Source organism: Eutrigla gurnardus, assembly GCF_963514095.1.
Source record: "Eutrigla gurnardus genome assembly, chromosome: 18".
In the NCBI taxonomy this organism is placed as follows: Eukaryota; Metazoa; Chordata; class Actinopteri; order Perciformes; family Triglidae; genus Eutrigla; species Eutrigla gurnardus.
In genome coordinates this window covers 14,359,853-14,924,633 of record NC_139929.1, presented here as the reverse complement: position 1 = coordinate 14,924,633, position 564,781 = coordinate 14,359,853, and the positions used below count along the sequence as shown (strand labels likewise).

At 42.5% G+C, this 564,781-nt stretch overlaps 12 protein-coding genes across 26 annotated transcripts; 7 read left to right on the top strand and 5 right to left on the bottom strand.

Annotated features, from left to right (window-relative positions):
- Positions 1-41,286: 41,286 nt before the first annotated feature.
- LOC311029267 (leukocyte elastase inhibitor-like) lies at positions 41,287-48,296 on the bottom strand. Its single transcript, XM_084034334.1, has 10 exons — positions 48,157-48,296; positions 47,685-47,872; positions 46,074-46,226; positions 45,153-45,293; positions 44,514-44,631; positions 43,578-43,720; positions 43,397-43,474; positions 42,876-42,965; positions 42,622-42,802; positions 41,287-42,419 (listed from the first exon to the last, which is right to left on the bottom strand). The coding sequence occupies exons 2-10, from the start codon at positions 47,865-47,867 to the stop codon at positions 42,190-42,192; spliced, it is 1,317 nt and encodes a 438-aa protein (XP_083890460.1). The 5' UTR covers positions 47,868-47,872; positions 48,157-48,296; the 3' UTR covers positions 41,287-42,189.
- Positions 48,297-48,860: 564 nt separating this feature from the next.
- snx16 (sorting nexin 16) lies at positions 48,861-62,713 on the top strand. Of its 4 annotated transcripts, none has more exons than XM_084034019.1 (9): positions 48,861-49,010; positions 50,366-50,901; positions 51,179-51,265; positions 54,771-54,919; positions 55,084-55,153; positions 55,452-55,588; positions 55,691-55,813; positions 57,426-57,463; positions 59,410-62,713. In XM_084034019.1, the coding sequence occupies exons 2-8, from the start codon at positions 50,515-50,517 to the stop codon at positions 57,442-57,444; spliced, it is 972 nt and encodes a 323-aa protein (XP_083890145.1). In that variant the 5' UTR covers positions 48,861-49,010; positions 50,366-50,514; the 3' UTR covers positions 57,445-57,463; positions 59,410-62,713. The 4 variants fall into 4 exon arrangements, with proteins under 4 accessions (XP_083890145.1, XP_083890146.1, XP_083890143.1 ...); XM_084034020.1 differs by having other exon boundaries at positions 57,426-57,468; positions 59,410-59,547; XM_084034017.1 differs by lacking the exon at positions 57,426-57,463.
- A 21,628-nt stretch (positions 62,714-84,341) lies between these two features.
- On the bottom strand, positions 84,342-87,986 carry LOC311028873 (uncharacterized protein; the record flags this gene model as incomplete). The annotated part of the gene is made up of 4 exons (XM_084033668.1): positions 84,342-84,623; positions 85,628-85,771; positions 86,111-86,692; positions 87,237-87,986. 4 exons carry the CDS (start codon positions 87,984-87,986, stop codon positions 84,615-84,617), a joined length of 1,485 nt encoding a protein of 494 aa, XP_083889794.1. The 3' UTR covers positions 84,342-84,614.
- Positions 87,987-120,935: 32,949 nt separating this feature from the next.
- Positions 120,936-125,643, top strand: LOC311028939 (uncharacterized protein). The gene is made up of 3 exons (XM_084033754.1): positions 120,936-121,163; positions 124,017-124,093; positions 124,256-125,643. Exons 1-3 carry the CDS (start codon positions 120,968-120,970, stop codon positions 124,439-124,441), a joined length of 459 nt encoding a protein of 152 aa, XP_083889880.1. The 5' UTR covers positions 120,936-120,967; the 3' UTR covers positions 124,442-125,643.
- Positions 125,644-138,108: 12,465 nt separating this feature from the next.
- Positions 138,109-170,564, top strand: wwp1 (WW domain containing E3 ubiquitin protein ligase 1). 2 transcript variants are annotated; one of them, XM_084033741.1, is made up of 25 exons: positions 138,109-138,320; positions 143,580-143,636; positions 144,352-144,443; positions 144,655-144,793; positions 146,428-146,552; positions 146,973-147,125; positions 147,279-147,351; positions 157,295-157,476; positions 158,153-158,573; positions 158,908-159,003; positions 159,332-159,506; positions 161,251-161,305; positions 161,691-161,775; positions 163,569-163,697; positions 164,128-164,200; positions 164,317-164,388; positions 164,496-164,584; positions 164,803-164,962; positions 165,387-165,520; positions 165,938-166,078; positions 166,168-166,288; positions 166,493-166,597; positions 166,700-166,796; positions 166,894-166,966; positions 167,101-170,564. In XM_084033741.1, exons 3-25 carry the CDS (start codon positions 144,374-144,376, stop codon positions 167,198-167,200), a joined length of 2,868 nt encoding a protein of 955 aa, XP_083889867.1. In that variant the 5' UTR covers positions 138,109-138,320; positions 143,580-143,636; positions 144,352-144,373; the 3' UTR covers positions 167,201-170,564. The 2 variants fall into 2 exon arrangements, with proteins under 2 accessions (XP_083889867.1, XP_083889868.1); XM_084033742.1 differs by having other exon boundaries at positions 138,109-138,339.
- Positions 170,565-170,981: 417 nt separating this feature from the next.
- Positions 170,982-174,254, bottom strand: rmdn1 (regulator of microtubule dynamics 1). Of its 2 annotated transcripts, none has more exons than XR_014598812.1 (10): positions 173,726-174,254; positions 173,148-173,253; positions 172,892-172,976; positions 172,601-172,760; positions 172,416-172,505; positions 172,275-172,330; positions 171,724-171,811; positions 171,574-171,627; positions 171,302-171,435; positions 170,982-171,205 (listed from the first exon to the last, which is right to left on the bottom strand). XR_014598812.1 is itself a non-coding variant. In XM_084033752.1 (10 exons), exons 1-10 carry the CDS (start codon positions 173,855-173,857, stop codon positions 171,164-171,166), a joined length of 924 nt encoding a protein of 307 aa, XP_083889878.1. In that variant the 5' UTR covers positions 173,858-174,250; the 3' UTR covers positions 170,982-171,163. The 2 variants fall into 2 exon arrangements, 1 of the variants encoding a protein (XP_083889878.1); XM_084033752.1 differs by having other exon boundaries at positions 171,597-171,627; positions 173,726-174,250.
- Positions 174,255-174,391: 137 nt separating this feature from the next.
- On the top strand, positions 174,392-190,449 carry LOC311028872 (uncharacterized protein; the record flags this gene model as incomplete). The annotated part of the gene is made up of 32 exons (XM_084033667.1): positions 174,392-174,521; positions 176,557-176,720; positions 176,885-177,064; positions 177,149-177,223; positions 177,695-177,766; positions 177,843-177,920; positions 178,001-178,090; positions 178,736-178,834; positions 178,933-179,016; positions 179,108-179,167; positions 179,404-179,537; positions 179,668-179,722; positions 180,219-180,270; positions 180,372-180,505; positions 180,877-181,110; positions 181,432-181,524; positions 182,855-182,909; positions 183,486-183,676; positions 183,779-183,958; positions 184,121-184,195; positions 184,296-184,367; positions 184,831-184,911; positions 185,590-185,679; positions 187,192-187,290; positions 187,448-187,534; positions 187,764-187,823; positions 187,959-188,092; positions 188,338-188,392; positions 188,498-188,549; positions 189,036-189,169; positions 189,346-189,582; positions 190,300-190,449. The coding sequence occupies exons 2-32, from the start codon at positions 176,562-176,564 to the stop codon at positions 190,447-190,449; spliced, it is 3,351 nt and encodes a 1,116-aa protein (XP_083889793.1). The 5' UTR covers positions 174,392-174,521; positions 176,557-176,561.
- A 1,724-nt stretch (positions 190,450-192,173) lies between these two features.
- Positions 192,174-201,127, top strand: LOC311028935 (copine-3-like). Of its 2 annotated transcripts, XM_084033747.1 has the most exons (17): positions 192,174-192,324; positions 192,841-192,989; positions 193,341-193,520; positions 194,218-194,292; positions 194,380-194,451; positions 194,543-194,623; positions 195,591-195,680; positions 196,234-196,332; positions 196,622-196,708; positions 196,808-196,867; positions 196,959-197,092; positions 197,175-197,229; positions 197,360-197,411; positions 197,531-197,664; positions 198,310-198,546; positions 198,818-198,930; positions 199,647-201,127. In XM_084033747.1, exons 2-16 carry the CDS (start codon positions 192,858-192,860, stop codon positions 198,926-198,928), a joined length of 1,599 nt encoding a protein of 532 aa, XP_083889873.1. In that variant the 5' UTR covers positions 192,174-192,324; positions 192,841-192,857; the 3' UTR covers positions 198,929-198,930; positions 199,647-201,127. The 2 variants fall into 2 exon arrangements, with proteins under 2 accessions (XP_083889873.1, XP_083889872.1); XM_084033746.1 differs by lacking the exon at positions 198,818-198,930.
- A 141-nt stretch (positions 201,128-201,268) lies between these two features.
- idi1 (isopentenyl-diphosphate delta isomerase 1) lies at positions 201,269-205,332 on the bottom strand. Its single transcript, XM_084033753.1, has 7 exons — positions 205,198-205,332; positions 204,312-204,436; positions 203,336-203,508; positions 203,141-203,233; positions 202,912-203,042; positions 202,689-202,793; positions 201,269-202,487 (listed from the first exon to the last, which is right to left on the bottom strand). The coding sequence occupies exons 2-7, from the start codon at positions 204,431-204,433 to the stop codon at positions 202,275-202,277; spliced, it is 837 nt and encodes a 278-aa protein (XP_083889879.1). The 5' UTR covers positions 204,434-204,436; positions 205,198-205,332; the 3' UTR covers positions 201,269-202,274.
- Positions 205,057-223,649, top strand: LOC311028936 (WD repeat-containing protein 37-like). Of its 4 annotated transcripts, none has more exons than XM_084033748.1 (14): positions 205,057-205,135; positions 206,428-206,703; positions 208,674-208,770; positions 208,994-209,089; positions 210,131-210,195; positions 213,725-213,863; positions 214,073-214,144; positions 214,456-214,500; positions 214,685-214,761; positions 214,912-215,146; positions 215,817-215,958; positions 220,757-220,891; positions 221,106-221,220; positions 221,314-223,649. In XM_084033748.1, exons 2-14 carry the CDS (start codon positions 206,551-206,553, stop codon positions 221,443-221,445), a joined length of 1,503 nt encoding a protein of 500 aa, XP_083889874.1. In that variant the 5' UTR covers positions 205,057-205,135; positions 206,428-206,550; the 3' UTR covers positions 221,446-223,649. The 4 variants fall into 4 exon arrangements, with proteins under 4 accessions (XP_083889874.1, XP_083889875.1, XP_083889877.1 ...); XM_084033749.1 differs by lacking the exon at positions 205,057-205,135 and adding an exon at positions 205,199-205,219; XM_084033751.1 differs by lacking the exon at positions 205,057-205,135 and adding an exon at positions 208,135-208,281 and having other exon boundaries at positions 206,467-206,703.
- Positions 223,650-229,702: 6,053 nt separating this feature from the next.
- Positions 229,703-384,827, bottom strand: adarb2 (adenosine deaminase RNA specific B2 (inactive)). Of its 2 annotated transcripts, XM_084033743.1 has the most exons (10): positions 384,635-384,827; positions 283,645-283,731; positions 281,757-282,709; positions 256,810-256,924; positions 247,830-247,998; positions 245,693-245,844; positions 243,891-244,059; positions 239,960-240,141; positions 234,784-234,965; positions 229,703-233,136 (listed from the first exon to the last, which is right to left on the bottom strand). In XM_084033743.1, exons 1-10 carry the CDS (start codon positions 384,735-384,737, stop codon positions 232,960-232,962), a joined length of 2,289 nt encoding a protein of 762 aa, XP_083889869.1. In that variant the 5' UTR covers positions 384,738-384,827; the 3' UTR covers positions 229,703-232,959. The 2 variants fall into 2 exon arrangements, with proteins under 2 accessions (XP_083889869.1, XP_083889870.1); XM_084033744.1 differs by lacking the exon at positions 283,645-283,731.
- A 97,824-nt stretch (positions 384,828-482,651) lies between these two features.
- Positions 482,652-502,835, top strand: pfkpa (phosphofructokinase, platelet a). Of its 5 annotated transcripts, XM_084034144.1 has the most exons (23): positions 482,652-482,898; positions 485,711-485,784; positions 486,629-486,706; positions 486,968-487,157; positions 487,546-487,711; positions 487,958-488,002; positions 488,118-488,226; positions 488,477-488,572; positions 489,836-489,928; positions 490,591-490,716; positions 491,985-492,049; positions 492,342-492,411; positions 493,339-493,485; positions 495,078-495,148; positions 495,307-495,394; positions 496,137-496,289; positions 497,442-497,594; positions 498,698-498,862; positions 498,955-499,016; positions 499,275-499,386; positions 500,087-500,186; positions 501,030-501,135; positions 501,765-502,835. In XM_084034144.1, the coding sequence occupies exons 1-23, from the start codon at positions 482,805-482,807 to the stop codon at positions 501,919-501,921; spliced, it is 2,520 nt and encodes an 839-aa protein (XP_083890270.1). In that variant the 5' UTR covers positions 482,652-482,804; the 3' UTR covers positions 501,922-502,835. The 5 variants fall into 5 exon arrangements, with proteins under 5 accessions (XP_083890270.1, XP_083890269.1, XP_083890268.1 ...); XM_084034143.1 differs by lacking the exons at positions 488,477-488,572; positions 497,442-497,594 and adding an exon at positions 488,980-489,075; XM_084034142.1 differs by lacking the exon at positions 497,442-497,594.
- The last annotated feature ends 61,946 nt before the right edge of the window (positions 502,836-564,781 follow it).

The following is a 564,781-nucleotide window of genomic DNA, read 5'->3' as shown; positions in this document are numbered from 1 at the left end:
GCCAACATGCGTCGTCGTCCCGGGGGAGACAGCAAGCCAGTTATCTTAACCGCTGTTTGTAGTGGACAGTATACAGTATATAGCGCTGTCTCGGGAGCTCTGCATGTACAGAAATCACCAAATATTAATAAAAAAAAGTTTGAATTAACAGAGTACTTTTTTTCATTTCATATGTACAACAGCCTGGATTTCTATTGTACCTATATAGCTTTCGTCACAATAATCAAGTAGCCTATGCACTGTACTTATGTAAACAAATATAACAAATATAAACGGCGTACTGCTCCGGCGTTTTTTTTTTTTTTTTTTTTCGTCCCAGCTCCGGCGTTTGTTTTTTTTTCAATAGAAACTTTATTTATAGATTCCGCTCTGGCGTTTGTATTCCCCTGGAAACGTTGGGTGCAGTCGAATAGTCTTTTTTGCTTAGGAAGGTTCCTAACTGAAGAAGTGACCCGGAAGTAAACAAGTGGCCGCCATGATAAGAGCCGTTCGGATTCTCTAAATGCAAAGGAAAGGAGCTCCAATGCTTCCTTTCAGAGCTCCTTTAGCATAGGATGCAACGGACCTTCCTATGCGATAGATAAGGAGATTACGCCGACCCACAATTCTTTGCGAGAGCAACATTTAAAGTGCCGCACACCTCGGCCGTTCATGAAAACAAACGATATGTGTATTTGCATATTTAACAATGACTTTCATGCAGACATGTAGTAATTGGAATAGTGTTGATAAATGTGTGGACAGTGATAATAATTGAATGTTTTTTTATTTATTTCAATCATGTTACAAATGTTTGACAAAAACGAAACTAAAACCACAAATGAAAACTAAATAAAACAACGGTCAAACAGGAAGGAGGAGCTGCTGGACCTGAAGCCGGTCAGTGAACCAGCTGTTTATAAAACCAACATGGGGAGAAGTGGACGACGCGTTTTTTGTAGTCCATTATTGTAGTTTATCCAGCGCAGACGCACGTCAATCGCCGGTGCCGATCATCAGCTGTCAATCATCAGCGGCCGCGTTATAATGACGTAGCTTAGTGAAAGTCTGGTCGGATTCTCTGAGCACCGCGGTCGACTTTTCCTAAGTCCTTTTGAGTTCTCCTATCGCTTTCCTTAACCCCGTGACGTTTTCCCCAGAGGTCAAGGAATAGGAGATAGGAATAGGAGTTAGGACCTTATTTTTTGACTATTCGACTGCACCCACTCTCTTGCTCCGTCATTACTCGATTTATCCAGGCTCCAGCGCATTGCATTGTGGGAAACAGTAGGCAGAGTAGACTGGTCGGATGCATACTGGAAATATTCTCCGAATCAGTACGACATCCGGGAACTTTTCGCATACTGCAGAATTTGCTTTTGTTTGCATACTGCATACTGCATACTACATTTTGGCCAAATCAGTACGTACTAGCAGTATAGTATGCGGTTTCGAATACAGCCACTCACTGCAACCAGGTGTGTGTGGCACTGATTGTCTTTGATTAAGCCCAGGTGTGGGGAGCCTTCAAATACTCTGAGTCTCCAGTGCTCTGTGCTGACTCATTATCTCATCTTCAGAGGTAGTGAGAGGTTCTCCCTGTGGTTTTGCAACTCAGTACTTTGTGTATATTTGTGGTTATTTGCCGTGTGTTTTCTGGGTCTCCTGGACAATTTTGGTTTTGGGTCAGCTGCTTGGCAGCGGTGGTTAGGTTAAGCATTTGAGCCCCTTGTTTCATTAGGGAAGCCTGTAGTGGCTCTAAACAGTTTAGTTGGGTTTTCTTTCCCCCCCTTCCCTCCTATCGCCTTGGCGATTTTGTGGTTATCCCTCTTGGGTAACTTTTAGACACCCTGGGTCCGCGCCTGCGTCCCAGTCCCCCTTTCCTGACAAAAAGGTGAAACAAACGGAACTCACCCACTGTATTGCCCACCCACTGCGAACAGGAGCTAGGGGCTATGCATTCAGTGCTAAATGCAAAACCCTTTTGTCTGTCCCTGACGGTGTTTTTATGAGATATACAGATTATCATCAGAGGGCATGATTTATCTGTGTCAGTGTGCAGCCTACTTACTTTGAATTATGTTTTTATATTTATTTTATTTGCTCCCAAGTCCGTTTTACACCGCCGGGGTTGCAGCTGAAAGAGTGAGGCTGATATTGTCATACACGACCACGCCATAAAAATACATCTCAGCAACACATTCATTTGTTTAAAGTTATTTTTTCTGCTTTTTATTGCGGGAGGACAGCGTGAGAGTTAAAGGGCTGAGAGAGAGGGACGACATGATATAAAAGAAGGCCGCAGGGCGGATTCAAACCCGGGACCACTGCAGGCAGCCTCGGTAGATGGGGGGAGTAACTCTACCACTGAGCTATCAGCGGAGTTGATGTATTGATTTAATCAATCAGATCTAGTTGTTCCGTAAAGATGGAGCAGTCATATTATACGACTATTAATACTATTACCACTTACGAATTCACATACTCGCCGTCAGTGCGTGCTTTGACAACGATCAGAGAACATTGGGCGTGGCTTGAAGGTGTAACGCAATGGAGGCGGCCTCTTAGATGGTACAGTCGACTTCATTTCGCTGGAAGAAACAGATAATTTCTCTGGCACTGACAAATAAGTCACATCAATCAAATATGTTATCATAACAGGGCTCTCAAGTCACGCATTTCAAACTGTTCAAACGCTCACACGCCACACCTAGTATTTCTCACGCAGGGAAATTGCCAGGATTTCGTTGCGAAAACACAAATCGTCACAAAACGAAAATAAACAGTCATCCAGCAGGGAGGGAGATTCTGTGACCGTCTAACTTAGAAAAACAATAAAACTAAACAATAAAAACAGCCGCATAGACAAACATATGACGGGAATTTAGATTGAACTCAGATGGGAAATGTGCTTTGTAGCTGGGGGATTGCAGAGGTGCAACTTTACATTAATGTGATGTTCCACCAGACAGAACGGAGGCTGTGACACAAACTGAGGATGTGTTAGTGATACACCTTGTGTCTGCTTTTCCACCTCGCTGTTAATCTCGTCTCTAGTCTTGTGTCTAAGTCTAACTAATCTACTAAATTAAATACTAAATGACCATCTCATTCTGTGCAATTATATTACAGCCAGCATATCTTAAAAATGTCCTTGTTAGTTAACTTTACTTACTTCACAGTTCACTTCCTGGGTCTGTTTGTGCTCCCTAAGTGAATTTAAAATCAACTCTGTATCCTATTATAAAACAAGGACTTATAAAATATGACACAGAGATTCATACCACACCCTTTATTCTGTTAAAGCAAGGCAGACAGTTGCATCCAGTGGCAGCAAAAAAAACAAAAACGAATATAAACACTGATTTTACTCCACGTTCAGTATATGTGTATGGTAAAATAATAGCACATTTAATTGCGCTTTGAATGGTGACAATCAAATAGGTGTTTCAGTGTTGAAACATATTATCAGAGTCTGTCAGTCTGTACACTTTGGTTTACTCAGTACAACAAACAGATGGTAGAATTCTCCGGAGAACATCTTAAACTGTGAGACAATCAGATAGCCGATGTCAGACTTGCTTGATTAGTTTGCTTGAACAACATACAAGAACACGTACACTGTTTTAGCTCTACTCAAGTAGAAATAGTCATAGTGGGGGGGGGGGGTTTAGCTCAGGAGGTAGAGCGTTTGGCTGAGTGCCTGGTGTCCCTGAGCAAGACACCTCACCCTAATTGCTCCTGATGAGCTGGCTGTCGCCCTGCGTGGTTGACTCCGCTGTCGGGGTGTGAATGTGTGAGTGAATGGGTGAATGTCAGTCATTCCTGTAGAGAGAGAAAAGCGCTATATAAATTGTTTTTATTTTATTTTTATTTAACCTTTATTTAACCAGGAAAAGACTCATTGAGATTAAAAATCTCTTTTACAAGAGTGTCCTGGCCAAGACAGGCAGCAACATTAACATTCATACACACAACTAAAACACAAACAATAAGGACACAAAAACAGCAACATTTGAAGGTCAGCTACAGTAATAAAAAGCCTCAGGCAAAACAACTACAACCTGATGTTTCTGCCTCCAGGTCATCCAATTTCACCTTAAAAGAGTTCAACGAGACCAATTCATTTTGCTTTAAAGTTTTTTCCAATATGTTCCAGGCAGAAGGAGCAGCATATCTAAAAGCTTTCTTTCCCAGCTCAGTTCTGACTTTAGGGACAGACAGCAAGAACAAATCCTGAGACCGGAGATTGTAAGTCCCAGCATTACTTCGGATAATGTAGGACAAAAGGTAAGAAGGAAGCAAACCTAAGATTGCCTTGTAAATTAGCAAATGCCGGTGTCTCAGTCTGCGAATTGATAGGGAGGACCATCCAACCCGCTCATACAGCGTGCAGTGATGAGTCAGTGCTTTAAAACCAGTGATGAACCTCAGAGCTCCATGATACACAGTATCAAGAGCATGTAAGCTTTGAGACGAGGCATGCATATATACAACATCGCCGTAGTCCAGAACAGACATAAAAGTAGCAGCAACCAGTCTCTTTTTTGAGTTAAAAGAAAGGCAGGATTTAATCCTAAAATAAAAACTCAGTTTCAGCTTCAATCTTTTTACCAGCTGCTGAATATGATTTGTGAAAGAGAGGGATTCGTCAATTAATATACCAAGATATCTGTATTTGGAAACACACTCAATCTTTAAGCCCTGAGAAGAGAAAATTGAGGGCAGATTTTGAGGTTTTGATTTAGTGTTTGATAACAGCATTAACTTAGTTTTGTCAGCATTTAAAACAAGTTTTAAATCATACAAATGTTCTTGAACCGTGTTAAAAGCAAGTTGCAACTGGGAGAGGGCCCCTTCTGGGGTGGGTGCTGAGCTGTAGAGTACAGTATCGTCAGCATAAAAGTGCGATTTCACATTTGATACATTTAGAACAATGTCATTGATGTACAAGATGAATAGGAGTGGACCCAGGACTGACCCCTGGGGTACACCTTTGCCGAGAATGAGAGAGCTAGAGGTGCAGCCCTCTGCCTGCACACACTGTGTCCTGTCTGTAAGATAGTTTAAAAACCATCCAACAGTTTTTTGAGACAGTCCAGCTTTGTATAGTCTGTGTTTGAGCACAAGGTGGTCCACTGTGTCAAACGCCTTAGAAAGATCAATGAAGAGGGCTGCACAATGCTGCTTGTTATCCAAAGATCCAATTAAATCATTTAAAACTTTGAGAGCTGCTGTTGTTGTGCTATGCATTTTTCTAAAACCAGATTGAAAGTCAGATAAAACATTATTACTATTTAAAGAATCCTTTAGTTGATCACTAACAAAGGATTCCAAAACCTTTGCCAGGACAGACAGTTTTGAGATAGGCCTGTAGTTATTTAAAATAGTGGGGTCACCCCCTTTAAGCAGGGGAACAACAAAGGCTGACTTCCAGACACAAGGAATTACATTTGTGTTCAAACAAAGATTAAAAATGTGTGTTAAAGGAGTGGCAATAAAATGTGCTGCTAACATTAAAAAGTAAGGGTCCAATTTATCAGGGCCGGCAGCTTTAGTTGTGTCCAAGAGCTTGAGGGCTTTATGTACCTCAGAAGATGTAACAGGACTGAAGGAAAAGGTCTGGTTTGAAGGATCCTGGCCAACAGACTCCTCTGTAGAAGAGCAGTCATGTTTAGGACAGGATGACTCAAATAAAAACCCAGAGGCTATGAAGTGTTCATTAAAACAATCAAGCATTTTGGCCTTGTCTGTTATTTTTCCCTCATTTGTTACAATGCATGGGGGAAGCTCCACACCTTTATTATCATTTTCTGATAATGATTTAATAATTTTCCAAAATTTTGATGGGTTGTTCAGATTATTTGTTGTTTGAGAAAGAAAATAATCAGCTTTGGCCTTTCTAATTTTAACTGTACATTCATTGCGCAGCTGTCTGAAAACCAGCCGATCAGAGTCCTGTTTGGATCTTCTGGCTTTTGCCCATGCTAGGTTTCGTATTTGCAGGAGATCTGATAAGTCTGGTGTGAACCAAGCATTGTTGCGGCCTTTCACTCTATACTTCTTTAGTGGAGCATGCTTGTTAATTATACTGTTAAAACCCTCATAAAAAAAATCCCAAGCATGATCAACATCTGCAATTAGACTAATTTTCTCCCAGTCAAAGTAAAATAAATCCTGAAAGAATCCTTGTTCTGAGAAGTGTTTTAAATCTCTTTTGAGTAAAATACGTGGTTTGGTTTTTGGTAATTTGGTATTTCTAACTGTTGCAACGACACAGTGGTCACTGATGTCATTTGCAAATATGGAAGTGGTGGAATACTTGTGGGGAACATTTGTTAAAATAACATCTATTAAAGATGATTTTTCTGGATTTTTAATGTTTGGCCGTGTGGGACTATCAACAATCTGGAATAGATTAAGTGAATTACAGTAAGCCCTGAAATCATCAGAAACTGGTTGCAACCAGTTCAAGTTTAAATCTCCCAAGGCTACTAATTCCTTAGAGTTCAGATCTGAAAGGAGTTTCATTAAAGAGGGCAGAGCCCCATTATCAGCTGAAGGTGTCCTATAACAGCCAACAACAGTTATAGGAATGGATTTGGAGACTTCAAGCTCCAGGGCTAAAAACTCAAATTGTTTAACAACTGATTTTGAGAGCACAACATTAACTTGAAATTTGTTTTTGATGTAGATTGCTACACCCCCACCTCTTTTAGGGCGGTCAGTCCTAAATACATTATACCCCCTAATCATGATGTCTTTATCTGAAATAGATTTACTTAGCCAGGTTTCCGATAACACAATAATATCAGCATCTGTAGAGTGTGCCCAGATATTCATCATGTCCATTTTAGAAACCAGACTGCGCACATTCAAGTGTAAGAAACCGAGACCAGATCTTTCTTTAAAATCTGCCGGCGTGTCAAAGCCTGTAGAGATGTCTGGGCCTGGGTTTGGCTGCACATTCCCTGACATTAACAATAATAAAATAATTAAACATTTTTGCATAAAAGATTTCCTGTAAGATTCGTTAAGACTTCTCCGATCCTTATTGGAGTCATGGAAGACACAGGAAGCAGATGTGAAGTTTTCTTGTAGAGTCATGACACTGGTCAGACAGATCAAGTCCACAGTGTCACAAGGAAAAAACAGAGGGAAAGGGAATGATGTGACATTTAGTGCACAGCCAAATGCACACGTTCCCTTATATGATGCATGGTCCGTATTTCTAAACTCTGGACCGGATCCGCTATTCCAGTGGAAGCTGCCCCCAGTAATGTATATTAAAAGAGACAAACACAGAGCAGAAACAAGAGACCACTTATTCCTCTGCATCTCCATCGCTGCTACCAGCCGGGGTAGAACGAAACAGTAAAAATGAGGTAAAGCAGTCCAAAAAGGCGGTATAGCGACGAGAGTTCAGGTCAATGACAGCTAATCCAGTACGGGTTTTATTTCCTGTTTCTCCGCCAGGAGCAGTGACGATGTGTGTCGTCACTCGTAAACAGGAAGACCGGAGAATGAAGCGATGCTGTGGATAAAATAGTTAAAATCAAGGCCCGTTGCTTCTACGAAAAAATCCGAATATATCTTAAAATCGGCAGCAGGAACCAGGAAGAAAGCACTTTCCTTAATTATGGAGAGATCAGGCCCATCATTAATCAGCAACACGTCTGCACTCCTGCTCCGGTAGTTGAAACAGGCTCCAAAGACCGATGAGACACCCGATTTGGTTCCCCCCCAGTTCCTGTTCCCCTTTACGCCGATTTACTGACGATCCGTGCGTAGTTGCTGTGTTACCGTACGTATTTACGGAAAAAACCGCAACGTGAAAACAGCTGGATGTACGGAAAGCGAAATGGGACAAACCTCACACCAGGCTGTGCGGCTGTAATGTGCTGCGTTGATTTTAGCGTCACAAAACAACTAGGCCTATATTGTGTAGGCTACTGTTATGTTACTTATTACATTAAAGCAAAAAAAATGTAAAGGTATTTGCTTGACCAGCCATTGGTTGGTCATTTGACAAAGGAATACGATTAAAGGACAATAATAGGGGAAACAGTTTCCATCAATGATGTATTTATTAGGGCAGTTTTAATCGCATATCGTGTTAACTCATAGTTAACTCGCAATTAATAACACTTTCAAAATTCCGTTTTAAATCAACTCCAATTGAAGTTAAAAGGTTCAAATTGAATGACACGTTATCAGTCATACAAAATGTACCTAATAACCAAAATCTTGGCCAAGTGATCTTCAGGGAGTTTTCATTTCATTTTGTTGACTTTGTTTGTTGATTGAATATGAAACTTACGGAACACAACAGATTTGGGAATTGTAAACAGGCAGTTAATTAGTACAATTGTAAACAAACAGTTACAAGTGTAGTTAACAAACAAATGATTTCTGATATGAATGTTGACATTCTGCGGGCAATACCTTTCAAAATCAAAGTAAAATTCACTCTTCTGTCTGTTCTAGCGTGTTGCGGTGACTGCGACTGGACTCTTCTCATGGTTAACCGGCCAGCAGCCCATCGTCATTTGTAATGTTTTGTCTGTATCTATGTATGTCAATTGTGGCAACCATTGCCCTCCTGAACCATCCCTGGAAGGAGGAATCCCCCACTCAGCGCTCCTTCCCAAGCCTGTTAAGCGCTTTGAGACTGTAATGGTGATTAAGGGCTATACAAATTAAATTGAATTGAGAAAAAAAATAATAATAAATGAGAAGGCGAGTTAATTCGCTCTTTGTATAAAAATAATAATAAATGAGAAGGCGAGTTAATTCGCTCTTTGTATAAAAATAATAATAAATGAGAAGGCGAGTTAATTCGCTCTTTGTATAAAAAAAATAAAGATTGCGTTAACGCTTAACGCATTATTTTCCCTGAAGGCATGCCTGGCATTCAAATATGCCTTCCATGGACGGCTTTCCCACACACTCAGTGTGGAACCATCGTTCGCACCTATCACAAGCAATCTGCAAATAAATAAAGGTAGAATTAGGCTGGCTTATAAATATGTGCTGGTTAATAAGGGCTGCACGCCAATCCTATAGTATAATGCTACTTACCCAAGTCAGGTTTTCCATATCATTAAAGGTCTCTGCCTCCCCACAAAAATGACACAGGTCACTCAAGTCATCTACGAATTAAGATAACTTTTGTAAAGAATTTGACAGACACGGGAAGCAAAGTCTAATAGGGTCAGGTTACATGTAACCCAGGTCCCAGATACCTGTTGACATGACGTCATCATTGTTCTCGCGAGATTGGGGTATGTCTCATGAGAGTTGGTTGAGCCAATCAGAGCTTCCGCTTGGCACGTTATACGGCAGTAGCGGTAGCAGCAGATGCATCCACGGCCGCCGATCTGGGTCAAGTCAGTGACTGTGTGCTTGAATGAACAGCGGAATTGGCCAGGTTACCCTGAGACACTGATGGCGAGCTAGGGCTGGAAGGAACCAGACCCATGTGTCTGCTTGAGCAGCAAGACACCAACGATAGCACTTTGTGCTCAACTCCAGGCATCCCCTCACACACACCCTCACCCCCACAACCACCAGCCCAATCCCCTTTTCTCCCCCCTTCCCGGACAATACACAACCACCTACCTCATACAGACTCTCTCTCTCTCTCTCTCTCTCCCTCTCTTTTGGGGTGGACGAGAAAAGACTCTTGGGGCTGGCAGCAACTTGCTGCATGGTTTTGATACCGGTGTGATTTACTATTTGTGTGTGTGATTGATCATTGCCTGTTGAATCGAGGTATACTGAATGAGACTTAGTCTATTGATAATTCAATTATCACTATTAAGCTTTTGGCCAACTGTATATTTTGTGTATATATATATTCACTATCTGTGTACAATACACTTTACTTCAAGCAACTTCCTTTGTCTTTGGTTGTCATTCACATTCTGTACATCAGAGCAATTTAATCCTCCCGCCTTATCTTCTGATTAGCCTACTACCTACTCTATTCCCATTAGCACTTGCTATATAATTTGGCGAGCTAGCCAGGAGGGAGGTTTCTGTTGTACAGAATTGGATGAAAACATGGAGGTTTTTGAGAAACTGGGAATTAAAATTCCAAATGCAGTGTTAATTAAGGGTGCGACAGAAACAGAAAAAGATTATAAAATAATTGATTTTCTAAAGCAGTATGGTCCTATTAACAGACTTGTAGCAGTAAATGAGCCATCGTCAGAATTTGACCACAACTTGATTATAGAGTACGACTCTGGAGCTGCTGTGGCAGCCTTAGCACCTTTGTTACCGTACACACAAACTCTTGAAAATCCAACACACACTTATGAGGTAGTTTCTTTAGCAAGTCTTTATGCTGAGAATATTGGGCATGAAAAAACTCAAGTGTATCTTACCGAGCTAAAGCAATTGGCAAAAGTGAGTGGCACAAACTTCGCTGAGGTCCTTAAAAATATGATGTCTCAGATTAGTGAAGTTGTTGCTGATGAGCAGTCAGCTACAGAAGAGGAAGGTGGGGAAGGACGCCAGGCTGGAAGAACAGCATCCCAACCGTCTTTCAAGGAGTCTCCAGGTCATGTGGAGAAGCTACCCAAGGCTAATAAAGCAACGGTGAGAGCTAAACAAACCATCCCAGCTTGTGACCTTAACCCTCCTGAAGTCCAGAGGTATGTTGTTGAGCATATTATGAAGAGTGAGGAGGCCCCCACACACATGCTTCCCTCTCCGAGACTCAGAGTGTTTTCTGGAAAAATTCCCCGACCACCCCCTGAGTCTGACTATGACACTTGGCGATCGAATGTTGATCTCATTATGAAAGACCCTGCCATTTCAGATCTCCAACGGTCCCGAAAGATCCTGGACAGTCTTCTTCCACCAGCGGCTGACATGGTAAAGCACTTGAGCTCTGACACTCTGCCTAATGGTTACCTGCAACAACTTGACTCTGCTTTTGGTACTGTTCAGGATGGTGATGAGCTTTATGCTAAGTTTATGGATACCTTCCAGGATGCGGGAGAGAAGCCCTCAGCTTTCCTCCAACGTCTCCAGGTTGCTTTAAATCTAGCTGTGAAGCGGGGGGGTGTTTCTGTGACTGACATTAACAGACATCTCTTGAATCAGTTCTGTAGAGGTTGTTGGGATAATTCCCTCATTTCTGACCTTCAGCTGAAGCAGAAGAAAGCTGATCCCCCATCCTTTGCTGAGCTGCTCCTTCTCCTGCGTACAGAAGAGGATCGTGAGGCAGCTAAAACCCTGCGCATGAAGCAACATCTTGGGGCAAAGCAGAGAGTGTCAGCCCAAGCCCATTCACAAGTCGCTTATGGCGGTGAAGAACAAAGCCTTTGTGCTGCATTAACTACCCTTACGCAGCAGCTTACTAAGCAAATGGCGGAGATCCAGCATCAGTTGGCTTCTTTAACAGCTAATTCTCCCCATTCTTTTTGTTCTTCCAAGTCTTACCGTCCAGCACTTGAACGATCAGCTGGGGAGAGGAAACCATCACAGCCTAAACCAGGTTATTGCTTTCGATGCGGCGAAGATGGTCATATAAAGCCTCAGTGTGACAATGAGCCCAATCCTGCATTAGTTGCTGAGAAGAGGAGGAAGTTCAATGCCAAGAACCCACTTGGGCAGAAGAGGACCCCGACTACGCCCAGACCCCATTTAAACTAGAACCAGTTCCTGTTGCAGGGCGGACAGGGACTGGCATTGACACAGAATGTCCTACTTCTACTACGTGCAAACAACATCTTCAACTTGACCCAGCACAGGTTGGGAGGCCAGCTGCTGCGTTGCCCAAAGGACTTGTTGGATCCAGGTGCACAGCTGCAGTCAGTATAGCCGGCATTGACTGTAGCTGCCTCTTGGATACCGGCTCTCAAGTCACAACGGTCCCAGTTTCATTTTACAACAAGAATCTGGTTGATCATCCCATCCAACCTCTTGATACCCTTCTTGAAGTTGAGGGCACAGCTGGGCAGTCTGTCCCATACCTGGGCTATGTGGAAGTGACAGTCACTTTTCCCAAAGACTTTTTGGGAGTCATCACTGAAGTATCTACCCTTGCACTTGTCGTGCCAGATGTGCATCCTGAAACCCCGTCACCTGTTCTTATAGGAACCAACACTCTTGACGTGCTGTATGTGCAACATCTTGGCAGTGAAGTAGTGAACCATCAGCCCCAGGAGTACGGCTACAGGGCCGTACTCAAAACCCTGGAATCACGCCACCTTCAGAACCAGAATGGACATGTTGGAGTGGTGAGAAAGCTCGGCAGGTCGCCCACACTTATCCCAGCAGGCCACAGTGTGATCTTGGAGGGATCAGCTCAAGTCCCCCCTCATGCTGCTGATCGTTGGGCCATTGTGGAGCACCCCACCCAGTTTTCCTTGCCTGGTGGTCTGTGTGTTAAGAGTTGCTTGGTTTCTCTTCCAGCTCGTGCACCCCACAAAGTCCCTGTGGTGGTGACGAACACAGCAGGGCATGATATTTTCATTCCGCCTCTGTGTGTTCTGGCAGAGCTGGGCGGTTATCACAGTATCCTCTTACAGCACCAGGTGAAGCCCGCAACCCAAGTCCAGCCGGTGTCAGAGCTGACCTTTAACTTTGGGGACTCACCTTTGTCTCCTGAATGGAAGGAGCGTGTCACCTCGAAGCTTCTTGATGTATCCGATGTCTTTTCTCACCATGACTTGGATTTTGGTTGCACCAATAAAGTGAAGCATCGTATAAAGTTATCTGATGAAACCCCCTTCAAGCAACGTGCAAGACCCATTCACCCTCAGGATGTGGAAGCTGTTCGGAGGCATCTTCGTGAGCTAATCACAACTGGGGTAATAAGAGAGTCTTCATCTCCATTTTCTTCACCCATTGTTGTTGTGAGAAAAAAGAATAATGACATTCGTCTATGTATAGACTATCGGAAGCTGAACTTGCAAACAGTCAAGGACGCTTATGCTTTGCCCAATCTGGAGGAAACTTTTTCTGCTTTGACGGGATCCAAATGGTTCACCGTGCTCGATTTGAAGTCCGGATACTACCAGATCGAGATGGATGAAGCTGACAAGGCTAAAACCGCTTTTGTCACGCCATTGGGATTCTGGGAGTTCAATCGTATGCCCCAGGGGATAACGAATGCCCCGAGCACTTTCCAGAGGCTAATGGAGAAATGCATGGGAGGATTGCATCTCAAAGAAGTTCTTGTCTTTTTGGATGATTTGATTGTTTTCTCCAGCACCTTGGAGGAGCATGAGTCTCGACTAATGAATGTACTTGGACGCCTGAAAGAGTATGGATTAAAACTGTCGCCTGAAAAGTGCAAGTTTTTCCAAACGTCAGTGCGCTATCTTGGACATGTGGTGTCGGAAAATGGTGTGGAAACGGATCCAGAGAAGGTCGAAGCTTTAAAAACCTGGCCAATTCCGAGAAATCTGAAGGAGTTGAGGTCCTTTCTAGGATTCTCTGGCTATTATCGCCGGTTCATCAGACGTTACGCTGACTTGGTCAAGCCCCTCAACGAACTCACTCGTGGGTACCCCCCATCGAGGAAAGCCGGTGACGACAAAGATCCAAACTTCAATATCATGATCCAAAACAGCCTTTTGGAGGTCGATGGACTCCCCAGTGTCAAGCTGCTTTTCAGTTCCTCCTTGAGAAGTTAACAACTGCCCCAGTCCTTGGGTTTGCTAATCCAAAGAGCCCCTACATCTTGCACACGGATGCCAGCACCACAGGGCTGGGAGCCGCTCTCTATCAGGAACAAGAAGGGAAACTGAGAGCCATCGCCTTCGCCAGTCGAGGCCTGTCACAGAGTGAGTCTCGTTATCCAGCCCATAAACTGGAATTCCTTGCCCTTAAATGGAGTGTGACAGAGAAGTTTCATGATTACCTGTATGGAAGTGAATTTACTGTGGTCACCGACAGCAATCCCCTCACTTACATCCTTACCTCTGCCAGGTTGGACGCAACAAGTTACCGTTGGTTGGCTGCATTGTCCAATTACATCTTCAAACTGCAGTTCCGGGCTGGTAAGCAAAACCTCGATGCTGATGCATTGTCCAGGAGGCCCCATCCCCCTTCTGTGAACGATGCTCATTCTCAGAAAGAACAAGACCGCATCGACCGTTTTACTCAGCACCATCTGTCTGATCTGACCAGCACCACTGAAATCCCTGCAGAGGTCGTCGATGCCATCTGTACCAGTCACATTGTCAGAACCCCTCTCCATTCTGGTTCTGACCCAGCTGTGATCACGTTGGTGGAGTCTTTTGCCACCTCTGCTAATGCAATTCCTGACTGCTATGATTCTGAAGGTCACCATGGCTTATCCATCATTCCCCCGTGGTCCCATCTTGACCTCAAGGAGAAGCAGAGGGAGGACACAATCATCCGTGAGGTAATTTTCCAGCTGGAATGTGGAGAAAAGATTCCCCCAACAGTGAGAAAAGAGTTGCCTGACTTACCACTTGTGTTGCGGGAATGGAACAAATTAGAGCTGAGAGATGACATATTGTACAGACGCCGACAGGATGGGGAACAGGTCACTTACCAACTGGTTTTGCCTTCCGAGCTGCGATCCATGGTTCTGCAGAGTTTGCACAACGACATGGGCCACATGGGAATTGAAAGAACTCTTGACCTTGTTCGAACCCGGTTCTATTGGCCCAGGATGGCAGCTGACGTTGAGCACAAAGTTAAAACATGTGAACGCTGTGTCCGTCGAAAGACCCCTCCTGAAAGAGCTGCTCCATTGGTAAACATCAGAGCTACACGTCCCCTTGAACTCGTATGCATGGACTATCTGAGCCTTGAGCCTGACACCAGCAACACCAAAGACATCCTGGTCTTGACTGATCATTTCACAAAGTTCGCTGTTGCTATTCCAACTGCAAATCAGAAAGCCAAGACAGTCGCCAGATGTTTATGGGACAACTTTATCGTCTGTTACGGTGTACCGGAACGGCTCCATACAGATCAAGGTCCTGACTTCGAGTCCAAGTTAATTAAAGAGCTTTGTGAAGTCATCGGTATTCAGAAGATCAGGACCACACCCTACCATCCCAGGGGAAACCCTGTTGAACGCTTCAATCGGACGCTGCTCAACATGTTGGGAACTTTGGAGACAAAGCAAAAACAGAAGTGGAGAGAGTATGTTAAACCATTAGTACATGCTTATAACTGCACCCGAAACGAAGTCACCGGTTTCACTCCGTACGAGCTTATGTTTGGACGAACACCACGATTACCTGTTGATTTGGCTTTTGGTTTACCCGTTGGAAGCAAGCAGCATCAATCCCACTCCGAGTATGTCAAGAACCTGAAAGCTCGACTGGAGGAGAGCTACAATCTCGCATCTCAACACGCTTTGAAGACAGCTGAGAGGAACAAAACCCGGTTCGATCAGAAAGTGACAACATCAGTCTTGGAGGCTGGTGACAGAGTGCTCGTAAGAAATGTGAGGATCCGGGGAAAACAAAAGCTAATGGACAAGTGGGAATCTGACGTGTATGTGGTCATTAAAAGGGCAGGTGATCTCCCTGTCTATACAGTGAAGCCAGAAACCCGTGATGGTCCCAAACGCACCTTACATCGGGATCTCCTGCTTCCCTGTGGGTTTCTTCCCCTGTCAGCAGCGGACGAGGATCATCCATCCACTCCTATCCGTAGGCCTCGAACCCGTCAGCATCCTCTTAGTGAAACCAGTTCCATCGGGGATGAGGAAGAGGACGAGGATGATTCTGGTTGGATTCCACAATGTTCAGTTCCCTTGTTTGGGTGGAGTGTGGACGCTGACAGCAAAGCTGGAAACTCGTCATCTGTCCCCCAGCAACAGATCTCTCAATCTTTCCCCTCGACTGAATCTCTCCCTGTCGCTGTGGAGGAAATGGATTTCCCTGACTCACCTGGGAGGAATCACTTACCTGGACCTGTGGAAACCAATGTGGATACTGTGGAATTGTTGGATGACTTACCTGGACCTGTGGAAACAAATGTGGATTCTGATGAACTGCCTGGACCTGAAGAGGAAAATCAAGCTGATGACAACTTACCTGAAGGAAACTCACCTGTTGAAGCAGCTGAAGATCCTGAGTGTCCTGTGGTTGAAGAACCGGCCGAAGCTGCTGCCAATCTTGAGACTGACCCAGTTGAAGTTGCCACTTCACTTAGACGCTCTCAAAGATCTCGAGAACGCCCACATAGATTACAGTATGCTCGGTTAGGTAATCCTTTAATTTCTGTTGCGCAGACTCTTTTCCAAAACCTTTTGTCTGCTTACACTGATGCCTTAAGTTCTTCTCCTTCTCCTGATACTCATGTAGTGTAACCATTTCACATGTACAGGGGCGTACATGGGTTTAGGGGGGGAGGATGTAACCCAGGTCCCAGATACCTGTTGACATGACGTCATCATTGTTCTCGCGAGATTGGGGTATGTCTCATGAGAGTTGGTTGAGCCAATCAGAGCTTCCGCTTGGCACGTTATACGGCAGTAGCGGTAGCAGCAGATGCATCCACGGCCGCCGATCTGGGTCAAGTCAGTGACTGTGTGCTTGAATGAACAGCGGAATTGGCCAGGTTACCCTGAGACACTGATGGCGAGCTAGGGCTGGAAGGAACCAGACCCATGTGTCTGCTTGAGCAGCAAGACACCAACGATAGCACTTTGTGCTCAACTCCAGGCATCCCCTCACACACACCCTCACCCCCACAACCACCAGCCCAATCCCCTTTTCTCCCGCCTTCCCGGACAATACACAACCACCTACCTCATACAGACTCTCTCTCTCTCTCTCTCTCTCTCTCTCTCTCCCTCTCTTTTGGGGTGGACGAGAAAAGACTCTTGGGGCTGGCAGCAACTTGCTGCATGGTTTTGATACCGGTGTGATTTACTATTTGTGTGTGTGATTGATCATTGCCTGTTGAATCGAGGTATACTGAACGAGACTTAGTCTATTGATAATTCAATTATCACTATTAAGCTTTTGGCCAACTGTATATTTTGTGTATATATATATTCACTATCTGTGTACAATACACTTTACTTCAAGCAACTTCCTTTGTCTTTGGTTGTCATTCACATTCTGTACATCAGAGCAATTTAATCCTCCCGCCTTATCTTCTGATTAGCCTACTACCTACTCTATTCCCATTAGCACTTGCTATATACACCATTATCCCTATTCAAGCCACTTGGTGGAGCGGTAGGACTCGCGACCAACACACTGACACAGGTTGAAATCCTGACCTGTGTGCCTACTCCTATAAGGAAAGGGCATTGATTAAAAGATTTGAAGTGCTTACCAGATTGAGTGAGGATGGTGGTGGCTATTTCCATCCTTAGATTATTCACAGAGGACGGGGGGAAATCGATGGATGTTGTAGCATCGATGAGGTGTTCTGCAAACTGAAAGTGTGAGAATGAGCCCATAATTCACAGGTCCCCCAATGCGTGATATAGCGTTTACACCTGTGATATCATTTGCCATGTAATATAGCATACTTTCAAAGCAAACACCCCACAAGATATTGTGTCCTGCTGGAGTGGATGCTTCAGAGTGTCACACGTCCAGTGAGACACGTTCACGGCCATTCTTCTCATCAGGGCTCTAAAGAAAAGTTTGTTAAGTTGTTACTAGTGAACTAGTAAAAACCAAATATCACTGCTGTAGGAAAATATAGGCTACCTCGTTGTCTCCAAACACCTTTTTATCTTCACTGGTGACTCTCCTAGAGAGTCCAGTAAAATAGTTTTCTCTTTGGATGGATACATGGCCTGGGAAAATATATATATATATGGTAATAGGATTGTAAAAGTATGTAGGCCTTTTTACATTTTAATTTAGGAAAAGTCCTGGGAACTCCCTTCTTTGTCACATACTTACAACAAGAAACCAATGGTGGCAATCATTCACAATGCCTAGAATTGTCTCATAGGCAGAGGCATCCAGCTGAGAAAAGCATCACAAATAATGAGTGTAGGTTAATTATAGCCTTTAAACCCATCATTAAGCCCACCTTTTCACCCAAACAACCCTCAACATCAACTATATGATAACTGGTGGCTTGCACTTGCAGCACTGAACAAATAAACCCTCTTCTTTCAATCTCAGAGCCGAGAACACCACCACCACCAACACCATTATCATGTTTCAGCACACCTTCAGTTTGAGATTTTTTTTCTGCCACATGGATGTCATTGCGAAAGTGTCCAGGTGGTAGGCTTTTTTTTCTGCATGCTGCCTCACCATTATTTTCAGATACGAATTGATTACCTACATCAACATTAAAAATGATTAAAACTTTGCAGGTGAAGCCATAATGCCTTTGGAATTCAGGAATATGTACCTCGGACTCCAATTCCTGGCCAGGGCCCAGCTGGAAGATGTCTTGGTAAAAGACCTTGGCAGGGGCGTTGCTAGACATAAAGCTCTACTGGGGCACAGGCCCCCTATTACATAAATCACAAAAAACATCCTTGAATTCCCGCTGCGTGTATGAAATGTGCTATACAATGTGCTATATAAACTTCCCTTGCTCAGCCCACTATTACTGCCACAGCCATACTGCTGCTGCTAAAACTGAAAGGTAAAAATGTAGAGATATTAATCTCTAATTCATATTTATTTCAACATACATAATGAACATGCTCAACATGTTTTTGTTGATTTTGGAGTACCGTTCCCACATTTGTGAATGAAGAACATCAGACGTTTGGGGTTGGGGAAATCACTGTGACTGTAAATCTTACTTAAATGCTGAGCCATCACTTGGTTTACAAAGTAATATAAAGTAAATTGTATTAAAATGAAAAGTTAATGGGGTAAACCGTCAGCTATCTAACTCCTATGAAACAACACAGAGTGATCTGTGATTCAGAGCAGCAGGAATGAGGACTGCCTGGTGGTGATTATTGAGTGGTAATAGAAATGTGTAACACGTCGTTGTTTGAGTTACTTACTGGAACGACCGCAACACTGTCAGAAACTACGCGCACTGTGCCGCTTCACGCCGGCTACTGCGGGCATCGGGGCGAGCGGGGCAGGTGGGAGAGAGAAGTGGATCATACCATGACGTGATGGGGGGGTCTGTTGTATTTTTAAAGTAAACCATATCCTGTCTATGGTTTTTTGACCATGTTTAAGCTTGTCAAACACGGACTTGCGTTTAAAAAACAACATAACTGATATTTTTTTTTGCATTTATCTATGCGTGCGCGCCGCGGTGCCCCGGCTACGACATGCACACTGCCGTGCACGGACGTAATGTGTGCGCCGGACCCGGACCACAAGGTGCGCGCCTCAGCGTGTATTTTGGATTAAACTGCGTTGGTTTGAGATTGTCGATGAAAAAGAAAATCCACTATTTTACCGTTATTATCAATATAAATGAATCCACTGCCAAATATAGTAGCTCGTTAAAACTCGAACGGGAGTTTTTACTGGGGCACTGCAGATCAATACTGGGGCACGTGCCCCAGTAAAAGAGGTCTAGCGACGCCGATGCTTGTAGGGCCCAACCTTTGCCAGTAGCACTTGGCTTTTATTGCCATTCCAGGCATCCATGATACCTGTAACACAGAGCACAATTAACAAACAACAATAAAGAGTTTTTAAATAAAGGCCATTGTTGGGTATGTATCACTTACGGCTGCGCACAAGATCGTATGGGATTACTGGGTCCAGTGTACAAGCGGCCTGAGACGGTGAAGGTGCAGATGGTGCGTGAACTGTTAGATTAATTGGTGATTTGGGTGAGGATGGAGCAGGTGGTGAGTGGTAGGCGGGTTTATTTGAGAGGTCAAGCGGTGTCGGTAAAGGTGAATGGGTGACTGAGGGGATAGTGGGACTGACAATAAACGTTTTTTTCATTGGGGGTTCTTCTGGGGATGTTTTCTGAATTCGATGAGGTATGCGCGGTGCAGGATCAATTAATTGTTTCAGATGGTCGGTGTTGATTTTGGCGTGTTGATTGCCGTTATCATCTACGAGGTCTGCACTTTTCCCATCTATTTTAGTGATGCGATATGGTCCAAGCCAGGTACGCTCCAGTTTTCCCCCTTTCCGCTGCTGCGTTGTAATGTTTTTCCGCAGGACCCTCTGGCCCACAGTAAAAGCAGACTTGAAAGGAATTTTCTGCCTTTTTTCCTGTTTTTTCACAACGCTGTTTCGAACCATGGCATCAAATGTTTCCTTTAACGCTATGCCTGCAGATACGGCTTTGTTCGCCACAACATCTTCCACTGAGCTGTCCACCTTTCCAATAGAAAAATAAACAAAGATTAAGAATGGAATTGGAATGCTGAAATTACCTGACACAAGTGAGACAACATGCCATACCGTGAAATCCTCTGCTACTTCGCATGGGTACCGTGCCTCCATACCAAACATCATAAAGAAAGGAGAGAACCTGGTGGTGAAGTGTGGCTTCGTTCTGAGGCCAAACATCACGGCATCCAAGTATAGGTCCCATGTGTCTGGCTTTTCACCCACAAGTTTGCATAATGCTCTGTATAGACAGAAGGAAATAATTGTCATCAGTCATCATGTTTTTTTAAATGACACCAATATTGTTGACAAGCTTATAGCTCTTCTGCAATCTATTTTGAGTCATTTCCTAATTACAGCTTCACCTCTGAATTGTTCCATTCAACTTTTCCACAAGACCATTTGTCTGTGGATGGTACGGAGCGCACAGACTCCTCTCCACATTTAAAAATGTGCAGATGTTTGAGTTGAGCTGTTGAAAAACATGAAGAGTACAATTTAACCACAGATGTGTTTTGTATTGCATAGAGTAGTAGGTACATACAGCTTTCTGACCATGAAGAGCAGTGCTGGTTTATACACCAAGCCAAAATTGACTAACCTCATTCACAAACTCACTGCCCTGATCGGTGAGGATGCGTTGCGGTGCGCCAAACCTATAAAAGAATTTCATTATGCACTGCGAGACCACCTGTGCACTTTTGTTGGGTATGGCGTAGACTTCTGCCCATTTGGTGTAGTAGTCCACCATGACACACATGTACATGTTGCCATCTTGGGTTTTAGTCAGTTTTCCCACCAAGTCCATGCCGACCAACTCAAGTGGGTGGTCAACCTGAAAATCCCCAAATATATATCATTGTTATCACAAAGCATGGATGTTGTTTGAAAGTATTCAGTGAAATGAAAGGCTTAGTACATACATGAATTGGAATATAATCTGGCTCCTTTTTGATGGAGAGCCTACTGTATTGGCATTTAGCACACTGTGAAACCTGGTGGTTCAAAAGTAGACATGGGAAATAAAGTCTAGGAAGCAAGAAAATATATGGATGAGCTCAATCTACTATACAGTACGATTAAATAATTCCATTTACCCATTTATCCAAGTCAACCCCCATTCCAGGCCAATAAAACCTGGCGGTGACTGCATATTTGGTCTTCTGGGTTCCACAGTGGCCTCCATGGGCACTATCATGGAAATCCAGAAAGATTTTGTTGGCCTCCTCCTCCCCAACCACTACTTTCTTACGGACCTCCATGTCGTTTTTGCATGATACGTAATACATTGTATCACCTATTGAAACAAGGTTGTTGTCAGTAGAATACAATAAACACTTAATTTACTCTGATAAGCAATCGAGTTAGAGATCAGGGAATTATTAGGTAGGCATAGCGTTACAATGGCTTACCATCAAGCAGAAAACGGGCGGACCGTCTACGAATAACATATTTCTGCTCCTTCGATATCGCTATGGGATAGGATCCGGTTTTTTTGTAATTGAGAATCTCATTGTACAGTTTTCGGTCCATTGTCGACTCTTCACCATGAACTTGAAATTCATTCAATCGTCGTTTCCCAGCTCATGTACAACCTTCCCACGTGAATTTATACACGTTGCGCCCATCGTTATTGGTTAGGTTACGCCCTATTCAATTAAGCTATTATTATATTGCCTCGATCAGACCAAACAGACAACAACAGAGTAATTTCTTTATTAGGCCTGGTTCCAAAGAAATGCATGATTTATAAGATTTTAAAGAACTAGGCAGCTTAGAATGCCTATTCATTCATGAATTCACACAAATCAATGATCAATTCACCGAACAAAATATTGTTTTCTGAAAGCCAATGTAGGCCTACCCATTATCTATATCTATTGAACGACATGCCCATAAAATAAGCTATAGGCCTACATGATTTTCATTGTGATGATTGACCTCTTCAACTGTTGCATAGACACGATACCAATTCAACAACAAAGCATGGTATTTATTTTTATTTTTTTAATTATTTTTTTAATTATTTACAAGTCAACAGATCCCAGGCGTGTACTCAGATCTGACATATTACAAAAGCAATTAACTATATTACATTAAATACAATGACTCATAACATAAGTAATAGTATATTAAAAGAACAGAATAAACAATAATAGAAACAATAAAAATCGCGTTTTCGCACGCAATCTCTTACGCAACTCGTCAAACTTTTTGTACCACTTGGCTTTCCGTAGATCCACTTGTTTTGGGTTGGTCCTGTGGGCGGAGTCAGATAACATTGCATTTCGAGGGGGAACAGGAATTCCAAGGGGGAACCAAATCGGGTGTCTCACCGACCAGCCAGCATGGTCCAGATGATCCAGAATCGGCCGAAATGTACGCCACGTTTCCAGTAAGTTCCCGTGCAAGCGAGGTGGACTACAAACGGAACTCACCCACTGTATTGCCCACCCACTGCGAACAGGAGCTAGGGGCTATGCATTCAGTGCTAATGTCCCTGACGGTGTTTTTATGAGATATACAGATTATCATCAGAGGGCATGATTTATCTGTGTCAGTGTGCAGCCTACTTACTTTGAATTATGTTTTTATATTTATTTTATTTGCTCCCAAGTCCGTTTTACACCGCCGGGGTTGCAGCTGAAAGAGTGAGGCTGATATTGTCATACACGACCACGCCATAAAAATACATCTCAGCAACACATTCATTTGTTTAAAGTTCTTTTTTCGGCTTTTTATTGCGGGAGGACAGCGTGAGAGTTAAAGGGCTGAGAGAGAGGGACGACATGATATAAAAGAAGGCCGCAGGGCGGATTCAAACCCGGGACCACTGCAGGCAGCCTCGGTAGATGGGGGGAGTAACTCTACCACTGAGCTATCAGCGGAGTTAATGTATTGATTTAATCGATCAGATCTAGTTGTTCCCTAACGATGGAGCAGTCATATTATACGACTATTAATACTATTACCACTTACGAATTCACATACTCGCCGTCAGTGCGTGCTTTGACAACGATCAGAGAACATTGGGCGTGGCTTGAAGGTGTAACGCAATGGAGGCGGCCTCTTAGCTGGGACAGTCGACTTCATTTCGCTGGAAGAAACGGATGATTTCTCTGGCACTGACAAATAAGTCCCATCAAATATGTTATCATAACAGCGCTCTCAAGTTACACGCATTTGAAACTGTTCAAACGCTCACACGCCACACCTAGTATTTCTCACGCAGGGAAATTGCCAGGATTTCGTTGCGAAAACACAAATCGTCACAAAACGAAAATAAACAGAGTCATCCAGCAGGGAGGGAGATTCTGTGACCGTCTAACTTAGAAAAACAATAAAACTAAACAATAAAAACAGCCGCATAGACAAACATATGACGGGAATTTAGATTGAACTCAGATGGGAAATGTGCTTTATAGCTGGGGGAATGCAGAGGTGCAACTTTACATTAATGTGATGTTCCACCAGACAGAACGGAGGCTGTGACACAAACTGAGGATGTGTTAGTGATACACCTTGTGTCTGCTTTTCCACCTCGCTGTTTATCTTGTCTCTAGTCTTGTGTCTAAGTCTAACTAATCTACTAAATTAAATACTAAATGACCATCTCATTCTGTGCAATTATATTACAGCCAGCATATCTTAAAAACGTCCTTGTTAGTTAACTTTACTTACTTCACAGTTCACTTCCTGGGTCTGTTTGTGCTCCCTAAGTGAATTTAAAATCAACTCTGTATCCTATTATAAAACAAGGACTTATAAAATATGACACAGAGATTCATATCACACGCTTTATTCTGTTAAAGCAAGGCAGACAGTTGCATCCAGTGGCAGCAAAAAAAAAAAAACGAATATAAACACTGATTTTACTCCACGTTCAGTATATGTGTATGGTAAAATAATAGCACATTTAATTACGCTTTGAATGGTGACAATCAAATAGGTGTTTCAGTGTTGAAACATATTATCAGAGTCTGTCAGTCTTTACACTTTGGTTTACTCAGTACAACAAACAGATAATAAGATAAGCTCAGGAGGTAGAGCGTTTGGCTGAGTGCCTGGTGTCCCTGAGCAAGATACCTCACCCTAATTGCTCCTGACGAGCTGGCTGTCACCCTGCGTGGTTGACTCCGCTGTCGGGGTGTGAGTGAATGGGTGAATGTCAGTCATTCCTGTAGAGAGAGAAAAGCGCTATAAATGAGGCCATTTACCATTTATAGTACAACACACACACAGGGACATGGACCTGAACTGGATCTCAAACTCCTTAATTTAAAGGATCATTCGTTTCATTTTTTTTTTTTTTTTTTCTTATGTTATTACCACTTTAGCAAGCTCTATTTTTATTTCAGTGTTCTCCATACAAAGTACAGACCTTTTTATATGTTCTGTTATTGCTGGAAGGATAACTCAAACTACCAGCTGCAACTCAATGCCAACTCCTCTCGTGAGTTTTTGAAAGCACTCCTCGACATGGGTAAATGTTAGTGTCTCTGTTGCTATCATTGGTTAGCACTAGAGGCACTACACACCTGCAAAGAACAGAATGCACAACTTTCCATTTTGTGACAGATGATTGGGTGATATGATGAACAGAGTGTGGCGTTGCAGAGTGTATGGATCACAGTTAAAAGGAATTTGGGCAGGATGGCACACAGAAGGTGGAGAAAGACAGAACACTAAAAAATACTTGACCCCACTGAGGCCCCACATGCACTATAAAAACAACCAGAGGTGGCAAACGTACTCATACTCTGTACTTAAGTAGAAGTACAGATACATTTACATTTACATTTAGGTCATTTAGCAGATGCTTTTGTCCACAGCGACTTACAAAAAGAAGGAAACTAAGAAAACCACAACATATCATTGCCGATAAAGTAAGAGCTAAAAATAGAACAAGTGTTAGATCCTCGTCTGAGTAAAGTAGTAGCTGTTCAGCAAAACATACCTTAAGAGCAACAGTGCTATGATCAAAGTGCTATAGGTAAGGTTTTTTTGTTTGTTTTTTGTCATGCTATGTAGAGTCGAGGTGAAGTCTGAACAGGGGAGTCTTGAGCCTTTTTCGGAAGATGGCAAATGACTCTGCTGTCCTGACATTGGTCGGGAGTTCGTTCCACCACTGAGGCGCTAGAACAGAGAAGAGTCTGGACTTTGCTGAGTGACATTTGATGATTTAAGCGATGGTGGTACCAGCCGGCCAGCTGAGTTAGAGGAGCGAAGTGCTCGCTTCGGGGCGTGTGGTTTGACCAGTGTTTGATGGTAGATGGGTGCCGTTCCATTGATGGCCCTGAAGGCCAGTGCCATCGTCTTGAATTGGATGCGTGCTGCAACAGGAAGCCAGTGGAGGTCACGGAGGAGGGGGGTCACATGGGAGGCCGAGGCCGGGAGTCCAGCCAGGAGAGAGTTGCTGTAGTCAAGGCGGGAGATGACCAGTGTTTGGACCAGGAGTTGCGTTGCATCCTTTGTGAGGAAGGTCCGAATCCTGCAGATATTGTAGAGGGCAAATCTGCAGGATCGGGCCACAGCAGTGATGTTGGGGGTGCAGGAAAGTTGGTCATCGAGGATTACACCCAGGTTCCTCGCAGTTGAGGAAGGCAATACTGCGGTGCCCTTGACAGTGACCGACAGGTCCGTGCGAGGGCAGTCTTTCCCCGGGATGAAGAGGAGTTCAGTTTTATTCAGGTTAAGCTTGAGGTGATGTGCAGTTGTCCAGACAGAGATGTCAGCCAGACAGTCCGAGATGCGAGTTGTCAGAGGTTGGGGGAAAAGAGAGGAACAGCTGGGTGTCATCTGCATAACAATGGTAGGAGACTCCATGTGATGTAATTACAGAACCTAGTGATTTGGTGTAGAGTGAGAACAGAAGCGGTCCTAATACTGAGCCTTGAGGGACACTCGGGTCCAGAGAACAGGGTTTGGACATAGAGCCTTTCCATGTGACCTGAAAGGTGCGATTTGTCAGGTATGATGTGAACCAGGTGAGAGCAGAGTCAGTTATGCCAAGTTCAGCCAGAGTGGTGAGGATTTGGTGGTTGACTGTGTCGAATGCAGCAGATAGGTCGAGGAGAATGAGAACGGAGGAGTTGGATGAGGCTCTGGCGTCTCGCAGGGAATCTAGGGTGGATTTTTTAAGGAGGGGCTTCACTGTAGCAGTCTTAAAAGCCGCTGGAATGACACCTGAGGTGAGGGAGGAGTTGTCTTGGAGAAGAGAGGAGGGAATCGGGTCAAGGGAGCAGGTGGTGGCACGGTTAGATGTAACAAGTGCGTGAACATCTTCAGAGGTGAGGGGGCTAAAGCTGGTAAGGCCATCAGAGTTGAGAGTTGGGGGAGATGTTTTCTGGGAGGGAATAGGCGTGAATGAGGAGCTGATGTCATTTACTTTCTTGGTAAAGTAAGTTGCAAAGTCATCAGCAGTAAGGGAGGAAGGAGGGTGAGGAGGGAGGAGAACATGGAGAAGATTTTCCTTGGGTTGGAGGCGGAAGAGTTGATCTTTGCCAGGTAGAAGGCAGATTTAGCTGCCGAAACAGTTGAGGTGAAGTCAGAGAGGAGGTGGTGGTAGTGAGCAAGTCCTCGTGCTAGGCCGATTTCTTCCATTTTCTCTCTGCCGCTCGCAACAATGATCTGTTGGTTCGCAGAGGTTAAGACAGCCAGAGAGGGGAGGGAGATGATCGCGCAGGTCGTGAGATGGGGGGACAGAGAGTGTCCAAAGAAGAGGAGAGTGAGGACATCAGGATGGAGGAGGCTTCCTCAGTAGGCATTAAAGAGAATTGTTCTGTGGATGGTAGTGAGGAAAGAACAGTTGAGGAGAGAGCGGAGGGAGTGAGGGATTTCAGGTTGCGGCGGCTGGTGACAGTTCGAGCGTAGAGGGGAGGGATGTGGTGGGCTTCATGGGGAGGGAGAAAGTCACAAAGTGGTGGTCGGACACGGTGAGCGGGGTAACAGAGAGTGCCGAGATGCCACAGGATCTTGTGAAGACAAGGTCAAGTTGGTTCCCAGCCCGGTGAGTGGGTGGAGAGAGGGAGAGTGTAAGGTCAAATGTGGAGAAGAATTCGATGAATTCAGATGAGTGCAGCTTTCCCGGGTGGATGTTGAAGTCACTGAGGACGACGAGTGGTGTGCCATCATCAGGGGAGCAGCTCAGGAGGGCATCCATCTCATCTAAAAAGTCACGAGAGGACCGGGTGGGCGATAGATCACTATGATGTTGAGCTTAAAAGGAAGGGTGACAGAGACGGCGTGGAATTCAAGTGCAGATCGGGGTAGGTGGTCCAGAGAAAGGACCTGGTAGGACCACCTGTGTAAAAAAAATACTCTGGTAAAAGTAGAAGTACTGATTCAACTCCTTTACTCAAGTAAAAGAAAGAAAGTACAGGCTCTGAAATGTACTTTCAAAGTAAAAGTAAAAAGTAAATGTGAATTTTTGCCATTAATGAAACATAATACATCGAACAACTCTTTTAAATAGGGCCATGGATGGGGAATGTCTTGCTTCTCTGAATCTTCTGAAGCGTCGCCGTCGGCAATACTCCCGGACCCCGCTTCGCTTCCTTCTCGCCGCCAACTCGACATGGAGGCGTTCTCCCTCTTTCCCTCTCAAGTTAATCACGTCTTTTACGTATGCTTTTAGGTATTGTCGTCATCTGTGGAGTTTTTTTTTTTTTTAAAGTAACAAGTCTGTTTTTACGATGTAAGGAGTAGAAAGTACACATTTTTGTGTATAAATGTAGGGAGTAAAAGTAAAAAGTCATCAGAAAAATAAATACTCAAGCAAAGTACAGATATCTGAAAAGTCTACTTAAGTACAGTAACAAAGTATTTGTACTTCGTTACTTGTCACCTCTGAAAAAAACCATATAGTAGTAGAAGTTGTCGTTGAGTTGATCAGGAAAATAGGACAGGACAGGAACAAAGATGAGAATATACACACACAGTCTAGAGCAGTGATGCTCTATTTCTTCCAGCAATACCTCATAGCCCCACTATACTCGGTCCCGCCCTCTAGCTCCCCTCCTCGGCCACATCAGTCATTACAACTACAACCTGTTATTCATATGTATAGCTCCCCCTACCTGTGCAGTAGTCTCACTACACCTAAGTGCATCCCAGTAAGAGTAACAAATAAACCATACAGATCATCATATAGACCTTCCTCTTGCCTTATAACTCACCCATCATACATCAACTCACCATAGCTCTGCTGAATCATTAGATATAGCAACTCCCCAGTTCTCCCACGGTCAGTGGCCTGCAGCATCTTTCCCCTCCTGATGATTTTAGTCATAGGCATGGTCTTGGTTTCTTACACTTTAATGCCAGGATCCTTGTTCCCAAAATTGATCTATTTAAAACATGTTTTTTGTCAGCCAAACCAAATATTGTGATTGTCTCTGAATCCTGGTTAAAAACATCTGTTCCTGACAATGTTATTCACATTACTGGCTTTAATGTGTTCCAAACTGACCGAAAAGGCAGGGCCGGTGGCGTTGCTATGTATGTTTCTGAGCATTTACAGGGAACCTTATTACACTCCATATCCATCCCCAGACAGTTTGAGTTTTTGGCTGTGGAAATAACAGTGGCTAACGCACCTATTGCCATAATTGGGTGTTACCGACCTCCCTCAGCCACAACTGATTGTATTTCCAGCTTATCTGAACTCTTATCCAAATATCTGTCCCATGAGCTAATTTTAATGGGTGATTTGAACTTAGATTGGCTGAGTGAGAAATCCTCAATTTTAAAGCAGTCCTGTGATTCTCTAAATCTCACTCAATGTATTGACAATCTTACCAGAATTAACTCTGTTAATCTAGGTAATGACACTCTTATTGATATAATTTTGACTAATGTCCCATAAATACACGTCTATAGGTATATTTCCAAATGACATTAGTGATCATTGCTGCATTGCATGTGTCAGGAATACCAAAATGCCTAAATCCAAGAGTCAAATCATAATCAAACGCTCTTTTAAGCATTTCTCTGAGCACGCGTTCCTCCATGACTTAGCCCAGGTAGATTGGCAGCAAACATTTCTAACTCCATTTATTGATGGTGCTGTAACTTTTTTCCATTATAAGTTCATCTCGATTATAAATAAACATGTCCCTCTTAGAAATCATAGAATAAAAGACAGACAGAACCCTTGGTTTACAAGGGAGTTAGCAGAACTGCTCCTTGAGCGCAACAGACAATCGTCCTTAGCTAGAAAAACTAATTCTGTGTGTGATTGGCAACGCTTCCGTGCACTTAGAAATAAAAGCAATGCCCTCATCAGAAAATCTAAAGCCAGCTATTATCTGTCATTAACCACAGATACCTTCAATGACCATTCCAAGTTTTGGAAAACAATTAAGGGGCTTCAAAACAAGTCAGTAGGTAGCCTCCCACAAAAATTAAGGCAAAATGATACTTTTACTGCTGATAAAAAGGAAATGTTCATTTCAAGAATGCTGGCCATATTTTGACTTATTTCAGGCTACCTATGGAGCATCGTTTGCTCCCTCTGAATTGGAATCTTTGCAATATTTACCTCCGCCAGTCTCAAATCCTGGTTTTAATTTTAACCCTTTGTCAACATCTGAGGTTTTGCACGCATTGCAAACATTAGACCTTAAGAAATCTGCTGGGCCAGATGGTCTTGATCCATTTTTTCTCAAATCAGCCACCCCGTTTATTACTCAGACAATAACTGATATTTTTAATTTGTCTATTTCGTCTCAGAAATTTCCAGCTCGATGGAAGCAAGCATTTGTCAAGCCCTTGCTGAAATCTGGTGATCCCTCAGATTTAAACAACTATAGACCATTCTCGAATCTCTCTACTCTTGCAAAGTTATTTGAGTCCCTGCTATCCACCCAGCTCCATCAGATTCTTGAGTTTAATAATATACTTAACCCTTTACAATCTGGTTTCAGACCTGGTCATAGTACAGTCACTGCCATTCTGAAGGTTCTGGATGAAGTAAAAACTGCTCTTGATAACAAAAAATTGTTTATTGACCTTACAAAGGTTTTCGATACTGTTGATCACTGTCATATTCTTAAAATCACTCAAAAAAATGGCTTTAGTGATAACGTGGGTAAGTGGATTAAAAGTAGTGATGGTGAAGCCTCATGAGGCATTGAACCACTTGAGCCAATTGGTTCGAAAAAGGGTTCATTTCTCGAAGCTTCATGGGCACACGAAACCACCTACTGGCCAAGTGTATAATCACAGGCAGCTGTATCTGAACCACATAATGTGTGATGCATTGAATTTTTGTGTCTGTTATGTCTGTTGGGAATGACTATGAATTACAAAAAATGTATGACCAAATAATTTCTATACATAAATTATCACATATGTACGACGGCGTATTAGGGCCACTGTCGAAAAAAAAAAAAAAAAAACGGAGCCGAGAGAGGTGGGCAATATTCTGAGATTAAAAGTCACAAAATTTGCTAGTTTTAAAGTGGCAAATTTGCGACTTTAAAACTAGCAAATTTGCGAGTTTTAAAGTGGCAAATTTGCTAGTTTATTACGATGCTAACAACCGGCATTTATGCTAGCTAACTTCCCATGAATGTAGCTTTTATCTTTCTAATTAATCCATCCCGTGTGTCAATGCTTTGCTAAGGTCCTTAGGGTGATGGCTCTTGATGGTTAGTGTTGGTTAATTTGATATGGGCCAAATTGTCATCTTACGGTATGTGTGTTTGTTGATCGGGTGGTTTGGCTAAGCTAGCGGTCATAGAGGAAGTAATCACGTAGCTTGACCCGGATGTTGAAAGTGAAAGCTACTGCTAGTGTTACGCCCCGTTGCCGGGGAAAAGATAATGTAAAAAGAGGTGGAAAAACTACACGAGCACGACACGTTAGCAGCCAGTGTGTATTCTCATCAGTCAGCCATACTGCTTCTTCGACAACACGGGAAACAGGCATCAACAATCGATCACCGTGCAGCACATTCGCCACAGACTTGATAAAGAAAATAAAAACAACTGAAGTTCCAAAAATATAACTTATGCAAGTGAATTTTGATAAAAGGTAAATAAAATGTTGTAAACAAAATGTGATATAAAATAAACTATTTTTATCTGTAAGTGCTGTTACTGTCTCTGTTGTCGTCTTCCATACCTGCCAGGCAAAAGCAGTTGAACACCGAATAGATGATCAATCATCATTTTAACCTTTTTAACTCAAGACACATGAAAACAATGAATTCTTCTTCTTCTTTAACTCACTCTTTGTAACGAATTGCTATATTAACATATGAAAATCATGAACTATCTTATTAATCAAGTCTTTCCATGAATTACTATTATTTTCATTGCTTATATCCTGTTTTAAACAACATCCAACATTATAATCATGACACAGTCCTTTTAACCACATTTTACCATGAATTATTATTATTAGCCATAAGCTCTTCTTTTAAACTCAGCTTTTTATCATGTTCAGTATTATACCCGATATTATAACCATAACACACTCCCCTACAACACAGATGTCGTCCCCGACATCTCAACCAGCAGGTGAGGAAGGTAATTAAGTTATGTTTAAAGCATTTAGCTACTGTACAGTGTCATCAAATTAATCCTTCATTCAACAGTGTATACAATCACTCAGCTTCTTCAAAGTCCAGGAGTGTGCGACACATGTGCATGAATACTCTGATTGTTCATTAGTCCATTCATGACTGTCTCAGGTACAGTATGTGTATCTGTAAGCATGTCAGCACTCAGTTCATGAAACAGTCCATCCATAAGAGCATGTGTGTATTATGTGCGCATCAACACTCAGTGTCCAACAGTCCATCAATGAGTGTACAATGTGTGCACGTGTTTATCAACACTCAGTTTGTGAGAAAGTCCATCAATGAGCGTATACGATATGTGTATGATGTGTGTGTGTAAGTGCATCTTCTTCTTTCAGTAGCCATGTGCAACAGCAGGCTGATAATTCCAGTGCTGTACTGGAGCTGTCCATGTACTTGCTGCTTGCATGGCCCCATATGATGTTGGAGGATAGTAGCACATCAGGTTACCTGGGAGACCGGCGCCACAGCAACTGGGATGGCCAAGCTGATCATATGTGAAGACTCTTGGGGGCCGTCTCTCTCTTGCTGGTCGTTGACACTGCTGTTCATTCTCACTGTGATCTTCAATTTGAGCAGGTGACTGTGGTGCTGGTATTCTCTCCTCCAGTACAGTCTCCTCTTGAATTGACATGTCCTCTTCTAACAGTGGATCTCGTGTGTCCCGCTCCAGCTGGTGCATATCCTGATGCTCAGGCTCAACGTCCTGCATGAGCTGTGTGACACTTTCAGCATCCTCTCTTTCTGTGTGGACTTGAGGCTGTGGCACAGGCTGATGTCTGAGTGGATAGTATCCGTAGTCATCATCATCACTATCGTCATTGTTTGTCTCTTGGTCTGTTTGATCTTTGTCTCGTCGAGTCTGAGCTGTGATTTGTCTTTTCACTTTTGCTGGTTTCAACTGAATCTCTAGAGGCAAATGGTCACATGGCAACAGGAGGTTACGGTGCAGGATCCTACGTCCTCTCGCTTTGCCTTGCTCAGGTATCACTTCATATATGGGCATGTCTTTTCCCACCTGACGGATGACTTTGTGGATGCAATCTTCCCAGTGATTTCTGAGCTTTCCCGTTCCCCCTCTAGGTGTCATATTCCTAATGAGAACACGGTCGCCCTCATTCAAAACAGAACTCCTGACTTTGTTATCATGATTCCTCTTGCTCCTCTCAGCACATTTTTTTGCATTTGCTTTTGTGATCTCATAAGCCTCTTGCATCTGTTGTTTCCACTTTTTCATGTACTCTCGATGATCAGCAGTTCCAGTCTCTGGGGTCAAACCAAACAATAAGTCAACAGGTAATCTTGGAGATCTGCCGAACAGGAGATAAAAAGGTGAAAAACCTGTAACTTCACTTCTGGTGCTGTTATATGCATAGATGAGCTTGGGCAATGACTCTCTCCAGTCTGACTTTTGTTTCTCTGTGAGCGTTCTCAGCATTTGTAGCAATGTTCTGTTTAGCCGTTCCACTTGCCCGTTGCCTTGCGGGTGATAGGGCGTGGTTCGAGAGCCCATCACTCCACAATTTTTCTTCAGCTGTGCAAACAATTGATTCTCGAATTCACCTCCCTGGTCGTGGTGAATTCTTAGAGGGAACCCAAACTTCAGCGCGTAATCATTGAATATTTTATCAGCGACAGTCTTTGCAGATTTTGATGTTGTAGGGTAGGCTTGTGCAAAGCGTGTGTAATGATCTACTATCAACAATATGTATTCATATCCACCCCGACACTTATCCAGATGCAGGAAGTCAATGGATACAAGCTCGAATGGCTGAGTGGTGACAATCGGTACGAGTGGAGCTCTGGATTCTCTGCAGGGCTTTTTCTGTTTCAGGCATGTACAGCTTTGTGTGACGTAGTGCTCTATTTCTCGCTGCATGTGTGGCCAGAAGAAGCGATCCCGGATGAGCGATGTTGTGCGTTCCACGCCTTGATGTCCCATCTCGTTGTGGAGCTGTCTCAAAACTGTTGATTTGTATTTTTCAGGAAGAACAAGTTGAGTTCTGGTTGCAGTCTTTCGTTGAAGTATTCCATCTCCATCAAAGGTAAGTTTCTCCCAGTCACGAAGCAAACATTTTGACTGTACATTGAATGACTTTAACTGCTCTCTTGTAGGCTTCTCTTTTGATTGTTTCCAGGCAATGACTGGGCCAATCGTTTGATCATCTCTCTGTGCTTGACATATATCTGTTTTGGAAAATGGTGTAGGTGTGTCTCCACACATTTCTGCACACTCAAAAGACATCATGGACCACACTGTGTGTGAAACATCACTCTCTACAGCTTGTACTGTGGCCTGCACTGAAGGGGATGACATTTCTTCTGTGCATTCCTCCATCATGGTGTCTATGTCACAGGGCATTCTTGAAAGACCATCAGCATCACAATTTTCTTTTCCCGGACGATACTTGATAATTAGGTCAAAGTCGGCTAATTCTGCAACCCACCTATGCCCCGTTGCATTGAGTTTGGCTGTTGACAACACATAGGTAAGTGGATTGTTGTCTGTAAAGACAGTACAGGAGGAGCCAATCAAATAGTCTCTGAAACGCTCAGTAACAGCCCACTTTAATGCTAAAAATTCAAGTTTCCCTGAATGAAGATGATAGTTCTTTTCTGCTTTTGTCAGGGTGCGTGATGCATAGGCTATTACACGTAGCTTACCGTCCTGTTCTTGATATAATACAGCACCTAAACCTTTGTGTGATGCGTCTGTGTGTAAGATGAATGATTTGTTGAAGTCTGGGAATCCAAGAATCGGTGGCTCAACCAGGCAATCAATCAGTCTCTCCAGTATCAGTTGATGTTCCTCAGTCCATGTGATCGGTTTGTGTGAAGGTGCCCCTTTAAACTTTCCTTTCACTTTTCTTGTCCTCGTGTTACTGTCTTTGTGTTTGTCTGATTTGGGGTCTGATTCTGTCAGGGCATAAAGAGGGCCGGCGATGCGGGAAAAGTCTCTGATGTACTGCCGGTAGTAGCTCAGGAGCCCCATGACTGATCTCAGTTCTCCCACAGTCTGTGGCCTCTTCTCCTTTAAGGCTCTCACTGCTGCCGTGTCGGCACGATGCGTCCCAAGTAGCGGACCTCACGTCTGAACACTTCACATTTTCTAGGTTTTAACTTTATACCATGCTGACGTAGCCGCTGTAGCACTGTCCTCACATGTTCGACGTGATCCTCAAAGGTTCTGCTGAAGACCAAGGTGTCGTCTAAATAAGGGATACAGATGTTATCTCTCAGCCCTTCCAAACAATCCTCCATACAGCGCTGAAAGGCGGCTGGAGCGTTCATAAGACCGAAGGGAATCCTGATCCACTCATAGAGACCCCATGGTGTCACAAAAGCGGTCAGTGGTCTGCTCTCCCTCGCCATAAATCCCTGATGGTACGCCTTTCCTTGGTCGAGGAGAGAGAACCAAGAGTTGCCTCCTAGGCCATCCATAATATCTTGTACCCTGGGGATAGGCTGACGGTCAGGGAGCGTCTTCCTGTTCACCTCACGGTAGTCAATGCACAGTCGTAGACTGCCGTCTTTTTTTCGGACACATACGACTGGTGAAGCATAAGGGGAGTTAGATTTCTCTACCCAACCCTGAGCGATGAGGTCACTCAGGTAGTCCTTCATTTCCTGATACAGGGGTTTGGGCACAGAGAGATATGTTTTTGCTACAGGCTCAGTTTTCTTTCAACGATATGCTAAGTTGTAATTTGTCTATGCAGCCAATATCATCATCTGTTTTTGAAAAAGAGGCGGACTCCTCTCTTAACATCTGGCGAACTACTTCCTGCTCTGGCTCGCTGAGGTGACTCAGATTTACAGGTGGGTCCCAAACATTACTGTTAATTTGATCCTCTTCAGCCGTGATGTGATTTGTTGTGACTGATGATGGTAGGCGGGATCTCTCTAGCATGGAGGCGGGGTAGAAAGCCTGGACATACTGAACAGTCCCAATAACAGTTCTCCCTGCTAACACTATGTCGTGATCTGTTGGATTCTGCACACTTACAGTGATAGAGGGTTTTCTTGTGCCTCTGGTTACCTCTACAAGCATGTCACACAGTTCAAGTCCCTCTGTCCAGCGCGGATTCACATCAGGCTCGAAGATTAGTGTTGCATCCTCCTGTGGGGAGTCCATGTGGACGTGACACTCAACTTGGACTGACAGGTGTTTGGGTATGTTGACTCTCTCCCTTTTTGTCTTGACTATATACTCATTTGCTTGCCTGACACTGACTTGCTCAACAACAGCGGTTACTTGTCTTACAAAAGTGTCTGTGTGGCCTGGGAATGCTGCCCTCACTGTTTCGCTTAGCTGTTCCCTGTGAGTAGTATCTGATTGTTTCATTTCACTGTCAATAATGATTTTGATTACATTTGAGCCGATGATTGGTTGAGCAAGTTTACCACCTTTCATTACAAGTGTGGGAACAATTACTTCGGTCTTAGCTGCAGCACCGGAAGCTAACCTGAAAGTTATCTCCACCCAACCTGTATATGGCATGCTCTCCCCATTTGCTGCCTTTATGTCTAGGGCCGGTGTCACATCCAAAATGTCAGAAATGTCTCTTAGTCTTGTGTCTGGTAAGTGCACTTCTTTCCATAACTCGTCAATTATTGTCACTTGGGAACCTGAGTCCCACAAAGCTTGAACCCTTTGACCTTGGATGAAGCAGTTAACCATGTGTTTCTCTCCTACCAACGGGGCTCTCTTAGCTTGTTTTTCTGTTTTTGAGGTGGCGTTTGCAGTCATACATGAGAGAGGTTTACAATGTTTTTTGTGTTCAGCCCAATTATCAACCTGACATGGCCTAGAACAATAAAGTACATTTTTACAGGATGTGCACTGTTTCAGAATTACCCCTTCTCCTTTCTGTCCACAGTGTGCGCAGTGCTGGGACCTTGCTGTGTGATGGGTCACTCCCTGTCCCGTGCGAATGACCTTCCTCCGTTTAAAGGCTCACCTCCAAATTGTCTCTGTCCTCTTGCTCGACATCCAGCAAGGAAATGCTCGCTGCTGCCACACCTGTAACAGTGTGTGCAATAATCTTCAACTCCACTCTGTTGACAGCCAAAACATCTCCTCGCTCGTCCGCGATTGGGTGGAGGGAAACTGCGTTGTGGAGCAAATCTTTGCTGGTACTGGGCGGTTCCACTTCGATGTCTAGGGCCTGCATTGAACCAGTAGCTCTGTGGCAAATCCTGCATCTGCTGACCTGGGAATTGCAGTCCTGATGTGCCATCTGCTCCCCCTGCTGGTGGTTGTGGTCTGGGCGCGTGCTGGGGCTGTAGCATGGACTCTCTGATTTGAGACACTTCAACTTTCAGTTCTTTCAGCACAGCTATCTCAGATTTAATCTCCTCCAGCTGGGAGAGAACGACAGGGGAAACTTTAGGATTTTGGTGAGTAGCTGGTTTTTCATTCTTTACAGCAGGAACATCACTTGACTGTGCTGAGTGTACAGTGACTTGCTTCTGTTGCCCTGCCATTTTCTTTTTCATCTGTCTCTCTGTCTCACAGGCACATGCAGTGTTCATTCTCTCAAGCAACAGTTCATCGGAGATGTCAGCTTGCTCCAAGTAAGGCTGAAGATCCCGCTTAATGTTGTCGTTCTGGAGTCCAGTTAACACAGTGTGAAGAAACATTCTTTGTACAAGCCCAGGATCATATTGGAGACCTGACTCAGATTCCTGCGAGGCAAACAAGATCTTTTGTCTCAGGTCGAGAGTGCGGATGAGGAAGTTCTGGGGGGTTTCTTTTAATCCTTGCACCTCAGAAGTCAGCTGTGTGTAGAGATCAGTTGCACTTTTCTCTTGATAATGTGAACGGAGGATTCGTCTCAATGTTGGTAAGGTTAAGTTCACTTTGCCCTCCAAATAGCTGCGAAGCTGCATGCCAGGCGCTATGGCTCTAATCACTGTATCCACAATCTCTAGCTCTGGAAACCCCTTACTCAGACCATGTTCAATCTGGCGAGCTAAACTTGAAAAAGTCAATTTATCTTTTTGGCCAGGCTCACCAATTTGTCCAGCAATTTTAAAGTCTTTGTGCCAGTGATGAGGGGGAGAATTGTGGGCTGTGTTCTGTATTACCTGTCTGTTGTAACCGTTGTTTTTGGTGTCTCTTTTTTCCTTGTTGTCTCTCCCGTTCTGTTTGCTGGCTAGCTGGAGCTGCAAAACTTCAATTTCCTTTAATAATGTTTCCTCCTCTTCATCTTTCTTTTTCTGCTGCTCCTCCGCTTGTTTTGCTGCACTAGCATTACACACAGCCTGTAACTCGGTGACTTTGTCTTGCAGATGGAGTAATTCAGCCATACCTTGATCCTCAAGGTCCTCTAGCTCTTCTCTCTGGATGTAGCATGAGATTAGCGTGATGAGAGCCGTCCGTCCTTTGCTGCTAACATGCTCGAGCTCCGCTCCGGCTTGGATTAGGTAGTCACACAGCTCCAATAAACTTTCTTTCGGCAGCAAACACAGTTCTCTTATAACTCCGAGTTGTAGTTTCTCTATCTCCGTCGACGCCATTCTTCTAGCAAAGTGTGGGTGCTATCGGCTAGTGGTACCGATTTATCTTCTTAGCAGTAGCTCTCCTGGTATGTAGCAATACCTCAGATAACTTGCAGCCGAAGACGGTCGGGGTCCCACGGCGGCCGCTCCTCACATGCTCCGATAGTCGCGGTCGTTTCTTTTTTTCTTTTTTTAAAAGGATGTGTGACGGCTGGGGACACCTCTCGAAGATGTTTAACCACGCTGCACACAATCCCAGCGGTGCCTCCAAATGTTACGCCCCGTTGCCGGGGAAAAGATAATGTAAAAAAAGGTGGAAAAACTACACGAGCACGACACGTTAGCAGCCAGTGTGTATTCTCATCAGTCAGCCATACTGCTTCTTCGACAACACGGGAAACAGGCATCAACAATCGATCACCGTGCAGCACATTCGCCACAGACTTGATAAAGAAAATAAAAACAATTGAAGTTCCAAAAATATAACTTATGCAAGTGAATTTTGATAAAAGGTAAATAAAATGTTGTAAACAAAATGTGATATAAAATAAACTATTTTTATCTGTAAGTGCTGTTACTGTCTCTGTTGTCGTCTTCCATACCTGCCAGGCAAAAGCAGTTGAACACCGAATAGATGATCAATCATCATTTTAACCTTTTTAACTCAAGACACATGAAAACAATGAATTCTTCTTCTTCTTTAACTCACTCTTTGTAACGAATTGCTATATTAACATATGAAAATCATGAACTATCTTATTAATCAAGTCTTTCCATGAATTACTATTATTTTCATTGCTTATATCCTGTTTTAAACAACATCCAACATTATAATCATGACACAGTCCTTTTAACCACATTTTACCATGAATTATTATTATTAGCCATAAGCTCTTCTTTTAAACTCAGCTTTTTATCATGTTCAGTATTATACCCGATATTATAACCATAACACTAGCTTAGGCAAACTACCTGCTCAATAAACACAAATAAGATGACAATTTGGCCCATATAAAATTAACCAACAATAACCATCAACAGCCATTACCTTAAGGGCCTTAGCAAAGCGTCACACGTTGGGATGAATTAATTAGAAAGATAAAAGCGACATTCGGAAGCGAAGTTAGCTAGCATAAATGCAGGTTGTTAGCATCGTAATAAACCAGCAAATTTGCCACTTTAAAACTCGCAAATTTGCGACTTTAAAACTCGCAAATTTGCGACTTTAAAACTAGCAAATTTGCCTAAACTCTCCAAACTATCTCTAAACTATATAAACGCTATCCAAACTCTAGTATCCAAACTCTCCAAACTCTATCCAAACTCTCAACTGACCGCAACTCTCCTTAAAAAACCCACATTTTGAATGGAGCCTGAGGGGTTTATATAGCTGTAAAACCTCGCAGCAAAATCTGAACCACTTCCCGAAGCAATCACGTGGTACAGCCGGGCAGCCAGGCTTTGGACGTCATAATTCTTGGCTCCTCCCCTAAATGAAGCAAGCCTCGATACGCGCTTCGCGGAAACGCCCCCTTCATTACTCGACACACGCTTCGAAGCCTCGGCACATCTCGTAACATCACTAATTAAAAGTTACAGACCGTGTTCAGTCAGTCCGGTTCGGTACAGTTATATCCGACCCCGTCACTCTGAACAAAGGGGTCCCACAAGGGTCAATCTTAGGGCCCTTACTCTTTCTACTCTATATAAATAATATTTGTGATCACCTGAGGTTTTCCTCTTACCATATGTATGCTGACGTCGACACAGTTTTATACACCTCCGCTTCCTCTCTAGAAACAGCATACACTAACCTGCAGACTGATTTCACCCTCACTAACACTATTTAATGCAATTAATTGAATCAACACGTGAATTTATATCTATATAGATTGTCCCGTCACATCTGACATCAGATCAAAGGCAGATGGCCCGCGCAACGGAAACTCAGCCTGACTGAATTAACACAGCTGAAACTGTGATGCAATCTAATGAGTTCACATCTCTCTCAGCCAACCACAGACACCCTCGGCATCAGAGAAGAATTCAAAAGAAAAGAAACAGAGAGAGAGAGAGAGAGAGAGAGAGAGAGAGAGAGAGAGAGAGAGAGAGAGAGAGAGAAAGAAAGAAAGAAAGAAAGAAAGAAAGAAGCTGCTGCTGCTGTCTTCTGTCATTGGGTTGTCAAGTGACGAAACTTGCACTGCACCTCGCCTCGGCGCATTAAAGGTGAGGAGAGGAGCTCATTTGATTGGTGAAGATCTGAATCGGCTGTGTTAATCCCATTCCACGCCTTCTCTCCTCCTCGTCTCCCACTCACACCTTCTCTCCTCCCTCTTTCCCACTTGCGGGGGTGGGAGTGACGGGAGGAGTGCCATCGCCGGACTGCGCCGTCCACAAAACTTGCAAAGTCCAGGCAGACACACCCCGTCGGCGCGGCGCAAGTGCGCTGAGCCCCAACTGCGCCTGGTGGACGAAACTTGGGCCCTGTTTCTCTGCTACCTTGCTCTTGCTATGTATTTTCTCGCCTGTTTGGATTGATTGTTTTGTAATGCTTCCTGACCAGGACATCTTCGGAAAAGAGATTTTCAAATCTCAATGGATCCTTCCTGGATAAATAAAGGTTAAATAAAAAAAATAAAAAAATAGAGAAGCTAGGGGTTGGGGGGAATTGATTCATGTAAGAATTGATATAGTTTTAAATTCTACAAAAGAACAGCATTTGAATATGAAAATTAGTATTCAATTGTGGGAAAAAAAGCAGCACTATGCACAAGTCACTTTCATGAATTGAAAATGACGGCAGAGAACCCGTCCACAGAGAGTGACACCGTGTAAACAAGCCACATACCTGTCATTTGTGAGCTTGAGCTCAGACGGAGACGAAAGTACTTAAAATATGGGTGAGTTGTACTTTAATATCTTTAAACATTTGTAATTATTAAATAGAAAACACATATGATATTGTGATATTTACTGGAAATGGCATGCAGTATAGCCGACAACAGATAGGAAACATTTAGGTGGTATTGCTCTCGCCAGCAGCCATTTTATTTAGATTTTCTTTGTGAAATTTCATCTTCAGGAATTGTCAATTGAATGTAACTTGCAGCATTATAATTTCTTGTTTAATTTGAATTGAAGAATCATAAAAAATGTTTAAATAAAATGTGTTTAGCATGAATAAATGTTACCTTTTGCCCTTGTTAGTGTGTACATTGTGTGTACATTATTGCAATCTGTTGATGAAACATTTTCAAATACAAAAACTCCGATCTTACACATACTTGCCATAATTTGCCTTTATTGCGCACAGCAGACTGGAGTAGATCCTGAAATGAGCACCCCTACTGAGTCAAGAATTGTTTTTTAACTAGAATCATCACCCCAAGAATCAAAATCGGATCGTGAGATAGGAAAAGATTCGCCCCCTAGTAGCTTTAATAGACATTCATCACCCCTGGCTGGATCCTTCTGCTCTACAGGCATGGACGGATTACTGAACAAGAATACTGGGTACAGATCTGTTTGAAGTAACTGCTAACATTTCTTGTTGGGAAGTCACAAGTAGACATACAGTGACCACAAAACTACCAAAAAGAGACACAAAACGACCACAGAGATGCTAAATGATCAAAACAGGACACAAAATGAGCACAAAGAAACACAAAATAACCCAACAGGATAGGACCACAAAGACGCGCAAAACATCTGCAAAGAGATGCAATAAAATGACTAAAAAGCTTTCTCTTTGAAGTTCTGCCACTTGTTCTTATTTATGTAGGATGGGGGCCTTTTACCTGTCTGTGCCCAGGGGCCTATTGTCTTATAATCCGTCCATGTGTTCAGGGTGCACAGTAGTGCTCACTCGGGGGAGCAGTATCGGCCAGCAAAGAGAATGCTGGAGGAGGGGTTGTGTCGGATGAAGAAGAGGAAGGGGTGGTCTGCGATGAATCTGGGAGTAATCTGGATGGAAGTGCGCTCTATTATGATAACAGCAGTGGCCGCAGCAGCCTCCGTTCCCTCCTCGTTGACCTCCACGAAAGCCTTGTGGATGACCTTTGACAGCACCAGGTCGTTTGCCGGGGACATGCCTGTCAGCAGAGGAGAGAGGGTTAAGCAGACTGTCTTGTGTTTGTGCACAGCATGTTGTTTGAATTTCAAGTGCAACCTTTTGGGTTTTGAAAGACCATTTAATGATGTTTCTATATATTTGGGATATAAAGAGGATCATTTCATTTATCTGTTAGGTATGTTGAGCTCCAGACATAAATACATTTATGGCACATGTCTCACCAGAAAAGTTACTCCTTTCGCTACTAAAAGCGTCCACCATGCCCATGCTGATCAGAATATCTCTCAGGGGATACAGCTCCTCCATCTTGAATCGAGGAAGCCCCACCTCAACCTCTGCTTCACCCAGCATGTCTGGACGAGTCCACTCCTCGAATTTATCATAGGTCAGCTCCCTCTCCAGCTAATGTGGATACAACAGCAGTATTAGTCTGTCTGTATGAAATGTGTGTTATGTATGTGAATAGGTGTGCTACCTTCTCCAAGCCTGTTGTGTCGTCATCTATCTCATTGGGCAGGAAGATGAGCATGCTGAGATCCTTCCCTACGTAGGGCATCTCCAGGATCTGTATGAATAAATTCCGCTTTTCATAATATTATCTTATTATCTTAAAAAACATAAGTCTGATAGTTTCAATCGTTGTCAAAGTGGAACCAATTGTTCTTTGGATCAGGATAAATATGTCCAGTATATGTAATTAAAATAATGTTCTTACCTGTAGCACTTTGATCATAGCACTGTTCTACTTAAGGTAGCCTTGCTGGACATCTTACTCAGATGAGGACCTAACACTTGTTTCTATTTTTTCACTCTTACTTTATCGGCAATGATATGTTGTGGTTTCTTTCTTTCACCAAATGTAATTATTGTAAGTCGCTTTGGACAAAAGCGTCTGCTTGCCCTAAATGTAAATGTAAATGTAAATCCGTTCATAAACTACACTAGCAGACAAACAGACATTGGCAAAACCAGACCGTTGAAAAAAATGAACATTACCTGACAGTTGACCTCAGGAATGGAGGTGTGAGGGAACTCACTTTTCTGGCGCATCATCTTCACCACCTTAGTGTCTTTCTAAAGGCAGCAGCAAACAGAACAAGCACAACATGTCAGATACAGTAGTGTATATGATTATTATATTATGGTGTTCCCCCATCCACCGCTGTTGCAGTGTTACCTTGTTCATTCTAAACTGAGCATCAGTAGTTTCATTCTCCTTGAACTGTTTGTTCCAGTTGCCTTTGAAGTAGATGGCATTGACCAATACCAGCAAGGTTGAGTCGTCCAGCACATCAGGGACCAGCAAGTCCTTGATTTTATCTGAGGAGCGGTGAAGAGAAAAGGCATTGTCATTAAGCATGAGACAAAGACACAGACATAGCTCTATGTTTTCATCCAGAGCTCAGGAAAATGAGATTTCTTATTCCATAAACATGACTGGAGGAAAACAACTAGAGATGTACAAAAAAAAATTGCAATGGTTGTGATGGGATTGTTTAACTTAGCAGTTTATTATAGTATAGTTTAATTAGTAGGTTGAGTAGCTTCGACTTATAATATTCCAGTGTCATGAGGTTACCTGTACTTGCACTTATGTCACATGTTACATGAGCTGTAGAATGGACCTCCTGACACCAGTACAGCTGGCAAGTCAACATGGACCTACAGACACCAATGAGTGGTTCGTCCATCCACAGCCTGGACAAAGTTCTCCGTCGACACAAACAACGGAACAATGCTTCCCTGATGACACATCACCAACAAAAATGACTGAAGACTGAACAGTCAGACTCTTCAGGAGTCTGCACCTATCTGGTCAGATAGTTTGCTCCGAAGCTGCTGGTGACGCGGTCCGCTAGGACACAGACTTTGTCTGTTTACAGTCTGTCTGTAGTGACTGCTAGCCTGTTTTGGACGCTTTCCTTAATAAATTACTCAAAACTCTGTTAGGAGTAGTATTCTTATTTCTCACCAGGAAGTCATACACTGATTTCCACCACAATGGCTTTAAAGGTTCAACTAAAAATTTTGAATATAATGCATTTAACCAAAGGAAGTTTTGTGACATCCAGAAAGAGACGTTGGAAGATGGTTTAAATAATGTGAGATCTACCTTGTGTCTGCTTCTCCACCCAGGTGTTGATGTTGATCCTGGCCTCCTCCACGTTGTTTATGAAGTCCACAGTCTCCAGCTCAGCGTTGTAGAACTTTCTGGTTTGTGCTAAGAAATCCTGGAAACATAAACAGGACATTTGAATACTCACGCCACAATAAGATGCTCACATTAACCAATCCACAAATAAGACTTAAAGAAATGCTGTGGGATTTGCATGAGTTTCATTAAGTATGCTGGCAGTTTTCACGTTGAGCATAGACTGCAGACTGGCGCAAACTGGCCAATCACAGTGTAGCATTGGCCAGCTCCGACAAATAACCAACACTCCTCCATAGATGCACATTGATTTTTGTCATTTTGAGGCTTTGTGGATTTCCGAGTGAGTCATGGTTTAACTTTGTGTGTAATTCTCATATTTAAACATATAAATGTGTTTTTCTCTCTGAAATAAATTAATAAAGTAGCTCATATTTAATCAGGGAGTGGAATTAAGGACTTAGTGTAGTGCCAGGCAGCTCTGACAGTTTGCAGCGAGGGGCAGGGCTTAGCAAAGGGTTGATTGCATCATACAAGGTTGCTCACTCTCTCGCCAATTAATTAATTCATGCAGCACACAACAGGCTCATGAACACACACCTCAGCAAACGAGTAGGACTGCTCCCCATAAAGCCTGTTGGCAAGGCTGAGGGAATACAGCGCGTCTTCCTTGTTGAGCTCACTCTGCAGTTGGGCAAAGCTATCGTGGATATTGTCCTGACCGAGCTCAGGTTTCAGGCACTGCAAACAGCCAGAGAAGACCTGCGTGTTACAAAGACACACTGACCCATTGATAGCATCAAGACAACTGTGTATTATGTTAATATGGACCACTGAGGTCAGCTTACCTGTTAAATGATGAGAATAGACACCAAAATCATCTTTAACCCTGGTGCTCCACGCTGCCACTTACAAAAGCAGATAATCAAAAACGTTGAGCACCTTTAATACCTACCATGAATCCATAATCAGGGTCAGTCTTTGTTCTTTTGTATCGTATTGGTCATTGGTTCTCAATTTGTCTAGTAACATAAAATAGATGATTTTGGTGTCATTGTTCTCATCATTTACTTTAATGAGAATGCCTTTAGGCAAAAACCTGCCACAAGCTGGAAGTTTTCAGAAGTTTAATTCTCCTTATGAGCCACATCACCTTTTGGAAAGAATGTGGAAAAAGGCAACAAACAGAACAAACAAAAGCCTTAACACTTTTAACATTAGAAAATAACCCATTTACACACACAATTATCCACCACTTGCCCACCATTAAGCGACACTGTCACCTTCATTGTGAACAATTAAGTTTTGTTTCTTCATCAAGACACTGAATTTTCCATCTGCTCATATATGCTGCTGTTTGAAACATCACATTACCTAATATTTCCAAAGTCTGTTCTCAAGAAGCATGAAAAAATAAACAAAGCAGCGGGAAAATAAGTGTCAAATACTCTGATTTCCTCACCAGAGGACAACACCAAGCCTCATCATTAATCATGCCTTTCATTCTGGTTTTGTTACCACCTTGACCAGATAATTAGGCAGTTTGCTGGTCTGCCTCAACTGCATCTGCATCTGCATCCGCGTCTCCATCTGCGACCGCATCGGCGACTGTTCTCCAAGCATTTGCTGTCCTCCAACTGGCTTCGGTTTCTCTCTCTTAGTGAAGCTAAGGACCTGGAGGTGCAAATGGTAGTTTTCTCTCATCAGTATTTGCTTACTGCAAATTTCAACATGGTTCGAGTGTATGTGTGTGTGACAGGACAGATTCATGCATAGCTTAAACATCTGCATCTGCAATCTCTGCCAACTGCCTGAAATAAGGTTTGTTTTATAGACAAGCCCTTACTTTAGTGGCTGTGCCTTGAGGTCATGCCACTATGGTGAAGTTCCTTTATAGCATTTAAACATTTTCACTGCTGCCGATTGAAATCATGAAAGTGGTGTTCATTTGTGAAGGTCATCTTGCTGAGAAAATTGTGTGTCATAAACCGTTGTTTGCCACAGAGCATATTTTCTGCAATAATCTAACATCCAATCGAAATTGATAAAACCAATGCGACGCTAACTTCAGCGCTGGCCTCCAAAATAACGTGATCCCTGCAGCACACAATTAGCCAAAAGTTACAAAATCGAAGATCTCCATCCGTCTTTGTTGACACTACTGGCAAGTTGCAGTAATTGCAGGTAGGTTTCGGGACCAGAGATCCAAACAGCTTTGCCGCGTGTGACTCTTTCCTGGAATGTTGCCACAGAAAACCTGTTTGTAATACTGTACATGCAAGGGCAATCACAGTTATGTTACCTGATGCGGCAGAAGACAGTGACAGCTGACATTTATTTAAATTAAATGTTTTACTAAGTCTGGAAGGTGAGAAAAGGTGACTGTCAACTTTATGCAACCAATGCAGTAAAAGTACAATATTGGCCTCAGAATCACAGTGCAATAGTGGTATAAAGTAGCAGATAATGGAAGTACTCAAGTGCCTCAATATTGCACTTCAGTACAGTGCTGGAGTAAATGTATGTCCATCGCTGAAATTCACTCAAGACAAGACCATATCGCTCCCATTTCGGCTTTGTTACTTTACTGTGCTGATCTTTTTTTTGTCTACAACACAGAGGAGTTATTCTTCTGTCTGTAGTGCTAGGTAGAATAGAACAGATCCCTGCCACACCTTCTGACTGGAAGACAGAATGAGTAGTTAAAGCATGTACAGACACTTTCCCATGCCACGCCCCACTCTGCTATACAGTTAAATTTTTCCAGTGGCAATTCAGACAAAACTCCCTCTGGCTTCTCTCTGATACCATCAAGTGTCTGATAACAAATAATTAATTCATATTGTTACTGTTGGAAGACACCTCTTCTTTAATTAGGATTACCTCAGAAAACCTGTGATCATGACAACTTGAAACCCAAAGCAACGCCTTGTTCTTATGATGAATTGATATGGTTGCAAAATTCCAAAGCCATGATTAACCAGCTGACTTGTAACGGCATTCGAATGTGTGCCTGTTTAAACACTCACAAATGGGTGTGTTAATGTGAGAATGGTAACTTTTTTTGCTGTGTGTGTGTGTGTGTGTGTGTGTGTGTGTGTGTGTGTGTTTGTGTGTGTGTGTTTGTTGTACCTCTGACATCTGTGAGTATGTGTTGCCCCTGGCCCCCAGCATCACCATAGCCAGTGCTGAAGAGATGCTGAACGGGGAGAAGAAGATATTCCCTGTCTTGTCCTCATCACTCAGCTTTTTGAACAACGCCAGTGAGAAGGTGGTGTTGGCCTTGGTTGTCTGGGATGAGGTTGATGACTCCATTGTGTCTGATACAGAGCAGAGCATTATTTATCGCATTATAAACTGGAGCATATGTTTTGAATTGAACTCGAGACAAATCCCCATTCTTACTTTACCGACATATGTTCACCCCACCGATAAATCTAAACAGATTTAGATTCTTAAAGGAAAGTAAAATGATCACACAGATGTTGCTACTCAATCACTGTTACCTTCGCTAGGTGAGAACGGCATGAATCATGAGCTGTTAGTAAAGGCTGGATATACTCCTATCGAAATCAAATGACAACAAGGCACAGCCTGTACTTACTGACAGAGACTCTTCTTCAAAGCAAACAAGGGATCTGGAGCGATTCAGTGAAAGCAAGACGCGTTCTGTTTGAATCACCAGTGTTATTGTACACTCTGACACACCTGAGCTCAAGTATGTCTGGATGTAGCATGAGAAAGTATCTATAAATCACACCCATCAGGGAAAGAAGCACCCACCCATTTTAAGCTTTGCCAATGGGTGTAACTGCTAACCGGAGACACTCTACATAATCATACTTGAATGAATGCCATGTGGTTGTATGACACTGTCAGTCAGTCAAGTTGCAGTTTACATCCACATCTGCCTAAGCTGTTATCACTTATTAGACATATGTATGAAATTGTCATAATCAGAATGTGAGTTTTCTTGAGTTAGAGTCAAAAACGTGTTTTGGGAGGTCACGGTGACCTCTGACCACCAAATTCTAATCAGTTTAACCTTGAGTTTGAGATTCACAGCTTTATACTGCCACTAGTGTTGCCACTAGATAACATTTTAATTCGATTAATGTTGGCCTGTGTGCTCTAACGTCCTTATGTACAAATGTTTTAATAAGTCATGGATGATCTGGTAACTTCACAAAAAGGCGTGCGCTGAACAACCATGATAGTGAGAACCAACTCTTGTTTTGCTGCTGAATTACAGTGGTTCGACATTATATATGCTACAGCGACCTCATCTGGCCATTTTGAGGCATTACAGCTCCCGTGCCCTGAATTCAACCGAGCTACCATGAAGTGGACACGGGGAGGGAGAGACTGCACCGGAATAACAGCAACAGGACAATCACACATCGGGCTTGATGCCTATAATAAAATGACTCTCTGAAGGGGACGGATACTGGCTTCCTGGTAAGCGAAAGTCGTTATAATCGTGCGTCATCTTAGCCTTGTCCACATAGACTGTCCGTCCTAGCTTACTAGCTAACGTGAAGATAATGGTCCTCCAGTGGTGAGGAGGACACGCCAGACGCAGTCCAAACAAATGTAGATTTAGCGTTGCATGATTCGTTATCGCTAGAAATACCTGCTGGAAAGTAAAAGAAGACTTTTGGAAACACCTATTAGGAATTGCTACTCCCTTCGGCATGGAAATTATATTATGAGCAGCTCTCATTTTGACATTTTAGTAAGCCTACTTTGTTTGGACTGTTAACAGTAAGCAACTATAACTGACCTAGCTAACGACAGCTGCAGCTGTACCTATGAGTGAAATTACGTCCGGCGGTTGCTTTGGTGTATATTATTACCCAGGTTAACTGTAATCTAACGTATTGTAGACTCATTGTAGCAACCAGTTGTGCCTTAACCGAGAAGCACAGGGCAGCGTTACACCGACTAACGTTTCATTGCCTCATTTTGTTAATGGAGTTCCTGTTCGTTAGGTTAGCTCGCGCGCTAACTTCGCCTACCAAACGCTAGCCACACCGTGCTAAAAAAAAAAAAAAGCGTGACTCAAAAGAATAAAGTAAGGTGAAGCAGGATATCTGGCAGCCTGCGTGTTGTTGTCATGTTGGCTCTAGTCCCAACTCGTTCGTCAGCGCACCAAAATAAGTGCAGTATGCAGTCATTTTGTGTCAACTTCATAGTTCCTCCTCTTTGTATTCCTCCTCTGTATCATTTATTTTATCCTCTGGACGTCATGTGGCTTTGAAATACGTACTTAACATCCTGCGTTACTAGCCAGTTAATTGAGGTACATTGGTAATAGAGGCACAGGGCTGGTCTCTCTCAGCTCCAGTGATGCTGAACTGATGCAGACAGGTTTGACAGGTCGCTGACAGTCTCTCAGTCTGAGCAGAAATCCATTTCAAGGCCCGATCTTCCACAAAGACCTACATGCAATTACCTCTTCCCTTTGATCTCAAACCAAAGCATCATGTCTCCTCTTCGCAGCATTTGCCCAGATGAGTCAGGCTTGTACTGGAACAAGTGGATAAAAGCTCATCAATCGACAAGATGATCTGACACAATATATTTAGCTGCAGTTCTTCACAGGCTTTCTACACATAATGAACAAATCCATGAATGATGAATGACAGTAACTCACGTCAATAATTTATCTGCCCTCACAGTCTGGTAACCTTATTTCAGGAGAATGTTTGCCGAGTCTGAGGAATCCATTTTTGCAGCCTGTATTTAGGGAAGCTTATAGTCATGATGATCGATACAATTAACAAGAATTATTATTATTATTTTTGGTGCAGGTGCTTAGTCTTTGTCAGACCCACAGGGTGAACGTTGCTGCTTCATTCCTCATCACACAGCACCTACTGAAGCAAGGCACGGTCAGTGTTGGTGTGAAGAACCGTGTTGAGTACTGCGGTGGCGGGGCAGGAGCACAAAGCTCAGGAAGATGGCGTCACCCTTTGTGCCTGTCCCTGTGCCGTTGGACAGAGCCTTGTCCGGAGGTAGCAGCAAGCTCAGGCGGCCACAGCGAGCTTCATCACTAGGCAGCGTCTCCAGCACCTTGGCCGGGGATGACCATGGAAGAGGATTTGGGGGATTAAACTCCCGGCACCAATCCCGCTGCACGGACCGAGGCAGCCGGAGCAGGACACCACCACCCCTCCAGGGCACGGTGACACGGGCCAGGGAGAACGGGACTCTGGAGCACTCCTTGGAGTACTCCAGCTGTCCCCGCTCTATATCAGATCCTGCTGGGAGCCAGCAAGCCGAGGAGAGACCTATTACCCCAACTGTGCTGGGGTATGAGGTCATGGAGGAGAGGGCCAAGTTCACGGTATGAAACCAATGCTACCTTATTCACTCCATATTGACACAGCATATTAACCTATTCATTAGTTGTCTAGTTAGTGATAGGACAGCACTTTAAGGGGATCAAATATGCACACTAAAGACAAGCACACAACATGATGCATACTACAGATTAAAGTCTATATAGTTACTTATTAATTGGATCACAATCAATTACAAGCATGTCACAAAAGGTAACAACTCTTGTAGTTCTTTAAAAACAAAGCACTGAGACCATGTTTGTTGTCTTACTTCTGTTGCAGGTATTTAAAGTCCTGGTCAGGAAGAGCCCAGATGAGAGCTGGGTTGTTTTTAGAAGATACACAGACTTCTCCAGACTCAACGACAAGGTGTGTTTGTATGTACATATGGGTGTGCACGTTTGTGTGCAGAGTATGGGCAGTCACAAATCTCAATTCTGTCTGAAGCTTTATTTTGCGATCATCTGTTTGCAGACACTGTTTTTGACCATCAAATAATTGCTTTGGGCATGCTTTCTTTTGTTTGTTTGTTGAGTGCGCTGTGGAAGTGATTAGAGCTACACAAAGAAGCCTTCTGTTCCCAAATAGCCCACAGGCCCGCGCCAAGTAGGGGAACAGGTCTCTCATGATTTCGGGAAGGACCGTTTTGTCACAGATAACAAAAAGGGGGGAATATTAAGCCATGTGATGTTAGTGTATGAATAAAAAAAAAACTACAACAGAAAAAAAGATGATATTAGAGCTGCAATAAACAAGCAAAAGATACTTTTTTCGGCTTGCAAACTACTGATATAATCTGTTACTGAAATGTACTGATTCAGACACAGTAACCCCAGGCAAGAAGAGTGGATACACAGGAGATGGGAACACCCAGCAGGACAGAGAGGGGTGTGTGGACAGCCTTTCCTTCATACCTGTGGCTTTTCCATAAAGGCAGCTTTAATGTCCATGGTTGATGGCCTTTTGCCTGTATGTACTGTAATAGTAGAGGCCTTATTGGACATGGATTTAACTGACTGGAAATATTTCAGCATTAGGTGCATAAATCAATATGGCACTTCAGCATACACATGTGGCTTGTATTCCTCAGTATAATTAACTAGGAGAATTGCAAAGAGCACTTATGGTTATTAAATATGATTTGCCTGCAGCATACATGGCCAAACATGCACATGTAATTAAGATAAACAGCAGCATTGACGTCTGGGATGGAACACAAATTGGGTTATCAGCATGCTGTAGGGCCCCCCGCTACATGGCTGGCAGCAAACATTGCTAGTGTAGTAGTTTGGACCTCAACCAACATTACTGTATTTTTATGCACATGTTTCAAGCTACAAGTGAAAATAAGCATGTGTGCATTCACACTAACCCACGTCCTGCTGAGCAAATTCATTTCAGGGCCTCTTATCAATACAGTATTTCCCAAAGCTGACGACATGCGGCCGAATGTCACATTGTCTTAATCTGTATACATCTGTTTTGAGGATTTAGTAAATCACCAAGCCATGCATACACTCGGAGAAAAAGCACAGATGGAGGTAGGCATGATTAAGTTTGAAGGCTCCGTTTGAGGCGGGCTGCACATTACAATGAACAAAAGAGGCAGGTCGCTACACTGGCTTCATCACCTTCAGTGGTGTCACATTAAGGCTCACATGGAACACCGTCCCTACCATGACACACACATATATTTTGACTTAGCACTCACACACATTTTGGTTTATCAAGCACACGAATGATGGAGATACAACACCCGATGAACTGCATCACTCCATCTGCAGTTAAGTCCAGGCTACCGGCGTTCTGTGTCTTCAGTGAGCATATTGCTTTTCACTTTGGCGACCGTGTTTACAGGTTAGAGCAGCCAAACATCAGCGGCTGCATCTGCTGAACTGCTGCTGCTCGTACGCGTGTGGTATCCACACAGACGGCATCGCTGCACAGCTGTTACTCGGCTACTACCTCTGATTGAATCAAGTTAAAATGTACTTTATGGGGCAAGCTGCTCCTCATATAACACATGTAGGTATATAGCTCATTCTCCAGTCTTATTTGGAAACCAATGAAAACATCTGGAGTTTTCTTGTTGTAATTTTTCTTTTTTAAGCAATGTTCCCTTACATTGTCAATAGAGTGAAAATTGGTAGTATCATGTTATGGGGTATCCCTTTTAGTTTTGTAACACTGTGTCAGTGCAAAAATACCCCGAAAAAACTGTGATTTTAAGTCATTGTGCTCACCCCTAGCATTTGGCTATATTGTGACAAAAAACACAGCATGATGATTTTCACTGAAGTACTTTCTAAAGTACAAAGTCACCGGATAGCCCTCATTTTTATTAAAGGCAGCCACTGGACATTTTTGGATTGAGTTCATCTATAATCATAATGTGGTGAGTTTTCATGCCAAGAATTTAGCCTACACACTGAGCAGTATTTTCAGAAGTGGTCTGGTTTGGCATGTATGCACAGTTGCCCCAGTCAGGGTCATATAGCAGAACGAGGCTCGTGGTGATGCAAGCGTCATCAATAGAGCTAATGTTTATCTTCTTTTCCTCAGCTATGACTGGGACCGTTTGCGAGGAGGCGATGCCATTCCAGTGTAATTTACTTCAGGGTTCGGGGACCTCAAGACAGTCACATTCATTTTTTGGTCAACGTTCAAGGTCGCTGGGGATCACATCTGTCCCTTTTTCACAAATGTGGCATCTCAGAATGCCTGAAGGGAATTTCATTACATCTGGCACAAAGAGACTGATTAGAATCTGATGGTCAAATATCAAGGTCACTGTGACCTCACGAAGCACATTTAATTATAACATCTGTCAGCATTCATAAACTAACTATGACAATAGGGTAAAATGATAAAGTGATGACAGTTTGGACCGGCATGGATGTAAACTGCACATTGACTAGGTGGTGCAGGCATAGGGCCTCGGTTTGAATCAGGATTTTTCAGAAGAACACATTTGTCCACACCAATATTTGAGCAAACTCGTTTCCATGGTCTTTGGAGTGAGCCGACAACCCACACCGGCGTGGAGAAACAGCTGCATATCGCAGCACTTCCTATCCCGTATGAACCCTGTCTCTTTCACTGCAGGCCAAATCTGAAGGGGATGCTGCCATATCAGCAGAGGAGTAACATAATTAATTTGTCCTCAAAATATTACGACTTCTGAGAGAACACCTATGTGGGGAAATATTTTGAATTTGCAGAAAGTTTTGAACACAGCAGAAATCTTTCTGGAACGCGGGTCTAGGGGTCGATTCATAAAGTCTCTAATTCAAGATCCTGATGAAGATAAAAGTTATCTACAGCACATCTTAGCATTTCAGAGAGCTTATAAGGTGAAAAACAGTTAGATCATACATCTGTCCAGCGCAGCAGTCTGTGTTGGTTTACACAACCCCAATGAACTTCTCTGTAAATGATGTAAACACTGTCTGAAACTAGAGTCTTGTCTTAACCAACATTACCTTACTTGATTTAAAATGTACAATCACATTTTAAAATATGAATTTGATGTGACGTTAAAGTAAAGTTAGTCGCAAATGTGAAAATGTGAAAATGTGACACCCTTGCAATGTGGTTAAAGGACAGTAGACATATTCCCTCATTTGCTTTAGTAGCAGTTTAATCTCAAGCTGTAATAAGTAGAAGAGTGTGAGCGGAGCAGTAGATATACTACTGTATTTCTTTTTAATCTTTGCCATCTTCTGTCTTTACCCCTCTTTGCGTTATATCCACAGTAACCTCACATTGTCTTTAACACTGAATAGTATTCTTTCACGATAACTGCTGTGACTAACTGTGGGAGAGATCATATGATACTCCTTCCTTACCCTGTCTGTTTTTGTGTGTTTCCTAGCTGAAGGAGATGTTCCCAGGCTTCCGCCTCGCGCTGCCTCCTAAGCGGTGGTTTAAAGACAACTATGACAGCGACTTCCTGGAAGACAGGCAGTTGGGACTACAAGCCTTTTTGCAAAACCTGGTTGCACACAAGGACATTTCCAACTGGTATGCAACATGATTATACAGCGTTTGTTATATTGCAATGGAATTATTTGACATTTTTGTCTAAACTGTGTGCTTTACAAAGTGGTCACCTGATCATTTCTACCTTTCACTAAAACAAAATTCGTATTGCTGAGCACACTGGTTGTGTTTGTTTGTCTTCACAGCCTGGCAGTGAGAGAGTTTCTGTGTCTGGATGACCCACCTGGGCCTTTTGATAGTCTGGAGGAAAGCAGGGTAAGTATGCATGGGTAATTATGTGCACTCACGTATTGTATGGGTCTTTTTAGTAGTGCCGACAGAAAATGTAATATTTATACAGTGACTTTGCAAACCAAGCATCAATAGCAGGATGTATAGAAATGTAAATACGGTTTAATTATAGATTCAACACATGGCTTAGGATTGTTGTAGAGTCTGCCTTTAGGTTTTTACTTGTTGAAGTTTCCTGCATCTTCTCTGTTCCACCAACCTTTGTTCCCACGGTCAGTGAATATTTTCTGTTCTTCTTTTCTCTATTGCTCCCTCCCTCCAGGCGTTCTGTGAGACTCTGGAGGAGAGCAACTATCGTCTGCAGAAGGAGCTACTAGAGAAGCAGAAGGAGATCGCCTCCCTGAAAAGGAGGTTGGAGGAGAGGGAGCAAGCCACCCTGCTACTGGAGAAGCATATCGAGTCAGTAGACATGCACAGGCACATACAATACATATGGGAATGAGGGTTAGACACGTGTAAAAAAATTGTGTGTGTGTGTCTGTGTCTGTGTGTGTGTGTCAGGGGTGAGTGTGTGAGCCCAGAGTCTCTGTGTGGTCTGTCGGCTCAGGGCAGTGAGAGCAGTGCAGATGCAGGTGTGGAGTCGTCTGCTGCAGAGGCTGATCAGGATGTGCCTGACGACACCGGGTAAAGGACACACGCACAAACACCTGGACGCTAGTGAATAGGATGTACAGCACCAGCATTAATGTTAAAACCAACGCAACTTACACAGCCACCTTAAATCTCACCTTCCCATTCTGCATTGGCTCCTTTACAGCAAATGACACTGAGTGATAGTTTACCATTTGCTGCATGAAAAGAGAGCCCCAAGTAATTTTTTTTATGTTTTTCGATGTGGCTCAGGGTCAAATGATAGGTTAATTGGTCAATGTAGAATGCTCCATCAGTCATCCGATTGATGACCTGCACTGTGACCTTTGCTTATACAATTACTGCTGCCGCCGTAGCTGCAAATCACGTTTCACTTGTGTTTGACGCCCATCGCCGTCGTAGGTTTCAAGTCTGTTTTCTTCCATTTCACACATGCACAGTAACCGCCGTGATTATGATGAGTGTAAATTAGATTCTGGTTTAATGTTGCGCTTGTTTTTTCTTGGCAATAAGCTGCTGCTGTTGTTGAAACTCCACTGTTCCGTAAGATGTTCCGGCTATGGTTTTCATGGAAGTAGAGGGATTATGCCCCATTAACCACTGGGAACATTTAACGGCTGTGTTTACTTCAACAGCAAATTAACATGGCAAACGGGAGCAGATTGGAAAAACCTGGAGGCTTCTTGATAATTCTAATATAAAGCATGGGGGAACGAAGGCCTGGTTCTCCCTCCAGTTAAATAAGACCATGGCTAATTGACTATCTGCATTTAATGAATTTAATCAACAGGTAATCAAATAACGAAACAAATTACATATAAGAAAAGAGGCCTGAGAAGACTAATGCATTTAAACCCTGTGCTCTGCTTCTGCCTATGGTTGACGTGCTATACATGCTTCAATTACCATGCAAATGCAAGGTAGTTTTATTGAGCACAATACCTGGTTCAGTTCAGTCCTGTTGGTCCTGTTTTTAATCATGAGCGTGCTGGTGTAATTACCAAATCTCCCGACTGAATAATTCACTTCACGCAAGATGATGTCATCTAATCTGTGATTACTCCTGTTAACCTTCAAATTTACCCCTCATACTGTACAAAAGTTTCACCTCTCTTCTTAAAAACTAAACACTAAACCAATCAAATTACCTTTAATTCATCAGTCCTCACTAACTATAGGCCTCCTTTTTTTTACACTGCATTGATTTATTTGTCCCTTTCAGAAAATAGTCCCAAATACTACTGACAGTACAGAGACAAAATATAATAATAAAAATATATATAATAATATATTAAAGTTACTGTATATTTTCTGGATCTGGATCCCCACATGATGCACCAATTTGCTGAAATTGTGCTGGGTTATATAACTGCCCTTCTAAATTCAAGAAGACATAACCCAAAGTTTATTGAAAGTAATTTCAGGCCCAAATGACAGCCATACTTTTGGACTTTAGCACACATCTGGATAGACACACCAGTCTGTGATTTTTCCTTTAAAGAAATGATTCATTTGCATGTACATCTGTAAAGAGATCCATGAAAAGGTGATTTTCATCATAATCACACCTGTTAGTGTGCTTTTTAAAATGTTTCCCCTTCCCTTGTGTTTTTTTTTTTTTTTTTTTTGCCCTCACATTTCACAGCAGTGCTGCCCCAATCTGAAAAAAGAGCCCCATAACATGTGAGGTACTTCATACTGCATACCAGCTCAGCAGGCTAACACTATGGCACATTGTCTTTTCATATTCCTCTTCTCAGTAACATGCATCCCACTGTTTCCATAATGGAGGTGTCCTGTTTCATGGTAGCAGGATGTTGAAGCATAGGTTCCTATTGTTTTCATGTCTTGTCTTAGTACAATGCTCACATGATATGAGCAGTTATGTGTTGCTCTTATTATCCATACTAGCCACACATTTATCACATGAGCATCGTATTAAGATTTACTTGAAAAAAAAAAAAAATACAAACCTATCTTTTATGTGCTTGCAGTCAACATGTGTATCAAGGTTGGGGTAATTTCACTTTCAGTGCCTAATTCTCTTAAACAGAGTTGCTTCCCCTTTTTAAGTGAACATTCTGCATCTTTTATGTGGATATCCCAATCCGTGTTGAATGTAAATGTAATCTATCCAAACAGAAAATTCCTCAGTGCGTACTATGTTGACCGAGACAGCTGACTGCTCACGGAGCTGTGCTGTTAGTGGCTATTAACCAGCATGCATTGCACGTGACCTTCTGTCCAACGGTGTCCTGTGTGCCCCCCGTCGTTCCACTCAGCAGCCCGGAAATGAGACACAGGAAATATCTGTTGGTCTTCAGGAGCTGCAGTATTTCTGTGTGAACTGCAAACCCCACTCTATATTCAGTTGATGACATTACTGCTAAACGAAGGGCGCTTTCACACCTGGTTTGTTTTGAACCTTAGCGCCTGCCGAATAATCTGAGTCAGCCGAAAAATCATTTCAGCAGTTTGATGAATTACTAGTTTTTAAATCGACATGCAAGTGAAGTCAAGTATTGAGTATTAATTCCACTTTTTAGATTATCCTGAAAATGATTTGTCCTCAACCATGATGTGTATTAATTGCACTGCAATGTTCTGTGTCCTGTCAACCTTTTGGCTGTGCCACACTGCTCCCCTGCATCATATGTGACTAACATACTGTTAGCACGTCTCTTTCACGATGTGATGTGCGCTCACTACATGGGCATCGTAGGTTGATCGGATTTCAGGTCTTCCTCCTTCCTTTCCCCATCTGGTGTCATGACACGCAGGGCAAAGCCCTCTAGTCAAGGCAGAACGAGTAGGATTTTCCTAAAAAACAATGTAAAGACAGATGCAATTATAATCCATCTCAAACATCACTTATGACCCACAAGAAGTGATGTCAGTGTCTGTATCTGCAGAGACACTGCACTCTTTTAGTATTTATTTTTTTCGCTGTGTTCCTTACGTTTCTGGCCACTAACCTCTATTTAAAATAAAACTGGGCCAGATCATAATGCACACATCCCAGAGGAAGCTGTGTTTGTGGCAGACACGCACAAAACGTATAGGTTGAAGGTGAAACAGCAAGCAGATACAGAGAGTGACAAGCATCCTACACATCATTTAGCCTGAAGAGGGGCTAGCATTGAGTGTCAACAAATCCTACTGATCCTGCCTGCCTAAAATAGATTAGAGCATCTGTTTGAATACTAAAAAAAATAGACTTTTGATTTTATCTCGTCTTCTAGCTTATTGTTGTAAACGGCTAGATTTGGGTCTCTATCTGGGATAGTGTGGAGTTCTGGTTCTATGCCCTACCTTTCTCCATGTTCTGTCATGTTGTGTGAGATGGGAGGGAGGAGATGTAAAACCTGTCTTCCTGCTTCTTCCGACCTGTATTTGTAACTCGCTGATGTTAGTGGTATTAACAACACGCCCCGACGGTGTCTTCCCTCCACAAGGATGGCTCACAAGTTTGGCTGTATTAGTATTTCTTCTCTACTATACATTTCCTCATGGACTCTATCTGTCTGTCTGGCTTTGCGTTGTCTGAGATGTACAGCTCTCACATTGCATTGATGTGATTTGAACTGGTTTGCTGAGTGTGTTTCCTCTGCTGTGACCTCCCTGTCTAGGGGCAGATGTGAGGTCCAACCGGTGCAGTCCTCTGCCTGTTGGTGTGGACCGTTACTCAGCACCTCTCCTCCAGTCATCCAGGTCACTCAGCTTAACCAACAGAAGCTGGAACAATAACGATGAACGCTGGTTCCCTGGTTTACACTCCATCTCTCCGCCCCTATCAGACCACTCCACCTCCCTCATGTTTGAGCACTAGTCCATAGCTTTTGTTTGCTTTTCTGGACTTTCATTTACCTGATTTTCTTTCCTCCAACCACAACTCCCATTTTCTCTTTTCAACATCCAGATTGTAACCCCTGTTTCACCTTTCAGTCTTGGAGATGGATCTGACGCAGCCTTGATCTAAAGATCTGTGTATGAGTTAAAAGGGAACAGATCCCATCATACAGCAACAGCCTGTTTCACTTCTATTCCCGCCCATACGACGGGTTATTGGATATTTTATTTTGCTTGTACAGAAGACATTCTGAAGACCTTCTTCAATCTGTGCAAGATATGAACCGTAACTTAACATGGCTGCACTTACTAAAACCTCAGACTAAGTTGCTCTGTCTTAAACTGTATGGGGATTTTTCAATCCTGTTTGTTCACCTTTGAACCCTGTATTGCGGCTGTCTGATTGATTCAACTTGAGACTGTGGTCACAAAGCCAAAGTTTGGCTTCTTGACCAAAAAATACGATGACTTGAAGACCTTCACTATCATGACAATCTACAAAAAACCCAAACCACCATCTCATCAGTGTCTGCGGATGTGCATTGCCTTATGGCCCTCTCAAACCAGAAGCAAAGCCTGGCTTTAAAATTGTTTTATAAAAGTCTAGATAAATGAAACGTCTCAGGATACATATTGGTAACCAGGTGGGTATCACAGTGGATTGATTTTATTTAAGCAGGTACTTCCATGTCATTGCTCTGTACTGCCATTGACTAATTGAGGCTATAGACAGACCTTGAGACATTTCATCATGTCTTTATTTTCAGCCTGAATTCCTTCATGTTTCAGTGCCATGCATGATTTGTGTTACTAAAATTCCTACGAGAGACGATGCAGAAAATCTGCCAATGAAATGTGGCCTATATTCCCTTTTTGAGGGATATTATGCACACTCATCATGTAATTTCCCTGACACATGCGCCAGTTTGCGTTTAGACATTGGTTATGCCAATTTAAGTTGGTCAATATTTACAACATTAAACCTCTTCTGGCACCTTGCCTGTTAGTGTAGTCCGAGCCTGGGCTTGTTTAAGTTTCCTCAAGGTCTACATATGATATTGTAATGTGATCATTAAAGGACCAGTTCACCCAAAAAACACAATATGTTTGTACTTAGCCCGACTGGTGTGTAGCAATGCATTTAGTTATGGTTTTATCTGCTACAGATTTTAAAGGTTCTATATACAGGATTCCAGAGTGTTAATAGCAGGAAAGAACTTTATGGAACGTATATACCTCGAACACAAAACCAAAACTATCTGCAGTGCTCGATGCACCAAAATGCCGAAAACATTTGGTGTAGTTTGGGTGAACTAACCCTTTAAAGCTAAGGCGATAATCTTAGGAAATCTAGCAAGAGTACGCTAGATTTCAAAAATAATCCAGCGATGCCAACTCTTATCCAATGAATTGATAGTAGCTAGCAGCGAAGTCGGCAATCTTTTTTCGAGCATTTGATTCATTGATTGCAGTCGGGATGTCATGAGAATTTAAACTAATCACAAACACTTTTTTTGATGCAGATTAACAACCCTCCCTTTCAGGAACTGTGTCATTTATTAATTTTAAAATGAACCTCAGCTTCAGTCAAGGAAATCCAGAAGTTATGACCTGAGAGACTAAGGAGCCACAGTACTTTATTTTAACGACACAGCCTTTGGTTTTATTAGATCAAGGCTATTGACATATACAGAATACAGAACCATCGTGTTTCAGGAAGATCTGGTTGACATGAGCAACTGATAAACAATAGCAGGTAGTAATGTGCGGCTTGACCTTAGGCCGGTTTTGGCGGACCTTCGCAGGTTCAGGCGGGCAAGTCAGAACAAAGCAGTGTTTTAAGTAAGTTAATAATGACTTACACACACTGCATGCAATAGGCCTTCTCTTCCCCTCTCTCTGTCATGCTTGAGACGCCTGACTGACTTAGACACACTCAATGCACTCAAGTTCGCTTGGACCTCCTTCAAGTCAAATGTGCTACTATAAAGCCTGAATTCGCCGGCCCGTGTTTTGGCCGGTTGATTGACGAATGTTTTTGCAGGATGGGCGGATTGGCTCTTATAGCAGGTCAGTGGGTGTGGGTAATTTAAACATTGACCCGCACGTCATACTAGCCAGTGTGTTATCAGGCCCACACATCTCCCAAAGCCATATGTAACACTTACGGGGTGCGGTGGCTTCACATAGGGTAGTGTATACTATAGCTGCAGTTATCACTCTTTTTATGATGAGTTAATGAAGTGTACATCAGCCACAGCTGTGTTGAATCGTCTCAAAGTCAAACTGGGAAAGGGTCCCGTGATGCACTTTATGGATGAATGGCAACCTTTGATGTTTGCTAGGAGATGGTTTTTACTACTTCATGTTTGAGACAGAAACGTGCCTTTTCAACCACTGAATCTGTCTTTATTCCCAACTGGAACTAATGTGTCAATATGTGAGTCATGTAAATGGAGTTTTGTTCATGTTTTTGTTTTTCTGTAAATTCCCCTTCACATATAATTCAAAGTGCCTTGAACATTTTTCACCTAACTTGCTTCTGGTGTGTTTAAATAGCTTTATAGATTTGCGTAGAACATGAAACAATTCCACTTCATTGTTCAGATGGAATTATGTTTTAAATGACACTCATGTGCTTGGAATTGACTGAACTACGCATTTTTTTAATATTACATGAATTAATATAAAGTCTTAGTTCACATATACACCTTTAGTTGCACTATTCAAGACTTAAATGGATAACATTTGGTATCACTATTAATGTCCTGTATTTAAAGGGATAATTCACTGAGAAATTGTGTCCGAAATTAATTCTGTAGATGTAACACATTCTGTAGCAGAGATGTTTATCAGAAAGAAATATATAATTCACCCTCAGTGACGCGTGGAATGATCTATTGAATACACACACTATGTTTCTACACATTTAAAACTGTTGTCAGGAAATCAGATTCGTAGTTTGTGCTTGGGTGAAATAAACTGTCACGTCTGATATGTGATGAGATGAGAGATGTTGTGTGAGTGTGGTCCCTTTTAAAAGTGTGGAGCTTTAAAAATGTAATAAATTCTTATCATGAAAAATGCTCATCGTTTTCCACCGTGGCATCGTTTCACATCCGGACACCATGTTTCAGGGATTTGATTTAACAATGTGGCTTTTCACAGGATTTTCCATTCCAGTTGTTCTTAAGTTTGTCTTTGCCGTCATTTATTTGGCATTTTTGTTAGGTAAGGTCTAAATGTAAAATTGTTATTTTGATGGATTCCTTGTTTCATGAAGAAGCTTACTGCATTGGCCACACCAATCCTTCCCAAAATAGATTTGCCATCGATTGAAATTTTTTAAAATTTTGTTGATTTTCAACATATGGAAGAGAACAGGAAAACATTCCATGCTCTAAGAACTTAGTATAAATCCATTTATATGCCATTCTGTTTTCCAGAACTGTCTGCCAAATCTTTACTATGGCCTGTTTGACAAACCACCCATAACTCTTGATCACAGCATGACAAAAACAAATTTGGATCACAGATACAATTTAACTTTGAGCGAAGCCACAAAATGTAATGGCGCTCTGCTTGTATGTGGTACTATATCGTGACGTGAAATATAAATGGCTCCGTAGGAGTTTGAATTTTTTTGAATTTTCTCTTCACCCTTTAACATCCATTAATCTATTCAAACATTGTGTTCCCCCAGAGTGCTTATACTCTAGCTGTTAGGAGACGAGTTACTGCTAGGCATTTCCCCTCTACAGCTGTGTATTATTATTCTTTGAAGAATGGTATGTGTATTTCCAGGTCTGGTATATATCCCCATTACATAGCTTACATTATGTGTTCACATGAAACATCTGACACAGAGCAGTTGAGGTGTGCAACGATCCAGAGACGATGGACCAGTCACATTCACTGCAGCATGGACTATTTGCTCGCTGAATTAAAGTTGTGGTAAAACAAATAAATGCTGCTACATTTACAACTATTGTGGAGCTCAATTACAGTAAAGAGCAGGTCGATTCAACTGAACTATCAAGCTATCACACCCAGTTCTGTCTACAAATAAATTAATTATTAAATCTGAAGCGAAAAACATTTACCAAAATAAATCCTTAATTTTCAGGCGCAGTGAAAAACAAATTCATAACTGATAAGTTTGCGGCTTGAACAGAGGCTTTTCTATATCTATGATCAGATGATCAGTGCACGGACCTTATATAATATATATATATATATATATAATATCAGATGGGCAGACGAGGTGGAGTAGCAGCAGTTTATTTAGACCATCAGGGTGAAAGTGAGAAATATACACTAATCTATTATATTGTCATTCATTTCCATGGTGACCAGAGTAATCTCAGTCAGAGTCAGAGAGTGAGTTACTATGGTTATGTGCATGCAGGGAGGGCACTCGAGATTTTCGTCACTATGAAATAATATAATAATAAACATGAATTAGCAAAAGTCAGGTCAGGTTTTTTGAGTCAATTTAAAGTTGATGGCAGGACAATCCAGATGAGCCCTCTAGATCTAGAAGTGGATAGGCATGTTTTTTCCCCATATGAGAGTAATTCCATCAAATTATTATAGTGCTTGAGTTATAAAAAAAAAAAAATAGAAATATGGTCTTCCATTTCCAGTTCTGTGTGTGTGACTGTTACATATGACTCCATGGAAATTGTTGTTGATAAGTGTAGTAATTGTTTTTTGAATGTATGTGTGTGGTCATATTTGATGATATCACCCTAAACATGTGGAAAAAATTATGTCTTATTTGGGGTTGTATAAAAGTAATTGATGTTGCTGTTAGTTTGCTGCTAGACTGCCCTGAGAACACAGGGGCGTTGCTCCCTTCGTGTGCAGCAGACTGGAGAGCAAACTGTTGTTTAACCACAGTGAAGATGTTGTTTTGGAAAGGCTCAATGCCAATAAATATGAATTGAAGTAGCATTTAATCCCATGAAACGGGATTCCCAGGAATACACATTTCAATTATTTCCTGTTTCCACCTCCTGTGAGCCCACCCGTTTCACTACCTTGGTAATTCCCCTCACTCACCTGGGAAATAAACACTCTTAGGCCTACAAACCCTGCTGTTTTCTTCCCATGGAGCCCACATGGAAACTGTTTTGGTCTAGTAAATGCCATCAGTCCGCCTGATAAAGGCAGGTTAGTGACCGGCTGTCCCCCAACAGGGTCAGTGTAGATTGGATGACAGTAAACACCGCTCACGACTCTTCCAATGGGGATTCCCAGAACCACAAATTACCCTCCGCCTCCCCCCGGCAATCACAGAATGCAGCTGCATCCAGTGGAATGCAGGCCGGCACGCACAGGCAGCCTCTGGACAAAATAAAATCTGTCTCATTTTAATAGAAAGACTTTCAAAATACCAAAGACTTGCTTTGACTAATTATGTTTCCTCATACAACCAAACACTCTTCCACGAGGCTGTTGACAGCAGATGGATCACAGAGTCATATACCTTGTGCACTTTGTTTTTTATCAATTTATTTGTGACGTGAAATTGTACAAGTTATAATGCAATCCTGTCAACTCCTTCAACTTGTGCATTTATATTCGCAGGCGTTTGGGCTGGTTGGGTCATAAAAATCCTGATTAATGGCAGATACGTAGTGATTGAATGAAATCATATATAAGAATTATTATTAATGAGAAAAATATGAATTGTGGAACCTCCTCAGGCAGGATCCAGCCAAGTCTCTGCAAATCATAGCTCATTCTAATGTTGACAAATATAAATGGTGTTCTTTTGACTCATTAATACCACCAAATCATACACTAAGTAGCCAGGTCAGGTATGCACAATTCACCTTGATGCATTTAGGGTTGCTTGAAATATTGCCAGTGTGTTTTGATTGTAGCTCAAGTTATACCTGAAATACAAGTCTCAGGATTCCTGTAATAGTGTGCTTCTGCTTCTGGGACAGGACATTTAGACATTTGGACTGATACAATTAGTAATTAATGTTTCTCTAAGTAATTATTAATAATAATTTGAATGTCAACATTTTAAATTAAGCTTCAAAACTATTTGTTATACCCCTACTTTCTTCATCTGATAGTTGTTGTTTGCTGTGATGGCAACTTGTACTCCAGCTCATCAAATGAATTGATGAGAGATTTATCTGTCTCTGCTGTGTTGTTGTCTGTTATCTCCTAGTGCTTAAATGGTTAATCATCAAACTAGTTGATCTATGAAATGCAAGTTTAATATTGCATAGATGCCCTGCACATTCATTCATTTCAAGACCTGAGCTCCTTTTTTTTGGTGTGCATTTTGAATTTTTTCTCTTTGCTATTTAGACTTATTGGGACTTAATAAGTATAAAAACTAAGCATCATCTTTTAACATGATGTAGTTTTTGTAAGGGTCCATGAATGTGAACATCTGGCCCCCGTTTAGCAGAATAGCAGAGATGGTATAGACAACCCAAAATGTGATGTCTATGCATGTGGATGCCAGGTCTTAAGAGGTTAAAGGTCTATTTATTATCTCAACCAGAAGAGTCATGCTACCACTCGCATGCATCTGTGAGAACCATTGAACCATTATGGCGGCCATATGGCGGCCAATTTATGTATCTGTGTGTGTGTGTGGGCATGTTCTGCCGTCATTGCCAAAAGTATTCGTTCACCTGCCTTAACTCGTATAAGAACTTAAGTAACATCCCATTCTTAGTCCATAGGGTTTAATATGACGTCGGTCCACCCTTTGCAGCTATAACAGCTTCAACTCTTCTGGGAAGACTTTCCACAAGGTTTAGGAGTGTGTTTATGGGACTTTTTGACCATTCTTCCAGAAGTGTATTTGTGAGGTCACTGATGTTGGAAGGAAGGCCTGGCTCTCAGTCTCCACTCTAATTCATCCCAAAGGTCTTCTATCGGGTTGAGGTCAGGACTCTGTGCAGGGCAGTAAAGTTCATCCACACCAAACTCTCTCATCCATGTCTTTATGGAGCTTGCTCTGTGCACTGCTGCACAGTCATGTTGGAACAGGAAGGGGCCGTCCCCAAACTGTTCCACAAAGTTGGGAGCATGGAATTGTCCAACATCTCTTGGTATGCTGAAGCATTCAGAGTTCGTTCACTGGAACTAAGGGGCCAAGCCCAGCTCCTGAAAAACACCCCCACACCATAACCCCCCCTCCACCAAACTTTACACGTGGCACAATGCAGTCTGACAAGTACCGTTGTCCTGGCAACCGCCAAACCCAGACTCGTCCATCAGATTGCCGGATGGAGAAGCGTGATTCGTCACTCTAGAGAAGCGTCTCCACTGCTCTAGAGTCCAGTGGCGGTGTGCTTTACACCACTGTATCCAACGCATTGCATTGAACTTGCTGATGTATGACTTGGATGCAGCTGATCGCCATGAAACCCATTCCATGAAGCTCTCTACGCTGTTCTTGAGCTAATCTGAAGGCCACATGAAGTTTGGAGGTCTGTAGTGATTACTCTGCAGAAAGTTGGCGACCTCTGTGCCTCAGCATCCGCTGACCCCGCTTTGTCATTTTACGTGATCTACCACTTCTTGGCTGAGTTGCTGTCGTTCCCAATCACTTCCACTTTGTTATAATCCCACTGACAGTTGACTGTGGGATATTTATAAGTGAGGACATTTCACGACTGGACTTGTTGCACAGGTGGCATCCTATCACAGTACCACGCTGGAATTCACTGAGCTCCTGAGAGCGACCCATTCTTTCACACATGTTTGTAGAAACAGTCTGCATGCCTAGGTTCTTGCTTTTATACACCTGTGGTCATGGAATTATTTGGATGGTTGAGTGAATACATTTGGCAGTACAGTGTATATCTTATAACACACTCACATTGCAGGGACTCACCTTTTTTTGAGCCCACGTGGGGACAATTGCAAGTCCCCATAATGTAAATCATCACATTTAGGGTGAAGACTTGATTTAAGATAAGGTTAGGTTTAGGTTAAGGTTAGAGTAAGGGTCAGGAATAGGCTGGGGGTGCCACGCCCACCAGAGCTGTCAGTTTGTTTGATTGTAGGGCAAAAAATATTAAAGGTGCCATATGTAAGAATGTGGCCAAAAACGGTACGACACTCAAATTCAAAACACTGCGGCGAGTCGTATCCGCCTCCCCCTCCCCCTCCACCCCCTCCCCTCCAGACTCGAGGTTGCCAGAGCTGTTGGCGTATCCTCCGTCAGCAAGCTCGACAGCGGCCGGACAGCCGGACAGCCGGAAGCCCGTAACAGGACAGTGCTAATGATGCTAGCGTTAGCTGTGCTGATAACGTTTGTTTCTATGATCGAAATGAATAACGTTGTTCATGGACGTCGGAACTATTTTCTGAGAGGGGGGCGGGATTTTTGTTGGGAGGGTCGGGGGAGAGACGCACACAATGATTAAGTGGATAAACGGTCCGTCTAGGCTACGTTGCGGACATCCGACTTTCGTTTTGATGTCAACAATCGCAAAAGGATAACGAGTCGTTTCCCGTTTTTCACTTCAAAATAAAAGAACGAAAAACGGAAAAATGACTTGTATCCCGACTCGTTAACTGATATTAGATATTGTGTTTATGAATGGGATTCGGGGATTAAATAACAGTGCCATTTTTCATTCCAGATTTTGCCGTAGGCTACGTCTTTTTTACCCGGAAGGCGCTGTTATGCCGCGAAATTACCTGAAAGCCTACATTGAGACATTTAGGGGGAGCTCTTAAACAGTGTTCATAAACGCTCTGACAGTGTCTGATGCTCGCGTTTTGAAGTAAACCTACTGTTTTAAACACGCACCAAAAGCGTTTTGACGCGGACATAAAAGCGGAGCCTCTTCGCCGCCGCCACTCAGCTGTTGATCCTGGGAGCCGCTCCGTGAGTCGGTGTCCAGCTCATGGAGCCTGCTAACAACAGTGATTAATTAACATAGTGTAGAGTTATGATTAGTAATGCGTACGTCTCTCCTGCTTCCTAGAGCTCTTTTGGGTTTCGCTGCCTCCGCCATTGTGGCTCAGTCGAAACTGGCAACCCGTGGTTGCTCGGCAGCTGAGACTCTACTGACTGCAATGATTTGTAGATGCCGGTGGGTGGCGCCACGTGCCAAAACATGTTTTCAAAACATAAACATGATTTGCGGTCCGCAAAAGATCTTTTTAAATGTGAATATTTTGGCTGTACTGTTGTTGTTGGTGAGTTCAGTATGTTATATGATCATTATTCCTGAGTCTCTATGACATATTAAGATGAATTTACGGCCAGTTGCTTTAGATTTCTTACATATTGTACCTTTAACAATGTGCCACGCTTTTACAGTCTACAAAGAAAATTCTAGACACGCCCCTGGGAATAGGCTGGTAGTGGTACTGGCTAGGATTAGAGTAAGTCTCCAGGATATTATGTAAGTGAATGTAAAGTACCCCAAAAGATGAAAACACAACTGTGTGTGTGTGTGTGTGTGTGTGTGTGTGTGTGTGTGTGTGTGTGTGTGATATGCAGCAGCACATGTATAGCCTAAAGGGGAAACTCAGGTCAATCTATGCAACACATGTTGAAATGTTTATGTTGCTTACAGGTGAATGTGTGTTTGTTTTCTCTGCTTCAATGGCATAACTATCGTGACACACTGACATTTAGCACAGCTTTACTTAAAGATGTACAATACCAGATAGGACTGACAAAATGTGGTCGGTGCAGTTTAACGATACCAAGCCCTAGTATTTTCACTTTGGTAGCATGTTTGAGTAATTCTTCAACCACAAGAAGAAGTAAAGCAATCGCTTAGTCTGTCCCTAATTAATTGAATGAAATATACAAAAAAACCTTCATAACACTACGTTATATTGCTTTTCTCTGAGATAGTTTCAGGTATTTATTACTGGGTCTTGAAATAGACCCAACTTATCAATGATGAAATTCATTGCAAACTGTTAAAAATCAAATCGATTTGTTGCTGCAGCCCTAGTGCACAACCCCAAATCTGACATTCTGACTTTGCCCTTTTTTTCAACTTGACCTGGAAAGAAAACCTTTTTGAACTTCCTCCAATGCATTCCCTGTGTCGCTAAATGGCCTGAATATTATTCATATGTTATCTAGGTTAGAATGATTATTACCTAATATTGGATCAAAACACTGATCATTGAGATTCCGAATTACAGATATCAGGATGCATCTAGTAAGGAAAAAAAGTAGCTAAAAATGTTGGTGGTTCAAAACCAAAAAGTGACGTAGGAATATATTTAATATATATTTAAAGATTATTTTTTCGGCTAGAGCGCCGTTCAAGCCTTTTTATTATTTTATACAGACAGTGTGGAAACAGGGAGAGAGAGCAAGAAGACATGCGGGAAACTGATCCCGGGCCGGGAGTCAAACCCAGGACCACCGCGTTGAGGACGTTGAGAATCTGTATACATGGGGCAGCTGCCGTAACCACTGCGCCACTGGCCGCCCCATTTAATATATATTTAAAAAGCTTCCAGTCATAGCTCTTTGTCTTGTGTTGCCATTTATATTGCAGCTACCCTTTTCTGCCTCCTGTTTGAGTCTGGTACCCTCAGATTCTGGTCCAGTTCTTTCTTTCATGTGTACTGTGACTTCAAAGCTGAGCCTGCATTTGATTGTCTGTGTGACTTTATAGCTGTACATCTTAGGTGAAGGTATTGTCGATTTCTATAAAGGTTTTCATTGCACAAAATATGTATCAGAAAGTCCACATCGGTGTTTTATACCAGTCATGTAGCATTACTGTAATCAACCTATTTGCTGCCCGTCTGTACATTTACATTTACATTTACATTTAGGTCATTTAGCAGACGCTTTTGTCCAAAGCGACTTACAATAAGTACATTTGTCAAAAGAAGGAAACAAAGAAACCACGACTTATCATTGCCGATGCAGTAAGAGCTAAAAATAGAACAAGTGTTAGGTCCTCATCTGAGTAAAGTAGTAGTTCAAGAGCAAAAGTGCTACGATCTGAGTGCTATAGGTAAGGTTTTTTTTTTTTTTTGCGGGGGGGGGGGGGGTGTCGAGGGAGGGTGTTAGTGGGTCATGCTATGTAGAGTCGAGGTGAAGTCTGAACAGGTGAGTCTTGAGCCTTTTTCGGAAGATGGCAAATGACTCTGCTGTCCTGACATTGGTCGGGAGTTCGTTCCACCACTGAGGCGCCAGAACAGAGAAGAGTCTGGACTTTGCTGAGCGACATTTGTTTGATTTCAGCGATGGTGGTACCAGCCGGCCAGCTGAAGTAGAGGAGCGAAGTGCTCGCTTCGGGGCATGAGGTTTGACCAGTGTTTGAAGGTAGATGGGTGCCGTTCCATTGATGGCCCTGAAGGCCAGTGTCATCGTCTTGAATTGGATGCGTGCTGCAACAGGGAGCCAGTGGAGGTCACGGAGGAGGGGGGTCACGTGGGAGAATTTGGGTAGATTGAAGATAAGGCGTGCTGCAGCGTTCTGGATACGCTGCAATGTACACTCACTATCAAACTCTTATTACAGCCAGAATATGGCTGAAAAACGCTGCTTCTGTTTCAGTCTTTAAACAAGGAATGGCATCAATGTGTGCAACTTTAACAAGTAATAAGTTGACTTCACCACATAGTTTTAGAAACATCTAATATGGGGTGTATATTATATATTGGTTTCCAGCTGGCCCATTTGCGTTTGCGTGTTTGCATTGCGGTTGCATTGCATGAACGATGTGCTTCCTCCCTTTATTTCTTTAACGTATTTCTTTCCTCTTTCCTTTCTTTGATACTGTCTTTCTGACAGTGGCATCACAACCACAGTCTACATTTTTTATGCAAAATAAGGTAATCTTGCATAGTTTCTATAGAGGCAATTTAAACGATGAATATGACAAGCTGTCGGTTACAGTGCAACCAAACAGCAACACAAAGACAGAACGCTGGTTTGTGATGCTACCATGAAGGCAAGTTCCCTTTTATCCAAGATACTTTGCGTGTAGGGTGTTAGCTAAGGTGTGGTATTGATCTTCTAAACTGTAAACTGCATTAAATGAGAAAATGTCATTCATCAGTTTGTCCGAATGAAATTGTGGCGTTGGGGAGCGAAGCAGCAATCGATTGTCTGCCGATTGAATCCATGCGGTTTTCAGCTGATCAGCTGATGAAACTCCACACAGAAGGACCCAAACCCAAACCTGGAATCAAACCCGGGGACTACCCACTACCCGCGCAGTCCATAGTTTTAATAGTTAGTATATTTTTCCCAAATAAAAGGGATTAGGCTTGTAGTTGTAACCTTTCACAACAACCCCTTTCCCTTGAATGAAGGCCAGCAGGTTAAAGGTTATAGAAGAGCAAGGGATGTTTTAGCAGGTGTTAGCTGCAAACCCTGTACCTTTTTCCATAGTCAGTTTAATCCAGATTAAATTACATTTAATGAATTTCCAGGTGATTTAGTTGTTGTGTGCGTCGTTGAGTGAGTTAAGTGGTTGTCTGGTAGGAATTACCACACATGACTTTTATCAGGAATAGATTGACATTCTTGAAGTGCATGATAAATAAAGCAGCAGGTTGTTTGCTTTTCAGTAGATTCCTTTGGATTATTTCTCGGCACAAGTGCCAACTGTTAACTTTCAGCCTAATAACTGCATAACTGCAACGTCTTCCCAGCTGGTTGATCTTTTTTGCATGTAATTTTCAATCTCTATCTCAGCGTTTCTCTTTTGTCTTTCATGACTTCTGACTGTCAAACAAAGGCAAACATGTCAAAAACATTCATCCAGAAATGTTGCATGATACAATATGTCAATTAAGCGACGACAAAATAAATAGGCTTTGTCACTTTCATGTAAAGAATAACATCAGAAATCAGATGCCATGCCTACATCATTGTATCATTACAAAACTGTTGTAATTCAATTCTGCCACTATGTCCTCATCTGCACCAAAGGAAAATAATGTGGACCATGTTTACGCAAACATTCCAGGCAGCTTCAAAGCTTATGTTGGACAATTAGACCACATTTCCCGGCTTCTCATGCCAACGTACTCCTATTCAAATTGTCAAATCATCCGAAGAAAATGGTAAAGTATGGATAAATGAAGCTACAGCTGCTCCACACGCTCTTACTGGCACATGTTCAGAGATGCTGCCAAACAGAACAATCACATCAATTTTGTGGAATCATCAGTGACATCATACATCAGGATGTGATGGGGTATTCAGTAAGGTAAAACAATTCTAACCTGGGTTAAAAAAACAGGCAAGAGTGCTTTATTTAATGGAAAATGCACAAAAACAAATTTCTAATTACAATAACTGTAGCAATGAATAGAATAATGTACTGTAATGTAAGTCATGTAAAATCATAAAAGCATATTAAACGTGTACTTCGTGTACAGCGTGTACTGTGGTATTACAGGTGTCACATTTTGCTCCTGGGTGCACTCCTGTTTAGCCTGTTTCAGCTGTTTCCTATTGAAGACCCCTCTATGTCCAATTGGAAGATACTTTCATATTGAATCATCACTTAATTCCAGTTTCATATTTTTAAAGATATTACCATCACCTATCTAACAACTTAAGGTCAAAGTCAAGTCAAAGGCAATGCGTTGAGAACATTAAACCCAAAGAACAATGAAGTGCTCAAAAGTTGGGGGTCTGTCAGAGGAAGATGAACTGGAAGTGGTTGTCTGGCATCACAGCCCACTTACAGTATTAAGTAAACAAACTCCTATGTGACAAATGTTCTTCTAAGTTGTGTATTGTCCAACAACACACTGCAAACATTTTTCTGATATGATCATTTTGTGAATGAACAGTATTTCTAAAAGGATTCTAACATCTGTGTGAGTCATCTTAAAAACAGACCTCTGCACTGACAGAATGTCTTCATGCATTATTGCATGCACCCCAGTCTATGATTAACGTTAAAGGTCCATATTTTATCACCGCTAGCAAGCTAACTTGATTAGCCAGGTGCATCAGTAATTCACTTAACAGGCTTAAAACAACAAAATGTAATTACTGGAAAGGAACAGCCAACTCCTTAACAGTGTCTTGCTTTTCTACTAGTGTGGGAATGTCTATGCTTCTATTCCCTGCTTAACGTGTATTAAACATCATGCTGTACTGAAGAAGATTTGAAATAAGTGATTAAGACCATAACCTGGTGTTTACAGTGTTGAAGTACTGAAGTAACAAATTAAGTGAGAAGGAGGGTCATTTTCTGATGGGTTGCAGCCTGATTGTACAGAAATGGACTAAATCAGAAACTTGCCAAATAAAGCGGGAAATCCATTTGTCCCATTTCCTAATTATCACAAACGTTGAGCTTTTTCTGCTAATCCCACTCTGATAGATTTACCAATCTGCTCTAAATAGATGAGGTCTGGCAAGAGTGCGTACCAGTCTGCGAGCTAAAGTAGAGGAAAATAATGTAGAGGGAAATTTTGCTTTCTTACAGTGCAGATGCTTTTCCTCTTTGCTCCCACCTCTGCTTGCGATTTTCTGCTGATATTTTTACTTTTCTTTTCTGATCAATTACGAGCAGCGGCTCCTGGACACCTATACATCACTGGAACTATACATTTTTTGTAGATAGCAGGCTATTGCCACAATTTAACATTTTTACGACCTTTGCGCAAGCCTGGCCTACCGATAGCACAAGCCTGCACTGAGACGTGGGAAGACGTGACACAGAGCTAAAGCTATTAGTAGCAAGATGCCTCCCTTCTCTACAGACGACTACCACAAACTTCTACAGAAGATTGTAGTACTGGAAACTAAAATGTACAGGTAAGAAGTGAATGTGGAAGTAAATGGACAATGGGCCATGGACCCAAAAATAGTGGACAAGATAATGCTAACACACTGCTAGTTAGCACTACAGAGAAACAGGAAGGCCGTGTGCAAGGTAATACATCTACAAGTTATCTCTGGAACTCTTTTGGTGCTAAGCCTAAAAGTAAATCTCCTCCCAGAGAAATGCGAGGGCGATTAACAGGCAGATCCCAGTGCAGCAATATTTGTGATGCGACTGGCTGGCCTACTTTACCATCTTGGCATAGCACCTCCTCAACCCCTGCTCCTAGCAGGACAGAGCCCTGGACGGCTGCTAAAGTGAGGAATAATAACAAACTTCCTAAACAACCATGTGTGCAACTGGAGAACAGATTTGCTCCCCTGCTGCAGGATCCTGGATCCGCGTACAACAACCTGGATCATTTTTAATCTACTCAAAACGGGGTAAAGCTGAATGAGCTGAAAGAAACTCAGAGAGTAAAAGGCTACAGGGAAAGCTAACGACTGGGCCTGAGACTCTGATTGTGGGTGACTCTGCTGTTAAAGATGTGAGAAGCTTTTGCAGTAAAACACCAAAGTTTTATGCTTCCCCAAAGACATGTCTGACATGAGAGAAAAAATCATGGATATCGTGACTGAGCACCCAACGGTGAAAAACATCATGTTGCACACATAGGGTCAAATGATATTGTGAAACAGCAGTCTGAAGTACTGAAGCAAGACTTTACTGATCTGCTAAACACAGTCAGCTGTCTGAATATGGAAGTGTCCATCAGTGGGCCTCTGCCACCAGTCGGAAAAGGAGTCGAGAAATTCTTGAGACTTTTGAGTTTCAACACATGGCTTTCAACTGCATGTGCCATCCATTCAATTCATTTTATGGACAATTTCAACTTTTTCTGGGATCGCTGACATCTTTTTAAAGCAGATGGACTGTGCCTAAATAGGCTGGGAATAAAACTTTTCATCTCCAACCTATTTTATCTCCTGCATCACCCATCTGTTCCCTCTGCCAAGGACATGAGACAGGAGGAATCTACATCTCAACATGAAGAAGCCAAAACAAAACATGGCACAAGCCCTGAAAGAGAGCCTGTTCGGCTCCCGCCTGAAGAGATCTTTGACCATGTCAGTCAGTGCCAAGAGGAAGTGTCCCCACCTCCCACCTCACCAACAAATCCACCTTCCTTCCCTCCCTAAACCCCATCCAGGTCACCTTTCTCTACAGCCACCCTTTCCCCCTCCTCCCCTCTCATGGAGTTCACTGACCAAATCAAAGAGCTGGTCCCTGCTGGGACCAGATTCACACCCTGCCCTACTCCCAGGTTCTATCCCTCAAATGCCCCACCTCCTCTTTCACCATTGGCTCTAAGTCCTCATCCAGTTCTGGCAAAATCACCGAAGGGATGACCTGCACCACCCCCACCTCTACAACGACGGCAGAATTGTCTTCTGTCTCCACAGCCTGGTTACAGTACAGCATATTCAGTTACTTGCGTGCAAAATACAGCAGGCTGTAACTGATATTCCTCAGTTCCGGTCTTGATAAGAAATCAAAAAAGGCTAAGCAAGAAGCACCCAACCTATTCTGCAAATTTATCAAATCTAGCATCCATTCCTCATCAACCACAGCCAGTCCCAAAACATTGGGAAGATAATGATTTTAACACACTAAAGCTAGCTTTATTAAATGTCAGGTCTCTGGCAGGAAAAACATTTTTAATCAATGATTTATTACCAAGCACAATCTTGATCGTTTGTTCTCAACTGAAACTTGGTTAGATCAAAATAACAGTGCTGTTCCTCCCAACTTCAGTTTTATGATTGAAGCTAGAGTGCATAAGGGAGGGGGAGTGGCTGTTTTGTTTAATGATTCTCTCCAATGCAAGCAGATTTCTTATAGAAACTTTGCATCCTTTGAGTACGTGGCTCCTCAGTTGAATTCTTCTTCCCGAGTTATGTTCCTAAATGTCTACAGGCCACCTAAATACTGTGCAACCTTTTTTGATGATTTTTCTGAACTACTGTCTATAATATGTTTTGACTTTGACTGTGTGGTTATTGTTGGTGATTTTAACATTCATGTTGACAAACTCCATAACAGAGGGACTAAAGAAATTTTGTGTCATTGGTAACTATGGACTTATTAAGCATGTGACAGAGCCCACTCATAACAAAAGTCACACCCTGGACTTGATCATGTCCAAGGGTGTTAGCATTTTCTTCTCTGTGCAGACAAATGTTCAAAGAAAAGCAATCACAAAACGGTATATCACAGAAAACACCCTTGAAACATTTATTCAGGTGTTCTCCTCCACACCCTCCCTCCCTTGGGCCTCAGTAAATGAGCTTGTTGACAATTTCGATGTGAAAATCACAAATATTATTGATGCCATTGTGCCCACTAAGCTGAAAGTGATCCCTGGCAAAAAAAAAAAGGTCTCCATGGAGAAATGCCATGTTGGTAAGAGAACAGAAAACAGAGAGTGTCGGAAAGCTGAACGTAGGTGGCGTAAAACAAATCTCCAGGTTCGCTATGATATCTATAAAGAAAGACTTCTACAGTCTTACAGAGAGTCTACAACCTGAAAACTGAGAAATGCAAGACAATCCTTCTCGGATATCATTGCCAAAAACAATAATAACGCACAGACCCTGTTTGCTACTGTCGACAGGCTAACAAACCCTCCTGTGTCAGTAGCCCCTGAACTGCTTTCCACCAGGGCCTGCAATGACTTTGCCTCCTTCTTTACAGAAAACAGAAAATTAGGCAAGCAGTCAGCGCCTCCACATCAGGTGCAGGACATGTGTTGTCCATGTGTCCACTCAAAGTCAATTCAGAAACCATGGCACAATTTCATGTGATTAACCATAACACCTTGGAGGACATCATACAACATCTGAAATCCTCCTCCTGCTGCCTTGATATTCTGCCAACAGGCCTTTTAAAAATGCCTCAAACTGTATGACCCCAGATCTTTTACAGATTGTAAACACGTCTCTTCTGTTAGGTGTCTTCCCACAGGCTTTGAAAACTGCTGTTATCAAGCCCCTCTTAAAGAAGAACAATTTAGACACTTCACTAATGAACAAACATAGACCAATATCAAACCTCCCATTTCTGAGTAAAATCATTGAAACAGTCGTTTTTAAGCAGGTGAACGATTTCAAGGTAATGAACAACTGCTTTGATGTCTTCCAGTCAGGATTTAGACCACACCACAGCACCAAGATGGCTCTTGTTAAGGTCTTCAATGACATCCACTTAAACACGGACGGAGATTTATTTGGAAAAATAAAAAGCCTCGGATCAGTTTAATGACTCTTATGAAGCCCGAAACTATGGGAGGACATTTGGATCCCACCTCAGAGGTGGATTTGACTTGGATTGACAATGTCTCAGCTCCGCTTCTCCTAGATATTGTTAGTCAAGATGTTCATTACACTTAATCTAAATTGTCAGTGCATTACTTGAAACAAATTTAAGTAAATTAAGAACATTTAAGGTGTAGCAAAAGTGTTTGGCTATGTTTGTGTACAAACTGATTATTTTACTTAACCAAATCAGATGCTATTTTGCTTTAAATAACCACAATTATGTTTAGTGAGAGCCTTCTACATAAAGGGAGACAAATTAGGATGGAACATTTTTTATCTAATTGTGTCACTGATCAAGCTATAATACATGAAAAAAATGCAACTACAATTTCAAACACTTTCCAGCACTTTATTCAAAATCCAACAACTTATCACTGCAATTGGAGCATTTCCAAGGATTTCCAGCACTCATACAGACCCTGTCCTTAATAGCTGAGTGGGCTCTGAAAGTAGAAGAAAGGGAAGGAGTATGAGTAATATCTTTGTCTTCATTTGGACTCCACAATAGTCACAGAAATTGTGTGCATGATGACAACAGCATGATTTGGAGATGTGCCTTCTCCACTATTGTATCCCATTATTCCTTTTGAAATGAGCCTGTTTTTGCAGCTACAGCAATTCAAACCACAATGAGAACCGTTTTAACTTGTGCTTGCGTTGAGCCTGGTGCAGTATAACGCCAGAATGACTAACATGGCAATAGTCATCATGCTGTTGTCATCCAACAGCATGATTTTCCCAGCATTACTGTAGCATTCTGACACTTCTGAATGAACTGCATAGTTCATACACAACACACATATACAGTGTGTGGTCTGTACACATGTAGCCTATTTTAAGTCTGCTGTGTTGCCAATGACGTAACGCTAATAAACTCTGAACAGGTTGATGTTAGTTTAAACAGTTATGGTATAATGTACATTAGATTAATTACCTTGTAAATCAACCATGGACCGCAAAATTCGTAAACAAAGCCAGCGACCGCTAGCCCGCTAGTTGCTTTACACGCAGGTCAATGGAGCCGAGTTAGCTACCGTTAGCACGGCCGCGGCTCAATTAGAGATCGCTACAGGCTGGTTTTAAGTACGTGACGATTCATATAGTTAGCTAGCACGATATGTTGGTTGGCGTTCATATGGTCCTTAAACCGCTAAACATTAGACGACGGTAAACTTACATTTTTTACGTGAAAGTCGTGCTCCCAGCTGCTCCTTCCGTGAAGTAGTCCGCCATGTTTCAGATCCGGAGGCGGAGACTTGAGATTTGGCAATCCGTATCCAGCCAGGTCGGGATCACGGTGATCCACCCGGCCAGTGTTTTGAGATAAAGTCAGCAGGATCACCTTGATCCATGACTGATAAAGGAGGATTTCATTATCCGGATTATTCTGATCCGGATTACAAGTTTTGAAATACTGGGCCCAGGGGACTATAGCCCAATAACCAGTACTGATTAGATGCATTGAGCAAATCAATAATTGGATGAAGCAGAATTTTCACAAATTAAACAAAGACAAAACTGAAATCATTGTTATTGGAGCCAAGGAAGAACAGTCAAAAGTTCACTCAGATCTGGGGCCCGTTTCACAAAGCAGGTTCAACAAACTCTGAACCTAACCCTGAACTCTGAGTTGACCAACTCTGAGATGGGCAACTCTGAGTTTTCGGTTTCAGAACAGCGGTTTTGAATTAGTTCAGTCAACTCTGAGTATGTAAACTCTGAGTTACGCGCGTGCCTGCCGACTCTACAAAGCCATCATCACTGGAGCTCATACTACGATTGACCATGGCAGCTGGGAGAGCGTTATTAGATATTACTGAGTGTTTATGTAGAAAACGAGCTCATCCTGAGAAAGCGGAGCAACGTAACTGCAGCAAAGTAGCGATAGTTGGCGTGGCAGACAATTACGGCCCAATCTAATGTGTATAACTGAATGAAAGGTAATATGTCTTTATTTTCAATCTTGCAGAGCGACACTGTGGTGTAATGGTTAGCAAAGCCGCCCACGGTGCAGGGGAACGGGGTTTAACTCCCGTAGTTCACAAAGCAGTTCATTGAATGAATTACCATTTTCATTGGGTGCAATCCCCCCATGCCCAGAAAGAAAGTGGCGTCAGTTGAAAGCAGAAGAATATTGCGCAAATACGTTGACTAAGGCATATGATTTTAATCATATTTCACATATTAAACAGTAAATATAAGCAGGTATGTCAACACAGAAATGTACTTAAACATTTCATAAATCTCCCGTTCGCAAAAACGCTAGCTCCGCAAAGAATCTGGTTGCGGATTATGTCCGCGATATGAAATGTTGAAAATGTCGGAGAATATTGTTTAGATAATATCTAATGTGATTGGAAGGAAAGGCAATCAAAATTCTCTCCCGATGCAAAGCTGCTAGAATCATTTTTATTTCCATATCAATTAGGTTGACGATGAAAGGACGGCACATTTTTTCAGAGTTGGTTCAGATTCCGGAAAAAGGCGGAGACATGTAGGAGAAACTCAGGGTTTGTTGAAGCAAACCTGCTAGCGAGCAGGTAAGGTTCACGGAGTATGTTACCCGGGTAACTGACTCTGATTTATGCTGAACTGGCTTTGTGAAACCGAAAAACCAGAGTTTCCCTCATATCAGGGTTAACTAACTCAAGGTTTTCACTAAACCTGCTTTGTGAAACGGACCCCTGAACTTCAACAGCCACATTATATCAGTTGCAAAGACAGCCTACTATCACCGAAAGAATATATCGATTATTAAAGGACTTGTGACTCAGCAGGATTTGGAAAAATGTGTCCATGCTTTTATCTTCAGCAGGCTCAACTACTGTAACAGGTCTCCCTAAAAAGTCGATCAGACAGCTGCAGTTAATTCAGAACGCTGCTGCTTGAGTCCTCACTAAGACCAAAAAAGTGGATCACATTACTCCGGTTCTCAGATCTTTACACTGGCTTCCTGTCTGTCAAAGAATTTACTTTCAAATACTACTGCTGGTTTACAAAGCACTGAATGGTTCAGGACCAAAATACATTTCTGATCACTTCTGCTTAGCTACGAACATCCAGACCTCTCAGATCGTCTGGGACAGGTCTGCTCTGTGTCCCCAGAGTCAGAACCAAACATGGAGAGGCAGCCTTCAGTTTCTACGCACCACATATCTGGAACCAACTTCCAGAAAGCTGCAGGTATGCTGCAAATCTCAGCTGTTTTAAATCAAAACTGAAGACTTTTCTGTTTGCTGCTGCCTTTCAGTAAACAACTATCTATGAACTTCTTATTCTGTGCTGTATTTTCTATTCCTTGATATTCTTGTTTTTATTTTTATTTAATTTTTTAATTTTGAAATTTACATTTTTTTCCCATCAGGGCCTGCAAAGTCATATCCTCTTTGGGAATACCCAAGATATGTCCTTACTTTCAAGAGATGGAACATTTTAATTTCTGTAAAATCTAAATTTGTTATGTAATACTGGAAAGAATGTGACCTTAAATACTTTTACCACTAAATACTTTTACCAAGAACTGTGACCTTAAATACTTTTACCAGATGGCTATGTCAAATTTTTTGTGGAAACTCGTTGCACTAGATTAGATACAGATACAGGAGTACAGATAATATTACAGATAATAAAAACAACAAAACAAAGTGTAAATATGGGCAAGGGTGGACGGGGACAAAAAAATCACCCCATGCATTTTTGGTTCAATACCATTCGGTTTAAAAACTCAAAGACATGTTTAGGGGAATTCAGAGACCTACCTGTTGAAACGTTTTGGGGGGAAATGCATCACAGCAGAGCTCATGTATAAATTCAGTCTACATCCGCAGCCCCTGCACCAAATAAATTTGGTACTTTGGCACATTTGGCAACCCCTACTTAATTGATTACAATTTTTGAATTTGCTGCTTCTCATTACCACTGGGATGTTTTTTTCGGCGGTAGCTTTTCCATCTCACCTGGCTCATTAGCTTTGCCAAATCCAGTGTCAACCAGCCCAGCCAGCAATTAAGTGATTCGCAGCACATGATTGAATGACAACTGTATAAAACAATGGGATGTGCCGATGAGCGCCAATGCAGGGCTGGCCAGCCAATTCTGTGGCCAAAAAAAAGAAAGAAAGAAATCCTCCTGCTGACTGGCCATAGCATCAGCCCACTGTGATAATGCCTGTATGCCAGATGGCCAGTCCACTCACACTGGATATGGTGCACTGGAGGCCTGGGGTAATAGAGTTCCCACTGAAGGGTTTCAAAACTCTCAGAAGTTTTCTTTATTTTATTCTTGTCAACTTTGGTTTTGGGGTTTTCTTTGTTATAAATTGTATTTTCCAATTATTTGTGTAAATTGTATACTCTCTAAATTTGAATTTGTGTTATTACTTTCAGTAAATTATAGCTGTTAATTCCCTCTGCAGATCTGCCAATCTTTCCTCTAAGATTTTTCGTAGTGATTGAAAAAAACACAAGGGTGTTAACATTAGCATCTGTGTGCACCTCGTTTGAATTGAAACCCGGCCAGGCTGATAACTCATCCAAAAAACTCTACTCACACTGCCATGGTGACCAGAGTTGGAAGCCCCACTACTGACATTTCAAACACATCACTTTCACAGCAGGACAGTGTTCCCACCTGAGACAGCCACTGTCCCTAAACAAAATCTGCAGTGTAAATTATGAAGTGCTTTGAGGAAATGGTTCTCTAGCACATCATAGACAACATCCCAGCTAGCTTGGACCCTCGCCAGTTTGCATTCAGAGGAAAGAGAGATGCCGTCTCCACTCAGTCCTCACTCATAAAATATAAAACTAACACCTTAGGCAGTGAATAATGGCTCCATTCATTAGCAAGCCAGTTGGTGTTTGTTAAAACAAAAGTGGAAAGATGACGCAAGGTGGTTTTAGTGAATTCAATTTTGTTTCCTTAGAATTTGAATGAAGAAAACAAAAACAAATTTATTATTTCACAAAAATCTCTATCTCTGTAGGGATCATTTATTTTTTTCACTGTTGAAATCTTTGAAAAGCAAAAGTATGTGTTTTTTGAAGTATTATTCTTTTTGGGCGATTTCCTTTTATTGATGGAGAGGACAGTGTGAGAGTGAAAGGAGGAGAGCGAGGGGAGTAAAGCACAGTGTAGGGCCTCGGATCGGACTCGAACCTGCTGCTGTACTTAGGGCTTAGCCAATCCAATCCACTTTATTTATACAGCACAATTTTAACAAACACAAGTTTTCGAAAGTGCTGCACAACAAGATAAAACACAATAAATAGAGGACACAATAGAAACACAATAGAAACACAATAAAACGATGAAGTACATAATAGAAAGATAATAGTAATACATCCATCCATCCATCCATTGTCTACCGCTTATCCTGTATTCAGGGTCACGGGGGGGCTGGAGCCGATCCCAGCTATCATTGGGCGAAGGCAGGGTACACCCTGGACAGGACGCCAGTCTAATGGTAATACAATAAAATAAAATGAATAAAATGCACTGCCCACTGCCCAAGATAAAAATATGCATGTATAAACATAAAATCATAAAACCAACACCCTACATGGTGATGTGTGTGTTCCCTTAGTACAGTCTTGACATTAAAGATCCCATATTATACTGTTTTTCATCAATTTCACACAGCTGTCAGAGGTCCAACAACACTGTTTTTGATATGCATTGCCCCAAACCCATCCGTAGTCCGAATTTCAGCTGTCTAAAAGTTGCTCAAATGAGCTCTGCTGTGAACAGGCTGTTTCTGTGCCTGCACCTTTAAATGCTAATGAGCTCCGTCTGTCCAGGGTTTATGCAGCAATCCTGAGATTAAATTCAATACTTTTCAAGACCTTTTTCAAGACCCTTCTAATATTTTTCAAGACCCCAGCGCCACTAGGAGCTGTAACCTGTTACATCAGCGACACAATTCAGTTTGAGATTGCAAAATTAAATGAAGTTTGCCAGAACTTCTATGTAGCACTGTATCAACACAACAGAATTCAGATAGGACGGGAGGGAATAAAGCTCAAAAGAATAAATTGAGGTACTAAGCCAAAAGGCACCATTTATTTATAGAACTCAGATGTGTAAACATTGACCATTGAACTGAACATTGAAAATTGAACATTGAATTGAACATTAAACATTGAACTGAGCTGTGGGAGTGCTCACTCCTTACAAATAGGATTCAAGGCATGTGCCTCAATTCAGTTGCTTTGTTTCCCAACAACTTTTCAGTTTCAACCAGCTCAGTGTGTTTTTCCTTGTGCCTTCTCCTGAGGGTGTTTGACTTTGTAATCAGCTGAGCCATTAGCGATCCAGACTTTCCCTCTGCCTTCTCTGCCAGCTGATCCGCATCCTTTTGCAGGGCTTCGCAAACCTCTGTTAGGACTTTCTTTTTATTTTTCAGCTCTTCCAGCTCATCCACGACTGCTTTCCTCTTGAGTCCCTGCGTGGCAGTCTCTCTCTTCTTCCGTTCTTGTTCCAGGTGATTCCTATATTTGGACCTTGCGGAGGCTGCAGAAGCCAGGAGTTCCTTTGTGATAGGTACCTGCAGAACCCCCCCACAGACACTGACCTTGTCACAGATCAAGCGCAGAGCTTCCATCGACTCTTCTTGGATGTTGCAGGTTTCAACATGCTTGTTTATTGAGAATCCTCTCTCTACCGTGGCTTGTCCATGGGACAAAAGTAGCAGGCTCTGAGAGAAAATTAAAAGCTCCGGGTAGGACTTAACTACTGAGTGCAGGAACACATCAACTCGCTGCTTCAGTGGCTGAAAGGAGAGGAATCTCTCATCTCTACCCTCAACAGAAAGAAAGCTCTCGAACTGTTGGACGATCACATCACCTACAGAATTGACAGGGAAAAGAGAGAAGTAAAAAAAGTTATTATTCATAGGTCATTAAATTTCATTCCGGTAAACTGCTTCATCATTTATTTGACAAATACATTTCTCACAGCATCTGTGCACATAAAAAGGTAAATAGTGTATTGTAGATTTCTTCAGAAAGAGTTATTTCAGTTTCACAATGTTTACGAAACAATACATGCAAATTAAAAGGTCATGCACATTGAGACAATGAACATACAGCCTTGGTAATTTAGAATATCATATTTCCTCAAATAATGGCCGGGGACGTGGTCGACAAAAACAAATAAAGGCTGGTCCTAAGTACAGGCCAAGTGGGGGCGAAAAACAACAGTGGATACTGGTAACTCCTGATGCCTGTTAGCCTCGTGTGGTACTAAAATATAAGCAAATCTACTTATCAAACACAGGGAATTATAAATAAAGGCATGTCTCTTTGACCCTGCTTTGAATAAAGGACTGCTTCCCTCAGTCGTTTAGGTAAATAAAAGCCTGGGACAATATTATAGGAAATACAGTTACGTATCAACTTCTATTGTTCACAGATCATATTTTTCGTACCAGCTGAAATGCCTCCAGCCAACTGCTTGTCCTGCAGGAATGTTTGGACTATATTTTTCATCTTTCTAATGCACCACTCTGGATCTGTGATCATCTTTGTGGGATCCAAGCAGGCGATGTTCCTGACCACTGGGAATTTCAGGGGGCTTTTCTCCTGCACTTTCTTTACCATGTTAGCCAGGCCCTGCATACATTCTCTCCTGAAGGTGAGCACAGAAAGCTCACTGACCTTGCTTCCTGGCTTGCTCTGAAGTGCCTGATTTATTTAAGGAACAGAGCGTAAATGGTGCAGACGATTAGCTTTTTATACTGGATATACACTCATTGAACTTAAAGACTTTAAGTGGATACTTATTTGAAACTACCCCGGGGGGGGGGGGGCATACATGCAACCCTGAAAATGAATATAAATAAAAATTACCTTGATGGCGCATTCTGCACCGAGGCCTATGTCAGAATTCAAAGTTGAGACCCAGTTTGCCTTATCAGCTGCATCGACTTTGGTCAGCTTAAGGGGCGAGACATCCTGTAGGAGTTCCCTCTTCACAAACCGCTTCAGTAGACTCTTAAAAAAAATTGCATGTAATGAGTGGCAGAACAATTAAAGAAATGTTCTGCTTTGTATCATTATAAAATCTTATATACAAATACTGTGAAGAGTTATGCAGTCATTCATTACGTATGCCAGTTATTGAGAGTTGATTTTAAGTTGTTGACCAGTGATCTAATTTGTGCAGGTACGAAATCACTGTTACAAAACGTAACTCTCAATGACAAAAACTAAAAGAATGTCTGCAAAACAGTTTACACTCTTTGGATATACTACTGATTTTGTAATGAAAATTGGCAGAGTGTTCCTTTTAATATAGATTAATCCAATTCAGTTAAATTACTGTATTAGTACCTTCAACAGCTCAGCCAAGTCGTTGGCCAAGAAGGGCAGGACTGGCTCATCGGTTTGGTATTTTGTCAGGAAGGGGTTGAAGGTCCTGGAAATCGCCAGGAAGAAATGCAGCTTGGGAATGATGAATAGATCCCCTTGTGCTGCCTCAATGGTGTCATACGAGGCAGTGGCAGGGTTTGGGACCTTCTTCTTCCTGACAGCATCCACATACAACTGTAGCATTGGCCAAACCTCAACTGCTCTCTCTGCCACAGGGACATTTTCCACCCATCTGTGGCCACAGAATGGTAGTGGGAAGCTGGAGGACCGAGTCAGGCTAGTGAAGTCCTCTCTTCTTGCAGGAACATTGTGGAAGAGGAAGTGCATTGCTCTCAGGAGCTTTTCCAGATGCCACATGGTGAAGCCTGCCTTCACTGCGTTGTGGAGGGTGTGAAGACCACAGCTTCCAACCAGGACAAGCTGAGCACCTCCATAGAGCTCTCCATGTTCTTTTTGGAGAAGTTCCACCAACTTAAAGTTGACATTGGGGCCATCCATGCTGATGGACATAAGGTGCCTCATATTCAGTTTTGCAACACATTCCTGTGGATTGACAAGGCAGTAAGTTTATTAATGACAATAATCCTTGAACGTTTATTCTTGAAATACACTGGCATTCAGACAGTAAAGTACAACTATTGCCCAGACTTCTAACTTATTATTAAATCAAAATTAGTTATTTTAAATAAAATTATTGTAGAAACCGTTATTTTGTGTTGCTCTAATTGCCTGAACGAAAGTACAATATAAACCTAGATTTTGCTCAAACAAATTACAAGGGTACTGAACAATTATTGTGAAATTTGTTTGTTGTACACAAGACCTATTGAACAATGAATGTGTGAATATTTTACATCCAGGTCATGACTCATGTTACTCTGGCTACTTTCAAGCCATTCAAGCCAATGTTAATTGCATAATTAGACAACTGCACTCCCAAAGAGCGGAAAAATTTGCTGACATGCTAAATTGTAACTTAAAAGCAATTCTAAATCGAAGAAAATTGGTAAAATCTTTACCCCAGCAACCAACCACACCCACACAACATTTAATTATCAATACAAAAAATGCTCGGAGATACACTTACTTTGATGTGATGCAACAAGTCATGGGCTCTGCCATGTCCCAAGAATTGAGATCCAAGATACCTGGATTGGACTCTGTCATCCTCCCAGTATCGAACGTGGACATCGAACTGTTTGGTCTTTGTGGAGTGATTGAGGCTCTCATCGAACATCAGCACAAACTGCCCAGCTTTGTTGACACCATCAACAAGCTGTTGCTTGAAGTAAGGTGCTAGTCCGAATTTTGTGATGTACCCGGTTTTGTCTTTGCCGCAGGTGAACGTTTTGGCGATGTCCGAATCAGGGAACATTTCTTGGAAAATTCCTGAAATGCCTTCATTTGACGATAACGAGTGGTGTTTTGCTGCGGTGTCAAGACACCACAACACTTCTGCGCGCAGCGTAGGTGTTGCTCCCAGCGTCACTCTGAGGTCTTTGCAGGTTGAAGCGGCGGCAACTGGGAGGACGTTAGCTACGCTGGCAGTAACGTTACCTGCTTCAGCTGTCGCAATCGTTGTTGGTGGTGTGACAACAGTAACCGAGGACGGTGTTGCCCAATATTCGATTGACACCTGCTGTCTGCGTGCCGCAGCGGATTTGTGGCTCGCTCCTAGCATGTGGGACCGGAGCGCATTAATCCCCATCGAGGTAACACTAATCTTCTTCTTGCAGAAGGAACAGTACGCCTCCCGGTCATTCCCAGAAACGGGCTTCAGCCAGGGCTTGTACTGCTCATGTTCGAGCCACGATCCCGCGAATTTACACTGACCCATTTTAGAGAGATAAGTAACTTATAGCGCACTGGTCGCAGCTAGCCGTCCTTTAAATTGAAGGTCCAACGACTCGCGCAATTCGCGATCTGAGCCCGCTCGAGACCCGTCCCCGCTTGAACGCCAGGAATTTTTTTTTTGCATTGTTGTGAGGACTGTGAAGGAAAATAAACGAGTGCGATGTCCCGATTCAATAACCATCTCTCGTGTCATTTTTCGGCTGAGGCCTTACAGTATAAGAGGAAAAAACCATCGGCTAAACAGAGTCTTGAATTCGAAAAAAATTCAAGACTTTTTACAAAGACTTAGACTTTTTAATACTTTTCAAGGGTCTTGATTTTCCCTAAATTGATTTATCACCTTTTAATACTTTTCAAGACCCCGCGGATACCCTGCTGTCATCGCCTACTTGGAGAGCCACGGAGACGATGCCCCTTACGCTAGAGGCAGCATGCGCCAATGTTTACGTGGATGTATAGCTATGGCTCGCCTATGTGGCTCAGATGAAGTATCTCGTTATGGTTGGGACAGATCCTTAAACGAGGGTCAGTGTCGAGGCAAAGCCAGCTTTGTACTGACCCTCGTTACTGAAGCAGTCCGATGTGAATTTAGCACACACATACAAGCTAACACGGACCGTAGCCGGCACATTTTCATTAAAAATGAAACGCAAGAGACCAGACCCGGACTGTCGTGCACGGCGCTCTGTCGAACACGTGCCCCCGGGTTCCGTCCGACCGGAGGCAGCAGTGAAGACGCACCAGAGCGCGTAAGACAGACGGAGGATTGTCTCCAGCTTCACCCGCACCGGGATTTATTCACGGAGCACCAGCCGGATCACCCAGCGCCACTGTGCGCTCTCCCCACTGTGTTGCGAAACGCTCCCTCTCGGATATCTCCTATCATCACGCAGAGGAGTTCGGCTTATGCAAATGACTCCTTTCGTTACGTAACAACTGGAGCTGAATCTGAACAGCTTGTAGGAGCGCTGTTGTCCCAGCAGCTGCAGAGAGTCGCTTGTTGTCCTCATCCTGGGAGTTGACTAGCTCAGGGAGGACCAGTTTATAGGTGTAGAGACCAGAGAAAACTTGTTTTTCATAATATGGGACCTTTAAGTATACCTTCAGTGGCTAGCTCAATGTAAAATCAGTGATGTGCTGTGACGTGAGCTGCTCTGCTTAATTTAGCTACACGGGTAGCAAAATATTTTGATTTCAATTCTATGTATTTATATAGCCCAAAATCACAAATAAGCCTCAGGGGGCCTTACTATCTGTGAATAGAAACGTACATCTCCTTCAAACCTCGCCATGTTACACGACGAGCCCCCATTTGTTACACCCCACCCTTTGGGGAGCCCTTTGGGGTGAACAACAAACCACCATTGACCCCAATAAATAACAAAAACACACGTTTTAAAACCATCAAACTCCACAGGATTTAATAACAGCCAAATGCAACGTACACATGGTTGGTATTCCACAAGACATGACAAAAACTGCACATGAAAAAAGGCAGCAAGACCGGCAGCGTCTGCACAAGAGGCCTCCCTTCTGCTGCCGGTGCTGACGCTTTTAAAGATCTTCCTCCCAGGACAGGTGCACCTCCTTGTGGGATTAGGCTCACCTGCAGCCACTGGAGGGGAAGGAGGGACAAGAACACAGGGAAACATACAGCCGTAACAATCATCAACATCAGAAATACAAATAAAATAATTTTTACACTAAGCATGTTGTATTTATCATAGCCTCCCTCCAATTGATCCGAACACCAGTCAGCCATTCGCCATTCGCCATCCATTTATACAAGGCAGAAATAGTGGTTATTCCAGCCAGGATTGGTGGAACATTGCACACAAGGTTGGTGGTTCAATCCCAGGCTTTTCCTGTCCGCGTTGTGGAAGGGTCCTTGAGGAAGACGCTAAACCCCGACTTGCTCCTGATTGGCAGGTTGGTGCCTGCACATGTCTCTTAAACTTTGTTCCATACAACAAAACTGCGTTGTGAATTATGTTATCAGTAAATCTTATTTTGTCACAGATTACATTTTGTTTCTGATGATTGTCTGTAGAAATATGCATAGGGAGGTGGTCAGGGTGGTGCGTGAAACAAATACAGGACTTTCACTCAGGAGACCACTGTATCATGTGAAAACATCTTGCCTAAACCAAGTTACAACATTAAGCATGTGTTTAAAACTGCAACAGTCTTCCAGGTTGGAATGGGTGAAAAGCAAAATTTAAGTTGAACCCCAACCCTGTAATTTCCCATTACCTTGACATATGAAATCAATGTTGTTTTTTGTTTTTACTATTGCGTCGCCTTAAAATTAAGGGGTTTTCAGCCAGAACTTCAGTTCACACAGCGCTCTGCAATATTAAGTTGTTTACCGGCTTGTTCATTTGTTTACCAGCTTGGAACTCATACTAATCAAGTGACTACAGCAGATATCACTTTTATTATAATGCCACATCCAAAATGAATTATCACTTACCACAACTTCTCATAGTTACACCCCCAAGCTAAAACCTTCTCTCTTGACCTTTGAAGAAAATCCGCCTTGGAAGTCCAACTCCGCTCTGTGTAATCAGAAGAGTGATGTTGTGACCGGACAAGGATGTTTGACAGTGCCAGACTAGCCGTGGGCGCTGAATTGTGTATAAAAATGCTGAAAAGCCAGTTGCTGCTGGCCTGACTGCTCATCAGCAGTGATTCCTGGCAAATGTCACACAGTGAAATGAATGCATTAGCAAAATAACATTGGATTTTTTATCTAATGATGGTGGTGTATATCTCCATGGTAATTCAGGGTGCACAGCTCTGGGAGTTCTGTTCAGAGGATTATGTCCAACACACAACAATCAAAAATGAACTTGTCCCGCTGCCCTTGTTTTGATGCCCGCTAAGCTTTCCATTCTCACAGTGCACATCCTGGTATAAAGTTTACAATAACAGTGGCAGATTTACTTCTCATAATTCGTATTTTAATCAATGTGTCTTTGATTCTGAACAAAGCAGGCTTCTCATTTCTAGCTGGCAATCAACTATGCTGCCTGCTGAAATAATCTTAGCTGGCAGATGTTATCAGCTGTAATAGACAGCTGCAGGGATGAAGTGTATTTGTTGGCCAATATAGAAGTTATTGGTTCACCATGGTTCCCCAGACAAAAAGCTAATGGGATTTTCCGACTGGGGTTTGGATGACTGCAGAAAATAAGCTCTGAGGCAAACAAAAGACGATGATACTTACCAGGGCTCCAGACGTAGGAGACCCGTCGCGGTGCATCATGCCACTGGCATTCGTGCAAGTGTACGATCATTAGGTTGTTTTGGTGCCCCGCCAGTACAGCACAGCCTTAGATATTGTGGTTGAAAGTAATATTTTATTTTAGTAAAATATATTTAATATAATATTTTAGTAATATTGGTTTCTCCCTGTCTGCACTTTACGTAATAGCCTTGCCTATTATATCTATCATTGGTATATTATATCAACCGGCTGTGCTGCAGTAAAAACAGTAATAGCATGTTGTTGTAACAGCATTTATATACTGTTGTGCTTTGCTTTTATTTGATAACATCAATGTTAGATTTTCTTTGGAAATTATACAATAACAGATTACCTATTTTGTCAGCCACTGTTTATTGAAATATTTTGCAGATATCAAGTCTTGAGTTACTGTCAACTTTGTATCAATGTAATGCAAATTAAGACAACTGTACAGCATGCAAGGTCATTGATTAATACCATGCCGTGAAAAAAAAGGGTACGACCAAATCATGTGATACGATAACTAAAAGTTAGTCTGGAGCCATGTGTACACTTATGCGTCCCATGAGCATGATTATAAACACAACGAGGTGTAAAGTTGGATGTGTTTGGTGTGTTGACGTCAACCTCCCCGACTCCCTTAACCTCACTTAGCCACTCAGCAACTGACTTTAAAGCTTAGAAATCCTGCAGTGTGGTATTTACTGACTTATTTTATGTTATGCTGACGTCACACTGTTGGGAATATGATCAGGACCACTAACCAGGACTTCAGTCATATCCTTGTTCAGTTGCAGGAAATTGGAAGTCCTTAAAGGCAGCAAAGCAGCATTGCAGACAACCCAGATTGTTGCAATTTGTAAAGCTCAACCTTTCAAGTGTAAACTGGAAGTAACTCTCACTCAGAGGCAAACAGACAACAGTAGCCTGAAACATTTAGTAACTTTTAGCATACAGTAAGTAGCTGATGCATAAATACATAACTCCTGTTTAATAGCAGTTTAATGATACAAATCCTGATACCTCTATTAACCCCCAGTTCTTTTGTTGGAAGCCCAAGGATAAACCAGAGAACTCTTCAGTTCACAGATATAGCATTTAATCAGGTCACAGGTAAAGTATGACAGCGCTGGGCTCGGAATGGCAGAGCTCCCGCAGGATCTCAGTCAGAGCGAGCCCCGTTTCCTGGTGCTGGTCACTTATCTTCTTGGGCTGGGACTGCCCCGTACAGAGGTTGAACTTTCACTGAAAACTAATATCATATTATATTCTTTAACAAAAAGAAAACACGTCAGACGGACAGGAACTTTGATATGAAAAATGTTGTAGGACTTGAAGTTTGTGCTCCGTGAAATATTGGGCCATGTGGTGACCAGATGGTATTTATTCAACCCTGCAATTACAGATCTCACAAATACTTCATATCTTGGAAAGTTATACCTTATGAGGAGGTGGAGCTGATTATTGAGTGGCTCAATGTGGTTTGCGGCTTATGATCACCCATCCATCCATCGTCTACCACTTATCCTGTATTCAGGGTCACGGGGGGGCTGGAGCCAATCCCAGCTGTCACTGGGCGAAGGCAGGGTACACCCTGGACAGGTCGCCAGGGTGTACATGTCAGGGCTGACATGTAGAGACAAACCACCATTCACACTCACATTCACACCTACGGGCAATTTGGAGTGATCAATGAACCTATCCCCATCCTGCATGTCTTTGGACTGTGGGAGGAAGCCGGAGAACCCAGAGAGAACCCACGCTTACACAGGGAGAACTCCACAAACTCCACACAGAAGGAACCTGGGCCGACCCGGGAGTCGAACACGGGACCCTCTTGCTGTGAGGCGAGAGTGCTACCCGCTACACCAGTGTGCAGCCCGCTTATGATCACCATATACCTCAAATGCCTATTCACCGTTGCCAATTGTCACCATTTCATTGTGTGATACGTCCATTTTCTCACACATCGACTAAATCCTCTGGAGATGGGGCGCATAACAAGAGACATGTCGTGTACTTGTGTCTTTCAATTGAAACAAATGGAAGTCCAGAGCCACAGCTATGACCATACAAAACCACAATGGAAAATATCTTCATACCTAAACCACTTGCTGATCATGTTTACAAAGTCATGTTTGTGTTCTTGCAACTGTAACAGCATGTGTCATCTCAGGAATCCAGTTCATCAAATAGGAATGTTCAAAGAGAAATTATGGGAAAGCATCATAAACCACCAAACATAAGTGAGCGAGTTAACATAGAGACACATTTTGACTGAAGAAAAAAACTGATTGTCAATATTATACAACAGTCTCAAGTAGAAATGGGGATTGAGCCTTTGTGCGAGTTATGGCTTCCTTGCCCTCTCTCTTTTCACGACAGTCAGTTAATTAATCAGCATCATTCAGGCTATGTTGTCTGGAGGTTGGCAAGTATGCTTAACCATACGTATTGATCATTATCCACGGTCACTGACCTTTCACCTTTTACATGTTCCTGAACTTTTTAAACATAATTCCTGAGGCTGGAGGAGTGATGTTTCCACATTGTTGTATGTAATGTATTTCCCTCAAGTTGCTCCATTTGACAAATAAACACGAGCAGTATGAACAATGGTGGTTTGACAAAATCGTTCTGTGTCAGTAATGACGAAGATGAGCAGTGAATGCAGTTATCTTCCATCCTGGCATTTTAAGTGTCACTGTGTGAGACTTTGAGTGACTATAGGGGAGTGTTTTTCTTGTGTTTTTCTTGTGGGTTCCTTTGAGCCCAGAGGAATTACACTGTTTTGACAGAGTCAAGCAACAGAAGTACGCATGATCTATAAACCCAAATCATGATGGACTGAGATCCTTCTCTGAGTACTGAAATGTTTTACATTTTCACAAACAACAATTAATGAGACTTCTTCAAATATGTATGTTCTCATCTGGCTTTTGCTGTAAAAACGGACAATTAGATAAAGCCAGGTGTTCAGTTGATGGATAACAAATGTTGCTGTCAGAGGCCAGTCATAGGCCGGCGAAATGAAGGGTGGTGAATCTTGTTATTTCCAAGAGATGTCACTCTAAGGTTAAAGTGAATATACACCAAAAAGAAGAATGAACCTGGTAAGCCAAGTCCTCAGTACAAAACTACAGTCAGTGTTGCTATAGCAAGGCTGATTATTGCATCCACAACATTGGATATAACAATAACAGAACAGTTTAAACCTCCAGCGGTGGCGGCAGCGGTGGCGGCAGCGGTGGCAGCGGCGGCGGCCAAAAGTCCAAACCTGAGGATTACTATCAGCTAATAAAGCACCAAAAACAGCTCCACATGAAAGATGTGGTGTTACTGACTTATGCCCCATCCATATTCCCTGCGTGAGCAGCATTTGGCGGCTACATTGTTGAACTGCTGCATCTCTGTCTACATAGAGCAGTACTGCTGCTGCTGCCAGCTTTCCATCATCAAAGTTTGCCTTTCATAATGTCCAGAGTGTTTCATTTAATCTACAATAACTGCTTAAATGATCACGGCTGCATATGATTATCTACTCTTATTATATTACTATGGGATGCATCCTACTAACTTCCAACTCTGCTAACAATTTGCGATGACTTGCAACATTTCAAATATAATATAACATAATATAACAATAACATTAATGTTTTAAAGTTATATTTTTGGCCTTTAATTGCGGGAGGACAGCGTGAGAGTGAAAGGGATGAGAGAGAGGTACGACACGCTTTAAAAGAGGGCTGCAGGGCGGATTCAAACCCGGGACCGCAGCACACTTATCACATTCAATTAATCAATCAGATCTAGTAGTGCTGTTATCATGAGGCAGTCACATTATGCGACTATTGACTTATGCATTCACACAGTCGGCAAGTTTTTGCCGACTGTGAGAGAACCTCCTTCTGTTTACGAGGACTCAGATCTCAGTCAGATACATCGCAGAGAATTTCAGTTCAGAAGGTAGAACATGACTTCACCTGCCAGGTCCAGGCCAGAGAGGCACGTGGTGTGGAGGGCAGGTCTTCCAGCTGCTTCGAGCATATGAATGATTGTGTGTCATTTTAGCAGCAGCACACGAATATAAGGGAAATACTGGCCATTCTTTGGATCATATACTGAAATGTTTCTGATGTTGCTTACAGGTGAAGGTAGGTCTGGTTTTCTCTGATTCTCGACGAAAGTGGGCAATCACCGTGAAGCACATTTTCCGATACGGGGTTGGTCCGTCATAATTCAGTCGGCGCCTGTTTGCACCATTTTCAACTAGCGGTGTAATAGATGATGGTAAACTCTGATATCTGGCAGTATTAATAGATGTTGTTTAGGACTTTGAGAGCTCTTGAGATGTGGTCTTAATCCAGATATGAGAGCATCATAACAATTATTTAGAGCCAGGCTTGTGTGAGCTGATGAAAAACAGCTCTTTATGTGATTTTATGCAGTAATGGGAGGTTTGATATGGGCCTATAATTCTGCATGCTGATGCATAATCAGTGCTGTTTTCAGTGTTTTTGGGGAAGACTATTTCCAGGAGATCTGACGCCATGAAATCAAAAGCATTCCAAAGAAATCTTGTGGGAAGAACATCAAGGCGGCAAGAGGAAGAACTTAAACGTTGCACGTTCTCCTCTAGGGTATTATGGCTGATGGGATCCAATTGTGTCATGCAGATAGAATTGTTTTTTAGAGGAAGTTGACATGGGCCATTGTCTGATACAGAGATACTGACAGCTTGTCTGATTTTTTATTTTTTTTTAATGTTGTCTCTAAAGAAGGAGGCGTGTTGTTGCACGATATGTTTGAGAGAAAAGTTCAAGGTCACTGTGACCTCACGTCACGTTCTCTTGAATGTCACAGCAGCGCCTGTGGCACATTTCTTCGAATTTCTGATTAGATTTTCTTGGTAAAAGATCACTTTATCTCAAGAATTAAAATGCTAATTATGACTATTTTACACAAATGTCTAAGCGTAGACCACAGTTCCCACATTCCAGCATGAACATTGTTTAAACTCACTGCATATTCTAAAAGCATGTACAGCACATACGCTTTCATGTACATACTTTCACTATCTTGTCCCCCCCCCTCCCCCGCCTCCATGTATTTGTGAATTTACAGTATACGTTACATATTACGTTGTGGTTTCTTTGTTTCCTTCTTTTGACAAATGTACTTATTGTAAGTCGCTTTGGACAAAAGCGTCTGCTAAATGACCTAAATGTAAATGTATTTGTGAATTTACAGTATGTTTATGCACTTGTTGGTTGCTATGTCTGTATCTCGTCTCCCTCATCGTCAATCAAATTAAAATTAAGATTTTAACTGTGCTAACTAACTGACATGTTTATAAGTTGGAACATTTGAGGCATTGGCTCACCAACAAAGCAGATCAAAGTCCTTAGTCATCTCACTCCAATGAATCCCAGCTTTTGTCTTTTACACAAAACACAGAACCAATTGGGACAACACATAGTTTCTGCTTCTTCTAATACTTAAAAAAGGTGTCGCGTTACCAATTAATAAAACAATCAGATTGTAGAACCAGATGGTCACCTTGTTATTATTAGTGGAATTATCGGGAATGCTTATATGAAAACGCTCACACCATCTTCTGAATGGTTATCACAGTCGGAGGAGAATTCAATACAATACATATCAGCCCAAACCTCGACTGATCAAACACTGGGAATAATTGCAGAGCTGTACATTCGCAGGGCTGAAAGAGGACTGAAGTTCTTGCCAATACTACCCCACACTTTATTGTTACTATTGTTTTTACTCTCACAGCTGCATCCCTGAACATGCACATTAAAATTGTTTCCACCTGTAGAAATAAACTGAAAGCACTTCGCAAAATTTAGAGTTATTTACTAATTTAAATGGTGTAAATGCCACGGAATGATTTATGGATGTTGGCAAATCTTTCAAAAACCATTTGTTTTGTTACAAATAACATAATTCAGTTTGCAACCACTGTGTGTTAAGTAAGTAAAGACCGTTATGCTTGCATAGCTTGAGCTACCAAACAAGAATTAGCCTTTCCACACTTCAGAAACCTAAAGCAGTAGTTTATTCATCAGGTTATTTTCTCGTCAAAAAGGCTTATATCATTACAATAGAGCCAGTTCAAATATAGCATTCTTGCTGTTACGAGGACACACCAGTGTCTTCTGTGTTCCCGCTCCGTCTTCTCTGTGGTCTGTCACTCCCTCTCCCATGGAACTAACAGTGGATGTTGCCTAGCTGTCACTCCAACTCCAAGACTGGCCAATAGAGACGTGTCTTACTCTTTCTCTGCAGGTCCCGCCCACGAGATGTAGTTCAAATGCAAGTTTGCTCTCAAACCTATTTTGGTTGATTAAAGACACAAAAGTAACAACAACATAGTCATTACCAGAATTCTGGAAGCGATTAACCTTAATTTGAAACAGCCCACATTTTGTTATTAACAAGGGCATCTTCTGATTTACCACCTCATTAAACATTTTCCTACGAGGGTTATGGTCTCAATCGCTCGTTTCAAGTCTTCTTTATTACAACTTTTTTTTTTTATTAGTGTACTATTTAGAGTTCATGCCCACGTGCTAATATGATACTTGCTGCTAGACAGAGGAAAAGAGAGCTCACCGCTCTGTTTGGGACTAAGGGCCCTAGTTTCGTAGACCAGGCGCAGTCAGCTTTCAGCGCACCTGCGCCGCGCCGACGGGGTGTCCGCCTGGACTTTGCAAGTTTCGTGCACCGCGCAGGCTCGCGCAGGCACACCTCCCGTCTCGCCCACCGGCGCAAGTGGGAAAGAGGGAGGAGAAGAAGGCGTGAGTGGGAGACGAGGAGGAGACGAGGCGTGGACTGGGATTAATACAGCCGATTCAGATCTTCACCAATCAAATGAGCTCCTCTCCTCTCCTTTAATGCGTTAGGGGAGGTTCAGTGTAAGATCCGTCACTTGACAACCCGATAACAGAAGCAGCGCCCGCCGCTCCCACCACGCTCATCACGCGCTGTGTGCGCGTATCATAATAATAACAATGCCCATATTATAAAAAACAGGAGAGAGAGAGGGAGATGTTTTGGTCCGAGAGGCTGAGTTTCCGTTACGCGTGCCATCCGCCTTTGATCTGACGTCAGATGTGACGGGACAATCTAGATATAAATTCACGTGTTGATTCAATGAGTTGCATTAAATAGTGTTTGTTGTGATTATTTATTGCATGTAAATGTGCCTGGAACTGTGGAAACCTGCCTGTGAGGTCTCGGTGACGTGTGCGCACTGCGCGCCGGTCCGCCAAACTTCCGATCCGCCAGCTGTGATTTGCATTGAATCAATGGACTTTATTTACGCCTTGCGCCTTGCGCCGAAAGTAGACCAGGTTGGAGCTGGCGAGCTTTCAGCGCAGTCTCGGCGAGGCTTTTTGCCACGCCTCCCCCTGCTGCGCCGCCACACCCATCTTGGCGCAGGCGATCTACCAAACTGCCAAACTGACGGTGCGCAAGGCTGCGCGGGTCGAAACTTGCACTGCGCCGGCTGCGCCACCCTGCGCCGCCCTGCGCTGGTCTACGAAACTAGGGCCCTAAGTCTCTATTCCAGGAAGAATCCCACTTGCTGTGCCACAATGGTGAGATATATGCCTGATCAGAAGTGTTTTCCACCTCCAATGAAGAGCAATGAACAGTTGCTGCTGTAAACCTTGTCTCGTGTAGAGAGAGGCTGTGATGGGGTTTTGTGTCAGTTAGTAGAATGTTTTTGAATATGAGCAGAAAACTTGCTGAAACACATTTGAGCTATTAAAGTCCATGACTCTATAAATGAATTAAAGTGCCTTTCGTTGTTCATTAACATAAATCAGAGGGGTTACATCCCCAAACAAAAGGTGCGGGAGAGGACAGAAGAGCAAGTCATGCCTACATGTTAGCAGGGTATCAGACATCACTCTCACCAGCAACGTTTTCCAGCCTATGGCCCCAAGGCGTTCCCAGGCCAGAGGACATAATAGTCCCTGTAGCTTTTTCTTGATCTAACCCAGGGGATCTTACCATTGGACATGCCCAGAAAACCTCTAAAGGGAGACCCCAAAGGGGCATCCTGATCAGATGCCCAAACCACCTTTATTGGTTTTCGATGAGAGGGATCACCTACTCTAATCTGAGCTCCCTGTGGATGTCCAAGATCCTCGGCTGATCTCTAAGGCTGAGCCCAGCCACCCTGCAGAGGAAGCTCATCACCGTCACCATCCAAAGCTCATGCCCATAGGTGACGATCTCAACGTGGATTAACTGCTGAATCGAGAGCTTTGCCTTCGGGCTCAGCTCCTTCTTCACCAACCTACCATTCGGGACAAGGCCTGCATCACTGCTGATGCCTCATTGAACTGACATCAATCTCCCGTTGCATTTTATCCTCCAGCATGAATCCCCTTGCTTAGGGCAGTGACTTACTCCTCACCCAGATGGTGCAATCCAGCAGATCCCCCCTTCATTTGTGTCCCCTCCCATGTTGACATGAAACCTTTGCCCTCACAGCAATAGCATCAAAACCCATGCAAGATTTTGTCTCAAATTTGAATATTTTTACATTTAAACTCACAGTTTATATAATGCTGGCATACTCTCATCCCTATGGGTCAATGTCCACTGAAGCATTTTTAAAAACCGCTATGTTAAAAAAACAGAAGTATGAGTAGAAGGATGCTGTGCACCTTCTGATTCATCAATTACTCCCAGGCAGTCGGAGAAGTTCAGAGCCTATGAAGTCTCCTGTGATCCTCTTCCAGTGGTGTTCTTCAGGGAAAGGCATGTGCTCCTGGACCATGACAGACCACATTACCTCACACATCCTTAACTGTTCTTGCAACTGCAATAACGTGCCCTGTAGCTAAAAGCTGTTGATCTGAATGAATCTCCTGCTGACAGATACCTGAAATAAACAGAAACATTTGCAGTGGGTAAATTAAGTTATAAATTGAATAATATAGCTGATTATTCTATATTTAATGATATTAAATTCACTAAGTGCCGCATAGGCTACCTTGGACAAATGGAGAGACATTCCTCCGAGCTGATGGCCTCCTGATAATTGGTCTCTTGAAATGGAGGGGCCGACTTTCCGTAGCACTGTGTCCTGCTCTCAGGAAAATACTCCTTGATTCGGCCTCCATCCAACTTCCGCTCTTGAGCTAAGCAGTGGTACCAGCCGTTTCTTTGCACTTTAAATCTCATGAACTCCAGCGAGTCTGTCCTCTCTCCCTACGTGTGTCAGCTCTATCTTCATCCAGAGCAAGTACTCTACCCTGGGCCTGGCAATCATTTTTACTTTCTGCAGATATTCCGTATCATAGCAACCCCAGCATCTCAGCTGAAAGAACGCTGCGCCTCCAAAGTGCTTTATATCTCTTCCAGGTGCGTGTTTTCAGATGAGCGCCTGGTGTTTTCAGCTGAGAAAAACTGGTTTTGGTGGACTGGACACAGAGATGGACAGAGTACTCGACCCCAGTACTTGAGTAAGAGTATAAATACTACTGGTCAAAATTTACTCCGTTACAAGTAAAAGTAGCTCAGTCGACATGGTACTCGAGTAAGAGTAAAAAAGTACTTGCTTTTAAAGGTACTTAAGTATCCAAAAGTACATGCTTTTAAATTTACTTTAAGTAAAAGTAAGAGTAAATTTCAAATAAAATTAATGGTTCTAGGCTTAACATAGTTAATAAATATTTGTGTAAAAAAGGCTTTGGGGGTTCATGTCTTCCTGCACCACCAGTAAATACCAACCACTGCTATGCGCTATACAGTCACACAAGATAAGTAAAATATAATACAATACATATACCTTTAACTAGTATGACTAGATTAACATAATGTATCTTACGGTGTAATATTGCTGCATCACAAACGCATTTCTTCTGACTTCTGCTATGAGCCTGCCTGTTAATCAGGCATGCAAGGATGTTGTACGACAAAGTATACATGCAGTTTATTCAGCCCAAAAGCAGCATTCCCCCAGGATTATACCAGAACAGCATTTCTCAATAATATGGCAAATGGATTAACTAAAGCAAAGCAAGGGGGTCGACAAAAGTTTGGTGAGTGTTAATAACAAATAACGTTACGTTATGAGAGCGTTTCATTTGACCATCGTTTCAAACCACAACACACACACACACACACACACACACACACACACACACACACACACACACACACACACACACACACACACACAGCGCCACTTCCTACAAAAAGTATTTTTTGTGATCAACACACACTCACATTCTCACAACATGATGACATTGACAAATAGAAAAAAAACATGGTGAAAGTCTGGTTAACTTAAGTCAACGTGTTTCTTTAAGTTGGACGTGGAGTTGTTGAAAGCAGAGATGTAGTTTTCCTTCGGCAAACACAATACACATTTGAAAATATATGACTGTTTGTCTGTGTCCATGTTTTTTACTCTGTAAAACTCAAACATGGAGTCCAGATAAGGCCAAGGATTTTCTGAAAGTTCCTCCGGATCATTATCACACTCAGTCTGAGACTCTGAGCCATTGTCGCGGTTTTGTGTTGACAAACACAAACACAGTCAAGAGCGTGGCTACTTTGGCGGTATCCTTATGGGGAGGGATTACGTATTTCCGCTTTTACGTAGATCCCAGTGGAGAGCCTGCACTGTGATAGGGTTCCTTCTTTGACAAACACAGCTTGTGTCCAATAGTATTTAAAAAAAAAAAAGAGCAGACCTGAAAGTAACGAGTACTTTTCAGCCTTTCTAGAAATTAACTTGAGTAAAAGTAAAAGTATTTGTCATGGAAATGTATTCAAGTAAGAGTAATAAGTACCAAAGAAATCTAATACTCAAGTAAAGTACAAATCCTCTGGATATGTACTTAAGTACAGTACTTAAGTAAATTTACTCCATTACTGTCCACCACTTACTGGACACGACCCCTTACTGGGAAACTTGAATAGAGTGGAGCCATCGTTGATGTCAGTAGAAACACCTGTGCTTTTCCTACTATGATGTGGCAACATCTCACAAAAGAGGCACAGAATCTGTTATTTTTGTTTTGAATAGTACTCATATACTTTATTATACTATAATATAAGTCACATTTAAGAATTGTTATCTTATAGTGGGAAAAAAAACATCTGGATCACGTTTGGCTTGACAGTCCAGCAAGGTGGTATTTTTCAGTTTCTGCTGAAAGCTGTGATCCATCAAAAGTAATTGAAGTGTGCACATAAAAGTAAAAATCGTGCTGTTTTTGATTCTTTATGTTGCAGCACTCCATGGTACCGCCATAAAATATTATTTGAAACCCTTTGACTAAAGAAACATTCATTCCCATAAAGTAAACACATTTTTCTATGATAATTATTTCCACTTTTAGACCATGACTTGCGATGTACACACGCTTTTCAAGCACTTACTTTGTCTTGTCAAACATAGGTTCAATTGACACCATTTATGAGATCTAGATCAGATCCAGGTGTTCTGGTCCCATGGCCCCTGTATACACAAGAAGAAGGTGCTGGCACAGCTAAATGGAACAAAGCCATCATTGTTATCGCTGGTTAAAATGACTGAGAAATGGTTAATACTCAGTGTGAAAATGATTTTTTTTGCTTTTATCACGCAACAAGGCAGTCTTTCAGACACCCAGAAGGCAAATATGTTGAGATACATTGAATTAACAATTCAAAGATTTTGGTGTGGTTGAAAGAAACATATGGAAACCAGATGCAACTCTGGTATCTCTTATGTCGTCCCAAATCAAACATGAGAGTGAGGTTGTACTTCTTAACAATGTACTTTTAGAAAATGTATCCACACCATCTGCCTGTACTTTCCTTGGAGATGGGCAAATATAAATGTTGATACAAGATTCCAAATAAACAAACAGTAAATTAGTATATCAAATGAAGCTACCAAATGGAGCAATTACGCAACGTATCAAAATAAACAACAGTGTTTTTGTTTTTTAAAAATAAACTAACAAAGGAGCATGAAATCTTTTTTTCACTGCTTGACAAGACTAATTCCAAATTTGACATTTACTTGAAATCAAAGATGCCACTGTGATCGTCCAGATAAAGTAAGTTAGTAAGTTTTATAAATCAAAAAAAGAAATTCTAATAAAACAATCATAATGCAAGACATCACCCCACAGTGGATACATTCTTATATGTACATGATGCAAGACAGCGTCGTGGATTGCAGCCTCAGCGTTGCGTTCTCAAGTGCTCTGATTTTATTTGTTTATTCAGTTTTCTGCTCTCCTCTGGTTCCATTCGCAACGGAGGAACTTTTAAGCTCCTGACAAGTAACTCGTCACATATTTTCACTGCATTTCATCCAACCGAAGACTTTAACTGAACGTTCAGATGGAGGAGCAGCATCTCTCAGTGGGATGAGCAGGAGAAACAGACGAGGGAAACATGTCAGAGCTCTTTAACTGGGATAGCCTAAATTTCGAACTGCGCTCCCGTCAGTACATTTGGTGAACGTTCGTTCTCATGCTAACAACATGGATGAGCTTCTCCAGAGAGCAAACAGACTTCGCTGAAAGATGGCTTGATCAGCACAACACGGACACTTCCTTCCACTTGTCAGGCACAATAAGACTAACTCTAATCTAAACTAATATTTGGGAAAACAAGAGGGGAGTGGAATCTTCTAGTCTTGAATTAAACATGAAGCACTAATAAACACTAATAAATGAATTGCAAATCTTTTAAAGCTGGTCGGGGTTTACATCTGACCTCGGGCATGTTTGTCATGTAAACACCTGGCTGACCAGATTGCTGATGTGGAGTACAAATATCATCACTCCTTGTGAGCAAGTAGTAGAAATGAGTGTGGACTCAGACCTGGTGAGATGGATCACCGACAACCTCACAGACCGACTGCAGTATGTCAGACTGAAGAACGGCACATCTGACACTGTGCTCACCCCTCTTTTGTTCACCCACATGCAGAAGTACTCGGACGACACTGTGATTGTTGGTTGTGTCATGAATGGACAGGAGGGGGAGTACAGGAGCCTGGTGGAGGACTTTGTGATGTGATGCCTAATGTCTAATCATCTGCAGCTGAACACCTCAAAGACCAAGCAGATGGTGGTGGACTTCCAGAGGAACAAGCCACAACTAAAACCGATCTCCCTCAACGGGGTCCATGTGGAGGTGGTCAGGATATATACCTACCTGGGGCTGGACTGGACAGCAAACATCAATGCTCTCCACAAGAAAGGGCAGAGCCAGCTGTACTTACTGAGGAGGTTAGGGTTCTTCAACATCTGTAGAAAGTTACTACAGATGTTCTACCAGTCTGTAGTGGCCTTTTCTACACTGTGGTGTGCTGGGGAGGAAGCTCAATGAAGAGGGATGCAGCACGGCTGGACAGTCTTAGTGTCTTAGTCAAAGACTTTTGTCCCCCTGTCCCCCCCCCCCACACACACACACACACACACTACGCTGCTGGACTTTTTTACAAATTGAAAACACACTCCTATTGCACACAGCTGCATGTCTGTCTGTCTTCTAAATCCTGACCTTTCATGGCTTCCTCGATGCAAAGTCATCATACGAAATCACAGAACTACCACTAAGACGTTCCTTAAGGCTAAACCAATTCACCTTGGAGGTGTGCCGCCTGATTTTACATTATTCTGAAGTATTTCATACAACAATATGTCTGTGAAATTTTAAATTGACAGTATTATGATCAAATTGTGGTTTAGTGTGACATATTTTACTAACTGCATTAGTTCTGTACAAAGGCAGAGGTGCGCTGTTTGATTCCCAAAACTCGCCCTTCTTGGGGCTTCCAGTGTGGAGGCTTATGGTCAACCTCACCCTGCCCCCTTCTCCATCTCTTACTTCTGTCTTAGCAGGCTTACCTGGTGTGCAAATAACCAATCCGTCCATGCCTGAATCCACCACTGCAGGCAGGTAACATCACTACAGATCCCTCCCATCTTGGACACAACCTGTTTCAATTTCTCCCCTCTGGGAGGCGCTACAGTGAATTGTAGGCCAAACACTTAATATCAGTCAGACATTTTTATTTTGAAACATGTGGTTGCACAACAAAAAGTCTATTTGCAAGACAAGAAAAACATGACCAAATCACAATGAGTAGTGCATTCCTGGTCTGTGTTTACATCCGACCTCAGGCATGTTTGTCATGTCAGCACCTGCTGATCACATTACTAATGCGGAGCACAAACAACCTGCTCATTCTTGGGGACTTTTCAGAGCAAACATCAGCAAAGAACTTCCAAAATAAAGAGAGCACATTTAGTGTTGCACCAGGAATAATACAAATCTTGACCACTAGTATACAGCATTAAAGGATGCCTGTCTCCTTCCCTGTGCAGCTTTGGGACCCGTCTAGTCTTCCAGTTTATCTGCTCCCGGCTTACAGGCAGAAACTTGTGGTCAATACTTAACTACATAACTGAGGAGATGAATCAACAAGGCAAAGCTGGAGTCACAAGCCTGCTTTGACTACACTTATTGGATTGGATGTTTTTGAGACGACAGCTACACACCTGGACTAACTTTGAGACATCTCACTTCTTTGTGAGGGCATTTGTGTGCTGACTAAAACCTTCTGCACATATGACAACAATAAACCCTCGTTTAGAGGTAGACATCTTCTTCAGGCCAGTGAGGAGGCCCACAGTAGTGGGGACAGACTCGCAGATAAGCAAAAAAGCAGCTATTCCAAAAAGCTGATCGACAGGTTCTCAGTGAATGACCTTCCATCAGTGCTGAAGAGCCTGCAGAACATCAATAATTACAACCCCCTCACAATGTAGACCCTGGAAGGGACACTTTGGATACACTGAAATCCAAGAATAATTAATTGTCATTTTTGCAACATGCTCTAGTCTATTTGCAACACAAGACAAACATGACCAAAACAAAAAGAGTAGTGCATTCCTTCCTCAATACCCCTCTAACACTAAAATATCTACCACGGCCATTATAGGTTATAATGTTACATTGTTTTATGCACAACTTGTTCTTATTATATGTGTCACTGTATCCTAAATTATAGTGACAAGTTTACTACAGCTGATTCTGCTATGTTCAGGCCACAGGCTACTTTTTTTCGTATCCTAAACTATTTGTAAATTGTGTTGAATTACACGAACAGTATATGTTGACATTTCACAGAAGTTCTCCTCTCTGAGTCAAACATGCACACACTACAGGATTTGAAAATAATAGGGCATCACATGCTATAGGACATTATTAAGATTGTCACGCCAGAGGGAGCAACATGATACCTCACATGACCTTGTTGGCAAGCAGATGTAAACAGAATTGAGACTGATGTGGTGAGGCGATTTACAGTTGTAATGCTTTGCAGTGAGAATGAAACAAAAGCAACAGGCTAAAACATTCTGGAAGAGAAAATGTGTTAACAGTTTTGCACTATAATGCTAGCTGATAATGTTTGCCGTTGCTTGCTCCGGCTTGTCCCTTTCCTTGGCCTTTCAGGTCTTGCTTGGAAAGTAGGCTACTGAGGTAATCATCCAGATTTGAACTCTTATCTATGCCAGACTATCACAGGGCTGATTTAAAGAGTAATTTAAGGAGGTTTAAAACTGGATCTGTAAACCCCTCGCATTACCAGATAATCGGGGCCAAACATTAGCCATGAGTAAGGTCCCATGCTAGATTTTGCCTCCGATTGCTGGAGGGGAGCTACATCGGCCAAAAAACTGTAATGCAGTATCTGCCTCACATGTTTTTCACATTCAGAACATGCTTCCACCAGCTTCTTTCCATTTGAGTTCATGTTTGGCAAAAAAACAGAGCAACACGTTTGTGTAGCTGAGCATCAGAAAAGGCTGCGATGCATACTACCATACTACAGGTCAACTAAGCTTGAGTGTGGAATCATTTCTCTCTTCTACCGCTACTGTTGAGACTCCTGACTCCCCTCCACCTGAACTGTGCAGTTTGCCCCAAAGAAAGGACGATGACCTTGATAGGCCTGAAGGTGAAAGTGAAATGGAGAGTGTAATAGTGGTTAAAATGCAGCCTGCCTAGACGTGGCCAGCAGGCTCCATAGCGCCCCCAACACACGCTGGGGTTTGGATAAAGTTCCTGTGATCTTCACCTAATTTTGTGGGATCATTGCTCAGTCATCCATGTTGGATTTTGTGTGTTTTTTACATTTTTATGAACAGAGGTGTGAGGACTTTAGGCTGCACAAAAACTCAAGAAACTTGAGTTTGACTTGAAACTCAAGAAACTTGAGTTTTTGCGACTCAATGTCATGTCGTATTTGGTTTTCAGCATGGCATGGCAGCTTTTTATTCATTTTGACACCCTTGGTATACTCAAAAAAGTTTGAAACTTGGTGCATTCATCAAAACTTGTGAGCATTGCGAGAATATACAGTGATTGGGTTCATGCGTGCTTTGCAGGTTCCAAAGCACCCCCTAATGTGTGGAACCCATTAGTTGCTCTCATAATTTCATTAATCCATTTTTTAAAAAGTTTTTTAAACTCTATGTATCAGAGTCATTTCAGATGTGGCTAATGTGACACTAAATTTCAAGCGAGTAGATGAGACCTCCGACGATAACCTTCAGTTTATTTTGGGGCTTGTGCATTAAGTATCACCTGGTTCCAATATCAAATTATTAAGGCTTGTTGAAAACGTGACATCACAAACGAAGTCCCGATATAATAATAATTAAAAAAAGCTGAGGAGCACAGTGTATTTCCATGACCATATATAATAGTATACGGTCATGGGAAAGGCGCGTCAAAAAAAAAAAGTAAATTCACTCATATTGCCGAAAGGGATTTTTGGCCACATGAAAAGAAACCACATGAGACCCCACCAGGCCACGCCCACCCTGCACAATTGTTGAAACTACACCTCCCAAACCAAGTTGAACCATTCTGCACTTTTAATAACCTTTGCAGGCTTGCAACTCCATTGTAGTCCAGTACTGTATGATATTTACTGACAGAGATAATTAAGGACTTGAGACGAGAGTCAACAAGGGAGAGAGTGTCCAGTGGAATGATGAGAGCGTTAGGGAAAACCAAGCAGTGAATCTGAAGAATGAAAAGTTATTCTCTCATTGCCTCACAGCAGTCACATACTAATGCACACACTTCCACACCTCCTCACAAGCCTGCAAGACGGTCCCAGACTTTAAATTAATGCAGCCATATGCATGCTATATCCTGCTGTGGTCTGTGTGAGTGAGCCTCGGTTTGCCAAGGGGCACGACAGAGCAGCTGTGTTTGACCTGAGAATGAGAACTGGCTGCACACCCTCCTTATTGGCTGGGTGTTACACCCCCATGTGGGTCCCAAATGCTCTTTGCTCCCAATACTGCAAAATGAGAAGAAAAGAGAAAATGCAGCCAGATGGCACGGCCACTGCAGGTACCTTTTTGTCTTAGTTTGTTTTTTCGTGTTTATTATTGGAACACTGATGCATATAACAAAATACACTCATCAACATCGTAAGAGTGAGGATTAGATTTAATGGAGGGGACCTTGAGAAGATCACACCATGGCCGACTACCCAGAAACGCCATGGAAAGTGAGTCAACTGCCCCAGGAAGAGAGAGAGAGAGGAAAAGTGTGATGGAAGCTAAGCTAATCCAGGACCCAAGGCCACTCCACTATGCAGTCCTGTCTGTCTGAAGTCTGGTCTCCAAAAGATGGATGGTGACTGCCCACATCTTAACAGAGACCAATGATTTTTAATTTTACATGTCTGTTATACTCTGTTGATGCATTTTTCACCCTCTGGACACCTTCATGTATACAAATGTACACACACTACAAACTGCTGTTAAATCATCATACCATCTATATTTTTTAGAATGTTTTTGCCTAAATCTCATAAACAACTTCCAACTTGCTCAAAACTACCAAACATACATCATTTTCAGGATTTCAACCCTTTAAATACCAGTTTAATTTTCAGATTTTTTTATTTTTTTTTTAATTGCAAAAAATCACAACAAAAAAAGTAATATTTTCCATATAATAAATAGAAGGTGGATTTGGCTTTGGTGGGGATTAGAGTCTTGAATATGTCAAAGATTAGCAACAAAACTGATTCGATTGCATTAGTATTTTTTATGTAGAGCCATTCAAACCACATATTTTATCTCACTGCCATAACATGCATTCAGGTATTTTTACTGCATGTGTGCGTGTGTGTGTGTGTGTGTGTGTGAGAGAGAGAGAGAGAGAGAGAGAGAGAGAGAGAGAGAGAGAGAGAGAGAGAGAGAACATGTCCTGCCTTTGCTGTACTCAAAAACAACTGTTAGGGTGTTTATGCACCTGGCTGCTTTCCCAGCCAAAGCTGAACATGCAACTTGGCTGAGGGGTCATTTCATTAGTGAGCAGAGAAGGAGAAAGACTTGGAGAAAAAATGAGGAGGTATTTCAATGCAGAAGAGGCTTTAGAAATGGTCATGCAACATCTATCTGCCAGTGAGCTGCAGGACTCTTGGAGGGGGAGTCTGACACACAATGCTGACTGTAGTCCTCCACTTCTGTGAGGGCCTCTGACCCGTCTACGTAGTCTCCATAATAACTGGCAAAAATACAAGCATTTCATGCATTTGGCCTAGAATGGGAAAATAGTTGATTCTGGTGGAATACAGTAAAAAATGTCAAATATCACTACTTTTGTTCAAAATGAAATGCTGACATACCAGAATGCATGGTTTTATACTGTAATGGCAGTGAGATTAAAATATGTGGTTTGAATGGAAGTCAATGAGGCATTTCCTCCCACAGTCCAAAGACATGCAGGATGGGGATAGGTTCATTGGTGACCCGTAGGTGTGAATGTGAGTGTGAATGGTTGTCTGTCTCTACATGTCGGCCCTGTGATGGACTGGCATCCTGTCCAGGGTGTACCCTGCCTTCACCCAATGACGCCCCCCCCCCCCCCCCCCCCGCGACCCTGAATACAGGATAAGTGGTAGACGATGGATGGATGGAAATAATTAAACTGGCATTTAAAGGGTTAACATCCTGAAAATGATTGAATGTTCGGTAGTTTTGAACAAGTTGGAAGATTTATGAAAAAAAGTAGCAAAAAAATATTGATGTATGGTGATTTTACGGTAGTTTGTGCGTGTTCATTTTTGCCACAAAGGTGTCCAGAGGGTAGTAAATTTCAGGAGAGCATAAGGGTTATGGACCTAGCGTTAGGGTGAAACATGCCTCTTTCAATCGCATAGAGAACAAGCTTTTCCCTTCTGTGGCTGACTCCAAGTACCTGTCTATCTGTTGCAGGAAAGTGACCTCAAAGGTAGAATCCCTTGTTACACAGAGCTGAGGGAACATTTTGAGGGAATTCAGCTGAATTCATACTTGCTGGCCTATAGATTCAAACGAATAGGACATCAGACTTGTGCTTTCCACAAGAGGAAGATGACATAATCAATGATGACATAAACCTGGATGATGCAGACTTGTGGGAACCTATAATGGGGAGAACGGGGAGCTGTGGACCAGGTGCTCACCAGACGAAGCCCTACAGGTCAACAATGCACTGTTGTTGGCAGTCTAAAGGATGCAGGAACAATGCCTGGGCAAAACGCCCCAAATTCAGGAGCACTCTGCTGCATACATACAACCTTTAAAAGATGCTTTGCAGACAGGTTTGAACACCCAGGGATCCTTTCTGCTGTGAAAATGCAGTGGAATTCCCTGCTAAATCAAAGCAGTTCTCTTGTACAGCCGTCAGGAGCTGGTCTTCTCAGTTTAGAGAGAGGGATCTTTGATATATCATGGATATACTGTATGATGTCCCACAGCCATACTCTCATCCACGCACTCATCACCTCCCGTCCTGGCTATTGTAACTCACTCTTCTCAGGTCCATCCATAAATTCCAATTGGCAGAGAATTCAGTTGTCCGTATTATCGCATCACATCACTCCTATCCTCAAACAACTTCACTGGCTCCCTGTCCAATTTCACATTCATTTTAAGATTCTCCTCCTCACTTTCCAAGCCCTCCATAATCTCGCTCCTCCATTCCTCTCTGATCTCCTCCAGCCTTACACTCCATCCCGAAATCTGGAACCCTCTCACACTATTCTTCCACACCAGTCCCTCCCCCACCTTTAAAACCTCCCTCAAAACACACCTGTTCAGACTGGCCTATCACCACTTAACTCCACTTTCTTTCCCTCACAGATGTTTTTGTTTCATTTCATTTTATCTATGAATTGTACTTTTTTTAACTGTATTTGCTTGTATTGATTGTAAAGTGTCCTTGAGTGTTTAGGAAGGCACCATTTACTAAATATTATTATTTACTTTTATTGCCCGAAGCCACTGATCTCACGCAGGGTGAAAACATTGTGACTGTCAGCGCTGATCTCATGTGTTGCTTTCCCTGAAACTGCAATTTGGAGAAACTAAAACAGAAGGTTCGCCTACTGGAAAGCATGTTAAAAAGCCTGGAGGCCAGCTCAAGTAGAGATTCCAGGCACCGTTGTTGTTGAAGAATGTCAGGGGAGGAATTGCTGCCCCTCACAGTCCCACTCCACATGAGAGCAGCTTTCCTGGACCCAACATTCCCATTAATGTGGCTCCACCATGAAGTCCTTGACAATGCCCTGAACAATAAAGCAGTGGATCCGTGAAAGGTCAGTGATTTTATGTATTTACAATCATCCTTAGTCTTAGTGTATTACATGCTGTTACATAATGTATTGGTAATTTCATTGACTCATTATAATAATTTGGCCTTTGTAGTGCCAGGGAGCAGTTTTGCCTCTTTTTTTGGGGGGGGGGGGGGGGGGGGGGGACCTCCCTTAACTTTTGTCTAGTTGCAATAACAGCACTTGAAGTGCCAGCATCAAGTACCTAAGTCGAGAGGGTCTTAGGTACTTGATCGAGAGGGTCTTTAGCCATGGCGGTGTCATTATGAGAACACATTGTGCTCGGCTTGGACACAAGACCCTTTCAGTCGAAACGTCATGTTAATGGTAGTCTCTCTTTGCCAGCCCCTTCTCCACAGTAGAAGGGTCTGGCTACAGTATATCGCATCTCCGGGATCGGAGGAAAAATGCTCTTGCTCGTTTGTATTTCTTTCAACCAATCACAATGGTCTTGGACGGTGCTAAGCTTCGGAAGGCGCTGGGGTGCAGCAGTAAAGTAGTGTCGGGTGGAAACTTGTTTCGATGGAACGTCGGACCCTGTCATTAACATGGCTGATTCCCTGCAAAAGGAAACTGTGTGACGAGAACAAAAAACATAATGGTCGCTGACCCAGCGGTGAAGAATGTCCATACTTTAGCTCTGGAGGAGCTCACTGGACTAATTAAATACACTGACTATTTGCTAGCTTTTTGTAGCCCTTCCAAAAAAATACTAAACCAATATTAGTGAAGAGTGAAGAGTGAAGTGGAACGGATCGGTATGTTGCTCAAGTCAATGTCACTGGCACATGCAGTTGCTAGAGTTAAGAGATGTACTAAAACAACTCCGACTGATGACGGCAGTGCAAGAATTAACATCAGGCATGAGTATAAGTTGCTAGCTCTGAGGTTGCTGCTGTTGTTTTTTCCGATTTGAAGGGAGTTTGAGAACGGAGACAAAGAAAGCGGAAGGGGAGGAGTAAAGTCTGACACTCTTCCTCCGGGTGTTGATCCCGAGCCTTCACTTCCTGTTATCAAGACTATGTGTTACTGACTGGAAAATTCTCTTACTGTAATGAAAAACGAAATAACTGTAGCTTAAATTGACAAACACCTTCAATTGTGCAACATTGTCACAGAACTTTGTGAAAGAGATGTGGGATGAAAAGAATGACAGCCTGCAGCAAACCTGAGTCCGGATTGTTTGGCGAGTGCTCCGTTTCATACTTTTTGCTCACCCTCACCTCCGCTCACATGCTCTGATGCAGAGGTCGAGTGTTTACTAGAAATGTGTGCAGGTGCGACTTGTCAGTCAAGTTGCAGTCATGTTCTCTATGTTGTTGACTTTGAGACTGCTCCTATTAGTAAAGCCATGCGTGTGTCGTATTACAACATGATGAGTGAGTTCAAACCGGCGGGGGCCGAGGCACACATCAAATGGCCCTAGTGTGAATGTGCCATTAAAGTGCAGGGGGCCCAGAATTTATTATGACTCTACCTCCCACTCCTGTTTGCTCAGACGGCGTGTCTGGGTCAAGACCAACTCTACAACTATCCACACCTCCTCTGGAGACTGGGAAAGCTCACTAACATGACCACCTTACTTTCTCTCAGTAAACCCGCAATAATCTTCAAACGTTACTGTGGGAGTTATGATGTTTACCTTATTTAGTGCTTTCAACACCACCCAGCCCTGTGTTCTCAGTGAAAAGCTCTGAAACCACTCATTTAACTTTCTATTAATCACACCACTGTCACTTTACCTTGTAATTTGGTCTAATACTTCAAAAACAACCATTTGTAAATCAATACATTGAATTCTTGAAAGAAACATGCCTCCATGGCAAACGAAGAGTCAAGGAATGGAGAAAAGTCCTGGGGCCCGTTTCACAAAGCAGGTTCAACAAACTCTGAACCTAACCCTGAACTCTGAGTTGACCAACTCTGAGATTGACAACTCTGAGTTTTCGGTTTCAGAACAGCGGTTTTTAATTAGTTCAGTCAACTCTGAGTATGTAAACTCTGAGTTGCGCGCGTGCCTGCCGACTCTGTAAAGCCATCATCAATGGAGCTCCGATACTACGATTCACCATGGCAACCGGGAGAGCGTTATTAGATATTACCGAGTGTTTATGTAGAAAATGAGCATATCCTGAGAAAGCGGAGCAACGTAACTGCTGCAAAGTAGCGATAGTTGGCGTAACAGACATTTACTGCCCGATCTAATGTGTATAACTGAATGAAACAGTCTATTGATCTAAAGGTAATAAGTGTCCATTTTCAGCTTTGCAGAGCGACACTGTGGGGTAACGGTTAGCAACGCTGCCTATGGTGCAGGCGACAGCGGTTCAATTCCTGTAGTTCACAAATTAGCGCAATGTATAAGTTATCATTTTCATTGGGTGTAATCCCCCCAGTCAAAGAAAGAAAGTGGCTTCAGTTGAAAATTAAGCATAAGAATATTGCGCAAATACGTTGACTAAGGCATATGATTTTAATCATATTTCACATATTAAACAGTAAATATAAGCAGGTATTTCAACACAGAAATGTACTTAAACATTTCATAAATCTCCCGTTCGCAAAAACGCTAGCTCCGCAAAGAATCTGGTTGCGGATTATGTCCGCGATATGAAATGTTGAAAATGTCGTAGAATATTGTTTAGATAATATCTAATGTGATTGAAAGGAAAGGTAATCAAAATCCTCTCCTGACGCAAAGCTGCTAGAATCACTTTTATTTCCAATTTTTCAGAGTTGGTTCAGATTCCGGAAAAAGGCGGAGACATGTAGGGAGAAACTCAGGGTTTGTTGAAGCAAACCTGCTAGCGAGCAGGTTAGGTTCATGGAGTATGTTACCCGGGTAACTGACTCAGATTTATGCTGAACTGGCTTTGTGAAACCGAAAAACCAGATTTTCCCTCATCTCAGGGTTAACTAACTCAAGGTTTTTTACTAAACCTGCTTTGTTAAACGGACCCCTGATGAATAAATGTTTTAACAACAGCAAAACAATGTGAAAACATCTGCATACAAACTCTCACTAGCTCATGCAGTATAATCCAAGTCCTATTTGTGCAGTCGTATGCTAGGTACTTCCCCAACCTCACTGCTTAAAGCTATGGTCTACGATTTGAAAGGTTTGAAAAAAGCCCGTACGTCCCCGATCCCAAACTGCTCGGCGATCGCTCACCACAATCACACAGCCCAACTTACTTGTGAGTTTTCTATCACCATGCAATAAAAACAAAGCAGCTGCCATACCTCGGAATGAATTTGTTATTTTCAGTTACATTTTGTCTTTAATATTGATCATTTGTGCTCAGTTACCCTTTCATTGGTACATTAAAAAAATAAAATGTTATATTTTTTTCTTAAAATATTTGGACTTTATTCTCATTTAATTACAACCTTGTTCTTGAAATATTACATTTTCCTAAAAAAATATTATGACTTGTAAGAGAACACAGATATGTGGGATATGATTTGAATGTGCAGAAGGTTTTAATAATGAGATGAAATCTTTCTGAAACACATATTAGATATATCCAGGAGTTTATGAATGAATTAAAATGAATTATTGTATCATTGAGGTGAATAGGTGCCAGATGCACATTTGAAGACATTACTTCCCCAAACAAAAGACACAAAGTATTCAATCAAAACTATGAATCAATTTATTAATCAAACCAATTTGTTATTTCTTGGAGTGAGAAAATCCTGAGGTAGAGCAGTATGTTCTGATATTTTTAGCCAAGAATCCTTCCCACCATCAATTCCAGTTACATAACAATGTAAAGCTAAAGTTTAAGCCAAGTCGCATCCCTTGAAATTGGATTTGTTACATCAGCATGGAAAGTGGATATAATTGCACGTCCAGAACGTGTTCCGGAGAGAGTCCAGAACTTCATCAACTTCACCATGTTATATTAATATCACTTGGGATGTGTGAGACATTATCCAAAGTGGGTTAGACTGGGGGGTGGGAATTCCCTACTCAATCAAAGCAGTGCTCTCATACAGCCGTCAGGAGCTGGTCTTCTCAGTTAGAGAGTGGGATCTATGATATATCATGGATATACTGTATGATGTCCCACAGCCATAATCTCATCCACGACAAACCTGACCTGAGTCTTACTCTTTTTGCTCACCCTCACCTTCGCTCACATGCTCTGATGCAGAGGTCGAGTGTTTACTAGAAATGTGTGCAGGTGCGACTTGTCAGTCAAGTTGCAGTCATGTTCTCTATGTTGTTGACTTTGAGACTGCTCCTATTAGTAAAGCCATGCGTGTGTCGTATTACAACATGATGAGTGAGTTCAAACCGGCGGGGGCCGAGGCACACATCAAATGGCCCTAGTGTGAATGTGCCATTAAAGTGCAGGGGGCCCAGAATTTATTATGACTCTACCTCCCACTCCTGTTTGCTCAGACGGCGTATCTGGGTCAAGACCAACTCTACAACTATCCACACAGACTGGGAAAGCTCACTAACATGACCACCTTACTTTCTCTCAGTAAACCCGCAATAATCTTCAAACGTCACTGTGGGAGTTATGATGTTTACCTTATTTAGTGTTTTCAACACCACCCAGCCCTGTGTTCTCAGTGAAAAGCTCTGAAACCACTCATTTAACTTTCTATTAATCACACCACTGTCACTTTACCTTGTAATTTGGTCTAATACCTCAAAAACAACCATTTGTAAATGCATCCATGCATCCATCGTCAACCGCTTATCGTGTATTCAGGGTCGCGGGGTAGCGAAGGCAGGGTACGCCGTGGACAGGTCGCCAGTCTATCACAGGGCTGACATGTAGAGACAAACAACCATTCACACTCACATCCACACCAATTTAGAGTCACCAATTAACCTATCCCCATCCTGCATGTCTTTGGACTGTGGGAGGAAGCCGGAGAACCCGGAGAGAACCCACGCTTACACGGGGAGAACATGCAAACTCCACACAGAAGGAACCCAGGAACCCGGGACCCGGGACCTTCTTGCTGTGAGGCGACAGTGCTACCCACAACCGTGCAGCCTCATTTGTAAATCAATACATTGAATTCATGAAAGAAACCTGTGTATCCCACATGCCTCCATGGCAAACGAAGAATCAAGGAATGGAGAAAAGTCCAGATGAATAAATGGGGGACTGTTTTAACAACAGCAAAAAAATGTGCATACATCTCTCACTAGCTCATGCAGTATAATCCAAGTCCTATTTATGTCGTATGCTAGGTACTTCCCCAACCTCACTGCTTAAAACACTTACACAACACAACTTTAACAGTCTCACACTTGCCTGCCTGTTTCAGCACAAATGCATGTATTTGTGAAGTATGAGCATACAGCTGGATGGTTGAGGATTATACTGCACTAGTCGTGAAGGTTTGGAAACAGATGTGTTGGGATGGTTTTAAAGTTGTTAAACACAACCCAACTTACGTGTCAGTTTTCTATCACCATGCGATAAATATAAGCAGGTATTTCAACACAGAAATGTACTTAAACATTTCATAAATCTCCCGTTCGCAAAAACGCTAGCTCCGCAAAGAATCTGGTTGCGGATTATGTCCGCGATATGAAATGTTGAAAATGTCGTAGAATATTGTTTAGATAATATCTAATGTGATTGAAAGGAAAGGTAATCAAAATCCTCTCCTGACGCAAAGCTGCTAGAATCACTTTTATTTCCAATTTTTCAGAGTTGGTTCAGATTCCAGAAAAAGGCGGAGACATGTAGGGAGAAACTCAGGGTTTGTTGAAGCAAACCTGCTAGCGAGCAGGTTAGGTTCACGGAGTATGTTACCCGGGTAACTGACTCAGATTTATGCTGAACTGGCTTTGTGAAACCGAAAAACCAGAGTTTCCCTCATCTCAGGGTTAACTAACTCAAGGTTTTTTACTAAACCTGCTTTGTTAAACGGACCCCTGATGAATAAATGTTTTAACAACAGCAAAACAATGTGAAAACATCTGCATACAAACTCTCACTAGCTCATGCAGTATAATCCAAGTCCTATTTGTGCAGTCGTATGCTAGGTACTTCCCCAACCTCACTGCTTAAAGCTATGGTCTACGATTTGAAAGGTTTGAAAAAAGCCCGTACGTCCCCGATCCCAAACTGCTCGGCGATCGCTCACCACAATCACACAGCCCAACTTACTTGTGAGTTTTCTATCACCATGCAATAAAAACAAAGCAGCTGCCATACCTCGGAATGAATTTGTTATTTTCAGTTACATTTTGTCTTTAATATTGATCATTTGTGCTCAGTTACCCTTTCATTGGTACATTAAAAAAATAAAATGTTATATTTTTTTCTTAAAATATTTGGACTTTATTCTCATTTAATTACAACCTTGTTCTTGAAATATTAAATTTTCATAAAAAAATATTATGACTTGTAAGAGAACACAGATATGTGAGATATGATTTGAATGTGCAGAAGGTTTTAATAATGAGATGAAATCTTTCTGAAACACATATTAGATATATCCAGGAGTTTATGAATGAATTAAAATGAATTATTGTATCATTGAGGTGAATAGGTGCCAGATGCACATTTGAAGACATTACTTCCCCAAACAAAAGACACAAGCGAAGGGGGATGAGTAAATCATGCTTGCATGTGTTGTTAATTGAGAAAAGTTGTGCTACAGAAGAATATATATTTAAGAACATTTCTGCATTATATCCCATTCAAGCACAAATAGATGCATAAATTAAATTATTAGGAAATTAAGAGATTAGTTCTCAAAATTCAGGGGGGATGTATTCCTTTAAGTGGTTTGCTTCTGTTTGCTTCTAAATTTATACAACTCTCATCAATATTTCATATATCATATATATCTGAACTAATGGTGTCCTAAATATTTATATTATCTTCAAAGTAAACATACTTATTGGTGGTTTAATTCAGTTGCAACTACAATTATTACCCCTCCTTTTAATTAAGTTTTTTTTTTGTCTAATTCACAAAAACATTTCAAATGGCTTATTTAATGAACAGATCAAATAAACATGTTATAATATGTGAAATAAATAGCCTACTGTTTGTTGAAATGGTACCACAATGGGACCACTGATCATGAACTTAAGGCATTAGTTAAACTGAACTTTTTTACTGTATTCGATAGAAGCTTTGAATAAGTCACTCGTCACTTCATATTCCAAAGTATTCAATCAAAACTATGAATCAGTTTATTAATCTAACAAATCTGTCATTTCTTGGAACAATGCAGAGCAGCAGGGAGTCCTGAATACAAGAATAATTTGACAGATCAATGTTATATTAATATCACATGGGATGTTTGAGACATTATCCAAAGTGGGTTAGACTCTTAAGAAAGGCCGGAGAAAAAACACAGAAATTATACTATGTTCTCATAATATTCAGCTGTTGCTCAAAGATTAGACATTAAAGTTCATAAACCACGACCGAACGTGTATTTTAGTGCAAATATTAATCTTCAGAAATGTGTACGTGAACTTTTTGGGCCTCAGTAAATGCTTGGGACAAGAAGAACTAAATGATTTATATCATCTTAAATCCATCCGCAGTGCAGCCGTGTTTGTAGTCAAATGAAAGGGGAGAAGCTACTCTGTCGAATGACACCAAACATCCTTTGAAACACAATATCCAGCCGACTTAAAATCCATGCGTACCGACGGCAACGTCATCGTGTTGCAGGAAGCTTTTACGCAGAGCGCAAGGGGAGCCGGACGCGCAGCGCCTTATTGGACGACACAGGAGTTTTATGAAGTTTTATTTGACAGCGTGTGCTTTTCCACCATGGCGAATCACTTTTATAACACCGAGAAGGACATGGCGGAGATACAGAGGCGGTCAGACGTCGCTTTTACAGTTTTATTTCTCCGTACTCCGCACTCAGGACCGCAGGACGCGTTTGGTCTGCGCGGAGAAGGAGAAGGAGAAGGAGACGGAAAAGGAGAAGCAGATGCCGGCTATAAAGTCAAGGAAATGGACACATTTACTGCTCCCAGTACTTCTTCCTGGATTATCATGGGATGGGACTTCAGAGTGAGTAATGGCGCCAGTAATGCCCCCCCCCCCCCCCCCCCCCCCAAAACCCCATTGAAATTGGAAATAGTTGTATAGTTGCAACTTTACTTTTTTGCTTTTGTTTATTCCGTTAATGTTTACATTATTTAAATGTGCAATAGTTGTTTTCAATAGTACATTGTTGGAATTATTGGAACTAATTGCGATTATTTTGTTTTCTTGATGCACATTGACACTGATCATGTACATGTATACTGCACATTAGCAAGTTTTACTTTATATTTGGTTGGATATTTTTTATTTTTTATTTTTGTATTGCACATTGGCATTTGTTTAATACTTATTTGTTGGTGTAATACAACTAGTACTGCATTTGGAGAAAAAAACTCGAAATGTTGTGTTTTATTGTTTTATGGTTTTATACAATAGTAGAAGTTAATGAAGCAAGGCATATTTCATATCCAAAAGCTCCAGTAGATGACAACAGACTCTTGTAGTTGACATTAGATGTGTTTTCCATTTGGAAGTGGAAAGTAACCCATGTGGCTCAAGTTGGTGCCAAAGTGTGCCAAATTGAGTTTCCGCCTGTGGTATCCTTACTAAACATTTGTGGAGGCTTTCTCCTTTGCTCAAATTTGATCAAATTTGGTACATTTGTAGTCAAGGAGTTGCTGAAGGCGATGGTCAACAATCTTTGTGCCTGAAATCATTGTATAGTGTTATCCTCTGTCAAATAGGAGAAAACAATAGGCGAGGATAGAAAGTTCACATTCGTCTTTGATTTATTCCAGTTTACTCTGGCATTGTAACAGGCAGGGTAAATTCTTCTTGTTTTATATATATATATATATATATATATATATATATACACACACACACCCACACACACACAAACGGGGGGGGGGGGGGGGGGGGGGGGGCGTGTACTGTGAAAACCTGCCTCTCTAATAAGTGTAAGTACGAGAGGAGTGAGGAGCAGAGAACTGCAGGCTGCAGCTGGCAACGCAACACGCGCTTTCCCCGCTATGGGCTCCATCGTGGCATCGGAGGGGAGGCAGCTGCTCACCGTCGGGATGAAGCTGGCGGTCGTGTGGTTGTGTATTCTGCATTTGGCCTTTGCCAGTGCTTTTCTCAACAGCAGCACCGATCTTTCACTGGCTCACAGCAACGTGCCAGTCCACCGGGTCCAAGCCCCCAAGACGCTCCGGCCCCTCAGCACAGGTGAGCGCTCGGGACTGCCAGGCCGACTTTACCGCTGATGTGGTTCACTGGTCACTGCTACCGCTGTTTTTAACAACAGAGATTCATACAATACTTTAAAAAAAAGCCTCCATTTTTAATAAAACATTATAAAAATCAGACACATTCTTAAAGAAAAAACAAACGAATATAGGCCTACAATATTTGATGTGGAAAATCGCATAGGCCTAGGATACGTTATTTTGAAAGTGACCATCGCTGTTTGGCATGATTAATAGGCCTACAACTAAAATTACCTTTTTAAGTCGATTTTTTGAAGGGAAACGATCTGTCAACACACGACCAAACGAATTTAAACGGATGGAGTTCAGTCCGAATAGGAAATTGCTACCAAATGAATCTCGTCGTCAGAACTGATGTTGACTTGATGTTGCTTTCTTGTTGACAAAATGTGTAATCTGAATATAAATCTCTGTATGATGGGGTCGAGATGGCGCTGCAAACAGCAAATAAAGGGGTTAGTAATAATCCGTGTATAGATTAGGCCAAAGCATCGGATCTGAGGTGTAATTATTGGAGGAGTAACTGAACATGGTTGATCCAGAAAAACATCTAATTGCATATTATGTCCCATGTTGCGTGAGTCAGTTGTTATAAACTGTTCTTAGCTGTGTATATTTCTGTGTTGAGTAGTCACACGTAGAGTCAAGGGGGGTGTTTGTGTTGGCTACACACATTTCACAAATAAAGACAATTAAAATTAAATATAATTATTTAATTTAATTTAATTTAATTTAATTTAAATAGAAGAACAATAAAAACAAGTTGTAAATGGATACGTACCTATAACAAAGTTTATGGAGTATGTTTACAATTATCCAAATGAGGCAGTTGTCCTCCCTTCCAGATTTATAATGGAGTGATTTTAAGCTACTTTGACTGATGTCTGCAGGATTTATAGGCTTACAATAACACTCTCTATTTAAGGGGGTTCAAATAATCTCAGGCCTCTCCCAAGTTTGACTGACACTGATTTGGAGGCGGGGGGCCTCGGCTCCTTGTAGCGCGCTGACAACAGCTTATTATTATAAGCGACTAAAAAGATGTTTGAACAGTAAAATGTAGGCATGCTATTAGAAACACATGTGTGAATAACCTAAGGTTAGGGAGTGTTCTCTCGTGGCAGTTATATGAGAAAGCCCAAGACGAGCTGAGGGGAGATGAAGGAGTCTGATGACCCTGAACGCAGCATGGGATGGGATTTATGATCATAAGTGGTGGTTTATTAATTTGTTTATTTTTTTAAAAGCAGAAAGCCTGCAGATGTGCGTTTTGAGTTGACCCGGTCACACGAGTCACTGTCGGCAGTGTAGTTCTTCCACTTCACTGATCAACCAGAGGAACAACACATTTCACTTCTCCAGGTCTAAAACATTGTTTGTGCTGAGATAGACTCTGCATCACAAGGAAACATGTGATATACAGCAAAACAAATCCCACCACAAAAAGTCATTTAATAAAGCCTATCATATACGGTTAATATACAATATCATTTAAAGCATTAATACTGGGTTTGTGGATTTTCCCTGATGTTGAATTATTAATCATATGACCAGAAAACTGACCAGTTTTGTTGTTGCTACTGTTTACATCCCTCCTGGTGCACGTTCTTTTTCTTCTTGGGGAAAAGGTTTGTGTTAGGACTTGGTTATTCTTCTTTTTTTATCTTTCATAGGCGGCGCTAGAGCAGCAGGTACTGTAACAGTGTTTCCCATGGGGGTTTGTGAGACGGTGGTAGGTGGACCTCAGACCCTCTAGGGCGGTCCGGAAGTAGGCTATTTCCTATGCCGGAAGTCTTTAATTTGAATGTTAAATGCATCAAGTGTATTCATCTGTGGAGAACTTTGATCTCTTGTATAAACTGTGCTGGTAATACAGATAATATCATCATAAACACATTGGTTTTATGTGTATTCGGTTCATTATGCTCATATAATTCATTCAAGCTTATTTTTTCACTTGAGTTTTTCAACTTCTTGTTTTAAATGAGATTTTATTGTCTAAATGTGTTGGTTGATTTTTTGTAATTAATTCATCAACATGTGACTATACTGTAAATTAGGTCACCATCTCACATAGGAGGCACACAGCATGCTTGAGATCTTTTATTGTTCGGGTTAACCTCTTAAAAAGTAGTCCCAGGTGTGTCTCAGCAGCTAGTCATTTATTCAGCGGAAAAATATATACTGTGAGTACAAATTACATTTTACTCTGTATTTTAAATCCAGTGCATTCATGCAACTTGAATAATTGTGTGTAATTTATTAAATTGCCGTTGCATTGTTTTGAATAAAAACTCAAATACGTGACATTTGGGAAAGAGCACTGCATGCCAAGACTTCTTCACCATTACAGCACAGCAGTCTACAGCCTGTATTTAGGCAGACTGCTAAAATATGACATTGTAGCTTAGTTTAGGAGAATTTCACCGAGGACCTCCAGTGGACAGAGAAGGAAGTGACAGCTGGACAGGCCGACAATGAAATACAATGATCTTGACACATTGTTGTTTTCTAGTGATTAGAAGATATGTACACTTTATATAAATAGTGTAACACTGACAGGGTAAATTCTGTATACTTTGGATATTTTAAGTATTATGCTGATGATACATGATAAATAACTATCTGGATTTTAAAATGTTTTCACAATTATTTATTGTAAACCTTGACGCTTAGCTCTGTGATTTGAATGTACAGTGTCGGTAATATTTAAGAGGCACAAACTGGGACTAACCTTGGAATAACACAAAGTAATGGCTGAGATGTGCTGCAGCATCGTTTCCTGAACACAGTCATGTCGTTGTTTCAATAGGGTCTTTAAACCAAGGCAGAAAGAGACCACTGTTTGCGAGGAGGGTACAGTACGGGCGACAAAGGATTAATGCAAAGGTAAGATTTGTGTGTATTTCATAGAGTTTTCAGCTTTCAATTAACAAAACTGACACTTTTTAGACAGGAGACGGTGATGTATAACATTGCAGGATCACTTGATTGTGATGCTCCCATGTTCACATGCTGCACCTCCCTCATTCTGCTCTCTCCACCTTCCAGAAGCCCAAAGTGGTTCCTCCCAAGGGCATTGCAACTTCTGCTAAAGCGGCACCCAAACCTCAGAAGCCAAAGTGCTCTCAGCTCACGCAGAGCTGTTTACCCCAGTCGGGCTGCTGTGCCCGAAACACCACATGCCACTGCCGCTTCTTCAATGCAATCTGCTTCTGCCGGAGGATAAACTCGTAGTACCAGGGGAGGACGTAAAGAACACACATGCAACAAAACTGAGACGCAAAAACAAACTCAAACACACACTACAGGCCCACGAACAGACAACACCCACGCTGCCATAATCGTGTTGTAGCAATTTAGTCAACCACCTGAACACAGAGACTGATGCATCATGGGTGGACACTAAGCATCGTCTCACAAAGTCAGCCTTTTCGAGTCAGTTAGTGCACATTTTAATGAGTTTTAAAAACTTCTATACCTCTTGTGAAAGAAAGGCAGCTGCTTGGAAAAGAAATTCCACCATATATTAACATGCGCTTATATGCAGTTCATTTATTGTCATGTCAATTCCTGTGAACAATATCTGATGTATATTATCATCTTGATTATTGTTCTCATAAATATGTTGTTCTATTAACCTTATTATGTCCGTAATTGTGTGAATTGCCTGAGAGAGCTTTACTGATGAAAGACATATGAACCCAAAGTCATAGAAGTTTGACACCCATCAGATATTGAATCAATTAATTAGGTTTTCTTATCTTTGGGTATATTCACTGCAGCCTTAGCAGGTGCTACATTATCAGCACAGGTAAAACAAAACAAAGTAAGGTTAAAAAAAGGGCAAATTTCTGTTTAATAAACTATTTTTTTAATACCTCAAAGGAAATGTTAGCAGTAGTTACATATTATATATCCGCATGAAGCGGATTTTTAAATTATTTTTTTACTGCTGCTCCCCAGACAGCTCATTACTGTGATCAAGCCTCAACATTTTGGGGAATATTTGCCCACTGAGATAAGAAGCTCGACTCTAGTTTCTGTACAGTAAATATGAAACTAAGGTCAGCAGCCAAGCCTGATATAGCCTGTATCCGAAGGTAATACAACTTTCATTCCAGCACCAATGAAGCTAACCAATTAACAGGATGTGATGTAACTTGTTTCTATAATCCACTCAAAAAACTAAATAAAAATAACACATGCATCTTTCATACTGTCTATCTGATCATAGATCTTGGGAAAGTTAACAAGTAACTAGAACTCATCTTTTCTCATTAAAAAAATGATCATAGTTCAACTGACTTAATCTTAACACTCAGATTCGTTACAATTTTAAATGATTTCTCCTGATTCTCGCATTGTCTTGTGCTTGGGCATGTATGTTTTGATACATTAAACATCACTGTTCTTGTAATTAAAAGCCACAACCAATATGTTTACTTGTTTTTTTTGTCTGGATTCTTTTACGCGATAGCCTGGTGTCAACACATAATAACTCATTTTTGTAAATTCCCCATTAGACGTCTGTGGTAATAACGTACGTCAGAAGTCACACGCACCTTTTACCCCTAAATCAATTGTTTCCTTGTAACTGCCAAAACAATAAATCTCTGTTATCCACATCAAACCACCTTGTTGTTTCTTAGGGAGCAAACATCTTTGTTGTCATGGTGATGGCCAGTCTGTCGGCCCTCTGTGTGTGTTGTAATCCCAGTTTCTCCTTGCTTTGTTGACATAGACAACTTAATGCATGTACTGCTCAAGGTGTCTGATATGGAAATTTTGTACTTCTTGATGAGAGATACTGAACTGAAGACTTACACATGAGAAGGTTTGGTGAATGTAAATGTGTCCTGTGGCCTGTGGCCATTTGTGTGTGTTTTGCAACCCATGGGTGTTTTGCGACATGGGTGTTTTGCGACATGGGTGTGGTTTATGACCCAGGTGGGGTTTGCGACCCATGCAAGGTTTAGATAAACATCGGAGTTTATGACTTCCATCCCTATGAACTGAGTGAAAACACACCCACAAGAAGATGGATAAATACCATGTTTGACTCACAGCACGTTGAGTCTACACTTTGCAACAGACCAGCATGTTGTTCTGTGAATTCTCCTCTTGATCAAGATTAAATCCCTGTTTGGACCTTGAGCTGACTCCGATCTCCTTCCTCCAGTTCTATACCAACGGGTAATTATTTTAACACTTTGGCGCCCAACGTGGGGCCCCAATATCTTTCCCTCTCTTCGTACCAGAGGACCTGAAGACCTTAAGGCAGAGGAAATAGAAACCCTCTGAAAAGACCTCCACCGCGGGGCTCATATAGCCTCGTTTTGGACAGGAGGCCAGGTCCTCTGAAGAGGGGGCGGTGACGGGGCCAACCACAGAGGGGAGACGGACCAGCCAGGCAAACAGAGTCAGGGACTCATCGAAAGGGTAAGAAATTTCTAATAAGTAAAGCAAGTCGGGAACTTGGGGGATCGATCTCTTAGAATAGGTCAAAGGACCTAATAGGAAAAAGGAAATAAATAGAATCAAGCCCAGGCTTGGGGGAGCAGGACTCTCTTAGATTTAGGGCAGGACCCTAAATCCAGGTAAACTGTCTTTGGAAGGACAAGGATTAAACTAATCCCGAAGGCCTGCGAAAACAAAAAGACGTCAGGAAGGGTTAGAGACCCATAGGTAAGAGTACTCAAAAGGAAAAGAAATGAAAAGACCGGTAAAATAGAAAAAACGTTTAAATAAAAATACGTATTGAAAATAATTAAATAGATAAATAAATAAATAAACAAATAACTAACAAATTCAAGCTGGGAAATTGTAATAGTTGTTTTAAATTGTTGTTGTTTTTTTTTTAAATATTGTTGTGAACCTGACGAGGTTCAATATAAAGGAGATGCAAAATGAATGAGCCAGAAAGCTCTAGATAATGTAAAATATATAAAGAAGTGGGAAAAAGGTTTAAAGGAAAGTTGCAGGTGGAAGAATGCAGAGAATTGGTAGAAAAAAAAAATAGAGGAAAGGTCAAAGGGAAGTGAGAAAAGGCAGAACAAAGAGGGATACACACAGGCGAAAGCATGGTTAGAAGAGGCAGAAGCAAGGAAGAGAGGAATGTAGAAGCAGAAAGTAAAAGTAAGTGAGACAATGTAAAGAAGAAACTGAGAAAAGAGAGGTTGAAGAAAGGAAAAGATAGGAAGAAAAGGAGAAAAAGGAAAAGAAAAAGATTCAGTATGTAATAAACTTTATCCTGTTTTGTACTCCAACCGAGATAAACAGGATGACAAGTATGTGCCTCTGGGTCTCCACCCTCCCCCGTACAACATCCCTCAGCCACCACCGCCTCTTGTCCAGGCCTCAGCTCCACTCCTTCGCCCTCCCTCTCTCTTCGCATCTACTCTCTCCACTCCTGCACCGATAGCAACAGCCGTAGGAAGCACCTAATTGGTGTTGGAACTGCTGGGATACAAGCTACGACTGACCATGAAAAGCCAAGAAAGGCGGAACAAAAAAGGCAAGTGAAATATTTGTCATGGAAGATGATGATGATGATGATAATGACGAAAATTATGCTAATTCATTCACTGATGTGTATTTCCGAGGCAATGTCAATCGTGGAGGCTGGAGAGGGAGAGGAAGAGGAGAAGGACGGGGAGGACGGAGATTTGGAGATGAGAGCTGCTACAGTTGTGGTAAATTTGGACATTGGGCTCAAGAACGCAGAGCTCCAAAGGGCAGAGGTCAAGGAGGCTGGCGGGGGAGAGGAGGAGCAGGGAGACCCAGACGAGTTGATGATTCATCGGCGTGACTTCAATAAATCAGGTCATGCACAGTCACACACACACACACACACACACACACACACACACACACACCAAGACACAGATGAGGAGGAAGAAGAGGTATGTTCACTAGAAAGTTCTGAAATATTTTTAAGCATGAATCAAAAACCGATTACCGATCACCAGATTATTGGTTAACAATTATAAAACTTTAAAATGTTTTCTACGCGATACGGGAGCATGCAGAACAATTAGAATAATCAGAAAAGATGAAGGCGGTGGTAGACTGCCTACAGACAACTATTCTTTTCTATGGCCATGTCTGCAAACTTAGCAAAATTTGTAATAAATTTGTAATTTGTAAAATTTGTGTAAAAGCCAGATACTATTATATGTGGATGACATCTTAATAGCGTCTAAAACTGAAATAGATTGCAAAACAGATACCTTAGCTCTATTAAAATTCTTAGTTGAATAAGAATTTAAGGTCAACAAAAATAAATTACAATTGTGGCAAACGGTTGTAAAATATTTAGGTTTTAAGATTTCACAGTCAGGTAAACATCTAGACGAAAAAAGGAAAACAGCTATTTTACAAGCACCAAAACCTACAACCAAAAAACAAATGATGTCTTTCTTAGGTATGACTAATTTTTGCAGACAATGGATTGCTAATTATGCTGAAATAGCACAACCGCTCCAAAATACTATATATGACCAACCTATGGCAACTCAAGACAAAATAACATGGACTCAAGAAACGAATGATGCTTTTGTTAGACTCAAACAAGTTCTAGTGAGCTCTGCAGTATTAGCTTTCCCTGATTACTCAAAGCTGTTTGTTTAGACTTGCGATGCAAGATCTGGTTTTATGACTAGTGTTCTAACACAACCATTTGGAGGAAAACAGAGACCTATTGCATATTATTCATCAAAACTTGATAACATCACAAAGGCTATGCCACCTTGTTTGCAGGCAGTACAGGCAGCTGCACTCAGTGTGCAGAGTTCTGCTTCTATAGTGTTATTTCACCCACTGACACTTATGGTGTCACATGCGGTCTCAGCACTTCTAATGCAGAACAAAATAGCCTTTATGTCACCAGCGCGACATCTTAGTTGTATGACTATCCTACTGTCACAGCCACATCTCACTATAGAGAGATGCACTACATTAAACCCATCAACCCTGCTACCAAATGAAACAGATGGAATAGCACATGATTGTGTAGGAGAAACTAGTGCTAGAGTTTTACCAAGACCAGATCTCACCGATGTACCACTTGATGCTGCTGATATTGTGATATTTGTAGATGGCTCATGTAAAAAGAATCCTGACGGGACAAATGTAAGTGGATATGCTGTAGTAACATCTGACAAGGTTTTGAAGTCAGGCTCCTTACCGTCGCATTTCTCTGCGCAGGCAGCAGAACTTGTTGCACTTACAGAGGCATGCAAAATAGGGAGAAATAAAGATATAACTGTATATACAGATAGCCAGTATGCATTCTCGACACTTCACGTGTTTGCACAACAGTGGAAAAATAGAGGCATGGTAACATCTACAGGGAAACCTATTACACATAAAGATCTCATTTTGCAGCTACTGGATGCCGTTCAACTGCCAAGAAAAGTTGCAATATGCAAGTGTGCTGCACATACTACGGGTAAAGATTTTATTTCAATGGGGAATAAAAAAGCGGACGAGGAAGCAAAACGAGCGGCTGCTACTCAGAAAAATGTAGATGACATTTATACTACTGAGACTACGCTTACACATATAGATCATGACATTTTGAGAGACATGCAAAATAGTTCACCTGAGACTGAGAAAAACATGTGGCGAAATTAAGGAGCCACACAGACAGAAACGGGGATTTGGGAGAGCCTCGACGGAAAGCCTATACTACCAAAAAATGTATTTAGATTTGCTGCGATATTGAGTCATGGGATTACCCATGTCTCAACAGGAGGGATGGTATCCACAATAGAGAACATTTTTACTACATATGGATTTCACAATTACACAAAAAATTTTTGTGCCTCATGATTGATATGCTCTAAGCATAATGCTCAAGATAGACTACGTCCTAAACCAGGTAAATTCCCAGAAGCAACATACCCATTTCAATGTATCTGTATGGACTTTATTGAATTAAACAGAGCCGAAGGAAAGAAATATTGTTTAGTAATAGTGGATATGTTCTCCAAATGGGTAGAAATTACACCAACAGTGAACAATGATGCAATAACTGTGGCCAAAATTCTAGCTACAATAATAGCTCCAAGGTATGGTTTTCCAGAAATGATTTATTGTGATAACGGTCCTCATTTTAGGAATCAAGTAATACAAAAGCTATCGGAAATATTTTCAATCCAACTCAGGTTCCATTGTAGTTATCATCCACAGTCAGCAGGACTGGTGGAAAGAAACAATGGAACTATTAAAGCAAAACTGAGGAAGGCTATGGAAGAAACAGGGAAGAGTTGGGTAACATGTCTACCAGCTGTAGCATTAAGCTTACACATTCAACCTAACAGTACAGGATTATCACCATTTGAAATATTATATGGAAGGCCATTTAGGGTACCGCTAATAGATACAAAGGGAGATGATACAAGATTGACTGAAACAATCGTTGACTACGTGTCAAAAACAATGAAGAACAAGAGTGTTATGTCTACAGTATCTCCTCCTACAGATCCAGCACCAACAGGAGGGCCAATAAACCCAGGAGATTGGGTGTTTATCAAAGTCCTGAGGCGGGGGATTGGTCAGCTCCCCGCTGGGAAGGACTCTATCAAGTGTTACTGTCTACACCCACAGCAGTCCGCATAGCTGAAAGACAGACTTGGATCCATCTCACACACTGCAAAAGAGCACAAATACCACTGTCAGATAAGTAGAAACATTCACCATGCCGGATTTAAAGCTATGCTTGATAACTGTTTTATGTGTGACCACAATTGCATTCCTTATTTCAAATATAGTGACACATGGCCAGGTATACGATAAAATGAGGGAAAGAGCTATAGGAATACAATCCAGGTGGGACACTAGTAGAGGTGCAGTGATAATAAAATGTACTTAAGGGATGAATTGCATTGCTCAGATTGATGCATGTCAGGTTTTCCCCTGTTCAGGACAACACTTTCACTGGCCGGAGACAGAAAATTATATCTGTGTCACCACGGAGGTATGCAGCGCATATAGAAAAGCGTGGGGTAGAACTGTTCATATAGGTGGGTGTGCGTGCGAGAAGTGGAGTTGGGTAATTGCTAATACAGGACCACGGGATTGGGGATACAACCCAAATTCTAACTTGAAAAACCGACTGAAAATTATCAAGATATTTGCAAAACAAAATATTTGCAAAACAAACAATTGCATGCCTGTAATAATAACACTTAAGACTCCTAAACGCACTGATAACGGAACATATGTGTTGGGAGCATGGGGGAGTGGAATAAACAAGGTTGGGATATTCCATATAATAGTGTCCCCAAGCCCGAGAGATCAGACAACATCTGTAACAGCCACACCAACCAAACCGACTTCGATGAAAAATAATCCTGTAAAATATATAGACATAAGAAATATGAAGGAAACGTATGCCCTAGAAACAGGATTCACAGACTCAAATGTATGGCTACAATGGATCGTTCACACAGCCCGAAACAGCAAGTTATCCTCTTCCAGTTGTCTAGCATGTGCAGCAGCCAGGCCGGGGTTAGGCACAGTGCCTTTTCCCCTTAATCCAGATAATGATCCAAAAGGTTTTCGTTGCATGCTAGAATTATACAAATCAGAGAGTGATACAAACTGCACCACTTTGAAACTTCTGTTCCCCCCAGTGTCACCACAGATTAAACCACCTTGGTTTACGCCATACACCGGGAATTATACCTGCTTGACACGAAGCAGAGGTACTGTGTCAGTAGGAGTATTGACAACCTGTAAAACCATCATTGATGTAATTAAGGGCGAGAGCAATGTCACTGATGACATAGTGAATGATCAAACCATGGCCAGAGCTGATGTATGGTGGTTCTGTGGAGGTAAGATACTCAGAGCAAAATTACCAACTGATTGGAAGGGAACTTGTGCTATGGTACAATTATTAATGCCGACATATATTTTACCATATGACACAACATTAGAAAAAGTGACGATACATAATTTACGAACAAAGAGAAATGCACCAGCAGGATCTTTTGACAGCAGAGTTTATATAGATGCAATTGGTGTTCCTCGAGGTGTTCCTGATGAGTTTAAAGCCAGAAATCAGGTTGCTGCAGGATTTGAATCACTCCTGGCTTGGTGGGTAACCGTTAATAAAAATGTGGATTGGATAAATTACGTCTATTATAACCAACAAAGATTTTTAAATTACACTAAGGAAGCAATTGGGGGCATACATCAACAGTTAGATAAGACTAGTTTAATGGCATGGCAGAATAGGATGGCGTTAGATATGTTGTTGGCTGAAAAAAGGAGGAGTATGTAAAATGTTTGGAGATATGTGTTGTACGTTTATTCCTAACAATACAGCACCTGATGGCAGCATCACTAAGGCGTTGAATGGATTAACCTCCCTATCTGCAGAGTTAGCTGAAAACTCTGGTTTTGAAGATCCTCTGACAGGATGGCTCCAGGACATTTTTGGAAAATGGGCAGGTTCTATAAAAACTATGATGTTATCTGTAACCGTAATGATTACCATTCTAATCGTTTGTGGATGTTGTTGTATCCCCTGTTTGAGAGGACTGTTACAGAGACTCATTGACACCGCTGTGACTAAAACAACTATGCTGTACGAAAGGATCCCCACCACCGATGATCACCGAGGGGACTATGAGAATGCAGCACAAGAAAATGTTACTTCTGATCTGACAGATGATGATTTATATGGTAACCTCTTTGATGAGGATAAGGACACTACGGACTAAGAGCTGTTATATGTTTATTCTACTGATTATGATGAGACTACAGAAAATCTAACTGAAGTTGTAGTTTTCTGAATTGGCCGACTAGAGCCTCTTAGGAGAAAAATATTCACAGCATTTGTACATATTGAAGGTGACCCCATTTCTTTTGTTCTTTTTACGTGCAAGGGATAGTTTAACTAGGTAGGGATAGGTCCGTAGCCAAGCCCGATAGGTTGACTAGCTTGGCGAGGACATTTATGTTTTGTTTTTGGGGGCAACAATGTAATCAAAATGCTTTTGAATTTATGCTTATTTTTATATAATTTCTGTGCCTTGTTAAATGGAGTACCTGCGGGTGGTTGCCGGGGCAGCGGGACCGTGAGAGAGTTTCCCTTTCTAGAAGGATAATGGATAATAAGAATGTTTTGAACTGCCTGATAGGGTTTTTGCTCTCACACTTCACAAAATGTATGTTATGATTATGCTTAGAATCAGCATAAACAGGAGGGATATGATATGGAAATTTTGTACTTCTTGATGAGAGATACTGAACTGAAGACTTACACATGAGAAGGTTTGGTGAATGTAAATGTGTCCTGTGGCCTGTGGCCATTTGTGTGTGTTTTGCAACCCATGGGTGTTTTGCGACATGGGTGTTTTGCGACATGGGTGTGGTTTATGACCCAGGTGGGGTTTGCGACCCATGCAAGGTTTAGATAAACATCGGAGTTTATGACTTCCATCCCTATGAACTGAGTGAAAACACACCCACAAGAAGATGGATAAATACCATGTTTGACTCACAGCACGTTGAGTCTACACTTTGCAACAGACCAGCATGTTGTTCTGTGAATTCTCCTCTTGATCAAGATTAAATCCCTGTTTGGACCTTGAGCTGACTCCGATCTCCTTCCTCCAGTTCTATACCAACGGGTAATTATTTTAACAGTGTCAAATCGTCACGGTCATGGCAGTGCTCCTGTCGTTTCCTTGTGATTTCCATGTCCCTGGTTTATGTGTGTGTGTGTGTGTTGCCCTGCCATTAACCTGGACCCAGCCTATCAACACACTTGAATCAACTCATCTCTTCTCCCGCCTGTCAACGCCAGCTTTTCTTTCACTCATTGCCAGATCGTCAGCTGCAGGTTTGCTCAGGCCCAGTGGAGGAGTCTGAAGGGCATGGTTTAAAAAAATAAAGAGGGCACCAGCTGCATTTGGCTGGGCACCATTGAGCAGAAAGTTTGTAGGGCGGCCTGTAAGGCAGTACATGGCGGTTTGTACCCCGAAAGAGCACTAGAGGGCACTCCATCATGTTTTCTCCATTTCATCCCTTAAAATATTCCTTTTGGTCATTTTTTAGTAAAAGCTTGTTATTTTTATTCATAAATATGCTCAAAAAGTCATGGAAATAAAAAGTGTGTCTCGCCATTATTAGCTAGGTAACATTCTCTTGGAGGAAGTGACACAAAATCAATGTTTTTTTCAAAGGAAAATGTTATGTGGGAGACAACTCTGCTAGTAAAAGCTCCAAAGTGTGTGGTGAGGAAATATGACCCTGAATATAATTTGGATTCATATTGTCAGGCAGAGATGGGTGAAGCAATATATTTATTGTTATAACGCACAATGTCACCACACATATTTTAATACAAATTAAGTTTTTCATGTTTTTTCTCTAGTTTATTTAAGAAGGTTTTACTAGCTTGAGGAGCAACACCCAGAGGGTACATTATCATGTTTTATCTCCTATAATGGAATCCAAAAGGGTACTTTTTGCTGCGTTTCTTTTCTTTTTTATAAAATGTGGGGGCACCCAGGGGGGCAGTCAAAGGGATCCAAAGGACTTGAAGGAGCACAAATCTGTTCAGATCACACGGCTTCATTTGATTCCCTGTTACATGTGTGCTTCAGGATGTTGTCTCTCCTCAAATCAAAGGGGGGAAACTGAACTTTGGTTCCAATGTATGTAAGACAAAGTGAGTAGGATAATATCCTTCCTTAATGCCCCCGTTTCCCTCCCCTCCAGCAAAATGCTTATTTCCTGCATGAAATTCACCTCAGTGCCGTGGCAGGGATGAAGCCTACAAATACAGTATAAATTGCCCAGTGTTGCCCTTTCGCCCATGTCGTACACAGCTGGATATTGTCTGTCAGATGTTCTCACTTACTGAAAATAGATTTGGTTCAGGTGACGTGTGGTAGGTAGATTTGGTCCCTTGTGTACCTTAAATTCTTTTGACAATTTCCCCCTTTAGACACAAATTCACGAATCTCGTCGTCTCTCAGGTAGATATTCTTCACTGGCAAGGCGCCAGTGTTAAAGACCCTTCTTCGTAACCCTTAGATATCTGTTTTCTACCATTTTTCTGAAGCCACGTGATCGAAATGTCGTTCACTGTGAACTCTCCGGACAATGGCCAAGGACTTTCTCACATCCACAACCACAGTCACATGGTCACTTTTGACTCCAAAAAAACAAAGATGGCGATGGCCAAAAAGGCCCAACATGAGGCTTCAAAATAATGGCTGTATAAAGAGGACAGCATTGGTGCCCCATTCTTTTTTTTATGAAAGTTAACCTAACGACTTAAACAAGTGCTATGCATGTGTTCATACTGGGAAGTTGATTTGCCGAAAAAAAAAAATCTGCTTTAGTCTCTTTTCCCAATTTAAGTCTATGAGAAGTCTTTTCGGTCCAATGGCATCATGTGAAATTGCAACTCTAACATTTGGCCAACGTAAAATTTGCGCTCTTCCAACACTTGTTCGTGTTGTAACGAACAAGTAACAGTAAAATAAATGTCATCAGTTACACTTCATAAGAGACAAAATGTAAATAAACTGCAATTACTAAACAAAATGTTGTTGTTTTTGACAAAAATACAATTAAAAAAAAATGTAATAAAACTTTGGTAGTAATCAGAGTACTGGTGTGAGGTTTGCAGAAGTGTATAATTTTAGGACTTTTCAGATTTATTTGCCAGTTTGAAACAGGGTAACTAGTAATCTCGATGTCCCGGTGATGACGTCCACCTACACTATCCCTGATTCACACATGGGCTCAATCGGACATTACACAGATTTTGGACTCGGGAGCTGGCAGGTTAAAATCTTATTAATGTTCAGTCTGAATGATTCAGACATTTACGTTCTCACATCCAGCTCCTCTATAAGATGGGTTCTAGAGAAGTTCAGAGTTGCAGTGCATGTATAAAAAGGGCTTAAATCAGAGAAAAAAATGTAAATTTAAAGCTTGAGGATTTTCTGCTGCTACTGTGTCAGGGCTGCATTCATTTATAACCTCTAACTTGTTTACATGTTGTTGTAACATGTTTCATATTTTGTCACTCGGGCTTACTTGAGAGAAGACATCATGGGAAGGCTATTGTGGAACCAAATGCAGATGTTCTTATTATATCATACATTCACTGCAGGTAATTTCCGCTTTAGGTTCATGGTGTTTAAACATGCACCACACACAATGTGTGATTGTGTGGAGACAGATTTATGAGGATATTCAGGCATAACTGCCTGGAGAAACAATATAAGGTAAAATGTAAGGGTCTGTGTAGCTGACAAAGCACACAATTTCCTGAATTAATGAAATACCTCTAGAAACTTGTACATAATCCACCAGGATATAATTTGAAGTTCACACTGATGATGTTGTAAAAACAAGTGATGTCAATGCAGCAACAACATGGCCTCATGTGTGGTCTCATATAACTCCATGGAACACAGCCATTAAAAATGTTAGAGAAGAATGAGTCATTTGAGTGTATGAAAAAATAAATCTAATGCATGGATTGCACTTTTGTTCATTTTAGTTTTGCTAAAATGAGATCTTTACTGCTCTACTGCACAAAACAATAATACTGGGTAACAGATTTAATACCATTACTCATCTATATTATGGACTCAACAGTTATGGTTGAACAATTTCTGGCTTTTGAAACTCACTCTCCAGTCTGGACCGCCTGTACTAACCCTGCTTGTTCTGAAGTTCTGAGACACCACTGAATAATTCATTCCAAATGAACTTGACATCAGCAGTACAGTTGTAGATGTTACATGATAAGTGCTTTTCAGTTGTCACCTCTAGTAATGCACACTCATGTTGTTGATTCAATGAATCTATATTCCTTTATAAATGGTTGAAGAAATACCTGGATGCACTTACACTCACTGTAAGGAAAAGTCATAGGAGTCCTGTCCTGTAAGGATCCCTCTAATTTCTCTTAGTTCATTCTCTGGGCTCTCCAGTGAGTTTCCTCTCAAATCCAATCAAAAATATCAGTCAAAATGCAAAACAGATGGAGTGTCTATTAAGTAAAGACAAGCTTTAGACAGAAGAAGATGTCAGTGATTTTGGAATGAGAAGGCAACACTTAAGACTCACCAGATGATCCTTCAAACCTGATAAACCGTTTTGTATTGGGAATTACAGTTTACATATGCCAATTATTTTCTGGGTGTGTGATGTTGAAAGTCCCCAAAATGACTCCAGGTAATATCACTGATGATGCCTCGGGTGTAGGATCATGAACATGACATACAGCATGCCCAGCAGCCAAAGTCAGCCAAAAGGTGCAGCTAGTGCCTAATGAAAACAAAACAAAGTGCAAAAATGTCTATGTGTGATGTGTCCTTTTAATAAATGGTGTAAGAATAGCAAAAAGTAATTCTGGAATATTTACTAGAAAAACACATTTGAATATAAAACGTAGTTATTTCACAGCAAATGGGTATAAAAACAGAACTATAAACTTTCTTTTATCATCTTGTGACCCTCAGATTTTTATTGTGGTCCCTTTCTGTCTTAGACAGTAGCAGTGGGCAACTAACTAAAAACTAACAAAAAAATTACAATGTGTCCAATTTTAGAATTGAATAATAGGCTACAAATAAAGAAAAAAAAAATAGACACTCGAAATATTGATGCAGTAAAACAAAGTAATAATTCAGATAACAAAATATGAATGATGTGCTCCTTTTTTACTTTGATGAGTAGACTTAGACAAGAGAGTGTCTTGATGCGTGAACTGTATACAACTACGAGTATGAAATTAAATTAAATTTAAATTACACTTGTAGGTGATAAGCACATAAAAGTACTCACAGACTGGTCTAACCGTCCATATGATCGTTTGGGTGGCGAGGTTGTGCAATAACAACAGTATAGCCACGGTACTGACTCAGATCCCGTCCCGTGTTATTACACAGCAATATTTGGGGTGGCGCGCCTGTCGCCCGTGTGTTTTGCTGCTCGGGAGGCTTCTGCACAGAGATGGCAAGAGAACCGTAGCAGACTGGGGCCTATACGGTTGGGCATTTTACCGACAACCGTAACGTTAGAACCGCATAGACGCAGAGAGTAGGAAAGGAGCGGAACAACGGACAAGGTAAAACACAGCTGCGTGTGTAAGTTAAACCATCACGAAGGAGTATCTCGTCATGTCAAAAATTCTCTACAAGTCTGTCTTCCACACCCAAGCAAACTGTTTGGCCAGCGTTAGCTAGCAAAGCCGCTAAGTAACGTTATATTCGTGAGCAAACCGGCTAGCTAAGCTTGATAAAAGCTAAATTGGCTAAGTTTGTAACGTTAGCTTGCCGAACTAGCCATATCTGGTCAGCTGAAAGTTGTACAGCTAAAGATGAAACCAACACACTGGATATTTTAATAATTAGGATATCATATAACTAGTTAGACGTCACAACGGCTGTTAGAGAGATAGTCAGCTGGTGGTAAGCTAGTAAGTCAAACATATAACACTAAAACGGGTATTTCTCTCTGTGGCTAGCTGAGCTAGCTCTAGTTTATTGGTAGCTAGCTAGCTGACTAGCTTTCGTTGCAGAGTAGTGCTAGTGGCTACGACGTGTAGCCAGGCTTATCTGACAGATACGGCTATGTGATATGTCTGATGTACGTATAACATTACCCAACTTCGTCTCCGATTCAGTAGCTTACTATCTGAAGGGCAATAGTTGCCAATTCAGTTGCTCTTACTTTGCGAGCTAGCGTTAACGTTAGCATGTTAGTAGATTATCAAAAGTTAGCCAATGTTCGTTAAACATATTAGAGTTAGCGTGTGACGATCAGTGTTTGAGATATCAACATTATGGTTTTATGATAGTTTAAACGTAAGAGCTCCCTGCTGATGTATTATTCAGTAACTCATGGTCTTGTTTACTGAACTTTGTTATCTGAAAGGAAAACGAAACATTGATTACCTCTCATTTTTAAATGTGTTGACATCTGCTGTCTTTCAGGCATTTATTTGGTTTGGCACAATACCTGACTTAAGACACAGGTAAACATAGACCTGACATGAGGCACACTGCTATTTAAGACAACAATGTATCGGTAGCACCACTTCTATGAAAACAAGAACAAGTTACACACTGTAACAGTCCATGACTGGCAAAGTCAGCAATTTGAGCACAATGTGCTATAGGCCTAACGTGAACTTGGGCTCAGCTAATACCTAATGGGATTCCCTATCAATAAAAATTAGGCACAGTCCCTTTCTGTGGACAGGCTCTTTCTCAAAGAGAAATGGTCAAACGTGACTTATATGTTTCAGCCGGTGATTTTCTTTGCCTTTACTATTGTTTTCATAATCATTAGTGGGTGTCCCACTGCCTTTCAAATATTAACTGTGGTTTCACAGCTCAGGCTGTCTCATAATGTTTATTAGTGCCACAATGGAAGGGAATTACTTACAGGAAGCTGTCACTTGAGCTGCAACTTTTGCTGTCTGGCTCTGAAATATAGTTGTTTGTGTTTTTTCTCAGTCTGTCGCTCTCTCTCTCTCTCCCTCCCTCTCTCTCTCTCTCTCTCTCACTCACACATTGACCTTTTGAAAAGCAAAAAAGCAGCTGTGGGGCAAGGAGGAGTTGTAGCCTGCTGACACTGTTTGAAGTGAGTGTGTAATGCCAACATAAAGAAAAGCTGTTAGAATTGAACAGCTCCCGGTTAAAGATTTAGACATCCTTTACTGTATGTATGGGAACTGGAAGCACAATTCTTGTCTCGCTACCGAGGATAGCCTATGTAGTTATCACACATTTGGTGTTTCCCATTGTCAGTAAACTGCTGCAGTGAAACTTTATGTTGTCTTATTGAACCGATCCAAGCCTGTGATTCTGTTCATGTAAGGGAACACCCCCCTGACATCATGTCAGATATATTCCAGTGCAGGCAGGCAGCTCTAATACTGTGTATGTGGGCCTAAGCGTCTATTTTTGGTGCATTGTTTAATTTATTCGTGGTTATGAAATAACTAAATAACTTTTTTAATGAATCATTTTTTTAAATGCTCGCTTGCACTTCAGCTCATAAAAATTGTCTTAACCGCATGTTTCTTGCGAGTGCCCGATTGCTACTGTGCACATGCAACACTCAACAGAGAAGAGAAGGAAGCAAAATTGCTCAAGTTATTTCATTTATAGAACATGTATTCAAAAACAACAAATAAATAAATAAGATTCCTTAGCACTTCCATTTCAGCTCCAGAAAAACTATGTGTTTAATTAGTTTTTAGTTGCTAGATATACCAGCCCAATGCAGCGTTTTAATTTCCCAGAACAAGCGGCTAAGCCTTATTGTGGAGCCCTGCGGACTGGAGCTAGATTGACCGATGTGGGTGCCGAAATGAAAATTGTCACAACCATCTTCCCTCTAAATGTTTGCATGTCCTGACAATATTCGTGCTTACCAATTGAAGGTAGATTTTTGACAAGGCGTCTTTAATATCGCTTTAGCAACACCCCAGGCACGAAAACGAAAAATATAAAATGGCTTTGGAGAGTAGCCACTGAACGGAAGGCGTATTGCACAACCAGCATAAAAGAGATTGACCAATATATATGGGAGGAGTCTGCAAGCCCCAGCAATTTAAGAGAGAAAAGGAGAAATGGAGTGATTGATGAGATAGGAGAGATTAAAGAGAAGAAAAAAACGATGGTAAAGGACATTCAGATTCTCAATAATTCAGTTAATTCTGCATCATAATGCAGAGAAGGCTGACGAACTTGAGGAATTCAGAGCAAAGCAAATAGACTTTGATGGGCCAAACAACAGAAGGTGGTCGATATGGAGGAAGACCTGTTTGATTTTAACCATAACAACCGAAAAAAAGACATGACATACAAGAGATGATTTCCTTACACTCTGGCACTCTACTGACTGAGCTTTGCGCTCACATTTTAAAGCACTATGTCCATCTAGTTTTAATGATTTGTGCTGAAGTTTATTGTCTTATTGCATTTTGATCAGGTTGTAGGTGGGGCTGAGGCTTTCAAATATCAGCTGATTGGCCACTGATCGTTATCAGCTGATATTTGTTTTAAATAGTTTAATTGGTGGTTTGTATGAAGGCTGATCTGAAGAGCCGATCAGATGACGCATTGATTCTGAATCGAAGCTTTGTCTGCTTTCATGCCACGGAGCTCGCAGCCACAGAGTATGCTGTCTGAATACATCTTTTGGTTAAAATATATACCATTAATTAATTTATGGACTAACATGTGCAACCAGTCAAAACATGTTCTCAGTGGTTAACTGATTTAACGGTTCACATCCCTCATCATAACTTACAACCAAAGTTAATACAAGCCGGCTGACTGTACCTATATCTCTCACATGCACTTACATGCAGACACAAACATACATACACACAAGTATCAGTTGCCTCTCACCCTTCACTCTGTCAGTCAGTCAGTAACAGAAACAGGATCTCAGTCAGATATACAGCTGCTAGAATTATTTTCTCTGTGGCGGGTTGTGTTGGAGTAAATACCCTTGTTCCACGGCCAGTAGCACACTATCACGTTCAGTCAGTTGTAAGACACAAAGTCAAGTAGGATTTTTCTCCTTGTGAATTGTATTTGTTCCCCCCTCATGCTTCCTAAGTCCTTATGTCATTGGGCCATTGACTTAAGCCCTGGTAAGCCTGTGCATTTAAACATTGGTGGGAGGAGGGACGACGACACAAGCTGTCATACTACACTGCAACTTACTTACTTACTTATTGTCTAACGAGGGATGAAGATAATAATCTTTCTTCAAGGATTTACCTTTCACTTACCGGGACAACACCAAAATGACACACACCTTCTACACACAAGAAATACTGCAATCCATCTGTAAATAACTAATGATAATTACTGGTTGTGTAAAAGGAATAAAGTGAGATTACCATTCCTTATTTCATGGGACATTTGGGGTTGTTAGCAGTTATGCATATTCGTTTTATAGAAATCAAATATAACATAATTAGATCTTAGATATTACATTTAGATCTTCAAAATAAACATAAGGTGTAAATAAAAGTTACCAACTTACTCAGTGTTGTTCGACACCTGATTACCTGAATTTACAATATTGATAAGCTCCTGGTGCTGAGACCTTTTTTTATATAGTCATGTTGTCTTCATATTGTTGTCTTGTTTTTTCTTGTTTGGTGCTGTCCACGAGGCTAGCATGCACATGGTGATCTGGATTCTGTTATTGTCACTGCTGACAAAGTTATTAGACTCAGATAGAATTCCCCAATGAAGCTATATTCAGTGTTGATTTGAAGTGGTGTTGAGATCAGTTGTAATTACATAGAAAGTGATGAAGATATGTCCTTACTGTAATCGGTAAGCATAGATGAGTCAACATTTTTGTTGATGATTAAATTGATCTTTCTAGTTTAAATCCGACAAAGCATTTGTACTCAAATGATCACGTATTTCAGTGCCGTCTTTAGTAGGCAGGATAATATGTTCATTTAATATTTCAGGCCTCCAGACTATAGTTGTGTGATCGTCTCCTTACTCTACTATTTTCATACAACACGGGATATCAAAGGGTCATCTCACGCTAAGTCACCTAGGAGTCCCCAGTTCACCCCCTATGATTTTGCTGGAAAATAAAATATTAAATGTAGTGTTTGTACCCACCATGCAACATAAGCTTTCAATTCCTTATAGTTTCAGAAATACAGACCTTGTTTGACTGCAAAGAAGCCATGTGCGAAAAATGCAATTTATTCAAACTTCCAGAACTTATAATTTTGTAATGGATTGATTTAGGAAGTTAACATTCTTCAGGCGTTCTCATACCAGAATCTGGAAATGTGTATGCAAGTAGATATATATTTGCAATATCACTTTGCTAGAGAGTTCCATTTCAGATTTATAAGCCCCTGAATATGAAAAAGGTGAATATTTCTAAAAATATTCTTTGTACATCAAAAGATATTTAAATATATAGCGATGGGCGTTCGTTAAAATAATTGATCAGTAGATACTTATCCCCTAGCCACATGGTCAACTCATGGGACAACAATGGCCCATTTTAGAGCCCTCGGAGGAAAGGTCTTAATATGTTAAATATTTTATAATTCATCACCTAACTGTGTTATCCTGGCAAAAATATACATGTTTATAGTTGATAATCCTATCATCTGTGTTATGAGGAAACATTGGCGTCAAATGACCCTAAAGGTTTTCACAAATCGTCATGTTTTTCTCCATGCTGGGGAACACATTGCCGCTATATTTGACAAGATATATACTTCCAAAGTAATACACTGGTGTCTTAATCAGTGGTCATAATTTGAACTGCCGCACCAGCTGTGCTGAGCCTAAAAATGAGCTCCTTTCTGTTTCAGAGGAACCATGGGACACAGTGTGGGCTGAACCAGAAGATCTAGCAGCACACACCAATAGTGAGTATACATTGGGTTTCCAGAATACTGTCCATGCTGAACTGTAATATGGGAAATGGTTGCATTATAATAGGTAAATAAAAAGTACTATTATATTTCATGCTGGTTAGGGCTGCAGCTATCCATTATTTTAGTAATCTTTTATTCCATCGAATAATCAAATAACAATTATTTAACATTATTATTGTTAAAACTAAACCAATTTAGTGAATTTAAGTGCCATATTACATTCTGGTTGTCTGGCTGTTCCCAGGCTCTAGACTCACTTTTTTGCTGCTACAAAAAAACCTTCAAAAGTACTAATTGTTATATTTTAACTTGTTATTATCATCTGTAGTGGTTGGTGTAATTGTAGCGTTGTGCTTAAAAACACACAATCCACCTTCTAAGGAAGTTAATGATTATATTGCTTTCATTAAAAAAAATGTTCTTGGCATTAGTAGTTTTAATTATGTGTTATATGAGCTGTTTAGAGCTAGTGAGCTTAGTTTTCAAGTTTCTCAAGGTTTCAATTGCTCCTATAGGTAGATATTAAAAGCTGATAGGAAATTGACCACAAACCTCAGTAAAATGTTCCCAATATGCAGAAGAATCTTCTACGTCTCCTTAGCTGTGTTTATTTTTTTTAACCCTGCAAGGTTCAACTGTTCCTTTTACGAGGTTTATGTTCTGTGCCTAATGTTTGCTTTATTTGTCTCTGTGTTTGGTTTTGAAGGTTTCCCATTGTGGTGTATGACATGGCCACGGCCTCCTCTAGAGCCGAGTCTAGCCATAACCACAGAGGAACGTCACAGCTCCATGCCATTGGTGAGTCAAGCACAGTAGGCTATAATGTACAGTATGGGAATGACAGGGTGTCCTCAAGGTCTAGACCCCGTCTCTCCTGCAGAGAGCTCACATTGAAGGATTGTATGCCTGAATATCAGGATAATAGTGTCAACATTATGCTAAAAAAGGTAATGTATATTAAAGTGAAAAATCACTAGTCTCAGCACTTCCTTCATGTATGCTCCACCAGTTTCCTGTGCCAAAATCAAGAGGAAGAAGAGCCTGTTTGGGACTGCCATTTATGTGGAGGTGACAGCGGAGGGGGAGTCGCGCCGCACAGTGAAGTCTCACAGCTCCTCCAGTCCTAAATGGGATGAGAGGCTCACTCTGTAAGATGCAACAATTTTCTCCTCTGTGTGTCTGACAATCTGTGTCTATATGTGTGTCATGGCATGTGTTATATTCACAAGTTTAGGGTTCTCCCATCGATCCAGCCGAAAGGGGGGGGGGAATGTTGAGCGTTCACGATGATGTAATTCCTGCCTGTCAATTGTTTTTATGGAAGATAGATGGATGTTGGTTTTTGACCGTTTCACGATGGTTAAGTTCTAAAGAACAAATAAAAACAACCATGCCTCCTCACTAATGACGCTCTGTGTGGCTGACTGTGCCAGTCCTGTGAGCGTTGTGACCTTCGGTACACTGAGGGGCGTGACAAATCGGTAGTTTTTGACCTGGGAATGAGAACAGGCTTATTGGCTGGGGGTTATAGCCCCCATGTGGGGTCCAAATGTTCTTTGCTGAGTCCCAGAAGAGTCCTGAACACAACAAAACAAAGAAGAAAAAGGAAAACACAGGCAGGGTTTCTGCAAATACAGACATACAGATACATACACCTTAGTGGGTCATAAGATGATTGAGTGGGATTTAAACAATTGTTGCATATAGTACGTTTAAGCGCAAAAAAATTGAATTTCTCCCATTTGCCTGGGATATTGAAATCCTCCAGGACACATGGATCAGCACACACATACATAAACAAAGATTAGAGAAGCAAAATCACTTGTTGACTAATCCAGAGAAATGGCTTCAAATGGACCCTGTGATCAGTGATTGGATCGGCTGAATCGGAGAACCCCTGACACAAGTTCATGTTCACAGTGTGCTTCGTAAATGAGTGTCGCTGCACAACACATGAATGCCCAGCCATTTTATTATTTAGAATATAAAATTACTTGATGATTTTGGAGTCTAGACATCTGTCTTCTCATGCTCCCCCGTAATGGGATGTTTCGAGAGAATGCCTATGTTGGTCGCCCGTGCTTGTTGTGAGAGGCAGATGAAGCAGTTCTGACCTCCTTTTTAGGTCTTTTAGTATGCAGGCTTTGGTGCAGGAATGTGTGGTCTATGTGTCTGACAGTGTACCTTATGCAACAAACATAATGTTGGGGATTCATCTCATAATCATTAGAACAACAGAAATGAGGGAAAAACTACTGTATGACAACACACAGGCCTGTTTGTATCATTAGAGACTTCTACAGATCTGGCTTTGGAATAGCCCGGCTAAATGCCAGAGACATGTCATTGCAAATGCTAATTGTCTTGATTGGGTCATTATTGCGAACAAGACAGAGTGGTGCTGTCTGTGTGATCCTGTGTTTGCTCCATGGATGTTTAGCAAGCTGTTGCGAGTCCTAAAGGTGCCGTCTAGGCTACAATCCTTGATATTTCTTTTTAGGCTGATGTGCTCAACCGTGAAAACAATGACTGCGCTGTGTCGTGTTCATTTTTTGCAGGCATAGAAAACACAAGAAGGAGCATTTTGTGAGCTGAGTACATCAGTAAAATATGCACACAGGCGCTAACTTCATGTCAGTGTTACAAATAATTGTAACACGATGAACCAAACTTGAGCAGTGCTATTTTTTTATACTGTTAATTGTCCTTTTTCTGATGCTGCAAATTTGTGTCTAATGTTTTATGTGTTGTGTGTGTGTTTTATGTGTTTCTGACATATTAGGAATGTAACACCGCACACACAAGTGGATTTCAAAGTATGGAGTCACCACACCCTGAAGGCAGATGCTCTGCTTGGCAAAGCCACGTTGGATCTAATTCAAGCCTTGGAGCAGCATGACAGAAAATGTATGATTAACCTGCATCATACATACAGAACCATATTATAATAATGGTGTTGGGGTGGGGCTGTTCATAATTGAACAAATACAGTTGTGGCACATGTACTAAGGTACCGGGCAACAGCAGACTCTTAAAGTGCTATTTATTTAGACTTGCCAATCATCACTATCATGTATTCTAAACGGAAATCTTTTTGCTAAATACAACCCTTATTATCTCTGATCGTGTCTTGATTCGTCAAAGGGATTATTCAAATATGTCTCAATCACAAAGATAACCGGCTAGTTGTTGAGGTTTCCTGATATCGTATCAATGAGTTCTTTTTCTAACGTGAACATTGTAATTCAAGCATGTCAGTGAAATTTGTTTCATTCTTATTAATGATGCAATACCTCCTCCCATACCACCTCTGCTTGGGCTCTACAGTGGAGAATGTGAAGCAGGTGCTGAAACTGAGCGTGGAGCAGAAAGGAGCTGTGGTTCCCACAGGAGAGCTGACTGTCTACCTAGATGGCTTGACTGTCACGGGCCAGGAGGAACTGGCTCCGCTTACCAACGGCAATGCAGCAAATGGCACCAGTGAGCTCAGTATTTCTATGTTAGGGCCGGGTGATCGTGGGGTTGCCAGTTTTAATTATTATGTGTACTGGTGAATTCTTCTTTGAATTAATTGAGCAAATACACATTCACACAATATCTGTAGGATAACTGTTTTTCTTCAATCCCTTCTAGAAGTCCAACAGAACGGTGATGCCATCCATGAAAATGGAGACTCATCCTCTTCCTCTTCAAGGGCTGCTAACAGGTAAATTAACTCTAATTAATTAAGGAGCCAACATGTTGGGTCATTCTATGTTGCTCCACATTAATACACTAGCAAGACTCTGTCTACTTCACTTGTCCTAATATGGTTGTTGGCCTGGTTAGAATAACTCCTTGAAACCAAGGAATGCTAACAGGCTGCAGTGAGTTATGTGCTAGCATGGTTTCCCCACAATGTGCCCTTTAGGAACGCATGCAGGCATATTTTACACTACTGAAAATACTTACTCTGTCATGTTACAAGAGCTCATACCTCAGCGGTCTGTGTCTTCTCTGTCTGTCTTGCTGTTTTCTCAACTCTGGCTATCCCCTTCTCCTGCTCTAATTGCTGCTGCTGCCCCTCTGGTGCCAGTCTTTATTATTTGTCAAAAAGTGAGGCTAACTAGGTAGGAAAGCCACAAAAGAAGTATGTCCGCTCATCGCAAGGGGGATCTGCCTGGCTCCTCTCTGCATCACAGTTTTAAACTTGGTAGTGTTTCCCTTCCCTGGGAGTAAATGTTTGAGTACTCAGCCAGATGGGAAAGGTAGCCAGCTGAGGGCTACTTATGGTGGAGAGGCAACATTTTTCAATGTCATTGTTACCTAAATAATAAAGTCTGTTTATGAAAGCGAGACAATTAAAATGACATGAACACACATTTTTGTTTCAACATGAAGCAGTAGATTGGCTCTAGTTAAAAACAGGGACGGCCTTTTTGGAGATACATGTATTGTCCCTTGCATTTGTTTTGTAATGTTATGTATATTCGGTTTGAACTTTGGCCTTGAACCTTCTTTCTATTTTTTCATAAATGAAACCTTTTTATTTGTTGAGCCTTACTCAATTTGCTGTGTCTGTCATATCGCTTTCCCTTCCTTCTTTCTCGACATTTCAGTTAGTTTGTCTTGCTACTTTTTCTCACACTGTCAAGTAGGGAGACATTTCCTGTGGAGTTGAAGGCGCCGCCAGGTCTCACAACCTGTCAAAATATTTAATACTGTTGGCCTCCATGCTGGCTACAGGAGTTCAATGTTGTATTTGTGTGTGTGTGTGTGTGTGTGTGTGTGTGTGTGTGTGTGTGTGTGTGTGTGTGTGTGTGTGTGTGTGTGTGTGTGTGTGTGTGTGTGTGTGTGTGTGTGTGTGTGTGTGTGTGTGTGTGTGTGTGTGTGTGTGTGTGTGTGTGTGTGTGTGTGTGTGATGATTGGCTGGGGTGCGGATCATGCCCTGCTTGAAATTAAGAAGAGAATAGAATGCCTTTATTGTCACTGTACACATGTACAATGAGATTAAAAGAAAGCCAACTCCAATAGCAGTGCAAATCAGTAAAGGCAAGAATGTTTATGTCACATGCACGCTATGCCCAGGAAAAAAGACTTTATCCACGTGTGCCTCAGCAGATCTCTCTGTGCTCCTATTGGTCAAAGTGATGTTTCTGGCTCTCGACTGCTATAAAAACAAAGCGACCAGGTGCCAGTTAATTAGCACGAACATGCAAAGACGAAATTTTGATTTCAGAGGTGGGGGGACAAAAGTATTTTTAATAAAACTCTAACTCTTTCAGTTCACTGTGTTTTCTAGTAGTTCTTCTAGTTTTCTATTGCTACTTTTAAGTCTACTGTTCCCTTTTTTGGTTTGACTGGTTGTAAATCATGTAGCAAAACATTATCACCCAATTCTAATCCAATAGTAATAATAACAACAATAATAATCATATATTTTATTGATCAGATTATTGAGAGCTTTGTAAATGATGAGGAGGATCTTGAAGTGGATATGCTGCTTTATTGGGAGCCAGTGAAGGTGTTGCAGGATGGGTGTAACGCATTTCTTTGAGTAACTTAGACTTTGACTTATAAACAAGTCTCTTATGTACACAAACGTCGCTTCTTCTTCTGCTGTGCCCAGCCGGGCTCTGTGGCATGGCGGCCACCAGGCGCTCGCTGACGGGCCCTCCCTCCGGGCCTGGCTCCAGACGGGGGCCCTGGGCTTCCTCCGGGCCGGGTCACTCCTCTTCTTCCTAGATTATTATGGGGTCTTTTGAACCATTCTTAGTCTGGCCCCTCACCTGAGAGCAATTTGCCATGGGAAACCCTACCAGGAGCACAAAGCTCCAGATAAAACAGCACTCAGGGTCATAGGGACACGCAAACCTCTCCACCGCGTTAAGGTGATGGTTCTCGGAAAGGTTTTTTTTTTTAGTTGTGGGAAACCGGAGCACCCGGAGGAAAACCCACATGGGAGGGGATAATAGGGGAGAGGGGAGGGGATGAGGAGATTTTTAATTTGGGGCCAAATTGTTTTTTTTTCTAGTGGGGGGAAACCGGAGCTCCCGGAGGAAAACCCACATGGGAGGGGATAATAGGGGAGGGGGGAGGGGATGAGGAGATTTTTAATTTGGGGCCAAATTGTTTTTTTTCTAGTGGGGGGAAACCGGAGCTCCCGGGGGAAACCCACACGACACAGTACAATTCACTGTGCCGCCCTTTTTTTTATAATAATATATACCGGTAGCTGTATTTGTTTTTTTTTTTTGTTTTTTTTTACAGCATATATTATTTTCCAATTATAAATTTAGGGCCAAATTGGGACACAGCACCAGTTCAACGCCTTTTGCGCAGACCGATAAAGTGTCTGAACCTCTTGAAGAGAGATTTCTTCTTCTTGGGGAGCTGCACCTCCTCTGGCAGCTCCACAGAAGGAAGACTATGCTCGAGGCTTTCGACCTGGAGCTCACTCACCAGCTGGTCGGGTGAGATCTGGTGCAGCTCCTCAGCTCCCTGAAGAGCACCACCATTCACAACCTCGATGTCTTCTGATGCCTTCTCCAGCTCCTGGTCAAGGGTCCTCTGCTGGAGTTCTACCTTTAGCTGAACTAATTCAGCTCGGAGGTCCTTGTTGTCCTCCTCGGCAGTCTGGAGGTCATTTGAGAGCTGCTGGTTGGTTGAGACCTGTTTTATCAGGGCCTCCTTCGCCAGCTCCTGGTCCAGGGTCTTTTGAGCTACTACAGCTCGGAGGTCCTTGTTGTCCTCCGTGGCGGTCTGGAGTTGATTTACCAACTGCTGGTTGGCGGAGGCTTGTTTTGTCAGGGCCTCTTTAGCGATGTCCTGGCGCAGAGTACTCTGTTCGAGCTCTCCTTGGAGTTGAACTAATTCAGCTCTGACGCCTTGGGGGACCTTCACCTTAGCCTGGAGCCTGGTTGAGGCCTGTACTTTCACTTTCTCCAATTCCTTATCCTTTTCAAAGTTCTCCTGCCTGAGGGTCTGGATCGCCTTCTCCATCTGTTCCATCTTTTGCTGAAGGATGACATAAGACACCTTGAGGTCCTCATGTTCCCTCCGAAGATCTTTCTTTTTCTTGATCTTGACGGTGCTATGGACTGCAGAGGCGATCTCTACTTTGTTCAGGGTCTCTGGCTCAATTCCTCTCTTGAGCCTCTCCAGTTCGCCACGGACGGCCTTCTCCCGGTTAATGTGCAATTCCTTCAGGGTCTTTTGCCGTTCAAGTTCCTCAGTGAGCCCCATCCTAATGCCGTACTCATCAGCGTTGATTTGCGTCAGCTCACACAGCTTTGAGTGCAGCAGGTTGAGGGCAATGGGGGTCAGTGTGGCACAAGGCCTGTCGCTGTTTCCCTGCTGCATCTTGGCTGCAGGGGTGATGGTTTACAAGATGGTAAAATGTAAACTGGACGTAGTTGAAATTTCGTTCCTCTCACAAAGTTGTAAAAAGTTCAAAAATTCACTCAATTCACTCTCAATCACTATCTCTCAAAAGGTCTCTCTGTCTCCAAACTCCAAAAACTCCACGCTGAGTTCTGGTCGCTGCTTGTATTTATACACTCCAGTGTCACGTGATGTCACCAGTCATCAAAGACATCAAAGACATTAAGACATCAAAGCACATTGTACATTCCAAAATTGAAAAAAAAGAAAAGAACTTTCAGGTTGCCATGGTAACCACTGCTCTTAAAAATGTTTACATTGGTTTTTCATTGCCTTCAGCATCCCAAAAGTTTGCCATACTTTAACTTCCAAACGTGATTAAAAGTTTAAAACGTTCACAAGACTGTGGACTTTATTGGGTCAAACATTCATGTCGATGGTCCATACGGTTTTCCCGATATCGCAGTTTGAGTTTGGTGAAGTTTCAGATGTTATAATGGGTGTGAATGGCACAGAGTCTTCAGCTCGTCTATAATATCCAACTCGCTCCCGATGCCAAAATTGTATATATACAGTATATATTAAAAAAATGTGTGAAATATTAACATAAAACAAATACAATTCTGGTAATTACTAAATCTCCTTTGGGTTAGAGATATACAGATACTTGATTAACTGGCATACAGACAATCTTATTTCCCAGTGAAACAGGAAACACAGGCAGGACATAAGGTCGGGAGGAATTAGCTCACCACCTTCTCTCTCTCGTTGGTACTAGCTGATTTAAGTACGTGCAGTTAAAATTAGGGATGGGACGATACACTTAAACTCATGATAGGATGCACCTCGATATGCCAGGGTCACGAAACGATACGTCACGATACGATATCAAAAAACAAACTAACAAAACAAAATATTACTGCGTAATTACAACTTATTTATTTTTGTTTCAGTTGCACACAAGGAAACACACGGCCCAACAGTTCAAACACAAACAAGAACAATCCCTTAGTGCTCTAACCCTAGTTTAAGTTATCTCAGCCTCTCTTAAAGGCGCTATATGTAAGAATGTGGCCAAAAACGATACCACACTCAAATTCAAAACACTGTGGCGAGTCGTATCCGTCTCCCCCTCCACCCCCTCCCCTCCAGACTCAAGGTTGCCGGAGCTGATGGCGTATCCAAACGCGCCGAAGGCGGCCGGACAGCGGAGTAACAACGTTACTCATTTCGATCGTAGAAACAAACGTTAGCAGCACAGCTCGTAACAGGACAGTGCTAATGCTGCTAGCGCTGTGACCTGCACCGTTCCTCGGATGTAATTTATTTTTCATTTAGTTTTCCGCTGCTTAACCAGCAGATGGTGCTGCCAGCCTGCCACCATAGACTGTATAGCCTGCCGCACACATATACACACATATACACACACTAAATGATTTATATACTACACAAATCATGTGGCAGTGCCATCTAGTCTTCATTTCGCGATCCATTTTTTTTCGATGCGTATCGTCACGTTTTGTATCGCGATATTTTGCCAAACGATATTTCGTCCCATCCCTAGTTAAAATCACTTTTTTTCAATTTTTCATTTCAGCTCGACTTTAAAGGGCGGGTCCACGATTAGTATTACGATGTTTTTAAATCATTCATATGTTTTTAAATCAATCATTCAATCATCATAGCTTCCCACTGCTGTTCCCATATACTCATATACTAGAGTTCTCAATGGGTCGGTTCAGGTCTAAAATATAAGCAAGTGACTCGGGTCGGGTCGGACCTCGGGCTTAATTTTTTCTGCACAGTGGAATTTTTTTTTTTATTAATCATTGCTGCTGTTCACCGTTAAGAAAGCCCCCCCCCCCCCCCCCCCTCTTACACATATTACACATACATACATCAACATAAATGAAAAGAGAGCTCTCCATTTTTTTTGCTGGCCAGCCATTTATTTTTATTTTGAAAGGACAATTGAAAGACTCTTTTATAAAACACCTGATCGGTGATTCTTTTTATTTTATATGTTTATGGGGTAAATACTCCCTGAACTGAAGGACTATTAACTCAGACAGAGCATTCAAGTATTTTTTCCTTTTCTATTAAAGGGAATATTTTAACTTCATTTATTTTTATATAAAAAAGTGAATGTTCTCATAACTGTTCATTTAAATACCCCTGTCTTTTGAAATATTACCACTCACAGTGGGATTTGGGTATTTTGAGTTATTTCAAGGAAGTATGAGTAAATTGTGTTTCTGTAAGAGATAAAGAGGTGAGGTGTATTTCAGTCCCAGAAATATGTGAATAAATCCTGGGTTGGTAGTAAACTGCTATCAGGACTGAGTGATTCTACTGTTTGGTTACACTAGCACTGTAGGCGTGTTGCTTTTTACATTTAAAGCAGCTGTAATGGCAGCGCACCCGACTCCATCCATTCCTCCCGCGGTTGGTGAGCGAACATGGCAGAAACTACACCAAAAAAATGCAAATGTTGTGATGCAAAACGACGACGATCATAGCTTGTTCCAAAACAAAAGTAAATCTGGGATTGGCTTTCACCCACTGAGCCCCTAACTCTTGCAGGAGGCCTGCACTTCTGGTGGGGCCAACTTCTAATGTGGTGTTTACAAACTGCAACCAACACATTTCGCTCCTTCTGCCTTTGGACAACTTTCCCCATTGCAACCAGCGTGCTAGATACAAGCAGAGGGTGTGGCATACGACGGAGGAGTCACTCCATTTCAGCCAGCCGAGTTTGAAGAAGCGATCATGTGAAGGCAGAAAATCAAGTTAGAAAGAAAAAGGAAACTATGGATGGGTCGATCCAAACCCACCTGATGCACCTGCAGCACGCAGCGGTGGACTAAACCCGGCTGACCATGTCCTCTTAGAAAATATCATGCAGCATCACAAACACATACGAGCGTAGGAGATGACGTATGACGGTAAATGCGACTCACCTGGTGAAGTAAAACCGCGACCCAATCATCTCAACGGTGAATGCACGCTGGAAGAGAGTCACGTGGAGGCGCGAGAGGCCACAGGTGTTACACCAAATCCAGTCGTCAGATTATTATTGGCCTTTTCCGAACCAGCCGATACTGAACGTCCATGTCCATTTAGTGAGCGTGTGCGACTCCTCTGCTGCTCGTCACGGAAGACGCTCCGTTCAAATGTTGGGCCTTTTCCTAACGAAAGCCTCGCCGGCACGGAGTCACTCCGTTTGTAATCCCTTCATCACGTTTTTTTTTTCCTTTGTTGCTAAAAAAAAAAAAAAAAAAAAGTATACAAAATATCAAACAAAATTAGACAAAGACAATGCTAGGGGTAGCCTATATTATTATTATTATTATTATTATTATTATTATTATTATTATTATTATTATTATTATTATTATTTTGGAAACCATATGTTGAATGTTTTCAAAGCCATTTGTTTTTTTCTGCTGAATTTACTAATTTATAAACGTGAAATGTTGCCATTAGAATTACATTTAACATTTATTATAAAGTACTTATTTTCTTTTCTTTGACTTTTATAAAAACAAAATACCACATTCTCCCACAATAATGCAAAAGCTTGCGGTGATTCATCAGCAGCCACGGCAGAGCAGGTTGACTTCTGCTTCGACTACACAATATTTGTGTCAGAACGATGGTCACATGCTGGACCGAGTGTCTATAGTCATACAGTCTCGTCGTGACTCGGCCGAGAGACATGAGTGTTCACATTGGTCCCTGACCAATGACGGCTGGCCGTCTTTCAATGTGTGTGATGTCACCCCTACTCACCGGGTTGCTGAAGTAATGCTATTTCTCGCCAGCTTTTCTCTTTCTTCACACTGGCCTAGTCCCTGGAAGATGTTGCCATAGTAACATAAACTCCATATCACAATTCCTCCACACAGAACCTACATTATTTCTCTTTCCACTTCCAGTGTTTAAAGTTGTGGCGGCAGATAGGGTTGCAAAGGGGCGGAAAATTCCTGGTAAATTTCCGGAAAGTTTCCGGTAAATTTTCACAGGAATTTAAGCTTGGGAATAATATTCCATATTTGGAAACTTTCCATGGGAATTATGGGAATTAATGGGAATTTAGGGGAACTAACTGGGAATATTTTATATCCAAGCATAAATATGAACAGAAGTCATAAGAAAACATCCATACAAAATGTTTTCAACAGATATTTCAACAGATTTATTTGAAAGTAGAACAGAACAGAACACTGCAAGCTCTCGAAAATCTTTTAAACTGAGCGTTGTCGATCTAAAATAAAGACAGATTCAGCAACTGCATAGCTTATTTCTCGCCTAAAATGTTTTCAGAAACACATTTCGTTGAACTATTTTTGTAATATAAGAGGGAGGTGCGAGGCTGCGAGGGGAGAACGATACAAGCTCGGAGGAGCACAGAGGGGTGGGGTGTGTGTGTGGGGGGGAGGGGTGGAGGGGTGCATCAAAACTTACTTCACTTCGTTTAGTCCAGAAGCTCAAATGTGTGCCTTCAATAGTCTTTGCTCTTCAGGCTCAAAAGTGTGGTCCAGTCTTCTAGTGATCTTCTGTACATGTGATGGAGGCATGCACAGTGCCAGTAGAGGGTGTGGTCTCAATAGCCATGCACTAAGCAGTGTGCTCTGTGCATGTGGTTGAGGAATGGCATGGATATTCAAGTGTATTTGAATGGCATCTGTTTGTTTTAGTCAAGATTATGCTACAAAATAACTTTCCTCAAATAAATGTAAGTCCCCTTTGAAGAGCCAACCATCAATTTTAAAAATTCCCAGTTTATTCCTGTTTATTCCCATAAATTCCCATGGAAAGTTTCCACTTTTGAAAATTCCTGGAATTTTGCAACCCTAGCCTCAAGCAACTCCAATCCTATGAAGAACGTCTCATCATGCTGAGTATGCTTGAATGCAAAGTGTGAATATTATTTTATTTTCAATATTTAATATTGTTTCTTTAGGAAATATTTAAGAGTAGGATAGTGTTCTGTTTATTGTGCAGTAGGCCTAATGTTACAGAGATTTCCACTACTTAATGGCCAGATTTTCCTTTGTTTCTTTTTAACCAAGTTTACATTTGTTTACACTTAAATTTGCACTTGTATTTTATTTTCACTATTTATTTTTTATATATTTTATTTATATGCATATCAAATGGCAGGCTGCAATCTATTGAGTTCAAATAAATACCAAATGTTCTAAAATACTGTATATAGTGTTTTTATTCTTCAATCGGTTAATATAAACATCTTTGACGTTAAAGATGTTATAGAACATAATAGCGTTAAAGAACATAAAAAATAACATCAGTTACTTTGCTGAGTAACTAATTACTTTTACAATGTGCTAACTGAGTTACTAACTCAATTACTTTTTAGGAGAAGTAATTTGTAAGTAGAACTAATTACTTTTTGAAAGTAAGATGACCAACACTGCTTGCATGCATATGACCCTTTGGACTTCTCTTTCTTGTTGCTGGCATGATGGTCTCCTGTTTTTTGAATTTTTTTTATTGCTGCCTGCCAACCCACCTCTTTCTGAGACAAAGCCTGGACTTCATCTGGTCATATGGGCGATTTTGTATTGGTCTAAGTGTGGGCACGTCTGTTGCACCGTCTGAACTCTTCCGGCTCACAAAAGGGCCTCTTCAGCTGTGGCCCATTACATCACCACGCCATCCTTTTATGTCCTGTCCTTACCCCTACCAGACAATAGTCCCAATGTCACAAGTTGAGTCTTTTATCTGGCATCCACACACAAAGTGGAAACAGCACACACTTGGCTCACATTCACTAAGCTCTGTCAATCAAATTAATTACAAGCCTGGTTTGAGCCACTAAGAAAAGTACATAACTTGAGTTTCTTATTCTTAGAATAAACATTGTTCTTGTTTTAGTATACATATATACAGTACATTTACTTCTAAGTCTATCAGTCCTAGATGATGGTAGTGCTTCTGCCCTCAAATTCATTACCAGAGATCTCAATGACACTCAGCATTACATTCTGTATAACCTTAACTGTACAAAGTTGTTTGGTTATGTCGAGTAGAGACCTATGATAAACACTTGCAACACACTCACTGAGTAATGTACTCCTTCGTTTTGATTTCTTTCACACTTTATTTCTCTTCATCATTGGAAATGAGCAGAATCTCAATGATTTTCGAGGCTGAAATGAAGTTTTTAATTAATAAATCTAATCTATCTTATTGCTTTGTGTGTCCCCACATTCATATTTGATCAAATGATTTTTAAACTCCCTTTGTGTTTTCTCTTAAAGCACAGTTAATGGTACAGACTTGCGCCCAAGGTCAAGTTCCTGCTCAATCTCCAATGGTGTGGATGGTCAGGAGCCTTCTAGCTCCTGCAGCCCTGCCCTTGATCATGTTGTCAATGGAGATGCCATCCCCAACTCCACCCCAGTCCACCAGCCTTCAGATAGTGACACAGAGAGTCAAACAGGTGAGCTCGATCTTTAATTTGCACAATGTGTGAATTGCATTAACTTGATGGTTTAATAAATAATCCCTGGGTTTTCCAGATTTGTATTGTGCTTTTTTAACCGAGCGGGCAGGACACCAATAGCAGGTTGAGGAGAGAATTTACATTATTTACATCTAAATTGGAGGGCCACTATTCATTATTCATTATCAAAATAATTGGCATTATTTGGTGCCTTTCGCTGCCTCACTCCAGTGACAACAGGTGACTACAGAATTGTTACAGTTGCATTTTTGCAGCAAATAATCTGACCTCTATTTATCTGTAGTGTTTGATCCAAAATAAGGATGGTTTGGTGTCATTATGAAATTAAGAATATTTGTTTCCCATGTTCTGAACTTACTTGTAAGTAAAAAAGTAGTTTGAATATCAATTTACAACCGTTTGATTCCACTGTCAATGGATATGTTTACGTTCCCAGAGACACTTGCTAGTCAGCCAGTTGCTAAACGGTGATGTATGTGTACAATATTTATGTAGATTCCAAGACTACTAGACTAAAGGACACATCTTGTCCAATCAGCCATTTAAAATGCAATTATTTCCCTTGAGATCACTGACATCTAGTCATGGATGGATGAAGTGTTTGGTCCAAACATGTAAACCGCATCATTGTCTCTCTCTGACTTGTCTGCAGTTAACGGGGAGTCCTGTGACATTGCTCTTGGGCCATCGTCTGCTCCAACAGGTGATGCTCTGCCCCCTTCAGACGACCACGAGGACTGCAATCAAGATGCCGCCCTTCCAGACCCTGACACAGCACCAGAAAGCACATCTCAGACCCTGCCAACCTCCACACAGGCTTCAGCCTCCTCTTCAGCTGCTAAACCTATTGATAGCACTGCTGCTGCTTCCTCCACATATGCCTCCCCACCACAGGGTCCCCCTCCCATCACAACCTCCTCATCATCGTCCTCTTCCCCGCCAGAAACAGGAGAAGCTAATGCTTCAGGAGGTGGCGGTGGTAGCAGTAGTAGCAGTACAACTGCAACTGCAGATGGGGCCAAGCCCAGGCAGCAGGCCCCCAATGCTGGAGCCCCAGATCCTCTGCCGCCAGGGTAAAAAACCCAACCACTAGCATTTCTTTCTGTTCCCTTACTGTTTACCTTCACTCTTTTCAAAGCCGTTATTCCATTTAGAGGAAATTACTCTACTTTAGAAATGTTGTCAAAAACCATAAACATAAATGTTAAAATATTTATTTTAATGAAATATGTGTAAGGTGATACTCCAGCCTAAATAATTTGAATACCAATCACTTAAAACGCACACTCTCTTATTTCACAATAATAATGTAACAAAATCTGTTGAACATCTGTGTCTGTCCTCTTGCAAACCTTATGTAGCAGCATTTTGTTTGCATTCACAAAATTGTCAATTGTTGTCTTTCAGCTGGGAACAGAGAAAAGATCCGCATGGGAGAACTTACTATGTAGACCACAACACCAGAACTACGACCTGGGAAAGACCACAGCCACTACCACCAGGGTGAGTGTGTCTCTCCTGCTCAGACATAGAATATCTTACTTTACTAGGTTCATAGGTCAAGACATACAGTATTTAAACGACTCATACTACATAATGAAGCGTTCTCATACGTTAATATAACCAACCAACCAAGGCTTTTGTTGTAATTTTTCTATCATATTTATGTCAAATGTTATTGCCTAGTCAGTTTCAGATATGAATAACAAAAGACACCTTTATTTAAATCTCATTCCGAGATTATGCGAAGTGTACTTTGTTCCACACTGGTTTGTTCATGTGCTTACCTTTACTTGATGTCTATCGTACCGTACCTCCTTCACTCTGCCAGTTGGGAGCGTAGAGTGGATGACCGGGGCAGGATCTACTATGTGGACCACAACACCCGCACTACCACATGGCAGCGTCCCACTATGGAATCAGTCCGCAATTTTGAGCAGTGGCAGAGCCAGCGCAGCCAGCTGCAGGGAGCTATGCACCAGTTTAACCAGCGCTACCTCTACTCTGTAAGTCAACTCACCTTCATCCTTCCGACACCCTTTTCTTTTTTTCATCTTACACCAAAAGAACCCAATATTACTGAGTCACCTGACTCTGGGCTTTTATTAGCTTGTCACATTTTTAAATGTGCATTTAACTCAAACCATTTCCCAGTACGACAGAGAGCAGAGAAACATATGGGGTTCTGACTGAAACCACTTTTAAAGATCTTTGAAGATAATGTTGTTGCTGGCATTTTCCCATCGCCATATATTATTGAATAGCCATTTCAAAGAGATAAAGGTTGGATAAATTACAACTTTGATTCATGCATGTGAAATATTAAATAGATGAGACCAAATAAATGCATTAAGGCAGAGTTATGTCATTCTTTTCATTTCCTCAGCAGTAAAAAAAAAAAAAAAAAAACTATGCTAGCCTTTCATTTTGGATTATAAAAAATGTAAGTAGCTACAATTCAAAACAATACAATACAAAGAATAATACGAAGAAATAAATTCTGCGAATGTATTTGACGACCCTAATAAATCTCATGTAACCCACCTGAGGTCCCATCCCAGTCTTTAGGAATGACTGATCTAGAGCTCTGAAATGGACAAACCACAAATATTCAATATAATTACTGCTTCGTTTCAAAGCATATCTTCAGGTTTTTTACTTTTTAATATTTTTGATTCAAACTTCAGGTATTAGTTTTGTATTGATTTCTGACTATTATGCTGTGCAGACGTTTCCTATTCCTACTTAAAACTGCATTTCGATCGTGCATTTTAAGGGAACTACAACTTTGCAACTTCCACAACAGCGAAAGCAAAAAAGGCTCTTATTCTTATACCTTACTCAAGCAAGTTTCAAGTAATTGCAAGTTGATATTCATACCTTAATTCAATTCAATTCAATTTTATTTATAGTGTCAAATCACAACAGAAGTCATCTCAGGACACTTAAAAAAATTGAGCAGGACTAGAATACGCTCAAAATTTCAAGAGTCAACACAATTTCAAATTCCCAACATCACCCAGGGGCAAGCGTTACAGCGACAGTGGTGAGAAAAAACTGCCTTAATGAAATGAAATAAAACCAGTGACTGCATTGAAGGTGGTAAAAAAAATCCCAAACACTAAAGCATACTATTATTACAAAGTATTGTAAAGTAAATCAAAGAAAAATGAAAGGCATTGTTTGATGTCAATCTTTTCATCATGATGGGCTTAGAAAGTCCAGTTTCTGATGGTCGTTACAAATGATGTAACATGAAACTTACGTCCTTTCAATCCTTCATCTAATGAATGTTATGTCTTTCTCTGGCTGCATTTATTCTGCACCTCCACTCACTCAATACAAAGCTCAACTCATTTAACCTAAAGGTGAGAACTTTACGGTGCCAGAATTTAAAATATGCGCTTTTCAACCTCTGCCCTAATCTGATTATCTTGGTGAGGGTCCTTCTCCTTAGTCCTTGGCTCCGCAGTGATGTCATCTTCACTGATAATGATTAGCTTACAACACAATTCAATAGACCGACAGCTGGGAAGATTGGAACAGTAACCAACCACAGATGCCTTCTTGCAAGCAACATAGCAAAACTTGCTAATTTTTCCCATTTCCATGATGGTTATCATGGAGTCTTTTTTTCCCTCTTGAACATTATTTATGCATATACATTGGAATACATAGGATTTTTTCTTTCTTTCTTCCTTTCTTTTGTGTTTTTAAATGGATGTTTACGTGTGCATCCCTCGTTTTCAGGCATCCATGATGTCTGCTGAGAATGATCCTCTCGGCCCGTTACCTCCTGGATGGGGTGAGTTCACGTTCTTTCTTCTAAACAATAAACATATTTTCACTCGGTGTCAGTATGTCCTGTTCTTTAAATTGGAAAAGATCTACATCAGCACTTCTTCCACATGAGAAATTACAGAAATATATCAATTATACATTGTATGTAATTTGATGTTAAAATCAGTGTTGATACGAAAGAACAAATACTGATTAAGTTGTATCAAGACTATTCTGAATAGATCCAAATTGTTTTATTGCCTCTACTATTTTGGCTCTCCTCTAACAAAGATCATAGATGGCAGCTTGTCGAATAATTCAGCTCTTATAATCTGACATGTGTTGCCACATTGTGGGGCCACTCTGTCTATTAAACTAAAGATTCTTGTCTGCGTTTTTATCAACTTCAGAGAGGCGTGTGGACTCCAATGACCGAGTGTACTTTGTCAACCACAACACCAAGACAACGCAGTGGGAAGACCCCCGAACCCAAGGGTGAGCTAAGGATCCTTTAAAGATAAGAATAGTTTTATTGTGAAAGATCATTTACAAGTTAATGGGCTTTTCCTCTGTCCTGCATCACATCGATATCGCAGTTTCTCTGACGTTTACCTTTTCATTTTACTGCCATTGTTTGCAGTCACTCACACATTTATTTCTTATTTGTTAGTGTGGACCAGTTCTACAATATTCATAACAATACCATCATAGTGGGGCTCCTTTGGAAAGGGCACAAATTGTATTCTGTATGTTCTGTGTTTTGGCTGAAATCTCAGTCTGCTCTCTATAAAAGTATCGTAGTATTTGATCAATAAGACAAAAATCATTGATCCATAAAATCTCAATCCTCCTCCTTTGGCAATATACAAGCCCTTGCACTGAGCTAATAAACATCAATGGAACTTTGCCACAACTCTGAAATTAATCTATAATTTAATTCTGTAGTGGAAAATATATTCCACAAAGGCAATTTTGAGGCAGCAACTGTGGTTTAGTGAGTCCACTGACTGTTCGCTGGAAGGGAGGAATCTTGTGCTACGCTATAAAACAACAGAAAAAAACAAGCAAGTTTAAACAAGATTAAAGGTTAAACATAAGAGTGAAAAGGTGAGTTTTAAGGGCTGCTTTGAAGGATGGAAGACTGTTGACATTGCAGATATGGCTGGGAAGGGCATTTCAGGGGGAAGGGATAAAGCCAAGATGAGTAATAATAGTTATTATATCAGAATGTAGAGACTACCTGGCGACACGCTATGATGGTACAGTAACATTTAATCTAAAAGAACAAGATATGCAACATACATGTTACTCATCTGGGCTCCAGATTGTCTGCACAATCCACAACCCCATCCCAATTTCTTTGATTTGTCAAAAGGTAAATCGGACACGAAAAGCATTCCAAATCACTATCAGGATATAAACCATGAACTTCACTGTGCAACAATTTGACCTTTGACCTTGATCAGTAGTCTGAGGGTCTGATCACACTGAGACACGTCGCTAAAGGCGCAGCCGCCTTAAAAACTGCTTTGGCAAACAGCGTGGTGTCTCTGTGTAGCAGGGCTGAGTACGCAAGCGGCTGATCAAATGTGATTAATAGAAAAATGTGGTCGCTCACTCTCTCGTACTGCAGGTGCACCACAACGTAGAAAAACAATCATTTAGTTTGTGATGCACCTGTGTGATCAGCAACTTGGAGTGCATTCTTGAAACAAATGTTCATAGTATTTTTCTAGTGCATACAGTGTCAACTTATTGTCATCAAAGCAAATTAGGATATCATTTTGAGAAGTCTTAACTGATGTTGCAATTCAGACCTTACATGTTTTACAGCCTGTGCAAGTTGGTCCATCGTGAAAAAACAAAAACAAATGTCTGATTGAAGGAGGAGGATGGACTTCATTACATCAACGTCTATTTACTTAACAACATTGTGCTGATGATGCTTGGTTACAAACTACTTATTGTACATTTCCAAACAATTTCAAACAAGCATCACATTGGATAATCACATCATTGGTAACCAAGTCATCCTATGTATCGCCTGCATTCCCTTGCCACTGATGTGTGCTTTACATTTTATGGAACCTTGTTGTTAAATTAAAGAAAATAAAACATGAAGTTCCAATATAATTTCCAACACATAATCAAAATTAAACAATAACCGTTGAACTTAACGGTTCAATTGTATCAGATAATTGAAATAAAGGTAGATTTGGATTGGAAAATCTGAATATATATATTAAACCCGGCTTTAATAATTATATTAATTGTCTGTGTGTGTCCAGGCTACAGAATGAAGATCCTCTACCTGAAGGTTGGGAGATCCGATACACAAGGGAAGGGGTTCGCTACTTTGTGGATCACAACACCCGAACGACCACTTTCAGCGACCCCCGCACCGGAAAGTCCTCTGTGTAAGAACACTTTTATTTATCTACATCTACAAGACATTACAGGTTACAGAAAAGGCCCTGCTAGATTCTGAGTTTTGCCAGTAGTCTGAAGGGACGCTTGTGCATAGTTTAAGCAAACACTCTACTCACACCAGATGGAATCATGTATTTTTTTTCCCTTCCAGTAAGTAAAGGAAGATTAAGAAAAACAGTTCCCGCTGTCATTTAATTTCAAGCATCCTGTTTCACAAAGGGATGTTCAGGGAATGTGATAAATTAAATGCGAAAGGCAATATTTGTAAATATGAACTTCATAGGACCATACAAGAATATTTTGCACATTTGTTTTTCGTTATATAGTGAGGATTCAACTGGTGACCTGTGTATAATCTGCTACATGGCATCAATCAACTTATACTTGACATATATAAAATGTTTTTGTTCTTCTCAGCAACAAAGGCCCTCAGATTGCTTATGAGCGCAGCTTTCGGTGGAAGCTTGCCCATTTCCGTTACTTGTGCCAGGTAAGTGTTGTCTGTCTCTTACACCCATCGCTCTATTTCTTGCTTTCAGTCACTTGTCTTGATTTTATTTATTTTCTTCCCCAAATGCATTCATGGTGTTTCCTGTCTTTGCTCAGTCCAATGCTCTCCCTAGCCATGTGAAAATCACCGTCTCCAGACAGACGTTGTTTGAAGATTCTTTCCAGCAAGTAAGAATCATTTATTGAATACATGCCAACTGTTCCTTTTGAAAACGTGTAAAATCGTACTCACTTTTATTGTGTTTTTGCTGATGTGTGTTTTCTCTGTTAATTAGATTATGGCCCTGAAGCCGTATGACTTGAGGAGGAGACTCTACGTTATCTTCAGAGGCGAGGAGGGTCTAGACTATGGTGGCTTAGCCCGGTAATAGAGTCAATAGAAATATTTCCATTTTTTGGTGCAAACAAGCTTCTTGTGAAATGATAGAAGTAATTAATCATGTGCAACTGCTTTCTTTTCTCTCATTTTCCATCTTTCCACCTTTTAACTAACCCTTTTCTACTCTAATTCATCCCCCCACATACACTCTCCCATCTTCGCCCTCTCTCCTTGCCTCTGTATCTCTTCTTCTCACTTTGCAGAGAGTGGTTCTTCTTGTTGTCCCATGAAGTGCTGAACCCCATGTACTGCCTGTTCGAGTATGCCGGCAAGAGCAACTACTGTCTGCAGATAAATCCGGCCTCTGCTATCAACCCGGACCACCTCTCCTACTTCTGCTTCATAGGCCGCTTCATTGCAATGGCAAGTTCACATGATTACCACACACACATGTGAGCAATCCTGATAACAGGAAACAAGTTGCTTACTTGAGTCAAACATATTTGGTGTAAACATGTCAAACATTAATTATTAAAAATATGGCAGCAACACAAAAAAAGGATCAAAACCTCAATGTACTCATTTTCTTGGTCATTGCGTATCATTACAACAACAGCATAAGCATTTTCTCTCCGTCCTTTGGACTTGAATTGAAGCCAACAGTGTTACAAAATGTGGTTAATCAGTGTTAATGACTAATCCGGGCAAATTATCGGTAGGGGAAGATATCAGACCAGCAGTAGATGCCACATAGAAGTGATGTACATCAGCTGAGAGATGTGAACTTGATGTCATGTGATGTGCACAGTTAAAAGATAAAAACTCTCTTATTTATCTTTTGCTACAGGCACTTTTCCACGGCAAGTTCATTGACACAGGCTTCTCTCTGCCTTTCTACAAACGCATGCTGAACAAGAAGCTAATACTCAAAGACCTGGAGTCCATCGACCCAGAGTTCTACAACTCACTTATATGGATCAGGTAATTTGTTCCGTCTGCCTTCAGAATGGATGGTTTTTAGAGAGCATGGTTCCCCTAGACTTTCTCGTTGTCGGTCATTTTGATGAACAAGGCTGTCACATATTTTTCTTACCTGTCATTTGAATTTTTTTAATGATACTCATTATTATTAGCCTATTGGATTGGACCGAGCGACTAGGGCTGTATCGTTGTGTTTTTTTTATATTCAAAACCTCATTTGATAGAACTATCGTATTGCAATTTCTGAAATGGGTGCAGTGGTGAGTGTAAGACAGGAGATGCTGCAGTGTAATCCTTTGGGGCAAGCTGGCACCTTCATTGACATTCACTAAAAGTGTTTGAATGCGTGTCTGAGATCTTTTTTGAGCAGTTCCCTTGATTATGCTGTGGCAGCAACACAATCTCATCTGTCCTCAGGGACAACAACATTGAAGAATGTGGTCTGGAGATGTACTTCTCGGTGGACATGGAGATCCTGGGGAAGATCACTTCTCATGATCTCAAACCTGATGGCACCAATGTTCTAGTCACCGAGGAGAACAAGGAGGAGTATATCAGGTTCAGTATAACTGCTGTTTTGTCAACACGCCAACGCTATTCATTTATTTTAAACTGACAAAGTCTGTTCTTCGCTGTCCGATTTGTAGTCTAATGGCAGAGTGGAGGTTCTCCCGCGGGGTAGAAGGTCAGACCAAGGCTTTCCTGGACGGCTTCAACGAGGTGGTTCCACTTCAGTGGCTCCAGTACTTTGATGAAAAGGAGCTGGAGGTGAGCAGCTTTGCCTGATGCGAGTAGCACAGAATTAAGCTCTGTCCTATTTGGTGACCTGTGGTGTCATGTTTCTACTGTGTCTTTTATTCCAATCACCTCGGAGGTTTAATTATTAAATGAAATGATGTGGATGTGTGTTGGAAATAAAGAATTCTCTGTACTTTTTAACAACTGTGTGTTCTACGTGTCATTTATTTACAGGTGATGCTGTGCGGCATGCAGGAAGTAGACCTTCAAGATTGGCAGAGAAACACGGTGTACCGCCATTACACAAGGAACAGCAAACAGATCATCTGGTTCTGGCAGGTACAGTCCCATAAACACAGAGCTTGTTTTTATAATAATCACACATTACGGTTAATAAAAGAAAGTGTGTGTGTGTGTGTGTGTGTGTGTTCGCCCTTGCAGCTGGTGAAAGAAGTAGACAATGAAGTACGACTGCGACTCATGCAGTTTGTCACTGGAACCTGCAGGCTTCCTCTGGGTGGTTTTGCTGAACTCATGGGTCAGTGACTGACAGACACACAAAGATAACACCTTTATGACGCATCCTTTTTTTTTTAACACAATGTCCACTTTCCTGATCTTCTTTTGCATTGCAGGAAGTAACGGGCCCCAGAAATTCTGCATTGAAAAGGTGGGGAAGGACACATGGCTTCCTCGGAGCCACACATGGTGAGTGGAGGTCTGAAAACTGACCTGGTCTGGTAATCATTGCATGGGAACACCGTTTATAACTCATCCATATTTTACCAAGCATTGATGTGTTTATATTGAACTTTCGTCCTCCCTTTGTCCGTTTGTTTCAGTTTCAACCGGCTGGACTTGCCTCCTTACAAGAGCTTCGAACAGCTGAAAGAGAAGCTGCTCTTTGCCATCGAGGAAACGGAAGGATTTGGCCAAGAATAGAGGGAGGAGTGCTCTTCTATTTCTCTCCCTCCCCCATCGCTGTTTATTCAGCCAAGCAAAACAAACTTAAAAAAAAAAAAAGAATTGCACAAGATAACCACCAATGTATATAAGCTATTTTGTCATTTTAAACCAAATCTTAATTTGCAGCATCATTTTTGCCGCAATCCTCCTGCTCCCCTGCCCTTAAATATTATATGATGCCCCATCATGAAATATGCAAGCATTTCAGCATTTTGCTCTTCTGTTTAAAACAGAAATCATGGATATTTTTTGAATGTCCTCCCCACTGCTGACTGGCTTTTTAAAAGAGACTGAAAGTGTTTTTGAGAGGATTTTATAGTTGAAGCGCAATTTTCTTTTAAAGCTCTAGTTCTATAGAGTTTCTAAATGGCAAGAGTAGTATTGGGGTCTGGTGCCTGAATCCCCCCCTCTCCCCCCGTTGGACTCATCATAATTGTAGCAGTTTTTGAGTGCTTGCATGGCTGCCTCTGAAGATGTGAAGACTGCTGTGTCCACCCTCTACCACCTATACTAGACACACACAAAGACATTTTAACATGGACGCTCTGTCTGTTAATAATCTGTTTAACCGTCATCATCAAAAAGGCAACGTGTTCAGGATGAAACGATGATCTGAAGCAGAAAATAACCCTCTTATATAACCCCTCAGTGGGATTCTGGACAGCCCAGAGTCCGAACCATCGTCGGATCCTCCCTCGGATAAAGACACAACATTAGAAAATACGTTTACGGAGAAAGACTACAATATCAAAAGGAATATGGGGACTCCAAGAGCATATTTTAAATTGAAACAAAAGTGTGAATTGTGTGTGTGGTGGCATTGGGGCCTGTGGTTCACAGTTCTGGTGTTTAAGAGACACGGGACATGTTCCACACCGCCGAGACTGCTTCAGTTGGCAAGACGGATCCACACCAGGAGGACACACTCGCAGTTTTCATTTACAGATCGAGCCGTTTGGAAAATTGTCACAACAAAAGACTCCGGCTCATTGGGTCGCGTGTATTTGTCTGATTATCTTATGCCTCTTTGAATTTTGACTTGTGAAGTGTCCCATGAAGCCACTGTGGTATACAAAGCATGATGTAGACTTATTTAAGAACATGACGATCACATTTAAACCCCTCAGTTATAGATATCACCAGACAAACACCCTTACAGTGCATCTTGCGATAAACATTAGCACTGTAACATGATGCATATTGACATTTGAATTATAAAAATCCGAGAAGGCATATGACATTCGGCCATTTTGTGTTTTTATAAGGTCCAAAGACATCTCATTCATGAATGTACATGTACTGAAAGATGCCGCTCTTCTCTTACCGACCATTAACTAAATACAACTGAAGCCGATGTGGCATCAAAATTCTGCATCCGTTGTAGAAAATGTCCTTCAAGGTTCCATGGCGTTTTTATCATCAAGGAGATGAGAGGTGTTGGACTAACTAAAAAAAATGTATCAACAACGTTAAGCAACATATATAAATATTGCATGCAGGCATCGGACTGGCTAAGTAAAATAAGCACTAAAGATGTTTTTGATAGGTCGTCTAGAAGCTTTGGGCTTCTGAAAGTATGAACTGGGTCACACACCGGTACGTTATTGTTGTTGAACATAACAATTCTGTCACATACAGTACTTCAGTGTTACTGACGTTAAGCTACACAAACCAACCATCAAGCTGGAACGCTGAGCTCTCTTTCCTGAGATCCAGACCCAGTTCAATACATTCAGCCCATGTTCAGTCTCGTTCTCAGGTTTTGTTTCGAGGTGAGCGAGCCTTCGCTTAAAGGTTGAGTAGTTGATTCTATTCAGAAACTCTTTCTGTTATATTACTGGAAGTCCTCGTATCATACCGTTAGCCATCAATAAATTAAATGCTCTTACATAAACAGAAAATATCTGTGGCCGTGGCAGGACTGGGGAGACCCTGTCCAATCAAAAAAGTCGGGCGGGAGAAAATAATTGGTCGGCCTGTCTGCTTACTTCCTGGTTCGTTTAGCGTTCTGGGGGAGCGGCTTTGAACGGAGATGTGAACGAAGGGGGCGGGACTTATTCAGTTTGGTGATGCGCTCAAAGTCTGTGGTTTTTCCAAATGACCTGATCTGCCTTTAAGAGTGTGTAAATCAGTAAGGATAAAAAAACAACACATGCAAATAATGATTCTAAAACCTAGTGAGTTAATGAGACACTAAAGTGCCACAGACCAAATGATGTGTGGAAACCTTCCACAGACCGGCTCAGTGTGTTGTGTGGTTTTGATTTTGCACCCCCACTTGTCCGTTCTTTCCTTTAAAGCTTCAGGGGACATGTGCTTTGTCTTTCAATAATGTCACGTCCAACTCCGTTGTTTCTAAACTGGTGCTTATTCTTTATAGGTTCTTTTTTCCGGTCTAAATGCAGCTCTCGCAGTGGCGGGCCATTCTCCTCGTTTTCTCCAGCGTCACATTTATTTCTTTTCAGACCACTGCCAACAGCAGCAAGACTTTTTATTTTTGTTTTTGTTTTTTTTTTAGGAGGAGGAGCTTGCGTTTACTCAAGTTATCAGTCATGTATATAACATGTATTCAGCTGTCCAGGAGGGACGACAGCATGAAGAAAAACATTTACTGTAGCAAAAGGAGCTGACTTTTAACACAAGTCAATACTGCATAACTGTGCTTCCTTTTGAACAGAAACCTGTAATCAAAGAAAATCAAACTGTGTATGTGAATATTCATTGTATAAAGATAATGAAAGTAAATAAAGTACTTAAATATTATAATTAATTACACAGAGCCGCCGCTCCATTGATGGGAAATCTGTGATGCCTTTGTTCTTATCAGAAATGGAGGTGATGTTTCGGGTTGCCTTCGCTGTAGCCAGCAACAGGACGAACGATCACCTGGACAGGTGTGTTGTCTCAAAGCGAAGCTGATTCACAGCGCCGTACGTCATTTCAGGACGTGACGACGCAGCGGGGAAGTCGTCACTGTGCTGACCGGTTTAGGCCGTCTGAAACGCATCCGAACTGTAACATATCGCGTGTAGATACACACTGTAAAACACCAACTACACTGTACAGGACGCCCCTTTACTGGAGACGATGTGTATAGAAGATTCATTTTTAATCTGCTTTCACCCATTTTAATGAAGAGAGATGGATTTATGAGATACAAATAAATAAGTGAATTAAACACCCTCCCCGCTCTTCCCTTCTTTTGTTGTGTGATTATCGAGGGATCAGAGGCCTTCGGCTCAGGATTCACAACGAAACATTGCTTTCCTGGTTTATCCTTTTGTTTTGAGCGGATCTTGCCTGTGGAAAGGAGCATATTTAATAAATATATACGACCATCTTTACAACTGGTTTGAGTTTATTCTTTACTTCAGTCAGTATGACTGTCGGTAAGAATCAAGACACCATCAAGTTGAAGATCCAATTGTGGCCCAGATTTTATTTATTATTTTGATCTGAGAGAAGAAAAAAAATCCCTGCATTCCAGTAAAAACACAGCAAACGTTGAGAAACCAGCTACTGGTGTTTGAGTTATTGATCTAACGATAGTCTGGTGATGAAAGTTGCATTTATTAATTTAAACAGTTCTTAACATGTCATTTACAATATGCAACTATTCACGAAAAGCACAATACCCGTTTTATCCTTCGCGGTGTCACATTTCTCTCCATGTTTCCTCCAAATCGGAGGCCAAATCTGAATTTAAATGACAATGTTGTTGTTTTCAAACAGCTCGATGTCCGAGGAGAGTCACTGTCAGTGGGATTCAGGCATGGATAGACTCTCACTACTTCAATACTAAACGTTGGAAGATTGAATTTAACTAAAAACTGAATGATTCAATGTGACTATTACACTAATAATTACAGAATCGAATCAGAACCAGAAGATTTTTAGCAATCATTAACAGTCCCCAAAGACATCATGTTCCACTCAGCTTCATCCTAGTTTCTTCAGGAGGTCAACAGCCTCTCTGTGGACCTGCACAGAAACAGATGTACTGTTGACTACGCACGTCATTCATTCCTCAGTTAAAACTATGTCACATCTGGGTCGAGAGGGAATAAGAAAACGTACCTCTTTGTCCTCCAGTGTGTGAGCGGGGTAATCTTTAGCTTTGGTTAGAAAGAGCAGTGCCTTCTCTTTGTCCTTCATGCCCAAGTAGGTCCTCCCGAGCATCAGCAGATTTTTACTATAGAAGTTTGGATCGACTGACACAAACATTTATGTTAGTTGAATGCGGTTTAAACCTTAAAAAGAAGTAACATACAAGCACAGCGCTGTCTTGATCCTGAGATCTGAGCAGGACAACAGGAGATAAGCAGCTTTTCCAATAAATGCCCACTAACTTTATTAGTATCCTGTGTTTTACCTTCTTCAGCTTTCAGGAAAAATTCCAAAGCCTGAAAATGACAAAAAAAAAAAACATGATGAAATGTTCACGTCTCAAATATTACAGCCTGAAGCCGTCAGTAACAACACAGAGGAAGAGTCCTCACCTCCTCATATGTGGACTGGGGTGGCGAAGCAAAAATGACAGCCGCCAACTTGCGTTGATACCAAGGCAGCTCAGCAAAAGCAAAGCACCTAAGAGAGAGAAGACGTCGAGAATCCCCTGATTAATAAACTTAAAGCTCTAATAATACATTAGAGAATTATGGTAATAGAATAGAATATTGTACTCTGTCACATTGTAACCTCTAGTGGTGAAGAATGGGAACTGCAACAACATTGATGACAAAAATATTATTTCCCCTATGAAAGAATATACAGTAAAGAATTAATCTTTAATAAGGTTCATCTCTAGATGGAACTCCTCCTGTTTGCCAAGTGTGTCCGAGAACTATGGTGGCCGACTAGGAAATATGAAAACACCAACGGCCCAACCTAGAGCCAGTGTTTGTCCGGCTACTGGAGAAACAAGATGGCTTTCTCCATATGGAAATATAAGATATGTCTCTGTCAAATGTAACACAGTTTGCATCTGTGTTTGACTTTGATGTACTGAAAACAGCTATGTTTTGTTACAATAAAATAAAAAAAGACTCACCAGTAACCCAAAATATGTAAGGAAGTGGCATCTTTGGGATTGAGCTCAACGGCTCTCTAGGAAAAAGCAACATGTTTTGCTTCAGAATACAGCTGAATGGGACACAGCGATAATATGACATTGAGCCAAACGTCCTCTCACCTCTAGATGTTCCCTGATGATGTAAGAATTTCCAATTTTCACCTTGGCTCCCTGGTAATCCCCGACATCGCTGAGACATACTGCATACCACTGTGTTAGGAGAGGAAGAACGTCCAGTATTTGTGTCCAATCAGACCTCAGTTTCTCTTTTCATTATGCCTTCTCAGTGAAAACCAGCGTCTTACTTTGTGGGCCGCGAAACACTTCTCGTCCTTCTCCAGTGACTTCTTGGCAAATTCAAAACCCTCCAACATCAGCTGCTTCTTCCGTTCGGCGTCCGTGTTGGGCAGGAGGGACAGGTCACGAGACGCCCGGGCCAGCCGCCACAGGAACTCTGCATCATCACTGGATGGGCGCAAAAGCCACAACTTAAACTCGCCATGTGGATAACATGTTTATGATAGTATTACAAAAAGAGTGAGATCAGAAAGAGAGATGGAGAAAATGTGAATAGTTGTGGCCTTGCGGGGGCTCACCTGTCCTTGTACTGCAGCAGCAGCTGGTACAGCTTCTCCGTGTCCGTGCAGCTGTACAGGTAGTCAGCCTGCTCCAAAACCTCCTCTGCATGGATGCAAAACACAAACTCACATCCAAATTCACTGGAATAAACTTGAACCCTGTCTCTGTCTTTTTACTTTCACATATTAAAAGAACCCAAATATCAACGACGTGATGATGTTCCACATCTAACCCCTACGGTACCTCACATCTAACACAGTTTTTGCCACCCACCTCTTTCTAAAGCGTAGACCACGGCTGAACTCTGCACCCGGTGATAAGCCCCATGAGCCAGGCAGGATAGTGTGGGGAGCCCCAGGAGGAACGCAACTCTTCCACTCTGCACACGAGAACGGAAGTGACGTAAACACACATGCAAGGGACTACCTTCCAGTTAAAAGTGATTTCTGGCTGATTACTCACAATGATCAGTCTCACTACCAGAAGAAGCTCCTATGTTATCAGGTTATTGCACTCACCCATATTGATTGTAGAGCTGGAACTGGACCATTGACAGGTCAACTTGAACTAAGTTATGTTATATTATACACACACACAGTCACACTACATCTATTACACATTGCCAGCATTGTCAGATACATACAAAGCTGGAGAAAGCAGCTCTCTGACAGTAAACGCCCCACTGCCCTTTCACCTACATAATCATGCAACAATATCGGGTTCACAACGACACCGTTGTTCTTCCAAAGTATAAATGCGCATGTAAGTAGGCACTGGTGAGCGATTGTAATAGTTACAGTTAAGATAACAACACCGTCCGATGAGTGCGAATAAAAGGGCTAGTTATTTACAGTGAGCGCAGTTGCAGTCCTTCTTAAAGTTGTCCAGTAGTGCCGGTTTGTCCCTCTCATTCTGACACCTTTAGCAGCAGACGCCGACAGCAACGTCCTGCTCACACATCTTCTCAGCACAACTCCAGCCATGATGTCAAAGCCCAAACGCTCAATGGTCAGGAATTACAACGACATCGCAAACTTATCAGCTCGGTTTGCAAATACAAACAGGGGACATTCAAGAGCACAAACAGTTAACCACATTTTTTTATCCGCTAAAAAAATAGTAAAAAATAAATATATACATGCTATAATAGTTAGACAGATATCTATACGGGGTAAATATGTATATACATGTTACAGCAATGTTGTTATTAGCTTTCACAGCATTTTAAATGATCCACATTAAATTATTGCTGTGAAAATGGATTTCCTGAATGCAACCCGGAACAGTATGTCCCTTAGATATGAAGTCGACGAGAAACAACTGATTCTGATAAGAGTTCCGATGTCACCTCGGCGATTATAGCGCACAGTGTGTCACTACGACGTTTTGGTTTAATTTAAGCACAACATATTAATATACCAGACTCACATCGCGTTTCTTACAGTTTATGTTCGCTTTAGTTGCCCAACTCGCAACTTGAGCGTTAGTTAGCTAGCTAAAATACCAGTTACCTTAGCTGAGCAACGCTGAGAGGCGGCTCCTCCCCTTCTTCCCTGCGCTCAGCTGCTCTTGTCAGATAACGTCACGTATCCATATATATTACCACCAGAGGCAGGCACAAATTGTATATTTTCTACAACTAAGCAGGTAAATAAGTGTGAGTAAGCTTTCAACTGATATGAAGAAATAACATGTGCGACTTGCTGCTAACCGTATAGGATGGCATTCGTGTTGGTGCTCCACGCATCGCTACACCCACTAACTGGCACTGCTTGCATGTCCTAAATAGTTAACGCCCCAGGTTTGTTTTTTCTTATATATCATTATTATGATTGTCATATTATCAACATTAGCGACACACACTTTTTAACCTTTATTTGTGTTGTGTCAAAAGTAACGTTATATTCTGTGATAACCGCTTCACCCAAAGGTAACGACGGGATAACGGAATCTAACGTTAGATTAGCAAACATGTGAACGACAGAAACCTGTAATCACTCCTAAAATAACTAACACAGGACATGTAAGTGTTACGGACATTAAGGTTACTCAAGTACTGCACGTATGTACACATTTGAAGTAGCTTGTACTTTATTTGAATATTTCAATTTCAGTCAACGTTATAATTCTACTCCACTAAGTTAATTTCCGAGGTAAATACAGGTTTTTTTTTTGCTTTAGTTACTTTTATGTTTACAGTTGTTCATACCCTCCATGTGCAGTAAAACCCATTTATGTCATACATGTTTGAATGTCGGTGACAGACTGAACAAATGTAGGGTTCCTTTATTGGTTGAGAACTTTCCTACTTCTTAAGTTACATCTTCTTCTTTTGGCTGCTCACCATCATCTCTTCCTGTGCTCATCTCTGGCCTTTCTCTTTTCCTCTTACAAGGCAGCTCCATCCTCAGCATCCTCCTCCATATACCTGCCTCCTCCAGCTCCGCCTCCTGTCTCTTTCTTGTTGCTGGTCGTCCACCGTCCATGAAAATCCATTAGCATCCATTACACTTCTTACCCACTCTTCAGGCATCGTCTCACGTGACGAGATTGCGTTCTAGTTAAAACTCCACGGCCTTCTCTCCTAAACCTCTCTTCCTCTTAAGTCTTACTGAAAATCATCATCTGATGCTACCTCGCTTCTTCCTCTTCTGGACATACCATCATGTATCCACCACAGACTTCTCCATCCTTTTCGCAAAATTTCCACTGAGGTTTCCGCTTGCAACCCCTGATGACCAACAGTAACAGAGGCGGTCATTTTTAACCTGGTCCTCGACCGATTTAGTGTTGAAATTTGATTTATGCTCCGTGTATTTGCATAGGTTGGGCCTTCCTGACGGCTGACGCAACTCTCCCCCATTTATCCTGGTCTGAGACCGGCACCTAGAGTGCTCTGGGGTGTGCATCCCCAGTGGCTTCGCTCTACTTCTTAAAAAGCCAACAGGGCTGTTGACTTCTTAGAGATGATGATCTCATAGCATATGATGCGTTGCTGTAGATTAAGGTCGAGTTGAAAGAGAATTTCAAGAGTATCTTCCAGGTGGTGACTTATTTCTGAGTGAAACAGGATGGACAGACGGGACATAATGTTGGGAGGAATTTGATTGAATTGTTGATTATCTCACCACCTTCTCCAGCTCTGTGCAGAGCTGAAGCTGCAGATGATTTGATGGATGAATTTCATGATATTAATGGTTGAAATTCGTTGATTCTAGCTGATGTAAGCACTTGTCATATTTTTGTCACATTATATAAAGTAGTTGAAGTTGGAACATTAAACACCTGCAGTATTAACATACACATTGATGCAGAACCATCATATATAATATTAGTAAACACTCACAGGGAACATTTTACTGAACGATCACTACTTTTATTTGCTGATGTTACTTAACGTTATTTAAAGCACCAATACCCCTCCTGTGTATAATCCGTCACACTCATTGGAGGAGATGGAGTGAAGCCATAGAAATGGTTATGAACAACAACATTTTAAGTATCAGTTAAAGCAGTCTTTATTCTCAGCCCTGTCGATGAAGTACAATATTTCCCTCTGAAATTGAGTGGAGTACAAAGTTGAAATGTTTAAATACAAACAAAAACCTTGAGTAAATGTACGTATGCAATCTCACTTCTGACAACATGTAATGTTTAACTGTGATTATGTTCATACCACCAGCTGCCATGGCCTCAGGTGGGGCCCTAATGCCGGGGGCCACCCATTTGGCCACCAAGGTGGAGCTGACCATCTCCTGTGAGAAGCTCCTGGACATGGACGTCTTCTCTAAGTCTGATCCTCTGTGTGCCTTGTACATCAACACTTCAGGCTCCCACTGGTATGAGGTCTGTACTCGGTGACGGGGGTTAAAAATCACACGCTATGGACATGAGTTCAGTTACTTGAAATGAGCAGTTGATGTTCCCTGTTATATGTATGGATGTGACTTCTGATTTAGCCTGGGTCATCTGACATACATTTCTCATGTTGTTTTTTCCTTGCAAATCAGTTTGGACGCACAGAGATGATCCTGAACTGCCTGAATCCAAAGTTTGCCAAGAAGTTTGTCATCGACTACTATTTCGAGATGGTGCAGAGGCTGAAGTTTTGCGTGTACGACATTGACAATGACACCTATGACCTGGGTGATGATGACTTTCTTGGGGAGCTGGAGTGTACCCTGGGCCAGGTGAGCTTCACCTTGTACAGTTTGGAAAGAAATATTCTGCCACCTGTTCATTGTTCTGTGACACTTCCAGTGTTTTGTGTTCAGATTGTTTCTAGCAAGCAGATGACTCGATCTTTATTGCTGAAGGACAAGAGGCCCGCAGGTCATGGGACCATCACAGTGAGTGGACTCTTTTAGACTCTTTTAGCTGCAATGTGCTTTGGTAGTGTTGTTATGGAGGCTGCATAAAAGTATATAAAGTATGCAGCATCCATAATAACAGATACAGTTTTGCATCCAAGGGTACAAATGGTGATAAACACAATTTATGGGTGGGTCCATGGAAAAGTTAAGGCACCAACGGATACTGTGATTTATCTTTAGATGTGATTGTTGCAAATAACCAGCATCCTAGTTACCACTCTTTGGGCCAGAATGTCCATAAAATAGCACCATCTTTCTGGGATTTGACATATTGTATAACTGCACCTTGTGCTGTTATAATGATCTTTGATTGTTTGCTTCTCTCTCTTTAGTATATAGTTTAAGCAATCACAGTATATTGACACAATTTCTGGGTTTGAAAAGTTTAAAAAGTTATCCCTCACTGTCCAAAGTGTATTTTGTTTGTTGTTTTTTGCCCCCAAATAGATCCACGCTGAAGAAATAAAAGACACCAGAGTGGCAAACTTTGAAGTGTCAGCCCGCAGGCTGGACAAAAAGGTAATATAGGTCATTTTAAGTACGATTTTATCATTCAATACAAGTACTGCAAATGATTTCCTGGATGGTTGTGCAGTTTTTGTGGTGGTCCGACCCGTTCCTGGAATTCTACAAGCAGACAGACACCGGATGGCAGCTGGCTCACAGGACAGAGGTACGCGTTTACCAAAACAACTCCCTCTGCTCGCACAGAATTGTCATGGACCTGTGGCTCATCGTATCCCATTTATATAGGTGGTAAACAACAACCTAAACCCAGTATGGAAACCCTTCCGGGTCTCATTGCGATCGCTCTGTGGAGGAGACGTGGAGAGACCTGTGAAGGTAATTTAGCTTCTCTCAGTTAATTAACCCCGTAAAACGCAGCCCATTAACACAACCTGTTCCCTTGGTAGATTCTGTCGGCCCTTTTTATTTTTCAGATCATTCTACTCTAACATACTAATGATTCGCTTTGTTATCGCCTTTTCTTTTCATCTTGCACTGATCCCCAAACTTAAACCATGCTGCAGCCCAGCTGGATAAGGGACGTGTGTTTGTGCGCACGGTTCATGGCGTCCCCACCTGAAGGTGTGCATTTTGGTTTGGTTTGGTTTTTACTCACTTGTGCTACTCCCATTGCATTTACTGTACATGTTGATAGCTAAGAGTGAGACGTGATTTATTCTTTGACCGTTGTAATTTAGTGTAGAACTGGTATTGGACTAAATACTGAGAATGGATTCCTTGCTGAGTACAAATAGTGAATACTGTATGTTTTAATTATGTGTATATCTCATCTTTGACCAGAGATGCTTCCCATTGCAGTGTAGAGGTTTTTTCTTGTAGTCTCCGAAAAGACATGCTATCTACATCCTATTAAAAAAAATACATTTACATGCTGACGAAACGCACATTTCTTAGCTCTTAGTTATTAATTCTGCTATTTGATTTAGATGGAAATATATGTTAAGATATCTCCCTCTTCAGGTCGACTGTTACGACAACCGTGTCAACGGCTCCCACGACCTCATTGGGAGCTTTACAGCGACTCTGGCGGAGATGCAGACTGGAACACACCATACCCCAGTGAGAACTTTATTAATAAAGTTATTAGTAAGCCAATAAAAGGCCTGTTTCTGTTTTACTTTAACTGGCTTAAATGTGACACGTGTCCTCACTTGCAGGCTGAATTTGAGTGCATATCCCCCAAAAAGTTAAGGAAGAAAAACTATAAAAACTCCGGGGTCATTTGCATCAAGAACTGCCAGGTAAGGATTTAGAAAAAGATTACATGTTAAAGACAATTTGTGTCCCTGTATTTGAATATATTTTCTAACCACTAATGTTCTACACGTTCAGGTGGTGAAGGAGTATTCCTTCCTGGATTATATTATGGGAGGCTGTCAATTAAACTTCACCGTGAGTTTGGAAATGTCAAAACCAAGATGTTATTATGTTTTATTCAAGTTCACATTTTTAGTCAGCAGACATACTGGCTGTACTAAAATAAATGATTGTATTGGATTAGTCAGAGTTTACAATAATTCCCAGGTAGCGTGCCTCTCTGCTTTGTATATACTGTGTTACATATTTGCATTTCCTCACTGAGCAGCTTCCCGTATCTTGATCCTTGTCCTCTCTCGGACTCCGGACAGATTGCCATCGACTTCACAGGGTCTAACGGGGATCCCAGCTCCCCCAGATCGCTCCACTACATCAACCCTGAAGGCTACAATGAATACCTGACCGCCATCTGGGCAGTGGGTAATGTCATCCAGGACTATGACAGGTAAACCCAAACTATGCTTCATCCTACATTATCTTAAATGTCGCTGTGACGTTGATGCAGAGCTGATGTGCCTTGTGTTGTGTTATCAGTGTTATACATATACCTGTATTTTTTCTCTATCTTTGTGAAGTAACAAGATGTTCCCTGTCTTTGGTTTTGGAGCCCAGCTACCTCCATCTTGGCAGGTATAAAAAAAAATAAAAACAACTTTAAACTCTTCATGAGCAGCTGGTAAATTATAACAGGGTTCTTTTCATCCACCCATTATTTTTTGTTTACCGCATGTATTTTTCAATAATATTTTTTAATTTAATGATGTGTTGTCAAACTGGTTGATGCTCAGTCAAGAGGATATGAATAAAAGTGTCACGTGTCTATCCTTAGTAACCATGTGTAATTGTAAACTATGAGTCCCAAAAATCAGATCAATTGCTCAATTAGGGTTTAAAATTGTATATTTTACCTTTTATAAGAATGATTTTATTCATATTTTATGGCATTGACCTGGCTGTAATGCATATTTAAAACAGCTTAATTATTGATGTTTGTGATTTTATCCATGTCAGCCATGAAAATATTTTATAAAGTAGGTAAGACCACAGGTTTGTGACAAGATAAGCCTTCAAAGACATAGGAATAATGTGACTCATATATTCATCTTTCTATGAATCATACTTCCAGGTTTCCCATGAGTTTCCTGTCAACTTCAATCCAGCAAATCCATTCTGCGCGGGTAAGTCCAACCCTGTGACATGATGGCGTGTGGTTGTTAGGTTGTCCAGTAATGAGGCATCTCTGTGTGTGTGTGTGTGTGTGTGTGTGTGTGTTTTGCAGGCATAGAGGGTGTGGTGGCTGCCTACCAGCAGTGTCTTCCCCAGTTGAAGCTCTGGGGCCCCACCAACTTCTCTCCGATTATCAATCATGTCGCCTGCTTCGCCAGACAAGCTCTCCGGCAGAATCAGGCCTCAGTAAGAAAATTATTTTCTCAAAAGAAACACAATCAATGGTCATATTGAAATTTCAGGACAATAATTGTTAGATTCAGTTGTTCACTTTTTTTTTTTTTAAATAAAGAAACAATTATGATTTGCATTTATTTGAATAACATATTTTCACTTGCTGATATCTCAGTATGAATGAAATGAAAATCTTACATGTTTTATACATGAGTATAAAAAAGTTATTCAGGCAGAATGTAGTCTGTGTCCTAATGGTTCAGTGGCAACAACAAACTGGAAATGTAAAATGCTAAAAGTAGGAATAAGATAATATTTGAATCCTTAATGATTGTGTACTTATACTTCATATCTGGCCGTCTGTTGTCTCCCTCCATCTGCAGCAATACTTCGTGCTGCTCATCATCACAGACGGAGTGATCACAGACATGGATCAGACACGCGACGCCATTGTGGAGGCCTCTCGTCTGCCCATGTCTATCATCATCGTGGGGGTGGGCGGGGCAGACTTCAGCGAAATGGAGTTCCTCGACAGCGATGACAAATTGCTTTCTTCATCCCGGGGTGATGTCGCCGCAAGAGACATCGTCCAGTTTGTGCCCTTCAGAGACTTCCAAGTAAGCAAGAGATATTATACTTACATATCAGTGATTTATACAAGTGCAATACATGACATTCAGAGCACCTTTAATTTGAGAATACTTCACAATCCTATACTATTCAACAGGTTTTTTCTGATTTGGACGTACATTTAATGTTAATTTGGTTCTTGAAAGCAACTCCTACTGCCCTTCCTGCTAATTTCTGTTTACATAAATGTACCAACACGTGCCTTCTATCTAACCTTCCTTTGATTTCATTGATAAGCATGAGATGTTAGCAAACATGGTCCGAAACATGGCTGACGAGTTTTTATTCTGTTAACATTGCCATTGCAGGGAAACAGCACGGCTCTTACCCAGAGCGTCCTGGCGGAGCTGCCTGATCAAGTGACCTCCTTCTTCAATTCTTACAAGATGAAACCCCCGACAGTCGATGTTTTCTGACCCGTCCTAGACATGGGGTTAAAGTGACCTTATCTGCATCTTCTGCACCCTCTTTCTGCATTTACTGTATGGAAAGGCAAAAACAAATGCCAACAAATGAATTGGGTTAAAAAAATAAATATATATATATATATTTAAATTGATGAAGTTCATAAAAGAAGATTTACTCTGTCCAAGTGCCATGATAGCTTGTATAATGCATGTTCATATGATGCTTGACATGGTGGCATAGCTTTGTTGATTAATTGTTAATAATTCTCTTTCTTTTCCCTGTAATTACCTCTTCTCTGCTGCTACTTTGTGCAACCTCTGATTGCTGTAAAACATGTTTCTCAGAGACACGTTTGATGTCTTAATCTTCTACACATCTGTGGAAGCAGCGGGCTCATAGTGGTTTCTGTCTGTCCTGCCAGTGAGCTCAGAAAGGCTGGGTGGGTCACGTGTCAGCACCTAGATCTTGTTGACACAAGAACTGGTTGCATCTGTGCATGCAATGAAAGATTCATTTGTGTATGGTCTTAGAGCGTGATGTTTAATATACTAACTGTCAATAAAAAAAATGCATACTCACTACCATTGAATGAATGTGTATTTGTTGTCATTGGATCGTTATACCAAGGCTGATGGGGATTCAAGGCTCTCTTGATCTCGCACTTTGAAAGTGAATCTCTCACATCCACATCACTGAACCACAACTCTCTATTAAATCGACGTGTGGGGCATCTGTTGATGCTCAGTTCATGTCTGACTATCACAGCTTTGAACAAATACAGTGTTTTAAGTCCAGGATGAAGGCTTGATGACTGGGCGAATTAGGCCTTTCATTTTGTTGCATGACTTTCTCAAAGTGTTTGTTATCATCGGTACACACTGAAGGTGTTTAATATTTCACTATTTGTTCTACCTTCTAATATTTGCGCAGCGTCCACAATGCGTCGCTAGTGTCTGCACTTGACTGACGGCCAAAAGCAGACGAGACTTGTCAGAGGGGAGGATGGGAGGTGGAGTCCTCCAGCGTTGGGCACCGCCCCGCTCAGCGGGCTGCAGTCAGGGCATTCTCTGCTACAAACACCAAACCACAGCAGCACAGCTAGCTAATACGGTAGGCAATATAAGCTAGAAAAGTAGTTTTGGTATCGTGAAAATACATACAACGTGGGGCATGGAGGTTCTAGGGGTTTTATATAATGAGTCTTATACTGAAATCGTACTTTCTTTAGTATCATGTGACTTAACGTTATAGCCGAAATAAAATGGGTGTGAACCAAGCTAACGTTACATAGTAAAAGCCAGTTGCGTTGTTTCTGTTTAACAGCAAAGCGTCTTTCGGGACGACTTCCCGCCGTTGGTCGACGTTTCACTGGCGTTACGTCAAACTTAACTGACTAAACTACATTAATGCACGTCGGTTCTCTTTATAACGGACAGACTGCTCAATACAGCGGCGAAGGGTTTACGTTGCTTCCATACAGCAGCTAACGCTGTCATCCACCGGGTGGCCAAAACGCATAACACCGCGGGTCGCGGCGGGTATATCCACAGCTTTATGTTATTTAGACTAAAGGGGTTGTAAATGCATTATGCGTTGGCCGAATTTACAGCTAACCCCTAACTAATCATAGGATATCGTATATAACATGTTCTACATTTCTATTAACTGTTAATAAATAATGTAGAATGTGATTCTTTTTTCAATGAAGTTCGTCGAGTTTGCTTAGTCCTTCGTAATGGGCGTGTCGATTACCAAACTTTGGAAACTACATTGAGGAAATATTAAGTCAGACTGGACAGAATTAACGTTTTTTTTTTTTTTTAAATAAACAGGGGGATGAGGCAATATAAGCCATTAATCAGAGTGCAATCATAACTTGGAGAAGTGAGTGTGGTGTAATCAAATGTTCCCTTTCATCTTTTTAAACTGTGTTTTTTGTCATCAGGTCTGTGAGTGTGTGTCTGTGTGTCTGTGTGTGCGTGTGTGATGGCTGCAGGTGGACCCCCGGGGCCAAAGGTCACCGACTGTGTGACCAAGGTGTCACTGAGCGTGTCCTGTGAGAATCTGCTCGACAAGGACACTTTCTCCAAGTCTGACCCCATGTGTGTGCTTCTCATGAACAGCTCGGGGCCTAACTGGTGTGAGGTACGTAGTGGAGATGCCTCATCTATTTGCTGTGTGTCAAAAAGAGTGTCACAGTATGTACAAAACTACAGTCACTGACTCTGAAACTTGCATTTGTGTTAGATTGGCCGGACAGAGAAAATCATGAACTGCCTTAATCCCAAGTTCTCCAAGACTTTTGTCATTGACTACTACTTTGAGATGGTGCAGAAGCTGAAGTTTGAACTGTACGACATTGACAGCGAAAACTGCAGTCTGCAAGATGCAGACTTCCTGGGGGAGCTGGAGTGTACTTTGGGACAGGTCAGCACCCTTGGCTTACTGCAGAAAGTCATCAACATAAATGCTTATTCATCATCATGCTCCTTTCTCATCTTAAGGGTTTAACATGCACAAATGAGTCCCTTTTTTTATACTTCCAGTGATGGATAACTCTGTGATTGAGAAGAGTATTTTTCTGCCCAGGTTGTCTCCACAAGGAAACTAAAGAGACCACTTGTGCTGAAGGACAAGTCACCTGCAGGGAAAGGAACCATCACCGTGAGTCACTGTCAATCCGATGAGCAATAACATTTGGGGTATTAAAGGTATTTCATGTGTTCCTTGTTGTATTTGCACTTATTTCATTTCATTTCTTTAGATTTGTGCTGAAGAAAGGACAGACAACAGGGTGGTGGAATTTCAAGTTGCAGGTAGAAAACTGGATAAAAAGGTATTGATTGCTACTGCACATGCATTATTTTAGGAATTCAGAAACATTTAAATATTGTACATGATCCTGTTGGAGTTAAAATAAATTAATAATAATATTAAATTATTACACAGACGTAGTAAACCCTTTACACGTCCATCTTTTTTTAAACCCTGTGATTGGTCAATTTGCTTTTACTAGTGTTTCTCCTACATGTTTATGTTTATAGTGAAGGCAGCATGAAGCAGGTTACCTGCTGCACACACATCTAGGAAAGCCATTCCACTGCTAACCATCAGGTCACTCAGTATAGCAGTGAAGGAAGGATTAAAGAGTTATTAATGAAAGCTTAATACGTGGTGAACAGCTAGACTGCTGTTCTTAGCATTTTTATTCTGCACATGCCAAGACATCACATCATTACTAAGTAGAAGTATGCCATTTATTTCATGCAGCTGCATAATATTTTCCAACTTATTTCCAGGATTTCTTTGGCAAGTCCGACCCGTTCCTGGAATTCTACAAGCAGACAGAAACTGGATGGCAGCTCGCTCACAGGACAGAGGTACGTATATCTTCATTGTCATCGTAGCATCATATAGATAAAACCTTAAAATGTATTAGCAATTTTGCACCTCGGGATCCCTCATCTTGAAGTTGATGTATTTTGAATAAGTTAAAATATGGTAATATTTTTGTTCTACAGTATAAAATATGTCAGTAGATACCCCTCTTCTGAATTTTGAAGCCTGTAAGTGTATTTAAAAAGGCGTTTGCTAACAAGTATTTAAATGAGACTACATAGTGTCTTAATTACAGCCCTGCTATGCATACTCTTATGTCGTTAGTTTAGGGCCCAGCGTGAGCTTTTTACTTCTGCTGATTGCATTTATGCTTCAAAAACCATAAAAGTGGTGTCCCCTTAATGGAGACGATCTCAGCCTAACAAAATGTGTAGGTATCATAAACTTATGTTTGCCACAGAGCCTATTTTCCACACTAATCCAAAATCCAATGGAAAAATCCCATCAAGCTTTTTGTTGAGGGAACCAGTGTAATGCGGACTTCCAGGGTTAGCCTATAAAAATACGTCATCCCTGCCCAGCTCTGTAGTCCAAGGATTCTTGGAAAGTACATGTGCAAGTGATGTCATTACTGACGATAACTTTGTCTTGACATTTTGAAGTGTATACTGTATGCATGTCAATGGTTACTATGGTTTTAAATATTTGCTGTCATGCAGGTGGTGAAAAACAACCTAAATCCAATATGGAGACCGTTCCGAATCCCGCTGCAGTCGCTCTGTGGAGGTGACGTGGAGAAAGCTATAAAGGTACAGACACGCTGACACGTTGACTGTAAAGCACTGTGACTGACGACACAGCAGCCTTTCTCTACCTGATTTTTGATCTCAATGGGTGTCTCCTGGTTAAATAAAGGTTATAATAATAATAATAATATGCAGGGTTGCTATCAGGACCTTTTACAGTCCCTCCTGTCTCATCCTGGCTTCAGGAGTGTCACCAAGTGTGTAAAGGAAATGGTGACTGGAACATCTTATCAACATGTAAATGTTTGTCATTCAGTGATGGATTATCTTTACTGAATTGATTCACATTTTCCAGCATTGTTTTCTCTTCCATCCAGAGGTGAAGTGATGTGGAGATTTGGCTAAACTGATACCAACTCTATTTCACAGCTGGTCTCATACATCCAGGATAAACATTCAGCTAAACATCAACGTTGATCACTGAATCATTTTGATTTTGTCATGTAAAATCATAGTAAGACTGAATCTAGGCCACCAAAGGAACCCTGCCTATGTTGTATTGATTGCCTCTCGTGTAAATCTAAGGCTCTGATCATCTTGGTACAAATAAGTAAATGTATTTTAGCTTTAGTTTATGTATGTTGATTTTTTTTTGTTTCCATCCTCTAACCCTGTATATGCACACTTGTCAGGAAGAGATGCTTTCCAGTCTACAGTGCAAGTGAGTTTACTGTCTCCAGCGTGACTGCTCTTCACGTGAAGGATGCAGTGTCTATGGCAGTTAAGGCCAACGCCCTTTACACATCTATATCTATCTTAAAGGAATACATGAACGAGTTTGGTTCATTGGTCAACTTAGCTGTTAAACGATGAGAGCATGATCACCACATTCATCCCATGTGACGTGTCATTGATTTTCAGTGGGCTGTTTTTTAGTATTAATTTAATTCTCCATAGGATATATGAAGCTTATGTGTAGAAGTCAACTCTCAAAAACTAATGTGTTGTTGATTACAATTAACCTGGCTCCATGAATTGTAAAAGCATATGAAATATTGTTGACAGACATAACCTATTTTGCTAGTGGCCTACCATCATTCAGAATATTAAAATGATGTGATATAAATAACATTATGAGCAACAGGTATGTTGACCAATGGGAACATATCTCAAAAGGTAGAAGCGTTCCGTTAAGATGGATCCTTTTTTTAGTTCCCCATGAGTTTCTTAGCTATCCATCTTGTAGACTGACTGTAGCGTCACGGTTTGTCTAATCCAGCTCCCAGCTGTGCCTAGACCCATTCTGCCTGTTCTCTCAACACTGAAGGTACTCAGAAGCTGCAGCAGGAACTCTGTCTTGCTCTAAAGGGGGTAGCGGGACCATTCTCTTTTCCTTTTGTCAGTTAGAAGGCTTGCGTGTGTTTGTTTCTCCTACGATATCAGGGTGTTGTCTTACATTTGAAGCTTCACCCCCAACGCATGCCTTTTGAATCATCCGCTTTGGTTTTCACACATTGATGACAGTTAATCCGCTCTCCATAGAATTAACTTGTCCTAACTCTCTGTGTCTCCTAGGTAGATTGTCATGACTACAACAGCAGCGGGTCTCACGACTTTATTGGATGCTTTGAGACCACGCTCTCCCAAATACAGCAGGCATCACAATCATATGCGGTGAGCTCTCTCTCTCTCTCTCTCTGTGTCTCTCTCTCGCTGTCTCTTTATATGGGCGTCAGTCTTGGCATTTCCTTTTTTATTTTCATCTCTATATTTGCCTTTTATGAAGCTTGACGGTGATGTTCCCAATGCTTGGTGTTTGTGCTCCTCTCAGGCTGAGTTTGAATGCATCAATAGTAAGAAGAAACAGAAGAAGAAGGGATACAAAAACTCTGGTATTATCATTGTAAAGCATTGCAAGGTACTGTGGTTTTCTTTTTTGCCTGAACTAACGTGTTTCTTTGTTTAGAAGTTTCAAGATAAAGAGATGATCACATGACGTTAACAGTACATTTGTGATTTTTCCGCACTAACTGTGTATCTAGTAGTTTTTTAACACAAACACTACTACAGTGCAGTACCTCAGAATGTATGTCATATACATTTTTTGAACAGTTCAATGATTTCCTGTCATTCCTATTAATTTCCAGATAGTGAAGGACTATACATTTCTGGATTACATCATGGGCGGCTGTCAGATTAACTTCACTGTGAGTACTATACTTTCCCTGATATTTACATTTCATGTTGTTTTTTCAATTACACTGTATATAGAGGATTTACTGTGTTCAGAACATATTTATTATGATATTGTGCAATGTGTTTTTATCCATCCTCTGGGGCAGATTGCCATTGACTTTACAGGATCCAACGGGAATCCCAGCTCTCCCCAGTCCCTCCACTATATCAACCCTCAGGGCTATAATGAATACCTGGCTGCTATCTGGGCAGTGGGTAATGTCATCCAGGATTATGACAGGTACTTAGAGTTATACAAGTAGTATTCAGGTTCTAAACAAAATAGAATCGTGTAAGCATAGCTGTGTGTTTTACTTCTTTAGCAAATTAGTCAGTTTAACAGGGAATATCAGGTTTTTGTGTCGGCCCCTCAGGATTCCCAGAAGTTACACATGTCTGAACGATAAAATTCCATCACAAGGTAATTTAGTCTAAGGAGACCTACTTGGATAATAACACCTGTTGTTGTGGTTTTGTCACCTGTAGTGACAAGATGTTCCCTGCTTTCGGATTTGGAGCCCAGATCCCTCCTTCATGGCAGGTGATTGTTTGTGTTAATTGAAACATACTTGGATAGTTGTATAGGCCTTTCTCCACTCAGGCAAATTGTTGTGGCATCCAGATTAATAGTTGTTTGTGTTTGCAGGTCAGCCACGAGTTTCCCATCAACTTCAACCCATCAGATCCGTTTTGTGCAGGTGATAAAAGATTAAAGCTAATGTGATCTCACATGTTGGATGTTTAGCTCTTCCACATTTGTTTTGGCATAGTATGACACGAGATTGGCATAATTTGTTCTTCCACTGAAAATGTGGCATGTGATGTTCAAAATATACATGTTACTTCTAAAACCAAAATGTATATAATAATAATAAGCCTTCAAGTCCTTTATCAAGCAAAAATGTATTCGCAGCATGATTTTGTTTTATATTGTTGTAGATAGAATTAACAATTTATCAATAATCTGAAAGAAAATATCAGAAAAGTTCACAACATAATGAAATTAAAATTGCTCAGCAGTTTTTCCTTTTCCCATAAATTCATTGTCATGTTGCAGTTTGCTGTTTATTTACAATTGTGCTGAATCACATGGAAATATTGATATATTGATAAAAATATACTCAACATGTCCTGTAACACTTGAGTTCTGTTTACCTGTGTGTGTGTGTGTGTGTGATTTTTAGGTATAGAGGGTGTGGTCCAAGCCTACCAGCATTGTCTGCCTCAGGTGAAGCTTTACGGCCCAACAAACTTTTCCCCAATTATCAACCACGTCGCCCAATTTGGCAAGCAAGCCATACAGCAGGAAACTGCCTCTGTGAGTTGCTGGAAGTCTACAATCCCTTAAATATTATAATTGTGGCTGTTGTGTACAAATGTTTGTTATTGGTTTGGAAGTAGCTCAATCAGTTCTTTGTTCTCACACAAAACCTATAACTGAAGGTGAAATGAATTGTTTCTTGGGTCGTTCTGTCTTATGTCAATGTTTCACAGCAATACTTTGTCCTGCTGATCATCACTGACGGAGTGATCACAGACATGGATCAGACGCGCAGTGCCATCGTCAACGCCTCTCGTCTGCCCATGTCGATCATCATTGTGGGAGTAGGAGGGGCAGACTTCGGTGCTATGGAGTTCCTGGACGGAGACGATGGAAATTTACGCTCTGCTGCAGGCGAGGCTGCCATGCGCGACATCGTGCAGTTTGTGCCATTTCGGCAGTTCCAAAATGTAAGCTATATCATAAAGCAAAGTATTTTTTGTCGTGCCCCGCATGAGCTTACTTAAAGTCATTAAATAATGCACCCATTTGAATGTCTAAACATTTGATTTCAGGCAGGCACTGCAGCCCTTGCCCAAAGTGTACTGGCAGAGTTGCCTGACCAAGTGGCCTCCTTCTTCAATTTATTTGACCTGAAGCCCCCCAGCGACCCCAGCCCTTCCTAGAAATGTAGGAGTACCCCCAGTGTCTCATTGACCACATTCCCCTCCTTCCTCTCCACATTTGATCCAAACCTTTATTTTTCAGTAGAGGCATTACACTTGCATAATCTGTACTAGTGTAGTTACTGATCTCATTAGCGTAACTCATTATTGCAGGTTTTTTGGCAGTTCAATTTTAAATTATTTACTCTAAGTTTCAGGATTTTTTTTTATCTGTGGTGAGCATCCTTGAGCTAGTTTTTACTTTATCATACCACAGCACATGCTGTTTTAAAACTGGCGGTATGATACTATGTCAAACATCAGAGTGTTGCCACCGTCAGTGATGAAACATCACTCTGTTTGTAAGGCTGTGCAACGTTTATCTGTATATTGCAGTTCCTCATCAATGCAACTGACCTCAGGAAACCTACACTAATCAAACATTACAATTCCTCAAACCCATATAATCTCTGCAGCCCATTGCTTCTCTCATGCGGTTCTGTGTCTTCCCCTTATCTATAGAGTCCTCAAGAAATGCTGGCTCAGAGTGTCTTGGCAGAAGTCCCGGGTCAGGTGACAGGCTTCTTTAATACCATGAGATTGAAGCCTCCCCACAGCGACACACCTCTCCCTGACCTCACAGCATCAGCACCCCCCAGTGTTATATCCTGAGGACCAACGTTTCTCCTCAGTCTGATGAGCATGCAACATCCATCTGGCAGTCATGCCGTGATTTGTAAATACTATTTACCAATAGTAAAAGTAAATAGCCATAGAACACAAATATTGTCAAACATTTCCTAATATTTGTTAACGTGTACTTAACATAGATATTTAACGTGACACTTACATATGATTTTATGACTCAAGTGCCAGGACTGCCTTTAGGTAATATCTTATTTGATTGAACTGCACAGTCCAATGCATCAAGACAAAACCAGTGTGAATTGATCCAAGGGCTTTTCATTTTTGTGGAGAAATTGAGGCAGCTTTTACCAGCCATCTCATTGGTCAGAATGTCTACATGAATGAGCTGGAGTACTTCATGTGTTCTCCATGTTTCTGCCAGTATGTCCTCCAGCATCTCCAAAACAATGCTATGTCAAATACAATTCAGTAATGTTTACATTATGGATCCATACATTATGGATTAATAACTTTGCCTAAATGAATACCGTCTTTTGCATATTTGGCTGATTACATTGTATTGTATCCGCTGCTGATTTCTACGTTTCTACGTTTTTTTAAAAATACTGTTATGCGTATTTGATTTGACATATTTTGTGCTACATGTTTAACAAGGAGAATCTATTATATCAGTAACATTAATTTTGTAAAATGCATGTTTGCACCAGTGCATGTGTACAGTAGGAGTTAATTCTGTCATAAGAAGTGGTCGTAAAACTTTACTAACGTATGAAATGGCCTAATACTTTTCAAGGTTGTATGTATATTTGATATACACCAATCCCTGTGGCATTGTCTTATACTTGTCTTTGCCATGGACGTTCATTTATGAATATCTTATATAAATAAATGCTTCGTAAGAAACAAAAGGAACTCTAATTGAACCTACAAAATTCATTATATGTTTTTAAATAAAAAATGTTTGCAACTGCCTTCATGTCATAAAATTAAAGAAATATATATGTATGTGTTGTCACAACGTAATGATTCATATAGTTAAATATTTTTTCACCCAAGCAACTTGTCGCAACACTATATGCTGTCTTAAAGTGCAACTAAAATAAAATTAACACAATTGTAATTTTTAACACAAACATACACATTTATTGAGCAATATTGTAGTCACAATGCATACATCTTCGTTTTATTGTCAATGTGTTTGTATACTATTATGTTTGACATTACACTTAACTGATGGTTATCACAAACGTATAATCATGTGCTTTCAGTGGCATGAAATGGTCACATCTACAGCCCAGGCTCTTCAATTATTTTAAAATAATCACAGAAAGATGTGGTATGTTGTTTTATTCTGGTAGAGCTGGTGGTTGAGATAACAGCAATTATGATTATGATTAATTCTGAGTATAATAAGTACAGGTAGCCTACAGATTTTCAGGTTGTAAATATGTCTGTGATTTCCTGCTGCAAATTTCCGCTGGCTTTGATGACATCACAGTTATGTTGCGCGCCACTCAAGCTTCCGGTGATCACTTCAAAATAAAACGTTTATCGCAGCACGCGCCGTGACCACCGGAATATTCGGAACTGTCATGATTGTGCATTCATAACAACAATCATCTCTACTCGTTACAATACTTGGTGAAGACAATACATAACGTTAAATTCGGCCGCAGTAAATTGGCGCCGTCACCATTTGAAACGCGTTACGGTTGACGTAACGATGTGTCGTTGTTGATGGGCGTTGTTTTGGTAGGTTGAGCGCAGAGCTCAGAGACGCGAACCTTTTACTTTCGAGAGGGCGACACCATCCTGCTTAAGTCGGTGTAACGTGCATTTCGAGCCACTAGCAACACCAAACAAACTATTCTCTTATTGTGAGCCTTCGCGACTTTAACGGTAAGTTTGACTTTATATCGGCATCTACTTATATGTGGAAGTAAACGTGTTAAAACTATTAGTTAAGTTGGCATTTACTAGTCCAGTTAGCTTGCTAGCGTTAGCTTTTAATCTTTCCACCGGTTAGACTTTATCAGCGCCAAGTTAACGTGTTATATTTTCCACGAGACATATTTAACTACTGGTTCACATGGCTGCGCGGTTTTGTGTTGATGTGTTAAGCTATCTAGCGTAAACTTTACATTTCTTGGTTGGGGCGTGACGTTGGAGAACGTAATGTAACTTACTGTCACTGTGTTGCCAGATCGTGACGACAATACGCCAAAAGCCCTCAATATGTAATTATCTCTAAGTAGTAACGCTAGCGCGTGTTTACTCACATTTCTAAGACATCTAAACTAGGACCTACTCTCTTTATCCGTCATTACATCAAGTTTGTGCCTGAAGGAACCTTAAATAATGCATTAAAATATATTTCCATACTAACGTCCCTCTCTTCCCGTGCTGCTTCTCCAGCTCTTCCCTGGTCAGACATGGCTGCCCAGTGTGTAACGAAGGTGGAGCTGACGGTGTCCTGTGATAATCTCCTGGACAAAGACATCGGGTCCAAATCCGACCCCCTGTGTGTCCTGTTAATGAGCAGCTCTGATTCCCAGTGGTATGAGGTCAGTGGGTTGGCTCCATCTGCATTCATTTAATAACACATTTATAGTTGATATCCCTGACCTGGTGTAAAGCTGCTGATATTTGCTTGGTTACATTTTGTCTGAATGTCAAACACATACAATACAAAATAACATTGATTCCTCATAAACCACCCCTGCTCCGAATAACAGATAATGCCGGACATTTGAAATAGTACATTTTTCCAAGGGGTGGCAGTTGCTCTTACTTAACAGTGTTAATCATTAACCCCAAAATGGAAATGTCAGTGTTAGGTAAAGCAGCAGACACATCATGTCCTTTTCCTGTTTCATCAGTGCACAATACTCAAGCAATCCAACCTTTCATAACAGGTGGCGCGCTCAGAGAAAGTCCAGAATTGCCTCTGCCCAAAGTTTGCAAAAAAGTTTGTCATCGACTACTACTTTGAAATAGTGCAGAAACTGAAGTTTGGGATTTATGACATCGACAACAAAACTATTGACCTGAGTGACGATGACTTCCTGGGGCAACTGGAGTGCACCTTGGGCCAGGTAAGACTTTTCACTCTCATACATGTCATGGTTTAACTTCTGAAGACGATAAATAAATCCACTTGTGAGTGTTAGGCTTTATGGTTTGTCAAAACCATAAAGCCTAACCATAAAGAAATTGAAAGTAAGGTTTCAATTCCTTACTTTCAATTTCATTGAAGTAACATTTGGTAACGCTTCCCAGCAGTATAGAGACTCATAATAAACTGGCATCACTCAGGCTGTCTGGGGCCAAAGCAATTCTTAGCTGACTAACACTCATACAAAAATAATAATTGACAGATATTAAAAGCTCAGTTAGTCCACGAAGAATCACATGAAAGCATCACGTTAAATCTTGTGTTTACCAGAGATGTGCTATACATTTCTTGTAGATAAGTCATTCAGTATGAAAAAGAATGAAAAAGTCACTAAACAACTAAAGAAATCTTAGCCAAATAAGACCAAAATGACAAATTTGCAGCCCTAGACATCAGTGCAGCAAGTCAGACATAACATATATGTATACAATGTTACAGATCAAGGACTAACATCCCTGATAAGCCTTTGCTGTGAAAGCTTTATCAGCGTAATCTGACCCGAGATGTTCACCCGGCCTGGATGTTTTGGGTGCTTGTGTTGTGCTGCGTTGCACTCATCCACTGCTTTTGCTGCAGCACCTTCTTCTTTGTTAACTTGCCGTTCCTTTTGCTTGAAGGTTGTGTCCAGTAAGAAACTGACCCGACCACTCGTCTTGAAGAACAAGTCTCCTGCAGGAAAAGGGACCATCACAGTAAGTGGCGGAGAGAGCTAGAGAGCAATGTTTCATTATTGTATGTTTTTCTGTGCTGTTATTTATTTATCCTTTATTCTGCTGTAGATAAGTGCAGAAGAAATAAAAGACAACAGGGTGGCCAATTTTGAGGTTGAAGCAAGGAAACTCGACAACAAGGTATGGGTGAATCTGCGATGCTGTCGTCTGTTTTTTAACATTCAGGTGCATTATTATTATTTTAAATACCGGTCACTTTATTAATTCACAGGATTTCTTCGGGAAGTCCGACCCTTACCTGGAATTCTACAAGCAGACAGCGACTGGATGGCAGCTGGCTCACAGAACCGAGGTAAACAATCATGCAAATCACAGACAGCTTTGGAAACAAAGTTACAAGTACTGTAATATTTACCTGATCTCAGGTCGTGGACTCTCTGCTGTCTGTCTCTGCTCCGTCACACTGAGCTCCGTGTGTGTGAGCAGAAGCTGACGCACGGAAAATAACTGAAATGTACTTGAAGTGCTCACTGTGCAGCCGCATCATCTCGGAAAATAATAAAATAAAAGAATCGGTTCGGGGCTAGGTATTGGTGATAAGGCGATAAGAGCCTGGAAGACGTTCAGATCAGACTGTAAAATAAAAACCAACACTTTTAGATGACTTATTATGTGTCATCAAAGTAAAGTTACATCCAGAGTACTGTCCCATTTGTATTTCTACCATTTCAAGCCCTCACAGCCTCTCACGCACCATTTACCAGGTGATGTCAGTTAAGTCCCCGAGGGTTCAGGACTTAGACCTTAGGGGATTGGGATTTGGCCTTTGACTCCATTCTCAAAGTCCCTTCGAATCAGGAAACAGCAGCAGCCCCAGAACAAGCAACTTATACTTGGTATACTTGGTACATCTCTAAGGGCGCGTACACACAACACCTTTCCGTTAACGGACCTCATTGACTTTGCATGGGCTTGCATCACATTATGCCGAAATTAATTGTGGGTCCGCTCTGTTGCATCGCTTGCGTTGGAGAAGTTGACAAAAATGTAACTTTTCAGGCGCCGACGGATCCGTCAGCCAATCAGATCACGTTATGCAACTCTCCCTCCCCCCCCCCATGCACCAGACACGCCTTCCCTCATCCGGCAACGGTCCGTCAACATACGTGTGTAGTGTGAATGTGTTTTCACACTACACACGTACGTTTGTGTGTCAATAATACAACAAAGAGGGATGACTAAATATGATTTGAGTTGCCTTGAAGAGTCTGTTAAGTTTGTCTGCACCTGTATCATTCTTTTCTAAATTCTGTCCTCAGGTGGTGAACAACAACTTGAATCCAACATGGAAACCCTTTCGCATCCCTCTGCAGTCTCTCTGTGGAGGAGACATGGAGAAACCTATAAAAGTACATTTTCCCTTTTTCTTTAAACGGACCTGCAATCATAGATCCTCGTGGTTCAGTGGCGTTATGTATTTTCATGGTTATGACATAATACAAACTTTTTTGATGGTGTAAATATTTTTCCGAGCACAATTATGTTTGCTTTCCCAGATATCTCAAAACATTGCTGCGGTTAATTTAGTACTTTAGTAATTTAGTTTGATGATGTGGTTGTTTTAACTTCTGAAGCAAACATGTCAGGAAAGAAGCCGATCTCACTTTTGCATGTTTTTGTTGCTTTTGTTTTCTCCATCTCATTTAAAAAAAATAAACTTAAAAGGGTCAGTTCAGAAAAATTACAAAAAGTTAGTTTGGTTTCCCCAGATTTTAAGATCTGTCTACAGCCCAATAGATTGGAGGAGAAATGTAGTTTGAATTGTCCCAGTTACTTTGGATAATCAGCATATCTCACTGTGAACACTGCTTTGTTTTTTGTTTAATTCGTTTTTTTTGTTTTCTTTGTGTGAATGATTTGATAGGTTTCTGGTTTGCTCACCATGCTCTACCTTTTTTCCAGGTTGAGTGTTATGACTATGACAGTGATGGCTCACATGATCTTATTGGATCCTTTGAGACCACGATGACACGCTTTCAACAAGCGTCGCGATCGTCTCCGGTATGTATGTATGTATGTATATATGTACAGTATGTATGTGTGTTTACGCTGTTTGTTTAGATGTAATAACCTTTTCATTTCAAACATTCTCAACCAGCTTGAGGCCTCCCATTGTACGTTTATTTGGCGTCATTGTATTTCCATTGGGTTTTAGTGAAGGACCTATGAATGAGTCTAGCTAAGAGCATTGACGACCGTATTTCCAAGAAAAATGTAACTTTCCAACATACTACTTTTACTTTTTATGGTCTCCTCACATTGACGCCATGCTGCTGTGTTTTGTCCTCAGGCGGAGTTTGAATGTATCAACAGTAAAAAGAAACAGAAGAAGAAAGGCTACAAGAACTCTGGTGTTGTCAGTGTGAAGCTATGTCAGGTGGAGTACATTTCATTTGTGTTGTATGCAGAATGTGTTTACCGTGATTAATACTACAATTTTTGTAATGCTTTTGATTTGGGATGTTTTATTTTGTAGGTGGTGAAGGAGTATACCTTCCTGGACTACATTATGGGAGGCTGTCAAATCAACTTCACTGTAAGTTTTGGCTTCTCTGTGAATGCCTCTTCTTTGTGTTCTTGGGCCCCTAATAAACTTTTTAAACTGATGCCCTGAATGTTTTTGTCAGGTGGCTGTTGACTTCACAGGCTCCAATGGGGATCCCAAGTCTCCTCAGTCTCTGCATTACATTAGTCCTCAGGGTGTAAACGAGTACCTCTCTGCTATCTGGTCTGTGGGCAATGTCATCCAGGACTATGACAGGTATGTTTGGCACATCAAACAATTGACAAACTATTCTGTCACTCATGCTAATATTTTGCTAATATTCGTCCCTCCTGTTTAGTGACAAGATGTTTCCTGCCTTTGGCTTTGGAGCCCAAATTCCTCCCACTTGGCAGGTAAGACTTGTTCAAACTACAAATGCAAAACAGACATGACTGCTGTTTTTACGTGCAGTTTGAATCCGATTGAATCGTCTTATGTTAGTACGGCAGGAACTGATATCTGATGATATTGTGTTCCTTTCAGGTTTCCCATGAGTTTCCTCTCAATTTCAACCCATCAAATCCATTTTGTACAGGTATGTAAACAATCATTGCACTGCCGGTTCATTTAGACAATTATTTACAATACACAGTCGTACAGAGTTTGTAGTGTGCTGATGCAAGTATGTTCCCTCCTGTGTGTGTTTGTGCATAGGTATTGAAGGTGTGGTGGAGGCCTACAGGGTGTGTCTGCCCCAGGTCAAACTCTACGGTCCCACCAACTTCTCCCCTATCATCAACCATGTAGCCTGCTTTGCTAAGCAAGCCCTCCAGCAGACCACTGCATCCGTGAGTTTTTATTTTTTATATATATATATTTTATTATTTTGTTGAACCAGTCCTGTGTAAAAAGTCCAATAATAATTTTTTTTCTTGGACTGAACGGTGGTGTAGTGGGTAGCACTGTTGCCTCACAGCGAGAGGGGTTCGATTCCCGGTTCGGGTTCCTTCTGTGTGGAGTTTGCATGTTCTCCCCGTGTGAATGGTTGTCTGTCTCTACATGTCGGCCCTGTGCTAGACTGGCGACCTGTTCAGGGTGTAACCCGCCTTCACCCAATGTCAGCTGGGATTGGCTCCAGCCCCGCCTCGACCCTGAATACAGAATAAGCGGTAGACGATGGATGGACGGCCTGTTGCACAAGTTGTTTACTTTCTCGGTAAACATCCAGATGTGCCACATTGGAAAAGCCTCTCAGGCGTTTTCTAATAACATGTGCATACATAAACTTGGTGTAAATAAGTGAACAGTGCTCTTCGCAGCTTCAACAGCCATTGGCAGCTCAAAAACTGCAAAAACTAACAAAAAATATATTTGTATTTGAATTGAAATCCAGTACACCTTGATCCTACAATGCAAGAAGGATTCGGGTCTTTATTAAAACAGCTGAGCCAGTTAGTAATAGATCTTCTACCTCTGCTGTTGTCGTCCCCAAGCAATACTACGTGCTGCTGATCATCACTGACGGAGTGATCACAGACATGGATCAGACGCGCAGTGCCATCGTCAACGCCTCTCGCCTGCCCATGTCGATCATCATTGTGGGAGTAGGAGGGGCAGACTTCAGTGCCATGGAGTTCCTGGACGGAGACGATGGACGTCTGCGCTCTCAGACCGGCGAGGCTGCCATGCGTGACATCGTGCAGTTCGTGCCTTTCAGGCAGTTCCAAAACGTAAGTCACAGAGAAAACATGAGATATCTTTTTATATCACAGATTGCTTTATATAACATGTGAATGGGGTTTGCTTTGATTTCTGCAAATTGATTTCTTAATGAATTGCATGCATTTACACGCTTATTTCTAAGCATTTCATTGCTTAACTGGCTTCAAGATTACAAATCATGAAACATGCCCAGAAACATGCCCAAACAGGGATCCGCCGTCCGTCCAATTAGATCTCACTTAGCTTACTTGTGCGCCCTGTGTATTTATCTCTTTTCAGGCACCCAGTCAGGCTCTTGCCCAAAGTGTTTTGGCCGAGTTACCTCAGCAAGTCGCCTCCTTCTTCAGTATATTCAAACTGAAGCCTCCCCACGATCCCAATCCTTCATAGGGGTACCCTAAATATTTTAGTCATGAACCCCACCACCTTTGTCTTTGCTTGGCCTATAGGAGTAACCACCTTACTGCATGAATCCTCTCATGTAGTGTTTGTCATGCTCATTTCTTCATTCCAACTGTTATTTCTAAAGATCCATCATCCATGCTGAGAGAGAGAGTTCAATACATTTTGTTGTATTTCTGTCTAGGATCTGAAGCACTGGTGATGGATCTTAAACATATTTTGTTTTGTTCTGTACTTCTTCAATTCTAATTGCTATCTTGCCAAATGTCAACGCATATTATCTAGATACTTGCAGCATGGATACAATAACAGCATGCTATTTTCATATTTTCAACATTACCAGTTTAAGGCCTTCTGTCTCGACTCATCACACAATCAAAGCATACCCATAGTGAGTCAATGAAGCTCTTGTTTTGTAGTACACCGTAGTCGACCATTGGTCAACCATCTGTTATGACCGCCTGAATCTTCAGCTCATTTCCAGTCGGGTTGAAGCTCGACAAAACTTCAAAAGAAATGACAAAACAATCTACAGTGACAATACAAAATAAGTGCCAAGTCAAAATTGAAAAGCAAAGATCTAAAAGGAGGAATGTTTAATCTACCTGACTTTCTGCTTCTCATTCATGCTCCCTTCATTAAGTTAAATCAGTGGTAAATATGAAGGGTTTTTAGTTTTTTTCTAACTCCTCCTTTCGCACTTCAGGCTCCTCGGGAAGCATTGGCAAAGAGTGTGTTGGCAGAAGTACCAACTCAGCTAGTGGACTTCTTCACTACCATGAAGCAGAATCCACCTAAATCCAATCCTGCACCAGACTCTGCAGGGACCGTCTGATACGACCAAGAAGAACCAGACCCAAACCAATCTCATCTCCTTTAGATATAAGGCAACTGCACTTTCTTAACTCAACCCTGTTGAGTTGCACAAGTTTAACAAAATGCCATCATCAGCTTAGTCAAAAGCAACCGTCCCAAACACACGCTATACATTTTACAAGTTCTAGGTTGTTAGATATTAACTTCCCTGTGTGTTAATTTTAGCTGTTATTAATTGCTACTACAACAAAAAACAATCATTCCATATTTTTTTTTAAGAATAAGTTGATGATCAGGGAATTTTACTTTTAAAAATAGTTTTCATATCAGGGGGGGAAAAGTATTCAAGATGCACGGCAGGGATTTAAGCATGAATCGTTTCGGCAGAACTCACTGAAACAGAAAACTGAGTTAAAGCCATAAATGAACAGAATCGCCAAAGTCGTTATAAACAAGCCAAGGTGTTTATTTATAATGCATCATAAGAGTGTGCAGTTTATTTTCAAGCCTGTTGGTTCCAGCATCAAGTTACAATAGTCACAAAAGATACTTACTGTGACTAAGTATAGCACATATGTTAGTGGACCCCCAGATATGAGGTAGAGATCCTCAGTCAAATAGCTACTATGAGTAGCATTATCATTAACATACAGCCAAGGAGCTTTGCACTCGCTTCACTGCAGCACATAGATAATATATTAGCTTGAATGTTAACGACGCACAAGCTTTCCTATTTACTCATCTATAAAAACGTATTACTCAATGCAATGCCAAACTCTGTGCAGGTTATACACCTGTGTAAAGCCATTTATATAGTATAACATATTGTGGTAACAGCTAGCAAGTAGTCTGGTTGTAGATTGGTTGTGTTGTGCCAGTCTGGTCGCTCATATGTGTCTGGGTTTACTGTGGTCTACCATTGTGCCAGTGACTTTGTCTTCCACACCAGGTGGTTTCCTGGACAAGGAATAGCAACTCCTAGGCTAAGGACTAGGCATGGGACGATATGAAAATGTCATGTCACGATTACCCTGGCCAAATTGTGCTTCACGATATTACCCCGGTAATAATCAAAATGTGCTTCAAACCTTAAAATGCCACTTAAACATACTGGAGTTACTCTCCCTTACATGTATTATATTGCATCACTGATGGGATGCAAATCTTTGGTTAGTCAATGTTGTTTTTAATGAGAAATTGTCTTAAATGAGGTAATTATTTGGTCTTCATGCATACATTTAAAAAAAAAATGCATCAACATAGTTTTATTCTTCTATAATTACAGTATTTTTTTAAAGGCTCTAATTTTCACTTCTCTACCACAGCGAGCTAGATGACATTATAACTCATACGTGAGGATATTCACCACAATCAATATATTGTTTTTTAATCGCAACAATCTGTGATAAAATACCACATCGTCCCATCCCTACCAAGGAAATACAGTATATATTATATATACAGTATAATAACATGTCATTGTCGCTACAGTATTGCTTATTGAAATGGATGTTTTGTTTTTTATTATTAGTGTAAAGTGTTAACCTACAGTGCATCAATGTTGCCAATAAAAAACTCTTATTCAATACAAAGTTGAATTTAACATTTATTAAATGCCTTGTCATCGATTGTACAGCCCATTGTATTTTATAGTCATTCTCCAACCGTGCATGTACTTACAGAAATGACAAGGCATTGACTTTGCATCTTTGTGGTCATTGGTAGAACTGCAGTGTAGTGTTTGACCAAATCATTAATAAAGGAGGATGTTGACATCACAATGAAAGATGTAGATATTTGCGATACTATATGATAACATGTTTAAACATTTATCTTTTTCTAGTCTTAAAAGGCTGCAGCTGAACATCAAAAATACATGTTAACCATTGTATCCACTTTACTTATACTAATTTCTTGTGTGTAAATGTTTCATATTATTGTCACATTGATATCAATGTTATTTTGCCATCATTATCTGGCCCTACAATACAAAATACAGAAACATCTTCTTCCAACGACCACAATCAAACACTTTATTTCAAAGAGTGCAAAGACGCAGCTTGTTCACTGATAACCATTGTCGACAATAAACAGACGTGACGGTAGTTGTTGTGACATCACATCAGTTCTTTGGGACACTTTTCATCTCAACCTAATGACCTGTAATCAGGCACTTTACATTTTTATATAAAAATAGGCTATACTCTTAGAAACCCAGTGTGCAGCTTACTATGTATGTGTTCTATGTACTAAGAGTCACCATCGCTACTCGCATTAACCTGTGTAGATGAATGCACCTCAGAGTTACAAACCCACTACGAAATAAATCGCCTCTGCATTTAGAGAAACATTCCTACACTTACACGTCCTACTATTGTTCTAAAGTAGCCAGCGATACTTATTCTGCAGGGCGTCTGGGGTTTTTAGCAGCTCAGCTAGCCATACTTGTATACCAAGCAAGTACTACTACAACCACAGGTTTGAAATGACGGAAGGTGGAGCCGGACCCTGGTTATGGTTACATGCGGTGGATATTTTTGTGGTCCACGAACTGCTTGAGGTTGTGCAGGTTGTCCCACCACTGGAAGAGGAAGGTCTCTGCGATGAGGCTGAACCAGGGGGTGATCTCCAGTTCTTTGCACTTGGCCTTCTCCATCATCTCCTTCAGCTCCTCCTTGCTCACATAGCAGTGGCTTTTAATCTCGTTGGGGTCTGGACTCAGCTCCACGTTCTTTGGAGAGACATTGAAAGATGTTATTGTCATTAATGAAAGGCTGACAGACATAACGCAAATAGATGGTTATTGTATGACGTGAAGCAAAATCATTTTACGTTTATTCGCTTGTACCAAAAAAGCAGGGTGATGTCATTACTGGTCACTGGGATAGGACATACAATTGCACTTGACACCAATTGACACTCAAAGCACCACCTTCTGCATGAAGAGGATGTAGTCGATCTCATGTTCTCCCCACACCCCGTCTGACTGGGCCTTGTAGTGGATCCGTGTCAGGTACGTCATCTCATCTGGTGTCACCTGAGGAGGAGCAACGGGTAGGCAGAGGAGCTTAGATGCAAGGAACGATTCAAACATTCTTCTTCCATTAGATGCAGGAGACAGGACTGTCTCACACAGACACACACACACAGTATACCTGTTCCATGGGGATGCCCAGTTCAGCTTCAAGTCTCCTCTGAGCAGCTCTCCTCACTCCTATTGCTTCCGCCTCCTCCAGCTCACTGTCTGTGTGTAAAGGGTGACTGCAGCATGTGTTTGTGAAACAGCCTGTGCACACGCAGACATCGGGGTGGTTAAACACATCGCCAACTTCTACCATTAGTGTTTATGGGTTCAATTCTGTTTTTTAAGGATTTGTCACCAACCTGGAAAAGTGATTTTGGCGTCAGACCTCTGTTGTAAGAGCAGCTTCTCTTCACTGTTGAAAATGAACACGCTGAAAGCTCTGTGTAATAAACCTGGCAAAACAAAAAAACAACAACAACAAAAAAAACATGAAATAAAAAGATATGCGAATGAAGCAAGTCAGACGTGTGCAGTTTAACATGACGGATAGGTACCTTTGTCAATGTTTGCGTTGAGGTGGCAGTTCTTCTTGGTGTCCGCTCCAACCTTGCGGTCGTTGTCGTCGATGAGGATGCACATCTCGGACAGCAGCTGCACCTGCTTCTCGTCCAGGTGATCTGTGGTTATCTCGGGCATTCTGACTGCAGCCTGTAGGTGTCTCACCTCACTGCACACAGGAGGAACAGGCAGGTGGCAGTTGATCATTTAGTGTGTATTCCCATCAAAATAATATCATCAATTAATATGACATTCTGAGCACAGTAGGTAGTATTTGACCCCCCCCCCCCCCCCAAAAAAAAGCCACTGCTGCAAGCTTTTTCTTGAGCTTTCAAACTTGGAGGTGATTCAGATCAAAGTCTACCTGCTGAGGAAGACTCTGGAAAAAGCTAGTAAGTGGACCTTGAGTTTTTTCCAAGTTCAAATATGAGCTGTCACACTCAAATAAGAAGTACATTATACAAACTAAAATACTCAAATAAATGTCACACTTATATTTCATTTGGTTTTGTCTGACAAAAAGTTAAATATAATGCAAAAATATAAAATACAACAATAAGGATTATTTTGCATTACTGATTTGCATTACAGCTGATGCCACAGCCTTTATGGTATGACTTGACCTGAAAGTTTACAAAATGTGCACGTTAAATAACTTTGCAGTTGCCGATGTATGCCGAATTGAAGAGAATAGACTCAGGATTTGAGTTGCTACTTTGGACGTGCAAAGCCACGTGACGCACAATACTTTGAATACTACAATACTAGAATCTGGCGTTGACGTTCTTTCCTCGCGAAATGATGCCAATGTATCCGGAAGAGACAGCAGGCTTCAGTAGAGCTCGACCACCGGCAGCACAGACAAACACCGCGTCTCCGCTTAGCGTCAACAGGCTAATCCGTGGCTTTGCTTTCTATAAACCCAAACCAGGACTTAAAGCGGGTTCGGGAGCCTTCACGGCCCCGGCTTACCTCGATATAGTTCTGCAGAGGGGTCTGTGACGTGGTGGTGCAGCGCGAAGTACGTTTGATTTCAACGCAGCGGCTCCCTCGCAGGACACCATCCGGAGCACCGCCCACACGCCCCGCACCATCGCCTGACCAAAACAGAAAACCAATCACAAGGTCTGGAGGTGTGGGCGTTGGTAAAAACTGGAGAGGAGTTCACCCAGTCGGGATCGGAAGGCAGGCTGCCCCCGATGGTAAACATGATCAACCCGAGCGGCCATGAAATTTGATTTTATGAAAAAAGATGTATACACAGACCGAATGCTATAACCAGTTTAGTAGTAATAGAAATGGCTGTACTAAATATGATTTCCATTACTTATGAATCACTCATTGTTTAAATTAAAGAGCCACTGCTTGTTCTGTTCCACCAAAAAATGTCACATTTCAGAAGCTGGACATACCATGTGGTACATTTTGATAGCCAATCAATTATCAAACTCGTTGTCAATTGAGTGTTTTGTCGATTAATTGATACATTAATCCACACACTTAAGTGATAAATTAATTTACTCATTGTTGAAGCCCTAGATTATTTGTTTTGATTCATGTACCAAAGGTAAAAAAAAAATGCCCCTGTAAGTGTTATACTACTGTATATTACAGCATTATAATGAACTATAACTGATGCATTAACATGAAAGCATACTGTGGGAAATAACAGGCTCGTATTGTCCCGTTCCAGTAATTTCACTTCGTGTTTTCATGCCAACACTGATAGTCAACACGCCATCAGACCACTGCACAGCACAATCCGCACCAACCAGGCCTCTGGCAACCGGACTTAAGTATGCATTCTCTGCTACGTATGCAACCTTAGGAGAGACCGATAAAACCTTGAAGTACTTACATAACCAATTTCCTTGTTTCAGGTAGATAAACCTCGTCTTTTAACGTATTCTGCGCTTCTTTACGGCGATGTTTTACAGCAGAATATACTGTGGTCGAACCAGCTAGCTTGACTCCCTGCCTCTGAGGTCACGGCTTTTCATTGGATGCCGTATTCGGTGCGACGTCCCATTGGCTTAGGGAGGGCAAACATTAACCACGTGTTGCGGAAGTCGGCGCACTAATGAAATACGTGATGTGTCAAAATTTGGATAAAGAAAATCTGATACCTGTCAAACATGTAACGTGTCATTACCGTCCACTGTCAAAACGCATACGTCGACAACCTATTGAGAATTACAATATGGAGTTAGGAAGGCTAATAGCAAAACTATGCTAGGTTTAACCGATGTGTGATGTACAGACGTTAGGTACCGCAACGGAGGTGATAGAGGCAGCCATCACTTCCACTATCAGCTATGTGTTTAGTTTAATTTCTTTGTAATCCTGCGCGCTAGCTAATGAATACAGTGTGACAGGCAGTGACGGCGGTGAGTGTCTTTCTTGTTTCGTATACGTCAAAATCATTTGGCTAAAAGTCCACAAGCCATGACGCAAAGGCGACTCGAGTCATGGTTGAAAGCATCATTTACGTTGGTCATTTGCTATGGGTGGGTTTTGGCCAAGAAGTTTACTCTCTTATAGCTTTTAAATGTATAACGCTAGCTACATTATGTAATGCATTGTCCTATGACGTAAGATATGGCGCTACGGCATCATGACGACAGCACGAACCTGCACAGTCCCAAAAACGTGTCGTCCTCTTAGCATGTGAGGCACGTGACGCTGAATTTAAGTCATATGTCACAAATTCAAGTTAATTATGGAAGAAAAACTCAAGTCTGTTGGGCTTCGTGGGCTGCCAATATTATATTCAGATGACCTACAATTCTAAATGTTATTCTTCCTGTTACCAAAGATATTTAATATAACGAAGCCCCATGTAAAGATAAATGTTGTTTAAAACAAAGAAAGTGCTTAGTCAGGTACAACGTGTACCTTTTCTCATAAACAAAGCAGCATCTATTACTGGTTTTTGAATGGAGTTTGGACTTATTTAGTTTTAGAGCACCATCAATCTCAATATATCTATTTGCAGTAGTTTGGACTAACGCGGGGAAAGACCAGCCTTCACGTTGAGCAGTTCCAGCAATGGCTGTGAACCTGAACTTCACTTCCCTTTTACCTGCAGAAAGGTGGAGATAACGGAACTACCTGGTCCACCCACCAGCCGACTAGCGAGCCTGGCCTGTTGTTTACCTGCGTCTCAGTTGAGAGGTGAGCAGGGGGCAGGGCCACCCAAGCGGTAGGAGGGATGCCTGTGGAGGGTGGCAGCAGCAGTGGCTCTGCGTCGGCCGCCCGTCACCCTAAGCAGAAGCGTAAGGCTCACAGTTTGTCCATAAGGCGCACCAACAGCACAGAGGAGAGGCCGCCAGGCATCCAGAGAGGAGACATGCTGGAGGGACAGGTGAGAGTTACGCACACACCTCCATGCTCTCCCGCTCTCACGCACAAGCACACTCTCACAGCTGCACATGAGCATTTTGCCAAACATACAGCTAATAAGACATGTAATAACATATTTTGTAGGGAAAAAAAAAAAACAAAGTCAAAAGTCACTTATCAGTAAGCGTTTTGATGTTATGTTGTCGGTGTCTAGCATGTTTTTTTTTTTTTTTTTTGCCATGAGAGCACAGATCGGGCCAGTTGAGCAGCATTGCTTTAATTTTGAACCTTGTGTTGCAACATACAAGGTTATGTTTTTGTGAAATGTGGTTTCTACCTCAGGGGGAAATGTGAGTGTTGTTTAGGCAGCTACAGGATTCCACCTTTAGAATGAACTTGCTTTCCTCAAAGTGGCGTCAAGATTTGACATTCTCTGGACTTTTACGCACTGCCTGGTGTGTGCATGTTGGTTACTGATTTCTTTCTGTGAAAACAAAGAGATCCACTGTGACTATTTAAGTCCACCGGTGCCATCAAGTCAGTGATTAACTATCTCTAACCGGGTTATTTAAATTACAGTTACATTACTTTATTCCAGAGAGGCAGGTCTGTCAGCCTTAACGTGAGCAGACATTTCCTGATGCAAACCAGTTGTGGCAAACTATCAAGCGTCTTCAGGACTGAGATGATAATATCTGTTTGTTTAATCAAGAAGAACATCCTGGTTGTTAACTTGTGGGAGTTGGCTGTATGGAGTGACCGAGTCCTGCCTCAGATAGGCAGAGCAAAGGCTGTGAGCGACTGTCAAGTGTTAAATTGTATCATCACGCATTTCTGTCACGGGAGTTCAAGCTGGTGGATTGAAAGATGAAACATTGTCCGTGCCTCTTTCATGATCCAGAATTTGGATCAAAGTGTTCAGTCTGAAATAATGCAATGCTTTATTTTGTTGGTATTGCTCGGCTGGTTTTCTTTAGTGTTTACTTTCTGTGCTTGGCAGTGTCTTTTGAATGATCAGACTAGAACGAGAGCTCAGCTTGCACTATCCCCTTGTCTCATCAAGTTTTAATATGGGCAGCTTGTCCAGGTCTGATTAGTCTTTTCACCAGGTCCTTTTGTCTATTGCCAAGACATGTCTAGTCTACCCCCCAGAGCACACGCTCCACACACACAGGCAGCTTCATAAACCCATATATAACGCAGAAAGAATTTTCCTCAAAACTTTTAATGCTGTCATGATTACGCTGCAGGTTTAAGGGCCACAACTAAGCAGCTTTAGATTCATAGGGCCTGCCTGTTGTTTGCTAATTGACCCTTTTTTTAAAATAAGCGTGTTGACATGGGGAGACGGCAGAATGGTCAGGCGGTTCACGTCACTGTGACAAACGGCTGGTTTTGAACTTGTGCCAGAAGAAAGTGTGACACTCAAGTATTTGGTTTCCTCGTCTTTCAGATGGCAAGTGAAAGCAGCGACTCTCAAGACGAGCCGTCAAATGCAGACTTTTGAATCCTTTGTTTTCATGGCAGCTTTTTACATCTCTGTGCACGCTAGTCTGGTGGTCAGCTGATTATTGGGTGCTTCTAGGAGTTCACCATGGAGGTAAGTCAGTTGAAGTTTGAGCGGTTGGACCCCAGCTGTGTGTAGTTAGTACATCTGTCCTCTAGTTACGTGTAGCTGAGCAAACTGATTAAATCGGGTAAACATGCAGGCCGTGTTTGACGTGAGATTTATGTGGGAGGCTTTCGATTTGTTTTAGCAAGGTGTATTTTCTGAGTCACCCAAACTTCTCTGTGTACAGTGATAATATACAACATGTTTGTTTGTCATTGGAAAATTGTATTTGTTCCCGTCGGCAGCATTTTGTGTTAAATGTGGGAACGTTTAAAATGCGCTGCAGAGAGAGGGAAATGTGATTCCTATTTTGCAGGGCTACGTGTCAGCTTACCATCAGGTTTATTCAAGCATTGTTCTTGTCTTTGTTGTCTGTCCAGGACTCCAAGCTGCCCCTCTCCTTACGGAGCAACCTTCTCGACCTCTTTGGCCAGATTGAGCGCGAGTTTGAAAATCTCTACATTGAAAACATTGAACGTGAGTTAACTGATCAAAAGAGTTGAACAAATCTATTTTTATTGCATTTAGATTTCTTGGCCCTGAATACAGGATAAGCGGTAGACGATGGGTGGATGGGTGGATAGATTCCTTGGGCATACATTCCTGTATTGATCTTCAGGTGTTGATTGATTTACCAGGTGGTTTCAGAACAAGGCCACTGTTTGCTTACTGATGCTCTGTCACTGTGCTAACATTACAGTACGCCGGGAAATCGACTCTCTGAACGAGCGTCTGACCGGAGATGGACAGACGATTGAGGGAGGAGACCCCACCAAGGGAGCCCTGAAAACAAAAGGTACTGTATTTCCTTCTCTATCTGTTGCAGGTCTCAATATAGTTAACAGATCCTGGAACATTTAAAGTAGGCCTGTTTGATTAATCAATTTTAAATCGTTATCGCGATTATGTAGTTAGGACGATGTTAAAAACGTGAAAATCGTAAAATTGATTTTTCAAAAAGTTAAAGTTCTGCACTTTATTCATTCATTTTTGTTTAATGGACACACCTTAAGATACATGTGAAAGTGAGGTTTTTCCTCTTAATCCCAAAGGGATTGTTTTTTTGTTGTTGTTTTTTTATACAAGAGGTCTACAAGAAGATAACATGGAGCAAAGCCAGATGGCAAAAGTTCATTAATTGTACTTTATATTAATCCCTTGAGGGATATTTTGTTTAATAAGAGCAAGGTTTGCACTCAAATTCCAATGGGAAATTATTTGCAAAATGTTAAATAAAAAACAGCATATTTGAAATAATTTCTTTGCCTTTTGTCATTTCACAAAATAATCGTAATCATAATCGGAAATCGAATTTTGAGAGAAGAAAATCAGGATTTTATTTTTGGGCAAAATCGAACAGCCCTAATTTACAGGGTAAATTGATTGTGTGGCTTTAAAATGAATCTTATTCCATGGTGGCTCATGTCACAATGAAGGAAAGCCTGCAAACAAATATGACCCCTGATTGTTCAGCACATAATTATAGCAGCATGTTAAAATGTGATGAAATACTAGCAATGTTAATAGTGCAGCAGTAAAGAGGAACCTTCAGGGATTCTGGATTAAACAATGTTTTAGTGTTGCAGAATGATTTTAAGACTGATGTGAAGCTGAACAGGACAATAATTCTGACCAATAGGGATACTTTCCATGGTAACTTCAGTCAGACTTATTTAAACCTCCTTTAAAGAACTGAGTTTCCTGAAGTAAGCCTGGTTAAACGGGTAATCTTGTTTTATGAAACAACCCTCTTGTGTGGTGTGTGCCACTGAAAGCTTTGACACTTTATGAGGTCATGAAACAAACCAACGAGTTTCTTTGTCTTCCCCTCACACAGCCAGCCACAGCACCAGTCAACTGTCACAGAAACTGAAGACGACCTATAAAGCCTCCACCAGCAAGGTACCTGCCTCCACCCACTTTCGCCCGTTGTATAGAGCTCATAAGATTTGTCATCTGTGTAATGACTTGAGCTGTGAGGCTAACAGACTATCAAAGGCCCTTTGTTGCTGAGTTAGGGCTAGGAAATCGTTTTCTCTTCCTCTGAGGTCATGATATGTAACGAGAAATTGTTAATGACTTTGTTTTCAAAGTACTGATGCATTAACATGAAGGAAACTTGATTTTGTGTGTGCGAGTGTTTCTCACATGACATCTCCCTTGACGTATTCCTTTTTGAATCTCTTGCCGATGTAGCGGTTGTACACTCTCCATGGCAAAATAGGTGGACCTCGCAACTTCAGTGTGGCCACATGGGAGTTGTGGGGAGGAGATCCATGGGTAACTTCCTGAATGCTCTGTTTGTCACTAAGAATTGTGAGGGACGGCTGTCGGCTGAGTCTGTTTTTTTAACCGCAGTCTAACCTTGACTCCTCATCTCTTTTCTGCTCTGCACCAGAAGTCAATTGGGCGAACAGCTGCATTTGTAAACAAAACAGCAAAGTAGTTTGACAGTTTTACACTCTTTTATTGCACAAAATCTTATAACAGGGGTGTCAAACATAAGGCCAGAGGGCCAGAACTGGCCATTCTACGCTCAAATCTGGCCTACTGGAGCACTTTGCATAGTATGGAAGTTATTATTTCCTATTTTTCAATAAAATACATTTCTATTCTTCCTGAAAGTAGTAGCAGGCCCGGTGTTAGATACGCTATGATTGATACCACGTGGTTATGTACAGGCTGTGTGACGCAACACTGTCTATGAAGGCAGCTGCTCATGCAGGAAAATGTCTTTGTCATAAAGGAAGAAAATGGAGGGGTATCTATTTCTTCACAGAGTTAAACAGGAAGCCAGTGTGCTTGTTGTGTTCACAGAACATTTCAGTGAACAAGGAATCTATATCCAGCACCACAATCAGACTCAGCATGGTAGAAAATGCAAGAGCTTGCAAAGACAATTAGGAACAGAGAAGATTTGTTGACTGCTTTTAGTCGTAGGCGAGAGATCGTCTCAGGCTGTTCATCATCTGTATCGTAAATTAATTATTCATTAACTGAACATTTTCAGAATGTACTTGTACGTATTTAATAGAAAAGGAAAACAATAAGGGTTTGTTGTTTATAGGTTTTTGTGCAATGCTTTCATTGTTCGGCCCGATTGAGATCAAATGTGAACTAAAGGAGTTTGACACCCCTGTCTTATACTAATAGAGTAGAACCTTAATTACTTTGTGACCTTGCGAGTCCCTTTCCATCAACAAAACGATAATGCCATTAGATTATATGAAATGCCATAATGCAAGTTTATCAGAATGGCCAAGGCTTGACGAGCGTTAAACTGAGCTACGCTCAGTAAAAATGTTTTATTCAAACGGCTCTTGAAGGAAAATTTGAGCGTTTTGTGGAATACACTTATTCTGTTTTAATGCCAAGTGTTGGAGTCACGTCTTTACGTGAACAATGTTACTAAAGCTCACCAATTAAGACGCTTTTATCTCCATTGTTGAATATAAACATTGGAGTGTGCCAGCATATTTCTTGACCAGAGCCAGTAACTTGGAGTCTCTGGTTGCCTGGCAACTATTCACAGACAATAGTCCAGCATATAAACTCCATGAACTAGTGGTATTGATGATTATTTATATAACTCTCAGGGAAAAAAGTCATAGTACATCTTATGTTTTTAAATTCTTTCATATCTTCTACTTTGGTTTCCCTCTGTGTCTTATGCTGACTGTATTCATGTAATTTTTTTAGAAGTATGCCCCTAAATCTTTCATTTTAGGGGCATTTTCAACGGTGCCCCTAAAATAAAATAAGTATCATATTGAACATTTTTAAGTATATGGCCATCGTACATACATTTTCTTTTTTTTCTTTTCCACTTTACCTAAAACTTGCCCTGTGCATTGCCTTTCTTAAAGCAAAGAAACAATGTGAATGCAGCTGATTTGAAAGTTAGAAAAGAGGACACACAGGATCAAGGGAGGACGTCTCAGATTAACAGAACTAGCTGCTATATAATATACAGCTAACATGTCAGCTGGTGAAGGAACATGACCAAAAACTAATGTTTCTTACTTGAAACTAATGCTCTGCACTAACTATATCCTCGGTTTACGACCGTGTTCACCTTGACTGGAATGGGCTATTCTTCTCGTTGCTCATCGCTCATTTTGTTTCAGTGACGACCAATCCGATGGTTTTTTAACTGTAATGTGAATGTAAACACACCGGAGATAATGAGACCATACATTAACACAGTCTCTCATAAAGGAACCAGATGCTTCGCTGCTGCGTCTAATGACTACCAATGATGTCAGCTTATTGCTGTGGTCAGCCGTCTGCTTGTGGCAGCATGTACAGTGCAGATCACGACCCCTCTGTGACAACTGAAACTGCATTAATCCTTCAATGTGTTCCTCTGGAAGCCTGTGGTGACTAAAGGTCGTGTGTAACCAGACCACTAGATATTTTCTAGACATGTGGTGCATTCACTCCAGTTAAACTATAAACTCTTTTTAGTTGCAGAAACATCTTCTGATATGAAAGAAGCACTTGCAAGCTAGTTTTCTTTGAGGTTTCCTGACAGTGAGGTGAAATATAAACATAATGACACAAATAAATTTAAATTTATTAGGAGGTTATAGAAAAACTCAGGATAATAAAATTCATATTAATATAAAATATTAAACGTAGTGGCTGAGGAAAAGAAACAAATGGCTGATTATGCTGAAATACTGAATTCATAACGAACTAAGCCAATTAACTGTGCAGAATTAATTTACAGCTATAATCGCCTTTCATAAGTCTGTGGTAAACCATCTCTGTTAAAAAAAAAAGGTTTTTCTATCTCTAACTAAACCACCATGGAAAGCAAAATGATTCTACAGAACTATAAAGCTGTCCATCAGGTTTATCACTTAATCGTTTATGTCATTATGACTTATTTGCAGAGAGCGGTCAGGCTGTCGGCAGCGGTTGGTCTGATCCTCTGAAGCAGGTTAGCTGTGAGACGGCAGAAAGTTACAGAGTTAAGCCCACAGAAAGCCGGTCGACCTACTAAACTCACCCACTGTGTCTTAACTGTTAATCTGTTTAACAATAAGATGTGTGATGCGTGTAGAAAATAAAAACTGCTATTATGCTTTCTTGGGTTATGGTAAGGTTATTTAGCCAGCTTTCAATAACTTTATCATATATCAACAGACATTTGTTTCTGTAATAGGCCCTGCAGTAAGGCATGTATGCTTGGAGGTTAAGTCTAACATACACTGGTATTTATATCAGTCAGTCAAAGTAATCAGCATTCCCATGAGTTCTGAAAACTTTGTTGCCGTGCACCTTTAGTTACTTTAATTTAATTTGGCCTCTACTCGAAGCAACGATTACATTGATTTACCTTGGTTTCAGCACCTGGAGGAATGCTCATCCCTCTGTCCTGTTCTCTTTTCCCCATCACGCCCACCTGTCCTCCCTCCCTGTTCAGATTGTGTCCAGCTTTAAAGCCACCGCAGGCTCTCGGGCCTTGTGCCAGCTGCTCAAGGAGTACGTGGGCCACCGGGACGGGATCTGGGACCTCAGCATCACCCGGACTCAGCCAGTAGTCCTGGGCACCGCATCTGCAGGTACACCGAAAAATAGTCAAAACTGTCACATTAATTGTGATACCCTGATGCAATTAGAAAAATGAGTGCGTAGGTAAGATGATGTGCACACCACTAGTGTTGTTGGTGCTATCCCACTATGTAAATACACTACGTTACATTATTAAATCATAAGCTGATTACTATAAAAGTGTCAATGTCTTCATCGTTCCACTGCTGTCACTTCACAGATCACTCCGCTCTTCTGTGGAGCATCGAGACCGGCAAATGTCTGCTGAGGTATGCTGGCCATGCAGGATCAGGTAATTCATCAGAAACTTAAATAACTGGACTCATCCTCAATCATGCAGTTGTTTCAATGTACAATAAGACATCCATACTCTGTTTAGGTTAAAATGTGTTACTATTTATTAATAGGAATGTGTTAAAATCAAGCAAAAATGGATCTTAACTGGATGTAATGATGCAGTTTATGTTGCAAGTCATTCATGTGATGTGTCTACAAGTTTTACTGTAGGTTACATTTAGATAGAACAGCGTGTCTGTCCCCTCTTGACTTGTCTAATAGGAATATGTCATGTAACATGTTTCATCATTGTCCTCTCGCCCACAGTCAACTCCATCAAGTTCCACCCCACAGAGCAGATGGCCCTCACAGGTCTGTATTTAAATGCGTGTTGTGGTTTCTTTTTGTTGAATTAGCTGGATGTCTTGTATCAGCATGTTAATTCCCTTCACGACTCTGTGACGGCATCCCCCCTGCTGCTGTAGCATCCAGCACTTAAGTTTCTGTGGAGGCAAATGTGCTGCGTTTTTGCTGATGTGTGCTTATGTTTCCACAGCCTCTGGGGACCAGACGGCTCACATCTGGCGCTACATGGTGCAGCTTCCTGCCCCCCAGCCACCACCAGATGTCAGTGTGAGTAGCGCCGTGCTCTTCTCTTCCCTGAGTTTCTGCTGCGACGTCCTGGAATGTCGTGGAGTTTTGCTGTATTTTTTGAGTGAATATAAGGCGGTTATTGCATTGCACATATGCATTGACTGAACAAGTCTTTTTGTCCACCCACAGGCTCCGTGTGACGACGACCAGGACTCGTCAGACAGAGAAGAAGGTGAGGTGGATGGCGAGGGCCCTTGCGAGGTCCCCACTGTCCGTGTCGCCACAGCAACCCTGAAGAGCCACCAGGGTGTAGTGATCGCAGCTGATTGGCTGGTGGGAGGCCGACAAGTGGTGACCGCTTCCTGGGATCGCGCTGCCAACCTGTATGAGGTGGAGACGTCTGAACTGGTTCATGCACTCACCGGTATGTTAACTGACCCACATATTATATCAAAGTGTGTGTGTTTTAATATAGTTTTTATATATCAATTAGATATAATCCAGTACTTTATATTTTCCAGCAATCCTAAATTACAGGTCACTCCTAAATTAACACAAAGCAAAATCGTTGAACTTCCTTAAAAGACATGAAACCTCATTTTCTTTTTCTTTTTATTAAACAGATGCCAACAGCATTATGTTTATGTTCATTATGCTGCTAAATGATTGTGTCATGAGTCCAAATGGCCCATATTTACCTCTTTTGGTAGCATTCAGTGAAGAGGGGGGCTGCCTGCTCATTTTATGGAGCAGTTGCGACCAAATATGGCTGTTGTTTTTTTCATTCCCTGACTAACCAGGAAGAAACCAATGCCTTCCCAATGAAATCCAGTCCAAGCGGACTGTGCTGCAGGAGTCACTTATAGAAATGGCCAGATTGTGCCTCTTCTGGCACTTCAAACATCATTATTTTCCACACTTAAAAGGAAATCCGCTGACGCGACCCATGCTGTTTATTGTGAAGACAAAATGAAGTGGAACTCCGACGGTGCTCTTGCTGCTCTCTTACAGTAGCAACCACTCATCTCATTTAACGATGGACAAACCCAAGGAGTTCAGCGTGTTTACTCATTTTTGTGTGTGTGTGTGTGCAGGACACGACCAGGAGCTGACCCACTGCTGCACCCACCCCACCCAGCGGCTGGTGGTCACTTCATCCAGAGACACCACCTTCAGACTGTGGGACTTCAGAGACCCGTCCATCCACTCTGTCAACGTCTTCCAGGGACACACTGAGTAAGTCTGTCCCACAGACGTCTTTAACCAATACGTAAACATGTTGACAGTTTCTGCAGAGTTTGTTTTGCCCACATGGTGGTGCTGTAAGATCTCTCTGGCCTGTGAATCCCTCCAGTACTTTAATTCCTTTTACTGTGTCACATTAATTTACAGACCCTATTGCTCTAAGCCAAATCCTCCACTCGCCTCTCATTCATTACTGAGCACTTCTGCTCACTTCAATTTCTCTTGCTTCTCTTTCTCCCCGCCCTTCCTCTCTCTCTCTCTCTCTCTCTCTCTCTCTCTCTCTCTCTCTCTCTCTCTCTCTCTCTCTCCTGTTCATTTATCTGTCCGTTTCTGCGTTAATCCTCCACTCTGTGTAATTTGGCACTTCGCTCGCTGTTAACACTCAATTGCAGACGCTCATTTCAAAACTATGACTGTTAGACTTGTCTGTGCCTTTCAATGGCAGCGCTCTTAAAAGGCATAAGGAGTGTGTGTAAGTGTGTGTCTCTGTGTGTTTATATGCATGTCTACATGTGTGTGCTGGCTGGCTGGTTCTCTGGCAACCTTTGATTGCAAGTGGGGGGATTACGTAGAGCTCATTATGTACGACCCCAACCTGTATAATTCCTGCAGATCCCACTCTAATTCTCTCCCGTAGACAATTGGTATAATGAGATTAAGCACCAGTGTTTGGCAGTTAACGACAGCCCTCCTCCTTTCCTTCCCTCCATTCTTCCCTTCCTGATTGGCCATCGATGGTCTTCAAAGTAAAAGCTTTCTTACTTTCCCTGGTGCATTTAAAGCAGCAAACTTAGACTGCTGTCTATCCTAAAATCAGATAATAAAAAAAACTGTTTGCAGAACAGCTCATTTATAGATCAGTGTCATTTTTTATTAGCAGGTGTGCAGATGGGCATTGGGCATGTGTATGAATATCTAGACACAGCGTGTGTGACAGGGCTGAAATTAATGAATATTTTCATTATAAGGTAATCTACTGATTTTTTTTTCCAAGTTATTGATTGATCGTTTGTGCAATAAAACTCTGAACATTTTTAGAAATGTCCACATTTTTGTCCAAGGTGACACCTTAAAAAGAACCCAGTGTAATGTAATACCAGCAGTTTACTCATCCCAGCCACTTGTTGTCTCCCTGCCATTTCTCTTTTTACTATTATTTTCCATAATCTCTAATATGGCACAATGACGGGGCATAGACGACACAATCTCCAAATCCCTGTTTGGAAACAGCAGAGGAGAGAAGAGTGTGAACGGTTTAATAGGCAGCAGAGGCTGAGAGCTGGAGGGAAGACAGCCTCTTGTTTCCACAGTCTTCACCGGCAATTACAGCTAACGCGTCCTGACAGTGAGCCGCGGCAGCTAAAAGTGCAGCACACAGCCTCTCTCCCACCACCCCGCCGTAATTGCAGAGTAATGACAACTGCACATGAGCTAACTAAACAGCTGAGAGCAAACGAGAAGTGACAGCGGACTTGCTCTACAAACGGAGTGCCACGTCACGTCTGTCTCTCCTGCCACCGACGGCTTTCGGAGACATTTGATTGTGGTTGATAGAAATGCAGATTTGTGTGTGTGTGTGTGTGTGTGTGTGTGTGTGTGTGTGTGTGTGTGTGTGTGTGTGTGTGTGTGTGTGTGTGTGTGTGTGTGTGTGTGTGTGTGTGTGTGTGTGTGTGTGTGTGTGTGTGTGCGTGTGTGCGTGTGTGTGTGTGTGTGTGCGTGTGTGTGTGTGTGTGTGCGCGTGTGTGTGTGCGTGTGTGTATGCAGATTTGACATCCCATCCCTTGAGGAATACACCAGCACTTACCAGTCGGTTTTGCTGCAGCACAGCAGAATAACAGAGTGCTGTAAAATGTCTACGTCGCCTGTACCTGAATTGTTTCATTTACATTTTACCTTTTAGGCCGTTGGCTTACAAATCCACTTACAAATGTGCATATTGTAACATTCCTTGAGATGTTCATGAATTCATCAATCATTAAAACTGCTCATCTGCAAAGAGGATAAGGATCAAAGCCGTGTAAATGAATGGTTGATAGGGGAAGAAATTACAAATCTCTTGGTTTTGCATCGTTGTTGGTTGTTTACCACAAATTATTAGTCAATATTCCGAAATCCTTCAAATTCTCTGCAGTGCAGTAGAGAACTGCATATGTCCTACAGAAGGCAGTTCCTTGATTGTCTATTTACATACGGTTGCCCTAAATGTCATGCATCCCCTAGAGCCAAATATAAATGGCATCCATTAAAACTCCTGTCATTCATGTGCATGTGTAGCTTTCCCAAGAAGTAGCTTACAGTTAGAGGAATGTAAAAAACTAGAACTGACAGCAATGTCTTCAGCAGACTCTAAAGAGTCGCCGCCTTTGAGGTGACGGCCTTGTTTCCTCAAATTATAAAAGGAAAGAACATCGACGTTTAAAGGTCTCAACAAGGAGAAAAATAACAACAACAACAAAATCCACAACCGACAGTGAACAACCTCTTTTAGGGTCTGGGGAAAAAAACGCTTTTATTTCGAAAAAAAAAAGAGTAGTACACTGAAATATACAGCTACACATCTCAGATGTCCCATCAATAAGATCCTGGTTCATATTGTTATTATTCTATTGATTATTCTATTATTTAATGTATGTGCACTATGGTGTCTCAATACAAATCCTCAAAACAAATCAGACATCATCACTATAATAATTAAACTGTCTGAAACCAGCCTGAAATGCATACAGATGCATGTTGTCAGTAAACGTGAGGGTTTTCCTGACAAATAGTGTAAAAATTACTGTGAGAGCGATCATTTCAGTGAAGATGAATGGGGTCATTTTAAGCCATTAGTTGCACAAAATCTGTATCGTCACTGAAACGAGATTTTCATTTCATTGTAGGCTCTGAAGCTACAAGTGTAATGTAACATTTACATTCTAAGGTAAGCTCAGTGTCAGCTGCTAGTTGAGAAGGTTTGAGGAGGAAAATGGAGAACCACAAAAGGAGGTATGAAGTCTCCTCTAGACTTCACTCATCCCTTGGGATTTTCTTGAAATGTTGAAATCACGGTGCAGTTGTAATAAGAAAAAAAAAACTCTGACCTAAGGGATCTTTGGGCTTCATGGTCAGGGATTCATTCATTCTCTGACTGTAGAGAGCACCCATGATTCCCTCTGTATGTCTTTCTCTTCCTTCCCAACTCTGGAAGTCTCTGATCGCAGGGAGTCTTGACCTTGGCTGTCAGACACACTGCAGCGTTGCCATTAAGCAACACTGAACACTTCCCTCCCTCCTCACCACCCATTCTAAAAACACTTTAACCTTAATCAAGCTTCTAATCAATTACCTTGTCTGATTACACTCCCCACACACCTCCCACCGAGCACACCTCCTATCTTAGCTTCCCTCTCCGGTGCTCTCTCTACCTCTTGTATTCCCAGGTGGGCTGTTCCCTGTACTGTCAGAAGGAGCCTGTAACGATACAGCAGCTCCCTCGAGCCCCGGCCCCTCTAATAGGGCAAAGTTTAGCCCCCTAATTAGCTCTTAATGCCATGTCAATTTGAATTAAGAGGGAAGCCAGTTTTACAAAGGGAAAACTCAATGTGGAAGTGTGGGCAATGCGTATGTGGTATGGGACACTGCTCAACGCTAATCTAAACGAATCAGAGCTTTTTAAAAAAAAATCCCTCCGCGATTGAAAGGGCACAAGAGGGAGAAAAGAAAAAAAACCCTCATAGGAGCGGCTGACATACAGTAATAGATTGGAAATATTAAAAGTCTATTAAATGAATGGCCAGGCCTGACCGTAGTGCTATCATGTGGAGCAGTGCATCACGGCTGGCTGGATAAAAGACATTGGAAGAGGGTGATGATGTATGCATACAGAGAACGCTTCTGCTTCCATTGTGCCCAATATACAATGTTGTGTGTTTGGTATCATTTATCATTTTGTCCTAACAGCTGTCTCCTGGTATGAAGGCTAAAGTGAGGCAGCATTACACTTAAAAAAAAGTAGATTTTTTAACTTTCTATAGCGACGTGCAAGCTCTCTGTCGCTCAGAAACCTTCTGCCTATAAGCCGTTCATGATGCAGCCTCAGTCTAACTGATCAACACTAGTGCAGGTGGCTGTTTCTTCACTTCATCCAAACTTTTTGGTGGTGTAGAGTTGCAAGAAATTTGTTTTAAATTCCAATATTTTCTAAGTATCGTATCATATTTGATCCCCCCATTTCAAAACACTGGAGTGTATGTCAGAAATTATACCCAATAAACACAAATAAGCAATGAATACATTTTATATCGTTTGCCAATAGTAATGGATAAATGGTTGTAACTAAATCCACTTTTATGTAACGAATAGAGTTAAATAACATCCAATAAATGTGTGCTCGAACTCATCTGATGAAAAAAAAGGTGAACGTGAACTTTCAAGTCATTATTTGGTCTATCGAGTTATTCTGAAAGCCGCACCTTTTGTGAAACGCAAAGTGTGATCCTGTCTACATTTCTATCCTCCGGTGGGAAGGCGATACCTTGTAATGTTTAAACAGCACAATCGCACGTTAAATCAGGAGCCGCGCTGCGTTAACTCTCTGATGCTGTACCTGATACATCCTCTCTAGGTTCCAGCGGTGCCAACACTCCATGTTGTGTCTTTAGTTATGACTGTGACGCATGTGTGGATCTGTCTTATCTTCCAGGTGTATGAGTAGTTACAGCGGGTTTCACTCCAGAAAGGACTTTTGCAACAGATTGTATTGCGTTCCTTGTGTAACAGTGGGCCTCCATGTGTTTGTCTTCTGCAGCACGGTGACGTCGGCAGTGTTCACGGTGGGGGACAATGTGGTTTCAGGGAGTGACGACCGCACTGTCAAGGTGTGGGATTTGAAGAACATGAGGTCGCCTATAGCAACCATCCGCACTGACTCAGCTGTGAACCGGTAGGTGAAAGAAGGAGATGCGACTGGATGAGAGCCAGGTTTTGTGCAGACAAGAGTTAATTTGGGCTTGAGTTATTTCTGTGAATATAGCGCTGAAATATAAACTTCTATTGCCAAATCATTTAAAAAGTGACAAACTGTAGAATAACAGTCCAGACTGCATGTGTACAGGAGAGTTTATCGAGGAGTACTAACACTCCATCTGACCTTTCAGGATAAGCGTCTCCGCCAACCAGAGGATCATCGCTCTGCCGCACGACAATCGTCAGGTCCGACTGTTTGACATGAGCGGAGTGAGGCTGGCCCGACTTCCACGCAGCAACCGAATGGTGAGGAAGGGATCAAAGTGGCCAGGGAGCTGCATGCGTGATCGATGAATTAGAATAATTAAAACGGTAACATGTGTAAACTCGTGTGTGCAGGGTCACAGGCGAATGGTGTGCTGCACGGCGTGGAATGAGGAGAACCAGTCGTGCAACCTGTTCACCTGCGGCTTCGACCGGCAGGCCATCGGCTGGAACATCAACATCCCCGCCCTGCTGCAGGAGAAGTGACGCCGCTAGCGCGAGCACACGAGCAGGAGATGTACACATAAACACTGTAATCTGTGGCCTCGCACATGCTGGGATGTCTGAAGTGTTGAAACATTTTGGCTGAGTTGTGTATATTTCCAGCTGCTGGAGGTTGTGAAAAAATGTAACTTTTGAGGATTCCCTGGATGAACTCCTCTTGTAAAACATTTCCCAGTGTTAAATGACTGATATTGTTCTGACATTTTAATGTCCGAGTTGGTGCGAGGCCACAGAGCTGATCTCCTGTATCTGACCCTTCTCACTTATTTAGCATGCATTGTGAACTGTGACATGGCTGGGCTGATTATTTTGTTCCCTGTCCTTTTTTCTGTTTTTAAAGTAAAGAAGTATATATTTGACTCTACGGTCACAGGCTGCTGTACACATCACTGTTGTTTAGTCACTGCTGAGTGTTGCCCTTGCATGTAGATAATCTCAGTTTGCAAATGTTACTTGACTAGATGTGAGTGAACAGCTGTAAGGCCAGGAGAGTTTGTAGAATATGATGTAAAGAAGGTATGTATATATTATGTCGTGGCCTGATTTAAGTGACCTGTGCTGCAGGTTGTTGCTATTTCATGGATTTAAGTGTCTTACAGTGAATCTACCTGTGAGGGTGGAGATTGGCAGAGATAGCGTGGTTCTGTGAAATGTTTTTATCCTTTTAGTCAGACTTGAAATATTTCTTATCATGCAACAAAACATATGATATCCAGGCCTGCCAGATAACCTGCGCAGCATGCAGGCTACTGGCTCATTCAGTTGTCTTAAAAAATGTTCTTTTCTGAAGTTTTTCACCCATTAAGAGTCGAGTCTTTGCCTTTACCTTTGATGCTTTCAACTCACAGCCAGCCTCCATATTTCCGTATTTTGTTTTCAATATTTCAAATGAGACTGTAATGCTGCCTTGTTCAATAGGACAGTAGGATTTAATTTTTTTAAGTATTGCTGTATTCTGTCTATCTGTCAGACTGCAAAGTGTCAAGAGCATAGCAATAATGGTAAAACGACTGCACTTCTGTTCTTCACAAATCTTTTGTCGTCTGTGAATGGGATGTGTTCATAATCTAGTATTCGCTATGTGTTGCAGGTTAAGGCGCCACTACTTTTAGCCATATTTTGCGCCCATATTTCCTCGGCGTCTGTGGAAGACAGACCCGTCCTCTTCAGCCTGTTGCCAACTCAGAGCCCCGCGTTGCTGTAGTGTGTCATCCCCAAGAGAACTTGTGGGTTTACTTGTTATTTCTGTGCTTGAGTAACAGCCTGTGGATATGAAGTTATCGTGTTTACACTTTGCACCCGTAGCCTTGTGTGACCTCTTGGACCTTTTGTTGTAGATGGCACTGTTAAGTCTGTGAGAAGCACTCTTATCCAAATTCAGAAGCAATAACTCGGCTCGTTAATGTTTCTGGTGCTCTGAGCGAAGCCCATTTCTCTCTTCAATCGGTGAATATGACTCGGAAGTACACTCAAAGAACCAGAAATCCTCTGTTTGTTATACTCGTGCAATATCCCTAAACATTCAGCCATGCTGTAGTTTTTGATCTTCATACGTTTAACCTATCGCAGTGCTGTAAACCCCATGAAATGATTTAATGTACTCATGTAACTGGTGTAGATGGAGCTCAGTGTACGGGCATAACTTACCCTAAAGTCGGCTTCGGACTTCACACTTTCCTGCTGTTTCTACCAACAACAGAGTCAGGATGGATTTTGAAGTAGCATGAACCTAAAATGTAATAAGCGTATTCAAATGCCTTACCATTGCATTGAAAACGGTGCATTAGCCTTATCCACCGGAATATTAATGCACTTTTCCAAATGCTTGTTAAATAACTAATTGTGTTCCACTGCACCGTGCAGATAGGATTTTAACTCCTGTTTTATTCAGGGAAGTCAATCCCGCACCCACTGGTATCAATGTCATTTTAATCTGCAGGTAGAAAGGAAGCCCTATATCTGCCCCACATATGAATTTCAACTCAGAGGAAATATGATTTTGGATTGATACATTAAATTATTGCGTTCCAGATTGTAGGGGAGGATAAAAAAGTGGATCGGCTTCGCTTCATTGTAGCGAATCATATTCCTCAAACATCATTATGTGATCTACTTTGCATACTTTATTGTGACGGGTACGTGCTCTCTGACACTTTCCAATAAAATGTGCGATTTCCTTTCCCAGTCTCTCATGTCTCTTTTTCATCTTCTTTAACAAAAGCCCCTCTCATCCTTTTTTCACATCAATAAGATGTATATACAGTATATATCATTTTGAAAATCACAATTTATTCATCTGGATGTAAATCTGGTAGCTTGGAATAATGAAGTCTAGTGCTAATGAAAGGAGAACCATAAGGTGTGAATATTTTACTGAGTGCAAACAGAGCCTATTATCCATGACAAATAATATTTATAGTATATACTATTACACTTTAAAAGTAAAAGACCTACATTCAAAAAATGTACTTCAGTGAAAGTACAGAAGTATTTTCAGTAAAATATACTTACTAACTTGTGGTTGTATGCTTCCATCAACCAGTTGTAGTTTACTCTTGTTCAGACTCAAATAATATGTGTAGGAAAGACTTTGTAACAATATAATAAATGAATTTATGGTATAATATGCTACATTTGTTGGTTGCTGTTTGGAAACGCATGTCACCTCATGTTGGGTATTCCTCATGAATGCCGTGGTATAAGGATTATCTCATCTTTTATCTTATCTTCAACAGACGGACGCAGCAATGACCGAGCGAGCTACAGAGTGAACAAAGAGAGGGAGAGGCGTTAGTGAGAGAAAAGCAGTGAATCAGAGACATAAAATGTTCTTTTCAGAAACATCTCAAGCACAGCAAAATAAGAAAATAAGAGACGATGTAGGCTGAGAGTACTCTCTCTATGGATACATACACCACCACAAACTCATAAGTGATGATTGAGGGATTGTTTTTTTGGTTTGATTGAGTCCAGTAAATAATGGAATAATTAATAATACATGCTGTTTTCACATAGACTTATTTAAATATTATATTACTACATTTTTAACAGAGGACTGATGGTGTAACAATAATCACCAAGGTGGGCACCCAAGATTAATTAATTTTAACCACTTCAATATTTTACCAAATGTGAAATATGCAACAATCTCCCGTTCTGTGTTGTATTCTAAATTTGTTTTGACATACTTTACTATGACCTTTTGACATACTATACTATGACATTTTTCATCATACTATACTCTGATTTTTTCAAGATACTATACATATGTCATACTATGCTATGATATTCAAAGTACAGTATTATGACTATGATGTGTTTCGACATACTTTACTATGACTTTTTAATGACGATACAACATACAATACTATGACTATTTATGATGTTTTTCAACATACTATATGACCTTTTATGAAATTTATCGACATACTACACTATGACTTTTTCATGACTTTATTCTACATACAATACTATGACTATTTATGATGTTTTTCAACATACTATACTATGACTTTTTAAGACTGTTGACATACAAATTGAATAAAAATTTACAAATAGTCATAGTATTGTATGTCAGAAAAAGTCATAATGTAGTATGTCAAAAAAAGCCATTAATGTATGTCGAAAAAAGTCATAGAAAAGTCATAGTATAGTATGTCGAACAATGTCATAAATAGTCATATTATGTTGGAAAAATGTCATAGAAAGTCATAGTATAGTATGTCGAAACAAGTCATATTATGTTGGAAAATGTCATAGAAAGTCAAAGTATAGTTTGTCGAAAAATGTCATAGTATAGTATGTCGAAAAAAGTCAGTATAGTATGTCGAAAAAGTCATAGTATAGTTTGTCGAAAAAAAAATCATAGTATAGGATGTCGAAAAAAGTCATAGTATAGTATGTCGAAAAAAATCATAGGAAAGTATGTCTTAAAAAGTCATAGTATAGTATGTCGAAAAAAGTCATAGTATAGTTTGTCGAAAAAAGTCATAGTATATTATGTCGAAACAAGTCAGTATAGTTTGTCGAAAAAAGTCATAGTATAGTATGTCGAAAAAAATCATAGGAAAGTATCTTAAAAATTCATAGTATAGTATGTCGAAAAAAGTCATAGTATAGTATGTCGAGAAAAGTCATAGTATGTATGTCGAAAAAAGTAAGTATAGTCTTAAAAAGTCATAGTATAGTCTTAAAAAGTCATAGTATAGTATGTCTTAAAAAGTCATAGTATATGATGTCGAAAAAAGTCATAGTATAGTATGTCGAAAAAAGTCATAGTATAGGATGTCGAAAAAGTCATAGTATAGCCTTAAAAAGCCATAGTATAGTATGTCGAAAAAAGTCATAGTATAGTTTGTCTTAAAAAGTCATAGTATGTATGTCGAAAAAAGTAAGTATAGTCTTAAAAAGTCATAGTATAGTCTTAAAAAGTCATAGTATAGTATGTCTTAAAAAGCCATAGTATAGTATGTCGGAAAAAAGTCATAGTACAGGATGTCGAAAAAGTCATAGTATAGTATGTCGAAAAAAGTAATAGTATAGTATGTCTTAAAAAGTCATAGTATAGCCTTAAAAAGTAATAGTATAGTACCGGTATGTCGAAAAAAAAGTCATAGTATAGTTTGTCTTAAAAAGTCATAGTATAGTATGTCGAAAAAAGTCATAGTATAGGATGTCGAAAAAAAGTCATAGTATAGTATGTCTAAAAAAGTCATAGTATAGTTTGTCGAAAAAAGTCATGGTATAGTATGTCGAAAAAAGTCATAGTATAGGATGTCGAAAAAGTCATAGTATAGTTTGTCGAAAAAAGTCATAGCATAGTATGTCGAAAAAAGTCATAGTATAGTCTTAAAAAGTCATAGTATAGTATGTCTTAAAAAGTCATAGTATAGTATGTCGGAAAAAAGTCATAGTATAGGATGTCGAAAAAGTCATAGTATAGTATGTCGAAAAAAGTAATAGTATAGTATGTCTTAAAAAGTCATAGTATAGCCTTAAAAAGTAATAGTATAGTATGTCGAAAAAAAAAGTCATAGTATAGTTTGTCTTAAAAAGTCATAGTATAGTATGTCGAAAAAAGTCATAGTATAGGATGTCGAAAAAAGTTATAGTATAGTATGTCGAAAAAAGTCATAGTATAGGATGTCGAAAAAGTCATAGTATAGTATGTCGAAAAAAGTCATAGTATAGGATGTCGAAAAAGTCATAGTATAGTTTGTCGAAAAAAGTCATGGTATAGTATGTCGAAAAAAGTCATAGTATAGGATGTCGAAAAAGTCATAGTATAGTTTGTCGAAAAAAGTCATAGCATAGTATGTTGAAAAAAGTCATAGTATAGGATGTCGAAAAAGTCATAGTATAGTTTGTCGAAAAAAGTCATGGGATAGTATGTCGAAAAAAGTCATAGTATAGGATGTCGAAAAAGTCATGGTATAGTATGTCTTAAAAAGTCATAGTATAGGATGTTGAAAAAGTCATAGTATAGTATGTCTTAAAAAGTCATAGTATAGCCTTAAAAAGTCATAGTATAGTATGTCTTTAAAAGTCATAGCATAGTATGTCGAAAAAAGTCATAGTATAGTTTGTCTTAAAAAGTCATAGTATAGTATGTCGAAAAAAGTCATAGTATAGTATGTCGAAAAAAGTCATAGTATAGTATGTCTTAAAAAGTCATAGTATAGTTTGTCTTAAAAAGTCATAGTATAGTATGTCGAAAAAAGTCATAGTATAGCCTTAAAAAGTCATAGTATAGTATGTCGAAAAAAGTCATAGTATAGCCTTAAAAAGTCATAGTATAGTATGTCTTTAAAAGTCATAGCATAGTATGTCGAAAAAAGTCATAGTATATTTTGTCTTAAAAAGTCATAGTATAGTATGTCGAAAAAAGTCATAGTATATTATGTCAAAAAAAGTAGGTATAGTCTTAAAAAGTCATAGTATAGTATGTCTTAAAAAGTCATAGTATAGTATGTCGAAAAAAGTCATAGTATAGTATGTCTTAAAAAGTCATAGTATAGTTTGTCTTAAAAAGTCATAGTATAGTATGTTGAAAAAAGTCATAGTATATTATGTCAAAAAAAGTAGGTATAGTCTTAAAAAGTCATAGTATATTATGTCTTGAAAAGTCATAGTATAGTCTTAAAAAGTCATAGTATAGTTTGTCTTAAGTCATAGTATAGTATGTCTTAAAAAGTCATAGTATTGTCATAAAAAGTCAAAGTATGTTGAAAAATGTCAAAGAAAGTCATATAGTATAGTACGTCAAAAAAAGTCATGAATAAGTCTGAAAAAGTAATTAAAAAGTCATAGTATATTGTCAAAAAAGCCATAATCTGTCATAATATACTGTATATATGTTAAATATAAATTAAATCTTAAAGTCATCATACAAGCAACCTTCATCACATTGTCATTTCATACATTTGGGCATCAATGCATCAGTATTTATTAAAATTATTTATAGTATAATTTGACATAATATCAGTCACAATGGTAATTTTTTCGCAGAGCCAGTACGTTTACTTGTTATTATTTACTTTTAATAAATAAAAATATGGACTCAAGGTTGAACTGATTTGAATTTGGTGATCAGAGTTGTAAACTGCAACTTGATTTGGGCCTACAACCAAAATATGGCGACTCTTTTATGACATACTACACAAGAATTTTCTTTGAACATACTATATGACGTACTTATGACATACTATACAATCACTTTTTACAACACACTATACTATGAATGAACTTTTTACTGAGAGATACTGTACTTTGACATATCTTTTGTTGGTAAACTTTACTATAACTTTTTTTGACACACTATAATATGACCCATATAATAACTGAATAATTTACTTTACTTAACAATCATGCTGTCTGAAATACGTACCTCTCAGTCAAGTTCAATGCAGACTGACCAGAAATTAACCAGTATATTCACTAATCGACCAGTAGATGGTGCAATAACAAAAACTAACGCTCTCCAATAGAGTACCAATAGAGGTGCAGGAATGAGTTAGCATTTTTGCACTTCCATCTCCCTCATCTCAAATTCAAATGCTTTTTAAAAATAAGTGTTATGTTGGCCGATTGTGATTAAAATTGTATTCCACAATATAAAATATGTCAGTTGATACTCCTGTTGAGAATTTGGATGCTTTTAAGTGTCTTTGAAAAAGGCTGTTGCTAACAATAGGCTAAGAGACTACGAAATGTCACCACATGACCCTCGTGTGACCGTGGTGTAGTTTATAGCCTAACATTAGATCTTCAGTTCAGAATCCTTAAAAATGAAAGGGGTGTTAATTTGTGAGGATTATCTTACTGGACAAAATGTGCAGGTACCTTAAAATGTATTTGTCACAGGGCATATTTTCTGCAATCATCCAAAATCCAATGGAAAATCCCACTGACTTTTTGTTGAAGGAACCAGTGCGATGTTAACTTCCGTAATTGGCCTACATATGTCATCTCTGCAACACTCCATATCAAGAAGAATTGTGGAAACAGCTGAACAAATGGGGGATTTTGGTTAAATAATTTCTCCTGCTCTGTCAGTTAAAGAAACATCACTTTGTCAAGATCAGAGCCGTGTTGTGTCGTGCACCCGGAACGCTTGGAGGTTAGCACTTGGGAATTTCAAGCGGGAAAGCTCCAACCTCCAAGTCGTCTGGAATGCAGCATAAGCCTGGATGTTGAAATAGTGTCATACTTAGTGTATTATGGCTCTTAGATTTCATTGAGTAACAGCTTGACACTGGAGGAGAGAATATTCTGTGGAGTTTTACCTCTCTGTCCTCGTCCATTAGATTATAGCTGGCTGGCCGTGACCAGCCACTGGAGCAAATTGTCAATTATGATGTTTATTGTAGAGCACACTGTCGACTCCATATCCTTAGGGGGGAGAGCGAATGCTGCTGAGGAGGCATACCTCGAGCCACTCCTCTCCTCTCTCCCTCTTCCTCCAAGCTAATTTGGTGGCTGGTCTGTGTGACACCTGCCACCGAGCAAAATAGAGATAACCATTTCCCCGTGGATTTCCCCTGGGACACATAGAAGGAGGGAGGCCTCTTTAATATTTGCTGGCCATAGACAGGTGGAAATGGCCCAATATCAGTGCTCATTATTTTATTTTTGTGTATTTGCAATGAGACAAATGTAATATTATACATTAATGTTCTCACATCAAAATATGATTAATCAAAAACTATCAATACAAAGTAAAATTACAAGATTTTGTGGTTTTATTCACATATACAGTACAAACATTCACTTTTTGTTACTGAAGTGCAATTTACAGACCTTAGCAGCAATTCTTCATATAGTTTAATTTACATGATAATTAGACATTTTAGGATCTCTTTCACATCATTCTCAACATCTTTTATACATGTTTTATACATATGTACACTCTTTGATACAGTATTGCCATTCAGACATGCCTTATATTTAATGTCTCTCAAAATAAATCTGTAAATCTGTTTTCATGGCTAATACAGCCATCGTGAAACATGGTGTGAAGCAATGAGGGGTGTTGTTACCTCTGTTGACAAACCTTGTCAAGTCTGGAGTTATGGATTCTAGGCTGACAACGACTCAACCAATAAAAATCTGCAGTACATGTACAAAAACACTAAACCTCTGTCTGATACACACAGATGAGATTTGTACAAAATCAGATCAAACACGGAATCAGACAATATGAGTTCCTGATAACAAGGGCAGAGATCAACAGGGGCGGAGACAACACATTTCTGCCAAAGGGCCCCCGTTTGGGTTAATCCAGCTTTGCCACTAACACACAGAGAAGTAAATGACTACCAGAATGTTAATCTTGTCATGATGAAAAAGACTTTACGTCAAGGTGAAATGGAAAATGCTTTTTTAAAAAAAAAAAAAAAACCTTTCAGATCACATCCCCGGTCATATTGTGAACTGATTTAATAATATATGCAAAAGAAAATTACAAAAAATAAATGTCTTCATATTTCTGTATCAAAATCCAATATTTTTTTCTTCCTGTGAAACAAATTATGACGTGTGCTTTCATCAGCCAGTACCAACCAATTTAAATGAATAATATCATAATATGTAACTTTAGTGACAATATGTGTGTGGAGCCACAGTACAGCTCTGTATCATGCTAAATCCTAAGCCTGCCCACTTTTTAGCGGTCCAATCAAATGCATAGGATTTGATTTAAATCCGTCTGGTAACTGCACTAAAATATTCAGTTTCAGTAGGGAATACTCACAGTAGAGGAAAGAAGTTTGTTTACTTCAAATGACATGCAAACCATCATAGGACATACTTCAACATTTTAGTGCTGTCATCTTTGACAGGCAGACCTACCATACCTATTTACTGTTAGGGGGAACTCAGAGACGCTTTTCTTACTCAGCGATGAGGCCTTACAAGAACAGAGACCATTCAGAAAGAACGGTTTCGAGACATCTCTATATTCGTTTTTGGATTTTATCTCACTGGTTTCAATCTGGCTGGCTTCATTTACAAAAGGGTAACGTGAAATACTTCACTGAACCACTCAGGATTCGAAAACATTTAATTCAGAATGTGATCACGGTTGGTGGGCTGTTTGGTAACTGTCAATCAAATCCCAACACACCACACCGCCCACACAGAGCCGCCATGAAGCAGAGCAACAGCAAGCAGCAACTGAACTTCAACTCTCGCTCCAGCACTCACAATAATGTAATCTTATAGAGAAAAATAAACCAATATAAGTTTTCAGGGGCTTTAAAAATGGCGTAAAACAATTAATATCCAATTGCACAACTATGCTACATCATACAGCAATACTGGCCAATATCCTGGACCTATTAAAGAGTAAAATCAGTAAAACAGTAGCCTAGTGAATGAGAAGCTAGATGCCTTCACTAAGACCTTCACTGAAGTTCAATCGGCCAACATTTGGTCTGGTTCTGTATCCTCACTGGAGCACATAGTGCTGCCAGAACAGTGGGAGCAGGTCGGGGACGCAACAACAGAAAAGCACCACTAGATGTCACTCTCACTACTTACATTTAACTGTAACGCCTCCCTCGAAAATGCTTGAAGAGAATACGGCAATGGCAGAACAACACAGTCATGATCACAATGAAGATCAACACTTAACTGGATAACAAAACAAAAACACAACACACGTGTGTATGTTTACATCATGAAATATGTCGAGACTAAGAAAAAGTGTGCGTTACAAATGTACAGTGATCAGGGACGTCCATGTTCACCTTGTTGATTTTTAATCTTTACTCGATACATGAGGGTTTTTTTATGTGTGTGAAAAAAGGGTGTTTCAAAATAAAATACCACCTCGCTGGCGGTGAGAGGGTGTGGGTTTAGAAAAACTTTTCTCCACCGTGATCATTATCCGTTCAGGGCGGTCATGACCACAGAGAGAAAACACAAGTCGATCAACAAGCTTCTATTCAGATGCAAAGAAACGTGTTCCTGCAGGCTGAATACTGGGGTGAAGAGACAGAAAGAGAAAGGAAATGAAATTAGTCTGAAAGAGAAGGAAAACCACCACTCCTCCCTCCATCACCACCTCCACCTGTAGTTAGCCACGCTGTAATGGCTGCGTTTATGTACCTCAATTCTTCTCCGTCTCTCTACGCAGTGAAGTTGGGAGAGAAAAAAAAAAAAGAGGGTGTATTAACCTGTCATCGTGTCGTGTTAACCTCCGCCACGCTTGAAAGGCGGAGGGGTGGAGGAGGGGCGGGAGGGGTAGACGCAAGCAAAGAATAAAAAAAGAGGAGGTGAGCGAAAAAGGAGGAGGACGGGAGAAAATGGAACGAGGGCAAAGGGGGAGAGATGGCGACAAGAGGAGGAGGAAGTCAGGAGTCAAAGGGTGAGTCAGAGAGGGAGAACAAAGATAGAAATGAGAAAAGGAAGGTGAGGCGGCTGAAGCAATGGTGTGTCCTTCTCTTTTTCTCACTCTTCCCTTCCTCTTCCTCTATCACCCGTCACCCTGACAGGGCCGGTAATTGGACGTGGACCTCTCTCTCTCTCTCTCTCTCTCTCTCTCTCTCCCCCATGGCTCGACTCCTCAGCGGGAGCCTTGGGGCCCAGAAATAGCTGATGACAAGATAGCGGCTGCCTTTCATTCTGCTCAAGGTTACCCCACCCTTCCTTGACAGCCGAAGAGGGGGTATTTAGGTGTGTGTGTGTGTGTTTGCTTAAATGTGTGTGTGTGTTTGTGCGTTTAAAGAAAGGCAAGTCAAAGAAAGGGTCCATCTTTAAATGTCCGTTTTCTTTTCAGCCTGTCCAGTTGTCCTGGACACACACACACACACACACACACACACACGGTGGTAATAGCCTTGAGTTTAGAGGTTGCACTGGTAAACAGGTATGAAGTTGTGAAGCAGGATGTTGTTAAAGAGCATGGAGTCATCTTACCCTAAAAAAATAAAGGTTAAACAAACACACACACTGTCTCTCTCTCTCACACACACACAGATACACACACACACTTCCTCAGACCGACAGCAGGAACTGTTCCTGTTCAGGTGGCTTCTTGACCCAGGTACCGAGGCCTGTTTCCTGCAGAGATCTGAACCACTGCTGCTTCACTGTCTGGTAGGGACGCGCCGCCATCTTGGCCTCGCAGTACATGAGCTGGCGGTCCTCGGAGCCAGAAACATGGATCCCCGACTGAAGAGGGCGAGCAGGCGAGGGAAAAAGAGACAAGACAGAGAAAGAGAGCAATTGGGAGTCAGATTAAAACGACACAGAAACAGACATGAAGATAGGAAGTGAAAACAGAGAGGGGAATAAAGTCGGGGCAGAGAGGCTAAAGGTTTCATGAAGGGGGGAGAGAGAAGAAGAGCGAGCAAAACAAAACGAATGAGCCGGCACAAATGCATTTGGGTGGGGCTGCGATGTGGCGGGGAGGTGGGGGGCTTCAACAGCTGTGTAATCTCCCCATTTAAATTTCACAAGCAATTGAACATTCTCTGTGCTTTTTGTGCATTCCCATTGTCGCGAGGGGAAACAATGAAGATCTGCGGAGAGACAAGTGGGGAGAGAGAGAGCGGGAGAGCAAAAGTTTCTTTTGGAGATTAGTGCGACTGCTCTTGCGTGGCCCTTATATACGGCGCGCGGGGAGCACTTAGGGCGGGGGCCTCCTCCAGTACTTCTCCAAATAATTATGGTTTCATAGTCATTATGCTTTAACGGCCGCCATTTGGCGACGCAGGCGCTGTCTGTTACATAAAGTTTCAGAATGGAAAGTGAAAGTGCAGCGTGTCTGTGTGCTGACATTAAAGATCCGAGCTGCCAGTTTTTGATAAGCCGCATAGAGAGCAGATGTTGCCGGGTCGACAAATTTATCAGTGGCAGGGAGGAAATTCCACACATCCTCCACAGAGCGCTCACCTGCAGCCACAGCTCCGCTCTGTGACTCTGATTTTAATAACATGTGTCTGTGCTTTTTAACCGAGTGGCTGTTGGCATGCATCCTCCACAGTTAATGTTGCTGCATTACCGTGTGTGTGTGTGTGTGTGTGTGTGTGCATATTGTTTTTTGACACCATCTGAGTGGTACTTCTTGCTTTTCCAGCAGAGGAGCGTTTACAGGGAAGTACGAGTAGAGCAGAGTGGTGAGACAGATAGTCATTCATATGAAAATGTGACTATTGTCCCGGCTCAGATTAATTAAATAGTACATCATAATATTTTTTTCGGGCAAATAAAAGATAGGCGGAAGGTGTTTTTTAATTAACATTTCAATTGGTGGAACATTTTCACAGCAGATATTCCGACATAACAAGCAAAGCACGTTGTAATTAATAATATTAATAATAGCTTTATTCCATTGAGTTGTGCTGATGCTCTTTGTATTCTGCAAGCTGGTATCCTTAAATGGAACAGCTATTATTAATGTTACACCATTTCCCAAAAGTCAATATTTTGACCACTGGAAATTCCCATTTCCTGTTAATATGTCCTCAATGTACACGCAGGAATAACCTGTTGGAATAAACACTGTTATGGCCATAGTTTAATAGATTAATAGTTTAATCTCTCTTGTTTCTGAGGCACATCACTGTTTAGGGTTGAACCAACATCTTTAGTTTAGACTGCAATGTTTGTTTCCATCTCTCCATCCCTCATTATATTATATAATAAAGGCAAAGATGAATAATAAATGGCTGTAAATACGACCATTCCCATGACCCATAACATTGTCTATGTATTTCTCAAAAGCCTAAAATACAATTGTATTAAGTATTCCTCTCTAGCTCCTCTCTCCCCACTGATCATTTAGCTGAGCCCATTGTTCCCTCTGAATGTACTCACCTTGCGGTAAAGTCTGTTCCAGCGGGTGAACAGGACGTGCTTGCAGAGACGAGAGGGCGTCCCCGAGTCCCGTCTCCGTCCGGTGGCCGTGTTGACCACCTCCAACTGTGCGTCACCCAGAGTCCAGTTGACACTCACACACGAGGCCTTCCCCGGCTGCTGATACTCGGCACTGCTCAGCCCTAGAGACAGCAGCACAGGGCGAGAGATGGACTTTAGGTGGGTTTAACCTCCATTCCATTCAAGGGGATCTCCCCATTGGTGATCAGAATTGTCTAAAAAGCATAAAACAAAACATTTCATAAATGCACATAGGAGTGAAACAAGTACAGGACTGGAAATTTGCAATTTCCTGTAAAGAGAAATCCACTTTGTTGTTTCGCTTAACCTTCAATCCCCCTTACCTCACTCTCCCTGAGGCTAATGGCTGACAAAGTTTTGCAGTGCTGCAAAAAGCCAAGTCAACCTGGGCCTGAAACTGCATGGCTGTTATGCAGCTTTGATTTGGCCTCAGAGAGAGAGAGGGGGTGGGGGGGTTGGACGGGAGGGCTATTGAGCATGTAAGCGACGTGTTCCTGCCTTTGTGTGGATGCTTGTCTGCTCTTGAGTTGCAGCAGTTGACGTGTCTGAGTGTTGCCAGCTATGTACACCGTAAACATTATCTCCAGTCACAAAGACGAAACCCTCCCATACACTGCTCTCTCTCAGTCTCTCTTTCTCTCTGTGAAATAATTAGCATCGCTAGCAAAGCACACAAAGCGCTCAGTGGAGGACGGAGAACGTGCGACAGAGGCAGAGGGAAAGTGGAGGTGACTGAGAATTAGCTGCCTGCATCGAGAGCGCAGGTGTCGGCCGAGGTGCCGGTGCCGGAAACAGAGCTGAAAACCTAGTGAGAACAAACGAAGGCTCAGGGTAGAAAGCAGGGCACTGTGGGTTTGTCATAGAAGCCAGTTTACCAGTGCACTCTGGGTAACGAAACCTTGAAATGTGAGTCTTAATGGTAAGAACTGCTGCACCTCATACTGCTCAGGGATGAAGTGAGGGAACTGACTTGCCAGAAGTTTCCAGGCGTGATAAAGATGTTTTTATCAGGGACAAAGCAAAAATAAATCACTGTTGCAACACGCACCAACGTAAGCCAAAAGCTAAGCTAAGCTAAGCTAAGCTAACCAGTTTCTGTATGTCCAGTAGGTCCATATTTAGAATGAGAGCGATATCTATCCGATCATCTAAGGCTTGGCCAGCAAAAAAGCACATTTCCAAAAAAGTGGAACTATTAAATAATCATATTAAATGACTTCTAGACAGGAGCTCATCTGTTTGCCGCGGTAGGTCGGAGAGGATATATCTGACGTGTTCATTTTGAATTACAGCACAATATGTTGTGCTGTGTTTTGTCACATATTTACTCGTTGTTGACAATGGGGGAAATGCCAACAGTGCCAGAGACATACTCAACATGTAGCATCTGGGCTGCTTGAACATTATATTCACTCAAAATCTGCAACACCATCTTCAGAAAGGAGCCGCCGCCTCGCATCCCCCCCCACCGACTTCCAACCCAGTTATTTATTATATCTTGCAATGTTAAAGGTACCGATACAGAACACCAGCAGACAGATTCTGAACAACAGCTGCCTCTGATCTCACCGTCTGACAGACAGCTTGTTATAGCACAATACCTGATGTACAATACCACAATACATGCCTGCAGATCATCTCCCTCCTTGCCGCACTCATTTTCCCCGTCTTCACTCTTCCATTCACCAATCTCAGTTCTGCTTTTCTGTAGCTCCTTAGAGCTGGAATGAATTGCCTGCCACAGTAATAATCCTCCAAGTCTCTTATTACCCATCTTTTCTCTCTTGTGGAGACGCACCTCTTTGAACAAAAGAGCCTGCGATCCATCCTGCCTTTTCCCCCCCTTTCTCTCGCTCCATTCATGGCTCATTTCATCCCTTCAATGGACTTGACTCCTCTATTTCTGTAATAGCCAATTTGATTTTTCCCTCATTGAAGACTTGATCAATTTCTCTTCTTGGAAGTGTTTGGCAGACATGAAAGAGGCAGAATTAGAGCCTTTGGTTATGGGATTCATAAATGTACAGTAAACATGCCTGCCACCACTAAATATGGGGCTTCTATAGAGCCAGACTACAGCAGAGCCTGTGTGTTTATGTGTACACATTGCATCTATATTGCATGTCTGTAGTCCTGCAGGGCTTGCAAATGTGCTCCTGTGGAGAAGCAGCAGCGTGAAGCAACAGGTTTGTGTAAAGATGGTCTTCTTACATGTTTTTGTAAGGTCCTGTTATTAAGAAGGCAGATATGCTGAAATGTTGCTGGTTCAAATCTTTGTATTTGCCTTCTATAGAAGTTTACCCACAACTGCTTCAATCAATCACACATACATACAATACGTATGCTCCTTAAAACAGGTGTGCAGCTCTCCAACATAATGGTATAAAACTAACGGGTACTTTCAACAACCAAGCCCAGTCCTTTTAAGAGTTGGACTGGTATGTTTGTGTTGGCGATGTAGACAAATATTACATCCTATAATATTGTCGATGCAACCATCCATCGTACAAAACCACAAGGTCTACCTTTATACTTTGCACTGTTTTTGTTCAGTCTTGGGCAGAAATGCATTACTTAGTAACATATGTTTTTAGCAAGTAGAATTAGGGGTTATAACTTGAATTTTCAAAAATGGGAACAAAGCAAGGTGTAGCTTTAACGAGCATGTATCCTCAATTAACCGCAAAGCAGGTGGTGAAAAACACTTAATCATGTTTTCCTGCATCGGCTTCTTCTTATCCCAAAGCCCTGCCACGTTTTTTTGTTGTTCACGCTGCGGTGGAAGTGAACAGCAGGATGAGAGTGAAGGACGAGTCGGCCCATCGATGTGTTTGGCCCTCGGGGTTCAGGTGTAGCTGCTTTGGCTGGGCGTGATAAGAGCGGGCCCTGCGATCCCTGGGAATTTCCTCCAGGGGTGTTGCTTTTAAATAACCCTGGACACACAATAGCCGGGGAGCTCATCAGAGCCAATAAAAGGATGGGGGAGGAGATGAGAGGGGGGGCAGGTACGCACACGGACATCTGAACGCAACTGAAGCCCTCTTTTTCTTTATTCCCCTCCTGCCTTGCTGTCTCCCTCTCTTCCCCTCAGCCTGTCTCTCTCTCTCCCTCTGTCTCCCTTCAGATTGAATGGCTGTCTGATAAGGGCTGTGATTACATTGATTTAGTGTAGGGCCATCTCCTCAGTCTGTCCATCTTCCTTCCTCTCCTCTTTCTCCTTCGCCCCCCCCTACCCTTCAACAGACTGTATCTACTCGAGCTACTGCAGGTGCAAACATCTGAAAGTTTGCAATGTGTGGACACACAGAAAACACATCATTGTGAGGCGTGTCAGAGGGGAGGGCAGAACATTTGCAGGAGGAGGCCACCTCTGTTTTGAGTATGTCGGATGTCTGAAGGTAAAGGGCAGCTGTATATCATTTGTCAACACAATAAAAGAAATCCCTCAATGCAGCATTGTTCTTGAAAACAGATTTTAAAAACAAGTTTGTTACTGCAAGGGTTTATCATAGTAAGAGTGAATAACATTATATTATAAGTAAGTATGATTGGTGAACAAATGGATCGTACCTGAGCACAATTCTCCAAATATTAACGGCGGCCTGTAATATCTAAAACCCTAAAAATCCATTCCGGACAATTTAAATGACTCCATTCAGAAAGCCATTGAACAAATCGTGAGAAATGCTCGCCAAGGCCGTGGTCGGAGGATTCAATGATAAATCTGTCCCAAACTATCATCACCAGAGGACAATTCAGTACATTTATCAATCTTGATGAGGATAGGCCTCACAAAATATTCATCCTCATGGCACCCAATTACCCGGAGCAGCGCCCTGCGACGCAAAGAGCTCCTATGCCCTTCAAGAAGTATACTTGAGGCCTGATAACAGTGTGGCAGACGTGGAGAATGTATCAGATGTATCCATCGTGAGATGTTATTATACATATATGCTGGTGCCTAATATGTGATTGTCAAGTCTTTGTTCTCATCAGTGATCCCTAGAAACAAAATGTGCCCTACATCTCTCAGCCACTCTGACTGGCCTAGATCTGAAGTGATGGCTGATGCAGTTTCTACAAGTTGGGTGTCATTCTGATCCTCTCCCAGCATTCATCTTAGGCTACAAACGAAAGCCTCGGGTCTCAGTGGAGCCCTGGAGGCAGACGTGCCAGACGACTTCATAGCTAATGCCTGTCTGTCTGGCACAATGTAACTGTAGAGAGGCAGGGGTACATACGTATGTGTGTGTGATGGGGGGGGTTTATATGTCTGATCTGTTGTGATTCATTTGGTCTGGAGCTGACACATTTATTAAATTATTATGTCCCCATTTGAAAACACAGAGATGCCTTTATTGAGCACTGACAGGTATGTCTCTGTTTAAAGGCGGGGTGACATTCGAAAGCACAGACATTTAGCTGGAAAATACAAAAAAAAAAATAGGGGAACATTTTTTTTTCTTCGACTACTTGAAAGCTGAATAAATATCCAGGCAGGTCAATCAACCAGTGGATTCCTGTTTTGGTGAGATTAAACAGGGTTTTCTACCAAATTGGTCAAGGGCAACACAGAGATAACAGTGGAGGGAATATTGGACTTACATTCATCAGGTGGACACAAACACGACTGTGCATGAATGATAATGTAGCTGATACATTATCATTCCATGCATCATTCGATGTATAAATAGGCAACTTAAGATTAACTTAAAAAAGTGATTATATATCGATGTTGCCCATAAGTAGCAAAAACTATGAAAGGATAAAGATTAATTTGACTTAATATGAGGACGTCGGACATTGGATTTAATGATATGGAATTGCATCTCAAAACTACTGCATTTATGAAAATATCAAAGTGAGTCAAGTAAACACATTTTTACATTTTTGTTGTCATGCAAATTTACGCTATTTCACGATCTCGATGGTTTAGAGACCACGTCAAATTATAGACCAAACATCCAGCAACAGATATATTGAAAATACTCATGAATTAGTTTCATTATGTTGCTCTCTGGCTTCTGAAAATCGATTGATTTCCAAATGTAATATGTGTAAATCCCCGTGACGTGTGTGACTGCCGGTGTCGTACCGCTGAGTAGGGGCTGGTTACGCCGGTGCGTGGCGGGCAGCGGGCCCAGGCGCTCCTGCCGCTGGTTCAGGACTCTGCCCAGATGGCCTGTGTGTCGCAAGCTGCCCACGGTCAAGCTATGCAGGTACACCGGCTCCACAAAGTGGCTCAGCAGCGCCCCCTGCAGGCCCAGGATGTTCCATCTGATGGGAAGAGGAAGTACGGACGGTTTGAAAAGTAGACGAGGAAGGAAAAGGTGAAGAAGGAGGGTGTGGATGAAGGAGAGACGGATGGAAGGCAACAGTTGGGGGGAGAAGGGAGAATATGTGGGGAGAGCGGTGGAATCAGGGCAGGAGAGGAGGAGAGACAGGTAGAGAGAGGAAGGGTAAAGGAGAGAGAGACATGTGAGAGCTTTAATGACAGGCAGAGACAATTTGATCATTATCTTGATGTGGGACGTGATGAATAACAGCTACTGGACTCACAACACACAAACAGATACACACACACACACACACACACACACACACACACACACACACACACACACACACTCTTCTCCCACTTTCCCGGGTTCAGAGGCACAAACCATCATCGCCACCACCTACACCAGCCAAAGACCGGTCCATCAGCATTCACTACATGGAACAGCACATTAGCATGTGAGCATTCATCAGTGCCATCGGGGTTAATGCACTGCATGCCGCTGTCGGCAAGTTTCCGTCGATTGCTCCAAGCGAGGGGGGGTGATCACCTCAGGATTTGTTGAGGGAGATCCTCAGGTGACACAAAATCACTGCGGGACTAATCCTGCTCGCCACACCGACGCCTGATACCGTAGCCAGCTGGTCATGTGCCACCTACTGTCGAAACCCCCCTCCGCACTATTTAACCAGCAGATGCTAATTTATGGATGGAAAATGATAATTACCGTGTTTATTATCATTCCTGCCCTTCATAGAGACGGAGAAGGCCTGCTGTGTGCCTGAGCTGCGTACTCTCCGGCACACCGGACTTGGTAATCAAAGGCTCGACATTATGCCACTAATTTTTAGATCATTGTTCTTTTTGTTAGTCAATGTCTCTTTATCACGGATGCAATTACAGCGGCTCCTTGTTTTCTCGCCGACTTAATAATCACTCATTATGGCTTCCTTCGCTTCCCGAGCAGTCAATTAACATCAACGGCTTTCTGGGAATCACTAAACAGGCTCGCCAAGCAGTAGCCGCCTGCCTCCGTTTTACCTGCAATTTGTCAGCATTTGCCCCCCCCCCTCCCCCTCCCCCAAACAGAGAGGAGAAGCTTTGTTCAAACAGCACTCTCACACACAAACCCAGTGCTCCACCAAAAACAGAAATAGTTTAGCCTGAAATATTAATTTACCCAGAAAGCGACACCGTGAATCAGAAACATCTTCTAATCTCATGCAAGAAAAGACAGCCATCTGGCTTGGGTGTGTGAATTTAAAGAGAGGAGAGGGGAGAGACCTCTTCTATCTCTCTCTCTCTCTCTCTCTCTCTACATCTATCCTTTCTTCTCTCCCCCGGTAAACGCCGACCATTAAAGTAATGTGTTCATCTGCATAAAACTGCAGTGGAATGGAGAACATCATCGTTATATGAAAGCCATTTAGGCCCCTCAATTAAATCCAGCTGTCGACTTCAAATCAAATATTAGCAAAGGAGCTTGATCGGGCCTGTCTTCAGAAAACGCAATGATGATCATCAGGTGGAGCAACGACGGGGTGAGGCATTGCCCATTATCAAAAATGTTTATGATGGGAGCAAAGATCCTAAAAATCCCTCGTGGTCAAGGCTGAACTAACTATAATTATGTGCAGGAACTGGAGGAAGGGTGGAAATAAAAAGGTAATGGGAGGTTGCAAAATGAGTGTGACAGAGGACGAGAAGAGTATCCAAGGGATCACTTTAAGACCGCGGCTGTGTGTGTGTGCATGTGACTTGTGTTGAGTCTGCGGTCCGGAGCTCCTCTCAGTTCCACCCTCCACCCTGACCTTGATAAACTGGCCCTCGGTGACCCACTCCCTTTAACGACGGCCACCCATCATTTACGGCCATATAAAAAAAAAAAAACAGAAAGAGAGGCTGTGGAGCAAAGAGAGCGCGTCTGCCGTCCGGGCTGGTACATGGGAAGAAGAGCAGGGTGTTCCTTCCTCCCCCCCCTCCCCCGTCACTCTAGTTTTTGTAAAGTAATTGCTTTCACCCCCGTCGGTGACCTGGGTAGATTTAATCACACCATCTTCAGCCCTGGCCAACTGAATCAAATTGGTCAAATTAACAACGGTGCCACAGGAGAAGGGTCCACCTCTCTCTCTCTGTCTCTCTGAGTCTCTCTCTCCCTCCCTCTGTGTGTGTGTTTATGCCAGTCCTTTCACACATACAACGGTGGCTCAGCTGTAGTCCTGCATGGCTCAGTTGGCACAGCGCCGCGCTCACTAAGCTAAATTCATGGGTTCAGTTCCTGTTGAGGCTCAGTCCCGGCAGAAAAACTATATTAAAAATCGATCACAAGTATTTTTTTTTATTCGCTTTGGTCCGAATACATCTCACTGAAATTTTAACTTCTCACTTATCATGCTTCACCGTGTTTTAATAAAATAAAGTTTCACCTTTAACACAGTAAACTCCTAAAATAATTACAAAAAATAATCAACTCATAGAAACACAATCTTCAGTTATCACCTCTAAACGTGTGCCTCGCCATTTCAAATTTAGACCGTGCAGTTAGATAGCAATGATTCAGTAAGGGAATATCATTGTGTGTGTAAAGACGGCCGTGAAGTGTGTGCACATCGATGCCGTCGCTCCTCCCACACCACAACTGTGTGAAAACGGAGGCGGGAGAGCAAAGCTGTCCTGATTAGCATCGCCGTCTGTCCTGTGTCGGGTTGCCAACATGCGGACGTTACATTAACAAACACCATACACAGGCTCCACTGTTTTTGTTCTCTCTCTCTCTCTCTCTCTTGCGTTTGGAAAAGGAAATTATTTCAAAAATCAGCTTGGCTCTGCTCGGTAGCCTAAAGCACATGTTTTGTCAAGTTCTAGTATAGAAACGGTGCCCTGATATTCTGGCAGGTACCTGTAAAGTCTGGAATAATAAATCAGCAGCCCACGATGGGGAAAAGGTTGTATGACTAATATGTGTGGTCGGGGGGGGGCTACAGATCTGGAGATGAAAAAACAATGACGTGTTTAATACACAAATTCATCAGGATGGGATTAACTGTTCCAGTTAAATATTGGAAATCAATAGTCACCACCCAGACTAGAATGGATTCCATGTACAGCAGGGCTCATGGCAACACAAACATGGACGTACATACAGATGTGCTACGGTAAATATCAGACAAAGGTCTACCTTACTCATAAAGCACATTTTAAAATGCTTTATTTAAACAGGGATCACTCTTTCTCATAAAGAAGCTAATCTCCTCTAAAAGTTAACACCTGAATCCTTTGCTTGTCTTTCCCTACATCGGCCAGAAACCTCCAGGGTGAAAGGTTGCGTTGGTCACATGGTTTGTTCGGGTATCTTTTGCCTTTTATGGTACAGTCAAAGCAACACCCTGCACAAATAAGTTCGATGTTGAAATGAGGAAAATGTATTTAAAGGCTTTGGCACCTCATCTTCTGAAAGTCTTCTATGCATTAAGAGAAAAATATTGAACACAAACACAAACGTCTGGGTTAAAATAGTCAATACAGGGCATCTTTTACATGGTCCAATATCACAACAAGGTAATCTCAGCAGCAAGGACACTATTTTATATGAGAACAAAAAAAAAAAAGGATTAGGTCTCCAGTAAACTTGCCAACAGATGCAGGCTCTTTCACATATTCAGGATGATTTTGAACAGGAAGTGCCAAATAAAAACACAACCTTAAACCCAGACAGTAAGAAGGTGTTTAAACATGTGATAGCACTGACCTGGTGATCTTGTCGGTGCAGGACATGGTGATGAGCTGCTCGCCCTGCAAGACGCCGTCCCACGTCTGGACCGGCCCCCGACACCGCACCGGCACCGTCCCCTCGCCAGACTCGATTTTGGTCCTTAGGTGGCTGCGGTGCTTTCTCATGAGGTGTCTGCTGCTGTGTACTGCCAACGCACACACACACACACACACACACACACACACAAGCTCAGCCTGAGCTCCATCAGTCTACATTATGTCATTTCTTATTACGCGGCTTTGCTGGATACCCAATTTAATTAGCTATTAATGAAGTCTGTTATTTCTAAATAACACAAAGCAGTTTCAGATCTAATCACATCAGTGAGCAGCCAAGATTCATTTTGGAGACTTCTGATTGAATTTACTCCAAATGCAGCAGGTCACACATACACCAGGTAAACTAGGCTGGAAATAATCAACATTTGTCGATTATATTTTCGAAAATAATCCATAATAAAGTACAAATTAGCTCTCAAGTGTTAAATTCTCTGTGTAATTAGGATGTTCCTTGCCAATAATTGTTCATGCATAACTGGCTGCATGTCATTAAAAAAATAAATGCTTATCCAATATTATAGTAAGCCGATAAACAATTAAACCCTACTACTGCATATTATAATAGGATGACGGGTACAGTTTCCAGCGAAAGGACGAACATTGCAATTCCTTTCAAAGCAAAAGTTTAAATGAGGTTAACAGCTTCATTTAGGGAATTAAATGTATTATCTTGGGACTGGTGACTCCCTAATTGTTAATGAAATAAGCATTGGACTGGATTGTTGCTGGATATGCGGAGCAGCCTGCAGTTTGGAAGGAACCATTTCCCCGGAGAAAGCAGCTTCGGTGATGAGCGTTTATATCAGGCGTGGTATGATGTATTATTGTTTGAATAACAGACAATGAAACCCTGTCAGAGGTCTGTTTCAATCACTTTCATGTGGTTTCATGTGTAATATGGATGTCTCCCTAACAGGATGAGAGAATGCACATAAATAATCACTGTTTTTGTTTTAATAACCTCTTATTTCTTTCGGCTTAAACCCTCCTTCCTTCTCTCTTCTTCCATGGATGTTGCTTCGGTGACAGCAGCTAAGAATTAAGCCCCGACTTCCAGCTCAGAAATGTTTAAGAACAGTCAGGAAAAGGTGCTAAGTCATTTTCTAATCTCGCGCACTGCAGAACATTTAAGAGGTTTAATGACCACAAACGTTCAGTTCAAAGGCTTCTCCAATGACAGCATCAGCATTCCCATCCTTACTGGTTTCATGGAAATCCCACCATGCACTGCACTAGTGTATGTTCACAGAGCTGGATGCCAGCTTCAGTCCGTGATGAAAGTGGTGGAGGGGAGGGGAGGTATATATACATTCTACTGATGTGAAACTGCTGTACAGATAAGATTTCTGGACTCGCTGGCCACCATAAAGAAATGCTGGGCTAACCGTCTTAAATGAATATACAATTTATTTTCAGTGGGTAAGCAGTAAAATGTCATCTAGTCAGCGCAGCGTGGCTGAAAGAGGCCAAAGACGGGATGTGACATGAAAAGGATGCCAGCCTCTTCACAGTGTCTGGAGGGGGAAAGAGGCAGAGCACATCGTCTGCCAGAGAAAATGATCTCTCTATAAAGCGGAGTGACTGACTGATGAGTGATGTTAGAGAAAATGGCAGTGATTACGTTACATGGAAATGCGTGCAGATTCAACTTGACTTTGATCTCTCTGTGGCATGACAACACATGCAGGACAATAGAAACGTAAAGGCCTGGCGTCTTACGGTCGGTGGTGATTTCATAGGGCGAGTTGAGCCTCCCGTCCCCGCATGGCGACGTGCTGATGTACATGTGGAAATGGATGTTGTCTCTCAACCTGTAGCCGCACTCCTTGTGCCGCACGAATATCGACTCCTCCCAGTCCTCTGGCCTTTTACTTTGAGAGGGGGGGGGAAAAAAAGCCCACAAAAAAACACAACAAGTACGAGGGAGACTGATGAGAGAGGGAGCACCATTCATCACAGCATAGGAAATAGATTTCCACTTTTTGTTTCCAATGATGAAGTGAGGCAAGGACGGAGAAAGATGGACACCGGCCCTCTCTTTGACCACAGTCCATTCTCCTGCTGTCAGACGAGACTCCTGGACATTACTCAGGCCGCCTGAACGTCTCAGGGGAAACGGGGAGAGTGACTTTAACCTGCAGTACTACTCTTTTCATGCAAGTATAACAATAAGAATACTAAGAATACTTGCATCATGGCCGACTTTAAATCTGGGTCATGGTTTCTGCTGCGAGTAGGAATTAGGCTTTAATCACTCACACACACGTATGTACGTACATAGTTTATATTAAACTACGCATCACAATGCAAAGCACGGCCGCCGTCTTTATATAACCTCTCCTTTGTCTCCGATGTCCTTTTGCCGAGTGTAAATATGGCAATTCTGGCATTTTGTTTGGTCATTTCATTATGAGTTATCTTCCCCATTAGCCGTTTTACTCAGCAGCAAAGTCTCCGTACCTGCCATCCAGCATTGTGCCAAGACAAAAAGTCAGTGCCGTGTATGCAAATATGACATTCAACGATCTCGACTTCTAGCCACTAATCTGATGAATCAGCCTTGCCACCCAGTTCCTCGGGGGAGCTCAAAAACATAATATATGCTCATGCACTGGAGGCAGCGAGGAGTCAAACCTCATCAAGGTTGTCCCTCGATACTGGTAAAAAAAAATGAGTGAGCTTCTGCGCACCGGAGCACGGTGTCTAGGTTGCAAAGGCACACAAAGAAGGTACATTTAAAAAAAAGTGCTGAAAACAAATAGGCCAGTGGGACCCTGAGCCGAACCAGTTGAGTGTGTGATAGTATGCTTCGTTAGCTGGAGAGAACAGCACCCATATGGCTCGTTGATTATTGGAAAGTCTCTGGTGAACGAAGCAGTGCCGTTACCATGGAGCTTATTATTGAAGAGAGAGCAATCTTTGGCGCTGCAGCGGGAGGTCACAGCAAACAAAATATTCACAACTCACTTCATTTATATTTATGTATTTATTTGTTACATTTCGTTTTACAAGCTATAAAAGCAAGATTTGAGTCAAAGCTGATCCCGGTTACGTCCACGGTGAGGAGCTTATTAATCAAACAAGTAAAATTAGTTCACGTCAGAGTCACATTTAGCCGTCTGTTCTTCGGGTCAAAGAAGTGTTTTTAAATGTGCAGTTAATAGTTTTTTTATTACTTAAACTAATAATAAAGGTTACTCAAAGGTGGAAAAGTGACTTACAGAGCAGATACAGTATGAATGCTGTAGTAGACCAATAAATTATATTTAATTTCAGTTGGACTTAAAGCTACTGCAGAAAGGAGAAAACCCCCTGAATGTATTGAAGTGAGCAGGGGTGTGTTTTGGATTAAAATGATTAAGAATGATCTCTAAAGGAGGAATAATCTGTTAATTCTTCTTTCCAAAGTTTCACCTTTGCTAAAAGTAATATTTCTGTGCTACTAAGGGAGTATTTAAACACAGTTGTATTGCTACTTTTACTGAAGTAAAGGATCTGAAAACTTCTCCCACCACTGCTTAAGTTGATCAGAACCAACATGATTCTGAAAGATCTTTTAGCAGCTGAAAAGCCACATATAATAAAAATCCCTGACTCATAGAGACAAACACACAGAAGGCCGCTCCCCGACTGTCATTCACTGGAATCCTTTCATAACTTTCCATTTTTGGCTAATATCGAGTCACATAAATGGTCAGCAGAGAAGCATGAGATGAAGGCGATTGATTTTTCAATAATAAGCCTTCCAGACCACCATTCAACTAGCGAGCATTATCAGGCTATGTCAGGAGATTAAGAATGTAAATGGCACAGGGGTTTCAAAGCTGCAGGAAATGTGAGCGTACAGATGTGTTACCTTAAGTAGAGTTCAAGTTGAGAGTAGAGGAACCGTAGCAGCGCTCTGCGGGCCGTGACTTCAGCGTGACAGTCATTGACCACTTGTCCCTGGTCACTCAGATACTCCCCGTTGATACACTTGGTCCCCGTGGATAACGCCACCACCTGGGCATGCCTCAGGTCCAGTCCTGTCGAACAATCACACACACATGTTGGCCTTACTTAGCTTAGAAAACAGACTCATCACATATGGAATTTCAAAGACGTTAGCTCAAGAAATAATACAGACGTAGCTGTTAGAAACCCTTATTTTAGAAAATCAAACTACTGATACCTTCAGGACTTTTTCAAAATTCAACTGAAATGTGAGAAGAGGGATGCATTGTCATTGCCATGTTGGAGGCTCAGTGGGCCATTACAATGCAAAAATTAACAGTGATGGAAAAACAGACCGACTGTCTCTAACTTGATTAGACAAGCAGGAGTCGTTGCTCAGTGAAATGAAAAATAAGAGGAGAACAAGGTAAAAAGGTTATTCTGACAGATAACTTTGGGTTATTTCCAGCACCACAGTTTCTGAGTAGGAGTGAGCGTCCCCTTCAGAAGCTCCTATCACACCCCACCAGCCAGGATTAGCTGGATCCAAGGAGTGAAGGAGGGAAGAGACCCTCCACCATAAACTACACTGGAGTCGTGCGATCTTCCCCAGAGTCAGATCGCCACCCTGTGAGATTGCCAACACCCGATTACATTTTATTTTTGACCGCAGTGAAAATGTTGTTTTTTAAAGGCTAAATTTCAGAAAATATGGATTGATATGGATTGAAATTGATTAATTCAGCAGTCCAGCACACATATTTTCCACATAATTAATTTTGCTTAATCATTTAAAAGTTTTCATCACAGTTTACAAAAAGGTGTGTTTAATGGCTACAAATATTTTTTATAATAATTTATAATAATTTGAACGTCAAAAATTAAGGGTTGAATCTTCAAACAGTTGCTATGACGGTTGCTATGACGGTTGCTATGACTTCAAATTTGTATCACAGTAGTTTTGGGGGAATTTGTGGTGACAGCGTTATATCACAGTATTACAAAATTAAAAGTGATACACCACTCAAAACATGATTCTACCAATTATTGGCAATGTAAGAAAACATATCTTCAGAAAGAAAATACATTTTTTAAATTAGGTGTGTTTATTGGCTACAAATAAAATGAAAATGAGGTACAGACCTACATGTATTTTTGGAGTAGCTTGCCCCTTATTGCAAATCTAAATTGAGTAATTGATGTGAGTCCAGCACACATAGTTATTGTTGCTTAATAATTTACAAGTTTTCATCACAGCCATAAAGGGGAATTATTACATTACAGTACCGGTATGTACACTGTTGAGGGCTGGCAGTAGCAGCGATGCTGCCTGTGTGGACGCCACACGCGTACAAGCAGCAGCAATGCAAAACCTATCGTCTTGACATTGGCAAAGGCATCGGCTGTTGGTCACTCTGATCATCGTCGAGTTCATCATCTGTTCACACAACGCTGGCTGGCACCTCCTCACTCAAACAGTTCACATCTTTACATTCAGCCACACAATGGAAGGGCCAGTGGTTCAAAACCAGAAAAGGGTGAAGGACGCTTTAATCCATATTTCCTCTGAAAACAAGTTCAAAAGATGCTCCCTGTGTGTCTTTGTGGTGTCTTTGCTGCAATGAGCCGTTGACATATAGTATGTGGTGAGAGGGATCTATAGACTAGTGTCTCAGTACATCATAAAAATGCCTTTGGAGGCCTAGATGCTGATAGCTCACCCTCTGGGAAACAACCCTGCTGTGCTTCTGGGGTGGTATACTGGGATGCAGTTGTATGTCTAAAACCTCAATAGAAGTGAGCCGATCAAAAGGCCTAGAGACACAGCAGAGAGCCACACTGTCTCCACATAGAAGGAGGCTATAAGGCCTTCTGCTTGGTCACTACAGGGGCCTTCCTGGAGACATTTTTTTCTTTATATACCATTATACACATATGGGAATTGGTGCCCAAAAGGGAAATCAAGGGGTGTCTATCGAATGTTATATGCATTGAACCACAGGAGTGATGGCAGCCACGTCGTCACAGTGATCATCATCCATCCTTTTCGACAGTTTTGCATCTGGAGTATGTAACAGCAGCAGCCACGACTGAGGCCATCCTGCAAGACCATCACTAACTCACTGACCTTGAGGTTTTCCTAATTCCTGAAAGAGGTGCGGCAGCATCACGTCTCCCTGCCCAGCTTTAGAGGGTTCCTAAGATCCTGGGGGCTGTACCAGTCAGTAATGAAGGATACTAATGTAGAACCAGGTATAGAAGGTCCACTACCTCAAGGACTCAAAGGTAGCTTGGGCATGTTTTGGGTCAAGATATCGGAAAGGTATCAAAACTAGATATTTACCACAATCTTATATTTTCTCCGTTGCTTTTATGGAAGCCTTCATTGAAAGTTGGTTGCTCCCAACCTGGAAGTAGCAACAATACAAGCTAGAGGTTCTTGAATTAGGTGTTGTATTAGACCAATTGTATCAGATCAAAGGGGGAATGTTCTTTACCCTCCCTGACCATTTGATCCATCCAATTATGTCCGGACAGCATTCTAAAAACTGCTAAATAGGTCATGGCGGGTTTCTCAATGTGAGACAAGAAACAAATGCTATGAGAGAGATCACAGGTCACAAAGTCATCCTGTGTTGTGTTGGCTCCCCTTTGCGAGAAAGATGCTTTTCTCAGTGGGGATTCAGGCCAGTGCATGACCACGCAAGAGCCCGACTGACTGACTGACTGACTGACAGACAGAGGTGTTGCAGAAGGGAGAGAGGCTGGATCAGCACATTAACGGCATGCCATTCCTTCCTTGGCTGCCACAAATCTCTCCCATCGCCTCTGAAAGTCAGGCTTCGCTGGCTTTTGGCAGACCTGCAGGCATCGCCAGCCCGGCACATGAGCTTTTATCAGCCTCGGCCCAGATGGCACTGCGGCGGTAGAGTCCTGACACCTCCGCTGATGAGGAATGGGAAGGAGGGCAAGGGAGGGAAAAGTTAGGGGGGGTGAGTGTGGGCAGTTGAGGGGAAAAAAGAAGTATAGAGAAAGAAAAGAAAGTAAAGTCTAATGTAGGGTGAAACACTCAACTTTAACTCTACAAACTACAGAGAACTTCAAATAAAGTTCAACCTAATAAAAAAAGTATGTTATATTGACTTTTAAAACCATGTGTACTGGACTGTTGGGATTCTGTGTGACAGCATCAAAGCAAACCTTATTCTATAGTTAATATAATTTTTATTATTCCCATTTTTGCTAGTTGAATTACATATTTTTTAAAGTCACTGAATGAAACAAACCTTTTCATCAACCTACAAGCAGAAGCAAGCTGACATACCATCTTCTCTTCAGATGATATGGCAAATGTGTGAGCAAACAATTGCTTATACCCATGAGGTAGATACACACATTTGGAGTCATGTTTTGGACACCTGGCAAATATAAGTTTAATATTCACTCTCCTTTTAGCTCTAATGTTGGTCTCGTTACCCTCTCCATATGTTCATCTAATAGGTGCTAGGTTTTTAGGGTTTTTTATCTGAAAACAGCTGCAGCTGAAAACATCACTGTTGATATAAGTGAGAGGGCAAAGTTGCAGGCCTGAACATAAAAAAAAAAAACAAGCTGAAAGATGTTAAAAGGGGACTTGCAGCGTCAAGTGATTTTTATCCATGAGTTCATCTCTACCAGCGGCATCTTTGATATCCAATTAGTCATGGATCCATTGTTAATATAGACATATTGATTACAGCAAATTTAATATTTTTATTACTCTTTAGGAATAGTTTCAATGGTTAACAATTTCTCTAATACTGAATCCTTCATTCTGAGGAAAAAATGATAAGTGTCCTCTTTTCTTTGTTTTCAGCCCTCGGATCCTTTTTATAAATCAAATGTTAAAACCTGCTCAAAGCAACAATTAAGGATGCCGAGTTCAGAAAAAGTGAATAATGATGCTGTTGTGAATAATAATGGCCCGTGTTCACTTCTCCTCTTGTGAGTCATTAATCAAACCTTCACTCATACATGTATTACTAGCATTAGACCTTTGCTGGGGTGCAAACAGGTCATTAACAGAATGATGTATATACCATATAGACAGCTTCAGAAACACATCATGCTGTGAGATCATCATTTCTACCTACCTTTGCTGTAAATATCACTTATAGGGGATAGTAAATGAAGATGTAGAAGATAGTAGGTTAAAGCTACTGTGCTACCGCTCAGAACACATAGCACCATGAAAACATCCATACCACGAGCTGGACTATTGGCATTCCCTGTAAGCAATGCACCCCAATTCCTCCTCGGTGATAAAGCAAGTTCTAAAAGGTAACAGACTCAACCAATTTCATTCTGCTGCTTTTCCTTGCCGTTCCACTTTGCGATTGTTTAGATCAATTTTGCAGTGGATAATTTCTGCTGTGCTGCTCACTACCCTGCCATGAAATTGGCACCGAGGTTGCCTTCAGTTTGCAGGAGAGAGGAGACGAGGAGAGGAGATGAATGGAAGTGAGGGAGAGCGAGCGCGAGAGGCACGTAGGGAGGAGATAGGGAGCCCCACAGGCAGTGTGCTGTTTTTAAACCAGGAATAATCAGCTGCATCACAGAAATACAAAAAGAGAGGGTCAAAAGGAACAAGGTAGAGTGGAGTCAAAGGCCTGAGGCACTCTTCACACACAAATACATCTGTTACTGGTGATTCAAAGATGTCACACCCCAGGATAACAGCACTGTCAAAAAGCATGTACATCACAGAATGAGACCTGGCACAACTCACTATGGCAACTGCACTATACTGTTAGCTGCACAATACTGTCGACGGCCTTTAACAGCAAGACAAAGCCCACGACGCCTCACTATGGCAACTGAGTGGATAAACACACTTGGAGACAACATGTGGAACAGGGGTGGACCCCGGCATTTATTCAGCAATGGATTTAGATCACTGCTCCTGAACCCGAAAGCAAAGCACTGCAATTTCCCTGTCAAATATTAAAGGGTATTGGTGCAGGCGTTGCCTGACGACCAGGTCAAATGTGTGAGTGGATTGCACTCATATTCAAGGTATTGACGTCATAAACATCATATTCAAGAATATTACCAGACTATTCTGAGGCTAAATTGGCCACTTTAACTCCTATAATATACATTATATTCAGCCATGGGGATTCTGGTCTCCTTTTGAGGCTTTTGTGGCAAGTCCAGTTCGCACGGCTCCATCCATCACAAACATTTTTTTTTTTTTTTTACAGTAACAATGGACTCAGCTACTCTTGGTTGGGACAGGCCAGTGAGCCCAGGTAAACACTTTATGCATTTTTTGGATGGGGAATTTCTGTTAGTCCCAGATGGCCAGTACTCCACTGGACTGAAGTGACAGCAAACAGTAGCCCCCCCCCCCCCCCCCCCCCCCCCCATTCTGATTTCTGAAAAAAGTAAAATCAACAAGTTTTATAAAAATCACTGTCTGTGATATGTGATTTCCCCCTGCTTACTACTGATTGATTACTATAGGGAAAACAACTTGAAATAATTTCATACGACTGGCAGATTTGATTAAAAATGCTTTTATGAGTCAATAAGCAATTCATAATAACTTTGTAAAAATCTATTTTTTTGCAATTCAAATAATTCTATCAACATATAGAATTGTTAAAATGCTATTTATAAGCACTAATGAGTTCTAATTAACTTGTAACAAAGTATTTTTTATAGTGTTCTATATTTATCTTGAGTAAAGGATCTGAGTATGTTTTCCACCACTGCATTGAACAGGAGATACTTTGCAAATATGATATCCTCCACATAATGAACATAATAAGAAATATTATTTCAAGTGAAAAGTGAAGATAAATTGCAAAAAATACTTTTGCTAAAAGGTACTATGAGGAACCAGTCAAACAACATTCTGATATAAATGACATGAGCATGAATTTTAAGGTGATCTCTGAAGACAACTGCCAGCGACAGACACTGCACAGCTACAGAAAGCCTTTATTCTCTATGATTATAAAACAGGGGAAATGGTTCCTAATAAGCCACCCATTATCTCTGAGCACCCACCATAAAGCAGATAATAAAAGATTTCATTCTAAAGCAGAGTGATCTCTCAAAGTCAACTTTTAGTAAACGTTATTATATGTCCTTTAGGTTGAGTTCCATAAATCCCATCTTTCTCGTTGTCTTTCCACCCAAGATGTTGAATCTGGTCCAACGTGCATCTTTTGAATGACAGAAAATCTCTGAAAACACTTGCTGAGGGAAAAGAAAACCCAACTTGGCAAGAGCAGAGACTGCACCCTGTTGAATCTGTATTAGCTTTAACAGGCAACTGCTCTGAACATATAAGGATGTCTTTGTGAAATGCTTCTGAAGCTCTCAAATCTCTCTCTCTCTCTCACTCTCTCTCTCTCTCTGCAACACGCCCTGGGAGCATCTCTGCTAATTTATTTTGCCTCTTAGCAAGCTGTTTTGTTGCTGGGTGTGATTATTGAACGTTAAAATTTGTGGCAGCCGGGAAAAAAACAGATAAAGACTAGAGAAAATCCCTGTTTGAAAATGGATATGCAGACTAAGAACCATAGCTTAACCGTCATTTGTAATCAACTTGTTTGAAACCCTTTGCTCTCATCTCTTTCTTTGAGTCCCTGTGGTATTTTTCCCCACTCGGAGTCTCATCACCCCGCTGAATAAAAAAAGCCTCAGAAGAAGATTCTCTCATCCAACAAACAAGTGGAAGGGAAGAGGGAAGCATTTTCTTTTTTTTTTAGCATTTCCGTGAGGACTTTTGTCATTTTTCACGTCTCTGCACACAACCCAACACTGTTTTCCCTCCCTATCTCTGATCGATTCAAATGAGATTTTCCACACTTTTTGACTGTGTGTGCCGGCGGTTTACTTTGGCGGTCGTCTCGCCACAGACAGCCTGGCGGCGAGGCTAACCTCACTCAGGTTGGGGCTCAACCGTCTCGGCGGGACTCCAGCGAGGACGGGGGTTTCAGTCTGTTTATGGTTCAAAGACGGATTCTGATTAATATTCTTGAGGCAAAAGCCGAGGCATTAGAGAGAGAGAGAGAGAGAGAGAGAGAGAGAGAGAGAGAGAGAGAGAGAGAGAGAGAGAGAGAGAGAGAGAGAGAGAGAGAACAGGACTCCCCAGTGTTCCTGTCAAGTTTGGTGTGTGTGATTGCAGGGACGCTGGCCTGCACACCGCTGTCGCCGCCACCGCGGCTTCGCTGCAAATACTTGGCAGCCCTACGCCTGGATCTCTGTAGATAATGTGTGCTATTAATAAACAAACAGAAGCAATTACTGGGAGGAAGAGGAGAGCAGAGGGATTGGATTAGGTCAGGATGAGCGCCGGTCTCACTGAAGTCTAAACTGATGAGCTGCAGCACTCCAAAGACAGCAGAGATACCCATCCCTCCTCACTGACCCCTTACCACCACAGCCTGCAGCCACACGGAGATAACACTCCTCTGTGTGTGTGTGTGTGTGTGTGTCAGGACTATATCCCACAACAACAGAAGGCTCTATGTTTTGTAACATTTCTTAGGCCCCTGGTGAGCCTGAGGATGGGGTGTGTTGGTAACCAGGCGTTCAAATAAGGATTGAAGCAGATGTGGAACTCTGGTATTTCTCTGTTGTTGGATGAAGAGGGAATAAAGTCCATAAAAAACTGAGGTTTTGGGTTCCCAACGAACTGATAACATAGTTCATCGTACTTGAAAACTGCAGTTGTCCGTTCCTCCCACATCTACTGGCTAAAAAACAGGAAGGAAGTGGTTCAGTAGCAAAGCCAGCCTGTTGTTCCATTTGATTGGCTACCTGGACCAGGTGTGAACCTTGCGAGAAAAGCATGATGTCCAGCTGAAGAGAGCAGCCATAGTCGTACAATAAGACAACGATGGTTTTGCAGGGAGGCATCTCGGTGCGATCGGCTGTCTGTCTTTCTGCTTCACCTGTTCCTATTAGATTTGGTTCCATTTCCTGGTGTTAAGGTGACTATTTTAGTCTTAGTGCATTTTAGAATGGGACACATGTCAGGCGAGCATCCCTATGGAAGCCCTGTGTTAATGCTAAGTGATGTTTGACCTCTCATCAGGGCCTGAAACGGGTCCCACGCTGTGTTGTCATAAACATGCTGAGCTCTCTGACCCCATACTCTAGCCCTGACCCCTGAAATTTAAACTGCCTTTGAATCCTGTGTGGAGTAGCACACACAGAGCCAGTTGAGCAGACCAGATACTTTACTGTATGGGCTAGACTACGATAATAGCTTGATCAAGTCAGTCTAAGCCAACAGCTAGAAACCCCTCTGTTATAAGAAATGATTCTAATTATAAAAACACAACAGAAAAGAAACATGAGAGCTTGTTTTCTACAAATTTCACGTGAGATGCATATGTGCACATATTATGTTCTGAGTGAGTGTGTAAAGGGTTGTGTGTTGTTGTCGGGAGGCCCTGATTTCATGTGCCACAAACACCACACATGAAAGACAAATATGTAGTAATAAGTCGCGGTTCGACGCCGCGGGAGAACAGGAGTGTGAAGCTTCCTCCTCCTCACTGTTCCTTCACTGTATCACTCAGTCGGGTTTCAGATTAAGTTTTTAAGCCGATCTAGTTAAGATTTCTACCGTGGCATCTGGAACTCCTGTCAAAGCTGCCTGAGCACAGCAAGTCCAGCACAGCGGGGATGACTGACACTCACCACCACGTCGCATTCTCCTCAGAGACTCTGAATAGTCAATAATTCATCAGGAAGGTATATTCTCCTGCACAAGCATGGAGTCGCTCGCTCACTCTTCCCACCCTCAGTTTATCATTTCTCTACCTTCCCCTTCCTCACTATATATTGCATCACTTCAATAATTCAAAGTGATATATAAAAGTCAATGAAATTTGCCATACCTCGGGTCATTACGATGCCTGCCAGGGATTTGTGGCGAGCGTGTGCAGGACTGCAGCCGCCCACCAGCAGCCGGTACTTCTCCCTCACCAGGTGGAATATTGAATCGGCAAAGTCCTGAAAAACACAATCGCTCCCTTAATTTCAACCAGACACAATCCACAGGTTTCACATTATAGTGATGTTTTAACAACACAACATGTTGAGTAATAGGAATTTCAGTTTACCGCATGCCATGTAGTAACAAAGTCAAATGTCTTCTACGTCACAAAATATAATAAGAATAGCTTTATTGCCAGGATCACTGTAGGAACTATTTGAGGTGACAAACTGATGTATTCCTCGATTGCGGAGTGATTTCAGGCTGCACACAGTCTGCCTCTGAGAAACACTTTTTTATGCATACAGGAGAAATACACCCCTGGTATTCACCCAGCACAGCACTACCATCACTCAACATAGTGTATCTGCAGGGGACACATACTGTGGATTTAGTGCTCAAATTCTCATCACTTAAAGGTTAAGTTGACCAGAAGGGACATAACCTGTATCATCCGTATATTTTATGTATCCATAAATATTATGATGTCCTTATATATATAAATCACGCGGTGGCGTTAATCATTTGTACAGTTATCTCGAGAATGGAACAGACGGCATTCAAGAAGAATTTCACACAATTTTACTCATGAGGTTTAGTTTGCACGTCATGAGACAATGCCTTCTGTTGCTTTGGAGAGAGCTCTGAAAAAATAAATATAAATAAACAAAGAGAATCTCAGTTGGAAATTAAAAACAGAAAGCTTTGAGTCTGAAATGAAAGCTGTTATTGAGTTGCTCTATGGGAAATGAAGAAGCCTGTTTTTTATGGAGCTTGCCCCAGACTACAGACTACAAGTCAGGATGACTTGACCTCGGATTCCTACACTTTGGCGATTCCTTTCTTATTCAGCCTCTTGTGAGTTCCCTGTCTTTGTTAAAGTGCAATAACACATCGCTGGAGTACCCCTATAATATGCCCCAGTCTCATTCCCTGTTCCCTGTTCTGCCCTCATCCTTTCTTCCCCCTTCACCTGTTCAAGCTCAGTCCGTCTAGCCCAAAATCAATATTTTACCTTTACCGATAGGTACAAAAGAGTGTCCCAATTCCGCGTTTTAAGACAGAATGTGTCATAGCGGCTTCGGCAAGGCTGTCCCATTTCAAAGACTCTTTCAAACGCAGCACAGAAATGTGGCCTTCTCTTCAGATCCTTCACGGCCCGACACAACCCAGCATTCATTGTGGACTGATTTTAATCAACATGGGAGCAGAATACACTGAAAGCACTTCAGCCTGAAATATATCATGAAGCATATTCTTCGTCATAATACAAAATACAAATAATCAAATATGATGTCTGGGAGCGGCAAAGGATGAGGGCGGGACCAGCTGGTGATGCAAACAGGAAATGCTCCAGAATGCCTCATTTCAGTGACCGCTTGGTTCAGTTTTTCCGGTCTTCGAAGGATGAGGTCGAAGAGGACTGTGAAGGCACTGAATTGGGACAAAACTAATATATTTTACCACCTTTCCTTGGACCCTTGACCCGTCAGTGATGCTGACTGTGGTGAGACAGTTTTTCAGCAGCGTCTGACAAGTTGCCAAGAAACAACAATGAGGGAAAAGGTAGTCACTGCTTCCTGTATTGCACTTGCAAATTGCATATTGTTGCCAATGACATTACCTGACTGTGAAGTGTAACTGCCACTTTAGAAAATAAGCGAACCCATGCAAACGTAATATATTGCTCATCGGAGCATTTTTGACAACATCATCAACATAACCATTGTTAGTGGAATGGTTCCTCATGGGTCTGATAGGACGCCTTGTATCCTTTATACATGTACACACAATCAAAGAGAGCGTTGACAGTTGTCCCAGCTCACTCTCTCCCCTCGTTCTCTCCCTGGCTTCACTGAATTGGTGATGTGTTTGACATTATTTTCACATCAGTTTTTGATTCCCTCCGCCATCTGCCGTCTGTAGCTCCCTTTGTGCAGGTAAGTGTTCCACATTTGTGTTATAAACAACCTCGATTTTTGCCATGAAGCATCCCGGAGGATTCACCACCAACTTGACCAAGTCTTCCACGATATAAAATGCAGCCTATTGAGGATTTCCTGATTGATTTACCATCGAACCGCTGGACCATTTCCACCACTCGACCGCCGTTAAATGTTCTTTACTCTCGTGGTAATTAAGGGCTTGGTTTCTGAGGAGCCTTCATGTCAACTGTAGAGCATAAACCAGGAGATGGCAATGGAGTGGGTGTTTCTGACAGACTGAGCCCCCGGTAGCTAAAAGGACATCAACAGATGTCAGGGTGAAGGACACATAGGGTGAGAGGGAAGCGGAAAGATCGAGGGTGAAAAACAGCAGAGAGAGGGTGATTGAATTAGTGAGCATATTGCACATTATAGCCCTCGTCGGGGCTGTGAAACAGTCTCACAGTTGGAACGGCGGCTGAGGTGCTCACAGCTTGTGTGTCGATGTGTACGCACGCAACATATTGTTGCTCTGACTGTGTCAGCCGGAAGCTTTTTGGGGAACGGAAAAGGAAACTTTGCCAAGAGTCAACAAATGACAAACTTTTCGCGCTTTGTTTCAAGAGTTGCATTGACGCCGTGTCAAGCTTGGTCAAAGTTACACGACAGGTCACTTCTGAGATGGATGCACTTCTCTTTAACAAGACGGACAAGAACAGGAGGAAAGCTGTCGTTGTTTACTTCATGCTTGGGCGATCATGGTTGTCAAGCCACCAACACGCTGCTGCTCATGTTGCAGCGGCCAAAATAACAGAATGGGTAGATTCAGCGTGCAAGGATGCTCTGAAGTCAATTTATGCTATAAGATATTCACCCTTTGCAAAAAGTGACCAGCAACAAAACGGTTCATGACTCAAAAAGTGAGTATGAAGGTTTTGGACCATAGTCAGATAAAAGGAAGTCGACTGCATCTGTAACTGGTTGCCACATATTCATCAAGCAAAAAATGTGATATTCAGTTCATAATTCAGTTGTTTATCAAGCTGATATAATAAACATTTGCTAGTTTCTTTGCCAGGCTTTTTGCTTTGAAATCATTATATCAAAACAAGACGTCAACTCAGAAATTGTGGTATTTTTCAGCTTGATTTGTGTGAAAAATAACTAATAACCATCACTTATGAAAATAATAGAGAGGCTAGCTGCAACCATAATGTTCCCTGAAGCAACAACAGCAGCAGAGTGTTCATGTACTGTATGTTGGGGCATTGAGAACACGATCACCATAAACATGGAAGGTTTCAGGAGGGGGAGTATTCATCAGCATCTGATTCTGGAGGAACACGAGTTACACGAACGTGAAAAAAGAATCTGCCTCGTTCCCTCGTATCTGAAAGCCACATCCAATTAATTGGAACAGAATCCTGCTTGGCTTGGCAGTGTCAGCTGGTGTCGGTCACAGTCTGAACCCAAGTCAAGTCTTCCATCCTTCCTAAAGGCCTTTTCATTCATGACATTACAGAGGTGAGAGAAGGTGGCAGCTCAGAAAGGCCTGGAGAGCAAAGGTGGAATTGACCCTGGCACACGGCCCAGCTTTGTCCTCCCTCCCTCCCGCTTCCTCCTCTACCGCCTCTCTCCTCTCCTCCCCATTCACCTCTCTGTTAATTCACATTTTCTTCTTCCCATCTTTTTAAGTTTGACTCTTCAGATTTGGTTCTCGCCTTTCAATCCTCCCCTCTCCCGTCTTCCTCCTCCTCCTCCTCCTCCTCCTGCGTTATCAGGTCTCTCTCCCTGTCTCATTCCATTTTGTGATAGAGGGCAGTGATGTGCCAGGACTCAGAAGCCAACATTGAGTCAGAGTCTATAATTTCCTCATCCTGTGAGCCGGAGTGGGAGAAATAACATAATCGACATCACCTGACACAAAAGGGAAATAGGCTGTGATTAACATGCTGCGGTTCTCTTGGAAACAAATAAACTCCTTCGACTCTCTCTGCGTATATTGGCTGATATATAACTACATACATCTGCCTGTACCATCAGTACTCACATGTCTTCCCTTATCATTTTTCTTAACATACTCGCTCATAGTCACACACACACACACACACACACACACACACACACACACACACACACACACACACACACACACACACACACACACACACACACACACACACACACACACACACACACACTCTTTCCTCAGCGGGGTTGGGAGTTGAGTGCCACCTTCAGTGTGGGCCTAATGTGGCAGAAAAACGGGGCCAAGGATCTCGCTCCTCCGTCAGACAGAACATCAGTGCGAGCTGCCACACGGCGAGAGGTGGGCCGCCGGCGTCTATGTGGCCGGCTGGCTTCCTCTCGGTGTGAGCATCAAGGTTAACTCTGCTCCTATAGCGGCATAGGGGGAATTTGCCTTGTGTCAGACACTGATGTGAGCTCCACTCGGGAGACGTCTCAGGTAGGAACTGCTCGGAGCGGAAACTGCTGTAGTGGCTGTTGTGTTACTCACCCCACCTGGTGTCTCTCCTGCATTAGTTCTGACCAATTTACTTAGCAGTTCCTCTGGGCCTCCTCGGGGCGGAGAAAACAAGCAGCAGTGTGTTTTTTTTGGTAACTGCTTTTAGAAGCTGCAAAGGATAAGATGTATTGCAGCAAAACCCAGTACAAGTACAGAGCAACCTTTAAACTGATCCACTGACCTTTCACCCCATTAACACTTAGTAAAAATGTACTGCAGCTTAGGCAGATCGGATAGCAACTCAGTGTCAGAGGAGCTAACTCGAACTGCAACCAACAAGCATTTTGAGACATATTTCAATTAGCTGCCGTCCTCCTCATTAAATATCAACATCACTGATTCCTGATCAGTTTATCCACTGAATGATCTGTTTGGGGCGAGGGAGAGGCGATTAACGAGCAAATATTTTACTGTACGTTCACCAGCTAGCCTACTAGCTAACATTGCATGTGTGCCATTTTCTGCTGGACATGCACAGGAGGTTAATTTGAGTTTTTTCCTGACTAAAAACAGCTAATGGTGAGCCTGAAACAAAACAGCTCATTTGCAGGCTGAAAAACCAAAACAATGTTCGTCACTACAAGGGACTTCTTCACTGTTATCATAACAATACTAATTTAAAAAACACATGATTGGAGTAAAGACCTAGGTGGGCTAAGGTGTTTGTATATGTACTATTAATGAAAAAAAAAACAAAAGCATAAGGATCTTGAATGCATTGCTGGACTATTTTTTCTCATCTGTCCTTCAATTTTTTAATCTGTCCATCCATCCAGCCCTCCCTGCCTGTGCATCCCCCCCCCCCCCCCCCCCCCCCTCAGCTGGTTGTGCACGTAAACACTTCAGCGTCTATCTCCAAGGTAATGTGGAATGTCACCAACAATCCTCCTGCTGCCTCCCCTCTGAAGTCAATATTGTGCCAGAAACACAAAATGTCAACGGGGAAATTTTCTCTGCTGCGGCCTGACCTAGAAGTGTGTGCATGCTGGTCGGGCGATGGTATGAGTGTGTGTGTGTGTGTGTGTGTTGGGAGCAAACGCTCAATTGTATAATTTATTGTTTAGCATGAAGGCCCCAAAGGGAAATGAAGATGCATTAGTGATTACATTTTAAGGCCTGCCATAACATTCTCCATATGCTTCATAGGTTGGAGTGTGAAACCCAGGCAGCCATGTTGATCGTGGGTGTTCATGTGTGCCGTGAACACGGGCTTGATTATAACCCCACCCTCAGGAAAACACACACACACACACACACTAACCCACCACCCTCACCACCTTATCACCCGCCTGCAGAACGGCCCAGACAGCATAAAAACGGGGCCATGTCTTATATTTCTTTATAGAGGTATTTAACAATTCATTCTCCCGAGTTTTAATAGTGTCTGCCCTCTGCCTAGATATCTCCAACCCCCCTACACCACCACCAGCCCACCCTTCCCTCTCATCGCCCCTCGCCTGCCGCTGAGCATGAGGCTTTTGAAAATGGATATCTATTCATTTGGTGGAAGCGTTGCCTCTGGGGGCTTTTTAGATTCTCAAAAAGCCAGACTCCTTGCCGCGAGACAGATTTCTCTTGTTTGTTCTTCATGTGACACATAGCATCACTCTTACTCCTAAATCTTTCGCTCCTTCTGTCTGTCCTCCAGATCAGTATCACAAGAAAAAAAAAAAAACACACGATATGTCAGTGCTCCTACTCGAATCTTCTTTCGGCGGTTGTGCTGCTGTCTTTCTTTTCTATTGACGGTAAAAGATGCCGTTGTGTCGCGCGTTGACAAAGTGCGACCCGGAGAAGTGCAACTGTGCACGGATTTGGAGAGCGCTGTGAAACACAGCAGCAACCCGCCTCGAACTACATCCAACCTTTACTCGTGTGATGGCCAGATGGCCCTGCAGCCCGTGGAACAGATTTCTGTGTATGTTTTTGTGTGCATGTCAAAAATGTTTTCGCTTAAACGGGAGCCATTGTTCGTCAGATCAGGCAGCCGCTGCACCGCGCGGCCGTCGTCGTCACAAAAAAAGACGTCTTTCCCTTTCAAACCAGACGCTTGATGTTAAGGAGCGAGAGAGAGAGAGAGACAGAGAGAGAGAGAGAGAGAGAGAGAGAGAGATTGTGCAATTGATCTGTCTTCGCCACAGCTCGCCCTAGCCTTCTTCCCCCCGTCGCGGGTGAGGAGGGGGAGATGGGACGCTGCACCACAGGTTCCAGCCAGCAAAGCAGAGCTCAAGCAGGGATTCCTCATTAGACTTGAAAAGGTGGAAGCCAACACGGCGAGCCCGGCGCACGTGGCAAGGATCACAGTCTAGGATGAGCTACCACAAGAATGATAGCCTCATCCAAAAACCAAGGACACCATTTCCTAGTGATGATGCTAAACATAGAAGTGGATCATTATTTCTCTCCTATTCTCCACTTGGGGTCATAATCAATCCCTGTGGCCCAGTTCTTCTGGGAAGAACCATCGTAACTGTAAATCTAAATATTGACAAAGACCACAGACACGCTTTCTAGCCATGCTAGCACCGTGACTCGAGGGATGCTAATCCACCACTTTGGTCCACAATAAAAGATCTAAACAACTATCATGACATTTAGGCAGACATTCATGGTTCCCAGGAGATGGATCTTGCTGACTCTGGTGATACTCTGACTTTTCCTCCAATGCACACCTGCAGATCAATATTTTCACTTATTTCAAAATCTATTTAATGGATTGGAACACACTTTGGTATGGACCTTCATGTCCCCTCAGGATGGATTGTAATCACTTTGGTGATTCCCTGACCTTTCATATTGGGCTTCCATCAGGTCAATATTTGGTTTAAAATCAAAGACTAGCAAAATTAATGACATGCCATACTATTCTAATGTAGTTAACATGGCCAATTTTACTCCAGCTGCACATCTGCAAGCTGATCTCATGGTATAAGTAAGCTTGGAGATAAAAAACAAAAAACAAAGGGTAATGACCAAATAATGCAAATGCAGTCACAAGAGATATATAATAGTCGATTTAAACTTCCTCCCTTTAGAGGCTTATCTGAAATCATGTTGAAATAGCAGCTTGTCACTCAGAATCTCAGAAAAACATCAGGCATTTTATGACAATGCCACAAAATTGGGGAAAAGGACACAAGAATATGTCAATATAACAATGTCCGGTAATCCACAGATAATATAAAACTAAAGCAAAACGTGTAACCCAAACTTTGATCATAGCTAACTTCATACGTCCCCCTGATTGGATACATCTGCCGAAAGCCACTAATGCTCTTAAGCCTAAATCCAAACATTAATTTGGGAAATTAAACCCCAACATTCGAGCCAAAACGAGCTGAAGCTACTGAATCATGACCACCAACTGCAGATGTTAAGCGTGACTGACTCTAAAACTCATTATCAGTCTAAATTCTCTTCAGCTGATCAAACAAGCACCGCCAGTTATGACAACATTGACGCTATCAGAGCCTGGCCCATGTTTGGTGTTGCTGTAACCTGGAGACCGTGCTTGCCAGGTCCCCGAAACAAACACCCACCCATCCAACCTCCACACATGGTCTTTTCTATGTGATAAAGTTGAGTGTCAGGCATGAGGCATAGTGGTGGAGGATCCAATACTTAGGTAAAGTAACAAGTCAAATCCTTCATGTATAATTCTAAGTATGATCATCAAAATGGACTTTGGTCAACAATTAGAAATGCAAGTATGTTCATAAAGGCCACAACATGCATGCAATGCAGCATGATGCCCCTGGACCTGCCAAACATTACTGAGAGACAGCTTCACCACAGACAAACATACTATTCCTAAATCCGTCTTTGAAATATGCAACAGAGAGTGAGAGAGAGAGAGAAAAGAGAAGAATCGGTTTGGTGACGGTTGGAGCACGTCTAAGTTGTTTCGGTATAAATCCCCTCTGATTAACCTCCATGGTGGAGATAAAAGCAGCGATATGCCTGAAACGACTTAATAATGTCAGGCACAGTGTAAAACACACACCAGCGACTTTATACATTATGCACCAAAGGCCAGCAGAGGGACTCCTGCGAAAAGATAACATGACCTACCCCCGAGAGAGATGGAGAGAAAGGGGGGGGAGACGAACAGGCAGGCACTTAAAGGGGAAAAACGGAGGAGGAAATGAAAGAGTCGACCATGAGGATTTAACAAGTCTATCATCTACAGTATGTAGTTGACTAAAGGAGGATGGAGGAGGAGGAGGAGGGGGAGGAGGAGGCCACTCCAAAGGCCTCTGAGGGCTGTTCACATAACTCCCATTAATCTACACAGGATTCAGCAGAGAGAAAGAGTGAAGAGAGGCCAACGTGCTCTTCAGGGGGGGAATTTTAGAAATATACACAGAGTAAAGTATGAAAGTCCTGCACAAGACTTGTCATGCCTCAGAGATTTATTAGCCACTTTGAAGGGACGAACTCTCCAATAGGTGCTTTTTAACTGCAACTAATTGTCACTAAATAGTCAATAAACAGTTATGAATACAGGGGGATTTCACTTGTGAACTTGCGTTGGCTACTTTCGAGGGTTTATTGCTGAAACCAGAGCAAATATACCGTAAATATACCTGCCTAGAGCACTGGAATAGTGAGGCATTTTAAAGATACTCTTCTACAGATACTTCTGGATTACAGTTTTAATAGAGCACACTGGTGATGCACAGATCAGCTGTAACATCTGAATATGCAGAAATCATCCACCCACTGATTTAGATGTCCTCTCCTAGATCCTGTAGGTTATGTTAATTTTTAGATTATGTTTTGTATTGATGAATGAGCGTTCAACACATAACCTGTTCATCTGTTGACATGTTCAAGGCTTAACCTGAAGAGTTTGAATGTCCGAGAAGCTGCAGACTCACACAAAGCTTCCAAAAAGCTTTCAAAATAAATCTCTTAATTCATTTCTAAATACTTCTTAGATATCAAAGGTCACCAGCAACAGCATTTTCATTTGGATTTGCCTGACATTGCAGGCCAGAAGGAACCCGTCCCCCCAAGGACTCATCTGGTGTGTTTGCTTCACTTTTCTTCGTATGAATCATCAGTTAGACTAATGTTGAAAACTGAGCGCAGGTCTAGGTTTTATATCCAGTAAGTACAGCACCCTACACCACACTGGTAAGGGGTTTGAATACATGTGAAATTAAAATAATCACAAATAATATTCACTAGCTGCGTTCAGAGATAGACTTCTATCATAACGCTGACTTTTTAATATAAGTCACATATTAGCATGATGTGTGGGTTTTATTATCAGTCCTCTATTCTCACTCGCCCAGCAGAGTATTCCTGTCTGTTAATCAGAGCACAGCCACAGAAATAATATATAACAACAAAACCGTCTCGATGTGTGGAGAGGCTGCAGTGACAGCTTTAAAACATTTGGGAGGACGGCGGGCTCCAACATCACTTTTTCATGTCTTGAAAGAGTCAAGCCATTCAAACGGCTCCTCTGAAGCGCTGCGGTGGCTCCCCCCAAACTGCGGGGCGATTGTGTCGGCCTCCGCCCAGATGCGGCGGATCTCTGCTGCTCTTGAAGATACCGCCGTGGCTCTTATGGTGGGCTCGACCATGGCAATCTGCGAGACTTCAAAACTGCCGCCGCCCCCCTTTGAACGGTGCCCGGGTAACGTCTGTTGCCAAGCGTGGCTTTCCTTTTGGCGGACATTAGAGATGGAGACGAGGGGGAAACACTGGTGCTTTCAGATGCTTTACTGTCTCCTTGTCAAGTAAAGTCTGCAAGGTCTGTAAAGCAAAGTCACTACTGGATACAGACACAGCTCCGATGATGCCAACGTGAATATAAGCCAATAACAGCGTTCAGGCCACTGTCATGACCCTCTGCACCCTTCAGTGTCTACGATACAGAGCATTTGAACAAAGTATTTGACAACCAACAGGATGCTGTAGTTTCATATGAGCATCAGTGTTTCCCCTGCTCTTTGTGGAGGAACTTTAAATGCTGCTTGTTTACACAACGCTACATAGTATACCTTTAAATCTCCTGACCGACTCATTATTGGTATGTGTTTCAAGAAGAAATAATAGTTTTCATGACTGAGTACAAGACTATTTGACTTTTTCGGCTGGGTGTTTTTGCAGAGCGGTGAGTCCATTTGCTTTGTTGAAGGAGTCATTTATCCAGCGTCCTTCCCTCTGCTGGTGACTAAGTGTGGACCAGACTCTGTGTCCTGTCTGTGGGTGCTGCTGTGGCCAAAAGGCCCTGCGGCCAGCCATACATCATAAGATATTGATACGGTTCCACCGCAGCGCCACGGCTGACATTTGATTCATAGCTCTGGGTGCTCTTTGTGAATTCCTAACAGTCAACAAGGGATCACAGGGAAATGTCAATGTTGTGTTGGTTTAAAGGCGCCTCAATGACATGAGTTAGAATGGTAAATATAATGTAGACGTTTGAGACAGGTAGCTCACTTTGTCTCCAGCTAATGGACCTTCGGTGTGTGACTGTTTATGGATATAATTTCAGCTTACATACAATATGGAAATTACTGTAGCCAAATAAGTTACACCATTATTGTCCCAATACAGGCAAATGGCTTGTAGCTTGGCTTAGTAGTAGGCTTGGGCCGGTTTACACATTTTCAAACCGGTTTGATATTAAGCCAAACACCAGACCAGATCGGTATACCGACTTTAACCACTAGGAGTCACACTTGCCACAGCAGCCCCTCCCAAGTGAAACATTAGGCGTTTTTACACAGAAAATAATGGACCACCTGCCACTCTCCTAATACATTTTGAATTACACAAACAATATGTTTATGATAATTTTTTTTTTTTCAGGAAAATGTTGACATCAAACTGTCATCATCATCAGGCTCATTCATTTATATAAATAACCTCAGTTGTCTCCATGAGAAAACAGAATTTAAAGAAATATTTCTTAATATAAACAAACTTACAAACAAAAGTAACAGGGTAACCTCTATTTATAAAACAACACATAGAACAAGCACACACTTTGGAAACTTCACACTTTCACAAGTATCCAAACTCTTCTTCATAATCAAGGAAAACATGGTCCTCTTGCTCGGCTGACTCAGAGCAAGAAGATGAGTAGTTTGATTCTTTTTTCTATCTTCTGTTCCTGCAACTCCAGTTGTAGTGGCACCATCGAACAAGCAAAGTAAGACAGAATGGCCGATACGCAACAATTCAATTAATTTCCTTTACACTGGAGAAAGCTGCTGTGTGAGGTCACTTCAGTCCAGCGGTGCGGTGGCCATCTGGCATACCGGGACAATTCTCCACAGCCCCCACATCTGTGGACCCTCAAACAACAACAACAAATCTGGTGAAAAACTCTGCAAAAGCTCTTGATGATGAATATTGTATCATTTGGATGCTGTGCATTATCTGTTCAGATAGGAAGTGTCCGTATTAGTTGAGAGCCCGATCCTCCATTCAGAATTAGCTATTATTGAGAGCCAGTTTGAGGTTAAATTATGATATATTATTTCAAGGGCTTGCTTCTGAGTGAGGTGAGAAAGTTCACCTTTGGGGGCTCATGAAAACCTTTCAAATCCCCCCGGAAGAACTAAATGCACAGATGTCAGACGCCAAACCGAGCTGTCCAGCTGACGTTTTTTTGGAGACGTGATTTCCCCCCAACAACAACAACAGTGATAGATTAAGCCTGCAGACAGTGGCTATACGTTTCCACCTGCCCTTTGGAGAGAACAACGCTGCTTTTTTTCTGCACTGATGAATGTTGCTTCTCACAAACATCCCCCGACAGAAGAGAGGCTTAAACAGTGTATGATCCCACACACACACACACACACACACACACACAGCCTCCACTACACAATATAATATACACTTCACAGCCCGTGGATGAAAAGAATGCAAATAACCATGTGGGAAAGGGTTTTGCGCATGCCAGAGAAATCTGTCTGCGGCTCTTATAACATTTACTAAAAATCCATAACGTGGCGTTTGCAGAGTAAGCAGAACGCCAGATAGACTGTAACAAAAGCGCATGCTCTCTTTTGTCACCTTCCCTTTCCTTGCCGCCAAACCTTTTTCCGAGTGCACGCGCAGACTTCATAAGCTCCTGCAGCAGGCCAGCAGAGAGAGCAGGGGAAGCATGACAATAGACTGAAAGGAGAGTCAATATCGAACTGAGCAGAAAAAGAAAGGCAGGGAACACTGAAGGTCTATACTTATTGTGCGTGTGCGTGCGTGCATGTTGCACTTTCAAGTCCTTTTGAAAAAAATACACACCGTGGCTCTGCGCCGTCTGATGTGTCACACAGTTTCTCTGAATGTGGAGCCACTCAGCATCGTGCAGGAAATTTAACAAGCTGTGTCTGTTGTTTTTTTCACAGTTTTCCTTGCAGCTCATAGTGCACGCCGCCGCTATGTGAGAGAATGAGGTGAAGAAGGATAAACGATAGAGAAACTGAACAATGAGTGGCTAAGACCTTAAGACAGGGCGACCCTTCACAAGCTGTGTCATTTTCTTCAGCCACTTTAATAACACTGAAACTCTAAATGTGTTTCTATGAAGCGGCTTGGAGGGGAAGACGCCTGACTTTAGGGTCGCCGTCGGGGAGAGAAAAGAGGAGATTGGGCAGGTGACAAAGGGAGAAAAGGGAGGAAGGGTAAAGTACAGTGTGCATGTCTAGTGACGGCACAGTCTGTGTATATTGCTCATGCATGCCTCTATGAGAACACCTGGTTGAGGGTGATTGAGAAGGCTGACGTGAGGAAATACAGCATGTCACAGTGCTGAAGACTGACATGTTGGATACAACAAAACAGAAGGTAACAAGATGCAGGAGACTAAGACCTTACAAATGATGCATGTGGAGATGATGAGAACACCAAACATTATCCGATCATTGCCTCTCGTACTGTGAAAACCATGTTGGCAAAAGTGTCAACTGCATTTTTCAGCTTTGTAAATGTTTAAGTTTGTTTAAAGTTACAGTCCAATCCTCATGAAATCAAACCCAGGTTTGATACCATTGTGTGCAGCATTTCCCTGCAACGGCTGTTTGATGTATTTACATTCGGTATTGAGTTTTTTATCTACAGTGACGGAGTCATCCATTCCCCTGATGAATTCAAATCTCCTACCTAGTTACAAGACATGCATGTGTCATCCAGTGCTGCTGCTTGTAATTGGATTTCATTGATATCAGCGCTGTATTAAGCCACTGCTAATGCTAACCTAGCATTGTTACTGTTGCTATTTCACAATAAAAGCTGGCAAAACACAAGGTGACTTATTGTCAAGCAGTCAGAGAAAACACAATGTATTAGTGTATTATCGTGTTTCATGTTTTCAACAGTGGATCCGTTTTTTAATATTGCAGAGTTAAATGAATAAAAAAATAGGAGCAGACAAAGATAGCTGTTAGCAAGCTGACCAACTTCATTTACTGCACCCTGCTGCTGTGTGCAAAGCTACTCTGGTCGTGCACAGCATGAATCACATCGTGGTCTCTTTGGGATAATGGAACAAAGCAGATTACTGACATCTGCACTGGTTGCTCTTCCCTTTCTGACAGAGTAGAAACTCATAGAGTGCTGGAGTTTTAAACTACATTTGCTGTTACCACGGTAACCACAGGTGCCACCAAATCAGCCAGAGCTGAAATGTAAAAAAATAAAATAAATAAATAAATAAAACTTTAGCAAATAGAGGAATTATGTCTCATGTCTCTGAAGTAACACTTTGTGCTCCTGTTTTATTACAAAAAACAAACAAAAAAAAAACAAGAAAATCACCAAATGATGTGCATATCTATGTATTGAACATGAATCTGGGTGGGCACTGAAAACATCCTCACACAAAAACACGGCCATATTTTAGGATAACATTTTTGTTTCATGCCTTCGGTGAATAAAAAACCTCTCCATGTCAACGTCTACGCATCCATCTGTGGCGTTTCGTTTCTCCATCAGCAGGAACAGTTCTAGTGCATTCTACTGTGCAGGAGAGTGCAACGCAGGTGCTGAACTTCAGCGGAGATGCGGAGACAGAAAACAGGGCAGCGGGAATGGATTTGTTATGTAGCTGCTGACGTCCAACCAGGTGCTACAGCAGCGGTAGAAATGTATTAAAAGTCAGAGCGTGTGCATTCTGCACTGGCAGTTAAAGTTCTATGCAACTGTTGAGGACAACTCTGCCAACTCTGCTATTAGTAATTCATCATCTATAATACTGAATATGATGGATAAGTGCAGCGAGCTGGGCCAAACTTCTCTTCGTCTAAAAGCTTAAAAGTCACCAGGACTGAAAAACTTCTCCTTTCAGCCTCCATCTAAAGCATGTGATAACTATTCATGGTATGAGCCGTGGATTGGTGGATTCCCCCGCCCCCCTCATATAACACAATCTGTCAAAGCTTTATCACTCGTTCTGTGAAGGCAATCGAATGGCTTATCAGCCCATCTACCCAGAAGACTTTGTTCTAAAGTTCACGTCGGTGAGATATCTTTAAGCTATATGTCGGAGCCACCTCTGCGACAGCGTGAATGATTGGTACGAAAGCTCTAAGGGCATGATTTGCTCTAGCCTCCAGACTGACTCTTATTTGATCTGCTAAGTGCTTTTGCAAGGAGAAGGCATCGGGCAAAGGTATTATGACTCATGGCAGCTCTTCCTGTCATCTGTATGCAGAGTTCAGCACTTCCTGTATCGGCGGAGGGGGGGGAAGTGCCATGAAAGGTCACCCCAGAAACATCCCTCTGTGACAATGACAACAGAGACGGTATTAACAGGCAGCTTTGGGTCCGCCTCTCACATTTAGAGGTGATGATGCCTATGACCCAGATCAGCAATTCTGGGAGCAATTGTTATGGAAAAAAAAAAGAAAATCAGCTGATAAGGGCAGAGGAAGTAAGAAGTTCAGTTAGAGTTCAGCTGCATCTATTTTGTGCATTCACACTCCTTTAATTTGGCAGTGCATACGTGGACAGAGAAATGCTGCTATACGGAGTGAATACCACTATATATTGCACCTACACACACACACACACACACACACACACACACACACACACACACACCTTATCACGTTTACAGAATATGTGGGGAGGACCTTAACACGGGGGGTGAAAACCATCATGTAAACATTATGCGTTCCATATATGACCTCTGTGTTTCCTCTTATTGCCCGGTGGGATAACATAAAAATACATGAAGACGCAGAAGGCGCTCCATCCATAACCCAGTGGACAGTGGTTCCAGGCACAGCGCAGGCCTTAACTAGCTGGCTGTTGTATACTCATGGGCAGGCGGGTTGAAATATGAGGGCTGAGGACACGAGGTCTTCCCAGAATGCTAAACTCTTCCCCCCTCCCCTCTATATCTCTCACTCTCTCCCCCCTCTGTGCCCTGCAACCAATCTGACGCCTAATTAATCCTGAAGGTCTTTTGTTCCGCTGAGGTTTTCCTCTCTTTCTCCCCAATGCACTCCATCCATCCTCACCTCCCTCGCTACCCCCCCCCCCCCCCCCCCCCCCCCGCCTGCCAGCTTTGGTTTTCACCCCTCCGCCTCCGCCTCCTCCTCCTCCACACACCTACACCCACACACTCTCTCTCATACATACACCTTATTCCAGCCTCTCCCATTTTGTTTCCCCCAAGGGAGGCACGGCACAGTCCCAGAGAGCCGGACAGAGGTAACAGATGTTTTGCTCCCCCCCCTCCCCCTTCTTCAGAGTAATCTGGTCCAGACAGAAATATATACGACTGTAATGACATTCATTCCCAGTAGTTTACTAATTGTGGTCATATGAGACTCAATTTCCATGTGTTTTTCTATGCAGGTATGCAGCAACGCGGATACAGTCGAGGCAATAAGCAGCTGCACAAAGACGTATATCATTACAACCCTGACTGGCAAAGGCTTCGTGTTTTTAAAAGAATAGTGCAACATTTTGGGAATCATACTTTTGCTTTCTTGTGGAGACTGACATCGCGCTCATGTCTGTCAAATAAATAAGACTATAACCAGCAGCTAGTTAGCTTAGCACAAAGACTGGAGACAGGTGGAAACAGCTAGCATGGCTTTGTCCAAACTGAAAAAAGTATATGAAAACATATGAAAATGATATTTTAGATTTTGTACAAATATGTACAAAAGTTGAAAGGTGCATCTAGTGGCAGAATATTTTTGGAGCAATTGCCAGGTAACAATGTCTTCCTAAAAGAACAGTGTTTTTGTTAGCCATGTATATAGGCTACATCTTGTCTCTGTATTGTTCATAAGATGTTGTGTAATTACATGTTCTACTCCAGTGGACGCACCTAAAATATCTTCAGAAACTAGTTTGAATCAATATTAACAGACTGATGCGAAGACGAACAGTTTAACATAACACCCGGCTCGTATTGCATCCCTCAGCCAAGCGGAGCGTGTCAGCAACACGAGCCATGTTGAAAGAATCAGGAAACCCTCGGGGAGAACCTCTACGGAGGTTTGGGAAGCCCAGAGGGTCCAATGATCGGCGAGGCGTGTGAGTAGGTGGAGAGGGACAATCGCTGGCGAGGGATGTGTGTCTGTGTCTGAGTAGCAGAACTGGACTGATAGTTTGTTTTGGAGGATGCAACATGGTCTTGTGGCTGATTCATATTTTGTGAAAATCAAAATAATTTATCAGCAGCTCCCAAATAAAGATGTCTGAAAAAAATCCAGTAATCCTTAAAACATCAACACCATATTTGCAGACTATTTGCTCGAGAAACTAATCTATGATCAGAAGCCAAGCTGCTAAAATATTTAAAAAAATATATTGTATGAGTAATTGCAACTATGATAATGGATTATCTGTACAAAGGAATTATAGCTCATTGTGTCTCTGCTGATTTTTCCTCCTCTGTCTGTTTCAAACGATAAATAAAAAGATGCTACAAATGCTGAAGCGTACATCCCATAGTTAGTCCATAGTTTCCTGTCACAGTATTCGCTGATTCCAAATGGACAGAAAACACTCCACTCCCCATAAAAAATGTAAAGGTGCTGTAGATAATATCATTAAAGGAGAAATCCGGTCATTTTTGACTTGATATTAATGTCGATTTGCCACACTATTTGAGCTAAACGAGCGCTGTCGTGTCTCGTATGGACCCAACCTGTGTTGCATTGGTCTTTGAATTGTTTTCTGAGGCCCATAAAAGCAGATAAATCTTCCCCCTATGGGTTAGCATTGGAGCTATTGTGGAAGGCTGGCAGGCAGGTACACATCTCGTGTTAGGTCAAGTCAATTTTTGTCGTGTTTTTTGCTTAAAAGGTCTGGATGACCCTGGGGACAACGAAAATGGGGTCAAAAATGACCGGATCTCTCCTTTAACTATCCATTTACCAGAATAAAAAAAATGTACAACCAGGAAATATGGACAAAATTGCTTTGGTCACAGCAGGCCACATTCTCTCATTGACTCATTGACAAATGTTCCTTTAAGGGACAATCGATCATATATACGATCGTACAGGAATTTAGTCGCTGGCTCCTCTGGTTGAAATGCAAGTGTACTTCCTGAGTTCCTCAAAAGATTCTTGGTCCCCTGGGAAAGTTCCTGTGGTGGATAAGAGACTTGCAGCCCTCTGAGCCAGCGTGCCAAGAGGGCCAGAGAATTGTGATATCAGCCACTAAGTATCAGCTAATGCTATTATGATTGATATTAAGCAGTCTGATAGCATATTTACTGCACAATCTATGCTGTTAATGGAAACTATTAAACTAATCTTTTTTTCTCCTTTGTGTCTAAAATGTCAGTTCTATTACCCCAGGAACAAATATTGTTTTGACAGCTTTCTTCTCCCTAATAAGAGTTGAATAGAAATATAACAGAGTGTATTAAAGATAATCTAGGCTGAAGATAAAAGAGTGGTTGTGCCGTTTGCGGCGTGAATGTTAAGTTTTAAAAAACGGCGCTCCGGTGCCACATCTGTTGACCTGCTTACTGTACGTCAAAGTGTTCCGTGAACAATCTGATCTCACAGCTGCGATGCGTGCACGTCTCCATTCACCGCGTATGACAGAACGGTCCATTGCTCCAGGCTGGAAGGTCATTTAAAGGCCAGACATCCAGACCTCTCCTCTCCTCCCTCCCTCTTCGCCTCTCTCCTGCCTGAGAGCCAGAGATAAACCTACACATGCCAGCCACACAGGACCAATAGTCATGATTTATCGGAAGCCATTTGGTACCTGAACGCCTATGAAATTGTAATGAACTTGATTATGCTTTTAATGAAGTGTGAGAGGTTCTCCAGAAGCGATTATAGCCATGCTCCGGCTCACAGCTAGAGGCTGTGGAGAGGGGAAGGGAGGGAGGGAGGAAGGAATGGTGGACTGTCGCAAACAATGAAGACTTTGTCGGATAGTGTGGAGCAAGCAGGGGTGCAGACGGGAGCGCCACACTTCTTTGGAATAGATTACAGGGGCGTTTTACTGTATATTCGAGGTGACTTGACCCGACCAACCCTATTTCAGTTCATCCCCGCTAAGGGATTTTCCCTCAAAGCAGCATGCTGACGTGGTACATTAGATTCAACAGCCAAGCAGCCTCATAGGTCATATTTTGCATACATATTAGACAGTCGGGGATGATTCTAACCTTTCCGTGTAGGGTGTTCCCATTCAGACGGGGAAACATTATTGTTCAGTAATTTCACACACAAATCTCCACTCTCCCATGCTGCTTCTTCTTTAAATACCACATGATGAGGTAAGTGGCTGCTAAAAGGGCAGACTGACAGTCCGGAAGCAAACAACGGCTTTTTTTTTTGGCTCACATTATTATTGTATGCCGGGTGACAAATTGTAATGAGATACTTTATGGATGCACATAAGGAATTCCCTTCTCACACTCATTTACAAAAGGTCAGAGATTTGGATTCTTTTTTTCAAAATACAGCTACTGGAGATAATTCCAGTTTATTAAAAATGGGGTATTCCATTACAATAATATTTTACTCACCCAAGTAATTGACCCTTTGCTTAACCCCTTAATTGACTGTAACAACATCTCCTTAAACTTGGACATACAAGGTGTGTCAGGGGGTCCAGAGCCAGCACCCACCTGTCACCTAACGCCCTCAATTCTTACATTATGCATTAATATAATTTAAGCAGGTGAGTCCTTGAAAAATTCACCTCCTGTACAGTTGAAATGAACAAGGGAAATTAACTATAGGGACCATTTTTTTTGGTACAAACATGTTTATATCTGCTGTGAACATGGGGGGTTGATGGGAATTCACTCCCTTGGAGCCAGCCTTAAGTGGACATTTGAGGAACTGCAGGTGTTGACACTTTTCTCAGCACTGAAAGTGGTTTAACCAGTAGCTTGAAATCCCCAGCAAAAAATAATGTCAGCTAAATCGTCCTAAACTCCTAAAACATATATATTTCATCTCAATCATCTTCATCTCAAAAAACAGAGATATTTTAATCCAGCAGATTATATAAACAGTTAATAAACATGCACTACATCCTTAATGAAGATGTGTTATGTTGCCTACCAGCAGAGCACAACACCAATCTAGAGATATTCCGTTGCAAGGGACATTTTGACTGAACCAGTAGGAAGTGATGAATGCAGATGTTTTCTCCATCAGTCTATTTGTCCTGCACCACTTATGGTGCTAATCGCAGCTGATCCTGTGTGTACAGTCTGCTGCCGTAGCTGTCACTTTGAGTGTGTCTGCCATCACTGTCTACATGCCCAGGCTGTAACACTATCTGCAAGGTCTCCGAAGCTGTTAATCAATCCCTCTCTAATGTGTTGTTCACACCCCCCCCCCCCCCCCCCCCCCCCCACTCTCTCTCCATCTGACTTGGTGGATTTCTATCTTAGACAGGGTGCTCGGCTGGGCGATCGCTGTCGCTAATTTGTTGTGGCAATATTAATTAATGATCAGCCTGTCACAGCTGTTTATATTGAGACAGATTAGAAGTGGGAGAGATTAGACAAAGAAAACAATCTGCGAGAGGCTCAGCAGCTGACAGGGGTCACCTTCACGTGTCTGAAATCATATTCAATTTGCCGAGGCAGAGGCAGGGAAATTACTCCACTTGACCGGTCTGTATCCTTCTCCATCTGCGATGGCTCACATTTAGAGATAACTAAATCAATTCATTTGGATCCACAGTAAGCCAGAAGACAATTTACAGTCGCATTTCATCCTGTCAGACATGATGAAAAATTAAAATGCTTATTTTATATGTTTGTACCAACCACGAGACAAACACGCCGGCTTTCTCCACGCGCTCTCTCCTCCATTAACTCATGTTCATTCTGCTGTGACACCATCGCATATTCAAATGGAGCTTAATCCAAGGAGGCAGAGAGCAGCGTCCCGACCGCTGACCTCTGCACTGTCCTTCCACGTGGACCTGCTGACTCGGAGTCTTCCCGCCGCTGCACACAAGTCGCGGGCTCGCTTGACTGTGCAACAACGTGGCGCATTGTGAAGGCGAGGGGAGATTAAGTGGCCAATCAAGGCCTGAACAGTGGGGTAATGATTCCACTTGGTGAAATGGGTGTCAGGATTACTCCGGCACTTTCTCACTTCAGTGTGCAGGCTTTAATAGGGCAGAGACATTTCCTGCTAACTAGTGTGCTGTGGGTGCGTTTCAAGAACAGCTTCCTACTGACTGATTTATAATAAAGACGGAGGTGCTTCCACACTTGTAGCTTGGTTCAATGTATCCAGACCGAGGGGGGAAATGGTACACTGTTGCATTTTAGTTCTGGTCTGGTTCTTTGATGAACAGATATTGGTTGGACTCTTTTGGCAATTGTCAACCTGCATCATCAGGTGGGAAAAAATCCTCCTTTTAGCTCAAATTTGAGTTCAGAATTTAGTTCTCGTCAGAAACTGTTTTTCCATTGCTTTAAGTAGATATGTTTAAATATTCAAGAAAATGTCAATTTTCGAAATGTTTATTTAGAAAACTTTATCTTGATTGCTTATATGAGGTGGAGCAGAACATTTTTTTTCTGGTGGGTTACTTGTCCCGCTTCTCCTTCGCTGTGAATGAACAGCTGGTAAAAAGTGACGGGGACGACCCACGACTGAAATTTTTCAGCGCTCAGCGACCAGAAGAAAACACCACATGTGCAGCAATCAGGGCAGAAGAGACACTCAGCACCTCACCACCCTGCTGCCACTATACTGTGCTCCCATTGCAAAGAATAAAAAAAAAAAAAAAAGTAACTTTGGGGGACACGGCGCCTAAAAGAGCTGTGAATGTATGACTGTGTTTGCAATGGACCGGCCTGTCTGAGTGCTATGACAGAGTGGAATCAGTGTAAGATCTCTTGATATTCTCATTTGATTTCCCTGGATAAATAAAGGCTAAATTAAGGAATCAAAAAATTAAAGGTCTTGCTGGAAGGTAAATAGCTCTTTAATGTCAAGCAGTCTTTGGCCCAACGCTTAATTTCTTATAAGTCAATTCCCATAGATATAACCGTAGGAGAGATGGAGGAAAGTATAGGCTGCATTACTGCAGGAAGAAAGTCTATTGCATGTGTGGATGTGCACTAGTATGAACTGCCTTGTCACTCTGGTTGTATTATTCCTCACTATGAGAAGCAGAATACAGCGGCATGCAGCTCCCGTGAGCTTAAATATTTCATCGGAGGGCTGAATTCTCCGGCTGCCAGCCATCCTGCTCAGCTAAGTCTGAAGGACTAATGCTGCTCCTCATCCTTACGTTCCACTCTGTTGAGTTAATGCAATGTCATCATATTACCGTCTTGTCTTCCCCTTTTACTTTCACTGTCCCCCATCAATATATTCAAGTGTTGAATCCTTCTCCTTCTCTGCATCCTTGCTTCCTTCACATGGAAGTTTGTTGTATTTTAGTGATCACTGCACTTTGGTCTTATTTATTGTCATCTTTGAACAAACCACAGTAACTGATACAAAGGACAGCTTGCATGATTCTCATCTTCCATGACTAATCCAGTATTTCCGATTAGTTACCCACAGCCTTGGTCGGCCCGACACAGTTTCACGATGAACTGCACATATTTTCCGCTTTTTACACCGGCTGCTCTGTGTGGGAGGATCCTCTCCGCAGCCAGCGCATTTCCCCGCATGTGGATGGCTTTATGAGGTCGGCTTGGAAAGGCCCGGGTTGGAGGTGGCAAACATGTCGGACCGTGGTCTTTTCATCACCCCTCGCCACGTCCCGTAGCTGTGGACTTAGTACTCGCTTCACCCTCTCTCCCTGTGGGGAGGAGGGGGCTCCCAGCGTGACTGTCAACCAGTGCAGTCTGTCTGGAGTGGGAGGGGCCAGTGGCCATGTTGGTCCATCTTGAAACCCGTCTCATTAACCTGCTTTGTGCTTGTGACTTTTTTCATTTCTATACAACCACTGAGTTTATGAACATATTCTTTAGTAGAGCACAACATTGTTTATAGATCTAGATATAATTTCTCTCTAAATTGATGCATTTAACTTATACATGTACAAAATGAATGATGAAAATTTGTGATTCAAAAATATTGCAATTTAGGTTTGTTCCAATATGGTGCAGCTTATTGTATTTCAGATAGAACCATGTAATGCTAAGGTCAACCTCTAAGGGGGTTCATGCTTTATACCGTGCAGGGCCATTAACATCTTCTGAACAAATCTTTATCCTGCAACAGGTACAGCCAGAGGGAATTCTGGGAAAAGAGAATAGAGCAAGGTGGCACACATAATTTGGCGTATCACCACAGCATTTGCATTACCCACAGGCTACAGCTGGCAACCACTCCCACATCACGCTTCGCATCTGCAGCGTAGTCAACCACTGCCCATGCAATCAGTGCTTGGCAGGAGAGACTGGCTCCCGTGTGTGTGTGTGTGTGAGAGAGAGAGAGAGAGAGAGAGAGAGAGAGAGAGAGAGAGAGAGAGAGAGAGAGTGTGTGTATGTGAGCTGGAGGGTTTTACGTCCACGTTACGCAACAGATGCATCATGCCCTCAAACACACGGCAGGTCACATGTTTATTCCCACATGCATGCGTACATATCGTATGCACGCTTTTGTCCTTCAGTGAAAATAAAATATTTCTGGAGCCCGGCAGACAGCACGGCTGACTTTCAAGAAATTCCACAAGCGAGTGCTTTCTGGAACTAAACGGGTGCGGCAAATCCTCTTAAAATCCTTTTAGACACCGTGGCAGCAGGAAGAAAAATGAAAAAAAAAAGTTTCTCCCAGGCAAACGTGCAGGTTTGTTGGGTTGATGTCGCGCTCTGGGGAAGGACACTCTCGCCAGTTTATTTCTTCAAGGCTGGAAATGAATGTTAATACGACACACACCCTACCGGACGGGCAGGAGCACAATATGGTGGTGTGTGTCCACAGGAGTCTTCAAGGAAAGACCAGGGAGAGGACCATTTGGATGTGTGTGGATGCGGCCGAAGTTTTCCATCCGAGACTTCAAGTTTTGCACATTCTTTTGTGATGTATTAGGAAAGTAGAGGGGAAATGTAGAGTTTCACATTCAGCTGCCAATACACCAGTGACCCGGACCCGGCTTGGAAACAAGGCTTCTCTCTATGCAAACAATCGTAAACAACCAAAATCAGTGTGACTATCTACTCAGGGCAGTTTGACTTTCGATGAAATTCTTCTGCTGAAATGGAGTTTTAAATGGCTGTCAACAAGTGCCAGCCATTCCAGCCATGTCTTTAGGCTCTCCAATTTCCTCAAGTTTCTCAAAAACTAGTTTCCTGGCTCTGATTGCTATTTACATATTTGGGTAAATGAGCATGGGATTGGGCTCTGTGGTTTGTTTGTCGATTTGCTCTTTGCTTTTCTATCTCCTTTGGGCAACAGATTGAATTAATGTTTGTAGACACTATGATGCCACACATGAGGAAACAGGAGATCTTGCAAAATTACAAAACTCTCCCAATTACAGCTCTGCAAACACACAAGACTCTGGGAAAAAAAAAAGTAATTTGGGTGGCGATGCAGATTTCTCTCGTGTCAGAGGCACAAGGACAATAATTACCTTCATTTACATGCGTTTCTATTTAAAGAGACCAGAAAACAGATAGTGTTTACTCAACACCCGGGCTTTGCGACACACAAATACACCCATAATCCACATGCACACATATTCTGTAAGTTCACTGTAGAGACCTTTCCTGACACAAAGTAAATGCCAGCTTGCTTACACATATCTTTATCACTGCTGCCACTATTTCTCCTTCCATCCCTGCTCCTTTTAGCTCCTATTGCCTTTCCTCCTTAATTACTTGTTGGAAGGTGTTTGGCTTTTCGCTGCATGCCTGCTGTTTTGGTCATTACAGGCCCCTGTAGGAAGTGGAGCTGCTGCCAAAGCGTAGCAGAAGACAGGCGCTGGGGATGTGTCAGTACTCACCTGGGGTAAATGAGGACAGCTCTTCCTGCTGGCTTTGAGGCCCGTCCTCCCCTCGGGGGCTGTCCTGATGTTGAAGAGGGTCTGAAGAGCACACTGGGCCGCCTGGGTCTTGGCCAGCTTCTTGCTGCGACCGCAGCCTTCAAATATCCGCCCGTCCACTCGCACCGCCATCACAAAGCTGCGCAGCCTCCGGCCTTCAGCACGCTCCGAAAGGCAGGCGTAGCGCAGGCCCGGCCGGAGCTCATTGAGCAACGCCACGGGACTCTTGGGAGCCTCTGGCTCTGGAACAATCCCACCTAGCCTCTGCTGAGCCTGCACCATCAGGTCCAATGTGTGGCGAAGCAACCGTCCGTGTCTCAGCAACTCACTCGATAGCAGCTCGCTCTCTGCTGCTGAGTCGCAGAGTGAGAGGCCATCGGAGCACGCCGAAGACTCAAATTCCTTGAAGAGCGTGTCGGGGATGTCGGCCTGATCGGAGGTGAAGTCGGCCGAGGGGTTTGAGATGTTCCCCATGGCCAGGTGGGCCTGAGGAGCGTTGGGAAACTGAATGAAGGACTTGAGGGCCAGCTCGGCAGCCCTCATCTTGGCTTTCTTCTTGGTGGGGCCCGTGCCCTCGAAGGTCAGCCCGTTCACCTCCACGGCGATGGAGAAGACGGGAGCGTGGACCGGGCCCGTCTGAGACACCACGCGGTACTGCAGGCCTGGCCGGAGCTCATTGAGCTGCACCAAAGCATTCTTCGGTGCTTCAGACCAGGAGAGTTTCTTATAGATCAGGCGGAGCTGACACAGGTGGCCGTTGTTGTCCTCCTCCAGTGGCCGTTTTCTTTTCAGACCAGAGCTGGTGCTTCTTGCAGAGTCAGAACAGAAGAGCGACTGGCACTCTGCGGATCCTATGGAGCGGTCTTCCAAGTTCCCGATGTTACGGTTTTCCTTCACCTCTGCACTGCTGGTACCTGCACAAAAAACAACAAATACAATGCCACATGTCAAAGTGATGCAAAAAAAAAACCGAGGAGGAGAGAAAAAAAGCAATCATTACTGCGTGACACTCACATTTATCCTGGCTGAACAAAATGAATCAAGGAACAGCTCCCAGGCAAGATTGAGCCACTCGATACACAATGCAATGGTAATGAACAAATCTACAATCATCTCCCTGAGCCAAGACCACTTCATACCACGGGGCTCGATCACATTTAAGTGTTTTAAAACTCAAATCCCCTCAAAAAAAATGACGATGTTATCTGCCAAATCATGCTGTAATCTCCTTCCAGAAATGGTAGTGAATCTGTGTCGCAAGCGGGAAACATCGGCCGCTTTGGCCAATGCAAAGCATCAATCCTATTTGTGATGGTTGGTGGGGATCACGTCGAGGGGCAGACATTCCAAGAAAGGATAAAATGTCTGTAGCCTGCTTTATTTCACACTTCTATCCTCTGTGAGAGCAAAGTCTGAACAGCTGTGATACACTCTTCAGACCTAGTTACGGGGAAGTGGCGGCGTATTGCATTTCTGATGGGAAATGAACAAAAATAGGGTGTTCGGATTTTTGCCAGAAGAATGTTAATCGTGCGATGGGAGGCTGGGATCAAGCGCTGACGTTCCCTGGTGGACTGAGTCACATCGTAGATCATAGTGTATGCAGGCATGCGTGTACCTATCTGGTGACTTATTTATCACATGCACTCAAATCAAACATTCAAGAGCTCACTTTTGTAAGATAATAGAGATTTTAACACACAAGCTGACACCCGTGCGTAATCAAATAGGCCATTTGCCAAATAATTAATTATGTGGGTGACAGAGAGATCATTTCCATATTAGGCCTGCCACGGAGGGAATTAGCGCAACGTGCTGACAGAGAGAAAGAAAAGAGGCAGCAGCTTACTTAAACTGTCCTCGTCCTCTGTGCTGCTGGTCCCAGGGCTTATGTACTTGAAGGGAGCGATCAATGCCGACAGCATACTGACTTTCTCTGGAGGAGAGACAAGAGACACGCAGAGTCAACAAGAGGGCAGCGGCAGAGATGTTTTGATAGTTTTATCGATTAAAGGCACGGATCAGCGTCGGCCCAACACGGGGACGCAGATGGAACACAAGTGAGCGGCAGTATGCACACGGCGGCGTTTCCCTGCCGCCCCCCCCCACAGCGGATACAGGACGCATCAGGAAGCAAACACAAAGCTAGACACGCACATGCACACACACGGAAGACTTACAATGCAGCAATGACAAAAATCAAACAAAGAAATGAGGTAAATACAATATTGGGCCTCATGCAACAACATTTGTATTCTTATCCGAATAGTTTTGAGAGTTTTGTGCATTTCATTCAACAAATCTCTTAACTTGACAAACTTTTTCGTGGTACATGCTTCGTATGTGACACAGATATCATACGGGAGAATACAGTGTACAGTGTATTATAGCCTACGTAATGATTTCAGTGAAAATTTCAGTGAAAATAGTCCGTACATATCAAAGAGAAAATACTGAAAATAAAATATTGAAAAAAACATTGAAAATAGAAAATTGTCAAATGCTACAACAATAAAAAAAATCTGCCTTGTACCTGCTCATGAAAACGAATACTCAATGCTATCTTCACTTTGTTTTTATTTGATTTTAATGTGGTGTGGAAGATTCATGACACATTGTAAAAATACAAAAAGCAAAATATTGTTCATTCAAGCATGTTTTTGAACTTCTTATGACAGTAAAAGAACACATTAGAAGGAAATGTATTAAACAATGATAATTGTCTTTCATTTTAATTAAATATTTTTATTTCAAAACACACACGCACGCACGCACACACACACACACACACACACACACACACACACACACACACACACACACACACACACACACACACACACACACTTGTTGATGAACTTCCTATCTTCATCAGTGCTAACTTGTGGACGGTGGCTTTTCTCCTCTTCCTCCCTGGGGTCCGCTGCCATCCAGGTGTGCGTGTTGTTTACACTATGAAGGCCTATTAGGACCATTGCTTGGTCTGGTGCGCACCATGCAGCGCTGAGCAGAATTGACAGACCAGTCTGGCTCTGTAATTACACCCCCACTCTCTTCCCAACACCAGCTAATGATCAATAAAAGAGAGAGGTGAGAGAGAAGCAACAAGACGGAGGAAGCGGAGGTGAACAGAAGTAGGAAGAAGCAAGAGGAGGAAGACGAGCTGGAATGAGCAGATGTGGGTAGTGAAAGGTTAGAGGGCGAGCCTGAGGTCAAGACACCCTCCGAGCTCCCTGCTGTCTCTCCACCGCAGTCCTGGTGCAGGACTCGAGCCCGGGGCAGCGGCAATTTCACGGAGCTAAACGCTGCATAAACGGAGGGCACATTACAGTGCAATAAACATGTTTTGATAAGAGCGCAAGGTTGTGAATGAGCTGGGCCCCCGGTGCTCTCTCTGCCTCTCCTCACAGCTCAACAGCACAAGAGGGGCTCAGTGAGTCAGTCTGACACACATGGATACACTCTAAACACTGAGGCTGGAGCCCTGCTAGTCCACGTGGGACACCAGCACAATGCGAGCATTTGCATTCTGACCTAATTACGGACTAAAGCCCAACACAAGCAGCAATTTGGCCCTAAATGGCTCCCTCGGCCAACAGGGTCATTATCCAGACCATTTTCAGTCTACATTGTTTTTTTAAACCCCTGAAGCCCTTTTTTGTAGAACAAAACAGGGCCGCCTGGACGCGTTTACTAAAGTGGTAGAAATAGAGAGCTCTTAACTCAACCTTGCATTTGTGTACAAATATCTAACCAGCTCCTTTGTAGCCTGAGAAACAAACGTTCACACTGAGTATGAAATTACAGGCAATTAACACACAGGAGTGTAAGGTTTCACACTGCAGCCTGATTGCCTGTCATGTATATTTGATTATCCTGTTTTTGCTGAGGGGGTCTGAACCACCCACTCAACAGCCTCTGCCAAGTCAGAGGAGCCACTGGGCAATGAGATACCGATGCATGGTGTGACCAGATGCACACAGTATGTACGATATATCACGAGCATCAGCACACGTATTCTGCTGAGAATCAACTGTCAGAACATCACATCTACAGGTTTCTGCACACGGAACAGAAGTGAGCAGTTTGATATCTTATTGATCACGTCTTCTCATCCCAGTAAGACCTACAAAAGCCAGTTCATCTCTCCCATCCACTTCAATGAGTGGCAGGTTTGTACATCTGGTTGCCAAATGTGACCAGAGATGGTTTATCAGTTTGACTTCAATGACAAGAATTCTATTAATGAGATTATATAAATGCATGTAACACTCTCTCTCTTTCTAATCAGTGCTGATGTGCATTAATGTCCTGCCAAGTCAAAAGACTTCCAGCAGGTAGACAAGACTAAAGCTCCATTTAAACCTGGCATTAACGTGTGATCTGGATCTGGGGAAGGGAACAACCGATGTTAAACACGTTGATTTTAACGACAGCCAGCACCGGAATGTGGGCAGAATCAGAATGAAATGAACAGCAGGTGTAAATGGGGTATAAGAGTATACAGCTAAAGCTAAATGCTAACATCAGCAGCCTGACATCAAAGCCTCACAATTAAATTAAAGTTAACATGCTGATTTCAAGCAGGTTTATCTTGCTCACAGTTTAGTTTGGAATGTTAGCTCGCTAACATTAGCTAATTACAACAAAACAAGGCTACAGGCTGAGGGCGTTATTTCGTATTGCAATTTACTTTGGATGATTAATATGTACAAAACATCATGACACTCAATTCAGTAATAATTAGTCCCTAATGTCTATACATAGAATTTACATTCATATGCAGAATCAGCAGGCGGCACTGTAATAGTGACATAATGACATAATCAGGCGTTGGTTGTATGAAGGTAAACCGTCCGTGTGGAGAGCAAAAGAGGCCGGAATGCATTCTGGGAACCCGTCAGCTATCATCTAACGATGACTTTCTATTGGTTTGAAACCAGCTTGTAAATTGGGGACTTGGGAAACAATCCAGTCGTACACGTCACGTCTCAACTCTGGTAAACAATAAGCAGCGCACTGAAGAGGAAGTCTTGGCTCGGATCCCCGCTGGCTGCACCTCGACCCTCCATCGTCAGACCAATTACCGCCACAAAAACTCATTCTCTACACTATCCTCAATGACGCTCCTGTGTCAGACACATCACTGAACCTGAATGCACCATCATATTATGTATTCAGAGCATTTCTCTTTATGAAGATTACAAAGTTCACAGTCACAACGGAGTGTTCGATTCGAGCTCTTTGAGGTACGTGTGATTTCAAAGTAACAACAACAAAAAATTCTTCTCGCTTTCAATGGGCCGCAGTTCATTTCAAATGTCTCAGGAAGTAGCTATTGAGTAGAAAAATACCATCATGTTTTCAATAACGGCGATGCTGAATCAACGGCGCGGTGGTAAGCAGTGCAGTTTAGAGGTCATCCTTGAAATGCCACCTCTGATCGTTTTTTGATAGGTTTATGAAGCGCCGGCACAAACACACTTCACTCTGATTTATGAGTGAGCTGCGTCCAACGTCGGAGGCAGTTGTGTTAGTAGTTTACAGTATGTAGTGTGATTGATTTTCCCGGAGAGATGCAGCACATTTTCCTGCTTTTTAAAGGAAAAACTGTGCATGAGATCTCACACAGTCTGATGCTGTAAAAACATCATCACACCAGCGGCCCTAAAAATTGCCGATAACCAGTTGGAAATGGAAGCAGAGTTTCCAGGAAATATTGTTGTAATTTGAAACTAATTAAAGGACAGATTTCCTCTAAACAGCTAAACCCAAACAAATATGCATGCATAATGGTTAAACTGTATGCTAATTTGTTGTCTTACTTTCTTCTTCTTATGCTAATTTGTGTTTTTTTTAGTTCTATTAAGTTTTAAATAACCCCAGCCCAGTGACCTTACATGATGTCTGAATTGAATTTGGTGGATTTTAATTGAATAAAGTGAATTTACAATGTTTTTGTTTCACTTTAAAGCTGAGAGGAGAAAAAAAAAGCTGCCTGGTACAAAGTTCATGGAACCCACCAATCACCGCCGCTGATGTGGACATTGTTACCTTACATGCCCTTCACGCTATCTGTCATCCATCCCTTCTTATTCCCCAGCCAGCCGAATGGATGAGACAATGCATGCCAATAGTCTCCATCCCCCACTGCACCAGGACACAGTGAGAGGAGACGATGCTCGATCTCATTTGTTTCCACCGCACAAAGGCGGGGAGGCAGAGGAGGGCCAGGTTAGATAGGGAGAGCCTTGGCAGGTGGCCATACACTCCTGATAGTGACAACACTGGTGATGGTGTCCATTCAAAAGGAGCTAGAAGAGGCCGTCTCCTTGCACTTCCTGTATCAGTTTTAAGGAGAGGGTAATGAGCCCAATCAGATTCCCCCATGGCTCAGCATGACCAATGGGTCAGATGAGTCTCTCTCTTCTGAACACGTACGTGCATGCTTACAATTCATCAGTTCTTTTTAAGGAAGAAAGTACATCCTTTTCTTTCTCTACAGTTTGGTTTCCTTGATTCCTCTTTCCTTAAGTGTTAAATGGGAGGTAAAATTATGGGAGAGAAAAGGCTGCAGTTAAGGAACAGTGAGCCACCCACAGACTGTGAATGAATGGTCTATCGCAATGTCACCTATTGGTTTGTGACCACGGTTTTGAAGCCCAGAGTTTGGCATTTTGGGTGGATCTGATGAACACAAGCGGCAGAGCAGCACCCTGAGCAGCAACCTTACTGGATCTGGATCCATCTGGATTCTGGTGTGAAGCTGTTAACAAAGGTTTGCTTCATAATTCAAGGTGAACAGTGTTAAAGTCATCTTCGTAGACCTGTCAATCACAAGGTTGCTTCACCTCCTTTACCATCTATTTGACTCTAAATGGACCTAAATGGTGTTGAAAAAGACTTGAAACTAGAGATTGTGACCCATAAACTCGTGTTTACTGCGGTAACACTGAGTGTAACTGAGGAGTCGCCCCCTAATGGCCAGATAGAAATAATGCAAGTTTAAGGCACATCGGCCTTGGCTTCACTTTTCAGAACAGATTGGCGCCTGGATGCACCTAAATTCAGTGGTTAAGAACTGTGACTGCACTGTGAAGGTGAATTTAAAGAGTGACTGCACACTTACATGTTTTTAAACTATGACCACTAAATGATGTGACTGTTCTGTGATAAAACACAGCAAAGCTGGTGTTAATCTTGACATTTCTGACCACATTTAGAAAAATCTGCATTTCATGGTTGAAAATGGCCATGAACATCCCATCTACTGTTTGAAATCAGGATTAATTATGTGGTGGGCTGATGCTGCGTAGCAGCTTCATTTTTAGAAAACACTGATCCACATCGAGGGAGGACCCAGATTTCTAAAGTTGTGACGATTGTTTTATTCTTAATCAGATTCAGTTTGTTGCCACTCAAGATTTTTGTACATTTTCCAAAATCATAGTCTAAAGTTAATTATATTTGCAGGCAAATTCTGCGGCTTACTATATCAGTCCAACCAATAGCCCATTAGGATGGAATATACAAAAGCACAACTTCATTGAAGGAAATTCCCCATGCATGGGGTAAGCATAGTTAGGGCTGAATTGAAGTTATGTGTGTGGTGAAGTCTGCGATATATATACAAGCAGAATCCTATTCCTCCTATGGTCCCTCAAGCTGCAAGAAACGACTTCCCTGCAGCGATCGTTTCACACTGAATCAGTTTTTCTTTCAGTCTTTTCCGGTTGGTTGTCTCATATTTGTATTTTCCATGTTTGCAAAATATTGCGTTGTATTGGAAGCAGGTGTGCTCGTTCGGATGATGAGAAGTCGGTGTCCGTGTCCGTTCTCAGCATCCTCTCTCTGTTTCTCCCTTTAGCGCTAAAAAAACAAGGAGATGACAAACGCATCGAGGCTCCAACTTGTTTTCCTCCTCTATACTCTCCTCTATATCATCACTCACTGATAGAAGATATCACATTTGTGGCCCTACATGTATGTCAAGAGCCTTAGCTACAGCTTACAGCGACCCTATGTTTACAGTCTGGTCCCTGAAACGGCTGTTATCATGGGGAGGTGCTTATCTTAATCACATACAGTTGATTTAAATGACGACATCTTGTTGAATTTGGCTTCATACTTTTGTGTCAAAAATAAGGGGCAGTAATGCTTACAGGTTTTCCCTCTATCGGCCCCACAGATCACCTATTCTGTATCAGTATCAGCTGCTTACAAATGTTTACTTTGGTGTGTCAATTGAGATTTTCATCTGAGATGAAAATGTTCTGTCTGTTGTTAATGGATGTAGTTTTAATGTTACTTTAAGAACTTCACTCTGAACTTAAGAAGTAAAGTGGAGGAGTTCGTTATGCTGCTCTTCTCTTCATCTCACGTGTGTTCACTTCATAAGATGCATACAATAAGACTTCAGGTTGACCCAGCAGAGGGAGGTTGGTGACTTTGTGGCTTCAGGACCAAGCTGCATTAGATGGGTGCCCCCGCTGGATAGAGCATGGAACTGCAGCGGAAGGTGAGAATGTGGACTCTTATCTGCTGTTTGCCTTCCTTCCTGCAAATTTTAAATTAATTCAAGGCATTCAGTCTCTCAGCTCACTTTTTTTTTTGTTGCATTTTTCAAAAACGATGCAGTGGGTGGAATTAAGTTCAGACCCGTTATTGAAGTAACACTCTGAATTTCATCTCCAAACACGAAACCACAAAGGGCGCTAGCATGAGACCAATTTACAGAGCGTTCTGTGCGTATTTACACCTAACATGTTTCGACGCGTGTGATTTCTCAGGTTTTCTTGATGTCGACCTCGATACATATTGACTGTTGTGTGAAAGTGTTAGCCTGGGAGACCTGTTCAACGCACAGTGATAATTACTAACAGGAGTTTTTTTCTCCTCCAGGCTCCGGTAGCTTCCACCTGTCAAACGTGTGAGCGTTCCTCTGCAGGAAGAAGTGTTTTAATTGAGTTTGCAGTTTGTTTGTTTTCTTACTTTTCTTGTTGCGCATATACCGAAGCAACATTAAGTAAACCATAGTGAACAGGGAAACGAGGAAATAGAAGAACATGAATGCATTTGAATGAAGTAGCACTTGGACAGAAAGTGGAGAAGGAGGGATAGATGGAGTAGAACGGAGGTAGAGGGATGTATTGGCACAGACTGATGGATATTTAGCACCTGATTAGCGGCACTGAGGACAGAGTAGCCAGGCCATCTGCTTTACATTTGCTCCCCTGGACGTGACTCTCCATCCAACACACTGACCCTGCACGTTTGTGTGTGTGTTTTTTGTGAGCAGATGTTTGCGTTGGGCCCAGAGTAACGCCAGCTTCATCGCCTATAATTCTGCATATAAATACACATCGGCAACATGGCGTGCGTGTTATGACACGAGGTTCACTTTCTGTTTTTTTTTTACGAGCGGCGATGTGTCGCTCTCCCCCCGGGGCCGAGGCATTGCTTTTTCATTTAACCGCGTTAGACACTGCATGTGTCACACTCTTTGATACCGAGGCTGATTAAACTCCTCTGATATTAACACATCGCATTTCATTTTAATCCCACGTTTTCTCTCATTTGATGTGTGTAAACAACAATCTTCACCTTCTATTATCACAATTATAACAGATGATGAGATACAAAAAAAATATAGATTTTGTTTAATGTAGAGAAAAATAAATAAATAGCCAATGCCAGACTCTTAACAGGGATTTGATAGAGTATAATCACCTAAATAAATGTATACACCTAAAGACATGATTATATGCAGAAATTGCATTTAAGTTATTAGAAGAACTAAGAATGACGACCTGCCTGGCTCTCCTTCATGATGTCACAGTTGCAGCTTCGTGAGGCTGATTGTCATAATGAAGAAAAACAATGAAGTCTGGTTTCAGCGCCAGTGAAAGAAGACAAAAGCATTTGTTTTTGTAAGTTGACTAATCTCACAGCACTTGCCAAGAATCAGGCAGCATTATCTCGAAATGACCTGAGAGACTCAAATACTCCTGCACCGCATATCATAATCATTCTGTTGTAACACATTGTACAGTATGTGTGCACTTTATTGATTTAAAAATAGTTTTATTAATTTGATTCTCAAAAAAAAAAGTTTTTCATTTTTGCTGTATTCTATTGATATCTGCTGCAAATACTACACCTGAGCTCCGCTGTGCTACACTATATAATGCAATAAAAGATAAGATCCAGCAGAGCCCTTTTGAATTCATAGGCAGTGCTGGCAGCGAGGGCTACTTTACTCAGAGTGAAACTCAGGCGGCCGCCGAATGCAACGCCGTACTGGAGCGTAGAAAGAGGAGAACTGGTGGACATTGAATTGTTTAATCATATTGTGGCACAGGGGGGGGATTTGATGCCACTTTTTTCTCTTCTTCTTCTGCTATTCCATTTCCACAGCGAGACACAGAGAACACTTGTGCTGCCTGAGAGGCGACTTGCCACGGTTGAGTGTCATTGAGTAACCTGCTCAGAGCGCGTGATGGCCTCCCGCCGGCCGGCGCCGAGGTTCAGTGGGGCTTATGATCACGCCGAGGCTCGGCCTTGGCGACCGCCGCCTAACGCCATCTCACGTCTCCTCAAGCACTCACCTCCGAGAGCCTCAGCGTGGGGAGGATACCGTCACCATGAAAGCTTTTTAATGTCATATCTCATGCTTGAACTGCAAAAGCATGGCTTCTTAAGCAACATAAAAGAAACCCCATACATTTTTCAACCGTGTGTTTCTACCCGCGTCTCGCACCTTGAATAGAAAGTACGGCGCCTTCGCGTTTGACTCCAAAAGCTTTTAGCGCTCAAATAGCAGCATCTGAACAATGGTACCTGAGAGTGCTGCAGGGGCTTTTCTGGAAAGAGTGCGGGGTAAATAAACACACGAGCAACGCGTCATCCTCCAAATGAACCTGTTGAAATGTCAGCGCGGCCTGGAGACGGAGTAGGGGATGCTGTCACCACTCCTTCCCTTCCAATACCTTCTGGCAATTAAAAGCAAACATCCATGACTTTTTTTTTCTTCTTCTTCAAAGTTCCACACGGATCACGATCACCACCCGATAAGTGGAAGATTTAATGCGCTCTCACTCCCCTCCTTAACAGAATATTAATGCAGGCTGCCATCCATGAGAATGACTCATTTACACGCGTGCCGAGGAAGTCGAGGACTCAACCCTGGATGAGGCTTGTCGCCTCGCTCGTTTGATAACAAGCACTCGGGTGTATTTACAAGGCAGAGCGAGTGAGATAAGTCTGCGGTGTAATGACACTAAGCAGGTCAGGAATGTCTCTGCCTCTCAGCGTGTTGTTGCTCATCCGCCTCCTACGGTTATCCCTCTTCCTGTCAGCCGGCTACACCTCGTGTGCAGCCCCCCCAACGCCGCACAACGCTGTCATCGGCGCCGACGCAAAGCATGAATATCAAATGCTGTCGCCATTCTCTGGTTTGACTTGTGAAGCCTTTTTTTTTTTCTTTCATTGCATTCATGTGCTTGGAGCTGAAATCCATTCCTTACAGCGCCGTAGGAAACAGAGGACACATGGCGTTGCGTCGGATCTCCAATACACTCGCACTCGGGCGGTGATGTGACGTGAGCTCCAATCTAAAAGAGTGTGCGGGAGCCAATCGGTAGGTGTGAGGTTAGGTAGAGCTCGGCCCTGCAGTCTCAAACAGCTAGAGCTGGAAAGCAACACTCACAAAGGCAGAGGGAGGAAAAACAGCTGAATGGAGGGATTCAGTGCCGCTTATTAAACATACAAGTTGCAGGGCTGAAAGAAATGTCTCACTTTTACTTTCACTTTCATACGCCAGCTAACCTATTTACCCCGCATCCTATTTAATTACCATCCATTCATTACTCTACCTGCATCCTGTCCTTTCCTGCTAAACAGCCTCCCTTTCTCCTCTCATCAAATAAACCTGCCAGCCTCCGTGCGATCTTCCCCTGAAGTGTTTTATGCCTCACATTATGACACATATAATCAGGCTGGCTGTTTGCACTACTTTGTTCAGCACAAATTGCTGCACCGATGGTCACGGCGAAGCACAGATGGGACGTGGACAGTTTTTCATCGGCTGTTCCGTACCAGAGAGCCCAACACATCTGGTATGCAGCGAGAAGCATCTTTGCACTAATTTGTTTGTCACTATACATTGAAGGGACTATCTGTCATCCTGCCATGCTTTGGTTGCCGCACGATGTTTGAAGAACATGGCTAGTCATAAGTTTCAGGCAGCCCGGCTGGCCACTCGGGACTCGCTCACTGGAGCCATCTGACTGCTGGAACGAAGGCGACAAGGGAGGGAAGGAATAGGATGCAGATGAGGAAAGGAAAATCAGAAAGGGAGGGGGCAGGCTGTAGTTTAAAGCAGCTCCTATTGTCCGAAACAGAATAAAACATTAAAGAATAAAAACATTTTACATTTAGGGTGAACGGTTGTGGGACTATCTGGATCCTGCTTTTTCAAGCCTTTCTGTACGATTCCTGAGTAGGAAGAAAAAAAGACTGTGATGGATGCAATCTGACAGCTCATAATATCCCCTTTCCCATTCTATGCTCTACATTTAGGGTGGTTATAAGGCAATTAAAGAACTGTTTGATGTTGATGCATTCAGACTTGGAAATTAAGGACCAGTCTGCTGGCTTGTTAGTGGACGGCGTCGGTCTTCGTGTTCACCTTTACACCAGCGGACAATATAGCTTCGCTGGGAAGATCTACTTTGTTATACAGACAGGAAGTATTATGAACCTAGCTTTGCGTAAATAGACACTTCTGAGGATATTTTTTTTTTCTTCCAAAATACAATAAAAGCAGGATGGGGGACAGGCAAAGTGGGGCTTCTGAGTGAAATGTAAATGGCTCAGTGCTTGCACAGAAATCTATTTTTCAGGGAGAAAAAAAAAAACACTTATCTGTCGACAAGCACTTTCCCTGGCTACTTAAGAATGACATTAATGTTGCAAGGAAGGATGACGCCGTGGTAATACTGGCTGCAAAGGGACTCGGAAAGTTCCAGGGCACTCATCTTAGAAACATCAGTTTTACCTTTACGTAAATTGAAAAGGAAAGAGCTTTGGGATTTTTTTCTTAGAGCGTGTGTTGGCCCAATCTGGTCCTAAGTAACTTAAAAACATTTTCCAATTTACCCAATTGCATTTCGAAAATGACATAAAAGCGTAGAGCAGGAAAATGTGATTTCCTGAAATTCAATGGACTGAATTTAAAGTTTGAAATGGAAGGTTTTTATCAGTTGACACAAGCAGGGGAGACAGTATGTTCTCTGGCGGATTATCCACATGCATAGTGTTCTCAAATCATATTCAAACATTAGGAAAAAATAAGGTTGAAATCTCTCATATGCCCACACACACACACACACACACACACACACACACACACACACACACACCGGTCACTGAATAATTGTGCATTTAAAGGCCTCAACGGAGGAACCTGTTGCCTCGGCTCGCGTGTTGCATTCAGGATCACATCACCGTACAGCTGGTTTAATGCGCATCTCGTCCAAAAAAAAGAAAAAAGAAGAAGAATCGCCTTCGCATGAAGCAAATGTACAGCGAAGCGGAAAGGGAGAGAGAAAAAGAAGATATATTTAGTGGTTCTCACAATGTCACCGATTTCGGAGAAGTGTGCTGAATAATGGAGCGGGAGAATGTGGGCACGCACACACATTAAAAGGCTTTTCGCTGTTTCCCTTTGATTCGGTGCCACTGAGATGAAGGTGTGTGTTGTGTCATCACGGAAGCACAATCTTTAATGTTCCCTGTCCCCGAGTGCTGGAGCCGTATCTTCCCTATCGCCGTGTTTTTCAAAGCTTTAATTCTCTCTGGCAGATAAGCAATGATATCCTATTGACCTAGAAAAAGGTTCATGGTGGCAGTCAGTCGAAGGTCTTTCATTTACATTTTGAGTGTGACCCAAAAAACCACGTAGTACCGCTGTTCCTTTATTATCACGCTGTACAACGACATCACATTAAAGCCCAGCGGTTGATCGCAATACCAACGAATCAATTAAACATTAGGTCTGCCAATTGTGTAGTTCTTCCTTGATTAACATCAATTGAGTCTATTAAATGTCAGGAAATAGCTAAATATATCTTTTACGGTTTCCAACAGCTTAAGGAGACATCTTTGAAGTGCTTCCTTGATCTGAGCAACAGCCAAATCCCCTTTACTTAAAGTAAATATTGGCATTTATATATGCATTTCAGACATAATATGTCTGAAACGGGCCCCACTACTCTCCTTATTTAAAGCCCCCTTCCACCCACTAATGAGTTTATGAGCTTATTGTCACTTAATCTAGACGTTTGAGCTTCGCTGAGCAGAATTATGTTTGTTCAAAGTTTCACACTAAAGGGATGTTTGTACATTAATATGCTGATGGAGGAAAGTTTCTCTCTTCTAACCTCTAATCTGTGTGGGGAAAAAAAGTGTGAAGACACGGAGGAAGGGCCACTAAAGTAGGAGACGTCTTGCGTCTCGCAGTACAACTTTTGAAACTGAGGCAATGTGCATATTCAAGCTAGCACCAAACATTAGGAGTTAAATTCCCAGTTATGGTAGGTAGCATTAAAACCCAAGTAAGAGCGTTGAGCGGCAATCACACTGCATTTAAACGAGCGACAGAAAGGAGCTAATGAAGCCGAACATAGCGAGGCAAACGTCACATGGAAGCAGAAGTGACGATTATTCTGAGGGGGCATCATACAGCCTCATCCCCACTACTCCAAAAACCACTGCCATTCACCAAACCCTTCCCCCCCTCACCTCCCGCAAGCATGGAACCCACGAGCCGGCACCACCTTCCCGCCAGCAGCAGTGGCTGGATGAATGATGAGTAATCGTGGAGGAGAGCGAGGTCATTATCGAGATGTGGAAGTTGGAATACCGGAGGCTTCATTTGTGCCGCATTCACCACTCCTTTTGACTTTGAAGTGTGCGGCACACCTGACTCTTAGTGATCGCTTCCGCCTCGTCTTTTTGGAGCTAAAGCAGGCTGATCGTTCAGTTTTTTTGAGAAGGCCCTCCGCGACGCTCCCCAAGATGCTGGATGGAAGCAATGTGGGGGGTTACATGTAACGTTGGTGGGTTTGTGTGTCTAGCGGTGTCTTGCCCACAGTGTTTCTCTTTGCAGGCATGCGAGAGAAAGTTTCAAAATGAATCAGGAATAGCTCCTCAATCATCACACTAACACGCATATGTGGTCTCATTTATAGGTTATGAAGCAAAGGAAGTTGAAAATAAGAGAAAATAGAGAAGCAAGGAAAAAACTTTAAATGAATTTCAGAGGCAATAACCATTAAAATCAAGATCCCACAATGTTACAACTGAAAGTCTTCTCCCACTCTTTGCCATCAAATGTAACTACATTTAATGACAATGCAGTAAAAAACAACATGTATGACAATCTATGAAGATGGTTTCTGTGTTTACACAGTTTACAGTTAACTTAACATGTTTAGTTTACTTATTAGGCTCAATGGTGAGAGGTTGCTAGTGGTTACAGTATTATGAGTGTTTATTGATTGTTCCATCTTTGCTTTTTTTTATACTCGAATGTCCCATCCAGAGAGCCAACAGCGTGAATATGTTAAAAAAGAGCACATTCATTTCACAAAGGAATCATCCTGCGTTAAGGCATTCATTGTGAATAAACATGATCAAGATGTGTCTGAAGATCTCCATCGTATACACGTATACAAACCAGTACCAGGTCTGTTGGGTTAGACAGGTTAAAGGGACAGTTCACCCCAAACTAAAATACAAATACATTTGGGGTGAACTGCCCCTTTAAGACATGGTGCAGTTTAATTCTCGGTCTATTTTTGGAAACATTCAACAGCATTAGTATTTTGACGTTTCCTTTCAGTGGTCCTCACATACACCCACACTGCATCAACATGTCTTACTCATTTGCGCACGGCTGAATCACCTCCATGATACCAGGCCTGGTTGCTAGGAGACCTGTGATGCAACTCTGAAGCTTTATCACAACATTATTATTTCCAAGAGAGGTGTTTTAAATGCGGGAGATATCAAACTCCCCCTGCAGCCCTGCGTGCGTGTGTGTGTGTGTGTGTGTGTGTGTGTACTGTTTCCTCCCTCTGAATCACTTGGTTTCATATTCTTTGACTAAAAGTGGATAGCTCTTATTTCACAATGCCACACATTTATTTCAAGGCTGTGCTTGTTTGTGAAGTACAAAGAAAAGTGTGATCAGGTGAAAACTGATCAAACAAATAAAAATATATATATAAAACACCTCAGAGGAAATGTTTAAGTCTTCCACTTCTTCCACAGAGTAAATAATGGGATCAGAGATGTTATCCGCTGTCTGTGCAGGCAAAGCATTCTGCTTCTGGTGCATGACCCAAAACAGACAAGCCCATGAAATGGAACACCAGCTTAGTATTGCTTGAGTAGACTCTAAGGCGTGGAAACAAATGGAGTTTGGCACTGCTAGCCAACGTAGCTGTGTATGATACAGTGTGTCCTAAATGCTCTCTGACAGTAACACAAGCCTTTGTCTGCTTAGATACACACGGCGATACCGATCGGGGGCGGGACTATATTCTTCCAGCCCGTACTGTAAGTTTTGCGAGGCCGTTTGATTTGTTTGAGTTATTTTCTCTGCATCTGTGGAAATAACATCCTACGTTGCGGTTTGTTGTTTATAAATGATTTATTTCAGAATGAAAAATAGAAAAGCAGAATGAGAAGAGTAATGAATGAACGGAACTGTGATCACGACTAACGTCAGAATCTCTCTGTCAGGTTTACACTTCCACAATGTAGGCAGATGTTATTTGAGGTTTTTGAAAGTCTGTTCTTTATTTCCACGTCTTCTACACGGATCATGAGCCGATGAGGATGTTGACTTGCCGCTGTCATGCAGCTTTAGCTTCAGTCTTTTCATGATGTTTTATAAGTCAAGCAAGAGTACAGCTGTCATTTCAGGGAAGAACATCCATGGTCACCGGTTAGTCATTTGAAGCCTGTTTTGGTCCACCTCTGTCTGAAATATGAACAATTGTTGAAAAAAATGACTACATTTTATTTTTTAAGATTTTAAGGTTTCATGAACTGGCTGCAGGCTGAACTTCCTGTTCTGAGAAAAACATAGTAGCTAATAATAAAGGTAATAATTCCAATTGTATTAATGATCATTGGAATCGCTGCCTTTGCTCTGTGCTATCGGCTGGCTCTGTCTGTGTGCATGCTCCTGTAAGCCGCTCTACCTGGCTGCCTGTCGCACCCTGCCTGTCAGAGCGACTATCTACCTATCAATCTGTGAGTGTGTCCGCCTGCGTGTGGTGATAAGGAGCCGTGGGTGTCTGTAGCCCTGACACCAGCTGATTTATGCCGGCCTCTTTCCCTTTAGGGGGCCCGATTTGTGAGAAAATCCCCAACGAGTCATGCTGACTTTGTGTGCAGAAGTGTGTGTGTCTGTTTGCCTGGCTGTTTGCGTGTGTGTGCCGTGCCGAGCTCGTCTGTCAAAACAAAGATGACAGGGAGCTGTAACTCTTTTATTGCCATATTTCAACTCCTGTACATCACTCAAACCTGATTTAATATTTGAGTTGCATCTACAAAAAAACAACGTAAAGGGAACGCGTTGGTTTACAGGAACACGTTGGAGTCTGCCGCCCACGTGGGGGAAATCAATAGGCAATAAAAGATAAATGAGTAAAAGCAGAATGTATTGCCCACTCAACTTAAAAGATGATGACCTCCACCTAAAAGCACACGGTTCAAAATTCATATGAGAAACAGCCTGAAATCTGTTTCCCAGCATGTCTTTCACATTTTATATTATTCAATCGATTTCCATGATTCTTGCTCAGCTTTCTACAAATCTATAAAAACTATTCACTATTAACCCCCAACTGTATACACACAAACACGCCTAAAAGTAAGTCCTACATCTGTGGCTGTATGCCTCCACAGACCAGTCAACATTTATTCAATTCATCATATGATTCAATTCATATTTTACATCTGTGTAAAATATGATTTTTTGAGTTATGGGCAAATACGTGTTTAATGAGGTCACAATGACCTTCGTCCACCAAAATCTATAGTCAAGGTTTTCCCCAGATATCACGAGAATGGGACAGATCACAGTGACCTTGACCTTTGACCCTCTGATCAGTTCAACCATGAATCCAATTGGATGTTAATAGCAAATTTGAAGAAATTCCCTCCAGGCCGTCATTGAATATCATGTTCATGAGAGCGGACCGGACAGACAGACAGACAGATGCACAGCCAGGAAGCATAATGCTCGGGGCCACGGCCGTCTCCAGCATGGAGGCATAGACATAGATATGAACAGAAATGACATTAAAGCACCGATATGAGTACAGTTTGTAATGTTTCATCAGATAACCCTCACTGCCTGATTGTAAATCATCTTCTTCTGCAATGGTTTAACCATCCTTTGCCTCAAGCACCCAACTGGAGAACTAGCACCACTGACTGTTTATCTCCATGCTCCTGAATCACTGTCGCAGACGGAAACGCGTATCTCCTGTTGTCACTGAATCACAAATGGAGACAAAACAGCGGTCTGTGGTCTCCCGGAGCTCTACGATAGAACCTCACAGAGAACAGACTGTGTGGAGAAACCATAGACTGTCTATGTTGAACTCCATTCAGAAAACAAGCATTTTAAAAGTTGCTTGCTTGTTGTCTTGCAGACAAACCTAACAAACCAGGACTTCAGACCTTTTACACCTCATTATGTAGTCGTTTCTGCATCCTTTTTATCCATTTATTGCAATTTAATCACAACAAAATACTTTATTTTGGGTGTTAGCACTGTAGTAAACCAGCCGATATGTGTCCTGTTATTCACAGTGAATACAGCTCAATGAAATTCACCCAGCACCTCTGGGTCATGAATTCCAGATGCTGTTTGACTACCCGCCGTATCTGGGACCTCCACAACATGCATTCAAGCTGTTCCTTGATATTTTTTCATTTTTATTCCCTCGATCGGCTCTCGATCCTGACTGTTGAGCTCATCCTTAGTGTCTGTGAATGTGGTGACTGCCACAAATCACCCGTCAGCACAAACTATATATCTCTATGTTGTCGCTGAGGTCCAGGCCATGCTAATGACTTGCAATTCATCAGCTCAGCCGTTCACAAAAACACAAATAACTTTGATGCCTCGCGTCAGCAAAGATGGCAATGACAGCGTTCTGCTTCCTGAACCTGACTGACCATTATGGGTCAAGGGAAATATCCTCCACCCAGTCTCCATCTGTCGTCTATCACACGGGGACTGTCATCTGAGTGGGTCTGCCCCCGCTCGCCAAAAGCCCCTCTCAGAAATCCGGAGCTCTTCGGCTTCCAGATTGACTCGGCTCAAGTGTGCTAACAGGTTAGTGGAGAGGGGGCTCTAGCCAAGGGATGGATGGGTGGCATTCAGAGGGGTGTTATTTAACGCTCAGCGATATTATCCCTCTTCATCTTTGGCTTTTTTACAGTTCTGTCCTCATGTTCGTGGCGAGGGACTGGAATGACAGAGGAGTCAGAATGAAACGACACGTCTCCGTAGCGTTTTGGCGCCAGCACATCTCCATTGATAGAATGTATATTCAACACAGAGTCTGTTTGCAGAGATAATTAAATTCTCAAAGGATGCGAGGAGACGAAACACGTAAATTAATTTGAGCTGCAGCAACAGACAGGATTTATGCTGCTTTGGCGGGAGCATTCACTTTCAGAACAAATAAATGGGATGTTTTTTTAAATTAATTACTGTTCCAGTGCGCCATTAAAGAGTATCAGTTATCAGATGACTTTGAAATACACACTTGGTTCTTTTGATGTGTTAATGATGACAAAGTAAATCATCCTCCATGCCATGGAGGAGGTAGACAGACAGGAACGGAATGAGAAAAAGAGCAAAGAGCATGAATGAGTAAAAAAAATGTAAAGGAATAAATCGCAGAGTAACAGTTCAAACTCATGAAATAATGTCTATTCTATATCAAACCCGTGAATATGAAGGTTATGGCCTTCATGGTTCAGACACTAAAACATTCCTGTTTTTATTCCCCATTCAGCATCCCTGAGAAGGGTTCAAGTGGAGGTTCAGATCATGCCTAAGGCTCGCTCAGGCTACTGGAAAAAAAATACAAAATACAAGCTTTGTTCACTTCAAATGAAGCAACGTGCCTCTGAATGTAGGCCAGAATTACAGTGGATATGACTGACTGTGTTTCAGTCTCTCCTCTGTTGCAATGTAGGGCTGGATGTAATAGTCTGGCTGTTAATCTGTGTCAAGGAAGGCTGAGAAAGGCCCATTTGACATGGGCTAACTTCCCTGTGTAATTAGAAAACCTCATTAAGTTCATTAAGTCATTCCTTGTGTTGGGGGATTTGTTTTACATGCGCCGCCAACAGACTCAGAATGTGGGCTAAGTGAGGCTCCATTGGTGGAGTGGAATACAGTGGTGGAAGCATTCTGGATGACATAAAAAAAACTTATTGGAGACTTTACAATGTTAAAAAAAAAAGCTACAGCTTTTCTATTGTGACTAACTTTCTCCTCTAACGATGGGCCTTGGCTGCAGCTATCAGTCTAACAACCACATATGGGGAATATCACAGCAGCACCATTTTGATGGGGAGGGATATGAATGTGACACATTCCTGAAGGGCCCTTTGTTTTTCTATTTATCAGAGACCTTGAGCACACAGAGAGGGGTGGGGGTGGGGATACCTTGTGCGGCCTGGGAAAGCGTCACAGTAACAGATGACTAGACGCCACCGCCAGAGGCCCTCTGTTTTTTTGTGTGTGTGTGTTTTTTTTTCCAGTTTTGGCTCCTGGACCCAATGATTCCAATTTGGGTGTCAGGGAGAGCAGCGATTCATCATTGGCTGGATTACTTAGTGGGCCGAGAGCAGAGGGCTATTCATCTCTATAGCTGACACAACTCCGGCCAGAGAGACGCCGTGCTGCCAGCACTACACTGCTGCAAAACTACACACTCGCATGCACGCAGGTAACCTCCACCACAGAGGAGGAGGAAACCTGCATTGTCGCTTGGGAGCAGAAACTTTAGAGTCAACAGAGAAAAACTACCGGACAGAATATGGGTTGATCTCTTACACCTCCCCCCCCACAGTGGTGTCAAAGGTTCCACTGCTTCAAATGGTCCCATTTTTATTTCACATTTTTATACTTTTGGGGAAAATGCTTCTTCTTCTTCTGTCTGCTAAATATAAGGCTACAGCCAGCAGCTAGGTAGCTTAGCTTAGCACAAAGACTGGAAACAGGGAGAAGCAGCTAGCTTCCCTCAGTATCGTGCTGAAGTGAAACATTACATATATATATATATATATATATATATATATATGTGTGTCACAGTCAACATTTCATCATATTAGACATTTGTGTAAAATATGATTTTTATATATATAAATATTTATTTATTTTTCTGGGCTGCACGGTGGGTAGTGGGTAGCATTGTCGCTTCACAGCGAGAGGTCGAGTCGGGTTTGCGTTCCTTCTGTGTGGAGTTTGCATGTTCTCCCCGTGTAAGCGTGGGTTCTCTCCGGGTTCTCCGGCTTCCTCCCACAGTCCAAAGACATGCAGGATGGGGATAGGTTCATTGGTGACTCTAAATGTCCTGTAGGTGTGAATGTGAGTGTGAATGGTTGTTTGTCTCTACATGTTAGCTCTGTGATAGACTGGCCACCTGTCCAGGGTGAACCCTGCCTTCGCCCAATGACAGCTGGGATCGGCTCCAGCCCCCCCGCGACCCTGAATACAGGATAAGTGGTAGACGATGGATGGATGGATGGATGGATGGATGGATGGTTATTATTTTCCTGGAAAACAAAAATATGACACGTGCTAACATGAGCTAGTACCAACAAACTTAATAACCGATAATATCACGGCATTCATCCATCAATCAATCTGCAACTTTTAACGGCACAGAGCTAGAGAAGGTGGTGAACGATCAAATCAAATTCCTCCCAGCGTTATATCACGCCTGCCTATCCCGTTTCACTGCATCCACACACTCATAACCCCCCCTGCCAGGCCTAAACACCACCGTGTGCTGATAAGACAGAGAAACCACTTGCTTCCCTGCAGGTGAAAAACAAGGTGGACATCCACACACTGCGCCTCACACAGCGTGCTGCGTTCACAACACACCTCTCCGTGGCATCAACATAAATCTGCGGTATGTGCTCGTCCAAGTTTCCTATGATTTAATGCCCTGGAATGAATGTCACAGCCTCTATTCACTTTAGGGGCAACAATAGCACCAAATGCACTCGCACAGGGGAAATAAAAGGGTTACTTCCAAATGGTAAATGGGGCACCTCATTGTAAAATAGAACATTTCTCCATCTTGTATATGGCACACTTGTACGTTTGTCAGGAGTGAGATAAAAATAAAAAGAGAACAAAAAGGCAAAGAGCACATATTATTTGAGGCATGCCAAGGGAGTGCAAGCCTGTCTCCATATGAAAAAAACAACAAACCCAAACAAATCTTGCTTTGTTTCTTTGGTTTCGTCTTTGACACCGTCTCCATGGAGGTCCAAAAGCACAAAAGTGTTTCCTCCGACTTCATTTAGCTCCACTTTTAGCCCCGACCACCACCACACACCGGACAACAAAGCAGGCTGCATGTCATTTGTACTCGGCACCGCCTGAGCAGGTTCACACACACACACACACACACACACACACACACACACACACACACACACACACACACACACACACCAGCACGCCCGCACTGTGAACTGTGTTCTCCGTAAGCTGTGACAACTCAGGGAAATGGACTTTAGAGTCACGCACAGCCATCTGAAATGCCACGACTAAATCATCAGCTATCACTGAGGACGGAGAAACACAGGGAGAGCGAGCACGAGAGAGAGAGAGAGACACAGACGAAGAAAAGAGAGATTCCATCTCGAGTCCGCTTATTCTTGTGAGTCGCATCAAAAGGAAAAGTAATTAAGTCGTCTGAGGATGTTATTGGAAACGAGAATTCTCTCAGTGAGGCTGAGGGCTTGTGATGCCTGCGGCTTATCCAGCATGTGTGTGTGTGTGTGTGTGTGTGTGTGTGATTCTGTGATTCTGTGACTGACGCGCCGTCGTGCAGTAGAAGATGAGACCTCTGTTGTGCATTTGTAACAGGCACAGCCAGCCGCTCCTCATTAACCTTTTGGGAGATAAGCCTGTTTTAAGTCCATGTTTGAACAGCCTGTGTGAAGTATCTCCCACTGATACGTGGCTAGCCAACCACCCAAACCGTCCTTCCCTCCCCTATTCACATTCAATATTCCTCTTCCCCCTCACCCTGCCAGATTACCAGAATGAAATTTCAATTTTAATCACGGGCCCGCAAATCTCCATAAATCTAGCACCTGAGCCACCCTTAATTACGGAACAAGCATTCTGGGGCGGCGCGCTGCCGTGCCCCGCTAACAAGGTTAAAAGGTGCAAAGTGTGTGTAATGGGAAGCATAGGAACTCACTGAGCAATTGTTAACACCATGTTAGCTACTCCACTTCTTTGTCTCTCGCCAAGTTCTCCTCCTATTTTCCCAGATAGTGAAATGCACAGAGCACCTTGTTAGAGCCGCCAGGCTAGAAGTAATGTAATTTAGCTAAGTGGTGAACGTGGAGGTGCCAGATGTGTGCTTTTTTTGCAGTGGATGGTGCAGGCGGCGGTGATGGAGCGGGCACACAAAGCTGTTACAATATCTGCTGCTCGCTGCATCGCTGCAGAGTGGCCGATAATTGGCGAAGAGGTGGAGCCTGTTTTCTGAGGGGACCGAATAAACATACACCTAAAAGTAACTTTGGAAATATATTAAATAACTCCCATACAGTATGATACATAGTAATGCTGCAGCTCCATGATATGTTGTAATTTCCGGCCAATTATTGGCTCCATGTGATCCTCCCATAATGCAGCTTTGTTGTATCCTCACCCCCTGAAAAATATGGACCTGAATTTATATGCAAAAATACCACCTTAAAGTTATGTTCTTTAGCATTTTCATGATTCACTTCAAATTTAATTTAATTTTGTGTACTATTTATAGTCTGCAAAAGCCATAAAATATATTTATATTTAGTAGTTTCCTCTATTGTTGTTTTCATTGTTTATGGCGGGGTCCGCCATTTCCAATTGCCTAAGAAAGAGAAAACTTTTAAAATCTGTCTCAACCAATGAAATTCATTCATGGTTCCATTCAAAAGCACACTTCGGATTCAGCGTGATTTCACTAGAAAAGATGCATCGGTGCAAAAGCCCGGCATATATTTGTCCTCCGTAGATGCTGAATACGCAAAACCTTTCTATGACTTGACTTCTGACGTACAAAGTGATGGGATGGGCTTCGGCCGGTGGAGAACCGAGAGTCTGCGCTGCCACGAAGCGAGTCTGAGAAACCAGTGAATCCCACATACGCCCGAGTCTTTGTTTCACAATTTGTAAGCCGCGGGCTGTGAATTAAAGCGGGACAATGTAATGCAGACCATAATACAATTATGCGTGAGAGGACTGCATGTAGGAATTGTGAAAAGGGTTTTTGTGACAGGATTTCACGAGGGCCAAAAGCGACTTTAATTAAGCAGTGGTGCATAATGGGAGTCTTTGAGCTTTCTACTGTGTGAAATTGTACGCCAATTAGATAATCATCTGTAAAAATGTTGGACATGAAAGACAACTCCATGATAACAGTATGATAATGCACCAATGCTGTATCACGGTAATTATGCATGTCATTCATTTTGTGGAAAGTGTGTGTGTGATTATTATATTATCGTTGCAACCCCCCCACCCCCACATTGTGGCCAGATTTACAGGAAGTTTAAAAATGGCCTTTGTGTTCATTGTATTGTTAATAAGCCATCTTACATAGAAATAATTAAAGAAATGCTGTGAGAAAGAGACTCATTTACACAAGTCTCATCCTGACAGCTGGCCGGCTAGTACCGCATAGCCGTCCTCTTTTGTTTACACATTGGCTTGATTTTGATCACTGGTCTGCTCAGCTTTTCCAGATGTCTTGCCCACATGTGTGTCTGCCATTTTTTTCAATGCGGAGACCACGGTCACCAAACAAGCCTGCGCTACACTTCATGATTAAGTGTGTCTTAAAAGTCTTTTTTTTTATTTTTTATTTCTCAGGACGAGTTACATTTTCTCCAACACATGTGCACACGTAATAATCAATATGAATCCGGCAGCAGTGAGCATTGAGTGCACGTGGAGGTGTGTGTGTGTGTGTTGTCAGATAGCAGTGGGGGAAGCAGCTGTTCTCCCTCGCGTCCCCTGCCACTGATTTAACATATGGCTAACCTTTTGGAGATAGCGCCGCTGTTTACTTTCCTGCTCTGCACTGATAACATCCCAAATCATTACCCAAAACCTGTGTCGCACTAAGCTTTTAGAAACGGGCCGCGCCGCAATGATTTGGTGCTATGCTCATGTTTAAGAGGGGGAAACAAATAGATGGCGACAATTTTCATACGTCTGGTTCCGCTAAGAGAGAAGCTGGCTGGTTTGTTTTTTGGTCATCAGAGAAAATGAAGCCTCTGCATGTGCAGAGTATGGTATGTCTGTGTACCAGATATTTAAATAATATTAAAGGTCCCATATTATGAAAAACACGTTTTCTCTGCGGCCCACCCACGGTGGCGCTCCTACAGGCTGTTCAGATTCAGCTCCTGTTATTACGTAGCAAAAGGAGTCATTTGTATAGGTGTGTCCTGCGGTGAGACAGCAGTGAGCTAGCAGTGTTTCACAATGTCGTCGCTCAGAGCTAGACACGCAAATTGCTCTGTTGTTGGTTGTACAAATCAACATGAGTGCTTATATTCTGTCCCAGCTACAGAAGAACAGAAGAGACCGTGGTTGCGTTTCATTTTTAATGACAATGTGTCGGCTACGGTTCGTGTTAGCTTGTATGTGTGTGCTAACCACTTCACATGGGACTGCTTCAGTAACGAGGGTCAGTACAAAGCTGGCTTTGCCTCGACACTGACCATCATATAAAAGGATCTGTCCCAACCATACGGCACCCAGCAACTTCACCTGAGCCACATAGGCGAGCCATAGCTATACATCCACGTAAACATTGGCGCATGCTACCGCTAGCGTAAGCGGCATCGTCTCCGTTGCTCTCCAAGTAGGCGATGACAGACGGAGCTCATTAGCATTTAAAGGTGCAGGCACAGAAACAGAAGAGCTCATTTGAGCAACTTTTAGACAGCTGAAATTCAGGACCACAGATGGGTTTGGGGCAATGCATATTGAAAACAGTGTTGTTAGACCTTTGACAGCTGTGTGAAATTGATGAAAAACAGTATAATTGGGGACCTTTAACTAGATTAACCGCCCCGTAGTTGTAAGCCTCCACCAACCAGTCATGGTGCAGTTTAGATACATGTCTGTCAAAAATGACAGCACTTTGTCTTTTTATGCTATTAGACATTTGTACAAAATTGTCATAATAAGCATGGATTCTTGAGTTATGGCCAATAACATGTTTTGTGGGATCACAGTGAGTTTTGAAAAGCAGTTTTGAAGCAACAATACAAAAGCCAAATGACTAATACATCCACCTGCCGATTGCATAAACTGTGAAGAAAATTCCGTTTATTAATACGATTTCATCTCATCACCATGGCGACACGTATACATGTCAGCGTATGTAGTGTATTAAAAGTTCAAAAGGAGTTCAAAAGGTGTCCGTATATTATCAGCATCTCAATAATAAACATGTCAACCAAACAAAAGTAACAACCCTCTGAAATGTGACGTGAACAGGATTCTTTCAGCTCGAGCTGCAGGTCCTAAAAGCTGCATGAAAGTTTCTCCTATAAATGAAAAGCTGGTTCTAAGTGTTTCCCACTAGTTTTTCACACATACGTAACCGTGTTAAAGTGAATCGTGATCGAGTGTTTGTTTGGTGTGGTGAAGCTTCATTGGAGTAGCGCACGTCGCCGACGCCGAGGGACTCTTGCCTCTCTGCTTCCTAACAACATTAAATGAATGGTCCACTTAGAATTAATGACTTCCTCACTGTGGACAAATTTGATTGTGTTAGTCTAACGACCAATCCTCAGCGAGAACCAGGCCAACGTTTAAGTAGAGCTACGATTGGTTCTGCCGCTGTTTGAAACATTTATTGATGGCGCCACACACACGCGCACGCACACACACAAAGGACTCGCATGCACGCACACGTCGTACACACACCTTGAAATCAACACCTTCCCTCTGTTTCACAGTCAAGCAGGGGCAGCAAATCGCACGGCTCCCCAGACAATATTATCTCATATGCACAGACAAATTACCTCTTTGTTTTAAGGACATGAGTATTTCTCAAAAAAGGGGGGAAAATGTGAGAAAAAAACACACACATTATGAAAATCCCTCCATAAATAGAAAAAAGGGAGCACTCAAAGGGAAGCTAAAGTGGCACTTATGGATACTGTTAGCGTTTTGCTTGCAAGAAAGTCTCCTATTAAACTGCTCTCTCTCTCTCTCTCTCTCTCTCTCTCTCTCTCTCTCTGTGTGTGTGTGTCGATCGCCGCAGAACAGATCAAATGAAGGTTACGCCGTCCTCTCTCATGGCCTACATCCTGTTGCCAGAGCTAATTGCATAATTTGTTTCAGAATTAACAGCTAATAGCAGTCTCTTCTAGGCTCCTGCCAGCCCCCTCCATCCGTCTTTCTATTTTTTCCTATTTTTCGTTTCCAACCTCTCATTCCATGATGCCTGTACATGCAGAAGCTTGAGACAACATAGCAATAAAGACAATTGACAACAAAACAAAAAATATTCCCGCTGGAGTATATTATATCCACACCCGTCTGGTAATGAATTATAGTATAAATCCCCCCGTTTGGCCTTCGCGTACTGAATCAAATAGCATTGTTAAAATCTACAAAAGATTCTTCTCACTGTATTATCTTTTGTCAAAGGAAGTGGTGAAAGCAGACAAAGAAAAGAATGATTCATAATGAGAAAAAAAACTGCACATATATGAAGGGGCTGCGAGCCTCGTTTCCGCCGTCAAACACGCGAGCAAGCTCACGCCTCCCTGCAGGCGAGCCGATATCGTGCCCGTTCTGATCAGCTGACGTTCGCCACAGCGGGGCTACGCATAAGACAAGCCCACCTCGGCGCACGTGCAGGGACGCCAGCCTGCTAACAGACGACTGACGATGCGAGAGGCTGAGAAAGACAGATGAGCCGCTCCGGAGGTGGCCAGTAAGTCAAAGCCCCATCGCACCAGGCAATAACCTTCTCTGCTCTCCGTGCAATAACCAGCCCGCATTTCAAAACTAAACCAAACAAAAAGGAAGGGGGAGGCATGGGAGGGAGAGAGAGAGAGAGAGAGAGGGAGACCAGTACTGCAAAACAAAGAGACTCTGGATTCAATCAATACTGAGATCCAGCTGTCAATCACTGGCTGTATTAACCTGCGGTTGGAGGGTGTGACTGTTTTATCTGTCCTGGACACTTCAGCGACCGTGGCAACCGTTACGTCTATCTCGCAGCATGGGCACGAGGCTGCCAGGAAGTGAAGCGAAATGTGTTATTTGGCTCCGATCACAGTGAGAAAGAAAATATTTCCACAAGAAGTTGTTTCAATCAATAAATCCGTGGCAGACGGCCTCACTGCCTCCACGCCGTGCGCCTACGAAAACAACACGCGTCACTGAAAAGCTACAGTGCGACCTCTTCCCATTTTTCAAATTAAAGGTCATGTTCACCTAAAACATTAAAGGTGGTGAAGCCATGGCAGGTAGTGAATGAGTTTATTCGCCTCCATCTGTCTTGAAAAATACCCAACATATTTGATTGCTAAGTCAGAAGGGTCGCCGTGGTAAAAATGTGAATATTTTCTCCTAATCACATGACTTGACCCCGGTAGCCAATGATCTGTATCTGGCTCTGACTCGTTCCTGATGTACTACAGCTTGCAAACAGAGCCCCAGGCACAGAAATCTTAATTAAGGTCCTTCCCGAAGCACAACCTTCAGACGGTGTCGCTGAAACAAAAGGAGGAGAAATAATAGAAAAGAAACACCTTTTTTTCTTTACCATTTAGGAAATAACAGCAGCTCGTTGAAATCTATTCAAACCTTTGCCTGCATTTGGAATTTGATTGTAACCCGAGGTTGCCTTTTCTATTATGGTGGAAAATAATGTTACAATGCACAGCACCGGTTTTTAAATTGAAATTTGACAGGTCTACCAAGCCGAGATGTGGAAAAAATGGAGGCTCAATATTGCATATTCTCATAGCAGCTTCCTTCTCTCCTTTTATGTGAAAAGAACTATTGTTGCCAATTTCCTTCAGTGGAAAGCACTTTCTTTCTTCACCTGATTTATCTCATGTCAAACATTATTCCAGCCAGCATATACAATTTCATAAGAGTTGATGTTGTGACTGGGCACTTTTTTTCTTAGTTAAACAGTGATCGAGCCAGGACTGTCTGGGAGGACGTCAAATAGGCCCAATAGTGCTTTTCAAGGGGGTCGGTCATCTCCATCCATTGTTGTAAACAGGACTCTTTTATTTATACATTTACAAAATAATACAATGAATAATAAATAATACTACAATAATATTAAAATACAGTAACAGAGTATCACATTAGACATATGTTTTCAATACACTAAAGAATATATGTTATTATTATTATTGTTATTATTAGTGTATGTATATACACACATCATATATTTCTTGTGTATATATGTAAGAAAATACACACACAATAATATATTTTCTAAAATACATTTTTCTTTTTTTATACACACACACACACACACACACACACACACACTAGAGTATGTTACTCAGGAATCATCCAATTGTAACTTGTCAATAGTGGGTCTAAAGTGTGCTGGCCACTCTCTGTTATTGGATGTGTGTCTCTGTGTTTGTGTCTGTGTTTGTGGCTGTGTGTGTGTGTGTGAGTGTGTGTGCGTGTGTGTGTGTGTGTGAGTGTATGAGTGAGAGAGAATGAGTGTGTCATAATACTTTCACTTTCAGCAGTGCCCCCTGTAAGCCCCCCACAGCCGGAGCAATATCAGCTGCACCAGAGACAGCATGTGACCCAGCTTTACTCATCTCAGCTAAAGCCATCTCTCTCTCTCTCACACACACACACACACACACACACGCACACACACACACATGCATATGCTCTCGCAAACCTACACGGGCACATGAACGCACACTGTGAAAAAAGCACACAAGCTGAAAGGAGAGCTAATAACAGTCTTACCTGCTTCACCGAGTCAGCAGCAGCAAAGGGAGCGAGACAGAGGAGGGAAACAAAAGAAGTCGATGTGAATGGCAGCATGAAAAAAAAAATTCATGCTTTATGAGACAGTATTGTGATACATTATAAGACGGGTTATAAGCCCACGAGGAGGAGAGATAAAGGAACCAACAGGAAATTACATTCAGCATATAGCCTTCATGTAGCCCTTTTAAACATTGTTATATCCATGTCTAATTAATCACTGCTCAATTAACATGGTTTAATTTGTGTAAACAAATGAAGCCATGGTTGAGATGAATATAGCCTTTATCTTGTGCCAGTGGTATTGTTAGCACTGCTGTGTCCAAATTAAGAGCACATTTACCACTATCCCTGTTGCATAAGATTTGGGGTTTGGGTTTCAGTGAAGAGAATAAACACGCTGCAGGTGATTTGGATTAATTTGCGTATATCTTGACGAAATCTGACCCCTGGGTTGAGATGTAAAACACTGCCCGGTAGAAGATGACGTACATTCCCAGCATTACACCCGTTTGTTAAAACATCTGTTTGACATTTTGCTTTCTTGCCGATAGTTAGACTGAGAAATTGTGCAACACATAATCAACTTCTGGTTTTAAATGTATTAATCAAACGAGATGTAAACGGATGATAAAACACGTCAATATGTGAGCTTTAGAGGTGCTGGTAGCTTTGGACGGAGCCAAGCTAGCTTTATGTTAAGCTTAGCTAACCAGTGGCTGGCGCTAGCTTCATATTTACTGTAGACATGAGTGGCTTCATTGAATATTTGCCAAATGTTCATTTAAAGTATTAACTCTCATGTCTCAAAATAAATATAGCAAAGAGGGCTTAAATATAATATTGTATTTATCTCTTTATATTTGTCATATTCTTATTTACTTGGCTCATAATGACAATAATCTTGTGCTTATAATGATGTTCATGATCCTTCGTGAACTCCACTTCATTAAGACAAAAATGTAGAAGATGGTTTGATCTCACTCTTCCCACGAGCTGCATGAGAAACCCCATCCCCCCCGGTCTGTATGGTAAACACCACGCCGTTGCAAACCTGCCACATACATATTCCAAAACAAACACCCCGTATCCTGAAAAGCAAGCATTAGGAACGGGCAAACGGGGGGAAAGATGGTAGGAAAAGGCCGGCGCGCTGATTGGCTTTTCAGAGCGAGCGAAGCCCAGAGATTTCAATCAAGATTTCTGACAGTCTATTAGGATTGGCATAGGTTATCATTACCTTGTGTGTCGGCATCCTAATGCATGTTTTCCTTATCGACGTTTAGCACGTTGATAACGCCAGAGAACAGCAAAATGTCATTCTCTGGGTAAAGGTAGGCCTACGCGTCTTTGAAATGATCAACTTTATCGTGCGGAGACATATTGTGGGAGTCAACTTGGGTAAAGATTGGAGTTATTTCCCCAATTTGCCTCTTGTAAACATAACTGTACCTGCAAAATGTCGTAACTAGAGGTTAGAGTAAGGGCTTGGTGCAATAATGTTTTGGAAGAAGCGTTGATGTCAAGCGCAAACATTGCATGCAATTGACTTTTGTGCCGTTTCTTGTTCTTTCCAAATTGCTCCATAGCCTCTTGTGTAATGACCACTACCACCTTAATATCATAAAACTCGTTATGACAAAAAATAATGAGGCGATTATTTGCTGAGGCATATAAACACAGTATCTATTCTTTAAAAAAAAAAATCCAATCAGAGATTAATTTGAACAAGGTTAAAGCAGGAACCTCTGTAAATCAGTCTGCATTCATCAATAAATGAATAGGAGTTATTGTCACAGTATCTGTTGTCCACAGCTGCTTTATGCTGCACCAAAAGCTTTCTCTGTTCATTAAATCCCAGCAGCCATCTGAAGACAGCGGGACACATATGTTGATAAATAGCCGGCACGGCTACAAATCTCGCCGACTGTCACTTTAAGCACACAGTGGTCTCCACAATGCTAACCCATGCTGAACTCTTTTATATCTCCAGATGACATCTCTGCCGAGCCTTCCAGCCTTTTTGGCGAAGAGAGCCACTTATCATTCAACCTCGCCGAGGACGGTATTCCAGGAACACGAGCGAACAGACAAACGGATGAAATGCTACCAGAGTCGGAGACGATCTAAGGACGTGTACCTACGGATATGCAAATAGAGATTAGAGGGAAGTGGGAATGAAGAGGGGAGGGACTGGCAGGGAGACAAAGTGAGGCAAGGCAAAAAAGCATGCCACAAGACACTGGGAGATTAGGCAGGTTTCTTGGCTGAGGCCACACACACACACACACACACACACACACACACACACACACACAGAAACAGAAGTGTGTGTTGCTGGCAGGCTGCTCTCTTGTCTGTCACAAGGATCATCCAGCTCTGGACAGATGTGGATTACATCTGTACTAACGTGGTTTAGGATCCTGTATGTGCGGTGATAGCGCATGGTGATGATGTATGAAACTTCACCATCCAAACCTCACAATAAACACATACCGTGTGTGCAATACACTTCACTACACCATCAACCCAAACCTCACAATAAACGCGTCAATATCCAGTAAATCTACAGTTGTTACAACTCATCATTTGCTGTTGTCGAGTCAGCATCGACCAAACAATCAGATTTTTATTATAACTGAAAGGTTTCTGTATGAACAGTATGAGTCAGTGTCCTAGGTTTTGATGAGTTTTAGGATGTTATCCATCCTGAAAATACTTCAGAATGTGGAACTGGAAATGAATATGAAATATAACTTTTGGAATTTCAGCATCAAAATCACATCAATATTCAAATGATTAGGGCTGTCTCTGGTGGCACGGACCGAATGATGACTGTCTACTACTAGTATTAAAGACTTTTGAGAAAACTGTGCAACATTTCGGGGCTTTGGCATAGTTGTTCCGTTGCCTTAGAAGCATAGAAAACAGTGTTCACTCTACATTCATGCACAACTTTTGCTGGGAACATCGGTGGCAGAATGAGAGAACGAAATTCCTGTGATGTTTGTTGGTGTCGGCATCGGTATGGAAAATGTACAGTACCCTGTCCTTTAAATGAGCAGAAGTTTTGGTTCCGTTCTGACCTTCAACAGCCCATTTCTGCACACTGCCAGAAACAGCGAGAGAGAAACAGCATTTGATGCCATTGTCCTCATTCCGCTGACATAGTTGCCTGCTTATCTTTTTGTGGTGAATCTGGCGCTGCAGACTGTACTGAATCAGATACACAGACCATTACCACTCAGATGTTGCCGTTGTAGTGCATAAGTCTCTCATGATTTGATTGGCAGGCCGAGCCAGGCAGCAAGGCGGTGCTATAATTACTAATGGTGAGGCTGTACGCGCAAAAACAAACACAAAGTCAACACAGAACTCTACGTCGAGTCGAGCTGCAGCATTCATCTCAACAGAGGCAACATCCTCGGAGTTCTGCTAACATCATTCAATCACGGAGGTAATAGATGTCGTTTTTTTTTTTTTTTTTGCAGCTACAAGCGAGTTTGGGGAAAGGAGCTTTTTTGTCAGTGTGCCTTTTTCCCTCCTCACTCTTTGCTTTTCCCCTCTCACCACCTGCCACATGTTGCTCTGGCAGACAGTCGACTGCACAGACGAGGAGGAAGAAAGCGAAACGAGGAGCGCGGAGAAGCGTCGGGAAAAGGCAAGGAGCTGGGAGAAAACCCAGCAAGAAGAGAGAGAGAAGACAGAGAAACACAGGGACAGTGAGATGAGTGAAGGCAGAGAAACTGGCAGTCAAAGTGGAGGAGGAGGAGGCGTGAAGGAATAAGTAATATACATCCAAACAGAGCAAAACACATGAGAGTGTGAGACAGAGTCGTGCTGGCAGCCATCCATCCACCGCAGTGAGGCTGACACTAACACACGTGTCAAGCAATTAAGACCCAGCTGTGGTGGTGAAGCCATAAATCATCAGCAGACGTATGAAACCCTCTTCTACTTCATTATGTACTTGTAAATATTGATGTGGATTTAACAATGCAGCCCACAGAAAGGTCAAGGCTGGGGAAAAATGTTGCATTTAGCATGTCTGGATGTACACAGGCGCAAAAATTACACCTGCAAAAAGGTAGACGAGGGAATAATAAATTACGTTTAACAACTCCCTACGTTCAACTTAACCGAGGATAATCTCCAGGAATATCCTGACTGGAGAGGTGGAAATCACTTTTATGGCATGTTTGCTCCACAGCGCCAGCCTTTTTTTTTAAAGCAGCTGTTTCAAACTGTTGCAAAATACACTTTTACGACAAGAGTTAAGAGGAGAAGGTTGACCCCACTCTCATGGCTGTGTATTACAGCTGTAGCTTGAGCTAGCAGGCATCGGTTGAGCTTAGCATAGAGAATGCACACAGCTAGTTCGGCTCCATCAAGAGTTTTTTTTTTTTTTTTAAAGCCTTCAGCACTTCTAAACATCACTAAATAGTCCAAAATCTCTTACTATATAATGAGTTCTCCATGCTGTCCGGATGTTTAGAATACCCTATATAGTGGACTCAAGGTATCCCCCAATTCATCCTGAACAGTAGACTCCGCTTATGTGGGCTATGGTTGTTGGTCTTGTTCGGCTAAGACACTCCCCTTCATACAGTAAGAGGACCGGTCTCATCCTCAGCTGCCAATGTCTCTATCTCAAGTATGTATCAACCAATTAGTAGTCAAACTGGAGATCTGAGGAAAATGTGTTTGAAGAGGCCCCCGATTCCCTCGTGGCACCACCCCACTACCCCAGAGCCCTGGCCCTGTGATATTATGTGACCGGCGATGAGAGCCGACCCATTTGTATGTCACTGAGCGTGCCACAGCAGGAGGAAGGGCCATTCTTCTGCCATCTGCTCCACACAGAGCCACAGTCGCCCACTGCCCCATTGATTTCAACTGGCTGGAGGTGCAACTGCTGAGCCAGTCGACACACAAGGAGGAGCATTCAGACGCTGCCAGCTCCGACGCTCAGCTCGCTTACACAAGCTCACTTGTACAAAGTGGAGGGGCCAAAAACTAGATAGATGACGGTGGAAACAAACGGAGGAATAATGAGCTGTGCAGAATGCACGATGAACGGCAATACATCTGTTTGTCATTTTGCTGAACTTTCTGCCATCATATTAAAAAAAAAACTATAAAAAAAACACAAAACCCAACTGACTAATTAGACGTAGGTTACATGGTTAAATGTAAATGTGTCATTATTTTGTGAAGCCAGCGCATTCGCCAGCAAGGGCAAAGCATTTCACTGATGGGGCCTAATTAAATCTGGGTTTATCTGCACACAGCCAATGAACCTTGATGAGCAATGCCATCTCATTAAATATCAGTGATGAATAGATGGACGGATAGATAGATGAGTGCTTGGATGGATGGATGGTTGGACGGAGAGTTTAGAAGACATGCAGGCGCTCAGTCTCGCTGTCAAAACAACCCTGAGACGAACACAAGGAAGAAAAAACACTGATGCGTGGACGCAGTCAGTCTAGCAAACAGCTGGCTGCTGACAGGAGTGTCAACCGGACCGGTGTGCCATCTCTTCATTGGACACCTCATGCGTGACCGCTGCTAAGTTTGGAGCGCCCACAGACAAACAACATGGGGGAAGGAAAGTTGTCGCTGTCAGTGAGTCAGACGCTCACGAGGGGGAGACGAGGGTGAGATGGCCACTGCTGTCTCCTACAAGGAGATAGTCGCCAGTTTTGGTGGAGAACCACCGCCGAACCCCCGGTCATTAGTGTGACTTAAGTGTCACGACTCGGCGCGCTTGTTAATAGTCCTAAATGCACTTATAATTGAGAATGTAATAAAACCATTTAACTAAGCCCACTCCGTTGAGCTCATTATGAATTTATTTAAGAGTATGACAGCATAAAGCGTGGCTGCCAGCACTCGCACAATGTTGGCACAGGTAGGCTTTCGCAGAAATATTTCCAAACTTCTTCTTTTTTTTAATGTTCACGCACATGATCCGTCTTTAAGGGCTAAATATGCAACCGCGAGTAGGCGCATGGCAGTCATTCAGACGTGACTCAAGAAATAACTAATTGGCCGACCATGACTAAAAACAATTTTTAATATCGCTTCTTGGAGCAATACCTCGTTCTAAATCTGCAGAGCTGAGTCTCACCCAAGATAAGATATTCTCTCTTTTTTTTGCGCTTTGTTTGCTTTCTTCCTGGCAGCGTTCTTCCTTTCTAACATATTTTTAGAGCATCTCGCCTTGAGCTACACAACATACACATATAATGTGTGTGTTTGTGTGTGCCCACGTTCTGTCCGGCAGTCTGCACATATCACATGTTTCTCTGCATAAGCATTAACCTGTCAAATATATATTTTACTGCTTCCTGCTGTGTGTGTGTCTGCGCGTGCATACACTGGCTACATAGTGTGCTTTGGCGCTAGCCTAATCTGCTTTTATTGGCTCTCTCAGGTTATCCCGCAGCTGAGACGTGAACATGGCAGAGGGATGCTCACCATCAGTGGCACCGGTAATACACACAGGAGTGTGTTGTTTAATGCCTTCCCTACCATTAACTGTCAGGGTGCATGCTTGTGTGTAACTGCATATATGTGTGTGTGTGTGTGTGTGTGTGTGTGTGAGAACGAGGGAAGCATTTCCTCCAGCGGCCCTCCGGAAGACAACAAACACTTCAAAGGATCCATCCTTGATACTGAGCATGATATCTGCCTGAAGACACGAGGTTTTAGCGCTGATCCGCCACTGTTTTCTCTACGATTAGCCAGGCGGCAGAGCAAAATGTCATTTAGTCGAAACACTGTTCTGGTGGATTTGCGGCACTGTTTGTCTTCTTAAATCTACAACAGAGAACTTGGCAAATGAACCTCAGCCCTATGAATAAAACAACAGGGGGAGGGAGGAGGTGGCGGGAGAAAAGCCCTCGCTGGGCTCCAGCGTTTTAGGAACAGCGTGGTAGAGGAGGCAGCGTAACTGGCAACTGGCAGTCACCTGCACGGGAGAAAAAACAAAAAAAAACTCCCATCTGACTTTGCTTCGAGGGGCTTTTAGCGTTCACTCAGCGAGGGGGGTGTTTGTCAGGCGTATTAACACGTAAGGCCTGTGTGGCTTCAACGCCGCTGCAGTGGTGTTGAAGCCATGTTGCGTTCTGTTCTACCGCAACCGCTTTTAACTGCTGTGACCCAGAACACACACTTGATCATTAGAGGCATTCATCACGCCTCCTGACACTTCATAACGTGGCGTTATTTATTTATTTTGTTTTGAAAAAGCTGTTTCTATGGCGCAACCAGTCTCATGGAGAACAGCCAAGGACAGCAGATCTGCAGCTTTGACAAGATAGATTCACACTTGTAATCCATGCTGCACATGGTCGTTATGTATTCTAAATACCAGCTGCTACATGGGGAAACATGTAGGTCAGGCATCATGTGGTAATTATAAGAGGAACATGTGGGTATCTTTTGTAGGGCTCCGATATCTCCTACTTGCTAAAAATAGTCTGGAAACAGGTGGCAAATGTTATTTAGAGCTGCAGCTGATGACTATTAATTAACTGGCTCATAAAAATGTTTTTTGGATTATTTGATTAATTACATCAAATGCTCATTTTAAAAACTGGAAGAATTGATGGTTGTCAATTATCTGTTGATCCAACAACTACTAGATGGATGACCATAAATCTTTGTTCAGATATTCAAGGTCTCTAAAGTATAAATCTGAGACTGTATCCCAATGTCCCCCATTGAACAGATATATAAATATGAATGGGACAGCTCTTACACTTAACCTTGTGATTGGGTTTTTGTTTTACGTTGTTTTTATAGAGTAATTCAAAATCATAAAACATATGTCAACACATGGGCAGTTTTGTGTCTTCTGCTGATCATGGATTTAATTAACTTTTTGCACACATAAGCGATGAGAATCAATGAGGTTTGCTAAACTAAAGATTTGATATCTCCAAGAAAACCGTCTGTAAAGACCTCACATATTCAACCCACTTGGTCCACAGTCCAAAAAAAGTAATATTTTCAATAAATATAATTTACTATATAAATCACCTTCGTAGAAGGTTCAGGAAGTAACTTTTTTACAAGCTGATATTAAAATGCCAAACATTCATCACGACACCGTGTCTACACCTGAAAAACTGTCTGAAAAACTGACGTTTTGCCAGTTGGAGCCTGAAGTGAGCGTGGACATTGGTTTTGGGCCTCGGGGCCTTTCATGATCCCTTTTCTTTCTCTTTCCACCTGATTAAACAAATTAAAACACATTAGGGAACATCACGTTTCATTTGTGAATGGGACGTAGCTGAGTGAGCTAGCTAGCAAGCCATGTCATTAACGGCTGTGCTGTCGTCCATCATGTGACATAAGAGGTGTAGTTCACGTAGATGAACGTCATTGTAAAAATACAACTATACCAAAGTGCAACTTCCTTGACTTGCAAAATGATCTTTTAAATTGACAAACATAATATGTGTAGTTCATGGTACACGTATTTGACTCTCCATACATATATTAACCGGAATAAGGTGCCAGGGGGAACTCTCTATTAGGACTCCAGCTAACGCAGGCATGGGGGTCATTAGTCCAGGGAGACGGTTTGGCCCAGTGACATTTCAACCAGCCCAGTCAGTCATTCCTCACTAATGAATATGTTAGTGTCTGGCCAAAGAGAGCCTGTGTAATTTTTCCATCCTTTTATCACAAGGATGCAGGCCGACACTGCCGTGGCATACGTTCAACACTGCGGGGACAGACAAACGGGCTCTGCCAACAAGATGGAGTGTTTATGTATTTCCCACCTCCCTGTTAATATTCAGATACTTCTGCCCACTGGCACTGGGTGTCTGTTCCTGTGGTATACGCAGCACTGCTTTAGCATGATATCCTATCTCGCCGGTATTGATGACAATTCAATGTGCCCTCCTGACCCACCGGGTTCTAATCACCATCATAATCCACCCACTCACTCTCGCTCGCCTCCTCCACAACAGAGCGCTGGTGGCTGCATCACCAACAGGCTCATTAACTGGCCGTGTCAAGGGAAGCTTGGTTTATGGTGGAAGTAGGTTGGTTGGCATTAATTAGTCCAACACTTGTCCATATGCATTATTCACTTGTGTAGGAGGAATGTTGGCCAAGGAAAGCCATGAAGACAAATGTGATTGCTTCACTCTATGTGCCTCCATATGAAGTGATATGCAGCTAATCATAACATTTACATATTCACATGTGAAAGCTGCTTACCATTGTGTGAAAACTTCTCAACGAGTGATGCAGCATTAATCGAGGTTTGGTTAATTTTCAATGTTTTATTTGTATCGGGGTTACATAAAACCCGTCTTTGGAGCGTGTCAGACAACGATCAACACTAAAAGAAAGGCGAGAGTTTGGTGAAGAAACACAGCCAAGCATTAATGTGCCATTAGAGGCAACTTTTGGCTGCTAGAAATGTCTTGGATGACATCTTGATGTAATAAACTGCCCCAGCAAGCTTTTAGATGTAGCTTTGAGGCCGACTGCCAGCAATGTAAGAGCGCTGGCACATTCAGGCATGACAAGAATATTTAAAGACCAGTTTACAATACAAGAATAGACACAAGCAAGCGATTCAAATGTTGCCTCAACAAGTCGGGCAGACATGCTGACAGGCTAAACAAATATTAGCGGCCACGGTCTTTTCTTTTTAAATCACGATGGAGAACGGTTTACAATGTCAGCCTCTAGAACTGTCCGTATGTCAGCTGGAATTAGGGTGATATTACCTGATATAACCCCTTTTTAGTTCCCACCCACATGTTAGACACCCAGACTGAAAGAGAGAGTTGTTTGGCATCCCATCGTAGTGGTTATGAAGCTTTATTTTGTGTTTGAGCACGTCTTTGAAGTTGTATCTTGTTTCTTTGCATTTCTATTTGTTTTATTTCATTATGGGTCATTTTGTAGTTGTTTTACATCTCCTTGTAGTCATTATGGGTCTTTTTGTAGTTGTTTTGCCTCTCCTTGTAGTCATTATGGGTCTTTTTGTAGTTGTTTTACATCTCCTTGTAGTCATTATGGGTCTTTTTGTAGTTGTTTTACGTCTCCTTGTAGTCATTTTGTAGTCTTTATGGGTCTTTTTGTAGTTGTTTTGCCTCTCCTTGTAGTCATTATGGGTCTTTTTGTAGTTGTTTTACATCTCCTTGTAGTCATCACTCATTATTGGTGTCTTTGTAGGTTTTTTTGCATCTTATTTGTGTTGTTTTTGTTGCCTTCACTCCAAAAACTTCATCAGTACCAACGCTGTCACACAGAACATCAAAAGCTCGCCACTAGAAAACAGTACTACAGGAAGACCTATCAGTCAGGCATTTAAAAAAAATGTTCTGCTGTAAATATTAAATAAAAATTACTATAACAATAGGGCCTTCACTGGCCCGATGTTGTCTGTTCTCGGGTCCTAAAAAACAAACTGCAAAGATACAGTTTATAGTGTACAGGCAGTATAGACTAATTTCTTAGCAAATATTAATTTTAATTTCAGTTTGAACATTTCAATTAACATTTAACTCCAGTCTGATGGTTAGCCCAAATACTACATTAGTCTTGCAACGGCCATCTGCCAAACCATAGCTGAGGGGAAAGTGGAAGGCAATCATCGCTACATTTTTATTAACAACTCCATTTAAATGGCTTAGTGGCAGCAGCAATCTGCAGAGGGCACCTTCAGCAATCAACGGCGTTTGAGCACAGCTGCCATATGAGGTGCACTGTGGGTAGCGGGAAGAGCTGAACAATGCAATTAATTCTTCTGGATAAGAGAAAAAGAAGGAATTCTACAATCACAGTGCCATAACCTATTTGCTATACACAGGTCCTTTTGAATAAGTGCTTCATTTAATAATAATTGATGGAGGGGAATTCTGAACGCCGGTTGTGTGGTAGTGCATATGGCGACACACTCCCTCCCTTTTCTCTCGCTCTTCTGCCCAGCTTTTCCTCCTCTCTCCAGAAATGTATTTTGTGCTTGAGTGAATTAGGTGATCATTTTTTATCTTACATGCCGCGCTGGCTTCTGGAGTTTCTAGCTCCAAGGAAATTGGAAGGGAAGAAGAAGTCGAACATTTATCGCATGCCGAGGTTAATCTCCTGAAATGGTGGGATTTGGTCAGAGGAAGTAGAAAATCCACGCTTTGCCACTGTTATTTCTTTCCCCCCAACTCTCCCTCCTTCGCTCTCTCCATCCTGCCTTCCTCGTGGTGGAAGTAAAATCCTTGGAGCTGAACAGCGGAGACAAGGCGGAGTAGCAATGCATAAATTAAGGCAGTGACTGTACTCATCACTCACTGTCTGATGCGCTGATAATACTGTGTGCTGAGTGATCATCTTTCATCGCCGTTGTTAATACCTCATAACGGCGAGCGCCTGCTGCACCGTTGTGTTTCGTCTAGCGGGGCATGTGATGTTTACTACGACGCGGCGGCAAACGCCTTTGATTTCGACGGAGCTACTTGTGATCGCTCCACGGCAGAAGAAAGAAACTCGTAGACGAATAGAAACTGAATGCAGGTGTCTGTTTCTACTGAGCTGATTCATAATAAATACTAGAAGAAGTCGGCGTACAGTGAAGACTTCTTTGTTTTTAAAGATTTTTTCAAGTCATGTAAGAAAAATAAATGTCAAGTTTCTCATTTGTTTAGTTGCTGTTCTGGAATTATTGATCATATCAGGTGATCCTCATGAGTTTTCTTTCTTTGGAAGTGTAGATGTTAACATTTTCACTTTTTTTCCCCTGATGCCTTCAACACCTTAAAATTTGAGTTTCACATCCGTGTATTGACCTTCAAAGTAGCAGCTGAAAATTAAAAATTAGAGAAAAGAACATTGAAATAGATGAAGAAAGTTTTGTGAGTTTATTTTGGTAACTGCATTATAGGGTCTACGGGGTCAATTATAAGAGTTTTAAACATGGAAGATCAGTCCAGCTTATATATAAGAGACCCTTTCAATATTGAGTGAACAAATTATCTGCTGATGAAGACCACATGGTAGGACTGAAAGCTCCAGAACAACTTCCCTTTAATGAACCCTCAGGTGAGATACAGTAGCTTTTGTCAACAGCTTTTTCCGAAATCAAGAATGAACTTCAAACTTGATTATTTTTATTACAGTTCTAGTTCCTTTGACCAGTCAGAATGTTGATGTTTTTACATTCAACTTTGTTTTCCAAGTTTCAAAACTCAAGTGCTCATTTGTGTGACTTACCACAAGTCTGGCTCAAGTCCAAGTCATAAGTCGACAGGCATTTGCATAAAATGAGAACTTCTTTCCATAACTTTCTCCTGAATATTGTCAGAAATCACTTTGTAGGACATTTATCAAAATCACCTTGCAGCCTCCAAAGAAGTTTAGCTTCTCCTTCTTTTAACATCAAGAGAAAGCATCAGTCACCACTCAGTACCAGCCATTTCCATCACTACTGTACAACGCGTTTATCTTTGAGTTTTTTTACCAGCACTAGAGACCTTTCACTGTAAACACATGCTTGACAAGACGGCTGCTGCTGAAGAGCCCAGAAGCCTCAGATTAAGTGGATTCGGCTAGGAGATTTATACCTGCACTTCATGGCATTTGCAAATGTCTACCTCAGTAGTGGCAGAGTAATTCCACCCTGTCATATTTGTCTTTAGAAACTGTAACAAATTACAGTGAGTTTGCGGCGGAAAGAAAGTCTTCTCTGCCATTTCCTAGCTTGCTTCTCTTCGTTTAGCTTGTGCTTTTTCCCAATTTCGGGCGGCGGAGATAAGTCGCTGATGGCAAGATTGCAGGGGCCATCCATTTCCAGGGTGTGGCAGGTGACAGGGAGACATGTTTCATTCTGCCTCGTGCTGCGTGATGTGGTTCCCCCTTTCCCCTCTCTGTCTATTCTCCCTCCTCTGTTCTCCTCTCCTCAGCTTCCACCCTTCCATCACTTTTCTTCCTCCCCTCTCCTTCCCTCCCTCCGGCTTTTGACTTTCTCCCCACTTTCTAGAGGGGTGCCTGTCAGCATAACTCAACCAGTCAGCTCAAGGGACAGGATAGGGGTAATTGGGGTAGAAGTGTGTGTCAATGTGTGAGCGCGTGAGAGACGGTGCTTTCGTGGCAGACATAACTGCCGTTCTCTTTTCCACCACCTACTAATGAGGTGTGACTTGTGTCTTGTTGTACAGACATCATACCCTCCCTCACCTACACTCACACCTCCCGGTGACCCTCCCTTTTCACTTCTCCCCTCTTCCTTTCCAGCCACGCTGGGGATTCTGACAGGGGGCCTGACCAGAGCACAGCACACAGGATGTCAACACATTGCACATGGCTGCATCAACCCACAGCAGCGTCACTCCTGCATGTATCAACACTCATCTGTAAAGAGTGCAGTTTATGAAATAGTGTGGAATTACAGGTTTGTCTACCTTGAAAAAGTGACAAAAGAAAACTTTGAGGCACCATACATTCAACTTTATCTTTCTCTGTGATTGACCTTTCAAGTGCTTTGAGTGCACCCACACATGCAACCCCCGATCACTCAGCTTTCTGAATAGTGGTGACTTGAGCAATAAAGTTGAAGAGCCCTGCTGTAGACCTTCATTCCTCCAACTCTGTAACTTTTTTGTTTTCCAAAAGATTACATAATATTCTTCTGGGGAGTGCAGTTAGTGACAGTGTGGGCTCCATGGTTACTCTAACAGCTTGATGGAGTAGCAGGGGGGGGGGGGGCATTACACTGAAAACATTATATACGAACAAAGTAAGAAGATTGTTGTACAATCAAGCCTATTGTCCAACTCCACTACCGAAATCCATTGAAAACTAATTCCCAGCCACAGTGTAGGCTGTGATATGTCACGTACATGCTCTATATGCATCCCAAGGAAATTTTCAAAAATATACACCCGTTATTGCCACATATGACGTGTTCTTAGAGATAGCATTGATAAAGTCCTGTAAACACTGGAATTTGTTCACCTTAATTCTTCTCTGGCATGACAGGCCCAGTGTTTTCTGGATATAAGTGAACCAGACCCTGACCTGCTCTCATTCACACGCCTCGGTCCCAGCAATGAGCATTTAGCCTGTGCCCTCCCTGTTGCTCAACCTGCCAGCTACTTTAATAAACCACTTGCTTGCTGTGGCGGCTTGTAGCGCAGCAGTGAGGCCAGCAGTCCCGTCGCTCAGCTGCAAAACGGGCCTGTGTACAATATCTCCTCTCATTAAGTCAGCTATAATGTGTCCCCCAGGCAGGAGTCACACGTAATGTGAAGCCGTCTCATTAGCGCCGTCACGTCACTTTCATTTAGGAGCTATCCGACAGCATTACGCGCCTCTTTGAGCGCTCTGGCCCTCCCGGCCCTAGTTCAGCATGTCCAATGACTTATTCCTGCTTAGCACTTCACATTTCCTTAACTTTCACTCATTACGGGTGTATTATAAAAAACATATTCCCCGCAGAGTTCTGCCAATTTAATCTTTTGTTAAACGTGTGAGGTAGAGTTGTAATCTAATAAACCTCATTAGCTGGAAATAAGGCTTGATGAAGACGAGGGGAATTTCGAGAGGTCTGCTAACCGCCCTGCTTTGGCCCTGAAAGAAATTACTAATCAATGACCAGCCCACAACTAATTGCTGAAATAGCTTGCACAGACATTCCCAGGAAAGATTATGGGAATATGGCTGTCAATTTGTTCCTTTTCAACTCAAAACGGAGGGTAAATTAAATAGATGGTGAGTCCGTAGTAAAATAATGCCATTTTAATTAATTTACAATGGCATGCTATAGAGTTACTGTAATGGAATACAGCAGTATTTTAAGCTAATTAGTTTTAACTGCCTTTAGAAATTGTAAACTTAATTTAAACAACATTACTATTGAGCCGAAGTGATTAGAAGAGGAATATCGCAGCCTCACAAGGCAAAACAAAACCCCAGGCGTGAATGGTAATACAAGCATTTTCTATTCATTCTGACATTAAGCTGATCATTTAGACAGTCGCTAGTGTTTTTACATACTTCAAATAGAACTCCTGCAAAAAGGAAAGAAAGACATAAGGAAATCACTGTTTGTTCAGACGTTTTGTCGGAGAGAAAGGCAGGGGCAAGAGAGAGGAGCCCGATGAGAGGGAAAGTGGCCCTGAGTGGCGGGTTGGAAGCATTCATCCAAGTCAAAGAGGAAATTTGAGATGAAAATGGTCACCCGGGTGGGAGCGCAGGGCTGGTTATTGATTTGTCCTCACGGGCAACCGTCATTGAGACAAACTAAGGGGAAATCCCTGGAGGTGATCATTACTGCTGAACGCATGTCAGTGGGCCCATTAGGGAGCGTGGCTGCCCCTGGACTAAAGGGAAGCAGAGGGGGGAAGATGCTGCTCTCACCGATCCTCATGGAAACAAGGCAGCACAGGAGACATCCACTGATAAATCACTGAGTGCTCACATTAGCTGAGTCACTTTATAGATCAGATACAGTCCACTAAAGGAAGGTATAAAAATTATGAGGAGAGGGGGTCAGAGAGGGGATAGGGAGGTTTAATAATATGTAATACCACCCAAGCTTAGCATGGCTTTGTCTGGTCTGGGATAATGGCAATTTTATTTCTATAGCACATTTCATGAGACGAAAATTCAATGGGCTTTACAATAAAATAGTAGTAATAAAAATGGCATAATACACAAGGATACAAACCAACCTCAAGAGCAGAACCATAGCAACTGAAGGCACCCTTGATGGACCTGGTTCTAATTTTGGGTACAGATAGAAGATCTCTGCCTGATGACCTGAGAGGACTGATCGGGTTATAATCAGAGAGCAAATGAACCGAGGATCCAAACCATTAAGTGCTTTATAGAATATTAGCAGGGTTTTGAAGGTGATTCTGTATTGAACCCGAAGCCAATGAAGTGATTTTAGAATAGGAGTAATGTGTTACATATACTTGTAAGGACTCAGGCAGCTGCATTTTAAATGCAGTAGTCTAACCTGCTTGAGAAAAATGCACGGACTACTTCCTGAGAGTCAATTTGGGCTTTTTATTTCAAATTGAAAACGCTCTTTTATTAATGTGATATTAAAAATTGAGATCAGTATATGAAGAAATACCAAGGTTTCTGACTTGCCCACTGATTTCAGAGACAGATACAACTGTGAATACATGTCCTGTCTCTGGTTTTTAGGACTATGAGTATCTCAGTCTTGTCTGTATTTAGCTGTAAAACATTTTTGGACATCCAGCAATGAATTACATCATTACAGTTTACTAACTTGTTAACAGAATTGAAAAGGAAAGAGAAATGTACAACTGTGTGTCATCAGCAGATGATTGGTATGATATGTTGTGTTTCTTTATAATATCAAGCGGCAGCATGTACAAATTGAAGAGCAGTGGCCCAAGGACTGACCCTTGTGTAACCCCAGAGAAAATGTTTCTTTTCTGCAGGTTTAAAACTACAGAAGGTAACAGAGAGGTGTCTGAAAACTGGTTAAGAACAGGTCCTGCCAAACCGATTGAAACGTGGCACCGTTGAATTAAAATGTCATGATCAACAGTGTCAAAGTTAGCATGATTAGATTAGTGAGATCAAGCAACGCTACAATCAAAGTTCTCTATGAGTCACTGCTGATGTTAAGGCCATTGATTACTCATATGGGAGTTGTTTCTGTGTAACATATAGTATGTGGTCTGAAAGATATTCAGTTGTTTGTATACTATCTGCCAGGTGTTGTAACTGAAAATCAGATTGTAATTCATTACAGATTAATCTAGATTACAGCACGCTTGAAAAAAGCAGGGAAAATGACAGCCTTCAGTTGTACTCAGCTCCACCCTCTCATGTCAGGTTTGGTTGCAAAACGGTAGTTCAAAAACTAAACCTTGACATTACGGTGACTACGCCTACTTCTTATACACAGACTACGATCTATAATGATCATCTTTCTTCCAAAATACAAACACCATGGGACCATTTGCAATATTTGGAGCACATGTCTCTTGGACTCTTTCCAAACACATTATGTGCAGTTCACTTAACACCATATTTGATTGACAACAAGCCAGGCAAACGTTTACAGGGAACAGCCGGCTGACTGTGATACTGTTGGAGACAAAAAAAAAAAAAATGCTATTTAAGTCCTGCTATTGCACACCAAGCTGGGCATCTTTTCAGGGTTTTTGTCCTTTTAGCTCACCTTCGGACCTTCTTTTTCCCATTTCTCTTTCTCCCCTCAATCCCCGTTGTCCTACATCATTTGATCCCACTTTCTATCCCCCCTCCACCCGTCCCCTCTGTCCGATCAGAGACAAATTAAACAAGTCCCCCCGTAATGGTGGAAACATAAGCCTCTGGCAGTGCTCTATTAGCCTGGCTGCTTATTTGTTAACAGACTGGATTAATGCGCTGTACTTGGTATGGGAGGCCACCTGCTCAGGCAGTGAAGGGTATTCACAGGCTCGCTGGTCCGCTCACTAATCTGCCTCCAAGGATGATGTGCGTTTCTGTGTCATGATAAGGTAGCTCACCCCCTTGTCTCCCCCTCTCCTCCTCTCTCTCTGTGAATTGTTAATTTCATCAGTTGAAGGACTCTTGACCCCTAAAGTGCCTTAACTCCATCGGTCAAGATGGTGCCGTGGATGGCTGCCTCAGTGCATTGGTGAGCATCGTTTTTAGCACAAATTCCAGTTTCTTTCAGTGTCACCCAGTGCTCTTTCATCAGAGATGAACTCATGAATCTGGGAAACAACTTCAACAGATGTATTTCCTACTATCTTACAAGATCCATTGAATTATTGGGCACTCTGATCAAAGGTGCCAGACTGCAACACCACCCACCCCACCATCACCATGCGTGATTCGCCAGTCAACAGTCAGCTTCCTGGGTTCTCCATCACATAGGACCTCAAGTGGAAGCTGAACATCAGCTCCCTCATCCAAAAAGCGCAACAGAGGATGAACGCCCTGCGCCAACCAAGGAAGTTCAACCTGCCAAAGACAATGATGGTGCACTTCTACACAGCCATCATCGTATGCATCCTCACCTCTTCCATCACCATCTGGCATGCTGCTGCCACACCCAAGGACAAGGGCGCACTGCAGCACATCATTCGCTTTGCAGAGAGGTTGATTGGCTGCAATGTGCCATTCCTCCAGGACCTGTACATCTCCATGATCCTGAGGCAGGCAGGAAAGATTGCAGCCGATTCCTCCCACCCTGGACACAAACTCCTTAAATTACTCCCGTGGTTCATCAGGACCAAAGCCTTACACCACAAAAAACGTTTCATGCTTTCTGCCCTCTGTGGAATGTGTGTATACCCTGCCACCTCCAAGTTCCCATTCTGCACTGGAATAATGCCGAATTTGTTTAAACTACAAATAAAACCAAATGTATAAATGCATCATAGTCATAATAAGTTCTTATAACTAGATATTGAGCATTAAAATTAGTGCTGCTAATTTCAAAACATTTTGTTTAAAATTAAACTACCAAACCCTAAACTCTTCAGGGTCTGTGGCCCCTCTGGGTCTGGGGCCATTCGCCAGTTTTGACCAGTCTTATGTAGGATGCACTCTTTTTAAGCACATTAGTATTATAGATAAACTGGAAATAACAAATGAACAATTTCCTGTGTATCACATTGTTTTTTGCATTCACAAAACACCAACAGGAAATAGGCAATTTTTAAAGATCAAGTATAAAGACTTTCATTAATCACTATATTCCATAAATCAGGGCAAGAGTAGAACAACTAGAGCAGCTATTTTTTTGAGATTAAAGGAAGAGTAACTCACCCAAGGCTAATGTTTGGTCATGTAAATATGTTTTACAAATGTCTGAACTTTTGTTTTCGTTAAAGTGGGGAACAGAGTAGATTCAACTGACTATAAATTATTTCCTCACATTTCACTGCTATAAACAGACGTGTTGCAACTACAACGCCAGTGTGCAAGATGACATTCAAGACCACATGTTCATAAATGCCAGCTGGAGATATAAAATCATAATAACAACCTAATTTTCAACAACATTGTGACGCATTTATTTTTGAAAACGCAATGAGTGTTGACATAATTCCAACACTCCACACCAGTGTAATGCCGCTGCCGTTTCCAATGACAGAACATCTTGTTAGAAAACAGTGTGGAGGTGGGAGGGGATTTGACTGCTAGATTGACTATTTCAAAGAATGACATTTTTAGCAGACAGCAGCAATAGTGAGCTAAATGGAACTGCTTTGAAAACCAAGATTAATTACCGTCAATTTTGTCAATAGATTGACTATTTTAAAATGGATTTTAATTAATACCAGTGTTTTGTAAGCAAGCTGACTTTCAAAGTGATGAATTACCTGTGATTCAAAGAACTCACACCTCTCCAGAACAATGAAACACAATGCATTGTCTGACAGAACAATAACAATAAAAAATGAGTCTATGGCATGTTACATTGGCTTACAATCTACACTACTGTAGAGTAATACGATTAAATGAAGTTTCAAGGCAGAGTAGTAGTGATACATGTGCTGGTGTCCATGACAACCTTTAACCACCGTATCATACAGCATGTTAACAAAGTGAGGCTGGGGGGGCAGTCTGCAGGAGGTGCTGATGGGTTGATGTTCTGGAGCCTTTACAACACACACACACACACACACGAACACGAACACACACACAGGGGCAATGTCACACGCCGCCAGGCACCCCAGGGCACTGCTGCATGTACCAAGTCAGGGAAGAGAAATGATCTGTGAATCCTGGGGGAGCAGTCAACTAATGTGCACTGAGCTCTGTGCTCCTGTACAACCTGGATAAGTGACATTAAAGGTTCCCTCCCCTGTTCACAAATCTCTTTTTCTTTCTTCGACAGTGTCACTGTCCAATGAAGTCAGAGAAGTCGTGCTTCTTTTTGTTCTCTTAAAAGAGGTTGGAGTGTTGAAAGAGGACACTTTCGTTTATATCGTGAATTCATCATGATGAGTTTAAAACCCTGTGACTGAAAGTCACTTTGGTAATTGACCTTTTGCTAAACCCTTCCCCCAGCAGCCATTGTCCAATCATAGCCTAGCAACCGTAACTAGGCACGGTAAGCCTGTCAAGCTTTTGGATTTTTTTTAGAGAGCAGACGTGTAAGGAATGGATTAAACAGTGTGTGTCTGCTTCAACATGAGATGCTCTAATGTAGCATTACTTCTGAAGCCAAGCAGCATATGGGTGGCTTGAACCAGTTTCCCCTCTGGGAATGAATACTAAACTAAACATATCATTAGCTAATTATTTTTTGGGTTGGAAACAGGGCAGAGATATCCACTGTGTGGCAGCTGGTCTTGAATGCTACTATGTCAGCGTTCAGTGTAAAGTTGGCAGTTTGGACCCGATGTTTGGAAGCTAGGAAGCTTTTATCGGATTTTCCTGCTTAGTTTTCTTCTTATTTCTTCTTAGTTTAAACTTGCCGTGGATGTATTTCACATCTTATTGTAATGGTATGTAACTACATTTTGCTACGATACTGGTCCTTTGCATTGTATAATATTATTTTATTATACAATTCTGAATGGCTATTCTAAGTAACAGCGTACTCTGCTGGCCAAACTATGGAATGCCAACCATTCTGAATGATTCTAGTACTTTCTATCTGGATTTGGAGAGCAAAAGGGGCTGAAATGCATTGGCTGAAATGCATTGTGGGAGCCCCATTTCTATCGTCTGACGATGATTTAGGTTTTTATTGCTTTAAAATTAGCTTGTAAACTGGCTACTTGTGAAATCATCCAGTCATATATGCGGTTTCTCAACACTAACTCCAGTCTCACATCTCGAGTAGCTAATTGAGGGTGATCGTCAGGGTTCCAAGATGTGGGTTACCTTCTAGACACGACACACACAGTCGCTTCCCTTTACTGCACAGAAATAATTCTGCAGAGATTGCTTTTCTCATTACACACCAGACATCTTTAACATTTAACGTTGACCAAACACCCATTTGTTTTCTCTTAATACAATATGAAGCCTTTTTCATAGCTCAATCAATTTGCGACCAAAGAGAAGCAGCGAGCCCGCAGGCAGGTGGAGGCAGGAAGAGGTTCTGTGAAATAGTAAAAATCACAGAGAGAAAGAGAGATGAATATGATGAGAGGGAGAGAGACATAGATGGGCGCCACCACTCTCTGTGTAGTGGGGTGACAAAGCGCCCCGCCCCAGGCTACAGCCATCATAAAAGCAGTAATAGAGTGAACACACATTTTCATTAGCTATTGATTCATTTCCAATTCTCCATTAATTTCGGGGGGCCATCACCGCACAGTGGCCTTTCTCCTCCCCAGGCTACGTTCCTCAGCTCCGCCTGACATAACCGTGGTAATTACTGCGCTCCCGCCCCGCAAGCTGTTCACAGTCTCATACAGCAGTAAAAATTGAATGAGTATTCTAGAGGAAAAAAAGCAGACGAAAGGAAGAGAGGGAAGGGAAGAAGGAGAAAAAAATGACTGAAAGGGAGAAATCAAAGACAGCAAGGCTATCACCTACAGGCGTGCGGTTTGACAAAACAGAATTACAATGGACGTGAACAATTGCCATTGTGCTATTTCAGTCTTAATTGTCAAAGTGCTCGATCCGTTCAAAGCTGCGGGTGTGCACTGCAGCTGTGGCTGCTACAGTAGACACAAAGTTTTCCTTAGGAAACCCAGTCGGGAGGAGAGGCGTGTAATAACAAGCACCGGAGGATGAGAGGATGACTCAACATCAAATGAGACCAACCTTGAGGATAATGCTAGAGTCAGAGGAGCACGAGCCAACTATGCATTATACACTTCTTGCAGATGGTGACGCATCCCCCACACAATGTGCTCTTTATGGATATACACGACTCTCAGCAGGTGACAAACACATCACCATGCACATGATGTATGTGCGGCACGCTGCTGACCCGTCCATTCAGACTGCAGGGAGGTTTATGTCTGGGAGATTGTGCACACAGTTCCCTTGGCCTGTTAGTGAGAGGTCAGTGTCTGGCTCAAGTGTGAGACATGATCAAACACACGAAATGAAATGTGTCCAGTATGCACACACACAGAGAAACAACCATGCTGTGTGGAAACAAACTGATTGGAAGAGAGTTCTTACCTGATTGAGATCAAGGATGCATGAAAAAAAAGAAGACAAAAAGGGCAGCGATTATTATTTTTTGACATAGTTGGCAATAAGTACATGGATTAATAAAAAGGAAAGAAATTGAAAGAAAACGGAGAAATCTACATAAAGTGCGAGAACATGACTATTTTGCTGTAACCTGCACATGAAAGCACCAGTGTTCGTTGCACTGGAGGCTACCCAGCAGTGTGGAGGGGGGAAAAATGAACTCCACCAGGTTCATCTATCACACTAGCTGCCTCCCATGCTCCGCAAAAGATGAAAAAGGGGGAAAGAAATGGCAAAGCAAATCAGTTACACAAAAAAGAATCATGTCACCTGTCAAATACATACTTTGTTCTATGTCGCTGTTTTCTTTTCTTTCTTTCTTTTTTTTTATTCCAGCGGCACACATTTTCTCAATTCAATTTTGAAAACCTTATACATTATTAAAACCCGTCATGCTTCATCAATTTATCAAGGTAGATTCTTTTTTCTCTCCCTTCTGTTTCGATACAATCCAAAAATCGAATATACACCGTGTTTGTTCATGATGTCTATGCTCTTTTTAATCCCACATAGGTAGAGTCAGTGTCTCATATGAAATCCACCAGGGAGCCCCTTCAAACTCACAATGGATGGGAGGAGAGAAATCAGAAAGAGGGGAAAAGACAGCGAGAGGAAAGTCAAGCATCACCCACACTTCACATTTAAATAGCTCAAAACAACCCCATCGTATGGGCTGAAGAGGTTGGACGGACGGCACTAGTGGGCTAACTGGGGGAAAAATACACATGAAGAGTTTTCATATCCGTTCAGATTAAGGGTACTTGGAAGAAGGGTGAAATAACGATGGCGTTGTCAAGGAAACAAGTGCCAAGGCGACACCTTAATCTGGAGAAATATAATTGGAAAAGGAGTGATAAACATCTTCCTATCTGAGTGTGTGATGTACTGAATGGTATTCGAAAGGAAGCCGCCTGAGCACTCATTACTGGAGTTATTGTAAGAATAACACTAATGAATACATACGGAGAGATGTCCTCGGGGGAGAAAAGAAGGAACTCTGATGTAGAAACAGCCTTCTAGGGCGTTCTGACAGGATAAAGTAATGCTTTAAAAAGGAGCGATATACCACATTTAGAGCATTATTACAGCAGCAAACAACTATTTGCTGTGAAAAGATATAGTGGAGGAACGTCTTCCTGAGCAGAGAACGGAGTCGCTCTCCCTCTGTGTGTGTTGTTAACTGAGCTTCTCCTTACTTTGTTTACAAAGATGGGCCAGCAGTGAGTGCATGTTCGTAGATGTGAGCGCCCCCTGCTGTCTAGCCCAGCTACTGCTCTACACTGACAATGACATCCCGACCAACAGTGTCATCGCAGAAACTTAGCACCCACCCTTGTGTAAACACTGTTAGCTATGCCACCACGTTGACGTAATTTGAACTGTTAGCGCTGATAGCACCGCTCACTACCAGCCACCAACTCAGATGTTGACAGCCATTGAGAGACAGTAGAAATGCTACCAATTTCGTATCTTGCGCATTGAAAAAGGCTAGTTGCTCACTCGCGGGCCGCATACAAATGTGATGAGCTGCATAGGAAATAGCACTTATATAGAAAACGGCTGCAGATTGCACCACGATACTATATGTCGGATCTTGTGAATGCACAGGTGCGCGCCACACGCTGCTTCCGTTCTTACTTTGGCCACATACACTCAGTTTGAATCCACAACACAAGCAAGTCGCACCGTAGGACACAGTATCATTAGCGACTCAACCTTCACAGATGAAAAAAGGAAGTCATAAAGAACTCTGTCACAAAATGACATGCAAATAAGGAAGAACTCGCAAAATCTTTGCCATCTCTCACCAATTATCTTGTTAATTACAAGCCATTGTGAAGGGCTCCCACTGTCGACGGGCTCTCTGATTATACAGTGCATTTGTCCCCACTTTCCACAGCCTAATCAGTAATTACTACCTGCAGCTGCAGCTCAGTACAGAACGGACTCGGCCATCTTGGGACAAAAAGAAACACTGGGCAATTTGAGAGATTCTGGGCCTGTCAGCGGTGTACATATTTAGTTCACTCAGCAGGGGTGTGTTGCTGGAGAAGTCAGGTCTTCTGGGAACTCACAAGTTGTCCATGAGTAACGTAACAGTCAACGGTTCCCACTATCATACCTTGGAGCTTCCTGTGACAGTGCGGTTGTTAAAATTTTAATCACATCTTGTTTACGTTGACTACCATCTATCTATGTGTCTCCATACTGCATGTTATGCATTATAATCGTCAGAGAATCAGTTATTCTCTAACGTGACTCTAAGGCTCCACGTGTGAAGCTAATTCCTGCCTAATTTACCATTAGCTAGCATGCTAAACAGCCAGGTTGCTATTTGATTGACTCGACGTAGCACAATGCTATCATTTCCTAGCTAAAGTCAGTATTCATAGTAGCTCATAGTCACTGTAAGTATGGCAGCATTTTCTTTTGTTTCTAGCTAGCTAGTTGCTGAGCATTGTAGTGCTGGAATGCTAACGCTACAGTGCTCCTGTACTTCCAGTAGGGGTGGGCGATACACCGAAAATGTACCGATACCGAAATTTACGACGACAACCGACGTCATTTTGCCCATGTCGGTATATTCGGTTTAAAAAAAAAAAAAAAAAAAGTTTTTTTCTTGTTTGGCTGTGTGTGTAGGTAGGCTACCAGTATGTTCATGTCCCTTTAAGACGCTCGGCTGTACTGTACTACGTATACAGCGTGTGCAGTCACGTGACTCCACCCCATCCAGTCTGTAACAAGAAGGGAAAGTGTGGGTGAGACGAAAATGGAGCCCGCCGGTTTAAACGATGAAGCGGCTGCTGCCGCGGCAGCGAATGGTGCGTGTCCACAGGCTGCGGTGTTTCCCCGCGTCCCATTCATTGTCTATGTGAAAAGCTGTGCAATGCATTCTGGTAGCGTCGCGGCGAATGTCGAGAGACGGCGCGCGAGTTGGCCGCTCCTCATTTGCCTAAAGTTGAAGTCGAATCTACTTTATGCTAATCAGAGGCGCCGGGCTCGACTCGCCGCCTCGGGAACGCTCGCGAACGCTCGCAAAAATTTGTTGTTTGAAGGAGAGCGCCTGTGAATCATCCTCTAGTGGCAGCCCAGCAAGCGTGCAATACTGGGAAGCGGCGCGTCCACACGCGTTTAAAATCACCCCTGTGGACACGTACCTTGAATCTGGTCGAGGAGGAAGAGCACCTCGTTCCCAAAAGAAATGCGTCATCGATCGTTTGGCAACATTTTGGGTTCAGCGAGGACGATGTCGATCAGAAAAATGTGAAATGTATTACCTTTGCACAAGTCATTGTTTACTTTTCCAGTGGCAAATGTGAAATTTATTTTGTTTACAAGGGATGCAACTTGTTTCTCCCGTTATAGAGAACCTGATTACTTGACAACTCCATATTTTGAATTTGTTTATAGAGACTGTATTTTTAATACTTTGTTATTTTATACTACCAAATAAATAATATAAATCTTAACTACAGTGTAGTTTTACAGTCATTTAAAGTGGCATTTTTTTAGGCGCGGGGGGGGGGGGGGGGGGGGGGGTGAACTTATCGTTCATTTATCGTTATCGAGGTGAGTTCCTCAATATATCGTGATATTGATTTGAGGTCATATCGCCCAGCCCTAACTTCCAGTGTGGTTTAGTCTGTTGAGCTTGGAACTTTTTATTAGCAGACACACTACGATGACTACATTCAGACTGCAGACAGCCGTCCAGACAGAAAAGTAGAAGTTAATGTAGAAGAAAAGTAGAAGTTAATGTAGAAGCAGGGAGGAGGCAAGAAGAGCAGACAAAACCTTATAATTCAGAGGTGACAAGGTGGATTACTTTATAACACAAATTCAAAATTAGGTTTCAATTGCAATGTACTTCTGAGGAATACAAATGCAAAAAAAGCAGTTTAATAACAATGCAACGCAGCCAAACAAACGCCACGCTCTCAGTGTGCATATGGCAGCAACTCACACACTCTTTTGCTACTGGTGTGCAGGCGAGGAGTACACTTGTGTACCGTCCCTCAGGGCAATTGTATTGGGGGAGCACCTCGGGCTGTATTTACGTTGCAATCCGTGTACATGTGTCCTTAGGCCTGATAACTCAATCCTGCATTCCTTACATCAGTCCTATTCAACTAGTGGCCCCAAGCCGGATATGGACCTTTTGATTTTTCTAAGATCCCCAGGCTTCCTGCAAATCAACTGTCATGTGTGTGTCATGATTATTTAAACCAACATAAATATCCAGGCTGGTGGATCACAGGGAAACTCATGTGAGCAATATTTTCCTGTTTCAGTCAAATCATACTTTGTGGTTATTAGCAGTTGGTCAGGAAGAAAAGTTGGTAGGTTGGGATATGAAGAAACAAATCCACTACAGACACTCCAGATTCAAAAAAAAAAAAAAAAATACTAGCCTTGACAAAAACCAAATTACACTGTCTGAGCATCCAGTAGATGTGGTAAAACATAAACCTCTCCATAAGCTTCTTTCCAATTCTGTTCCTGGCTTTGGGGGTCACGACCTGCACTGCTCCACCTACCAGCACAGAGAGAAGAAGACTTGCTCTCTGGTGGAAAGCAATGCATATCAATGGGGCAGATTTATTAAGGAGGTGGGAAGGGAGGGCATCACCTTCCATATCAAAAGGTGGGCGGGGTGCAGGACATGTTCTCTTTGACTGCCACCAAGGTCAGTGAAGGTGGAGGAGGTCATTATATATGATGACTCAGACCAGATGGCTCCGCCGGTAGACTCCGACTTACTGAAAAAAAGTCTGGCCTTCGTCTTTCTCATCTTTGTGCACCAATTAACCACTTGCAGTAAAATACAGTACAAGCTTGTGGGTGATATATGATCTTGACTTGCTTGCATATTATTTGGCAGGTTTAGTGTTATGACGCCGTGACATGCAAATGAAAGCTAAGGCGTCTTATCCCTCCAGTAAACCTGAGACTCGCAGATAGCTCTTCAGTGGCCAGTAAATACACAGGACATTGTCCCACTGGAATTGGTGCAGATGCAGCGGTGCGTTACACTGCTTGTGTGTGCGCTCTTGTAAATGGTTATGACTAAGCGTGCCTTGTGTGTGTGTGTGTGTGTGTGTGTGGTTAGTCAAACAGGAAACAACCTGGCGACCTTCAGAGGTCAGGGCTCCACCGTCAGCCTATTAATCACAGCCGTGTCTCGCTCCTCTGCTGCCGTGAAGACAGACTGGCAGAGCTCACTGTGTTTAGCGCCGATGTCTGAGTGTCACATTAGACATCCACCTATCAGGCTCACTGCCCACATGTCGGCTCTGTCGCAGAACAAATCCCCAGACGGGTCATCAAATGGAACATCAGCTGCTGAGTAGCCTATTATCAGGCTTTAATTATTCAATCAATGGACACACTCAAAGTGGTGAGTGGGGGGGATATTTGAGTGTTTTTATTATTAGTTAGTTGTATCGGTGTTACAGCTAACTAATAATAAAAACTCAAATATCCCTCATCACCTCACACTGTCATGAAAATGTTATTATGAAGGCAGAATAAGGGTATGTCTTCGGTCCACTCTATCAAACTGCTTGTATCCTTTATGAGATGCAGTATTTTTTATGTGTTTTTGTCATCTAGTTGCCTTTGGAAGCCAGCAGTTGAAATTGACGAAGAACTCTTGCTCAGCAAAGATGGGGAATACTACTTTATTTAAACTATAATTAATATAACTTGTACAAAACCTAGGCTATCGAATAACATCAAATCATCAATTATGAATCATACATTAGTTTTAGCTCCGAGACGATTAACGGCACATGGTTTATGACACCTTAGGATTTATGGCACCCAGCATACTGATACAACCTCTCTTTATCCTCTTAAATTCCACCTGCCCGTCAGCGACAAGCCTACTTGGCAAAACCAAAAGGGCTCCAAACTAAACAGAGACAGATGGGGACACTTATTTTGGAGCCAGCACGGTTGCAAGAATCTTCATAGCCAACAACATGGTGCAGGAAGAAGAATATCGTTGACGTGCAGTCTTCGTTGCATTGGACTTTACATGATAAGATTCACAACAAACATTCTTTAAAGTAACATAACTAATCGAGGAATGGAATGTTCAATTCAGACTTTATGACCCCTCCAAAGGTAAGGAGTCCCCCCTTGTTTTGTCGTAAATCTGAATGAATTTGGTGCTCATGTCTTCAGTAAAATGGAATCAACAATTAAATTGTAGAAAAACTGCTCTAACGATGTTGGCCATTGACTAATGTTACTCAGTGTCTATTTGAGACTATATTTGAGTCTATTTGATTTCTATATGAAATCTGTAAATGTCTCTTGAAAATGTAAAGATGCTTAGGTGGACAGAAAGCTAAAAAGGAAGAGAGGTGAAGGTAATGTTAAGGGAAAGTGCTGAGAGATGGATGGATAAATGAAGTTGAACGATGGAAGAGAGGGAGATCACTTCCGCGTCCCAGATGGGTGTACAGGTAGAGTAAATCGGGGGTAGGACGGGGAGCATGACGCTGAGCAGGCAGAGAGGCTTGCTGGGAAGAGGCAGACTCGATGGCGAGATGGACGGATGGATGAAAGTGGGAGAGGAGAAGAGGGAAAATGCTTCAGTGGCTCCACTTGACAGCTGAGTGAGAGGGGAAGCAGAGTGGCTACTCTATGTAATTTGTTAGCAGGTCCATGATGCATGCAGGCATGATACCACACCAAGCCTGGCGAACACGGCACACACTAGAAAGGGGGAGACAGAGGGGGGGAGGGGGGGAGGAGAGACAGGGGAGTGTTTTGACAGATCAGGGTGCATCAAAGAAAAGATCAGGTGTGGGAAGAAGAGGGGGATAAAGATGGAGAAGCACAAGCCGCCCCGTGTTTCCAGCCTCTGTCGGCCGGGGCGAGTCGGCCCTACCTCCTGTATTGTACACAAAGCAGTGGGGTTGTTTAGCATAACAGCGCCTGCATCCCAGCTTTGAAATCATTGTCTCCCCGCTATCTCGACAGCTCCTTCTGCTCCGCTCCGCGGCAGGTGCATCTCATCTCGGTACACGCCACTCTGGATGCGTCGCAGACACAATTTGCCTCAGCTTGTCTGAGACGCTGAATAAAATGATACAAATCTGGCCATCATCCCCACTAATAATGCTGTGTTGATGTGGGACCTATTGTGTGTGTGTGTGTGTGTGTGTGTGTGTGTGTGTGTGTGTGTACGTCAAAGTATGTGTTGCGGCTTGTTGAGGTGGGACTGATCCAGGATGCCATGGCAGCTGTCTGCTATAATTACCTGGGAGCCCGATCACACACACACAAACACACTCATGTACGCACACACACACACACACACACACACACACACACACACACACACACACACACACACACACATACACATCTCTCCTGATTACCTCATAAGGCGAGATGTGTCTGATTAGCTTCCATATTTACACCAAAGATTTGTTATTAATGAACATGTGTTCGATGTTTCGCTCCGCTATACTTTGTAACTCTCTGAACATTTGGAAGGCAATCTTCGACAATGGGTTGAGGACAATCGCTGATTAGATGCAACGTTCCAAAAAAAAAAAAAAACCCAAAGTATGGTTTGATTGGAAAACGCTCTGCTGCGTGTGTATGATTTTCTTTTTGAAAACGAGGCTTCATGGCTGTTTGTCGTGGGAGGAAATTGGAAAAGAGGCGAGGGAAGAGGGTGCCTGGCATCCCACCGCAGACACCTTGGAAGATCGTAGACATTAGCAGACGGTATTTCTGGGGGGCATGTCTACGAGACTGAACGGCTCCATCAACCAAACACAGTCTGCTGACACACATTCACACACACTCCCACAACACTAGGCACCATCCCACCCACGGCTCTCAGCCCACACCTTTTTCTGCCAAACATTAGCATAATGAAAAGCATTTACTTATGTGTCATCAGGCAGGGCCTGAGAAGGAAGTGCTAATTATCTGTTTGGAAACCTAAATAGGCCTCGAGCATCAGGTATCAGATTCACAGTAACGGACACACAGCAATGTCTCAACCATTCACTGCAGGGGTGTAACTACACATGGGATTAGAGTGCAAAACATTTGCATTTGCTACGAGTGTGAGAGAGCAGAACCTGGGAAAAGAAAAGTGGAAATAGTGTAAAAAAAATCAAACTGACAGGGATGGGGAAGTGACATGAAATGGAGGGGTGGGAGGGGAGTGAAACGGGGGCAGTCGAGCAGGCGCGTAAAAGCCAAGAGGAAGAAACAGGGCAGAGCAGAAAAGAGTGGAGCGTCGGAGGAGTGGTGGCTACAGAGAGGGAGGGAGGGATTGTGGGTAGTGGAGGTGGTGGACTGCTCCGTTCCCTCCAGTCATGCCTGTCCATGTTACCTAGAGAGACTGTTTCCTATTTATCAGGGTGCCAGGTGCGGAATGCAAATTACGGCCGCGGCTAACTGCAAACGGCCGAGAGACCTCGAGGGCCGGCAGGTAATGAGTGCACTATAAAGAGTTAATTTGACAGGGGAAGACGCCGGTCGTGTGATTAGCCACAACCTGCTTGATATGCGCTGGTGAGCGAGGAGGAGGGGAAGCAGAATAAAAAGGGTAGGAAAGGTGAGAATAAGAGTCTGCACAGTGGCAGAACAGAAGAAAACAAAGACGCTTTGACCCTGCAAATAAATTACTAACATTTATTTAACCAACAGAGGATTTAAAAACTCAAAACCTAAAATAGTATACAGGATGATCTTTGTGAGAATAGTGCTTTTTGGAATGTCAAAGTCACCAACAAGGTTCTTATTTGTACCCCCACCTCTTGTTCCCTACTGTGCCTCTGAATTATTTTCTTATAAAGAAAATGTCTATAATGGAATTAAATGTCACGAAACGACTCATGACCAATCACAAACAGATTATCAGACACGTATTTTTAGAGCCACACTCAAGACAACTTCTGCTCTGAGGAAAACCAAGTAACGGAGTCAGAGCACGTCATTGTGTCTCAAATGCACAATGCTTTCTAACTCCTACTGCACTGGGATGATCACTCGGTGGACTTGAAGCTGGAGGACTACAGGTACAGGGAACGAGTGCAAACACTGGGCTTTGTCTCTGTGGGCACGCCTACACGAGGAGAGGAGGATTTCTCTGCCTCTAATCCTCCCGTTTACAAGAGCAGCCACTTTCCAGGGCCATTGTGGACGGTCGTCTCCCTCCATTTACTCCCTGCATGGCACTCATTCCAGCTAGTTTAACGCTGCCTGGTTTCCAGGGGGAAGGATTAGGACGTGACGCGCGCCGGCTAGTGTGGAAACACCATCGACTGCCGAGCCCTCTGTCACTCCTCTCTGCTCTCCCTGAAGGGCACACTTGTGGACTTTGTGAAATTCTCCACATGGATTTATGCTGATTAACGGTGCAAGCGTGCATTCTTAAACCAATCAGCTGGGTTTGGAGCGGCAGCAGGAGGGGAGCAGTGCACCACTTTCCCTTCATTCACAGGAAGCGTCTTCGTCTATTTACTCCTATTTAGTTAGGCTTTTTTTTGTTTTTTTTCACCTCCTGGGAATTCAATGCAGATCTGGGGAATGAATCTTACCTTGTTTATCTGGCAACACCCAGACTCTTCAGTGAGTGAATGAAGAAATTAAAACAGTAATTTATCATCCGAGCATCTGCAGTCCAGACGTTAACTTTTCAACCTCGCTAGTTAACACACGTCATTAAAATAAACCAACTCCCAGGATACATCTCTTTCAGTTTTCGAGCATTAAAGTGTTTTTCTCAAAATGTCAAACTATTGCTTTTAAGAGATGGATTTGTTTTGAACCTTTATGCCCGACAACTGAACTGACTTTGAATGGATTTTCTCGCCCCAGCTGAAGAACCAGTTAACTGTTCTACAACGATTTACGTCGGCACACCCAAGTGTACATGCTGATAAAAGCAAACTATAATGGGCTAAATTCATATCAATATGAACTTGTTCCTCATGAAAATCCCCCAAGCTTTTCAGCCATATGGTGGAAAAGAGTCATGTTGAGATAATGGTGATGAAATTAGAGTTTAACGGGGAAATCTCCTCCCCCAGCGCTCACTGATGGGCAGCAAAGTGAGTCACTGGATTAGCCGACTTCGCAGGGCTCACAGCGGAGGGCACGGCTAATGGCACGTCACTTATTGAAATGGAGCAGCGTAGGTTAACCCCGCACGTGGGCCCGACATCTTTTCATTTAGTTTGCGCGGCAAACCAAAAAAGGCGATTACCACGGGGGAGTGAAGCCATTAAAACGCTGACCTTTTCCCTTTGTGGGGATAGCCGCGCACATTGGCAAAATGCCATAACAACTCACATTAACTTGGTTAGCATGATCGAGGATTTGCAGTGTGGTGAAGTAAAGGGCAATATGCCATCTGAGGGGAATGAGTACAAGTGTATGCACACACACACACACACACACACACACACACACACACACACACACACACACACACACACACACCTACACCGCCTCATTCCTTTTCCTTTTAGTCTACATGAAGGGTATACAGGAAAGTGACATGTCTGTTGCTGGTTCAGCTGTTTGTAGTTCTCCCACAACTCTCAGATTCATTGGGCGATCAAGGTGCATAGCAAAACCAATACGATGCAAATCAACATGTTACAGTTCATCTAAAGCCTGGATACATTTTTGATAATTCCCTGCTTATTGGCTTGATTGCTTTTTTTGTTTTTTTTTAGCAATTTCTGGAAGACATTGTCAGCTTCCATTCAAAATGAATTGGTCAGAGGTGCAGCCAGTGTCCTTTTGTGAATAAATCACTCAGAAATGTCCTAATTAAGGCTGCCCGTTGGTGAGCGAGGGAAGTCGGCCGCCGACACCGGGAGGAGAAACCAGAGAGAGAGAAAGAGAGGGAGAAAAAAATCCAATTCCTTCTCTAAAAAGCGGAACAATAGCAGAGTTGGCCGAGCCCCGACTGACAAAAGGAGAATTCACAACAGCTGAGGCACGACGGCATTCTTTTTGACTTCCTATTATGTTTGTACCTTGGAGATGTTGGGATCTGATTTTTCCAGCACGCCGTTCTGTTCCAATCTCCCTCCATCCACCCGCACGTCAGGCCATTATCATTAAATACATGTTTGATTTCCTCACAATGCACTCACTCCTCACAATGAACAGAGACGTGGAGCGGGAGAGGGAGAAAACACATTAAATAAATGGCCTATGAGTGAATGACAACAATAAACATATTTGCGCTGGGAGCAATGAGCAATGTTTATAGTGATAAATGATGTGTGGAAGTGGATCGGTCTCGATGCGCTGCAGGAAAGAGAGATGAGCGGAGAGAGGAAGAAGAGAGCGAGAGTGATAACAGGTCACCGGGAAGACCCAACGGAACGGTACGGCGGTGCCGAGTGACGTTTCAACCTCATTTCTAACATTTCGGCAAAATGAATATTAATCAGTGAGCATTTGCATTGATGTATTTACAAGATAATATAAGATAATTACTGGTAGCTATGATACGGCCTGGCATTTTATTGCTACTTCCACCTCAGATAACATTTGTCTTTTTAATGACTTTCATATTCATATTCTGCATTCAAACAGATGACATCATCATGTACACTTGCTGACATCATTTTGGGGGCTTGTGTGAGCTTCATCTACAGTAGAGGCAGTAACAGCATCATCATTGTGCATTTAAAACATCTCTCACCATCAAACAAGATGCCCTTAATAATCCAATTCTAAAGAAAAAAGCTAATTCCTGCATTTATCCCCCCTGCATTGACTTATTTATCAATCAATCTCATCTTCATACGTAGAGCCTGACGTCTTTTAACCTGGTACCTTCCTGAAGTCCTACATTCAACAGACAACGTGACATCATGTTCAGACACTTCAAAAAGCCACGATGGAGTCTCATCACACATGTTTGAGTGAATGCCAAGTTTGGGCGTCAAGTCAAAGAACAAGGACTTATTTCTACTTCTACAAGATATCTGCTACGGAGAAATATGTCAAGTTCTCCTGTGAAAAAAAAAACAAAGCGGCTGTGAGACAGGTTGTGTGAGTAAGAGGGTTGACAAGATTGTTTTTTTGTTATACTGTTCTTCTTACTGTGGAAAATTGACACTTGAGTGGAATGGAAAAAGTCCTCTGAGCTTGCCACAATGCACTCTGGGAAATGCAGGAAAAATACTAAATGATGCAAACGAGGCACCTTGAGGGAGGGAAGTTAAATAAAAACACACTCATTGTTTCAGGTAAGGTCCCCTTCAGGTCACAAATCCCCAAATGTTAGTCCAACATCCAGGCAACCCACTAAACCCATCCAGAGACATGCACTGTGGGAGAACAGATCAACACGTGCGGCAGCACCGGGGCCACTTATTCAGATTAGGAAGCAAAACCGGTCTGCTCCTCCAAGATACTATGGACCTCTGGGGGCCTATAAGTCTGTTTATGTGTGTGAGAAAACAAGGAGAATACACAGGTGGAGGAAAATACACCAAAGAAAACAATGTATTTGTTAAGTATAATGTCATATAAGAGCCCGCTCACATACACATGCTGACATGGCTCGGGTTCAAGAGGGGAGGCTCATCATCACCCCGCACTGGGAGATAACTGAAGGAAAGCCAGGGCACTATGGGTAATGCTGCTGATAAATAGCATTCAGCAGACATTAAGGCGCTATGATTATCTCTCCCGCACTGCGCCTCTCTCTCCCGCTATGCTAATTATTGTGGTGTCGCTCTGAGGGGCATTTCTTTCTCTCACCCCCCCACCCCTTCTTCTTTCCCAACATCTCCCTTCGACACGAGTTTCTCTCTCCCTGGATCTGATAGCGCTTGTTATCAAATCATCATAACTGGCTTTTATCAGCAGAATCACTGATGACTGAGTGACGTGACGACTGAGGACTGATGAGATACCACAATATGATGTTATTAGCACCAATCATGAATCTTTGTTTGGATGTTTCCTGCGAACGAATCTCCGACGATGTTTGCTTGATGTTTCCATCAGAATGAGGGATGTAACGATTCATTGGATTTGCTCTGACTTGCATGTGCTAAATGGCCAACTGGGAGCTAATCAAACAGGTGTCAAATCTGCTGCGAAGTTCAGTCGTCTGATATTCTTTAAAAAAATCACAAAAAATTACACATTACACAAGAGTGTGTAACAAACCTGCAACGGCAGAGAATACTTTAAAGTCTAGCAGCGGCTAACGCGCCGTTATTATTCTTTCGTTGCAGGTAATATTATCCATATTTCATGTCGTCTCTTGGAGTGATACACAGAAATGTGTCTGCAATATTCCCTTCGCCACAACTAATGGCAGCAGAGCCATGACAGGTCGATTACACCTGCAGCAACAGCTTGAAGGACGTCCCTGTGAAGGTTGTAATGGACAGATGTTATACGGACAAACATTGCTTCATCAGTATTTATGCACAACAAACACATTTCCCTCCAATTTCCCATACATTTCCATCTGTCCACCTCCAGCTACGATGCGTTTGTAATATTGAGGGATTGAGTCCACGGACAGTGGATAAAAGCAGCTTTCTGTTTCTAAATGGCGACTGCTCGTCGACTGAAGTAACAAATGTTGCTGCTTTGTACATTTTGTACAACTTTGTATTCATGGGATGAATTAATCTGGTTTACTACAGCGGTGTATGAATGAAAAGTAACATAATGATGCAGATTTGTAAAAAAAAGTAAAAATGCAGAACATTATTGTTTTCTGAATGAAGTTGGATCAAGCGGTGCTAGGCTATGCTAATATTTCATTCAGATTTAATGCAGATATATCAGTATCGGTGCATACGCTTGCCAAAATGCACAGATATCACAGATTATGACCTCATTGGACACAAGCAAGACAAAGGTCAGATTTTCACTAGACACATTTTCACAAGAGTTTCTAGCTAGCCTAAACTCTGATGATATTGGAGCATCTAGCAGCTTCCACACAATTGGGAATCCCGGGTGTTTTTTCAAAATACGAGTATGAAATGTGCCTGGCCTTTGAAGTAACACAATGTTTGGGCAGAACTAATGCTTTTGATCCTCTACTTTTTCAGTTGGAATGAGAAAATAAAGGCCCATGGAGAATGTTCTGGAAATGTCTTCCCTCCAGCCATAACAATATAATTAATGACTTTGTATTTAAGCATGTGGTATAAAAAGATCACCACGACATTAAATCAGAACATCAAAATCTGCAGCATAATAACTCAAACGTTTTCCATTGAGCGCTGAGAACATGCAGTAATGTCATTCATACAAAAGTTATGGACCAGTGCTCCAATACACAGACACAGACGGAGAGTTACTGAATTGGAAAAGAGAAGGAGTGAACAGAAACGTGTGTGTGTGTGTGTGTGTGTTGGGTATGAGTGCGTGGATATTGGATGCCAGGCTTTGTTGATCCCCATACAGTGATAACGCACTCTTGATCCGCGCGCCGTGAACACAACGCTCGCGAGAAAGTTCAAAATGAGAAAGCACTGAACTAATTCTGACCAAAACAAACTCGCCAGAAACAGAAAGTGATTCTGGATTTAAAGCTGCAAAAAAAAAAAGAAAGAAAACACGCTCCGATGTGTTGACTGGCAGGACGTGTGAGACACTCGACAGCCTTATTGACTCCTCCTGAGTCTGCATGTGACAACGGCGCTGTCAGTGCGAGACAAGGCAACATTTTATATTCCACCGGAGGCGAGCCTGATCTGTGCTGCTAACGCTGGATGCCAAACGTCTTGAAATGAGCTCAGGCGACAAGCGAGAACCCCCCCTCCGGTCGTTTCAATCACAGTTCCAGGCACGGCGTCCTCCCTCCCAGGGCCGCCTTCTTCCTCGCTGTTTGAGAATAAAGACGGTTTACATGAAGGCCACTGGCGCTGCGTTCTGAGCAAGGTGGTAAGTGAACGCCGGTGGAGCTGGGAGCGCTGGCAAAGATTTCTTGCTGGCCCAGTATGCCAGTCCTGATCTGGTTCTGATCCGGCCCTGAGGGAGCGGCAGCTCAAGGCATGATGGCATGGTGGAGCTGACACTTAACAAGGACGGGGGCAGGATGGGGCAGACAGGGAAGGTCACAAGGTCCCCCTGGAAGTGTGTGTGTGTGTGTGTGTGTGAAGCAGAACTAGAAAGAGCTAACGCCACCGGCCAGAGGAGAGAGTCTGCAATTTTTCTGTGTTTGTGTGCATATTTGAAACATATTCTGTATTGTGCATGGCATGTGTGTGTGTGTGTGTGTGTGTGTGTGTGTGTGTGTGTGTAAAGAGATAATAGAAGCTGACAATGGCGAGGTGCGTCCCCTAACTCTGAGTGGCCTGACAAGGACATGTGACAGCACCAGGCCAGCTCAACTGTCAGCGCCACTCACCGAAGAGCCACACTGATGACAGCAGACAGCAGCCAAACACCACCTCTCATGGAAGCTCTAAACACACACACACACACACACACACACATTTATATTTACAGCCTCCCATCAGAACACTTAGTGATAATCTAATATCTATCAAGAGAAGACGTCTGCTTTCTACGTCACTTCTCCCTGCGCTGAAAGCCTCAGTCAGCTTTAAAGCTTCTCAATATGCTGTCGCTCAGGTACTGACACATCTTCTCGCAGGCAGGATGCGGTTAAAAAGAAGTCCTTGCAGCAGTAATGTGCATTGTTTAGCGTACGCAGAGGGATGACGGAGGCAGATAGCATTAGAATGTGGTAGCCACAATGGCTAAGCAGACAGAAGAGACTTTAATGTAGACAGAAGTGATGAAAGAATTTGTCAATTAATCAATTAGGAGGCTGATTGTTTTTTTTTCTTTCATGCCATTGTTATCTTAAAATGTTCGGGTTTCGGATTTTATTTTATTTTTTTAATTTTTTTTAATAATTGATTATCTTATTTTCATAAGCGTTGGAATCTAAAATCCTATTATTATTTATACAGAAGATAAATAATGACTAACACCACAGTTAAAATGACATGTCATGATTATGCTCGCCATAATAATTGTGATTCATGATATTATTCTGATAATCATCAAAACATTTTTTAAACTCTTAACTTTTTAAATGGCACTAACTATACTTTACAGTTTGTTCAGAAACAAATATTGTATTGAATCACAGATATCCAGACATCAGATGATCATAAGGTGTCACTGCATAAATAAAGTTGATATTTATGATTTTCCCAACAATGTAAATTCACCACAATTGACTATCTGTGTGTGTGTGAGTGTGTGTGTGTGTTTATGACATTCTGTGATAAAATCCTACATGGTTAATTATTATTAATTATTTTAAACCTTAATCTCCCTTGAGGACAAAACAGTCACACACTCATTCCTTTATATGCTTTTTTGCTGCCCCACCCCCATGCTGTATCTGTGTCTGTGTGTGTGTGTGTGTGTACTGAGGTCAGCTCACATCCAGACAGTCAGGGTTTTGCGAGCCTTTTAGGCAGCTAGACGTTAAGAGTGGAGGGGGAGAGAGAACAGAGCGCTGCACTTCACAACGCCGTTGACAGATGTGAAAACTCAAGAGCTGACCCTTATGTCTGGACATCAGTCACCCGTTTAAGGAGGACCTGTGAGATGCTGTAGCAAACTGTAGGCGGTGCAATCAAGTCCTCCCTCCCTAGCTCCAAAGAATTTGAAATGTTAATGTGGCAAGTATTTAACAGTCTCCTGTGTCTGCATGCACCAGAAATCAGTTTATTTCATATCAGACACCCTCCTCCTCCTCCTCCTCCTCCTCAAGAGAAAAAAATATACAATTTAGCCGCCACTTTGTTATGATTGCATTTTCCAATCTGATGGGATTCTTAACGAAAGGAAAACCAGTTGGGGTTTTTATTTCAGATGTTGTTAGGCGCTCAGCGGGGGGATCTCCAGCAGAGAGACGGCATCAGATGGGGCACGGCGTACACACATGTTCGTACACATGGTGCGCGTCCCCAGAAATGCGCCCGCGTCCGTGCAACGACAGGAAGACGAGTGGTAATCAACACTGGAACAACAGCCTATTCTGGGCTCTTTCAGAGATGCAGGGTTAATTTTGCCACTGCCACTTGAAAGTCAGCAGGTTGCTGTGCTAATTAATGGAGCATGACTGCTGTCCTCAGGCAAATTCTCACACGCACGTACACACTCGCAAGTACACACACAAATGCAAACACTCTCACACACACACACACACTCAGGCTCAGACAAATATGATAACTTTTAAGGGGAGGGTGTGTACGTGTGCGTGGGGTAATCAAGCGAAACGCAGCTGCACACTCAATCAGATTCGATTGGATACCACACACACACACACACACACACACACACACACACACACACACACACACACACACACACTGTGGCTGTCGGAGGGCGAGGCTCAGTGGAGTCCTGTACACCTGTGATTGCCAACCTTATTTGTCTTAGAAGAGCTCAAGCACCCCTTCAGCGATCCCACCTGTCAACCATCTACTGCCATTATAGCAGTATAACTATGGTAACTGTTTATCCTTTACTTAGCTAATTATTTCAACCATGTATCAATTATTTTAGTTGATCTATTCTGACTTCTCTGGCAGCTTGCTCAAACTCGGGCTGACTGCACAGTACAACCCACGGACGTAATTTGGGGAGGGGGACATAGGGGACATGTCCCCTGCACTTTTTCAAAAGGACGTTTTGGTTCCCTGCACTTTTTACCGTCCAAAAACAATGTTATGCTATAGTAAATAGAGACGCGTCAAGCACTAGGATTAAGCAGAAAACGGCCGCTCAAGCTGAAGCCTGTTTCCCTTAATTTAGACCACCCACAAGCTCCTTGATTGGCTCATGGGACATGGTCAGCCGGGTTTAGTCCACTGCTGCGTGCTGCAGGTGGGTTTGGATCGACCCATCCATAGTTTCCTTTTTCTTTCTAACTTGATTTTCTGCCTTCACATGATCGCTTCTTCAACCTCGGCTGGCTGAAATGGAGTGACTCCTCCGTCGTATGCCACACCCTCTGCTTGTATCTAGCACGCTGGTTGCAATGGGGCAAGTTGTCCAAAGGCAGAAGGAGCGAAATGTGTTGGTTGCAGTTTGTAAACACCACATTAGAAGTTGGCCCCACCAGAAGTGCAGGCCTCCTGCAAGAGTTAGGGGCTCAGTGGGTGAAAGCCAATCCCAGATTTACTTTTGTTTTGGAACAAGCTATGGTCGTCGTCGTTTTGCATCACAACATTTGCATTTTTTTGGTGTAGTTTCTGCCATGTTCGCTCACCAACCGCGGGAGGAATGGATGGAGTCGGGTGCGCTGCCATTACAGCTGCTTTAAATGTAAAAAGCAACACGCCTACAGTGCTAGTGTAACCAAACAGTAGAATCACTCAGTCCTGATAGCAGTTTACTACCAACCCAGGATTTATTCACATATTTCTGGGACTGAAATACACCTCACCTCTTTATCTCTTACAGAAACACAATTTACTCATACTTCCTTGAAATAACTCAAAATACCCAAATCCCACTGTGAGTGGTAATATTTCAAAAGACAGTTACAGTTATGAGAACATTCACTTTTTTTATATAAAAGGGGGGATATGTCTGTGTGTTTGCCTGAGGTATGGTCAAGGGGGTGACGAAGACGTTCTCCTCTGTGGCCACAGGGACACCTCGGCAGTCTCTCTCTACCTCTGAAGTCGACCGTTGCTAATGGAAACACCACAGTAATAAGAGTCTATATCGGAGAAGCATGGAGGCAACGTGTTTGGCTGCAACTACAGTACATTGCTCTGAGCCCGCGATTCCCACTAGGGGCGGAAACCAGGTGGCTGTCGTAAAACTGCCGTAATGCGGTGCTTAAAGGTCAATGCACCAAAAACAGACCTGAAGCGATTACATACAGCAAGTAACTGTAGTTAACTCTGGGTTACCCATTTATTTCCTCACTTGCACGCCCCCCTCCAATATATATGAAAGAAATTATGTCAATTCAGGTTCATTCTCAGAAAACTGCACCATTTTCAGGATCTTGTGTAGGATTACACAACGGAGTGGGGGCAGAAGATTGCCAACCGAGTTACATGAGGTATATGAGTATATGGGAACAGCAGTGGGAAGCTATGATGATTGAATGATTGATTTAAAAACATATGAATGATTTAAAAACATTGTAATACTAATCGTGGACCCGCCCTTTAAAGTCAAGCTGAAATGAAAAATGTGATTTTAACTGCACGTACTTAAATCAGCTAGTACCAACGAGAGAGAGAAGGTGGTGAGCTAATTCCTCCCGACCTTATGTCCTGCCTGTGTTTCCTTGTTTCCTGTTTCACTGGGAAATAAGATTGTCTGTATGCCAGTTAATCAAGTGTCTGTATATCTCTAACCCAAAGGAGATTTAGTAATTACCAGAATTGTATTTGTTTTATGTTAATATTTCACACATTTTTTAATATATACTGTATATATACAATTTTGGCATCGGGAGCGAGTTGGATATTATAGACGAGCTGAAGACTCCGTGCCATTCACACCCATTATAACATCTGAAACTTCACCAAACTCAAACTGCGATATCGGGAAAACCATATGGACCATCGACATGAATGTTTGACCCAATAAAGTCCACAGTCTTGTGAACGTTTTAAACTTTTAATCACGTTTGGAAGTTAAAGTATGGCAAACTTTTGGGATGCTGAAGGCAATGAAAAACCAATGTAAACATTTTTAGGAGCAGTGGCTACCATGGCAACCTGAAAGTTCTTTTCTTTTTTTTCAATTTTGGAATGTACAATGTGCTTTGATGTCTTGATGTCTTTGATGACTGGTGACATCACGTAACCTGGACTGTATAAATACAAGCAGCGACCAGAACTCAGCGTGGAGTTTTTGGAGTTTGGAGACAGAGAGACCTTTTGAGAGATAGTAATTGAGAGTGAATTGAGTGAATTTTTGAACTTTTTACAACTTTGTGAGAGGAACGAAATTTCAACTACGTTCAAACAGATAGTGACAGAACTTTTACATCTGGAGGAGGCTGTCTCCACCAGTCTGCTCTTCTCGTCCATCTAATCCTCGGCGAAAGCCAGTTTACAGTTTACCATCTTGTAAACCATCACCCCTGCAGCCAAGATGCAGCAGGGAAACAGCGACAGGCCTTGTGCCACACTGACCCCCATTGCCCTCAACCTGCTGCACTCAAAGCTGTGTGAGCTGACGCAAATCAACGCTGATGAGTACGGCATTAGGATGGGGCTCACTGAGGAACTTGAACGGCAAAAGACCCTGAAGGAATTGCACATTAACCGGGAGAAGGCCGTCCGTGGCGAACTGGAGAGGCTCAAGAGAGGAATTGAGCCAGAGACCCTGAACAAAGTAGAGATCGCCTCTGCAGTCCATAGCACCGTCAAGATCAAGAAAAAGAAAGATCTTCGGAGGGAACATGAGGACCTCAAGGTGTCTTATGTCATCCTTCAGAAAAAGATGGAACAGATGGAGAAGGCGATCCAGACCCTCAGGCAGGAGAACTTTGAAAAGGATAAGGAATTGGAGAAAGTGAAAGTACAGGCCTCAACCAGGCTCCAGGCTAAGGTGAAGGTCCCCCAAGGCGTCAGAGCTGAATTAGTTCAACTCCAAGAAGAGCTCGAACAGAGTACTCTGCGCCAGGACATCGCTAAAGAGGCCCTGACAAAACAAGCCTCCGCCAACCAGCAGTTGGTAAATGAACTCCAGACCGCCACGGAGGACAACAAGGACCTCCGAGCTGTAGTATCTCAAAAGACCCTGGACCAGGAGCTGGCGAAGGAGGCCATGATAAAACAGGTCTCAACCAACCAGCAGCTCTCAAATGACCTCCAGACTGCCGAGGAGGACAACAAGGACCTCCGAGCTGAATTAGTTCAGCTAAAGGTAGAACTCCAGCAGAGGACCCTTGACCAGGAGCTGGAGAAGGCATCAGAAGACATCGAGGTTGTGAATGGTGGTGCTCTTCAGGAGCTGCACCAGATCTCACCCGACCAGCTGGTGAGTGAGCTCCAGGTCGAAAGCCTCGAGCAGAGTCTTCCTTGCGTGGAGCTGCCAGAGGAGGTGCAGCTCCCCAAGAAGAAGAAATCTCTCTTCAAGAGGTTCAGACACTTTATCGGTCTGCGCAAAAGGCGTTGAACTGGTGCTGTGTCCCAATTTGGCCCTAAATTTATAATTGGAAAATAATATATGCTGTAAAAAAAAAAAAAAAATACAGCTATATATTATTATAAAAAAAAGGGCGGCACAGTGAATTGTACTGTGTCGTTAGGGTTTCCCCCGGGAGCTCCGGTTTCCCCCCACTAGAAAAAAAACAATTTGGCCCCAAATTAAATATCTCCTCATCCCCTCCCCCCTCCCCTATTATCCCCTCCCATGTGGGTTTTCCTCCGGGTGCTCCGGTTTCCCACAACTAAAAAAAAAAACCTTTCCGAGAACCATCACCTTAACGCGGTGGAGAGGTTTGCGTGTCCCTATGACCCTGAGTGCTGTTTTGTCTGGAGCTTTGTGCTCCTGGTGGGGTTTCCCATGGCAAATTGCTCTCAGGTGAGGGGCCAGACTAAGAATGGTTCAAAAGACCCCATAATAATCTAGGAAGAAGAGGAGTGACCCGGCCCGGAGGAAGCCCAGGGCCGCCGTCTGGAGCCAGGCCCGGAGGGAGGGCCCGTCAGCGAGCGCCTGGTGGCCGCCATGCCACAGAGCCCGGCTGGGCACAGCAGAAGAAGAAGAAGAAGCGACGTGGCAACCGCTCCTCAGCCACCAAAACTGCCGCTCAAGCTGAAGCCTGTTTGTGGACATAAGAGACTTCTTTAGAAGTCAAAGTCTAAGTTACTCCAGGAAATGCGTTACACCCATCCTGCAACACCTTCACTGGCTCCCAATAAAGCAGCATATCCACTTCAAGATCCTCCTCATCATTTACAAAGCTCTCAATAATCTGATCAATAAAATGTATTATTATTATTGTTTTTATTATTACTATTGGATTAGAATTGGGTGATAATGTTTTGCTACATGATTTACAACCAGTCAAACCAAAAAAAGGGAACAGTAGACTTAAAAGTAGCAATAGAAAACTAGAAGAACTACTAGAAAACACAGTGAACTGAAAGAGTTAGTTTTATTAAAAATACTTTTGTCTCCCCCCCCCTCTGAAATCAAAATTTCGTCCTTGGAACAACCTATGGTACTTGGTAGCTGCTGAATAGATCAGCATAATTTGTATCCATGTGTTAGCCAATCTGGAAAAAACTTTCTTCTCAATGCCAATATGTGGATGGAAACAGCAGAAGTGCCCTGTGGAGTACAAGTACTCCGAGTTAGGAATCCCTGCTGGTCACCATGCTGAATCTTCAGGCTGCAAGTGAGCTCATACTTTACTAAAGGAACTGAGCTTGTGTGGCTACGGTCCTGACAATAGCGCTCCAAAAATGTGCCGAGCTCAGCAAACATCATGCATAAGCTCACATGTGTCTCTACAATCCTTGAACCAAATCACCTCTCCTCATCCCAGAGGCACTTGTGGTAATAAGGCCACTGCTTTAATTCCAACGCACTCAGGTCCATCAACAAACACACACACCGTGTTACAACCCTGGATGTGAGCTCATCTGTATGTGTGTGTGTGTTGAGAAGCAGGGAGGGGTGGGGGTCAATGTCAGAGGCTGGTATCCTTGTGCCGTGATGAGCGGGCAGGCTGCTGACACAACCATGATTATACAGGAGCAGCTTGACCTGGAACAACACCACTAAAAACAGCACACGGACGCACACCAACACATGGCTCGATCACTGCGAGAGGTATAAAAACGGGACAAATAGCAGGTTGGGAAATATAACAAGGCCAGATGGGACAAAGCAGCACATACACCTGTTCAAAATCACACAACCTGTCGGCAGACAAAAGCCCCGCGGTGCCTGACACGAATGGCAACCTCGTTTTCCATCATCAGGGCCGTGCACGCCGTCATTATGAATCACTGGAAATGAGCTTTAAACAGGGAAGTCTCTGATGCCCATTAGCTCATTAGCTGTTTGTGTGAGGAAAGTAACAGGGCTAATGTAAGGCTGACACGACTTCAAGTGCTCTACCATTGCCATGGTAAAAATGTTTTTTGAATACATGCACGAAGCCAAAAGTGCCAAATAGCACAAGACATAATGAAAAGTAACCTCACATATTCATTATGCATCAACATTAAGGTTATGAGTCACTCCCAAGATGCTGTTTGTTGCCTTTCAGGAATGCTCACACGTGGGGAGGGAGGGAGCTTTCCCTCCAGCGAAGTGACTATCTGACACCAACCCAGTTTCCAAATGACTATAATTTTGCTTTTAAGCTGAATCCTGACCCAGAATCATAATTCATTATCAGCGACGGCGAGAGAGAATGAATCGGGGACTCCGAAAAATTACTTATAAAAGCCATCAGTGGTCTGACAAGGGTAGTAAATCTTGGCTTGCACTCAGGTGTGACTGCATTGTGCGAATCAGGTGTTAAATTTGGAATTAGCTGCTTGCTGGCTAACAACACATACATCACACTAATGCAGGTCTGTCATTGCCACGCTCGCCCTTAATCAGGGCGCATCTGTGTTCTGATGAGGCGCCGCGGCTCTCTATGATGATACTACACACACAAACACGCACAGAGGAAGTCCCCCGAAACCTAATGTTTGCATTGGACTCCGCTGTATCGCCGGGTTTGACGCGTCAGGCAGTAGATCAGTGCGACGGACGGACCCAGTGTGTTGTCATGCAGGTGTTTTGGACGCTCCGTGTCCTTTAATGGGGAATCACAGCTGGACCTTTGTACTGTGTTCACCGGAGTCATTTAGTGGGTGCTGTTCCTGCTAATGCTGGGAGGGATGAGGGAGAGTAATATTCAGGAATACAGGAGGAGCTACAGCAGCTGAGGAGACTGACAGACACTCACTTTAGTTACTTTAAATAACATTTAAAAAACATTCCAAAGGAAGTTTCAGGCAGGCCTAAATAAGTATATCTGCAAAGAAATTAAAGAAAATAGTCATGTCCATGTTAGATTTACATTGGGCTTTATTGTTAATGAAAGGAGGGTGTGTGAAAATGACTGCGATGGGGAGGGAGGGCCTTATATTTGACTTAAAACACCCCAAAAATAATACCATCCCCGGGGTTTGGAACAATCATTTCCAAATCACACGTTAGAAGTTATATCGGGTTGAAATTATGGCAACAAATCAAATGATGCATCCCATTTGCCAAACATTCCAGCTGCAGTCTGTTTTTGAATCAAGAGATACTAAATGAACAGTTTTTAATCACTGTAGCTGAATAATTGGTGGACACAGGCAGCAGAAAATAAAACACAAAGCTGACACACTGATCCTACTAGCACAGCAGAATATACAGACATGATAGTTGTACTTGTATCCTTGAAGGGTCCATGAACATAATCTTTGAATATTAAGAAATACAATATAAAAAGCTGGAGCACATACATACAGTATATACCCTCTACTGCTTTCCCCCGTTGCCCTTCTGCACACAGGTAAACACACACCTCTCACACTTTTCAGACCCCCTTCCCCCCACTACTACTTTGTGTATTAAAAGACCATTTAATGAGAGGAAATTAGTGATAGACAGACGTGTGAATAGTTTGGGATATACCTCAGTAATTCAACAGTCTTTTTTGCATCATCAGGGGTATAACAGTTTGAAGAGGAGTTGAAACGCTCTCCCACACAACATTTTCTATTGATGTTTGGTACTTGACTTTTCTATAAACTACAGCTTTGTGATTCAAAAAAACATCAATAAAAACTTTTATATTTTGCTACTGTGTGTGATGTGTCACAAAAACCTGTTGCTTCTTTGGTGCATTAGGTTTGTAAACCTCACATCTGAGTCTATCGGGCTTGGAACGTTCTGTTCAAAAGGTAATAGAGGCGCCGTAAAATAGGCAATCTGTTGTCCCACTAATGGAACATGGAGGCGGGTGTTGTTGGTCCATCCCAGAGTGGATCCTGCCCATGGATACAAACATGCCTGAACAAGGCCAGCGAGCCACATTCTGGTGCAGCCTCTCCTGTTTCCTGGTGGCAGACATTTGATTAACTGGACTTCGTTCACTTTCACCGGCAGAAGGCGGCAACGCGGTACAATGGAAGTGACGGCAGCAGGAGCAAGAAATAACTGGTGTGATAATAGGTTTTGCTCGGCTCTGGGATGACTTCCTCAAAGAAATGTATTCAGTTTACATTTTAATGGGCACAAAATGAGAACCTCCAATGACAAACAGTCCTTCATTTCATAGAAACGATCCTATGACCCCTCGGTAGATTGGAGCCTGGCAAAAAGCCCAAATTTGAGGCATATGATGCAAATGAGGACGAGGTCGAATGTTGAGTGATGACTTTCTGTGTCACAGTATTGTCCAACGAACGACGGAGGGTTACACGTCCTGCCGCCAGTTTCACGCCATTTCATTGATTGGCAGGTGGCGACAACGCATCAACAAACGCAACGCTGCACCAGATCTTCACAAGCCACGATCCAAATATTGAATTAATCAATACCAGTGTGGAGTCAATACGCTGATTTATCAATTTTTAAAAATGAATGCACTTTATTACTATAATTAGTCAAATAATGGTGTCTGATACCAGATCTGGCTATATGAGGCAGTATGGGAGCGATATCTGATTGCAGTATTGGTGCAACTCCATCTACAACTAAACATGTGCATGCATTCCGTATTCCATTTAAAACATGAAACAATTCTCCCTGATCCTCATCAAAAGTTTTCTTTTAACCCTCAGCAGATACACTTCCATCCACTCTTATCCACGCTTATTTCCTTTACTCACAATATTACCCACTCCCCTTCACCTCATCCTCCCCAAACTCCACCATTTGCTGCGTCTCCGTGCTGCACATCCCTATGCAGCACTGCCAGCAGTCGGCGTCACACCTGACTGTGGGACGGCTCCATCTGTGACCGGTTTGTCCCGGTTCATCCCGGGGATTATCAACTATCAGCTGCTGACTTCTCCGCCGGGGCCGACTCTCAACTCATCTGCTCCTGAGCAGCGCTCCACTGCCCGTCATAATTGAGGCCGATACCGTTCCCCCGTGGCTGCCATCTTACTGTGCTCCCCCCCATCCTTTCCCTTCACCCGTCCTCCTGTCTTCCTCTGTGTGCCTTATCTCCCCAAAAACCTTCTCCCCGGGCCATGCAAGGACAAAGCACCAGACCTGAGTTTGGTGGACAGTTTGTAGCTTCTTTTTTGACCTACAGCCTAATCACGAAAGCTGAAGGCTTGGCATGCTATTACTGTTTGCAAAAGATAGCTAATATTTTGACTTTGAAACAGGCAAAGTAGTTACGCAGTCAGATGCAAGCAAACTCATCGAAAAAGGAGGAAGGGACGGAATCATGGATCATCAACCGCGGATCAAGCGTCTCTGTCAGGTCGGCAGAGCAAAGGCTTGAAAGCTTTGGAGGATAACAAGACAATCTGGCAACGTGTAGGCAGAAATGCGCTGATACATAAACTATGGAACGAATGATGGAAACTGATTCTTCTTAGCAGTAGTCACTTAAAATTGATTATCTAAATGTTTCCTCATTAAGCTCATGATTCTGTACAGCTGATGTTGTGGTAACAATGTTCCACGACGAGTCATCAATCATTGTAATTCAGTCGTTGTACATCTTCTGTTTACTTTAACAGCCATGAATGAGTGAGAAAATGGTTTAAATTAACAGCTTTAACCGTCCGTAAATGCTTTCAATCACTTCATTTTCACCCCACTGATTCAAAAATACCTTTGATTATCTTAACTGCAAGATTCCAGGGATGAAATCAATCCCTGTCAAAACCATTCTCAGTTTTAAATGAAGTACTAAAGTAAAAAAAAAAAAATAGTCTGCAGTTCAGGTAAACAATTACTATGACATACAGTGATTAAATTATGTTGATTTTATTATGTGTCACAGCAATCCTTTTCAATTTGAGATTCAGTATTTTTCTGATCAGGCATCTGACAAATCTATTTTCTAATTACATTTGTTTTAAAGAGATCATTAAAGAAATTTGAAAAAAATCATTAGAGAAGTTTTTAAGTATTTATTTGGGGGAAATTAATTGTTATATTGTGTATATTTGATAAATGAGTTGTTAGATTAATCCCCTCCTCAAAATAAAATCATCTTTAGATTAATCGCTTTAAAAAGTAATCATTAGTGCAGCCCTAGACACAATAAACAAGAAGAAGAAGAATGAGATTAAGAATAACTACGGCTGAGGAAGGAACTGTGACACCTGTTTACTATGTTGACAAATGAGTGACTTTTTTCTCAAGACACCGCAAAGAATTTTGCCCTCTTTTAGGAGGAATCAAAGTGATCTCCCTCCGTCAGGGGCGAGTTGAACTTTCAAAGGTTCAGACGGCAGGTTGGCAGTGTTTTTCCTCCTTTGATCGGCGGCGATGTCAGACAGAAGACTCGCTCTTTGAGGCTTAAGCGAAGGTGAGAACAGCTGATGCGCTGGAACCGCGTCCTCGCTCTCGTCTATTAGAGAAAACCTATCTGCTAATGATAAATCCTCCACGTGTACGCTCACGGAGGAGGCGAGGCAGAAACGGCGTTGAGGTTTCGGCACCGGCGACCTCCGTGGCGTCAACAAAGAGGAGCAAAAGATCTGAGGTAATAAAAAAAACAAGCTTTTCACTGAGAACAACAGATAAGGAGAGTAAAGTAAACGCATTCACTTTCCTTTCATTCAAAGGGGGCTGATAAAACACATGAGGCCATAACCATTGCATTTTACTTTTATGCCCTAACAGCGTATTATGTCCATGCGTCATTGCGACCTTCAGATTGAAAAGCGTGTGCTCTCAGGAGTAAAAAGGTAACTAGGTCATCTGTGCAGAACAGGCCCTCTATTCAAATGTTAAATCACCTTGCAAAAGGAATGAGCCGTTTCTGCACGTATTGCTGGAATGATGGCCGCAATACTACCTGGCGGTTAAAATGAACCATCCAAAACAAGACGCACTGACCCAGGATCTGCAGCCGAGACGAGACGTCACGGGGAGAGAGAGAAAAGCGGAGACAGCAACAGTGATTCTTTTTTTTAAATATCTGCACATCTGCATGCAGAAAACAGACACGTCGTGGTGTAAATTTAATAAGTTGCACCGAGAGGCATCAAGACAGGCCCGACTCACAACACACACACACACGAGCGCACTGCTGCCGCTCATTATTGACCCAATTCCTCAACAAGTAATTCAATGTCATCTTCCTGGCAGGGGAATACAGCTTAGTCTGCTCGTAACAATACCCAGACTAAGTAATGATGTTCGCCCCGCAAACTAACAAAGCCATTCAGCTCAACAAACTTCTTAGACGAGACAGCATCATTATGTGCAAATCAGCCATGAAATGTGATCCAACAGCACTTGATCCACGCGGCTACGCCACGGAGACACGAGGTGAACCGAGTTCAGGGTCAAGTTCCAGCAAAGAAAGTGATACTTTAAATGGGCGATCTGTTGTTGTTGTTTTTTTCTGTTTTGGCGTTACAGGTTGTGTTTGTGGTGCCGATTAATGCATTCATTTCACTGTACTTTCATGTTCAGTTCTGCTGCGGATGCTAACTATGCAGTTCTTCCTCTACTGTTTCATAATCAGCATATCTATCAAATTCTGGAATGTTTTTTTGCGTAGTCCGGGCAACAGGCGAACCACAGGACAGCGTGCAGGACTACATCAATGGCACTTGATGCTCAAAGCAAATTTAAAGTCGATGGAAAATGTTTCCCCAATGTCAAATTGTTTATGTTATGATGCCGGCCATGGTATCTGCTCAGAGAATTGTTTATATTGTTGCCATTTGCAGTCGGCCTGAAAAAATTGTTTCGTGTAGCAAATGGGACTAAAGTTGCATTTTATGATTCCATGTCGTGTTGCTTTAGCTGGCTATAGAGAGAAGCAAAAAGCTCCATTCATTTATATGGAAATGTTGGCGATTATTACTTTATTATGCAATAGATAGCAATAATCCCATTTAAGCCTTAAATCAAGAATCTCCGTGGCTAAATCAAAGAGGATTTTATCTCTATTCACATAAGGAGATCACCAGAGTGCTAACTTGCTTTAAGGAAACCCGGCCTGGTTTTGCGGGGAAGGCCGGGATTACGTGGCACAACGCAGTTTGTGGCTTCTCACTGTGCGCCACCGAGGTAGAGGAAGTGAGGAAGGGTGGGCGTTTTGGGCGGGAGGCTGATCCATCGGCAGAATGCTTCGCCGCTTCTCGGCGGCATCGGTGCGTCAGTCAGTGGGCGCAGGGGAAGACAAATTACCAGAGGAATGACTGGAGAGTAAGGCGAGCTTCCCATTCCCAGCCTCCTCCAGATGGACATAATTAAACCATTAGGCGGCGAGTGGGGGCTGATGACTCCATCAGGACCCATTTTGGACTTAAATAAATGGAGGAAAATAAAGCTGCGTTCAAAATTGCAGCCCGCTTGTTCACGCACTGTTTACCAGCAGTGTGCAAGAAACCAAAGGGAAAAAAGATGGGATGGGCTTTTCTCTTTTTTTTTATTACATATTCATCTGTTGTTGTTTTGCTATTTCTGCCTAATTTTCCCTTTTATTCCGTAACAGAAGGACTTTTTTATCTTTGAAGAACTACAGCAGCACTGCCTGCTCTAAACGAGGGTGATGATTTAAGATGAAACGTCCATGGATGAGTCTAAAGGGGCTTTCTCCCTCCCTCTTGGGTCTAGTTTATCTGTCTTCACCTCAGCTGTCCCATATATCTGCCCACAGAGAGGCTGGTGGTGTGAATCAGGCCTGCCATCATTCACTTTGTCCGAGTCTCTTGGAGGCCCGGCGACTATCCCCCGCAAACGCCGTGGCCAGCAATCACGGCCACAATGGCACAGCATTTACTGCCTCTATCTGCTACTTTTAGTGTCCGTTTGAGTGATAAGACGTCGATCTGAAACGGGTGTTTTCTCTCCCGACTGAAGAACACGATTCGACAAACGCAGCGAAAGGTGAGATCCTCCATCGGCTCGCAAGGAGACTTCATTTTGTGGAGGCGATGACCTGAATTGTCGCACTCTCCTCTGCTATCCTCACCATCTGACTTCGGGGGGCATTACTCAGACACTTCACCTTGACAGATAGCAAAATAAACATGAAAAAGCTAACACGGAAGGGAAGCTGACCCCACAGTGACTGCAGCCACGGGAATTTATCACCCTGCAAGGACGAAATAATGGCCGATCGTAAATTCTTCCAGATCACAGCAAATGTTATATAACTCAAAAGGGCTATTTATTGTCGGGTGGGAAGCAAAACTGTCAAGCTGATCTTAAAGGTGTCAGCAGTGCCTTGCACACGGTGGCAGCTGAATCATGGGAAACGTTGTTTTCCCCTCTCCTGGTCTAAATGACAGGGAGCACTCGCCAAGTGACCCTGCGATTGAACCAGGCATCAGTGTGAAGAGTGAAGCACATCCGTTTACCTGCCCCCCCTCCTCCCCCGACTGCCTTTTCTTCTTCCCACCATCAGGTAACACACAAGCAGCTGCTCCAGGGTCTGCCGTTCTTTTTTCCTTTCATTTTTGCCGATCCTTCTTCTCTCTCTCTCTGTACGCTGCAACGTCTCTGGCGTTTCCCTCCCTTTATTCTCCCTGACAATGAAATAAAGTGTCACCAATCTCGGGGGGGGGGATCCCTCGACACCAAAACACAGCTGTGTGGCTGTCCCACTTTCCAGCCATCGAGCCCCCCTGCCTGCCAACACTTCTTCAACTTAGTTACACCAACGACTCCACTCTTTCCTCCTTTCGCTCATCTCCTCCCCCCTTCTATTCTCACCTCCTCCGTCACTCACTTTACCGGAGGATGGCAGCGTCAAAAGATAAGGGCCAAACAAAAAGTCAACATTTCTGCGAAACATCTGTTCTGTATCGCTGCTCGCTTGCTCCGGTGCTCCATTTTACGTTTGATTTCTCTGTCAGTGTCGGGGGAACGCCACTTCAAGCTGCTATCGTATGGCATGCTACAAGCCTTCCAAAACGCCCGTGTTGAATTAAAAATACGGCATATGCTGCAGACAGCACTTTGTGGTGTTATGTTAGACATACCCTCTCTTTAGGAAGTGGAGCACACGCCCGACACTAACGGCAAAGTGTTTACTGATACAACAGCTTACTTAGGTAGCTGGAGAAGGCCAAGGCAGTTCACTACGACTGTATGCTGCTCTAAATGATAATGAAGACAGTGATTCCTTATTGATGCTTAGAGGGAGGGGGATCAACCAATGAACAACATCCTTGGAGCAGGGATTAAGTATTATATATGGCATGTTGCCAGGATCACACTACAGAATATCACTCTGATAATTACCCACTTCAACAGACGTGGGGTGTTACGAATGAATATCAACATCTGGCAAGATAATTTGTCCTTTAACCGGTATAGTTTGTCTTCCCTTGCCTAAATTGACAATGTTTACAACATGCTCCGAGATGGTTGCCTCCGTTGTTGACATTCCTACATACCTTTTCGTGCCAGCTGGTAGAAGATGGGTTAGAGTCCAACATGTCAGGTTGTCAAGGCAAGTGATCTGACGAAGTCACCGCATTGAAAGGTATCAATGTAGGTAGACCAGAACCTCTTGGTTCGGAGACCGTGGTCTTCAAAAGGACGTGGCCGATGTAGACCGCAAAGTCGTCCTCCGAAGGAGGGTGATCCTAAAATCAGGACACCTGGTTCGTTTCTAACAAACTGGTAAATTTCCTCATTTGGTTGGTTTGGGCTGGTGTGAAGGCTGTCCCTCAAACGGAGAGAGTGCCTGAAACAGATTTCTGCAGACTTATATCTCCATAAATTTAACGTTATTGACATGTAACATTTAGTCAATAGTGTGTCACCCATGCCTATCATAATAATTAAAACATCGACTTGTGTTTACATGTGAATGTCAGACACATTTTAACCAGCATGATGCCAGAATAATCAGGATTTTCTCAACCATTATTCGTCTTCTGTTGCACATTTCAGAGCCTGTAAACCCATTTTATTTATGTTTTTTTTGTGTTTTACTTTGTGCATATTTCTTTATTTGGGATATATATTATTTGTATTAATTCCAATGTCTGAACATCTTAAAAAAATAAAGGATATACTTTTATTTTCATTTTTATGGTGTTACATTATCATTATATTTGTAGCATAAAATATATCCTCCGACAAAATGAGTTAATGTGACTGGCCTGTGTGTCTTTAATTATGTTAATTTAAAAATAATATGACACAACAAGCTGCATCACACAGAAATACAAGAGATAACAGAAGCACGCCACCAGCAAAACTGTACTGAGCTCAGTGTATTGTTGCCCCCATGTTCGTCAGTTACAGCTGTGGCGGAGTGTTAATTCTGACACGCTGTCACAACAGCAGCCGCAGCAGTCTTCCACAAGGGGACCACAGGCATCGCCAAAGACCCACCCTGAAGCCCAGCCACCAGCCGGGCAGAGCGCATGTGGGGGGGAGATTGTGTCTGTCATGTTCAAGCTGAGTCCCAGCAAGCAGAAGCCTCAGTCGTCTGCCTCCATCGCCCTCCCAACCCTCTAATAATCACTGACACTCGCGTGTCTTTGACATCCCCTCCTCCTCACTCATCCGACGCTCTGGCGAAACCAGCAATTGGCCTCAAATCAGCCAAACATAATGCCGCCACCCTCCTCGTTTCTTGGCCACGGCGCCGACTGTAGAGACAACAGGGGGAAGAACAAAGGAGCCGGTAGAGGCTTCGCATCTTGATCCGGCGCAGCCACTCTGCCTCCTCTTGTGTCAGAGAGGAGCAGTGTTTAGCACAGTCAACTAGCACCATGCTGTCTCTGTTGTTCTGTGTAATTGCACTCAATGGACCTTGAGAAGTACACAGTCTGCGGACGCTCTCCTTCTCTGTTGTGACTGCTGTCGGCATGGACGCCGAAAGGAAAGCCACATCTGAGGTGCTCGAAAAAAAATAACACAACAAAAAGAAAATCTGTTGGCCTCTTCCTGTATCAGCTCAATCATTCCCCTTCCATTCAGTTCCTCCAGCCCTCCTCTTCATCCATCAAACTGTCCGTCTCTAAACCGGGAGAGCTCGTCACCTCGGTGCTTAACCTCTCTTCTCATCCCCTTCTCCATCATCCACCCTCCAACCCCCCCTTCACCCTCCCTCCATCCCTCTCCCTCACACCTGGGCTGGATCCTTGTCATGAGTTTGCTGCGTCCACCAGGTGCGATACCTGCCGCCTGACCTCTGAGTTAGGGGACACGGGCCCTGGCAGCTGTCCCGAGCATCAGAGGTAGACACACTGCCATGAGCTTGCTGCCTCTCTTCTGTCTCGCTGTCTTCGACACATGAACAGGGACACACACAGTTCCCTGGGAATCACACTCATTTTCCATCTATCATCGGGTCCCCCTACCCCCGCCCCCACACGTCATCGCCATGGGCGACCCAGCACTGCTCCACTTTCCTCCTCCCTCCCAGTGGACCCTTTTGGACTCTTTCTGTGCTGCTTTGCAGGAGCCCTGGACACGGAGGCAGCACACCCAGCTACCCAGCGCCGGTGCAGGCTACATGCTCACAGACACGGATGGCTGAACTCTTGAAAGGCAGGTGGGATTATCAAGACAATGGCTCGGCTTTATGGGACATTTGTGGGCTTGTCTGCGAGAGAGTCCAAGCTCCCCTCTGTGTTGGCAAGCGTCCTTGAACAAGACACTGAAACTCTACCAGGTCTGGGGCTGTTGTTCGGGGGCTGGCGCTGACCTCTGACCTCCCTGTGGAGGAGGTGGAACGGGAGACATTGAAGCAGGTTGCAGCGTTGTCCAGCAGCTTTGACAAAACCTAAAGTTTGCTCTTCCTGCATAGAACTTGCTTAAAAGGTGAGATACTGAGCACGTCAAGCAAATGTCATCACAATAATTACGATGCATTCTGATAAATTATAACTGCAAGCAATGAGATACTGGGAGGATAATTTATATTTTTTTGCTTTTCTTTTTATTTATATATTAAATTCATGTTTCTGGCAGTGAAAGAGACAGTGTTCATGGGGAAAGTGGTAAAAGGACAGCAACATATGGCCAAAAATGACCCAAACTTTCTCCATATATCAAGTGCAGATTCAGTACTAGAAATCATTCACTACACCTGATTTAACAGCCATGCTAGCGGCTCTGTGCGCAGTAAATGTTCGGTAAAGTACCATTACTTATTGCTGCTAATACTTAAAATACAACTGGTTACCTCGGGTCAAAGGATCAGAAACCAATTGTCCACAAGATTAATATTCAAAGGCCGGTGAGAAATAAACAAACAATAATGGTCCACATCACCTATAACCTCCAGTCACTTTTGTGTGGCGTGGCGTCAATTCAACAGCGGTACTTTACGCTCGCCTGACAGTTGCTCACATCAACACAGCTGTTAACCTTCCATGAGCGTTGAATAATACGCCAGTGTTTTCCTTCCCCACATAACAGTGAATACCGCCTGAACAGGGAACATTGGGGAGATAACATCAGATCATCACTATGTGAAAACTACCATGATCACTGAGATGATGGCAATAAAAACAGCATATCAGTTCATAACGACTTGCAGGGGGAGACGTGTGTGTGTGTGTGTGTGTGTGTGTGTGTGTGTGTGCGTGTGTGTGTGTGGGGGGAGGTGGAGGGGGAGGGGAGGGGGGAGGCTGAGAGCAAAACAATGCTGGTTCCCATTTTCTCAAGTTCAATTAAATGGCTTGTGACAGCACGCATGTGAGGGCATATCTGCCGCGCACCACTTGGCTCCCGTCATTAGGGTGCGATGGTGCCAGGCTACACCAGTTTTATAAGTGTATTTTTAGCAATAATAACCAGCTGGTGAACATAGATGGCTGTGAAAGCACTGGGGCGCCCTGCGATCGCGTCAAGTCGCGTTCGAGGCTCCAGGGGATGATGAGTGACAACGAAGTCTTTGTGCTGTTGTTCGCGTGATTAAGGCATACAGTGCAAAGAAAAAGTCCCTTATTCGGATGTTATATAATTGATAATAAAGCAGCGGGGGATCATTTAGGAGTGTGTGTGTGCACATGTGTGATTCTGACACGGGCTTCCATCTCACGGCAACACCTCATCTATCACAAAGCGACCTGTCGATTAGCTTAACAAAGAGGTAGGAAAAGTAAAACATGTCAAAGGAAATGCCTAGCCAGCCTCCTGCCAATTGTCAGTCCAATTAAAAATAAAAAATAAAAAAAAACGCTAATTATAACGTGCGTACATCTCAAACAGCCACTCAGGTGTAACGCCCCGGCTGTCAGGTGTAAACAAGGCTCACAGTTGCACAGGAAGGAAAATCAATCGACATCTGTTAATTTATCTCAGGCAGGAGACCAAATTGAAAAATGGATTGCTCCACACGAATCTGCATTGTGATCAAGGAGCGATGCGTCTCAGCACCTGCTTAGAGCGCGATAATGGGCAATCGCTGCAGTTTGGCCGAGTGCACAGCCAATAAGGATCAGATAACCATCTTGGCAAGGGAGCTGGCCGACGACAATCAGGTGTGTGGAGGACTTGGGTCTCGAGGCTGGAGCATGTTTTAATGAGGAGCCGGGAGAAAAGTCGGATTATTCCAGTTTAGTTCCTGGAACTACAGCCACGCACTATAACTTAAAACCCGGCCACCGTGATTTCTCATAGAGCACATGTATGCTGGCGGATGCACGATGTGTCATCTGTGTGGTATTAATGCTGTGAAAATGTTCTATTTGACATTTTTTGCATTTATAAGCAGAATATAAAGGACGGTTTATAGCTGTAAACAGATGTGACAACATTTGCGTGTTTATTATTATATTTGTAAACAATTATAACACCTAAGAAGTGTTCATAACTGGTGTATAAGCAGTTGGTTGTGGATAAAAGTATATAGTAAACATTAATTTATTCCCATATTAAAAGAAGTTGTAGATGTTTAAAAGAAAGTATTAAGTAGTTTTAGTTGTTTAACAATAGTGTGTTATAATCAATGTAATATTTTGTTTATATGGAGCTAATAATACGTAATCATTTTTTATGTAACTTAATTCACTTCTGTTTAATGTTTTCTGTTTATTTCCCCCCCAAATTTGATCAGAGTAGAAAGAGCACATTTCTTTTGGTGTTTTTTTTACAGCTTCAGGGTATTGTTTTGTTTACCAAGCATGATAATGCAATGATTAAGTGTGTTTTGTAATTGTATTGTTATAAGCCTATTTAACATGTTTAATGTTGGTTGGTCTCCTTTAATCCCCCCACTCTATACATACAATAATCCTATTTTTCTTCAGTATATCCTTTATTACATTCTGCAGCTGCAACACTGGTGATTTCCCCTCAGGGATCATTAAAGTTTCATGTTATTTTATCTCATCTGAGCAGGTGATGTTCGTGGCTGAGTTAAGTGTCTCCTGTTACAAAGGTACATTCTTGCTAGGAGCAAACCAGTCTTCATTAAAGGAGTCTAATGAGTGGAAATGAAAGACAATGAATCTGTGCGCCACTCAGGGTTGGCTGGCTCTTTACCGTAGCCACACTAATGATTATGCATTCTGGAGGTTTAACAAAGAGCCGATCCATATGCCCTCTGACTCATTACATAACGCTGCTCCGACTCGCAGCCTGGAGGTCTGTGGGTGATGCTAACAGCTAATCTGTTCACGTGTTGATGTTTTGCTCCTTCGTGCCGTCATTGAGGTTATTATTGCAAAGCACTTAGTAAAAACACAATGCAGCTCCCTGACAGTGTGATGTTCAGTTTGTAATGAGACTGTTGATTGTTGTGAGTGAACAGCCTCTTGATGGTGAAAAGTGCAGGCCGCTGACCTTTATGAGTGCGTTTATAAGTGAAGGGTTTTATATCAACCACGTATGGCTAATATGACTTGTATATTTAATTTGCTGGTACAGGATTGTTCATTTCATAACACCGTGACATCATCTGCATCAATAAGTGATTAAACCCAATAGGAGGAGGTTTAAGGAACCTTCACACAACCACTGTTGAACTGATTTATATACTTGTTGGTATCGAGTTAATTAAAACAAAAATTAAAATAAATTCAAAATTTGGGGGAATAAACTTGATCAGTACCACTCTCACATACGCCAGTTAGCTTAGCCTAGCAAGAAGGCTTGAATGTGGGGGGAAACTGTCCAAAAGTAACACAATCCACATACCAGCATCTAAAGCTCACTAATAAACACAGATTTTAATATATACAAAACAAAAAAATCAAGTTACAGCTTTATTAGGGATAAAGTGTCATCTGTTTCCTTTTTCTACTACTTATACTGAGCTGGCTGCTGGTGTTACCTGTATATTTTCTGGACAGAGAGAGTGGTATCAATCTTCTCTTGTCGCTCTCAGCAATAACTGGGCATATCTCTCAATATCTCAAACTCTAAATATGACTAGTCATAATTTTTCTCATATGTTTAATCTGGATAGAACGGTAAACATTTTTTAAACTGGAGTTACGTGTTGCAATTACCTCAATTACCCCTTAAATCATGACAATATGAAATAATGTAAAAATAATAAATGCATGCAGGAATGTGAGTCCTCAGGTAAGTGGCTATGAGTGTGTGTGTGTGTGTGTGTGTGTGTGTGTGTGTGTGTGTGTGTGTGTGTGTGTGTGTGTGTGCAGCAGAGGGCCTTAACAGACAAGCATACTTGCCTGAAGACAAATGGCACTTTGACCTTTGCATGAACCAGCAGCCCCTGCTGGGTGATAACTCATGACCTGCTGGACCAGTCGGGGATCCATCTCTCACCCTGGTGAGGATGGATGTGATGATGAACGCACCCGCTTGCTGCTATTTAGATAGCCCTGAAGTCACAGCTATGACAAACTACCCACATAGAGAGAGCCAGGGCTGAGCCCTGTTTATACAGCCTGCCTGTTCAACACCAGACCAGGACAGTACAAACTCCACCTGTGCCACAGGGAACTAGTAGAATCTGTATCCGCTTTACATTACATACTAGATCCACCAGGTAGCCTGTTCCTGCAGTTGATACACCCACACACACACACACACAATCACACACACACACACACACACACACACACACACACACACACGGTCAAATTAATCTCAAAGTTAAGCCCCTACAGCAGACATCCTAATTTAACAATTTATCCAATCGGGTTTGTTTAAAGTCCAATAAATGTAATGTTTCTGCTTCTCAAAGCTCCTGAAACAAATGGCACCTAAAGAGCAGCAAGGCTCCCTGTCCCCGATGGCTGCTTTGAAGTCATCTTCGTCTGCCATCTTTAAACCTCGGCTGTGGCTGACTGAAAGTCCCCTGGAACAGGTGCCAGGAAGATAATAGCACCTGCATCCCGGAGAGGTCACCGCATTGACCTGCGGCTGCTTCCCTTTTGTTGTGTCTTTGTTTGAGAGCACAGACAGTGTGTGTGTGTGTGTGTGTGTGTGTGTGTGTACACGGCTTTCTCTCCACGCTCGATTTTTTCCCGCCACACAAGTCTGCGCACGTACGCCGGTGAGCACTTCTCTCCTTATCCAACTGATGGTCCATTCAAATTAAAATGAAGCTCCATCACGCTAATAGGGGGAGCGGAGAACAAAGCGTGGGTCTCTGCAGTCAGCAGGAATAGCAGGAGGATTATCATTGCTATCGTCAGAGCTATTATCATTAAAGCCGGTCGCCACTCTGCCTTTCTGCTGCAAACCGACGGGCCACGCCGAGTTTACTGCTGCGAGTTGGATCTCAGCTCGGAGGCAGGTCGGCGTCGTAGAGAGGGAACCAACTGCAAACGCTACAGCAGCTGATTAGTTTGATTTCTATTATTGTTTCTGGACATTTAGGAAATGATGTGTATTTTGGAAAGCACTAACCCTAATTTGAAGTCAATGAGCTGTTTAACTCAGTGTTGCACACATAGAGGATGCATGCAGCAGTTCAAAACCCCGTAGCAATCCTCCCGCTGCAGGCTAAATCTGGATGGTCTGTAATGGCGGCAGGTTCAAAGTGTAACCTGGTTTAGGGTAATTAAACGGTATTTAAATGTTCCAATATTAATGAAATCCTGTACATGGCTTTGTAGTCATTTGTTTCTCTTTCAAGCCTTTTGTCTCAAAACTGTATGAATTGATATATAAATGTATCTGCATTTGAATGAGTACTTTTGGATTTACACCTGTAATGGGCAGTTTTACACTATGAGTTGGAGGTATTAGATTACGTCATTTCCTGTGCTTACCTGTTCAGCCATTTATACTCCTTATACATATATACATATGATCAGTCAAAAAAAAAAATATATATATATATATTTATATATATTTACGTACGTTTCAACCATATACCTGAAGCCAAACAGCAAAACATGATCCGTTGTTGAACTTTGGTGTGTACAGTGGGTTATCTTCCTTTGAGCAGCTGCTTAACAGCGTTGAAAATGACAACAATGACACTATAAAGCTCCATAAAGCTGCGGAGAGCTAAATAATTCTCTGTAGGTTTCTCTGTAGCAACACATTCCACACTGTCCAATTCTCATTTGATTTCATTATCATTAAAATATACATTATATCTGTTTTAATGGACCATATGGGAAAACTCAGCGGGAAATTAAGAGGTTATAACAATGGGAAAATAGAAGTCTGAATTGCATTGGGCCAAAATGATGATTTTTTTTCTCCAAAACTGGAGTGTATGTCATTCCTTGCCATTGTATTCCTCCACCCGTTCCAAATGTCACCACTTCCTCATGTTATCCTGGCAGACATTTGTGCAAAATTGGCATTATTAGCACATGAATTATTGATTTGTGGCAAAATGGTGTGGTTTTGTGAGGTCACATTGACCTTTGACCTCCAAATTTGAATCAGTTAATCCTTGAGCCTATATTTGTCCAATGTCTCAATAAGAAACGTAAAACCTCCCTGTTTTGAGAGGGTCATAGCTACAGTTTATCACACATCATCGTTATCATTGGTTTACATCAGAGAGGTACGACTAGTTGTGCTTGTGTTGTTGTGTTTTCCATCACTATTCAGAGAAATGGAAGACAGACGCGAGATGAACTGAGGCAAATCTGTTTGAGCAGCTGATAAGTCTGCTTCTCTTCAGATGTGCAGCGGGGCTTTTCCTACACCCAACACCGAAAATGGGATGTTTTTACTGGAGGCGTACCTCGTGTGGGGGACTGACACAACATACCTTGTGTCTAAATGTGGAACGGTAGTTATGTAGGTTCATCTGTGGCAGCGTTTCAGGGACTCTTTCAACCCAGAGGCATCCTCTGTCTTTGTCCTTTACGCAAGACAACATTCGTAGCCTCGGGTCCGACGCACCCTTCACCCTTAACCGACAGCTCCGGCCCCAGAGCGCCACTGTGGAAGTGCCAGTGAGGGCTGGGAGGGGGGGATGGGAGGGGCTGGGGGATGAAATTCTCCATCATGCCAAAGCCGATCCGAGCAGACCAATGCCAAAGCACCATGTGTGTACAAACAATTCAACTGAATCCGACTGGATGTATACTCAGGCCTTATCTGGGCGAGGCCAAATAGGCTCTGAGCTATCAAAGGCAACGGATGAATGATTGGAACGCTCAGTTTTTCGGTGGATGCAAACACATCTATTACGCTCCACCACTTCAAGCTGTACAAATCAAAATCAGGGCGGCGAGGGGGAAAAATAAACACTACGCTGTGTGACTGTTAAGAAACTTGGGAAAACAGGACTTCACATATCACAATGATCGGCCCAGAGGTATATAAAACCCCAGCTCGTCCGTCGCCTGGCCAACGCTGTGGTGATACGCAGAGGCATCAGACGGAGTTAATGCAGGCAAAGATTTTTTTTAAATACCTTTTAAAGGATTTGCAAGATAAGCCTGTCGGTCTCTCCTAGAAAGAGCCCCTAAAGGATGCTGGAATCGATGGATGAGAGAGGATTTACTGTAGGGCGAAGAGGGGGAAAACTGTTATTTAATGCTCGCGTGTGAACCGAATAGTGAAGCGGCCACGACGCTCGCATGTTTATCATCATTATCAATGCACTAATCTGCCATTTGGCAATTCCATCAGCCACATCTAATATGCACGGGATGAAACGTGTATTTACCTTTGACTATGAATTAATCGCTGCCAGATATATTTACATGCTGAAGGAGAAGATGGAGATTTCTCTTGACCCCGCACACAGAGAGGTGAAAATATCACACAAAGCGTTCTGTATACAAGTATATTAACGGAGCTCAGGACACGGACCCCTTTAAAGCACAAAGAGAATGCATTGCTGCCCAAAATGCGGCACTCATCATATAATGCTCTGATCATCAAGGGGTTATTAGCAAACAGGAGTTTGAAGGCTAAGCACAAGCTTTGGATATTTCTGCTGTGCAAAGAGCTGAAGTAAGAGGCTAAAAATCAACTCACAATCCCCCAAACTGTTTATCTGCAGAGAATTCCTGTCTTTTTTAAATGGCCACCAGCGGGCATGAGACGATTTCCTGGTTATCATGGCCAAAACTGCTGATATGAACCATATGATCCTGATAATACTCAAAATATGCTTACAACACAAACTTTTATTTCTATTGCCTCTCATTTAAGACATATTTTTCGAGTGAAAAACAATCCAACAATCTTAAATGGGATCATAAATCACAAGGTCTCCCTGCATAAATAAATATTAGTACTTTTTTTTTTTAAAGGCTACAATTTTCACTTCACCCGAAAATTAAAATTCACTAATGTTTGATAAAATCCTCTCATCCACACCATTAGGGGGCAACAAAAAGAAGTCCAATTGAATGGAAGTCTATGATAAAATGACACTACTTCTCACTTATTACCTCACTTATTATTAGTAAATGTTGTAAACATGAGTTTATGGTCTCAATCTCTAGTTTCAAGTGTTCTTTAATACAGCATGATGTTTATTTTGTAAATGATGATCCATTTAGACTCAAATAGACCAGAAAGCAGAGGATGCTTTAGGGCGGGGCTACTTGGTGATTGACAGGAGCTGCCAACGTTTTCTTCTTGTGAACTTTAACCCTGTTGTTTTCTGTTCATGAAAGTTCATTTTAACACGTTAGCTATAAGCGTTAGCATGCCAGGCTAACCCACAGCATCACCATAGTAACCTAACCTAAAGTTACTTCCAGGACCAGGATTTGGATTAAAGGATTTTGACACTCAAGCAACCCAGTCAAATGTATTTCCCAGTACAGTAATAAAGTAGGCTGCTCCTCAAAGAAGAAAAACACATATTACAGTGCTGAGACAGCAAAGGTACCAGCTTCTCAAACTGCTGGGATTCATATTAATGACCTAAAAAAAGATATATCAAGGATGGACAGCAGTGATTATGGTGATCGAGTGTCCACTTCGGCCCAAGTTGTGTGGAGCCACGTCAAGGTTAAGACAGCGGGTTCCTCTGCAGCGCGTCTCCATGCGCCCGGCTTGGTGAAATGAACTCATCTGGAGGTTGTCAAGGTGTAGGGTTCTCTGCGACCTCCGGAGAGAGCTCTCAGGAGAGGCCCTCTTGTAAGAGGCTCCATCTTATTAATGGAAATAAATGCTGTTAGCGGCCCACCCCTCCTCGTCGCCCGTCCCCCGCCTCCAGCAATAGGACGTGTCTATTCTTGGCTAAAGTCCCCTTCATTAACGTTATCTCAAATAGGCACCCAGTCTGATGGCGAGAGACGGGACGGCGCACGGTTAAGCCGCTTCATCCAATTTCATTATTCCATATGAGGCGGGGTATCAGTGTTAACTTCGCTATGTCAGCACGGCAGACGGGCTAGTGGTGCCGTCACGTGTCCGAGGCCTGGCGGCGGTGCAGGGGTTGAAGTCACCCGGACTCAACAGGGCGAGTTCCCTGACTTTATTAATTTCAAACGCACTCAGATGGAAGCTCAACACATTTCACGGCTGACTCGCTATATATTTTGGTTTGTGGAATGGCAAGAAGAAAAAAAAGCATTTTTTTGGTACACAAATTCTAACACACGCTATAGCTATTTTCTGGTGAAATATGTCCCTTTTCACAGCGGCGGCTACCAGCGGCTGTGAATATGCACGAGCAAGCCGAGGGGCAACAATAACGATGTGCGTGCGCCGCAGAAACGAGATGAGGGCAGGAAGCGGAGGAAGAGCGAGGAAAAGAGAGGACGAAAGAGAGCAGGGGGATGAAGAAAGTGTGAAACTGCGGAGCGTCAAATGATCTGGCCTCTCTCCAGGCATGATGACTCAGGAATGAGTCAGTTAGAGCTAATTAGGATCATAAACTGGAGAAATGTTTTGCCACCATGATGTTGGGGGGGCTCCTCGCTGGCCTCAGATCAGATGTGAGCGTGTCCAGATAGAATGCTAAAAAAGTAGAAAATGAATAAATCATCTTTTTAAAAGCAGCTGCCTTGAATCAGCGACTAGAATTTTTTGACTCAAAACTACAAAAGTCCTCATTCCAATCCAGCTCACAGAATCCAAAAAGCACCATTAACATTTTTTTTTTTTTTTTTTTGCCCCGTGTTTTGACTCTCAGGGTTCGTTAGGGTTGCCCTAGCGGAGGTTGCTCGGGTTTTATGCAGCCTGATAGAAAAAACTGCAGACGCAACTCAGGGCTGAAAAACCTACGGTGCATTTTTGTTTGCAAAATTACTAAAGAGAAACTAGAACTGAACATCAAAGAGGAGACAGGAAGTACAAACAGTATCTATCAAGGAACCTGAATATGATATATAAATGATTGATATATTTTCTCAGTTTCTTTTTTGTGACGTGCGGCTCCTAAAAACGATTGACAGTCTGAGAAGGGAAATCATTTTTTGATTGAACAGCTGACAAGACAAACACATGTGACAAGGGATCGGAAGAAGACTGATTGAAAGTAGAGCTGAAACCATTTCCTTGATGAATCAATGTCTTTTTTTTTTTCTTCAATAATCTTATCAAGCAAAAATGACAAATATGCAATGGATGCAGCTTCTTATATTATAGTAAATATACATTTTGTTTTCACTTGGCAGGATATATCTAACTAGGTCTGACATTTTATACACCGTATTAATGGATTTATCAATTAAATAATTAATTGGATGAAGTTCATTGTTGAAAAAAAAACTGAGAACTGCTGCAGCATATTGTAAACAAAGTTAAAGTTGTTGCTCCGAAATGCCAAATATTTTTTTCATATCGTCTGTGAAGGTTCTGAGTCATCCAGACCTCGGTGATCTTTGAAAACTTTATCATTAATCGGCAACTGGACTTGCTTTAGGTTTTTGAAGACGTTCTGGCTCGTAGGGAGTTGCTTGTATTTAATACAGTTAATACTGTAGGAGTCACGTGATCCAGCCCTCAATGAAACTTCAGTCATTTAGTTTTTCATATTAAATCTGTTGTGATGCATTAAGGGAATGTCTGACTTCTTTTTCTCTTGAGTCACTACAGGGCAGCTTCTCTCTCTCTTACATCAGCAGCTCTCTCATGTTGCTCTGTCTGCTGGACTGCGGACACACAAACACTGACAGGAAGTGATAATGCTGCTGACTCGCTGCGCCACGTCTCTGTTTATGAGGACTGACAGCTCGTCGCGAGCGGCGGCACACCAGCTCGTACTGTATACACACACACACACACACACACACAGACACACGCAAATCTGTGTCGACAAACACATGCAAACAAATGAGCACTTCCCATACATCCAACTATATTGCAGTATAAGAGCTCCCACAGTAGCTCATGTCCTGTAAGCTGTTGTGCACACGACGTTGCTCAACACACCACTAACTCAATTAAATGTCTGCTCTGTCGTCATAGCAACAAGTGCAACAAGTTGTTTGCGATGTGAGTAACACTGTTATCTCTCCAACTGTGGGAGTCATCAAACAAAAGACTAATTAACTTAAGTGTCACCTTCTGAATTTTTTAAATCTGCATCTGTGCTTTTGATCCGCGTGATTTATTTCCTCTGCAACTCGACGGAGGCGATCTCTCAGCGGCGCGTCTGTGTTATTGAGACATTTTGGCATGGGAATTTGTTTTCTGTGCCTGAACTTTAAGTACAATTTCTCACCACCGAGCTCTGAAAAAAAAAGCCAAGAGGGACTATTAGGAGATAATTACTAATTATGCTAATGTGCTAAAGTTGTGCTATTCCTTTTCCTTGGTCATTTTATCAGCCGTCCTCAAGAGAGCACAGTCAGTGGTAATAACCTTTTTTTTTTTTTTCCCTTTCCCTCAGCTAAACATTCAGTCAGTTAGAGGACGCTGTGTCCTAAACCACCGACTCCTCCACCGCGAGTCTTAATCAGGAAGCGCCTGTAAATTCACAAAGCCAATGCGTGCGCACACGGAGGGGCGCCGCGCCGCTTCCATCGGCGCTGACCTTCATTAACCTCATAAATGCCAGCGGTGGTTTTTGTCGCGGCTCTTAATGCGGTTATCAGCACAAACACAAACAAATGTGACGGAAGTCTTTCGGGGGCTCAAAACTAGACGACTTGGCGTGTGAAATGCAGGCGTGGGCTGCGTGACACCGTGCTGCCCCAACATGGGAGCCAGCACCGACGACCACCGCCACACCCCCCCACCCCGAAGGAAGGAAACCGAGCCCCCAAGACCCACCAAGATGTGATGAATAACATGATTCATAGAAAGTCCTCCACCTGTCTGTGTCTCAGCACTGGGATTATATTGTGATTGTATATAATTCGTGCAGGTTTGCAGACAAACAGACACTGGAATTACTAACAAAGTTTCAGAATACAAATAAATATTTCAATCAGACTCTTCCACATCACAGTTCTCATGTTTATCTGAAGCCCTCAACAGACTCCACATACAGGATTTGGTTCGTTTATACCATTGTAGCTCAGGTGCAACTATTTTTCAACGAGGTCTCCTCGCAGTATTATCTAGCGCCGAGAAGACATTTGTTACTTTCTTTTATTGCTCACATCAAGCTTTTCATTGGTGCCGTGATTCAAGCTCAAGCAGACAACATGTGGAAATTGTACGTGAAAGAGAACCGTCTCCTAAATGTGTCTTTTTCTCTTCTATCACTTAAAGAAACAACAACTTGTTACTGCGATTTTACGTTAAGGGAGGTGGACAAAACGGGATAAACACCACATAAAAAAAAACAACTCCATTCCAATTACAAAGCTGTATCTCATTAGGCTGGGTGCCATTTCAAGCAGCATTTATAAGCCAAGAGGTTTATAGCCGGTGTGAGTCGACTAAGGAACCTGCCAGAAACGAGTTTTTCTTGAGCAGACGATGACGAATACCATGTAACCACCACAGTTTTCTAGCATTCTCTCACAACTTAAATGTCATGTTCTTCTAAAAGCTGAAAAACTAAAACAAAGCCATTCTGCCATTCTTTCATACATGGAGATACAAGGTTTTTATCCCACAGCGACAGTAAGTGGTAGTTTTGTGTCACTAGTAAAAACTAAATAAATTATTGACGCAGAAATATATGTGGCTGATTAATCCAACACAGATTTAAAAACAGCCAAATCCTACTGGCCTCAGCTCTTCACCCCGACCTTTGCCCTCACCTCCGTACATCCTGTATCACCGTCGTCAGCCCTGAGAGGGAAGCGGATGACACTGAATAGCCAGCGCTTCCTCTTCCTCTCAGAGCGCGTCGAGGGGCTCCACGCCAATCGACTCGTCTGCCAAGCTAATGTCTCCCCCACCGGTGGCCCCTCGTCTCTCTGAAAACGGGAGCTTCAGACACGAGAAGGCGATGACCCTCATCCTCTGCCCCGCTACGCTCCCCCACCAACCCCCTCCCGCCTCGTCCTCGACTTTCATCACCACCCCCGACAGCCCACACTCGACCCCTCTGCCGCCACCTCGCTAGGAACGAGGGTGTAAACAGTAATTGCTACATAAATTATCTCACACTCTGTGTTTTGCACATTTCCCCCTCGGCGCCTCTTGATGATACACTGATATACTGTACTGTGTGCTGAAGAGCACGGGGCGATAAGTGTGGTTGTAAAAAAAATAATGTTGGTCTATAAATCTCTGCTCTGCTTATTTTTGTTCGTAAAAAAAAAACGCAGTGGGTAAAAGATGAGGGACACGTCTCACATATGCTGCAGGGAGGGAATAAAAGGCCAGGTTATTCACTGATGATAGACAGGTAGGATTATAAAAACTGGGATGTGGACCGTCAAACATCTCCGAACGCATCCCGTTTAAGGGACATAACCATAAAGGCTGTGATTCATTAAGGGGCCGCGTGTCCGTGAACCGGGTCAAACACTGTGAGCAAAGAAACGCAGGGCGAGGTGAACGTCCACATGACGCCCGGCTCTCGGCAGCACGGTAACCTGACGGATAGAGGAGGCGGCGGAGCAGCAGAGAGAGCTGAAAACACACAGCTGGTGAATTTAGCAGCAAAGTGTGTGATCTCCAGGAATTCTGAGCAGAGACCAGAAATACGAGCAAATAAACGTGTGATCGCTCTAAAGCCGAACGACTGCCACCAGGAGTTTGGAGGAGGGGACAAAAAATATGAATACAAGTTGCGTGAATCTTCTTCTAATCTTTTGAATACACACACAGCGTTTAGCGAGTCCATCGTCAAATAATCTGCAGCGTTTCCCCGGGGGATTAAGCCCCAAATGCCGTGCAATAATCCCTCTGTGACTTTTTGCTTTAAGGTCCATGAAAATAATTGTGTGGGATCTCAAGATGAATCAGTTGGTACTTGATGTGGGATAATAAATGACAAAAAAAAAAAAAAAACACTAAGCTATGCCTGATTTGTGGTTAAGTTTGAAGCAGGAAAATAAAATCCTTCAATCATGGAAATGTTCAGAAAATCTGTCTCATCCACCTCCTTCTGACTGAACCTTTCAGCTGCTGGAGCCGAGCGAGTCCACCTCCCGCAGCAGCATTCGAGGGGAGTCGGCGGCCATCAGCACTTCCCCAAAAAGACACAGTTCATTTGCAAGCGGCCCCTGAACTGGCCCCTAATGTCCCGTGTTATCAGAATGAATCAGCGGCGCTGATAAATTAGCCGTTCGGAAACACTCTGCGAAGGCCTGTCAGCTAATGTGCGGCGCGTTTGTGTGATACTCATATGCAATGCTTAATGTTGTGGAACCAATTCTGTCGTTTCCATTATGTAAATACATTTGCCTCAGCACTATATTTTATGTATTGTCTCCCTTGTCTCAATTACTTGGGCTATTAAAAATCAAGAGGTTATGGAAATGAGGTTGGGTTGTCTGTTTGCAGTTTGACGACAAGTGCAAAGTGTTTATGAAAGCTCGTTATGCATTCAATTGCAGTCGGATACGTCAACACGCTCGGAGCGTTCATCCATACTCCACAATGCAACGGGGCGGCACTTCAGCATCGCCAAGCGTAAACAACACACGCAGTCGTGTCCTCATCTCTTATACATATAAATAAATAAAAACTAAATGTGTCGTTGCTATTTTATTTAGGTCTTCTGTGGAATGTTCTGCCACCTCCACAGGAAAGCTAACTGGGGGAATACAAAAAAAAAAAAGAGCCGGGTTTCTGTGAGTGTTTGTGGCCTGTGCCAGAGCAACTCAGCGTTCGACGGTCCAGGTTGGTTAACTTACTGTTAAGTAGCCAAAATACCTCCGAAAATTATCAAGAGGACGAAACAGGAGAACCTCTTTAGAGGCAGTGAAGCTTTTAAGTGTGGAAGCTTTCACCCACACGTCAAAATAACTTCCATCTTAAATCGGTTTTAAATGTCATTTAGACATTTTTTTCCCCACGGTGAGCCACAATACCAAATCACTTGGTGTAAAATTACCATTTTAAAATAGACAAATAGCAAAAATCTCAAAAGTGAAAAATGTGCTATCAGCCAAAGTGCTGTGAATTATTGGCTGTTTTTTTTTTCTTTTGCAGATAAAGCATAAATGGGATTAAATGTGGCGGTCGCAGGCAGAGAAACAGCAGGTTGTTGCTGTGAGCTCCGGTCAGCGTGCGGTTCAGTGCGGCCAAAGAGAAAAAATATTGCATTGTCATTATGATTCAGTCGCTGGTAGATGAACACACTTTTCCCATTTTTGATTACAGATGTAATTAATTCTTCTACCGTACGTCTGGTCTGAGTTTTAGTCCACTGACCCAACACACACACACACACACACACACACACACACACACTTTCTGTAGAAACTCCTTTACTGTTCGGCAGTTGGGGGAGATTTTAATAATAAAAAAAATACACTCAAATAATAAGAAGTCATTATTCTGACGTGCTAAATAACTAAGGGGATTTTCTCCTGTTTTTTCTCACCCTGCTGAAGGCCCTGAACTGTTTCCCCAACTTTACATGGTTTCAGTGTTCAGTCCGGCTGAATTAAGCCAGCAGAGCTCTGGGGTGCAAAGATCTAATGAGGCAAAAATGGTTTGATATGAGACAACAGTAAAAAAAAAAGAAAAAAAAAAAAAAAAGAAGAAGCTGAGTAATCCTTAGGAATATGAATCTCAGCATGTTATATATGGTACAGGATATGGCGTTATATTGAAATGCTTTCTTCTTTAAATTGTGCTGTTTTATTACAGTGCATGTGGGACATGTCTTACACTAACACATGAGTTAAATATTTAATGTGGCGAATAGATACTGACTTCGTGCTCTTATTAAAATGATGGAGATCTGTTGTTTCCAGTGAGGAAGTTAAACCGATTCCGTGACAACGTCGTGTCCTTTACGGGAGCAAAAACATAATAATAAATCCGGATATAAACCAGAAAAACAAACAGCTTTCCTTCACAAACACGCGTCTAAACTTGTATCTAAGCGAAGCGGTCGTTTAGTTTCATCACCGTCGATGCTCGTGAGAACGGAGGCGTTTAGGAAAAAAGGACAATAAACGCAGCAGCAGCAACTAAACTTTGAAATCAGGAGAAAAACGCACACAATGCGTCATTTGAAGCCGACAGCACGTGTGAACAGAGAGCATTTGTTCCTCGCCGTTGTTTCTGAGCGTGCAGGTGCGCCGACTACAAGCCGCCGCGGAGCTCGCTGCACGCGGCGCGGTCGACCGGGCTGCCCGCGCGCTCCGGTGCCCCGCCAAGGTGCGCACGACCTCTGCTCGCGCCGGCAACAAGAGACGGGAGAAAGGGGGGAGAAAAAAAAAGAAGAGTCGTAAAGTTGTACCTTTTCTCTTCGAGCGCCTCCTCCTCCTCCTCTTCAGCTTGCATTTCACCTGTCCGCTCTGAGCGCCCGACGCGCGGCTGCTGTTTCCAAGTACGGACGCCATCAGCGCAGCCTCCGGAGCGACGCGCGGGAGCAACTTGGGACTCGGCGGCTCGACTCTCCTTTGTATTTGGCTCGCCTCAGCCTCTCCGCGCTCTCTGATAACGCAGCGTCCTCTGGTTTGACGTAGACTTTATTTTCGGCTCTTTTTTTTTTTTGATCCCTTCAATACGGGGGAGGGAGGGGGGTTCGGAGGGGGGGCGTCCCGCTGTTCCTATATCACCTCTGAAACTCCGGCTCGCCTCCCGCTCACGGAGAGACTGTTTGCAGCGCAGCGTGGCAGCTCTCCGCGGCTCTGATACCGGCGCCCCGTCTGCTCCGCGACTCTGCAGAAATTTTGGCATCAGCCACTTTGGATTCAATCATGCAGGACGCCTATCTATTTGCTGCCGAGCTTTCTAATTAGGGTCCAATCGTGGCTGTCTGGGAGGTGTGACATCACCAGCGACACCCACCAACTCACACCCCTTATTCACCCGCTGCTTTAAAACAAAAAAAACATTTTGACTTATTCCTCCTACTTTTTCCTTTACACTGCAGGGGAAGTCTGTTCTCTTCCGCCCTCCACAGGGAGGGTCAGAGGTCAGCCTGGTAGGGATTCTTGCTCAAGGGCACTACAGCAGGTCGGATGTTTTGCAGCGTGATACTTGAATATGGTTATTCCTGCTGGCCATGTTTCCATATGTACTCCATGCCAACATGCTGCAAACTCACCACAAACTGGAGGCTAAAACAACAGGACGATGTGGTATTCTGGAGACGGAGGGAAAACACACATTCTCCTCTCCTTCTCCTCCTTCTCCTCATTCTCCTCGTTTGTTGACCGAGATTTGGCATTTGTAATTTCCTCGCTAGGATTATGGATCAAAAATAAATTCCCTCTCATGCAAACGCCCTGTTCTAAAGTCGCTGACAAGTCCACAACGGGAGATTACTCTAAGATGCACAATGCTCATTTAGCACACACTCAATAACGGCTCACGTCCTGTGCATCAAATGCACCTTTGATTTAGTGTCGGAGTCAAATTCAATTCCCCAGCTTTGTTCGTGCGCTCGCTTCCTAATTATAAAATGAATGGCTAAATGTGGCTTTTATTTTGAAAATGCTATTTTGAGGTCGCAGGTGACCTTCAGCACAGGAGGCAAAAAAACACACACTGACTGTGTTGCAGCAACAAAGTTTGAAGCTTGTGACATTTTGGCATTTTTTTTTCTGTGAAAGCGCGGTGACAAGGCTTTCACAAAGCATTTGTGGCTTTCCTGGCTGGAGGTTGTTGTTTCATTCTCCCGGCTTCCACTGTGGAGGTCAGGTGTGTGTCGCTACCGCCGGACACATTCAGGGCCTGAACAGTGAAAACACAAGGAATGTGGATTTGTTTGAGCCTGATCAAAACACATTTCACTCAGTCGTCTTTAGCTGCTTAGCTCTTTACCGTCGTGTTTTTCATGCGCAGTTGTCGAATCAGACAGAATGATCTGAAAATGACAGAAATTGGTCTTCAGTCGCCTGTAAATGCTGTTATTTCCCCTAAAATCATCTCATTCACCCTCACCAGCTCTCCCCTCTTCAGTGTTGATGTCCAAAAAAAAAAGAGAGAGAAGAAAAACAATGCATTTGCAGAAAAAAAACCCACAATGACCCATTTGCTGATGTCAGACTGAAAAGTCACTTTGAGGCTCTGTTGTCGGGTGGAAACGTTTCCTCCCGGCCCGAGGGAGAGCGAAGGCAGAGAGAAGGGGGGGAGAGAGAGAGAGGGTGGCGGGGCCGTCCGCCAGGCTGCAGCCTGCCCTCAGGACGCCCACAAATATCCATGTAAATTGCAGTTTAAGAGAAATCAATACAAGTGACAAGTTGCCAATGCCACTATCTGGGGCAGTAATGAAGGTGTGCTGGCGGGGGGGCTGGAGCGTACATAGATAACAGCAAACAGGCCGGGTGGGCCGGAGGTAGCGGTTAGAAGCACGTCTACACACAGCAAGGTCGCTAGATGTTGGATGGATGCAAAGTGACACTAAGGGGCTTGGAACAAACCTGGATTATTACTACCGATACATCTCCATGTTACATGTCTTTTACATGGGATCCCCCGACAGCCCTGACTGAAGGCTTCTTCATCTACATGCAGTAAACACAAAGCAGCTTTGAAGAAAAAATACTGAAAGGTTTGTTGGAGGCAAATAGTAAGGAGCACTGAATATTTCAAGTTAAGGAGACATACATTATTTTGGGTTTCATTCAAACGGTGCTTCTCAAAACAGATGTGTTTCACTTGCAACACAAACTGTATGACAGTTAATATCAGCCAAATGGATTCATAAGGTTAAATACATTCTTGAATGAGGGTTGTCTTGCCCATGGATGTGGATGTTCTAGCTGCAAACTCACTGCAGTTTGTGTTATTATTTCTGATTGCATCGCGGAAATGTCCTCAAACAGATGTTATTTTGACAGAAAAGTGCGAAAAATATTGCCTTCTAAAAGCTCATGTTGTCTGACCAATGGTACAAAAACCCAAAGATGTTTAATGTGCAATGATATAAAAAAAAGAGAGAAAGCAGAAAATCACCAATCATTATCTATTAATGGACTAATAATTTCAGCTCAAACGGAAATATCAGACCAGAAGACAGGAAGGTCCAGATTAACTTCAGACTCAAGGACATATTTTGAAAAGACTGATGGTATAATATGTCGAATTAATTGGTTATGAACTGATACTGCCTGCGTGTTATTGAATCAACGTTTAACACGTTTTTTTTAAAGATGGATTTTCTCTATTTGACTATTCCTGCACACGTTATGCCATGTGTTCTCAGTTGCTGTGTTTACTTACTAGAAATATTTAGCTCCACACTTAGTTTGATGTCACATCTATGGATTTAAGAGTTAGATTTAAATTGAGATTGCAGTAAACACATGGCAACAACTTCTCTTTTTTCCATCATCAAATCAGACACCTGCAATCTAAGATAAGGAGGCCAATCAGTACGCAGCTCAGCTACATTCATTTTCTGCACTTTTGATCCCCCTCTTTACATTTGATGGAACATGGCTGTCTGAAAAATGAAGGAATCGTTGGTCCACCTCCGTCTCAGCGTGCTCTCAGTTTTGCAAACTTTGATCTTTTTGTGCTGTTGTCATTATTAGAATGATTAATATAACACACTCTCTGGTTTCAGGTAGGACTGTCTCCATGGTAATACATCTGTTGCTCTCTAATCAAAATGCTGTAATTAACAGGGATTTTTTTCCCTTTACTCACGGATGAGAAGTAGCGTGTGTTAACACTCAGCAGAGCTTTACCCTTGAGACATCTTTTGACGAGATTGAAAAGAAAGCCGTCCTGCCTCTTGAGAAGTCTGCATCAAGTCTGCTCATGCTCCAACAACTCAATGTCAGTCAGGCTGTATTAAAAATATTAATAATTGTGTCAGCTACGTCCATTATAATTATTATTATCATTATTATTATTATACTTTATTACCTCTTTTTTTCTCGTTGTAGTATTAAAAAGATATGGAAATTTGACTTGGTGAACACTGCTAAAACCCTAAATCCTTCATCATTGCATCTATTGATTATATATATATACACACATATATTCGCATACTGTTCACATACTTTTGTCCGACAAATGTAAAAATGTATGTGTGGCAAAACACATTTGATTCACGATACACAAGGCCTGCGGTATGTACAAGGTGACAGCATTGGGAAACTCAATCCATCAGTAGTAGCACCTCTGAAGCACAAAATGGTCATATCAGGGGAAAGAAACATGTATTTTCTACTACAAACTGAGTAATATGCCTAAAGCCGTCAAAAATAAAGTCATTAATATCTAGTTTAGCCAAGTTTATGAAGTCAATTCAGAGACTGAACATAGATACAGATCGCTTCATTAAAAAAAAGAGACTTCACATAGCAGCCCATCATTAGTAAGGTGGTGGTTAACACAGTGAAAGCAGCACTTCACACAGTGGCTTTTTTTTAAACAGCCCTCTTTCCAGGAGCAAACATCTGGATTCATGGTTAATACCTACTGGTGAGGAATCATATTATGATGCTTGCATGTCATAAAATAAGGTGGAACGTATGAAGACACTGGGTCACAAACTAAACAGGAACTCCACCCATAGACTCCTCTGAGCATCAGGTGTTTACTGCAACATGAGCAGAGTTAAAAAGGCATCTTTAAGGAATTAGAAAACATCTCTTCCTGCATATTTGACCATGACAACATCTTTATCTCCACTATCCACACACAAGTGCATCTACATAAACATCAAGCAGCTTCTGCAGGCAGATTCCACCGAGACACACAAACAGGTGGCAGGCGTTTTAATAAGCAACATACTTCTAAAAGAAAAAAAAATCGAGATTGTCACGACATCGCTGGAATGAGAAACAAACAAGTTTGGAGTGGTGTCAACGGGAGGAGGGGAAGTGACATTCGTGACGAGTTGTTTTTTTGCAAATGAGTGAGAAATCCGGGTCCAGCTGCGATTGAGAACACAATCTTAACTACATGTAGAGCCGAGATAAACTCATGTTTGACAGCAGGTGTGAAGCTTGTGGCCGTCTTTCCTCCTCATTTCCAAACCTACACTTTCACTTCCCGGCTGCCACTAAACGCTGGCAGAATTAAAAGGAGGACAAACAAGGACATGGGTGACAGGAAACTCCACGGCTTTTCAAAACACTTACATGACCTCCTCACCAGTGGCAAAGAGCAAATGGAGGCAATATTGCAAAATTGGAATTCCACCAGAGAATGCTTTTTTTTTTTTTTTTTTTGAGCGATGTCAGGAATTTGAAGAAACTATTCCTCCGTGTGCTGTGCACATTACCAACAAAAAAGCGCTCTTAATTGCTCGTGGAAACACATCATTTCAAGGTTGCATTCCCCGGCCGCGTTGAAACTTTGAAAGTGACATTGAACATTTTATTTTACAGCACGTCGCTACAGCCGAAGGGGGGGTGGATTCGTGCTTCCCCCTGATGAAGTGCTGCCACTGTACCTTTTCTTCGGCAACAATCTCCTTTGGATGACTTCTTCTTTTCTTTCGCAACCCCACCCCACCCTTCTTAAGTGACACCCATTAATCACATTAGGTCTTTGGAAGAATTGTCTGCTGAGCGTCAAGTCTTGGCTGACCCCAACATTTGCAGAGGGAAGATAAAGCCGTTGTACTGACAGCTCTGAAATAGCCCCTTTTTTCCGCAGGTCAGCGTTCAGGGGAATATGAATATTATTATACATAAAAAGAGTGCAAAAACAATTGAGTTCTTACTTCAGAGGAGCTGAATGACATTGGGAGTTCCCAGCTGCTGGGGACAGATTGCTTGGGTTTCAAATTAACGGAATGGGAGCAAAAAGACTCCATGCAGTGACTTGAAATGTGCAACTACAATAAGATCGTCAATAAAGTATCTCCCTCGTGCTGTTGCCATATTAGTGAGTCGTCGGTTATCTGGAGAGCGAGCATCTGCGGACACACCGGCTAATAAAATAGTCCACGGCGGTGCAGATCAATGGTGATTGTGTTTAATATTGGATTCTCTAATTCCTGAAAGCGTTGAATATGATGCCGCTCTTTGTGAGTCGACATTTCCAAATCAAAATGTCTTTCTCAATAGGAACTTACATCATTGCCCTTAATGTCACGTAACATTATCAGCTCTGTGGTTTAGTACAATGGAGTCATTGTGTTCTGTGGCGAGGGAGCTTATCAGTGGAAGACAGGAAAGGAGGAAGGGGAGAATGAATACAATAAAAGTAAAGTCCATCTCTGTTTAGCAAAAGGAGATATTTCTCAAATTAGATCGTCACAATGTTGGTCTCCAGACACCTGGTTAGACTCAATTTAAAAACTAATTGTTAAGAAATTATAATATTTATACACACGCACTATTTCTCATTTGTGTTTGTTGTCATACAACATGTACAAAGCAGCAATAGTGGTTATATTAGCCATGGTTGATGGAACAGTCTACGCGGAGATAAGGCCTATAGTCTAAAGCAATGACGCAAATTAGCACAAATGATCCCACGAACAAACGCAAACTTGCGTGAGTAACGTGAGGCGAATACGATGTCATGTGTGTATGAACACAACTTCAGAGTGAACTGCCGGTGTTGACATAACAGGAAAGAACAGAAACGTCCAGAGGGAATACGTGCTAATGCTACCATTAACTCACAGGCCAATCCCAGTGGAGGCTAATTAGCCTAGCTTGCCACAAGAAGGCCCAATCAGAGAGACCCCTGGAGCTTTTGTCCAAATAAACTCATTACACTTGTAGTTTCTTTTCAGAGTAAACTTCTATCTTCACAGGAAGTTGGGTTTGTGATAGTTTGACCCGTCCAACGCCATTTCTTTTCACCACAGTCCCAATAAATCTGACTGTTAACCTTTTACTTTGTTATAGTCGTCTATAGTGATAGTATAGTACAATAAAACATGATTCAAATGATTTGGAAATCAATTATTGTAGTATTATATAAATACTTGCTTTAATAAGTATTTGTATTACATTCTTCAATTATATATTATGAGCTGCTTGGAGCTAGTGTTAGCCTATAATTCCCTTTGTGATATATATTTCATATCGATGTGAAAACATCTCAAGTTCCTCGCCAAAAACTACTTTTTACAAGATGACATATGAACACATCATGATAGTCAGTGTGGTGACTCTGAGCAGCATAGAATCATGTGTTAGTGTCTGCTCAAGTCAGTTTGTTTTTAAGCCGTTACTCCACATCTTATTCTGGACTTGAAGTTGTGATAAACTGCGAGCTTCCTGTCTTCTTCACTCACCCTGAAGAAGTTCCACACTGACAACTTGTTTTGTGTTTGTTTGTAATCCTCTTTGTGTGTGTGTGTGTGTTTGTGTGTGTTTGTGTAACAAGAGAAGGGAAATATGAGACCGTCAGTTGGAATCTCTGACTTAAACTTCCTTAGTGCGACACATTCAGATTGATGTGGGAGATGTGGGTGGCATTTAGTTACAAGAGGCAGGATGATGGAGACATAAATGGAAACAGAAAGAGTCTTTTCCTCCTCCAATGTCATTCTGTTAGCTGCTACGACCCACAATCCCCGGTAACATGCAGTAATATACGATTAGATAAGCATTCCCATGAATGAGTCATCAAAGAAACAAGGCTGATTTTGCTATAAAATACATCATTATTATTTAAATGCTAAATTAAATATACTGTTGCAGGAGTCAGAAATAAGTTCTTTTTGTCAAGGGATCCAGAGCGACGCTAACTTCTACAAAAAGACATCAACCCTGCAGCACTCTTTACTTAAAAGACTACATAGTAAAAAAAAGAGATGTGGAAATTCTTCCTTCTCTTTAAACGTACATGTAGACTCCATTTCCACAGACACATTGTTTTAATCAGTTTTGGAGAAAATATGCACAATAGCTGCAGTCTCATCAAAGCCAATCATTTCTCACAAAAAAAGTGAGGGGAATTCATTCAGTCTGGATAATATGTTCATGACAGTTCTTTGTTTTATCCTGAATGTTCAACTTGGATCTGACGTTACATACTTTCTTCTTTGTGTAGTTTATGTTTTCAGGCAGATCTATGGAGAGTTATATCTGCACAGACAGCTGGAAAAAAAACTGTTGTGGAGCTCCTGAAGGTAAAGATGCCAGGTCTGATCAGGCTGAGTTCTGCAGCGAGGGTAGGGTGGTGGTGGGGGGGCTACATCGGTGGCAGGTACAGTGCTGGAAACCTCCCCAGACCTGACCTCCCTGACGGCACATTCCATATATTTCAAGAAAGAAAGAAAAATACCTCTCTAATGCTCTGTTACGGGAAAACAACATATTTCCTGGCGCTGCTTTTGTTAAATACCTCATACCGACATTATGAGCTCTGTTGGCCTGACAAGACAGCGAGGACAAGGACACAGGTGACAAAATAAAAAGAAAAAAAGTAAAGCTTAGTTCTGATCAAACATCCTGTCCCAACTGATAGAGGCCCGGACGTGCACGCCGCTCGGGAAGCGGCTGTAATTGAAAACGAGCAAAAACAAAATCAAACAAACGGCGGCGCTCCCGTGCATGTCTGATTTGGAGGAAGGAAGGAATGGGACCTGCTTCTAAATAACGCATAATCGTGCACTTAAACATGTTGGATATCAACCACATGTTCACTCACACAGCACCGTCAATATGACCACATGGGGAAATTAGTAAACAGAAGCTTATCGTTTTCCAAAAGATCCTAAAAGGCCTTGAAGCTGTATCCCATTCTGAAGACAGAGATTAATTGCCTCTTTTCCGCCCCGACAGTAATCCTTGAAACTGCCTCCGCTTGGTGCAAACGGCATCTCCGCCAGCCTCCAGTCCTCTCGCACACACCGAGGATGCCACGGCATAAAGTCAGGCAGGCCCTCCCCTCCCACACACACACACACACACACACACACACACTTTACTACATCACTAATATCCAGCCCATTAGCACTTTAAAGCCAGCATCCAGAATGACTTTAAGTCTCGCAGGCGTTTGAAGTATTACAGAGTCACAGTCGTGTGAACGGCAGGAAGCACGGCAAAGCAACAATGACGCTTTGCTCATGTTGCTCGGCTTGTTAATCTCACAACGTTGGGAGAATCGCTAGCTTTGGTACGAGCGAGTCTTCGCAACCCGCGGGTTACATACTCCGTCTCCGACTTTAATGCCTCCCGGAAATAAAACGGAGAGCAGGAAAAGGGCTCCCTGTGATATTTGCAGGTTTTTTTTTTCCAAATCAAACCAGCAAGCCGTGGTTTTAATTAATTTCCCCCGTCTTTGTTCACAAGACCAAGCGTGCGCAGAATGGCAGCATATGGTTGGGCTCTGTTCTGCAAATCCTCAAGAAATCCAGACCGGCGTAGGATTTGTGAATGCAACAGATGAGGTTTTGATGATTATGAGGTTGCTGATGGTCGTCTGCGCTGGAAAAGGTTGTGTGCAGCGCGGCATATGCTGCCCGTGGATAGCGAGGGGTCATCCAGATCTCCATTTCATCACAGCAACAGATGGCTGCAGGGAGTTTTATCATCACTATATCCTTCTGCTGGATCCATTTCATATTATCAAATAAAAAACTTATCCAAAAAAATTAACCACATCATTGCTTTTCAGTTCCTGCTTTCCTGGGACTGAGTAGTCAAATGGCATGTTGACCAAATGAGCATCACACTTGTGGTTTATGCACAATATGTCGAGATTAATGGGGATTAAGGTTACAGGATGTTCAGAGATGAATCAGAGGCTCACTGGGAATCCCTGAAAGCTTTTACAAATTAAGATGGTCCGCGCCGACGACATGGCAGGTTTCTGATTTTTGGGCTGAGATTACGCCGCTGAGTGATTTCCTCAGTCACATCGCCGCTGCGTTGGCACTGATTACAAGGCCCCATTGACCTGCTGCACGCCGCGCCGTCCTCCAATGATGGCGCCGCATGAATAGGGTGTAATCAATCGTTATCCAATCAGAGGGCGGTGTCTTGATGACTGACAGAGGGGTCTCTGTGGGGCTCTTATGAGGCTGGAGTTAAAGGGCCCCCAGGGGACCAGAGGCCATGACAAAGAGATGCTCTGACCAGCCGTGACTCAGTGAAACCAATTTGCTTCTCAATATCCGTCTCCTCGTTCCTGTCTCTCACTCGTTTACATCAATGGGGCCCAGTTATTGAAACAATAGAGGTGTTTATGTTACATAGAAGTGTCATGAAGCATGAAACCAGCAGTCACCAGGGATATCTTTCACAAGGTGCTAAATTCTAAATATGCTTTCACCTCGGTATCATTTTATAACATCTAACACACACACACAAGATCACATAAACAACTGAGACCATGCGTGAGAATTCCTTAAAAACACACATTTCACACGAATCCTGTTACCTTCTGCTGCAACGATGTTGCTACTCCCGTTTGCACTTAAAGAACAGTGCGTGCCATCTTTCTCTTTCTGAATGCAACATACAGCACAGTAGGAAGGCAGCAAAGAGGCCAGCATGGGTGCAAAACAGCAATTTAACCATGTTATTGCTACAAATCGCACCGTTTAACTAATACAACAGAGTAGATAAGTTTTGAATTATCTGCGCTCACTTGAAAGTTTTAAAAGTATTGCTCTGCAACCTCTAATACACCCCCGATGTTTACTTGTGCAACATGGTGTTGAAAGGCCTTCAACCGAATGAATGTACTTGCAATCCCAGAATGCCTTTCATTGTCTGCAGACGGCTCAGTAATGGGCAGCGTCGGCACACGACACAAAGCGGGGGAATTCTCGCAAAGTATTAAATCGTGACCTCCGTCTTCTGTATGAAAGGGGTTAAAACACATCCACGGCATTCTTTCTTAATGGTGTAAACACTGTCAATGATGGCGGATATCCTTGGAAGCAATAAGTGCTGCTTATGGGGATGGATAATACCACCGTTTACATCTTAAGCAGAATTACTTTACAATCAAGATTCCTTCCTCCGTGTGTGAATCAGGGTTTGTTTTATGGTTTGAAAAGTCCACTCCTCCAAGTGAACAGTAGATGGTGGTAGTAAACATTTTACATGTGTCCGGGACGTTCACAGCAGACTGTCAGAGTGAACGCCTCTCTCAAACTGTGATTTCATTGCTGTTATTTTTGCTTAATTTTGGAAATCTATCATTCTAATTAGGTGATGAGATATGAAGAATAATTAATTCACCACTTCAGTTACTTATTTTGACACTTCTGCATGTCTTTGTTTCATTTTCTACCTATAATGTTACCTTCATTCACCCAGATGTTAACATTTGTGAGGGATCACAGACAAGTGTTGCTTCCCGTTACCCAGAATACCAATCAGGCATGAGGGCGACACGGTGTTCAACAAAACACAAGGAGGGAGAGACGGAGCCGCTAAATCCCCCACGTTAAGCCCGTCACTTCCTCTCCTCTGAAGCTCTAGTCTTTGAACAAGGTTGGGGTTTATCACTGCGTCAGAGACCAGCTCCATCCCCCCGTCCCCCCCCTACATCACACATATAGATGAGCCGCCGAGACCGGATCCCCTTCAAAAATGGATGGAGGTGATGGCGGGCGCAGCAGGAGGAGATGGGATGAGGATTCGGCGCTGGACATGCCTGACATGCGTGAACATGAGGAGAACCAGGTGACAGAACGCGGTGGCATACGGGGACGGAGCGAGCGTATGTAGCTTCTCGAGTGAGGAGGATAAAAAGCAACGTCGATGTAAATTAAAGCTGGCAGATCAATAACTGTGGGAACCAAAGCCCCGTCAGAGGCAATACAGCACAGACACCAGAACCCTGATGTAAACTACATGTTCAGTTTATATCTCGTAGTGAAATAAATATTTAGAAACGGCAACATTCTTCTTGGAGAAGAAAATGTTGTTTTAATAACAAAAGCTCTATTTTCTATCATTTCAGTGGATTTGTAACCAAGTTTGACTCACCAAAGGTCAAGGTTCACATCCTGTCTCGTACTTAGTCAGGATTTATTGTTTCCGAGTTCTAAAGCTCTGACAACCCACTGCTAACTACCTGCTGGGACAGACACAGTTAGCAACTAGCTGGTGAACAGTGATGCATTTAGCAACGAAAGAGCCAGATATCGCCTTCAGGAGTTGGTGGAGACCAAACATAGAGCTACTAGATGGTGAACACCTGACTCCCATTGACCAGGCAGCTAGAATCATGCTCCCTGTCTGCTGGGTGTTAACATTTGGAATCTCAGCTTCATAATGAGATGATACTTCATGTTGACAGGTTGTTCAAACTGTCCCCAAGTGGATGTGTATGATTCAACCAAGAACTTTGATTGCTGAAACCTACACAAAGAATTTAGCTATTTAGATGGAAAATGTAGGAAAAATGAGTGAACTGATGATAATTGTACAGATATACAATCAATAGGAATAATTTGGCGATATGTTGATTAAAAATTGTTGCTACATTATAGTCCAATATTCTCCCCCAAAAAATGTACACGTTTTAAAATACAAAAACAAATCATGAACACTGTTTCCTTTATGAAATCATTTTACTTTCACCTCATGAGTGATAAAAACAAAACTTGTTTTGGGACAATATAGTGAATTGAAAAATCTGTCTAGCTCACTATCATGGTAGTGAAAAATGAAGCCTGATTTAAAATATAAAGGATACATGTTTTATTATTATTTTCCTTTATTAATGCAGGGAGACCTTATGATTTAGGATCATCTTATTTAAGATTATCTGATTGTTTTTCAATAAAAACAGTGACATGAAATTAATATATATCATCCCATGCCTTTTCCTTCTCCAGTCTCTTCAACTGTTGGTTCTCAAATAAAAAAATAGTCCCTATAAACACTGCAAGGACAGTTTAAAATGTTCTGTTGAATTTAATTTCATGTAATAATTATTGGTACTGTATGTATACAACAGAGAGGCCCAAAAGCATCTCCATGCATGTCTTTGAATTGACAGAGCTGAGGGGGATGGTGAACCGTCGGGGGAATTCTCTTTAGTTGAAATTGATTTCTTCAAAGGCGACTGTTGTTTTTTAATTAAAACACTGAACTGGCTAATTGTGGGATTGATTCAGGTTGTGTTTTTCACTGTGTAACGCAATATGCTGTAGCCCTTAGTGCTATCTATATTTATCAGAGAGGGTAAAGCCGCTCGCACTAATTCCTGTCTCACACACACACACACACACACACACACACACACACACACACACACACACACACACACAACACACACACACACACAGTTTAGACCTTTAATGCTGTAATCCTGCAACTGTTCAAAATGTTTTGGAAGTTTTCTCAGTAAGCTATACGTATAACTGACAGTACGAGAGTCTATAACTCACAGCAAACCCTGTAAGCTCATCCTCAGAGTAGCTTCAAAGTCCGTATCAACAACAGGATTAAACGTTGGACCAATCCCAACTTCAGGAAGTGATCTGCACTTGGTTTACATGTTGCTTCTCGGCAGCATGGACAATTGAGCTCTGACTGTGCACGGCGGAGACGTATCCATGATGAACTTATTGTACTTCTTCCCCCTGCCAGTAAGATTTATGTCTTGCCTGAGATGAAATTTGCCTCAGAAAAAGCGCATGACAAACCTCCACATCCGTCTTTCTTGAGGGCTAAAGTTACCTTCAGAGGCGCCATTTTTCAGCGGGGCGTTTTGCCACTGGATTAATCATTAAGCGTTAAAATATTCATCCCTTATCCAATCTTGAAGAACTGTCCTCAGCTCAATGTAATTCCATAATTTTGCCAAGAAAAATGACGCCGCCTAGGGTACCCTGGCAAAGGTCCACTCGCTCACCTCGCTCTCTGCACAGCAGCTCCTCTCAGCCATTTAGCAGGATTATTCTACCATTCAAAAACACACAAGCAAGCCACACAGTCAGTAAGTACTGCAAATCATATGCACGACTAAGGATCCAGGTCTAGGTTTCCTTTCTGGTGCTCCTGAGGCAGAAATAATCTAATTGGTGGAATAAACCCAAAAGGACGGGTTCAAACAAACCAGCTAAATAATCAGACTGAACCGCAGTGACAAAAGACAAGAGTTCTACATGGAAAAGTTATTTTGCGACACTGAAAAGTTTAGTAGTTAGTCAGGCATGCTAATATGACTAATCTGCTGCCACAGAATGGTCAAACAGATCAGTTATTGCAGGTTTTTATTATTAATTTCACACCTCAGAGATGTTAGGTGCTTCCAAAAATATCGGAGCAAAAGTGTTTAAAGAGGGTAGAGAAAAGAGTCAGACACTCGGCAGATTGTCTGCAGCAGCCTCAAATTAATTGGCAGCTTATATTTGGTGAATTACTTCGCCAAAAAGTGTTTATTTTATTCAACTTTTTACTAATTCCTTCTTTCACTTCTGGGAAATGGGTTCTGAATGTACTCACGCATGGACGCAGAGCAGAGAACAATAATAAGTAGCATGCCCTGTGCCGATGTTTACTTTTCATGCAAGAGTTCACTGAAACACCATCAGGGATTTCATCTATGTTTCAGAGTGAAGCTCAGTCTCCCAGTCTGATGTTTCCACTGGTGCAAGTCTCCCGCCGCTGACCTGTTCCTTTGAGGAGGCGGAGCAAGAAGCCGCGGGGGTTTTGGTCTGGGGGACAGACATGACAGCACTATGTAACCGCTCACGCTGCTAAGTCTGCTGGGAAATTAATCCCTCGTTTGTTAGTTGCACACATACCAATTAATCACGGCCCTCGCGGCGGCGCGGCGAAACGGTTGGAGTTTAGAATAATGTCAAGGAGTCGAGCTTGGTTATTCCCGCCGAACGCTTTAAGACTTCAATCAAGTGTCCCCTCAGCTGCTCTCCCGTGGAGACACACACACACACACACACACACACACACACACACACACACACACACACACACGCACACACACACACGGAGATAATTTAGTCCTCCCAGTGAGCCAACATAAATCACAATGGTGAGCCAATAAACAGCTCTGCTCGGCCATCTCTGAACCTTCCAAAGGCACCGTTAGCCTTCCTGTCATGTCGGTGCCACGGAGTAATTAACAAGATGTTTCTGCTGGGAATATAAAAATACCACTAACACACATTGCATGGAGAGTGTTTGTGTATTGCCATGGTTACGCTCATGTCTGGAGAGTGAGTCAACAAGAGTTAAAAAGAAAGCAACACTTTTCTTTTTGTTTAAATCCTGCTACGTGTGGTGAGACAACTGTGTTGTGGCGTTGCAGAAACAGCGTTGGCCATTTAACTTTTGGAGTGATCGGGTAGATTCCCCGGCACGATCATGCACCCAACATGCCAGCGGCGGAGCACACCAGGAGTGATTGAATAAACATTGAGATGTCATCCCAAACAAAAGAGCGAGCAAGCCGCAAATCTCACCGCTGAGAGGAAATCATTCTCACCTAAATCCCAGCGAGACTAAAAAGGATTCGGGGATTACAGCGAGCGCTCAGTTAGCTTTAATCAGAGTGCAAAGCTGTGCAGGCTAGTGTTGTCCGTCTTAGACATTTAAGCAAGAAAGGAAGTCGGGCTGCAGCGGCGCTGGAGCACGTTGTTAATCACGGCGGTGAGTAATCACTTCCGTACTTTTACTTCGGCAACAGAAACATCTCACTCTGATAGATTTTGGCTTCTACTTACTAATATTTGCACATTTCTCAAAATATTCACCCTTTTCCCATTTTTCCCCTTGTGCATGTTTTGAGCGCCAGAACGCTCTCGTCTGATCATCTCCGCCCTCAATTTTCCACGCTCAGGTTTTTGCACGGATTGCTGTTGGTTGTTTAAAGCGTTTCCGACATCGCCTTGTTATCCTGGAGCGCCGTGTGTGTGTGTGTGTGTGTCGGCTTGTTCTCTATGAAACGATGAAAGGCAGTGTATTTATGCGTATATATGTCTGTTCTGGCTACAGCAGAGAGTGCATGTGTTTTCACTCCCTATCATGCTCCGCTCCTCCTTGCCACCACATCATTACACAGTGCTTTAATCCCTGGTTTCCCCTCTCTTTTTTCCCACAGTTCCCCCTGGGGATGTGACTTATGCTACGGCGCCTCTTTGTACATACAACACCGCTAACACTGAGGACAGGAGGCAGCGTCTGTCTTGGTTCTTCAGGGAGCGGGGAAAGACAAAGGGAAGCCCCGACGCCGTCTCGCAGGTACAAAATAAAATAAATATGGATTATGGCGTGGCGGGAGTGCATGTAGGCAGCAGGTACAGGAATAACATGAAACCTTATGTGAAAACTAATGGCTGTGGGAAGCTTTCAGTTACACCTCACTTCTGGATTTGTTCCACTTTCAAACTGGAAAACAGGGATCGAGTATAAGGTCGCAAGTTATTTCTCTCAAGGCAAGGCAATATAAAGCTGCCTTACCGTCCACTGTGAAGTGAAATGATCAGTCACTGGTGGGAACGGACCAGAGCTGATCTGTGATCATAAACACTGTAAACTCTACAAGCCAGCTCGGAACATAAAACGTCAAGCTGGAATGAAAAAACGCATTTTAGGCCTTTTAGATCATATTGTGTACTTATTTAACAATATATGCCGACATTTTCTTTGTATATCACAATGCAATATATTTTTCTTCCTAGAAAACAACATATGACACATGCTTACATCAGCCTACCAATACTTTCATGACACCAGGAAAAATATAAGTTTACGGTTTCTTTGCTTGTTAGCTAGCTGAAATCCAAAATCACACATTTTTTAAATGTTATTCATTGGAAATATATAAAAGGAAAACTTGGCATGCTAACTTTACACCTTTCACCTCTGTTAGGGTTGGGATACGTAGAACTTCCATTTGACATAACTGCAAGTTTTAGAGATGCAAGCTGCATAGGGATCGACTTCTAGAGCAAATATATATCCTCGATAGGGTTGGGCATCGAGATCCGGTTCCAAATAGGAACCGGTTCCTAACCTCCGGTTCCGGAACCGTTAAGAAGCTGTTGGAATTGCGATTCTTTTTTTTTTGGTTAAACGTCCGCACTAGTTTGTTTGTATTACTCCGCCCGGCGATAGAACGATCAGTAACGAGTAGTCTAACGCGCTACTATTGCCAAACCAGTAGTCAGATTAAAGTTACTTATCCAAATACACAGCGCGTTACTATTTTTGTCAGTAAAAAAAAAGATCTGCTTTCTTCGTGCGTCTCGGGGGTGACGTATGTTAGCCGACACCTTCACGGACGGTCGCGTGTAGTCGGCTTTACCGGCAGAAACGTAAACAATGGAGGGGGAGAGATACGCATTTTCCAGCTGGAAATACACGCATTATTTCGACTTCATCTCAGCAAAAGATGGCAACATAAAGGTTCGTTGTACACTCTGTGTTAACAACAAAGTGTTGTCTACTTTCAAGAATACAACGTCAAACTTGAAAACACATTTAGAGTCACAGCATGGCACAACCACATTAAAAGAGCAGGTCCCGGCCGGTGACGGTGAAAAGGCGCAGCGTGTGAATAAACAAGACGAGTTCTGAATTTCACGGAGCTCCTGCTAACTCAGTCTGTGCTGAAATGCGAGCTGAGTCTCTCTTGAGTGTTTAGTGGAGAAATGTCTCGCTGCTTGCTGGCCCCGCCCCCTCCCTTCGTCATCACGCCGCTCATACTTGAGGACTGTGCTCATTTGTTTCATAAAACCAATCCTTGCTGCTCTAATGCCGGTTCAATATTCATAAAATGTTCATTCATGATGTTACTGCCATTACAATATGCAAACAATTATTTAAGTTAAGTGAAGTCAAGAGTACTACTTTTCAAAGTAACTGTGGCAACACTGGACCTGTTGACCTGCACCTCAAAGAATCGGAATCGAGAATCGTTTAGAACAGGAATCGAAACAGAGGATCGGAATCGGAATCGGTAAAATCCAAACGATGCCCAACCCTAATAATAATCCTCTATAATTTAATAATAATATAATCCTCGATGGTTCTAATTTATGGATTCAGCATTTTTGCAACAGAGGCTGCATATGGACATATTTTCTGATACCCTTCTCCAACATTCATAGAATACAGGAATTGTAATACAACACTGGAAACACCAGGTATGCTGCCTTTCTATGACCATGGCATATGAAAACAGTCAAACTACTACAACTTCCACTACAGCCACTTTTCCAACGGTGCAGAGTTCACTCAGTCAACATTCACATCCTCCGTGTTGCCTTCAGCCTGCCAGCAGCTCTTGGACTTCCCGGCTCAGCGGCGTGAACATACTCCCGGCCTCTATCTCATTAGCAGGGGAACCCGGGATGACCATGACAATGTTACAGGCCTGAGATTAGACCCGCCTCTTCAAAGGGAACTCTGGCGGATCGTGGGGCTGAAAGTGATCAGGCTGCACTGGACAAGAGGATCACTTTTAATGAGCCTCCTCTCTGTTCCCACTAACCAGGCAGCTCCTCCTGAAGTCTGCCCTGCTGTCCGCTGGGATAAAGACTGATGTTCAGCCTGGTGGGAGAAACAGGAGGTTCACGCCACCTGCTACAACTTTCTTTCCCAACTGGGTGCAGCGGAAGCTCTCAGTGTATCACTGAATGTTGTACAATATACTCACAGCTTCATTGTGCACTGACCTACAGCATGTGCAGATCACTGCACCGACTCTCATTGGCCATAGTCTCTGTGAATGTAATTGTACGCTAATTAATCAGGGAGCAGATGCGAGATTAATCAAATATGCCCAATGTGTTATGTCTATACTCTTACACCAACAAAACCAGTGTAAAAGAAGAGGGAGGTGGTCAGGCAGCAAACTCCAGTTCATAAAAGTGAAGCCAAGGCGGACGTGCCTTGCATTCTTTCTAATAGCCAGCAGGGGGTGACTCCTCTGGTTGTACAGATAAGTCTGATTGCATTGAAGTCTAAGAGAAAATGATCCTACTTCTCACTTGATTTATTACTTCAGTAAACATGAGTTTATAGTCTCAATCTCTATTTGAAACTCTTCAGTACAGAATGGTGTTACTAGTTGGGTAATGATAGGGGCCTACAACTAAACCTACAAAAATTCAGGATGTATGAATTAATTCAGAAGACCCACAGCTCAATCGGACAGGCGACCCAGAGAGTGGCCCCGTCCTTCAGTCCCCTTTTTCCAATATAAACCTTTATACACTTGGATGTGACCTCTAAGGGATCCTTCAGGTTTTGCCTTTCCCCCCTCACATACTGTAAGTTACTCAACAGCTCCTCGTAGTAAACGGTTTGTGTTGTCAATTTAAGGAGATAAATGTGCTGCCCTGGTTTATTCCCATTTCCGCTCTCCCACTAAGAATCTTACTGACAGAATATATGGCGTCAGCATGCTCCAAATCTTTGAGCCTTTTAGCCTCTTCTGTAATGCTTACACAGGGAAATTGAACACGGACTGTGCCACCGACAATATTACACAGAGTGTAGAGCGGAAACTTCATTCTCTTAAGCCTTCAACTTCAGCGACCGGAAGCAGAAAGGCGTTTTGTTTGAATCAAGGATTTGTATCCCTTCTTGCGTCAACCACGTGTTGACATTTCTCATCTACTGAACACCGAGCAAATTACAGGATGGAATTAATATAAAAAGGGACAACCCTATAACACAAAGCTGAAATGGCGCAAATTTACACCATTGTGTAAATCATTACCTGAAGACAAGAGGTAGTGTTTTCATAATTATACCTCTTGCAGATGATGGCTGTACTACTCATTAACTGCTCTCCTTCATTTGATTCGTCGATAATTAAATCATGTAAATGTGAGCCAGGAGTGGACCCCAGCTCTACCACGCGCACTTCAAATACAAAAAGTTAGAAAATCATTTCAAAGCCAAGAAACCATGAAAGTATTCTCCTTTCATCCCAGCGCAAGAAGGGGATCGAAGTAGCTGAACAAAAGTTGTTCGAGCGTATTCTTTAAAGTTTGGGGTGGCTCTGTAACGAGTGCTGAGATGCGGCAAAACAGCGTCATCATCCACATAATATCATAATTTGCCAATTCGGAGCACAGGGGGCTCTTGGGCAGGTGATGATGATGGTGATGATGATGACGCAGGATCTGCCCTCTTGTTTCATGTCGGCTAATATCCAGTCATTTGCCACCTCTCCTCGCTTTCTTTCCGTGGAGTCTTTGATGCTGTGTCAAATGTCCCCCCTCTTCAAAGTGTTCAGGGAGACGGAGGACACCGGCGCCAAAATTGGCCGCATCCATACGCCGTTATGAAAGCGTCACACAGAGAGAGGACATTGATGGAGTATGCTGATGCATCCTTTTTTAAAATCCGCTCTCAAAACAATGCAAGCCTGGCTCGATTTCCAATTTGATGGGATGAAAAGAGAGAAAAACTTCTGTCCTTTGTGATCGACGCCTCGTACATTACGGCTTCAAATGGCATCCCTCAAAAATAAAAGAAACGGCGTCTGATAGGTTCAACTTTATCGCACAGCGTGAGACATTTAATCTTTTCACGGGAATAGCTCTTCTCTTTCCCGCCATTGATTTTGACCATCATAAGCTGTACTGTAGATAGTGATCAGAGTCTAATCAGCTGCATTATCAGTATGCCCTTCCCTATCGGGGCTGCCAAGACCTCAGGCTGTCCAGTCAACCGTTGCTCTACTGCACAACACAATGGGAGACACACCACCTTGCTATGATGTGCCAGACACTTGTGAATACATGTCCTTCCCTGCCTTCATTGTATTTTTTTTACTTCTTCTTTGTGCACATTTAATTATATGGAGGTTATGGATCTTCTGTCGTCATTAACCTTTAAATGTTATTGAATACAATTCAGATTTAGCCATGCTAGCAGCATGGCGTGAAGGGTGGCCTAATAAGATCCAGACTGAAATATCTCAGCAACTAAAGCTTTCATGCTCCGAGGGAGAATCCTACAGACCTTTTTATTTAGTGAAACATCTCAACAACTACAGGACAGACTGCCAATTAATTTGGGCCACAAGTGCCCTTCAGGATGAAATCAAACAATTTTGGGGATCCCCCGACATCTCGGCTAGCGCCATCATCAGGTGACAACTTTACCCCACATTCAGTAATGTTTTCAGTGTGTCCATCGTTTGATTTGGAGGAGATCCAGCAGTTTCAAGGAAATATCTCTAAGGTGCGTCCTCCATGGGTAATAGCTCCTTCATCCATGTCACTCTGCGGTATGCATTATTTCTGCAGCTGTTACTAAGAATTCATTATTTAAGTGATTTGCTATCAGCAAAGAGGCAAGCAATTTACTTGTCAAAATACATTACTGTGTGCGGCTTGAAATATGACTGGGGGGAGTTCTGGCCTGGTGCGAGCCGAGAACGGGCGGGAGCCGTCTGCTAAATTATGGATAGTAGGCTATATTTCAAATGGGGATGCTGAAAACGGAACATCTCCCATCCTTTCTTTTGAGGTTACGTTGAATCCGTTCATTTGGAGGCCTCGTCGCCCAGCTTCATTTTCAGGGAGGTAAATGAGAGGACACGTGTCTTTTTATATGGTGTATGATGCTTATTTTTTAATGGCTCCTTATGCTGGTATACCTGCCGTTAACGGCAACCAGAGCCGTGCTGTGATTCACGCTGAAGATAACCGTCGTGGCCCACAAAACTTTTCTTCTTCTTCTTCTTTTTTTTTGCATCTGTCAAGTCTTTAATGCTAATCTACCTCTTCTCGTTACATCAGCTTTTCCCTCCTCAAGACTTTTTTTCCGCTGAAGCGGCTTTGATCTCCTACAGACCCAGGTGATCTCCGCAGAACCTCTTTGGTTAAGTGCTTAGGCTGGATTAGGAGAGATGGATGAGGAAAGGAAGGGAGCGGCCCTATCTGCGCTGTCTTTACCCATAACCCCGTAGGGGAGAGGCGACATCCAGCTGTGCAGATTGACAGCTCGCACGACAGCACCTTAGCGCTGCAGACTTATCTTGTCTTCTACCTGGTTCAGTGTGGAAGCCCCCCCTCCCCACACATCTGTCACCCACCTCTTTAGTTTGTGCTTCCTCATTGCAACCCCACCCTCCCGAGACCCCCACTTTAAAGGATTAAAGGCGCTCTAATTTGATTCATGAGATACATCTAACTCATTCTCTTCTGGTTAGAGAACAACATTACACTCCCGGGAGAGTCCAAGAGAGAGAGACTTGGAGAAAAAATAGATTATCTAATGGAGTTTTTTGTTTCTGTGTTGTTAAATGGCTGGCCTGCCTCGCGCTATCTAAATGAGGACTGTCGTCTAGTCCCTGGTGGGGTTATCTCTTTCCTCTCTACCCACGCGCATCGCCCAGGCTCTGTTGGCTGCTACCCATTTGGGAAAACAGGCTAGATGATCCGCTGCTGCGTAGCTCCCAGCAAATCTAACACAGACCAAAGAACCTTTCAAAGTTAAACAAATCACCCTCGGGCATTATGTCCTTCCACATTTGGTTCCAACTCTTAGAGCGCAGTAATGTCTGTAGACGGCATAAGCAGCTGGGCGGCACAGAAAGTGAGAAACAATATTGGACAATAAGCTGGTCTTATTCATATGCAGGAAACCAGAAGAAGAAAGCAACAAGAGTTATTTATCTATAGGAAACAACTGGAGGGTTAAAACGTGCTCATTCTTATTCGTTATGAGGGTGATGTGAAAAAGTGCAGTAAAATTCAGTTTGCTTTTATTTCTACAAACATTGTTGTTGTATAATAATATTATACTTAAACTTGGAGTCTTGTGTTTCCAGGCCCGTCCGACAGCAGCAATGAAAACGACGAAAACAACAAAATTGTAATCATCCATAATTATGACTGGTGTTTGTACAAATGGTCTTGACTATTATTTATGGTAATTGAAGTTGCTGGGGAACTCCTTACACACAGCTTTTTAATCTAGGAAGGCTTCTCCTGATAGCTTGTGAGTAAAGTCTGCAGATGAGATATCATGCAAACATCATGGTCATCAGCGTGGGCCATCTGCCTCTTCGTTATGCATCTCCAAATGTGTCACTAGTGGGCTTTCACAGTTTGCCAGCATTAGGTAGGTGGATGTGAGTCAACTGCAGCAAACTTACAAAGTGTGATGCCGACAAAAAAAACAAAGCACTCAGTGGGATTTTAACATTCAAGGGGGGCGATCGCTTGATAATTATATTTTATAGCGACAAACAATGATAACTTATGCGATAGACTGCATTACGAAATATCTAATACACTGTAGAAGAAATGATGGGGATAATACAATGTTCTGTCAATGCACTCTTCATTTCTCCCTGCAATCCAGAGGTATAATTATAGTCAGGCCATCTCCTTTATCCAGGGCCCAGAAATTACAGGATCAATAACACTTTCACTTTAGACTTGAAGAACTGCAACAAAGCTCGGCTATCACGTGGCCATTATATGATACGGCATAGTGAATGAGTGAAAATTGCTCAGTGATATAGATGAAATGGTATTTAGGCTCAATGAGGATTGTTGTGCCTCCGCTGTTCCATAGTTAAAGGCTCTCAGATCCCAGTTATTTCAGACAGAAACAGCTTGTGATATAACAGGCGGGCCGGCTATTAAACATTATTTTCGGACAGCTATTTTTCTGGTGGGTGCAAAGCACTGCGTCTGACAGGTTAAGAGTGGGGAGACATGCTATCTTCATTATGGTCTTAATTACTGTGGAGAGGGAAAAAAGTATTGTGCTATGAGGTAAATTCTTGTCCTATTAAGAGTGTTGATAGGTCCGTTCATGAAATAGTTAAAATGGATAGAAGATGTGTCATGCTGGAGAGGAGCACAAAGAGAAGCAGGCACAATCAGAAGTTTACTACAAATATGTATGGTGTACGAACATTCATGCGTTCTGCATCCACACTGCTGGAAATAATGATGAACACGGTAAGGAGTGCAGTCTGGGGTGCAGATGATTGTTCAGCACAGTCCAGAGTCCCTGCTGAGGACTGTTAAAGTTGGAGGGCTTTTTCAGCACTGGGATCAGATTTTACAGCGTGACTCTTTATCCTCAATGTGCTCTCAATCATATCCTATAAAGTGCATCATTTTCCAAAAAATGACAGGGAGCAAATACATTTATTTTCCAATCCAATTAATGCATTTTCTTACATGTTGATTAAACAGAAAAGCATTCATATCTGCCTATTATCAGCAACTATGTACTCTGCAGATCAGGACAGAACAGCACAGAGAGTAGAAGGATCAGATGTTGATTAGGCTGCTACTGAGGCTAATTTATTTGACAGAATGGGTCATAATACCTAAAATCTAAATGGTGTAAACCAGAACGGACCAGCCCAGCAAAACTGTAAATTGGCCCAAATTTAGTATCAAGTTACACATTACAAAGATGACACACATCTTTCCAGGAACCAGCAAACTCAGCGTGGTCCAGTAAAAGTCTTCCTGTAGGACTCTTTAAACGGAAGCCCTCAATGCAAAAAGAAAAACAATAAGCCATAAAACCATGTTACAGTGAGTAGAGCTGTTTACCAAGAAAGAGAGCAAAGCAACTCTCCTCTCCCTCTCTTTCTCTCAGTGTAAGAATGATTGATCTCTCCATCGGTGATAAGAGGCTCTTCTCCATCATGCGCCTGCTGCCACCTCCGTCCCACTTTCCCTGAGATATCATAGCAGGCCTGTCTGAGAGGCCCATGATAACGACAGGCCTGGGACACAAAGGTAAATCAATCTCAGCAAGGGGAAGTGAGGGGGGGGCTCTGTGTGTATGTGTGTGTACATCCCTGTATTTATTCCTTCTTCCAACAGCTGACGTTTACAATACACAACTGCACAAACATTTACATGTGATAAGATATTTGACTAGATTCTTAACCCCAAAATGACACAGTAATATTCTACTAATTGCTGTAGTGCAGTGCATTAATGTCTACCTGCAGAGAATAAAGTCACTGTCCCTCTGTGTGCGTTATTTGTGCGTTTGGAGATTGTTTTTGGGATTCAGACAAGAAATGATGTGCTGGGGCAAGTTAGTTTCTTTGATTTATTTTTGAATTTTTTTGGGCATGGGGGATGATTATTGGAAAAGGTTGTGTTGCTCAGTGGAGCTATTTTGGGATGACATTTTCACTCTTTTGTAATCTCTCTATTTTATTATCAATTGCATAAAAATCTCTTAAAGGAAACATTTCAGTCAGATTATATGAAACGTAAATGTTTAAAACAAAACAACATCTGGCATGTGAGTGCTCCATAACTACCAACATACTGAGCTGCATCGCCTGCTGCTTGGAAAGAAAAGATGTTTATGAAGCTGTGGAGCTTCACCAGAACCAGAACAGACTTTGAACCTCCAATCAGAAAATCAATGTGAAAAAGGGCAAACAGCCACTGATATGACGGCTTTTTACAGGAGGAGCTGCACTCTAAATCTAAAATTCTGTATTTCTTACCATCTTAGGGCATTTTACGTTTCCTCCTGATGCAATTTAAAATGTATATGAACTCAGTTTTGACGTGCAGTTAACTCTGAAAAACTGAATCCCTTTATCCTTTGTAAATAAAGAAGCAGGTCTAGTGGAAGTGGAACCTCTTCAAGAACCGCTTGTTTCTCAAATGGACCTCAACAACTATTATGCAATTAGTATCAGGATGGTACTTTATGTGATGAATGGTATGTTGTAAATTAAATTCACATGTCAAATATGGAGCTTTATCAGATTCACCCTTCCCTGTATCAAGCAGTTCAGCCTCCGTTTTTCTGCTCCATTTGTAGGATGGAGGATCGCCACCGACAGGGGCGGGTCAACATGAAGCCTGTAATTCATGAGCAGTGATGTGATCTCTGGGAGGCCGGGAGGGGGGGGGGGGGGGGATGAGTAATTAGACCCTGTCCTCGTGCTTGATTGCAGTCTTGTTTCTACATAAACCACATGTACGAACATTACCATTCTCCCAGAGCTGCCTGGTTATATTAGCAAGGAGCCCCCGTTCCTTTTTCTTTGACAGTTCTAAATATTAATATATAAGTAGATGATGATACTTATAGACACCGTTATCATGCGATTACAGTAGGATGAAAGTGACACACCCACTGAAATCTTATTTTGTAGCGGCCTGGAGAAGTTTTGGGAAGAAACTTTCAGCGTAAATCCCTAAATGCTGTTATTTACAGTCCGCTTTAAATATCAGAAAAGGACTAGTAACTCACAAACACTGTCAACTGTGATTGAATGGGTTTAAACCACCTACCATCGGTTTTTCCTGCTGTTTTATTTGAAGGAGAATTTACAACATTTTAGGGAGACATTAATCTGTATCTCACAAGGTTTTTCCAGCACAGAATTATGAGGTGGCTCCATCAAATTTCGTCCCGCCTCCGGCCCTTGACGAAACTCTGACAGGTGTCTTCATGAAAAAACACTTACTGGCCTAGTGAGTGATGAAATAACACCATCAGTCATTAGGCACCACAGTGTGTCTCTTGGTCTTTGTCTTTGTCACAACAGCAGAAAAAAACAGTTGTTTGAATCCATTCAACCAAAATCAGTGTCTTCCCTTTTAGTTGAAATGAGTTTGAGGATGGATGGGTGCAGGTAGAGGTGAAGATGGCCGTTGCTTGGTGGGAGTGACTGGGAGAGCAGTAAATAAACTATCGCAAGCAAGAATGGATCCAACAGCCATTTTTAAACGGCCAAAATGCCAAAGAAATGTCCATTTGCATGATTTAAAATGTCCCAGCAGACCAAAAGAGACATCCAGTAATTGTGAAATGTATCTCTGTGATCACAGTACATCAATTGAAGTTGAACACGACAGACAGTTGTTAAAACCTCCCAAAAGACCTTTACCAAATACATGTTGACATTAAGCTAATGTCCTGGTCGATCAATATGCATTTCACAGATTGAACAGCAGCTTGATTCAGTGAGAGAATAAAACACTGGCTGCCTGCTGCGAAGCAAAGTTTAAATGTGACGAGAAACACTGTTATGATTCATTATTATCAATTAAATATGTTGATTTATTCTAGACTGTTTCCTGGAGTGTTTACCGTCCTACAAAGTCACTCTGATGTCACACAGTTGAAAAACAAGACTGAGGGGGGGGAAAAAAATCAATATTTGATTATAAAATGTATATTTCTTATCTATGTTGTTACAATCGCAACAGAATCTTGTTATCTTCAAAAGCTCAACCTTGACAAGGTCATATGGGATTTACTGATGGTTTCTTTTGAGAGGCACCAGTTTGAGGTTGTTGGGAAAACCTAAGAGGAGAAACCAAGTTAAATAACTTCAAGAGACCTGTTGCAAGGCATTGCACCCGTTAGTGTTACTGTACAGAAAGCAGCAACAAGGTCTTCAGCCTGGCTAAGGATCAGTTTGGTCCGGGCTGAAATATCTCCACTACTGGATGGAGTGCTGTGACATTTGGTACATTTAGGTTCCCCTCAGTACAAATAGTACAGACTTCGGTAATCCTTTAAATATTTCATCTAGCACATGGTGAAACTTTGAATTCCCACAATGCTTTGGTTTATCGCCACCCACCTGCAAAACTAATGACATTCAAATCTGCCTCAGCTGTACTTGCTAACATAAGCTAAATGATGATTAGCATGATCCTTTTGTCACTTGGCATGCTAGCATGGTCAGCGTGAGCACGTTAGCATGCTAATGTTAGCATTTGCATGTTAGCTGGATGAAGCGGTGTGCCCGTTAATTACACTAAAACATGGTAGAGACTCTCCACAACCATTGTTGGCAGCCCTGCTGATGTGTCAAACATGTTAACAAGTGATTTACACATCCAGCAACAGAATCATTCATGGAGTCGTGTTGGTGTCCAAAACATATTTGGCTATTACACTAAGTGCTTCATGAGGTTCACCAACTAGTCTAGCTATGTATGTCATCATGTCTTATCGTTTCCAAACCCATCGTTTCGATACATAACATTTTTGATGTTTTCGATCACCTCTGGGTGACGTTATGAATGCAGACAGGTTTCCCAGCATATCTGGGACTTCCCTAATGTGGAAAGCAGCAATACTGTTAATTTCCCTGGCTGAACCTTTGCTTCCTTATGTAATTATTTAAGCTATATGTGCCACCTTAGTGCTGTTTAAGATGGACTGTCATTGCTGAACCTCATCCCTGCCACTGTTTCTCAGCAGAGCAGCTGGCGTTGCACCCCTCCCCTCCTCCCGCCACAACAATGTAACTCCTGTGATATCAGGCCCGAGCTGCTGTATCAGTATGCCTCACCTCCCAAAATTAAGAATGCAATTACAGAGGCACAAAAGAGGAGGCGACGGCTCGTTCTCCTCTGCACAGCTTTATGATAATTAAGCGACAGGAGGTCAAAGGCAGTATGTGTAAAAGTAATCATCCAGTCGCACTTTATGAATTTTAAGTGACCAGATAAAAGGTGAGGTTTGGGGAGTGTTAACACTGAGGGGAGAAGGGAGAAGGAGAGAAAAAAGCTGCTCTTCTCATATGGCACAGAGGAAATCTAGCAGAGGGATTTCAAACATTTTGCCATTTTCAGGCGGACGTCTGTTTGCAAAAGATACCGGGAAGGTCACGACCGGGTCGGAGCATCGGTATGAGGCGGGCATTCATGTTGAAAGAGCCTTGTGTTGCCATTTCCATCCATGACGAGTATTCGGAGGGGGGCTGATGAGCTGCCCACTTTCCTGATTTGCAACACACGCCGACGCAGTCGGCCCACAATTTACACTGCTGTCTTTGTTCCTGAATTATGTCTTTCACTGGTACCCAAGAAAATAATAATGGCAATTTCTGTTGGTGTAATGTGTCTGGATTGATAAAGTCGACTCAAATTACTTGCTTCAACTCAAAACAGTGAAATAATGACCGAATATTTGGGCACCGTGGCAGAAATAATGTAGCTTATTCAGAGTGAATGTGATTCCAGTGAACACGTCGACAGATGGATGGAGAAGAACACTGCGGATGTACCCAATGTGTCCACTGTTTGATTTGCATTACCTGAACACACCGGACCACAAGCAACATTTGGAGACATCCATGTTATGTTATGTGTGCCGACGGGTTTTAATTGAATACTGGATGCAGACAAGGAGTTCAGTTTCATGTGGTCATGGGAACAACATCTTAATGCACACAGCCAGACCCAAACCGGGTCGCAGTGAGCAGCCGATTCTATCCGGGATGGTTCTGGATCTGTTTCTTCTTCTGTATTCTCCGATGGTCCTAGAACTGGTGTTTTTTTACGCGATGCAAGTAAAAAGATAATATTTGTCTGAGTTAGTGAGCGCAAATGAGCTTTGTCATAATTAGATGAGAAAATTAAAAAAAGAAAAGCTAACACTGGAGGGAAACAATTACTGTAGAGCACCATTTTTCTAATAGCACATAATGCATCGCTAGCAACAACTTCTGGCTGTCTGACTACAAATATATTTTCCTCTTATAACCTTTGCAAGTTTAATGTGTACCTTGGGTTGCTTTGCATTGCCACCAGCAATTTTTAGTATGCAAGCAGGAAAAAAGGAAAGAAAAAAAGAGCAAAGTCCGACTAATTTGTTACTCTGCTTAGATTTACATTCACTGGCCCTGGGAACAGCCGCTCGCCTGCTCCGGCCCATTTGTTCAGCACTTAATAAATTGCATAGCAGGTTCAGAGAGGTGATATGATTAATCACTAGATATGGAGCTCCCTAGCAGCAATATTTGTCTCAGGACGCAGGGAGAATTAGCAATAACTATGTATTTGGAGAATTTGACTTTCACAGATGGCATAACTAGGGCGATGAAAGTGCTTATATTAAATGTAATGAGGCTCTGCTGTGTTTTCGTAAAATACTTTTTACGAGAGCGAGGCGAAGCAGAGCACGGAGCCCAGTCATCAAATACGGTCAAATTAATGAGTTTTATTGTGGATAACATTTACTTTAGCATCTATGATCACATTCTATGATCACATTCATGCCGTCCTGTGTTTCTCAGCAGATTACATTCAGGCCTTGCTCCATGACTGTTTAATGAACATCTCCGGCTCAGTTGGGTCGTAATACCAGTGATAACTGAATTTCACCTTAGTCTCTGAAATGAAGGGCTCAGTAATCAGGGTAATTGCAGATAATAACCCTGGCCTACACTGTAGGGTCTGGGGTTTTGTGCCGGCCCCTCCCTGGTTCTCACTGAAGTCGCCATTAAGAGAGAGCGGCTCCGAGGCATTCCCCACTGATCAGCATGATTAAGACAGCCTCTGACTCCAAACAGGCCACCCAGGGAGGCATGGAGGGAGTCAGAGGCTGTCTGTGCCAGATATCTTAACAGCAACAGTTCGACACTTGCAGAGGAAGATTTTATTTTTCCTAAAAGTAACAAAAGATATAAACGATGTTGGACAGGATTACAGTCTGGTGTGCAGTTTCAGGTTTCAACAAACAAAGTACCTCTTCATCTTCACCACCCGTCATCTTCTAAATGTCTTCATGGGAACTGAGTTTTCACTGGAAGTAATACTATTACTTTAATATTCATGTCATATAATAATGATGTTTGATGAAGCTTGCAATCACACTGCTAACATTTGGAGTCAAAGGAGCTGAATATCAGCCGCCTGATTGAGTGAACCATTTCTACCATGTAACCATTACTTTCAGCCGACAGTTTAGACTTCCACTTTAACCAGAAAGATTTGGCAGCGCACCAGTTGTTGCTAGTTGTAGCACCCAAGCAGTGTGGAAGCTCTGAGCAGCTTGTTGAACAAACAAACAAATTAATAAATACAATGAAACAAAGTTGAAATAAGTCAAATATAGACCAGAGAGTAGTGGCATCACATCCAAATGATCACATTTTTAAATAAAAAATGTTTTTATTGGCAAATCAGCTTTTAAAATGGCCGATAATCATAAAGATGCTGAATATCGGCGCTGGCGATCGGTCGACTCCTCGTCGATATTGTTAAACTGAAGTCAGGGTCATCTGTAGATACACTTCATACATTTCATTTACGGCGGCATTGCCTGAATGTGTCAATCAGGGAAACAAAACGTAAACTGTGGAAGACTAGTCCTTCTCCCCGCAGCGTTCAGGCTCCTCCCACTGCAGATACAGACAGAGCCAAAGTGATATCTAGGGCTGGGTAACACCACCGATTCACAAGGTTGGGATTCAATTAAATCTCTAATTCAATTCAATATTGATTCGCTTAGGGATATTTCAAGCTTTGCTTTTGTCCAGCTCTTCTCTGTCTTCTTCTTTTTAGTTTTTGAATTTGAAATGCAACCACACATCTGCCTTTAGGCTTGGCGGTGCCTTCATATTAAAAGATTGATCCTGGGATTTTATTAATCGTTATCAGAACATTCAAATGATCGATTTTAAAAAGAAAATGTATTATTTGGAGGGTGTTTATCGCTGCGTATATGCGTCCACACTCAGACACAAATTACATCATATGGTCAAAGTTGGGAGCCCACTGTTTTCCCCACTGTCCCAGAATTGTATGTAACTAACCATAATACCCTTGCACCTCTTCTAACTGGTGCTCATGTCTAAAACACGATCTGTAATCCGGCAACATACAGAAGCATCCGCTGGTTTGGATCTACTTTCTGCTGCCTGTGTGAGGCTTGTGGCCTCATATTTAATAGACTTACAGTATATGAGTTTATCTCCTAACCCTCCACAATCACACAATCAGCTGTCTGTTCTCACCATTTAAGACATCAGCTCGGCAGACGGTATTCATCCTGCATCAGAGTTCAGATCCCCGTCTGTAAATGGATGTTATTCTGCAGACAGGAATATTGATGGCGCGGATCAGCCGGATTGGCAGCTGCATGAATCGTTATTAGCCAGGTGGTTGGACGCCCCGGTGGGCTGGGAGGAAGTTCAATAGGCTGCCTCTGATACAGCGTTGTGCTGCTGGGCCCCTGGGGAGGTGATCGCCGCTCAGAGAAGAGATAATTAACCATCTGAGGCTGGCAGCCCACAGGCCAGCGGCCAGGTGAGGAGGTGAGAGGGATAAAAACCACAGTACAACACGGGGAGAGCGAGCAACCCTCTGGTGTACTAACACCATGCAGGCGGTTGGTGGACAAAATAGAGAGAGCGACTGTATATCAGATGGGATAATATGGGATGAGACTATAATGAGGCCGGTGGGGAAACTGGGCTGCTGCGAGAGTCGACACTAAAGATACAGTAACAACTTTAACAGCAGATAGTAATCGGATACAGCAAAGGAAAAGCTTTGAGAGCTGAAATGGGAAATAAGGAGATTCAACAGTCAATGATATTACACGAAGAACAGAAGTATGGAAGATACCATGAGGAGAATGGGGGGTTAGTGTTGCACTAGGAAATTATTAGTACCAGTACTTTAAAAATGACTGGTTTAACAAGAGGCATGCCTATGTGTTGCATTGATGTGTGCAGCGCTCTGCTAGAGGACTGAATGCATCCCACAAGGATGGTTTTAACTTTGCAGCAGTCAGAATAGGAACTACAGGTCCCAGGATGTAGCAAAGATCTATGGAAGGATGGTGTCAACGAATGAAGATGAAAATAATATTAAAGCAGAGCATTAGGTGCTCCGAGTTGGTGTCTGTATCAGCAGAACTTTCAAAGAAATATATCAAAGCATCTCTAATTAGACTCATCTCCTGTAATCATCAAACGCAAACGAGCATGTATGTCTACAACATAACCTACAACACAACAGTGGTTTTCCTCCTATATTTTCTATTAATAGTTCATCTACTACCACAAAGTACAAGCAAACTTCTTCTCAGGATCCAGATGACAGGTAATTACTAACCTGCTGTACTCCATGCTGATGAACCATGCACTAAACCTGCATGCCATTATAGGGGGCAATGAGAAAATCTCCTCATCTTCACCACGCCTGCTCACGCCGAACATTCGGGTCAGGGCGCCAACTGTGAAGATGAAAGACCTTAAAGCTCGGGTCCCGCACTCTAACGCCGTCGATTAACATAAACACTTGGGATGCTGCTCCAAGACTCCATTCCTCCTGTTTTTACCGGAGATTGTCAAAACCTCGCTAATCCCACCTTTACATAACAGCTCTTTATTCCCCCCCCCCCCCCCCTCTTAATCGCATTTGTCAGGGAAGTGAGGCGATGATCATCAGACCGACTCATCACAAGAGCCGTCACATTCTCCACCACTTCTGCCAATTTGAGCCCTTTCAAAAACAAGCCTGGGAATGGCTTTTGCAGAGCATAATCCATATAGCTGCTGATCACACACACACAACGCTAAGTCTAATAAAACCCCACACACCTTCTGCCCGCGCCCCGAGGCTAGCAGTGGAAGGTAAACTGAGCAATGTGATGGAGCAGAGTATTGTTGTGGACATAGGATTAAACACCATGTTCATTTTGCACTCAACACGGATATTGACTTTCTGTTGCCGTGGAGTCGGTTCATCCACGCTGCCCACGTGGAGACTCGGGCCTTTAAGCTACAGTGACATGAGCCTCCGCCACCTTTCAAAGAGCGTCCAGTCAAATTACTTAATACTCCGGTCGCTCCTATTCATATTCATTAGCCACGTTATTGTGGTTACGCGGCTCCTTGATGACAACAAGAACGCCGTCATCCATCACTTTGGTTCTTGTGTTGTTGAATTGTGAACGTTTAATCAATAAATGGAAATGTCTATTATTCTAACACTCATCCATCTTAGGTGACAAAACACACGCTCGGACTGGAGATGTCCTGGAGGGCAATACATGTTTCTGAACGACGCGCAAACATGCCGGCAGATTTTTTGTCTTTTGAGGCTAAAAACAGATCCTGATGCTGTTCGCCCACTGTTCTCCGTGAAGTCAGCTGGATGTGAGGCGGTGCGTTTTTCTGCGCTGGACTGTGTTTAAATGCAATTGCCTGTCAGCAATCGGTCATATGGGAACTAATTAATTTGGCATGCAGTTAACACTCCAGTCATCCTTTTGTTTGGAGGAAAACTCAACTCAACTGATGTTCTGAAGAAGGAAACAATAGAATTAATGGAAACACTAGCTTTCAAAGTGACATTTTGTCTTTTTAAATAAAGGAGTGCACAAGTGCTGTGCAGTGGATATCATTAATGCCCATTTAAATAGTGTTAGTACAGAACAGTTACTAGTAAATATTTGGAAAAGTAACTAAAATATTTAATATTAGAAGAAACGTTAACCCGAATATGTTATTTGTTAATCTCTGGTTTAAATGAAGATTGTGAATTTTTAATGAGACTTCTTCAGGAAATACAGATTGTACAGATGTTCAAAATCATTGTTGGTCATCCCTGCTTTAATTCCATAAAGCAGCGTGCGCTACCCTGATGCTTTATTATAATATTGTAGGATTTCTTATCCGTGTTGATTTGTTGTGGCAGGAATGCACCGGATCCAGACCGGCAGTTGTGTGACAAAACGTGTGTTGTCATGAGCTCCAGTGTAGTTATCTTAGCTATGCCATATTCATATTGTCATATTGTTTTGTTATGGTTGACATAACCTCATATTGTGCTGCCAAAATGTGACTTACAAAGTTTTAAGCAGGTTTCTGTTGTTGTTTTTTTGCTGATTTATTTGATTTTCTCCATATCTACCATCCATCCATCCATCCATCCATTTTCTACCGCTTATCCTGTATTTAGGGTCACGGGGGGGCTGGAGCCGATCCCAGCTGTCATTGGGCGAAGGCAGGGTACACCCTGGACAGGACGCCAGTCTATCACAGGGCCAACATGTAGAGACAAACAACCATTCACACTCACACCTACGGGCAATTTAGAGTCACCAATCAACCTATCCCCATCCTGCATGTCTTTGGACTGTGGGAGGAAGCCGGAGAACCCGGAGAGAACCCACGCTTACACGGGGAGAACATGCAAACTCCACACAGAAGGAACCCGGGCCGACCCGGGAATCGAACCCAGGACCCTCTTGCTGTGAGGCGAGAGTGCTACCCACTACACCACCGTGCAGCCCCCATATCTACCAGATAGACACAATTTCTCTGGCCAAAATAACTGCCATTCATGATTTTATCCAATTTATCATTAAACTATGTTTAAAACTATGTTTAAAATGGAACAAGATGATCCGAAAGAAGAAAATAGCTATAAAACAATTAGCTATATTGTACGTTCTTCTTACACAATAAGGCAATTTTATTTGTATACCACCTTTCAACAACAGGGCAATTCAAAGGGCTTTACATACAACATTAAACGCATTGGAGAAAAAGCATTAAAACAAGCCAATAAAATAAAATAAAAATGTTTTAAAACTAAATAAATAAAAACAAGAATATCAAGGAATAGAAAATACAGCACAGAATAAGAAGTTCCTAGACAGTTGTTTACTCAAAGGCAGCGGCAAACAGAAAAGTCTTCAGTTTTGATTTAAAACAGCTGACATTTGCAGCAGACCTGCAGCTTTCTGGAAGTTGGTTCCAGATATGTGGTGCGTAAAAACTGAAGGCTGCCTCTCCATGTTTGGTTCTGACTCTGGGGACACAGAGCAGACCTGTCCCAGACGATCTGAGAGGTTTGGATGTTCGTAGAAGATCAGAAATGTATTTTGGTCCTGAACCATTCAGTGCTTTGTAAACCAACAGTAGTATTTTAAAGTCAATTCTTTGACAGACAGGAAGCCAGTGTAAAGATCTGAGAACCGGAGTAATGGGATCCACTTTTTTGGTCTTAGTGAGGATTCGAGCAGCAGCGTTCTGAATTAACTGCAGCTGTCTGATGGACTTTTTAGGGAGACCTGTAAAGATACTGTAAGATAAAGATTTTCTAGAACAGGCTCCGTTTGTTGCTTCTCTATTGAGCGAGCCAGTAGAATGCTATTTCAAATCACTCGTGATGATATTCACGAACGTTTCTTAAATCGCGATCCACAATAAAAATCCTATATCGTCACATCCCTAACCCTAGCCATAATTGAAGTTTGATTGTCTGAAATGTTCCTTTTTCCCAACCTGTATGGCCCTGAACGCCACGTTTGCATGTGGCCACCGCAGAGAGCAACAGCACTTCAGGCCGGAGTGAGCAACACCTGCTACTTGGCCCTCCACGGCTCCGGCCAGTGGGACTTGATTAATCATTCCCTGACAGCCCCTCCACCAAGATACCAAATTTAATTATGAAAGCAATAAATAACCTTTTTCTAGGACTATATAGATCATCTGCTGCTCAGGATCCACAACCGGTGAATTATCTTCCCGCAGGGAGCATCCCATCTTTGGGAGTGGGCTGATAGATTACAGACGCGAGGCTTCTGAGGCTAAAATATTTATTTACATCCACGGCAAAATGCTCTCGTTATTAATGCACTGCATCTTCATGTGGAATTACGATTCCGTTTTTTTTAATTAGTAACAAGAGCTGTGTGCTTGATGGTGTTTTGCAAAATGTTTTGAAAAGCACTAAAGGTATTTGTTTATATATAATACGATTATGTCAGTCTGAGAAGATGCATTCACTTGCCATTGTTGCTATAAACAAATTGCCATCTGATTTATATTAACAATTTTCTTTTACCATCTGTGGTTTTGGAAATTATGACGCAGTGTATGGACTATATTTTATCACCCGCACACATCTACTCTGTTACTATTAAGTAAATCCAGATTATTTATAGGACCTTCAGAGAAGATAAGTCACTTACTCAAGTTTTCTTTACATGCTGCGTTTGTAAAAAAAAAAACTCCTTTATTGTTTTATCATACTTCAAGCCCTTTTACCCTTTTTCTGCCTCTTCCTGCGTCCTCACGGGTGACAGTGGCTGTTTGTGGCGTGCATACACAGATCCTTCTTGGCAGTCTGAAGGTTACAAACAGCAGTAGAGGCAGAGGGAATTTACTCTGGATACTTCAGAGCGTCAAGATATATCAGCGAGGATCACAAGTGAAGGGAGGACAGGAAGGGAAGGAGGGAAAAAATCAAATAAATTCAGAGGCAGGCTGGCAGACATTATGTCCATTTGTCACCTCGCACGGCGCGCGGAATAAAAGGCCTGTATGAATGGAGTCTATTATGGGGAGAGCGAGCCGCTAAGCTGCTTGCCACTGTTGATTTCTTGCAGCAGTCGATAAATTGAGCAAAGGCCTAAGCAGGCCGTGTATGTTCCGTTAAACAGCGAGTGTCGCCTGGCGTGTCGCACTTTTCACCGACGCTTGAACAGTTCCTCATGATTGCTATTCTCTGTATTGATTTGCCGTATTCATGTGCTCGCCATGCAGAAAATGCAGAGGAGACGGATGCTCTCCTTTTGGGAGACATAATGGTCCTACGAACACCTCTGGTGATGCCGTCCTGTACATTAAACCAACATTAGCAACGAGGGCTGCGCAGAATTTTATAGACGTAGACGTAGAAGCTGCAAAGGTCTGGTATCGACAGAACGCCCCGCCTCATATCTGCTTCATCTTTAGTCTATCATGTAAATGCTACTATGTTACACAATAAGAGCAAAATAACAGTCTGAAGCTGGGCTCAAACTCAAAGGACATCAAGGCGTTCAGGGGCCGAAACAAATATAGGACAGGGGAAGATGAAAAATGAATTAAAGGATGAATTTGGGACGGAAGCTGAAAGAAAAATAACACTTTTTGTGGAAACAGTTTTGTTTAAACCTCCTTGACAACATAAACACACAAATACCGCTGGCATCTGACCTCACGACAGGCGCCGTGGCAACAGCCGATTCAAACCAAGTCAATATCAATGTTAACATTAGCAGTTATTCAAGGATTAACATTGAATTCAAACAAAACATGGAAACAGAACCAAATGTCAGCGTCTATTTAAATGCTGTAGTTGTCTTTACAACGCAGCAGAACAAGGGGATTCTGTGAGAAGTAGATGACATTTGACCTCTGTACGTGGAAAACTTTACGCGAGTGCAACATCGCTAATGTGTGGCTTGTGTTGCATCTATTTCTGTGTGTGAAATAAATCTACTCGGCCTGGTTTAGTCACACGGAGTTGATTAAGAGCAGGGCGTGAAAACAGAATTTGCCTCTCATTACTGCGGCGCTCTTATATCACAGCGATAGAACTGTGCTGTAAGTGGCACAACAACATCCCTCCTATAGGCTCCGCCAGCGGTCCCGTCTCCCGATGACCAAATCTGGGCTCTTCCCTCCATCTCTCTCCCTCCCACCAGACTACTGGCCTCCTTCTCATTATTCACCCTCAATTATGCGAGGAGTCCGTCCTGCACTGCTTAATTACTTCATCCAGGATGATGATAAGTTCATTTTGTGATTAACCCTCCGACACCTGAGCAGACTAGAATATCATGAGGTGATTATCATTTTAGGTTGGACCCCCCCCTCCCAGACTTGCTCTCTGACATCGGGACCCTTATTTGCAATGGGTGAGCGGATGTCAAAGATTCCAAGCTGCCATATTTAAACAAGGCAATTTTTTAAATGCTGCAGCCTAATGTTTATTCATTAGTCATTTAAAGGCACAATAAGTAGCAACCCATTAAATCGGAACCTCCGTTTGTGACAGAAATGATTTCTCCGCGAGGCCTTGGCAGCGTCGTCACGTGAAGAAGATGACAGGAAACAAGTTGCAGGTTCGGTTTAATTAGTGCTCGCTGTTGGCTTCCCTTCAGTTCTCTCCCTCCACTGTACCATCTCCTCTGATTACTGACATTACAGCACATTTGCAGTTGATAATCAGCCTCAGATTCCTGCTAAATTTCTCATTACGCTGCTGGAGATGTCACTTGGGCTTTGAGTTTGCATTAATAGGGTTTAATCTGCAAGTGTTTGGGAGTGTGTGTGTGTGTGTACGGTGTGCGCATCCATGCTAACATGACGCCTCGTACACATCACACACGTCAGGTACAATCTTGTAAGAATTCCCAGGAGGCCGCTTGTTTAACAATTACCCTTCATACTTCATTATTTCGTATTGGTGGAGAATGATTACACTCAACCCAGAGCGCCGGGTTCGACTACTTCAACAATAAGTAAAGTGCTCATTAAAAGACTCCGTCCAAACTCTGGAACATAACTGCCACGATGAATTCTCACACAAAACTACGGAGACAAATAATGTCCAAACATAGATTTGATTCGAACGGGCAACTGAATATTTAATTGCGAAATTGAAGCATCACTGAATATACAACGCTTAAACATTTTTACTTTCAAGGCCGAGTTCAAGAGCTCAGTATTCAAAAACTGTATTCAAATTGCTCAAATTCATCAAGCTCAACTCAGACATTAACATTTGAATCGAGTCAAAAAGGTTGCAGCTCAAATGGTTCAAATTCAGACTCTAAATCAATCGCACCGCCGGCCTTTTTAAAACAAGAACTCTGTTAAAAGGGGTTAAATATGCACTCGATGGCTACATCCATTATATGCTGAAGAGCGACTGATGAGAGGCCCATTTATAGGAGACATAGAAATAAAGCTCTCGTACTATCAGTGTAATACAGAATGATAAGGAAACATGCAAGAACAAAAATAATAGGAGCACACATTAGGGCTGGGCCCCAATATTCCATCGGGCATACCAAACATTGTGGGAAATTATTATTATGCAATAACAAACAAAAACACAAATAACAACAGAAAATGAAGGTCTTTAATCAAACCAACAGGTTTTGCAGCGATGTGCTGTCTAACGCAGCTGAGATCAGAAAATATCTTCCCAAGTCATGTCATCGCTTTAAACAAATAATCTGTCATTGACTGGATTATTATTGTTTTTTTTTTTAACGATGATGGAAAAGTCTGAAGGCCGTCCCTCATGTTGACGGACTGGAGACCTTGGAGCAGGTTGTGCCGGTGCAGCCAGGTTTTCCTCCCGGTGAAGCCAGTGCCTGCCTGAGTAAATCTCAGGTTCAGATAGTAGTCGGGTTAATCCGGTCTAACGTGTGGCAGCAGAGAGCTGCTTCAGAACTCAGAACAAAGTGAAAAATGGCCATGAAAAGTCGTCTGTCCCTCAGAAAATCATTAATCTACTTGGTCTGTGTTGACGCGGACAGTGACGACATGCTGGGTGTCTCATTTCATCTTCTCTCTCCATGCCCTTAAAAATGCATCATCTATAAGATAAATAACAAATACATACAGAACAGCAAGCGCTACCTCCACCACGTGTGTGCCACCATCTCAGTCCAAAACGCAAAATACAACTGAAAAATGATGGTAATCATGTTCCTACAACATCCATCCATCCATTGTCTACCGCTTATCCTGTATTCAGGGTCACAGGGGGGCTGGAGCCAGCTATCATTGGGCGAAGGCAGGGTACACCCTGGACAGGTCGCCAGTCTATCACAGGGCTGACATGTAGAGACAAACAACCATTCACGCTCACATTCACACCTACAGGTAATTTAGAGTCATCAATTAAGCTATCCCCATCCTGCATGTCTTTGGACTGTGGGAGGAAGCTGTAGAACCCGGAGAGAACCCACGGGGAGAACATGCAAACTCCACACAGAAGGAACCCGGCCCGACCTGGGAATCGTACCCGAGACCCTCTTGCTGTGAGGCGACAGTGCTACCCACTACACCACCGTGCAGCCTTCCTACAACATATTTGAATCTAATGGAATATATATGCTTCATTCCATATTTGTTGGCATTTAATGGTCAAAAACAACATTCTCACTGCAGTCGCAAGCGGATTGCTCTCACGCTTGCTGTTGCGCACACACACAAACACACACACACACACACACACACACACACACACACACACACACACACACACACACACACAGGGACACAGACATCTATTAGCAGACGATTGAAGCTTCATTCATAAACCCTCTGAAACAGATGACATATGGTCCGACCCACACTGACGGAGCAGGAGTGTATGAACAGAGCATGTACTGTATGTTACCATTCTGGAAAAGTAACATGGAGCAGTGAGATGGCCGACGTGTCGTTACTGTAACTGAACACGTAAACAACCCTCACCAGCGATTGGCCACGCCTTCCCAGTGTTTTACAGCTAGTCCAGTAGCAGTAGAAAGCACTGCTTTGTGTTTCATGACCTTATTTTTTAAACTTGCTGATTTTCTTCATTTTAAAAGGATTTGCTACATCTGCCTCACATTTGGTGTAAATCAGAAGCAGCGGAGATCAGACAGAAGCAACACGCCGTTGTGTCAGATCTTCACAACCATTATTTGAACCTTACCAACTGAAACAAAGAGACGATCCGGATGTTCCGCCAAACAAAGCGATGTGACCTAGATATGAATGCCTAAACAAATGTGAAACTGCGCCCATTAACTTTTTGTTCTTGATTAAACTGAAGCGTCACGCTGTGCTCCGCAGAAGTCACTCGTAATCAACTTCCAATCATTAATGGCCCCGTTATCTGCACCTGGCTCCTGAATAAACAAAAATCTCATTCCCCCCCCTCAATCACTTGAAAGTTATCCCACTGAGTGGCGCTTCCAGCATCATCAGCGATACAACCGGCTGATTCTGGGACCCCGAGAGGCAGAAAAACTCCCTCCGAAGAAAGCTTGATCAGTTTCCTTTGGGCTCAACATTGTTATTCCTCGAGTCACGCTGCTCGCTGAATCATAATCACAGCTCGGCTCAATTGGACTCATTGTTGCCGGGCCGGCGAGCCCGCGTTGTCTGCTGATTGATTCATGTCATGTGAGAGCAAGATACTCAAAAAGACCCATCATCATTCATTTGTGTTGCTTTCTGTTTATAGGCCACTCACTATTGATGATTACTATATCAGGGGATCTTTAATTAGTGGCTCTTTTGAAGAAGACAAATGGAAAACAAAAAGGCAAGCGCGGTGCGGCGAGATCAAAATGAGAAAACACTTGATGAGCGAACATTTTAATTACGTTGCTAAATATAAAATGAAAGGTAACATTTCTGTACACATGAGTAAAGCTAGCGGCTTGGTTTCTTCCTGTTCCCGTCCATCGTGTGCAATCTAGTCTGTAAATATTAAACATACATTTAGCCAATTATCATTTCCTTAATACAAAATTGTGATTGGGCAATGCATAACCATTCAAATTATTGATTGAAATATCAAAGCTTATTCTTGCCTCTGAACATGTGTGAATCTGTAGATTTGTCTAGAGATGTTGGTCTTTTTCTCTGCTTTATTTGTGAGTAAACTGAATATCTTTGGATTTTTGATCTGCTCGTCTGACAAAAAAACTGCCCTCTGGTGGACAAATTAATTACCTCAAACATTAGACACCTCTGAACTTATATTTCTTATTATTTATTGGCCAACATAGGCCTACACATTGTACCAGTAAATCAATATACCTGCAATAAGTTCACATCTGCCCATATATTGACCTGGCCTTTATTAGTTTTGCTCTAATGTAAATATGTGTGTTGATATTGGCATCTACAGCTTCATGCCCTGCATGAATACACCAACCTAGAAACTAGACATTGGTGAGAGGAGCCTGATTCTGAAATACTATGTAACAGTAGCAGCTCGACTTGCATGTGAAGTGTTCGGGTGAGCGGTGATTCATCAGCAGCCACGGCAGAGCAGGTTGACTTCTGCTTCGACTACACAATATTTGTGTCAGAACGATGGTCACATGCTGGACCAAGTGTCTATAGTCATACAGTCTCGTCGTGACTCGGCCGAGAGACATGAGTGTTCACATTGGTCCCTGACCAATGACGGCTGGCCGTCTTTCAATGTGTGTGATGTCACCCCTACTCACCGGGTTGCTGAAGTAATGCTATTTCTCGCCAGCTTTTCTCTTTCTTCACACTGGCCTAGTCCCTGGAAGATGTTGCCATAGTAACATAAACTCCATATCACAATTCCTCCACAGAGAACCTACATTATTTCTCTTTCCACTTCCAGTGTTTAAAGTTGTGGCGGCAGATCGCTCTGTGCTCCTATTGGTCAAAGTGATGTTTCTGGCTCTCGACTGCTATAAAAACAAAGCGACCAGGTGCCAGTTAATTAGCACGAACATGCAAGGACGAAATTTTGATTTCAGAGGTGGGGGGACAAAAGTATTTTTAATAAAACTCTAACTCTTTCAGTTCACTGTGTTTTCTAGTAGTTCTTCTAGTTTTCTATTGCTACTTTTAAGTCTACTGTTCCCTTTTTTGGTTTGACTGGTTGTAAATCATGGAGCAAAACATTATCACCCAATTCTAATCCAATAGTAATAATAACAACAATAATAATAATACATTTTATTGATCAGATTATTGAGAGCTTTGTAAATGATGAGGAGGATCTTGAAGTGGATATGCTGCTTTATTGGGAGCCAGTGAAGGTGTTGCAGGATGGGTGTAACGCATTTCTTTGAGTAACTTAGACTTTGACTTCTAAAGAAGTCTCTTATGTCCACAAACAGACTTCAGCTTGAGCGGCCGTTTTGGTGGCTGAGGAGCGGTTGCCACGTCGCTTCTTCTACTTCTTCTGCTGTGCCCAGCCGGGCTCTGTGGCATGGCGGCCACCAGGCTCTCGCTGACGGGCCCTCCCTCTGGGCCTGGCTCCAGACGGGGGCCCTGGGCTTCCTCCGGGCCAGGTCACTCCTCTTCTTCCTAGATTATTATGGGGTCTTTTGAACCATTCTTAGTCTGGCCCCTCACCTGAGAGCAATTTGCCATGGGAAACCCCACCAGGAGCACAAAGCTCCAGACAAAACAGCCCTCAGGGTCATAGGGACACGCAAACCTCTCCACCGCGTTAAGGTGATGGTTCTCGGAAAGGTTTTTTTTTTTAGTTGTGGGAAACCGGAGCACCCGGAGGAAAACCCACATGGGAGGGGATAATAGGGGAGAGGGGAGGGGATGAGGAGATTTTTAATTTGGGGCCAAATTGTTTTTTTTTCCTAGTGGGGGGAAACCGGAGCTCCCGGGGGAAACCCACATGACACAGTACAATTCACTGTGCCGCCCTTTTTTTTATAATAATATATAGCTGTATTTTTTTTTTTTTACAGCATGTATTATTTTCCAATTGTAAATTTAGGGCCAAATTGGGACACAGCACCAGTTCAACGCCTTTTGCGCAGACCGATAAAGTGTCTGAACCTCTTGAAGAGAGATTTCTTCTTCTTGGGGAGCTGCACCTCCTCTGGCAGCTCCACAGAAGGAAGACTATGCTCGAGGCTTTCGACCTGGAGCTCACTCACCAGCTGGTCGGGTGAGATCTGGTGCAGCTCCTCAGCTCCCTGAAGAGCACCACCATTCACAACCTCGATGTCTTCTGATGCCTTCTCCAGCTCCTGGTCAAGGGTCCTCTGCTGGAGTTCTACCTTTAGCTGAACTAATTCAGCTCGGAGGTCCTTGTTGTCCTCCTCGGCAGTCTGGAGGTCATTTGAGAGCTGCTGGTTGGTTGAGACCTGTTTTATCAGGGCCTCCTTCGCCAGCTCCTGGTCCAGGGTCTTTTGAGATACTACAGCTCGGAGGTCCTTGTTGTCCTCCGTGGCGGTCTGGAGTTGATTTACCAACTGCTGGTTGGCGGAGGCTTGTTTTGTCAGGGCCTCTTGAGCGATGTCCTGGCGCAGAGTACTCTGTTCAAGCTCTTCTTGGAGTTGAACTAATTCAGTTCTGACGCCTTGGGGGACCTTCACCTTAGCCTGGAGCCTGGTTGAGGCCTGTACTTTCACTTTCTCCAATTCCTTATCCTTTTCAAAGTTCTCCTGCCTGAGGGTCTGGATCGCCTTCTCCATCTGTTCCATCTTTTGCTGAAGGATGACATAAGACACCTTGAGGTCCTCATGTTCCCTCCGAAGATCTTTCTTTTTCTTGATCTTGACGGTGCTATGGACTGCAGAGGCGATCTCTACTTTGTTCAGGGTCTCTGGCTCAATTCCTCTCTTGAGCCTCTCCAGTTCGCCACGGACGGCCTTCTCCCGGTTAATGTGCAATTCCTTCAGGGTCTTTTGCCGTTCAAGTTCCTCAGTGAGCCCCATCCTAATGCCGTACTCATCAGCGTTGATTTGCGTCAGCTCACACAGCTTTGAGTGCAGCAGGTTGAGGGCAATGGGGGTCAGTGTGGCACAAGGCCTGTCGCTGTTTCCCTGCTGCATCTTGGCTGCAGGGGTGATGGTTTACAAGATGGTAAACTGTAAACTGGCTTTCGCCGAGGATTAGATGGACGAGAAGAGCAGACTGGTGGAGACAGCCTGCTCCAGATGTAAAAGTTCTGTCACTATCTGTTTGAACGTAGTTGAAATTTCGTTCCTCTCACAAAGTTGTAAAAAGTTCAAAAATTCACTCAATTCACTCTCAATAACTATCTCTCAAAAGGTCTCTCTGTCTCCAAACTCCAAAAACTCCACGCTGAGTTCTGGTCGCTGCTTGTATTTATACACTCCAGTGTCACGTGATGTCACCAGTCATCAAAGACATCAAAGACATTAAGACATCAAAGCACATTGTACATTCCAAAATTGAAAAAAAAGAAAAGAACTTTCAGGTTGCCATGGTATCCACTGCTCTTAAAAATGTTTACATTGGTTTTTCATTGCTTTCAGCATCCCAAAAGTTTGCCATACTTAAACTTCCAAATGTGATTAAAAGTTTAAAACGTTCACAAGACTGTAGACTTTATTGGGTCAAACATTCATGTCGATGGTCCATACGGTTTTCCCGATATCGCAGTTTGAGTTTGGTGAAGTTTCAGATGTTATAATGGGTGTGAATGGCACGGAGTCTTCAGCTCGTCTATAATATCCAACTCGCTCCTGATGCCAAAATTGTATATATACAGTATATATTAAAAAATGTGTGAAATATTAACATAAAACAAATACAATTCTGGTAATTACTAAATCTCCTTTGGGTTAGAGATATACAGATACTTGATTGACTGGCATACAGACAATCTTATTTCCCAGTGAAACAGGAAACAAGGAAACACAGGCAAGACATAAGGTCGGGAGGAATTAGCTCACCACCTTCTCTCTCTCGTTGGTACTAGCTGATTTAAGTACGTGCAGTTAAAATTAGGGATGGGACGATACACTTAAACTTATGATACGATGCACCTCGATATGCCAGGGTCACGAAACGATACGTCACGATATCAAAAAACAAACTAACAAAACAAAATATTACTGCGTAAATACAACTTATTTATTTTTGTTTCAGCTGCACACAAGGAAACACATGGCCCAACAGTTCAAACACAAACAAGAACAATCCCTTAGTGCTCTAACCCTAGTTTAAGTTATCTCAGCCTCTCTTAAAGGCGCTATATGTAAGAATGTGGCCAAAAACGATACCACACTCAAATTCAAAACACTGCGGCGAGTCGTATCCGTCTCTCCCTCCACCCCCTCCCCTCCAGACTCATATCCAAACTCGTATCCAAACGCGCCGAAGACGGCAGGACAGCGGAGTAACAACGTAACTCATTTAGATCGTAGAAACAAACGTTAGCAGCACAGCTCGTAACAGGACAGTGCTAATGCTGCTAGCGTCCAGCCGATGTCCGGCCGGCCGCCGTCCAGCCGCTGGACAGCCGGATGCCCGTAACAGGACAGTGCTAATGCTGCTAGCGTTAGCTGTGCTGCTAACATTTGTTTCTATGATCGAAATGAATAACGTTGTTACTCGAGACAATTATTTTTTAATGAGAAAATACTGCCAGACAAATGACCTGTATCCAGCGGAGCGTCCTCAATTTTGACCTCATTCGACTCCATTGTTCGGCGGTTTGAGGGCAAGGTAGTTGGTGCTAATGTTTGTTAGCTTGCTGTACAGTGTTGTAACAACACTGTTGTTGCAGCATGCGCTGTGACCTGCACCGTTCCTCGGATGTAATTTATTTTTCATTTAGTTTTCCGCTGCTTAACCAGCAGATGGTGCTGCCAGCCTGCCACCATAGACTGTATAGCCTGCCGCACACATATACACACAAACACACACACTAAATGATTTATATACTACACAAATCATGTGGCAGTGCCATCTAGTCTTCATTTCGCGATCCATTTTTTTTCGTTGCGTATCGTCACGTTTTGTATCGCGATATTTCGCCAAACGATATTTCGTCCCATCCCTAGTTAAAATCAAATTTTTCATTTCAGCTTGACTTTAAAGGGCGGGTCCACGATTAGTATTACAATGTTTTTAAATCATTCATATGTTTTTAAATCAATCATTCAATCATCATAGCTTCCCACTGCTGTTCCCATATACTCATATACTACAGTTCTCAATGGGTCGGTTCAGGTCTAAAATATAAGCAAGTGACTCGGGTCGGGTCGGACCTCGGGCTTAATTTTTTCCGCACAGTGAAAAAAAAAAAGTATTAATCATCGCTGCTGTTCACCGTTAAGAAAGTCTGGCTGCTGCGTGTAACGTGCATCATGGAGAGGGGCGGGGGCAGACCTGAGTTGGTGAAAAGTAAACTTGCCGCAGGTGAATTCACCGTCGCCGTTTTCTTGTCATGATAATATGTGTATGAGAAAAAAAAAGAAGGGGGGGCGGCGGCGTCGGGCCGCGGGCTGGGTTCAGGCAGATAATCCATGTTGATGTGTGGGGTTACATCGGGTCCGGGCTTTAAAAGCCACGGGTCGGGTCGGGTAGGGTCGTAATTTTCAGGCCCGTTGAGAACTCTATCATATACCTCATGTAACCTGGTTGGCAATCTTCTGCCCCCACTCCGTTGTGTAATCCTACACAAGATCCTGAAAATGGTGCAGTTTTCTGAGAATGAACCTAAATCTACAGAATTTCTTTCATTTGGAGGGGGGCGTGTCCCCGAGTCCCTCATGGCTATTAGGCACATGGTGTATGACGGTCAATAAGCAAGCGCAAGTGAGGAAATAAATGTGTAACCCAGAGGTAACTACAGTTAGGCTACTTGCTGCATGTAATCGCTTCAGGTCTGTTTTTGGTGCATTGCCCTTTAAGCACCGCATTACGGCAGTTTTACGCAGTGTTGGCCACTTTAACTAGTTACTAAAAAAGTAACTAGTTAAAGTACTAGTTACTTCTCCCAGAAAATAACTAAAGTAGTTACTGAGTTACAAATTCTAAAAAGTACCTAGTTACTTTGGAAAGTAACTATTGTGTTACTTTCAAATAATTTTTAAATACTGACGTGTCAAATAATTTGGACCCCATCTCCATCCCTCTTTGACGGAACTTAAAATACATGTGCGTGTTCAATTATTTATGATAAATCTGAATATTAATGGAATGGATACTCAATACATTACAAACAGAAATCCACAGTGCACAAATCTAAACAGTTTTATTGGAGATATTATAATTATATGCTTATAGAGTGGATTGGTAAAAATCACACAATATATCTTTTGGAACTTTTGATATTTATTGCACCTCAACAGGTCACAACTAAGCAAAATGAAATTATGCTTGTTAAGCAATGTACCAAAAATAAATAATAAATATATTTACTCTTTGTAGTGTAAATTAGGGGGAAAAACAGTAGACGTACTGTATGTATGTTTTTACGTAATGTGTGCAAGGAGGAAATTTTGATTTCAGAGGTGGGGGGACAAAAGTATTTTTAATAAAAGTCTAACTCTTTCAGTTCACTGTGTTTTCTAGTAGTTCTTAGTTTTCTATTGCTACATTTAAGTCTACTGTTCCCTTTTTTGGTTTGACTGGTTGTAAATCATGTAGCAAAACATTATCACCCAATTCTAATCCAATACTAATAATAACAACCATTATAATAATACATTTTATTTATCAGATTATTGAGAGCTTTGTAAATGATGAGGAGGATCTTGAAGTGGATATGCTGCTTTATTGGGAGCCAGTGAAGGTGTTGCAGGATGGATTTAATGCATTTCTTTGAGTAACTTAGACTTTGACTTCTAAAGAAGTCTCTTATGTCCACTTTTCTTTTTTTTCAAAGGTTAATGTAAATGAAACCTCTGATATTACAATCCTTCTAGCTGACGTGAACCAGGCAGAACAAACTCCCAACTTCCAGTAGCGGACTCCTGTAGGACTCCTGACCGCAGACTAGAAGACCGGTCGGTGTGCAAGCAAGATGGAGTGACAGCAGGGACGGCCAATCACACAGGCTTCAGCTTGAGCAGCCGTTTTCCGCCTGGTCCTAGTGCTTGACGCGTCTCTGTTTACTATAGCGTAACATCCGTTTTTCTGCCTTCAATGAAGTAACGCGACACATTTTTTGGCAGTAACGATAACTGCGTTATAATAATGAGATGAGTAATCAATTAGATTACTCGTTACTAACGCCGCTACTTATAACACCATTATTCCCATCACTGGTTTTACGACAGCCACCTGGTTTCCGCCCCTAGCGGGAATCGCGGGCTCAGAGCGATGTACTGTATTTGCAGCCAAACACGTTGCCTCCATGCTTCTCCGATATAGACTCTTATTACTGTGGTGTTTCCATTAGCAACGGTCGACTTCAGAGGTAGAGAGAGACTGCCGAGGTGTCCCTGTGGCCACAGAGGAGAACGTCTTCATCACCCCCTTGACCATTCTTCAGGCAAACACACAGACATATCCCCAGCATTCCCCCCCCCCCCCCCCCCCTACACATATTACACATACATACATCAACATAAATAAAAAGAGAGCTCTCCATTTTTTTTGCTGGCCAGCCATTTATTTTTTATTTTGAAAGGACAATTGAAAGACTCTTTTATAAAACACCTGATTGGTGATTCTTTTTATTTTATTTTATTTTATTTTATATGTTTATGGGGTAAATACTCCCTGAACTGAAGGACTATTAACTCAGACAGAGCATTCAAGTGTTTTTTCCTTTTCTATTAAAGGGAATATTTTAACTTCATTTATTTTTATATAAAAAAGTGAATGTTCTCATAACTGTTCATTTAAATACCCCTGTCTTTTGAAATATTACCACTCACAGTGGGATTTGGGTATTTTGAGTTATTTCAAGGAAGTATGAGTAAATTGTGTTTCTGTAAGAGATAACGAGGTGAGGTGTATTTCAGTCCCAGAAATATGTGAATAAATCCTGGGTTGGTAGTAAACTGCTATCAGGACTGAGTGATTCTACTGTTTGGTTACACTAGCACTGTAGGCGTGTTGCTTTTTACATTTAAAGCAGCTGTAATGGCAGCGCACCCGACTCCAGCCATTCCTCCCGCGGTTGGTGAGCGAACATGGCAGAAACTACACCAAAAAAATGCAAATGTTGTGATGCAAAACGACGACGATCATAGCTTGTTCCAAAACAAAAGTAAATCTGGGATTGGCTTTCACCCACTGAGCCCCTAACTCTTGCAGGAGGCCTGCACTTCTGGTGGGGCCAACTTCTAATGTGGTGTTTACAAACTGCAACCAACACATGATGCACCTGCAGCACGCAGCAGTGGACTAAACCCGGCTGACCATGTCCTCTTAGAAAATATCATGCAGCATCACAAACACATACGAGCGTAGGAGATGACGTATGACGGTAAATGCGACTCACCTGGTGAAGTAAAACCGCGACCCAATCATCTCAACGGTGAATGCACGCTGGAAGAGAGTCACGTGGAGGCGCGAGAGGCCACAGGTGTTACACCAAATCCAGTCGTCAGATTATTATTGGCCTTTTCCGAACCAGCCGATACTGAACGTCCATGTCCATTTAGTGAGCACGTGCGACTCCTCTGCTGCTCGTCACGGAAGACGCTCCGTTCAAATGTTGGGCCTTTTCCTAACGAAAGCCTCGCGGCACGGAGTCCCTCCGTTTGTAGTCCCTTCATCACGTTTTTTTTTTTTTTTTTTTTTTTACACAATTCTTTATTGCTAAACAAAGTATACAAAATATCAAACCAAATTAGACAAAGACAATGCTTATTATTTTGGAAACCATATGTTGAATGTTTTCAAAGCCATTTGTTTTTTTACTGCTGAATTTACTAATTTATAAACGTGAAATGTTGCCATTAGAATTACATTTAACATTTATTATAAAGAACTTATTTTCTTTTTTTCTTTGACTTTTATAAAAACAAAATACCACATTCTCCCACAATAATGCAAAAGCTTTCTAAATATGATCAATGATGAATGTACTGATGATTTTCCCTTGATTAAGGTGGAGGGGAGAAATGATGCGGTGAGCATCGGGACCTTCTATCTGGTGGAAACACGGAAGACATGCTCACGTTTCAGCATCACACTGAAAACCACAACTAGAGATTCATACAAAACACACTTTCTGCTCTGAGTGTATGTAAATGTAGCGTAATGAAATCTGTGATAATAACCGTAAAGAAGTTTGTATCTTTATAGGAATCCAAGATGGCGATGGCCAAAATGCCAAACTCAAGGCTGGGTGACGTCACAACGACTACTTATAAGCATCTAGGGTGTGAGCCCTTTCTCTCACAGGGGGCCATAAAGCCTCTTGGAGACATGCCCCATCCTGAGTCTCACTTCCTTGCCATCACACCTCTGGGCTGATCATCGGTCCCTACTCAACCCTCTGTTCATTCCTTCCTTTTCAATCTCATTTCATTACACCCTCCACCCCAACAGCCAGGATTAACGCTCACCTCCCAATGAACTCTCAAATTTGACAAAATGTGTCCAACTATATTGGCTGCAACTTTGCTAGATTACACATTCGTAGCCAGTTTTACAATCTCTCCAAGTTGTTTTCCATCACATACTGAAATGGCTTGATCACGAGTGAAAACATGAAGCCCACACGACCCCCTTTGTGTCTGAGTGCACACTTCATCTGACTGAGGTTGCTGTTTTTTTCCATCCCGTCTATTATATAAGCTGATTTGGCCGGAGACCTTCGCCTCGCTGGGAGCCAAACGTGATGTGATGCTGGCTGACACATCATGACGTCCCTCCCCCTTTGCTGACTCCAGGCGCTCTGGTGGAGTCTGGTGCTCCACCTCGCAGCCTGCAGTTAACCAAATATCACCTCGCTGTTTCACAGCAGGGAAGAACAGCATCGGACGGGAAAAAAAACACAGAAACACATTCGTCTGAGGGAGTCGCGTTGAGAGAACTCCACCTCTGCACGTTCGGGGGGAAGATAAAGCTGCGTTTGAAGTGTGAAGATAAGAGGGAACATTACACCGTGTCGTATGTGTTCGCTCTCGCAGGAAGCAACAGATTCCCGTGTCAAGTTGCAGTAGATATTTTACTCACTACCAAAATATCTAAAGGCGTGAAAGATGTGACTCAAGCACTCAGCAACATTTCTTTTGTCTGAGAGAAAGTGGGACGTCTGACAGCTGAGGTTTGAAGAGCATGATAGTCTGTCAAGACAAGAAAACTTTTCCGATTTTGTAATGAAAAAGATTGTATAAAGTTACATAAAATAACTGTCTTTAACCTTGTACAAATACGGTGAAGTCTTCAGCGGTTGCATTTTGACTTATCAAAACGTCCTTGCCTCGCATCAGACAGGGTGCTTTACAGATAAGGTACACCACGGAGATTAAAGCAGTGTGAAGTAACCCAAAAATTTCTGCCTCTGCGTCTCACACTGTGCTGCGCCCTGGAAGTATGGCGGCCCTAACCAAAGGCAGACACGTATATAAATAAATAAGTTGAGGAGATGTGCTCTTGAAGCTGTATTACTGGGCTGACGGCTTAAGCTTAGGGAGAGGGAATGAGGGACAAATTTAGCAGCAGATCTTAGAATAACTAGGTGGGGATAAAGCTTATAAAAAGTGCAAATGGCTGCACTTCTGGACGGTGTGCTTAAGGCCCTGAGATGAAGTGCTGACTGTAATGTTTGCAGTTTTGGTGGGGGGGGGGAGAAAAAGTTTAATGAACTAATTTATGCGTTTCAAACCTCGAAAAACTCGAAGGGGGATTACTGGAATCTTCCCGACCTTAGAGAATGCAACGCTACGGCGATGCAGTTTGTAGACAAGGAAGTGAGCTTTTGTTCTGGGCAGTTAAACTGTTACACTACTCAGCTCCATCATGTAGCCTGGCTCGGGCTGAGACTCGCCATCTGAACACAGGTGTCAGACGCAGCAGCTCGTGGCTCTCTATTCCTCCTCCGTCTTAACTCGTCTGTTTTTACTTGTGTGTACATTGTATGTCTATTTCATCCTGATCTACAGAAGCACTTGCAAATGTCGCTGTATTTTGTACAATGACAATAAAGGCATTCTATGTCTTTTTCTATCTATATTTCAAAAGATCGCTAGAAAATATTTACTGAGAAGCCTGTCCAAATGAACTGGAACACAATAACCAACCAATATGCTTCAATCTGAAACATATTTTTGTTTTTGTTTAAACATGTTTTGCAATGGCTGAGGCTTTCGATGAAAAGCCAGACGGTGTTGGGTTTTGTCTGCACTGACCCCGTTGACTCACTGCCGACCTCAAAACATAAAATACACAAGGAACAGGTGGTACAATGTCCCAAGGCTCTTTAAACACAGTTGGCAGGGAGCGGACTTCACCAAGGATGATCACCTGCAAACAGGATTGTGGCACAAGAGGGAAGAAACAAACACACACAGCTTAAATAATGAAATAAAAGAACAGAAAATCGACCGGATTTCTCACTAACATGAAAACATTCACCTTGTTATGAGAAAAGCCAACAAAGAACAGGTCAGCCGCTTCAGCTACACATTATTTTTTATATTGATATACATAGATAGAAATATATAATTTTTATACTGATATTACTCTTCTTTACCACTTGTTTTCTTTATGAGGCTGCAAGTCAACAAAGGAGTATGAAAGACTTCTGTAGCTCCTCTGCTGGCGGCAACAACTCAAGGCTACAAGCTGCTACTAGCACAACACCTTGGTCAGTGTTCCAGTTGCATTGTGGGTTATGAAGGTTTTGAAAAAAGAGGAAGAATGTGTGAAATAAAAAAGATCTCTGGTTCTGCTGCATGAATGTTTATACTTCAATTGTTTTTGCTTATTGTTCTCTTTTCTTTTTACCAAGCTTCCTGCTCGTAAAATGAGCCTAATAAAGGTGATATGAAGTATAATTCAATAAGATATGAATATGCAATACAAATATGCAATACGAAACTGACATTTTTAATCAAACAAGATGAACTGCAGTTAAATTATTCTTCATGCACGGGCTAATAAACCATATATTTTAAATCATTCTGACACATCTTGTCACCATTAGTCACTGTACATTTTCGTAGTACTGTTATTTCACTGTGTAAGCTTAGATAAACCTACAAATGCACCAAAGTACCATCTCCACCTACCCAACATCCTGCAAAAAAAAAAAAAAAAAAAAAAGACAAATGGGAGGTGTGATTGCACCCTCAGCCTCTGTGACTGGGACATCTGTTCCAGGGCAGATCCTCCTCCCTGTGGACCCGCACTCTTCCGGAGCTGGGCGTCACCCTCTTCAAACCGCAGACGGAAGTGTTTCCTTCCCCCTCCTCTCCATCTCCTTGACTGGAGTCAATACACTGCTGCTCCTGGAGCTATTACCGATATGCTCCGGCCAAGTGTAAAACCTCTATCTGCCGCTTATCGGCACAACAACTCTCCTCTATGGAAACGTCCCATTATGACGCATCACCTCGCCTCCACTTCCAGCACACGTGATCCTCCAGCTATTTTGGTCCATTTGAGGGCTTATGGCAGGAAGTTTATAAGTTAGTAAAGTATCACCTGTAGTAAGAGTCCATGTATAAATCAGTGAAAGTGCAAGAAACCACGCTCCACATCTTTGAACGCCTTTATTAATAACTCTACCACTAAATATTGATCTTTATAATGGGTATAATTAAACTGAATGAACATTTCCTTGTAACATAAACATCAGACTCCATTGGAACAGGTTTTGTTTGAAATAACAAAGTTAAGGATATTCATGAGCTTTTGAAGAAAACACAGTTTCATTACTTTACATCTCTATTCAGATCTTTATTAGCATACATAATAAAAGGGCCTATTAGAGATTTAATAAATTAACTTCTCTGTGAAGTCAAATGGATTTGGCAAAGGCTTAAAGGCTCTCTCTCTCTCTCTCTCTCTCTCTCTCTCTCTCTCTCTCTCTCTCTCTCTCTCCCTCAAACACACACACACACACACACACACACACACACACACACACACATACACACACACACACACACACACTCACAATCACATACAGAAAGAAAAGAACTTGAGGTCTTATTATGCCTGAAGAATAAGCAGAAATGGATTAGCCTTGTTCGACAAATTTGGTTTTCAGTTTTGAAAGAATGGAGTCACGTTCTACTCGTGGTCTATTGGTCAAACAAAGCAAACAAAGGACTTCAATGAAAACAACCTCTGTGAAATGAAGTGTCTAAAAGTGTGAGCAAAACATCAGAACACAAGTATACAAAATATTAAAAATACACTTTGATTATCAGCTACAGTGAGCTGATGCCTTTATTTAAGGCAGTTTCTGATTTTGGCAAATAAAGTGAGGTTGGTTGTTTTTTTACAACTGGGTGGTGTAGCAGCCGCCATTTGTAGGGTGGAAGGAACACTGGAGGGAAGACAGGTAGATCTGCAGTGGTGGAAAAGTATTAGCATCAATATATACTAAGTAGCAAAAGGAGTCATTATGCAGATTGGTCCATTTCAGGATAATGTATTTTATATTATTGAATGAAATAGAATTAAATCTGAATGGAGTTTTTACAATGAGTGGCAGCATAATTATTGAGCACAACCCAAAGATAAAATCTGTCAGTAGCAGACACATTCAAATAATATACTGACTTCTATACCTCATTCTTCTGTCAGTAAAACAGACGTGACTGCTGCTGTCAGTCTGCATATTCGGATTACTTTGCTACTTTTAGATGGATTTTTTTAGTTATGTAAAACCTCCACTATTCACAACAATTGTTTTTGTCTTTAACTTTACCGGAGATTATCCATTAATCCAGAACACATGCCATATATAGTATGATTTTTAACCCTTGGCTCCAGGCAGAGAAAGGTAAAACTGACCCTTGAGAGACACCGTACTTACAGAGTAACAAGAATAAGCGATCATCAAAACTTCAGCAGGTTAGAGCTATAAGTGACATATTCAATCCCTGCTTCCACTACATGCACAATATTTGCCGGGGCTGAATGATTTCGAAACAAACAACTGGTTATTCAAAAAAATCAGCTCGCTGTCATTGAAAGACTAAGAAAGAGCAACAGCTCCTCTGTGGTTATTCCATAAACATGTATTAGCCCCTGGGGTGGCTAATTTTGAATGTAATAACCTATTTAATCACAACTTAACATTATTGATCCCCATGTTAAAAGCTATTTATGTGAGGGCCTGTGGGCTGGCAGAGTGACAGGTCCACTCCCCTCTGTGTCATTTATTTCCCATTCCACCATGCTAGCCAGAGGCCTGCAGCGTGCTGCGGAGATAACAAATTAAATGTGTGTCTGCTGAGAAGGATCATGTATGCCGGGGCTCAGGAGGACGAGCAAAGTCCTCTCTTAGACCCTTAGAAAGAAATACAGTATTCACTGTCAACATCAAAATGTTGTGTGGCTGTGTGTGTGTGGTTGTGTGTGTGTGTTCATTTGACACCATACATGCTGACAGATTGTGATTCAAGCTGTCCAGTAAAGAAAATATACATAATTTATACATTTATGGTGTAGTTTCCAGCTGGAAATTATTCCACCGAGGTCAGATAAAGTTAGAATTTTTCACTAAAATTATTCTCACAGTCTCACAGAAATGCCAATGCCTAAATCCATCCTAGTGTCTACTTTTACCAGTCTGGTTTTGTTTATTGACACATTACATGCATGGGTATAGAACGCTACTCTTGGCTGCCCACGGATCAGCACCCTGGACAGCAGCCGTGACTGTCTTGACTCCTGAAGTTTTGCAGGCTATGTATACAGTATATATATACCGCTGTCCATGGTGCTGATCCCAGCACAGCAAAGAGTGCTGAGGATACTGATGCATGTGTCAATCTATACTGTTGCACATAAAGTTGGACTATTTTGTCTTCAGACACAATCCTCTGTTTATTCCTGTTTAAATGCATCACTTTTGACCAGGTGCAATGATTACATGATGTGTGACAATTTCCCAAGTGAAATTAATTTGTGCATGACGTTTGTTTGGCGCTTTAAAGACGAGACATTTGCAAATCATTCCAACTTGATCAGCGACCCTATAAGCTGGTATTTTTTACAGTGTATTTTTTTAAATTCACAGTAGTTGTCACACATTTTATGGAAGAACCATATTCACCATTATTGATTATTTTAACAACCTTCGTCAAAAGTGACAAGTGAATGATACATTTTTATATTTTGGCCTGTTATGCAGTTCATTCCTCAATATTTCAAATTGTTTTAACTTAGACCATAAATACAAAATGTGTTATTTTGCTGTATCATTACCCCAATAATGCACAACATGGTTAAAAAACGACTCAGTAGAGATCGATATTGGACAACTCTGCTCAAGGTCACAGTTTTCTCTTTCTCCAAGACTTCCTCGTCACAACCTTCATGACACATGGACGTTTTATTGTACTTTTCAAATCAGAATTCATCACGTGCACAGTCATCATTTCGTAAAGGTTCTTTGGTTATAAAGAGGTGAATACAAAATATATGTTGAGCTGCATCGAAAGATTATTTTACATTGTTTTTTCTTGATTTATAGATTAGTTGTTGGTGAAAAATATGTACTAACATTCTAAAACCCAAGACGACATTTTTACCCATCTCCCAATTGTCTTGTGTATGTTTTACAGTCATAGAGGAGTAAGAAACGCCAGAAAATGGTTGGTTTAGTTTGTTCTTGAGCTGTAGAGAGTGAGAGAAGGGGAAAAAGGGGATGGTAGATAAAGATGATCTGTGGTACATTATTTCTAGAATTTGATTTAATTTGTCTCCTTTATTTTAACTTTTGTTTTTATCTTGGTCAATCTTAGTCATTACAATCAGTTAATTATTTATTTCCTTTATTTTTTAAAGATTTTTACTTTTTTAAATATTTTTCTCAAATTGCAATCCTTTATATCTTTTCAATTTTTCATCTAATTTATTTCATCACTTATTTTCAATGTGAAAATATAATCCTGGGCTCGATAACAAAAATATTTAGATCCTAAAATAAGCATTATAGGGATTTTTCATGAAAAAAAGATTACCTACATGACTGCTCATACACTTGGATGCTTAATAGTTTACTCCACTAAATGCATGTGTACCATGATCAATCATATTGATAACTGCCATGCAGGCACACACATCCTTGAATGTACACACACACACACACACACACACACACATACATTTATGCATGCAATGGAGTTAGCTGTGCGTAACAAGTAATTAAAGCCCAAATCATGATATGTCAGAGTCCTTCCTCGAGCCCTGCGGCTCCTGGAAGGTGTCCTGGCTTATCAGGGCCATATTGATCTGGGCCGCGGGAGAAACTGGTCTGAGGGAATTTCTGTTCATTTTGGAAGAGGACACAGCTGTCAGCCGGCCAAAGATTAGTCCATCTAAAAAGCTTTTCTGACAGCGTCGCTAAATATTGTCTGGCTGGATGCAAAAAGGGGCGAAATCAAACCTCAGAGGGACAAATAAATCGTTTATGTATCATTTGTCCAAGAGCACAGGGAGATCTGAGACAGGGCTTTAGAAACATGAGGCTCATTAGGAATCCACACTAAACCACCAGTCTCCTGGCACTTCCATTGTGAGATGATGGTGAACTGCTGCTTCTCTGTGAGACAGTCAGCACCTCAGGTGGAGGTTCATTACTGTAAGCATCTAATAATGCTCATTGAATATTATACAAATGCATGTTTGATTTGAAATATAGGAACATAAACGTTTAGTGGTCAATGGATTCATGTGGTGATTGTTTGTGATCCATTTGGAAACAACATGTGAGAGCTGGAGACTTCTGACTTAGACTTGAATCACAAAAATGAGGACTTGAGCTTCTCTTCCTGAGTGAGCTCAAGAATGCCTGAAATTGAATATTTTTCTATTAATAATGGATGAAATGACTATGTGTGGCCTAATGTTGGAGTAATTTATACTGACAGCTCCACAGAAAAGGATCAACCAACTCAGCATTCCCCCTTAGATTTACATATTTTAACTCATTGTTTTGGTTTTACGGCCCACGACCAGGCTGTTTTGATTCACTCTCACTGTTCTAATTGTGTCTCAGTGGCATTTTCAGCTGCAGCAGGCAGTTGTTTCCAGTGAGGAAGCTAGAAAAACCCACTGTACAGTGTACACTGCTAGACAAAGTTAGCACATGTACATAATGTAGCATTTAGCATTTTAACGAGCCAGATAGAGACCAGAACAAAGTGAATTGGAGACTTAAATCTGACTTGCCCTAAAATACTTTGCAACATGTCAGACTTGTTAAATATTTCATTTATATGTCATCATAGCTCTGGTGTTGATAATGGTTCTGGTACAACTATTCATGGTCCCTAAAGGTTGAATCTTATTTTCTCTACCGCCACCATAAGATTCGGAATCACATGTACTGTTGATGGATTAGAAAGTGGTCTTGAATCCGTTCATGGTTTTTGTGAACTGTGGAGAATTTTCATCTAGCACCATTGTAATGACTGGTCATCTCCCAATAGTGGACCAGGATCAGGAGACAGTTCTACCCTAATCCAGCTAATCCAGTTTGATTGAGCCAATCACATTGACCACTGACTGTAGACAGTTCACTAGAGAGAACAGCATCAGAGAGGGAGATACCAGCAGGGAGCATGAAGCTGACCTGCCCCATCATACAGATTGTGTCTAACCAAAGTAGCATGACACCTTCACCGTGTTCCGATCGACTTACATCTGTGCATCGGCTTCCTCCACTGTGAATAATATTAAAACCAACGACCGCTCCGGGCACCACTTGACGAAGGAAGAGAGCTTAACTTTAATGATTTATGGGTCGAGTGGGTGTCCATGTTTTAAACGTTGCATCAATATTGTTTCAGCTCCTGATTAAGCTTTTTTTGTTTTAAGTTTTAAAGTTGAAATCCTTTGCTACTGATGTGTGCACCGAGCTCAATGCTACACCCACCATTTCTTCACAGGAGCAAAACCACCTCCTGTCTGAAGTCTTCCCTCTGATGGATCCCCTTGTGTTCATTTATTGAACCCAGGTAGGTGTATCCAATTAGTGTTTCTGTGTCTCCTCTGTCAGGCTATGCTAAATCTGCCTCCAAAAAGCCGGGGATCCTATTAGCTCGGAGTAACGCCTCTGTATTTTATACTATGGCTTTTATGGGCACTCCAATGTCACTGCATCAAAGGAGCCTTGTCTGTACATGAATCTCGCCATGCCAGAATCCTTCAACCCCATTATCTGGGTGAAGTGCCCTTCCTCAGCTATTTGTATCCTCCTGCGCCTCGCGCCATTAGCTTCCACTGGGTAATAGCTCTTTAGGCTTCTTGTCTTTCTGTCCTGCTCCTCTTACAAGAAAAGAAAAGAGCTAAACTAAGCTTGTTTTGTTTCTTTCCCCCCTCCTTTGTATGCTCTAATACTGCTTCAGCATTAGGTAATTGCTGCATGTTGGAGTATGTGTTGATGTCGGAGATAACAGCGTAAAGGGATGAGCCCTGGGTAAATATCATAACGGCAGCTCAGTGAAACATCGGAAAACCACATTCTATTATATCATCTCACCTTGAGAAAAACTCAAGATACCACTTCCATCTTTTTACTGCTTTCCCATTAAACTCAAATTAGATGATTATTTACTCTGGATCTGCTCAGTCATGCATAGCCGATCTCTCAAGTCCCCTCCGCAAGTGCTGGATGGATATTTAAAAAAAAGAAGAAGAAGAAGAAGAAAAAAAACCCTCAAGGATAATGGAAAATTGATTTTTATCTCCTCATATCTGTTTAAATATGATTAACAGTGAGTTTGACACACCACATCAAATTAATAATGACGTGCAGTGGGGAAAAGGCAATCAATAATTGACAAGATAAATATAGATAGCTGTTCATAACGCTCCCGACGCGGGTCACACCGATAACAAATGAAGCATTAGCATGTGAATGATAATCAGGAGTCATTAGGCAGGTGTGAATGACAATACAATAGCACGGCGGCGACCACGTTTTTGACGTCACCCCTGGCGCTCGGAGGGCAGCCTGTGGAATTAACTGAGCCCCATTATCTCTCCGTTAATCTCTCCTGCAGCCCGACAGGAACCTAGAGGTCGTGTTACCGTGTTCCTCCTCCACGCTGACCCACCGCCACACCGCTCCGCTGTTTCCCCTCAATCGAAAGTGAAGTGGCGGCTAATGAAAACGAATAGCACATTTGTATGTCGTTAGCGCAGAGCAAGGGCTTCTGGGGAGGGAGGAAGTGTTGCGCACGTGAACGTGGTTCAACAGTGATTACGCAAAGGTTAACGGCCGCCCTGACATAAGTGTTGGACTCCTCGTATTACGTCGATTCACTGAGCTGTTGAACCATTACCACTCTCTTCCCCTCGCAGTCAGATAAAGGGATTTGCCCGCGGCGGGACAGATGTACTTTGCATTTACAAGAACATACATTATGTCTGACATCAAACATTTGTTTAACACCGCCTTTGGGATCCCATTTCATTTTTAGTCAGGTTGCAGTTTTTCGGCAACGTTTTGTTCGCAGAAACTGTTTCCGGCATGATATGTGCATGAAATAAATACATGTGGGGCTGCAGAAGTGTACGCAGCACAGATCCGTGCAAAGGCTTAACTTATCACCCGCCTGCTCAAAACTATAGGTTTTAGATGACAGGGCTCGTAAATGGGTTATCTAAAATCCAATATATATTGGAAAAGACATCTGAGGGGGAGAGGCACGCTTGACTGTATCATCCTGATCCATAACTTTCCCTCCAACCAGGGGCCCATTTATTGTCGATTCCATCCGAAAGATGGGTCTGTCAGTTGGGTGGGAGTCTCGCTGCTGTTTATTTTCAAATCAATACTCAATTACTATAAGGAAGATCCACTCCCTTGGCCATTTTCGAGATGAAATTATGGACTGCAGCAATAACACTTAGTCAAGGCGAAGGCTGGTGTCATTAACTAACAACTGAGCAGGATAAGTACACCGGGATTTTATAACAACTGGATTTCTCCCCCTCCCTCTCTTCCCCTTCTACCCTTTTAGTTTCTAATTAATCACAATGAAAAAGACCCCTCACGACATGACGGATGACCAGAGAAAACAATTTTCACCCTAAGAGCCTTTTAATTTTAAACTCTGAGCGCTCATTGACTGAAACTCCCAACAACCCATCAATGCTAGTTTTTAATGCACTTCCCCTTTTGTTATTGAGAAGAATGGAGCGTCAGCGAAGGCCCCGGCTCCTCTTCATAACTCGTGTCATTGATCCGCTAAATGCCAGACATTTGCCATAGGAGAGAGTCCTGTCAATGGCTTTGGCAGGGTGTGAGTAAATTACTCCATTAGGGAGCGTTTTCTTTTTTGGGTTATTTATGGTCGAGAGAAATAAACGTTAGGCTGCATAAATGAGCATAGATCGGGCGCTTCAAGTCAAATACACCCCTTTTTGGGCCTGTCACATGAAGAGATCCTTTTAAGCACAAGTAACAAATCTCCTCCTCCAATATTGCAGCAGAAACGCAGAAACGCCATCATTCACCGGAACGCGTTATGACGGGCTCTGCTCTTGCAAAAGAAGGCTGGACAAGTCCGAGGGCAAAATCCAGGCCTGACGGAAGCTTGGCCGAGTGGTTCTGTTGTAGTCATTTTTAACGTCTGCGCCCGTTGGACGGCTCGGTCACAACAGTCGTGTGACATGACGACATGTTGGAAGAGATGTTGTCTTCTGTAGAATGCAAGCACAGAGAAGAAAGTTCAGTGGCAACAGACGTAACAGGTCACTATTAACCTGATCGAATACACGGCCGATCATCATTCATGGACTCAGATTATGACAGAGGTGATGGAAACAGATCACTAGCATCTAATTCATCCAGTTCAAGAGGGGAAACACATTTATCATAATGCAGTTTGAAAAGCTGTACTTTACCGTTTCATTTCATCTTCATACATGAAAGAATAATAGCTCATAATACAATAATTCAATCAGATGATTGTGCATTGTTGTTGGGCACAGTCCAAAGTCATCATCAGCCCAAATCCTTGCTGTGCAGAAAACGGATCTTTCCTGAGGAGGTCGAGTTCATCTGATGGGGTCAGCAACTATGGTTGCAATCAACACGTTATTATCTGAGCTCTCCTCTCTTTGAAGGTCCTTTTCTGCTTCATGCGTCATCGCCGCCTTTAAAACCAAATGTGTCTGGTAAAAAGTTTCCTGTATTGAAGTGATTGCTGATGAGGCGCCATTGAACTCGATTCAAAGTAGTTTTGCTGCACTTGTATGAAGACCTACTAGTCTTTAAGATGCCGGGGTGGATTCCTTTAGACCTCACTATTTGTTAATCTCTGGTATTTGTTCCCAATCACTGAAAAATGACATGGAACAGGATAAACCGATAACAAGCTCCACAGGAAGTACGGCGCTGAGATATCACATCCTTGATTCCTATGATTTTGCATAGAACATGACTTTATGAATTATCACAACTGTTTGAATCAAATGAGATTAATTAAATCAAGCAGGGTTCCAATTTTAAATGTGCCAGTCTGAAGTATGTGATGTGGAAGTGTGATCCACGTAGTGTCGACACTCTATGGACGTGCAGCAGGGCCGTGTGTGTGTTGCCCTTGGATGTAGGCAAAGTAGAATTCACTGACGCCACACAAAACCCTTTTTACTCATTCAATCTGTGAAAGTAGTGCCGGTGTGATGGGACTGCATCCAGCAGAATAAAAGATAAATGGAGAGTAACAAAGTGCGCCTGAAGGGTAGTGATATTTTTTGCCTCGACTCCTCTATGACACCTTGATAAGGCAATTACAGAGTAATTACCTTAACAAGTGGCATTAGAGAAAATTATCCTCACCCACCCCCCCCCCCCCTCGCTAAAAAAACACCAAATCAGTGGTGAGTGAATTTCAGAATCGCTAATCAGCATCTCATTAGGTGTTGTGACTGCCTGATTTTCGTCAGCCTTCAATGACAAATGCAATTAGTGCTACAAAACAACAAGAAAGGGGACAACATTGTGCCAAACCAGGCGGATGAATCCATCCCATCCTTTGGGGTGTTTCTCCAATTCATACTGGCTAATTGTATTTGGAGAGACTGTGCACGACTCCGGCAGCTCCTGAGATGCTATCTGTGGCCGGGGCAAAACAAAAAGGTTTCAAAGTCAGTGGGAGGCACCACGCTGGGAGTGAGAGTTGGAGAATCTCTCTCCTCTCCCCTGCAAATGGGACCGATAAGCGGAAACGCTCCCTTCCTCTCTTCTCTGGAGTTAGCTGGTGCAGCAAGGTCAGGTGAATGTGATCAGCCACTGTGTCTAAGCGCATTATCAGGTGAAATCTGTGGAGTGACGTGAGCGAACCGGGCCAGTCAGCTGTCTGGAAAAATCATTACACAGAGTCGGACATTTTGGATAACTTTGGAGGCAATCGGCCGCTTGGGATGCTGGCACGGATCTCTGCGTGACCAAAACGCCCTTGAATGAAGCACTTTCTCATCACACCGGTCAGAAGCCTAATGGAGGAGTTGACTGTTCTTCGGAGAACAGGCCAGGGTGAGCTTATGATTCAGTAAAAAACAACTGTACAGCCAAAGCTGCAGCTGCTACTGTCATATTATACGATGTGGAAGTGTCTTCACCTGATATTTCATCACATTTATCCTCCTTGTAATAAAGCCAGTGGTGCAGTCTAATATTTATATTTAGTCAAGCTGCTCTAATCAAGATTTCTATATTAACAAAGGATCAAGTCATTATGTGTAATGTTAAAGAAGTCACTTTTATTGATGAGCCCACACAGAATTATGACTCAATGCTGCAGTTTCCATCAGCTCTATCATCTGATTTAGCATCTATTATTAGCATGTGTTGCATTTATATTATATTATAGCAGAATTATGGCCTGGTCTCACATGCCAATAGCAAAGAAGTATGTGTGGTTTTACCATGAACTGTATATGAAAAATGGACTTAGTAAACGTAACGTCACCCAAAACAAAAACAAAAAAAGGGATACAAAACAACAGCCTACTACTGTGTGTCAATCACACAGTAGCCCCACCCTAAAGCACACCCTGTTTTATGGTCTATTTGGCTCTAAATGGACCATCATTTACTAAATTTACTAAAAGAGATTGAGACCATAAACTCATGTTTACAATGTTTACTGAGATAATACATCAAGAGAGCAGTAGGATCAATTTCTCATAGACTTCTAGACAATCACTTATTTTTGCAATCAGAGGAGTCGTCCCCTGCTGGCCAGTAGAAAGAATGCAAGTTTAAGGCAATTTAACTTTAGCTTCACTTTTCAGAAGTGAAGTTCATCATTATTTAATACAGTGGTTCCCAAACTCCCCCCCCCCCCCCCCCCCCCCCCCATTTTCATAAATGTTTTTAGAATTAAAGAGATGTTTTCCATCACATGGTGTCTTATCATGTGGTTCATGAATCAAAACGAAATAAATGAAAAAGAAAATATCAGAAAATATGAGAAATGTATTGAAGAAACATTCTAGTAGGCCTAGTTCTAATTATAATTTCTTGTCATTCAAAGACTATGAACATGTGCATAAATGTGCAAATGTATGTGCAATCATTTATGGAGGAGTCACAATATACCACCCACCCACAACTGATTTAATATTACTTTTTCCACATAGTTTGCAATATATTTATATAGTTAGCCACCCCCAACTTATCTGCAATCATGCCAAGTTGCAAGTATTTAAAATGTAATTCCTTATTATTTTTAAATGGCCGAGAAAACTAGTTGGTGCCAATCAAATAAGCCTGGATGCAAAGCACATCACATGTAGCGAGCAGCTCCCTTCAGGTTCAGTCATGATGGCGTTCAATCAATCAGCAGAAGACAGGAAACAGATGCGTCCCGCTACTTTAAAAGTCACCAAAGTCAACTTCTTTAATTTATTTCCTTAATGTTTTAACATCGCACAAACTTTAACTTGGAATTCATAATTAGTCTCATAATCACAGCTCATTAATTATAAGCTATAATTAGTCAGAGATCAGCCTAATGATAAGACACAATTATGTCTCCAGATGCATTGTTTCTAATCAAGCCCTAATATTCAAACACAGCCCAGTGAGTGTGAGATGTAAACGGTCTGTCATCGTGAAGTCACTTCCCGCGTTAGTGACCCCCCCCCTCTAAACACATTCCACCCTGTCTGTCTGCCTGTGTGCACGACGCGTGTCTGTCTCACAGCGGGTGGGTGTGTGTGAGCGTGTGTCTGTGTGTGTACATTAAGGGTGATGAGGTATAGTTATTACCATACATAAACTGGACGTTTGAAGTAAAATAGCATTTAATGACTTATTTGAAGTATTTGAATTGCAAAGGGGATGAAACATCCCTTTGAGGGAGGAAATGCCATATTCCAATCAAACATTTCACTAATGCGAAGGTTAATGAATGCCATTAGCCCAGCGCCAATAAATTCAGACTTGTACTTTCACGAGATGCATAAATTAGATAAAGGCCCAGAATCCAAAGCTTGGTACAGGGGAGAGGGAATGTATGACGGCAACACAATTACATGCCTGCGGAAGAAACGGCTGCTAAATCGAGACAATTTGACAAGCTCCAGCGACTGCAAGTTTCCATCAGCTTTTTAAATGTTTGGTAGAGCACACACGAGCTGCAACACCACTGAGCTGTTTCTCTTTTTTATGTGCCCAAGTATTTATCAATTAAAATTTTGGTTCATTACCATATATTTACAAAATGTATCCTAATTGTGGCTCATCTCCGCGCACATTAGCGAGATTCATTATCAAGCTGAATGATGCCACACCAAAACGTTACCAATTCCACCGACTGGTGTGTCGCATGACTGAATGGGTGACAATATTTATTTTCAGAGATATTACAATAATTATTAACCAATCTGCATGTTATGGTTTTCCTTTGGGATGCTAATCTGTTGTTCATTTAGTTGTATCCTTTTGGATAATGGCTCATCACTTCTAAAAGTGTCCTGCTTGGCACTAATAAGGTCTGACGTAGGCATTTTATATAGTTCATTACTCCTTTCAAATGATCATTGGCCTCCTTAATTAGATGATAGTTGAATTATAGCCCCACTGTAGACGGCGACCTTGAAACGGAGTTGAGATCTGACAAATGACACCCCACGCTTCAAAGCTAATGGCTGAGACGGACTGACACTTTGTTTGGTTGTGTGTTGCTGGTCACTTTGAGGGACTTTTAGAGGAACTTTCAGTGCAAAAGAGTCACATTTCCGCTACATGTAAACACCATTAGGATAATGATATACCTTCGATCTTTAAATGTCAGTAACAAGAGCTCTAATTCTCCTCGTGGTTGACTTCAAGTCGTTAAGAGATAGAGGAGATTGGGTGAATGTTGACTTCATGCACTGTAGGGTGGGATATTAAAAAACTCCTGCTCTCGCTGTTGCAGTCTCTCCGGGTTGAACAGTATTATTAAGAATTCTCTTACAAACATACTGAATCAGTGACACAAAAGATAGAAAGTTCCAAAATGCTTTCAACTTGTCAATTATTTAAAGTTGGTTTCAAGTTGAGACTGCATTAAGAAATGTATTATCTTGCGTGACTGCAAAAAAAATCAGGAGATTACCATCATCTGGGCACCATGGAAATCCGTATGCCCATCCGAGATATTTCAGGAATAAATCCAAATCCAAAAACTAGGAGATGTTATAGATGACACTGAGGCCACATTCAGTTTCTCATATTAGATCTGTCTGCACTGTTATCTGCAAGTGAACACATCAGCTTTGTGTGTCCCGACATCACCAACATACTTGAATGGGTTACTGTGGTAACGACGGCGTCACAAGCATCCGCCCTCAAAACAGTCACGCTGTCATCATGTCAGGGTGCAGAGTTCGGGCTGGTTTACATTGTGAGGCGGCAGCTGAAGAGAGTGAAAGTGCCAGCGGACAGTTTATTTTGTTGTCTGTCCATGGACTGATGTTCTCCACCATCTTGATGTCCTCCTCAGCGCTCAGCTAGTCACAGCTGGATTCAGCTCAGCATTTACAAACCTTCACATACAATCTGGGCGGCCAGAGGAGTCCGGACTGAGACGCACCCCCATTTCTATTTGGCTGTCCAGGCTTCCTAAAATCTTCTGGTGCGAATCTGAGAGCACCCAGGGGAATGCACCCAGGGGAATGTGGGTATATGGATCCATTTCCTGTTTCAGTACTGACATCACTACAATAGAATGAAACATTGTCTGTGTTGTTGTCTGTGTTGTCTGTGACTCTGATTTCTGCTTTTTCAGTGGAACTAGTTGCGTGCAAATTCATTGCAGAAGATGAGAATAGACGTGTATTTGTGCTGGGGGGCGCTAATGATGCGACTCAAATCAACTGAATACGAATTGAGATCAGTTGATCATTGGCCGTAATTCTTCTTCAACAGACAAGGCACTCAAATACTGACATATGAATAAAAACACCTTAGACTGTCTATGAAACAAAACAACATTGTCACTGAGCATAGATTACATTATTTTCAGTGTTAATGCAGCGACTAGCATAGTGTAGCATCGATCTGAGCTCAAAGCACAAAGCAAGACTTCAGACTTTTTACAACTCGGCCACATCCTTTTTTTAGATTTGCTACAGCACAACACAATGCATTATTTTGGGTTCGTACATCTGTGGTAAACCAGCCGATGTGTGGCTTGCTAGATAGTTCATTCAGACAGGATGGCGTTTAGTTTCCTGTGGGACTTTACAACATGTACAAAGCAGCAACAATGGTTACGTGGGCCAATATTAAAAAAATATATATTGTTGTTGTTGTTGCTGACTAAATGGAGGTAAGCCCCACCCCTCCTTCTCTCTGGCACTTCTAGTGCAAGTAAAGTGAATAAACACAACAAGACATTTTCATTCATATATTTAGGTGGTGTGTTCCTCTTTAAGAAAGCAGGAGGTCAACTAAACCCAGGGCTTGAGTAGAGTTTGGTGCTCCTAGTTAACCAGCTCCTGCTCCAGCACTCCGGCAATACTATCACTTTTGATGTACACCACCACATCACTCCAGTAAGCAAAATCCCCTGAGACAGGTCTTTTTTCAGTTCTAACATGTGAAATATTGCTTTGCTGGGTGTTCACTCAGGCGAGCAAAAATCATTGCCTCTCTCTAGGTAAGGCTGACAGATGGCCATCCACACTGTGAGAAAAACAAAGGCTTGGATGGCAGAGTGAACAACCAGGTCGGCCCATGTTTTATCTCCCTTCACTTTGTAAAAACGGCCTCCAAGGTTAACCCCCACTGCCTTTCTTTAGTTTTCTATAAGGGGAAAATTACAGAGAAAGCAGGTTTTCAGTTGGATGCATACTTTTATCCTATGGAAGTGTTCCTTTCTTCCTCAAACGATTTCGAGCTATCCCTCCATGTTTTTGATTCGAAATCCACATGAATACCTGGCAGGATATCTCTGACATATTCTTACACTTAATCAACACTCTTGGAAATTAACAACTTCAAACTGAAGTGCAATTTGCATGTGTTTGCTTGTGCAGAATAATCAAATCATGCGGTATTAGGCCACGCATCAAGCAACGGAGACAGTAGTTTTGTTCAGCCGGAGGTAATTGAGCCCCTCTGCCATCTTTTTTAGAACAGTGCCTGACATAACCACTGGTTGTCGGCAATCTGATGAGTATCAGATGAATCATGTTAATGTTAATTACATAGCAGCAGAAATACATTAAAATCCCTTTCATGATGGGCAATGAGGGAAGTTAAAGATGTGGTTGAATGCGGTACCCTGGGTTATTTTTAAAAACAGGAGCAAAGAGCTGTGGTATATTTATAAGAGTTGCAGGCCGAGGTTGAGCTAAACTTTCTTTTTAGTAAACTTTGGTTGGTTTCCAGTTGAACCCTGGATGCCTTTAGGTCCTTAACTGTAGTTTATGGTGCTGGAAGAAGGATAAGACATTGCTGGGAGAACATATGGAGAAAAAAAAGCTCACAGATAGATGACATGTCGTCCATTGTCTTCTCATTGTCTCCTTAAGTGCAGAAATCAAATCTTTTCTCATGGCAACACTGCCACTAAAGCTCCGTTATTGTTTTTCATGGATATGATTTACACTTAATTTCCAAAATAGAAGTTATTGATTTGCTCATCTACCTGCTGCGATCTCCTCAGACCGTCGACGTAACTGCTGATGATCTTATTTTCAAACACTGCGACATGCTAAATTCTTCAAATGAAATGGGACATTGATTTGCAGGATATGATAAAAAATCTTGGATTGATCACTGAAACATTTGTGCACATTTTTGTTCTGCCTCTTAATTTTTCCAGGAACACAACAACAGCAGAGTTATAATATTTATTACTGTGCTATGTTCAATATCTGATGGATTTTATGTTCCTCTGAAGCCTGATTTTGAATATAGCATCGATGTTGTATATCATTTACATTTAAAGGTACCATATTATGAAAAACAGGTTTTCTCTGGTCTCTTCACCTATAAACTGGTCCTCCCTGAGCCTGTCAACACCCAGGATGAGGACAACAAGTGACTCCTGCATGGTCTCTGCAGCCCCCCCACTGGTACAACGGCGCTCCTACAGGCTGTTCAGATTCAGCTCCTGTTGTTATGTAATGAAAGGAATCATTTGTATAGGCCGAACTCCTCTGCGGGATGATAGGAGATATCCGAGGCAATGCATAATTGAAAACAGTGTTGTTGGACCTCTGACAGCTGTGTGAAATTGATGAAAAACAGTATAATATGGGATCTTTAAGTCACCAATCAAAGATCTAGGGATTCCAAAAATTGCTGTTTTTGTCAATGTAGAAAAATGGATTTTGCTTAAAAAAAATCACCATAAGTTTTAAATGTAATATTGTAATATTTTCCCAGCTTTACCTTGCCCTCATGCAGCCCCTGCTCCTCTAAACTGGAAACAATGACCATAAGCTTGTATGTATGTCAGGTCACGTTGGAAAAGGGTTTTTTGGAAGACTTGGGAAAAAAGCATTTTGAAAAACAGACGTACTTTGTGTTCGGATTGGACTACATAAGGAACACCACTGGGAGACTACAGAATTATATAAAAAACTAAAAATAAAATAATAATAAAAGAGTCGCTCTATAAGTTAAAAATATTCCTTAACCTTGGTGCAGCGGCACCAGCTATCTATCAGTGAAAGATGAATTCTGAAGTCTGACGGGTGACATAAACATGACCAACTCAGGCTCGGCATTGACGGAGACGCTCCATCTCTTCGACGCGCCGGCTTGCAATACGGTGTAAGCAAAATGGACTGGATGGCTGTAAACGGATGTGTCAAGCTGTAAGTCTGCATATAGACAGGGTCACTTCACCTGGTTACTGGGGGCGAGAAGCTGCTCAGTCAACCCTGAAAGCATGTGTGCAGGATGATTCGATCTGCTGAGGCGGCATTGAGGAGAAAAAAAAAAAAACCCATCACATGGAGGAAGGGTTCGCTCCAGAGGCCGGGTAGTAACCAAGAAACTTGGAGATGGAGGTGCCTGAAACTCATTCAGGATTAAAAATAACATGGCGATCTGCTGCGGGACAGCGGTATCATGTCATGCTGGGCACTCACGTTCACTGTTAACCTCTCTTGTATCTTTTATTCTCACTGCTGCGCTTCACTGTCCATCACTCTCAGCTCTTCTTGTGGGTGGTCATAACTCATGCAGAGGTTTTTTCGAAGAAGAAGCCTCCTGTCCCCTGGGATCAACTCCATGTTATCCCCCTCAGCATTTATTAGCACGCTGTTACACTGACATGGACAGAGACAGATAGAGTCTCCTGGATCCGTCCGCTTGATAATCCCCACTGCCAAAAGAGGGGAGGACGTTAAACCAGGCAGGCACAATGTGTTCCGACATCTCTGCGGCTAATGTCAGGAGGAGGCGTTTCGACAACGAGGAAATGAGGAGGTGACCCGGCGAGGCCACGATGCATATTGCTTTGACCCTCCCACTTGCCCCCGCCATTGTTTTTCAATTAATCGCAGCCACTTTGCGGCGAGCGACACTGACAGATGGCAAGGTCTTTGTCGGGGTTCATGGCGGTGCGAGGCAGATAGTGCTTACTGGTGGGGAAAAGTGAATTTTGGGGCCAAATGATACACGCCCCCGAGCAGAGCCACTGAGGCAGATTTCTAAGTGCTGATCTATTCAAAGTGCAAGGAACCAGGAAATAAGGTAGAGGTGTCTCTACAGGTCTAGAGGATATTACACCGCTATGTCAAGGGAGAGTTTTGCATGATGAAGAGACATCATTTAGGAATCATCATAGTTAGTCAATGAGTCTTTAAAACCATTTACAGCCCTTTGCCAAAGCTTAAGTTCATCAGAAAATGTACACACTTCTTATATTATAGTCGACTATGTTGACATAAATTACATACATTCATGTTGTGATAATTACTCTTAAAGAAAAATACCAATGTCGATTCCAAAATTCTCGGGAAATCTGCTGCATTGCTTTACATTCTTGGCTTGCGAGCTTTGTAACTTATTTAGTTGGCGTGATTTAAGGAACCAACCTGTCAGCTAGATGATGAACAAATCATTTTAAAATGCTTGTTTTCTGAATGGAGTTTGGATCGATCGGAGGTAGGTTATGCTACTATTGTAGTTGCTCCATCAACACTTAAAATAACATAATTACTGTATACGGCAGCCACCTTGTTATTTATAAGCTAGACACATACTCACCTCATTCATGTCAAGTAATTTGCGTCATTCGCACTGCACTGATAAAATAAGTCAACATTAACATTTTGATTTTACAAGGGACACAAACAGAGGTATCCAAATGCCTTTGACTAATCCGTCAACCTCCCTACGTTGACTTGGTCACTCTTCATACTTCGTCACCAGACCTCCTCCTTTCCCCCCATACTTACTACAGACACTGAAGGTTGTGGCCTAACAATAAACGCAAATATGGAGAGAGCCGCTTGTACACACATCCTATATGTTTTCTTAGGGTGAGTCTGGATGTATTATAGTGACAACGTTCTGTTGGCTTATGTTGTTGAGTTGTTTCAAAAAGTTCTCATTGCAGTTATCACGTCAAGTGTGATCAGAAGGTGTGATGCACGGGGGAAACGATCCAGAGGCTGCTTTATAAGTAAATATAAGAATATACATATATACGAATATAAATATACAAAAACAACAGTGAGTTGACAACATTTTACTTTGACAAAACCTACTGTAGAGCTATTATTAAACAAAACGTATCAACAATGATCAACCAAAGAGTGACATTCCCTTTTAAGACTTCGTTTTTCAATGTTAATTTTCTGGCATAAACCACAAAAAGCAAAGTCACCCACAGAAAACAGTTATTACCTGTGAAGTATTGTTCAAGGGAAATACTGAGATGGATGCAGCCGAACCCTCCACTGCCTTTGGACTCCACAGTCCACACCGATCCCTCTCCTTTATGACCCTCTACAGCACCGGCAGATGTGCTGTTAAGTAGCTCTCAATGATTGTTAGTGGAGCCCTAACTTCTCCCTGGTGCTGAGCTATTGATTTTGCATTAGATAAACATGAATCTTGTAAATAAGAGGTGAGCGTGGATCCATTGACCCTCCCTATTGTGCTCTGAGAGTGACAGAGGGAGTGGGAGAGAGAGAGAGAAAGCTTCAAACATTAGCCGACACAATGAACGGAGCTTCATTTGAGGCGTAATTATCTTTCCCACTGAAGTGCAGTGAGGGGACAAATGGGAGCGCCGGAGGTGACATAGATTCTCTGCTGGTGGACTACAAAGGTCAAACCTCCGTGCTAAAAGACGAGCGAGGGAAAAAACATACATTTGTGATGACATGATGACAATTTTGTCTAAAAACAAAGCTGCCTGTGAAATATTGATGAATGTTTTTTGGCGTTTTGTCTATTTGAGTGACCTTTATTGGAATCAGCATTGTCTATGAACATTTTCAATGCATGACAGAGCAGCTGTGTTTATTGTTCGCCACCCTCTTTAAGCAGATACATAGAGGCTAGAGAATAGGTCTTCTGGGCTTTGTATTGTTATTCAAATTATGTGTTTAAGGTCTTTAAGGGCCGAAAGTCTCGCCAGATTGTCAATAGATACAACTTATGGTCCTGATCTGATCCAATCTGAATCTATTGTATGTGATATGGACATAAAACAATGGCTTAGAGCGATGACTCTGGGCTTAGTACCACAGATTTTCATCAGGGCTTTAATGATACCAATAATGTTCTGAATGCTGCGAGGACAGAAATTCATTTCTGAAAAAAAACAAAAAAAACCCTGGTGGTGTTTCATCCATCTGTTGAACTGCCTTTTTTCTGTAGTGAGGAATTTATTAAAAAGTCTCTAACAAGTCTGATTTATGTTTATAGGCTTCTAAACAGACAGGTAGTCAGTGGTGCTCGGGGAGCGCTAAACAGAAGTACATAAAAACAATGGAGAAGGGATTGGATCAGCTCAGCTGAAACACATTTGTCCTGGGGGGGAAAAAGCCTCTTCGGCAGCAAAAAGAGCAGCGGCGGGCAGAGACAGTATATCTGGGAAATGGAATCTTTTGACCGTTTATTAATCAATAAACACATTGGGTTGCATCGAAGCGTGACGCATTTTCGGCCTGTTTTTAATGTCACTGATTAATTTTACCAGGGTCCTTCGGTGCTGCAGAGGGCTGACAGCTAACAAATTGTGAGTGTGGTTGAATCTGATGTAGTAAATACTTCACCGCTGGAAGGAACAAGCATCACAATGGCCACCACATCATCAGCTTTTTTACGTTCCTCTTTCTAAAATTCGCTTAGATTTTTTAATTCAAGACGCACACGAAGAGACCGGACTGGTTCAACGTTTTGTTTGTTCCGTTTTTTAACAGAAAAAAAAAACCAAGAAATAAAAAAAGCCCGTATATGTTGTCTCTGCGTGTTGACATCCAAAGCCCCTCAATCTCCCGCATCTCTCGGTCGAGGCATGCAAGTTGGAGGCAGGATGAGATTGAAAGTGAAAGCCTTCCAGTTTTATTTAACCCCCTTCCCTCTGATTCAATATGAAGCCTGCCTGTGTGCAGATGATAACTGAGAGCAAAAAAGGTTGACATCAATAGGACTGACTGACTGTCTCTGCTTCTGTGTACACCAGTCTGTCTCCATGCATACATGCATGTCTGGGAGGGTGTATGACTGTGATTACCCATGAGTTTATGTGTGTGTGTGTGTGTGTGTGTGTGTGTGTGTGTGTGTGTGTGTGTGTGTGTGTGTGTGTGTGACAGCAACACATTAGACAGACAGGGGCTGCTGGCACAGAGCCGGTCTGTCAGTGAGTGATTAGTGAAACCTGCTACACTAATAATCTTCCTGTAATAGTTTTCTCAGAAGATGGCCTATTTGATTATTGATATTCATTGGGGCCTTTAATTACATGCGCCAGGCATTTCCAGGCTAATTTGTACCTCCGTCCCGTTTAGCATTTCAAAGTGGCAAATCGTTCTCGGCACCTTATTAGACATCTCCGGTTCCTGACGCAATATTCTCTGCAGCCTGAGCGTCAACAAGGAGGTATATTAAAGAAAGTTATAATAAAATAGCTGATGAGCTGCACACGGGCATCAAGGTAACACAATCAGGGTACATCAGCAAATATAAATGGGACTTATTGATTACAGCCTTGTTGAATTAATTGGATTTGGAATTATGTTTAACTCTTTGATGAACAGACACTTTCAAATATATTATACTACTTTATTATATATATGCATGCTATATTCTAGATATTCCCCAAAAATCTTGTCTTTTATTCACCCATGGTTGATGGAAATATTGTTATATTATATAGTTATATTGTCAATGGTGTATCAAAGAAAATATACATCATTTTTCATCATGCCTGGTAAAATACGAGGCAACAAAAGATAATTACATCACAGCAGGACTGCTATCCAGCCAATGTAACAGAGGTTCAAGTTTATGCTAATTGACGTGATATTAATGCAAACAACACAACAAGCATAGACTTTTCAGCTATATTGCTTTTGTTGCCAGATGAAAGGAACTCCCACTCCTATGAAAATCTAATAACATTCATCTCAAAGGGAGTTATTGAATTTTGATGTTCTCCCTATGAGTGCCATTTATATAACTTAGCAGGAAATCAAAAGCCGTTTGACAACCCGAGGAATCAAACTGTGCTACACGGGCTTATCGTCCTCATCTGCTCTTGAAATTTTAGAAAAGTCTGCGTTTGTTTCTTCATTTCTCCCCCCATCACAAAAGCCCCCAAGGTATACTTTTGTTCTGTTTTTTCCCCTATCCCGTTTCTTAGACCTTTTCTCTAATTGTTGTACCACTACTATTACAGACATGAATTACTCCCTTTCCTCCCTTCTGGCCGTAGATGCTTGAAATGATGCCTCCGCCTGCCTACACTGATAAGGTGGGGGAGCCTATCTGATGGTGCTTGCTGAGGAAGCACGATTAGATCTTAGCTATAAAGTCACTTTAGTCTTTTCTAAAATAGCCACAAGGCAAAAAGTTCTCAAAACAGAAAAATGTAATCTACCGGACAAAACGGTCAAACTCTCTAGTCTTCTGTGATCTCTGAAATATGATGATTTTTTTTCTCTCACATGCAATATAGCTTTTATTACTTGGAAAGGAGCAATTACATCAAATAAAATCATAGATCAGAAACATCCTGAAACAGACTTGTTCTGGTGGGAGGTTAAATAGAAACTATTCCTCTGATTTTCTGTAGCGAAGGAAAAAATATATCTTGGACTCCCCCTGTGCTGTGCTTCTTCACACAAGGCTTGTATTTTCATTCACGTCAAATGAACAGACTAGACTTAGCAGTTATGTGTTAGGTCAGTTAATTGGGCTAGCTAGCATTCACATCCATGCGGCTCTGCAGTTTTGGATATATTCTTGTACCGTCATACCATAAATATCATGCAGAGATAGTGATGAAAATGGAAAAAATACAGTTCTTATCATTCAAAGTCAGACCATTGTTGCATAAGCTACAAATCAAGACGCAGTTCTGAATGTTCAGTTGACCCTTTGGAGTTTCTTTTTTCATTTTACTTTGTAGCTTGCTGTCGATGCGGCTTCTAATGCAGCAGGTGCATCTCGTTGACTATTTTGTTTAATGCCTATAATGACATTAATGTTGCTTAAAGGGGTTTGGAGCTTTAGCGCCTGCTTTAGCTCATTGCTGTGGCTTTTTCGGAACCACAGATTTCATCATTTGGTTCATTCAAATGGCTCTCATCACCTTTTCCAAAGTTAGCTGCTAGCTTGTTAAACATTAGCAGCTAAAGAGCCAGATATTTTCCTGGAGTTGGCTGAGACGAAAAGGAAAGTGAATATCGGACTTTAATGCTTAATGTATTCTGCAACATGTCTGCCTGATTATATGCTAATGTTAACATATCATCACATTATATAAAATATGTGTGAAAAAAAGATTATGGCATCTTTATGGAAAGTACTTTAACTGCAGAGTGCTGCAAATGCTAACAACACACTATAGTGTGATTTTCTATTGTCAAAATCAGGCAACATCTTGCTTCACAGTTGTGTTCCACCCGCACAGAGCTTCACTTTGACTTGGGCTAAGTTCCAGCTTGTATTTGTGCGAGTGGACACGGCGGTGGTCCGTGTTGTGGCCGTGGGGGTAGAGCAAGCAGACTTTGACTTCTGGTTCAAGGTTAATGCCTGTTGGCTCACCTCTGGACACACACGGCTGTGATTGATGCATGCTCAGTCGCTATGCTCGAGGGATTAACACTACCCGAATAACAGCAGCGTTTACATTCAGTGACCTCTTGCATCACCTTCCCACTCTGGCATGGATTACTGTCACATACGTTACCATTCGTGTTCCTTGTCTACCTTTTGTTTTCCCACCAGAATACAGATTTCTTAAGAAGATGATGATTGAGAGAGAGCTTTGTTTACAATGTTTTAAGGACAGGAACTCGTGCCTCCTGACTCCTTAAAAACAATCTAATGTTGTATCTGAATACTGACATCACATCTACAGTTTTACAGAGTAGCAGCCGAAGCCTGTTTTCTCACTTCCTGAAAAAATGATACGGAAAGAGTCATCCGTGTGATGCTGCATTTCTTCCACCTCATAATGCATGTGAAAAGTAAACTGGGCCCTTGGGCAACGGACGCGCTGCATGTGTACTGCACCACACGAGAGTCGATCACAGGCCATCTGGTCAGGCCCGGCAACGGCTCTGCCCGGGGCAACCTACACAAGCAAGTCATTTATAAGTGTCGCAGGTGGTCCCCGGCGTCCTCAAACACAGTAATGAGTAATGAGGGTTAGTCCATCGAGGATCCGTCTTCCAGCAGGGGCTGCAAATGCAAGGACGCCACATTCAACACCAGGTTTGATAATGCAATATGTGAATATGACCAGCAGGCTGTGCATTAATGGACACCGTGACCTTCATTTGTGATTTACAATGCATGTCCCTGCAGACGTTGGTTTTAAATGTTCCTTGGATGTTATTGACGATGGGAATCTGAAAAGCAGCAGGTTCATATGAATCAGTTGTCTTGCCAACTTAGCAACTTTGTTGCTGTGAAATAGCCTTTAGAATGACACAGGCATCTCTCTAAATAGCAACTTGTGGCAAATGTGGTGAGTTTTTACTTTTCCACGTCGTCTTTTATGTATCCGGAGACCGTAGGCCTACATCATGTTTTGTACTTCTTCAGATATAAAGATGTCTTACTCCGGTTTCACACCAAATGTGCAAGCACAGGCAGTTTTTTGTAGTTTCATACACTATAGATCTATCTTTCATTATTCTGACTGTCGTAGCGCTGCCACCTCATATAAAGGGCAGATGTTGAAGAAACTGAAGAAAAAGATGGACAAGTCTACTGTCAGTAGAGCGGCATGTTTTTACAAATTATAATAAATATACAAAGAAGTTAAACACATAAGCCAAACTAAAAGCTACACAGTCTAAACGGTCAAATGCAGGCAGGCCAGCTGTCGATTAATCACCGACTGTGTGAATGTGTCAATTAATAGTTTTATAATATCACAACATAGATCTGACTATAATTACTTTTCTGTATTTCATTAAATGAATGTGTTGCTTAAATGTATTCTTACAAAATAGAAGAAACTTTATTCATCCCTTTGGGGAAATGATTGAAGTCAATTATAGCCTCATTCTTTCAGCAGCAATCCCAGTGTGTGAAAAGAATTTGGAGCAAACAAAAAAATAGCATCAATATAAAAACAATTGAAGGAGGAGTAAGAAGGCTTATGTTATAAAGCATACATAAAAGTACAAGTATGGGGCACTGATATCATATGCCTTCTTAATTAACAAATTCAGACAGTTTATAGTGTTTATCCATCTGTCCTTTCTGCATTTGGAAGAAGCTGTAGACCTCTGTGTAAGCATTACTATACTTAAAAGCAAAAAAGTACGAAGACGAGAGTTACGCAACTTGTTAGGAAATTCAAAACAAATTTGACCAAGACAATATATTACATTCCTTGGATAGAAGATTCATGCTTCTGCCTTCTGTCAATGCTATTAGACAGGCCTCGTGGAGGTCACAAAACTAATCGTGTGCACATCACTATGGCTCACCCAGCTGTTCAAGAGCTCAGCTTCACATTTCAAGAGACACACCTGCACATTAGTATGATCCTAGCATCTAAAGTGAAGAATAGCATCAGGGCAGTGAGTGTATGGCATATCATCGCACACAAATACCAAGTCGAGTGACTTCTTGCTACGGTGATGGGCAGTTAGCAGAGTTGGAAACACTTTTGGAATAAATGGGTAAAGAAATGCTGCTAACAGAAAGAAAAAAATGTCCAAGCTCTGGTGTGATCAGCAGAAAATCCAAGGGAGGAAAAAAAGGTCACAGTGCCACCCACACTGTTTGACTGACAGCTGATCCCTGGCAAGTTCAGTGCAGACATAGACGCCGTATTCTGGCCGCTTAACTCCAGAGATGGAGCCAGAATAGAGAGCGAGAAACAGAAAAAAACAAACAAACAGATTTTGTGGATTACTTCTACTTTGCTGCTACACAGCCACTCAAAAACTAAATCCATTGATAAAAGAAAAACGCTCTGCGCCACTGCTGCCGCACAGCGCAGAAAGTTCTGCAGCACAGATCAGAGTATATAACGGGATCATGGTGTCCTTGCCTCCTCTGCCACAGTCTCCCACTCTTCTATATCTGAGGACCTAAAGACTGCTGTCCCTGGCTAATAATTGCTGACACACCAAAGCCAACATAGCCCAGCGAGCCTTTAATAGTTTTCATTTTTCTTCCTTACAGGATGGCCTCTAAGGTGCCATCATGAATGATCAGCACACAGCACTGCAGCTCCCTGTGCAGGCTGCAGCTCTCCCTCTCCCTCTCTCTCTCTCTCTCTCTCTCTCTCTCTCACACACACACACACACACACACACACACACACACACACACACACACACACACACACACACACACACACTCACACACACTCACCCATCCTATAGCCATCCCAGACATCTCCCAGCTCTCTGGCCATTACTCCCTCTGTGTCTTCCTCACTTCTCATCTCAACCTCATACGGACAATTTATATAAGATTTTCCTGCCCACACCTTCCATCACAGGGCCTATTCCACAACATTAATGTTCCCTCTTACAAAAAATCCCATCAAAACACAAATTCATAAACTATTTCCAGGGTACAATTTATCAGGTCCTGACAGAGGATTTTGCACAGGCATAAAGAGAGGACGACGGCTGGTTTATTAGAGCGACCTAAGCTACTTGAGCTACTCAGCGCTGGTAACTACCCGACCATTATTTGGTCCAAGAGCCTAAAGTCGTGATAAGTAATGAATAGAATGAACAAGTGGAAAACACAGAGCCCACAAGGCTGAAATAATCCGGTGGAAGCGTCAGGGAGGAATTGGGCTTTCTTATGTTCGGCCTTGCGACCCGATAGGGTGCAGAAGAAAAAGCAGAAGCAGAGAATGGCGATATTTCCCACATCAGTGATGAGCCTCCTGCTTGAGGAGGCTCATCACTGATTTGGTCCAGATGGATGAGGTCCAGATGGTAAAGAGTACCATCTGGACCTCATCCTTTTATAACTCAAATCATTATTAGGATAATCTATATCCCCATTTTCGATGTATGTGTTCATGCATGTATACATGAATTTGGATAATCAATTACCCTGATCATTAATTTCATTTACATACCTAGCTTTCATAAAGTTTTTGCTTTTTTGTTCAAGCCCATTGAGAGCTTGTAAACATAAGTTCTTCTGACTTAAAGTCATGAAATAATAATTTCCGTGAATGTGCTGTTCACTGAACTCTAACAAAGTACGCTTACAAAGAAACACAATGGGCAAATTAGCATACTTCCCAGCATGCATGGTCCTTTCTGATTGAACTCGCTGTGTCTTGTTAAGATGCCCTGTGGAGTTTTCAAGAGGACAAATTTATGTTTGCATTCAGTGTATTGTTGCAGTAGGTGGTATCCTGAACAAACACGGTGAATGCCTTTCCTTTCATATGAAACATTTGCAAAGCTGATTTTGTATCTGAATTACCTTGTTGACAGGTTCACAAGTGTTCTAGCTTACAGCGTTCTTCACCTTTGATTGCCACCGATTGTCAATCAGCTGAATATTGTGAAACTGGTGGCTGGAATGTGTATTGCGTCCTCTTGCACAACTCAAACAACGGGACCTGCTCGTAAAAATGCTAGCTCACAGCAATAGTGGTCAGAAACTCCACAGGGTGAGTGGACCTCTCATAATGATGACAACTATGAGAACAATGTTGAAAGTTAGTGTCCAGTTTCCTACTAACCTATAACATACTTTTCCCCAAAAAGGTTCAATTCCCAAGAGCCGATTTAGCTTCTTCTCCTGTGTGTCGTCGTGCTGTTGGATTTGAATGTTATTATTCAGCTAAGAGGATAGAGAGACTTAAAGAGGGGTTTGTTTAGCAACATGTCTGCCTGACTGACAGCATGTCAAAATGAGCCACAGTCGTCGTCGTTTGCTCGTCGGATTGGATTTTCAAATTTAATCTCTTGACTAAACATAGACTCTATGTAACTTTAGACATATAACTGTAACTTTAAAAATATTCCAAGGACCATCCTCTAGAGCTTCCATTATTAGATATCACAGATATGGTGGATATGTACATATTCATACAGCCATTAAAGATACTATACAAAGAATAAAATGATAAACTGAATAAAAAATCAGGAAAAAATAAACTGGGCTTTATGTTTTATGCCATTGTCTGCTGCAATAACGAAGTATATACTGCTTACATTCACCCATCACTGCCTGCCATGATGAATGAAGGTATTCAGGGTTACGTTTCTAACCACACACTGTGGAGCTTTCACTGGCAGAGGCTGGTCTCCCACCTTTTCCCTTCAAAAAATGACTCATTTAATGTCACTGCATCCAACGTTAGCTGGCACTTGGTGTGCTGAAATTCAAACGTAATAGAGATTATGCTTAATTTTAATTATTGTTTTTTATGTAGTGATTTTTTTTTAAATAAATTAAACCATAAAATCACTACCATCGCAATTTTTTATTTAATTCAATTTAATTTAACCATTTGGACGTTCCTCCGCAGCCCAACAGATGGCGCTCTGAGTCCAACCAATGGACCGTGGCCCAGTGGTGGGGAATAGCTGCCCTGGAGGGTGATGAATTACATTTTTTTTTTTAATTCTACTGCATAATGTCACATGCTTTTTACCAAAACCCTACCCCTTAAAGCCAGACAGGAAGAAGTAATTGTGAACATGACAAATATCAAGTTGAAAACATCCCCCCCCCCCCCCCCCCTATTTGCTTCCCTCCAGTGTTGTTGTCACGTCTCTGATCTGCGTCAATCAAAAAAGTTTCATGTTTCATTTTGAAACTCACACAATTGCGCTCTCATCCTTCGGACTTACTCTCAACATCTCCGACTGTCAGCTGCGAGAAATGTTTGATTGTTTATGATGACAATTTGCATCTTGTTTGTCATGATTGCTTTACATCAGTATTCTACCCTCCAACCTTCCCAGAGCTCAGTACTGTATTTGGCATATTTCCCCCATCAGCCCCGGTCCTGCTTCTCCTTTCGGGGCTTCTCTAATCTCGTGCTGCCGCCGCCGCTGGCCCTGTCTGCTCGTGTGCTCGGGCTCCAGCTGTCAAACCAGGGGGCTGCTGGGAGACAAATGCCACTCTTCTTAACAGTGGATGACGGACTTGTTTGGCGTTTTTTTCGCCGGCAGGCTCCATGTCTGGCTGGACACGTCGAGAATCAACACAAATGTCACTGTTTGGGGACGTAAACTGAAGCGTATCACCAAGATTACTGGTATATAACTGGTGTTATGACATATTGTGTTTGTCTCCGGACCAACACATACCTGCTGGTGTCGGTTCTGCGCAAATAACTACAAGTTAACAAGCAGAATAGCCACATTTAGGGATCTATTTCTCCCGTCTGCTGGGTGCATGCTCTGCCAGGCGTGGTCGGACTAATGGCAGCGATGCACCTATGATAATTGCTTAGATGAAGTTTGACGTCACTTGACATTCTCACCAACTCATCTCGGAGAATACTGGGGCGTTTCACGCCGGAGCACACACTCGTGCCATGATTGATCACTCTGCTTATAATTTTCTAATTTCCAATCCACTGGGGGACTTCACTGGAAGTAGCCATTTTTCCTGAGCACCGACCAGCTTCCTTTTATTTCCGCACAGGGCTAAATGGGAAGAATCTTCCAGGCCATTAAGCAGACTTTCTGTGTCGTAAAAGTTTGGTGGCTCTCTCTCCCTCTCTCTCAGCAGCAGCATGGAACAGGCTGTTTGATCTGCAGGCTGCAGGTTAATAGAAATCAGCCTGCTCATCAGCAATAGTGGATTGAACTTAACCACCCACCTCCGCCCTGTCAATTCACATTTGGAAAAAACCCACTGAAACTAGCCGTCGTCTCATTTCCTTCTGTCAGGTAATCAGTATTTCACTATAATACTTTTCAGAAGCAAAATTACAGTGACCTGCCCCTTTTTCCTGAGTCAGGATGGGAGAATGCCATGTGGCCACATGTTTTTTTTTTTTGTATGATGCTGATATACAGATATAAGCCAATCCCAATGTCACTGTAAAAACCGAATGTGGCATCAAATCAAACAAATGCAGCGGTTTTCTTGAGATTGACAGAAAAGATTGTTAAGATACATAGCATATAAGTCATAGTCATTGTCTGGATGCTAAATTATAGCATTATATTTAATTCTCTGGCCATGAGCCAGCCGGCGGGGCACACTCACATGCATGATCATGCACTAAAAGCATGGGTTAGGTCGACCCTGCTATGTAGACAAAGCAAGGAGAAGCTCCGATAACAACACACACAGAGGGAGAGTGACCAATTCTTTGCTAAGATTAACATTACTTGTATATCTTCTAATACTTGCTTTCTGCTACATTAGGGTTCAGAATGTTAAATACAGTTCCTTTAAAAAGGAAGTAGCCAATTTGTATCCTCTGGAAACTGGTCTGGTAGGCAATTAGCTTAGCTTAGCTTAGCATAAAGACTGGAAGCAGAGTGAAAACGGCTAGCCTGATTACCTGCCTACTAGCTACTCCAAATTAACGTGACTCAACGTAACTCATGAATTTCAGGATAGAGTTGAAGCAACATGTAACATGATCATCTGTTAACTTTCCTTTATGTGCAGTCCCTCTGAGAGTGGAATTGATAACCCTTGGCAACATAGTGAATAAACATCCCAAAATGTCTATTTCTGCAAGCTGTATTCAATGGGATATAATTATGGCTGTTTTCACAGTGTGCGCAGCCTTTCACGCTCAAGTCAGAACTCCTGCTCATATAAGACTTTGTAACCAATATGAAGAGACACCGTTGTCAAAATGTACACAGAGACATTTACAAAAATGTGTCACATTCCCTTTCGTGCTGACGCTACTCCTGCTTGTTTGAGGACTTTTCCCATCACGCTTTGTGCTCTCAACTTTTGACTGAATTTAGGCTCCGCTTCTCCAGTAGAACTCAGGTCTTCTGTTCTTTCTCTTTGGGATTGAACACAAATCTGATGAGGCTCATTTGCATGTCCCAGAATCTGATTTAGTGCCACATATGGGATTTGGGAGTTGCCTCGCCCGTGCACAGCTTTTTTGCTGTTGGCAGGAAGGAAACATCAGATCTGGGTCAAATGTGAGGGGGAAATCGATCTTGGCTGTGATGTCAGTTTATCTGAGACCTTAGCGGCCTCCTCGCTCTCTGACCAGCCAATCAATCACTGACAAGACATGGAACGTATCAGCTAAGATTATCAGTCTCTAACTTGGTTTAATGCTGGTTGATGGAGCGATGGAGCGATGCTGGGTTGGTAGAGAAAGGAGAGAGTCTAAACAAAGAGGGAACGTGAGAGGCGGCACATTTACTGACCTTAACACCATTAAGTGATTAATTGATATAGATGGAGGGAGGATTTTAGGATGGGGAAGGGGGCAGGGGGGCCACTGTATGTTAGCCTGTTATAATCAGGTGTTGATTACAGACCGCACCACTGATTGAGAGACTTCAATCAGCAGACTTAATGCATCTCCATCAGCAGTCAGGTGAGGGAACTTTCAATCATCATTTAATAGCATTAATTAATAGTGATGAGGAAGATATGCGACTTCACGGCATCCCACTTTAAATACTGGGTGAGAAACAACAAAAGAAAAGAGAGCGACTGTCAAAGCAACATGAACTGTGAAGAGGTTAAAAATATCTATAGAGAGTTTGGAATCTCTTATTCAGAGAAGCCAAAAGTGGAGCGAAAGAACATGAACTTTTTCTTCTTTGCTTCTCCTTTCCCGTTTAAGGTGTTTGAATTTGTCTCCGAGCCGCCGAAACAAACTTGGCCGAAAAGGCAAAGAGGAGGCAACCATGTTTGCTTAGCAGTGTAAATTCATTTTGAAGGGAAGCGGGAGCCTGAAGCAGCCCTGCACAGACATGGAATGTTGCGTATCCTCTTCCCCCTTATATTTAGTTTGATTTCTTTAAGTTGGGAGAGTGCAAATTAAAAAATACCCAGAAAAAAGCCAGAATTAGCCAAAAAGCTATTTTTCATCAGTATTCCCTGGTGTTTATAGACTCTTCTTCTATATCAGTGTTGCAATCCAGCCCAACTGAACAGAAGGGTGCTTTCATGGAAGTAAGGTAAGCCAATAGAATTGTCCTCCTGTATGATGAAAATAATCAGTAATAAAAAATCTAAATGCAGTCACATATTCAGGGCTCCAAAGCGCCCTGGAAGACCTGGAAAACAGTCAATGAAAACACATGGAAACTATCTATCAGGGATCACATTCAGGACTACGTGATGTTCATGTCAAAGCAATGCATCCTGGTACATGTGTGCACTGTTGGTACGACCCTGTAAGCAGGAGAACTCAGCTCTCTCAGTCAAAACAGCACGCAGGAATTAATTGCTTCTACTGACTAAATTTACCATCAACACTGATTGGATATGCCTTTAGTAACATTTATAATGCACAATGTTCACACACTATTTACAATAACATTTTCACAGCAGATAATTGGACAGGAAAAGCACAGCCTAACGACCCTAAATTGACAAACTTTCTTAGATACGCTGCATCTAATATGAGGTTTTGCACTAATACAGTACAGTGCCCACTATATCCTGGATTTGTCTATGCTAACAATAGTAATATAATATCCAGAGTGAGCTGTAATTGTACTGCAGAAAACAGTAAAGAATTCAAAAATGTTTTCTGTTGGATTGCTTTGTTGGTTTTCAAGTATTTTGGGACTTTTAATTCCTTTGACAAAGTACCTTTACATGCTATGAGAACTGTGCCACTAAATACGATAACAGAAGTGCTTTATGAGAAAAGTTAGTAAAAACATATGGATAGTAATAATCCAAATATGGTACAACTATGACACATTATGCAGCGCTTTAAAATCTATGACACCAACTTCTACAGCCAAGCCTTGACGCAGCTGCTGCGTGAAATTACAATTGGAACATGGCAGTGTTCAAATGATTCTTGTGTTTGCCGTGATACGGCCGAGGGAATCGTCCTCCACGAAGCAAAGCCGTAAAAAGCTAAAAACACACCAAAAGCGCCGCCTTCTAATGTGTGACATTGTCTTTTCTTCATTCTCGCGCAGCGTCAGCACAAAATCCATCCAAGCAACAAGAAAAAAAGAAATAAATAAAAGCTTAGCTCCTTAATATGCATCTTCTCCAATCAACCACATAAACACAAATGGCTCTCTGCAGTACTGATAAATGTTCTCGACGTTTTCTGGCTCAGTGTTTAACCCCAAAGCAGATGGCTGGATCTGCTGTTTTTTGAATATTTTGAGATTTTTTTTGGATTGCATTTTAGGAATTATACTACAGCGGGAGCTTTGAAGCATGAACCTGAATAATGCCGGTGACCAGCTGTGAAAAACTGTTTGCGGAATATGAGCTGTTAAATGTGTATGAAAGAGAGAGAGAGAGAGAGAGAGAGAGAGAGAGAGAGAGAGAGAGAGAGAGAGAGAGAGAGAGACAGAGACTGTGTGTGACACGTTGTAGGGAAGCAGACAGGAACACCAGGTGCTGACAAGCAGAGAACTGTGATCGTTCCAGAAGCTTCTCCAGCAAGAAGTCACGGCAGATGCTGGAGATGACAGAGCGGTCTGGGAGCACGCTGACAGACTTTCAACGCACGTCAAGACCCAGCTGCAGCGCATTGAGCCCGACGTTGCGTCTGCAAGCTGCTGCTCAGCACCACCCGAGCACAAATCTGCCCTGACCGTCGTCAGAGACAACTCCTTGTTATTGAAGCCCCGCCCTTCAGAGAGCTTTGGAAAACACTCCGAACATAAAACACTTTAATTAGCTTTACCTATTGTAATGACATCCAGCATCTATACATATTCTATATTTCAGAAGTCTCCTGTTGAACGGAAAAGTTCTCAGTGTGTTTTGGACTTGAGGTTGCATACTGGAACACGATTGGCTCCCCAACTTGTGATGTCACATAACCCAGGTCGGATGTACACGTGTTAAACTCCTTTTTTTTTTTTTGAGTGAGGTGAGTGTACAGAAAATGTCCTCCTGGATGAATGTGAAAACAGCCTTCTCATGTTAAACTCATACACATTGTTCAAACAGTAAAGATACAAGTAATATGAAAAATATGATTTAAGAGGGGAGTGGGGCTTTAAATATCAGCATTTAACATTTCCATGCAAAATTGAAAAACCTACAGTGGATTTGTATTGTTTTCTTCATTCTCATTCATTAAATTAATGTTTGAATCAAGTTTTTATTACAGAACAAATAATTATGAGCCTTCACACCAGTCAAAAACATTGTTTTGTCTCATTCATGCCCCCCCTAACTTATTAAGAAGAATCAGTGCCATCTTCAATGAGGTTACACTCCTCTCTAGTGGTCGCCTATCGCTATTGCAGTAACACAGAAGTCTGGGTATAAAATGAACATTATTTATGCCATTATGCCTTTTTCCTCCATATGTCCCCAAAATTCAAATATTTTACTGCCAAAGAATTATATTTTAAATATATCTAAGATTTACTGACAACGACAGCCCTAAAAATGTATTTCTCTTACCATAGAATGATGGGTTGTACAAATAAAGGATGAGTTTTCTGTGCATTTTCCCTGCTTTCCTTCAGCTGGAGTTGTGAAAACCTTGAGGGAAACGAGGCTGCACCCAGCAACCGGCAGCTTCGCCCATTATCATGTCCTAATAGCTTGCTCAATGGTGCAGTGTGTTATGCGGGTTCACTGGTCAACCAAGACACACGCCATTAGCCCGAGCAAACGTTGCCTTGCAATGCTACACAAAGCACACCTTATTTGTGTCACATTAGCGCTTTGATGTGGCACAGCATATTATATCAACAGCTGCAATTTATCAAACAATTTTGGCACTGCTTTGCATCACTACCGGCACCACCACGGCAACAGCAGCATCTTCAATTCTTTCCTCTGTTCTAATACGAGAAGCTGCAGCAGCAAATAAATTAAACATGTGTCATTGAGCATGCTAAATGGCTTGCAACACATAATCATCTAAATAATTATGAGGCTGCCATTAAAGTGAGCTAGATGGATGACACATGAGGCGTTATGGAGAAACTGGAGGTAATGGTGCAGGATTTGATACGGGAGAAAGGGGAGGTGGTGGTGGTGGTGGTGGTGGAGTATTTAAAAAAAAGAGAGAAAAGGAAATGCAGTTTTCTGTTCGATTCCTTCCTCCAGTCTTCGCTCCGTGCCGTTAAAGCCCCGGCCTCAAAAGTGCTGAGGGACAATGGGGTGATTAGCCCAATCAGAAACAGAAGTGAGGGATTGTGGGTAGGCTGTGGCGCTGTTCACAGCCGTCTTTTTTGTCCTCCCACATTTCATTAATCAGCAACCTGAGGCCCCCCCAAATCAGTTCAGCAGACTGGCAGCTCGCTCATTTGTCCCCGCATGGCAATCAGAGAGGGAAAAGAAATCAGTTCACCACCTTCACGCTGTTACCTGACATTATAAACCATCTCTTTGTATTCTCTTTGTTACTTTGCTCTTCTTTTTTTCACTTTTCTCCGCTGTGATTTGCTGCTGAGAATATATGTTCCTGACACCAAATGTGACCTCTATTAACCGCCCCAGACAAGCTTTTATTTTTTACCTATTGGTAAAAATACTGTCAATTTAATCTGCCAGTTAAAGATAAAAAAAGAAAAGAAATAAAAATGATCAGCACAGTTAAATACACATGCACAGCATATTCCCCGGGTTTCAAATCTGCGGTATAATGGAGTCGGCCATCGAGCGTCTCCACGTACACCGTTTTAATGAGCCTCATGTATCAGCCCAAATGATGCAGCGCGTCACCAGACGTGCATGACAGCCACAGCGATGTTCCGTTCGTGGAGGATATTGTTCACGGCTCTCTACGTTTTACACGCCATTACCTCGCGATATCTGTCCACTGTGTACTTTACATGATCCCACTTTAAAGCAGAAGATAGAAATAAACTGTAATCTAAGCTGCACTCTTATAAAATGAAGACTAGGAGACACACAAAGAGAGCAAATGAGCACGTGGGTTTGCAGAAATGCTTACAGTGCTTTATAAAGGCTGCAATAACTGTATTTTATTAGCAGTGTAATTGTTTTAGGTGGCGCTTCAGATTGCAGCCTGCAAATTGCACTTGAATTATTTACTGCGTGTCGTTTAAATGAGCTTGCTGGTTTTCCCACCAGGACAAACATAAAAGTATGGAGGTAAAGTAGGACCAGATGTGTGTGGCTTTATCAACCAATAAAAACACAATTAATTGGTTTTATTCATTTACAAATGTCTAATCCAGCAAGAAACACAAACCATTCTGAAACTATTTTCCAAATCGATTCAGGGCAATTTGAATAAGTGTCTGCACATACATTAATGTCATAGTATTTGCTTCCTTCCTGTGCATATAAATAAAAGTACATATATTTTTACAGATTGTTGGATGAGAATGCACGGATCATGTGACGTGTGGGTTATATACATAAACACACGGACATCCAGCTTTTAAAGGCATTTATGTGGATTTTTGTTACAGGCCTATTTCTCTAAATGTATTCATTTCAATGACCATTGTTGTAATTTCATGTCTTTCCTGGCCCTTCTAAACAGCTCTGTCCCAACCTGATGACACTTTAGGAATGCATGTAAATTGTCTGTAAATATTAGGATGCAGTTTGTTTAGGATCATTTTACTTTTCTACAGGAATATCACGAAAGACTACTTCTTCGAAAGGGATCAGAAAATGCATCATGTGAACGTCATGAATTACTCCCAAATACTGAAAGCCATTGGTGTATTTGTGGATGAAGAAACACTTTCCACACTTTGTCACTTGTATTGAGACTTTTTGTCCAACAACAAAAGGGTTCAGGCCCTGCACTTCAGGGATAAGAGGGCAACAAGTTTGTGTTCAAAAGGGACTTCAAAATAAAATATGTTTCTTCCTTCTTTATAATGACCAAGTACGATAATAAAGTCAGTAAAATCTGAAGGTTGTTTCTGAGTGTGTGTGTGTGCGTGTGTGTGTGTGTGTATATATAGCTTTAGAGAATAATGCGCTTTGGTAAATTATTATTTTTAAATGTGTTGCTGGAAGAAAAAACTTTAGGAAAGAGAGTGTTCCTCTATTAAAATGTATGTTTTTAAAACAATAACTAATACTGCGTATCAGTCATGTAGTTTGAAGCTCCAAGCGATCGCGAAGAACTTTTTTTTGTCCCTTCCCGTCACCTCGTGAGAAACAGAGCCAAAAAACACCTACTTACACTCAGAAACAAATGTTATTGTGCATGAGCAATAGTCTTTCTTCAAACACAACAGATGATAATTTATAGCATTCATGAATGTACTTTGTTCTGTTTCAATTGATGATCAGTTACACTTTACTAACTTCTGTGCTCGACATTAACTTGCTCCATGCGGTTCAGCCACGAGGCAGCAGTTCTTCTCCTGGGATGAATACAAGCCTGAGCTCCCTCCCTTTAGGACACAACATCTGCTAAAACGTATTCCCCCCCCCCCCCAAAAAAAAAGTACCAATCTGAGTGACAACCTCCAGCCAATAAACAAACAATCAATGTGAGCCTATATTGCACAGACCTGCTTAAATTGGCACCTGATTTCCCCGGGGATACGGCCCGCAAGTGAGCGATGCAATAAGGGACGAGGTTTTGGGTGTAAAATTGCAAGCAGGAAATGTAATTTGACAGAGATGAGGTCCACCTTAAGGGATAGAAGACCGCTGGGATTTGAGATGGTGTCGTGAGTGACCTCTGCTGGGAGAGAACAGCTACTGTACAACCAGCCTCATGGGTTTTTAAAACAAATGTCCCATAATGCATTAGCATTGGATGCTATTGCGATTTCTGTTGTTGATTTCCATGTTATCAGCTGATTGTTCAACAGTATAATGGAGGGTTTCTCTGCCCTGAACTCATCAGCCACTATTCAGTCAAGAGTACTGTTCGATGGACTGCCATTGAATTAAATTAACTTCAGACATTCATGCTCCCCAGTGGATAAACTCTCCTGACTTTACTGATCAGCTGACTTTTCCAAGAGCCACCATGAGGTCAACATTTCTGGTGAACAACTGAATGGTCGTTCCTGTTTCCCTCAGAGCGGATTGTAAGAACAGTCTGGTGAACGTTACACCTGCTAAACATCAGCGTGTTAGCGTTGTCACTAGCAGGCATGTTAGCATGCTCACATTAGCATTTAGCTCAAAGCACCACTTTGCCAAAAGCACACAGCTGCTTGCATGGCTGGAGAGTGTTAGTCGCGTTATTCGTACTGACACGTCGACGGGCACCGCGGATGGGTGCATTGATTTATCGGCTTCTCCCTGCGAACATCATTCGCTGTGAAACAATGAATTCAACAATAACTTCTTTAGATTATATAAAGTCCATTTTGAAGATGAATCTCAGCAGTAAGCATTGACTATGAGCAGTTAGTGAAAAAGTATTATATTGAATCTCATACTGGCTGAGGCTTATAAATTCAGAGTTCATTACGGGCTGTCCCACGCTTGACAACACACATTTGTGTGAATACTTTTTTATTATTATTTTGTAATCAGTTTTACACTGAAGAATGTGCCTTTTAGTGTTTGTCTGTGGAATTGCTCCTTTTACAAATGGTGTTTATGTCCAATGTGCATTTTACTCTGTCACTGACGGATACGGCAACATTAAATCCAATATGTGCAGTTAATGAAAAAGTATCCACTTGCTGTTATTAACAACCAGTGTCTGGCAGGTCCGTCTTGGAAATATGAAATGACATAAAAGAAGTGCTGTGAAGTCGTAATAAGAAATAGTTTAAAGTAAAAAGCAAAGAATACCCCGAGGCTTTACACTTTGAGAAGCGCAGAGCACAAACACGTCGGCGATGGCTGCTTAGCAACAACGATGGAGACCAAATAAAAAAAGCTTTCCACTAAAAGGCGACTACATATCGATGTAATGACTCAAACTCAAGATTTCCACACAGGACTTTTAAAAAAAGCAGCCTTTCGTAGAGTCTGGAGCTCTACCTGCACCCTTTGCTCCTTATAGTCTCTCAACGCACCATTAAATCTCACCAAAACCAGAACCCCACTGCGGCTTATTCGACCATTCTTTTCACATTCAGTATCATTTCCATGGCAGGCTTCTCGGCCGAGGCTAACAGAGTGTAACAGGCAGAAACAAAGGCCTGGCTTCCCGTGTGAGTCTATTTACTGGACAGGTACCATGTGAAAACAACACTGATGGCAACTCGCCAGCCAGTAGAGCTCTCCCTGGGCTGTTTATATCTCTGTACTCCAGAGATAATACTGCTGTTTCTCACACTTTTCCAACAGGATCATCGGAAGCTTCGAAATTCTACCTGCCACTAAATGCTGGAATGGATATTAACACTAGGCTATAATCATGTAAACTAGCATGCAATATGTCGCTGCTATGCTTATGTTACATTCATTTGTCACGTGGATTAAAAATTTCCACGATAGCGTTCTCAGATGACACACAGTAGCGTGGCGGATGACATCGTTAAACAGATTCGGAGCGTTCACCTTATGTGAAGCAAGAAGCCGAAGGCCAAAAAGAGGAAAATTGGCGAGCACTGATGAAACGCAAAATGAAGAGGCTCTACTCGAGTTTCCAGCTGGCAGCGTCATTTCTGAAGTTTCCAGCGAAGCCATCCTCTCAGCAACCCTGTGGAGTGAAAAACCATAGGATTGCTGTCAACGCCGGAGGGGAGGGAGGCTCGCTCATGTAAAGGAAGCAATTCTCTCTCCCAGAAGTATAGAAAACGACAAAAAAAAAAACCAAACACAAGCAAAAGCGAAGTTGCATTTGAGGATAATGGAGAACTTCACCAATCTTTTACATCAACTTAGATTTGGTGATTATGCAGTGATCACACCACATAGAAATTGCTTCCCTTATGTAAAATAAGCATTTGCAACAGAACCTTTTTCATGCTTCCCTTCATTCATCTTAAACACTTTAGTGAGAGTGGCGACATGTTCACGACAAACCTGATATTCAACATCACACTGCAGAGCTGAAACACTCTGATGTGCCTGTATGACTCATTTCCAGCATGATTTAGGTGGATTCATTGAATTCATAGTAGCAGATATGAAATTTCATTCAATCAGGTTGGGTCCAGCCTCATTATTAGTGCATAGGTATAATCACATATGACCCTGACCGCTGTCAGTCCCCTTAGTTACATTACTTACACTCCCTTCCAACCAATGATACGGCCAGATACATTCCACTGTGCTAGTTCCTGCATCCAATTAAAACATGGTGGACGGACTGCAGAGTGTGTGTGGGTGAGAAATGGTGTAAACAGTATACAGTGAGACATGGCATGCAGTTCCAACACAGAAGTGCTTTGTTTTTTTTACTTGAGACACCGCTACCCGCCGAGGGAGTTTGGCAATATTATCATAGGCGCTGTTTTTATCCCGGCTTGCAGTAACGGAGGTAGGGCTGCTGCGAGCGTGGCAGAGCACACACACGAACAGCTGCAACGCACACCTGGGGCTCCGATGATCTTTTTAGGAGACTTTAACCACTTTGGCTCCAACTCAGACTTCAATAAAATACATCCAATTCCACTATACAAAACAGTTCCCAAGACACACGACTGTTAATGTTGGCTGGATAATTCAATGGAGACACTAAGGGTGTGTTTTATGTGTACAGATTAGTCAATTATCCACACTCTAGAGTTCGATCAGGCTGCTTGTACCTGAGCCATTACATGGAATTCTACAGCGTGGCTGTCTATCCTTAAAATAAATAAAAGAAATCAACTTGAAAAAGTGAAAGAAAACAACGCAGGCCAACGCTGGAACAGAGCACTCAAACTTCAGACACACTTCAGATCAGTTACTAATAGGAACCCTGCAGACAAACCATGATCGCCTTGAATGAACTACAAAAGTCAACAAAGCTCAATGACTTTTTCTTGAGGTTTGATTCACAAAAACCTTCTCTCATGCAAATAAAAATGTGTTGCGGTCTTTGCCAGACAACGATGACACCTGCTGGCTGGAAGTGGACCAACCTAATGTTCAGCGGCTTTTCAGACCACAGGGGTTGCCATTTTTTGCTCAAACACTGTGCAAAGCAATTGACGTCAGCATGGTGTCCCATATTTCAACAGTCCTTAGGCACCCACACTGCCCCAGCTTTGTGGAAAAGTCAATCATAATATCAATTCCTAAAAGGCCCTGTGTCACAGTTAATCAGGATTCTGATCCTGAAGCTTTGACCTCCATTGTCATGAAATGTTTCGAGAAATTTGTAGTGAGAATCATGAGCGCAGCACTGAAGACGCCATTCTCTGCATTTTGTACTTTTATCTCTCGATCGATGAATAAAATTCAATCAATCAAAATCTAAGAATAATCTTTAATATGAGCAACCCTAATCGGAAGCAGAAGGAAATGAGCATTGAGTTGAGTTAGATGGTTTTACTCTTCATAGCAAGTAAAGGTCAACAGGACGCTGTCGGAGATCAAACACACCAATGCAGCGTTCACACCGATACTACTAGTGAAAGCAAAAAAAGTAAACCCAATAACTATATTATAAATCCACTGATGAGTCTTTTTTCTCAAGGACATTAACTCTTCTGTGCAATGAGAAAAATCCCTTCATTAGGAAATAGTGTGACACCAACCATATCTAAACAGAGAAGATGGTCCTTGACCTGAAGCGGGTGAGCCAGAGGTCATTAAACACCAGACAATCATTCAGGTGTCCACTGTGCAAATAATGAGACAACCTTTATGAGATACGGAATTACCGCGTGGTTTGGCAACTTAACGGTGCAACCTAAAAGCAGGCTTGCTTGTATGCACTAAACAGCCAAGAAGGTAATAGGGGAGAAAGACTGTGAGCCCATACAGAGCCTACAGGCTCTGTATGAAACAAGTGAAAAAAAAAAAAAAAAACGACTCTCAACATCCTCTCTCGCCTGAAGGCGAATCTCTGCCATCAGGAAGAAGACTTAGTGTGCCAAAGTGCAAAACCAACCGCATCGTTTGTTCCAGCCCCCATCAAGCTGCTGAACTGCAATGCAAATGCTACGATGCTAAATTCTAGCGCAATAGAGTAATGTGCAATAAATACACAAGCACTCAAGCATTTCACCCTGCTGGGTTTGGCTCTTACTGTGGTTTTAAGATGGTTTCATGTTGTTTTGAAATGTTTTTTTTTTTTTTTTTTAAGCAATGGACTGTAGCACACACACCCAAGTCATAGTCAGGGTTAGGGTTAGGGTTAGGGGAAAGAAACAGGGGCAGACTTTATGGTTATACAACGTAGTCAAACTGGTCCTGGGGGTTCAACTACAGGGGACCTGAACAGCTGTAGATTTATTATGGTGTTTAGATATGAAAAATATTGAATCATATGACTATTCTAACTCATTGTACCTGAATAACCCAATTAACTTACAAAGGCCCCCAAAAGCGCGGTAAAAAAAACCCTCAACTGTATACTTCTTCGGCTCCGTTTTTTGAATCTACAATGGCCCCACTATGCCATCGTTTCAAACACCTTGACATTTTTTTTGTGCGTGTCATCCTAATGAATGTGGGAACTGTGTTAAAGACAAAGCACTGTACCCTATTTGTAGTTGCTCACAATACACAGAAGAAACCTGTTTTAAACAGGTTTCTTCTTTGTATTATAACGACTAAATAGGCTTCCACATTTGCCCAGAGTCTACACACTATTATAGTGTTTAAATAGAAATATCTGTGTTAAGGTTAAAACTCTTGAACAGATAATTTTAATACGTTTAATTTGAGACAACAGTGTATTTTGCCTTTGGTTGATGAACCCAAGTTTAATGTCTTTGTGCCTGTCATTTTTTCTTCGTACCACTGGATGGAGACAGTGAGACCCAATCTCAAATAATAATAGCTAATAGTATAACTGAGCAAATGTAAATGAATAGGAAATAACGCCAAACATTAACCACAGAAGATCTTGTCATACACCAACAAAAAATCAATGGCAAATCAGTTGGCTCTCCAAATATCTCTTTTGGGAACATGCAAGTCAAATTCAACCAAAAGCTTTGAGCCCTAACTGTAATGATGCAACTTCACATCACTCACAGTGAAAGGCAGAAGTGGACTTTTAGAATGATGCAGCACTAAGTGCAGATAGTTAGATAGTTATGAGAAATATATATATATATATATATATATATATATATATATATATCACAAGGAAAACTACATCTATAGTGCACATAGGGATAAGGTAAGTGTAGAAAATAAATTGTCTCATACTCATTGGTATACTGCATCAGCAAAAAAAAAAAAAGAAAACGACTAAATATCACACAGTCAAAACACAGCAAAATAGATGTAAAAGAAACACAATAACAACCCCTCAACATGCCCCAGGTAAATTATATTGAGTCATTTTAACAGCAATACTACGACAACAACGACAATGACTACTACTACTACTACTACTACTTCTACTACTACTACTACTTCTACTAGGCAAGGCAAGGCAACTTTATTTGTATAGCACATTTCATACACAAGGCAGACTCAACGTGCTTCACATCATACAACAAAGTGAAAAATAAATAGAAGAATTAAAAGAAAATAAAGGCAAATTTAAAAATGCATTACAGACAGAAAGGAGAATAAAAACATATTTGCAATAATTAAAAACAGTGCAGACATTAAAACATTTAGCAGAAAGCTATGGTGAACATAAAAGTTTTCAGTCTAGTTTTTAAAGTGGTCAGAGTTGGGGCAAGTCTTACTACTACTATTATACATTACAACACTGTCATTCAAGGGATGCAACACTGCTACGTTGCAACAAAGCTTCTGTGTGGTAATGCTTAATGAATGGGTTACTAATATTTAACTTGTTGTTGTCTGCTGTGGACATATGTCGGACTAGTAAAGAGGAATTTGTCAAATAAACGTAATTTACCTCCTCAACAACATCCCTGGGATTCACAGCGCCATCCTCGTCCTGTTTTCCCCGCCCATCTTTCATATACGTCTCTTCCCATTGGTTTCAAATTAAGAGGAAGCGGTCTTAAACCGCGATCTGATTGGCTCACGGCAATGTCAGTCACTCTTCCCACGGTCAGTCTATGCAAATCGACGAATAGATGCGGAACAGGGAGAGGGAGAACATAGCGGGCATACAAAGGTAGAGACAGGGGGCGGACGAGCGTTGCCCTTCATCATTTTTAGCCCAATTTTATACTGCTGCGGCCCCGTTTGACTCTTTTATCGGCTGGACTGGGATATACACGGAGCCGCTGTGAAAATGGCGCAGCCAGACGGCAAGAAGATATTCTTTGAGAACCTGTCGGGAGCAGGGAAAGCCATCGCAGTGCTGACGAGCGGAGGGGATGCTCAAGGTAAACGGTGGAGTGACAGTTTCATGTGAAGTGTTGTCAGTGTGGACAGGCCCGCAGAGGGCGAGGGTACCACTGTGTGATGATGTCAGTGGAGTGGCGAGGCTTTCCTTTATGCTGTGTGAAAAGGCGTTCATAAAGGCTTAAGGTTAAGTGACCAACATGCTAAGGTTAACACCATTCATCCAGGAAGCCCGCCAGTTAGCATGCTAACATGACACATCCTGCTAACTCGCTAACAGCATCACCATCCGCCTGTGATTTGGTGGCATGTTTGTCGCTCAGAACGGCGTGAACACTTTAGAGAGCAGTCAAGGTCGAGTCCCGTCGTCTTTTCTTATCCACAGACACATTTGCGATGTAACCGCATTAACCCGGTTAATGTGACCATGTCAAACTCGCGTTTAAAATAAGTTGGATGAAGAAGTGAGAGAAGTGCCGGCCACCGCAGTGCGGGTTGTGCGGATCGATAACAAAGCTGTTAAAATAGATTATCTAAAACGTACATTTTGAGTGAGATACTTGGTTCGCAGTGACAGTGCGGGTCAGCGGTTGAATGCCTGTATCCTGTGTGTACGTGATGATCTGCATCTACATCTCTGCTACGTCTCTCCCATCGAGGCTTACGTCATAGAGGAAACACCGGTCATGTGCTCACCGGCTCGTCTCTTCACTTCTACTACCAGGATGTGAAGCACCGCACTTTCCCATTTAGCATGACATGTTTACAATGTATTAATACACAGAACGTCCGCTGCAACTTAATGCTGAAAACCCACGAAGCTTTTCAGTTCGTGGCCTGATATGATTTGTTTTGAAGGCATACAAGTTATTACATGGAATCTGCCACTAACAAGATTAAATATTTTAATAATAAAAAAATGTTAGAGACAAATTTTACACAATGTTTTACCGTAGTGTGACATGTTGAAGATGTTGTGGTACGTGGTTTTTGGTGAAGTGCTTTCTCAAGACAACCAATGCCATTGTGATCAGTTTGATTATTCAATGGAATAGACTTTAATAAATCCCTATGATGCCTTTTTAATATCTAACAGCGTCCATTGAACGTAACATAGACATAAATCAGTCTAAGTGGGTTGTCTGAAATGGAAAAAAATACATATCTTATTGTTATATTGACACACAGACGTGTCTATACCACCTGCTATGTTGTATAGTTCATGTACAACCATTCAGACTGCCTCATTACTGTCCTTTTTCACAGCAGACATTTTGACTTCTCGAAAAGCACAAGGCATCTGACTAACATTTGCAATTAATCTGTGTTCTTTTGTTTAAGTGTCCCAGTAGGTCATCATGACCGTGAGCCAGCATGCACAGTACAAACAGAAGCAGCTTGATGGAATTCAGCCATAGTTCATTATATTATTTACATGTCTTTACACCTCTGTGGGGGAAAAAGGGCCTGGGGTCTACTTGGAGATGTAGTTTTAGACTGGACTCTATGTTTCACATTTTCAAGTGTATTTTTGTGTGTGCTCTTTACAGTAGTTGCCAGCCAAGTCATAGACATTCTAGCTCTCATCGGCTCAGTAGAAATAAATCCATATTTGGTGGGTGGCTTTAGAATTAGAAATCCCTGTTAGCACACACATGATGTACACATACACGCAGAAAAAAAACACACACATGGAGTTGTTCCCAGAACAAACTAATGAGGCTGTGGCATGCATGACAGGACCTGAATGTGAGAGGGCATTATGTAGCCTTGGCTTGGTCTTTTCACTTCCTCTGCACGATAAAGTGTCAGTTATGCAGAATTGGAGGGTCAAACTCAATGACATTTAACTTTGATAAAGCTGAATGTCAATAAGAAACATAAAACATTTCTTGGATAGTCTTTAAATTGCATCTTACTTTCTCACTTGCATTAGTTCTTTGTCTGTTTCTAAGTCTAAACCTTGTCGGTCTGCTCTGACTGTGATCAACCCAGGCCATTCATTTGAACAGTTATGTAATGAAACCGTAGGTCATCAGCACTTACACTGGGCAGAGTGGTGAATAGCTGGTGTCTTTCTAACGGTTATTATGGCTGCTTTGCTGGTTATGTGACTGTAGGGAGGAATGTAGGAAAAAAACACTTTACCCAGTGGACTTTGCCAGTACAATTATCTCTCTTTTCACTTGCATTGAGGTCTTCTCCACTGCCCCACTGGCCTTCAAACTTTGTGTTGCTTGGTAACAGCACTGCCTGGCTGTCATTAGATCTGCTGTGTTCACCAGTTTGGGAGAGGTGGAAACAACAGAAGAAAGGACCGAGTTTCCTTTCTCTGTCAGCCAAGTTTAGTCTGTCTGCTGTGGGTGAAAGCATCATTCCCACTGTCAGTATTTAAGTTAACCTCTCATTGACATTCAAGGCACAGAGCAGTACATGTCTAGTTACTGAGTTCATTTGGACTAACCATAAATAACAGGGAGGCTGTGTAGGAGGAGCTGGGAAACAGTCTGACCAAAAATGGCAGTGTGCTGTGTGAGAAAAAAATGTCACCCAAACCACAGATAACAGTATAAACAGAGCTGGGCGGCATTTAAATGCTCTACCACACACTTCCTTTCACATTTAACACACATACATACTCAGAAAGAGGGAATTAAAATGTCACTGCTGCAGGTCTTTGTGACAGAGATTAAATAAATATCCATGCAGCAACTTGCAGGATGATTTGCTACAGTTGAAACAAACATGTTTTTTCCCTTTCAAGCAAAACGTTTGACTGCCCACAACTGCAGCATTCAAGTTCTTGTTGTTTTATTTTTACGATTACTTTTTGGCATTCTTTTTGTTTTTCAGGGATGAATGCTGCTGTACGTGCCGTGGTTCGAATGGGGTTATATGTGGGAGCAAAAGTTTATTTCATTCATGAGGTGAGCCCATATATTGTGATGATCATTGTCAAAAGCCGTTTTGTCACTGCTTATAGTTTATTTTATGCTATAGAAGTGAGTAGAAGTGGGAAAAGGTGAAGGTATTTTAAGTCTAACCTGCCAATTCTGATTTTTGTCCTTTCCAAAATTCTCTCCCTAAAAAAATTTGTAAATGTGACCTGTAGAAAACCGAAAACTGGTCGTGGCCAAGCATCTGAAAACTTTCAGCTGATCCATCGGTGCATCTCTTCCCGTACACTTTCAAGGGAATTTTTACATATATTTTATGCATAACACATGAAGTAAAATTAAACTTTTTTGTAAATACAGCAGAGCTATGATAAAATGTTTTTAAGCAACTCATTGTCAAAGTCTGAAGCAGTGACAACTGTTTCAGAGTAATGCATCTTATGAAGGGACGGCTGCACTTTAGGCTGCATATTGACAACTGTGGGATCTCCGTATACGTCTATAGACACAGGAAAGTTTATTTTTTACATGCCAGATGTTGGAGGAGCTTTGGAGAGGGCCTGACTGCTCATCCTGTGTGATCCCTGCACATCTGTGTATGTCATGGACCTCCTCGCTCAGTGTGTGTTGTTACATAACTGACTTGAAGCTTGAGCAGATGCCTCGTATGAAACTCCCCTCTCAATCAAAACCACAGCACTCTGTGCTTCTGCAGAACACTGCATGGCCATGCAATTCTTGAGTTTAACAATTACATGTTTGTACAGTAATTTGACCTAATGATGCCATTTGGAGTCCACTTCACTCCAGCTGTTAGTTTGTTTGGAAATCTCTTGTATTTGTTTACTAAGATGCTTCTTCTTTTGTTAATCAGGGGTATCAGGGTATGGTGGACGGTGGAGAAAACATACAGGAAGCCTCATGGCAAAGTGTCTCCAGCATGCTGCAAGTGGTGAGTAATCGTCATAGGCAGCAGCCTAGCATCGACTGCAAACTGTTCATATTACAGCACTTTAAATGGAACCCTTATCAGAGTAAGTGTTAGCTTTCAGAGAACGGAACATTCAAGAGGAAAATGCAAGTCATGTAGCGAAAAGATAAGGCTGTTTTATGGTTAGAGAGGTCTATTACTTAACATTCTCGTAGCCGGCCTGTGTTCCTCAGCAGCACATAACGATGAGAATGAAGAAATCGTCACACTTGTCATCTTCAGGGTGGCACTGTTATCGGCAGTGCCCGCTGTAAAGAGTTCCGCAGCCACGAGGGACGCCTGAAGGCAGCGCACAACCTGGTGCAGCAGGGCATCACCAACCTGTGTGTGATCGGTGGAGATGGCAGCCTGACGGGAGCCAACCTCTTCAGGGAGGAATGGAGCGGGCTGCTGACTGAGCTGGTGGAGCAAGGTACCGGAGGAATGATGAACCTCCTCTTGTGCTATTGTCTTTATTTAGGGTGTGTGCTCAATCTGTTGAAAACCCTGCTGTCAGGAACCACATTGGTCACTTATGGGTTTTGTTTCTTTACTGACTCACAACCCATGTCATGTCATCTTCTTAAAAGTTTTAACTGTTATGGAAATAATCTCCAGCATGGAAAAACAGGATGAAGTGAAATATTCCCTCAAAACACAAAATTAGAATCTAAAGTGAACCGATGTTTTTACTGAAGGTTTTTTTCCCAGAGCTCAGCACTTTCCAATGCTGCTCATGCCGTTATATTTTGACAACAAGCTGTGAGCGTAACCTACATGAATAACTGTTGGTTCGACTCTTTACTTCCTGATCCCTTCAGGCCTGATCGAGGCCGATGCCGTTCAGAAGTATTCGGCCCTTCACATCGTGGGGATGGTCGGCTCCATCGATAACGACTTCTGTGGAACTGACATGACAATCGGCACCGACTCTGCTCTGCACAGAATCATCGAAGTGGTGGACGCGATTATGACAACTGCACAGAGGTGAGGGAGTGATGGAGCAACTATATTAGTCTATTTACATCTGTTTTATTTGGTCAGGCTATGAGCAGTAATGCATCATAAACTTGCAAATAAAAGTTGGTTTATGCAAAACCCCATTTGAAGTTCTAGACAGGATACTCTATATCAGCTGTGGCAATTTCACATATCATCAGCTCCTTTCAAAATCAACATTTAAATGTCCCATCTTGTACACGCTAAGTCCTATTTTCTGTTCTGATCTTTCAGTCACCAGAGAACATTTGTGTTAGAGGTCATGGGCCGACATTGTGGGTAAGAATGCATTTGATAAACCGCACATCCGAAAACACAATTCCTAAGGCGGAGACAGATGGAGCACAGTGTGCACAAACAGAGTTGATAATCATCTCTGTGTGTTTAATCCAAGCTACCTGGCCTTGGTGAGCGCTCTGGCTTGTGGAGCAGACTGGGTGTTGATCCCTGAGATGCCCCCAGAGGACGGCTGGGAGGACAAGATGTGTCAAAAACTGTCTGCGGTAACCTGATCTTCTTTGTTCCCCACAGTGAACCCAACCAACCATATTATATCCTATATAATGCTCCCTAGCCGTCTTGTTTAACATGACAGTGCTGTTATTATGCACAACTTTCCCTTTTTTTTTCTGCGAGGAATTTTTTTTTTTAAATCAGAGAAGACTGATGTGAAGAAAAGTGTTCAGTCCAAGTTGTCTGGTCTCTTGTTGTGTTTTTTCTGCTTTGGAAACATGCCATTGTTCTATGATACAGACCCGTTCCAGGGGCACAAGGCTGAACATAATCATAGTTGCAGAGGGAGCCATTGACAGGCATGGGAAGCCTATAACCTCTGGTTTAGTCAAGGATGTGAGTACCTGAGTGCAAAGAAAGGGGAAGCCAGAAGCATGGAGACCCGACTGATGGAAATCAGTCCTCCGAGCCACATAATCTTCTGCACTATATTTATCTTGCAGCTTGTCTGCAATGATTATTGGCATCAGGTTGTCTAACAGGAAGTCTATGCGATAAGAAAACCTTGATGCTGCATGAGAAGTGCAAAACAATGCAGTGATAACCAGCAGCAGTGTTAGCAGGACATTGCTGATTTAAAAAAGTGCAAACACAAGCTTCAATGACATGTTTCATTATGAAAGAATATATTGTCAGCTCCCCGGCTGTCAGCACAGTCCGGCCCCCGTGCTTCTGAAAGCCCATGATGCAGCCGCAGTCTCAGTTTTTCTGTCATGTTGTTTCTCCACCACCCCTCCCTGTAGAACCGAGCAGGGATGAAACGCCTGAATATCATAATTGTAGCCGAAGGGGCGATTGATCGTAGCAACACGCCCATTACCACTGACTATATCAAGGATGTAAGTACAGAGCTCTGTGTAAACGTGCCAGCTTCGACTGCCTCCTGTATGACCTACTACTGTACTGCTGCCCTGGTGTGGCTTTGACTCTGTTGCTGTGTTTCTGGAGTGCTCTATCAGACACACTCTCTAGTTTGGTAAGATGGCTGTCACGATACTGCTACTGCTGGAAGATACCCTCACTAAAACTCACACCCAAGCATTTGTAAAAACTACATTTATTTCTAATGTTCTCACACATAGTTGTATTGAATATTTTGATATGTCTTGACACTGTAGATTTGCTGAGAGATTATCACAGTATGCCACAACCCTGCACTAACTGTTTTTCATTTGAAGGGGAAACATTTCCCAGCATTTTTGTTTTCTTGTACAGTACCCGAGTGTCAACATTTGATTTAGCACTTCCCCCTTTTGGGATCTTCTGTGATGTTCAGTATAAGCCAAGAGCTCCCCACTAACATGACTGAAAAATTAGAATGGCTTGCTTGTGCTTTGCTGTTTCCCCTTCTCTTCAGCTTTTCTACTGTGTTTGTGTTTCAGTGTGTGATGTGCCTGTTCGTGAGTGTATGTATGTATGTTTCACATTTATCAAACAGTATAGTTCTATTGCAGACAGCACATTTAGCTGTATTACTAATATGCATGAGATGGATTTGTATCACTTCACAAGAAGCATCCATAAATTAAATTTAAATAGAGGAATAACAAAGTATTTTGCCACAATATTTGCTAAGACCTGCGTATTTTATCGTCCTAGCTTGTTGTGAAATGCTTGGGTTTCGACACGCGAGTGACAATCCTGGGGCACGTGCAGAGAGGAGGGACCCCTTCTGCTTTTGACCGCATCCTGGTAGGTCCACCCCATTCTGATAATCGATTAATCATTTTTCATTTGCTGGTTGTCTGAAATATCAGGATTTGATACTTTTCTCTGCCATGTATCATAACAAATGAATATATTTGGGTTTTGATGGAATAAAACATGCTATCTAAATAGATCACCTTGGTCTTTGGGAAGTTTTAATATATGTCACTATTTTTCTGATAATAAATAATCAGTTGATTATACACCGATTTTAGAACCATAATGTCAAATGTGATTAATTCACTTTGGATTACTATTCAAATGGTTGAGCTTTAAGAAGTTTAAACATTTTATACACATTTGTAACCTGGATTTGAGGTATTTTGGAAGGCATAGTCCAGTTGTCAACAGCATCTCCAGTTTAATCCCCTGTGTGACTGAAGTGAATTGGCCTCAGGTTTTAGGTTAAGCACATTAACAGATTTGTGGCTCAGCATGTGAAGCACTGCATCACAAACAAGCGAGTGACAAATCTCTTCATGTTAACCACAAACCAACTAAATATTCAGGCAGAGAAAAAGATGTGGTGGAGGAATTACGATTATTTGGAGAAGAACGTGTTAGAAAGTGTAACATGCATGCAGGTAAAACAAAAGGGGGTTTAAATAGTGAGGATGATGCCGTTTAATCTGTGTTTGCTCACACAGGCCAGTCGTATGGGTGTGGAGGCTGTTCTTGCTCTTCTGGAGACCACAGCTAACACGCCGGCCTGTGTGGTCTCTCTGTGCGGTAACCAATCGGTGCGCCTGCCTCTGATGGAGTGTGTACAGATGGTAGGCACAGAACTGGGCTGGAAACGGGCCACACACACACACACACACACACACACACAAACACACAAACACAAAGTATGGATGCTGAGGAGAGAGAAAGAAACTGCAAAGCACATACAAACACAAACACTGGGAAATGACTCAGCTGGACTGAGAGGCAGAGTGAGTGGGGTTTGGGTTGGAGGAGCCTGGAGTAATGATGACGGCTCATTGGGCCTGAAGTGGCAATAATGTTCACAAGAGAGTTGTATTGTTTGAGAGGCAGTTGTCTGGTTAACGGTTATTTGAAGCAGTTGGCAGGGCGATGACTGCCTGCTGGATGGTGATGTAATAGCAACCCATCTCCATAGAAACGCACAAAGAGTCACGACACGGCAACATTCAGCTGCTTCTTTACACAGACAGACAACAGAGTCGCATAATCACTTGATTGACACGTATAACGTAAACTATGTTTAGTGAACGACCAATCAAAAGTACATTTTCATGCAGTAATAGCAGAAAATGCCTCTCAATCATGGAAATCTTCCACTTTTCACTGTGTTTCACATCCTGTTAACTGAACGTCTTGGGGGGGGTTTGAGCTGCCAAAACACCCTGAACTCTGAGAAACTGGGACAGACATTCACCAGCTGTTCGTTACAGCTCCATTATATAAACCCACTAAGGTGGGAGCAGGAACCCCTGATATATAAAATGTTCAAACAACAAGCAAATTAACATTACCAGTACAGACCATTCGAAGAGATAGAAAAACAAAAATCATACAAATAAAATAATACAAACTAAAGATCAGACCATGCATCTGTGGACAGTGTCCCTATGGACCTACACCGTTATCAAAGTCTTTTAACAGGCAGGCTGCCGTTACATGTTCAGCAGGTATTCCTACAGCCATGAGTCTAGAGAAACAGGCTGGTTTACACTCCTTCTTGTATGGTTGTATGTACTCCCATACCAGGTTCAGGTTTTGACAGAACTAAGGGAAAAATCTCAGAAACAAGGTTACATAGTAGCTTTGTTTTGAGCTGGAACAAACTATGACATTTGTCTTGCATTGTTCTGTCTCTTTCAGTTAGAAAGAGCAGTTTGTCTTTAACGCAGCAATTGTTACACTTCAAAGATCAAAGTATGAATGCCTACAGATAATTAATCTCCGCTGATATAAATTAAACAAAGCACCTCTGCTTTTGTACATACAGGAAGTACATTGTATGAATAATACTGAATTAAAACAGTGAAAATACTCCTGTCTTTTTTTTTCTTAGACTCAGGAGGTCCAGAGGGCCATGGACGGGAAACGGTTCGAGGAGGCTGTTAGGCTTCGTGGCAGGTATGACTGACGGCCCGCTGGGACCAATCCCATATACCAGAGCCATCCCTTCACTCAGGATCAGGACATGGCATCAGTTTGATGTTTACTGTAGACAGGTGTAGCACGGAAAGTAGATCATGGTGCTATTTAGAACACCACCAGCCTGTTTGTACACAAGGGTAAACAACCAGTTTGAAATAATGACGCAGATAATTAATTTCAGACCCTATTTTGTGCATTTACATGTACACGGTGCTGAAAATGTCCCACGCTATTGTTTTAACAGACAATGTGTCATGTTTTACTGCAGGAGTTTTGAAAACAACCTGAGGACGTACAAACTGCTGGCTCATCGTAAACCAGAAACTGAACTGCCGACTGTAAGTCACCTCACGACATTGTGACATTTCCTGCGGGACTTTTTGACTGTGGAAGTGTTGTCAGCTCTGCTTGCTCCCTTCAAACACAAACCAGGAATAAACACACAGACACCCACGGAGCAGGAGCTGTTGTTTCACACATACAGTAGCAGTCCCAACCATGCCTGGAGTGCAGGTTGTTTTTAGAGGGTTGAATTGGCGTCCCCAAGCCACTGAGTTGTTAAATTTTTTTTATTACTCTGTCCTACAAATAATGACTCCACTACTGCTGTGATGATGCACTGTGCTGCTGCTATTTTCAGAGGCATCCATGGTAAAACCTAGACCTGTAAATGTGTGTTTTGGCCATGTGAGCATTTTCTGGACCCGGTCCATTAAAATTATAACGGCAGTGCACCCGTCGGATATGGTGCCAGTTGTGTCCTGCTGTTAAGTGGAGTATAAGGTGACTTGTTATAGAGGCAAACAGTTGAGACCAAACTGTTTTACCTGCTTCTTGCTGTGTAGCCTATAGTTGTGGTGAAATGCTTCACACGAGGCCCAGGTGGCTCACACTGCGTGTCGTTCGTGCAGCGATATCAGATGACACCTGGCGCCCCGCTAAGGGATGACTTGTTCAACCCTGCCAGGAGCTGTGGCAGCCTGCTGCTGTAGCTCCAAAGGAGGCAGCTCAGATTGAAGATCAGTGAAGTGTAGAGACAGCACGGCAGACTCCACGCTGCGGAGCTCGCCTCAGGGTTCGGCTCCCCCTGCATTCTGCGATAATGACCACTGTAGGCCCAGCATGTAGCTGAGAGCGGAGCAGAAACCACTTATTGATTCACTCTGCAGAGCTTGATGAACTGTCCCCCAACAACAACTGCAACATGCCCTCTTTATTTAGTGTGATGATTACACAATGTAAGTGTCTGTTTTTTCTGCCGCCAGAGCAACTTCAATGTGGCCGTGTTGAATGTTGGAGCCCCTGCAGCGGGCATGAATGCTGCCGTTCGTTCAGCCGTCAGGGTGGGCATCTCGGAGGGGCACAAGATGTTTGCTGTCAGTGATGGGTTTGAAGGATTCTCCAAAGGGCAGGTGGGTACTATATCACTGACATACAGTACTGTACTATTGCCTATTGGGCAATACATATTGGGGTTTTAATCTGCACTATATATTGGGGTAGGAAAAAATATAGGAATTTTCTCCTTACATTTTTAAGTGAAACTCACTGGTTGTATATAAGTTAAAGCAAAAAATGTCACAGCCACAAAACATGTTTAATGAGACGGGCTCCCTGTTTCAAGACGGGTTGGGTGGGTTGACAACATGACTGCAGGCCTCCCACAGTCTTCCCCTGTTGACAGTCACGCCAGGAGCCCCTTTCCTTCCTGCAGGGAGAATACTAAGTCCACAGAAAGATCCGGAAGTAACCTTCAACCCGGACCTTTCCCAGCTAAACTAATATAGCCGGTTGTGGTGAACCACTAGAGGAAAATGGACTCACTGGGAGAGGATCCTCTGGTGTAAAGTGTAAAAATATATACAGTTCATAATTAAACAGTGGTGGGCCTACCAAGGCTATAGGTGATTCATCAGAAATACTGGATTAGTCATTGGATATGAGAATTCCGCAAAATAGTTTAGGTAGGTTTGACTGAATTTGCCAACATTGCATCATATGTACTGTGATGTGACGTTTCAACAGTGTTGGTGCTGAAACAATATACCATGCAGCCTTGATTGCATGTACATTTTTCAATCTCACTCCTTTAAATTATAATGTGTAGGGAAGTCATCACATGAAGTAGATTGAATGTTATAATTGAAAATGTATTCATTAATGACTATACCATAAGAGTTGAATAAAATATTGTGTGTACTACTTTCATATTTTAATCAATAACTCAAAGAGAAATACACAATCACTGTTAGGTCCCTGACTGAAAGGGAGAGCCAGGGAATAATCTGCCCAGATTAATGTAAACCAATTTCCCACACATACTCTGCCCTGCTCAGTCAAATTGATGCAGTACCACAGTAAACCAATAGAGGGCAGCTGAATACACATACTGTAAAACACAGTTTAGGAATGATCAGTTAGAAGGATTACGTATTCTAACTATAATAGAAGTCTCAAATTGTGGATAATGTGTGACCGTAGAGTCATTAAGTGAAACCTGTTCCATGTGAGACTGTGCTGTAATTTGAAACACTGTTATTTTCCTGCTCTGTGACTGGTAGAACTGGTTCCCCAATCATCTCCCTTGTCCTCCTTTGAACTTTTCCCAGTGCAGAAACATTAAATCTCCCTGGCTCTTTCAAAGAACAGCACTCTGATCATTTATCTTCATCAGAGTGCCCCTAACATCACCGCTTAGTTAAACACCCCGTGTGTGCCCCGGCCAGCTGAATTCAGGCTGTGCTAGCTGACCCTAAGAAGATTAGACCAGCGGGAGAGATGGATTTTTATACTTCACTGCTCTGGGACTCTGCTACACACCTCTGTGTTTTCACCGGTCCAGTTCATCTGTAATACATAAGAGAATGTGGCCAGACAAATTTAACTCCTAACAATCCACCGCACCGACACTCCAGGAACAAATCTTAGGTTTAGGATTAATACATTTGAAATGCTAAAGGAAGGAAGTACTTAAAACGTGATGCATTTGTTGTCTTTCCCCTAGATTAAGGAGATTAAATGGGCTGATGTGGGAGGATGGACGGGACAAGGTGGATCTCTTTTGGGAACCAAAAGGTAGAGTCTTAAACGGCAACCATTCAGCAATAAAAATTAGATCCATTAAGTATTTTTCCAGATTTCAGCTTAAAAGGATTACATTCACAGCTATATACTTTTCATTTCTGTTCATATCTCATAAATAAATAGCCATTTTATTGTTTCTCTTCCATCAGAACACTTCCTGCAAAGCATGTTGAGAAAATTGCTGAGCAGATGAAAATGCATAACATTAATGCACTGCTAATTGTTGGTGGATTTGAGGTATGTTTAAATCTTTTTTTTCTTTCGTCTTGCCAGCTGTTTTTGCTAATTAGGCTAATTTCTCAGTTATATTTACATACATCTTTAAGTTTGTGACCACCGCGCTAATGCTATATTTCATATTCAGCAACTTTATGAGAATGCTCATACACTTAAAAATGACAAAGTAACTGTTGAAGCATCACTAATTATATTGTCAGATGTTCATGTGTACAGTAGATGACAGTGAATGCTGTAATGTTGATCCTTTCCATCAGTCTTATCTCATTATATGTCAGCCCACCACCATATGGCTCCTTACATAATCATAATAATCATGCTTCAAAGTCATTTCTCTGACAAAACCTTGAACAGTGTGAATTATAACATAGCGTTTATTCACTGGTAACTGAAATCTAAATATGATGATTTGATTTTTAATTGACAACAGAGAGCACCTGCTTTTGTTCCAGCCATTTCACGCACTTCCATTTAGATGCTCACCGGCTTTATTTTCCTGTGATAAGTAAACGTGTTTCATGTGTGTGAGTGGATGTGTGTGTGTGTGAGATCATGTTGAGAGTGTGTGGAGTGGTACCTGTCTGTTTCGCTGCTGTCCGTTGTGATAGACCTGGCTCCTCCCCTTGGCACCTTCCACTTTTGTCTCTCCCTTCCTTGTGGCAAGTAGCCCAACCTCCTAACCCGACCCACCTGCCAGAGCTCCACCCTTGTAGCCACTAAAGCCCTTGGCTCTGCCCTGCAGGCCTTCCTGTCACTGCTGGAACTGTTAACGGCGCGCGGGAAATATGACGAGTTCTGTGTGCCCATGGTCATGGTCCCAGCCACTGTCTCCAACAATGTGCCGGGCTCAGACCTCAGCATTGGCGCTGACACAGCTCTGAACGCCATCACTACTGTAAGTGATGGGGCTGGCAAGCAGAATCGTTTATCTCAGCAACACACAGACAGATATAAAGCACACACACACACACACACACACACACATGCAGACAAACTGGCTTTATTCCCACATATCGAGCCTGCCAGCCGATCATGTTTTCAAGAAGGGAGAAATCGCTCACTCAGTCCTTTTACCAGTCACGCAACATGTTTACCAGCCTGAAGTGTTTTGTGAACATGGCTTCTGATAGCCACGACATGGGATAAAACTAAAACGATCTCGGCCAGACAGACAAATTGAGCTGGGTCTGTCCTGTGAGGCCTGACTGGTAAAGGTCAAACGAAGTTACAGAGCAGCGTCCCTCCCTTCCCCATCAGGTGAGTAAGTGGGTGACAACATGGAGGCATGCTGTGAGGTGCCCGAGTGTCGTGACCGGCCGCTATGTTTGCTCTGCCTGCCTCCCGCTCCCTGTCTGTGTGTTCGTATCCTCCCTCATCATTAACATCAAGTTGAGTGGTTAACATGCAGGTTTGATGTTGTCTAGTTAGCTCATGCTTACAGAGCACTATCTAACACCCCATAGTGCAGTCAACATGCACAGTTTTGTGTGTACCTGCTAGAAAGCACACTAACTTTATACAGTAACAATGCAAAGTTATTGCACATTATTTCTCAAATTAACTGAAAATTTACCCTGAAGTGGAAATATAAACAACATCTGACTCTTTGCCACCATCGTCTTCATCATCCTCCTCCTCCTCCTGTGTATGCAGACTCAATCGGTGCTTGTCTTGCCTGCATATAACCTTCGGCAGCAGATTTGGCCGTCACATGGGTGTCCTATGCAGTGTCACTGCATTGAGCTGCTGAGGCTCACAAACACACAGACCTATATCCCGTCTTTTCCTTTCTTCCCTCTGTTCCATCAGTTCTGCCACCTTCCTTTGATAAAGCCCTTGTCCTTCCTTCATCCTCTTCTCTTTCTTCTCCGTCTCTCTATTCACACTCCCGTCCTTTCTGCCAAAGGGAAGCCATTGCCGCTATCACACGGAAAGAGCCGGAATGGCAGGATACGCTCCAGCAAACTGAGAGAGATTCACCTGTCTCTCTCTCAGTGGCTGTCATTCTGTAGCTCCCTAACACGTTTTTCACATACTGCCGCTTCAGGCCTTTGAGAGTCTGCTGCAGCTGTATGAAGCTCGCGCTACCTATGAGGAGTTTTGCATCCCGATGTGTATGCTGCCTGCCACCATAAGTAACAATGTGCCGGGCACAGACCTAAGTATCGGGGCAGACACGGCCCTCAATGCCATCGTGGAGGTAAGGCAGCGGAGCCGCCGCCGGCACAGCTTTGATCGCTTTGTTCAAGATGCTAATGACGCATGATATCAAGTTAATGGTCCAGTGCTTATACTCAAACTGTCAGGTTCCTAAGCAGATGTGCAGTAAAGTGTTGCATGAGTATTTGCTGCAGCTCTATAGATTCTTGTAGTCATTAACATGACTGTATCCCAGTTCCTACTGTAGTGCTAACATTAACCTGAGGCAAAATATTCACTTTAACCCAAACCCTTTAAAATGTTAAAGGGGCACGCCACCTACGTTCAACCCAGCTTGTGATTTTCTTTTAACAGAGACCGCATTACTACCAAACGGCAACCTACGGTGCTGATAAGAAGCCAAGGTGGAATTACTAAAAATGGCCACATGAGGCTATCCTCAAAATCAAGTCAATCTCCATTGACCCCCATGTTAAAAATGGGCATTAAGAAGGGAATATACTAGTATATTACTCTACTAATATACTATTAAATTGAAATGTAGTGTCCATGGTTTTTGGAGCTTGACCGCTCACCATTCTTTCTTAACTCTGTCTCTTGTCAGGCAACTTGATGGACATGCAGTAAATCACAGGAATGCCCCTTTAACATTGTTGTAACTGTTCACTTTTGTTTTGACATCACGGTCACCTGATATCAATCTGATTATCAGCACTGAACTATTACAATAAACTGCCAGACCAAGTAGAACACATATTATTCTAACCAAGTGTTTAACATTTGAATTGTAAATCATATCTGAAGCTTACCATTTGATTTGCTCTGTCATCCTTGTGCAGGACTCCAGTCTAAATGGTGAAAGCAGCATTTTAGCCTGAAACTGCCTGAATTGTTTAAATGTAGTTTACATGTTGACTCTTGTGCAGATTGAGAAACAAGCATGCTGGCCATGAAGCGAGTGTCTTGATGGTTGTTTTTACAGCATGTAGTACTCCAGTCGTCACACTTCTAACCTCGCTGGTTTGGCGTTTAGACACTTTGATATGATAAACAAGACGTTTAACTAAAGGGATCTCACATAGACTGTGTGCTTATGCTTAGCTCGTATTAATCCCCTAATGTATAGTGATATGCATGTGTCAGACTTGTGACCGCATCAAGCAGTCGGCCAGCGGGACCAAGAGACGCGTGTTCATCATTGAGACCATGGGAGGCTACTGTGGCTACCTGGCCAGTGTGGGAGGCCTGGCTGCCGGAGCCGATGCTGCCTACATATACGAGGAACCGTTTGACATCAGAGACCTGCAGGTAACTCATCGTCTATTGTCGAGGTCAGAGGACCTCTGTGGTGCAGCGCCATCTGCTGGTCAACATCACACATTTCCTATATATTCCCACAGGCCAATGTTGAGCATTTGACGGAGAAAATGAAGACCAGCATTCAAAGAGGACTGGTCCTCAGGTAACATCGCAGCTTATTTTCTAACTCATTGGTGCACTGCTGTGGATTGCCTTATGACCCAGTATCCCCTGTCCTCGGTGGATGATTTTAAGCTGCTTGTATAGTAAACACATCCAATGTTGATGCCATCCGTTGACATTTTGCCGTGCTGCTCTCGCCTTGATGTCACTGTTGCAGCTGATTATGCAGCAGACGTCTGGAACTTTGGGTTTCTGTTCACACAAACATGTTTCTTTCACTGTGTGTGTTTGTGTGTAGGAACGAGAACTGCAATGAAAACTACACCACAGACTTTATCTACCAGCTGTACTCGGAAGAAGGGAAGGGAGTGTTTGACTCCAGGAAGAATGTGCTGGGACACATGCAGCAGGTTAGACTCGGCCACACTGGTTCCCATCGCACGCTGACTAAATGGGAGCATTCCCTTCTGTCGTAGCGTCAGGGGTAACAATTTATCCAGGCTAAGGAAGCTTTAATGAACAGTTTTATTTATTTGTATCATGAATATGCATGTCCCTCTTTTACATTGATGGGCTTTGTTGTATTTTGGCTTTGTGTGTCTTGAGATTTACGCGAATAAAACGGGATCAAACAAAACTTTGATGATCCCGGGGGGCTAAACATAGCACAACAAACAATCTTTAAATATTAAAAAAAAAAGAAGTTTAGTGGGTGTTCTGATGGCTCTGGGTTTGAGTCTTGTCTCAAAAATATAGAATCATTTTTCTTTTCTTGACTGTGGATGTGAAGAACATGACAAGTAAAAAGAAAATGCACATTTAGAGCAGATGGAGAGTACATGCTCTGGTGCGCAAAACAGAAAAAGAAATGGAATTATGAATGTCACAAACACACATGAGCAAATTGTCAAGCAATACAGGCATAAATGCAAAACACTAAAATATTTAGACATCCAGTCTGAAAGGAGATTGAATCGGGCCGCAGCAAAACAGAATATGCTAAATTTAATACAGGGTGCAAATGGAAAACATGCCATACAAAAGGTCACCATCATGTTGATTTGTGTTTGAAATGCAACAAGATGAAATGTTGTGATTCTTTCTATAAAGGGAGGTGCGCCGTCTCCATTCGACCGTAACTTTGGGACCAAGATCTCTGCCAAGGCGATGCAGTGGGTCACCAAAAAACTGGTGGAGACGTTCAGACAGGGTAAGGTTAATGTTCCACTCCAGTATCAGAGAGACGACCTGTGGTAGTTGACCTTCCCTCCCTACAGACGCGTGGTCGTTGTGAAGCGGACCTGTCATGGAGTCTGATATTCTGGTGTATTTTTAGTCCTCTAAAAGGGAATTATTCATCCATCATTTGCATCCATCAACACAAAGTATTTAATGAGAAACTGACTTGAATGTACTTGCATACGGAGAACACGACCAGCGGTGAGTGATGTGTGACACTGCATGTGTATAAAGGCTACAATTAAAGTTAAAACTCCTCTTTGTTTTTTATGTCTATTCCCCATACACATGGATGACATAAGATGAAGGTAAATCTTTTATTTGCTGACTCCATGACCATCTCCATCTTTATATTTAGCTCCATGTCCCTGTCTTGTCTTTTCCATTATTCTCATGAATCCACGCAGGCAGTCTAGACAATGCGGGGTGCAGAGACTCACACATTTAATAGTAGCCATCATGCTACACTTTTTTCCAATTCACAAGTCATCTGAAATTGTAAGACTGGAAACTAATGGACACGTTTTCCCGCTTTGCCCCACATTTTCTTGTCTCTGCTGCTTCATGTTGCCTCAGTAGCTTTCTGTGTCTAGCCTTCCAGTGGCACCCTATCGTAGTCCTCCACACACAGATCTGTTTTAGTTACTGTTTTGTTAATGATCGCTACTGGCTAGAAGAACAGTCATGATCACTCAATCACACAACCGTTCACACCCGCTGCCGGATGCCTTTTCCATGCTGCTGTGTGTTTGCACCCAGCTGAAGCATGTCCCCCCGTGTCTCCTGCTCTGACCGCTGTGGTGTTTCCCTGCAGGCCGAGTGTTCGCCAACACCGAGGACTCCTGCTGTCTGCTGGGGATGCGTCGCAGGGCTCTGGTCTTCCAGCCCGTAGTTCAACTCAAGGACGAGACTGACTTTGTGTACGTATCACACTACTTAACGTAAAGTCGAGCTGATTTTAAAGAGTATCTATCCTCCGTTTGGTGACATTTACTGAGTGAGACTGGAAGGTTGGTAGGGAAAGATCAGCTCACCACCTTCCCTAGCTCTGTATGGTATTTGCGTATTGATTGATGGATCATATTATTGGTTGGTACTTACTGATGTAAGTATGCGTATATTTAGGTTTTTCAGAAAGAAAAAAAATGATTGGATTTTGATATAAAATATGAAGAAATTAATTTATTTAATAATTTTCTGCCAGTATTTTTTTAACTATGCAAACAGTATGACTGAGGGTGTGATCTACGAGGGTTTAAAAGGAATTTCTGCTAGATATTAAAAGGATGTGCCACCAGTTTTCTCTGGCACTTCTTCTCTTTTCTACTTGTGGTACACGTTAATGTTGAGGCTAAATATAGTTATATGTATGTTGATCAATCAATGATCCTCATGACCAGTTTTAGCATCTAAAGTCACTCTTATATCACATCTCCATGTGGTCCAGATGGGAATTGATCTTCTTCACTGCCCCATTCATTAGGAGATTTGTGCCACAGTCCTGCTAGTGTGTAAAAAGCCGTGCTGAGATTTGCTCGTCTGTCTGCAGTCACAGGATCCCGAAGGAGCAGTGGTGGTTGAAGCTGCGTCCTCTGATGAAGATCTTGGCCAAGTACAAGACGAGCTACGACGTGTCGGACTCCGGGCAGCTGGAGCACGTCGTACGCAACCGGCCTAAAGAGTCGGACGCTTCAGCAGCCATGTGAACGCCAGTACAAAGGGCGGCCTGCACAGTCCAGTCTGTGTGTGTGTGACTGAAGGTCTGCGAGGCGTCGGTGCGTGTGTTGTATGATGGCTCGAGTATCAACGTCAACAACCGTCTCTGTTGGACCACATTCTGTGTTTATTTCCCGTCTGTGTCATTTCCCTCAATGTCACGCCACCTCTGTTTTGTCTTGACGAGCTCATGAACTGTAACCTAGCCTCTGCAGTGTTCCTAATATCAAACACACACACGCTCTCGCACACATCCACACACACGCTCTCGCACACATCCACACACATCCACACACACGCTCTCGCACACATCCACACACACGCTCTCGCACACATCCACACACACGCTCTCGCACACATCCACACACACGCTCTCGCACACATCCACACACACGCTCTCGCACACATCCACACACACGCTCTCGCACACATCCACACACACGCTCTCGCACACATCCACACAGCTGTCCTGCCATGCATCAGTGTGTCCTTGTCGCCCAGGATGTTTAGTGTCACCGGCGTTTTAAAATTGCACTTTCTCTGTCTCCAGTTGCTTAGGCAGGCTCTGAGCCCAGAGCTGCACGACGACAGCATAGACAGTGTATCTGCTGTAAAAAAAACAGTGTGTGTCTCTCCATAGACTCAGTGTGAGGCTCAGCATATTTATGTGAGACTGATGCAATACAGTTCTGCTGCTGCAAGTCTGGAGAACTGCGCAATTTGCTCTACACTGAAACTAATATTTATCTTTTTAACCTTGTTTATTATTTTTGCTTGTGAACATGGATGTTATTAACTGTAGGCACTGCTGTACCAAGTAGCTGTCTGTCATATTGCACCATTGAGTTAGATGTGTAAGAGACTAATGTTTCCCACATAATAAAATCAGACTTGAAGTATCCTATGGATTAGTGTCACTGGATTTATTTATTTAACCCCTGGACATACAGTTTACTGCTTTTATTTCTCTTTTAAGAAGCTTTGAATGATGGAGAAATCATTGCAATCCGTTGAACAGTATCATGTTAATTATCGTACACTTAAGCAACATTTTTCTTTTTTATGTATCACCCTTCAAGAGCACAAACAGTTATCAGACATGAAATGCAGGCATCAAGCAAACAGAAGACACTAAAAAAAGAAAAGGAAAAAAAAGGTGTCTACACACGAGATGCTGCTTTTTAAAACCTCTCATCTAACTGTTCTACGAGCCTTGTTCATCATTTGATGCACATTTCCCAAAAGCTATTTGTGGAAATATTTGATCTTCATTAGAATTTGAATGAATTCCCCAAATCTTCTCTCATCAAAGCTCTTACAACACAAATAGGTTTGTAATGACGAGCAGCAGCAGGTTAGTAGCCATGGAAAGATTATTGTACAGGCTTAAAAGTGATATTTCTAGTAGGAAATTCAATCGGACAGTTAAAAAAAAAAAAAAAATATATGTTCCCTCTTCAATAAACCCAAAGATGTCAGGGTGTCAAGAGTGGAAAGCGAAGCAGCATGTGGTCATTTGATTAAGAGAACATCGCCTCTACCACGATGAAACAAGATGAAAAACATTCCCAGACTGCAACACTGCTGGTGTTTTCATGGTCTGCCTAAATGCCAGCAGGTGGCGGCAGAGCACCGTCGCATCCGCGGTGCCCGGGTTCATCGGGTGCATTATGACACGGATTCCCTCCATCAGTTGCTGTCCACTTCTTCTCTCCCCTGTTTCACTCTATGGCGGCTTATAACTAAAGCAGATTAAGTAAGTGAGGCCTTGTGTGAATTCTGTTGCCATAATTAAGAATTAATCTTATCATTTGGAAATTTCAATTTCCCCTGGGTGTATTAATTGTGTATACATGTAATTGGGCTGCTTTTTCCTGCCTAAAATGACTTTTTTCCCCCCCTTACTCGGTCTTAACTGCGAGTAATTACATGCATATATGGCCGGGCTGAGGCCATCGCTTAGCGACAGGACGGTGACGTGAAATGTAATTGAAGAAAAAGCTACCTGAATCACCTTTACTCCCCACAGACCCTCCTGGAATAATTATCACCCTCAACTTAAAGGAGCGCGGTTAATTCAGCCGCACACCCACGCCTCTCCACAGAAAAGATGCCTCCCATCACTATCATTTCCTCGGACCCCAATGGGCACATGGTTCATTGTGGAGGCATTTTCATGTTGCCGGCTACTTCTCTCTGAGCATGAAATTAGTAAATCCAATAATTTGGGTTGATTTAAGAATGCAAGGGGAGACTGCGGGGCCATATGCCCATAGGTAATCAATACTAATTACCATTTCATTTCTCCCCCCCACTTATTTTTCTTCTAGAATCACATGCGAATCTCATCGCATCGGACTGATTAAAGGTTGCAAATGAAGGGTCCTCACTCCCTGATTCTCATCAAAGGCCAGCCACACGCTCAGTTACTTTGTCTTCATTTAATTCTACATTGTCTTCAGACAAGGCCCCAATTATAAGCTCGCAGTGAATCTCCAAAATAGCTGCCGCACATTGACCTTTTTTAGATTAGAAGCGCGGTCTCGTTCTCTCATGGAGTCCCACACAGTCCAATTTCCCTTCTAATGAACCGCACTTTCTGGCACCGTAATAACTACTGAGAAGCAGCAATGCTAAAATGAGATTACTATAAAAAGGTGTTGTGATAACAATAGCAACGAGAGCCAGTAAATCCTGGCTGGCTGAGATTGAAAAAGCAATATTTTTTCCCTCCTGCAAATGAATCACATATATGACATTCAGAATGAATATTTATGAATAAATAAATCCATGCAATAAAAACCCAAAACAAATGAACACGTACATTCCAGGAGAGAGAGAAAAACAAAGCAGAACAGCACAAGTTATAGATTTTAGATACCAGTCCACTGAAGTCCCTACTGGCTGCATTGAAAACATGCCGCGTCCCAAATAAACGAGGTGAATCACATGACCAGTTTCCAGACATTGGATGAGGGATTTGATCCACAGGCACACACGGGAGAGAAGCTCGGGCTTAAAACAAGCCCGGTGAGTCGCACTCCAATTTAGCCTTCCCACAATCCAGCGGGGCGAGTGGCGAGATGCTCATATGAGAATTTTCCTTTTGACAATTAAGACACCCATGGAGGCATGGAAAGCTCTCAATTCCATTAGCCTCTGTGCTGCTTCACTCTATCTGTCCACTGAGCCTTAACTTACTTATTAGTACAAGTCTGCCGTATTTTGTTAGGGAAGCGATTAGTGAAATCTACATGAAAAGGCAATTTCCCTCGTCTTTTCTCTCCCTTCACTCTCACACTTCATTGAGATCAGACAGATCTAAAGAATAGCCCCGGCGCACTAATGGAATTCGCTCTGCATCATTTCGGGTGTTATTCTTTGGACGGAAGCCACTTGCGTCTTTATTTACTCCTTTTTCCTTTCGTGGACGGAATAGTCACGAGTTGGCTAAAATAACGCCGGCGCTGGTGTGCTCAGCCCTATTTCACCAACAGAAAAAAGAAGAAGAAGAAGAGGGGAGCATCGGCTGGCAGTCGGCTTAGAGACTGCAGCTCCACTTTGATGTATTGGAGTTAATATCTTCCTGACATTTCTCAGGACAGATTTTCATCACTGGATTCATCTGTACTTTTGGGGGCTATGTGATAAATGAGTCAGGACATTCATTTTCCTCCCCTCGTCTCACGCCGCTGCAGAGAAACGATGTGTGTGTGTATGTATATAAATATGTATACTGTAGAGATGCAGGGGTGTGAATCTTTTCATGAGGTAGACTGTGTGCGCGTGTGTGTGTGTGTGTGTGTGTTCCTTTGTGTGTTCCCGTCCCCAGTGTGCCTGAGCAGGCGGGGGTCTGAAGCGAGCGTACTTGTGACACGAAATAGACGGCGGCATTAATGGAACTGACATTAATTTGACAGAGCGCTCACTAACATGCGTAGTCACTCGCAGTTCATAATAATAATATTAACTCGGCATTAACATGCAAGGCTGTCTGTTGCACCAGATGCCGAGCCAGGCCTGCTCGGAGACTGCTAGCGGTTGACTGTAATCTACGGCGTGCACTGTTTTCGGCTTTTTGATCCGACGCTATCTCCCGAAGAGTCCCGGCAGCTGTGAGCAGTGATGGAGGTGGCTTCTCACATTTATACAGAGTAGCCAGCCGGGGGTGGGGAGCACAGTGTGTATATATGCACTGATCTTAATTATTGCATATTGCGTTAATGACATGGTTTATCTGATAAACGTAGTGACTTCTTCTTTAGGCTTCTTTTAGCAGTCTGAGGATCACTTTGAATACATTTGGTTGGCATCGTCCCTCTTCTCTTTCTTCTCTATTGATTTACTCCACAGTGGAATACTCTCTCAACCAGTAACATCACTGGTCAATAGCGGTGGAACAGCAGTGCCAATCACAGTTAAACCCAGTCTCAGGCTGTCCGAGGGGAAAAAAACCCAACATGTTCCAACTCCCGACTCGCCATACTGACATTAGTTCTGCATGGGACATGAACAGTGGTCTCCTGAGTGAAAGTCCTGTGTTTGTGAAAGTCTTCTCGCCTGTATGGCATTGCATCTCCATTTCGAGGGCACTTTGTCATGTTTCCTCTTCTGGTTTGACATCCAAGCAGCCGGTAAAGAATACTTTTCTGGATTCCAACAATCAGAGAGGAGTCAGTGAGTTAACATTAACAAGGCAGATAACGTTTCTGAGTGGACTACTTGGGAATTGTGCAGGATCGGACACTGATTCATTCATCGTATTCAACAGCTACTGCTTGAGTGCTGCTGAACAGGACCCACATGTTCTGGTTTCTGGCCGGCTATCGACTGTACAAATGTGAAGGCTCACAAAGAGAGTTTTCTTCAATTCAGTCCAATAAAATACGTCTGTTTGCCAAGAATTGTGTTCAGAGCTGCATCAGCATATCTGATTTTTTTTTATTTGGCTCTCAGACTACTGAAACCTACAAAATACTCGACCAGCGTATGAAAAACAAGAATCAAAAGTTATGATTTAAAGTGCTCAATGATTTAAAGTGTGCAGTGCCACTGCCAGCTGGAGGAGTTTGGGAGCAACTTTCCATACAGGGTGTCCTGAAACGCCTCGCCCCCATAGATCCATGTGTCAAAACAAGCATATTATGTAAATAACCAGCATGGATTTAGACTGTGGGAGAAACCCGGAGCACCCAGACATGGGGAGAATATGCAAGCGCTGCACAGAAAGGACCCAGGACCCTTTGTGTGAGGGGTCATTACCAGCCACTGAGTCACCCTGCTGCCCTTAAAGGACCCATGGATGGGGAAGGTGCTTTGTTCCCCCGCCGAATATAGCATCGCCCTCCTTTAAAACGTCCGCTCCCCCCTCTGTGGTTCGGGTTAGGGATAAGGGTTGTTTCAGGTTAAGGTGGGCGTGTTCGACACAACACCGGCACTTCTCACAAGCTGCTGTTGTTATTTCCTAGTCTGTTAATAGGAGGGGTCCTGAAATAGCGCCTCCCTCTGTGGTTACAGTATTTGTGAACACATTTAATTAATTAAATCATATTTTAAAAGGTTTCTGAAACCTGCACTGGGATTGACTCAGTCAAAGTGCAGGTAGGAGGTCTCTTCCACGACACTAGACATTAGCTTGGGCTTAGTAGTGAACAGTGGGACACGTGTGAGCCTTGATGTGAGCCCAGACCAGAGTACGTGTAGAATATAGAAACTGGCTATCGGCAGTTTCACATTCTTGGTGTTGCACTCAATCTTTAGCATCTCGGTATACGTTTCTCTTCCGGCTCGTCCTTTTGCACCTTCCTGGAGGCCGAGCTCCTGCAGCACCACCAGATCTTCGTGATGCTGCAGCTCTTTGTCCGACTGCGTTTCTCCCCCCCCAGCCTCTACTTCTCATCAGCTGATTTGTTACAGCTGGCCAGCGTCCTCTTTATTTCTGCCAGCTGCCTCTTCACATTTCCCATATTCCCTCTTAACCCTGACCAGCTCTGCATACTTTGCATCAGTGTCACCAGTCTGGTTGTGAATTTCATGCTGCAGGTGTTGAATTATTTTTGGCTCAATGTGATAATCAAGCTCCTACCTGACATCTTCATTCTGGATTTTTCATTTAGTCAATAATCAAATTCCTTTGATCGATTATCTCCCAGTCATGATCCCTTTTCTTTTAGAGTTTAGTTTGGGGTCACTATGTTTTTATGATCTTATACTGCATTGTTTCTGTGATTTTCTGTCTCCACTGTTTGGGTTTTCATGTCTTCCTGTATTTTGTACATCCGGTCCTGTAGCTTCTCATGAAAATCTATAAGGTCGGTATTCTTGTCGTTCAACCTTTCTGTCTCCTTTGTCAAGTTCTACACGTCTTCCTTAGAATGCTGATGCGTGTTCTTAAATCTGCCATTACCATTGTTCAGCCTATTCACACTTTTTGTGACTTTTCCCTTACCTCGCTTTAATCTTCTTATTCATTGCCTTTTTAGTTTTTTCATTTCTGTGAATAGCCTTTCAAGTCATTCACCTCTTCTGTCAAATGAGTCACCGGCTCATTCAAGCTTTTGTTCTGCTCCTGTATGCCATCTAACTTTTCTAGTTCTCTCCCCTTCTCTTCTCGCAACTTCCTCTCTTTGGAGAATTCGTCCTAAAACTTCCCAGCTTCATTTTTTTTTTTGATACTGAATTATCCGTCTCGACTCGTTCTTTCAACGAGCCGCCTCGGCCTCTAGATACTTTATTGTCTTTTGGGCATTCTGTAGGCGTCTTTGTAAATGTTCTACATGTTTTTCTTCCTGTTTTACTAGTTAATCCATGTAAAAATGTTCTTTTTGCCAAAGCTTTGTTTATTAGATGTGTCTTAAATAGCTCTTCAAGCTCATGTTTTTGTTGAGCTATTATTTCCTTCTGCTCTGTTTAGTTAGTTCATCCTTTGTTGCCACATGGACATAGTCAGTATTAATCTGTGGCTTCATTGTGATCGCCTGTTTGAAATGACATCATTGTAGTGTATCTGTCTTTTCTTGTTTCTCTGGGTAGATAATGTGTACTCCAAGGTTGTCAAGTATCAGTACTTTGATACTTTTTCAATGCCATGTGTTTAAAACGACACTCGCCATGAAGTTGTAAAAAGAAAAAAAAAAAAAATCAAGTTTTATTTTTTGGTCACCACATTCCAATGGAGACATCATAGTGCTACATTAAAACGTTTCCATATTAGGGATGATTCGTACCATGCCTGAATACGCACGCAGCCGTACTCGAGTGTTTGCCCCTCAGCATCAACGCCATGTTTGTTTGTTTCTCCGGTGACTTTCTAGACACCATCACGGTGTAGAAAGCTTTACGACAAGCACCTTTCAGTTATTAAAGATAGAATCCAAGTCAAATCTCAAATACGGTTCTGCTCAATATTTCATCAGTCGCATTCAACACCAGGCCCGACTATTGACACTCGGCTGATCATTATCATCGGCTGTAGGAATCCACGATAACACCAACAGCATTCTGCAGAACGTAGCGTTTGACTTTACATTCATGTAGTTTGTGTGTGTAAACCGCTGCTGTGAACACACTGTACGGTCACCGACACTCACCTTCAGTCACCTCACCACCACACAGCTGTCTTATTGATAGCTGTCAGTTTGAAGCAACCAGTCATTCAGATGCAGAGAGGCAGTGGGCTTTTTAGGAAATCATCACGAGGTACGCACACCCCTCGCTGACCTCAGAGCTGCTACGTTCTATGTTGGAGGCTGTGTGATACAACTCAATAACCGTCAGTGCAAAAAATGCACAACTCAAAGTAAACTAAAGTGGGGACAAACTGGATTTCATAAGAACAGGAAGGCGTTCTAACACGGAACAACCATGACCACCAGCAAACCAAAGCAGAAGACAAGACACTGACAGAGGAGAAGGCACGGACTAAATACACTAATCAGACAACGAGACTCAGGTGGGCAGAGCTGGGACCTGATTGGTGGAAGAAACAAAGGGAGCGGAGCAGGCTGCCAAGACTAACGCAACGCAGGTGAGACAGCGAGAAAAGGAGGGAAACCACAATGTCATGATGAAACATTTCATGTCACAATTACACAATAATTGTGATTCACAATACTCCGGATAATCATCATAAATATGCAAAAAAATATTGTAATGACTTCACCTTACATTTTGTAAGAAAATATATATTTTATTGCACATAGATACATCTTTTTTGAGTGACAAATCATTTTTATTACAATATAGCAGCTTTATTTTTTCAGACCACACTCATAGCGAGTTGGACAGCTTATATGAAGATATTCATGATGATACCTATAATGGAAATTCACCACAATCAACTTATTGTGAGTTTTTTTTTTAATCGCAATCTGCAATAAAATTCTATATTGTCACATCCCAACACAGGACGCATGAGGCAGGGAACTTCAAAATAAAACAGAAAAATTCACTTGAAAAATAAAAAGAGACCATGACGACCATTCTTTTTCATAAGTTGAGCTGCCACTTACACACTTCCTGGTATTTCAGCCTCACTTTGTCACAGCATTGTTCTTGTTCTACCAATGCTCACATAAATACTCTGGTAAACACAGGCTGTTGTCATGTCATAAGAGCAGAGCAGCTCCTACAAGGAATAATTCAGTACTTCGTGTGGGTCTGCGTAGGAGGCGGAGCCGAGCGTTTGAGTCCCAGAATGTAGACCCTGGACATGTGCAACAAGAAAAACCTCATTATTATTTTGAGAATGCTGCTGCTGAAACCGCAGCAGCATTCTCAAAATAACCAAAAGCAACCCAGACAGTGCAAAGGTCAGAGTTTGGGGAGCAGGCTTACACATAAAACCTGTTCCACTTTTTCTACTTGATGAATCGCTTGCATGTCCTTGAGCAGAGCAACACACACACACACACACACACACATACATAACAGGTGTAGCAAGTGGAAAAGCTGAAGGCTATTTAGTCGCAGCCATTAACACTAATCAAAAACCACTTTACCTGATAAGAACTGCAGTGGCCATCTCCCCAACTACGGTCCCCCACATCCCTCTTTGCTAATATTGACCGGGCTTAAACAAGGTGCCACTAGTAGGGGCCATGAAGGTGATGAAGAGATTCGGGAGAGAGTGCTAATTCGTAGCTAAGCCAAAGAAGGACGACTCAATTGCTGACCTGGATGATCAGTCTGTGACAGATTGCAGAGATTGTGTGTCAAACAGGTGAGATCGCAATTACAACACGCGTGTGGACACAAACACATTAATGCAAGACACAGTGAGACAAAATATATATAGTGCCGGGGTGGAAAATAACATGCAGGACACACACACACACACACACGGGCCTATACAGTATGGATTGGGCATTGACCAGACCTCATGAAAGATGCAGTTATGCAGATGGAGTCAGGGTGAGTGAATGCAGGCCATCGGGGGCTGGTGTGGAGCAGCCAAAAGCTTCCCCCTCAGCTGAACGGTCAGCTCTCCCAGACGACAGAAACCTTCTGGTGTCACATTGAATCACTAAAATACAATAGTGCACAGTGTTCATTTTGGAGGCAACACATTTAGGAAGAAATATACTTAATGGCCTTTTTTCTCGAGTAAGGAGGAGGAGAAAATGAGAAGATCAAACAATAACTGACTAAATTTCCATGTGATTTCACTGACAAAAAAAGAGGAGCTGTAGTAGAAAAAGTAGAAAATAAGCTGCTATAATCAATAAACTCATATTAACAACGGACCATATGACTACTGTGAAAAGTGTGAAAGCACTCCCAGTAATGAAGCCGCAGAGAATGATTCCCCTTAGCACTATGGAGCTTTATAGCGACTTTCAGCTTATTGTTTTCATCTTACAGCCCGTGACTTTACTATTGTGGTTCACTCTCACCGGCCTCATAGCATTATTTTTAACCGCAGCCAGCAGCTGTTTTTAGCAAAAACAACCTTTTAAAACCGACACTGCTGGGTTTGTACACTATACTCAGCACCACACAGCACACAGACTCATTTAGCAACTAGCTAGTGGATCATTTTTAAATAGCTGGCTATTTCCCTTAGGAGCTGGTGGAGACCAAACACGGAGCAAGAAGATATTTGGAAATTGGGCTTGTCTGGTGGCCAGAAACACGACCCTGAATGAATGTTGCTCTATGCTCTATGTGTATATGCGTTGGTAGATTTAGAGGTGCAGGTAGGTGGATTTTGTGACCTTTAACCTTGTTTCCAGTCTTTATATTTAGCAAAAACCGGCTACAAGTGAGTGGAAGCAAGTTTCTCATTTTACTCTGGCCAAGAAAGCAAATAAGCATATTTCTCAAAATGTTATGACATCAACATTCTTTAATCATGTTTTCAATCCCAGATATTTTAGCCTTGAGCCTGTTGACGAAAAGTAGACAAAAAAATGTTTTCTTTGACTAAGGTGAGATCAAAGTTGACTAAAAACGGTGAACTTAACTACGCCCGACTAAAACTTGCACACACCTTTGATCTCAGGGCTAAGACCGAATCTAAAAAATACGGCTGACAAAATTAAAACCAATACTTCAACACGGTGTCAGTGTGGTAGTACATCTGTAAGTCCACAGCATCTCGGAAAGGCAATTCAGTGAACATATTTTCACTGCCGTGTTTTATTCCTCAAAGCAGTTCTCGTTTTATCCTTCAGCTCGCGTTGGCTTCACCTCCTACACAACCTGCTCAACCAGCCCGTTTGTGTCTGCGCTGCGTTTGATGTTCTCACTCCTTCCACACAGTCGCTACAGAGGAATACTGTAATTCACTGTGCAGCGGGATAGACGGCGGCGTAGCAGCACCCACATACGCGCTCCAGTCTGGAGTCTGAGGGTCGCCGGGGCATGCATCGCGATGGGGGACGGAGATCGTGTTGCAGAAAAAGACAGAAGAAAGTCTGCAGCGTCCCACTGCAGATTTCCATTGCTACATACATGCATAATTCAATTTATTATTTCCCCCCCCTTTTTTTTTCTGCCCCTAAATATTCATGAGTGATAAGAGCTCAGGGCAAACTTGTTCAAAACTTGGCAAATGTGTAAAAAAGAAAAAACTTGCGACGTGCGTTCTGGCCGGAGTTGTTTTCCTCGGCCCTTTTGCCTCCAACAGATCTATACGGATCAACACCGGCCCATTGTGTTACGCCATCACCGGTAAATGAAATAATGAATTCACGGCTTGACACAAAGGCAGATGAAGGCACATTTGAACATTCAAAGAGAGAGCGAGGGGAGAAAGAGGGAGAGAACATTCCCAAAATTAATTTTCATCTCCAGGGTTCATGCATATTTAATAGGGAGCGCTTGAATATCATAGGGTAATACTAGCCCGGCGTGCATACAGAGGCCGGGCTGCGGAGAGAAAATAAACGACCGTGATCGTTGTCATGAGCAATAACTCTCTGTAGAGCTGCGAAACAAAATAGCCAGAAATGCTTTGATGAAGGAGAGCAGGAGAGGAGCGGGAGGGAGGGAAGAGCGAGCGAGCTCGAGCACAGCAAAGGGAAGCGAGCGAGACAGAAAGAAGCTGTAGCAGAGGTTAAATACTGCTGGAGTGATGGTCCCTTTGGATGCAGCTGCTGTGGCTGCCGCTGTCTTTGTTTTGCGGGGGGGGATATGAGAGATATGGGGATGGTGAGGGGGCGGGTGATGACTGAGTGACAGTAGTTGACAAGCCCTGTGGACGGCATCCCATGAGGCTCTGTGTTGCACCTCCTCCCCCCACCACCACCACCACTACTCCCTCCTTTCAATGAGTAAACACATCACAGAATCAGCACATGGAAGCATGCTGTGCAATGTGTGTACACACACACACACGCGCAAATCCTTGAAAATATGTTCTCCAGTTGTCAGTGAGGGAAGTGAATACAAAGCTTTTTTTTTTTTTAAGCGCACATTAAACGTTAAAGCCTCCATTGCTGAACACAACATATGCACTGGTGTTGCTGATAAGCGTAGCGGGGTGTGCGTCTGTTTTTCCACCTGCGCGCTGGAGGTGGCGCGGCGCCTGCTTACCTATTAAAGCCCCACGGTGCGCTCATCCCACATTCATCCCACGTTTGACGGAAAAAAAATGAGGCATGAAACAGCGTTGTCATGCTGAACAGAATTTTAATTACCGATCTTCTCCTCCCTTCCACGCGTGTGCGCTCCCAATTGGTCCGAAATAACAGCGGAAAAGGAAAAAAAAAAAAAAAAGAGGAGGGAGTCGAATGAAAGAGGAGGAGGCCTTTCTGAGGGGTAGACGGTGCCATTAGCACGCCGCTATCAGAGCGCTCTGGAAAAAGCCAATATCGCCACGCAATATGAACAGTGTGTGGAGCAATTCACCTGAATGCAATAAGAAAAACAAACATGTCAATCATTTTTCTTTTAAGAGCCCAGTCTTATTCCATCAGAGAATTAAAAATAAAGTAAATAGGTTTGATTTACGTGTTAAATAACACTGAAAGTGAGCTCTGTCAGACTTCAAGTTGCTGAGATGTGAAGAGAAGTTAAAGACTGACGTCGATCTGAATAAACTTGCTTGATTAGGGTGTCTCTGCCTTGCCCCCCTTACGCCTCCATTCCCTCCCTCTGATCCCCAACCCCCTTTGCCGCCACGCCGAGCTCTCTGACAGCTCAGGGAGCCCCACTAACTCATCTCAGCCCCCGGAGCTCCGACACCCTGCTTGTTTTATTTCCCATCCGCTAAATTGAGTCGTAAAGACTTGTAAAAATAACGACGGGCGTGGATGGGCCGTGTTCCGTTTTTTTTTTACCCCCCTCCCCTCCCCCCCTACCACCACCCACTCCCTTTCTCTTTCCCATGAGTCCCAGGTGGGCCGTTTGTCGATCCATTTAAGAGCCTTGACACGTTAACAAGAGCGATAGGGTATTTACAGAACGCTGACCTACAGCGCGGACCGATTCGCGTGGGTTTGATGCAGGTGTGTGCTAAACTTAAATTTATGCCCCTCAATCAGTCACGGGGAGGAGGTCGAGGCAGATCTGAGACATGCGGACAGATGTGTGGGATCTGTTTATACGGCGTCCTCCTGGGTTACAGTCTGAACATATGGAACATGAAGCCAGACCTGCAGAAACACAGCAGCACGGAGCGCGGGGTTAATCTTTAGGCCCGGTGTGAGAACACACACACACGATAAATCCCTCTTAGGGCATGAGCAAATCAATCTTTCATATTCTCCATTTCACACCGTTTACTCATTAACCATTTCGGCATTGATTGGTATTCCTGTGGCAGTTAACCCGTGTTTAACAAAGGCAGTACAATGAAGGGGGTCCTAAATCCAGTCAGTAGCAATACAATTCATTAGGTGCACTTTGGTGAGCGTGTACCTCATAAATCATACTGTTGGGTGGTAGCACTGCACCATTGTACAGTATGGGAGGGGGCGGGGGGGGCATAGGCAGAATAATGTAACCCAGTCTGCAAAATCCTTTCTCCCTGAAGCATGCTATTGCTCTCAGCAACGCAGAGTACAATAGAGCCACAAAGAAAGGGGATGTAAGTTATACAAGGCTGTTAACATGCATAAAAAATGTATGCATTAAAAAATGTATAAGTCCTGCAGCATTTAATTGCGCCCTTATTGAAGTTTTTTTTCACTCAGCGAAGATTCCTGCACTCGTTTCCGGCGATACGAGAAAAACTGTCCATTGAACTTATTGCTTAGGGAAGAAAAATTCCACCGGAGCGGTCTGGCACGTTTGACGGAGAGTAAGGTAGACTGCTCCTACTCACACGGTCCCCTTGTGGACTGATGAAGCGTGCTTTCTGTTGTAAAGGCTCATGTCCAGACTCCAACTCCTCTCCCGGGGTTAAGCCACCACTTTCACACGCGTGTGTGCTGGTGTGTGCGCACACACACGTGTCCTTGTGTATGCATACATGCGTGCCCCCAGTCAGGTATACTCGCACTTTCATCTCCTTCAGGACTCGGCCATGTGTGAAGGAGGGACTCAGTCAGTCTGCTGCTGGTAAAAGCTTTATGTGCTACCAGCGTCACGGCAGATCTCACCGAGCAAAGGGGACAACTGACAGTCGTTCCCATGGAGAGGGACTAAATCGCCCTCTCGCAGCCATGTTGGAGGTCAGCGGTGTAACAATCAACTCGCTCTTTCAAATGCCGCCGCTTGGTCGGATATCAACGCCCCCTTTAGCGGCTCTGAGCAATGCAAAGGGCTTTCAACTAACTCCAATGTAAATTGTGCTGCAGCATTAGAGCATGCCGGATGGGGCAAACAAACAGGACTTTCATCTGAGCTTCATGCCCCGTGCAAAACTAAAAGTCAATGTTGACATTTTGTCAGGTGAGTCATTAGTCACTTGGTAATGACGTGATCCCGTATGAATTATGGCCTGAATTACACACGTGATGTTTGCCAATTTCCATCCGGAGTGTCCCAGTTGACTTTCTTGACATGCAAAATTATCTTTCAAATTGACAAACATCATGTGTATTCATGGCACAAACTAAATTATAGCTCATTTGAGAGTCTGATTCTCAGCCTTTCGCACTCAAACTGGAAAACAATGCAGACAATTATGTTTGTTATAGTGTATCGTGCTCCTGGTCCATATTCTGAATTCTTATCTGAATTCTTATCTGAATAAGTTTAGTCCTTAAATCAGATAAAGTTATTATTGTGGGGGATTTTAATGTCCATGTGGATGTTGTAAATGACAGCCTTAGTGTAGCATTCACTTCATTAATATTCTATTGGCTTCAGTCAGAGTGTACATAAACCACCTCACTGTCATAGCCACACTCTCGACCTCGTCTTATATTATGGCGTTGAAATTGAACACTTAATAATCTTTCCTCAAAATTCTTCTTTATCTGACCATTACTTGATAACCTTTGAATTATTGCTGCTGGACTTCGCTCCTCTAGGAAAAAGCTACTACTCTCAGTGTCTATCGGATAGAGCTGTAGCTAAGTTTAAGGAAGTGATTCCACCAATCTTGAGTCCAATGCCATGTCTTAATGAAATTGAATATGAATTCTCTTATAGATGAATCTGGAAACCTACTGATAAAGACTCTCGAATTCTGTTGCTCCTCTAAAACAGAAAACTATAAAACAAAGGAAGTTAGCTCCCTGGTATAACTCCCAAACTCGTAAATTAAAACCAAAATGTTCTAAAACTAGAAGAAGGGATCACATTTCTCCTGTATTAGCTTCTCTGCACTGGCTTCCAGTAAAATCCAGAACAGAATTTAAAATCCTTCTCCTCACTTACAATGGTCAGGCACCATCATATCTTAAAGAGCTCATTAAACCCTACTGTCCTGCTAGAGCAGTACGCTCTCAGAATAAAGGGTTACTTGTAGTTCCTAAAGTCTCTAAATTAGAACAGGGACCAGAGCTTTCAGTCATCAAGCTCCTCTTTTGTGGAACCGTCTTCCAGTTCTGGTTCGGGAAAAACACTTTTTGTGTATGTTCCCCCGGAGTACCTGTGCTTTCTCGCCTAGCAGGTCTCCCTGGACCGTGGTGGAACCGGATCCCAACTGCACCGATGCTGTGGTCTTGTTTGACTCTTACTGCCAGTATTTTTTAAGGCGGCTGAGTAATTGACTAAAATCGTCATTTCTACTGTATCTGCATCTCTACTCTACGGTATTACTCCTGGCTATGCTTTCTGGTCCAGCAGAGTCCGCTGAGTTCCTGACCGATGCAGACTGCTAACTGGCCACTGGAAACACACAGCGAGCAGGTGGAGCTACAATGTGGTGACTGCTCAACTACTCCTGCTTTCTGGTCTACGTCGACAGGGTTGGGATGGATCCATCTCAGCGTGGCTGTGCCTGCTGCCATGAACTACTACTGTTGATACTATTGCTTCTGTTAATACTACCACTACTGTTAATGCTACTACTACTATATTACTACCAACACCAAATGCAAATGGAACCCAAGGGTCTGGGCTGCATGAGATTTCTGCCTAAAAGCCTATAAAGACAGTTTTTCACTGTCGCTGTAACGCTTGCCCGTGGGTGATGTTGGGACTTTGAAATTGTATTGACTCCGGAAATCTTAGCTAATGTGTAAAGTGTCCTGAGATGACTTCTATTGTGATTTGACACTATAAATAAAATTGAATTGAATGGCACAATAGAAACAAGATAAAAAAAATGTATGTCTACTACTACAAGTTTTTTTTCTGAAATAAAGTCCCATAGGGAATACCGGAAGGGGTGGGACTTAGCCACTCTATTTGATGAGTTGGGAGTGAGAATGTGTTGTAACAACAGCTGTGCTCATTTTATTAGCTTATGTATGTCCAGTGGTGTGTTGCATTTACCTTAGAAGTCATAAATGAGTACTGGGAAGATGTCACACTTGAGTTAACCGCGATCCAGTAGCCAGAAAAGTTAGCAATGCCAGTTCTAGCCCGGTTAGCCGTTGTTAGCAATACCAGTCAATAACAAAGCATTACGCAGAATTTCTCACATACAAACACATGTAACATGTTCACAGGTTCAGTCTGTACAACTGATTTAATGGGACACAAATGAGGTTAATGAGGTTCTCCCGACTCTCCATATTCCAGGGGACGTACCGTTGACATTCCAGACTTCCCAGTTTGAATACCATAAATCTACAGCTCTGCTGTCTCTGCATTCACTAATACTTTATTGAATTCAATGCTGTTTCTGACTGTTAAAGTCAAACTAAAGTACAATTAATTTGTGAATTTGGTTGAAAATGTAAAACTTTTTTTTTTTGTACCAAAATAAAGCCTTACCATAATAACGCAGCCCACATTGGTGTCCGAGGCGTAGATTTGGTTTCAGACTGAGAATGTGGGCATAAATGCCTCATTTTCTCCCTGATGTGTATCTTACTCTGTGTCTCATTTATTGTCTTTCTCTTCCCATCCAACTTGTTCTTGTCCTCAATATAAATCATTTAGGCTACCTTGTCTCCTCTAATGACTCCTCCGTCTTCGCCGAATGTCCCTTATTGCAGAGCGCTCTCTGCATTCAAAGTCTCTACACACTGAACACGCTGAACACCTACACACACACAGTCCTGTTGGGACTAGGTTTTATTCCTGCAGGAGAAAACTAACGGGGGAGTTCTTCTTCAAGTCTGTGAAGGACCAGTTTCCCACTGGAGAAAAGTGCTTAGAGAGGCTCTTCCTGATTCCTGTGAAGTACCGTTTGTTTCTAAATGTGAGCTGGAGAATCTCTTCTTGACCTGCTGACAGAGGCACAGTCTTCCTCTGCATTGATTCCGTTGTCTTCCTCGTCTTCCTCATAGTTGTCATTGCTGTTTTCGTCTTCGGTGACAGTTTTGCTTCAGGATAGCTTGCACGGAGGCAGATAGCTCCTTTTCCTTTCTATTTTCCCGTGGCTCGTCGTCCGTGCTCCCACATGTGTTTCCATCGTCTTGTGTAGGTGTTTCCTTTCCTCAAGAAATTGGATTAGATGTTCTATTTTCATCTTTAGTAAAAGATCCTGGTCCTTCTTGCTCCTTCGGAGCTCGATGGTCTCTTTTGGTGAGGACATTTTCAAGCAAAGATTTGTGTGCGAGTCAGATGAAATGGAGCACATACTTATATGTTCACACTGCTTATGCAAATCAGGTTTATGCAAATATGCCCCAGTCCAAATTTATCAGATGGAAATCTGAACACGATGCTTCGTGTGCAGCTCAGCAGGTGTTGATGTAACATGAACAAAAAGTACAGTCTCGTGAGACTCAATGCTAATGTTAGGCTAATATTAAGCCTCCGCTTTTCCAGAGGAATACAAACTAATATTGAATGTTGTTGAAATGGTTACGAATAAAAATATGTTAAACATTATCGTGCCTTTCAAAGCCGATTACAAGGTGCTATTCAAAGAAAATCATACACATTAGAGAAGCCAATCAGAGGCAGGTGGGTCATGCCCTTACTAAAATAAAGAAATATATAGCACCCGGGAACGTCTGATGACATCATTCTGCATAATAATTAGCCATTTGCTTCTGTTCGATGCAGGGGCAGTGTGCATTTTTGAAGCAATAGGAGTTTATTTTCGGTATAATGGGCCAGACTAATGGCACATGTTTTAGACTCTTAGGGTTTTTATGGGCCGTCGGAACAACAGCATGGCATCGGTCTCCGTCCGTCCATCCATAAGAGATGATGCTGTTAAGGGCCTCGAGGGGGGCTGGGGCCGATCCCAGCTCACATTGGGCGAAGGCAGTGTAAACCCTGGTCTGGTTTACATCCACTTTTGAAGCTTTTAATGATCGCTGCCTGGGTGTCTGTAGTGGGTAGTCGGCTAAGTTATTTGCTTTTCTCATTTGCCTGCTGGCTAGTAAGCTCGTCACCAAAGCAGAAAGCCACTGTTTGTTTAAGATAAGTGAGCTTCCAGCTACGCATTGTAGTGCACTGAAATGGTAATCAGGATCAAAGGAGTGTATAGTCACCTACAGTATGTTTGAAGACAAGCAACCTTATCAGACTGGAACCTGCAGCTACATCACAAGAATCCTTTTTTGGGGGTTAGTTCTTTTTTCTAACCTGGATATTCAATTAATGCACAAAATTATTTGCTGGACCTCCATGATGGCTGCTGACAGATCGCTTCAGCATATCTGTGGGACACCTACTAAGTTCTGAAATACAGAGAAAGAAGAGGAAAAAAGCAAGAAGAAAGAAAGCTGTCAACTCACGAGCCATTCATTGGTCCCATAGAAACAGACAGGTCTTACGGTTTGCTTCAGTGAGTGAATGAGCTGTGCTGCGGGTCTTTTTTCTTACTGTGAAGAGAGGGATGCACATGCGCTATCTGGAAGGAGAAAATAGAGTATCATCCTGAACTCGAGGAACACGATTCAAAAGAGCTTGTAATATTTTCGGCACTTCAAAATCTTTTGATTTAATCTAGAAGAAACTCTTTTTATCCTGTGTTTCCATGGAAACAAGTGAAGTTGGGGCAGGGGAGAATAGGCAGGGGGCCTGATAAGGGGAGGAAGCGAGAGGAGTGGGAAGGGAGGAGTGATGAGGGAGGGGTAGTTTCATTTAGGAACTGAGGAGAGGGATGAAGGGATGAGGATTAGCTGTCACGATGAAGAAAAGGTGTCTGTCCTACAGCTTTCTCTCCCTCTCTCGTGTGCTCTGTCTCAGACTCCCTCCCATCACTTCCATGTCCTTGACAGGCCTGCTCACAAAGGTATTTATCGGCCTCCATTCCATTAATTACCATCCAATTAGCTACTCCCGCAGTGGAACTGCTGCAACATTACACAGTGTCAAGTCGGGTCCGCTTAGCGAGTCCTGACACCTTCATGTGTGCCGCTTTCTTCAAACTCAGCCGATAGTGCGGAGGAAGTTTTCACAAAGAATTTCTTTTCGGGTGCTAATGCGTCCATTAAAAGTGCATTCATCACCTCGCTTGTACATGAGACGTGGTTTCATCTGCCGGCGAGAAGATTTGTCACTAAATAGCTATGTTAGCTAATTGGCAAGGCAGCTTAGCCTTGTGTATTTGATGTTTCTGGCTGGACGTCTTTCATGTCAGTGATACAGGCTTATTAATGCAACGCAGCCCCTTTACTCTCCTCACGGACCTCCTTCATTCAAAAGCCTCCGAGGGAAGAGAGAGACGGGGGGAGGAGGGGAGAAAAATAAGTTTAGAATGACTTTTGAGTGGAGGTTGACGGACCCAGAGCGAGCCTGGCTAATTGGTTTGCTTTGAGACTGGCCCACTGGGCTGTGGGCAAGGACAAGCATGTGGCATCGCAGACTTGTTAGCATGGAATTAGCCTCTGCCAGTGTATTAGACCGACCGCCTCCAGCCACTAGCCATCACATGAGTGCATTACACTCGGAGAGAGCTCGCCTCTTTGACAAGTGCAAAACAAACACACACGCACAATACGCTGGCTCTCACACACACTAACGCGGCGCATGCGGCGCGCACGCACAAACTCATTAAGCCTATAGCCAGAGACTAAATACCCCAAGAGCTTTTTAGCTGTGTGCTTTGCATTCATAACAAATCAAATTCTGGTTTCTCGTAACGAGCTCCTGCACTCCCGCGTCTTAACCCCCCGTTAAAAAATACCCGTCCTCGCGGGTATCAAGCATATTTGCTGGATGAATGCAGACAGTAAGCATGTTAATGTGTGTACAGTCGGGGCCACGATGATGGTGTGTGTGTGTGTGTGTGTGTGTGTGTGTGTGTGTGGAGGGCCGTATGCTGGGCTGAGAGGCTGAGTCTGCAGCATATCATCCCACACACCAAGCGCAGCGCCTGGGGTTGTTGATGAGTTCTTTAGCCATGCTGTGTGGACCCCCCCCCCCTCCCCCCTCTTCGGACTGAGTTTGCTGACAGAGCAGCTGCTGCGAGGAACTCACACACACACACACACACTGAAGTCTGCTCCTCTTTGATCACGCCGGCCTACGGTATGTGAGTTCAGGGCAGATAAGACGTTGATGTTTAAGGTGATTACGAGTGTGTGTACCCGTGTTGGTGTGTGAGAGGCAGCATCTTGTCTCCTTTCATTCAGATATAGGTCGTTGTTGATGAGTGTGCCAGACGCATTACACTTCAAATACCTGCATCAGGCTGATAAGCATCAGCCCTATAATAAAATTAAAAGCGTTGCCTCTATACGCGTCGTATAAATGGCTAATTAGTAGCATATTTGTCATTTTACTGGAGCTTGTAGAGCCAGGGTCATAAACTCATCGTCCCACTCTGTTACGGATGTTCATCCAATAGTTGTGACATTTCACTCAAAACCGCAGGGGATCACGAGAGTCATTAGGACCCACCACGAGGGAACCATGAACGTCTGTACAAAATGTTGTTCCAATCCATCTCGTAGATGTTCAGACATTTTAAAGGATAAGTAAAAAGTTTGACCTACTGGCAGCACCAGATGAAAGCCAGAGGATCACCAGCGTAGTTAAGATTCATCCCACAACTTTCATGGCAAATTCATCCAATAGTTGGCAAGACATTTTCCAGAAAAAGACATTAAAAATGAAACTCAAAAATGGTGACGCTAGAGGAAAAGTCAGTGTGTCTCTAAATTTGTTAGGTTTCATCACACGGGGACATTTTTATTTCTAAGTCTGGAATAAAGTGGGAGCCACATTTCTAGAATGGCTAAATGTCAATTAAGGCTACAATTAAAATCAAATTTGATGGAAAACTGCATTATCCGGGACAGGCAATTCAAGATAATGGCTGTGTAGTCCTCATTAGGGCTCAAACTGCCGTGGAGCATGTAACTATGCAATCTGAGCAAACCTGTGCACAGCAAATATCAAACCACGAAACCACAACCAAATTTAGCAGATAGAACACACGAGATAAAACGGAGCACAGTTCTTGAAACAGCTTCGAGTCCTGGCGTGAGTTAGAATATTACACATTACTGTGCAGCTGGCTTGAGTCAATTCATTGTAAGAAATTTGAAATCTGTAAACACGTGTTGATGAAGCATCGTGAGAAGGGTGATTACATGAAGCCGGGCCCATCTCTGCATCTGCACGTCTTTAGGAACTTCTCGTCACTCGAAGGCCTCTCAGACGAACACATTTGTTGCTGTGAATACTACGTTAGTTCAAAAGTGCGAGGTCATTAGCAACCTTAGATGTAACACCAAGCACGGTGGAAAGGTGCAAAGAAAGAAGGGGGGGGGGATCTGGTTCTCAAAGGACTGATTACAGCCGTGACCTTTTATCTGATGGCTCACTAATTGAATCATGTAGTAAATAGATGATGATGGCGGCTGTGGCGATGACGACGATAATGAAGAAAATTGCTTTTTTTTTTGGTTTTTACCGGAGGAGTGTGGAGGTGATAATAGTAGTAATTGCGGTTTGAATGGGGGGCGCTATAGGAAAAGTCAAAGACACGACCATGACATGAATAATACAAGAAGAAGCGAGATAAAACCAGAAGCCCTGAGCTTGCACTAAAATAGAACTAACCTCACAATTATTACTGACAGAGTGTGAAAATGATCATTATGGGGACCATATACAGGCCGTTAGTAATTTAGAATGAGCTACCAAGCTCAAAGGTAATAGTGCTAGAGGCGAACAGAGCATGAATTTTTAAAAAGTTTTTCTACTGTAAAAAAAAGAGAATATACCTCAAACAGCCATCAGACACATGAGGGGAAATAAAAAAAAAGCGGGCGGCTCGTGCTACTGCGACTTGATGCCACATGGAGCAGAGTGAGATGATTGACATAATCAGAATCATAATAATTGCCACGGAAATAACACTGCCAATCAGGCAATCACGTTGGTGTGCAGGCGATGGTAATTGGAAAACATGGTGACTGACAGTATCAGTGTGAGCCGTCCCCACCAACACCTGCTACATTGCAATTGGCACAACACAGACGTAGCGTGAGCTGAGTCACGCAAGGCGGACGGACCGGCCTTTTCACAGTCACATGGCTGGAAATACCGCACGTGGACGGGAAAGGCAAATGGAAGTTGTCCCGACTGACGTGGGTGCAGGTTGGGAGACGGGCAATTGTGAGCACCCACAGGTAAACCCAATGACCATAGACAATTAGGACTGAGCAGATAGTCGTCAAAGCAGAGTTAGGAACGTGTGGTTACAACAATGCTCAACAATTTTCAAACCAAGGACGTTGCAGCTTGTAAAACTCATTGCTACTTTTTTTTTTAACCAACATTTGAGGACAGTGTAAACGTGGGAGGGAGAGAGTGAGTCATGCAACAATGATCCCAAGGCCAGAATCAAACCCAGGATGTTGCTGTTATGTGACATGTGCCGTAACCACATGAATACCAAGGCGTTCCGCAAAACTGTTATAAATACAAGGTCAAGTCATCATCGGGAACCAAAACATCTCACTCAGGGTGCTTTTACAAGCCAGCATTTAGTGTGTTTTAATTAAACTATGGTGTTCAAGCAGTTGTAAAAACAGTAATGGTCCTTTGCAGGGAAACCGCTTGCACGAGATGGTCTCGAACCGGCTCTCGGAAGTCAACCTGGGTGTGGTTCGGTTGCAGGGAGCATATAATCCGACCCAACTGCAGGAAGTGAAGCAACATGAGAGTGAGAGGACTGACATGGAAGGATGATGCTTGACATCTGGGCCAAAGAGAAACATACAGAATATGCCAAATCCTAAAAATAGACGTTTATAAAGTCAAAATGTCCTGCAGGAGAATAAAACTTTTGAAATTCCCCACATAGATGTGGTAGCTCTTTGGTTCATGCCCCTCAGCAAATACATTATTTTATTTGGTCCATTTTAATTTGTTCACTGTGAAACCGAACCAGACTAAACAGAAAACAACCCCAACGCTTCATTGATCTGGACTAGCCAAACAGATACGCCTAGTGAACGCGCTCTCAATACTTTATTTAAATGGCGTGAGCTTCCACATTATAATAATGAACACACGTTATGGCCTTTATTATACCTGCAAACTAGTCACCTTTCAGCAAAATTCTACGTTCTACGACTCGTCAGCCGTGTGACATTTTCAATGAGGATCAGAAGTCCGATTAGCTCGCTGCATCAAAACAACTACGAAAGGTGAAGTTTTGCCCGTCTCGCATATTTACACAACTCTTCAACCGCAAGCAAAGTTGCTGTGCATCATAAACATGCCGATACGTACAAACAACTACCAGCGTTTTATCTGCTTCAGATCTAAGCTTTGAGCTTGTTAAATCCGCCGGCGGCGTGTCGCCCTGGTAACACGTCTTCACTACGTCACGTCTTTTCCTACCCTGCCCCTGCCTCCGCCCCCAGACCCCCCTATTCGAGTCCTCAAATGCAATTTTTTAAGACCTCCTGTTTCTAAAAAATTTCAAAAACATATTTGTTTGAATTTGCTTTTTAAAATCCTCAGACACGCTAATGTGCTTTCACCAGTAAACTATTTATGACAGTCATGCTTAAAAAACCCCGTACACTCCCCTCCTAGATGAAAATCATGTTCATCTTTTAATTTTCAAAACCATGGCGTGTTAAAAGTGAATTTTAGTAGTATAAAGTCAATGCAAGGACACAATTAGACACAGACAAAAGTTATGTGTTTGACTTGAGGTTGTATAAGTCCTTCATAAACTAAGTCTAAGGTTTCACATTATTCCACAGACACACTGCACAAACTATTACATCTTCACTACAGGATATAATAATCTTGATATAATTCAAGATAATGATATTATCGCATCTATAAATAAAAATGCTTTCAGTCAAATACATTTTTTTAATTTAGTTTTCAAATGTTGGTTTAATTACACTGAAATTACAAGTGAAGAGGGTAAAAACACGGTCCCATTTGAATGAATATAACACAGTGAAACTTGGTTAAATTCAGCCTGAATACACTTTTTTTTTTTTTTTACCTTTCTTGTTAAAAAAAATCCTGCTGTGTTTGCATGTTGTGATGGTATCCTTCATGTGTTGGCCTATAGTGCTGTACAAAAAAAGACACACACTGTGCTGTCCTCTCGGGTAAATGATGAGGTATTTTAAAATAATGTATTTCTGTGCTTTCTCAATTAAATTACTAAAATGTTCTCTCTCTATACTATAACCCCCGTCCTCCCCACCTATACACACACACACACACACACACACACACACACACACACACACACTAAAAGCCGTGCTGGAAATCGTCCTTCCACAACAAGCTATTGTGGCCTCAGGTTGACTCAACCTTAAGTTCACCCCTCTTACACGTCCCGATTTCCTCGCCACGCTAATCTCCCGGGTGCATTTTACTGCACACGGCTCGCTGTTTGTCTCAGGCTTCAACTTCCAACCCCGGGGCAGGTAGCAGTAATGGGCTATACAGGAAACAACACTGAAGCAGGGCCCTGTAGTGTAGATCCTAATGAGAACAGGAACGAACAGATACACAGCCACACATATTTCTTACTCGAGCCATGGGGGAATTTGATTATTAAAAATGGTTCTTGTGCAGCAGCATGCCAGTCAGTGGATTCTCAGGGCTTTTATGTAAAGTTGTAGTCTCAGCCCACCAATCACAGAGGAATACTCAGTCGGCAGCCCAGGGTGTCGGAATATAAATAAAGTGTGCTTTTATTTATTTTGGTCTAAATTAAAGTAATAGCAGTATGCCTTAACAGATGAGAGAGACCCGATCTTAAATGACTGCACAGACACGTTTGTATCATTTTTATACTTAGAGCTTCTGTATTCATGTAAAATGCAATACATATTTTTTTTAACACAAAAATAATTGCAATATAATCTGAGAACAAAACACCTGCATTGGAGACAAGATCGTATCACAGATTTCAAACTCTTCTCATATTCTGGGCCGGTACTTGTAAAAAAATTTAAGTGGCTCCATCTGCTGTGACAGCCTTCAGTGAGTGTGCATTTGTCTCAGTGTGTGCGTGCGTGCGTGCGTGCGTGTGTGCGTGCGTGTGTGTGTGTGTGTGTGTGTGTGTGTGTGTGAAACTGCTGACTGGAAAAATGTGGGTTTCTTCAAGAGCTCACAAAGCCATGAAAGCATGTGATGACAAAGTCTGGTGAACACACTCAATCACTCATGTGGGCACACACACACACACACACACACACACGCAAACACATGTGCACACTTTGTTTCCTCCACCGGTGGCTGGTAGGCTGTTCCACTACCTCACCATGTCCACAAAAAGATCTGGCACCATTTTTTTTCTCAAACATGGTGCCTTTTTTCTTTTCCCCATGTTGCCATGACGATCTGACACACTGAAGATGCCCCCACCTCCCGTGTTGAAATGATCAGACATGACTGGATATGTAGGTTTTTTTCATTATTCTACGTGTCTTCGTTCCCCTCGTAATTGGCACTTTCTTCGCCATCAAAACAATGTACAAGTATGATTGTTGTTGAATTATGATACCATTAATGTCACTTACACCCTCATTTTTACATTGCATGAGAATGAGCAATAATAAAAAATAACATTTGGTATTTAAGCTGTCAAGTCCGAACAGCTTGGTGCTTACACTTCTTCATAATTGCCCAAGCTCCACATTTTCTGCAGCAACATAATCATGTATTACATTGTCAATAGATGAGAAAATGAAAGTTTGAAAAGAGTTTTGTAAACTCTTCAACAGATGGGATTTGTGAGAATAGAATATTAATGCTTGCTCTGTTTAGGGGATGTATTTCTTAACAGGACAGGCAATTTGGAAGCAGGAAAAATACACCACAGACACTTTGTGTTTATGTCTTTGGTGATCGGTGGCCTAAATGTAATTTATGGGAATAATTACTGATAATCATATTCAATTATGCACTTAATGCTAATATGACAAATAATACAATTTAATGATGACAGCTGTGGCAATTTATAATTGAGCAAAGTAGACTGCTTTGCATCGTAATTGAAAATCTGCTTTTCCACTTTAATGTTTGAATTTTTTGAGGGGGAAACGGCATCACTGTAGTTGACAATGCATTAAAAATACAGGTGGTGTGTTTCAGACGGAGAGGGTAATAACACAGTTCAATGTTATTATCATAAATATTGATGTTGTAATATAAGCTAAACCTAGAGCTCATACATTTCAGGGCCTATAAAGGTCATGTCACGCCGCGCTATCAAATTCCCCATGAAACTGATTATCACCATCGTTGACCAGATTATTTGTGGAATGGTCCTAATACTGCGTGGTGCAGTTTTGAACCTCTGTGGTTTGTTTCTTTCAGTCACAAGTACGCAGACAGTTAATGCAACGGGCAGTGATTGGTTGAAATGTAGAATGTGACCTTTGCTAAGGAGTGCCAGCGCCATTAGCTAAAAGGTCAAACCAGACGACACATTTAATATTAGCCACAGCTCCGCCGGCAGTGACATGTAACCACACAGGACCACAAACCCACCGCTGGTCATGGTTCAAGAGGATTGATCTGCTTGCCGAGCCCATGTGGTTCAGTTCAATAAGGGACACTGACAATGATGGACTGTTTCCCCGATGCCAGCATCACATGAAAGGCATAGTCACAGGTGTATACGAATAGGGATCTGTTATGAAAGAGTCTATTGCACAAATGACTGTAAGCTGCTGTCTTGGTTTGACCTTCACAAGTAACTGAGTGGGAGAAATTTCATGTGAGCTTAGCTTTTTCATTTTCAATTCACTCAAGAACATCGCTTTGAAATTTTCACCCAACATCCATAAATGATGTGATCAATATCCGTATCTCTTAAAACTAGTCGTGTACATATTCAATTCACCAATTTCAACTTTTCAGTGAATCACTAGGCTGAAATAACCGTTGAGAATTGTAGAAGTGTGGTTTATTCAAGCCTATTTCAGTACAGTGGTGCTAACCGACTACAAGGCTAGGATAAGGTGACCAGATTTCTGAAATGAAAATCGGGGACATTTCCAGCGCGGTGGTCAAAATTCCAATGTTATCATTATGAAATAAATAACAGGGGCAATTACATGTTCATTTTAATATGTAAAAGCAGTCTGCAGCAATTAACATTAGAGCTGTAAAAACCACAGATGAAACAAAAACAACAAAACAGATTCTTATCTTATTCAACTTATTTATTATTTAGCTGATGATTTTTTTTTTTCAGTTCACAAGCTTTATGGAGAAAACAAGAACACATTTGATGGTGCACATATGAAGAACCACAGTGCAGACAACTGACTTTAAAAGAGGTCTTCTCAAAGTTATAGAAAAATTGTGAATGCTGTGAATTCATTGTGCGGAGCAACAATATTACAATCCTGTCTACTCAGGCCTGAGGTAAGAAGGTATTATGTCTTCCACCTTTTTAATTCCAATGACTGTAACGTCAGTACGTTAGTTTCACTGGCTACCGTAATAACTGGAGTTTGCGTCGGTGCGCAACTTTTTACTGGCTACCGTAATAACTGGAGTTTGCGTTGGTGCGCAACTTTTTTTCTCTATCATTCAAATCGGAGACATTTTCGGGGACAGCTTTAACCGGGGACAGGTCGGCCAAATCGGGGACTGTCCCCGAAAATCCGGGACGTCTGGTCACCCTAGGCTAGGAGGGGGCTATCCGACTACAAGGCTAGCAGTCGTGCTAACCGACTACAAGGCTAGGAGGGGGCTAACCGACTACAATGCTAGTAGTGGGGTTAACCGACTACAATGCTAGCGGTAAGGCTAACCGACTACAAGGCTAGTAGTGGGGCTAACCAACTACAATGCTAGCAGTAAGGCTAACCGACTACAAGGCTAGTAGTGGTGCGAACCAACTACAATGCTAGCAGTAAGGCTAACCGACTACAAGGCTAGCAGTGGTGCTAACCGACTACAAGGCTAGCAGTGGTGCTAACTGACTACAAGGCTAGTAGTGGTGCTAACCAACTACAATGCTAGCAGTAAGGCTAACCGACTACAAGGCTAGTAGTGGGGTTAACCGACTACAAGGCTAGTAGTGGGCACAAACGCTCACATATAGGAACTGTATCTTCCATGCAGGATTGGATACAAATATGTTAAGATTTCAGAGAGAGGTTGGAACACTCACTGCTGTATTGTAATTCTGTAACGTGAATTGTTATCTCTAAAGAGTGTGATGGGATTTCAAAATAGCCATAAGGATAGGCTGGGGTCAATGAAATGCCCATTTTCACCACTTAAAATACAAATCTACCCCATTCTGGAATATTAAAATTTCACAGCCCTCATTAATTACACATATGATTCCTTAGCATTCTGACCGGAAGAGGAGTCTGCTGCAGTCTGTATAGTGTTCGTCTATGTCTGGGTGGTTTTTGACCTGAAGGCCCTGTTAACACTCATGACATTGGCATGCTCAGACTGGTGTGGATAATAGAGCAAAGGGGCGACCTTTATGATGAATTAATAATTGATAGAGTAATTGGGTTGGACTCTTTCTGGGCCGGAGGAGCCCAAGGTTTCGCCTCGCGCCGCTCAAAGAGAGCCATTATTGTGCAGTGTGTGGCCAGCAAAGGGCAAACAGCAGATCAAATATTCACCATGAGGAACACACACACAATTATCCCTGACTTAATGGGGCTGACTTCACAAAAAAAGTCTTTGCTAAATGCAGCGGGCTGGAGCTGACCGCAGTTACTGGCGGTCACCTTGGAGGAGTTGGTCAATATTGCTGCTAATATGGCTGGTAGAACTTCATCTGGCTTTGTCAACAGAGTAGCAGCGCTATGATTAAATATAAAAGGGGTGAGGGTGGGGGGTATTCACTGCAATTAGACTAGATAGAACAGAATTGCTTGATGGGAGATGATCTTATGGCGGGTGGTGCCATCCCAGCATGTCACTCCTCCATCAGTACCCCCCTCTCTCTCTGTCTCTCTTTGACGTGGAGATGAATGTGCTCTGCCATCTCCCTTTAAACGCAGCCGAGGCCTGCATATCAATTTTTGACAACGTGGCTTCGCCGTCCATTAAGGCGTAATTATGTTAAAGATCTTCTATCTATTATTTGGTGCTTAGCTGTGCACGCAAATCGCAGGGAGGTCAAGCTCTAATCGAAGTCTGGCGTTTAGTGACTCTGAGTGCCTTGTAGGTTTTTGTAATTGGCCTTTTGAACACTAATGGTATGTCATGACGGATGAGCTCCTCGGTTTGAGGCCCAACATATGCTTTTTGCCTATCAAGGCCAGACATTAAAGAAAGCAGACAGGGAGAGGGCGTTTCAATGTGTCGACCGGAGGCTCACTCCTCATACAATCGCTCATAATAAAATGTTGTTTCTATCTATTTATTGAGAGAATGGAAGGAAGGGGGTAAGAGCAGGACAGAAAGGGAAAGCTAAAGAGGGGTGGGTTCAGACAGTTTTTTCAGCACCATGAGGTGAGATGCCCTGTCTGACTTATGGAAAACCCTGCATATTAACCGGCTTGAGCCCGCCTGCTTGCTCACACTTACTCTGCGAGTAGTGCATGTATAATGAATAATTCCTGTTTGTGTTGGCTGCGGTGCGCTCCCTCTCTGCTGGCCCCTCATACATTATTTGTTGTGGTATTGTTTTCCAGCTGTGAGCGTACTCAACATTTCTCCTCTCCTCTCACATCAGGACAGAGAGGAGTTTTGGCGGTTTGCAGCTTCGCAAAAATGCGACTTAACTGCCTGCTTTTGTTTCATTTATTTATATATTTATATTATTGCCGTGGTAAAATACCCCCCACCCCCCCTGCTTTTGCATGAATAAAACCTGGCATAATGGCTAAAAATGGATTGCTTTTAACAAAAGTCTAAGCAAAGAGCCTTGCAGCTGAGACACATTCTTTGAAGTGCACTTCCTGCAGCTCAAAGCTGTGTAGCTGCTCAGCAGATCACCTCCTGAATATTCTCTCAACAACATGACAACAGACGAGTGCAGACGAGTCCACAATTTACGAAAGAAAAGATTTTCATGTCCCAGTCCAATCCCCCCCCCCCCCCACCCCCCTGCTCTCTGAGCGGGACTACAGTTGAAAAGCATCATGTGCGATGTGCACAGCAGGTGCCTGCAAACTCCAGTGAAACTCTGTTAAACAAACCCAAAATGCTCCTCGCTCTCCCGTGTCTGCGCTGACGAGGGATCAAAAGCCAGAACGCTGACACGTCATAATAAAAAAAAAAAAACACACACAGTGAGGTTTGATGACGAGATCAAGTGGAATTTTTACTGTATTGGTTTGGCGTGAGTGTCCCATGCTGGATGTGCTGCAGCGGCGCTGCCTAATTAGCTATTCAAGACCATCTCTGAGACAGCGCTCGGGGCAGGTGGGCTGTAAGGAGCCGTCTGGTACCCTGCTGGGATGAAAGGCGTCTGGTTGTCACACAAATTTGATTGGATGGTGTTTAATTGCTACACTCTGGTTGGATGGAGCATTGGTTAATTGTAACCAAAGCTGGTCGTCGAGCTGGGTACATATATCATACATCAGAGTGAAAACATGTGGACATGTAACATATGGCACGGGTGCAATAAACAAGATTTGTGCAGGGCGCTGTGTGCAGGGCCGCTAGGTTCCAGCATCAGAGTGAGCATCCTCTGTTTACCCGGACTTGACGAGCCAGAACTGCAGCTACGCATGAGGCGAATGCCTCAGAGCACCATCTCACAGTCGGCTTTTATTATGTCTAAAGTTCTGTTTCACTACGTTCACGCCAAAGAAGAGAACGCAACGCAGCGTCAAATGGAGCTGAAGAGCAGAGAAGCGTGAGCAATCGGAAAACAAAATCATAAAAAGGGGGCCCATAGACAATTGACTAATCCGGTGCAAACCCAGGATCTGGGTCTTATTGACTTACTGTCAGTGTAATCCATATCATAACCATCTGCTCCAGTGCTGTGAAACACCAAGGGCATATTAGCTGTGCGTCTCCAGCGAGGGTTTCAGCTGACAGTAGCCTGAAGGGCTCCACGGAGTCATTTGGAAGAGTACCTGTAAAGCCACGCTACATGAATCCTAATTCTGCTATTGTGTCTTTCTGCTGAAAGCTCAATCCTTGTCTCCCCTCGGTTAACATGAGAACTCTCGGCAGGAGTGTGCAGCCTGCAGAGTGACGCGGTGCGAAGCCGTTGCATGCTGATCAACATTTCTTGTGGTGATGGAATGGATGATGTCGTGAAATCAAGATTCAGAAGTGAGGCGTTCACGTGATTAACGCATTGTTTCTAATGACGGAGCGCTATTTTGACTGGCAGTCGTCCACTGGTTTCCCGAGGCACTGGACGGCTCTGTCTACATCAGCTCAGTTCATATTAAATGGAGGGACCGAGCTTCAGCCCAGGCTGTCCCTTTGTGAGCCCTCAGAGCGACAACATATAATAACCTCCACGGGCCAAAACACACAGAGGTCATTTTCTGTCAACCACCTCCAATAAACCTCTATTCAGCTCTTCCCACAGTCCACGGACCAACGACTGAACAACCAACTCTGTGCTGTGACATGAGCTGGAATAATGACCAGTGTAGTGAGTTCATCTGTCTTGCAGGTCTGAGAACCAATCGGTTCCCTTCCTCCTCCTGCTCCTCTGGCCTTGACTTTGACCTCAGCACTTTGAGACCAGGAGCGATGCAAATTTCACCTGATGCGGCTCACTTTCATCGACTCGCAGCGGAAGATTTCTGCGTGACTACTTGTGCATGGCAGGATTGGGGAGGAGGGGAGGGGGGCAGCGATAGGGAGGCAGCCCTAATCTAGTCTTTGTCACTAAATATCAAGTAGACTGCCGGGATAACAGAGCGTGACAATGCAGGATAAAGCTCTCTGGAGGGGTGTTCATTCCATGTCTATTCCTGTTCCCCTGTCTTACCCCCCATCCTCCTCTCTCTTTCCAGGGCTCAGTTCCCCCTTTCCTGTTACATTGTGTTATCCAAGGTCTGATCCCTGTTCTTAGTTTTAATATCTCTCTCTCCACCAGGTGAATGTCAGAAAATGAAACGCTGTGTGCAAACCAAGGACTCTGTATGTGTGTGTGTGTGTGTGTGTGTGTGTGTGTCCCTCCCTAGACTGTAGTCTGAACTGCCCAACTGATGAGTCAATACATGCAGCACAATCCGTAGCTTTTAGCAGAAAACCAATATGCTGCCTTATCGACTTGTCTAAAGATAAAACAAACGCTATATTTTGGTGGCTTAAGCATCTGAGAAGCTGTAAATAGTATTAGGTCTGGGGAGAGGAGGGCAACGGGGAGAGAGAATTAGGGTGTAAAGAGAGAAAGAAGATGTTCCCGAGCTTTTGCTGGCACATTTAGGCCAAAGCTTCCTGATGATTTATAGACCCGCACAGGGGCCTGGTTTCATTGAGCGCCGTGGCAACATAAGGATGTCGTGGACACTGCCCTTATAATTGGGCTCATTCTATTTGTTTATTTACCGCAGCAGGTAGCTGACAGCTAATCCTATGCAAAGCCAGATAACAGAAGGCTTTCTGGGCCACAGAGCTGTCAACTGTCCCTGAATCAAAATCAGATACCGCATCTCTAAGTCGACGGTGAACACACACACACATACACATCCACAGACAGGCACGTATTGGTTGGTTTAGGGCTTAAGCCTCAGAGGGGAATTCATTTGTTGCTTTTAAGGGGCCTCGGAAAAATGGCGTGGAGTTAAAGAGAGATGATCATCGAGCTGTCTAAAACCATATGGAGACGGACCCTGAGAGACGCGGCGAACGAAGATGAAGCTGTTTTCCAGCCGCCGAGAGGACTAATGTTATCGGGTTAGCGAGACAGATGAACAACACCTCTGGCGAGTGGCAAGCAGCCCCCCCCACCCCCCACCCCCCCTCACTCCTTATAAATAAAAGTTAAGAGCTACTCCTTGTTGTGAGTCATTATTGATTGGCTCCCTAAACAGTCAACACCAGCTGAACCCATCCCCCGCCATCAATCTCCCCACCTATCCATAAATGCCAGGAGCTGATAATTAATGATAGATTGGTGGTTAATGAAAGATTTATAATAAAGGATGCTTGGCAATCAGGCGGCGTGTTGGAGGCTTTTGAGCTTTGACAGCCAACGGCACATCAATTGTGCCCAGGAGACGAGCGCGCCGAACGGCCCGACAGTCAAAGCAATGACAGTTGTAGGTGAGATTGAAGAAAAAAATGAAAAAAAAATCAGCCAGACGTCCCATGGTCACCAGTTGTGACACGCAGCAGAAGGCGGCTCGGTCGGATGAGAGCATCCCTGTGACAACGCAGACAGCCGTTTAACCTCTAGCCCTCAGCAGGCAAGTCGGAGAGGAACGGAGGTGGGGGCAGCACTCCTGACAAAATATTTAATTCCGACTTAAAAGGTTATTTCACAATAACACACAGTCCCCCTTGCCTCTTTTTTTCTCTCTGTCTCCTTCCCCTCCAAAGCATTCAATTTATTGCCTTCAGATGCACGCTTCACTGGGTACTGTAGTCGACTCCCTCTCTCACTACGACTGCTGCCTTATTAAGTTTCCATGGCAACTTGCCGCATCCACTTGTGTTTTATTCCAGCCTGTTGGGACCCCACAGGGTAAAGCTTTAAGCCGGAACACCAGGATGGGTTTAGAGGGGGGAGAACAACCTGCAGCACCGAGGAGAGGGATTGTTGGAGAATTGCTCATTGCCCTCCGCTCCATTTAACCCGCCATGAGGCAGTGGAGCTGAAGCACAGCTTTTTTTTTATGTCATTGTGTCTGTTTGCATCAGGCCAAATATTAAAATGTATGTAAAATGTACAAAACCACCAGGACTGAAAGTACCTGCGGAGAAGCAACCCCTCTTTGTTTTACCTTTAAACAAATAATACATAATATTTGCATCATTTGTGACGGCCTTGTGTCTCGCTGTGTCAGGTCAAATTGTCTTTAGCCATACGAGCAGCACAGCTGAATGGATGGGAATGTCATTCTGTCAATATGGGATGGATTGCTGTCAAATTTGCTACACAAAAAACTTGACATTCATGGTTCCTAGAAGATGAGTCCTACTGACTCACCCTAGTGAATCTCTGACTTTTTTTTTTTTTTGCACCAACAGTTCAAATTGTCCATTTATCCAATACTTTGGTTTAAGTCATACGTCTAAATCAGCCCCAGCTGCACTTTGTGTTTTGTGCTAATTAGCAAACGATAGCATGCTAACGGGCTAAAATGGTTAACATGCAGACAGACTGTAAAATAAGAAGAGGACGTAGTCATCACAACATCACCCATTGGTTTGTGGACTACGGTTCTGAAGCCTCAAGTTCACCAACTAGACTTCCAGTCGCCCCCTAATGGCCAGTAGAGATAATGCAATTTTAAGGAACTTCCAAATTTGGCTTCACTTTTCAGAAATAGAGGTCTTGTGAACATTATACAAAATTATACGCGCTTAGCATTAGCATGTTAGCATATAGTGAGTAAAGTAAGTTGCTGATGTATTGATGACCACGAGAATGAAAACTGACTGAGGTTCCAACCAGCTTTGTTCCAGCTGCTTTGAGCTCATTACAATAGGAGTTCATGCGAATAAATCGCCATTGTAACTCAATTCTTCAGGGCTTATGTCATTTCCAGGGGTCCAAGCGCCCCCCACCCATCGCTGCCTGAAACCTTAGTACGACACTGCACTTATATGGGCCTCCATTGATTTGATCATACATTTTCATTTCATTACTTAATTATCAATTCAACTCTGTGGGACCTTTTTGAAAGAGAATAGATGCAATCTAACGCACTATAAGTTAATGACGCTAATTTGATTCTACAAATCGAAAAATTTTATATGCATACTAAGTAGCCTTGTTAAGATATTTCTACCAAAGAGATAATTAATTATTTCATATGCCAAATGAGAAATTGTCTTATCTTTAAATTACTCTTCGAGGTATTACACCAGATTTAAAATTTCGGCTTTAATTTGAGGCTGTGCTTTCAAGACATCTGCGCCCGCATCATAGCCTTCATTAACTGTCAATTCTGTGAAAGCCCACCGATTTCATTTACATAGGCTCCACACAATCAAGGACCCTTTGAAAATTATTCCTCTTGTAATGTATGCTCAGGGCAGACAGAGGGGATCTTTATAAAACCTGCACACGTTTCAGGTCATTGACAAATTACACGTAAATGTATTTTGACCACACTGAACCACGATCGGAGCCCCATCAATGGATCCAGTCTAAGGTCAGATTCACATGGAAAAAAAGCTGTAAAAGGCGATTAGATAATGCACTAACTGCCCTGGTTAAATAACATTGATGCATCCCACTCACAGCGCTATGTGAGTTGATAACAGCAGCGGTTGACTGATTCGGTTTCAGAATGTGGACAGATGTAATGCCCGTATATGGAGAGGATTTGGCTTGTTTGGAGACAAACTTATTAAAAACATTTAATCTGCGCTCAGAAAGGATAATTAGAGACAATGAATATGTCTCATCCTAATTGTTTATCCCTCGGCCAGCATGAATCCATTAGCAAACACAACTCCAAGCCATCAATTTAACTTCTTTATGACAGGGAGATTAAATGCGACCTCGTCACTTTGGGAAAGTTGTTGGACAGAAATTAAGAGACTCTAATGAGTGGGATGGGAAAGCTGACAGAAGACATCAAACACTGTTAGAATAATATTTTTTTTTTTGGGGGGGGGGGGGGGGGGGGGGTATACCACATACTGCTTATATGCTTTGGATTTGGATGCAAAAAGAGAGAGAAAACCCTGTCGGGATCCGAGCTCTGCAAGCTGGCTCTGATTTAAGAGTGAAGGCCATAGGGGGCCAGATAGTAGATCATGAATGGTTCCTCTGTGTCTCAACCTGGAGCTGTAGAGCTGGACTCCAACACACACACACAAACACACACACACACACACACACACACACAGGTCCAATCTTTTCATTGCCTTGGTGTCACTATGGAAACCCCCCCTCCACCCCTACACACACCATCACTCCCACAACTGTCCTCTCCACAGTAATCCTCTGGGCTAAAAAAATGTCTCTAAAAAAAAAAAGCAACTTTAAAAAGGATTCGGACAAGTGTGTCAAATCTCCAGTTATCCCTCCACACCTGGGGCGACGTGTGTGTGTGTGTGTGTGTGTGTGTGTGTCTGAGGGTGGTAGGGAGAGATTCAGGTGCAGGATCGATACTGTCAACCAGGGGGAAGCATGCTGGTGTTTTTTGTTTTTTTTCCCCCTCGCGCATGATTGCCTGCATGCACGTTTAAGAAAAATGTGATCAGCTGCAGTTTATCAGCAGCCACGGTGTAAATACCACATGTAATGCATTCACTGCCTGCCATCGGGCTCGAGCACAAAGGGATCATTCTGTCAGCACAGTGATCTCATCGCTGAGCTATCTCTCTCTCTCTGTTAGAGCCACGGCCTTGGTAGGATATTGGCCTCCATAAACAGAAGATTGTCCACTCCTGTTATTTTCTTACCTACTCCTCTTGTTGGTGTTTTTTACTGCCTCAATAAAAATACACAGAAGTGTGGATTCCCCCTGTCCACCTTACATGATGAATGAACTCAAAGTCTTTTGTTTTATTCAGCACGGATTACTCAAACGGTCCCGAGCCTTATATGGCGTTTCCACTACTGTTCCACATGGGAGGAGGTGCAGATGCAAGAGATATGATATGGGATCGACAGGATAGGGGAGGGAAGGACGAGGGGGAATGGGGAGTAACGAAACTCCGAGAGTGCCAGGGGGGAGTGAAGGAAGTAAAGGATGAGACGGTAGGAAGATAAAGAAGAGGGAGGGAAGGACGAAGAGAGACAGAGGGTGGCAGGGGGTGAAAGACAGAAGGGGAGGTAATAAGTCCCTCTTCCAATCTGGTGTTGTTGAGCAGGGGTAGTAGCAGAGCACACATTCCATTAGGCAGTAAATATTGACTCAGCAGCGAACAACTGGTTTCTATTGCATAGCAAACAAAGCTATTGTGTGCCTGGCAGCCCTGAAAGGCCTCTGTTTGCACATCACGCTCACGGCTGATAAGTAGGCAGTCTCATTCACTGTGGGGGTCTTATACGGCTCTCTTTTTTTGTCTGCGCTGTCTTTTTTTTTTCTCTTTGCCCTTCTCCCTGCATTTCTCTATCTGTCTCCCAGTGTTGGCCCCCGGCCACCGGGCCAACAACCTTGACTGTAATCCCCCTCCGCGCGGCGTTTCCAAGTAGCCGAATGTGTGGCTGAATTTATCACGGGGCGCTCCCATCGCAAACAATGGGCCCAGACGTGATACGCAGCAGTAACTGCTGGCGCAGTAGTCACCGACCGGCAGGTCATCAGCATTTATGAAATGTACATTCAAACGCCAGCCCGTCAGACGCTGTGCAATATTTACCTTGACGACCGTTCCGAGGGCCGGGCTGTTTGTCTGCAGATTACATTGTGCATTTACATGTTGACCTCCGAACCCGGCCGGCTCTCCGGCGGAGCTGTGGGGACTCTGACTTATCTACCTGGGACTGTAAATGTCGGCTCACGCCCTCTTCCTGTTCGAGAAGTGATGCATGCCGCGATCTCGACTATTGCACCATATGGGCTGACTCAGGCTATTAGGGCACTGGGTTGTGCAACATTAGCCAAGAGCTATTGTGTCCTGCCCCGGGTTTCTGTAGCGTGAACGCGTAATGTGAAAAACAACTGTACTCCAAGTGCTGCAACATACAATGTCATCAGCGTGAGAGACGCTGGTCGTGGGCGTGAGGTTCCATGGAAACTGAATATTGCTTCATATAGGATCATTCAGCAGGAAGAGGTGCATTTTCTCAGTTACTCAGAGATTCTTATCCGTTAGATTTACCTCTTACTGTAACTGCCGATGCATTAAAGACACATATCACGTGTGACTAAAGCTCCGAGGCAACTTTGCACAATGGCAGCGCCAAATGATTTCACCCAGAAAATGGGCCCAGCATGCTCATGTAAGCCAGATTGCTTGAAGGGTCATTCTGAGAGTTTCTCTTTGGATACATTTTTAATCAGCACCCACATATCAAGGCAGTAAAACACTCAACATAATGTATATATGGTTAATATATGGTTTAAAGGTAGTTGAGGCAGGACATGATGTGGAAATCACTGCAGTCATATAGCTGGATTGTTCAACAACAAAATCTCTTGCCGTTCCTTGAATCGGTCCAATGATTATGGCGAAGTTCCCAAATTGTGTCAACTCTGTAAATTACCTCTCTTCTGCGCTCACTTTGTTTCACAATAGAAATGTCATCAACATGGGTCAAGTTTAGTTTCTGAGTGATTCAGACATTTGCATTCTCACATGCAGCTCCTCTGAGTAATGTTTGATAAGCTCAGGGTTGCAGTGCATGCGTGTGCCTTGCAAATATGTTTTTGTTTTTGATTTGCTCTGCAAGCTCTGTGTAAGCTGCACACTGGACTGCGATTGGCTTCCAAACTAGATCCTGCTTGTACGTACACGTGCTAAACCCAGATTTAAGGTGAGTCATTTTTCAGCAGACGAATGTGCAAACAGCCTTTGTGTTTCTTAGTTAAACTCATGTTTAAGAGACTGGCTGTGGGCACTCCCATTCAAGGACTCCATTCTGCTGTACGGTGTGTTACACTAACACAATTACTATACTCGGGGGTCAGAATTTCATTCACTGAAATGTATAAAGCTTAATTTAAGCGGGATGGGATGTTCTCCTTTGCAGACCCGCCTTAAGATTAAACCTGATCACATGAGTGAATCTAGATCTAGATTTTACCTGATTGAAGTTTCAAATTAGGTCCAATTTGGAGGTTATCCGCCTCCATTTCCTACAGGACAGTGTGGCAAAGTTGTGATTATGGTTTTGTATTATTGTGCAGAAGGGTAATGAAACCTGCAGAAACTGCTTATTACTGTAGAACGTGATGGTTATCGTGAGGTAAAGTCACACTCTCGTGTAGCTCCTTAGCTGATGCTGTGGAATGCAAAGCAAGGCGGAGTGCAGGTGTTGAAACACCAGTGTCGCACTGTGAAACGTCAACCTGCATGTGTAACAACATGACTCGGTCCACTTGAAAGTGGACGACAGAGCTGTAATTTTATGGCGCAACATGTACAAAAAACAAGAAAAGAAAATCTCAACCAGTCATTTGGAATTTTGTAAGCTCTAAAAACACAGACAGGCTGCTACGTGCATCCACACACACACACACACACACACATACACACTGCCTGCTTGTACGGCTGCCAAAGTGACACCCACTTTCATAAAGCCCATGAGGTGATGTGTGGTATGTAGGTTTAGGTGGGTACATTATAATTACATTGCTTTTGTCGCCGCGTGATGTTCCAACAGATGTTCAGAGGGAACAGGAAGACGCAGCGCTGTTTATCACAATCTGCCGTGAGTCCTGTAATATCAGCTAAAGATTGAAGACTTTAATACTGCTCCTCCACAGCAAAGAAAAACGGCAGTAAAAATGAAAGCCAACCCATCAAAGCACAATATGTCCAGGCGACAGCTTTGCGGAATGCTCCCGCCTCCTCCCCCCTCCTCTCCCCCATGTCTTCCTCTCGCTCCTCTCTTCTCCCCATCCATTTTTACCCCACTTCATTCCTTCTCCTGTCTCCTGTCTCCCGTCTCCGATACCACCACGGCCAGCAGGGCCCGGACCCTGCAGGCTGCAGGTGGACAGGCCTCGCCCCCGCACTGATAAGCCGGATCACCGTGACCTTTTCTATTGTTCCGATGGTACTTGGCAGCAGCGGGGACTGGAGACCTTCCAAATCAAATATTTGATTCATAAACACCGGGGCCCCTGAGTCGAGGACGGCCGAGGTGCATGAAATTCCGCCGGAGGACTCGGGGACTCTTCGATGCTAAAAGAGCCAAAGACGGTGGAAGGTGGAAAAATCCTTAAGGATCGTCTCAGCTCTCGCTCTCTCGCTGCGACTAAATGTCAGGTTTTAGTGTGCAGCTGGGGGGGAAAAAAGCAAAAAGAAAGCAGAGGAGCATCATTTGAATAATGTTTCTGTCAGCTTCTCAGCTACCACACCCCCACACCCCCCAATCCTGCCTCACTCTCCCCTAGGTTCATGTCCCCCTGGGAGGAATCTGCTATGATTTACTGCAACACACAGCATGCTCTACATACACAATCCACGCTTACGCCACACACACACACATATGCCAGATCATCATGCCTGGTGAATTGAGGCAAAGGAGAAATTTCACTGGGTTGGATTTCAAAGTGAACATCGATTGAATTCCCTCTGTGATATAGTATGTCCTAATGTAGTGCATTTGGAATGAAAAGGGATGGTCTTGCATGGGAAACACGAAATTCAAAGGCCACTGCTGCTATTTTGGCTGAATATCAATCTTACTCAGATTTTGATCCCATACATGCACTATTGTATGGGTTTGATGTCAGAGAACAAAGGTTCTAGCCCAAGGCGAGGTTTGATACTAGCCTGTATTCCCTGGAAAAAGGGACATCCGTGAAATGTGTCAGCGTAACTGTGTGCCTTCTACACAGCTTAAAGTTTTTATTTTATTTTTTTGGTTCTGTGTGGAAAATCGTCTTCTTGCATATAAACCAGCAGGGCCTTCGATTGATTTGGTGCTTTGATTCCTCTAAACCTAGTAGCCTCATTTGAAATGATTTGATCTGATATCTTTCAGTATAGTTGGGCAAGATGATAAGCAACAACATATGCGATCACAGGAGATCCAGACTTGATTATTAAAACTCAGCAAATGCAAATGAGGCAACTTAGGTCTTGGTGTTACTTTCATGCAGCCTTCTTATCTTAAAGGGCCATTATAAACGTCACACAGCTGTGAGAAAGAATTGATACGTGAATATCAAGGTCTACGAATCTGTGGTGGAGAATTAACAAGGTAGTCTTGTAGAACTAAACAAGCAAGCATTTGCATAAACTTGAATATGCCTTTTAAATAGCATCACCATATGCTGTGAAATGCAAACCCATTATATTAAGGTTAATTAATCATCTTTATAGTTCAATCATAACATTCATAATTGTACAGTGAATATGTGTGAACATGTACAGTTACTGTTGCACATCAGGCAGTTGTGAGTTGCTTCCGCTCCTGAGGGTTACATAAAGGGATACATTTTTCTTTTTGATATATGGCTATCGTTAATGTCTTTTGTTTTCTTCCCTGTTATTGACACAGCCTTAGTCCATAAACAGAAGTTTTCCACTCCTACCAAAAGTAAAACACCAATAATAATGTGTAACGGCTAATCGTTAAACGGGATGCAAGTAAGTCAATCTGTGCATATATTTTGCATCCATTTCAAACTAAACACGTCCAAACACAAATGTGCAACATTGACCAATAGCATACCACCATGACACCTTAAAAGGGGGATAGCCAAAGAGTCCAGATGTCAAACCAACAAATATCTAGTTTGTATAATTGACAAAACTGTACACAGTCTCATTAGCGACTGAACAAACTAGCTTGCCAGCTAGCCTTGAGAAGCTATTGAATGTCGAACACTGGCAACGAGGCATTTACAAGTTCTTCCTGTACTTACAGAAAGCATTATGCATTGATTTGGTGATGAATATATAAGAACTACTGGGTAAAATCATAAAGGTGTGCCTTTAAAGGGTTTAATCTCTTAAATGCATCATGAGATAAAACGTCCAAGAAACTGAGTTGCTGCAACATTCTTCCTTTTGTCACATCTAGACATTTTTCTATAATATATATTCAGCTCTTCATCACTCAACAGGAGGGCAAGAATTTAATCTTTGTACTGATTTCCATTTAAAAGACATCTTTGACAAAATATACATGACAGAAATGTGATTAGTATGTAAAGTTTATAGCCATACTGCTTAGAAAACATGGTATTTAGTCCTGAAATGATCAAACTCAACTGTGAGGTGGCTCTAGTATAGTTTTATTGTTCCTTCTGTTTAACTTGTGTGAAAGGTAACGTACCTTATATAACAAATCATGTGAAAAACAGACAGATAGGGTGAGCTTATGTCGCTGCTGGAAAACTAAAGATGGAGAACATTACCAGGATATTGCCTGGTTAGAAGAAAAGGTCATAAAAGTTGCCAGGTGTGGAATCAAATCATCTGAGCAGACGCGAGCAGATTTAAGTGTCTGTTAAAGGGAAAATATCACCACCGGCTACTGCTTTTTGCCTAATTCACTTCATCACATTTCATGCTTTTTATTTTCTCTTTCCCATCGAATGGATGAAACTCACATTTTAGAAAGTATTATTTCCTGAAGTGAATGCAGATTTGAGTTGATACCTGTAGCAAGTTTTCATCTTCTTGTCTGAAACTTAAATTGAAATCTGCCAGGATTTAATTAAATTATTGTATTTATAGAGATGTCTGCGAAAAAGACTGCGAAAAAGATGCTTGATGCTGTACAAACTTGGCTACAATATGAAGGGGATGAACATTATGCTGCAGTTTTCACACCCTATTGACCTCGAGAGCAGAAATGTTACAGATAAGTGGCAAACGTAATTCACAGCTAAAAAGGTGCATTCAGTAGAGTGCAAATCTCCACCCGGTGCGTCTGCAACGACCACTGCTGTATTGTGTGATTGAATGAATACAACCCACAATTGGCTAACCCTCCGTCTAGACACTAATAAGCCAATGTAAAACACACTTTATTCAAACTCAAAAATCAGCAGTGTTGTATGCAGGTAATGTCTCAAAGTCAAAGTCAATACATTCTTTCCAAAATCAAAACTAAAATTGCCAAGCTGTCTGCTTGTTAAAGGGATAGTTCGGAATTTTGGACATAAGACCTATTTTCCAAGTGAGCCGGTGTGTTCAAGACGTCAAGAGACGTTTTCAAGAAATTTCATTCAGTTCTTCTAGTTGCCGAGTTCACTTGTGCTATGGCTAGCGCAAGTCAATTGTTCTAGTTAGCATGGCATTAAAAACACTCATACCGACTCCACAGTGCACCCGAGGCAAATCAATTATAACACTATGTGTCGATGTAAATATCTGTGTTGATAGAATAATATTTGAAACAAAACTAACCTTGCATCGCATGAATCATAATTTTTTGAGGGACTAGTTTCTTAGCAGCAGCGGAATTTTACTTTGCTCAAAACTCTAAGACGCGCTACTCGGAATCCAGCCGGTAAATACACACCTGAACACCGCCGATTTGTCGGCCCTTAAGCCCCCAAGGCTGTCTGAAAAGCCCTCGAAGCTCACTCAAACACTGGGCAGCACACGGCCCCACGGACCCACAATTACGCACCGCGAACCCGAAACTCTGCTCCGTCCGGAGAACCGTAAACCCTCGGACACGTTGTGGGGGATTCCCTCCTGGCACCACCAGTCTCCGTTTGTTCAGTCCCGGTTCTCAGCTCCAGCGGGGGCTATCTCGGTCTCCACAGACGTTCACGTTCTGCCCTTTGAGCATCCCTCTCGCGCAATTCTTCCTCTGTATATTCAGGCTCGTACAGGTACGGTTGGGTTTGGGTGGAAAAAAACTCCTCATCATAGTCTTCAAAAGTTTCAGTATATTCTCCAAAAGTGGCCATTTCTGTGAGATTGAAGAAACTAGCACTGCAGGCTACTCTGCGTCTGTAGCAATGACAGCAGGTAAACAAACTATTATAGAACCGGTAACTTATAAGTGCTAGGTGATCTCCGCCGCTGCCATAGCCTACGAGGAAGTATGACACGCTGCTGCTGCTGCTGCTGAGACATAAATCCTTAAAAATGCAAGGTTGGTTTTATTTCAAACATTCTATCAACACATATGTACAATCGATAGTCTGCCGTTACAATTGATTTGCCTCGAGTGCACTGTGGAGTCGGTATGAGTGTTTTTAATGCCTGGCTAACTAGAACAATTGACTTGCGCTAGCCATAGCACAAGCGAACTCGGCAACTAGAAGAACTGAATGAAATTTCTTGAAAACGTCTCCAGACGTCTCGAACACACCGGCTGAGTTGGAAAATAGGTCTTATATCCAAAATTCCGAACTATCCCTTTAAGAAGCAGCTGTGTGTACTGGTAGTGTACTGGTGTACTGGAAGTGTACTGGTAGTTCATGTTGGCAAAACCCACCGTCCGAAATTTTTTTTTAAAACCGTGGCCCCTAGTGGCCCCTACTGGCCGGTTAAGAGTAGTGAGTGAGGTATCAGCAGGAAGTCAAAAACAGGCAGCAAAAATATGTTTTGGAAAAGTGTGGGTAACGGCATTTATCCGAGTGCTGTAGCAGATCACAAAATTAGCCGTGGACAGACTAACACGCGATGGCCTGATCGCATGATCTCCTGGCGCAGACAACATTAATAGTCCTTCATACACACTCACTGGAACATCATGATTCCATCAACATACGTACACTCTTCAACAGCTGATACTGAATCCAACTCTAACTGCCATGCATGTAAGTGATACAAGATGGAAGTGAAGTACATACTTCCCTTCATGTGCGTTATGTAATGTGTAGACTGAGAGATCTAGGTTGCTTTAAATAGCTGCTGTGGGGCTGCAGTTCTGCGTAGGACGGATATAGACACTGGGTTGACCCGTGTCATCATTTAAGAAGGTGTAGAATCTCTACACTGCAGACCGGCGGCAGCCTAACACACACACACACACTGACATTTACAGTAGGTAAAATGAGGTCCGGTTATGCAGATGATTTAACAGCTGTCACAGATTTTAAACATGATATGTGCACTTTAATTTTGTCAGGAAGTGGGGGGGGGTTGGGACGCAGGTGTAGACCCCAGGGGTGTAATTTATCCCAGAAGGATAACCACAAAATCTTAATAGCGATAGTAAAAGGGGAGAAAAAGCAACAAAACTGTATGGAGCCACTTCAGGCTTCCTTAAAGAAATAAAGCGTTAAGATGATCAACTAAACCACCGCTGCCAAGCAGCAGACACAAAACCAAAATTGTCCAGGAGACCCAGAAAAGACAAAACTGAAAGACAAAGGCAGACTGGGAGACCTCTGATAAACAAAATGGCTGGAGAATCAACAAACTCTCCAGGACCACTAGTATTCACTGGGAAACCGACAGGAGATCCACACAAAGACCACTGACAACAGGGAGAACCTCTCACTACCTCTCATGGTGAGATAATGAGTCAGCACAGAGCACTGGAGACTCAGGGTCTATGAAGGCTCCCCACACCTGAGCTTAATCAAGCCAATCAGTGCCACACACACCTGGTTGTAGTGAGGTGATTCATTCACTACTCTCCCTGAGCAAAAAGCTGAGCCCTCACACATTTTTTAAATTAATTATCCTTAATTGGCATGTAGATTATATTAAACATCATTAATGCCAGAGGTAAAAACATGTTAATACATGAATAACATTTAGTTAAATGACAGTGTCTTTTTTATCTATATTCCCATCAGCATCGGCTGTACTTTGTTTGCTGCTAATCATCAGATGCTAGATGTTGCACGCCAAACTAACGATGATGAACATGATACAGTGCTAAATGTCAGCATTTTCACGCTGTAGGCATTGTGAGCATGTTGCTATGCTGGCGTTTAGCTCGTAGCACCACTGTGCCTTAGTAAAGCTTCTCTACGTAGATTGGCTGTTGACTCTTAGTCATATAAGATCACATAGTGAAGAAATCAGCTACACAGGACCTCAAATTATAGAATAAGAAGTGAACGTAGTCATCGTTGGTTTGTAGGCTACGGTTTAAGAGCTTTGACGTCAGCAATTTGGCATCGGATTTTTGCCGATTTTGCTATCTTGAAACTAACAATTGAGACCATAAACTCATGTCAACAGACTGAGATAATAAATCAACAGATTTCCATGCAATCAGACTTCTTTTTGCCATAAGAGGAGTCACCCCCTGATGGCCAGTAGAGATAATGCAAGTTTAAGGCTTTTCAGAACCTCAGGGTGCCGCCTACCTCAAACGCATTGTTCTGCTCGATGTGATGGCTCCTCTATAAAAAGCATTCTGAGTGGGTCTGGGTGTTCCAATAATATAGTCCATGTGAAGTGTAGTGTAGAGCAGCATCTCTAAAGCTCCTCTCCTTTTAACATGACAGTGTGGTCAATGGTTCATGCACTGAAAGAGGAAAAATCAACTCTTTGTGTTAAACAGCGCAGTGCAGCAGGAGAAAAGAAACGATTACTATTCAAAGCCTTTAAATGGATTTAAAAACAGTTACTTCAGTGCATTTGCAATTCAATCACTGTGTCTCAGATTAATGCAGAAAATGCCATTTGCATTCCTACTTGGAGCCGAGCTGTGTGCACTGATGCACACGAGGATCACAGTAGCGGCCTAATTTTAATGATATTCTGCTACATTATTATCATTCATGATCACCTGTACAGCTCATTCCTGCCTGCGATCTTGAGGCATAAACCAGCAGAGCAAAACAGACTGTGTGCAGTGCGATGCATTGTTGAAAAATCAGCAAGTGCACTGTACAGAACAGTGGGACACATGGTTTGAGGCTGCTCAGATCCCTCCTACTGTTCAACACTTCCCTCTGAGGCTTTATTGTGTTTTCATGATGCAACATGCTTGGCAGCTGGCAGAGTTGCAGAGCCTTGTCTGCTCCGAGTAAAAGACACGGCATAAGCCTTAATGTTTTGTGACTAGAATTTTGATCATTTAAAATCTTTCTTTCGCACTTGTTTTCTCTGCTCTCCCTCCCTTTCCCCTCTCTCTTGCTCTCTCTTCTCTCCAGTTCTCTCTCTGCTTCAGCCTCTGTGTCTGAGCAAGTCACAGAATCACAGAATAATGAGTTCCTCATCCTCCCGCGGTGAGCCGCGTTCACTGTTGCAACCCAGGGCTTCTTTGATATGGATTCTGTTTAAATTAGCCATCCCACTTATTGTCGGGTTTCCTTGAAAGGTCGTACTCTCATTAAAACCAATCAACACTGGAAGTTTTAAGATCACTTTTGCCCTTTGCAAAGGACGCAGAGAGTGGAACAGATTATCCCTTCAAATAACAATCTGACCACGGGAAAGAAATGTGCGATTCGGCAACATCAAAGACACCGAGGTGGACGATCCCCTTCCCACATCCGATTTTATTTTCTGGAATTAAATTGCACCACTGTCACGCACGGATTGCGGTGTTACTGAATTTCCATTTAATGGAAAACAAGGGAATCTATGTTAGTGCAATGCCACATCACATAAATGACCATGTGTGTTCTTTCTGCATGTTGTACCGCCATAGTAACAGAGATTAAATTAGCACTGTGGTGCAAAGAAGGTAGGATGTCTGGTATGCAGGCTACAATATCGTGTTTACCCACAGCTACTGTACCAGCTGTGACTTCACATGCAGAGAGCAGGGACGTCTCTGTGGGACTGGTGATAACCTGTGCAAGGCAGGCCTGTCAGTCTTTGGATTTACATGTTGACGTGGTTGCATGGTCCAATAATGACAGTTGGTAAGTCAAGAGTGCGGTTGCCAAACCAAAAACAGAGCAGCATGTAAGTATGAATGGATTATGCAATGCGTTTGCCTAAGCTACACCCGTCAGCTAACCAGCTACCCGCTACTGTACAATAGTGAGGTTACTTCCAAAGCCAAGCAGCGTATCGTTGGCCAACTACGGTATTCAGTGGGGTTTAGGTTACATTAGTTGGCATCGGCACCCTGAGCAGCAACATCACTGGATCTGGATCCTTCTGGCCTCATAATTCCAGGTAGAGTTTTACAACTGTTAGTCATCTTTGTAGCTATTAATATTAGTTGTGTGGTAGTGACCTGTCAATCACTAGGTAGCCCCTTAAAGCATAATCTGCTTTATGGCCTCTACATGGACCGTCATTTACTAAATTAACATCATGCTGTATTGAAGACTTTGAAAAAGCTAAATTGTTTACTGAGATAATAAATCAAGTGAGAGGAGTCTTCTAATCAGTCAGACTTCTTTTTGCAACCAGAAGAGTTGCCCCCTGATGGCCAGAAGAGAGAATGCAAGTTTAAAGCAGATGAGCATCGGCTTCACTTTTCAGAATCGGAGGTTGCCGCCTGACTACTTTACCAGAAGTTACATAATTTGTGTCAAATGGATTACTGCTCATCCTTAAAGTGCTTTCTCTAAAGTGAAACATGCTGATTTAGAATACAAACAATAAAGCAAAATTGTTTCTCGCCTGATAACATTTTTTCTGTAGTAAGCTACCAAACAAGGTCCATTTCTTCCATAACCAACTGGTAAGGTTGCAAGCATACTGTATGTGCAGTGTTGAAGTTTAACACCTACCAGTAATATCTAATCATGAAAATGAAGTAATTTACTTGCATTTATGTCATAATGCTGGTGAGTTGGCAGAAGACTGATCCGTCCCACCTTTTCACGCCGGTATCAGTGTGACTTTTGTACCGGTGGAGAGACAAACGCTCCCACACAGCGCCCTATCTCCCAGTTTATCTGGAGATAGCGGCTCGACAGTCTGCGGCTCATGGCTGACGTCGTGAATCATAAAAAAAAAAGAAAAAATAATCTCAGATGAGTAATATTAGATTCGACTGAATATGATAAGGCTCGATAGAGAGTGAGTGTTCGGTGTGGACAGGAAGGCAGGTGAAGACTGAGAATGATACAACAAACTAATTATGAAATCAAGATGTATCTCTCTGCACACAGAAGTCGAAATGCAGGAGGAAGCCGAGAGCTGCGAATGGCAAGATTTGATTAAAAAATGGAAGGGCTGGGTAGCGGAGAGCAGTGTTTTCAGTAATTGAATGACCTCAGTGAACTATGTGCGGATTCTACATAAGGATAAACATAATCCCACGGTGAACTTAAAGCAGCTCCAAAATCACCATCATTTCCACAATGACTGTCATCATCAACAACCGCTCTCAACAACTGCTACAGCTTTGTTTGAATTATTTACACGTGATATATTCAGGTGGCACTTAACTGCACACCCCTCCTTAAAAAAAAAGAGAGAAAAAAATATTTGTTCCAGCAGTGATGAATGACGCCGCTCCGTTGAGTTTCCAAAATAAAGGAGTGAAATAACATGGGTGTGTGAGGAACTCGATGTGAATGAATTGTTTTGGCTGCGATCCAGAGAGTTCCTCCGGCAGAGCCAGTTAAAACACAGATAGCGGCGCGGCTCATTGTTGTGTTGGGATCCGCCCCAGAGCATGGAGATGGAGAAGTGAAATAGTAACACAAGCTGGGGTGGGAGGGAATATTCCATTAATGCAGCAGGATGGGGTGATGTGACAGCGGGGTTATGCAGGGTGATGTCCTCGGGGAGAGGAGGTGAAACCTAACAAAGGCCCTCACAAGCTCAGACAAGTGCAATGAGCTGTGCTGAAGGTTTTGAAGAGATACACTGGTGTAACCCACCACCCATATAAACACCCTGTTTACTGCGTCACGGTTAGGAAAGAATGTGTAGGGGCATGGTCAAAGGTTTGCAACTCTGATTTAGATGTATTCTTATTTTAAAGGAATAAAAGTTAAGAGAAAAATGACGTGTTGCACAAGCAGCCAGTTTGCAAGCTAAATCTACATTAAAAAGCTGAATCATCATCAGACGATAGCCGGTGGGTTCCCATAATGCATCTGCCAATGCGTTTGACCTCTTTTGCTTTCAAAACGGACTGTTTACCGACATTCAACCAAAGTGCGCTCACTGTGATTGGTCAACACTACAAACAGAAACCAAAAAAATCTTGTCCCGTTGCCTGCAGATTCTGCATATGAATATGAATGCAGAATCTGCTTAGAGATTAACCAGCAGCTGGCTTCCTGTTTAATAGACAGATATGGCAGCGGCATAAATCTTCTCTTATAACCGCGTAAAAGCAAACAAACCTACTTCCCAAAAAATGCCGAACTACACCTTTATCTAAAGCCTTGCTCTGCTCTGCGCTGACCTCTTGGGAAACTTGAATCTAGCGGCGGATAACGCCTGGCGTTCACGCTACAAAGACGAGCCTTTGTGAATGCGGGGTTTCCAGCCGACAGCCACAAAACGTTACACCTCATTTCCATTCCTCCCAAACTTGCCCATCAGTGAGATGATACCAGTGTTGCAAAATACATAAGCCTGCATCCCAGATTGCTGATGCATTTTGCATGGGGACATTGTTGGGGTTTTTATCACTTTGCGACACCAAGGTGTAAATACATCGAAGAACACATGCATTTTCCATAAAAGATCCATTCAGTAGCACATCCCCCCCCCCCTCTCCCCCCGATCCTCCCGGTAGCTGTTTCACAGCGAGTCCTCCAGAGATAAGCCTGTCCTTCATGTGCTGTGTCTAAGCACAGAGCCCAGATTACATGGCCATGGAGGATTCCCTCCTGCCTGCCTGCTCTTCTACCACATCTCCTGGACATAAACAAGGAGGACGCCGCCGAGACTGAACAGGCTTCCACTGTGCTCCGCGTCTTTGTAATCTTGTTCGGGCTGTGTATCTTTGTAATCCCACACAACCACCACGGCAGTTAGAATAGCCCCGGCACTGCCACGGACCCATGAATACGGAGTCTGTGGACTCTAATAACCAAGGCACCTTATGAAGAGCTTAGACCTCCAGCACTTTTGCTCCTCTGCTATCACTTTATGGAACTCCCTGCAAAGCAAACACTACACTTTAATCAATACCAACAGGGTGGGAGTGGGGACCCTATAGGAGCAAATCTAAAAAGGCGGTCTAATTTATTCCCAAGGTATATTCTATGATGTTTGATTTGGTTTTCACTGTGTGGTGACTTTTTTTGTGTTTAGGTAATGACAAAAGTGGAACTACAGAATGTGTTTTCAATAGTACTTGGACGTGGAACTAAATCAATACCAGAAAGTAAGGGTGTTAAGTGTAAACTTAAAGACAAGCTGAAACAGCATTTCCAGAGTATCTAGCTTCCATATGGTGACTTATTTCTGAATCTTGCAGATTGATGGATGGATGAATGTCATATTACTGGTTGAAATTGGTTGGTACTCGCTGATGTAAGCACGCATCATATCTTGTTTAACAAGAAGAAAAAGAGTTAAAAATACGAAAACTTTTTTTTTAATCGGATTATTTCCCTCTACTTTAACCAGGCAATGTTAGTTACCTCAACTTAACCAAACATTAACTGTACAAGAGGTAGTTATACCAATACACACTGATTTATTAAAAAAAGTTAAGATTAAGAGAAGATTGATGTCTTTGTTTAGTTTTTTTTGTAGATGTATACTGACATTTTTTTTCATATATTTTGATAACAGTGTAATTACATGTCAACAGCTTATAAATATAGCATCAATTCAGTATAATCCATGTCCCCTTATGGTCTAATAATACCACTGAAAGCATACTCAATTCCATATGACACATGAAGGCTCCCTAATTGCTTTCATCCTGAGAATGTAAAAGCGGAATCAGGCGGCCGATCAAATTAGAGAAAACCTGCCCCGTGTTGAATGTGAACATTTTGTATTTATCTGTGAAACAAATCAATTTCACACTCGTCCACACTCTCTTCAGAGCTGTTCATTTCCATATGAGAGTGCCAACATTTCAGCATGCACTGATTTTGTCTTTGCATGTTGCAGCAGCATGTTGGCAATACTCTGGTGAAAGAAAAAAACTCCTCCTCCCCCTTCTTGTTCTGCTCGTCCTCAGATAACTGCCTCCAGCAGAAGATGTCCTGTCGGCACCTGGCACCCGGGGAAAGGGAGGCCTGCTATTCCCCACCCAACACACACACACACACACACCCTGCAAGCACGGGCGACTGTGTGTGAGACGGGAACATGTAGCTGTGTGTGTACGCACACTCGTGCACAGCTGCTCTGCATGTCTTTGTGTGTGTGTGTTTGTGCTGCATTATTATTGTGTGCCTGTGAGCTGGTGTTGTCTGTAAACCTCCCCCTGGTCCCAGCCTGCTCTGGCTGGTTTTATTGAAGCAACAGACAGCGTGGGCACACACACACACACACACACACACACACACACACACACACACACACACACACACACACACACACACATGCAAGCTTGCAGCCCCTGATCCCAGGCTGATAGAGACAGACAGAGACTTGGTGAAGTTGAGAGAACAGCCTGGGGTTGTCTGCAGACCACGGGGAATACGCCCCCGAGTTACAAAAAAAAAAAGATGGAGTAGAAGCCAAAAACTCTGCTCAACCCCCCCCCCCCCCCCCCCATTAATGCTGCCATTCAGCTGTCTACCTGGCTGTCTGACTCCTGTCTGTCATCCACTCCATCCGCTGCTTCATCACTCCCTCTTTTACCTTTTGCATTTATTTAAGCAATCTCATTTTCTTTTTCTTTTTTTTTTGGGAGGGGGGGGTTAGCATCTTTTGGGTCCACGGGCTTAGTTGGTTGTTCCCTTTTGTTCATCAGTGCCATCAATCTTGAATGGAGAAAACCAATGCATCAGCAGTGTAATTTTGTAATCAGCACAGCGAGGAATACAAATCAGATCGGCAGCGGGGCCGTAATGCATGTAATCCATCAGAATGAAAGTGTTACAGACAGCTGATAAACATGCATTTTTGAGGTGATTAATTGACTGAATAATAGATTGATCTCTACGTATACTCACAGATCTGGAGTTTCTTTCTTTCTTTTCTGTTGAAGTCTGTCGATGAACTGAGCGCGCGTGGATACGGGGGGAGCACAAAGACTATAAAATCATGAAAATCGATATAAATATACAGACAGTCTGGGTATAATAAGCATTGCAGAAGTGATGTCTTCGCTATGGCGCTGCAGGCTTTACAATGTGTCTGATTGGGACATTTCATTTTGTTTACGCCATTTATTTATTTTATTGCTCTCTATTGGTGGCTATTAGGAGTTTTTAACAGCATCGCAAAACGGATCTGCCCGTGTACGAGTCCTCAGCACCGCCTCCGCTCATCTTGAGCTACAGTATGGTGGCCTGCACTCGACAGGAGCAATGAAGCTGTGCTTTCACATGGAGACAAGCGAGCCAGCCAATTAGAGGCACGAGCCGTAAATGGGTTATACATCACGGCGCTAAATACTGCAATAATAATAATAACAATACTGCTCTGGCATTTGCTTCCATTTGCTTTTGTTGGATGGGGAATGAAGCTTGTTCGTCTTCATCGACAAATGTCCCATAATGCTGGTTTCTACCTTTTGGAGGGCCGGCAAAGTAACGGTTGATTCATTGTCGATCAGAGATGCCATCAACTCCAGCAGATACTGCATCTGTGCAGCTTGCTGATTATTATACTTACTTCTGCACAACTGGAAGCTGGAGAGGTTTCAACCGACACCGTTCCCCCAGCAGTCAGAATGTCGGGCCCGTGCCGCCGGCCCAGCTGTGGCGATCTCGCTGAGAGATTGATGGAGCTCTTCAGGTAGATACAAAGCTAAGTGTCTTGTTTATTAATGTGCTGTGATTGGATCCATTAGCTGCCTTGTGTAAACTAATCGCCGTATAATGTGTGTTGTCATTTCAGCCTAACTGCTGATAATGTATTCCTCCCCCGTCTTTGCAAATGCTGGTATTTTCTAATAGACTCATAGAAATACTGTTGTGTCAGGAGTAAGGATTCCCCCCCCCCTCTCCATCCGGTCCACTGAACAGTAAGCATGTTTCACATTCACATTGATTGCTGAATTTGCTGTATGCTCCAGCTTGCTGTTCTCTGATATGGGCGATTATATAGAGATTCGGAGTGCAGCAGACTTGGGTGAATCAAGTTGTGATGAAGCTCACCTTTGCTATTTAAATCTATCTGCAGATTTACTGCCAATCCGAGCATTCAGCTCTAAAAAAGAAAAAAAAAGTAAAGTAAGGAAAGGAGTTTGTAAATGAAAACAAGAAATAAAAAAAATAAAAATTGGGTCACATCTCATCCACATCCTGAGATATTACCGCAGACAACCATTCCCTTCTTCGTGACATGGCATCCAAATACACAGCAGCGCGGCGGTCCACACCGGGGACGAAGTCTATTGACTCGTAATAGCAGATCTAATGGTATCGCTTTCACACAAAAAAAAGAAGCAAAAAAAAAATAACAGGCCCCGCAGAACCATCATAACCACGCTGGCTGACATCCAGCTTGCACATCTTCGGGGATCAATTTCTTCAAAGCATAATGCATCTCTTTTATTCTCCATCTGAGATGCAGAGTTGGTGATCTCAAGGTGCGCGGCGGAGACTTTGAAGTGCAAAGGAGTCGGGAGTCGGGAGATGGAAGATTCGCAGCCCGGGTGTCTCCCCGCTGAGATGCTCTGACCTCAAGCGCACGGAGTGAAACTGAGCAAATTGAAAATAAGTTTAGCAGGGCACACCACTGTTCAACGTACATACTGGGAAATAAAACTACCTGTCACAATCGATTTGCAATGCCAATGGATTTCAAAGAGCTATCAGAGGCCGTTTTTTTTTTTAAATCTTCCCAAGCTGTATGTCAAGCACACTTTACTGGGATATGTCCCGTTTTTATATAGAGGAACGCGTTTCCGTGCGATTTTGCATTTTAAATCCTGGCCTGGCAAACTTTTTGCGAGATAAAGGAATCTCGTTAACAAAACACTATGAGGCTGTTTTGTTTTTTTTCTGTTTACGCCCTCTCGCCTTCATCGCCGCATCCAGCGTGAAGTGACAGGTGTGCTTTGCATCTCTGCAACATATTCACCGGTTCATTATGCGGAGCAGGGCTTCATCTAAAAATAAAACTGTGGCCTGTTCTTTTTGCGGCAGGTTCACGCCAAGACGGCAGCCAGTCGCATGGGAACTCCACTTCACAGGGAACAGCAACAACGCACACTGCACAGGGGCGGAGGGAACAAAAGAGAGAAATAGTGTCACTCTTGCTTTTCTTTTTTAGCAGCAGCAGACATGCCACGGAGCGTACCACATGCTAGGCTGCTACAATAGCTGCTTGGGAGTTGACGCTAATGGACAGGTCTTAACCTCCGCAAAGACGCCGCTGAGATTATGGACGTTTCAGGGAGCTGCACATGTAAACAACCGGGTTGGGGGCACAAAAAAGGTTTGATAGTGAGTTAATGAGGCCTCTTGGTTGTTGTCATTCATCGCCCGGTAAAATAAAAATGCTTGCCTCAACACAAAGCTTTACTTTGCTGATATCTGTAAATGGCAGAAACAAAACCATGCGAATGATCACGGCAAACACGTCTCCATCTGCTCCACCCAGCAGGACAGAGGACATTTACACTGTCACTTTCCCCGGTCCATTGTCCCAATTATAAACACACCTGCAATTCCTTCCTTCCTGCACCAAAGGTTCCCACCAAAGCAATCACGCGAGCTGAAAGGGAGAGTCACAGCGGCTCCCAGGTAACACTGGGAAGAAAACAGGGGGGGGGGGGGGGGGCGTGCAGCAAAACCAGTCCGGATGCTCTTGAAAGCCAACCTGGATGTGTTAAGAGATTCTGGATCACCGTGATACAGGATTTAATGGAACATTCTTCATTGGTTCAGTCCACCACAGCATCTGTCTTGTCAAAATAATCAAAGTGATCTAACATCGACATGCCACGGTCTTGGTAGACCAGTCAGCTTCATAACAACCCTTTGTTAGTCGCTCGAGTGTATTTTGGGGGGTCTGCCCATTATATTTGCCACTGCTGAGGTTATTCCTGCCTCCAGAGCAGCTCTTCATCTGAGAAATGCTTGTGTAACTAACTATATTTAAATGATGACTGTTTGTAGTCGTCCTTGTGGCCGCTACGGCACTTGAGAAAGAAAAGCTCTCCCGAGAGGATGCTGAGGAGGGAGAAAAATCTTTTATTGCTTTTGAACTTGGCGCTTAGTGCTTTTCAGAAATGACCTTCGCTCACTTTGTTTTCAGCCGTGCTGAAGTATCATGGGATCTGATCGGAAGCAAAATAACATGACTTTATGTACAATGTAGTCAATTTGATGGTGGAGGTTGGTGACATTTCCTGAAATACTGACAACTTTTGCTTTCCATTCATGAGACTGTCTGCTGCCTGCTTGGATGGCTTAGAGAGCACGTTAAAGTCTAAGTAAAAAGAAAAGAAAAGCAGTTATATGGGATGCTGCAGTTGGCAACAGAAGCATTTTAACCAGATTGCCACAAATTAACTTGACTAAATTAACACCTCTGTTACCATTGAAGGGATTCATAATTAATGTATCAAAGACCCTGGCGCACGTACACACAGAACAGCCATTAGACGTAACACTTATTTTCTTATTTAACAACCCCCCCCCTCTTTTCAATTCCTTCTGCATCAATGCAAGTCAATCCCACGTTAGTGCAGACACCGGGGTGCACAGTCTGCTCCGATTCTAAGCCTTATTTTTGGTTGTTGGGGGGGGTTGGTGTTGGTGAAAAAGGGTGGGGGCTGCCTCCTTTTTGAAAGTGTGGGTTTTTTTGATTCGGTGCCATATTCTCTGAAGCTGAAAAACAGCCCCATCAGTAACTCATTTCATATGGATGTGCTCTGATGTGGCAACTGCTTTAGTCTCTACGCAGTGTGGTGCTTTGCTATAGGCACTTTGTATTCATGTTCTGTGTTATTCTTTTCTTCTTGATTATACAATGGCAGTAGGAGCTCTTTAGCGGGTGTAGGGAAGCTGCTGCTAATCTGAATTGTTAACTTATTGGTATTTCCTATCGGATTTTAAAAATGTCTGTCAGAACTTTGTCACGTTTGACATTCTGACCTGTGCTCTGTGGCTGTAAGTGGCTGTCAAAACAGAGCTGTCATGTCCCGTCTTAGACGCTGCTATCGTATTGACCAGCAGACCGTTGTCTTGGGAGGGGGGGGGGGGGGGGGGGGGGGTTCCTCTGGGATAATCAAATCATAAAACCCTGACAAAAACAACAGAAACAGGAAATAGGAAACAGTATGGCCAATTAAGGGGGCATTTCCCCACAAAGTCATGAAAAAATAGCCCAAAATAGTTTGCTTTTTTTTATTTGAGAGCTCTTTGTGTGGTTGCCTATTAGCGCTTAATTGAGAGTGTCCTGGGATAAGCTGCGGAAGAATGCGAGTACTGTCCAAGCCGTGGCACTGCCCCGACAGAAGGGGGGAGAAGGGGGAGCACAAATCCTCCCCACCCCCCTCCTCTTCTTGCACTGATTACCACCCTTGTCGCCCCTCGCCCCTCGCTTTTCTGGTTTTCTTTTTCTCCGTACAGGAGCAATACTGTAAGGTCCGCCAAACTGCATATTTAATTTGTTTGACGAGCCAAAGAAAATTGTTTGCTGTTGAGTTTTTTTTGCTTTTTGCTTCCTGTGAATCTTCCCTTCTCCTCCCAGCGCCGCTACATCTTTGTTCCATTCCCTCGGCGGCTTGTTCAACTACTTTCCGTTTGACGTTCATTTGTAACAACTTCAAAACACACTGGCACAGAATATACAGACAGATGTTAGCGATGAAATATTTATCCCATAAATTGTAACCTGGATTCCTCACTTGCCTTGTGAGCTTAGCCAACTCATCTATTATTAATGATGAATGGGCATGTTTTTGTCAGCTCTTTGTTGATTTGTAAAATAGCTGTATGAGTGCTTTTCAGATTTCTTTTTATATAAATATATATATATATATTTATATATTTCTGCGTAAGCATGTAGCGGATGATGCGTGATGAATGATGAGGGCCAGAAACAGCAAGCTCAGGTCTGTTTTCGCCCGATGAATCTTCATCTGAAATCCATCTTTATCTGCTCTCCGATGGTGATGACTGGCCATTTAAAGATACTCTGGCTGTCTGTTGAGACGGAGCCAGGAGCGTTTGAGCCCCGTTCTGGGATCCAGGTTCCTCCCACCGCTTTGACATATAAATAAAAGAGAATAATAATGTTCAGCGGCTGCATGAGCGGCATGCTAATACGGCTGAAAGTGCCCTTTAACCAGTGCACCATATCAAAAAGGTGGAAAATATGATCCTGAGCGGCATCTAACAGACCGTGGAAAGCTACACAACTGGGACTCCTGCCTTATTTTATCTGCAGCTAAATAAAACCCATTACACTCTAATGTCCATATCTGGAGCAAGCATGCAAAGTGAATCCTGCAAAAATCAATCCGTGTGAAACTATAAAATCTCCAGATAAAGTCCGCGCCATGCACATAAAAAGCGACATGCATTGTTGCGACGTCTATTTGTTTAAAAGCAACCCTCCGACTTCTCCCATTCAGCAGTGAATAAAACAGGGACGGTGGGAAATTCAGAGGGTGAGATTAATTGGCATGCAAGCGGAGTAACTGTCCACAGTCTGCCGATCACAGGGCTAGCCAAGCATGACAAGCATAGCCTATCTTCTACTTTTCATTAGGCCACGGACGGGGCCAGCCACAAGCTTTATGCTAAACAGGGTTGATACGGCTGTCTCAGTCTCCCAAAGACCTTTACACCCTCAAAACAAAACAACAGGATACGTACTGAAAGAAAAAACAAACAATGTCAGGCGGAAAAAAGGATGGTTCTCGCACGAAGTCTGTCATGCAAAAGAAAAGGAATGAATAGCTGGCGGGGAAATAAGAAGGAAGTGCGGTATCAGAAGTCAACTTGATGCGGAGAATCAATGAATAACTGTCTGCGTATGATTAACTAGGCCTTTATTCTGGAAGCGTGCCTGCTCAATTTTCAAAATGTACATTTCATTTATTGGAATCCATTAACTGTGGGGTGTTGGCAGAATTATGATTTGTGTATGCAACAGTGGTAAACTAATTAAAATATAAACTAGGCTGACTTGTTTATTTTTTGTTGTTCTCGTATGTTCCAGCTATGACTTGAAAACAAATGACAAGTAAGTTCAGTGTACCTTGGAGTGCTGATAGACTTTGTGTTTGTATATTCTCATTTTGACGGTGTGGACTCAAAGAGCACAATCTCTTCCCTTTTTAAAATTCATATCAAAAATGCATCTCCAGCAGATCGGTAAGTTCTACTGGGTTTTAATAAAACAGCAGAGCTCTTTGAAGGATACATATATATATATATATATATATATATATATATATATATATATACAATCGTGCACACTGAGTTACATTTCAAAAAGCAGCACATACATAAGTGTTTAACTTATGTATTTAGTGTTTAGCCGAGTGTGATTCCACTGGGTAGGTTGGACATTTCACAAAGCAGGGATCGCAGCGATCATGTGTAGATGTAATACAAGATAAAATCATAGTTAATGTAAAGCTGCTGATGATCAAGAGATTCCCTTAAAGGAATAGTTTATTCAATTTCCTTGCCAAGACCTACTAAAAAGGATCATTGGTCTGTGGGGGACTCAGGCTTTCTGAGGGGCAAAAATAATAAGGGCACCAATGTGCACTACATCATGTTTCTCCACTAGAAGGAGACCCTATAGAGGACTGATTCATGTTTTCTCCACTGGAAGGGCACTGCATCACATTTTCTCCACTGGAAAGACACCCTATAGAGTGCTGACTCATGTTACCTCCACTGAAAGGACACCATAAAGAGAACTTCATCATGATTTTTCCTTTGGAAGGCCACCCGAAAGTGCTGTTTATCATGTTTTCTTCACTAGAAGGGCACTGCATTGAGTTTTCTCCACTGGAACGGCACTTTAGTATTTATTTTTTCTGAGTCAGTCTTGCCCTTTTTCTGCCAAGTAATGATAAACTGTGGGCCATGTTATACACACCTCAAGATTGATTTGTAAGAAAGTAATGAAAATAGTTCAGGTTGTGTCATAGTAAAGTGTATATCCCACTGGCTATGCATTTTTGGTCAAAAGTCATCCTAAGCCTTTTATCTAATCTTTTACTCCACAGCAGGCCGGCCTTTATGTTCACAGAATCAAAAGTCCCCTTCACCCATTTAAAAAGGAAGTGACCCGAGCTTGGCAGAGGGACAGAACAATAGTATCCCCTCATGGTGAAGTGGATGTGAGTGATCACAGTCCTAACAACCACCGCTGTGACCTGGTTTATGGAAATCACCTCTCCACTGTGCAGACGCCGCCAGCTCATCATAGGGACATTTTCCGGAGGCTCTTACAGGCCACGAGTAATATCTGCAGAGGAGCAGGGGGAGAGGGATGTCGTCCCCTACACTGTGTGTCTGCTCTGGTGTCTGTTCAAAAACACTAAAGGATGCTGATGATTTTGGATTGCAAGTTGATCTGAAGAGCAATATTGAAAAACACCATTACCAGCATGATGATGGTGATTATTGTCGTTGGAAGTGGTGCTGTCTAAAATGACATGATTGGGCCCCCCTAGCTTAAGAGCGGGGCAGCCCAGAGGCTACGACAGGTTGATATTTTTTTTTGTGTTGCTCAATGTTGACATCAGTTGGACATGGGTGGGCAAGCATTGGACGAGTGGGAAAGCATAATTTTGATAGTAACCCCCTCCCTGTAGCTCCAACGACAAAACGTCCAATTTCTGCCAGAGTGTATTCTTCAGCCAAGCATGGGAGGCGGCATTCACAGCCACCGAGTGTTAATAATGTGCCAAACAATTATGTCACAGTCTTTGGCTTCCCATGTGAGAAAGTGAGCCCCCCCTCCCCTGCTGTGTTACAGTATGCAAATGTGAAAAAGGCTAAAGTCTGAGAACTGGATCTTATAGAGGGCCAGGCTACTGTTCCGAAGCAAAGTGAATGGCATCTGTAAGCTTTAACAGGAGGGGGGGAAGTGGATGTGAATTAGAGCAGTATTCCATGGGAAATAAATTGGGAGTAAAGAGGAAACCTTATTGTGTTGTTGGTGGTGGGTTGGCACCCAACCACTGATGTTTTGGAATTTCTCGAGCTATAGAATGTAATCCATGTCAGCTATGTCGTTCTTTCACCTCATGTATTTGTGTGTACCCTCAAAATAGCTCAGTGGGAATAACAAATGAGAACCACAGTGAAATCTGTTGGGTGACAAATACTAGAAACATCACACTGTTTATTGTGGGAATACTCTTTGGCTATTGATGTTTCCTGTTTCCACACTTGTTAAAAATGCAAGAGTGACAAGGAGAAAAAAAGCATGGCATTATTTAGATTTGGAAGAAACAGAGAGTTAATGAAATTGCCTAAGTATGAATCATTGATTTTTTTTCTCTTTCCCACCAACAACCTTCATCCTTTTTTTGCCATAAATTACTGGCATTATTTACATTGCATGAACAAAGACTCGTGGAGATTATAAAATTGTGATGGGGTCAAAGCGTCCTCCATGCTCTATAAATTATGCGTCCGGTACATGTTTAATCACATGAAGCACAACGCTGGCGAACAAACCCTGGCCTGACCTTCTCATAATTAAAATGCAAAGTAACCTGTTGCCTGTCTGCTGCAGTGATTGGACGTGACATGCAGTCAGTCAGCCTTGCCGCCTCCTGGTTACAAACTTACCTCAGCAGATAAAGCTGGTATATCACTGTTGCTTCCTTGCTGAGGAGGTTTAGATTCAATTTAAATTATCATTCACAGTATGAAAGGAGGCGTTATCATTATCAATGTAAAACTAGGAAAGTGAGTTCAGACCTCCGCCAGGTGTGCCTGCAATGTCTACTGCAACCCACCATTCGTAAAACATACTTAATCCAAGCTCAAAAACAAGGGGTGATGGAGGCAATGAATTCGGAGTCATCATATAAGACATCATACAATGCTGGGGGTTGGTGATCTTATGTGAACGATACCCAGTTCTTCAACAGCTTGAGTTTTTTCCTTATGGTAAAACACAAAAGAATACAAATCACCAAAAGTAGTTCCAACATAAGCACAACATCGTGTTTGTTTGTAAGCTGACAATAGTATTAAAAGGCTACTGGCTTCCCAGAGAGTAGCTACCATTAGCCTGTCGATCCAGGGTTATGAAACCTTTTAACATTCCTAAGCGTCGTCTCAGAAGCACAGTGCATCAGCATGCGCGAGAGGCCGTCCACAGCCAGAGTCATTTATATTTCACTACAGGACCCCTTGATCCACAGAATAAGCTGGCAAAACAAAACAATCACTTTAATAATTGGAGGACAGATGTCTTTTTCCTCAGGGAGCTGCAATTAATCTTTGAAAAACGCTGGATAACATGTCAGCTGAAAATAGAAAGTGCATGCCCTTTCTCCCTCTCCACTGATTCTATAATTTATTTATATTCCAATGTGGCTGTGAAGACTATTTGCATGTGCAATCTACAGTGGAGGGCAATGGACTGATGACAGCATTTGAGAAAAATGCAGCACTAATACAGACTTAATGTGAAAATATGCTTACAATATTTTGTGAGCAATTTAAAAGTGTAATACAGATGAGTCAAATACATCAAAATGAAGAGGTTTTCTAAATGTGAAATTACCACTCTTCACCTTGCGTTCTGTCACACTGTTTACAATGTGGATCAAACCAGTCGCCTCCAACACAGTCATTTGTTATCTCCCCTCTTCCTTGTCAGTACAGTACTTCCTATATGCTCTTCACTTTTTCAGTCGAT

Coding starts and splice junctions, on each gene's coding strand:
- wwp1 (XM_084033741.1), top strand. CDS start 144,374: ATGGCCACGGCCTCCTCTAGAGCCGAGTCTAGCCATAACCACAGAGGA. Junction 166,079..166,167: donor AACAAGGAGGAGTATATCAG/GTTCAGTATAAC, acceptor TCCGATTTGTAG/TCTAATGGCAGAGTGGAGGT. Junction 166,967..167,100: donor CTTCCTCGGAGCCACACATG/GTGAGTGGAGGT, acceptor CGTTTGTTTCAG/TTTCAACCGGCTGGACTTGC.
- LOC311028935 (XM_084033746.1), top strand. CDS start 192,858: ATGGCTGCCCAGTGTGTAACGAAGGTGGAGCTGACGGTGTCCTGTGAT. Junction 194,452..194,542: donor CAAGGAAACTCGACAACAAG/GTATGGGTGAAT, acceptor ATTAATTCACAG/GATTTCTTCGGGAAGTCCGA. Junction 196,868..196,958: donor GCTGTCAAATCAACTTCACT/GTAAGTTTTGGC, acceptor TGTTTTTGTCAG/GTGGCTGTTGACTTCACAGG.
- LOC311029267 (XM_084034334.1), bottom strand. CDS start 47,867: ATGGAGTCATCAACCTCATCCCAGACAACCAAGGCCAACACCACCTTC. Junction 44,632..45,152: donor AGTCCTACTCGTTTGCTGAG/GTGTGTGTTCAT, acceptor TTATGTTTCCAG/GATTTCTTAGCACAAACCAG. Junction 42,420..42,621: donor CGAAAGGAGTAACTTTTCTG/GTGAGACATGTG, acceptor CTCTGCTGACAG/GCATGTCCCCGGCAAACGAC.
- pfkpa (XM_084034144.1), top strand. CDS start 482,805: ATGGCGCAGCCAGACGGCAAGAAGATATTCTTTGAGAACCTGTCGGGA. Junction 482,899..485,710: donor GAGCGGAGGGGATGCTCAAG/GTAAACGGTGGA, acceptor TTTGTTTTTCAG/GGATGAATGCTGCTGTACGT. Junction 499,387..500,086: donor TGCTGGGACACATGCAGCAG/GTTAGACTCGGC, acceptor CTTTCTATAAAG/GGAGGTGCGCCGTCTCCATT.
- LOC311028939 (XM_084033754.1), top strand. CDS start 120,968: ATGGGCTCCATCGTGGCATCGGAGGGGAGGCAGCTGCTCACCGTCGGG. Junction 121,164..124,016: donor GCTCCGGCCCCTCAGCACAG/GTGAGCGCTCGG, acceptor TTGTTTCAATAG/GGTCTTTAAACCAAGGCAGA. Junction 124,094..124,255: donor GACAAAGGATTAATGCAAAG/GTAAGATTTGTG, acceptor TCCACCTTCCAG/AAGCCCAAAGTGGTTCCTCC.
- idi1 (XM_084033753.1), bottom strand. CDS start 204,433: ATGGTGCGGGGCGTGTGGGCGGTGCTCCGGATGGTGTCCTGCGAGGGA. Junction 203,043..203,140: donor CGCCAAAATCACTTTTCCAG/GTTGGTGACAAA, acceptor GCGTGTGCACAG/GCTGTTTCACAAACACATGC. Junction 202,794..202,911: donor TGGGCATCCCCATGGAACAG/GTATACTGTGTG, acceptor GCTCCTCCTCAG/GTGACACCAGATGAGATGAC.
- rmdn1 (XM_084033752.1), bottom strand. CDS start 173,857: ATGGCTGGAGTTGTGCTGAGAAGATGTGTGAGCAGGACGTTGCTGTCG. Junction 172,977..173,147: donor GGTCTACGCTTTAGAAAGAG/GTGGGTGGCAAA, acceptor GCATCCATGCAG/AGGAGGTTTTGGAGCAGGCT. Junction 171,206..171,301: donor ACACACTGGAGGACAAAGAG/GTACGTTTTCTT, acceptor GTTTCTGTGCAG/GTCCACAGAGAGGCTGTTGA.
- LOC311028936 (XM_084033748.1), top strand. CDS start 206,551: ATGCCTGTGGAGGGTGGCAGCAGCAGTGGCTCTGCGTCGGCCGCCCGT. Junction 210,196..213,724: donor ATAAAGCCTCCACCAGCAAG/GTACCTGCCTCC, acceptor CTCCCTGTTCAG/ATTGTGTCCAGCTTTAAAGC. Junction 215,959..220,756: donor GTCTTCCAGGGACACACTGA/GTAAGTCTGTCC, acceptor TGTCTTCTGCAG/CACGGTGACGTCGGCAGTGT.
- adarb2 (XM_084033743.1), bottom strand. CDS start 384,737: ATGGCGTCCGTACTTGGAAACAGCAGCCGCGCGTCGGGCGCTCAGAGC. Junction 283,732..384,634: donor GAGGCGCTCGAAGAGAAAAG/GTACAACTTTAC, acceptor TCTCTCCTCCAG/AGAAAGTCAGTATGCTGTCG. Junction 245,845..247,829: donor CAACTTGAACTCTACTTAAG/GTAACACATCTG, acceptor CCCCTCTCAAAG/TAAAAGGCCAGAGGACTGGG.
- snx16 (XM_084034017.1), top strand. CDS start 50,515: ATGGCGTCACCCTTTGTGCCTGTCCCTGTGCCGTTGGACAGAGCCTTG. Junction 50,902..51,178: donor AGGAGAGGGCCAAGTTCACG/GTATGAAACCAA, acceptor CTTCTGTTGCAG/GTATTTAAAGTCCTGGTCAG. Junction 55,814..59,409: donor GATGTGCCTGACGACACCGG/GTAAAGGACACA, acceptor CTCCCTGTCTAG/GGGCAGATGTGAGGTCCAAC.